This window comes from Vanacampus margaritifer, chromosome 18, assembly GCF_051991255.1.
Source record: "Vanacampus margaritifer isolate UIUO_Vmar chromosome 18, RoL_Vmar_1.0, whole genome shotgun sequence".
NCBI classification, from domain to species: Eukaryota; Metazoa; Chordata; class Actinopteri; order Syngnathiformes; family Syngnathidae; genus Vanacampus; species Vanacampus margaritifer.
The window spans coordinates 13,108,355-13,685,070 of NC_135449.1; the positions used below are offsets into that span (position 1 = coordinate 13,108,355).

At 38.7% G+C, this 576,716-nt stretch overlaps 15 protein-coding genes, 1 long non-coding RNA gene and 2 pseudogenes across 33 annotated transcripts; 14 read left to right on the forward strand and 4 right to left on the reverse strand.

Moving 5' to 3' along the window:
* Nucleotides 1-42,903: 42,903 nt before the first annotated feature.
* On the forward strand, nucleotides 42,904-288,494 carry rbfox3a (RNA binding fox-1 homolog 3a). 5 transcript variants are annotated; one of them, XM_077550723.1, is made up of 14 exons: nucleotides 42,904-42,985; nucleotides 94,691-94,812; nucleotides 214,008-214,256; nucleotides 217,107-217,178; nucleotides 224,807-224,953; nucleotides 238,853-238,906; nucleotides 240,966-241,058; nucleotides 244,025-244,085; nucleotides 246,459-246,512; nucleotides 255,262-255,394; nucleotides 256,155-256,197; nucleotides 256,361-256,425; nucleotides 262,865-262,943; nucleotides 278,898-288,494. In XM_077550723.1, the coding sequence occupies exons 1-14, from the start codon at nucleotides 42,958-42,960 to the stop codon at nucleotides 278,898-278,900; spliced, it is 1,203 nt and encodes a 400-aa protein (XP_077406849.1). In that variant the 5' UTR covers nucleotides 42,904-42,957; the 3' UTR covers nucleotides 278,901-288,494. The 5 variants fall into 5 exon arrangements, with proteins under 5 accessions (XP_077406849.1, XP_077406845.1, XP_077406846.1 ...); XM_077550719.1 differs by lacking the exon at nucleotides 278,898-288,494 and adding an exon at nucleotides 266,100-266,288; XM_077550720.1 differs by lacking the exon at nucleotides 278,898-288,494 and adding an exon at nucleotides 266,100-266,288 and having other exon boundaries at nucleotides 256,158-256,197.
* A 29,718-nt stretch (nucleotides 288,495-318,212) lies between these two features.
* Nucleotides 318,213-323,254, reverse strand: c1qtnf1 (C1q and TNF related 1). 2 transcript variants are annotated; one of them, XM_077550852.1, is made up of 4 exons: nucleotides 323,094-323,254; nucleotides 322,401-322,534; nucleotides 322,054-322,151; nucleotides 318,213-321,148 (listed from the first exon to the last, which is right to left on the reverse strand). In XM_077550852.1, exons 1-4 carry the CDS (start codon nucleotides 323,103-323,105, stop codon nucleotides 320,598-320,600), a joined length of 795 nt encoding a protein of 264 aa, XP_077406978.1. In that variant the 5' UTR covers nucleotides 323,106-323,254; the 3' UTR covers nucleotides 318,213-320,597. The 2 variants fall into 2 exon arrangements, with proteins under 2 accessions (XP_077406978.1, XP_077406977.1); XM_077550851.1 differs by having other exon boundaries at nucleotides 322,054-322,154.
* A 3,819-nt stretch (nucleotides 323,255-327,073) lies between these two features.
* csnk1db (casein kinase 1, delta b) lies at nucleotides 327,074-341,526 on the forward strand. Of its 3 annotated transcripts, none has more exons than XM_077550250.1 (10): nucleotides 327,074-327,480; nucleotides 329,146-329,256; nucleotides 331,665-331,813; nucleotides 332,682-332,910; nucleotides 333,029-333,199; nucleotides 333,302-333,450; nucleotides 333,747-333,885; nucleotides 334,956-335,089; nucleotides 335,574-335,644; nucleotides 340,048-341,526. In XM_077550250.1, exons 1-9 carry the CDS (start codon nucleotides 327,405-327,407, stop codon nucleotides 335,604-335,606), a joined length of 1,191 nt encoding a protein of 396 aa, XP_077406376.1. In that variant the 5' UTR covers nucleotides 327,074-327,404; the 3' UTR covers nucleotides 335,607-335,644; nucleotides 340,048-341,526. The 3 variants fall into 3 exon arrangements, with proteins under 3 accessions (XP_077406376.1, XP_077406375.1, XP_077406374.1); XM_077550249.1 differs by having other exon boundaries at nucleotides 335,579-335,644; XM_077550248.1 differs by lacking the exon at nucleotides 335,574-335,644.
* Nucleotides 341,527-341,949: 423 nt separating this feature from the next.
* Nucleotides 341,950-349,387, reverse strand: LOC144038097 (monocarboxylate transporter 4-like). 3 transcript variants are annotated; one of them, XM_077550244.1, is made up of 6 exons: nucleotides 349,325-349,387; nucleotides 346,211-346,467; nucleotides 345,991-346,134; nucleotides 344,259-344,866; nucleotides 343,999-344,179; nucleotides 341,950-343,042 (listed from the first exon to the last, which is right to left on the reverse strand). In XM_077550244.1, exons 2-6 carry the CDS (start codon nucleotides 346,431-346,433, stop codon nucleotides 342,726-342,728), a joined length of 1,473 nt encoding a protein of 490 aa, XP_077406370.1. In that variant the 5' UTR covers nucleotides 346,434-346,467; nucleotides 349,325-349,387; the 3' UTR covers nucleotides 341,950-342,725. The 3 variants fall into 3 exon arrangements, with proteins under 3 accessions (XP_077406370.1, XP_077406371.1, XP_077406372.1); XM_077550245.1 differs by having other exon boundaries at nucleotides 349,216-349,329; XM_077550246.1 differs by lacking the exon at nucleotides 349,325-349,387 and adding an exon at nucleotides 349,206-349,314.
* Nucleotides 349,388-349,812: 425 nt separating this feature from the next.
* ccdc57 (coiled-coil domain containing 57) lies at nucleotides 349,813-368,907 on the forward strand. The gene is given in 21 exon segments (XM_077551764.1): nucleotides 349,813-350,190; nucleotides 350,193-350,209; nucleotides 350,872-351,033; nucleotides 351,900-352,022; nucleotides 352,463-352,606; nucleotides 354,279-354,387; nucleotides 355,411-355,512; nucleotides 355,601-355,758; nucleotides 356,010-356,084; nucleotides 356,202-356,402; nucleotides 359,219-359,377; nucleotides 359,482-359,644; nucleotides 359,844-359,927; nucleotides 361,211-361,460; nucleotides 361,581-361,727; nucleotides 363,695-363,792; nucleotides 364,072-364,306; nucleotides 364,429-364,529; nucleotides 367,501-367,635; nucleotides 367,765-367,918; nucleotides 368,388-368,907. Coding segments are annotated over 21 exon segments (2,847 nt in total). The 5' UTR covers nucleotides 349,813-350,154; the 3' UTR covers nucleotides 368,582-368,907.
* A 367-nt stretch (nucleotides 368,908-369,274) lies between these two features.
* On the forward strand, nucleotides 369,275-397,689 carry fasn (fatty acid synthase). The gene is made up of 43 exons (XM_077551306.1): nucleotides 369,275-369,291; nucleotides 369,662-370,097; nucleotides 373,028-373,163; nucleotides 375,748-375,900; nucleotides 376,051-376,224; nucleotides 377,499-377,699; nucleotides 377,790-377,912; nucleotides 378,362-378,477; nucleotides 378,628-378,762; nucleotides 380,352-380,826; nucleotides 380,923-381,110; nucleotides 381,272-381,461; nucleotides 381,738-381,832; nucleotides 381,926-382,060; nucleotides 382,178-382,381; nucleotides 382,842-382,957; nucleotides 383,040-383,212; nucleotides 383,318-383,509; nucleotides 383,625-383,705; nucleotides 383,949-384,134; nucleotides 384,455-384,634; nucleotides 385,063-385,266; nucleotides 386,763-387,070; nucleotides 387,169-387,570; nucleotides 387,858-388,022; nucleotides 388,136-388,251; nucleotides 389,212-389,366; nucleotides 389,553-389,756; nucleotides 389,872-390,022; nucleotides 391,237-391,415; nucleotides 391,626-391,745; nucleotides 391,889-392,011; nucleotides 392,129-392,352; nucleotides 392,498-392,699; nucleotides 392,794-392,945; nucleotides 393,365-393,456; nucleotides 393,546-393,940; nucleotides 394,057-394,248; nucleotides 395,103-395,312; nucleotides 395,434-395,645; nucleotides 395,951-396,049; nucleotides 396,164-396,415; nucleotides 396,493-397,689. The coding sequence occupies exons 3-43, from the start codon at nucleotides 373,037-373,039 to the stop codon at nucleotides 396,628-396,630; spliced, it is 7,539 nt and encodes a 2,512-aa protein (XP_077407432.1). The 5' UTR covers nucleotides 369,275-369,291; nucleotides 369,662-370,097; nucleotides 373,028-373,036; the 3' UTR covers nucleotides 396,631-397,689.
* A 481-nt stretch (nucleotides 397,690-398,170) lies between these two features.
* On the forward strand, nucleotides 398,171-400,123 carry LOC144038666 (E3 ubiquitin-protein ligase TRIM35-like). The gene has a single exon (XM_077551311.1). The coding sequence runs from the start codon at nucleotides 398,522-398,524 to the stop codon at nucleotides 399,890-399,892; it is 1,371 nt and encodes a 456-aa protein (XP_077407437.1). The 5' UTR covers nucleotides 398,171-398,521; the 3' UTR covers nucleotides 399,893-400,123.
* Nucleotides 400,124-427,389: 27,266 nt separating this feature from the next.
* Nucleotides 427,390-429,136, forward strand: LOC144038667 (E3 ubiquitin-protein ligase TRIM35-like; annotated as a pseudogene).
* On the forward strand, nucleotides 428,304-437,033 carry LOC144038664 (fatty acid synthase-like; annotated as a pseudogene). The gene is made up of 16 exons (XR_013289264.1): nucleotides 428,304-428,435; nucleotides 429,976-430,118; nucleotides 430,214-430,503; nucleotides 431,444-431,598; nucleotides 431,797-432,000; nucleotides 432,116-432,266; nucleotides 433,184-433,303; nucleotides 433,447-433,569; nucleotides 433,688-433,911; nucleotides 434,057-434,234; nucleotides 434,331-434,476; nucleotides 434,891-434,982; nucleotides 435,072-435,466; nucleotides 435,571-435,762; nucleotides 436,627-436,836; nucleotides 436,950-437,033. The product of XR_013289264.1 is annotated as a fatty acid synthase-like (transcript).
* A 3,284-nt stretch (nucleotides 437,034-440,317) lies between these two features.
* Nucleotides 440,318-447,720, forward strand: LOC144038665 (E3 ubiquitin-protein ligase TRIM35-like). Of its 3 annotated transcripts, none has more exons than XM_077551308.1 (3): nucleotides 440,318-444,840; nucleotides 445,690-445,748; nucleotides 445,961-447,720. In XM_077551308.1, exon 3 carries the CDS (start codon nucleotides 446,109-446,111, stop codon nucleotides 447,486-447,488), a length of 1,380 nt encoding a protein of 459 aa, XP_077407434.1. In that variant the 5' UTR covers nucleotides 440,318-444,840; nucleotides 445,690-445,748; nucleotides 445,961-446,108; the 3' UTR covers nucleotides 447,489-447,720. The 3 variants fall into 3 exon arrangements, with proteins under 3 accessions (XP_077407434.1, XP_077407433.1, XP_077407436.1); XM_077551307.1 differs by lacking the exon at nucleotides 440,318-444,840 and adding an exon at nucleotides 444,874-445,338; XM_077551310.1 differs by lacking the exons at nucleotides 440,318-444,840; nucleotides 445,690-445,748 and adding an exon at nucleotides 444,874-445,338.
* A 9,362-nt stretch (nucleotides 447,721-457,082) lies between these two features.
* Nucleotides 457,083-462,212, forward strand: LOC144038742 (uncharacterized). Its single transcript, XR_013289277.1, has 2 exons — nucleotides 457,083-460,289; nucleotides 460,729-462,212. It is a non-coding gene; the product is annotated as an uncharacterized LOC144038742 (long non-coding RNA).
* Nucleotides 462,213-462,664: 452 nt separating this feature from the next.
* mettl9 (methyltransferase 9, His-X-His N1-histidine) lies at nucleotides 462,665-467,001 on the forward strand. Of its 3 annotated transcripts, none has more exons than XM_077551344.1 (6): nucleotides 462,665-463,311; nucleotides 463,521-463,711; nucleotides 463,792-464,001; nucleotides 465,987-466,171; nucleotides 466,319-466,425; nucleotides 466,516-467,001. In XM_077551344.1, the coding sequence occupies exons 1-6, from the start codon at nucleotides 463,135-463,137 to the stop codon at nucleotides 466,546-466,548; spliced, it is 903 nt and encodes a 300-aa protein (XP_077407470.1). In that variant the 5' UTR covers nucleotides 462,665-463,134; the 3' UTR covers nucleotides 466,549-467,001. The 3 variants fall into 3 exon arrangements, with proteins under 3 accessions (XP_077407470.1, XP_077407466.1, XP_077407469.1); XM_077551343.1 differs by having other exon boundaries at nucleotides 462,673-463,065; nucleotides 463,150-463,311; nucleotides 466,319-467,001; XM_077551340.1 differs by having other exon boundaries at nucleotides 462,670-463,311; nucleotides 466,319-467,001.
* A 1,785-nt stretch (nucleotides 467,002-468,786) lies between these two features.
* kdelr2b (KDEL endoplasmic reticulum protein retention receptor 2b) lies at nucleotides 468,787-474,494 on the forward strand. The gene is made up of 5 exons (XM_077551479.1): nucleotides 468,787-469,099; nucleotides 470,183-470,283; nucleotides 470,424-470,582; nucleotides 473,072-473,324; nucleotides 473,441-474,494. The coding sequence occupies exons 1-5, from the start codon at nucleotides 469,009-469,011 to the stop codon at nucleotides 473,473-473,475; spliced, it is 639 nt and encodes a 212-aa protein (XP_077407605.1). The 5' UTR covers nucleotides 468,787-469,008; the 3' UTR covers nucleotides 473,476-474,494.
* Nucleotides 474,495-474,785: 291 nt separating this feature from the next.
* LOC144038361 (uncharacterized) lies at nucleotides 474,786-481,877 on the forward strand. 2 transcript variants are annotated; one of them, XM_077550823.1, is made up of 7 exons: nucleotides 474,786-474,836; nucleotides 475,383-475,585; nucleotides 475,686-475,772; nucleotides 476,456-476,554; nucleotides 476,726-476,836; nucleotides 476,912-477,035; nucleotides 478,853-481,877. In XM_077550823.1, the coding sequence occupies exons 1-7, from the start codon at nucleotides 474,794-474,796 to the stop codon at nucleotides 480,613-480,615; spliced, it is 2,430 nt and encodes an 809-aa protein (XP_077406949.1). In that variant the 5' UTR covers nucleotides 474,786-474,793; the 3' UTR covers nucleotides 480,616-481,877. The 2 variants fall into 2 exon arrangements, with proteins under 2 accessions (XP_077406949.1, XP_077406950.1); XM_077550824.1 differs by lacking the exon at nucleotides 474,786-474,836 and adding an exon at nucleotides 474,872-475,274.
* Nucleotides 481,878-485,280: 3,403 nt separating this feature from the next.
* On the forward strand, nucleotides 485,281-492,815 carry LOC144038788 (uncharacterized). Of its 3 annotated transcripts, XM_077551529.1 has the most exons (8): nucleotides 485,282-485,478; nucleotides 486,176-486,267; nucleotides 486,342-486,378; nucleotides 486,948-487,061; nucleotides 489,047-489,142; nucleotides 489,402-489,512; nucleotides 489,897-490,020; nucleotides 490,472-492,815. In XM_077551529.1, the coding sequence occupies exons 4-8, from the start codon at nucleotides 487,017-487,019 to the stop codon at nucleotides 492,469-492,471; spliced, it is 2,376 nt and encodes a 791-aa protein (XP_077407655.1). In that variant the 5' UTR covers nucleotides 485,282-485,478; nucleotides 486,176-486,267; nucleotides 486,342-486,378; nucleotides 486,948-487,016; the 3' UTR covers nucleotides 492,472-492,815. The 3 variants fall into 3 exon arrangements, with proteins under 3 accessions (XP_077407653.1, XP_077407654.1, XP_077407655.1); XM_077551527.1 differs by having other exon boundaries at nucleotides 485,281-485,478; nucleotides 486,176-486,378; XM_077551528.1 differs by having other exon boundaries at nucleotides 485,281-485,478; nucleotides 486,176-486,378; nucleotides 486,948-487,049.
* A 2,070-nt stretch (nucleotides 492,816-494,885) lies between these two features.
* Nucleotides 494,886-508,709, forward strand: wdr45b (WD repeat domain 45B). The gene is made up of 10 exons (XM_077551096.1): nucleotides 494,886-495,117; nucleotides 495,832-495,906; nucleotides 501,911-502,012; nucleotides 502,105-502,192; nucleotides 502,933-503,027; nucleotides 503,136-503,326; nucleotides 503,553-503,638; nucleotides 505,054-505,155; nucleotides 505,337-505,458; nucleotides 507,263-508,709. The coding sequence occupies exons 1-10, from the start codon at nucleotides 495,051-495,053 to the stop codon at nucleotides 507,367-507,369; spliced, it is 1,035 nt and encodes a 344-aa protein (XP_077407222.1). The 5' UTR covers nucleotides 494,886-495,050; the 3' UTR covers nucleotides 507,370-508,709.
* A 1,596-nt stretch (nucleotides 508,710-510,305) lies between these two features.
* On the reverse strand, nucleotides 510,306-520,656 carry foxk2a (forkhead box K2a). Its single transcript, XM_077551276.1, has 9 exons — nucleotides 520,172-520,656; nucleotides 518,971-519,165; nucleotides 518,741-518,882; nucleotides 518,362-518,508; nucleotides 515,663-515,856; nucleotides 515,381-515,583; nucleotides 513,922-514,167; nucleotides 513,656-513,850; nucleotides 510,306-511,570 (listed from the first exon to the last, which is right to left on the reverse strand). The coding sequence occupies exons 1-9, from the start codon at nucleotides 520,465-520,467 to the stop codon at nucleotides 511,341-511,343; spliced, it is 1,848 nt and encodes a 615-aa protein (XP_077407402.1). The 5' UTR covers nucleotides 520,468-520,656; the 3' UTR covers nucleotides 510,306-511,340.
* Nucleotides 520,657-527,011: 6,355 nt separating this feature from the next.
* LOC144038568 (transmembrane protein 238-like) lies at nucleotides 527,012-530,762 on the reverse strand. Its single transcript, XM_077551143.1, has 2 exons — nucleotides 530,162-530,762; nucleotides 527,012-527,299 (listed from the first exon to the last, which is right to left on the reverse strand). The coding sequence occupies exons 1-2, from the start codon at nucleotides 530,690-530,692 to the stop codon at nucleotides 527,285-527,287; spliced, it is 546 nt and encodes a 181-aa protein (XP_077407269.1). The 5' UTR covers nucleotides 530,693-530,762; the 3' UTR covers nucleotides 527,012-527,284.
* Between the last annotated feature and the right edge of the window lie 45,954 nt (nucleotides 530,763-576,716).

The window sequence follows — 576,716 nt, forward strand, 5'->3', positions numbered from 1 at the left end:
GTGCTGTGCTTCCGTTATGGTAATGGCTGTAATGGAAATTGTTGACTCTGGAATTATTCAGATTATGCAAGGTTTTCTCATTCAATACAGAAAACCCATTGTTGTACTTAAACAAAGATATAAACAAAATAAACATATTATACAAAGGTCCATTTGGTAATTTAATTTTTTAAAGAAAATACATGAAAATAATTTACCCTGCCCGTCTTCATTTTTCAAGAACGTGCACTTTTTAATACCTCTCTCTGAGTTACTGATCAACTGATGGATGCATATGGTTTAGGCTATTTTATTAGTAGACCATCCAGGACAATATGCTTATGTTACCAACTAGAGTAACTGAGACACATTCTAATTGTGACATGATAGCACAACTGTTTTTGTTTAGCATTCAGAAAAGACAAAAAAAAAAGGCAAATTTTGTTTTGGCTTATTTGGACATATAATAAAAAAACTGTCCTAGATACAAACCACCTGTCATGGATACAAAAACAATGGGCCATTACAGTAGAAGGGATTTGTCTGCTGAACTTGTTGCTGGAGAAATGCTGGATGCCTTCTTGAGTATCCCCGAGGTGCCCTTGAACCAAAAGCCCCATCACAGTAACATGTTACTTTTTGAGTGTGTGAAAATAAATCACAAAATATAAACTGTGAGTTGTACAAAGAACATTGAGTGTAAAGAGAATTTCTTGTTGCTGGACAAATAAAGGATTGTTCTTATTTTTATGGTAAGACGGGGCGTGTCATCACCAATCATATGAGTCAGGTGTGTGTCTTGACCTGCGCCGAACCTCTGGGGTTCGAGCGGGCCCAGGTTAAGAACCATTGCCAAAGTGTCTTGAATGCAAATTAAGAAAGAAGAAAAAAATCTTTAATGGAATTAGCACTGGAAAAAAATAAAAAAAATGAAAGAACTCTAATGTTGTGACAGTGCTTTGTATCGATGCCTCGAGACTTAAATCATTAATGTCAACTGAATCCCTGATGTGCTGCATTTCCTGCTACTACTCTGCCAGCTCTTCGGTGTTGCAAGCGCTGCACTAATTAATATGGCATGGTATTAAAGTTTCTAAACAATAAAAAGAGGCACAAAGGGAGACTTAAGCGTTTGCAGAGAGGATAGAGAATTGATGGAAATATGAGCCTCACAAAGCATAAATGAAAATTTGGTGGGGTCCTTTAGCTTTATTTATCATATTGGTAAAAGAGAGAGGGATTTACAGCAAGGCTGAGGTTCAAGAATATATTGTCTTGAGAGTACATCATTTATTTAATGAAGAGAGAATTGTTTAATTGTTTGGATGTCTGTGAGAGGAATTTATGACTAACTGTTTCAATCTGGATGGTGACTTGCTGACTTCAACAAAGTTGGAAAGCAGCAAAAGTAAACAAAAAAAGATGACAATATGGTCACCCTACGCTACCCAGAGCTGGTTCCTGTGCCTAAGTCTTGGTTATGCATGTTTTCTTATTGTGTAAAACCGTTGCGAGAACAATTTATCAAAACCCCACATTGTGTTGGTTGCGTGAATGAGGTTATATTTCATAATGGCATTCTGTAAGACAATGCTATTGTTCTGGTGGTGCAGGTACTCCATAGAAAGGTAAAATTGGTTTAATTTTTTTCCATTTCTAACAGTATTTCAAGTCCTTATGCAGTGTACACATTTTAGTTACTTTTCCAATAATACTTTTATATACATGATAATGGAGGGAACATTTGCTATACCATATCTTATTATATGACAGGTGGTGTGAGTAAAACCTCTGCTTTCCAAATTTTGGAATGAATAAATTGTGGTTGATGTTTTAACCACCACAGCATATAGCATTAACAGTGTTGTTGGGCTATTTCTGCACGTTGGTGGGTGATTTTGCTCACTTTTTCACAAGCAAGACCCTCACCACAGTACTTGTAATCTCTCACTCTTTTTTTCCCACTCAACATCTGTTTAGCCTTTTGATTGCCTACTTGGTCACTGGAGAGGGCACTTATCTCTGTGACTGTTGTCTGTGGACTTGGTTTGTTATCCCACAGGGCCCATTGTTAGACAGCCTTGGTGGGTCAATGGCCCTTGCCGACCAGCTAAAACAATCAGTGTACACTCAATACTTGACCCATTAAGATGTGGAGTGGCAATAACAGGCCAACTCGAGATACTCTAGTCCATCTCGGAGTAAGAAGTAGGAGGGCACAGTCGCAAAGGGCTGGAGACCTATCAAAAAAGAAAAAGCCTATTTTGGGGCTGAGTGTTCAGAAGTGAGAAGAAGAAAAAAAAAACGGGGTGGTTCACTCATTGGAAATCTTTCTCAATCACCAGTAATTGGGAAAACAATAGTAAAAGCAAGGATGGTTGAAAGGATATGTTTTTAACAATAATTAGATTTTTTTACACTACTTTAGGCCAGACGTGACTGTTTCACACTGTGAGATGTTACAAGTTAAAACATACATACACAGTCATTAACTGTTACTTCATGAATTGCTTAATGCCATATATTTTTAATGCATGTTGAAGCTGCATCAAATTATTTTTTTTTGTGTGGTGTACAACATCAAAATCAAAATCACAAAAACTGTCACTGCCCAAATACCTCTGCAGCTAACTGTAAATGCTGCTCAGTCAGGCATAGAAAATGCATCAGATACAATACAAAGTACAAACACTCTATTTTCAGATTATGGTACTTAATCTTAGTGTTTCATTGTATTATCAACTTCAATCTGTCAACTGCAATCTTGCATTGAATTGAAATGGGACAATGTCCAGGCAGAACCGCTTCAGTAATTTTATGTGATGTGGTCATTAGCTTGTAGTATATTTACAAACAAATGTATGTTGATTGTTGTTTCTCTGACTGAGCATGCATGTAATAAATAACAGGGATACGATATGACAGATATATACATATGTTCATATGTACAAGTGGAAAGAAAATTACCTGATTTTAACTGTTCTTTTGTCAGGTGTCTTTTGACAACCTGGTTTTCCACCTTGGCAGCGGTGCTTTCTCCTTTCGACCATTCTTGAGTGTTTTGCTATGTCACGTCCTGATAATTATTCTATGTTTGTAAATATAGTTCCATTATGAGCCTGTAAAGGCAAATGCAATCAGACTCCCAAAAAAATACCTAAACACGGCTAATTTCACTAAAAACACACAAAATGCATTGAAGCAGCGTGACAACACAATTGTTATTGTTAATGTGGTCATCGGTTCAGTCAGATAGTAAAATTAGATCATAAAGCAACAAGGAATGCTTTTTTGATGCAGCATTGTTTGCTTTGGTTGCATTTCTGTACACTAAGTATCCTTTTTATGGCCCCACACGCTGACAACAATGTGCTGGTGGGGCACATGCGTCTATATATTCAGTGATGACAACAGGATCGAGGCCCTACCCAGCGGCTGCTGCTGCTTAAAACTCATTCACTCCCAGTCATTTTCACTGAAGCAATCCGCTTCGCTCCCAGTTGTTTTACTGGATTTTGACTGATTTTGCAAGGCCCACAGAATATTCTTTTCTATTGCTATTAAAATATGGAACATACCAAAAGAAAGTCTCTCTTCTTTCATCCGGAAAAAAAGGATATTTCTATCTGTTTCTGTTTTGAAGCAATTAGCATTAGATTAATATAACTAAGTTTAATCATTATTCACAAATCTGTTTGAAACACTGGGGAAAATAGTGTTTTTGCAACCTACCCCTGGTTGATCTCTTATACTCCGCTGCCACCTTCTGGCCATTTTTGTAATAACTATCATTACTTTAAGCATTCTCTTCAGTTCAGCGGCTGCATCAAAGCCTTCTGTGTGCTATGGCATAAAAACATAAAAACTGTATGAATAAGTTTTTGGGACCATGACAATATTTAAAATACAACGTTTTTATACATTTTTGGGAGCAAATGAGTTAAAAAGCCCTTTCTTAGTTTGGAGAATGTCAATCAAAAATAAAAAATAAGTAAAGTTGAAAATAAACTACATAGAATTTCCGGTTTATCATTACAGTCTTTACACAAATTGAGATTAGACATTTCTGTGGCATGTTCACACCATTGGACATTTATTCGTTCTTGCTGCTGTTTGAGCAACACTGAGAATGGTGGACCACACTAATATAATACTCCACTATAATATTCCGCTTTTATCAGAGCACAAACCAAGCTTAGTCCTAGTGCTGATGTTTTGAAGGTCCTAATGAGTATAATGGCCTCCACCATTCATATTTAGAAGAACTAGAACTCTTCTTAGAGCTGTCCTCCCGTCTAACCTGAGCAATAGGGGGAGAAGGGCCTCAGTTAGGTGGTGACCAAAAACCCGATAGTCGTTTTATCAGAGCTCCAGCGGTCCTCTGTGCAGAGTGGTGAACCTTTCATATGGACAACCATCTCTGCAGTACTCCACCAAGCAGTCCTGTGTGGTAGAGTGGCCAAACAGAAGCCACTTGTGAGTAAAATTCACACGGCAGCCTGCGTGGAGTTTGACAAAAGTAACCTGGACTCTCAGACCCTGATGAAGAATATTCTCCAGTCTGATGAGACAAAGATTGTACTCATTCAGTGAATCTGTGAATACTTAAGTACATGTGATGTCTTAGTTTTTTATTATTAATAAATTTGCAAAGAAAACTTTTTTCATGTTGTCACTGTGAGGTATTGTGTGTAGAATTTTGAGGAAAAAAATGAATTTATTCCATTCTGGGATAAGCCTGATATTCACTACTCTTAACATGTTGTTGTGAAAGCAATGTCGCTGCCTATTGGGTGTTTTATAGACCACATCAATGTTGTTACCACCCATCTGAAGATAAAAGAGATATACCAAAAGAAAATGGATAGATGAATTGATAGATGTTTACTTTTATGGATGCATACGCAGCCAAATCAGATACGGGTCACTTGAAATGTGCATGAATACAGGCATCCAATTGAAATTGTGCACTTAGACTATAGCTGATGTTGCCTGACGCTCAAATATTAATCTAAACTGCACACACACTACTTGTTGTCATCACCTACTTTTTACTACTGTGGTCTTTTCCAGATTTTTACCAGTTTCTTCCCATTGCTATCCATGACTACCCCCACCTCCCCACCTCTAAGCATGAGTGTTATATCTTTCTCTCTCTTGGTAATGAATGGCTGCCCATTTATCTGAGTGTCAGCCGGAAGCCCTGAGGAGGTGTGTATCTCCCAAATCAATATCTCATTAGTTTAAGAAGCCCAGCCCTCTCTTTTTCTCCCCCTCCCAACTTACGCTCTGTTTCTTGTTCAACTTATTTCCGATAACATTTCATCATAGACATTTACCCTTATTCCTTCTTTTCACAATCCTTTCTATGTCTCAAAATCTGTTAGTTGGGAGGGTGCTGTGGTTGTGGGGGGTGCAATATTGGCCTGGAATGGAATGTGCCACTCAGGAAACTGCCAAATTTCCCAATTGCCACCATGTGCCTGGTTCTGACAGGACAAGATTGTATGACTTGACTTGAAGGATCTTTGTGCAGTTTGTCACTTTTTTACTTGTGACTGCCACCTCTGGCCAAAGCGTAACTGCAGCATCTGTGTCAAGCTCGTTCATGGTGTGTGTGCACAGTTGACAAACAAAGAAATGACTTCAAATTAGGTAAGAAAAAATCCACCCCTCGCTTTCCCAATGAAACTGTGAACTGTGCAGGGTCCTCACACTCTACTATAAATAAAGGATGAAAACTGATAGATGCAGTCAAAGTAAAACAAGTCAAGGCTCTTCGTACTCATCTGGGCATTGGTGGAGCATGCATGATGTAGAAAAAGCTTTAATATTACCTTTTCGAACGGCACAATGCACCTTTAAGGCTTGCTTGGAACAAATCATGACTTTACCCGATTTGCTTGAAATTTGTTGCCGAAATTTGGTTGACTTGCTTGATATTTGTATAATGTTTTCCCCCACAGTAGTTTGGGGCTTGTTTAAAACTTGAAGTTATGACTTGAGTTGTTGATATGTTTAACACGCACCTCTGAGATTTGTCAGTCAAAAATAAGTAAAGCTTCTGAGGCCATTAATTTAAAGTACAAGTGTGGCAATGCAGGGAGGCAATACATAGCTCCCTGGAAACAAAAACAAATGTGACTATCTAATGCCCCGTAATTTTGAATATTTTTCTAACTTTTGTCCAAAAGTAATACACATGAAATGATACAAAGATTTTTTCAAGTTTGGACTCCCACAGAAAATTCCTATTTGCTATTCTCGTTGATTAATGAACGAGTTCCAAGTCACGACGTACTCATTCTACTTTTCCCAAAAAACACATAGTCCAAGAAATGGAAAATCCAGTTTAATTAAATTGATCAATTGTAACTAGAGTGCACATGTTTAGCTCTTTGTCCAAAGAGCTTTCGCGTTGTGTTGTACTGTACTAGCCTGATCCTAGCTAGCGCTAGCTCTGGTGAGTTTGTCTTTTGGCTTCACCAAATTTGCATGCTCCCTTCTGCCATGTTTAGTTTCTGTTTTCCTTGTGTGTCTTCCTTGTTCTGTCATGTTTAGTTTCTGTTTTCCTTGTGTGTCTTCCTTGTCTTGTTAATTGTGATCCTGCCCTTCCTCGTGTTATCCAATCAGTGCCCTCAGCCACTTGTGTCTTGCCCAAGTGTGTCTTGTTGTGTCATTAGTGTTTGTGTATTTAGTTTGCTGTCTCCCCTCTGTCTGTCTGTGTGGGTTCATTGTTTGTCTTTCCCCACGTCATGCTGCTTGTTTTTCCTAGTCATTGTCCCAGGTCATGCTGCTAGTTTTTTCCTTGTTGTCCCCTCCCATGTTTTGGTTCATGTTTTGTTTTATGATTAGTTTTATTTTGTACTTTGAAGATCTTTTTTCATAGAAATGAAATCCTTTTTTTTGATTGGGCCTCTGCCTCCTCGCCTTGTCTTCCTGCGTTTGGGTCCCCAAGCTTCCCGGTCGTGACACCTTCATTTGTTGCTAGAACAGCGTTAGAGTCCAATTGCGAAGTAACAACAGAGGCGTTGATACACTGCGTATCTGGGCTTTATTGACGAGCTACTTAGCAGGTAAATTTAATGCTCATTAGCTGTACTCTGTCTGCATTGTCCTGCACCACTTCTCTTTTGTTTTCGTTTCTGGTGTTTGTGTCCCATCAGTGTTGCAGCTATGAGCTATAACTCTTCATGAATGACGACAGCTTCTTATGGCAGCTTCATCGAGGTTCGACATAAAGCACTCAAAAAGGTTTTGTCAGGAGCTACAATACCATTTGTGGTGATAGTATCTGAACTTCATCCAGTCTGTTGCAAAGCATCTGTGTCAAGAAAGAATCACTTATTCTCAGCATTTCATCATCTGTGTGAAAAAAAATAATTATAATAATAAATAGTGGCCACTCAAAGATCACTCACAATGTGTTCTATAGCAAAATTTCCCATAGCCCAAAAATAACACAATACACAATTACCCAGCAACAGATACAGGGTATTGATGTTTTGCAAAATTAGAAGTAATTAATTATTCAAATAGTGCTCGTCTAAAACAAGTTCAAACATACAATGTTTATTTATTGTTGTGACAGTAATGTTATACATCTAAAATTTAATCAAAGTCAATTGAACGAGTAGAAGCGAACAGAAGGAGAGCAAGGCAATAGAGATATCTCCACAGTAGCAGCAAACTTTGCTGTCCTGTGCAGAAATAGTAATATGCGATTCTCCTGGGAAACATGGGCTTTATGTTTTATTTACAAGGAGCAAACAGCACTTTTTGGCCAAGTGAATTCGTGCGTTCATGTGTGCGTGTGTCTGCATGTGCGTGTGCTTATTTTTATACTGTATGTTTTAGGAGGCATCTGTGTCAAATGCCACGTTTCTTTTTTGGGCTCTGCCCGGCCGGGCCTCATGGGTGCAGGTACAGCCACCCGACGCTCTCTATCGAGACCCTAGGTTGACCTGAGTGATCTGCATCCGAATGCATGTGTGCCTGTCTAAAAAATTGGGCCCTCTGTCTCTTAAATGCACGACTACAGTCAATGAATGAGGCTATCATTGCCTGCTGCCTCTCAAATAATCATTATGTATCCTTTATTCTTCTGCTTTATTATTTCAATTTCCTCTTGTTGTGTTTCTATAATATAGCTAACATGATTTTGGACTGTTGGAGGACAGCCCAAGAAGAAAAACAAAAAAGTCCTCAAATTGTTCAACTATTTAATCAACTAATCAGTTATGTTTAAAGTGATTTTTTTGAAAACAGCTATTACTATTCAAAAAATAAGAATGGATTAAAATAAGTGATGTTATGACTTATTTACCTATTAAAGGCCCTAATACAATCATCTCAGTTATTCCACTTTGATTTTTTTCTCTTGGAAATATTACATCTTTTGTGTTCATGCTTTAAAAAACAAAAACAAAACAGTGTTATAACAAAAATAAAAGCTTTTTTTTTTTTTTTTACAATCTCTAGAACTATTTATACATTGGAAATTATTGAAAAGATCTGATGCATTGAAAGAAAAAAGAAATCAAAATATTATATAAATTATTTAAAACAATAGGGATTATAGTGAGTTTATTTTTATTTTTATAAAGCTGTTACTAAATGCATTAAAATATGTGATGTAATGAATGATCGCAATTATTCCACTTTGAAGCCTTTTTTGTGTGTGGTAATATTACATATTTTGTGTTAATGCCGTATTTTAACATTTTTTTAATGAGAAAGGCAAAACAGCATTTAACTCTTTGACTGCCAGACGTTTTCAAAAACGGGTTGTCGCCAGTGCCAGCCGATTTAAGCATTTTGAGTGATCTTTCAAGGTCCACAGAAAATGTTGTGTTTGGACTATGGAAACACACATCTTACCAAATGAAAGATTGGACTCTCATCTTTCATCAGAAAAAAAAGTTTGTTTCTACCTTATTCCGTTCTTCAGTAATCAACAATAGAATATGGTTACTTTCACCGAAATTCTCTGTTTTGAAACAAAAAACGGAGAAAAAGAGCTTTTTGTGAAACAATGTTATTTCATGCACTCTAGTGAATTGTACACTTCTTTTTGTCCATGAATGATGCCACAAACACCTAAATAGTGCTTTACATCTGTAAAACGCTTTCACCAACAATGAAAAAGTGTTTTTTGATTGCAAAATGCGTTTATTTCCATTCAACAGTGTAACAATTTGACAAAACAATTTCGCAAACTATTTACAAATGTGTGCAACTGTGGTACTACTTACAATTAAGTGGATGTTTCAAATACAGTTTTTCTTTTTGTAACGCTCTCCTGCGTACAAGGAGACGCCAGGACTCACACACAGTTTACTTTCACTTTCGCATTGGTCCGTTTTGCGTGCAAACGTTACACTTTCTTGACGGCCTTTTTTTCCGGGGAATAAAAAGCAAGTAGCAGACTGTACACACTTCCTCCGATGAATATGCACTGGACTCGGGGCACTCTCCGTCGTCCGATCGAACGTCCGCCTGTGCGTGCTCGGTTGCGCTCCGCGTTACGACACCGTCATAGCCGCCGCGTCAGCGGTTCCAATTTCGCCATCAAGCTCGGATTCACCTTCATCATCATCGATGATGACCATCGTCGTCATCAATGTACTCTTTTAGCGTTGGTCGATGCCTTTTGTCTTGTAAGTGTAGAGCTGCTTCCATCTAACGTCTTCTACTGCCGCGTCAATGCTTTCCAACCACGGAGTCACCATCATCTTCATCATCGATGATGATTATCGTCGTCAACAATGTGCTCTTTTAGCGATGCTTTTGGTCTTTGAAAAAAACGGCTCTGGCGTGAGCTCCTCGCGACCGGCCGCCATTTTTCCTTTGTTTTCCATTCTGATCTCCTGCTCGACGCTCTAGCTCCGCCTCTACTGACGCTCACCCGATCTTGTCAAAAGAGAGTCATCGCTGCCCTCTAGGGGCCAAAAATAGTCATTAGGCTCACGAGACCTGCTTAAAACTTTCAGGACAGCTCCGCAAGCCTTCCCAGCACCCGTTTCAAAAAAAAAAATGGGAGGACGTCTTTTAACGTCTTTGGCGCTCCTCCGTAGGTTTTTGCAGAACGTCATTTAACGTCTTTGGCAGTAAAAGAGTTTAAAAAAAAACTTTATAACTATAGATCCATCAGAAGTTATTGAAAAGATCTGATGCGATGAAAGTAAGACTAATTTTAGATTATTTTTTTAAAAACACTTTTAAAACAGGGAACATTATAGTTTGAGGTTTTTTTTAAGTGCCTCAAGGGTTAATCTTGCTTATCATGTCTCAAAAGAACAGACAAAACTAAAAATATTTGTTTCCTTTGGTAAACATCCACTCACTCAGTAATTACTGTTGTTTTAAACAAAAACAAAAATATTTGTTGCAGAACAATTCTAATAATTGAGCATGAAAAGTTGTACATTGTTCCAAATGACAAGACCGTTTTGGCGTCTACCACTATTAAAAAAACAAAAAAACTAAGAGGTTCCTAACTTTGCTCTTCACCTTTTGCCAGGCGCTGTGGGGAGGGAATGACTGAAAGAATGGGATTGCTGTAGTGGGAATTGGTTTCTGCCGGTATGGCCGTTCAGAGCTGCTACTCCTTGCCACTACGACAGTATTAAATGCCTTAGGGCTGCTGGGTGAAGAGTTCTGGAGAGAGCCCCATCAGTATAGGAGCAGTCTTCTAGTCAAGGAATGGGTCCTTTGAGTTACCAAGGCTTGCTATAGTATCTATGGGCAAAGTGGATTGTGGTACAAAAAAAAAGCCAGTTACGGAAGTTGTCACACTCCCTTTTGGATCGGGTGCAGATTAAATATCTCAAGACTTTGTTATACAGTGGAGAGAGCAAAATAGTTTGATCGATGAAATCCAGTGTCAGGTATGTGTTGAATAGTAATAGCTATGACTTTTTAAAATGGACATGTTGTAAAAATAAAAAAAATTAAAAGGAAAATGAGCCCAAGTTTGGACTCAATGCTCAGTGTTGTTTCGCTGTAGATTTAATGAAACCGACAGGCCAGCGGAGTGGTCACAGCAGATCCATGACAGTGACTCCAGTGTCATTTAAGAATCAATAAAGCAAAGGCAGCAGGATGAGTGCATGAGTGTGAAAGTGTAAGTGTAGTGTTGTGTGTGGGGCCATTTGGTTTCTTTTTGCCATTGTCAGCAGAATGGGGTGTTTAATGTGAAACTGCTCTCCTCTCCATCTCTGACACACACTCTCAAGCACAATGATGTACTAAAACCACACACATAGACACACAGTGCAAGCACTCAGAGTCCTCCATGACCATCTAATGGGTTATTTGTTCTCTCTTGCTTTCTGTCCATCTTACTTCACACATACAAACCCCGACACCTACTTTAGTCGCATGTTGTACCTCCTAGACCCACAATACCATCACGAGCCAAAACCATCTTATGAAACCTTCAATTAAACTAAAGCTACTTTCAAAAACTCAACACTTACTAACAAAAACATATTTTTTAGTCTATGCAAACTAGTGATCCACCCAATAATCGGCCACCAAAAATTTTCGCCCGGAAATGGCAAAAGCAGCAATTTTCGGCCAAAATAAAATTAAAGCCGAAAGAATATGGCAAGCAAAAACTCGCTGCAAGCAAGCGTCTGTTTGAATTAAACAGCAAACGCGGGGGTGAGTGTCCGCTTCTCTTCTCGCTGGCGTTTCACCGTGTGAGTTTGCACCTGCCAGTCGCAGCATTTCCCGGGGTCATTGCGCACACCGGAGGAGTGGGGCGTCGTTTGGTGTACAACATTTAAGCGGGTCAAAAAAAGACAGAACTGCAGTACAGGTGAGCCGCTCTTTCTTCTGCAGCGCCTTTCCTTTTTTTTCTTGTAAGAGCCCCTTGAACGGTTCCACTTTTTCACTGGCATCCCGGTGGGAGTGCTAAATACTTTAGCTAATGCTACCACTATTGCTATCAACAGTTTTAAACACGGAAACACTTACCACAATCTCCGGGTGGCGACAGACCTGTACAGGACGCTGTGTGTGACTTTGCAGTTTGTTCCCGAAGCCGATTAGCTGGTGCGAACAAATGTATTTATTTATTTTTAAACGTTGGTGAATATGTGAATATGCCGATTTTAAGTGCGCCGCACCTTTCCCGCCTGTGCGAACTACATTTGACTATAAAGTGCAATCGCACCGCCAGAAAATGCTCAAGCCTCGTTTGGTGTTTATTGTACCATTAGCCAACATGTCTGTGGTGTGGGCAGATTTCAATTTATATTGTGCTTTGTTAAAATGCCAGTGCTAATAAAATATTTGTATAATAATATAATAATTTTAATTAATTATATTAAATGCAATGATAGTAAAAATTGCCATAATTTTTTTTGCCGTTTCGGTTTTCGGCCAAGCATTTTTCATTTTTTCGGTTTCGGCCAAACATTTTCTTTTTGGTGTATCCCTAACGCAAACGTATAACTTAAATTAGGTGTTATAACAACAGTCGTTCAAAAAAGTAAAATAGTAAGAGGAAAGGAAACTTTATTTTGTTTTACAGTCTGCAGTATGCATTGTGCAAGTGATTTAGTAACACACACACAAACTCCCTCTCTCTCTCTCTTGCTCCCTCTCTCACTCACACACACAAATATGCGTGCACAACCATTAATTCCACCACTCGCCCATTAGTCTTGCATTGTTCCCCTCCAACACTGACAAAAGCTGATAATGCTAGCTTAGATTATTCTCAGATCAGCAGTTTTGACACTGACCGAGGTTCTATAGAATGTTTACTTAGCCCTTTTGAAAGTATAATCCTATTGAGGAATATCTATGCCTCCACAAACTGTATCTCTTTTCAACCAAATTTAACAAAACTTTATTATTGCAAGTAAAAACTGACTAATTTGTGTTATTTTGGGAGTTAGCTGAGCTCATACAAATCTGGCACGTGGTTATGTAAGTGCCTACGTATGCGCTATACAGCATTGTGTGATGATGTATTCTTACAGTACTGCGCAAACTGCACATGCTAAGCTAACTATCTTGTTGGAAATGGGTGAGTTCGCTGTGTTAAAACTGCTACAATAGGTGTGGCCAGATTTTTAAGATTAAATACTGCTATATTACTTTAGCTAATGCTAAATGCTATCTTGGTTGACAATTCATTAGAGCTAAACACGACAGTGCACTAACCATTATCCAACTTTTTTAGAAGTTGACTTTAATGTAACATTGGAAATACAGTATAGTGCCTAGGCATGTAGGGCTGCATTCCCCATGATGACACGGAAGCAGAAAGTAGTTCTAGTTCCAGTATGACGTAAACGCGCCTGCTAGCGATTAGATGCAAGAATGAGACAAACGTGAATTTGAAAGTAAATATACTCAACAAAATTATTAACACAACACTTTTGTTTTTGCTCCTATTTTTTTAAGAGATGAACTCAAAGATGTAAAACTTTCAAGTCTAAATCTGTGACAGTGAGCACTTCTCCTTTGCCGAGATTATCCATCTCACCTCACAGGTGTGCCATATCAAGATGCTGATTAGACACCATGATAAGTGCACAGGTGTGCCTTAGAATGTCCACAGTAAAAGGCCACTCTGAAAGGTGCAGTTTTGTTTTATTGGGGATCCGAGACCCAGTTTCTGGGACCCTTTGTTTTATTGGGGGCTGGGGGGCGGTGTTCTGGGACCACTGGTTTTCTGAGTCCCCAGACCCCCCAATAAAACAAAAAATGTGATATTGTGTATGTGGAAGAAGTTTTACATCTTTGAGTTCATATCATTAAAAAAAAAATCAGCAAAACAAAAGTGATGCGTTTATATTTGTTGAGTGTAGGAATGAATTTAACAGTTAAATTCATTTTTTTAATGGATTTATCGTATGAATTGATTTGGCAACTATGTGATTGACATACAAATGGCCCAAACAATCAATTGGCTTGTTAATTGGAATAAGTTGAAGAAAAAAAAAAGGGACAACAGAGTGGGACCTGCGTAAAAATGAGACAAACGTGACTGGCAAAATCCGCCAGGATCAGGATCAAGGCTCAAAATACTCTCAGGTGTCTAAGTCCCTTTGCTCTGCTTCTGTTTGCTTATCTTATGTCTAGTTGTTGACAAACAAGGAATGGGCTTTTTTTTTCTTTCTGAGGTTGATATTCTACCATATACTGTATGTAGCAAAGCTACTGAAGCACAAGCTAACAATTAAGCACGAGTCTGTGGAGGAGTGCTTGCTATGAGGGTTCACGCCTTCTATTTCTGATTTGTTGTCAACCCATGAACGCAAAAAATAAATAAAAAATAAAATCCGAGGTATAAGATGGAGCCCAAAGGGTTCTGATTTTTCATGCATAATTTTACTCGTACTACTGCTAGGTCATACAGAAAGTTTTGACAAATATTTGAAAAGTGACATTTTTTAAAATGGCAAACCTTTCAGTTGGAGACAAGCAGTTTTTTTTCAAAATATTAATTTTAATTTCCAAATATTTGCGTTTTAAGGAAATCCTTAATGCCATGCCCAACCTTCGCAACCAACATACCGCAGAGATGATTCCTCTGTCAAGGTTAGTTGTTTCAAGACGCTCCCCTCCTATTGATGACAGTTATTGCCGGAGCTAAAAATGGACAAACAATTGCAATGGAAAAGTGTGCTGTACTATGTTTTATGAAGCCAAGATGCTTGATGCTGTTATTGTTCACTGTAGCACTAACCCGTGAAATAGAGTTCACCCTACCAGAGATGGCAGCTTACCGCTCCGCTATTGTACCTTGAGGCATGCGGATGTTTACAAAAAGACAGAGGTGGAAGGAAATTCAATCGAAGTCCACTATACGCGCACACACATACACACTTGCACTAATACAGCATTGTCTTTGTTCCATGTAACCACAGTGGGACTCATTACACTTTCATGTTCCGTTCATTCATTCAACCTCTCATTCAATTCCCTGCCTCTCTTTTTCATTCTAGGTGTTTACAGCGCATCTGATCCCTGAATTATTTCAGGGGTTAATTGTTTCTGATGCCAAGAGCTTCACCCCTCACCCCTCATACCTCTCCATCTTTACATCTAAACCGCTTCTCCCGTTCTCTTCCTCTCCATTTCGCTTTCAATTACCTAACTGCCACCGCTAGGCATGTAGGAAGGGAGAATAAAACACATGCAACTAGGAAAACCCACACAAGGCCTTGTATAAGATGCAAGAGGCGCTTCATCCATTTATGCATGCCTCATTTAAGTGTTCCTATTGTATGCATCCCTTGGGAGAATGTATGCAGATGAACTGGTGGCGGCGGTGGTGGAGTTCAGGCAAACACACACTCGCAAAGTCACACAAGGCAAGCACAAATGCCTATGTAGCCAACATTTTGCTGAGGCGATGGGTCTTCCTCCTGTGCAGAGAGACATAAAGATCAGTGGCCATAACGCACAGCCAAGCATACTGGAGTATATGGCCACAATCAAGCTTTTATGTGGACCTGGCACAATAAACGCTAGTGGGAACTGAAACCCCTATTCAGTGTATTGTGGGTCTTCGGAAAGTAAGCACAGTCAACCAGAAAGTTAGATTTGTGTGAGATTACTTAAAGTAAACTGTAGGAAAAGATGCCAAACGAGTGACAAGCATCTTAAATAAGTGTTCCTTTTAGTTTTGCTAAGGAGAACAGGGGCAGCAGATACAATGAAAACAGCAGAGTACCCAGAATTACACCCTGTGGAACACCATACGTTCTGTTACACGTGAATTCATATTGCACATATTTATCCGGCCACTTTCTTTTTTTGCTCAACATAGGTTATATTAAGGGATTAAAATATTTAAGAAATCAGTCGACTTCTGCTGCACATATAGGCCAAGCAGTGTAACGTGATCACCTGCAGCCAATGAGGGGCCAAGCGGGGCGTATCATCACAATTCATATGAGTCGGTAGTGTGTCTTGACCTCCGCCCAGCCCCAGAGACTGACTTACCGAACTCCTGGGGTTTCATCGAACCCAGGTTAAGAACTACTCTTTTAGAGTAACAACTTATTGTTGACATATTAATATCCAATGCAATACTTTCAAACAGTCTTGCCCAAAATTTTACTTAGTAGCTTGTAAAGTCATTTCAGTTATGTGGCGTCTTACAGTTTTTTTACGATTGCTTAAGCACGAAATAGAAAACAGGTCTCGGATTTTTATTTATTTATTTCTGGAGAGCTCAGTATTGTTCATTCGGTAATTTTGCCGATTTAACATGTCATCATCATTGCTCTCTTTTTTTTTTGTATGTGGGTGAGTATGTGTATGTGCGTGGATGTGTGCGAGTGTGTGTGTATTCATTAGTTCACCTAAAACCTATTAAAAAATCCCATACCGTTCACCTAAACCGAACACTTCCAGTCAGAGTCGTGAGGCCGTCAGGAGACCCGAGGAAGGACCAAAGAAAAGAAAGGAATGTGAAATCCAGCACCGACCAGACAGGGCTCGGATTTTAAAAACACTACATGCAATTAGCACGACCGTGCACACGAAATGCAGAACATCTCACATACTGTGCAAAATGAATCACTCTTGTCAAAACACATGTATATAAATCATCTTATTTGACCATATAACATACACACGTCATAAGGTTTAACTCTGTTTGAACCAGTAACACACTGCTACGCTTAACTTAAAAAAACTTTTTGCAGTTACTGTAAGTGAAAAACGCAAAGAAAGTACAAATGCAAATGCAAAGGCAAATTAATCAAACACAAGCTACACACTATTGACAATAGGATTTATTTATCTTCATATAATCGAAATATCAATATAGACAATTACAACAAAACGCGTCCCAACTCTGTATGCCCAGAAAAAAGGCAAATAAAAATACTGTACAGTACTACAAGTACAGGTTAAATTGAATGTAAAGTAAAAAATAAATACATTGTCTAGTTCAGGGGTAGGCAATCCTTGTCCTAGAGTGCAACAGTCCTGTGCGTTTTAGATGTCTCCCTCGTCCAACTTAAGTGAGAAATGTTATCAGACTTTTCTATGGCTTGCTGATGAGCTGAACATTTAAATCAACTGTTTTGGAGGAGGGAGACATCTAAAACACGCAAGACTGCGAGCTCTCTAGGACCAGGGTTGCCCATCGAAGACAATATTCTTGTTGGATTTTTTTTCTTTCTTTCTTTTTTTTTCTCAGCCCATTGTCGTGTTGGCAGGCCTCCTTCGGCATCAATCCATGGTTGATGACATTATTAAAATAGTGCTGCATGACAAAGTTGCATTTGACAAATTTGGTCCTCTTCTTCTTTGAGGGCGTTTTCCTCCTATTTCAGTTCTTCCTCAACCTCTACCTCCTGCTCGTCCTCAGATTCCCACCCACCCTCACTTTTCTTCCTCTGACTTCTTCCATTTTGGTTGGAAGCAGGTCACCTGCTACATTTTTGTAGTGTTCAAACCTGATCGGTTTATCTACAATAAAGCAATCGTGTTGTGCACGTGTTTAATCAACTGGCACATGTGTGTGGTGATTTGTCAGTCAATGCTTTGAAATTGCAAAGAACTGACATTATGACACACTTCTGTGTCTAATGTATATAAGTGTGTTCAATATTTCGCAAATCGCTGTGTGTATTGTTCTACAAGAAGTGTTTAGCTGACTTTGTGTTTACAGTGGTGGAAATCTGGTCCATTGTTTTGCTCCTTCAGTGTTAAGTGTTGATAATTATGTTTTGTTTTTATTGTTTATTCAATCGTAAAAAAAAAAACAACTTTAGTATGAGTGGGACAGGGATCACAAACATTTCCCATTTTGATACTTTAATAATGTTATTATTATGACTTAATATGTAAAGACAAAATTCACGATAATACTTGGTCACAATAATTTGGAAAAGATAAATATGAACATAAAACACTTGCAGACACCACGGTGACACCCCTGTTCTAAATCGTCTGTTAGTGTGACTGAAAGTGTCAATTGTGGCTGAAACTAATGCCCTGTCCACACGGAAGCAAAGCTGGCTTCGTTCCTCGAACAAATATTGTACAGACTGAAACGCTTCAAGATATGCGAGTGTCCCCCCAAAAAATTATATATATATATATATATATATATATATATATATATATATATATAGAGTGGCGCTGTAGCACAGCCACAGGGAGTTAGCGGAAAGCGTAGAAGAAGAATCAGCAAAGAAACTTAAGAGAAATCGCACAAAGTCGCAAAACGGCGAGTTTTTTTTCTCGGAATATTGCCCCTACTATCTAAAAAATATATTTATACGTGGCCCTGATTTTTATTGGTTAATTATTATTATTTAAAATTGCTATTACTTTTTTCTTTCATTCCCCCTTTCATTAACTAAATTTTCCCATGTATGCTACTCACAATTTGGTGTAGTATTTCTCCTCTTTAAACAGATTGGATCCAGACCGTTTTTTTTTTATTACAGTATTCATTAGTTTATGTCTTAATTTATTTGAATATTTAACAATTCTATCAACAAGCAAAATTTAACTGAAATAAGTTGGTGGTTAGTAGTAGTACTATTACTCGTGTCTTGTGACTAAATGTTGTTAGTTTAAAAGAACAGAACAGCCACGGAGTCTCATCAGTGGCCGGCATTACACAGCAGCATGCAGATATCTGAAAATAAAAAGGCCCATTAGTTGAAGTGAAGGAGTTTCCAATTAAATTAGATGAAATCTATGAGATTACTGCTGGTGGGGAAGCTGTGATCCCAGCATTAAAAGCTGACATCCTCTGAGCTCTGCTCTCATCATTACTATAAAAAAAAAAAAAAGCTTCATGCGTTCCCTTGCTCCGTTGTCAACCATCCACCCTTAAGGAACTTCCACTGCTCTTTATCCTCCTAATCACTAATCGAAAAGTAGCGCCCCAGCTGCACCATAACAGCCACTCCTCCCCTTTAAGCAAATGACTTTTCCCGTTCTTTCCAAACCTGGTGGGGATTTAGGGAATGACATGATTTTATATTGTATGTCTTGATACATTTTCTTAAATCAACACAAGCTGGTTATCATATTAGGCCTACCTTTAATTATTGATGCGTTGTTTTGTAAGTTATTCATTTTCTTTTGCTTTCTTTTTTTGTTCATTTTTAAAACCTTTCCATAAGCAATCACTCTCTTCTCTGTCATTTTCTATCTTCTATCATCACGGACATAATGCATACACATACTGTATTCTCAAAGTTATTATTTCTAACAATGTGATAATTTTTTACTTTTTCTTAGTCCTACATCTTTCCTTTTTGAATTGCAAGTGTTGTCAATTGTTCCTTTGTCTTTCTATCATGTGGCGTTCTGAGTCAAATGGCTTCACATGTTGCAATTCAGTGATTTGTTTAACAGGCCCATCTCTTATGTGCACTGGCATTTGGGAGCTCCCATTAACATTTGCTACATGTGGTTTAGTAAAGTCGGTCCTGAGATACTTCCAGGCGCCACAACCATTTGTCTTGATCCGCCAGAATATTTTGTCAGGCTGGAGTGCTCGGACACCTGCTGGGGAAGTGATGCAAAAATGTGTTTGAGGTGATGGTGAAGTGAGTAGGGGGAGTAAATTGGATTTATTGTTTTTCAGAAACCTGCATTTTAAACCATCAGGGCATAATGTATCAATTAAAGCTTTTGCCTTCCATAGCCTGTGATGAATTGCATGTTGAAATTATAAATAATTTATCAAAAGAACAGAAGTACAACTCCAAATAAACAATTTATTTAAAAAAAAAAAAAAACTATAATGTCCATTATGTTCACTTAATTATTCAATTACTTTTTTTTTCCTTTTCTTTTTTAAATTATTATCATGTTTTTATTAAAACATTTTTATTATTATAAAATAAAAATAAAAATATTATTCAATTACAATGAAATGTAAAATATTTTCCTTTGTGAATAAAAAAATAAAACTGGTGAGTGTTACCATTAACTTCAATTAACCTTTATTCCAAACCCCTCAAAAGGAGAGAAAAGTCACAATTGATTGCAAACAGTTATCTTTCTTTTTTGCAACGCACATCAGGATCATGTTGGCCCACTTAATGACATCCAACATGAACAAAGGCTTTGTCGAAGAATCTGCAGATCCGATTACAACGACCAATATCGCCAAATTAGTGATGGGAATTTCAGACCTTTTCCAAGAGTCACTTGAAAGTGACCCCTCAATTTTTTTGTGTTTCTTTAAATGATTTATCACCAAATTATGCGTAAAATGAAATACTAATTTAAAAATAGATTGTCAATATTGGGGATGGGTGAGTACCAATACCAGGTATCGTTATCAAGCCTATACCAGGCCACTTTTCATGGTATCGGTGCTCGTGATATCGATACTGATATCGACCACTGCTCTTTTGGCCTTTTTTTTTAGTAATGAACTGTCAGAAAGACTGGGTGGAACGAAAGTTTTGTTCTGTCTCGTTCGTTTCCTGTGTGTCTCCTTATGAGGTAACACTTGTTCATTTCATTACTTCCGGCAGCATCATTTCAGTTTAGCTTTACTGAAAATAAGTAAGTACGCTTGTGAGTAATATCACCTATATCGTTGGTTCAATGTGTGTTGTATATGTTTGTGGCTCAAGTAACTTCCTGTGTTTAATTGCCTCGTTTACGTTTGCCATGCGCTTAATTGCCTCATTGACAGAGCTGGGTGCTAAAAATAGAACGGTGCCATTTAAGGCCTTCGCAGAGGCTAATTATAGCTCTTATACATACTGCATTATATTTCTAATGAACAGAGAACATGAAACAGAAATCGGAAATACAGAGCAGCCTTCTAAATTAAAAGCATGGATTTCAAAACAAGATATAATTAAACATCACACACTAAGCAGCTTGAGGAATTCTCAACATGGTAGATATTACTAAATTACTTGAAGCCCTATTGTATTGAATTTAATTCTTTGCACTTTACTGTATTCCTTAGGAAGTTGTACAACCACATTTTTTTGGGGGGGCCACTGGATTATTTGTTTCATCTTAATTATTTATTTATTTTTTATTTTATTGTGTGCTCTATGCAAAATGATTTTTATGAGCAAATTGAAAAAATATAATTACCATTAATTTCATTCAATTATAAGGAAATTTGCTGGAATTTTTTTTAATTATCTGTCATTAGTTTTTTTGTGAGGGGGGGGGGGATTGTATGTATCATAAGTACTAATGGTATCGGCACTTGGTATCGGTGAGTACTGAAGATTTGAGTATTGGTATCGGTCTAAAAAAAGTGGTATCAGACATCCCTAGTCAATATGCATTATTTATACTGCTTCCCAAATTCATCTACTAAGAATGGTGCTAAAAAATAAGAAAAAAGACAAGATGAGACTTTGACAAAAACTATGGAAAGAAACTGCAGAATACTACAGAATGCTGCCTGTATTAGAAATTCCAGCCTTCAAATTAAATGTTTTAAGTTGCAGTTGTCATATATTTTTGGGGGAATTGACTTGGGGGCGGGGGGGGACACATAATTTAATGGGTAGAACGTGCACACTGGGCAGGGTTGCCATACTTTCCTCATCTTAGATATTTGGAATTTGCTGAGTATGAATTTATTGCACTTTTTCCCAAACACTCCCTTTTGCACTTAGGCAGCACTTGGACTCGATTTGCAAATTCGGTCTCATCTTCTTCCATCTCTTCAGCTCCTCCTCAGTGTGTGATAGGACACAGGAGGCTGATGTAATTTGATTGGAGGTATTAAAGTTGATTTGATTAAACATGGGTCAAATTACCGGCTGGTTAATGGAATCAGGCCCAGTCACCTGCCGGTCGGCCCCTAGACGAGTCACACGTGCGCGCACACACACGTACACACACACGCACACACACACACACACACACACACACACACACACAAACATAACCCAATCATATTCCTTGAGCGATCGCACAGTCGCACAGATAAGGAATCACGGTGACATCACTTGCTTCTACTCAGCGATGTCTGACATAATTCCATATGGTCAGTTAGAATGACTGCTGGTTTAATTTTATTTCAAACCTATGGCCCTAATCTTGTTATTCGTCCTCCCACTATTCATTAGAGACCATTGTAACCACAACAGGTGTGGAGACGCCTTTAATTACACAGATGACAGATGTGGCTCAGTGCAGACGATGGTAACTGTTGTAAATTTGAAATGTTAGCTGATGCTAGGCAGCGTGGGAAAACAGCTCCCTATTTTTTTTAATTCACTTTTCTTTTTTATATCTTCCTTATCATCGTGCTTAAATTCACCACAGCTACCATTAATCTTACTACTGTACTCACATTACTATCGAACCATTTCAAAGACTATATTCTGTTTGGGGTGTTTACAAAGTTGCTTATAGAAAATTCAATTCATAATGTTGTAGTTTAAAAAGCACTCACCACTCCAGTTCCTTAAATAAGTTAATTTGTCTGAATATGCTGACCAAGCGACACAATACACACACATGTACCCAAACGGCATACAACCATTGATAGCCAAACACCTAGCAACAAAAGTGAGTACACCTCTTAGTGAAAATGTCAAAAACTGGGTTGCGGGCCAGTGCTCCAACATGATAATGACCCCAAACACACCTCCGAGATGGCCACTGCTTTGCTAAACAGTCTGAGGATCAAGTTGATGGACTGATCAAACTTGTCTCCAGACATAAACCCTATTGAACATCTCTGAGTTGTCCTCAAATAGAAGGTGGAGGACTGTAAGGTCTTGAATATTCGCCTGCTATGCAGTGGCTGCCTGTGAAGCTCTGGTGAACTCTTTGCCGAGGAGATTAAAGGCAATGCAGGAAAATAATAGCGGTCACACAAAATATTGACACTTTTTGCATTTTTACTTACGGGTGCACTCACTTTTGTTGCTAGGAGTTGAGCTATTAACTAGGGATGTACCAAAATGAAAATGTTTGGCCGAAACCGAAAACCGAAAATGAAAAATGCTTGGCCGAAAACCGAAACGAAAAAAAGAAGCCAATTTTTACCATTGTTACATTTATTATAATTAATTAAAATTATAATATTATTTAAAAAATATTTATTTAGCACTGGCATTTTAACCAAGCGCAATATAAATTGACATGTTGGCCAAAGGCACATTAAACACCAAACGAGAGTTGAGCATTTTCTGGCGGTCCGATTACACTTTATAGCCAATGTAGTTCCCACAGGCGGGCACGGATACGTGCAGCGGGACAAGGTTTAAAAATAAATAAATAGATTTGTTCGCACCAGCTAATCGGCTTCGGGAACGGACTGCAAAGTCGAACACGGCGTCCTGTACAGGTCTGTCGCCACTCGGGGATAGCAGTAAGTGTTTCCGTGTTTAAAACTGTTGATAGTAATAGTGCTAGCATTAGCTAAAGTATTTAGCATGGCCACGGGGATGTCGGTGAAAAAGTGGAAGCGTTCAAGAGGCTCTTATAAAAAAAAAAGGGAAGGCGCTGTGGGAGAAAGAGTGGCTCACCTGTACTGCAGTACACGGCAGTGATGTCTTTTTTCGATCCGCTTAAATGTTTTACACCAAGCGACGCCCCTCTCCTCCGGTGTGCGTAATGACCACGGGAGCTGCTGCGACTGACCGGTGCAAACTCACACGGTAAAAAGCCCGCGAGAAGAAAAGGCAGAGACTCACCCTCGCGTTCGCTGTTTAATTCAAACAGAAGCTTGCTTGCAGCGCTTATTTATTTATTTTTGCTTGCGTCACCACAACATCCTATTTCGGCCATATTCTTTCGGCTTTAATTTTATTTCGGCCGAATGCAGAAAATGGCAAAAATAGCCATTTCCGGCCCCAAAATTTTGGTGGCTGAATATTCGGTGCATCACTACTATTAACTCATTCACCCCCAGCCATTTTCACTGAAGTAATCCCCTTTGCTTTGGCTGTTTTACTGGATTTTGACTGATTTTGCAAGGCTCACAGAATATTGTGTTCTGTTGCTACAAAAACACGGAACCTACCAAAAAAAAAGAAAAGATTAGAGTCTCTTCTTTCATCAGGAAAAAAATATATTTGTATCTGTATATGTTTTGCAGCAATTAGCATTAGAATATAGCTAGGTGTCATCATTATTCACAAATCTGTTTAAAACAAAATAGCATGGCCCTGGCTGGCTGATCTCTTATACTCCGCTGCCAACTGCTGGCCGTTTTTATAATAACTATCATTGCTTCAACTCTTTTGTTCAGTTGAGAGGCTGTATCAAAGCCTTCTGTATGCTCGAGCAATAAAAAACAACAACATATAAATACATATTTGGGACCATTAACATAGAACATTTTTGGGAGCAAATGAGTTAATAGCTATATTCTTAGTTATTTTTAGACAAGCTGTAGAATGACTACTTTTCATTGTGTTAAAGTGTCGTTTCTTGAATGTTATCCCAATGAATAGATCTACTGGTAATTAAATATCGTCAGTTGTACACAAATACTGGTCTGGATCTTTACTTGAACCTAGTCCTTGGGATCAGGCATGGTCTGTCCGATCCGCTCGAAGATCCAGAAAGCGCAGGTTGCAATATTATTGATGGTGATGGTTTTCGTGTCCATTTCTGTCACATTTTCCCTCTTGGCCACCTATTCAGGGGTCAGCGATGTTTCTACCTGTCTCCCTCCGTGCATGTTGGTAAATTAGGCCTCTTAATAATTAGAAAGGTGACTTGACCTAAGCCCTTGTCGCTATGACTTGTCCTGGCTTGGCGTCTTCCTATCTCTCTGCACTCTGGCACACTTTTCTGGTTGAAACCAGCTAAGACCATCAGGCGGGTGAGTGGCCAAGACAGTATAGGAGTAGAAACCATTTTGAACAAATTAGACCTTCTTCCGCATCCAGCAGAAAAGGCTCAACTGCTGTGTACTCGATCTTTCTGGCATCCTGTAAATTGTTGTCATAATTCGTATACCAAGCATTAAAGTTAAAAGAACCAGTGAAAGTTCCCATCAGAACTTTACAACACAAACGCATTCCAGGGGGTAAAGATGTCTGGGTGGGCGTGAGGGGGTACTGAGTCATTATAACTGTTAGAGGTTGTGGTTTTGGGTCTATTATTTATGACTGATTCAACCTCACATTGTAAGGTCTGCAGATCTTCTTCATCTGGTGTCTTTGTTGTAGGTTTGGGCCAAGGACCCTTTAAGGCAGTGGTGTCCAAACTCGGTCCTCGGGGGCCGGTAGTCCCGCAGGTTTTGGATATTTCTCTCCTCCAACACAGCTGAAGCTCATCAGCAAGCTCTGCATAAGCATGATAACGACCTTGTTGATTGGAACAGGTGCGTTGGAGCAGGGAAACCTCAAAAACCTGCAGGACTACCGGCCCTCGAGGACCGAGTTTGGACACCACTGCTTTAAGGTGTCCTGAGTTGCCTCTCTCAAATTCCATCATGAAAGAAGAAGAAAAAAAACATCTTGTTTTTAAGAGTCTCTCAGATAGACTACTTTATTTTATTTATTTATTTTACAGAATGGCCAAGGCTGCAAAAGGCTGCAAATGGGTCTCAAAACAAATATAATATGGTTGGGATATTTTCATTTAGGTTTTTCATTTCATTTTAAACATTTACAACTTCCCCCCCTGTATGGCCACGGGACAAATTGGCTTTGCTGTAATGTTTTTTCAATCCTTTGTTTTTGTTTAACCTGTTTACATTCTTGTGCGTGTTTAAAGAGAAACATAGGATATACCTTTTTTTTATTATTAGTTCTTATGCTGTGCTGCATTTGATATGGACATTTGTCTGTATTGTTTCAAGTATGTTGCAAATGTTGTGATGCGAAATTCTGCTTAACAGCCAATTATGTGTTTGCCAAATTCATTACTGTTCATTACACTCTTATCTCATTATCTTTTATTTATTTTCAAGCTATTAGAATATGTTTCTTTACTCTTTTTTTAACTCAAGCCACTAATTCTCTCTATCTTTATCTCTTTCTGTCTCTAACCCCACCTCCCTCTCTCGCTCTCCCTATCACGTTCAATGAGAGCAACACATTAGATTAATGGCAGCCATTTAAGAAATGCTCACATTCACACAATTGCCACCATCTTGCACTCGCTATATACATTTTTAATCAGAATTGGCCTCGCCTTGCCATTACACCAAGCTAATTACTACAATACAGCAGCGAAAGGCACGGCGTGCCACATCCTGTTCTTCCTCTCTGTCTAAGCCAGCACAAGTGTTGTAAACGCTTATGTCTGCCTATTTTGTGTACTTTTTCCCTTTCCCACAAAAAAAAAATTGTTTCCCCTCCTTCTGCTCTATACTCATCATGACATTCCACCCCCCAGATCTAGTGTTCAATATACACCTTCCATCAACTAAAGAGACTCGTATTAACCTGAACTTAAGCTCTGCTGATCTAGTAGGATTTTCTTGACATTTACTTAGTCAGATCTTACAGCTGTAGCCACTGTACATTAAGAGCTTTACATTTTATCGGTAGGTTTTGTAAATCATTCCTTCATCTTTTATTTAAAGTTCAATGATTACAGCAGCTAGATCTTTAAGCGCTAAAGTACTAATGTGAACTCTATCTCTTTCTCTGTCTAAGTAATGGCACCAACGTTTATGTCACCGATAGTTAAAATGCTTCTCCCTGTCTATTTTGTGCTTGTCCAGAGGCCCCTTCACTCCAACCAGTCGGCTGTACATGGAGACCCCCAGTTGGGCAGGTTGGTGTGTATTTTTCTACCTGTGCTTCCGTTTTGCACACACTCTCCCAAATCTCATACCACCTCGGGTACCCAGGTGAATGTTTGTGTGTGTGCGCGCGCGTCCGTGTGTGTGTGCGCGCGCAGCCAGCTGTCTTTCCGAGTGTGTGTATGCGCTGAGTGAGAATGTGCTGACTACAGTGTTTTGGTTCTGGGCATGCCCACTCTTAGTGGCTATAAATCCTGAGCGCAGTGCTCTGACTGTGTCAGCAGTCCAGCCAATGAATGGATATTAAACGCCACAAAAAAGCCTCTTTAATTCAGCTGCTGCCTGTGCCATGCTGTTGGACATGCTCTCTCTCTCTCTCTCTCTCTCTCTCTCTCTCTCTCTCTCTCTCTCTCTCTCTCTCTCTCTCTCTCTCTTTCCGTTCACCTCCTTCTTTCTCTCCCTTGTCTCTTTTCCTGCTGTGTAATGATGGAATGTCACTTTCATTCGAGCCATTCGGGGTGAAATATGCGAAATGCCTGAAAGGCAACACACTTCTCGCACACAAACATCATGCACTTTCATCATAAAAGATTTATAATTATTTCAATTAGATTTGTGGTTGAGCTGACTAGTGAGACGCTAGATGGAGGTGTGGCCATCTGTTCTCACAGCCCATCGATACCAATCTAATAGGAGAAGGAAAGATCAATCACAACTCGCTTAGATCTCTGGAAATATACACAGTTCATGCAGTTACTCTGCAGCACACCACTGGGTAGAATATTTTTTTCTGTGTGGGGGCATACAGTGTTTGCACACATAGACATGGCCACGGCTGCGACAATGGTCTCATGATTTTTTTTTTTCATGATGGAGTGTTACTGTATAACTTGATGCTATTGGTTTGAAGATATTTTGAATGTGCAATTAATTATATATATTTTTAAAGATGATGCAAACATTTTGCTAACCCGCTACCTGAGTTCCATCCACCTCTTAAATGGCAACTCAAAATGTTGTTGCTTCTTTGCCCTGCTTCTGTTTGCTCGACTTATTTCCAGTTGTTGACAAATGAGGGATGGGCATCTGAATCCGATTAAAATGCTTTGGTATAATAATAAAAACACAGATCATGTTTGGAAACCCTTCAGTGTCGCTGAATTAAAACACTTTTGCAAAGAAGGTGGGCCAAAATACATATTTTACAGATGTGTAAGACTCATGGTCAGTTATAGAAAACACAGGGCGAGTAGCTTTAAATCTGTATTTCCTTTCAATAAATAAAATCATCATTTAAAATGCATGTTATGATCATTAGCGTTTTCTTTGTCTGATATTTACATTGGTTTAAAGATCTTAAAATTTAAAAAAGGGAAACAATAAGTTGCTAACTAATGCCAATTAACTAATGTGATTACTAATTCAATAGGGAAAATCATGATTCAAAGACTGCATTTTACATTTAACTTGGGTTATCTTTGCCTGATATTTACATTTGTTTAATTATATTAAACATTAAAGGAGGAAAACTGTACTGAGTTGATAATGCTAAGTAGCTAATACTAACTAACGAAGCGGGAGGGGGGGGGGGGGGGTCACCATTTAAAAATTGCATTTCATGCACTCTTGAGTTATCTTTGTCTCATGTTTACACTGACTTAATGATCTTAAACATTAAATGAGCAAATGTATGCCAAGTTAAGAAATAACCAACTAATGCTAAATGTCTAAGTAGGGAAAATCACCATTTAAAAACTGCATTCTACATTCACTGGGGTTATCTTTGATATTTACAGTTTTTTTTATTATCTTAACAATAAAGTAGGGAAGCTATGCTAAAAAGTATGAGAAAGAAATGCCAAATACTTTACCACCACACTATATTTTACCACAAAAGTCTGATAGTCAACATGAAAGCGGAGAGTGACAGGAATTCATAAAACACTTTCAGTACACACACGCGCACCCCCGCACACAGATACACACTATGGTCCCTATCCATAATAGCAATTACAGCTCTGCCTTCTTTAGCCCCTATCGGTGTTCATCAACAGGCCTCCAGGCCCATCAAAGCTCTGACGCCCAATCACGCTGACATGGAACTAATTGAAAAGTAGTGCACTACTCAAAGTAAAGATCTTCGTTAGAGAATTGCGGCTCCTTTGAAGATCCACAATGAGATGTGTTTTGGTGATATGGTGCAAGGGCTGTTCTGTGTGAAAATGTGCTTGATGTGCGTCAGTGTGTGTGTGACAAGTGTTGTTTTTTTTTGTGTTTTTTTTACCTGTGCCTTGAGACAACATACAAAAATAGTCTTCAACATGTTAAGACCAAGTCTGTTGTTGAAATCAATTGATTGTTTTGCCTAATATTTAAAACAAGAAAAAAAAACATGGCAGATTTACTTATGTTTTAATGTTTAACTGTTACATTCGAAAATTATAACTACAGCAGAAAAGTTTTTCCCTGCTTCTTTCTGCCTCTGGGTGTGTTCTCACAAAACAGGGTTGCCAATTTTAGATTTTCTTTTCCCAGACATTACATTTTAGATGCAATTTCCTCCGTCGGAGGGGCCAGTCTATGGCTATAAATCAGGTGCTGCGGCTATTTGTATACATTTCCATTCCACCCGCCTATATTTTGCGCCACTTAACAGGAAAGCCTTAAAATACATATTGCATGAGCCATAATGTAGTTTTGGACAGTTCCATCTTAAGACCACTGCACTGGTGCAAGTCCTTGGTACAGGTTACAGTAAAAAAGTATAAAATATTGAAAATAAAATGCTGCCAATTTTTTTTTTTAGCCTTCAACTTTTCATTGAGTCGCCCTATTTGAACAAGAGTATTTGAGAAAGATACTGTTGCTTATTGTAATTAGATGCTAGATATGAAATACTTAAAATCCATTATCCCATCACATGTTTTTCTTACAATACAGCATATAAAATAAGTTTAGGTTTTTCAGAGGCAAATGTGCTGTGTCACATGTGCGACAACACGTGTGTTTGTGCATCTTATATATACTGACAGATCCTATAATTTATAAAGTCACAATTATTGCCTATGCTTGAAGCCCGGAAGAACAACAGAATTGTTGAGAGAATATCACACACATGACGGGAGAATGGCCCTAAAATATTCAGGAGACTAAAGTATGTTTTCAAGGTACTGCAATTGGCTGATGACCAGTTCAGGCTGTACCGGCCCAATGACTGCTAACGATGATAATGCTCTTGTAGAGCTTTGCAAGGCCAATTTTATGGGGTACTTGGAGCAAAAAGGGCTGCAAATGTTGACCATTCAGTTTGTTCGCCATGACTGTCATTACTTTTTTGAATTGCATTATAGCTGTTGTGGAAATGGTAGCATATTTGCCCACTTTGTCAATTACTGTAACATTTTTAGACAACCCTCTATACCAAAGGATCTTCCTCCCATGGCAAAAGTCCTTCAATTATGTTTTCAATGAAAATGTAATTTTTAACTGTTGATTAAAACATTTATGGCATACTAGTAAAATAAAATCCCTCTAAATAGATAAAATAATTGCCATTGATTAACAACACTCCCTTTAGATTGATCATAATATTTTATAAAAAGTGGATTAAGATTAAATGACAGTTTATTGTGATTATGGCTAATGTGATTTTCTCTCTTAGTTTCACTGTTGATACATCTGATTAGTTGCTTGTTCCTGGGCTTTAAGGAATAAGGGAGTTCGAATAAATATTTTACATTTTACAACACATTTTGTAAAGTTGATGTATTATAAAGTTGGGATTTTTTTTTAAATGTGTTGATACTATTATTGTCTGTTCATTTTGGATCAAGGGAAAGTTTGTTCTAAGGCTCAGAATATATATATATATATATAATCGGAAGGGTACTGTTAATGCAATTACAACACTCTACAGTTTGAATTTTAAAAAAATACTCCCAACATTGGAATTATAGTTGTCCTCAGAAGTTGAGGGAAAGTATTTAATTTAACTTATTTGCAAATACATTTAAACATATTTTAATACGCGCAAACGTACTTGCAAATATGGTTAAATGTATTAGCAAATACTGTACGGTTTAGCGTACTTATTAGCACATTTGTTTTAACTTATTTGCAAGTACATTCGAACATACTTGTAGGCTAAATGCTAAAATCTGCTAAAAAGTATATACTGAATATATTTTTGGGGGGCATTTGGCTTACATTATACCAATACGTTAATATATAATTATGTCTGCTGTCTTCCTACAAACTACTGTATTTGCAAATATGTTTAAACGTGTTTGCAAGTACGTTCAATCATGCCAGTAAAAAAATGTTTACTTGGCTGTTCCACGCTTCCGTAATTTTCTCTTCCAAACACAGTATGTCAAAAGTAAAAGTACCAATCCAAATGTTATTGTATTTTATCAGCAACTGACTTTTAAATTATATAAATGACTTGAATCTGTGGTCAGAAAAAGGTAAACCTTACTTTATCTGCCAGCCACCGCTAAAAGAAAACAAGCTGCAAAGCTTCATAATTTAAAGCTTGTCGTGTCTCGAAAACTTAACAATAAAGTCTTTCGTTGCCCAAAGGTTAATTGAGACTGGTGTTGCTGCTCCAGCCGTACAATTAATTTATCTTCTACACTATTATTTCCCTACTGTTGCATATTTTTAGTCAGAGACAGTTGGTTCGAATATACAAGAAAAATAGCTAATAGAGATGCTCAGTGACTATTGCTTGACGGTTGATCGCTAAATGTCCAAACTAATTCAAACTGTACCTGTGACACGGTTTGCTTGAGGCTGATTACTCTGTGTTGATTGCTTGATGTTGATTGTTGAAATTCGACCTTAAAGTCATTTGTTAATGTTAGTAAAGCTGTGTTTGTTTCCTCTTCATTAAAAATGCAAGCTTGGCCTTAATGATGATAGTACAAAGCAGCCGGAGAGCCACCCTTACATTATTAACACAAATAAACACCATTTGGGGCTGTAGGGAAATACACATCAGTGTGATTATTATTTAACTTACACACGCTCCTTCTCTACTGTGTTTTACACACGTGCATATGCATTCATCTCAGATATCTTCAGTTTAGTGTTATGTGTACACACAAACCCCTCATGGCAAAAAAAGAGAAAAGTTCAATAGACGCTGGCTGTGCTCAATGTGGATTTTATTGCCTTTTATAGTGAACACACAGCAACGCAGACAACTCTAGAGTGTAAATGCCTCCGCTTCTCTTTATATTTGTTAAAGTGATGCCCAGTGCCTCGGAGCTGCTTTTAACACTTCCAGAAAGGCCATTACAATTAAAGCGGCACTGGCCAGAGCAAAGGGAAATGGAGACCGTTGTGATGAGAGTAAAAGAGGGATGTCAGCACAACGAGTGGCAGGGATGCTTTTAGGCCTTTCTTTAGGAGTAATGTCCAATTACTGCTGTGTTTGGGGCCGCTGCCTCACACTGTCATCAGCGCACAAACATTAGGTTATGGCCCCTCTGCAGTGGGCTGATTGTCAGCTGCCATGTATCACAATCAGCAAGCAGGTCCGCTGAGCCATCCAGCAGAGAGTGGCGTTTCTCAATGAATATTCATTTTCATTTGCTGCTTGTAACAGCCTGGACACCTCACAGCAAGACGATGCATTCCAAGCATTATATTGAATACACCATAAACACTAACTCCAAATGTATGGCCAGGTTGTTGCAATCTTTTGTTTCTTTTCCTCATTCTCTTTTATAAGATCCGAGTCTGACCAGCAGGTGGTACCAGATATTAAACTTTCCTCTTGGAAATGTTTCCAAGACTCATCTAAATTATAACTTGACCGTAACAGCAAATTGTCCTTTTTTCACCAGATCTTTGTGACTTTTGACCTCACAAATTCTCCTCAGTTTGAATGGTCATCGCAAAGACACACACCAAAATCTTCTTAACAGTCGTCCTGAAGGAGTGGCAGTCATTACAGCTGCAAGGCAAATACACACTGTGACACAAAGAAACTGACAGCAACCTAAGACGAAAGAAAATTGGTTAGGATGGAATCACCAAGGCTCACCTGTCATGAATTGGAAAATGCTGGGGCGGCACCATTATCAATTTTCCCAGTGAAGGGAGTTTAACAATGCCATGGACGGAGAGGAAGCTGACCAAGAACGACGAACCCAAATCCAAAATAATCAAAAAACAGGCCACATATTTCTTATAAAAGTCTTTGAGCTTTTTGACTCATTTCACCCTGTTTCAAAAGACCTAAGTTTACATGACATTCATACCCATGTAAACTTCCAACCTGAACTGTACACCCACACACATACACATCCCCACTCAGATCTGCATGAATGAAGGCTTCTCACTTTATTGTAGTGTCTTGCTGAGGCTGCTTGACAGTCTGTACTTACCTGTTTAATGGGGGCTCATAAATACGAACGTGTCAAAACACCTGTAGAAGTGCTGACTGCCTAATCATTAACTGTGTGAAAGGGCATGTTTGCAACCAATGCTGTTCTAAAGTGATGACACACACACCGAGTAATACTGTACAGTGGTGGAAATGTTCAACAGCTGCTGTCACATCCCCAGGTCAGAGAACTCCACCTCATGCTTTCCCCCAAAACGTGTTCTCCGCCGCATTCTCCCCTGTCTGCCTCTCCTCTCGCTCTCACTCTCTCTGCTTTCTTTTTATGTCTCTCTCTCACTTTTTATACTCTCATTCATCATGTTGACAGCACCACAGCTACTTTTGTGAAATGGAGAAAAATGTTTAAGTCAGCTTTTCTCTGTCTCTCCCTCCCTCCCTCCTTCCCCCTTGGCCATCTACTCTAGATATATTTGTGTGTGTGTGTGTGTGTGTGTGTGTGTGTGTAGCCAGCAGACAGGAGTAATTCCTGCTCGATGGAAAGCACTTTACATATGACACCGGTATGGGATTCTGCTGCAGATGCAGAGTTGCCAATTGCTAGTGAAATGACCCACCATTTGGTGCTATAAACTTCAGAATTTCACTTCACTTGCTCAACTTTCACATCACGCAAACCTGAGAAACACAGAATGTAAAAAAAGAAAACAGTGAATGGGTTAGGGTTAGGCTCCTGATCCCCGTGTTTCTGAACAGGGTAGGCTTCATAGAAAATGAATGGGAGATATAATAATAATAATAATAATAATAATAATAATAACTTGAAAAGTTTCTGTGGATGTTTTGAATAGACTTGTTTGTTGTGTTGATCCGTTATGTGATTTCTTTATTAACTCATTCACTCCCAACCATTTTCACTGAAGTAACCCCCTTCACTCCCAGCTGTTTTACTGGATTTTGGAAGGCCCGCTGAATATCGTGTTCTATTGCTAAAAAACATGGAACCTACCAAAAGAAAGATTAGAGTCACTTCCTTCATCCAAATTTTTTTGGGAGGTATCTGTTTCCGTTTTGTAGCAATTAGCATTAGAATATAGCTAAGCTTCATCATTATTCACAACCCTGTCGAAAACACTGGGAAAAAGAGCTTGTTGCAACATGGCCCTGGATGATCTCTTATACTCTGCTGTTACCTGCTGGCCGTTTGTTGTAATAACTACCATTGCTTTAAGCAACCTCTTCAGGTCAGAAGCTGCATCAAAGCCTTCTGTATGCTCTAGCATAAAAGAAACAAAAGAGAGCTACATTCATAAATAGTCTACTCTCCTTGTTCATTTTGTTCACTAGTAAATCCTATATCTATGTCTTGAGTTTTTTGGGAAGAAAAAAAAAAAGTTGTATTTGTCATTAAAGAAGGTTTCGGTGAATGTGCATAGGAAACTGTGTGGAGTTCATTAACTCCAACAAGGTTAAGAACCGTTCAATCAGTACGGAAGGGTGAGTTTACATTTTTATTAAAAAAAAAAAAAAGTATGCCAAAGATAAGCCTAACCCTAAACCCAGACAGCAAAAACAGACCAAACAGCACCAAGAGGGAATTATACAATTAATCAAGCAATGTGGGCTCATCAGTGATTCTTCCACAGATATAGTTCGGCTTACAATATGTAAGGTTATTACCCTAAAATCTTTTTGAATATTAAAACATTGTAGGTCTATGCTTGAGTGACCTCAATGTAATCTAAAACTACCGCAAAAAAAAAAAAATCTGTGTAAAATTTTAATTCTGCTGCGTTTTATTCAGCCCAAACAGCCTGGGATCAAAATGACCCACAGATGCGTACAACACAGAACATCAAAAACATATCATGTTAATTTTATGTTTACCCAGTTGTCCTTATTAAATTAGGAAATATCATTAAATATGAAGCTCAAAACATGGCAAAAAGAAACTAAGATGGTTAATATATCATTCACGTAATTTAATACGCTTGCTTCTTCTGTCACTTTAAAAATATGTATATATTTTTAGCACATAATCAGTAAGGAAGGTTGAGTTAACATTTTTATTTAAAAAAAAAAGCAATATTGCTAGCTTGTGCTATGTTAACCTGTTGATGTTTACTGACTGAGTTACGACTGGCAATAATTTTGTTAATTTTGGGATGTTGACAGGAGCTTCCTTTTGGTCTTGAACAGTAAGTACCAGAATATATAAGTGTTCTATTAAGACTTGGTAAGTAACATTAATTTGTGAAGTTATGACCATGAGGATTGAAGTGATGTCCACACACATTATCTGCAATTGGCTGCAGCTTTAAAGTAACTATTTCCATAAAGAAACTTCACGTCTGTAAGACCTGACTACCGTTGGTAAGACCACTTTTCTTTAGTTCAGTTGATAAAAGCTTTGTTTGGACTTAATGTTCATTAAAAATTGAAGAGAGGAAAATCTTAGTGGAAGGAAGACTGGAAAGTGCGAGATAAGGCTTATCTCAGAAGTCCACCTTTCTACTTGTGCCACCAAAAGCCATGTGAGGCTACATTTTTATGTTAGCTGTTTGCAAAGGAGAGTTGTGGAATTGACTGTCTGGTCACTATGTGGCCAATACTGCATTGTTCTGCCAGCAGCTGTTTCTTTTTTAATATGTGTAAAAAGCAAATTGTGTGTCAAACTGTTGGTCAAAAAAATCAAGATAAAAATCAAATTTTATATTTGTAGGGTTGTGCCGCAGCATTCTGTAGGAAATCAGGACTCTCCACTGGGTTTACACATGTTCACTCTGTGCTCGCCGATATGGACAATATGCCACTACACTATACTCCTTAGTAGTGCATGCGTCAGCAGGTGGTTTCTACACAATTAAAGAACTGCTTAATAAATAATAGCCACCCTTTCTTTCTTCCCACTCCCTCAACCATAATAAATCCATTACAATGGCAGACCATACCATTTCTCCTGTTTTTACTCAATAATTGATGAAGACAAATTCCTGTAGGCACTAATTAGATCAACAGGAAATTAGTATTTATTGGAATACAGGGTTTCAGAAAAGGTCATATTGAATATTAACTCAACGTCTAGTCGTCCATGCAACACTCTTTCATGGTTATGCAAAGGGTTTAATAGAAAGTCTATTGGCCAATACAGTCAAGGGTTGTTTGTGCACTGTGTGGAGATGAGGGCGGTGGAAGTAAAAGCCAAAGAAATGAGCTTGGTGATAACTCAATTTACAGTCCCTATTGGCAACTGTTGTTCATTTAGACTAGCTGAAATCTACATCACAATCACCATGGTTTATATCAATAGATGTGAAGACATAAATAAGATGAAATAATAGTGACAATTGTCAGATATTCCTACATAAAAAAAATGAATTGGTATATTCAGTCTCTAGAGTATGTAGATGAATCTCGGTGATGTTATTGCTTATTAGTGGAATATGCTGAAGTACAGTTGCCCCTCGCTGTGTGGCTGATTTTTTATTTATTTTTTTAGAGCTCAGTATCCTTCATTCGGCAGCCTTCTTGGGTCAAAATGTCGTCATCATTATCGCTCTCTTTTATTTGGTGTGTGTGTGTGCGAGTTTGTGCTTTGTGAGTTCCACCAGAGTCATGAAGTTGTCAGGAGACCGGAGGAAAGATCAAAAGATCACTCCACCAACACTCCATCGCCCTCCACCCACAGAATTACAAATTCAGAATCTTTCACCAACCCCAGGAATTCCAACAGGATTAGGGAGACATCAAGAGAGCGGAAGGAAGGAAGGAAGGAAGGAAGGAAGGAAGGAGGGAGGGAGGAAGGAAGGAAGGAAGGAAGGAAGGAAGGAAGGATCCACAAATGCCAGATTTTCCAATACATCACACGATCTCCTTGACAGTAGTCTTCTGGACAATTCCTCCAACAAATACGACCGTATTGATTGTTTTACCATTCACAAAAATATGACCAAATAGAGTGTATTCCACAACAGGTCCCCCACGTCACAAGACGAACAAGACTGTAAGTTCTGCGCATGCTCCTTCATCGTCACTTTTGGGAATTTGTCGTCACTTCTGGGATGGGATACTAATGGTTGGGGTTGTGAAGAGGCTCAGAGGTTGTAATATGGTTGACGTTACAAAGCGTAGTCAACACTAAAACAAACACCGGCCTTTTAGCTCGGTCAAATAAACGCTCGTCTTCCAACCAGACGACCTGGGTTCGAGTCCCAGTAACTCCTGTTATGGTTCAGTTTACTATTTGTTGCTATATACATGGCGGGTAGGGGTCACTAATTTGGCACATTTCAAAACAACCTATGTGGTTGTATTAATTATAGTATTGTCTCCTTCTCTCCTGGATGCACTTCCTCCTCTTGTTACCGCTTCTTTTGGAAGAAAATGTTCACGACAGCCATTTTCACCCTTTTGCCAAAATCCACCCTTGCTCTCCATGTTCCGTGCCTGGATACCCACATGCCCCGTATCCACCTTGGTATCCTGGAAGAGCCACCATGTTATGTACTGAGGCATGATTTTATATGAACAGTTAATTTGGCAAACACTGCATAATGTGTTTTAGATTCTGACTGCACGATTCAGACAGAATTGCTTTTTAATGGCCACTTGCACTGCTCTACTAAAACTCATAGGTGACAACAATGGATTTGACGCCTGTCAAACCAAACTTTTAGAAAGTTTTTTTCAGCGGACTCTAAAGCCATTCCTAAAGCATTTGTGACCCCATTTGTACGGAAAACAAAACAGCGATGGTGCCGCCTATTTTCATACAGCAGCGTTATTTGTGCCATGATTTATAGAAGCTGTTCAGCCACTTTGACAAACACAGTGAGTGGGAAATGCTCAGCAAAATGAATGAGGGATCTCAAAAATCCACTTAAACTGTAAGAGACCATTATCACAGCTGCATTCATTTTAATCATCAAGTGTTACGTTTAATTTGCACAGAGTACGCCCAGCTGCGCCTTTTATATCATTAAAAATAACCTTGACCTTTGCCCTTCAAAAATGCAGACCTTCTCGTTTCCCAGTCAGCGCAACTCTGTCCCGTTATTCAAATGCATTAATTTCAATTTTAGCACTTGCTTTCGGATAGCTATAATTATATTGAAAATAGTTGAATTGAGTAAAATCAATTTCCAAATTATTGCTATGTATTCAATATCCAAGTGAGTAAAGCAGTGTGTGCAAAAGATGAATAGGAGGGTGTAGACCAAAATGACAATAGACAACAACCTTCAAGCATCACCCTCTACGAAATTCATAGTTTAGCTGTTGCATTGGATGGTTTGCCCTGGTGGCTCTTGCACTAAAAATGTGAGAGTTGTCATATACGGCGTGTGCAGCCCCACATTTCAAAATACCAGATCGGGATGAGACAATTTTGGTGTGTGAACCGTCTTCAGATATGACAATTGTGACGTATTGTTATTCTCAATAGACATCCACGTAGAGGAGCGATAGAGAGAAATAAAGAATTCTGAACTGAATTAAAGTCGTAACCTCACAGCTCCTGCTTCTCAATGTGATATAGTGAACATAAAACATGATGAAGCTGTGTGATAGGACAGGAGAGGCCAATGACTGAACAAGCCTTTGATGGGCTTATTATTCTAACTTTGATTTATGGTAATTGACCTCAAAGTGGAGACGGTCATAATTAATGCTGGGGGGAGCATCTCTCTCTCGCTCTCGCTCTTGCTCTCTCTCACTCTCTCTTTCTTTCTTTCTCTCTCTCCCCAATCAAATCAATTTTCAGTTGTTGAACTACTGGTACAGATACTGGCTTTTTGAGTTATCATTAATGTTTTTTTCTCAGCATGTAAAATGTCACTTCATTTTCACATCAGTTCATCACCATCCAATTTTATCTGCTATTTGGAGTCCATATTACATGCATATTCTTTTGAATAGAATTGTATCATAGGACTTAATCGGAATCTCTGTGTTACGGTCTATGAATTATTTTTACATTGAGGAAATAGTTAAGACATTTTTCAGTTACTGTATTTATTGCCACTACTTTGATGGAGAAATTGGAGGCCAACATTGTCACATGTCTAATACAAAACCATTGTCTCTTAAAGAAGTATTTTATTTTAAACAAAATATGCTCGTACAGAGTCCGCCAAATTCTAGTCCTTCAACTTTATATTATCCGCAAATTTATTCCTCACATCATATTTGACATGCTTCTCCTTCCACATTTCCTAACTGATTCTCACCATTCTAACTTCAACACGTTCCAAAAATTCACAATCAAGTGTGCTCGCATTTTTGTCATTCCAAAAATCCAGTTTTCCCCACATTCTTAATTTTCCCACCAAAAATACACAATTCACTTCCAATGGCACACTTAAATTTATTTATATCATTCCTTTTTGAAATTCAAAACATTCAACTCCTTCTTTTCACCTTGGGATTGATTTTCAACATTCCAAAAATTCATACATACCAAAAATGTCATATTTTTCACAGTAAGCTTCCTAAATTTTCACCCTAAAATTTTACAAATTCACATATTCTGCATCTACATACCTCCAGTTTCCACATTTTTTGACCGATTCAAACCAAGTTGGAATAACTTCGACATGTTCAGCTCATTCCAAGTCAGTGTGTCATTACCTGTCGTTCAATATTCCACAGCATTCCATAATTTTTAATTTAGCCTCTCAGTCTTCACATGCCATTTCTCCATAAATTGCATTCTCTGGTTAATGTATATTTTACACACATTAGTAAAAGGAAAATGTGCATACATTGTTCAATCCCAAATTTATTCATTCATTTTCTTTTCACATTTTTCGATCGATTCTCACCATTCCAACTTCACCACATTCCAGTCAAACATCAATCATGACATTAATACACATTCTCTTTGTCCTCTACAATTACAAGAGGGTGCTCAAAGTTGTAGCCATTAGCTTCCAGACATATATGTGTATGGCAAACTGCTGCTTAGGTAACTTTGGCCAAATGTCCAATGGGATTGCTGCACATGCATTTTCATGTGTTCAACTCCCCATAGATGCCCTTAAGAATGTTGTGTGTCGCAAGAAACATTGGTGGCCCTTAGACAGCAAATTGAAAATGGCATGTGAAGCAAAGGCCAAACTGAAGGTAGAAGCGAAGACTTATCCAAATGGAACTCCGGTTTCCTACCCTAACCCATATTGATTATTTAACGAGTCAAGAGCCGTATCTCAATATGTTCATCCATTTAATCAGTATATCACCATGATGGAATGAATGAGACAATTCACCCTCCCTTCCCTCATTTCTAAAAGCGTGGAGGGTATCAAATTACACCCCTCAGGTGGACGGTGTAGTGATTCAGAGGAGGGCAGAAGAAGAGGAGCGTGACAATGAGTGGTGGGAGTGACTGATGAGTTGCAGAAGGCACATACGCTTTGTTCACCTCTGTGGCCTGGATGGAGTGATTAGCAGTTGGGAATAGAGAGAGAGTCGAATGAAATGCTGGATTGGATGCTCATGATGGATGTGCTCCGCATACCACCTCATGTGTTGTTCCCTCCTCTGAGGTTCTATATCCTAGTTTTGAAAATTGTGTTTGCACTCTTCCTTTATTTGCTTTTTAATCACCACCCACTGTATATACCAATCAGTCTTCCACACTACAACATTCTAACCTTCTATCTTCACCTTGGTTTCCCCTATCTCTATTTTAGTCGTCATATTTGAAAACCCCTTTCTCCCTTTGCGACTTTTTATCTTTGCACATCTTTTCTCCCCAACCCCTCCCTCCTATTATTTCCCTGACTTTCCTCCATCGTCTTATTGCTCTCATACCTATGCATCCCCTCTCCCCTCATCCTATTTCCAACTCAAGACCACCGCACGACCATCACATTCATCTCTCTCTTCCTGCCTCTGTGTCAGTGTCCTCCCAGAGTGGTGACAGTGTGACAGCTGTGTGCCGCTCTGTCCACACCCGGCCTTTGATCACTCTCCCAGTGCTCCATTGTGGCTAATGAGGAGAGCAGGAGGGCTCTGGGGTTTGCATATACTGGAGCTCCCACACTGCCCTCTGTATCTCCAGTGCTCCTCCATCCTCCTGTTCCCTAACCTCGCTCTCTTCCTTGGTGTCTTCCTTTCATCCCTGTGCCTGTCCCCTACTTCTTCCCCTCAGCTGCTTGTCACTACCCTCTCTTTTTGCCTCGTTTCACTTTCAACCACTGTGATTAAGTCATGGTATTATAGCTGATATCAACAATCAACAAGCTGTGGAGTTTTTTTTTTCTTTCTTTTTTTTTTCTTTTCTGGAGAGCTCAGTATTGTTCATTCGGTAATTTTACCGATTTGACATGTCATCATCATTGCTCTCTTTTTTTTTTTATATATTTTTTAATTTTTTATGTATTTATTTTTAAATTTAATTTTTTTAATTTTGTATGTGGGTGAGTATGTGTATGTGTGTGTGTGTGCGTGCGTGTGAATGTGTGTGTATTCATTAGTTCACCTAAAACCTATTAAAAAATCCCATACCGTTCACCTAAACCGAACACTTTCAGCCAGTCGTGAGGCCGTCAGGAGACCCGAGGAAGGACCAAAGAAAATAAAGGAAATGTGGAGTTTTATTGCATCTCGTCAAATGGTTTTGCATTCCTTGCAGTTAAAAAAAAAAAAAAGAACAATGCAATGAAATTGTCTGAATATCAAGGTTACACAATTTTTTGAGCACATTAAAATATTTCAACATTAACACTACCTACCAATTATTCCTTGTCAGATTCATGGTTAAGATGGATTCAGCTAACTTTGTGTTAGAGGAGAGGTCACTGAAAGTGTCCATCTGTATATTTTCCTTTGAGTGCCGTTAACGTGAGTTGTCGTCAATGGGAAAATCTAACAATGACAGCAATTGTCATCAACTACCTTTCTTCCATGGAATGGGCAGTGAGAAGTCTTAAGCAGTTCTGGTTTGATCATTAAGCAGGGAAAGAAAAAAATAGCTGTGGTCAGTAGATGGAAGCATTGGGTCTTTTTTGGATGAGATCATCGGGTTTTAATGGATGGCGGTGTGTTTGTCACGTTACATCAGAGAGAAAAAGATGACAAAAAGCTTACTCCAATGCTTACTGCATTTTCTTGGTCTAAAATAGGTGATTTGAGTTGAACCAGTCACTACTGTTAAATTTAGTAGTTTCTGTTTACGTACAAATAAAACACAATCTGCCGTGAGCCTTGAAAGAGTAGTCAGAATGAAAGTTGGCTGACACTCAATTGGTTCCCCTTTTTTGCTTGTTTGTTTGTTATGGCTAGCATTGTAAGAGTTCATGGACTTTTGATGAGTCCGGGTGAAATTTGTATTTTTTCAGCTGGAATAGGTTGAAACTCCCCAAGACTTTGAGAAGGACAAGTTGTTGAAAACATTTGAAAAATAGATGGATGGGTATTATATGCAAAATTGTATGTTGATCACTACCAAATATAGTTTATCATGTATATTTTTTTAAACTGTTATTTTGCAAAAATATTTTCGTTCAACTGTATTGCAATTATTCACCCTTGATATGAGTAATTCTCATACTGAGACTTATGACTCCTCCACAAAGCAGCTTTTACAATCTCTAAATTGCAGCAGTGAAAAAACAAGCCTATGCAGAATGCACCCCCCCCCCCCCCCCCACCTAAGTCTGGTTTTACCAACTGCCATGTTTACCCTTAAACACCATCAATCTGTTGATTCAGTTAGCGGCATTTGCTTTTGTATATTGAAACCATCTGCATACACGGAAACAATAGAAAGCGACATTTACAGACTGAGCCCTTAACGCTTTTCAAATCCTATCATTGTCTGTGTCTGCACCCGCTCTGCCTTTCCTCCTCCTTTGCTTCGTTGTATGATTTTGGGTCATTTTTCTTTGTTTTTCTTTCCGCCACCCGTTATAAAACTCACTGCTCGTCTTGCTCTCTTGCTTTTTTATGCCATCATCACTGGACTGGAGAAATGATTTCCTCCAGCTGTTCAAATTCAGGTATGGAAAATGGAGGTGATAAGGAAGGAGAGAGAGAGAGAGGGAGGGAGAAAGAGAGAGAGGGAGGGATGGAGAAAGAGAGAGAGGGAGAAAGGAGGAGGGGAGCAGGGGAGAGATGGAGCGAGGGAGAGAGAGAGAGAGAGAGAGAGAGAGAGAGAGAGAGAGAGAGAGAGAGAGAGAGAGAGAGAGAGAGAGAGAGAGAGAGAGAGAGAGAGAGAGAGAGAGATGGTGCTAATATTGATCTTGGTTAATTAGATTCCCATTGAAGTCCCTTGGGGGATTGGGGCATCGCAGCTCTCTGTTTGAGTCCAGGCGAAGAAAAGCCAAGGCCGAATTAGAAGGAATTCCATTTTAAACACCAGCTTGTTTGGACAAAAAGCTAAGGAATCCAAGCTTCATATATTTGATGTATTCAACTCTGATCCTTCTCTCTGTTTAATTAGACTTCCTTTTGTCTTTGATGCTGTTCTTTTCCCAAGCTTGACAGCATTTATGTTCTGACTTCATTTGCATGTTCTGCTGTGTGTGCGTACGTGTATCGGGAGCTCCCTCTATCTAATCATTGCCAGCATGAGCAGTTGTGGTTCAGTGCCCCCATGAACATGTATGATTATCCAGTAACATGTGTAACCCACAGGATGTGGATTTTAGCCGACACGGCGTTTGTGCTCCACATGGCCAAGTACGGCAAATCCGGCCTTTCATTTTTCCGTGAAATATTTGTCATGCTTCCCCTTCTCAATCTCACAGTGCCGGAGATAGCTGCCAGGCACTGAACACGTAGGCTTGATTTACAGCCATTGGCAGGAATCACATCACTCTAACAGAATTAACTGAGCTTCCTAATTAAAAATATATCCGTCTGTCTGCAGTTTTATTTTAGTAGTCGGAAACTTTCTCGGTGTGTCACTGTCATTTTTTCAAAGCTGACTGCAAAAGTCAAAGGTGTGATTAGTGTTGTTGTGAATGTTCCTTCTTACTGCTAATTCATCACAGTTTTCCCAACTACTACTGTGTTTACTGTATGACGGACCCTTCAAAGTCAAACACAATCCATTCTGTGAACCAAGATGACTTCCAATTGGTTCTAATTTCAAATTTTGCCCCTCTGTAAAGGAAATACAATGATCCCTCGCTACTTCGCGGTTCAGTTATTGCGGCTTCACTCTATCCCAGGTTTTCATTTGTAACCATAACTTTTTTTTGCTATTTTTCTCGGACCAGTCAAACATTTGTATATTTTTTTGTGGGGAAAATTTGTTCTAAAAAAAAAAACTAGCCCATGAACGTTCCCGTTCCCTCATCGCGGGTGTGTTCAGAAATATGTTCCGAGCTCACTCAGACCGTTTGGAAACACAGAACGTGCTGTTCGGTTATTCAAAGGCAGACAGTTGAAGCACGAGCCGCTAACTAGGCTGTGTTCTGAAATTAATTTGAGCGGGTCTAATGTCTGTCTCCTACAGCATACAAGCACGAGGAAATGTCCAACTTTAACTATGTTATTTTTTTCTTTTTAGTTTAAAATGTCTTACCTTAACTATAATATTGCATCACATTGTAGCCAAAGGAACAATCCTGGTATGTTAATGTGCTTTTTGGTGCAGTAAATCCTTGTTCGGAAACCTAAAACTAGCTTCCATGACAACCCTTCTTCTTTGTCGTCGTCATTGTCTTCTTCTTCGCTATCATTTTCTTCTACGTTATCTTCTTTGTTGTCGTCTTCGTCCTCTAATGAAAGAGTTTGACAGCGATTAAAAGTGAATCTCTGCTACGCGAAAATTCACCCATCGTGGGAGATCATTGAACGTATCCCCCGCGAAAAATGACTCAACATTGCAATCAATTACATCGTCAAACCGTCACCATCATGAAGCCCTTATTGAATACCTTACTTAAGTATGGTTCACACTGTAAGATTTTAAAATTGCCAGCCTACTTTGAAACTGTGAGAGACGGCACACGTGATGAGAAAAAAATCACGTGAGTAACAGTTTTGTTGTGTGGTGTTCGGGCACACGGCACAATCAATACATCACACACGAACCGAGTTCATTCATGAATGGATTCCTGGTTAGACGAGAAGCCTTGCAAAACCTTTCGAGAGTAAACGTGACTTCCGAGTAAAAAAATAATAATGGAGGACCAGTCGCGATACTACCTGGTTTGTTTTTAGCCCCCCCAAAAAGTGGCATAAATAGAAAATACTTTGTATGAAGTAGTGTAAATAGCACAGACTTTCTGTTGTGCGATGACAGTTTTGATTTTGGATTCCCCATTGTCTTCGTCACCACCTCGCTTCCTGATTGGCTGCACCGTAAACTGGCAGGGTTTGTCCTCGGGGCACACCGCACACGGTGTGAAGTCAGGACAAAAAAAATCCAACATGTTGAATATCCCCGATTTCAGGTCAGAGTGGCCCAAACGTCCTTCCACACACAGCATGATTATCTGTAAGAATATCGTTTGGATGTTGGCGTGTCCTTACAATTGTCGGGAGGGGAAATGCGGGGCTAAAATCGGGCTAATTCTCCTGTCGTGTGAACCAGGCTTAAGCAGTTTAAGTTACAACTGGAACGTTTAACTCATTTGCTCCCCAAAAACCTTATTTTTACGTTTTTATTCAAAAACCTATTTATATGTTTTTTTTTAAGTTTAAGCTTTTTTATGGTAGCGCATATGGTAGTTATTACAAAAACGGCCAGCAGGTGGCAGTAGAAGAGATCAACCAGGGCCATGTTGCAACAAGCTGTTTTTACCACTGTTTGAAATAGATTTGTGAATAATGATGAAACTTAGCTATATTCTAATGTTAATTGCTGCAAAACGGAAACAGATAGAAATTTACTTTTTTTTTCCTGATGAAGGAAGAGAATCTAATCTTCTTCTTTTTTTCTTGGTAGGTTCCATGCTTTTATAGCAATAGAACACACTATTCTGTGGGCCTTGCAAAATCAGTCAAAACCCAGTAAAACAACTGGGAGCGAAGGGGATTGTTTCAGTGAAAATGGCTGGGAGTGAATGAGTTGATGATGACCTTGATGATAGGGGAAAACTTAAACAGCTACCCTATCATCAGAATGTGGTTAACTCAAGACAGGTAATGATCTGGTGGATCTAACCAGACTGTACCGCTGTTTATAAAAAACAATGCATCAGATTTATATAGCGCTTTTCTAGACACTCAAAGACACTTTTACAATGGAATGGATACATTAGTCATGCACTCACAAACTCACACTGTGTTGGCGGTAAGCTACTTAAGTAGCCAAAGCTGCCCTGGGGCAGGCTGACGGAGGCGTGGCTGCCAGTGTGCGCCTACGGCCTCTCCGACCACCACCAAACATTCACACCTTCAATACACCAGGGTGAGTAGCACAGGAGGGCATGTATGTGAAATGCCTTGCCCAAGGACACAACGACACAGGACATGGGGAGAGCAGGGATCGAACAGCCGACCTTCTGGTTACTGAGCGACCGTCTCTACACCCTGAGCCACGCCCACCAAAAACTACCGCTTTCGGCTTACATAGATCTGGTGGTAGACCCTGTTGAACATTTTACTCCCAAACAATCATTCTGATAAAAATCTGCTGTAGGTATCATTTGACACCACATTCTTCCTTATCATAGCATTCAGTGACAGCTTGTGTCCTGTCAATTGAGGCATCACTGTGTTATCGCTGCGTTCAGAGTCAAGACTTTGGCTCACCGCTGCTTGCTGTGGCTTAAAGTCACCATGAGGTTCATTTGCTTCAATGCGTGATTGATCAGATGATTGATGGCGCTTCCTTTCCCACGTCTTCCTGCCCTGTCATTGTCCACCCCTTCTTGTTACCTCTCTTGGTTCCACTTCTCCAGAGAGCTGACACCCATCTTTCCATGTGTACTTCAGAGCTGCTCTTCCTGGCAGCACACCAGGACTCATCCATCCTTTAATTCACAATTCACAACCTCCCTTTAGCCAAGACCCCCCATCGTTAATTGAATTCTTTCAATATATTCCCCATCGCACGTTGGGAAGCGTCAGCGGTTTCTGATTGCCTGAACGCACACTTGGTACATTTTAATATATTGACTATTCATATTTGATATTGGACAGACTGAATAGTTATCTATCACTGAATATAAAACTAAGTATAATACATTTAAAGTTAAGTTGGACCCATAACATTGTCAGCAAACACAATTAGTTTTCTTTCCCAGCATTGGCTTTTCTCAAAAACATTTACCAACCTTTAGAATTACAAATTGTTTTGTTTTCTATATAAGCACTTGGGCCAAAATTAAACAAGAAAGTAAGCAAGTAAGCACATTTTTGACTTGGTATAAAATACAATAAAATAACCATCATTAGAATTGTCTATTTCTATTTCATGGTTGTTTTCCGATTTCTCTTTTGGCATGCCAGTTTTTCACCTTTTTTTAATTATTATTATTGAGTTTGTGTAATTCCTGATGGTCCGTAAATGTGTGTGTGTGTGGTCTTGTTTTTGTTACATAGTGGGGCCAACATTTTGGGATGTCGCAGAGTTGTGGGGCCCACCCGTCCATGTGCTGCCATTTTGCTGGGCCCCACAAGTTAAGACCTCTTTTTGAGGGTCAAAACTTGGTTTTAGAGCTTAGGTTTAAATTGGGTTATGGTTGAGGTTAGGGTAAAGAATAGGGGTAGGCAATCATTTTTTAAGGTTGGGGTTAGGTGAAGGGGCTAGAAAGTGCATTATGTCAATGAGATAACACAAAGATAGTAAAACAAACGTGTGTGTGTGTGTGTGTGTGCGCAGCAGATTTATTAAATCATTACACAACTAACCCACACATCCCAATTCACAATGTGCTGCACTGCATCCACAAGGACCCTCATTTGAGTTTGAATTATGGAATATCGCTGCGATTCATGTCGAACCTCGTTTTGATTTATGAGGCAAAGTTTGTAGTTTATTAGTTTACGTCTTCACAGCCGAAAGTCAATGTACTTTCCTTCAAGCTTTATTATGCAATGTCAACAAACACATCTCATCCTTCTGGTCCTTTTGTCATTTTAAGACATTGTCTGCATTTTGTCTCAATTACATCACAGTTGTTGGGTTTTGGATCGTTGTTTTGAATATACACTACACAATTTTTATTTTTAAACCAAATGCATCTTGTCTAGTTGTGGAAAGCATGCACTGCTGAACCCCCAACCCTGGGCACAACACATACACACATTTACTCACCCTGTAAACACGCAAACATGGAACCCTGGGGTGAGCGGAGAAAAGGTGCTGAATTGGCAATTTTTTTCTGATCCCAGGAGGAAAAGCCATTTTAGATGCTAAATAAACAGGCTGTTAATGGCCTCTACTGCCTTACCCTATTTCTGTATCCTTGAATGTATTGAAGGGTAAAGGTCACCAGCAGCTTCAAGTACACAAAGTGCTGGTGTGAATGTTTGTCTCAATAGGTACGCATACAATGTGAATACAATCTATTAACTCATTCACTCCCAGCCTTTTTCACTGAAACAATCCCCTTTGCTCCTGGCTGTTTTACTGGATTTTGACAGATTTTAAAAGGCTCGAAACATATTGTGTTCTATTGCTATAAAAACATAGAACCTACCAAAAGAAAGATTGGAGTCTCTTCTTTCATCAGTAAAAAAATATACATATTTCTACGTACAGTATCTGTTTCCGTTTTGCAGCAATTCCCATTAGAATATAGCTAAGTTTCATCATTATTCACAAATCTGTTTAAAACAGTGGGGAAAAAAGCTTTTTGCAACATGGCCCTGGGTGATCTCTTATACTCTGCTTTTGTAATAACTACCATTGCTTCAACAATTCTCTTCAGTTCAGAGGCTGCATCAAAGCCTTCTGTATGCTATAAAATATTGCTATAAAAACATAGAACCTACCAAAAGAAAGATTAGAGTCTCTTCTTTTATCAGTAAAAAAATATATATTTCTACAGTATCTGTTTCCATTTTGCAGCAATTAGCATTAGAATGTAGCTCGTTCTCTGTAGTTGAGAGGCTGCATCAAAGCCTTCTGTATGCTCTAGCATTAAAAAAAAAAAAAAATAATAATATATATATATTTAAAAAACGTATACATACGTCTTTGGGACACTTAAAACATTTAATATAGAACATATTTATAAGCTTTTGGGAGCAAATGAGTTAATATTCAGCAAAACCACCACCAAGACAACAGCATTACCTAATATTATTATTTATTTATATTACCAAAAATCTTATATTTAGTTTTTGGAACATTTAATGATAGTTTATTTATTTATTCAAACCACAACTTGAGCTTTTCCATGTCTCCAGAAAATACCCCTAGCAACTGCTGAAGGTTCTTCCCGGCACAGAAAATACTTGTATCATCAGCAAAAAACACATAATTCAAAATATTGGAAACCATACATAAATAGTATGGATAATTTAGGTCCCAGAATTGACCCTTGCAGCACCCCACACGTAATATCTGCAAGTGTGGACTTAAATGCACCTGCCTGTACAAACTGCTGTCTATTTTCCATGGAGTTTTGAACAATATCAATATCAACCTTCATATGAAATAATATCCTTTGCCAAAATAAGTTTGTTACAATTTCAACGGATGACGACACAATTTAGATCTCACTTGATTGAAATCTTGGTCTACTATATGAGGTGGAAAAACAGTAACAGCAGCAACGTGAAGGTACGTTCACTAGGGAAAGTTGTCAGCTACGAGAAAGATTTGTGGCAAACGTCCTGTGACAGCTTAAAGTCTAGAAGGTTCTGGCGTTTAAAAATGATCCATTAAATCTAAAGAAAGAAAAACAAACAAACATTTTTTTCACTTGTTAGCTAATTTGATATTTTTTGTTACTAATTTTACAATGTTAGCAAATCAATGGGAATTTACGGTTAGCAACGTTGATTAGCATTTAAACAACATGCACCATGCTGTGATTTGTTTTCTACTCACAATAAGAACTGTATAATTTAAGGTAAAATAAGACAACCTTTATGTGTCACAAAACAGTGCGTATGCAATGAGATTTCCAGTTATCAAGTTTTCAAAATGGATACCAGCTAAAATTTCAAATACATTTTTTTGCAGTGGGATGCCATTCGAGCTGCTAAATCTAAGATGCTAAGCTACGTAAATGATTGTTTTGTTAAATATTGCTCCATGGATGTGATGATCTCACTCAGCTAACAATTTTCATGAGTCATGGTTTGTCTTGTGTGTTTTTGTTGAATCATGCTGCTGATATCAAGGTGCTTGTAAATGAACAGTAGGCTACATGCCTAAGAGTTTATCTCAACTAAAACGATGATTAAAGGGTCTTGCCCTTTAAATAGACAATCCTGTTGACCTAATTTAGAGTCTCGATCAATCCTGGGCTGGCCACATTCATTGAGACACCAGCCATTGATTTTCTCTCTTGTGCTAGCCTTGCCGGCACACAGGATGAGGGAGGCAAGGCCAGAAAAGCCATCCAATCAAGTAATACATGTCCGTTTATAGTATAGTTATGAAATAAAGTGACATTTTTGTTTTTGAATTGCATTAAAAGCCCATTAGGTAACATATACATTAATTTGTATACTGTATGAGTAAATATTGAAAGAAGCACATTATTTTTACTTATCCTAGTAAGGATAAACGGTTTTCAGACAATGGATGGAGGGAAGGATACTTTGTAGGCATAAAGAAATAAACTTTACCCATCTTTGAATGCCGTTATAGCGAACATTTATGTAATTCTCTTTTATGTTCATCTGTCTAATGAAAGAAAATAGGGACCTATTGGAATATGGTTTCCAGGCATGCACTCGCCTCCGCACTCCACTTTGCCCTCAGGTTTATTACTGGTGATAGCAATATTATCCACCCGTGTTTCCTCTTTGATTATGGTTGGTTGGTAGCCTCCGACCAAAAGAAATAATGGTGACTTGTATCCCTTTTGTTTCTAAAGTCTGTTCGGAAAATTATCACGTTGAATCTTTTTGTTCTGGAATTTCAGTACGTCGCTGACTGACTTGCTATCTTTGAAGTTACTCCACCCCAGGGCTGACATTACTTTATCTGCTTGGAAAGTACAATTTATTTTGCATTAGGAAGGGCATCCAGTATACAATTTGACATCTTGAGCAGTGTTTTTTTTAAGCTATTGCTATTGTATGTACGTGGGTGTTTAACTTGAGCATAGCAATTGTTCTATACTAGTCCTATACTAATACAATGTGATTGATAGAATGCAATACATTTGTACCACAGAGAGGGGAATCTGGTTTTACAGCAGCAATGTAGACAATAGCAGCTGAATTTGAAAATGGCAGGCTTGGGTAAATAAATACATGGCTAAATACAGATGTTAACAGCAGCAACAATAGTCAGTGATATCATTATTGCGTAAAATGAAAACAGTTTACACTATATCTTTAACTCATTCACTCCCAGCAATTTTCACTGAAGCAACCCCCTTTGCTCCTGGCTATTTCACTGTATTTGACTGATTTTGCCAGGCCCACAAAATATTGTGTTCTATTGCTATAAAAACATAGAACCTACCAAAAGAAAGATTAGTCTCTTCTTTCATCAGTAAAACCAATTATATCTCTAAATTATCTGTTTCCGTTTTGCAGCAATTAGCATTAGAATGTATCTAAGTTTCATCATTATTCACAAATCTGTTTAAAACACTGGGGAAAATAGCTTTTTGCAACATGGCCCTGGGTGATCTCTTATACTCTGCTGCCACCTGCTGGCCGTTTTTGTAATAACTACCATTGCTTCAACAATTCTCTTCAGTTCAGAGGCTGCATCAAAGCCTTCTGTATGCTCTAGCATAAAAAAAAACATAAATGGGAGCATGTCAATATTCTAAATAGAACGTATTTATAAAATTTTGGGAGTAAATGAGTTAATAGCTGAGTAATTATAAGGAATTCGTTACGTGGCAGAGTTAGTGTTAAAGATTTAGTTTACCATCCTGCACAGACACAAAAAAAAAATCTACACTATTCTAAGACTAACGCCGTAATCATGTAAATGAACCTCTCAGAACACAACGTCAGCTGTACATCTATAATATTGTTATATTGATTGTGGAGGATTTAAAAGCAGCACATTTGATCAGCCCTTTTTCCTTGCCTTGAGATGTGTGTGCGTGGGCGTTTTACCTACTCACAATGAAGACAGTGGCCTTCTTTAAAACTTTCCCAGTGTGAAAATGTCTCTTTCGAGACACAAGATTGGGGAGGTTTCAAAACCTGTTGAATATTTTAGGTCTACACACCATATCCTCATGGAGACAAGTGCCCGATGGTATGTGCATGTAACCCTTATCTACAACTAGGACTTTTTGTTTGAAGGCTGGAGTACTACACAAACACAATCATCATTCACGCCACAAAATCAATCAAATCCCCTGATCTTTTACTCAGTAATTTAAAATTATTCATATGCATCCATGTATCAACTGCCACCCATGCAAAACCCAATTTGTCCATCTGCTGTGATGGAGCAGGATTTGCTAGACACACTTATCTGAAGAAGAGGCACGGTGTTCTAATTTGCTCAGTTGTACATCCCAGTTGTGGTCCCATTGATCCAAATTGTGGTTTATCATTTGGAACCACCAGAAGAAATGCAGTTTCTATTGATAAACATGCCAGACAAGGTGGCATTAGATCTTAATAAGAAACACTTGACGATCATAGTGCTTGTATCTTATTTTCATTAGTCATTCCCATACAACGTACAATGGCATGATAAATATACTCATCCATTTGATTTGTGGAAATTAAAATTTAATTCCACTTAGGTTCAATACAACATTAGTTAAATGTGCTGAGGGAAAAGCAAAACTTTTTTTTATTTCAGTTTTGCTAATGAGTTCTTCTTTCCCGTTGTCATCAAAGGCACAAGGCTACAATGGTTTGATAGAAGTTGTATTTAAAAGTTGTTGTTTTTATAAGATAAATTGAACGAGATCATGGCTCATGTCTGATCTTTACCTTATATCAGTGTGAGAACAGATGTTTTATAGATGACTGAAATCTGATGATAATGCAACGTACTTAAGCCTAACGTGTGTGCATACAGCAGATATAACATGCTACACATCCCTCTTCAAATGCTGGGTGTTAGTTCTATTAAAAAGATGGGACTAATATAAATAATTTTTGAAATTATTTCCACCCTTAATTTGATTTATAACTGCCCAAATCAATACTTTAAAAACAATGAAAAGGGGAAGTAAAAATAAACAACTGAGATTAGTTGTTCATGTATGCACAACCTCATAACTGGGAACGTGGCTGTGTTCTTAATTAAAATTGATTTTCTTTAGCTGGAACTGGGGCCTTAGTCAAGATAAAGGGAATTATGAACAGTTCCAAATGCAAGTGTTAGCCTAAAACCTTCAGGCTTCTGCTCGAGCAGTGGTTTTTAACCTGGGTTCAATCGAGCCCCAGGGGTGAGTCAGTCTCAGAGGTTCGGTAGAGACTCAAATGATTCATGTTGATACACCCCACTTGGCCATCACTGGCTGTAGGTGATCATGCTAAAATGCTTGGCCTATCTCTGCTGCAGGAAATTTGGTGCGCTCAGTAGTTGACTTGTGGCTGATGTTATGAGATGTCTTTATTATTGTCATCCCTTCATACTGGGTGTCAAACAACAACAACAAAAAAGCTGCCCCAGTGTTCCATCTTAAGAAAACAGCGGTGGTTGTTGTAATGTTCTCGATATATCTAGCAAAAGTAAAGTTGCTTTTGTTTACTAATAAACCTTTAGTTATGTCTTGAATAAAAAATTTAAAAAAATCATATTTCATTTTTCAATAGAAAAGCATGAATGTGTGTGGGGTTCAGTACCCCCAACAAGGTTAAGAACCGCTGTGCTGGAAAGCAAAATAAAATGTCACAATAAGCCTACTAGAACATCTGAATACTATGTTGGGCTAATCAGAGACACTTTATTTGGTGGAAGGTGAGTTCTGACTCCCTTTTAAAGTCGCCGGTTAATTAATAATGAACACAGCCACATCCCCAGTTATGAGGGTGTGTACACTAGTGCAACTACATTATCTCAGTTGTTTATCTTTATATACCCACTATTTTTTTCAGTTGAATTGTGCATATGTAAAATTAATGGTGGAAAAGTTTTTTGAAGTATTTATTGCAGCCTCTATGGCACAAAAATCTCAACAATGATGTGTAAACTACTAGTCTATAACAACTTACAATAAGAACCAATTAAAAAAACAATTAAGTCAGCTGGAATAGATGGAATTTTAATGTTACTGCTTGTTTATTTTTATTTTGTTATTTTTAACATTTACCATATCTGAACAAGTAGAAGCTTATAAAAAAATCAATACAACATATTGCTTTATATTAAGACAATAGATTAATATAAAATACAGTTAAGGTTACCATGTTGGTGTGACCCTCAACGACCCTTCCATTGACCCCTTGGGAAATTAAATGCCCACCTCTGTCCAAGAGACAGTTGTATTGCTTTAGATTGTGTAGAGGAATTGCGTTGGAAAATAGTTTGTCTTTTGTTGTTAAGTTATCTTAGAAGCAAAGCAAATGGACAACAAAACAGTTATGAACAGGTGCGATTAGACATTCTTGGAAAGAGGTCGCGACACTTGCACTTATGTTGTCTATGTGTAGTTTGTCAACGGTGTTAAACGGTGTGTTTTAATTCGAGTCCTGTAAAAACTTGCCTGACTCAAACACGGTTAATAATAGGTGACCTTGTGAACGTTATGACTATAATAGGAATATAATTAATAGAATAACGAATATAGTAATTAATATGATTCCCATGATGATCAAGTTCCGTAACATCTGGATTAAAAGGTTAAAATATGTCACATTGCTAAAGAAAAAAAGGAAGATTGGCTTCAAGGAGTTTGGCATCTAACTTTATCCTTACTTCATTCCTGTTGATTGTAAAATGCAATGCTTCACATGCCTCTAAGACCCTGAAACTGCCCGAGTCAACATGTTATCATCATCGCTCTCTTTTTTTTTGGGGGGGCGAGCATGCGTAAGCGGATACTTCAGAGTCCCGCCAGAGTCGTGAAGTTGTCAGGAGACCAGAGGAAGGCTCAAAGGAAATCCAGCACCAACCATTCACCAGAGTTACATAACCAGAATCTTTCGCAAACCCCAGAAAACATGTAGATTCCAACCGATTAGGGAGACTTCAAGAGACCAGAGGAAAGACTAAAGGAAGAACGGAAGGATAAACAAGCAGAGTAATATCCACAAACACCAGTCTCCACTGATTCAGTGACCAGTGGGAGAAGCAAATTCTGTTTCCTGAAACTGTTTTCATGTACCGCATGACTTCTCCATGTTAGCTGCTAACCTGCTAAAGTGAGATTAGTGGTAATCATTAGCATTTGTTTATACAGTTCACCAAAATGAGTTGTTCTATTCTTACTGTGCTCTTCTGTTGCAATGAGGTTATGGGGTGCTGTGCAGAGGTGGCATGTCGTCAGTAGTAATGGATTTTTGCTAACAAATGATGAGAAACTTTAAACAAAACTAACAAATTATTGAGCAGCACTGATGGAAGTGGGTTTTTGTCCATCAGTCTAACCATCACTAATGGATGCCCAGTTTGTTGACGAATGACGGAGAGTTGGTCAGTGTTGGTGGAATGCCTAACTTTCTCTCTCTTTCGGGTAGCATTTGTTGGCAATCGTCTTCCCCAGCAGTCTGTTAATTGTCTCATCTTCTTCATCAACTCTGCAAATCTTCTTGGGTGATTTCAATAAAAACTGCCTGCATCAACTCTCAAAGAAAATAACTTAACTGTGAGTCTAATGATATCTAACTTATAAATGAGTCTACTGGAATTAGGCCTAACCCAGTCCTTGCTTGACTGATTTCTTGTCTCCCACCCAAATAGAATCATCATTTCAGGTGTATTATCTGACTGCTTGAGTGATCACTCAATTGTCTATTGTGTCTGGGAAGCATATAACATTAAATCCTAAACTAATCAAAGGTAAACAGCACAAAAACTGATTTTAGAGAATGGTAAATGACATGTTATTTCATTTATATTTGGCTTTTCCACCTCAGAAGGCCCTCAAAGCACTTTACATTCGACTAGTCATTCACCTACTGATGACGGAGCATCACAGAGGATAGGCTATTTCAAGATGGTCACAACGGCATGGGATCAAACCCGCAACCTCTGGGTTGCGAGACAACCACACTACCACTGAATCACATTGCCCCCAATGTACATATATTATTGATCTGATTTCCAAAAAATGGGAGAAATATCAATCTAGAAACCTGAAACAATCCTGGAAGAAAACCTATCCTATCCTATGATTAATACTCATCAAGTTTAAGTAACTCAAGTTTACAGATTATTTAATCACTGCTGCTGACAATGAATTTATAAATCTAACCAAAGCCTTTGATTTTGTTGTTTTGTGGTTATTTAGCTCTAGATGAACTTCGTGACATTGGCCTTTTAAAAACAACAGTTCTTTGGTTCAGTGCTTATCTTTGACAGCAAATATGTTATGATACATTGTGAAAAATGTGATCTGTTAATTCAACATAAGGGGCTCTTCCCTTCTCCATAGATCTTAATAACCTACAAAGAGTACAGAGTAGCTGCATTGTATTTCTTCATGCTGACGATCCTATAAAATACGCTACGGTATACCTCGCATTGGGATTTGGTACAGTCTGACTTGAAACGGCCATGTATATATAATCATCGGGATATTCACTGTTTCCAATCCAAATTGAAATGAAATCCTTTCAATTATTCAATTTACCTAAAACAGAATAAGCAATATTCTCCCATTTATACGAGTGGGGAAATGTACACAGCTGCATGCTTTTGTGGCTGTGCATTCTCCCATCGGCTAATAGTTACCTGTTAAAATGTAGTAAGGTAATCCAAGTACCATAATAATAAAGTAACGTAATTACTTTAAATATATATTTTTTTACTTTTTGATTACTTCTTTACAAATAAGCTAAAAATTATTAAATAAATTAAGTATTGATATGACAAATCTTAACATATATTAACAGGAAGCCAAAGCGGCGAACGGATGGGTAGCCGGGCATTCGGACGGAAGGCAATTAGATATGCCAGTCCAGTCCTGGTAGTCATTAATGTGATGTGCTACCAGTTTAATACACACTTCTAAAATTTAAAACACATTTTCTGAAATTACTTTAAATTTTATGTTCAGATTAATGATATTCAGAAATGTGTATATACCGGTATTGTTAACATTTTTCCTCTCAGGAGCTATCCTGAGGGCTTTTTTGAAGCGCAAAACAACTCCACATGTATGTGAAATGCATTACCTGTTGCCATGAATATTTGTTGCAATTGCATGTATATAACTTGAAAACAAAGCAATATTTCTCATTTAGAATCCTGATCATGCACCTTTCTTTCCAGTCATTATTTTATAGCGGAAATACTTGTAAATCTTGGCAGAAAAAATTAATTGGACCCTCTCCACAAAATTTATGGGAAAGAAGCAAAAAGTCCTGAGACACAAAGTTTTTCAAAGTCCACTGCATAATACTGCTACATTGGCAAATGCACCTTCTTCTCCTTCTCATCATTTTTTTTCTAGTTCTGCTTCATTTTTTCTGCTTCTTGATTCTGCTCTAAACTTTATTTGTTACTCCTTAAATCCCTCCATCTCTCTTCATCTGTCTCCCATCTCTCTTTGTCCTGCAGCTACAATAGCAATGAGATATTTTGCATTAAGACCGTGACTGGCTGAGCGAAATGGGGCAGTGTGCAATTAGTTTTGCGACTACTTATCTCATTAAAGTAAATGAATTATTGATTTAATGACACTCATGCTTTTAGCGGCGAGCAACTGCTATTATGAGTCACGCTGTTGTTTGAAAGGACACTGTCCATCTCAGTATGGGAAAATATCTTTCCTCATTTCCACTGTCTGCCTCTTCTACTTTTTCTTCATCTATCACTTGAGATAGATTTACTGGTGGCAGAGTGGGTAACAAACACCACCTGGTGTCTGAGCAGAAATCAGTGCTGTTGTGTGTAAAAGTGTAATGAAGTACAGTATTATCAGGACCAAATTGCTTCGTCTGTCAATCATGTTTATAAGTTCATTGTCAAAAAGGGAGTCTGTATAGCCACTGGCAAGGAGCAGCAGTAATCAATCCAAAAAGGTTGATGTTGCTCACACTGTATATTGGTGCATATCTGTAGCCCATGTTGGGATTTTCAACATTTTCCTCATTCTTTTCAATAAATAATACATGAATTGAGCCAAAATTCCAAACATGTGCAGGAGATGCGTACCTCTGTGCAATTTTGTGCTGATCTAAATTGCCGGAGGTCTGAGGTCTATTGAGTTTCATCCTAGTCTCTCTTCCTTCACTCTTTACACTTTACCCTAACCCTTCAACCCGAATCCTTTCCACTAGCTCTTACATTTGGTTTATTTGTACTTGTTTGTTTAATGCTATAAATTACTTTGTACCTTTTTTATTTAATATCAAAATTATTTATAGGGCTGTCAAAATTAATTGATTAATCGACAAGTGATTGATTATCAAATTAATTCACAACTATTTAACTCATTCACTCCCAGCCATTTTCACTGAAACAATCGCCTTTGCACCTAATAATATTTACATTTAGAAGAGAGTAAAATAAGGAATTGAAAAATAAATAAAAGTCACTCAAGGGTTGCAGAACAAATTCAGAACAATTGATGCCCTGAGCAACAGAGCTCCTGCTGTGTGTTACTGTAGTATATTGCTCGTGTCAGCTGGAATCTTCATTAACTCCGAGACCCCAAAATTCTTGGAATTGAGCAAACAGTAGAAGTGGCGTAGCTCAGGTGGTACTGTGGCCGTCTCCCAACCTGAATGTCTCAACCATCCTGTACACTAATCCCCTGTGATATGCTTGACTAATTTTGACTATTGAACAGATGATTTTGTATATTATGAATTACACACTGAAATCCTGCTGACATGTTTTGGAAAGGACAGTCATTAGAATGAATAACAACTAATCCAGTTCGATCAGCAAGATCTATTCATTTGGAAAATGGGCTAAATGTGGGCACATTGTGCTAATTATTGGCTGAATATAAACTACCATTTGCATAGATCCACTGAGGCAATTGAGACATGTAATAAGACATTGGCAATTTGATGAAAGCAATGAGAAATGCCATTCAGTTGGCACCAATTGTAAGGTGGTTTTGGGATTTGTCCATGGTATTTTGAAAACGTCATTTCAGTTTCAAGAAATGTGCCAAACCTATGGAGAAAAACTGTAAAGCAGTGGGGGAAAGTTCTTTTTGCAACATGGCCCTGGTTGATCTCTTATACTCTGCTGCCACCTGCTGGCCATGTTTGTAATAACTACAATTGCTTCAAGCATTTTCTTCAGTTCAGAGGCTGCATCAAATCCTTATGTATGCTCTAGCATAAAAAAAAACAAACCCACATAAAAAATGTATTAATACTGATTTGGGAGCATGGTAATTTTTTAAATAAAACATATTTATACGTTTTTGGTAGCAAATGAGTTAATAATCGAGTAATCGTTTGGAGACACTTTTTGTTCACTGATTTATGTTGTTCTTTATGAAAGAAGATTGATTATCTTTTGTGTTTAATCAAAATAAGACATTTGCAAACATATGTTTTTACTTTGGAAAACAATGACTGAAACATAGTACATCAATCTGCCTTTTTTTTATCACTATACAAATACTAAGTACTAAGTAAACACAAAACACTAGTTAATAAACAGTAATCAGGGCGAAAAAATGCTTTTGTAATACTCTTAAATGCAAAAATAAAATGAATCCAATTAGTGGATTAATTGATTCTAAAAAATATTCAATAGTGACAGCACTAATGATTTATAATTATTCATGAGTGTCATAACTGTTTTTTCTATCTATGTGGTAGTCTTCCTTCTCCTCATTGACTTTTTGAGAAGATGTAAGGGTGAAGATCAATTGATCTCCTCTGTGCCGAAGAGGCAGACTGCAGTCAGATGAAGGGGGTTTGTTGTGGCTCTCCCTCACTTCCCTTAATCGCTCTTCTAGGGTCCCCTGTCAAACCGGACCCTTGGGCTGCCCTACACCTCCCTTGCTCCCAGTCCAGACATGAGAATATTCAATAAGCACTTTCTCAAGACATGTCGTGATGCAAACAAAATGGTAGGACTATCTGAGGGGAAGCAAGGGCTCCATAAGCCCAGATGTATAAATTACGGACCATAATTTATGGTGCATCCGGACCTTTCTAATAAATCGACCCAGCTATGGTGTCCCACTAAGTTAGCAAAGGCAGCAGCAGGTCGCCATGCAGACGACTGGTAGCTGACTTAGAGCTTGTAAGTACCAGGGGAATGTAACTGGCAGCTCTGTGCTTGCATAGTCGCACCGGTGCGACGGACACCACCCCACATAGTGGATGACACGGGCTACCACAGGTATTATTCTTACTCACCACCTGTGGAGAATGGCTGCTAGCCATCAGCTAGCTTTGCCAGCCGATCATGATTCTAAAAATGAGCTGGCCATGAGCAATCTATGATCTTCGGCCTGCTGATCAGTGGACCCCCTCCCTTGTCCATACACCACCCCTGAAATTCAAGGCCTCCTGACTTGCAATTAACCTCCCCCACAGGCATCCACACACACACAATCACATGTGGTGATTAGCCAGTGCTAATGGCTCTCTGCCACTCTCTAAATACTCTCATAATTCATGAAAGTTTTTTTTTGACCCTGTACTGGCTTACTCACTTGTTTATTAATGCACAAAATTAATGCTAAGCTAAGCATTGCTATAGTGTTTTAATCCAACTAGATCTCTTCCCACTCCAAGAGGGAAGAAACAAGGAGCCAACTACCACAACAGGTGTGCTACAACTGCAAGTATATAAGAATAACTTGTAGGCTATATTGTGTAGCTAAATGTCTTCACATGATCTGAGGATGAGTGTGGTCATTTGTACTGCTAAAAACTCCATTGTTAGTGTTAGAAGACTATCTTTGTCTTCCGCGTGTTCGTTGTTGTTCGGGTAGAGAGAATGTTGAGTTTCTGAATACAGACTGGAGATCGGTGAACAGGTCCTTCGAAGGATTTATTTTACAGAATATTCTGGACACAAGCAACTTTACAGACAAATGGCTGCAGTCCTCTCGCAAGTGTGTCTTTTCAGCGGACTCATATCATTCTTATACTATCTTGAAAAAGTATTACAACTCCTCCTTTTCCCCCAAGCCCCTTTCTCCCCGCCACCAGCCAAGACAGACTTTTACAGCATTCAACACACATTGGCCTTTTGATGTGGAAATATAGTAGGTCTCAGACCCGACATCACCTAGCATAAGATAAGACAAGAAATCATATTAACACAGACAAATGGCCCATTGGTGTGGGAATAGAGGAAGCTCCCCCAAACATAATTTAAACACTCACCCAGCTCTACTGAGGAAATTAAAACAGTTATGACTAAATCTAAACAGTTATAACTAAATCTGTGCAGAAGACTCTCAACATTAGCATCCTTTAAAAATTGCCACTGCTTATTTGGTTTATGAAATGGAATAGTATGTGGTAAAAATGTTTATCTTGCTTGAGAATAGTTTCTCATCTCCTGTATGTTCAGAGAGGAGATAGCACTGGCTTGTAGTTTTCCAGCACATTTCCAATGTACACTGTCCAAAAGGTAGCTGCAGGAGAAGTTAATTTTGATAATCTATCCAACCATTTTCTGAACTGTTTATCCTCACGAGGGTCGCGGGCGTGCTGGAGCCTATCCCAGCTGTCTTCGGGCAGTAGACAAGGTACACCCTGAATTGGTTGCTATTCATTTAAATTTGTTATACTCATTACTAACGTTCCTCCCAATTTTCCTTGTGTCTGAGCATTCACAAAAACTTCGAGCATACCACTGAATAACATCAGACATCAGAACCTTGCATCTGATCACTGGGCTCATTATTGGCCAGCCACTGGAGACAGGACAAAAGGCTTGGTAAAAAGACAGTATTGGAAAAATAGTTGAGGATTAGGCCCTTCGTGGCACAATTTTCAAAAAAACATGTGTAAAGAATCTTATCGATACATCAACATATACATTTAAGTTAAGCTAAAAAGTAAAAATACACCCTGTAAATGCACAGTAATTCCTTTGACAATGTAGACATTCCTCAAGTTCGTTTTTAAATGTGACAAGAACAGCTTTTTGTGAGTGTATGAACTAGTCAGTATCTCATAACCAGAGCTATGAAAAACCGTTGTTGCATCGGCCCATCATTGACAGACACCCAACTTACCGTGAGTGCCTCCACATTTTCCAGCACGTGCTTTATGAGGCGAAGCCTCAAAAAAATAAACGGACTGAGCATCGACTGAAGCAGGTTTACGTCTGTTGACCCGGGTCAGTACAGACGGTCTTTCTCAGTCCGGCCGATGGAATGACGTTTCTGCCCAGCTATGCTTATAACTGAGTATACAACCGCTTCAACAAATTTATTGTGCCTATCTCAACTAATTTCATCATAGCAATGGTGTACTGTATAAGCAGAAAGCGCTGCTTTAATTATGTTGTGTTTGGTAAGTGACTTTGGCACGACTGTACGTACTCATTGTTATAGTATCGCTAGTGTGGCCACATTTCTGCTCAGTCATCACTACTTGGATATGCAGAGGCCAAAAAAGCAGCAGGAGGAAGCCTTCATTAATTTATCTCTCTGTTCCGTATTTAACAAGCGCTACATGTGCTGAGGAGGCACGCGCCCAACACAAAGGTTTGGCACAGTCATTAAACGTGCACAGGCATAGCAAGGCTAATCATTTGACCTTTGCTTTTCTTCTTCGAGGCATTGGAAGGGACGGGCAATATCTGCAGAGGATAAGTCCATTTGTTGTTTCACATGATTTATGATAGGACTGTTAATGTACAGAATACTAACAGTTCAACTGAGACAGTGTGGAAAAAAATAGCTCTTCGAGTCTAAAATTAGCTGTTATATTTTATTGAACCGTGACTATAGCAAAGTCATTGAATATGGATTAGCTTATTGCCATGTCTCTGTCACCAAAATTGGGATTCAGAACAGTGCAGGTAGAAAGTTCAATACTTGCAATTTGCATCTTATAAAAAACAGAAGACTTACCGACCATAATGTTTCAGTATGTTTCAGTTCAAATGCACAGAAGCTTTCACATACTGTATAGACGAAAAATCAATTTCTGAGTTTTAGCCAGTGAGGCACAGCCGGCTGCAGGCAAATACAGTATATGTAGTATACTGTACATATATTGTCTTTTACAACCATATTCACAACTTCTTGTGTACCATAGATGAAATTTTGGGATTTTGTGAGTATGCCGCACCGGTCGCCGCTAGCGCTCATTCATAATGAATCGAGAGCTCAAGTCTCATTTATTTGGTCACCTCTCCGAGTCAACGATTCATTGTCCTCACTCTCCAAAGCACTCCAGCGGCTGCCCAAAGTTGCCACCCGAGGCCAGGGCCGGGACCTTTGGGCCGGGTGGGCGTCAAGGCTCTGGGCTGTGGCTGGATACCTCTCATTATTCAAATTAACTTATTGTACATTGCTTGTACGCTCATGACAATTTTTACCCCAAGGTTCACTAGTTCACCCATTATAGTACATATGAAATTGTAAATATAGTTACGCATTGTTGTAAAATATGTGTATAGTATTCGTTTTTATGACTTGGTATACCAGAGTTCCTTGCTTGTCAGCCAATCAAAAGGCAGTGGAGGATGTTCTGAAAAGCTATTCCATTGCAACCACACAGCACGGACAAAGTGTAATGGAAAAGCAATATAAATCATGCGTATTCATATTTATTTTATACATATTGTGTTGATAAATTAATCGAAGCAACAACAACAACAAAAACAAAGAGAAGTCAAAAGAGGCATCTCTTTTTAGGGAGCCGAGCCGAATCAACTGACGTTGGAAAAAGGGCCAAAATTCCTCACACTCTTCTGTACTAAACTTTTAAAAGACTCTGGATTGTGATTTTTTTTCTTTTATTGTCTCATTTTCTCAATTCATATTTTTCATTGATGTTACAGTATGCTGATCTCCACAACTCCTATTTCCACCACCTCGCCTTCTGTGCACTCATGCAAAATCTAGCTATTTATCAACGATGGGCTTCTGGGAGCACATCTACATATTTTCTATATCCATTGTCTGTGGGGACACGCAAAGGATATTGTCTTGATGTCACCAGTGACAAATTTACCTGAGTGGGAGTACCAGTGAGGGAATACAGCTAATCAGTCCAAATTCAGGCTGCGCGCTTCCTAATGAACGACTCGCTTGCTTGTGTGCCTCGACCCAACCAAAGAGCACCCTCTTATTGTGGCATTACATTATTACTGATATTGTATAGTTGTGTCCATGAAAGGCCAGAATAGCAACAGCAGCATAATTTACTTCTCTTTGTGAAGAGAATAGTCTTGATCTACAAAAGGAGACAAGAGTTTTTAATATCAGTTTTCTAGAGTTAGGCAAAGTGTTTATATATATATATATATATATATATATATATATATATATACATATATACTACCTTAAATCAGCTGTCCTGGAACCAAAAACGCAGAGTTTCCTCTCTGTGTATGTTAACTCGCTGTTCAGGCTTAGTCTCGGTGTTTGTTGAACATGCTTTGTGAAATGGACCCCTGGTGTCCCGTTTTTTGGCATGTATGCATCACTCACACCGTTGTCATAGCAATTTATATGATAAACCCATTAACTCTTTGACTGCCAGACGTTTTCAGAAAAGGGATGCCGTGGGTGCCAGCCGATTTAAGCATTTTGACTGATCTTTAAAGGTCCACAGAAAATTTTGTGTTTGGACTATGGAAACACACATACTACCAAATGAAAGATTGGACTCTCATCTTTCATATTTCATCTACCTTATTCCGTTTTTCAGTAATCACCAATAGAAAATGGTTAGTTTCACCCAAATGCTCTGTTTTGAAACAAAATACGGAGAAATCAAGCTTTTTGTGAAACGATATTATTTCATTCACTCTAGTGAATTTGACACTTTTTTTTCCATGAATGATGCCACAAACACCTAAACAGTGCTTTACTTCTGTAAAACACTACCACCAACAATGAAAAAGTGTTTTTTGATAGCAAAATACGTTTATTTACGTTCAACAGTGTAACAATTTGACAAAACAATTTGGCAAACTATTTACAAATGTGTGCAACCGTGGTACTATTTACAATTGTGTGGATGTTTCAAATACAGTTTTTCTTTTTATAACACTCCCCTGCGTGCAAGGGGACGCAGCAGGATTTGCACAACAGATTAGTTTCACTGCGATGGCCCCTTAGCGTGCAGACGCTACACTTTCTTGCTGGCTTTTTTTTCCGGGGACTAGCAAGTATATACTGCAGTATGTGTTTGGCCATGTTGCCATCAAGTCTACTCTCAGGATCATGATGCGGTGACATTACGGTGGTGTTACGTCTGGCTTCCTTATGTCCTTTTGTTCCTATACCGGGTGGAAAGAGATGTTCTGATCCATCGTATCCACTCCATTCATGGTGGTCAGACTGTACCCACTCCTCCGATGAATATGGATTGGACTCAGGGCACTCTTCGTCGTCCGATTGAACGTCCGCCTGAGCTCAAGTGCTCGGTTGTGCTCCGCGTTTTCCGGCGTTAGCATCGCTAGCCGGTGAGGCTTTATGACGTGATCATAGCCACTGCGTCAACGCTTCCAACTACGGCGTCAACCTCGGAGTCACCATCATCATCATCGTCGTCATCAATGTGCTCTTAGGCATTGGTCGATGCTTTTCATCTTTGAAAAAAATGCTGAAGCGTGAGCTGCTTGCAACCGGTCACCATTATGGCTTCCTCAGCCATTGTCCCCTCAACACTCTAGCTCCGCCTCACGTCTTCTACTGACGCCTACCCAATCTTGTCCAAAGAGAGTCATCGCTGCCATCTAGGGGCCAAAAATAGGCATTATACTAACTAGATCTGCTTGATACTTTCAGCACAGCTGGCCAAGGCTTTCCTCCACCCGTTTCCCCCCCCCAAAAAAAAAACTTGGTGAACGTCTTTTAACGTTTTTTGGCGCTCATCCGTAGGATTTTACTAAACGTTATTTAACGTTTTTGGCAGTCAAAGAGTTAAAAGGAAATTTAACTCTTAACTCTTTGACTGCCAGACGTTTTCAAAAACGGGTTGTCGCCAGTGCCAGCCGATTTAAGCATTTTGAGTGATCTTTCAAGGTCCACAGAAAATGTTGTGTTTGGACTATGGAAACACAAAAACAAAAAATGAAAGATTGGACTCTCAGCTTTCATCAGAAAAAAAAAGTTTGTTTCTACCTTATTCCGTTCTTCAGTAATCAACAATAGAAAATGGTTACTTTCACCGAAATTCTCTTTTGAAACAAAAAACGGAGAAAAAGAGCTTTTTGTGAAACGATGTTATTTCATGCACTCTAGTGAATTGTACATTTCTTTTTGTCCATGAATGATGCCACAAACACCTAAATAGTGCTTTACTTCTGTAAAACGCTTTCACCAACAATGAAAAAGTGTTTTTTGATTGAAAATACGTTTATTTCCATTCAACAGTGTAACAATTTGACAAAACAATTTCGCAAACTATTTACAAATGTGTGCAACTGTGGTACTACTTACAATTATGTGGATGTTTCAAATACAGTTTTTCCTTTTGTAACGCTCTCCTGCGTGCAAGGAGACGCCAGGACTCGCACAACAGTTTACTTTCACTTTCACATTGGTCCGTTTTGCGTGCAAACGTTACACTTTCTTGACGGCCTTTTTTTCCGGGGAATAAAAAGCAAGTAGCAGACTGTACACACTTCCTCCGATGAATATGCATTGGACTCGGGGCACTCTCCGTCGTCCGATCGAACGTCATACCCGCCGCATCAGCGGTTCCAATTTCACCGTCAAGCTCGGATTCACCTTCATCATCATCGTCATCAATGTACTCTTTTAGCGTTGGTCGATGCCTTTTATCTTGTAAGTGTAGAGCTGCTTGCAAACGCTCGCCATTGCCCGTTCCCTCCTCCATCTAGCTCCATCTACTGCCGCGTCAATGCTTTCCAACCACGGAGTCACCATCATCTTCATCATCGATGATGATCATCGTCATCAACAACGTGCTTTTTTAGCGATGCTTTTGGTCTTTGAAAAAAACGGCTCTGCCGTTAGCTCCTCGCGACCGGCCGCCATTTTTCCTTTGTTTTCCATTCTGATCTCCTGCTCAACGCTCTAGCTCCGCCTCTACTGACGCCCACCCGATCTTGTCAAAAGAGAGTCATCGCTGCCCTCTAGGGGCCAAAAATAGTCATTAGGCTCACGAGACCTGCTTAAAATTTTCAGGAGAGCTCCGCAAGCCTTCCCAGCACCCGTTTCAAAAAAAAATTTAAAAAAATGGGAGGACGTCTTTTAACGTCTTTGGCGCTCCTCCGTAGGTTTTTGCAGAACATTATTTAACGTCTTTGGCAGTAAAAGAGTTAAATACCTTCCTATTTATTTCCCCATTCGCGTTTGCGTTCTCGTTCTTCTTCGCGCCTACTCGCTAGCAGGAGTGTTCTCATCATACCGGAACTAGAACTACATCCTGCTTTTGTGTCTAGGAATCATGGGAAATGTAGTCTAACTATCTATCAACTGCTGCTGCCACTCGCCCGTCAGACCAAATTAAAGCTAAGCTCTCTAGCAGTATATTTTCAGTGTTACAATGCGGGACCAGTGCAAGGTAAATGGCACAGCCAACTTTCAATAGTTGGTGCAACGGAGCAACAAAGGTTAGATAATGGTGAGCACATTGCCTTGTTTTAGCGCCGTTGAACTGTCAACCAAGATAGCATTTAGCATTATTGGTTGAACCAGATCATTCTAAATCCATTCCATTATTTTTCTATATGGAAAAAAGTTATAGAACTGTTTGTGCAACTGAGTCTTAGGTCAAGTTTCAATGCACAATTGGCATTAGCTTTAGTTGTCAATCTAGGTAACAGTATGCTTCTACAGGTGGTATGTGAGCCCCACATGTTTGTGTCTAGCACTGACAGTAGTGAGTCACTGCTAGTGACTGTGTGAACGCAATAATATCCATGGTTAATGGTGCCTTCCTATCAGGTGGTTCCCTGTCACCAATGGTAGCCACAGCGGTAGGTGTTTTGGTTGCATGATAGTAAAATGTGTACACACATGCTCCATTCCCACTCACTACATTGCAAATACATTTCTGCTTCAATATATCCTCAGCAGATCTGCCAGAACCTCAGTTGTTGGTTTCAACAACTTCCGAGTAAAATCTTTTAGATTGGTAAAAGTTGATGTCTCCAGAAACTCAAGCGGTACCTTTCCCTGCAATTGCTGAAAGCCTAATATAATGATTGCCCTGTAAGCACTTACTGAGTTGTCCAGGCTTTCAACTCATGAGACTTGTCCACTTGGAGATAAAATACATGCTTTTATAGCTATCACATTGAATAGGACAAATAACAGAAGGCTCAACTGTTGCGATTGGTTCTTTTACTTTTTTTCATCCTTTTCTTCCGACATGAATCTGCATCTGTTTTTCGGGGCAAAATTCACATGCGCCAAGCACGTCTGGATTTCAGCGCGTGCTGCAGACTGAGCGCTTGAGGCACTTGTCACAGCAGGGGATTCTACATAATTGATTTCAAAGGATTCAATATGTCTAGCTCAGGTGATTGTCTTTTTTTTATGCATCCTGTCTTTTAACAGGTGGAATGTACATGTGCACTCACAACACACATCCGCTCAATTCTTTTCTTTACAGACCACAATAATTACAAAGCCTACTTATGCCATAATAAATGACTAAGTCGCACAGCCTTTGTTTACTCATTTGTGACTGTCAGCCAGCTGTTGTCTTTTACACTGTACCCCCCTTTTCTCCCTACTTCCTGTTTCCCCCACCTGCGGCAGCCATCTTGGATGTCAATGGTACAACAAGCAAGAACAGCTGTTACAGTTTATAACGGGGCTTTTTTTTTTTTGGTGCCGCCAGACATTTAGGCCTGACAAATGCACTGCTTTGTGCCACATATTGTGCTCGAGATGAATGTTGTACGATTTCTGCACAATACTCTCACACTATGAAGTAATTCATCAGGAGGGCAATTTAAGTTTGGTCGGGTGCTTTTATCACACAGGCCAGGGGGAAGGAAGACGAAAGAGACAGAAAATATTGTTGCCATAGTGTTCATTACACTCACTAAGGGATTTAAAAAAATATGTATTTGTAATTATGTTTTAATAGAACGATATTTACAACCCTTGTAAAATTAGAATATTCATATTGGTTAGCCAAATCTGACGTAACAAGAGAGGCAGAAAAATGGTTTCTGAAATAGTAGCAACCACACAAACACACATTCAAAGGCATCACTGTGTAGAAATCAGCATGCTGTCTGTCCGTTAATTGATGAAGTCAATTACACCCTTTAACAGCTTTCCTTATTGGTGCACAGGAGCTCGGCAGGACATGGATCTAAGAGCCCAGTGGGCAAATGGGAAGCTCCCAGCTGTGGGCATAATGGGAAAACAGCAGTCGTCTGATGGGGGAATTTTTCCTCATATGGTCGGGCCGAGACAGATAAATGGCTTTTTCTAAAGCAAATGTCCAACCAAATCCCAGATTCCTCTGCAACACCACCACTCAAAAAAAATAAATATATATATATATATATACTGTATAGAATTACAGGCCGCGCCAAAAAACTAATAATTTAGCTTTGTTTATTACCATTTTAAAACAAGACAAATCCAATACCTATGATTGTTTACCTTCACACCAACATAGTCACTAACTTGGAAAAATTATATGTAGATAGTTAAAATTTTTGTATTTTTATGGGTCATTGGGTGTGCAGGTTCTTATATCTTGTTTAAGGCATCGCCAAAATGGTTTTCTTTATAGTAGACACTTAAAACCTTTGCCAGTATGCTGTAGTTTAATTAGTTGGCTCCATTTGCCCATTTAAAATTACGACAATCTTATTAGGATTTCTTTTGCCATAACCAACTCGGAACATGATTTGTTCCTACAACACATTGTCAGCTTCTCTACGGGTAACTGTGTAGTAGAAATTTGGTGCTGGAAGGGAGAGCCCTTGAGCAGACACGAGACGAGTGGCAGATTTACGTGACAAATGTTTACACAGGTGTGCAGTTCTTGCGGGCAAGAGGAGAGTTGAAAAATCAGGACAGGCGATGTTCTGAAAAGAATATGGAATGTAAGGTTCAGATTTAAGCAAGAGTACATTCAAATGAGTTGGATGTGACATATTTTGCCTGCAACATGCCAGGTGACGTGGCCAAAAGCAACGGAACTTGACAATTGTGGGGGGGAAAAAACACAGTTTGAGACTTTTCACCGCAAATCAACATCATCCTTGTCTAAAACTAAAAAAAAGCGATATATGTATACGGGTGTCCACTGAATACTGTACCGTATTATTTTTCATTGAACCGCAAAAACATGGCACGACTGTCAGGGAAGAAGCATATTTACAACAGGATACGGGTGACATTAAAGAAGAGAGCATGGCGTATATCACATATTGATATGACTTAGAGGTGCTGTAGTCTCGCTCATGTTTAAAATCCAGATTTTTTTTAAAAAAAAATTGTGAAAGATCATTTGCATGTTTGATTGGCTGTTAAATCTGTGACGTTGTGATTCACTGATTCAAAGCTTGAGCTGCAACAAAACCTCTGTCCAACGGTTGGCCACTCAAGCAAATTGATAAACCAAAGTTAACAAAAACTAATGAAATAACTAAATTATATATATTAAAAACAACTTGACAAATGAAAATTAAAATGTGAGTGCCTTTAAAAAATAACTGGAACTAGATTATAGCATTTATATATATAAAAAAAAAAACTTAACTAAAAGTAACTATAATTATAATGAAAATGTCCTTTGTTTTGGAATAGAAGTTTACTTTATCACACAATACTTACTCTTGCTGAAGACCCAAAAAAAGGACCCAAAAGTACAATTCACAGGTTTGAAAAATGATTGGATTTATTGGAGTGTTCAATAGGAGTCATAAAGTACCAATACAAGATCATAGAAAAGCTTGGGGTGGGTGGGGTTGTACACTGGGGACAAAAGAAGCAACAAATGTCATAGCAAATAATGCAGGTAAAAAAAAAAAAAAACTCAGGAAGCACAAGAAACAAAAAGCATGGATTATTGGTTACATGAAAGAACAGTCCAGCTGAAGTTCTGGACATGGCAGGAAACAAGACGATTTGACAAAGGAGATGGGTAAACACAGACCATACACAGAGGACTAGGACACAGGTGGCAATAAACATACTGTTAATGAGGATACATAAAAGCAGGAAGTAAAGCTTCTGAAATGAAAAGAAACAACTACTACAAAATAAAAGCAGACATGACGACATGGAAAAACACAACTTAAAAACATCAACGACAAGACATAACTGTGAACTTTTTCTGGCATTCAACAAATATTTCATTTAAAAAAGTAACTAAAATGAATGCTTAACCTAATAAAAAACTATTGTAAACTAAAACCAACCCCACTCAGCATTAGGCCAGAACACTGTCGCCGTGCTCTTTAGATATCAGATACAAACGTGCAGCCATTTTGTCATCCTTGCGCTGTCTTCCTCTTGATTTTAAGATTCATTACAGAAGTTTAGCAATCACTTACATGGCCCTCAATGATCAAGCTCCTCCACGTTTTCAGAATATGGTCTTTTCATTGTTCTGTCAGGCATTGCGCATTTCCCCTCAAAAACAAAGAGTCAAGCTCTTCTTATTTCCTTCCACCCAGCTTTCCCTTGCCTATTTCTCTCAGTGATGAGAGAGTGGTGATGGCATCTGCTAGGAGATGGAGACTGAGTTCCTAACCAGACCAGTTATGAGGCAGTAAGTCTATTATTGATTTGCTGTCCACATTGCTGCTTGGACTCCTTTGTTTTCCTGAGCACACACCGGCACACATACAACGGTGGAGAGCTCAGATGGTACTGACCTTTCATCACCTTTCCCTCCTGTCGTTACATGAAGACACACTAATGCAGTAGAAGTATTTTCTCCAATAAAGAAGAAGGGGGCGTAAAATAGGCTTGCTTTCACACTTACATCATTACTTTTTTTCTACATCCAAAATCTTAATGTTTTATAAATATTGATGTGCTAACCTTCAGCAATTTTTTTTAATATTGTATGGGACAGATGGTCATTACATTAACCAAAAATGAAATTGCACTTCCGTGAAATAATACATTCATTTGTGAAGTCGTCACTCATGTCGGAACTGCGGACGGGGCTCACAATCATTGTAGTTCGTTCTACAACATTTTGATGGAGGACGCAGCTTTATAAGGACTTGTCAAGTTTTTTGCCAACATCCTCATCCAGCCATATAAATATCTTCTTATATGGGGAATCTGCAGTCACAGAAACTTCATTTATTTAATTTATTAATTTCATTTTACAAAGCTCTCAAAGTGCTTTATATTTTTGACTACAATCATTTCTGGACTATAAGGCACACCTGACTATAAGCCGCGCTAGCTACGTTTGGGGAATACTCATATTTGTTACACATGTAAGCCGCACCCGACTGTAAGCCGCAGGTGTTTTAATGTTACCGCACTTTATTTTCCATAATGAATGCGCAAATTGTCTTGCTCTTGTTCTGTCTCTCCTACTGTATTTGGGATCACTTGGTTTATTTTGCTCTGCCTGATGCTCTTGCGCTTCTTTTATAGTGCGCCCCATTGTGATCTGTTGGATAAGCCGCACCAAAGTACAAACATACTGTAAAATATGTCATTGTGGAAAACATGCTACCAAAAATAACGCATTCATTGATATATGCCAGAAACAAATCATATATGTCAGATGATTGAGAAAATGATCAAGAAAAACTTTGGAAGAAGACACACCATGAGCCTGTGGAATACTAAATCGAGAGACAGTACAATGGATAGTACACAAACTTTGGACACTAATCACAAACGTAGCACATCTGACACTAAGTGGAATTCACGGGGAAAGAGAGGCCTATAGGAAAAACAAAGACACGACTTTCGTTAAGTGATTTGGAGGAACCTCAAACTTTTTCTGCTTGGCTCTCAATGAAGGTGGTCACTTTTGACTCTGCTCCTTCCCCACCCTCGTCATGTGCTGTTTTTTTTTCCAGGTTTATACTATGCCCTTAGAGGATGAGCCTTATTTCCCCCCTCCCTTTAGTCCCTTACTTTATGTTTTCTTTCTTTTCCATCTAAGAAACTCAGGGCTTTGATAGCGACCTGTCAGGGTTCCCGTGATGGCTCCCTCTGTTGGTCATTGTTTTTTTTTTTTGTATGTTGGACATGTTAAGACTGTGCAGAAGATTAAAAAGTGTTTCTCAATACCCTTTGTCCAAATTGTGTAAAAATAAAATAGAAGAAAAAATGCAAGAGAGAGTTTCTGATTATTCATACAAATGGGGCAGCTGTGTGGAAATGCAAAGCCAAGCTACAAACCGATTGGCTAAAAAGAAAGGCGCAGAGAAGGGGATGCCAAGACATTTTAACACAGCTAAACTGACTTGGCAGGGCTAGACACAGGAGGCTATGTCTGATGAGACCTGGTAAAACAAAGTAGACAACAGGAGAGCACAAACCAAACAAGGGTTTGAAACACGGACAAAAAAGAAAAGTTCCAACAGTGACTTTTATTTACCTTTCATCTGCAGCAAGTACCAGCCCTTTATCAGAACCCCTTTTTTTAGGTTTGACTTTTCCTCATGTTCTCCCTTTATTGCGCCCTAAAGTGTTAGTGAGTGCTGTGCCGATAGAAAGTGAGAACCAGTCCCCAAAACTTAAGTGACGGTGGGCAGTAGAAGGGTAGTAGTACAAAGCCTGAGGAAAACACAAATGCTGTACAGTACATGAAGTCTCGGGTGTTAATACTTAATTCTCTCCTTAATTCCACAGAAGACAGCCAATTGATTGATTGATTGACTTTGATACTATACAGAGGAAAGGAAAATGTGGAAAAAGCCAGGAGTGGATGGCCACTGTGAAAGTGGTTAATGTCACCTCTTAACTCTGAAAACACCAACTCCTCAAAAAAAAAAGTGTTGTTGCTTTTACTTTGACTTTCACTCTTCTTATTTGCACTCTTAAGATGCCAACTTTAGATAAGAAACCTATCAAACCACATGAAAAGACCCTCGTTGTTCATGGATTTTGATAGCTAGTGAAAGTTTCAAGAGTCCAGTCACCAGAGGAGGGCACTTCCGTCTCTGTCTGCCCCGCCGTTGACAAATGCTTATATTTTCGGCGAGTGCCCACTTTACGACCAATACTTTATGACTTAAAGCCTCGAAAAAAATACAGTCTGCAAAGGACCATCTGTACTGACCCGGATCGATCAGTTCGTGTATTTTTGGAGGCCTCGCGTCATAAATCGCTCACCGAAAATGTGAGCGCCGGTCAACGAGGGGGTCAACGGAGAGACGAATGTGCCCACCTCTGCTAGTGACACCTCCATACTCTGACAAAACGTCCTTGATTTAAGATGGTGCCTTTAAGTGACATGGTTAAATTGGTACGGTGGTTGTGATGATTGCTAGTTCAAGCTCCAAACTCCAGACACATTCAGGGTTAAAGATAATTGACAATCCCTTATTAGATCCAGAGTGGGCAAACAATTATTATGATGCAGCACCAGGAACCAATGGGGGTTCAGTATCTTTGCAGTATCTCAAGGTCTGGAAAATTTTCAAACCAGCAGTCTTTGATCTCCTAAATGCTCACGCTACTTCAGCTAATTGATGGCATTCGCCAACGTCACGGGATCGTGAGTCGGCTCCATCTGGTCTGGACACTTTTTAAGCATACTCAGTCACCTTCCCATTGTCTTTACACCAAATGTAATTTTGTTATTAATAAATGTCATCCCCAGCTTCCTCAAACATTACTTGTGAAAAGAAGATGTATGCGGGAGGTTTAGATCAACACTCCTTGCAGTGGTACACATTGAAACATTCTTTTAATGGAATGGATTGGATTACAAACATTTGCCGGTGTTACTGCCCTGGACCGGACCCCTTGTAGACATTTATGTATGCTTTGAGGTAGGACTGCTCGGCCCCAACAGATGGGCATTCTTGCGTCTTCTGTACTTTCATCGTTTATTGGAAGCTATGTGCCTTAATTATTTGTGAATACACTTTGTTTATAGACATATAGGGCACATGACACACTTTGGGGGGGTGGGGTAGGGTCTAGACACCGTCTTCGCCCTACAACTCCCCTCCAATTTTAATGCACCCAACAACTGGGGAGGGGGGGCATCGGTTGGGGTAGACCGCAGTATAGCAGTATAGAGCAGTGCTGCGATCCCCTGTCCGTGTCCCCGCCGCGCCACCGTGCCCCCCCCCTATTTATTTTTTTGATGCACCACATACACTCACTGACATGACTGGGAGGCAGGTGGATCGGAGCGTGGGGATATAATTTCCCTCTGCTCCGGCTCACCTCATCGTGGTGGGAGCGGGGGCTGTGGACCGGTGGGGTGCCTGGCGGGCCCGGGGGTTGTTTCTTGGCGCTGCCGTGGCCTGGGGGGCCCTGAGGTGTTGCACTTGCTCTGTCCTGGCAGGGGTCGAAGGCTCCCCTCTTTGGTGGAGATTTTCATGCATGCCAGATCCCCCACACCAGCATCTATCGAAACTCAAACACAATCTGCTTCTTCCTCTGGTCGTTGAATCGGTGGAGGCTGATGTCTGTGGATCTCACTCTGCTTCATCTGTCCTTCCTTCCTTTCCTCAGTCTCTCCTTTGGTCTCTTGAGGTCGCCCTAATTTGTTGGAATTTAGATGTTTCTGGGGTTGGTGAAAGACTCTGGTTGGTAACCCGGTGGGTAGTAGGTAATGTCTGGTTGGTGCTGGATTTCACTTTCCTTTCTTTTCTTTGATCCTTCCTCGGGTCTCCTGACAACCTCACAACTCTAGCTGGATTCTGAAGTATTCGGTTTAGGTGAACGGTATGGGATTTTTAATAGGTTTTAGGTGAACTAATGAATACACACTCAAATCGGTAAAATTACCGAATGAACAATACTGAGCTCTCCAGAAAAAAAAAGAAAGAAAAAAAAAATCATTTGTGAATTGGCAGAAAAGAATCTTGGGTTATTTTGAAATCAAGTTAGCTAGTTCCCCTACCGCGCGAGCTTAAGCATTAAGCGTGTTACGACATCAACAACAACAACATTGTTGACTCATCACTTATTTTTGTTTACTTTGACAATTACAATTTCAACTTTTGGGTTGCTGGGAAAGGAAAATAGATACCTTAAGGAGGGTATTTGGAGAAATCTCAAAATAGAGTTTGGCCACAGAGCTAGCCACGTCTAGCGGCTCACGTATCATGATCACATGATCATGGCAAGCATTTTAACCATCTTCAATAACACTTACCTAAATTAAAATAGTCAGAACACACTTAAGTAGTTGGAAATCCTTCCAATTTATCCTTGCAATTTTCTCTTGACACTCCTTTGTCCGTTCACATTCGACATTCTGTGCACCCGTGAACGGCACACAATGTGTGGCACATGACGTCATGCAAATACTAGAAGGAGAAGTAGTCATGGCCATTAATGTGTTTGTTTCCGCCTCTCATGACAACAGACTAAGGGGCCGTCTCCTCAGGTTTAGCATGTGGAATCCGCTGAAAAAAAACTGTTGCTTAAAGTTGTATAACTATCGCAATGCGAACGCATGGTGTGTTAGTACTAAGCAAGCTGTTTTTTGTAAGTTTTGTGGTTTATTAAAATACACAACCTATAATTCTCCATGTTTTATGTTTAAACTAGACAACAGCAACACATCAAACACTTGGTCTCTTCTTTGAAGAACCGCTGGCTTTGCTTTCAACTTTTACCTCGTGTAAGTCAGATATCGTTTGCAACTCAAGACAATGAAAAAAAAAAAACTTGTAAGATGGGTCATTTGTAAGATGAGGTACCACTGTATACTGTAGGCCTATGCTGTGGGCCACTAAAACGATAATGGTAGGACATTACTGGGTATATTTAAGGAATTAAATTTATCATTGTAATTTGTCTGAAGAATGTTTTGCCATGAAGCAGAGTTGTAATTCTCCGGACAGAGAGTGCACAAGTAACCAAGCAATACAGTAACATTAATGAAGTATAGATTTGTTTTCTTTTCATTTGGAGCAGCATAACAACAATAATCAATGCTGTATTCTCTGAATGCCAGCCAGAACCTAATTAGAGCTAATTACCAGCTGCTGCCATGTGTGATATGATGTCTTCTGTCTGCAAGCCATTTCCAGTAATTACACATATATCATGTCATCCAGTGAATCATTATTGCGTAAAGGATACCCTTGTGGCTCCTTTTCTATTGGACGGAGGAAAGGAATGGGCCGTATCCACCTGGCCAATCCTCTTCATCCAGACCAGACCAGCTCAGAACAATACAGGCCAGACTGTTTACTGCCGTGGTCTGCCGACCCTTTGAGGGGAAAGTTAACCATGCAATCTGGGAAAAGTCGTTCGATATAACCAACGGTGAGACTGTGTAGATGATCAACGATGGTAAACAGAATATAATATGAGTAGTGATTAGATCAACCTATCAAGTGTGTTTAGAGTTTTCCTTAACTTACACAAATAGATATAAGTATGGTTCTTTTGGTATTTGACACTTGACACATGTTATTATAGTATTGAGACATTTAAATGATCCTGATCATTTCAAGCCGGTGTGTTGAAAGAGGGAAACATCTAAAACATGGGGACCCTTGAGATACAGATATTTTTTCGTGACGTGTGTCATTTAAACTCAAAACAGCACCCTAAAATCCAGGCAAATGGCAAAAAGATCTAATTAATGACACTTAAATAAAAATGGTGGGCTTTAAAGTTCCCACAGTTGCTATGTCACGGTCCCCTAGGTAGTGCTTTTAGACTTTTTACTGCCAGAAGAAGTTACACATGTACAAGATTCACAGGCACTTGGGGCGAGTTAAAATAAACACAAAAAAAACCCAAAAAAGTATACATATCTTTTCTGTAACAGTTTGTTTATCTTCCACTGACACTTCCAATTCCATCACTTCAAACATCGGTCATTAAAAGTTACTAATCATTTAATTTATTTAATGTTTTTTTTTTAATGAAATATTTCTGTTGTACTCACTTTGACGATGAGAAAAGAAATTTATGAATTTTTAAAACGTTCTTACCTTTGCTTAATAGTTAAACAAATGTGAAATAAATACAGTTTCCTAACCTTTATTTTTAGTTCCACCCCATTCAAGTTTCACCTTGGTGTTGAGTGACTGAGTCCATACCAGGTGACGAAGTGGTTACTAAGATTCATTCACACCAGCACGTTCACTTTCCGGCATTTAACTTAATTACATGAGCTCTTTTCATCTACTAATACACACCAAAAACAAACTGTCACCGCTCGGCAGCCATACGCACATACGCAAACTATCAGTCATGAGGCGAGCCAGCTGGCAGCCGGGGCAGCCCCGCATCACCATTACCATAGGATTCCTCAATCACTGGGAGCGGCTGGTAATGGAGCAGTAGTGGAGAAAGAGAGAGAGAGAGAGAGAGTGCCTGTGTTTACATGAATGAGTGAGTGCAGAAATGTGGCCAGGGAAAGAAGGAAAGGCGAAACAGAACGTGCGTGCCTGCTTTTATTTGCTGCAGTGTGGTTTTAAAGCCAAAGCGAGGATTGCGAGCTGCTCTTTCTTTACCCTGGAATCTAAAATTAAGCCCATTTGTAATACATTACTCTGCTCTCGTCGATGCTCCTGCAGCTCTCTGCGCTCTGTTCCTCTGTCGGCGCATCCTTCCAAGGTTGATTTTCTCTCTCTTTAAGACCAATGGGATGAACATTTCATGCATGAAATGACTAGTCTTGGCCCCTTGGTCCCTCTCTGCACTGCACATTGAATACAGTCATGCACACATACACACACAGTCGTATACGACACACTCAGTGGATCCGGCGATGCACATACATCCCGGTGTTATGGATTTAATGATTTCCCTGGAGTAAGCATTAGACAGACTACATGTATGTATCGCCAACTGCTTCAGCTACGGCTCCCTTGACCTTGTGTATTATTGCTCTCATCGGCAGCATAAACTTGCGCACGTGTGTCTGTGTTTGTGTTGCTTTAGCTTCCAAATTATGTGCCTCATATCAGAGTGGATGTGTTCAATATTGATCGGTTTCACTGTGGGCCTCAGGGGACAGATGTGTAAACAAAGCGGACAAAATTGAGTTCATGTGTTTTCCTACAAATTAGCTGAAGCTTCTAATGGAAGAACGAGCTGAAAATGTGTGTACCTCATGAATACTTAACACTACAAATAAATGTTCATTTAGTAAAAGTCAAGTTAATTATCATCATAATTGGTGTTAATTGCGGACGCTGCACAGAGTAAGGAGTGTGTTTTAAGTGTTGGACTGCTGTGATCATTGGCCTCTCGCCCGTAAGGCAGACATTTTTCCTCTTCTAGTGCCTTTACTCTAAACTGCCAGTTATGTGTTGCTTGTTTAGGCTTTTACTTGTATAACACTTTTCTACCTTAGGTAGTTGACAGTCTTTTGTTTTGATTTAGTTATAACTGTTTGGCTTTAGTCATAACTGTTTTAATTTCCTCAGTAGAGCTGGGTGAGTGTTTAAATGATGTTTGGGGGAGCTTCCTCTATTCCCACACCAATGGGCCATTTGTCTTGGGTTAAAGAAAATGTGTTAAAATGATTCCTTTGAAAGTCTTATCTTATGCTAGGTGACATCGGGGCTAAAACCTACTATATTTCCCCATCAAAGGGCCATCTGTCAATGTGTATTGAATGCTGTAAAAGTCTGTCTTGGCTGGGGGCTGGGGTGGGGGGACAAGGGAGGCGTTGTAATACTTTTTCAAGATAGTATAAGAATGCTGTGAGTCCGCTGAAATAACACACTGAGCGAGGAGCAGCTGTGCTTTTGTAAACCCGCTCGTGTCCAGAATATTCTTTATAATAAATCCTTTGAAGGACCTGTTCACCGATCTCCAGTCTGTATTCAATGAATCAACAATCTCTCTACCCGAACAACACGAACACGCAGAAGACAAAGATAGTCTTCTAACAGTACTCAAAGATCTTTAACATTGGCTATGTTTACATGGAGCCATGTAATCCGATTAGCAGAGGTGGGCATTCTGTCAGTATTGACGGAAAGTCCGTCAATCCGTGAACGGCCATTTTGTTGACAATTGCTGATTGATGAAAAACTTCAAAAAAATGACAAACTAACCATCGCCGGAAGGGTGTTTTTATCCGTCCATGTAATCGGTTTGACGGATGATGGAGCTTTGACAAACGCCCACTTGAAATGACGGAAACATTGACAGACGCTCATTTTGCTGAGCAATTGATGAATGACGGGTTGATGATTACAATGTGGTTCATCTTGAAATATTGACGGATTGACGACTACGGAAACGGAAACAAAATGCTCCATATAAACACCTCAATCAGAATGAAAAAGCTGAATCCGAATGGAATTTCAAACGGATTAACAGGGTAGAATCATGTAAACAGATTGATAGGAATGTCTAGGCTGCGTCAGGTATGTGCATGCTGTGTTTTGACGTAAACGCGTCGTGACGTCATAAAAAATGCCCATTAAAATGACGACATCCTGTACTTGGAACTTGTTTTTATCAATATGTTTATTTAATCAAAGTGTTAAAACTACAGTTGTAATTGACAAATTAACTTATTTTAATAAACCATGGGATCGATGACCTCATGACGCATCAGGATCAACTGGTGGTTCAGTATCTTGCTCAAGGACACTTTGACATGGTTACAAGGAGGATCACACCCACAACCTTCGAGTTGGGAGACAATCACTCTACCACTGAGCCATGCCGCCCTGTTACTGTTTAGTAGTTTTCTTCTGATCACAATTCTAAAACAGAAACCTAAAAATAAAACCTGACATCTCTCCACTTCTAAGCTTAACTGCCTTAAAACTTATAGAATTCTGTCTGACAAATATCCATCCTTTTTTTTTTCCTGTACCGCTTATCCTATTCAGGGTTCTTGGGGGTTGGAGCCTATGCCAAATGGCATTGGCCAAACGTGGGTTACACCCTAGACTATAGATAGACTGATGGCTAATAATCAATATTTGGAGCTGATAGTCACTTTTACTAAAAGGGAAACTATTGAACAAACAAAAACAAACAAACAAATTCCAACTCACAACTAACTGTCAACTTTGTTGAAATATCGTTCAGCCTTGTTTATTGAACAACTTTTTACATTTGCAAAATGTTTTTTTTTAAAATGTGAATAAAAAGTTCAACTCCTAGGGTCGTCAGCATGTTATAAAAACGAAAAATGAAAACTTAGAAAAGTGAAAAAATCCCTAGTGTATTCTACAGTAAGTAACATTTTCCAAAATATCTTAAATATTACATTTTCACATGTGTTTTGATGAAAAAAAAAAGAAAATAAAAGGAAAAAGAAGGTGCAGATAGTGCCCAGGGTCAGAAGCATTTCAAGTTAAGTGAATATATAAATGAATAGTTCTATGTTTTAAATTTATTTATTATCAGTCATCAGATTGTTTAAAAAAAAGAAGCTGCTACCGATATTCGTCAAAATGCTAAATATCTGCACCGATAATCGGCCCAGCAGATAATCGGTCTTTTCCTACCCCTGGACTGGTTGCCAGTCAATCTTAGACAGACAAACTTCCTCTCTTTTTTTCAGTGTGTGTAAAACTGTTTAAATTGTAAAATATGATCTAGAGCTGTCAAATGATCAGATAGAATTTTGATTAATCACGATTATTCGTTAGATAAAAAAAGGCTTTTTTATCAACATTTTTTCCCCGCCAAATTTGAAGAGCACTGGTTATGTGTTTATTCTTTTGACATTTAAGGTTATGAGGACGTCTTCAACATTTTTTGATCCACTGCACATGCTCACCCTCCTCCTTTTCTAATCAGTTAATTACTTGCATGATTTAAAATGGGAAAAAAATGACCCTAATATTTTGACATGAACAAATATTCTAAATGTGATACGCAAACATTTATTAAATGCTTTATTTTTATGCATGTAATTATGTTTATTGCTAAAACACAACCTGTGCTACCTTAAACGTAGCCATCCGCTGTCACGCTAAAATATAATCTATGGTCAGAATTAATCTGCGTTAATTTATGATTAATGCAATATACTTTTTTGTGATTAATTAATCAGTTAACGCTTAACATCAACTCATTCTACATTATTAGCACCATTTTTGTATATTACTTGAATGATTGGGAAAGTGCTAGGGTCTATCCTGTATGAGGTGAGACATACCCTGGACAGAAAGCCAATGTGTAATTGATTACCTTTATGCTTAAAGATGAAAATCATACTCTACGTGTGCATACATAGAACAATTTCACAATTGCTGATTTCTTAAAGAGGATGAAAAATAAATATAAATGTGTGATAACATTTACATACAGACTTGTATGCATCTGACACTTTGTGTACTGTGTCTGATGTTATTATGTTAAATACCACTTGAACAACTCTCGGAGGGGAAAAACATCCTCATTCTTACCTTGTATCAGTGACGCCTTGTAGACTCAACAAAACGATATATTACCATGGATGACACTACGAACAAAAGAATTGAAACACAGGTCATTGTTTGTATTGCAATCCCCCTCTGGCCTTAAATATGCTTTGAATGTGACCCAGAAGTCATTCCCAAGGCCATAAATGGCATTGACGATGACATTTCTTAATTATTTTTAGTGCATATTTTCCAAGTCTCACGCACACACAAACAAACAAGATGTGAGATACAGTGTATGACATCAGCGATAAAAAAAAAAAATGGTTAAAATGAATGCACAAGCTCAAATCAATAAATGTCAGAACATATACCATTATTTTAGAAATGTACCGCTCTATCCATTCTAAATATGTACAGTACATAAAAATCTATAACTATGAATCATTGATTGCCCTTTTTCTTGTTCTGTGTAATATTCACACATTTGTTGCGTCTTTGTGGCAAACATGGTGTAAACAGTTTATGAAAGTTTAACCATTGTAGACAGAAACATATGGTGCATTCCCTGGCCGCCATCCTATAATCAGTTCATTTTTGCTTTGAGTTGTTACAATCTGATTTTGCCAATATTTGTACATTCTGAATAATTTAGGGGCTTTTCTCCCCGTTGCAAAGCACAGGGCCTTAAATCTGCATGTATAATTAAACATATTTATGCTAATCTAATTGTTTTACAGTTAGCAGGCTTTGTAGGGCTTAGTCCCTGGAATAAACAGCACAGCAACACAAGGAGAAGCCTGCACAAGCAGCCCCTCCCCAACCCACTCAGAATCTTCTCAAAGCAGCTGTTGACAGAGGCCATGCTGGAAAATAAAGTGCATTTTCAATCCCATGTAAGAACAGGATTTAAACCGCATATACCCTAGACCGTGTTCACATGCAATTTGGGTTTTCATAGCAATTTAAGTTAAGGCCTTAAAACCAGCGGATGAAAGCCACGTCTCTTCTTTTCTCTATAGTGGGATTGCCCCAAGCCTGTTGCTCTGAAAAAACATTCTTAATTAAAATGCCCTGTATATCCGCCGATTCTTTGTGGGCATGTGATGTGACCATATATGGTTTTGTATACTATGAAAACAATCCTTTGTAGGGTGCTGGTCACCAAGAAATGTTACATCCTGGAATAGTTTGCCACAGTAAAATGTCAACTTTGGATAATGTCTATTTTATACCAACAAGCAGAATGTTTGTGACGAGAGGGGATGAGGTAATGAAAAGCAGGGGCTCCACGACAGAGCCATGGGGCACACCTGAAGAATCTGGGCGGGTATTGGATGACAGGACTTCAGCTGAATTAATTTTGTGCAATCTTTACGGTGTGATTGAAATCATTCTCGAGCGGTCTATTGAGAAGGATGGTGTGTGATATGTTGACCACACTGAGGTCAAGGGGATTTTACTACTCCAGTACTACGCATGTAACATATGCCTCAAGATACGTGGCATCTTTTTATATGTAATCTCCAGTGGCAAGTGAATGCTATATTTTGTGTGAGACATATCAAGTTTTGCTGTTCCTGCTCATATCCTCATATTAAACACTGAACACTGAATGCTTCCCTTTACAGCCACTAATTCAATTTTTTTTTGTAAATGAGTGTACATGCATGTTCATTTACAATTAAGCCAAAACCTGTTCATTCCTTTAAATCAAAATTTGTAATTTGGCTTCTTCACAGGGCTTTTCTGTTTGCTAAATTTGTTGGATCTGCAATAGAGGGGTTCCACCCTGCTATGAGGCAACCTCTTTCCTGTACCTTTGAGTCTGTGGACTTTGGCAAAGGCTAATGTATTATACAGCAGCTGACACAGCCTATCGGCAGGGAGCCATGGTGGAAGGAGGTCGAGTGCTCAAGGGCCATCACTGAGCTCAAGGCGGTTGGTCGTGGATCAAAGCCATGATGGCTGGGCAGCCAAGCTGGTTAAACTGACAGGAACAGGCAGACATACCTAACCAGCTGTCTCTGGTGGAAGCCCAAAAAAAAGAAGAATAAAGAGAAATGTACGACGGCGTATTAAGGCCACGGATAAATATATATTTTTTAGGGGGCGGGGGCAATATTCCGACCAAAAAAATTGCAAATCTGCCACTTTATAAAGTGGCACATTTGTGAGAATAAATAAATAAATAAATTGTGAGTATATAAAGTGGCAGATTTATAGAGAAAAAAACTCTGAAACTTCCGAGAAAAATACACATAGCGTAGCTATAGTCTGTGAGGATTTGTTGGTGGTTAATGGGACACTGTTTTTAAAATGAAAAGGCAGGATGAAGACAGATTCCTTCTTAATTTAAACGTTACTCATACACGGCAGTTAGAACGGCAACACTTCCTGATCCCCTATCAGCTGACTAACACTAACCAATCAGAAGCTAGAATACTTTAGTTAAATGCAAGTGAATGACGGAAAGCAGCAGATTCGACACATCGATTTTAGCTACTTGTACAAAAAAATACCACAATAAATGAATGTGTAAATAATAATTTTGAAAACATAAATGTACAAGTAAATATACATTTGAACAAATGAATTTAAATTCTTGATCCTCAGGGTGTGGACCTTCGCAAAGCGAGGCGTCTTAATCGCTGGCACTACCCAACGCTTCAAAGTGCGAAGGCTTAACATGATACGGTTAAAGCGATTACTATCTCCTTATTTGAAAACTCGACCAAAAAGTATTGGCACAAACATCTAAGTAGTATGCTATGTGTATTTAAGTTTTTTTTTTTTCTTACAAGTCTGCCACTTTAAAAAGTGGCAAATATGCCACTTTATAAACTCGCAAGTTTGCCACTTTATAAAGTGGCAAAATTATGTTTTTTCTTGCAAATTTGCCACTTTATAAAGTGGCAAATATGCAAATTTTTTCCACAGAATATTGCCCCGCCCTTTTAGAAAAGATATATTTATAATATGCTATCGTAGAAAAGACACGAGACAACGTGGAACAGAAAATACATGTTTTAGAGCTAAATGAGCAATCTGACGGGATGCTTCAAAAGTGCTTTGATAACTGGATGATGCCATGAAATCTTGCATAATAAATAAATAAAATAAATAAATAGCTTAAAGGTAAATGACACGATGAAATTGACTGTTAAAAAAACAAGGTGGAAAAACAGAAAAGGACAAGCTGGACAAGTGCTGCACTGAATTTAGAGATGTAGTCCTGGGAGGAAAGAAAACTAAAATTCTACAGGAGCACACAACAAAAAAGTTTTTTAAAAAAAATTGCGGCTGTGGAAAGAAAGGGTGCAGGTAGAAGTTTCACAGGATGAAAGACAAGGACACACAAGGTGCATGGCAAGAAAAATGAAGGAAGAGGATCAAGGGTGTAATCGTATCAAATCTGTATCAAAAATGGAAAATAAGGAACAACTATAGTAATGACAAGAGAGCACATGGGAGGGACAATGGATTGAAAAGAAAATACCATAAAAGCATAGCAGATGAAAGGAGGAGATGGCAGAAGAATTGAAATTATAGACTGGGGAGAGAGGAAGTGTCAAGGTAGAAAAGTCCCAAGGAAAATAAAGATAGTATCAAGGGAAGAAGCAAAAGTTTAATCGCAAAGAGCCAGGTGAGTTGGAAGCCCGAAGCTAAACTGTAGGAAAGTGAATCAAGGTCAGGAGACTGTACTGATGCTAAGTACTCTTTTGAGAAAATTATTCACACCTTCACACTTGGTCTTTTGCAGTGGATGCAGCAGCAGACCCACATTATGTAGCCGTTATTGTCTTTTGTTGGCCTCAGGACAGTGAAAGAGGATTCGTTCTCAAGCATAGCAGAACATGAGATTGGACCGGACTCACAATGTGGTCTGCAGTAGGCACATAAAAGTAAAGTAAAATAAAGTAATCAAGTAAAGTAAAATAAATTAAAATTGTTGAAGCTTTGTAGGTGGAATTATTTTCCTTTTCTTGCTTGATGTACAAAATCAGTTGCTCAACCGTTCAGGGTCTCTGTTGTCATATTTTGTGTTTCATAATATGCCACATAGTTTTAATGAGAGCCAGGTCTGGACTGCTGGCAGGCCAGTCTGGAACTCATAGTCTTTCTCAACAAAGCCATACTGTTGTAAAACTTGCAGAATGTGGCTTGGGATTATCGTGCTGAAAGAAGCAGCGATGTCCCAGAAAAAGACATAATACAGAATGTTGCTCTAAAAACTGTGCCTTTCAGATTTAAGGATGCCTTCACAGATGTGTACATTAGCCAAGCAAGGGGCACAAACAAACCCCTATACCGTCACAGATGTTGGCTTTTGAACTTTGCGCTGATAACAGTCTGGATGGGCGTTTTCCTCTTCAGCCCAGAGTAGACAATGTCCATGATTTCCAAAAACAATGTCAAATGTAGACTCGTCAGACCGCACCACACGTGCACTTTGTGTCAGCCCATCTCATGTGAACGTGGGCACTTGGAAGCCAGCGGCATTTCTGGGTGATGGTGATATATGGCTTTCATTTTGCATGGTAGAGTTTTAACTTGCATTTTTAGATATAGCGACAATATTCTTTACACATTTCTGATGCTCAAAATTGATTTTGAGCTCTGGCAATATAAAGTTGTGTTGCTTTTTTACGTAGGCCTCTGAGTTTTCTGGTTTACTCTCGGGAGTCCTTGAGAAGAGAATGTTGTCTCACATGTTTCTTGTTTGTAAACCCTGCATTGTTTCTTTGATTTTGATTTTTTTTCCCCTTTATCTATTTTGAGGACATTGTCATGGTTGCTTGAAGTTTAGCGTTGTCATCTTTGAGCTCCGTGACCTGTGTATATATCAATTTGACACCACTAATTTGACACCGTAATTTGAAACCACTAATGCTATATGTACAGTCTACAATATGTGTTTACATACATATGCACAACTAACAACTACTAATAATACAATAATATGCAATACAATAAAATGTACAACAAAATATTTTTTGTAATTGTCATACTCTTAACATAAAAGTGAGGAAAAAAATGTTAAACTAATAGAAATATGGTTGCATCTTTTAGTCACTGATACATTAATTTACCAATAATTTATAAAATTGAGTTAAAATTAAAAAGATGTATTGCACTGAAAAAACAAGTGCAATATTGATTTGTGTTGAGGCCATTTTTCTGCCACTAGGTGGCATAATTGCATTTGTAAGACAGTGCTCAGTGCATTTTTCTTTTCATATTAAGAGCTATCTAATCTTTAACATGAAGAAACTTGTGAAATTCTGCACATTTTTAAAATTGTTAAAGTACAACTTGACCACAGTCTCAACAAATATATGCATTATTATTAAATACATTACTGCTAAATTCTGCTACTGGAATTCCCCCAGTACAGGATTTCCAAGTAAAGGGCGATCATTAATCGCGCGTAAAAAACAATGTGTGGTGTTAAAGGAACTTTAAATTAAGTCAAAATTAACGCACTATATATATATATATATTACAGTTCAGAAAATGGATGGATGGACGTGTACCTGAACGTGAACTCCAGCCTTCAATAACCAATTACTTTTTTGCTCTTTTCTATCAGTGCAGCACATATTAAATAAACATTCTGCATAGAGAGTACCACTAGTGTGTATGCCAATTAAGAGCTGTTTTATTAGGCCGCTGTTCACAGCGCCCTGTGTGGGCGTGTGCAAGTGTGCATGCTTATACCGGATGGAAGGTCCGTGAGTGTAATTGAATCATATTACTTCATCCACATGGCTTGTCAAGGCCCTTTTATGATTTGAAGCTAATCCACAAGGGTGTTAAACATTGATTTAGTTCTGTATTGACAAGTTACGCTGGAGCAGAAAAGCAAATATTCCTCTGAACATAAATTAATAAATGTTTGGCCTTAAGAAAGGGAAATTAAGAGTTTTATAAACTTGTTTTGATTTTATATAGTACATGCTTTTAGAAATATTTAATTTATATTGTATAATTTCAGGCGGCACGGTGGCTGACTGGTTAGCATGTCCGCCTCCCAGTGCAGAGGACGTGAGATCGAGTCTGGGCTTCGGCCTTCCTGGGTGGAGTTTGCATGTTCTCCCTGTGCTTGCGTGGGTTTTCTCCGGGCGCTCCGGTTTCCTCCCACATTCCAAAGACATGCATGGCAGGTTGATTGGACACTCCAAATTGTCCATAGGTGTGTAAGTATGGTTGTTTGTCTCTGTGTGCCCTGCAATTGACTGGCAACCAGTTCAGGGTGTACTCTGCCTACTGCCCGAAGCCAGCTCGGATAGGCTCCAGCAACCCCCGCGACCCTTGTGAGGACAAGCGGTTAGGAAAATGGATGGATGTATAATTTCATTAGAACTCCATCTGTTATACGTTTCTGAATCTGAGGTAAAGGTGTCCAATTGCTGATGTTTATTCCCAATCGGGAACTAAATAGTGAAGGGCAGGGATCCTATTTTTTTTCTTTTCTCCTTACTTTGTGTGAAGCCCACTAACAAAAGGCCCGGTAGTTGTGGACCACTCACCTACGTCATCCCAAGGGGTTTAATTGGCTTGATAGCCCTCATTTGACTTCAGTAGATCCAATCAAATAACAAAGACTTCATCAAAATCTCGACAGCAATGGAGAATCTTTACAAGGTAGGGGGTTCTGTGGACATGCTTTGTAAATCTCTGCTGCGCTGAGCTAAGATGCTGTCCTAGTCATATTTGTTTCTAGATGACTGGCTGGTAATGGGGAAACACAGCAGCTCATCCGTAGGCTTTTATTGACCTTTACGATTTTCATCAGCAGTTATTAGTAACAGTGCTGACAAATCCACTGTTTGGCTTGATGGACTGTGAAGCCTTTATTGGGATTTTGGATTTTTTTTTTTGATGAGGAGAATAAGTTTAGTTTTCAACTCTGTTTCTGCAACGACAAACACAAAGATAAAGTTTGGTAAATGGGTATCATTGTCAAAGCAGAATGTTTGATGCTCAGTGAAAAATTCCTGGTACATGGATGACCTCAAGTAGGTTTTTATTAACTTGAGCTTTGAAAATGTCCTCTCTGCTCGAGCCACAGTGACAGGAAGCGTGAGAGCGATTCTAAGACCAGTCCAGAGGGCGACTCCGCAAGGAGGTGCAAATTCCCCATTCAATTGCCAATGTTTGACATTGTAATGACCCGCCTTTTGTCTCCAAAACTCTAGCAGATATATTATCACAGACTGTGTTATAGCACAAGCTAATTAAAAGTGAAACATAGTGAGACACGTTCTAACTGTTCTTTTTTTATTATTATTATTTTAAATATTTTTTTTATTCAAGTTGAGGAGAGTATAAGGATGACCGTCTTCCAACAAGATTTTCTCAGTTGTTTGTCTCAGTCTACATTCTAAATGTTTGTCAGTATTATTCTTTTAACAAGTTTATTATGCTTGTAGGGAAGAGTAAAACTTTTGTATTTATTGACTAGAATGTGCCTACTGTTTTATTATTGTTCTTAGATTGGCGGTTGTCCACTTTTCATTAATGCATGATTCCCTTTATGAGAATGATTAAGTACATTTAGCCACAATCAGGAGTGTTATGAATGTGTTGTTTAGATATTTTGCTTTTATTGTTTTGTACAACGGAAGGTGCTTTATTGTTTAGTGCCTCACTTTACACTATAAAAAACAACATTTATGCAACCACTAAGTAATTAAGGGGAGAAAAGCAGTGCTATGCCGTGGATGGAGACAGTGAAGTGGTCCACCTTCTACGTCAAGATTTTTTCAGTTTGTTTCATCGACAAAAAAAAAAAAAGCTTCAGATAGCTAACAACATGAGAAGGAACTCTCTAGTTGGTTATCCAACTGGCCAGAATGTAGCAAAAGCAAATGCTGTGTGATAGACAAAATTTTGTATCTTAGATGTAGGTAATTTATATCTCAGTAGCAGCAAATATATCACAATATAGCATTTTGGCTTAAAATTACATGAAATGAATGGCAATGTTTTTTTATATAACACATTTAATACATAAAACACAATACAGTAAAATGAATAAATGATGAATGAATAAAATACAGCTATCCAGTGGACAAATCATTCAAAGTACCAGGTACGAGTTTTCAAGGAATGCAATAAAGAAACATTCAAGTATGTCTATAATTTAACCACTGAAAGTGCTAATAAATTAACGATTTCAGAGGTTGGGTTATAAATCTAAAATAACAATACAAATGATAGAGCGTTATATAGTATAGTACCCGATTGGACTGGTTTCACGCTTGTTCCTGGTTGGCTGCTGCCCTCGGCTTTCTTGAGCGTCAATTTTGAATGTTTACAAAGAGCAACGGAAAAACGTCGGCCAGTACCTTTAAACACTCACATGTCATTTTAGATATTGTATTTTCAAAATCGAAAGTTTAATGAGTTATATTGAAAAGAACATTTCTGAAATCTGTTTCAAACACTTCTATGTTCCATGTGCCACCTTTTAACTTTGAGAACCTGCCCTTCCAAAGGTCTCTGCATGGCTCTGGTTTTAGAAGGTTTGAGGGGATTAACAGTACAGTGTAGTCTTATTTAAAAAAAAAAAGTAGCCTTTCTACTCATTATGGTTAACACACTGACTACATTTACATGCAGGCAATATTAAGGGTTATGGTTAGAATTCGAGTTTCTGGAACAATCGGAATAACACGTTTACATGCGCAAGTTGACAGAATAACCCCGGTATACATGGCGTTTGGAATAACCCGATGTAAGGGGGTGAAAGACGGACACCATCATGGCAGAAATAGACGTCATTTCCACTTCTAACTTTAAACGATCAATGAAATACATTATATTCATGTCACACACCACGCTAAATAAAGTAGTCGGTTTCCTACTCGCTCCAGAAGTGCGGTTCTTGTCACGCCAGAAGCACGGACTTACTTAGTTTGAAAAAAAAGCGGAACTTTGTGTGTATCATCTAATGTTCCTTCACAGACGTGTATTGTTGAACGCTGCGAGCTGGAGATAAACACTGTTTAAGCATTACTGGTGAGGTCGCGTCTGTCTCACATGAATAGTTAGCGTGTCACAAACTGTGGCATTTTCACTATAGGAGGCATAATATAACGTAAAAACGCCACGGAGAAATCTATGTATTTAAGCGAGGCCCGTGTAGGACAGCACCGCGCATACAAGTCGTTACTACAATGACCAAGACTCTTTGTGAGTGCAAATAAGCGAAGAAGAGGAAAAGGAGACGAAGAAGAGGTTGTGAGCATTGATTGAGGTATTCTGATTATGAAAGGGGTAACCCAAGGGGCTTTTTGGAGTTTCTAAAAACCCAAAAAGCTTGTGCATGTTTACATGGCCTTTCAAAGCCCAAATATTGCTAATATTCGGGTTTTAAAAGGGTTATTGCCTGCATGTAAACGTAGTAATTGATTATAGCATGAAACACAAGGAAAATATACGGTACAAACAAATAAGGCAGTGACATTACCAAGGTTTTCCCTCCAAATTTCAAGTGCTGGCTATTATACGACAACAATCTTCCGGTTTCTTCAAAATGCCAGGTTTGGGTTACAACATTGTTGCCTTACCTTACAAAAAAAAAAACACACACACTTGAAATCAATTGAAAATGTGTTTTGGTCCAATAAAACCAACGTTGAACATTGTGGCCATAATTCTAAAATAACGTCTTTAGAAGTTTATTTAAGATGAATCAGAGAGAGGCACTTTAAATGGTGGTGCTGTCTTACTCCCATTTCAAATGTGTTGGAATGCAAACACATCCACCACAAGTTGTAACAGGGTGTGCATACTTGTGCAACCACATCTCAGTTGTTTATTTTTAATTCTCTTCTAGAAAATGTTTTGGCATTGAGTGGTACAGGTATGCACATTTATGGTGGAAAACGTTTTTTTATGAATGTGTTGACGTTTCATATCCACCGTATCTGCTGTTGACGTGAAACATTTACGTGATTAAATGTCATCAATAAACAATTTCTTAAGCAAACAAAACATTTATTTGACATTGTAGGAAAAAAATATATTAAATGTGGCACCAGGTGAATGTGATTTGTGATGGATGCCAATGAAGACGACTTGAAGACGATGTTGGTTTATGAAGGAGGGAAAGTGTTTCATCAATTTTATTGTTAACTCCAACCTTTTATTTGCATTACGGATGGATGTTCCTAATCCATAAAATTATTTTGACATCAGCACAAAGCTTTGGTGTCGGCGAGAAAAATGACTGATCTCGGAATTGATGCTCTGAATGGCATCTTGATGTGGTGCATGTTCTTTGTTACAATCTCTTTGTAACACTTGCAATATATATATATATATATATATATATATATATATATATATATACTCTCTCTTCCCCGCTCTCTCTCTCTCTCTCTCTCTCTCTCTCTCTCTCTATATATATATATATATATATATATATATATATATATATATATATATATATATATTGTCATAGAGAGAGGGGAAAGGGAGAGAGGGAGAGAGAGAGGGGGGAAAGAGAGAGAGAGTGGGAGGGGAATGGGGGAGAGAGAGCTGGGGAAGAGAGAGAGAGGGAGAGGGCAAGAGTTATTGAGTTATAGAGAGAGAGGGAGAGAGAGAGAGAGGGAGAGGGAGCGTGAGCGATGATATTTATTGGTACCACGAGCTTGTTAGTGTCATATTATCCAACACTGCAAGTTTATCTTTATCATAGGTGAGTGAACTATCAAGAGAATATGCAAACCCCACATTGAATGACCCAAACCGAGACTCGAATCTGGAACCTTTTGTTGAGGCTGACAAGATGACCACGTACCCTAAGGACAGGTTGTTGCCAGATAGTTCTTCAAAAGAGGTTGTGGGTAATAATGACATCAAGTTTGATTGATTTCGTGATTATGCATAGGAATGCAAACAGAAGTTTTGTGTCATAATCTGTTATATGAGGTCAACCAGCACTAGCAGTTTTTACCCTATAAAGCCTGAACCATGAAATATATAAAAGGAAATTATAATTCTTTGTAAATACAGCAGAGTATTTATTTGTCCTTTTGAACAAACAATTTCCTTTTTTTTTTTTTTTAATCAACTTCAACATGTGACATTTGATTTGTGTCATATTTGATACATCCGGTCACAATACTTTAAATTTGTACATTTATAACTGTCAAAAATATAATAATTAAACTTTTTATTTTATTTCCAAAAATCAGAAAGAACATTTTCCATTATTAATAAGTTTAGGTGTCTCTCCTTTCTCAATTGGAGCGATCGCTGGAAAAGCCATCAGCCGGGTGATACTGCCCTCTAATGGATCATCCGTGCAATGCATGTATCTGAACATATACGTCAGGGTTTTAATGGGGGCAAACTATTATACTCATGGAATAGAGGACTCAAAATGTCTTGTATTTAATATGATATGTTTGGCGTAACCCCTTTTTTATTTTGCTCTATTATAAAAATAACTGACTTTTATCCCAGTTGCTGAGCCAATGGCAAGTAAAGATTTCATTGTCATGCCTAAGGGATTCAAGAGACAAGCAAGAATCTTCTACAGTCCAGAGTGTGTCTGTGTGTGTGTGTCTATTTTCACTAATAGAGTCAGTACTTCATCACAAAGCCCCTGAATTGTATTGACACATGTCAATTAAAGTGCAGATCTGTTGTTGACACATCACCGAACATAGTTAACCTTTGCTGGCCATACTTTGGATCTCAGCACAGCCTAGTTGTCAAGCCACAGCCGAGAAACCTGGTCTGGCTGTAAAATTCTTATTATTGTTACATACCAATGGAATGGAAGTTCAGAACAATCTTCTCACAGTCACATTTTGAGAAATAGGCAGAAATACAAATTTACGTTGTTTAATTTCACACTTGATGGGCGGTCAGGCACTCAAGAGTCCCAACTGCATGTGCATACAAATTATTAAAATGTCACTTTTCCAGAAGTCACCTTTTAAACAAATTTGATTTATTTTTGTTGTTGTTGCAGAAACTAAGCCAGGAAGCGGTCTGTGCAAACCGGGAACCATCACTCTTTTTGGGAACGTGGTGTACAGTGGGCTCTTCAACGAACACTTCTGGCATTTTGGGGCTCCCCTTGTCACCAGACTGGTTGGTTATCATCTTCTTCTCCTTATCAACTCGTATCCACTTGCATCAACTCATGTCTGTCAACTGCTGGCTTTATTCGCCACACGCAGCGCTGCACCCATTTATGCTGTCTTGGATGACAACATGGTGGAAATTGTATTTATGAGCAGATTGAAAAGTGTGAAAAGTTGTTTTTATTTTTTTTACATGGCCTTTGTCGCGTTCCCAACAAACACTCGTGTTAAATACTGTGGCTAGGCCTTCAAGTCTGTTGTTGTTCATCTTAGAATAATGGATGATGTCCTTTCAGCGCGCACTAATGCAATATTAGTGGTGTTTCAATTAAATTTGAATTAGACTGTAATCTCTTCTGTGTCACTTGCTGATTGCAAGGCTGTGTTTTATTGAACTGCTGATAAATGTTACAGTTGATTGATATTGATGTTGTCTCCCCATACTGGGATACAGCAGAGGATATATGTTGGCTTGTTTGTGTGACATACTGCAGCAGCGTTTGAAGATCTCTTCTTCTTTCCTCTGATAGTCATCTGACGGAGGTTTGAGGGAAGAGACGTGATTTCTTTGTAGTTTTTAAAGTATTATCCGGTAGGCTTTACCTACCCTATTGTTTGGGGATGACTTTGAAATGCTGCAAGGAGACATTTTCCACACTCATTTTTGCATGTCTAAAAGGAACCATCTGATTTCATAAACATAATGAATATTTACATTGGTCATATTTTATTTACACTGCAGTATACGACACAGCAATTTCCCATCCCTAACAACGTTGCTGATATAGTGTGTCTTGCAGCTGGGTCTTCAAAGTTAACAGCAAGATTCTGAGCGTCTTATTTTGTTTTCATAGCGCCCAGCGCGTTGCAGAGATTTGGGGTGTATTACGCCAAAGCAGAGAGAAAGGTCATAATCTGCTTGCATCAGCTCTTTAATGGTAATTTTGCTTCAAGACTGCTGTTATTGCTGATGATGATAATCATCATTACCATTATGAGCAGTTGGATATTTGCTGCTTGGCTGTTTACACCATGAAGAAAATCACTGGGGCATAATGCAGAATGATAGCTGTGTTATGTAATCAACTAATATAGAACATTAAAATATTATTACATTATTTTTGGGCCAAAGGTTGTTTCGCACAACGCAAGTTTAACAATGGAAGATGAAAAGTCGAGCGCTTTAAAAGGACTTGTTCTGGATCGAAAAATTGAAGCTTTTGTTGAATACTAAAGAACCGGGATTAAGTGTTGTTCTTTTGAAGAGACGTTTCCGTTAAGTGCTTATATATCACCTACACTCCCGAGTGGTAACACAAATCCAATCAGGATTTACCGATCCAAACTGACAGATGGGGGAAACATGGCTAAAAAGAGTTAGAGAAGAACACTGGAAAAATCAATACATCAGGTTTTACAAATAAACTCAAAGTTAGTCTGTTTTCAAATAAATTGTTGATGGCCGTTTAAGTCATGAATACAGTAAAATTAGGGTGACCAAACATCCCCTTTTGTCCTGTCCGCACGTCCACGGGCGTTTTAAAAATTCATGAAAATGTCTGGTTTTCATTGTTTTTCTCGGGATCAATTAACATTGGTTAAATTTGACTGACACTTTGTGGCAAATGGGAGGCGGAGTGCACCCTGTTACCGGCGTATGTGACCTATGCCATGACTTAGACATGGATAGCAGGATATAACCCGGAAAAGAAGGTAACATTTTAGCTCACCGGTAGCACTCTGCGCTCCCTAACCGAAGATATGGTTGCCACACGTGTTCGATCTCTGAGATGGGTAATGGGTGTAGTATCTCAAGGCTGGGTGTCGGTTTTTATTTATTTATTTGTTAAATAAAACTACAAAAGTAAGCAAAATTGTTGGTAATCTTCCTTGAAAAACACAAAAACTGAAAAGAATAAAATAACTGACAACTGGGTGACTCAAATTTGCCAAAGCGCCTATTGGCAAGACACAAATGTCCTTTAGTCAGTTTATTTACAACTAAAGATTTTTGGCAAATCTCATCAGTTTGTCATGTTGACAAACACCAAAAATTACACACAGTAAGAAAAGATGTGAAACTGCCCTTTTTTTATTTTGACTGCCATCGTCTCAAATTCCAAAATTGCTCATGATCAAAGGTTGCAGGTCAACAGCGTAGAAAATAAGCTGCAGTAATTTGTAAAACGGCAAAATGAAGATGAGCCATCAAGAGAGCATTACACTGAGCAGGCAGAGGGCTGACTCAATACGCTTACTGCAGCACATCAGGGCCACACCGCATCAGCCTTTGGATCAAGTCATTGTCTGTATGGATGATGCTGATGTCAGTACCTTTTTCATTGGCAGCGGTGTAATGGAGAATTGTATGACTGTGTTTATATGTAATGTTTATATACCAAAAACATCCTTCTCAACTCACTTAAATAATCACATAAATCAGCAGTGTAGCACTTATCTTTATTATTTGAACATGGAACGTTAGACAATGACCAATGTCCTGGCAGGCAATTTCGTTTAAAATCAAAAGCTAATGGAATAGGAATTGTTCGTTATACAAGTATGAACTTATTGTTGCTGATGTTCAAAATAAAGTTTGACTACGTAAAAGCACAAATGCCATGCTTAGCTTTGTGATGAGTTGTCTCTATGACTTCTGATGGATATAAATCAGAATTAAATGTATGTGAGTCGATTTGCTTCACTGCACCTCTTCCTTAGTGCTACAAAATTTGCATATGACAGCATTCTTGAGTTTATGTACAGGGGCACACAATCTCCTGCCAAGTCATATTGTTGGCAGAAAAAAAATTGTGTACAAAACCTCCAGGCCCAATGCAACCTGTTTGCAACCTTTATAAAAGAAGCTCCAATGCATTCACATTAACACCAATGTATATGCAAATTTAGCAATTGGTGATGTGTCCATGTACCACACAGCCAGCCTCTACCTCTATTTTTAGAGTTTAAAGGCATTTGTCATCTTAAAGGTTCTCTCTTTTTTTCTCATTTGAGAGCTATGTAGCCTAACCAAGAAGCCAAGACCCAGCCCACTGTTACACAGGCACAAACAGGCGAGGTATGCCCTGTAAGCCCGTGTATATGGGGTGGTATAATTTGTGAATAAAAACATGTAATGGGCCCTTTTTTTGTACCCAGCGCAGGTCAAACACAAAGTGCAGTCGAACTGCGCACTCACACAAGGGCCATTTCTTCCATACCATACTGAAGCCTGATTGCCTCCCTCCCCTGTCCCTCTGCGGCCCGCACTCACATTATTCTAACCAAACCGTGGTTTGGCCCATTTGCCTCTGAAATATACGTCATCATGTTGATTCACGCAAGAAGAAGACGTCATCATAAGGGGACTGCACTTTGTCATCAGACCAACGTGAGCCTTTTGCTGCCATTTCTTTGCTAGGGATACTCTGGTGGTTGTATGGTCAACAGTTCAGGTCGCTCACTATATACGTCGCACGTGATGTCACGGTTACGTTCCATTCATGTGCGGCCAACCGTACTATTCTCTGGCCCTCCTCTCTCAATCGTGCTAAACTGGGGATCCGAACCGTACTCAGGTGCGGATCGATTGTGCTCAAACTACCGGACTTTAGCAGCAAGCGTGCTTGGGCACGGTACAATGGCCCTAGAGTGAGTGCGCCATAACTATGTGTATGGGTGGATTTCTTTCTTTTGGTCGTTTTGCTTGACTCGTACAGATGGAATAATACATTTTGCCCAGTTGTGCGGCGTTGTGAGATGGAACAGAGCCAACTCCTGGCCAATTGAAGCGGCTCCCCTCAAAAGCCCTCAACATTGCGGAAACAGAAATAGACTCGCTGAGGTCCGTGCATGAAATTGGCGTGCACAAAGTGCATTTATGCATGTTAACTGCAAGGTCTCCCTTTGCGTATGATGATAGTCAGCCTCGCATGTGATGCGGACAATTGAGACTGCCTTTTTAGACTGCCCCATGTTACATCAATGTGTAACCCCACCCAAGTTGTGATGCATGATCAGGATGGTGTGCCCCACACACTTGTCCTGTTTATAAATGAAGTACGATGATATCCACCACACATCCACGGAGTGCCAAATCTATCTTCCTGTGTATCGATCAAATCCCCCAAAATCGCGTTACACCACCTGCACCACTACTTAGACCTACTTGCGAGTCTAAAATCCTGTCTACTTTTTGTCAACAAACTGCGAGATGTGGTGAGGGCGGGGCAGCTGCGTCGACTGGAATGAATGTAGTCTCAACCACGGTATACTAGACCTGCACCGGCAGAAAAATGAAGGCACACCTGTTTTTAAGCCGAGCGCACGGTCGCCTCTTAAGGTCTCTTTTAAGAATGGAGTTTGATGTCTCTTATTATCAATGCTTATTTTCCCTCACTTACTGTAAGTTTTTTAGTGCTTTGGTATTTCAACGACATGGATGGTGTTTTTGTTGTTGTTGGCTGATATGTAAATTATACAATTGTTTCAACTAAACTAGGGCGACTAAACATCTTCTATTGCCTGAACATACCCACTTCTTTAAAAAATGTCTGGTCCATTTGTATGTGTATGTGACCGACGCCAAATGTCATCTTGACACGAGTGGAGGGACTTAGGGCAGCTACAAGCAAATGTTTTATGATACATGAGTGCCAGAGAAAACTGCTTGCTATGAAATTGGATAGAATCTGAATAAACTATATAATGCAATACAACTATAATTCAAGCAATATGATATCCTGTTCATTTGTCCGTATTTCATCGCCGTTAGTGAAGTCGCCAGACCAAGAAGTGAGATACCTTTCTGGTTGAACATACAGCAGCCATTTTGTCCCTGAGCTTTCAAATAAAGCACTGAGCTTGCCAGTGGGCTCACTTGGAGTACTCTGGGCTACCAAACCGTAGAGTGTGGGTTTGAACCCTGATGTTGCCGGCAATATTCTGTAGCTTGAGAAGTACCTCTTGGGGCAAAAAGTTTGGACAATATGTCATTATTTATTCCTTTCTCTAGCAAAAAAAAGGAAAGTTATGTTTTTTGTTTTATTAATTTCTACTCATTTAGTAGAAGCATATGTTAAAATGGTTATAACGGACGGCATCTTTGAGGAAACTTTTAAGTATCTCGAGGTCAAGCCGAATGTCTTCTTTTTTTTTGGTCATCAAAAAATGGTCACTGTACACTAAATGGGCTAGCTTTTGCCAGTTTTTACAGTTTACATTTATAGGCAGTGAAATAGTTAATGTGGCAGCTTATCTCAGTGGTTGTATTGACTGTAACAGTGATGTGGGGGTTGGTGGTTGGTGTTTGAGGGCCAAAGTTGCTGAGCCAGGCTAGTATTCAATCCTCATCCACCCTCCCTCTCTGCTGCCTGCCTGTCTCACAGAGCTTTATTGCAAACAAAGACATCACGTGAAACTATGCTTGATGCTAAGTATTGGAAGATGCCCATATAAAAATATAAATACAAATATTTTTTTCATTTAATTAAAAATAAAATAAAAACTTAGTCGTTGTCTTTCACCATTTTAGGCTTGTTCATCAATTTCCAACAAGTTCTGTCCAACCATGTTGGCTCTGTCCTCCCCCTCCCTTTCCCTCATGTTCACGTTCTCCCCTCTGCATCTTTCCGCTCTCCACCTCGTCCCCTCTGCACTTGTTCTTCCCTGTTGCAAGATTCCGTGCTACCGCTCAGTGTGGTTAACTCCGGCTTTTCCGACCCCCCCTTGTATCTCCTGCCGTCTTCACCTGGGAGCACTACAAGAAGAAAGTCTCACACGTGCCTCCCTCGTAAAACACTGCTGCCAAACTGAAGCTGCTCTGGACGATAATAGGAAGCAGAGGGAGGAGGCAGGTAAAAAGAAAAAAGTAGAGAGGTTGGAAAGTTGCGAAGAGGAGATAGAAGAGAGGCAAAGCGGGGATACAGTAGCAACGCCTTAGAGCACTTTCCCCCTTTTTGCCTCTCTCCGTATTGTTCTTTCTCCTTCCGTCCCCCTTTGGCAAAGAAGAGGCTGTGTTTTTAGTGGAGAGGAGGCAGCTTGAGGTTTTCTGCAGCAACTCTGAGAGGCGAGAACAGTCAGCGGGAACGAGAGACCGACTGTCTTCAGGGGCAGCGGGACACATAAAAGGGACTTTATAACTTGGCTACATATCCACAAACACAGGGGCAATTAACTGGTTGTCAGCAGACGGCGCTGCCAAAAATTACATTCCGGAGAGAGGCGAAAAACGTGAAAGGACTGAGGAAGTAAGACTAACACTGCAAGACAGGATAGACAAAGTTTGACCAAGAGAGAGGAAAAGGGGGAGAGAAAAAAAGAAGACCTCTGGCCTCGCCACTTTCTTTGCAAGTCTTGAATCCTTTGGTGTTCCGTCCTCTCTCAGCTGAGATGATGATGTATTTCTGGGTGAGTACTGAGGCCTTGTGGGTCACACTCATGAAATGCAACACTGTGTGCACCACTCGCTTTGATTTGACTCTAATCACAGCTCTTTGTGCCTGCTTGATCAAAAGTTGTGTGTGCTTATTGATCTTTCCTGCTCTCTCATTAAGAACATGCACATTCAAAGGAGGTTGCATCTGATAGTCCACCATTTTTATTGACAACTACAGCCTTATCGTATGTTTGTTGTCATATCAAGACCAGTACTGTCATTTACATTGTGGTCTTAGATTTGTGTGTAGGTTTGAAAATGTTATAAACTGAATGGTAGATATGTCATATTCTAAAAGAGCAAGTTACTCTCCTCAGTTCTTGAAAATTCTACTGTACATCCGTCTTTTCCTTTGCACAAACTTCATATCTTACACTGAGTGAAACTGGTCCTGCTTGTGGAATAAGTCACATGTAAAGCCAAAGAAAAATCTTTTTTATTTTACTTAGCTGAGGTCTTTGTCGTTTAAGACAGATTTCCACAGCACAGCAGATCTTCCTTTTAAAGCTATAGCATAAATAGTGGTCTTCTGTACTCCTTTTTCAAAACAAAAACAAAACACCAAGACGAAAACATTCAAGCTAAAATGTTCTTGTACAGTATATCTGCTGACACAGCAAATAACTGCAGACAATCACTGACTAAAAAGTGGAGATAAATCTCGCAGCTGCTTGTTATTTGCATGGATGGGTGCATTCTGATTATGTTGCATGTTGTTACAGAGCCTTGAATACTCCTAAAGTCTCAACATTTTGAGAGAAATTACCTCTTTGGGCAAATATAATTAATGAAATATGTTTTAGGTTGTGCTGTTAGATCATTTGAACATGTAAATATATCAGTTGCATTATAATTATATGAATGGGCGTGGTAAAGAGGAAAAACCTAACGGCAATATCAATTTTTAGAGCCCATGACTGGCAGGGGCTACAGAAAATAGCTTTATTGAGTCAACTTTTTTTTTTTTCGTGGGTCCCAAAACCCTTCCAGCACTCCAGATCATATGTTTCACACTAAGAACACACTCATGTATTTAATTAATTTATTAACTAATTTATTTATTTAGGTTCTTAACACTTTGGGAGATTGAATAGTGTGAATTTGTTACTTTATGTTTAGTACACTGTATTTTCAATGCAGCATGTCTGCCATGTTTATAGAGTGAGTTACGGGATATTGGGGAGTGCTGGAAACTGGTTTATAATAAGTTCTTTATTAATATTCTATTTCTGAACAATTTAATTGCAAATCTCATTCCATTAAGTTCATTACAATTTTCAAGTAACATTATTGGTCAATTTTGTTGTGCGGCCTTAATATTTATTCCAAACAGACTGTACATGTTTTTTATATTTTTTATTGAGTAGCAACCAGTGTTGTTATTAAATTGAGGAGTAATGTAAAAGATTAGTGTATTCACTACATTGAAAAATAAGAGAACCTTTTTATTAGCTATTATGTAATAAACAGCAGCACCACGGAGGGCTTTTTAAATGGTTTTGACATTCAGGTTACCAAGTAATTACGAACTGCTGTGAGTGTAAGGGGCACTTATGTCCTGCAGTGCAGCAAGCATAATATGACATGTTCACTCAGGACTACTTAATTGCCTTGGGCTCACATGTAAAGACTCTTAAACTATAATAAATATAAAATATATATATATAAAATATGAACAAAATATTGACACAAAATATATATATTTACTGTAAAGAACACTTGTAAGGTGATGGAATTAATGTTGATATTTGCACCAAATTATCTTTTTGTCTTTCTGACTCCTTCTGGATGGAAAGCATATAACATTGCCAACAAAAAGGTTTCCAAGTTAAAAATGTACATTATCGAGTATCGTTGAACCTCTGGAATCAAACGACCCCAAGGATTGTTGCACCAAATTTAATAATTTCCTGAAAATTTAATACAATTTGCACATAATTTGATAAAAACAAATATGTAATAAAACCCAACAATTTAATGTTTTCACCAATAATGTAATAAACTCTGCATTATTATATGATATCAATTGTATCAATTGTAATCAAGTGGGTGGAGCTTACTTTGATTAACTCTCTGCAGAGTTGGTTTCACACTAGATAAATAAGCTCTGTCAAATAACTCATGATAATAACAATAACACTTAATCAATAACACTGACCTCCATTTAATTTTCACAGACTTAAAAATACACTTTGTTTGGGGGTTGAAATAAACGGAAACATTTAACACCAAAATTTCAACATCCCAATTTTTACTTTGATTGTAAATAACAGTCTTAGATTCTCAAAACACTCAATGTAGAACTTTGGACTGAAAATAATCATATGCCAAGTTTTAAGAAAAGAAGACACCTGAAAATGTAATAAGTCCCAAATAATGTCATAAGATATTATTACATCATCGGTAAAAATGTGTTTACAATAACAGTCAGGTTTGCATTATTGTTGAAATTACTAGATTATTTTTGATCGAGTTAAATGAAAATCACTTTACATTTTCAGACGGTTTTACATTTTCAGTAAATAAATATATTATAGGGTTCTAGAAGGATAAAGAGCTCAACATTTTACCAAAACATTCAGGAATACCCCTAATGTCACAAAATAGTGGGGTTTTTTGGCCAATATTCCTCAGCATACCTCTTGAAACCTCAGTTTAGCAAGCATCATTTCAAAATAATGACAACCCCCAACCAGGGCTTTAAAAGTTACTCATATTTTAAGCCTCCTTACAAATTTGTTATTGCTTTGATGATGTTCATTTGCTGTGATTGTTTCCAAAACTCAAGTGTTCTGAAACAGCTTGTGTTCAACCTTAGCAGTTCCGTTTTCCTGACGCTTTCCTGCCAACAAAAGCAAATGATGTCCCACCAATTTGAACATACAGTGCATACATGACTCAGTTATCTTCAAATGTAAAGCAATGTCGGGGTAAAACTACATATTCACAAATCAATAATATGACCTCAGTCTGCAAATATTCAGCAAGTAGCTTCTATAAAGAAAGAAGCACACTGTCAGATGTCTTTTGTCTCTCCTTTTATAAAACCTCAAAAGCTTAGCGCAAAAAGAGATATGCACATTCCTCATTCAGTTTGCTCCAGGCAGTTTTAAGCGTTATTCTATTAGCAGGGTTATTAAATATCATGTGGATTAGCAGATGCACACTGTGTGAGCACGGGTGTGAGTTGGAGCGGTAGCTGTCATGGGATTCGAGTGTCGACATGATATTAGAGGATTTAGCTGGAATTGCGTTGAGAAGTTTTTATTGACGTGCACTGAAAAACACCTGTAGCGAGCGTGTGAAGAAGGCCGATGTAGCGAATGCCTTCTGCATGCGTTTCCGAGGCTATCTGGATACAGGGAGACCTTGCAAGTCAAGTGTTTGCGTTTCCAGTCGTTTGACTGCTGAAGCAAACCTCGAGGCTTTGGCTTATTGATCTAATGCTAGCTTTGCATTGTGATTCAGTGAAGTCCCTAGCTATTGGTTGCTTTTTTTGCTTTGAGTCTTAGCCCTTAAACGCAACTCCGAATGAAGAAAGATACCATTTATTTTCAAATTTATGAACTACAAGTTTTTAAAGTTCTAATCAATCTGAAACATGGCAAATGCGCAAAACCGCCCTCCTGCTTGCTGCTATGCCGCATTTAACAAAGTGATGATAAAAGAACATCTGTTTTGCAGCAAATTGTGTTAATTTTCCAAGCCAGCACATCTGTGGCTACCTTTATAATTTATTTAAGATGGTATTATTTAAGAAGACAGGAGGAGAGGTAAAAACAAAAAGGTCAGTCAAGTAAACATTTGAAATAGTTTGAGTTGAAAATAATTGCAAGATGTTCATGAGCATGTAGTAGCTAATTGCACATGCAGCTTGATTCATGTGTTCTGTGAAAGAAAGCATATATATATATATATATATATATATATATCACTTAAGAATTGTACAGGCAGTAATAACTTAATACATATAGAGTTACATTTCTGATACTGTCGTTAATAAATCTCATGTTGTGTTTTTACAAAATCGTTATTAACCTTTGTATATATATATATATATATGAATAAACATAATAATTATAATAATAATAATAAAATGAAATAAAATAGAAATGAAAATGCTAAAAAAAAAAATGAAACAAACTGAAACTTCATTTTACATATTTATTTTTTGTATAATTGTTTGGCCATACAGAAGAAGGAAATTCGAACAGTCATTTGGGAATTGTGTTTTTTCGATTTCAAATACTGCATATTTATCAAAAAAAAAAAAGTTAATACTAAAACTAATAATAACTGAAGAAGAAGGAAGCATTAAAAAAACACACAAAAAACAAATAACTAACAAACTTGCTCTAAAAACTAACTTAATTTAAAAAATAAATAAATAAATAATAATAATGAAATAAAATTACTGCAATGAAAATCCCAAACTATTATAACCCTGCTATGTACCACTAACTGGCAATATTTCTGCAAGATTTCCTTTCTTCAGTCACATAAATATTACAATAAACCAAAGAAGATTTCTTTCAAAATACGAAATGCTCATTGAAAATGTATTATTATCGTCGTCAAATCGCAACATCATGTATCCCTCTTCTGGTTTGTGTTTCTTTCAGTTTTCCTTTATCTTGCTGTCCTCCTTTTTTTTCGCTATGTTTCCTCCACTCTATCTCCCTTGGCCCGGTGTGCCGTACTGCAGTTAATGATGGGGAGTCTGGTGCTGGTGGCTGTCTGCAGATATGAAGCATGCAGGGCCCTTTGATACTGAGGCAGCAAGCAAGTGCAGTTGACATTAGCAATTCCTCTTCATCACTACTCCTTATTGACTCTCTCGCCCTCCCGCTCCTTCTCTCACATACACAAACTACAAATAAACACAGCCATATGTATACAGTAGGTATACAGTAGAAAGATGCAAATGCACAGAAGTGGGTGAGCCAGGTTAGTGTAAATATATACAAACGATTACACGCAAAGCTAAATACACACTTATTCTACTTACACAAACAGTTCACTACAAAGCAAAATCTAAATGCACTCGAGTGTACTGAGTTTGCTGTGATCCCTTTGGTACATCTCTGACAACAGTAACAGATGAAAGTACTTCCATCCATCCTTTCAGAGACTCCCAAAAGGAACAAAGACCTCTAGTCCGAAGGATGTAAGGGCGATAATAGGGGCCGGAAGAAAAGAAACACAGCAAGTAGCCGGAACTAATGAACAGGTACATCAAGAGTGGATGTGGAGACAGGAAACAGAAAAAGCAAAGACGAGAAAAAAAAAAGATTATGTGAGGAAGGGAGCTTATTGAGGGCAGGTCGGGATCCTGGTGCTTACCAGGGACACGGAAAGGGAAAAAGGGAGAAGGTGATGACCGGGATGTTTTCCTTCCCCTCGTTTGTACCCGTGGGGTCATTAGTGTTAATAATTCATGCTGGACATGGAGGAATGGCCACTGCTCAAGAGGAGGGAGAGGAAAAATAAAAGAGCAACAACGATGAGTATAGAAGAAAACTGCAGATGCTTCTCCCCTCCCTTCTGCTCTTCTCAGTGTGCCTATGAGCTGATAAATAATTGAGTGTGCTGAGCAGGGGACTGCATGGATTAGAGGAGCAGAGGGAACGGGAGGCCTGTTGGAGCCCTAGACAGTGAAATGAGTGCCTGCTCTTGAATAGAGATTACCTCCTTTCAACTCTTCTTCTCCTTGTACCATTCTTGACCCCCTTCAGTGGTTCTACCTTCACGGCAGAGGTAGGGCTTCCCAAATCTCAGGCTGTTTCCGATGAAACCCCACTCGATCCCAATTACGCACACTTGACTTGAGCTTGTCTTGGAGTACGAGAGTGAGTAGCATTGAGTCCTAAAAGGGAGTGTTCATATTTAGAATTTGGCTCTCTAGTGACGTCCAAACTGCAGAATGAAAAAAGTCAATAGCATTGCAGTCTGATCAGAGAGTTTACCGTCCCAGTTGTCAGGAAGAGGTTTTAGACTTCATGAAGGACTTCATTGCAAGGATAGCGATTCTGACACCTTAGCAGAAATGTAGAAGGACCAGATATTAGTGTTGTAGTTTTACAGACCTCTTTTAGGGTCTCGTCTCGGAATTGAAGGCATTTTTACTTGGTCTTGTCTCGGACAAGGCAGAATCAGGATTTTTGATTAAGTCCGGTCAAGACCAGGCCAATGCTATACTGTGATCAGCGAGAAATGCAAAAAGCAGGTGCTGTGCTGCCTTCACGGTGTCGCCCTGCATACAGTGTGTTTATTTTTTTAATCACTTAATTTAATATAAGCATTATTCCTGATATTTCCTTCAAATTTGTTCTTGTTGCAAATGTATGAAAAAGAAAGATACTGGACATTATGTTCAGTTTTTTTTCTTCTTTCTTATCAGTCTCAAGCTCCAAAAGTCTTGGTCTTGCCTCGATACTTTCTCGTCCTGATAATGTCTTGGTCTCAATTGTTGTGGTATTGACTACAACACTAGCAGATGATACAGTATTAACTTGTATGACTGCCATGATTTTGGAACAATAAAATGCTTTTGTTTTACATTATTAATTACTCATTGCAGGTTGTCTCACAAAACAAAGATATTTTTCTACTATTTGGCCTGTCATTTACATGACAGCGCAGATTTAGAGCATTAAAAAGTAGTCTTTTAAAAATCTCTGACCAAAGTGAAGATCTTTGAATACGCCATTTTGCGTTTGCGTTTCTAAACGTCACTGCCTGCGACTAGATATTTTCTTACGTCACATATGCGACCTGTGTTTACATTCGGAAACAGTATGGATGCCCTCACAAATCTTTTGCTGCTGCTACTTGTCCAGACATTTGTTTTTACAAGGCCAGATACTGCTTCACGTACTAGAACATATAGGCGAAGGACGATGTTTAGGGGTGGTTAATCTGAGGCAGGTTCTCTGTCAAAGACACAGACCGTATTGGGTCAGACCGGGACGCACTGCCAGCTTGTGGGAAAAGTTCGAGACGGAAATTGTGCCCCCAGAGGAATGTCGTGAAAATGAATGCTTATGAATGTGCTTAAAATGCAATGAAGGTGTAGATATATATATATATATATATATATATATATATATTTCCCCCTAAAAACTAGGTGACGGTGTCTGAACAAGTCCTTAGTTTTGGGATTTCCATTGTCTTTTTACTGTTATAATTTAACACTATAATCTGCTGGCCAGAGTTTGCATACACACATCTCATCAAGATGAGCTGTCCACTTATTTGTTGCTCGGGACTCAGATGAGGACATTCACAATTGGTCAAATGGAAACTCACAATCAAAGAAATTGACCCAGGTTTGGCTTGAAATGGACCTACCTTTCAATTGGGAACCCTTGAGGTGCTTTACCAATAGTCCATTTTAATCCAACCCATGTTCCTTTCCACTTGATGCAGTTTGTTTGGTCAGGTGTGGACACAGTAATTGAAGTCAATTATGGGCCAAATAAGAGCTCATCTTCTAGATCACAGGTGTGTCACTCAAGGCTCAGGGATAGATTTGGCTTGCCACTTCATTTTTTGCGGTAAAGTAAAATGTGTCTTCTTGTTTCTTGCTGAATAGATTTCTTGAAAATTGAAAGACTAATTCACGTTTTACAAGTATACAAGCATTTTCTCTGAAATATTTGGTTGTCACAATTTATTCAGATTTTAAATGACTGTAAAATCATGTGAATAACAAACACCTGCGTATAATACCCTCTTTCCCCCCAAAAAATATATAATAAAAAAAATACATGTTTACTTATTTTTATCAGTATTCCATTAATTTTGTATTTCTATTTATGTATTTATTTATTTATATATACAATACCTAAATACTATATATTGGGAAATGTCTAAACAATTTGAACATCTTTGTCTAGTCCCTTTATAATTTGGGATTTTTTTTTTTCATGACAATAAATTTGTTTTACTGACAGGATTTTACAGTAAGAATGTTATTGGGTACATAACTATCTGCAGAAAGAGTAGACACAAAAGGCTCTTGTGCATAATACAATGTTTACATATAAGTATATATACCAGTACATATAAATAAACATTTTACATATACCGGTAAATTTGTCATGCCGTTATTTTTTGATGAAATCACATATTTAATTTCTTTAGGAAGTAGTAAATAAACTGTTGGAATACATTACAGCTACGACCAAAATACGTGTGGGGTGAATTGTCCTTTCACAGACATGGGGCAGGTTGATAAGACAGAGATTCAATCGCAAAGAGCAAAAATCCAAATTTTCTGCAATGTTGACCAGTTGTTATTTCCTATGGATTGGCATTATTAATCCCAGACAGAGAAGCCCTGATATACTTCTCCCCAGCCACCAGGGGGGATCCCAGTGCGTCAGTTGGGAGACGTAGGTCCTTATTTGCTAAATGAGTGCATGCGCAAAAATGGGTCCAAACTTGTTTGATCATGCAAACAGATGTGGAGATTGATTTACACATCCAAAATTGAAATGTTGCCAGGCAATTCATTTTTGCAGGCGCAATATGATTAAGCAAAGGGGCCTACCGTCAGAGGTCTTGTCTCTCCAGGGTGACCGGCTTCTCACACCATCAGTAAGGAAGCGGTAAACACTTACGTTAACTTTTTTTGACCGCTTGTATCTGTGATCTTGTTCGTTCGGTCACTGCCCACACATTGTGACTATATTGTGGGAATGACCAGTAAAATTAAGAGCTTTAATTTTTCTGTGCAGAACATTATTTTAACTCCATACATTTGTTACATATTTTGGTTGTTGTCTAAATAGTTTTGTGAGACCATCCTTAACTCATTCACTGCCATTGACAGCTATAGACTTTAAAAAATTCATTTGAACTATTTCTATTGGTTTAACATTTTTTTTTCCATTTTTGTTAACAAGAGCATGAAAACCTAGAAATTATTTTGTACATTAAGAACATTTTTGATTAATCGTGAGTTAACTAGTCAAGTCATCCGATTAATTACGATTACAAATTTTAATCGCCTAATGCCCCTAATTTTTTATAATCTTTTCTTCTGCTTTTTTAAAAAACAAACAAACATTTTTTGTTAAATTTTTAATAATCTTTTTTTTAAAGAAAAGATTATTAAAAATTAAGGGCGCCAGGCGATTACAATTTTTAATCGTAATGAATCGCATGATTTCACTACTTAACTCACGATTAATCACAAATGTTATATCTGTTCTAATACAATAAAAAAAATCTAGGTTTTCATACTCTTGTTAACAAAAGTGGGAAAAAATGTTAAACTAATAGAAATAGCTCAAATGCATTTTTGACGTCTATAGCCGTCATTGGCAGTGAATGAGTTAATTGAGTGACCAAAGTTTGACTATACTGTACATGCATGACAGTACTTCTTGCAGATGGTTTTAGCATTCACTTAGAATAGTTACTATTTTTAGGCTGATTTTCATTTGGTAAGGAGAGGAAAATGTAAGAATATTGCATGTTGTTTATTGGTCTTCTCTCACTTTAAGACAAGAGAGGGAAACAAATATAACAAAGTTCATTCATAAATATTTCAACACCATACCTATAACACGGACTGTCGGAAAGGGAACACAGTGAGGTTCCCCAGGCTTGAAGTAAGCAAATCAATAAATCTGCTTCCCCATAACTTTTGTGCATTCGGAGCAAGTGTTTTGAGTTGCAGAACTTTTTATCTAGTTACAGTTGGCTTGTGCTTTTGGAGTTAAAGAGATTTTGCTTGAGTGCCACTTTCTTGGTTTTAAATGAGGTAGTTAATGTTTAATTGTTTGTAGAATTTAATTTAAAGATCCATGTGATTTCAATATTGGAAAGCACATCTTTTCTGATCTTGATCATTAGAAAACACTGTACAGCCTAATTGAAAAATAATGATTGATAGTCCTCCATACATGTCTGCCCTACTAAATAAAATTATGAAGAACTGAGTTTGACCACGTGGTGCCTATATCAATCTTTCACCCGAGCGCATGTAATCCTGTAGTCCCGCCACATCACATACAGCGGTTTCCACCAGGTGCTCTGCACTTTAGTGCACATTCTTCTATTCACTGTGCGCTGTAATCTTCACGCCGATAAGGAGATTAAATGGTGAGCAGGAGAGGGGATTTCAAGGATTTCTCCTCTGAGTACAAAGGGATATCAGCGGGAGGGAGGGATATTACCCAAGGTTTTAACACTACAGACTGTGAGCGAGGGAGCAGCAGCAAAACGGTAAGGGAGATGGGACTAAATGGAGAGTGCGCTGGAGAAAAACAGAGCAAGACAGTCAGGTGTTATCACCAAGAACCATCATTAGAAGTGTTTACAGAGGAGCCACCGGGGAAAGGTCAGTGAGCCAACATGCTCTTATCGCATTGGCGGCAGTTTACGATCACTGCAATGACAGCGCTGAATGTTACCTGTTCTACGTCTCTGACCCAGATCAGCATTTAACTGCTTGAAGTGTGAACCTGCTGTTGAAAGGATAAAACAACACTAGCAACCTTGTGGCTGCACTACACACTGAAGTAAAACAAGGACCAAAACATTTTATGTAGCTACAGTAAAAGTACAACGATTACATAATTTTCTTCACCATAACCTGTTACACATTCTTTCCTCCAGACTTCTTTTATTATTGTCAATTTATTGTTGTTTTTAGCCATACTCTACATTCCTGAAGCTGCCAGAATAGAGACCATGTATACCAAGAACAATAACTCCAACATCATACTACAGTATATTTCTCTTTTGCAATCACTGATACCTTTCGTGGTGGGAAAACGCTTGAGGAATTAATCATTTCGGTTACCCTTGACTCTCTAGGTCAATGTTATGACAATATGTATAGTGTATGTTGGAATCTCTGAAGAGAACCACATTCAGTTAAAATGGTTTCGTGCATCCATACATATTCTACGAGGTGTGGCAGAAATAATCCAGGACTGGGGTCCCAAAAGATGTATTTCAAATCCAAACTACCAATTACATTCCCGAGTCATTCCAGCCCAAATCGCCCAGTGGGTTTAACTAAGCGGATTTTGATTTTAATTAAACTTGGTGTACTTGTTGATATTGATAGCACAACACTAAATCTCAAATGTTAGGTCAATCAGAGTAGGGGTCTGAGAGTTTAGGCTCACCAATTTTGGACGTTTTCAGAAAAAAAAAAGGGGCCTCTCAGGAACTAATGGATCAATCTTCACAAAACAGGTATTGTTGGACAGGGAATTCAATAAGGAGTTCACATCTTTCCATCACTACCTGTTTTGTGAAGACTGACCCTGTAGTTCCTGAGACATAAGGGTTCAAAGGAAGGCGGCCATGCTCATTTTTGCTAAAATGTCTAAATTTGGTGGGCCTGAACTCTCCCAGACCCCTGCTCCGATTGACCTCCAATTTGAGATTTACATCACTATCAACAAGTACACCAAGTTTCATTAAAATCAAAGTCTGCTTGGTCAAATCCATTGGGCGATTTGGCCTGGAATGACTTGGGAATCTAATTGGTAGTTACATTAAAATCCAAATCTGCTTGGTTTGGTAGCCACTGCGGGATTTGGAATGGAACGGCCCTCCCCCTTCGACGGTGTCTCCATGTAGTCTAATGCGCTCTCTCTGCCACATCTTCATGTGCTCCTGGAAGGTTCTTCCAGTATCCTTCACAGATTTGTCATCACAGCTATCTTCTTGTCGTCTTCAAAACACGTCTCCCTGATGAAAAAAATAAAGCACAGCCAGGTTGGGTGAGTAAGGAGCTTACTCCAGCATGGTGATATTTGTCTTGGCCACAACAGCCAGACCGTCAGTTGTCCTGCCATAACACTTGCCTCTTCTCAAAGACTGAGCAAGGCAAACGCCAGGATCTTTTTGCAGATGTTCTCGTCAGGCATACATTGTAGGGGTAAACTCATAGTTTGGGTTTGAAATGGTTTTAGCTTTTCTGACACACATCATATAAGGCTTATCCTATTGAGGTTAGTGCAGGGTACTGGACCTATCCTACTTATCCCAGTTACACTGAAGGATGGACGACATCATGGCCTAGTCACCAGTCACAGGACAAATGGGGAATGCTCCCAGATAAGCAATATAAACCATTAGTAATGGCTTTGCCATTTGGTGTCTAATATTTGTTATGTATGTATGAGTGTATTGTATGTACACACACTGCCTGGACAAGGCTGTGCTTTAATTTGATCTATGGTGCACTCTTGAAAATTAGCATGTGACGGTTGAAATTCACGAATGTCAATGACACTCCCAGCCTACCAAACAACATGCACCATTTCAATTGATCTCTGTGGAATATTTGATTTATACAGGCAGTCAACCAGTGTCACAGACCAAATTGTGCTGGACATTGGAGGTTCTGCTGTACACTTTTCTTGATATCTGTCTTGGAATGATCTTACAGAGAAGACAGATTTCACCCACATTAACAAAGGAGGAAACGACGAGGGTAGAGGTCAGGTCACACTTTGTTCCAGCGTTTATTACTTCATGCATCATCACCACAGGAGCAAATGAATAATGTGAACTTCCTCCAAGGACATTTTTTGCTGCATTTTGTGACTGTATAATTCTTAATAGGTAACACTCCTGGGGGCTTGCATCTATTTTTTGTTCTCCTCTCCATTTGCATTTTTGGACCTGCACTTATCAAACTCATATTTACCCCGAGGGCAAGAGGAAAATAAAGATTTTAAAAAATGTGGTAAATAATTCATTTAAAAAAAGAATTTAATTAAAATGCATATGGCTTGGGTTGAATTCTTATTCTTTCTCACTACTTCCACAACGGAAGAAGTTACTACTTAAGTTGCCTTTTTTTGTCGAAATCCCGGACACACCTGTTTTTCCATTTGGCACCACAAAGCAGAAAATACTGTGTGTTGAGGGCAATTCCCTGGTGGGAAATATGTGGAACTGTAAACATGAATGCAGTGTGAAGGAAAATTGAAGAACATAAAACAATGACTTGATGATTTGAGAAAGTCTACAGTACGTATTTGTGTCATGTCAAATATATTAGATGCAATGCCGCTATATCCCTTGAACTCATTTGGCTGGGTCATAACCATTTTATGTACTATCCTGAGGTCTTTGGCCCTATGGTAATCAGGTCAAACTTGATTGGACCCTGTAGGAGACTTCCAAATAAAATGACTCACCATTGATCTAATCATGAATGTTATGAAAATTATTTTATGTTTGACTTGGAGTGATGCTCTCCAAGACTTTTCCTTAAGTGTTTTGAGCCCTGAAGGCTGATGTAGTTTTCTTTTGTTATTAGGGGCTTTCTCACGGCAAATGGCAATGACCCATTTGAGACACATTTAGGTCCGAGGGGTGCATTTTCTATTTCCACACACATTGAATAACCAGGAAAAGCTCATTAAGCACTTGTTTTGCACCCAAACACACAAGCGCATGTAAGGGGCAGCGCGGTAAATAGAATAACAGCCACAGCTGTGACTTTAATGTTAAAGGATATTGGGCAGTTTTAAAGGATTCATAGGGCAGGGAAGGAAACTGCGGCAGCGCAAGAAAAAGTTGGAAATAATACTGTTCAGCAACACACACACTGGAACACACACACCTGTCCAATACAGTAACTGCACCGTTGCTCACATAAATTACCTTTATATATATATACTGTATATATATCCACATGCCCTGTATAGTTTTTCTTTTCTAAATTCTCTTTTTCCCTTCCTCCACTCTGTAGACCACCCCTTCTCAATCATTCCAACCTCGCCGAGTGTACTAGGTCAACCGGGGAATTGCTTGTTGTTGTTGTCATCTGCAGCTTTCATATTTCTCACTTTGCTTCCAGTCTGCATCAGCTTGATGTGTGTGCACCATGTGTACTACTCTCCAAAAGTATTCAAACACAGAGGCCAATTCAGTTTTTTGTTTGTTTGTTTGATTTTTGATTTTTTTTCTGTAGACAGAGATCAACAGTTCAGCTTTTTAGTTTGTTTCGGTAGATAGATTAGGAGAGGAAAAATTACTTTACCTTTAAACTTATTTGAGTGACTAAGACTTAATATTTTGTTGTGAATATTTTGCTTGGGTCATCAAGTTGGGTCATCAAGTTGGATCATCAAGTTGGGTCATCAAGTTGGTTGCACCTTTCTTTTCGGCAGACACAAATGACACCTATGAAATACCATTACGCCTGCTAGAACCACGTCTAACTATTGGCACAGGTAGTGTAACACAATTTTGGTGAATTGGATCAAGGCACAGGCATACAGGTTCTTCGTTCTGCAGACAAAATGCACGTTTTTAACTGTGCCAAGCTGTGTGCATCTGCGAATATACCAAAACCCAGTCTTGCCTCTCAGCAGATTTAGACTGCACCGCTTGCTGCTGTTGTGTTTTTAATGGAGATTTGTGAGCTTGTTGCAGACGGAGCCAAGAAACTATGTTCACTGAGTTTTACAGATGAGCTTATCATGAAAAGATTCTTTTTTTCCTTTCTTTTTTTTAAGTGTTAGTTTGGTAACGTTTTTTGCTAATCCATAAAACTTTGTCCCAGAATAAAAAATAAAAAAAAAGAAGGGAAACTTGACACATGTCAAACCGGGTGCGGACGGTTGATTTTGCTCTGCATGATACAATGTAGGATCCAGGGAAATAGCATAAAGCATATAATGGGGTGCTATTTTACACCACTTAATAAAGTTACAGCAAGTTGGCAAGTGTGCTACAAAACAGTTTCACACAGCAGCAACACAAGCAATTTCTTCAAACACGTGAAGACCATACATCCTGAGGGCCCAAGTGAATTTGAAAAAAGATGAGCTGCACCAAAAGTATGCTGCACCACCCGCTGTCCCTGCCAGAAAGTTTGCAAACAGGCAGACCATCCAGTTACAGACAACACTGTTACCTTTGGCAGTGTCATGAAACAATGAATATAATGCTTGTGTTGTCTTTTTTTAAAGGGATACTTGACTCATTGAGACATTTTCGTCATTAAAAATTGAATATTTTGTCCAATATTTTGTGATAACTTCATTATTTTTCATGTACTATTTATACCTTCAAAAACACATTTTTCCACTTGAAGATGACAGAAGATGACATCACCTGTGCTGAGGAAATAGATTAACAACCAATCACACCTCACCTGTTTTCTGGGTTTGGTCAGCAAACTGAGCTATGAATGGTCGTTACCTAATTCCCAGTGATGTGCAGTGAGCTCTAGGTTTGGGTCGGCAGGCAGGCAGTCGCAAATTGAGACGCACACACCAATTACAAATTTGTGTGTCGGCAGGCGAGTATACAACGGATTCTAGGGTGACTATATTTTAATTTCCGAAAAAAGAGGACACTCAGCCTGACCTCAAGATACTTAATACTCAGATAGAAGATGTCATACATTTAAACAATTTTAACATAAGCCTCCTCTGTATGGGTAAAACATAAAGCAAAAACACATTTCTCTTTTGGATTCTTTCATTTTTTGCTCTACAATCTTTTTCTTTTTACTTCGAGCGGTGTTAGTAACCATCGCTTCCGGTGCGGCAGCTCAACATGCCACTCATCCAAAGTTCTGGGCCACCGTCACAGCCAGCCACAATAAACGTTGCAGTGCACTCCGCCTCCCATTTGCCGCACAATGAAAAACAGACAAATTCAATCCCGCCCGGAAAGAATGTAATAAAGTGAATATCCCCCTGTAAAACAGCCTAATTCCTCACAAAATCAAGCTAGCAATAGCAATGCCAAACATCATTTAAAGTGAAACAGCCAGTTAATCAAAGCACATCCACAAAGCCAATCTTTCCTTTTGTACCATTCTTTGTGAAAAGTACGAATAATTCTTTGTCCCTTACTTTGCTGAAGATCCGGTAGCTAAGGCATTGGTCTCCCATCCTTCGAAAGAAAGGCGTGAAAATAATTTTATATTCTCCAGAGTGGCGCCATCTTACCGCTTTGCACAGTGTTTTGCAGGCCAGACGAAGTAATGAGTCATTTTTAATTGATGTATGGAAATCACCAAATGTTGTTACTTTTAAACCGATAGGTAGTGTAGGCTTTCTGAAATGAAAGGAATAATTCAAATAAATAGAAAAGGCCGAACGTTTTCAACTTTCATTTCAGCCTGGGTAGGCAGTGCCTACCTTGCCTATCCTGACTGCACGTCACTGCTAAATCCTCAGCACAGGTGATGTCATCTTCTGTTGACACCAAGTGGCAAAATTAGTTTTTAAAAGTATTAATTGTTCATGATTATCACATTAATTATCGACAAACTATTGTGTTCTTACTGTTGAAAATGACTGTTTGAGTCAACTATCCCTTTAATCCTTAAAGGCTATGATCACAATATAATTTTAACACAACACACTTCAGGCGAAGAGGGAATTCGTATCTGGTTTTTAATTTGCCTAAAACTGATTTTTTATTTATTTAATAATATATACTCAATATTTTGTTAGAGTAATTATGCAAAACTTATATGAGTGACTATGCAGATATTGTCAGAAGTCTGAACACATGATTACACCACATGTGAAATCCTTATTTTATTACGTCTGTGTGGAATGGAAAGAGGCAAAGTTGTACAGAGAGGATTTAAGTCATCTTGATTTCTACACCTGAAAGAAGAATTTACTTCAGTTGGAAATTCCTTGCTCAGAGCATTACGAAAGATGAGAAAATATAACATGTATTGTTTTCATCTTTATATTACTAGTAATTCATATTTATTTATTCATATTTGTTTTTTATATTTTAGTACTTTAATATAGATAATATCATAAATTTGGTATAATTGGCCAGTAATTTTCATGCAATTTTCCTGTAAGTACAATGATATTTTAACTAAAAAAACAACAACAAAAAAAACATTAAAAATGATCAGTATCAATTTCGGTATCATATCGAATCCATAAATTGTGGTTTTGCCAATGCATAGCCAACGTGTTTGTGTTTGCTATAAATTGAAAACACGTGGTTTACATGATGAACATTTCAGCTTTTATTTTCAGGTGTTTACATCTGGATCAGATATGCAACCTAGAAGGTTGCACCTTTTATTTGAGCTTAAATTCCTCACACTGTTCCAATACTTGTGGAGGAACCATATTTAAGGATATAAAGTGTATGTGTACATTATGTAATACAGTATGCACTTTACTTTTATTTGTGGATGTTATACTTTGTGATCCAGTGCTGTAATATTGTCAATATAAAAACTATTTATAAACTATTTTAAAAACTTAAGTTTACAGTGTGTGGGATCTCTTAGGGAATTATTTTTGATTTTCTAACACAACACAACAAACGATGTTTCCCTTCAGCCCTATAAACCTCGATATCCAAAATCATGATCATGAAATGTCCCAAAGCATCAAATAAACAAAGGGTTTGTGGTAAAATACCTGCCATATTGACTAAACCTTCAACAGTAAAGAAAAATGTGTCTGTTATCGTAGACCCTAACATTCACGACAGAAAAGAGGATGAGAGGACAAAAATTGAGCTGTTAAAGCAAGCATTGCCAAAATAACTTCTGGGCTCCCCATTTAGTTGTGGACTATAATTTACTTTTAAGACACTGCAGCAAAACTTGAATTTGTTTACAAGCACACTGAGGTCAAGTTAGACATTACATATTGTGCTGATTTGTTTTGTAAAGTTGATCTCATTCTCAAATTACTATTCTATTTTAATGGCAATTCACCTTGTCATCACGCGTTATTAGTGTCAAAAGCTGACATGTTCTCTGATAGCAACACTTAAGCACTTCCAAGTCATTTGTGCCACTGCTTAGACATAAAACAATGACACCTAATGTCAATAAATGCATGTGTGCAAACATGTTTTGTCACTTTAAAACATGTGGTGTTCCAGTAAGCTGTCGGTGAGTGCATGTGCCTCTTGTGTGTGCGTTCGGGCTGTTTGGAGTAACATTCGTTAATAGCTTTTTTAGTGGATTTCCGTTGGATACGCAGAAAAGCTTTCTGGGAAGTGGTGAAGGGGGGGAAAAGTGATTAGCCAGAGAGAGAGTGAGAGAGAATGGTATAGTTTGATGGCCATCCAACAACAGTTGGATTTCAATCCAACCTTTTTATTTGAATTTTCAAGAAATGCGAAAATAAAACTGAATGGAAACGCTAGAAATTTGAAAAATGGCCCAACATTCACCCAAAAACGTTTTTATGCTAAGACGGGGTGGATTTTGAAGCGTATTGAAAAAAGGAAATTTTAGATTTTGGCTATGGAAACAGATTTTGCGAATAACCGCTGGCAAGACCGGATACACGTCGCGCGTTTTGACCGGATATTACGTCACCTGTACGTTTGTTGTCCCAAAGCAATGGCGGATGATAAAGTAAGGTATGTTTGGGGGGGGGACGACGAAACAGAAATCTTTTTGGAGTTAATTAAAGAAGCGAATATTAATGCTATTTTAGATGGAAAACAGCAAAGAAATGCTACGGTTTATCAAGAATTACAAAAGAAAACTCATACGACGTCATCGTGCGGCGCCATCGCTTCCTGTTCTTCTTCTTCTTCTTTTAAATTACTGGTGGATCACATCTCTATGGTGTATACCGCCAACTACAGCGGCGGAGTCCCCTCTCAATATTCGCAAAAGAACAGATGGAAACAGGCATAAAAAGCATGTCCGTTTTGCGCGTTTTCAGTAAATTTGCTTAAAAATTTTGAAACAATTGGATGGAAACCTGACTAATGGCTTTTCACATTTATGTCGTTTCTACAAATTCAGATGCTCCAAAATGTTTGTCACCACCAAAACTTTAATTTTGGTCCTCAGCTCTCAATTCCTTCACAAACTAGAATAAAATAAAATCTGTTTTAAATAAATAAACCTATGTTTCTAATAATGTAATGTGCTGCTGCTCTAGTTTGTGAAGAGAACACAGCATCAATGGCAAATTTTCCCAATTCTGGAGTCCCTTGGCACATGCCACTTGGGCTGGCAGGCGATGATGAGCACAGGCTCCACACGTGTGAAATGGCGTATTTATCTTTTGAAGTATTTCATTTGGTGATATCATTTACAGCACAGAATTCTGTATTTTACCATGACTTATTGCCACTATAAATATGCAGAGGTAGCAAACATAAATCCCCTCCTTCATAAACTGTTTTGTATATTTATTTGGCCTACATACTCAAATGTGAAGCATTTCAAAGAGATGAATTTTATCGGAATTAAGAATCTGTGTGTGTGGAAGAGAGACAAAGACAAGACAAAAACTGATCACCAACATTTTGAAACAGAGCTACTTTTTGGGTACTGGGCTACCAGTTCTTACACACTTCTGAAATATCATGTTTGCTCAAATTACACTTAATTATTATTTTTAATAATTAATAATAATGATCTATTGTATGTAAAGACACTGATCATGTTAATCGTTTCTCCCAATAATTATAGACAGTGATTTAACAAGATAGGGACCAACATGCAACCTGAATACAGAAAGACTCAAACCCGTGTGGCATCACTAACCAACCACTCAGTCACGATCTCCATGTTATTTGTCTCTTGTTTCTTAGGACAATCATAACAATGGAAATCGCACATCTCACACCATACAATGTTGTCCTCCGCTTTACCTTTCCAGCATAATTTGCACAATTTGTAAATGATTTTCCTTTGCTCCAAAGACAATTGCCAGTTGGGACAATTTTTCTTTCTCATGTACCTCAGATGAAATCTTTCCCATTTTACACCAAATTCAACTCAAAAGTCTCCTGGGCAACATTAGTTGGTTGGTAGCAGCGCTGAACTATAGAGAAATGAAATGAAAAACTAATACCATAACCTTGTCTACCTTTAGACAGTCTAGAGCGGCATTGATTGTGCTTTCAGAATTATGGAAATGATGCTCAGTACTATAACTTTTTGACCAAATGATGTGAGACATCTGACATTGACATTCAAGATGTTTGTTTCACACTAGTGTATGTACGGGCAATGTGGCATCATCAAAAAATTAACTTACATTTTTATGGGGTTTATAGACTCTTGCTAAATTGTTTGTCCACATATAATGTTAGGGAAATATATATAGTTTAGTTTTATGTTTAGTTAAAGGATATTTGTGCAATTTGTGACTTTTTTACACATGACTGCCACCTCTGGCCCAAAGCGCAACTGCAGCATATGTTAGGTACGTGCACAATCTTAAGGCGACAGCCACAGTTGACAAACGAAGACATGACTTCAAATGAAGTTTTAAAAAACTCTGCCCCTCCCCTTCCCCAGGAAACTGTGGAGTGTGAGGGTCCGCACACTCTACTATAAAGGGAAGGTAAAAGCTGATAGGTGCAGTCACAGTAAAACAGTCAGGGCTCTTTGTACTCATCTGGGCATTGGTGGAGCATGCATGATGTAGAAAAAGCTTTAATATTACCTTTTTAAACTGCACAATGCACCTTTGACTCATTCACTCCCAGCCATTTTCACTGAAGCAAACCCCTTTGCTCGCAGCTCTTTTACTGGATTTTGACTGATTTTGCAAGGCCCACAGAATATTGAGTTGTATTGCTATAAAAACATGGAACCTACCAAAAGAAAGATTAGTCTTTCTTTCATCAGGAAAAAAAGGATATTTGTATCTGTTTCCGTTTTGCAGCAATTAGCATTAGACTAATATTGCTTAACTATAAGTTTCATCATTATTCACAAATCTGTTGAAAACACTGGGGAAAAGAGCTTCTTGCAACATGGCCCTGGTTGATCTCTTATACTCTGCTGCCACCTGCTCGCCGTTTTTTTTTGTAATAACTATCATTGATTTGAGTGACCTTTTAAGGTCAGAGGCTGCATCAAAGCCCTCTATATGCTCTAACATAAAAATAAAATACCATAAAAAACATATACATACGTTTTTGGGACCATAGCAATATTTAAAATGGATTTTTTTTTATACATTTTTAGAAGCAGATGAGTTAAGGTCCATTCCAGAAATACTACAGGTCATATGATTGTCAGTGATACAATCAGGCATCAGTGGGAGTTTCACACTTCAGACAGCTTAGCCTGGTGGCCTGATCTATTCTCAGCTTGCGTCAGCCTCTTTATCCATAGACATCATTGAGCCATATCTACAGCTACTGATGGCTGTCTTCTCCATGTTCCATGCTCAGGATCTGCACAACAATTTCCATGCAAAACCTTACATACTCAGTGGCTACACACCACGTCACCCCTAGTGTGCTGTCATAACTCTCATTCGGCCCATTCACTTTTCAACCCCGGCTGTCATGTCCTTATGAATTATATAAGCCTTGTCACTCTTTTCCTTTGGCTTTTATAGATGGGCCGTTGAAAAGCCTTAATTTTCTTCCATTTCTCATCTTGATACCGACCTGGGAAACTATTGGATCACTCAACTCTCAATATTGCGTTACCTTTCTTGCCTAACTATCAACTCTTCACCAGTGCCAGGTTGCTTCAGCGCTCAAAGGGGTCTGCATGGGTACTCCCAGAGCCCTTTGAGATGTATGCCCGTTTTGTCACTTGGAGTGACTCTAAGTCACTTGCTCTTTCGAGACATGAGGCATATTTTATTCAGCAACTCCAGAAGATAGCTCATGCAACATCATTGGTGTTATTTCTGGTTTGTTTGCAGGAAAGCTGTGTCACTAATAACAAATGTACATCTGTATACAATTTAACCAAAATAAAGACAACAATGTACAAAGGAGTGACTATAACACAATTTAGCAATAATAAAATATAATAGAAATGCATATATTTGTTGTGAATGGGGTCTAGTTGTAATTGACAAAGGAAAAAAATGGGAAGAGGGCCACAAATGCATTTGTGTTCTAATTAATTATGCTCTTAATTTGAAATTAAGAATGTACTGTTTCTGTTACCAATATCCAACATGAAACACTAATGCCACTTAGTGGCAGGAAAATTACCTAAACAGAAATGTATCTTTTTAATGTCTAATAACTTTATGATTTACAATGAAATTATTGTATCAATAAACTAAAAGATATAACCGTGTTTGTATTTGGTAAACATATTTGTCCACTATTATTTTATTTATCAAGAGTATTAATAACTTGAAAAAATATTATATTGAATATTTTGAACAGATATTAAATGTGTGACAAATTTGTGATTAATCATGCGATTAATTATAATTACAAATTTTAATCAGCTGACAACATAGACGAAACATACTTTTCAACATTTTCTGAAGAAAAAGCATATTGGGAATTTAGAAGAGTCCCAGAGATCACTGTCTTGTCAGACTTCAGGGAACCATTTGAGGGAGCTCGGCCACCACGTAACTGAGATCATAGTAATTTCAGTGTGACGGGGGGCTGATAGATGGGAACCACATAATTTATTAAAATATTGTTAATTCAAAGAAATATGTTTCTTTTTTATGAATAATGTCACCATGCACCACATTTTTGTTTATTTTCATCTGATGGATGTTGGCGTGTTTTCACTTTGATGTGTTTGAAGCACACATACTGTTGCCATTTTGACAGTGCTGCATTCCCTCAACCGAAATGTACTTTAATCATTTTTGTGGTAAGTGCAAGTAAGACAATGGATGAGATGTATACTCATAAAAATGTATTTAAAGGTGAGGTGGCAAACCACAATGGTGGTGTCAAATATCTTGTCATAATTTAAAACTTTGAAATTCAGTTTGATCTACATTTTACTGTTGAAACCTTTAGAAGCATCATGTTGCCACTGAGCATTTTTCATCTCAAATGTTGTTGTTTTCTAATTAACTAATCTCCACCTGGATAATGTGATCAGCATTGTAGTCTCCTACTGGTTTACTCAGCATCAAACAATGCATTTGACATCCATTCAATAATTGTTTTTAGTCAAAATAATGACCCAATTAGACCTCGTTTCAAATTCATTAGACTTTTCACAAGAGCTGGTTACGTTTCAACTCATACTGTATATAATTACACTGGAATTAATATCAGCTACAGTAATTACATTTCAGAACAGAGTTGGGTAACGTCTTCGTAGGAAGACGATGCTAAAGGGAAAAGATGATATTTAAACTGGTGCTTCACCACAGAAAAGGAATAATTACCATCATATTTTTGCTTCACTTCTATTGCTTGCTGTGTACTGCATGCTGGGTTAAGAGGAAGTGATTGTTATGATTAATTAATGGAGAAATTGAAACTCAAATGGACCAATCTTTCCAAATTTAGCGGTTGACTACGTACCCTTTGAGATTGTGATTCTTGTGATTTTTGATTAATTCCCTGAACACAGATGTAGTTACAGTATTTAGCTTGTTGCCCATTATGTGTGTCATCGTCTTGCTTTTTATTGCCTTTCTCTTTTTCCAAATTGATAACAGATACGTATGTCCAATCCCTCTCTTTCAATACTTGTTGCTCTATTCTGTTATTGCATCATTAATATTTGAAGTAATACCATGAGCAAATTCTGTTGGAACGGGAGAATCACAGACTGAAATAAATGAGAGAAAGAGGGCGGCACATTGTGAGAGGGAATTGTGTTCGCCGGCATCCTTTAATCCGGGAGAATTATCCATTTAAGAGCAACTCACCATTTATAGATTACAGGTTTTAGACTTCTGGGAGTTCACATACTCTGACATCTGTTTAAATACTCCTAAATCAGTCTAACACACAATTGAGCTTCACAATTAAGATGAAGTCACTGAGAAATGTTTTTTTTTGTCAATGCGGTATAGAAAATGGATGGATAGAAGATCCACAATAGAAATATTGAAAAAAAAAGTCTATGAGGTTTCTTTATCCATCTTTTATTGTTGCTTTTTGAAAGCCATGCATATCATACTTTGCAGGAAGTATTGCGTAAAGCGTAATTTTACCAATGTCACAATTTCAGACCAGGGATCAAACCGTTATCTCTTCTCATTCTCATGATCGTTTTGCAGAAGATGACAGCTTTGTGTTGGCCCAGACAGCAATAAGACCCGTAGAGGAAATAGCAATGTGTGTTTTTAATATTCAGCATGTGGTTATTCATTTACTGCTCTTTACATAATGAGATGCTATCGCTGTTTTTTCTCTCGACTTGATGAGCGCGTGAAAACAAATTTCCACCCTTTGATTAGTTGTGCTTTTAGGATCGAGTGACTCGTCTCCCTCTTTCTACTAAGCATGACTAACTCTTTCAGCTAAGCCAGCTAAAAAAAAAAAGGAGAAAAAAAAGAGTAAATGGACATGTGAATTTTTTAAAGTCACAAAGTAGTAAAGAAAAGAATAAATAAATGAAGAATATGAAGCGTCTGAATTTTATAGGCATGGAACAAAAAACGAGCAGGTGTCACTAGTGGGGAGAATTTCTCATTCATCATTTAATCAATCACAACTGGACTGGTCTGGTCATCTTAGAAGACGTATCTCTGTTACAGTGAGGCCTCCCGGCAAGGTACCTTAACGACTGTTGTTTTCCACTGCAAAAGAATGATACCTTTCATGATTTGGGGTGTGCTTCCAACTTAATGCATTAAGTAGTTGATGGATGAGAGGCAAAACATATTCTAAGACAACCAGAACTGTCAGCATACAGCATGAACCCCAAAGGCGAATTTGACGAGTTTGAGCATATTGAGTGCTTAATTTTTAGTAAGTTGGCTTCATTGAGAATGATCCCACCAATACAATTTGTAAATCGACACATAGGGCACATAACACATTCCTTGGTGGGGGGTGGGCGGTGGGAGCTTGGGTTGAGGGGGAAAAAGAGAGAGAGAATGATCCCACCTCTGTCACCATTTGCTATGGATATTTAAGGAGGAGGCCCCATTTTCCTAAGGTTAGCTAGCTGGTATGGAGAGTCTGTACACATAGTTTTACTGAGCAACAAGATAGTTTGATAGATTCCCTCTGTTGTGGTTTGTATTAAGATGAATATTTATTGGAAGTAAGTCGGAAAGTACAAGGTTTAAGTGAGGACAGACAGAGAAAAAAAAGAGACAAATGGTATCATTGTCCTTTCACTGTGAAAGTGTCTAAGGTCTGTGTAAGTTTAGTGTGGTGCAATAAATTTGGGGGACAGGTGAAGTAGGCTACTGGACACTGCTGACCTGCAGCCTACCGCAACAATCCTCATACCTGATCCTTTCGGATCTCCCAAGCGTGAATGTATGATTGTAGTACATTAAAAAAAAATGGGAGACAGGTGGGGTGGACCGAAGAGGCAAGAGGGTACTGCACATATACTTTGTAGACCAAAGCCTAACTGACCTTGCGTCATCTAAAGCCTACCTGTGCCTGACCCTATAAATGAGTGTGGGTAATGCATTGAAACTGGAAGACTGGCAGGGCAGAGGAACAGGGCAACAGTAGAGTATTTGCACTACAGCTCGGCACCAGCCCACCCCAAAAAAACTTGAAAGCCAGAATGTATTTTGCCCAAATATGCCTTATGAGAGTACATATGTGGTTATGTGTGTGACATGTTTGATATATCAGGCTAGACTCCCATTGGCCAGGTCAGGGTCAGAAGAGCAGATGGATCCATCCTCCCGATGCACCTGAGAACCTGTGCTTGGCACTTACCCCAATGTAATGTATGCTCAGGCAGATGCAGTACCACCATCGCCCAATAGGAGGCACATAGTCCTACAACACCAACCAGGTGGTTAATTTTCTATAAAATACTGCCGTTGTTTTTGTCTCGTAGTGTTATCTCTTATGTATTCCAGGATAATTTGTTTATGCAGGCCTTTATTTTCTAAACTTTATTTACAACCATACATTTTATTTTATAAATGAAATACCATTTATCTTTATATTTTATACAAAATAGACAAATATTAGGAATCACTGTTCTAATTAAATATGTAACGATAGTGCCAGTATCAGTATTAAAATTGCAATGATATCTTTGCCTTCTGTCATGTTACGATACTAAAAGCTGCAGGTCTTCATCAAAAAACAAAACTTTCCACCCGCTTTAGCCAAACACAGCATTGTGACACATAGTAATCACGTAGACCATGATACTTTGCGCCACTAAGCCAATAGGTACACTCATTGCACGCTGTTTACAGAGTAATTCAAGATGGCGGAGCGTGATGAACCTACTGGCATAGATTTAGCAGAAAACTCAGAGGTTGAGACATACAATATTGTGAGCTTTTTTATATTGCCAATCCTCCCACAATATCCTGATAGATATCGTATCATGAGATACATATTGTGATCATATTGTATTGTGATGTTTGGATGTTGTTATATCCCTAATTCTAATCTTATGTTAGAGAATGGTGTCATTTTCAGTTTTAACATACCATGCAGCCTTTACCCTATCATCTACCAATGGCCCTTAGTGTATGCAATGCTCATAATTATCCAACTTTATATTATGCAACATTTATATTTTTTTGAGTGGCTTCCATTATCATTATTTTCTGAACCTTTTAGTTTTCACTGTTGTGTGCACCATATGCCAGAGGTGGGCATCCCTCAATATTGACAGAAGGTCCATCAATCGTCAGTGATGGATGCCCATTTTGCTGATGATTAATAACTCACGAGAAACCTGGAAATATTGGCGGACTAAACATGGGAAGTGGATTTTTGTCCACCAATGTAATCATCATCTCAGTGCGTCAATGACGGACGCTCGTTTCGCTGTCATATGATGAATGACAGAAACACTGAAAAAAGGAAATTCCTTGTTATTTACGTTAATGCAAGTTTATTGCTCAGTTTTTTTTATTTTAAAGCAGGCACATTGTTTGGCAACTAAAGGTTTCTTTGGTGTGCCATTTCATGTCAGGCCAGGTTATTGAACAGCTAAGGAGTCCTGAAAGGCCAAGTATTGAGTTTTTTGTTCGTGCGAGGTACTATTTTGTGGCAGTTACAACCATGTGCACACTGTATGTGGCGACATTAGTGAGGAAAAGAATAATACTATAAGCAATGTCAAGTGGAAAATACAGGTGACAAAATTGAATTCAGTATGACAGAAGCGTGGTTAAAATAACGATGAACAAAAATAAAAATAAAAAATATAACAATGGATAGACGATTGACGGGCTGTGCCCATGAAATTCACTATTGGTCCTAAAATAATGTGGCTGTAATTTACGGACAGATGCCTGTTTAAAATTATGTTGACAGATTGACAATGACAGTTTGGCTCGGCTTGAAATATTGATGGATTGATGATGACGGACGGGTGTCCCGACTGTTGACGATTGGTGAATGACTGACGCTCAAAATTTATTGACGTGCCCACTTCTGCCAAATACGTTCGTCGTACGTTGTTCAATGTTATTTCGATAGATCCCACTGTTAGTTTAAAACACACTGAAGTAATCTGATTATTGGCCATAGAGCGTTACAGATGAGGTTGTTGAAGCTGGGGTCAGAAGCTGGTTGCTCAGGTGACTGCATCAGTGAAGGATTGCTCCACACAGACTTTAAATGTAAACTGATATATAGGTGAGGACACCCAAACACACTCAGTGGGGTGTAGGATGCCACCATATTACTTTCATGAGGAATAAAGGCAGTATTTGATGATGTGTTGGCTTTGTGATCCAGTTGACACACTGTAGACTAACTGATGTAACGTCAACTTGATTAAACATTAAAATGTCTCTCCTTTGGTCTCTTGAGGACTCCCTGATTTGTTGGAATTTAGATGTCTCTGGGGTTGGTGAAGGACTCTGGTTGGTGGCCTGGTGGGTGGTGTCTGGTCGGTGCTGGATTTCACTTTCCTTTCTTTTCTTTGGTCCTTCCTCGGGTCTCCTGACGGCCTCACGACTCTGGCTGGAAGTGTTCGGTTTAGGTGAACGTTATGGGATTTTTTACTAGGTTTTAGGTGAACTAATGAGTACACACACACTCGCACGCACACACACACGCACATGCACACACACATTCTCACCCACATACAAAAAAAATAATAAAAAAATAAAATAAAATAAAAAAAATAGCCGGAGGTTTTGGAGATTGTTCAAACCTTATTCCTACATGACATAGACATGCAAAGGATAGCTACAATTGCTCGTTTCACTATTGTTACAGTATCCATTAACATGTTCACAACACACTTCAATCTATTATAACTTGAGATTTAGTTTGATGTACAAGAACACAATCAGCCAATTCCAATTCTAGCTCCAGACTGATCCCTTCAGATTTAGTTTACAAATCCACAGTCATGTCAAATACACACTCTCAGTAAGAAAACATGCTAGTCATTTCTGGAGCAGCGCTCACTGCAAACCGGGAGCTACGGGGGCAGAGGGGCTCCCTAAGGTGACATAGACATGATGTACACAACCATAATCTTTTGTAATAATAGTCTGTGTGTTGCTGCGCATCGCTGTTTTTGGAGCAAGCAAGAGTGTATGCTTACTGAGCACCACAGGCGATCGCTGGAGCTTAGCCTCCTCCGAATTGTCTATTGTTAAATATATCATTCTTTTTAAAAATATTTTCAAGAAAGTGGTTAGCATTTAGAAATTATTTTTTGTAAATATATTAATTAAAACCCATTGAAGCTTGGCCTATCTGTGTCTTAATGGCACTAGGGTTTCAGTTTGGAAAAAATATCTGTACATTTACCAAACAGTTTTTAATGTATAATTTCCCAGACGCTCAGCATCACTGGCAGTCAATGGACCAGATGCTACGAGTCATCAGAGCGGTCACAGTTTGCCCATGTAGTGTTCAATTCTTGTGCTTAAGCTATAAAGTGGCACAATTCGGTTCCGGTCCCCGTTGTGCACTTTGGAAAGGTAAACCCTGATCGTGCATGCATTTCAGAGGTGTAGGCGAAATGGAGAGAGCTGTGTCAGCTTCGTACTTTAAATAGCGTGACATGAAACCGATATAATATACCAGTTAAATCAATTTACTGTATATTAAATATACAGTAAGTTGATTTAACTAATCAACAAACAGTATCTAACCAAGTCTGCTAAAAGTTATTGAAAGCTGACTATGAAACGGGTTACAATTAATGGTGGTTGTCACCACTGTGATAAATTAAATTAAATATAAAAATGTGTTCCAGAAAGTCTATTAATCAGAATCCTAATTATCTTTACTGAGCAAGTATGTTAAAACATGCAAATAATTTGTCTCAGGTAGGTGGAGCCATTCGAGTACTAATAAAAATTAAGGCCATGAACAAAATGTACAAGCGGTTTTAACTGTCCTGTCGTGCGGTAATACTGATCAACAACAAATGTGCAAATGATGTGGATTGAATGATGATGAATAATGACGATAACTTATATAGAATGTAAGCTTTTTTTTTTTTATACAAATACATTTTCTTTAAGAGATACATATCGTGAACTACTATTTGCCTACTTTGCATAACCGCACTGAGAAACGGCTCTGATTTACACATGTGAGTATGTAAACCGCAACGCACGGACAGCTTAATTACGCAATTAAATGTTTCCGCTTCTTATTTTCTAACCTTGCCAGAAAGATGAATTCTCGCGGTATTTGTGAGTTCACAAACTCCGGAGAATACATCTTGTACCGCTCCCGCTGCTACGTTTGCAGCCGATCTTTTTTCGATCTGACCAATCAGGCGTTGTTTAGGCAGAACAAAATCAATAAGCGCTGATGGCGGGGAGGAACAAACAAACCTAACAGATGAATAGGTGCTGCAATTAATTATGTTCTCGCAGAATTACTCACCGTTTCCTTGTTGAATTTGAACAGCAAGAGGAGACGAGATTTTCATCCGTTGCCTTAATTGGTGAAAACAAAATGTGCAAAGATGCCGCATCGTCCAATCAGCTGGAAGTATTGTACAGCAAGCCCCGCCGTTTCTGAACGGGTCTGCCTAGTGAAGTACCAGATTGATAATGTGAAGAACTCCCTCGAGTGAATAAATATTATCAATCTGGCTGGCGAAGTTACTTATTTTCTACCATCGATAAAATACATTTTCATATCATTCATCACTAAACAAGATCGTTTCCTCCTCGCTCCAAAAGTGTGTTGTTGCATTTGACATTTTAGTTTATCTCGGCCTGTGTATTTCAGGTGGGTAGTGCACGTGCGTGCAAGACGGCCGCACATACAAGTACTTTCTGTAGTCTAAAGACCAATAGCGCATGCGCAGAACACGAACCAATGCCTCATTCAAACCAAGTATTTCGATTGCATTTATATGAACGAATATTCAAGTTAGAAGAGGGGTAACTTAGGGTTCTTATTTGGGCATATTTGGCACACATTTACATGGCTCATCACCATTTACACAGCAATATAAAAAATAACACTTTCAAATGTGTCGTTTTAGTTATATTTAGTGTAGACCAATACAGACACTTTTAAGTGTGAAATTGAACTCTGTAGGTGTTAAATTAACACTGTCGGTTTTGCTGTGTACTTTTGTAAGAGGCCGTAGTATTAATCCTAAACAATTTGAGAGAGATTTTGTAATTCTTGTATCCTATCTGGGCTGGCGGATGTGTTGGAGCATTCAGGAGTTTTAGTGGAAGGTGTGGTTGGTGTTCAGTCTCCTAAGACGAAGAATTATCCATCTGACTGCAGATAAATCAGCGCGCGTATGTACAGGAAATGTACGAGTCACACTTGATAGATAATACAGATCAACTCAGCTGGGACTCCCGCCTCTTCCCTCTTTTCTCCCCCGTTTTCTTCTTTCTTATATCTGCTTATGTCCACTAATTTGGCTGTCTGCCCTCTGTATTCTCCTTTTTCTATCTTACCTCTTCCTTCCTTGGTAAATCCATCTGTTCTGTAATTTCCTCTGTAGAATTGCTCTGTTCCCCCAATCACCCCACTCTCTTATTTACCGAGTGGAGATCAGGAATGGAGGAGGTAATGATAGCATGACAAAAAAGGTTTGTTGTTTCTGTGCTTCTGCTCACTACTCTGTATTATCTCCCTCTGGCTCCCTCCTGGGCCGATGTTTTCTCATTATTTCCCAGAGTTTTATCCATTTCAATATACTGGCCTCCCCACTCCCAAAAAAAGTAGTAGAACTGTGAAGCCAATTCCTTAATTGTGCTTTTTTTTTTTTTTTCTCAGGTATTTATGTATCTGGGGGGCGGGGGGCACTCCATTATTGTTGTTTGACAAAAATAGGTCTCTTGTAGCCCCTTCAGACCCGCATTTTTTCTGCTGGGCAAAATGTATTTGTTATTTTTTGTGCTGATTTGGACTCTTTTACCACAAAAGAGAACACACACGTAAATTATTTTGGGGGGTTATCTCATGTTTTTAGTTGTTATAGTGGATGCCAGGATAATATAATAATAATAATAATAATAATGCATCAGATTTATATAGTGCTTTTCTAGACACTCAAAGACGCTTTACAATGGAATGGATACATTATTCATGCACTCACACATTCACACTGTGGTGTTGGTAAGCAACTTAACTAGCCACAGCTGCCCTGGGGCAGGCTGACGGAAGCGTGGCTGCCAGTGTGCGCCTACGGCCTCTCCGACCACCACCAAACAACCACCTTCCATACACCAGTGTGAGTAGCAATATGGCTGTAACTTGTTGTAAACTTACCAAGCTTATATGCAACATTTTTAGCATGAGTCTTTGAGTATCTGACTAGATAGAAAAGCGCTATATAAATCAGATGCATTATTATTTTCATTATTATTATGTCCAGTGGGACCATCTATGGGTCTGAAGGAGTTAAATAATAAAAACACAAATACAAAAACGTGTTTAATTTTAATGTCTGTTCATTTATCTTCCTTCTGTCTTTTTCCCCTCTCGTTTGGAAATATATCAGTACTACAAAACATCCCTGAGATGCTTGCTGCTGACATAGCCAAAAACACCCTGCTTCTGGGAAACGTAGTTTCCATCCACCCGCCTCATTTCCCAAGATGCTTCTGGCCACTGCGTCTATAAATCAGAAACACCCGGTCCATAGAAATGCAAATGTTGGTTGTGGGGCACTTAAATTTTCCAAGAGATATATTGCTAGCTCTTGCTTGCTTGCGTGTGCGTCCACGTGCTTGTGTGTATTTTGAATGCGTAATTATTTAACCATTTTTCATAGTGCTGCAGGTGACCATGCACTTTGGCGTGTGCAGGTAGACGTGAACGGTAAAGTGACTATGAGTGTGAGTGTCACAGAGAGAGAGATGCATGGAGAGTGAGAATTTATCTGACAAAGATGAAGTAATACACATGATGAGAAACAAGGAATGGAGTGATGAGTGTCGTGATGTGAGTGGTAGCTTTCTTGGTTGGGCAGCCAATGATGGATGTTTCTCCAACAGATTTTGTGAAAATGAAGCTTTAGCTGCAGAATGGTCACTGACAGGACCCTCTGTCCCTGACTGCTCCCCTGCGTGGAGCGCAGGTGTCAGCAAGCGCCGGATGAAATACTGCCATGTCAGCCCCTCTATTACGCCTCAGCGGAGAGGAAAGAGAAGCAGGGGGAAAAAAGGAAAGATGAGGTAGTCAGGATCTGTACAGTATTGATTGTTAATCCTTTCTTCGTTCAGGCCACTTGAATATCAAAAAGTGCGAGAACTGAAGGGTGTGCCGTTTCATTTACTAGTGGTCAAAAAGCATTTTAAGTGCTTTGAAGTGCGACCAACAGAGAGATTTTAAGTTTATTAGATCTTATTATATGCCTATAGACAACTCCCATATATTGCCGCTGCTATGTGAAAAACACTAATGTCCATTTTTGTCTTTTTATTTATTTATTTATTTTATTTGTTTTCGTTATTGGGATGTCTGCATTCAGTTTCATACCAAAAATGAAAAAATGTAAAAACAAATAACTATATTAAAATACAAAAATGGACATGTGTATTTCCCATAGCAGCGACAATATGAACGATATGTACATGTAAACATAAAAAAACATGAATAAATAGACACCGATTTAGCTACTTTATATTCTGTGTTTTCTAATTATGGCTTCAAACACAGTTTATGAGCAATAATCACTCTCAAAAACCTAGTTTCAGTGACTGTTTCAATTTCAATACTATTTAATTTTACTTTGATGTCACAGTTTGACCTGCCTACCACCATACGCCATAAATGTAGTTTTTGTTTCATTTAATGATAACTTATTCGAATCAAACATTTACTTGGCGCAATCAATTACCTTTCCAATGTAAATAATATGTAATGCTTAAATCTTATTTGCAGTGAGAATAACCTACAGGTACTCTATCACAATACACAATTAAGTAGTTGGTAGCTACTGTAAACATGTCTTGTAAACCACCCATGTAGCATTCTGCCACAAAACTACAACCCACAATAAAATCTGGATCCAACACAACATTAAAAAAAAGCTTTTAATAATCTAGAAGACAAAATTACATTTCACGATTGAGCAAATTTTCAACGATTCGATTTTTAAAATAGCGATTATTATTGCCCAGCCCTAATTCAAGTTAATCCTTTTGGTACTTTGAAAATTGTCGTGTGGTACTCTGTCACCTAATAGCTAAAGGATTACAGGCTTGCACAGACAACCGGGAAGTAATGTAGGATTAACGACGCCAGATTATAATCAAGCATATTTCATGAATTAAGTTTATTAGATTTTTTTTTTTTTTTTTTTAAATAAGCTTTTGAGTGAATGAGGCATTTTTAACTTTTCTATTGTTGAACTGCCCTGTGTTTGTGTGGTATCTGTTTATTCAAGCTTGAGTTAGCATGTGTCACCTAAACAATCATAATGAGTCACTTTTACAAGGGAAATCTCTTCCACCTATTCTAATCAGCACTGGACGCAGCCACACACACACACACGCTGGCTCACGAATATGCAGAGTGCTGCACTGTGAGCAATCCTACGCTAATTACCTTCCAATTAGATTTACTATTATTCCCTAATAACCTGACTGGAGCAGGCTAATCATATGTTTGAGTCATGCTCTAATGCAGTCAGGCCCAGTGTGGGGTCAAACTCAATTTGGTTTAGCGACACGGAAGGAATAGGCTCCTTCATTTGGGTTGCTGGCCCATGCTGAGACGAACCATAGCAGGCTGTAAAAATCAACTTAGCGCTAAGCTGTCACTCATTTGTGGCCTTTACATAAAGTGTCAATGGAAGTGGTTCTTTTCACATATTGGTTTCTAACACAATCATTCAATCAAATGTCTGATTGTGGTGTGTGCATATTGTATCCGGATGCCTCCCTTCATAAATAGTGTATTATTATCTTCATGAATTAGTTATTAACTGTCCATGCAAATTTAGGAGTTGCTGCATACAGACAGGTCACATGAGATACACCTGCACAGGTTAGTAAGATCCAATGCTCTTTTCAGTGTGTGTGTGAGAGAGAGAGAGATATGCCTGATAGCAGACTCACAAGGGGTTGCGACACTTCATCAGCTGGCATAAAGCCTCCAGTCAGCATATGTTGGTGATATAGTACTGATAAGGGTTTCTTACACACACACACACACACCACTATCCACACAGACATATGTGCTCACATTATTTTAGTCACTGTAATGCATTTTAAAGGAGCCATCCATCGATCGTGGGTCTTAAATGCTAATGCCGTTCATGGTTGATGTATAAACCAAGTTATGCTGATGATTTTTATTGTTTGAAAGAATGGAATGTGTAGCACAATATAACTAATCTGTGGGCCGAGCAACGCCGGCACCTACACCGGCTGCTGATGCTGGCAAATAGTTGAGAGCGGAGATTGGAGCCCAGCTGCTTTCCGGGCTGATAGGCAGGCACTCAAGCAGGGTGTGGATGTCTGGGCTAGGGAGAGACTCCCTGGAGAGGGCCACGTTTAGCAGCAGATGCTGTTTTGCATTTTAGTCAAGGCGTAGACAGGGCGGAGCCAAGAGCTTCTGCAGACATTTGAAGGAGCCAATCAATTTACACCGTTCAGTCACATTGTCTTGTTAGTGGCTTGGTTAAATATTTGGAAAACATATTGATAGAGCAAGACATGACCATTAGTGTTGAGTTACGACTTCTGAGTAAATCTCTTAAATGTTCTTGAGCAAATATGTCCATATTAACAGTTTGACAACCTCTCCTATCTTTTTCATCTTTTAACGCTCCCAGCCATTTTCACTGAAGCAATCCCCTTCGCTGTTTTACTGGATTTTGAATGATTTTGCAAGGCCCACAGAATATTGTGCTCTATTGCTATAAAAACATGGAAACTACCAAAATAAAAATGAAAGTTTCTTCTTTCATCAGGAAAAAAACAATTCTATCTGTTTCTGTTTTGCAGCAATTAGCATTAGAATATAGCTAAATTTCATAATTATTCACAAATCTGTTAAAACAATGGGGAAAATAGCTCTTTGCAACATGGCCCTTGTTGATCTCTTATACTCTGCTGCCACCTATTGGCCATTTTTATAATAACTACCATTGCTTCACCCGTTCTGTGCAGTTCAGAGGCTACATCAAAGCCTTCTGTATGTTCTAGCATAAAAAAAAAAAAAACGTATAAATATGTCTTTGGGAGCATGGGAAACGTTTTTATACATTTTTGGGAGCAAATGAGTAAAACAAAACCCCATGTTCACTTACTGTCTGTTGAAATTGCTATCTATTTATTTTAAGTTTTGTCATCAGACCTCTACAACTTTTAAAGTACGTTTTGCAACAACTTCTTTCATGAAGTCATGCTTACTGAATTAGTTTACTGTGTTTGGGAATTTGGTAGACCGCGCTGCAGTTCATTGGGCATTTTTGCTTTTTATGACATGCCTGCGCCAAACCTGACAATTTGATGACACAAAGTAGACTAGAATTTAGAACAAGTGAAACCAGGACTAAGTTTTGGCGTAGGTAGTGTAACACAATTTTGGTGGATTTAATCCAGGCACAGGCTCCTCTGTTTTGTGTGTTGGATGTCATGACATTTAATTCTCTGAATCCTTAAAACAAAAAATAAAAACTAGAAAAAATAATAAATCTGCCCACTTTACAGCAGCCAACTTTACATCATTTGCAAACATACTACTTGGACTCCTGCCAGGCCGTAATACTTCCGCCATGTTAGACCAATCAAGCCGACTGTGTTTGCTTCCACAACGGCGCAGTTTTTCCATCTACACCCGTCTTATGAAAATAACAAAAAAAATCTGACCCCACCCATGTGCACAGTTAAGTCCGTATCCCTCTGAAGGTTTGCGAAGCTAGCAAATGTTGATTCCCGTCAGGTTTCTTCACGGTTTGTTCAAGGTTGCAATGTTTGCTAAACGTTCTCTAAATATTTGCGAGACATTCGCCAATAATGTATTTTTTTCTTGTTTATTCGCTTTTCTTGGCTTTCTTGCAACACGAAAAAGATTATTGGAATTCTGTCCCCCCCTCGCAAAATGCACATTTTAAATATCCTCAGGTCATTTTAATGGTCATGATTTTCTAGTGGTCAGACTGAGTTTGTTTATGATATTTTTGGATCTGTGCACAGCAGCGCATTTTATATAAACCTCAATTTAAAAAAAGATTCATCTAACGATTTAACAATGGATAGGACATGATAATAAATAATGTTTAAAATCTGCGTTTGGCTGGAAACCAGTCCAGGGTGTACTCCGCCTCTCAAACAAAATCAACTGGAATCGATTACAGCTCACTAACAACCCTAATGAGAACAACCGTCTAAGGGATGAAAAGATCATGTCAAACATCGTCACCCTGTTAAGTCTTTTCAACAACAGCTTTCTTTCTAAGCGCTGTCTCACCTCACCTCAGCAGGTATTGGCCGCTGCTCTCAAAGTCACTTCTCCTACCGAGTCAATCTGGCTGCAAAAACATTGTCTCATTTTCCTCTCTCCTTCACTTAATACGGTTTCACATCCTACCAATTTTGACTTGACATGCTCTTTCGGACCTTTTTGCTGTAATGACGAGTTGCAAATTACAAACCCACCCGAACCCTTGCAAGGACCTTTTGTCTGTGATGTCGCACCTCATTTTGCACTTCCAATAACATGCAGGTGGATGTGCTGCAAGACTGAAAACTATAAATATTTCAATACCATCCATCTGACTTTGATGGTGACTTTGAAGCCTCAATGTCACCAGCCTTTTAAGTTTACACCAGAATCAGGAAATACTGCAAGAAAACATGTATTCCTAAAAAATATATCTGACAACAACGCAAATATCTGCTGCCAAGTCAGATAGATTTTTAGGTGCTGCAGCTGAGAAAGTTTGATATTATATCATGTGATAAAGACAGCAAAAACAACAGGGGTTATCATTTGCATTATTTTACATAAAGGTGTGACGAGAGATGTTATGCTGTACTTTACATTTTACAAGAGGCACTCATCAGCATGCTGTGGGCTGACATCTGATATGACATATTGCATTAATAGCAATAAAATGCATTCGAGGTTACAAAGTAATTGATGACAGTTTATTGAACAAGCAGAGGACAGAAAGTCAAATGTGCATTAAATCTGCACCAGTTAAAATGTTCATGTAAAAAAAAATATGCTTAGGCTAAATCAATGTAATGTATGCACCTCCCAAGTACAAAACAAATATCTGAAAAAAACATTGCTTCAGCGACTGAAAAAGCCTGAATCATGATACTGTATAATGAGTAGTTTTTGCTCTTATTATTATGACAATACAGTATATTTAATGTTGTCTTTTTTCAATTATGAGCATCAATCAGCAGGACATTATACACACACATTATAAAGACGTAATCATACCTATTAGGGTTTGGTATTAAAAAAATTGAATAATCAATATTAAATCGATGTTCCTTTTCGAGCCTGATATCGATTCATAAAACCATGAATAAAATATTTTAATATTTCTTTTTCCCATTCATTTATGCAAAAACAGAATTTAGCAAATGTTTTTTTTGTTGTATTTTACGGTTTTCTCAAGATTTACTGTTCACATGAATTTTAAAGTATTATTATTATTTATTTTTTTTTTGGTGTTGTAGGTGTTTTATTATGTGTTAGTTAGTCCCTCCCTTATGTCCCCTTTTTTCCCCCATTTAAGAAACCCGGAGCGCTATTTAGCAAACCGCCAGGCTTCTCGTGCTGTCTCCCTCTGACTGTGAAGACAAATTCCTTGTGTGTTTTTACATTTGGCCAATAAATCTAATACTGATTATGATTGTTTAATATATTATTTAGAATTATTTTCTAAGGTCACCAGTGGAGTACTAGTGATAGTAAAGAGCTTAACCGATGAAACGAAAAAATTCCCTTTTTGTAACTTTGGAAAGAAATAGCCGTGATTCTGCCCTACATGCTCAGTATAATATGAGCCCCAAAATTATACAATTATACACTACATTTATCCTGTCTATCTATTAATGTCTTTAAAGAAGCTAACTGTTGCTAACTGTTGTTGTTTAGTTGTTTTTGTCACTAAGGTAAAATGTAGCTGAGCTAGCAATTGTCTGCTTAACCTTATGTTGTCCGCTAGACACGTAGTCTTACAACCCGTGCCCGTTATTTAGTTTTGATTAAATTATTGTATTTTTTTCCAAAATCAGACTTTCCCTATGAAGTGTGATAACTTAGTCATTTGTGAATATTTTTTTTCACTTTCAACCGCTCAAAATGTTCACTGGCATCAGACCTATCTATACATATATAGTTATTTTTTTGTTTTAAATTTGTTTATGCCCCCTATGGACAATAATAGCAGTATTATGCTAACAGCAAAATTAACTATAATGTATATATATATATATTAAAAATAAAATTCTAATTAGAATATTTTATATGACATAGTTAGAGGCTTAAATAAGTCCATGAGTCATAACAGTATAATTTTTTTTATGCATGCCCAGTTTTTACACAATGGCAGTTTTCTGAATAGCACAAAATTCTTGTAATTTTGTCCCAAATCAGGCTTTTCCTTTGAAGTGTGATAACTTAGTCATTTATGAATATTTTTTTCACTTGTTACCGCTCAAAAGGTTCAGTGGCATCAGACCTATCTATAAATATATAGTTTTTATTTTTATTTTTATTTTTGAATGCCCCCTATGGACAATAATAGCAGTATTATGCTAATAGCAAGACTAACAATATATATATATATATACATAAAATAAAAGACTAATTTGAATATTTCATATGACATAGTTAGAGGCTCAAACAAGTCCATAAGTCATAACAATAGATTTTTTTCATGCATTCCCAGTTTTTACACAATGGCAGTTTTCTGAATAGCACAAAATTATTATAATTTTGTCCCAAATCAGGCTTTTCCTTTTAAGTGTGATAACTTAGTCATTTATGAATACTTTTTTTCACTTTAAACCACTCAAAATGTTCAGTGCCATCAGACCTATCTATACATGTATATATATTTTTTTTAATGCCCCAATGGACAATAATATCAGTTTTATGCAGCCCCCCCCCCCCCCAAAAAAAAAAAAAAAAACAACATATATATATATATATTATGGATGGATATAAATCAAAGTAAAGGATTTCATATGACATAATTAGATCCTTGAATAAGTCAATAAGTCGTTTTCTTTAGAACAAGAAGGTCAAAGTCACAATAACTGATTTTGATGACATCATTTATGAGTAACACTTTAGAACAAATATGCAGAATTCATGAACATGAAACACCAGTTACTGAAACGAAGAACTACTACTAACTAAACACCAGAACTACATTTTTTTTCATTTAACATTTCATGCAATGGGTCTTGATGTGTTTTTTTGCAAATGTAAGTTCCACATTTTGCGCAAACATTTGAAGCCCGAAGTGGCTTTGTGCAAAGACCACATTGTTTGCGCTTAGACGGGGGTCCAGCACGCTTCTCTGCATGCTCCACCAAGCCTTCGGCAGAAGGCTTTGCTTCCCGTTTCAAAATTTCAGGCCAAATTAAAGCCTTGCCTAGTTCTTCAAGCCGCTTGAAGCTTTGCTTATGGTTCGCTGTATGATGCCCTCGTTGGAAAATAAATCTAACGCAGTTTCTTGGCTGCTGATTCTGGCTACTGCGTAGACAGTTGCCCCGGGGTTAGGAATGGGAGGGGGGGAAATAATGTGTGGCCACTTCGTGAGTAGGAGACCATAATAGTTTTTTATTTTTTGAGAGCCACTCACTAATTTCTTTGCCCTGATCGCCTCTGCCTCCCCGTCGTGTTCTTTGATGAAACACAGAAAAACATAAAAAAGCCTGAAAATGGACACGTAACACCGACGGGTTAAGTTGTTTTTCAAAGTGTCTTCAAATATTAGTCTTTCACAGCAATAACACACTTGCATATTAAACGATGACACCTACTCTTGATGTCAATGATTTCTTGTTATACTTACACACTAGAGACACAATGCTTACCACTAATCTTCGAATGATTGTTTCAACATTTTTAGAGCACTGAATGTTGAAAGTAAGATGTACAGTGCATACAAATACAATCTTAGCAGGACTTTATCTACATGTGCATGTTCAAGTCGCAAGAACCTGTCCTAGCTGACTTTGGGCGGTGTAATGTATGGGCTACTGTACCCTTAGGGTGACCAGAAATCCTGTTTTACTGTTACTGCGACTGGTAGACCGTGTGTGCTTGTTATTATTGGTATATAATAAAAAGCATTTTAATGTTGTTTTTAACTCTTTGACTGCCAGACGTTTTCAAAAACGGGTTGTCCCCAGTGCCAGCCGATTTAAGCATTTTGACTGATATTTCAAGGTCCACAGAAAATGTTGTGTTTGGACTATGGAAACACACATACTACCAAATGAAAGATTGGACTCTCATCTTTCATCAGAAAAAAAATGTTTGTTTCTACCTTATTCCGTTCTTCAGTAATCAACAATAGAAAATGGTTAGTTTCACCGAAATGCTCTGTTTTGAAACAAAAAATTTCATGCACTCTAGTGAATTGTACACTTATTTTTGTACATGAATGATGCCACAAACACCTAAATAGTGCTTTACTTCTGTAAAACGCTTTCACCAACAATGAAAAAGTGTTTTTAGTTTGCAAAATACGTTTATTTCCATTTAACAGTGTAACAATTTGACAAAACAATTTCGCGAACTATTTACAAATGTGTGCAACTGTGGTACGACTTACAATTATGTGGATGTTTCAAATACAGTTTTTCTTTTTATAACGCTCCCCTGCGTGCAAGGAGAGGGACCAGGATTCGCACAACAGATTAGTTTCACTTTCGCTTTGTCCGTTTCGCGTGCAGACGTTACACTTTCTTGACGGCCTTTTTTTCCGGGGAATAAATAGCAAGTAGCAGACTGTACCCACTCCTCCGATGAATATGCATTGGACTCGGGGCACTCTTCGTCGTCCGATTGAACGTCCGCCTGAGCGTTGTGCTCCGTGTTTTCCGGTGTCAGCATCGCGAGCCCGTGAACCTTTATAATGTCGTCATAGCCGCCGCGTCAGCGCTTGCAACTTCGGCCTTCAACCTCGGAGTCACCATCATCATCATCATCGATGATGATCATCGTCGTCATCAATGTGCTCTTTAGCGTTGGTCGATGCTCCCAACTGTGAGCTGCTTGCCCGGTCGCCCATTGTCCGCCTCCTCCTCGGCCATCGAGCTCGCCTAACGTATTCTACTGCCTCGTCAATGCTTCCAACCACGGAGTCACCATCATCATCATCATCGATGATGATCATCGTCGTCATCAATGTGCTCTTTATCGTTGGTCGATGTCTTTGAAAAAAACGGCTCGACCGTGAGCTGCTTGTAAACGGTCGCCATTATGGTTTCTTCAGCCATTGTCCCCCAACACTCTAGCCCCGCCTCACGTCTTCTTCTGACGCCCTCCCGATCTTGTCAAAAGAGAGTCATCGCTGCCCTCTAGGGGCCAAAAATAGTCATTAGGCTCACCAGACCTGCTGGAAATTTTCACCACAGCTGCGGGAGGCTTTCCTGCACCCGTTTCAAAAAAAAAAAAAAAAGATGGGAGGACGTCTTTTAACGTCTTTGGCGCTCCTGCGTAGGTTTTTGCAGAACGTCATTTAACGTCTTTGGCAATAAAAGAGTTAAAAAAAATGTTAATTCAGTTTAAGTACCTCCCTATTGAGACTTCAAAGGTCATAAGCACTACTGATGGCCCAGAAGTTTAGCTCACTGGTAGTGTTTTGCGCCCGCAAACCCGAGATGTGTTTGTGCCACGGGTTCGACAAGCAAAATAAAAGGTTTGACTTAGAACATTATGTCGTTATTTATTCATTTGTCACGTAAGACTTCAAAAGAGAGTTATGTTTTTTTTTTGTTTTATATCATTTGTGCATTTCAAGGTCGGCCCGAGTGTCCTCTTTTTAGGAAATCAAAATGCGGTCACCCTACATACCCTGGATTCATTCACCAGCCAATCGTAGGTCACACATATTGCTGGCACCGGCATCTTGCTTCTCCAAATGCATAATTTTTCAGGAAACTGAAAAAATATTACTACCCAGAGAAAACCCACACAAACATGGGGAAAGCATGCAAAAAAGTAAGGAGAAGCCGAAATTCCAGCCCCAAGCCTTAGAACAGGCAGATGCGCAAACCACTACGCCTAATGCAGACTTTATTGTTATGTTATTTTTATGCCACAGGCTAGTAAAAATGAGCTGAGATAACAATTTTAGACATGCCTGTTTTAGGATATTCTCTTCTTCTTGAGGCACTCACTGGGATCTTTCCAAAAACAGATGAGATCTGATCATCTTTGCATTCATACGTTACTTGCCATTTGGTACAGCTACACAAAGATGACAGAAAATATAGACTTTTTTTCTAAGGTAGCCACAAACGCTCATAATAAAGGTTGGTCATCTGAAGCATAACGGGATATGGACACAGGAGCTGACTCAGCATTATGGCAGAAGGCACGCTAAATACGATGATGCATGAGCATTAACACACAATATTGGTTGGAAAATGCCTCCGTATGCATTTTATATCCAGCAATGATACTTAACTATGGCGTGATTAAAATATAATACATAGCATCATTTCAAGGATCCTTGATGTGTGGTCTTACATTAATATTATTGAGGTTTACTGGGAGCCAGCTGGTCCCAACAAAGAAACATAGAGACACCCTATAAAACAGTGACATTCGATACATTGCTCTTTTTATGAATTTAATAAATAACACCTATTGTGTTTAGAATGAGAGGTGAGATCTTATATGGAGCCCCATCCATCCGTGCCTTACAGACGCTTAAAAAATAGATCAATTAACATGATTTTTACCCTTGAGTTTTTTTTATAGACATATAAGATAACATGTCACCCAACGTGAAATGTAAAACAATAATAATAGTAATTGTAATTTATAATATAAAGGAAAATAACTAATATAAATTGTCTACTATACATGTATAATAAACTTTGCTAAATTATGGAGTATTACTACTACTACTACGAATAATAATAATAATAATAATAAAAATGTTCCCGATTTTGTTGAGCATCCGTCTAGATTGCCTGAGGATGAGCCGACTCTGACCCCGCCTCTTGCTGGGCTCCAGCTCACCTGCGACCTAAAAATGGATGGCTGGACGCCACTATTAAAATCCATACACAGAAAAGTAAGAAGAAAAAGGAAGTAACTTTAAAAAAATATTGGGCCTGATTTACTAAAGGGTGCAAAAACAGGTGCTATCTTAATTGCACACACAAAGAAATGTAAAAGCATATCTAGTGATCATGGTTTTTAATGCACCACATGCAGCGCCGAGCAGTCTTCCAACTTCATCCTCAGCATTCTCCCCTGATTGTAATGCATTACACACACGGAGGGCCACTCGTACACAATGCAGTGATAATGACTGCAAGCAGGGAACCTGGTGCTCACACGCCTGTCCTCATATCCAGCTGCTGCTGACCACTGGCTCAACATTTGTCGCCTGTAAGGGCAGTGGCTGACTCCCGCCATGTTGGCAGGTTGGGGCTTTCTCACTCTCCTGGGGTGGAGTGGTTGACTCTGGCGGGGCAAGGGTGGTGGCACTGTGGTCCCTGCTTCCACCTTTGTGACACTTCGGTGGGGCTGGTGGACTGCGCTTACAGTCAACGTCAACAAAACAGATATCTGTTGTTGTTGTTGCAGTGTTATGCAGGATTACCACATAATTCTACATTCAATTTTCACTCCCTCAGTTTGAGATTAATATACTCTTTATGTGGTTGATTTCTTTCTCAGTTATCAGAGTGATCTATCTATTTATTTTCTGTAATTTAGTCATATGTTTGTATGCCTCTTCCACTTCCACTTCCAGTTCCATCATTTCAAACTTCATCTTCTGGTGCTTTCCCAAATTGTCTATGGTAAAAATAATCTGGCTGTATCTTCTGTCACTTAAAGAGTGAGGGAGCATGCAATTTAGCACCTGCTAGTTGGGGTCTTAGTCAATCATTGACTTAGAACGAATTAACCAGTATTCTTCTTAGCATAGTCTTTCAGCAAAGTTCATTATTTCTCCTGTGAGGGATTCAGCACTGTTTTGCTACATTTTCACTTTATTTCAGTTTCTTGATTATCTACCTATGACCTTAAAGATAAACCTACTAACCATTCATTCCTTGTGTTTTTCATGTAGTGTGTGATGCGCAAAATTGTTAGATTTTTTTTACTCATTTGCTCCCAAAAAACGTATAAATATGTTCTATTTTAAATGGTTTAAGTCACATAGACGTATTTATATGTTGTTTTATGTTGGGGGGGTTTATGCAAGAGCATGCAGAAAGCTTTGATACCGCCTCTGAAATGCAGAGGGTGAAGCAATGGTAGTAATTACAGAAATGGCCAGCAGGTGGCAGTAAAGTATAAGAGATCAACCAGGGCCATGTTGCAATCAAGCTCATTTACCCACAGTTCTAAACAAATTTGTGAATAATGATTAAACTTAGCTATATTCTAATGCTCACTCACTGCTGCAACACGGAAGCAGATAGAAATATACATTTTTTTCCTGGTGAAAGAAGAGACTTTGTGCAACTTTGTTTTGGCAACAGCCAGGAGTGATTGCTTTAGTGAAAATGGCTGGGAGTGAATGAGTTTTAATTGTGGTCAATGTACCTTTAGTCATTTTCATGCCCACTTTTTTTTAGTGGGTAGACTTTATAGGTTCCGCTGTCTTATATTAAAAATGTTCAAAGTTTTTCAAAATTGCAAAGTCTGAGCTCATCTTCACATAGCTTCGCAGCTCTTTTCATGGGGTGGGATTCTTGATAGAGAAACCAACTTCTCAATTCGGTCATCAATAATTACTTGGAGCTTCACCTCTGGCCTCCTGACAAGAATGTGAAACAAAAAATGTTCAATAGCATCGTGGGTTTATAGATGAGGCCAGAAATATGGTGAATGATCTAATGAATGTAACTTGCTAAGTCATCCAGAAAAGTACACTGAACGTTACATTATTAAATTGCAGTACAGATGTTAGATGTACTGTATATGAATGTTTTTTTTGTTTTTTTTTACAAAACAAATCCAAGCAAGTATTTTTCCAAAGCACATTCAATGGGATTATCCAGCCTCCTATGAATTAAAAGATTCTATTGTAATTCCATGCACTGTTTGTGTTTGTAATTTTTAATAATTAAGCACAACTGCATAAATGGAAGAGGTCGTGATCTGTGAAAGCCAACCATCCGTACTGTGGCCATATTAAAATGTGTGCCTTTGGATTTTAACAGTAATGACTATTAAAGGGGAAAATGCACTTTTTCAGCAAATCATAAAACTGGGGCATGCGACATTAATTATTAAAGCATATTAAACCTTTGTAGATCCTTTAGGACTGTGCATACTCAACTCTTTATTTTCCCCGTTTTCCAGGTCAGTAAGCCATATATTCACCTGGTGGGACTTATTTGTGTTAGATGCGACTCCTGCTGGGTTTAGTAGAGGAGGACTGCTTGGTGGCAGCCAGTTATGCTGAAAGCAGAAACACTAAAAACTACTGCATGCAAATATAGAGGTGGCGGAGAGATAGCTAGTGAGTTGCTTTTATGCATGTACTGTATAGTACGTGCATTTATACAGATCTTTTTTGTTTGTTTTTAATTAGAAGTAAGCTATTAGTTATTTTTTAAACTTGGAATATCATAAAGCAGGGCCACCCCTGAGGATGAGGCCCTACCCACAATGCATTTTATGTGATAGTAAACAAATAATCTAGGATCCGAACCCTCACCAAAAATCAAAAGACGGGTGGATTGGATGTCGAATGTGTGACAAAATTCTAAAGAAAAAAAATATGATGTGCAGCGAAAAACCTTAACAAACCATGAACTAACAATTGTTTTGCCAAAAAGATTTGCTCAAGTCATGCTCAATAGATGTTCAAAATTGGTGCTTGTTGGTCTCTTTCTCGAAGATATTGGTTGACCCTAGGGCTGTGCAATTATTCAAAATCCACAATTTCAATTATTACACTCCACAATTGCAAAATTGGCATTCTCGTAAACAAAAATAAAAGATTGTTGCTCTCAAAAACGTATAAAATAAATTTCTATTTTAAATATTGCCATGGTCCCAAAAACATATTTGTTTTTTGTTTTTCATGTTTTTTATGTGTTTTTTTTATGCTAGAGCATACAGAAGGCTTTGATGCAGCCTTTGACCTGAAGAGGTCGTTTAAAGCGATGGTAGTTATGACAAAAAATGGCCAGCAGGTGGCAGCAGAGTATAAGAGCTAAACCAGTGCCATGTTGCAAAAAAACTATTTCCCCCAGTGTTTTGAACAGGTTTGTGAATAAAGCTGAAACTTAGCTAAATTCTCATGCTAATTGCTGCAAAACGGAAACAGATACAACTATACTTTTTTCCTGATTAAAGAAGAGACTCTAATCTTTCTTTTGGTAGGTTTCATGTTCTTATAACAATAGAACACAATATTATGTGGGCCTTGCAAAATCAGTCAGAATCCAGTAAAACAGCCGGGGGCGAAGTGGGTTGCTTCAGTGAAAATGGCTAGGAGTTATTGAATTAATAATCTTTTTTTATGTATGTATTTGCATTTATTTTATTTTAAAATAAAATAAATCTTGTTTGGTCCAAAAGAAACTTGCATAATTATAGTGTTTCAAAGAAATGTATTTGTCTTAACATTTTTTTTATGTTTAAACATTGCCTTGTTTTGCACCAAAAAACAAATGATCGTCCTAATCGTGATTTCAATTATTACCAAATTAATTGTGATTAATATTTTCTTCAAAATCGAGCAGCCCTAGTTGAACCCCATCCACAGTTGTCAGGGTGTCCTACTGATTTAGTTTTGGGTATCCATGTTTTAACTGGACCATTGACCCTAACCGCAAACAAGGATACAGTCAGATAAGCAAGTACAGTTTTCCATTCAAATGTATTGAGCATGTGTGTTGCTGAACAAATCTTTCCGCTCAGAGTTCGGTTTCCCCAGCATGCCTCAATTTATCTCGTTCAATCCGGCATTTACAAACCCGGCTTGGTGTCATCTTTCTGCTTGAACTGCTTACTAGAATGCTTTGTGGCTAACTGTTTATTGTAGTGGCATCAGAGGGCAGCCCATTGCGTATGCAGGCTGCCTATCCTTCCTGCCTTGTGCATCCCTCTGGCAATAGGCTGCTGCTCCCCAATGAGCAAGTTTGTTTACAAATGTTTGTAGCATAGATGTGCGGGTGGATCTTTGTTGGGTTTATCCTCGCACTGCGTAGCCTTCATTGGCAGCACATAGCTGTAAATGGGAAAGCTGGTGCACATGTAGGAGGAGAGTTCCACCTACGTACAATATATTCACCCAATCACAAACGCCAGAAACAGCCACGTTTTATGAATGAATGGGGAAGTGTCATACAATGTATCTTTGTTGCTGTTTTGCTTTTTATCAGACAGACTAATTCATAAGGACTTGCTGACGATAGCTTGAGCGAGGCAATCAAAAATATATATAAAAAATAATCGATCATCTTGTAGCAAATTAATGACAATGTGGCATCCCAGTTTATGATTTTTATTTAACAGAAAAATACAAATTTCCCTTGCTCGGTATGCCAAAATCAACCAATGAATTTGAAAAAAAATAAAATTACTTCAGAATCTCCTCATTCTGGGAAGAAGTCTTATTTTCAATGGATGAACTTTAGTACTCCTCCACAGCATTAAAAAACATAAGTAAAGTCAATGAGCAATACATTTTTTAATGTTTTTTTAAAGTGTTTTATTTCTTCACATTTGTCACTTTTATTTTTAACCACAAACTGGTAAAACTGGTAACACAAACCTACCAAATAGACCTTATATGATACATATTCATTAGTCTAATAATAATAATAATAAGTCTATTTATTTGAAATGCATAATCCACAGGTTTTTGTATTTAGTATTGATAAAGTATAATTACACAAAATTAATGATAATGAGAGTATTTATTTAAAATAGATAAAGTATATTGTTTGAATTGCATATTTATCAGGTCACACAAACACAATAATTATACTGCTATGTGAAAAATGCATGTCCATTTTTTTTATTACTTTTTTATGTTTTGGGGATGAAGCTGAATGCAGACATCCCAAAAACTTTAAAAAAAGGAAAAAGAAAAAAGTAAGTATATTTTATTAATACTAAATACATAAACCTGAGGATTATTTATTTCAAATAAATAGGCTTTATTAGACTAATAAATATGTATCATGTAAAGTTTATTTGGTAGGTTTTTATTAAAATTATTTAAAAAAAAAACTACATGGGAATTTGTCCTGTAAAAAAATTACATGAATCTTAAATTAGGCTTGAAATATTTCTGTGAGTGTAACTGGAACAGATTCATTGCATTTCGATTCATTTCAACTGGAAACATTAATTTAATTTATGAACATTTCAGGTTATAAACGGTCTCACAGAACTAATTAAGATTGTTAGCTGAGGTTCCACTACATGTCACATTTATAAAGAGGTATGTACGCCACTGAGTGACATTCCAATTATATGCTATATGGTAATTCTAACATTGCTTAGCACTGTATTTCTACTGTACATAAACATGCTTACATGCACATTGGGTGTCTGATGATCTTTTTTTTATGTAATTTATCTCAGTTCCCCCAACAAATTAATCCATGTTCAAAAAATTCATTATGGCCAGAAAACTATACATACCAGTACATACTATACATTTACTATACATACTGTCTTATGTATTAATGAAACAAATCATTTGTTTCATCTTTCCAATGCAAAGTGTTTGAATGTGGAAAAATGGAGGAGGACTGCATATCTGCATTGCTCCTATTTTTCCCTCCATCATTCGATCCCCTGTGTGGCTCGTGCGGCTCGGCCCGCCCCTCCTCCCCCTCCTCGATTCCTCAACGCAGGAGGTGCGGAAAAGACAGATGCTTTGTGAAACGTAATCATTTCGCCCGTGTCGTAGTGCACCAATCAACACACATAACATCAAATTATAGATAAACTATTGCTTGCTCACACCGAGGTCCCACAGGTGGACGGAAGGCTGGATGGAGGAGGGTGAGACAGTGAGTGGGGGATGTGTATCCTACCACAATATATCTCATTATTCAGCCATTAGCTCTTTTCTTTCTGGGGAAATGCCTCGCTTAAAGGAAAATATCCTCTTCACAACTGAGCTATAAATTAAATTAAGCCGTTGCATTAGTGCTGTAATGTGTGTGCGTATGCGCATGTGCATGTGTGTGAATTGCTGCTCTCATTCATAATTATTTCAGAAATGCTTTTATTTCGAGAGATGGGTGTTACGGCACATTGTAAGAATTGCTGAAGGAAAAGAGAGAGAAAATGGAAGCTGCCCTTTTTTGATTGAACAAAGCCTATAAGCAGCTGGTTGCAAAGCGCTCTTGTAGCATTGAGATCACGTTAATCCCGTTGTAACTAAATTGATTTACAGGCACAACAATGTATTTAGGATTAAATGCATTGACTATTTTAAAGATTTTGTTTCCTTCTCTGCACTCAAATGCATGTATGGTTACTTTTGATGTAGCTTAGCACAAGCACATCCTTACAATTACATTTAGAAAAGAGTTGTAGGGATGGCAATAATCATTAAAGTGATCATAATAAATTTGATTGTTCATGTGGAATTTATTTATTTATTTATTTTTTGATTAGGAATGTCTTAGCTCCAAAAACTACTGATACACACAACTAAACCTGGAAGTGAGAAGTTCTGGAACTGTTTCTATTAGAAAAAAAAAGATGGCCTGTAAAGGTGTGTCCATTTTGATCATTTTATTAACAGTTGTATTAAACAGAAGCATTTCATTCATGGATCAATTACAACAGTGTTTGATGCTAAATATACTTTCTATTTTCTATTTCACATTCAAACACAAAAAACGTATTAATACGTTTTTTAATACTTTGCCCTTCACTCCCAAAATCGTATTTATACATTTTTTTATTTTATTTTATTTTTTTATGTTAGAGGATACAGAAGGCTTTGATGCAGCTTCTGACCTGAAGAGGTCGCTTAAAGCAATGGTAGTTATTTAAGAAAACTGCCAGCAGGTGGATGCAGAGTATAAGAGATCAGTGAGGGCCAGTAATTTCAACAAGTTTGTGAATAATGATGAAACTTAGATGTATTCTAATTGCTGCAAAACAGACGCAGATGCAGATACAAATATACTTTTTTTCCTGATGAAAGAAGAGACTCTAATCTTTCCTTTGGTAGGTTCCATGTTTTTATAACAATAGAACACAATATTATGTGGGCCTTGCAAAATTAGTCAAAATACAGTCAAATACAGCCGGGAGCGAAGGGGGTTGCTTCAGTGAAAATGGCTCGGCTTGAATGAGTTATTTCTTTCTTTCTTTATTTATTTATTTATTCTTTCTTTCTTTCTTTCTTTCTTTCTTTTTGTAGTGTTTGCAGTCTTGTTTTACTGGGGAGGGGCTGTGGGGTGGTGGTCCAGGGACTTTTCAAAGTGGCCTTTCATTGTGGGCAGTCCAAGGCACCTGTGCAGTAATCATGATGTCTAATCAGTATCTTGATAAGACACACCTTTGAGGTGGGATGGATTATCTCGGCAAAAGAGAAGTGCTCGCTATCACAGATTTAGACAATATTTGAGAGAAATGGTGTGAGTGTGTATGTGGAAGTTTTAGATCTTTGAGTTCATCTCATAAAAAATGGGAGCAAAAACATAAGTGTTGTGTTTATATTTTTATTGAGTATAGTTTAAAAAAAATGGTATCGCTTGACAGCACTAATATTTTAGTGAGAGTACTGATACCAGGTATTGGGCCAATACAAGCCTGATTTTAAGGTATTGGGTAATCGTGGAGGCTACCAATAGCAGCCACCGATCGTTAAGGCAAAAAAAGTTTTAAAAAAATTTGACATCTTATTCCCTGAATTCTCTGTTAAAACGATTAAGTATCAATATAAGAGCATACAACATACACCGCCAGTATCCTGGTCACGTGATCGTGATGACGTATCCCGTGCGTAAACGAAGGCCGCCTTTGTTAATTTCAATGGGAGTTTGCTGTCAGCATGTCATGTTTCATGTCATTCCGTGTGGGGGTGGTACGGTGGGGGGTGGCCTCTGCTAATGTGGGCTAAAAGCGTGCTTAGCATACAACATGTAGCTTGGCCTAGCAGAGTAAAAGTCACCTGGATGTTTACCGTCCAGGTTAGGGACCGTCCACAAATTACATTTCCAGAGTGACCAATGTCAATGGGGACTTGACTGTTAATGTGAGCCATTGTAACATGCAACTTGTAGATGGTCCCCAACTTCGACTCGCTATTAACCGACCGGCTGAATGAGTCGGCCACTTTCATCCGACTCTTGGCTGGATACAAATCTTTGGCGAGTCCTCCGTGACTGTACTGCTTTTGAAGAAGTGCTTGATTGCTATAGAGCGTAATTCCACTTTCACATTCATTTGATGTCCGCCGTGGGATGCAATGATTCCTCGTGAGTGGCTTTGTTGTCATTAGCGGCCATGTCATATATGCGTGTTTTACGCACGCGACACGTCACGATCATCACGTGACTGTCCAAAATGGCCGATTCTGTACTTAATAGAAAAAAGATCTAAAAAAAGTGCTTTAAAGTCATAATCTCTCAACATAAATTGACATTTTTTTAGGGAAGAGTTGAAATTAACCATTTCATAGAATAGCTGGTTAATTTTTCATAAGTTTTGTATTCCTTTAAGGAAAATGCTATGTTGGTATATATATAGGTCTTGCTTTAAAATTATCTGTCATTGTTTTGTTTTTATGTATCAAAAAGGACTATGGTATTGTTGCTTTTATAGGTATCGTGACTGCATTGAGTACTCGTACTTTTGTCGGTCTAAAAAAAAGTGTTATTGAACATCCCAAATATATACTGTTTACACATACACCGTATATATGAAGTGCACGCACACACCCAGTCTCCATCTCAACCCCCTCAAAACCCTCCCAACCCCATCATCTTTTCTCCAATCTCCTTCCCTTAAGGACCTCCCAAGCCTCTTTTGCCCCGCCTCCCCCCTCTCCCTCCTCCCTTCTTCTGCTTCTCTGTGTTTCTCTTTTCCGTCTCAACCTCCCTCCCTTCCCCATTTGCATGCCCCGGCTTCTCCACCTCTTTCTCAAAGTAAACAGAGGAGAGAAGAATAGAATCAGGAGCATCACTTTGCTCGCACTTCCCACGACTTCCCCTCCCGTGAAAACACTTTTACGCGGCACTCTCCATCGCTTGGAGTTCAATCCGTGTGTGTGGGCATCCCTCGTCTGCATCCGCTGAAGTAGTAAGTGTCTGACTGTGCATTGCTACCGCTGAAAGAAAGCTAGAAGGGAGGGGACGAGAAGTAGAGAGAGAGGTTGAGAGGTGAGAGGATAGAGAGAGCGGTGCGTCTGCAAAAAGAGGTGTGAATAGAGTCTGTCTCTATGAGTAAGGGGTCCCGTCTTCACATGCTGTGCTCTATGGCAAACTCTGGCTGTGTTCTGCTGTCCGGGACCGGGATGTTACCACATTCTCTGCAATGCCCCCCTGCCTTCCTCTATCTGCCCCAGGTAAGTGGCACCCAGAGCAATCACAGCAACTTCCGATATGCATCCTTCGTGCTCTATCCACTTTCATTTAACTTTTTGAACTTCTTAGCACAAATCTTTCACATCTCACCAAGTCTAAATATGATTTTATGTATGTACGTTGTTAAATTACTCTTTCCCCCCCAAACTTTTTTGCGTGTATTTTTGCTACTCTAAAGATGATGCCAGTGAATTGTATGAAAATGTGTGAATTTATTGATGATCCAAGCCAGTCTTGACTTTGTTTGTTGTTTTCATACTATTCATGTCAGTGCAGATGTGTGTGAGAGAGAAAAATGTGCACGTGTGAGCATGTGTGCATGTTTAGTGGGCAGCAGGACAGTGACAGATGTCGGCTCCGAACTGAATTAGACAATAGAACCAAATGACTACTGGCGCACTTCTTCAAGTGGCCCCACTCAGATGGCTGTGTTTCTATTAACTGTGCCTCATTTCCTCAGTTATCACTCTGCGGGCTTCGCTCAGTTTGCCTATACTGTAAAAGTATTCAATTGACTCTACATTGGTCAATTACTGGGCCGCAACTCAGCCTCTTGAGTGTGTGTGGTTGTTTTTTTCCTTTTTTTTTTTTTAACTGCTGGCACATGTGCACTAGTGGCAGGCACATCCACCCCCCCCACCCCCCATTTTTTTCCTCCAGACAGTTTGTTATTGCAGGCATATAAAATATGATAAGACTGGAGAGAGATGCTATATAAAATATGATCAGGCTGCAGTGAGCTAACCTGCCACGTCCAGCCTCCAAATAGCTGCCACACATCACCTTTACGGGACGGCCCAGAACCACCAGCCTGCTGGCGGCGCACACGTACGCACACAAACAAGGGTTACATGCGCGCATTACTCACACAACATGCACCAGCTGGGACTCACGCACACACGCGCACCAACTTAAACCCTCAGTTGTATGTGAGGACACACACACAATGAGTCCTTTGGGAAGCAGTCTGTTAGTCCCTCGCCGTGTGTGTTCATTTGTTTGCTTACGCGGATTCAGATTTTTTTGCTTGCCGTTTGAAAATATCTTTTAAGTATTTATGAAATTGGTGCTATTTAAAAAAAAAAAAAATGCTTGTCTCTTTTTTTTTTTTTAATGAAGCGTCAAAGGTGTGTTTCTGAATAAGACTTTTCTATATGCCCGTTTCACACCATTGCAACACTTTTGGATGCAAAATGTATTTGTGCCTTAATTTACGGCTATTGTGCACTTTATTGCCAACGTCAATGATTTGCAATCATTCTGGATCGGGTCGCTCTAATTTTTTGTGCTTTACTGTATATAGGCATGATATATTAGAGCAGTGGTTCTTAACCTAGTTGGAGTTACTGAACCCAGTCAGTTTTCAATGCGCATTCATCAAACCTCATTGAAAAATAAAATGTGATTTTCTTTTCTTTTTTTCAATTCAAGACAAATGGTTTACTGGTGAACAAAATAAACAGTATGAGTATTATTTTCATTGAATCTGACTCTCTTTACCTTGAATTCAGAAAGTGTTCTGTTGCAATATTTCCCATCTCAATGCAGGTGTTCCTTTAGTTTTGCTATATAACAAATTGTGCTGGACTAGAATTGCTCAACTTGGCATTGCAAATCATGCAGTTAGGACACTGATTCCCTTCACTCAACTCAACTTTATATTTATAGAGGACTGTTTTCTTAAGATAGAACCCACGGGCAGTAAATGCTATGTAAACAGCAGAGGCCCCATAATTGAACCCTGTGGAACACCATACATATTACTTCAGCCATCATTCCATCATCATTCCACATTTATTTATTTTTTGCTCAACACAGTATGAAGGGATTAAAACAATAAAGAAATCACATGACGGGCCATCACAATCAGTCAACTAGTGAGTCCACCATATCATTATGGAAAGTGTAGATCAGGGGTGTCAAACGGTCTTTAGGGAGTCGAATATAGCTCAGGAAGACAGAACACAAATTGCATTTTTTTTACTAAAATTAAGTGTTGTTGCTAATTTTATCCATTGGAGGGCGCATTGTTGACCACTTAAATGAAATTATGAAATGTGACTATTACTCAGGATTTGGTGCAAAAACTCAATAAAATAGTAATACACGGAAATATTTTCAGAATGTCAGTGTACTTATTTGCACACAAAAAAGAAGAAAATATTTTGACTTGTTGTTATTTATAGCTTATTACGCCACAAGCAGACAGGTCTTGCCCACAATTTGGGTGAAAGTGGCCCCTGAATTAAATGAGTTTGACACCCCTGGTGTAAATAGTGATAGTCTCTCACATGCCAGGCAACAACTATTAGACTTGATGCAATTAGAGTTGATGGATGTCGGTGTTTTTAATTGTAGTTTGAATTAATGTTCCTTGCAAAGGGGGAAACTGCAATAAGAAACATGTCTAGCTTTTGGCTCGGCGTTCTGCGTATTTGCTTCTAAGCAGGATCCCACGCTTCATGTGCCCTCTCCTCATCTATCCATCCATTTGCAGACAACATGGATCACAGCTAAACATCCGTGCACTCTAAAACATTCATCTCCTCCCTGTCTGTGTATTGAATTTCCATTCTCTCTCTCTTCTTCAATCCTTCTCTTTGTATTGCTCTCTCGCTCTCGCTCTCTTTTCCCAAGGCGACAGCCTGGAAAAAAAAAAGTCCTCGTAAGTCAATACGATGTGCTAAATCTGCTTGTGCAAGCTCCCCTGTTCTCTCCAGGGAGGGAGGAAAGGAGTTGTTGAAGGGAGGAATCTTTACCAAGGCGCACCTAATAGTTAAACACTTCCTTTCTGGTGGTCAGAACACACAGGGTAATGTGGTGAAACAGCCCACCGCTTGCCGCTCTCTTTGCTCTTCTTCTCTCATATCTTGATGGTCTTTGTTCTTGCTCTTTCGGCCTTGGTGTGCTTGTATTGTTGTGTGTGGCAACGTACACTATTCGTTTATTCTCCGTCTTATGCGGATATTGTCAGTTATTACTTAATAATTCTCAAAGGGTTTCTCGTTTTCTTTACGTCATCCATGTGGTGTTTTATTTTTGGTTCTTAATTATTGCGGAGAGGTGGAATTCAACATCACACTCAGGCAACATGGCTTTACCTTGGAAATAACAGCGCTGTTACCGATTAAGTAATTAAATGAGGGGTTTCAAATTACAGCGAGTACTATGGGTAGATCGTATATGAGGCATTAAACGTGAGGGGCCATGAACAGTTCTGTAGAGTAGACAAAAAATAATAATTTTCCAGTAAAGAATTAATTCCTCATGTTTAAGAATTTAGCAGAGATTGCTTGAAATACAAGTGAATCAATGTGCCAGTCACTGTACTGACCCTGTTATACACAGTAAAATTTGTAGAGTACATTTTACTCCGTCCCACTCTAAACAAAATTTGCATTTAGAATAAAGTAAAATATTTTGTGTACAAGAGATATCAGCAAACAGTAGGAGTGGCATGAGCTCAGGTGGTCGAGTGGCCGTCTCCCAAGCTGAAGGTTGTGAGTTTGTTCCTCAACCCTTGTGTTACTTTTAAATAATAAATTAATAAATAAATATTCAACTAATAAAAATGTGCTCAAAAAAATTTCTTCTAAAATGTACTTAGAATTTCTAAGTGAAAAAAACATGACTAGGTTATTGTCATGGGATAGACCATTCCTCTCGTACATAGTAAAAAAATACTTTGAGTAAAATTTATTCTTAATATTTTACTATCTTCCAAGTGTAAATTTTACTCTGTTTAGAGTGGGATCAAATCTCTTTTTAGCACTGTGTACTCAGGGTGTGCTTACACATGTTGTGTTTACAGCTATTTCAGAAAATGTTATTTAAAAAATATCAGTTTAGTTGGAAACAAAATATTAACACGTGCATAAGTAGAAAAGAAACATTTGACGCACATCCAGTATATTCAAAATGGACAACGGCAATATAACCATCAGCAAGTATAAGATACGCTCGGTTTGATTATGTTCATTCAGCTGCATTGTGGTAGTAAAGCAGCAGGTACGCGGTTATTGCTCGACGGTACTTGACCATTTAATCCGAGCCTCCAATTTCAAATGGTCCAATTTCGAATATCAACAGCATACATTTCTGATGCTGTTTTATTGTTTTACATTAGACTTTATTTTTTCCCATAAATATGTTTGCAGCTGTTGCTGCTTTGTTGTTGTTTTTTCATGCTCAGTAAAATAGATTTAAACCAGGGGCAGGGACATGTCTTAAGTAGTTTCTTGACTATCCCAAAAAATGGTTACTTGTGAGGAAAAAGTCTTAAGTGGTATACGAAAAAAAATCTTCTTTCTTGGCTTGACAGAGGTAGACACTTTTTACTCTCCCTTCCCTTGTCTTTCCCGTTTGCTGGCTTTGTCTCATACTGTATAGTCTTTTCATTGGCTGCATTTTTCTCCATATTCAAAATTATGGGATTGATCAACTGAACTCTCAAGGCAATTGGACGAGTATTCTCAGCCAGGTGATCAAGAAAAGGAGAGCCTGCTTTTCCAGATGGAATGTTTACGGCCAGGTATGCAATGGATTGCTAGAACAAATGGAAGATTATGTATGCCTTTTTGTCGAGGATATCAAAGATACATATACTTGTATAATGGCAATTCTAATAACATGCATTTTGCTGCTTAGAGTAGGCAGTTTCCTGATTTATTAGAAAGTTTGGATGACGCCGGCAGCAATATTGGAATTAGCAAAGCTGCCAGTTATGATGCCAACACTCAGACTGAAGTGATAAGTTAGCTCATTAGCAGACTAGATGTGATTCCTGACTTCCTTTGCCTTGAAGAAGTGACCAGAAATTTGGCTAAATGATGCCCACTGAGAAGTTCAGGCAGAAACTAAAAGCTGATTTAAAATAAAATCAGCCTGACCTAAAAATATTTATTTTTGTCTAGTCCTTGGCAAAGGGTAATATCTCCTGGTGGTTTTAACTGTCGGAGGCTCGAGCCTACCCTTATCTCCCTTAGCCCCCCTTCTTTTGTGCTTTGTGACACTACTGACTCAAGAGGTTGTCTCCACGGCAATGAGAGAATGACACACTAAAAAAATTGCAAATTGAATATCAATGACCATTGTTGGCAGTCCTTTCTCTGTTGCTGTACAGGTGCGTTGGGAGGTGGTGGGTGCTTATCTATGGTTGCAAATGCCTGCGCAGTGTGTTTGGGCTTCAATTTCCGCTGTCTGATACTTCCGCTACAGCCCAGTATTTGAGTCTGTTTGTTGGTTATTCATGTGGCTGTTTGCTGAGGTCCGTCCCACAAATCCATTATGTGTTCATCCCTTACATGATCATATTTTGTTTGTTTTTTTTCCCTTCCCCTTTTCTTATGTTTTTTTTCATCTGATGAAGCAGCTTCCAGTTCTGTCGCTCTCTGTTGGTTTTTGATTTTTATGTCTTGGATGGGTTGTAACTGTATTCCATTTTGTTGCACCTTGTTGTTGATGGCAATGAAGCTATTCTGATTATAAAGAGGCAACATTCAACACAGATAACAAATGGGGAAAAAAACAATAAATCATAAATAAATGTATAAAACATTGTGCATTATCAAACCAGACAAAGAGCAAAGGTTGAAAGAACCACTGTGTTAATTTGCCTAACTTTAGGCCAAATTATTATTGCGGTTATCAACAATATTTTGAACAGGCTGTGCAGACTTTAACTACCTTCAGTCTGCATGTTAACTGATTAATCTCCCAAGAGCGCCCTAAACTGTTTACCATAAGAGCAATTAATGCTTGTCTCTGCCCTTCTGGTCTATAGACTTTGCATGTGAACACCTTCAAAACACTAACAAACTGCCTACACAAAATAATACCCAAATTGAAAAATGCTGCAGGCGTTGTTGATTAATAATGCGGCACTTTATGTTTACCAATTTAACATCATATTGTTTAACTGTGTATTTAATGTGCACATGCAACCATAAGATCTGGATTGATTAGATAAACACTGGCCCTCCTCCCACGCCATGGCATTTTCTTTGCCTGACCTGCCGGAATGTATGGCTCCACTTCTGCCATCTACATTCTTGTACTTACACAAGTTCTCTAAGCCTTGATAAGCTCACCTGCTCTCAGGCCAGGTTCATACGCCTCATGCTTTACATCTCTCAAAGTTACTGCTGAATCCTTAATGTCATTTTTTTTTTTCACCATACGCTGTACACACATCCCCAACAGACAGCGTGTGCTGCCTCTCATTAGCTGTTCTCACCCGTGTGCCAATTTATATAACACGAAGAATGTAATTGGCCTCGGCAAAGGTCTTTGTTTTTCTTTCCTCTTCAATCCCGTCTTCCATCCTCTTGACTTTTCTTTCTTGGTCATTTCATTTCTATGCCCCTTTTCTTCTCCTCCCTTTATCATTCCTATCTGCCTTTCTATAATATAGAATAGAATACATTTGACCTTCAAGTCGCTCACATAAGTACAGACAACTAATGCACTGCTCTACAAATATATGAAGAACTAGAGTCACTTATAATGGCACTAATAAAGTGAGATTAAGCCACATAAGTTTATTTAAAAAAAAAATTTTTTAATGGATACTTAATTTATCATTACACATGCATTGGGTATAATGTTGCCACATTAAAAGACAAAATAACAACAACAACAACCAAAATGTTTTTTTTTTAAATCCAAAGTAAGATTTCGGGCTTTCTGAAGATCAGCATTCCGTTGTTATTAAAGCAAAAGTAAAAGCCAAAAATCACCAACCTCTTTTAGTATCTCCCTGCTGACTTACAATGACAGCCTCCTTGAAATGATAGGCTGCAACTCGGATATTTGTGTCTCATAAATCCGCCATCATTCCATTGGTATTTACGGCCGATCCGTCAGGTGCAGGTTTCCAAAGCGTAGGGGGAAAAAAACATGGCCAAGACAAAGCCCAGCCTCAACCCCCACATCCACCACCCTGTCAGCATCCCAAACCATCTGTTACACTCATCCACCCACCAAGGAAATTTACCTCCACTCCAAGCTAAACTTGGAACCTGTTCACCTGGCATGACCTCACTTGCCATCCTTCATTAAGACAAATTCCAATCTCACATTTTCCCCCAAAAATAATGCTGATTTATGAGAAATCCTTACCCAAAAAATTGTGTAATAGCAACAATACATTGTGAGACACCTCCGTTATTTATGGTTGTAAATGAATGCAACATTTCCAGAAACTTTTGCTTAAGATGATGAATATTTATGTAAATAGGAGAATAGTAATAAAGTGATCATAATAATTCGGAAATTATCAGTCCATGCGTAGAGCCAACTTTTTCCCACTTTTTTTTGTGGCGTTCACCGCATGGCAGGGCGCAGGTCAGCGCAATGACGGCAGCGGCCTGGTTGCGATGCCACTTCTTCAACTTCAACTTCTTGCAGGTCTGGACGTAAAGTAGTTACTACGGAAAGCCCTGGCTTTGCTTATAATGAAGAGGAGGAGAAGTAATGCAAACAAAGTGTCTTTGGCAATGCTATATTTTATTTTAAGATAACATTTTGTATGATAAAAAATGCTAGCATACAACATTTCCAACACTCATAACTAGGCATGGGCCTATATTAGATTATTGATGATGACAAAATGAGGAAAAATATTGTGGTACCACAGTATTAAAATGACAGCTGTAAAATGACAGCTGTACTTGAATTTGATTGAATAAAAACAGCATTCCCCCATTGAGCATAATCTATTTTATTTTTAATCAAAATATAGAAACATGTACCATGTTGAGGTTCAATGAATAAATAAATGTTAATCTTAGTCTGTTTTAATTTGTCTTATTAAGTCACTGTTTCCCATCATTGTTGAGCTATTTTTAGGCTACTCATGTTGTCATTGGGGCTAACTAGTGCCACTGTCACTGATTCTGTTTATTTTGCTTTTGTTTTAGGACAATGCACATCAATCAGAGCAAAACGCATCAGTGTTTGCAATGTCTCCCTCCTTTTCCTATGTGTATAACTGCTCTCTGCTCGCTAAGAAAGAGGGGGGGGGAGTGGGGGTTGTGATGGACCAATTACCTTCAAATAGGTGGCTCGTTTACTCAACTCTGCAAGCAGCCAATCTTACTGAGCCCTGCTTAGATGTCAAAAAGAGAGAAGACAAGCTCATTAATGAATGCTTGACTTTTTAAAATCACCTGCAACCAGCCCATACCTAGATGACACTGTGCTCAATGACCACATCCACTCTTGTGAAGTTTTTATTTCTGTTAGTTATAATACCACATTTGTGTGTAATTTAATTGTTGGAATACTGGGGGCCTTCCGGAGAAGAGAATTTGATCCAAGCAGAGGTTAAATATAAATTGCCCTAGCCACTGGGACTCACAGGAACAAAATTAGTGATGAGTAAAATGGAATTATACATTTGGAATTTAACGGGAAAACAATCAGAAACACTGAGACATGAGCGAATTGGAAGAAGGAGGTCACAGTTTGGGACACCAAAGGTTTCAGGTATTGTCTTAGATAAAGGTCTCTGAACAGGTGGATAGCTTTGCAGTTAAAGGTTATCCAGACAAGCTATCTTGTTAGTGCAGCATCCGGTTGACAGAATACAGTAGAGGGAAGGGTCATTAGGTCAAGGGTTGCAAACCATAACACATCTGGGGAGAACCCTGCTGTCATTTGGTTAAGGTTACCATTGTTGAGGAGTGATAGGGTGTTTTATTTTATTTTATGTTTTTTTTTTTTTAAGCGCTGATTGAGCGTCGCGTAATTGCCCTCAGTATTTAGCCCCGGATTCATTCAACTGACTGACAGCATGAAATTTAAACGGTGTGTGTGTGTGTTGTCATTAATGTATATTTAGTTGTTAAATCATTTAAATTCATGCCTATATTTACTGTGTATAGTAGGGATGTTCGATACCACCATTTTTCAGACAGAGGCCAGTATGAGCACTCAACTCTTGAGTAGTCGTCAATACTGATACCACTAGTATTTTTGATACATAAATTGTCCCCCATAAATGACAGATAATTTTAAAGAACGACCCAGGTATCCCAGATTTTTCCTTAAGCTTGAATGAAATTAATAACAATTTTCTATTCTTCTAATTTCGTTCTCCTGATTGTAAAATTACCGCAAGGGGATGTCTTTGATGGTGTAGAACATAAGTGTCAAACTCCTGTGTTAAATTTCCATTCTCATATGATCAGCTCATCAGCAAGCTCTGCATAAGCCTGATAACGATCCTGCTGATTGGAATCAGCTTGTGTTGAAAGCGAGAAACCTCCAAAACCTGCAGGACTGCGGCACTCCAGAATTTGACACCTATGGTGTAGAATTTGGTGCTGAGTTAAGACATTTAATGGGAAAAGACAGGAAATTGCTAACTTCAATTTTTGACAAAATAAACTTTGACCACCTCATTGTATGTCAGAAAACCACATGACTAACTCAGTTAATCAGTGAAGAGATGTAACAAAAATGAATATGTCATAACTAAGTGTAATAAAAGAAAGGTTAAAAAGTTTATTTCCGAGTATTTAAATAAGTGCTCTCAGGTTTTCATTAATTAGGATTGTTCCTCCCTGGCCGTTTCTGCCATGCTATAAGAATACAATGTTGAATGCCCAGGGAAATCTTTGCTCTCGCACCCACACCTTTACATGCGTGACAGATTTATACACATGTTCAAGCATAATCAAGCATGTCCTTTTGCCACCTCCTCTCTTAATTATCACTAATTGTGGCCATTAGCACGGGACTAAGAGGTAAATTGAACAGTGAGTTGAAGACAAATATTGATGTTAATCGACAGAAAGGTTTTTAAGGGGCGTTGTCGCCCAAATGCCACCGATAGGTTGCCATTAACGCTCATTTACGTAGATCTTGAACCCTCACAAACTCAAAATGACGGTTATCTTAGCGTCAACACTGGCTGCTGCTACCCTGTTGTGTGAGTGTGAAAGCTTTTCTAAGCCCACACCATCCATACGTTCATTTTCTATACCACTTATTTTCACTAGGGTTGCTTTTGTGCCAGAGTGCAACCCACCTGATTTTGGGAAAGAGACAAATCATTCCAAATCACCCAGTGGGGTTCACCAAGATTTTGATTGTAATGAAACTCGATGTGCATGTTGATAGTGATGGCACAACATTAAATCCCAAATTTTAGATCAATCAGAGTAAGTGCTTGGGAGCCATGGCCCGCTGAATTTGGAAATTTTGGGCAAAAAGGGGCGTGGTCGCCTTCTTTTGAACGCTTATATCTCAGGAACTATAGGGGAAATTTTCACAAAACAGGTATTGCTGTAACAAGGACTCCAAATACGTTTTACTAACTTGACCTTTTGACCTATTATTTGACCCAGAAATTGAACATGTGGATCATGTGACAATTTTTTTTCATGAAATATAATCTCTCACATGTTCTCTAATACATATAAAAGCTTGCTGCTAAGAAAAACATTTTATATTAAAATATGTATTTTAAGATGATAATGACAATGTGTTCAATGATTTGATACCTACAATGATTCAGAGGGATTGTCCCAAACTGCTGTCTTTATGAATGTAATACAATGGCATCCGCCAAATACATCTGAGCGCCAAATCTGTCGGCCTGCGTCTCGATAAAGTCCACCAAAATCCACCACCTCCGCCACCATTTAGACCTGCTTTTCGAGAGTCTAAAACTTGAGTTAACTTTTTGTCACCAAATTGTGAAACATGGCAGCCGTGTCCCAAATGCGGTAGACTAGACTTGCCCCAGCAGGAAAATAAAGATTTGAGTGTTTTTACATCAAATGCGTCAAATGTTCCTCTCTATGAAAATAGGGCCCAATGTGTTTAAATTGCACATGACATCATGAATCATAATGACGTTAACATCAAATTCCGTGTGATTTTTTTAGGCATATGTTATACATACATACATATACATACATACTGGTGGCCATGGGATGAGGTATCAGTACAGACTGAGATTCAAAACATCCAGTGAAAATGATGCATGGACCTAATACTGCTTGACTAATGTTGTATGGGTAGATGGGAGGCACAGACAACGCATGTCCTAAGGGTTACCCACAATCCCCTACTCTCACTCTCTAGCTGCAGAGATTGATGGGAAGGCATTCTACTGAATCATATTTCTAACACATACCAAAGTTGATGCTTAAGGGGAGAGGTTTATCAAATTTGAGATTGGGAGAAGTCAAATTTGGATGTGGATGACAGGATACAAGCAAGATACCTCGGGACAGAAAGCTAGCTTGGATACAAAAAGTCAAGGATAACGCAGCAACAAAGTAGAGGAATGAACTCAGCAACCTAGCCTGCTAAAAAAAAGAAAACGACAGTAACATGTTCATTTGAAAGAAAATGGACATAAAACTTGACAAATGCAATAACTTCTGAATACTTGCCAAACAAGCATGTTCAAGTATTTTACCATGATCCTGCAAGTTTTTTTTATGACACATAAAGCTTGATATGGGGATTTATATGATTTGTAAAGCAATACCGGTACCTCTTTTTATGACTTTCACAGTGGTATAAAATGTCAGACTACCCCCTGGCAATGAAAGGAACACCACACTTACACACAAAGCTACAGGAGTACAAAGGTTGGTAATATCTAACGAAACTTGCAGGGAGATTCTGAGAAAGTAATTGGGTGGGTGCATTTCTGGGGGAGGTTTGGGTTGCATGGTATAAAAAACTAATGCATAACATATTTCCCCTCTCAGAACTCCTCATCCCCAACCTCTAACTTGGACTCCATAGGGGTGTAACCTCTGACCCCTTCACAGTATGGATGATATACATCTCAACTACTGGTCAGGGTATCTATTATGAATGAGAAGCACACCTTGGTGCTCGCATTTGTAATTGATGTTCTGGACCCAGGGCGGACCATGCACACACACGTACACACACACACACACGCAGACATGCACACTGGGATGTGAAGTACTACTCTCCGTCATGTTTGGGGCTATAGCAGAGCTGACATCGCCTGCACATTCAGCAGGGTGTGTTCGATTTGTTACTTGCCCCCCTTCCACAGCAAAAAAAAATAGAGAGAAAAAAGGGCGGTGAAAGAACCAGAAGTTTGCAAAGGCGAGGATGAGAGATAAAATGTGTTCACTATAGATCATCCGTATTTTGGGCCCACTTGTAGAGTAAGTCAGACGCAGTGCTTTGCCAAGTAAATCAGTAAATCAGCTCATCTTATTATTCCTCTTATCTCCAAATATCTTAGCATAGCGACTATATGTTAGAATTTCAACTTCTTTTGTTTCTTACTCATCTTCTGATGAATCGTCCAACTATGGTAGCAAGTGAGCTGGATCTCTGCTGACTTTGAGTAAGAGGCACGGTACAACCTGAAATGATTGCATCATATATTGCCATCAAACCCAAATGCTTTCCGTCTACAGCAAAACAAACAAACAATAAAAATAATCGGTTTAGTTCTTCAATACTTTTGGACAATCGTGAAACTGTTTTACATTTTTCGTATTCATAATTACATGGAGCATACCATAAAAACAAAATCCCGCCACATAACGGTTCACGCAAGTCCATAAGTTGTGCGGACCCGCAACCGGGGTTGGAGGGTATTGGGCTGATTGATAAAAACAACAAATGTGTGTATTTTTATGTAGCTGTTCTAACAGCACAAACACGATAAAAAGGGCTACCTTGGGGTATTTTGGGGATATAACAATAAGCGTGAAGCCACATTTTTATGTAACGATATTAGCAGTGTCCTCCTGAATGCCCCAACATAACAAAGCAGTAAGCACCACAGAACAAATAAAGTCCATGAATAACTCACAACATACATAACACTAAATCAAGAGCTGCTCGCAGCATATTTTGCAGAGCGGGCTTCGTGTGTGGGAATCATTTGATGCCGTAAATCCATATTTCAAGTCGGTCTCCTACCATTGTCTGTGATGCACAGTTGTTTTTCTTCTTAGTCATAGGTTCTTGTGTTGTCTCATTACTGGGTCTTTTCCCTGTTGCAAAGAAACGTTCTGAATGCGCCTCAGATAATAGATAAACCGGAAGTACAGTACGTTTTTTTTGTTCTTTCCACTATGCAGCCTGTTGCAGCCCGGTCCAAAGTGGTACCGGCAAGCAGCTCAGTGGTTGGGGACCACTTGTGTACGGCATCTGCTTAGCAAGCCAAAGAGCCTCGATCATGGGTTAGTGTTGAGATCGATGGAACATTCAGTTGAGATAGTGTGACAGCAGGGGCCGTAACTATGGTTGTTATGTGAGCTGACTGCCTATTGTTTCATGTGAACCTTAGAACGTTACAATGTATTGTTTTCAAAATATTGTTTAGTATATCCAGGTACAAAGCCGTGATGCAAGCAAGATAGCTCTGCCGCGGCACCTTAATAACCCCCCAACATCTTAAAATACTGCTGCTAACTACCCTTTTTTCACATAAGTTGTCATAGTTGACAGACCATTTGAACATGTTAAATAAACCCTTGAGCAACCACAAATCTATTACAGCTTATCTGACTGTCTCTGATCCCCCTGGGTTGGTCAAGTTGTTTTCCTTTAATTGATAAGCCACAATTATTTCTTCTTGAAAAAAGTGGGGTTTGAATGGGAGTAAATTCTAAGCACACTTTTTTACACACTATGGAGACAATATAACAGACATTTCTAATAAAAATGTTGAACTTAGTATTGATAGAATCATTGCCAACAGTAGGGGTGGCAACTGGGGTGGCAAGGCATTTGGTAAAGGTGGCTCTGCCACCCCTTGCCACCCTGTAAAACCACCTATGTACGTGATATAAGCACTGGGTTAGCCGGAGGTCAAAGGGAAAATGTCCTAATTTATTTTGATTCCTTCCATTGCTTTAACCCTGCCTTCATCCACTTGTTTAAATTTAACCACTTCACATAATCTGTTTCCTATGATGGGCAAATAGGTTGATTTAATCCATGAGTGCCTCCTACAACAAAGCCATGTGACCTTAGACCCACCCGAGAAACCAGAGCCCACTTTGTCCCTTGGCAAAGTGCGGTCATGACCTGTGACCTCTGGGCTGAAAAGAAGTCGTCAGGGTAATTATTTGATGGCGGCTCGCTGGCCATGGGCAGAACTCAAATCAAGATTGGCAGCAATCTCGGGGGTTCTTTGATTGAGGCGTTTTCTGTTTGTGGTTAGGTAAATACTCTATCTCTAAAATTTGTCTTTCTTTTTTTAACAGAAGTTTTGCTGGTCTAATTTCTTGCTAATACCTAGCATTGTCATTCAGTATTTCAGACACTGTCCGCAATTTAACATATTTATACTACTTAAATATTAGAATGAAAGATCCAATTGTCTCTGATTGTCTGATAACCAGTTCAGGAAGCCCAAAGAAAGCTGGGATAGGCTCCAGAACCCCCGCAACCCTTGTGAGGAATAACCGATTCAGAAAATGGATGGATGGAAGATCCAATTGTTTTTAACATTCCGGTGTAATTGCCACTTCAAAGGAGTATAACATATCAAATGGGAAAAAAATCTCACTTTGAGTAAAGTTTGCTTTTGCCGTTGTCCAGCAAGGCAGATGGCCCCAAATGAAGTAGCAATTAAAATGTGAGTCAGTGCATCTTCTGCCCTCTTAAATAAAATACAGTCACTGCTTAAGCAGCAAAGCTAGTAATTAGCTCCTGTAAGGACAAGGTTGAACATGGCTGGATTTGTAAAGTTGTTGTAAGATGTGAACACAAAAACTATTTTGGTTAGTCTGTGGCGTAAGTGCAACAGCTGTAAGTGCAAATTAAATAAACAAAGCCGACGTATTTTCATTCTGCTACGGAGCTACGTTTTGATGCCTAAGACTTTGACGCCACATAAAGAATGGACTCTCTTATTAGACTTGGGAATTTTACCTCATGCTTTGGACATACTGATGTGTGAAATAGAAAGACAAATGAATTCTATACCAGACTTCAATATAAACTGAGCAGCATGACAAGCTCATTAAAAGTAAGCAAAAAGTACTAAAGTGATTCTGCAATGACAGACAAATGCAATCATCTCAAGTGAATCAATTGTTGTGACGAGGCAATGCACTGGATACAATAAATAAGTTTATGTTGATACAACTAATATAGCTTGAGAGGTTTCATATGGAGAAGCATAGGGAGGGATAGAGGGAGAGAGAGAGAGAGAGAGAGAGAGAGAGAGAGAGAGAGAGAGACTCCAACTGTAGAAACCAAGTGAGGCGATGCGCATATGCATGTGCAGCAAGAGAAAGAGATCAATGGAGAGATACCCAGTAGTTGAAAGAGCATGTCTCTCTATGCTGTAATTCACATGTATAATTTATCTGGCACAACATGGAAAAGAAGTGCGAGCCAGAGCGCACTTCAGAGGGAAGATAACGTGTTCTTCTTCTCGCCAGGAGGGCGGGGAGATGTGTGGAGGTAAAAAGAGGTGACAAAACCGGAGTGGGAATCACAAGAGAGATTTTATGGGGTAAAAGACCGTCTGAACACAAAGGCGAGGCAAAGACGGAGAACACAACAAAGAAATATGGGATCTTTTTGGATCTCTTCTTTTCTTCAATAAGCAATCTGCAAATTATTGAATATGGTTTGAATTAGATATATTTTAACAAAAAGAAGCTGTCATAGATGAAGATATTTTGTCAGAAAGAAGATACAGATTGTCATGAGAGTGATGCTGGCACTGTAGATCATTGAATATCAGCTATTAAATGATATTCAATGGTAGATTACAAGGGTGTTGATATTTTGAGTTATTGCTGCCAAACAAAAATTTTTACATCTCTGAAACTTTTGTATGTTTTAGAACATGTGAGAGATTACATTTCATGAACAATTTTGTCAAGATTACATGACCCACAAGGTATATTTCAAAAAGTCAGGTTACTAAAATATGTAAAACTTGGAATCCTTGTTGAATTCCCTTTCCAACAATACCTGTTTTCTGAAGATTGACCAAGTAATTCCTGAGATATAAAGTTTTAAAGAAAGGTGTCCACGCCCCTTTTTTTCCAGAAAATGTCAAAATTTGCTGGGCATAGCTCCCAAACCGCTGCTCTGATTGACTTAAAATTTGCAATTTAATGTTGTGCTATCACTATCAACAAGTACACCGAGTTTCATTAAAGTTCAAATCTGCTTGGTTAAACCAACTGGGTGATTTGGCATGGAATGGAACGAGCTGTTAGTGACCATTCCAGGGTGTATTCCACAATTCAGCAGTTGTCAGCTTTGATAGGCTCTAGCTACACGTGATCCTGAACATGAAAAGAAGTTTAGGAAAAACATTGACACACATTTTTCTTAACTTCTTGTTGAGATTGAGCCTTTTTTTAAAAATCAAAGAAGAAGCAGTAAGCACTCACGGTATGAGTCAATAGTATGAGGAATTGTCCAATATTGTGGTTCACCTTTAGAGGTTCAGCTACTGTACATTGATCTCAGAATCCACAAAACGTAGTTGTTGCTGTGAACGGATTTAAATTGGGGTTTGTTATATGTGTTGCATCTTCCACTAAAGTGGTAAAACGAACTGCTTGAAAACGCACTTGCCTTTTGATGATGGAAGCGCTGTTATTTGAAGTATGCGCTGAGAACATGGTGGGTGATGCAGTCTGCTGATGTGGTCCACTGTGTACCGATTTGCTCAGCTAAAGTTGTACAAGATCTTAAAGAAAACTCATTTATTATGAATGTTTATAAGCCTTGAACTGTTTGCTTTCATGTTTGTTTCGCTTTTTGTCTCTGCTTAATGGCACAGGGGTGTTCATATGTCAATTGGAAGGTTGCAAGTTTGATCTTCATTCCCCAATTCAAGTTTTCTTGAGCAATACTTTTTCCACCATAACAACATACATGAAACAGTATGTTGTGTAGACACAAGCAGATACTCTATGGCTGTCTGTTCCTATTTTTGCTATGCTTTCAGTTAGGGGTTGTCTATAAAATCAGTTGTCTATAAAATCAGTTAAAGTTCACTTTCCTTTATTTTCTTTGGTCCTTCCTCGGGTCTCCTGACGGCCCCACGACTCTGGCTTGAAGTGTTCGGTTTAGGTGAACGGTATGGGATTTTTTAATAGGTTTTAGGTGAACTAATGAATATACACACACTCGCACGCATGTATGCACGCACACACGCACATACACATACTCACCCCCATCCAGAGCAATGATTTATTTATTTATTTTTATTTTTATTTATTTTTTTATTTTATTTTTTATTTTTTTTTTCTGGAGAGCTCAGTATTGTTCATTCGGTAATTTTACCGATTTGACATGTCATCATCATTACTCTCCTTTTTTTATTTTTATTATTTTTTTGTATGTGGGTGAGTATGTGTATGTGCGTGTGTGGAGAGCAATGATGATTACATGTCAAATCGGTAAAATTACCGAATGAACAATACTGAGCTCTCCAGAAAGAAAAAAAAAATATATATATATATATATATAAAATCAGTTAAAGTAAGATAATTTAATATCCTCTCAATTGCTACTCTCTTTATTATGTGTGAGGAGATGCTGGGCACTGACCACTAAGCATGGTTATACGCGTTGGAGAGCGCAAGCATGTGCGAAAGCAGCATTTTTAAATCAGAGCTTCAATATACAGTACAGTATGTGTCATATCAAAGCAAGCATATTGCTTATTCTTTTTCACAGAGTCACATTAATAGAACTGGTAAGAATGAAGCAATATCTGGAGGGTGTTGTAATTAGGGCCAATTCAATTGGACTCTGATACTTCATTATACAGCTGCCAACAACAGCAACGATTAATAGCCATATTTTCCCTCTCCATTTCGTTTTCGCACTCATTAATGGTGTGGAATTAATGGAAATGGCTCCGAGTAGCCTCACTCACTGCTAGAGGCCAGCATTAGCGCTGCATGGTCTGGAAGAGTGTATGTGCATGTTTGAGCGCTTGTTTGCAAAATAATCTCCTCAAGCATCTTAATAACATTTTTTTTTTTATGATACAGAATGCCTTTCCTCATAAAATGTTTCATCCCAGCATACAAACTGAAATATTGAAATGAACTATCAAACTCATCAGCAGAGGTTTTGTGCACAAGATAAGACAAACAGGAAAAAAACAAAAGTATCTCGTTCAAGGCAACAATAGAAAACTTCTGGTAAACTTCTACTAGTCCTTTTATTGTTAATGCTTGCAACATTATCCTAACAGTAACTACCAGAGGACTGTATTTTCAGTTCAACTATTTAATGGATACCACAAAGAGCCCTTTTCTGACAGATGCGGAAGAAGGTCTAATTTGTCCAAATGGTTCCTACGCTTTGACTGCCTTGTCCGCCTACTCACTGGAGGGCAGCTCCGCCCCGCCTATGCGACAATGTGTGACTTGATGGTCATAACTGGTTTCAATTTGTAAGTGTGTAAGAATGCAGATATGTGGGAAGATACGGAGCCAGGAAAGTGGCATAGTTCAATCTGCGTATGTGCCAAAGTGTCCTAGTATATCAAAAATCAAACTAATAAAAAAATCCAAACAGTGATTATATTTTGCTTGCGTAACTACAGATATTGCAATTCTAGCAGTGCCAATTAAAAGTGATATTTAGTGTAATTTATACCATTCAATTGTACACAGTAAATTATCTCGAGTAAATTTGACTCCATTTAGAATGGGACCAAATAGACTCAGTTTTAGAGTAATATTTACACTTGGAAGAGAGTAAAATAAAGAATTGGGGGTGGGGGGGAGTGATGGGAGTCACTCAAGGGTTGAGGAACAAACTCATGACCTTCAGCTTGGGAGACAGCCAATCTACACCCTGAGCCATGCAGTTCCTACTTTGTGTTAGTATATCGCTCGTGTCAGCTGAAATCTTTTTAACTCCAAGAGACCAAAAACAACGTGTTTGGTCTCTTGGAGATAATGCAAACAGAAGGTTCTCCCAAGCTGAAGGTCATGAGTTTGTTCCTCAACCATTGAGTGACTTTTATTAGTTTTTTTTTCCAATTATTTATCTCTTCCAAGTGTAAATCTTAGCCTACTCTAAAACTGAGTCTATTTGGTCCCACTTTAAATAGTCAAATTTACTCGACAGAATTTACAGTGTAGGTACAATTGTTCTTCAAGATGCAGGAAGGGAGTTAAAAAGCGCAGAGGTTACTGCAAAAAACATTGGTTTTGTTTGCCCAGCCAAGTCATTGTGGAAAAGCAAAAGGAAAATCCATTGCATAGTTGCAGGAGGTAATATCCCGAGGTAGCAGATAGCAGCAAAGCAATGTTTTTCCTGATGTGATATTTTAAAATGCAGAGTTGCCTACATGCGGAGTTGCCAGAATCAAGAAGTGAATAGCCTTTTTTTGTAGCATTAAGTGATTACTTTACATTAGTAGGCATCCAAAATTGCATACTTACTCTAAAGAAAGCTGATGGTACAAAGAGGAAAGAAGAAGAGGGAAAAACGAATGAAAGAGACGTAGGTGAACAGGAGATGAATGAGGTGAAATGTGAGTGCTGATATTAGAGGAATGGCTCATAGTGGCATATGACTTCTCTACAAGCTTACTGCCTCTCGGTGTTAGTGTGCTACTCCCCATGGCCCACTGGTGACATGGCATTTAATAGACTCCATGCTGTGAAACAAACTACCTCAATTAATTCCTCCGACTCGGCCCTGGCCTTTCTCTCACTCTCACACCCTCGGGTATGTGTGAGTGTGTGATTTAAGCCATCTTTGTTTCCGTCCTTTTGTCTCCCCAAAGGCTGTGTTAAAGAACAGAGCCTTTGGCCGCCCCAACATGATCTACTTTTATTCATTATCCCATCAATTTCTATTTCAATACATATTTTATTATATTTTTTTCATGAAGTGATTTTTTTTTTTTCATCCAGGTTCTTTTCACCACATAAGGTATCATGTTTAAGCCGTGCAGAACTGCACAATATGTGCTGGTGGCCATTGCAGTGTTGTTTCATTACTGAGAATTATGGGAGTAATTGCTTCTCGGTCTCTGTGTCCGATAAATACCAAAGAGTAGAAAGGGAGAACTTCCAGGCACATAAGTCGTTACAGGCCACACTCGTATAACTGAATATCTAGACATCAAATCCCCAATAATAACTTCTTTTTCGTAAACTTAAAAGTGAGCCAGTGTTTTTGTCATCATCATAAAATGTTTAATAACTGTAGAAGCTATTTTCACAGAACATTGGAACCTTCTTAACGTTCATACATGTGAAAAACTGTTAACTCTTAACATTAAACACAAAATGATGATGATGATGATGATGATGATGATGATGATGATGATGATGATGATGATGGTGATTATCATTATTAATATTTTTATACTAGACATTTGCAATTTCTGGAGAAATTGTGTGTAAAGGCTGAAATGTTGAATGAAAATATTTAAATGTGGAATGATTTTGATGTGGATTAATATTGTAAAGTATAGAATATTTTTTAAATAACATTTTGAAAATGGAGTGAAATTGAATATTGATATTGAAAGATATCGAATGATGTGACATAATACAAAACAAAATTAATGTGTCATTTGGGAATGAATGTAGAATTTTTATGTGGGGCCCGAAAATCATTTCCAAGGTGAATTGAATGAGATGAACTTTAACAATTTATAATGGGAATGGCGTGAATCTTTTTTTGTTGAATGTGTCATTGAGAATGAATAGGGATTTTTTTGTGGGAACTTTGGGAAAATTTAGAATTTTTGTTAAAGCTACTCTCTGTAGCCCAAAAATATCTTTAGACTAACCATTTTATTTGACCATTTATGAACCAAACATCTTCTAATTAGCAGATTAATGCCTTAGCTGTTCACAATGGGTACTCCTGCAAGCTTCAGACCAACAGTTTTCAGGCTGGATTCGAGTTTGAATTTCCTGCCTTCTGTCTGTGGATGTGACGTCATATGTGCAGTGTATACGTGAAAAAGGGAGTCTGCAGTTTCATTTTCAGCCACACATGGCAGTAGCGATTCGAAATTCATTTTCCTTCATTGAGCAGCTTTAAATCGGAATTTTTGGCGAGCAATTTGAATGAGCTGAACGTTTTGAATCTCAAATTTACTGGTGAAAATATTGCGTTTTTGGTCAGTGGAAATATTTGGCAAGTCGTTGGAAGGATGAATTTAATTAGCTGAATGATTTAAATTTCAAATGGGAGCGATGTAAATGTGTAATAGGCCTGTTGAATGTTATTACGTACTGAATGAAAAATACTCTTTGGAGGAAACTCCGCATCATTACAAATGTTGAATTTTGGGAAAACTGAATATTTGGAATGAGAAAAATACTAGCACTCATACCGTGAATTTTTGGAATATGTTGAAATTGGAATTATATGAATTGGATGAAATATGTGGAAGGAGATGCATGTTAAAAAAATTGACAAATTTAAAAAAAGGGGAAATGGGAATAACATCTGTGTGAATTCAACCTTCACACAATAATGATAAAGATGACAAAATTATCTAAAGTTACCCACATGACAGACATGCATTAAGTTTTTAAAGTATTACTTCAAACCATAACCCTCAACCCTAAATGTGCCATTATGATGGCAGGATAAAATGCAGCATAAAAGTGAGAAAGTTAAAGTCACTGCCAACAGTGTTCCTTAACTTCAAAAATTAAAGTTCCATGTTAATTTTCCCAAACAAATATCATGAATTTTCGGGAGTTTAGCTCTCACTCCGGTCATTTAGAGTTTCATTTAAAATAAATAAATAAATAAAAGCATTTTAAAGTTTTCTATAATTTCAGTCACAAACCATCCTAACACTGAGACTCTCAGACGGAAGTTCACCTCACAGTCCAGTTCACAGTCCCCGTAAAAAGCTCTCAGTGTGAGCATAAAGTGAAAATGTTAAACAGTGTGACACTTGCCAAATGCCACCGAACGAGAGGCAGACGTTATATCATCAGCCCGTCAGTCACTGACAGTTTAACTACTCTGAGCCACGTCTCTATATACTCCCTTTGCGTGGTTGATGTGTAGACTGCTGCAGCTGTAAATAAGGCAGGTCCAGTTGGGCTGACTGGAAGTATTTCTCCCCCTGTCCATGCAGTGATGGCTTCATTAAAGAAAAACTGCCTGCCAGTGCTAGCCTCCAGCTCTAAGGGCTAATCACGAGGCTGACCTTGGCTTGATCCTGGACAGTGGACAGCTTGCCACACTTTGATATGCTGTGTATATTTGATATGGATCAGGCAAACGCTTGCATGAGTCAGGGGTCAATAATATAAAATACCAAAACATAAAATTCTAACCATGACACCAATACTAAAAAAAATATTTTTAGTTCTCGAAATATGACGAGGATGCTCAGTTATTTGGGAATATTTGGACAAAAATAACCTGGTTCAGCGAAACTGGTGACCTCAGATTTGTTTTGATTTTAACCAGTATTTCACATTGGTAAATAGTAGAAAATATAGCAACTCTTCGGTTCGGTTTAGGTGAACGGTATGGGATTTTTTTTAATAGGTTTTAGGTGATCTAATGAATACACACACACTTGCACGCACGCACACACACACACACGCAAAATCACCCACCTACAAAAAAAATTAAAAAATTTAAAAAAAAATTAAAAAAAAGGAGAGCAATGATGATGACATGTCAAATCGGTAAAATTATAACAATACTGAGCTCTCCAGAAAAATATAAAAATAAAAAAGAAGAAAATAGAGCAACTCTAAATAATCCATTGCGGACTCAAAAAGTAGAAATCATTAAGTTTTTATTAACTGGACAAATGTACGTAACAGTATTGTGAACAAAATATGCCGACCAGTGGTATAGACAGCTAAAGGAGTAGATTAGGGGTCACCACAGCTGAAGTGATGCTGTGTTCCTTATAACAAGCCAGTATATTGTCAAATTGTTGCTTTCATAATGAGCTTTGAATTCCATTTATTTTTCTGGAGAAGTAAGGAACTAGTGTAATTAGGAAGTTTTCTTCTTTCATCAAAATTTGAAAGAAATACATGGAAGAGCGCATGAAGTATCTCAGCTCTGTCAGAATTATTCATCAAAAATGTTCTTATCCTGATTAAATTAAATACATTCAAGTTTATTATCATTTTATATCTAAGTGTCTTCATGTGTCACGTTGATTAGGAGTGTGCTGGTGGAAAAGGTTATATAAAGTTCTCGGTGGCTCAAGGGGAAAGTTCATAAACCCCATCTCATTTTTTTTTCTCTTAATCAATTATTCACAAATGACACAAGCAACATGCATACTTTATGATTGCGTTACTGCCTTATCATTTTACCACATCTTTTATTAGATTCAGTCTTCTATATCATATTATGTACACTATTATTTTTACTTCAACAATGAGCATAAAAACAGTCAAACTGAGAAGATGGTCTGGCTGACTTGAGTGCAACAATACAATAGAGTAGTAAATATATATGATTTAAAAAAAAAAAAGGTCTAATGGCCGGCCAATTTAATCAACCGATATTAGTTGATTTATTTTTCTAAGCTAAATTTGGGGAATACTCGAGTTTGTTACACATATAAGCCGCACCCGACTTTAAGCCGCACGTGTTTCAATGTTACCGCATAGGGTTCCCGCTACTTTATTTTCCACAATGATGGCGCAAATTGTCTCGCTCTCGTTCTCTCTCCTACTGTATTTGGGCTCACTTGGTTTGTTTTGCGCTGCCTAACGCTCTTGGGCTTCCTTTATAGTGCGCCCCTTTGTGATCTAATAGACCTTTGTATTAGTCGCAGGCTCGAATGGAAGTGAAAAAAGTAGCGGCTTATAGTCCAGAAATTACTGTATGTTTTTTAAAAAATAATAATTGGACAGTTAATTAGTTATCGGAAATATTGCATGTTTTTTACTGCGTCAAACGGCATGCGTCTATGAAAACACCTAAACAAAGTCTAACTTGCCCCTGACTATGCAGATTTAGACTGCACCTTGTGTCAGAATTGCACTTACTAGTATAGAACCATATTTTATTTAATTGTTTATGAATGTGCAGGAAGTTGTATAAAATGGCTGCTGTGAGGGGAAATACTGCATTTAACAAATAGTTTTCATTAATATCTTTGTACAGCATTCTATTTATTTGTTGTTGTTGTTGTTCTTGTAATCTGGCTTTCACGCCAGTACAGCTACAGTCATAACTAACATTGGTTTACCCATGTAAAAATATATATTTTCATTCAACACATACACATACAGAGACACACACTTACACAGGTATGTTGCCAAATAGAGTTCAGGTCATGTGTAAGCACAGCACACTAAAAGAGAGACGCATGCACAGCAGCCTCAAATGAATTGGTTCACTCTTCCCTCCTCCGCCGTCTTTCTCCTTCACTTGAAGTCAAGTGGCATTTCCATTTTAAAATTGCTTCCCGGCCCATTGTGAATAGAATTGGATTACACTGAAAAGCACTGATTGATTCTCTCAGAACACAATGGTTTTTATGGTGTAGACCTGCTGGCCTCTTCTCTCTCGGATGCCTATTGAATTCAGTCAGCGTGCCCATTAGAGTGGTTTCACACTGTCTGAATGGGACGAGTGTAAATATATGTGTGTGTATGTGTGGAAGTAACTGTAAAACCACCTCACAGGCATTTTCTAGTATCTCATTTCGATAAATGTATCAGTCTGTTTAAATGCAGGGAGTGAATTTAGTAACGTATATTTTACATCTTCATGCATCGTCTGTTTGATTTGTCCTACTTTCCCATGCATTTTCATACAGCTATAAATCAACTTCATCTTTGAATTCCAGGGGAATTTCTACCAGGTAAGGGATTTGCTGAAGTTTACGAGCACTGTTACAACTTCTTCCACAAATATTTTAATGTAGATGGTAATCAAGTTAGTATTTTCAAGTAATCTAAAGTAATTTAGTAATTTAGTCAGTATGGTTGTGTTTTTTTGTTTTTGCCAGATGTATTAGGCACCAAGGCCAGAGCCTTACTTGTTAAGCTGTTAAAAAGCTGCCCTTAAACCAAACTTCACTTGATTAAATTAGCTCCTTAAGAGCCTTGCTCAAGGAAGCCTGTTGGCCCGCATGAAATCCACTTGGGATAATGAATGTTTGATTTGTGACACCAGCATCATACCACTTAGAAATGGTAGAGTGTTTTCTCTTTAAACACACTAATTTGCCCATTTATTGAACAAATTAGTCCCTTTTACAAAAACTCACTGTCTAGCCCTGTAATTTAGACATTTATCTGTTCACCCATTCATACAGTGTCGGTTTCTATTATTCGTTTATCGTGTTGCCAACACAACCGTCAAGGTTCTTGTCTCACATGCAGAATTCCCAGCGAGTTTATTACACACACATACAAACTCACCGTCTCATAAACACATCCTGTTCATACATGTGTAAGTCTGTCAATCACAACAATACTGATTTAAAAAAAATTGGCCTGCAAAACATACTACACCATATACATCTCTATTCTCCACAGAGATTGGTCTTTTCCTTTGCTGGCAAGTGCTCATATTTCTAATGCACACACACAGAAACACTGTGCCGTCCCCTGGCTTCCGAATATACAGTTTCAACACTTGCGTGTAGTTGCTGATCAATTTTACTGCAGATTTATAGAACAGATAAATAAATAATCATACATCTGTATAAAAGTACCTTTGCTGACACAGAATGTATTGAAACATCCTGAAGGTTATTACCAGGAGGTAGGAGTAAAAACAAAAATGTGGTTCTATCATAAATGTTTGATGGAAAAAGTAGGCGAGGGTGTTCAATATATATTGAAGGTGAATGTGGAGGTGTATGTCAAAGAGACATACTGTACATGGTTATAAAGGCTGCGGTTGATAATTTTTTTGTTGTGGACTTTTTTTCTTCTTTTTTTTTACACATCTGTGAATAGATATAGTTAATTAAGCCATAAAATGTCCACATCTGTGGAAAAGGCAGGGATTCTCTGATTTAATAGTAGTGCAGAAAAATGATATTTTGTAATTAAGATGGAAATTATGTTATTTTCCTTTATAAAAGTAAAATGGTGACATTTTGCACAAAGTCATGTGATACTTTACTATTTTGAGCTGTAATGAGTAATTTCACATTGAGTTAATTTCGTAGACCTAGGCCCATATCTTCAATTTCATGCCAGGACAAGTGTAGTTTACCTCATTTGAGAATTTGGTAGACCTCACTACGCCTCAATAGGCGTTCCAGCATATTTTATTGCACTACCCAAAAGACCAAAAGTAGACTAGACTACCTAAAAGCAGGTCTAAATTTTGGCTCAAGTGACATCATTGATTCTCTTTTTTTTTTCAACAATTCATTCATTCAATAATTCATTATTTTTATTTTTTATTTTTAAATGTTAAGTGTTTTCAGCGACCCCATGGTGACCTATTACCTTGCTACCCCAGAAAAGGACTTTATTCATAATAAAGGGTTACTATACCACAACATTTAACTTTTTGTGCCACAAATGATTGACACCTCATAAGTTTGTTGTTTTTCCTCGGTTGTGGTGTTTTCTTGTATTTCAAATTAGAGGCACAACATGGGGAGAGAAATGGCTGATTTGTATTTATTTTTTTACAGATCAGATCATAATTCGACAAGCCACAATATCTGTTGAAATAAATATGGCAAAAACGTTTTTTTTTTTTTTTATTGCAAATTCCCGCTTGAAATAACAAAATTATACCATAATGCACATAATAATTGGTACATAATGTATATTTTAAAAACACATTACAGCATTCAATTTGCAATATAAATGGTCACTTTCAAAATCACCGTGGGGATAACGGGCACATTTTTATAAGCGGCATATGGTGCTATTCATTTTGTCTTATGATATCAAGAGTTTGTTTCCTATAAAAACCTTCAATAATGTGTATTTTGTGCATTTGAGTGTTTGATATGTGTGTGTTTTTATATGTGTGTGGCATGCATGTCAGGACACGAAAAGAAAAGGGATTGCTGCTTACTGGTGTTGTCGAAGTCCCCATAGATTAGTTTTGCTATTGGCGACTTTCTTGCACCACACCATTAATTCTCTCCATCCTTCAACCTCTTGGCCTTCTCAGCCACACAACATGGGTTAATGGTGTGAGGCCTGAAGTGTTTTAATTTGGCCTACCATAGAAATAAAGTCCATTTTCCACATCAAGGAGTTTACAGGCTGTTTTTTTTTCTTTCTTAGATGGAGTGACAGCGGAAACTAACCAGAGTGGACCTTTACAATGTGTGTGCATGTGTGTGCATCATGGCCAATCGATATGTCAGCATTATATATTTTACAATATATGTTACAGAGGGCATGTGCATACGCACATGAATTTCACAAGTTACTTCATGTTAAAGATTAGATAGCTCTTAATATGAAAAGAAAAAATGCACTGAACTGTCACCAACATCTTACAAATGCAATTATGCTATCTAGTGGCAGAAAAATGACCTCATCACAAACCAATATCACACTCATTTTTTTACAGTACAGTCCATATTTTTAATTTTAACTCAGTTTTATGAATTATTATAAAATTACTGCATTGATGACTAAAAGATGCAGCCATATGTAAATTTGTTTTAAAAAAATATTTATTTTATAATAACAAGAGTATGAAAACTTTTATTGTACATTTTATTGAACATTTAGGACAGATGTAAAACAGATCTAAAATGTTAATGGTGAGTTAACTATTGAAGTCATGTGATTAATTACGATTAAAAACTGTAATCGGCTGACACCCCATATATATATATATATATATATATATATATATATATATATATATATATATATATATATATATATATATATATATATATATATATATATATATATATATATATATATATATATATATATATATATATATATATGAAGTGATGAGTTCCCTCCAAGGTATTTACTGAGAAAATAAACTGTGCTTAAAATGTTACACAAGTGAGGTGTAAGGTGATGAATTGGACATGAGGTAGTGTAGATGTAGAGAATTTTGTTAAGCAATAAGTGAAAAATGTTCACCACTGAATAATTGATCATTCCGTTGCCCCTCATTCTCCACAAACTCACTCCCTCATTTGCACTCATACATGTTGATGAAGTGTCACGTCCCTGCTTAGCAATGGAAGAAAAGCCCCCTCAATCCTCTATCTCTGCCACACACACACACAATGTACATTCACATGATAGGGCCCAGTGAAGCTCATTAAGATTTATGGTGAAGGAGTGGAGGAGGACGAAGAAGAGGGGAGGAGAGGATGGTGTGCACCTTCAGTGTGGAAATTGGAGCTCTGCACTTTTATTGAGGTTGATTACTTAACTAGTTTTATTTTCCTGTGATCCTGTTTAGACGAGAGCTTTTCTGCATGTTTTATCAAAGCTCATAAAAAAAGGCTAAAGTGTGCCACTTATGTCTGTTTTATTCATCATGTCTTCCCACAACATGTCTCTTAAGTGCACAGCAGTTGCTTCTCCAGACTTCTGCTTCTTTTCCTGCGTGATTCCTTTTCAACATTTTGTTATACATATTCCTGTCATGCACTGTTGTTGTAGCGGTACACTTGCCTGACTTTAGAGGAGCCAGTGTGGGCTTCGTTCTCAGGTCCACTAGTTACCGTGTGGATGTGCGTGTGAAATATTGTGCCTCACAATACTGTACCTGGTGATTGACTTTAGATTAGAGATAGATAGATAGATAGATAGATAGATAGATAGATAGATAGATAGATGGATAGATCAGCACCCCCCCCCCCCCCCCTTGTCTACATTTTGTTTCTGCTTTCCCCTGGAAGGCTCTTTTAATCTTCTTTTAATAAAATTGTCTTTCATTTGCTCCAGGTGTCATGTATTTTCACAGCCTGGTGCTTTTATTTAATCTCTTATACATGATAGTCATGTTGGCTACCTCTACTCGACGTGTCATCACAGTCCCTGTCAATTTGCAGCAAAGAGCACATACATACAGTATATAATGAATGGCGCAATGAAGGGAAGAGTGAACAGATGTAAAAGTGTCAGCTCACTATCACTCCATCTATGTCTTGTTTATATATACAATTATTAATTAGTGCAACATTTAGTTCCATCAAGTACCAAAGGTAAAACATCGGAAAGGTGGCAAAGGTAAAAAAAAAATACTCACATGTTGACATTAGAAGTGGAAAACTAATTCTCCTGAACCATTTGAGTACCGCCTAGCTGTCTTAATACAATATACAGCATACGCAACTATATATGTTTTATTTCATATCTATCTGAGGCCAGGGTTGTACCTGAATGAGCTCAATGAATTAAAATTCTAGATATTTTTGGCAAATGGGAACTGAATGTAGTCTATTTCTGCCTGATGAACGTTGTGGTGAACACGCTCATTCTGGTGCATGTGAACATTTATTTTTTATGGCATTTCATTTTTTTATAGCCTTCCAGGAGAAACCCTTCATATGTTATATTATTATTATTAATATTGTTTGGCAAATTATCTACTCAAGTTTACATTAGGCAATTACATCATAGCTGCATGGGGTGCGTTCAGGGACACTCCTTGAATTAGAGGTAGAATTAGAATTGAATGTGTTCTTTGTGAAAATAGATTACTAGGAAAATTATTATTATTATTATTATTTTTTCCTTCTAAAAATAATAATATATTATTTATTTCAGGATGCTTTAGTTAATGTGCTAAATGATCACACTGTCATAGTATGGAATTTATTTTTTATTGTAAGAATAGATAATTAAGAAGACCTTTTTTTTTCATAGTCAGAGCTGCGAGGAATGCAATGGTGAAAGTACCATTGTTTCTGTCATACTTCGTTGCAGTCTGTGTAACAATAAAAGAACAGTAATCCATCTGAGTGTCTGTGGTGTAGTGAAGCGACAGTAGTGTGGAGCTGCATTTTCGCCACATTCAGTATTGGCCCGTCACACATGCAACTCACAGAAGCACTCCAGCTTCTTCCACAAATGATACGGTATCCTCCTATTATAGTTTTTAGGAACTGTTAGTTGAATATTGCACTTTGAGGTAAATTGGTAGTTTCATACCAGAGCCTAGTTCCTACCTCAGATTGTTTTGTGTTTACATATTCAGGACTAAAGTCCTCTTGATGTTTTTATTCCTCATCGGAAAAAAAACGACTGTGCAGGCAACACGTTTTTCCTCATGTTTTGAGGCTGTATGTTGAAAGCCATGGCTGAATGGGAGGCAACAATTGGGACAAAAAGAGCACATTTTTGCAACGGTCAACTTGAATTATAGACTATATGTACTGAACTACTTTAAAATTTCCAAACTACACTTTCAACTTTTTTGCCTAGAAATTCATCTTTCCCCACACTGTGGATAGAAAGCAATGCATGGAGACTCTCTATTTTCGAAATGTATGAGTGTCGTCAGTGAATGAGGCGATCCAGTTTGAAAGAGCTTCTAAAAATATCCACAGTCATCTGGTTATTCCCTGACAATCACACCATGTTTGTGTGGTTCAATATATAAATAATACAGTACAGTATATTGTATAGGGAGCCTCAAACGCAAATTGAGCGTTGCAGTTTTTTAGCAACATTTAGTTTTTGTCGATGGTCCATTGGTCTCATTGCTCAGTGTGCAGAGTCCCAGACTATGAAAATGTTACTTAAAACGCTGCCTGTACAGTTAATATGGCTTATATGATAGATTTTGGAATAAACAATTTCAACAAATAACAAAATCAAAAAAATCTTTCAAGGTTCCAAACCATAAAATCTTTAGACACCCAGAGAAACACGTTCAGCACCTTTTTGGTAAAGATAACAAAATAGGCAGAAAACATACACTGTAAATTTTAAATCATGATCCAATTTATGAGGAAATTTATATATCCAATAAAAAGAAAGAAAACTGGGTTTTTTATTGCAGCATCTGGCATTACATGCTTTTGGTCAGCAGGAGCAGATTGCTATACGTTGGCCCCTGTTGACCCTGCCAGCAGGCAGTCCAGCTCCACAATAAATGGGCTCAAATGGCAATCACACCAACTTCACTTTTGTCACAAAAGCCCTCTGTTCATTTTTCTTTTAGGCCAAAGTAGATTTTCATTTGAGTGCTTTGAGGCAACGTTGACTGTTTCCACTTTTGGATCACTCATTCAAATATTGCATTACAGTATTTCTTTCCTTTTTTTTCCTTTTGCTTGAAACACCCTATGTGCTCTTTTATTGCAAATACCAACCCCTTTTCTCACCTCCCTATACAATCCTAGTGTCTGCCAGCTTGGGTTATTGTTGTTATTAGTCATTCTCTAAAGATCGCTGTGGTAACAGGAGTCGGGTCCCCACATCACCCCAAGCCAATAGGATAAGGTTAGCAGTGGGTTGGCGGTGAGGGATGACAGGGAAAATGGTGGGGCGGGGGGAAGTTTAAAAAAGCATAGTTTCCTTTTTCATGACTATCTCTGACCTTTAAGGGTATTAGCATCTGACATGATGAATTGTGCATTGGTGAGAGTAGAATAAGAGCAGAGAAGGTTTGCTTCTTATTAGAAATATGTGCTTTAGTGGTATATGGCATACATAGTGGACACTGTATGGCGTGTGAGATAGAGTGTGAATGAAAATGGAAAGTGTTCTGCAGCCTCAACCTGCACACGTCAGCACTCTTGAGCCAGTGAAAGATGTACACTTTTCACCCTCTCAACACACACAATAGCTGGCAGAACACACTACAATATGCCCTCTCAATTAATGTCTGACCATTTAGCCCAGATGTTGTTGGGGGTATGAATCGCATCAGTTTCCTATGCGCATTCACCAAACACTTACTGAAGTATTGTTCAATATTGTTTTTTCGAATTCAAGACATATAGTTTTCTGGTGAACAAAATCAATGATCATCCATGATCAATGAATCTAGCTCTCTTGACCTTCAATTCAGAAAGTATTGTGTTTTTGCATTCCACATCTCCATGCATCTTATAACGGAAGTCAATCTTGAACATTTCTTGACAATAATATTTTTTTTCTAGTTAGATGGATGTAGTTAAGACGCTATTTTTTTGGAGCACTTTAAAACAAGCGCCGCTGCTTTCTTAAGCTGTAACCCAGGGGCAACAGATACAATGAAAACAGCAGAGGCCCCAGAATTGAACCCTGTTGAACACCATAATTTCCTTATACATGTGAATTTATACTGCGCATATTCGTCTTTCTTTTTTTGGTCAACACAGTTAGCATGAATGGATTCAAATAATAAAGAAATCACATGACGTACCATCACAACGGCCACAAATTGACTACTGAGCGCACTTAATTCCCTGCAGCATAGATATGTCAAGCAATGCAGCGTGATCACCTGCAGCCATTGATGAGTCAGGTGTGTGTCTTGACCTCCGCCAAACCCGAAACTGACTCACTGTCCCCTGGGGTTCGATCGAACCCAGGTTAAGAACCACTGATTGCCTCTTTGGGTGTGTGCTACATTAGCATGTCCATGTGAGGGATTGGTGTGTGTATACATAACAGAAACAAATTGATGTGCTATGTCCAACTACAATCAAACAACTGAGCGATAAACAACTATTCTCCTACTTTCTCTGTGCATTATAATGTTGTCTGTTACGTATCTTCCTCTGATGTCTTCATTCAGACATGAAAAATCCATTATGCAAGGCGCCACGATGCTTGCTTAATCCCATTTGCTCACAAGCAGTAAGTGCTTAGGTGGATATTCATAATTCCATCCGCACAATTGACAGCAAATGCCTTGAAGAAATGGCTGAAAGCCGCTCAAAAGAAAAGCTACCCCCCGTACTCCAGCCCAATTCCTCTGATAAGAATTGACTGGGTGTTAGAGAGTACGAATAGAAAACACCCTCTGCCTCTGGTCTTGTTCAGCACTCGGTCTGATAATAGTCTCTCGAAATCACAAAGGCTACAGAGGATGGGGGAGAGATTTTAAGTATCGTTCGGAGACTAATCTCCACTTTGTGGGTGGGGGAGTGCACAGATAAGGCCAGCTGGACTATTACGGAGCCACACTTGCTCGGGTAAAACAAAATGCAGAAGGCTGACAAAATAGGAGGGTGCTCAAATACTAACAGTAATAATTCTCAGTAACAATTGACGATGCACAGGCAAAGATGAATGGTATGTCCCTCACAGCCCTTTCTATTCGCTATGCAGGTAAAAGTGGCCGACTTTCTGATTTATCTGCCTCTGTGTGAAAGTTTGATTAGTTTCATTTTTTAAGATTATCTGAAGAGAACATCCAAGGTGAACTGATGGCAAATTCCTTGTAATATAGCAGTAGTAGTAGAAGTGTCGGAATGACCATCTCTGTAAACAAGTATTGGCCGGGACATAATTTCGGTGACATTGGTTGCAACAAAGAAAAAATGGTTAAAAAAATTATTAAGCTTTGCATATTGTTCAGCCTGTGGTGACTGACTGATTGACACTGATGTTAACTGACTTCAGTGCAGCTAACAGGGGTTCAATTCCCCCTTAATGCACATGTGAACGTGAGCGATAATGGCTGACTGACTGGGGACCAGTCCAGGGTGTAGTCTGCCTATTACCTGAAGTCAGCTCAGATAGGCTTCAGCTTTACGAGATCCTGAGTAGGATAACCGGTCTGGAGGATGGATGGATGACAGACTGACTGACTAAAAGCATGTAGTCTTGGCAATATGTCACTGACTGCCATGTCTACGCTATCTGTTTACAGTTTAGTCAAATTTGCAGATTATCTGTCTCTGCCATGACTTGGATCTGAAGCTACCCACTTCCATGATCCATATCCAAATTGTACCAAATGGAAACACAACATTTTTAACCTCTCACTTTTTTTTTTGTACCTTACTATGAGGTCATAAAAACTGCCAAATTAACGAAAAATCCAACAATGCAAAATACTTTGAAGATTGAATAAGTGTGCATGTTATTTGCTTGGCTTGAATTTGCTTCTTTAACTCATTCACTCCCAGCCATTTTCACTGAAGCAACCCCCTTTGCTCCCGGCTGTTTTATTGTAATTTGACGGAGAGAATATTGTGTTCTATTGCTATAAAAACATGGAACCTACCAAAAGAAAGATTAGAGTCTCTTCTCTCATCAGGAAAAAAAAGTACGGTTGTATCGGTTTCCGTTTTGCAGCAATTAGCATTAGAATATAGCAATGTTTCATCATTATTCACAAACCTGTTGAAAACACTGGGAAAAAAAGAGCTTGTTGCAACATGGCCCTGGCTGATATCAAGTCAAGTTTATATAGCCCTTAATCACACAGGAGTCTCAAAGGGTTTCACATGCCCACAGTTGACAAATATCAACGACATCCCCTAATCGAACCACAAGAAGGCAAGGGAAAAACTAAAAAAAAACGACAGGCAAAAAATGAGAAACCTTGAGAAGGGACTGCAAATGTGGTAATCCCAGGATGATCAGGTTGCAATGGATGCCGAATGGGCAAAAATGTACATAGTTTGTGATAGTAATCATTATTAACGTTAATGGTGTGAGAGTCCATTGAAGAAATTGAAGCACAGCAAGAAGACGTCAGGGAAGTGGGTCCTCATCCAAATCCAGCCCGGTTGGTCGGAGCAGCTATCTCCATGGCGGCAACTTCAAGGTGATCGTCCGGATCCCATCCCGGTCAACCAGCACAGAACCCGTAGTGCAGCATCCAAATCGGCCACTAACACCTAACTCCCTCTCCAAGCCATAGCTGCAGCATTTTGTACTAACTGCAGACTTTTAAGACCTAGTCATGGGAAGACCAGAGAGTAATACATTACAGTAGTCGAGGCGAGACGTAACAAACGCATGAATTATAATTTCTGCATCACCATCAGGCAAAATGCGACGAATTTTAACAATATTACAAAGGTGAAAAAAACAGTTCTAGTAATATTTTCTCTTATACTCAGCTGCCACCTGCTGGCCTCTTTTTTTTTGTAACAACGACAATTGCTTCAAAGCCTCTAGCATAACAAAACATACAAAACGTATGAATACGTTTTTGGGAGTGCAGGACAAAGTATTAAAAAACGTATTTCTACGTTTTGGGGTTTGAATGAGTTTTAACTGATTGCTTCCGTAGGCCTGTTTGTTTGTAATCATAATAGTGGCTTAAAAGTAAAATAAACTTGACAAAAACAGGGAGAGCCCAAGAGTAGATTTTTTAAATCAAAGATTCTTTTTTTGTATCCAAACTATTTTTGACAGACAAATGTGAGCTTTAGACGCAGGGTATGATGCATCAGAGGACACTCCTCAGGGACTCCCATCCCACAATCTTCAGCCTGAATAGTACATAGCCACTTAACTGTGTAACCCTGAAATTGCCCTTTTTGGGACAAGGAAACAAGCTGTATTGGACGCCTTCTAGCATTCAACATTTACATTATTCAAAGCACATTATGCAAGCTATTCAGCAGGTGGGACACCACCCCTTAAAACCTTGCCAAGAGGAATTCCTGTGTAGGCAAGCATCTTTAGACGTGTGGGTGTGTTGCTGAGTAAATATGCACTTTGTATATGTGTGTTGGAATTTCTAGGCTTCAAATACATAAGAGTACCCTGGGGCACTTTAGGGCATTCGGTGCCCCATTAGTCAGGGCAGACAGACGGGGACATGTCAGCAGCAGAGGTTTCGAACAAGATGACAGAAATAGAGGAGACGGACCAAGATGGATTGAGGCCACAAACAGGTCTCTTGCTACTAAGTTGCCAATTAAATATTTGATGTTTCATGTATATTGAAAAGCAACACACAGCGATCAAAGGTGCAAGTTGAAACTCATTTATTTAGGTGGGTGGCACATTTGTCCAAAACAATATTGCTCCTCCCAAGAAACGTTTCTCAGCATACGATCCTATGCATTTACAGTATAGAAATTGGAGAACATTTTAAACAGTACTTAGTAGAAACAGCAGGATTTATGATGTTTTAAATTTATTAAACATAAACAAGAATACTTCAGACATTTTACAACTTGTCTTAAATTCATTTATAAATGATATGCTAAATGATGTTTACAGGTGTATATTATTGGGGTCTAAGGAGCTGAGCGATAAAAGAAAAAGGGGGTCTTCAAAGCAGCACTTACCATCCACTTTTTATTTATTTATTTATTTTTCACTTAAAAATAGTGACCACCATGCCACAAACCCCACACCCCGACCCCCGGCCATATACTAACTGCCTTTGAGATGTGTATCTCTAATCTGTACGTATACCGTATGGTTTATACAGTAGTCAGCTCACGAGATGGGAGGAGCAAGATGGCCGCCCTGTGACTTCAACGGCTTGCACGGGCGACTATGGGCTATCGGCTATCCAGTCATATATTCAGATCAGTGATTTCAACATAGCATAGGTTTTTTTAATTTTTAAAGAGAATTGTTAAATCTCATCTGCTGTAATCCTGATTTTTATGCCTACATGAGCTGGCTGTGGGTTTGTATTATTTTCAAGCTGTTAAATTAAGTTCTGTAAATGCTATTAAAACATGCCAGGTGAGTATATCGCAGATTTCACTTCTTGTGGGGTGGTCTTGAGCGTGTAACCTCACTTTTGGCTGGTTCTAATATAGGTCAGAAATGATGTAAGTAGGATGTTTGCTAATTGCTGTTAGCAATATTACCTCAGCCCGTCGACAAACAACGGCCCCAAAATATCACCTAGCGACTGCAACGCAAGCCCAAAAATCACACATTATTACGGTACTTTAATCGTCGTGACAATTAGGAGAGTGCTACATTCGTCAACATTTTGACAGCGAATGACCAAGGCTCGCGCACTGAGCATGATGTCACTACACAACATGAATGTCAACTCGCCATGAATGTACATGTTTAAATAAATTTTGCCCGATTGGTAGATCATCTTCTAGTTTGCGTGAGCAGTCAAGTTTGAACCCGTTATTGTGCAGACCTTAATTAAATCAGGTGCAGTGTGTCTGCCTGTCTGACTGAGGCTTTGAGATACAAATAAGGGAATGGTGTGAAGATTGAACAGGGATCTCCCCCTTTATTACACCAAACCATCAGCCATTCTGAAGAAAGTGACGACTGGGTATATGGAAGCAACACACGCGCACGCATATTTGTGAATGTTTAAAATAATTACAGGCAGTTGACTGGGAGCTGAACAGAATGGAAGTGTCACTTTGGGAAATTGTGTTTTTATTTACTGTGACGGGCCTCTGGCTGCATTTTCCACTTTATATAGAAGTGCAGTGTGCGTGTGTGTGTGTGTGTGTGTGTGCACCAATGTATATTGTTTCCTCACTTGTACTGCATATGTGCTTACTATTCAGTGTTTACTATCCAAATAGATAGCTTGTTTAGAAAACATAAATTATTATTATTATTATTATTATTATTATTATTATTATTATTATTATTATTATTATTATTATTATTATTATTATTATTATTATTAGTGGTAGTAGTAGTATTTGGACTTGGGGCCCTGTCTGCATTAAAGGCAGCAGCCTGCACTCACTTTACACTCAGTGTAGTGTTCTACATCAAAACAAAACATCCACAATAGCTCACCAGTACAGTATGTAGTAGATACCGTATGTTGCACAAAATACAAAATTCCATAGCCTTATTCTATTATCAGTCAACAAAAATGACATATTTGAAGCAATATGGCGTGGCAATATGTGGCATGAGGCAAAGGAAGCCAGCCAGGAAAGAAACAAATTTATACTCCAAATCAAATAAAGAACATTGTGAGGCCAAACAAAATGAAAACATGAATCAAGTCAGGATGCAGAACGTATTGCATTCAAGATGGAAACCAATAAAAGATTAGAAACACAACTCAAGCACATCCAGACAAAATAAAATAAGTAGCATTGTTATGGATTTAAATTACTACTAAATTAGTACTGTAAACAACAGCTAACCTTTTCTCACTGAAAGGGAAGTGTAGGGCTACCATTTTTAAATGCTCTCACATATAAATACTTATGTACTATAATTTCACTGGCCTGCACGAAAACAGATACATTCTATCATAAATAGGGAGGTTTCTAACTGTAGGCCAAAAGCTGACATCACCAGGCTTGGGAAGCAAACAGGCACCTCATCACCAACATTGATTTTGTCCATATCAAGTCACTCTAATCTTGCTTAATACAGTCAAATACTATAACATATATCACATATCTGCTTTTATGCTTACCTTGATGTCTGCTATGAGATTGGACATGTCCACTTTAGGAGATCTTTTGGGATGAAGGTGACATGGAATAGCATGATATGAGGATGGAGGGATGGAAGGATTACTTCAAAAAGTAAAGGGTTACTTAAAATGTATTCTGAAAAATGTGGCATATATATATATATATATATATATATATATATATATATATATATATATATATACAGGTTTAAGCGCTCTCATGCTTTTAATTACCAATATCCATCTGAGCCCGAATCTGTGATGCATGACCTTAGGTAATGACAAAACTAAAACAAATTAAACAATTTATATATTGATCCGTTTATTAGCCACATGTTCCAGTCCATCTCTTTTTGCACACAAATTGATAATTGATCAGTACATCCAATTGGCCTTAATGGGCTCGGTTCATTAAACAGACTTTGAGATTCAGGCGATACTATCATTCATAATTGTATACACGTTACACAATCACCGTTGTACATGTATAAACATTCCAGTATTCTATTCTGTTATTGACTACAAGGCATACCACACATAATTATAGGTTGTTATTATTATTATTATTAGTAGTAGTAGTAGTAGAAGTAGTAGTAGTAGTATTAACAGAAATAAGGCACAAATCGGTAATGTTGTAGTAACAGTTTTGTTGTGGGAAGTGAGCTCACATAAACTGAAGCTGACACGAAGAGTCTATGCAATATTTTGTGGAACTGTGTTTTTTAAAGTTATGTGTACATACAACGTAATATGTAGAGTGATCATCCTCAAAAATGATCTCAGAATGTTTGGTGGGGGGGGGGGGGAAATGAAATGAAAAGAAATGCTGGCTTTTTCCATTATTAATATAAAATTGTCCTTAGAGAGGTAAAATGTCACTAGAGCAGCTTTAAGAATAGGCTACTGGTAATCATTAGCATCTCGAAATGTAATTATGGGACACAAATACAAAAAAAAAAGAAGCAAGCCCAAAAGGAGTAAAGGTCTTTCCAATTAAAGTGAATATTTTTTAATCCTGAGCCAACAATTATATATGCGTCGTCGTCGTCGTCGTCTTCTTCCGCTTATCCGGGGTCGGGTCGCGGGGGCAGCAGCTTTAGCAGGGAAGCCCAGACTTCCCTCTCCCCAGCCACTTCAGCCAGCTCATCCGACGGGACCCCAAGGCGTTCCCAGGACAGCCGAGAGACATAGTCTCTCCAGCGTGTCCTGGGTCGTCCCCGGGGCCTCCTGCCGGTAGGACATGCCCGGAACACCTCCCCAGGGAGGCGTCCAGGAGGCATCCGAACCAGATGCCCGAGCCACCTCAACTGGTTCCTCTCAACGTGGAGGAGCAGCGACTCGACGCTGAGTCCCTCTCGGATGACCGAGCTTCTCACCCTATCTCTAAGGGAGAGCCCGGCTACCCTGCGGAGGAAACTCATTTCGGCCGCTTGTATCCGGGATCTTGTTCTTTCGGTCACGACCCACAGCTCGTGACCATAGGTGAGGGTAGGAACGTAGATCGACCGGTAAATCGAGAGCTTCGCCTTTCGGCTCAGCTCCTTCTTCACCACAACGGACCGATACAGCGTCCGCATCACTGCAGACGCTGCACCGATCCGCCTGTCGAGCTCCCGCTCTAACCTACCCTCACTCGTGAACAAGACCCCAAGATACTTGAACTCCTCCACTTGGGGCAGGACCTCCTCCCCGACCCGGAGAGGGCACTCCACCCTTTTCCGACTGAGGACCATGGTCTCGGATTTGGAGGTGCTGATCCTCATCCCAACCGCTTCACACTCGGCTGCGAACCGCTCCAGTGAGAGCTGGAGGTCACGGCTTGAAGAAGCCAACAGCACCACATCATCTGCAAAAAGCAGAGATGCAATGCTGAGGCCACCAAACCGGACCCCCTCAACGCCTCGGCTACGCCTAGAAATTCTGTCCATAAAAGTTATGAACAGAATCGGTGACAAAGGGCAACCTTGGCGGAGTCCAACCCTCACCGGAAACAAATTCGACTTACTGCCGGCAATGCGGACCAGACTCTGACATCGGTCGTACAGGGACCGAATGGCCCGTATCAGGGGGCTCGGTAACCCATACTCCCGAAGCACCCCCCACAGAACTCCCCGAGGTACACGGTCAAACGCCTTCTCCAAGTCCACAAAGCACATGTGGACTGGTTGGGCGAATTCCCACGCACCCTCGAGGATCCTGCTGAGGGTGTAGAGCTGGTCCACTGTTCCACGGCCGGGACGAAAACCACACTGCTCCTCCTGGATCCGAGATTCGACCTCCCGACGGACCCTCCTCTCCAGCACCCCTGAATAGACCTTACCTGGGAGGCTGAGGAGTGTGATCCCTCTAAAGTTGGAACACACCCTCCGGTCCCCCTTCTTAAAAAGGGGAACCACCACCCCGGTCTGCCAATCCAGAGGCACCGTCCCCGATGTCCACGCGATGCTGCAGAGACGTGTCAACCACGACAGCCCCACAACATCCAGAGCCTTCAGGAACTCCGGGCGGATCTCATCCACCCCCGAGGCCCTGCCACCGAGAAGCTTTCCAACCACCTCGGCGACTTCGACCCCAGAGATAGGGGAGCCCACTTCAGAGTCCCCAGACCCTGCTTCCTCAAAGGAAGGCGTGTTGGTGGAATTGAGGAGGTCTTCGAAGTACTCTCCCCACCGGTTCACGACGTCCCGAGTCGAGGTCAACAGCACTCCGTCTCCACTATACACAGTGTTAACGGTGCACTGCTTTCCTCTCCTGAGACGCCGGATGGTGGACCAGAATTTCCTCGAAGCCGTCCGGAAGTCGTTTTCCATGGCCCCACCGAACTCCTCCCATGCCCGAGTTTTTGCCTCAGCGACCGCCAAAGCCGCATTCCGCTTGGCCAGCCGGTACCCGTCAGCAGCCTCCGGAGTCCCACAGGCCAAAAAGGCCCGATAGGACTCCTTCTTCAGCTTGACGGCATCCCTTACTGCTGGTGTCCACCAGCGGGTTCGAGGATTGCCGCCACGACAGGCACCAACCACCTTACGGCCACAGCTCCGATCGGCCGCCTCAACAATTGAAGCGCGGAACATGGTCCACTCGGACTCAATGTCCCCCGCCTCCCCCGGGACAATGGAGAAGCTCTGCCGGAGATGGGCGTTGAAACTCTTTCTGACAGGGGATTCTGCCAGACGTTCCCAGCAGACCCTCACAGTACGTTTGGGCCTGCCTGGTCGGACCGGCATCTTACCCCGCCATCGGAGCCAACACACCACCAGGTGGTGATCAGTTGACAGCTCCGCCCCTCTCTTAACCCGAGTGTCCAACACATACGGCCGCAAGTCCGATGACACGACTACAAAGTCGATCATCGAACTACGGCCTAGGGTGTCCTGGTGCCAGGTGCACATATGGACACTCTTGTGCTTGAACATGGTGTTCGTTATGGACAGTCCGTGGCGAGCACAGAAGTCCAGTAACAAAACACCACTCGGGTTTCGATCGGGGGGGCCATTCCTCCCAATCACGCCCCTCCAGGTCTCACTGTCATTACCCACGTGAGCGTTGAAGTCCCCCAGTAGAACGAGGGAGTCTCCAGGGGGTGCGCTCTCCAGCACACCCTCCAAGGACTCCAGAAAGGGTGGGTACTCTGAGCTGCTGTTCGGTGCATAAGCACAAACAACAGTCATGACCCGTCCCCCCACCCGAAGGCGGAGGGAGGCTACCCTCTCATTCACCGGGGTAAACCCCAACGTACAGGCGGCTAGCTGGGGGGCAATGAGTATGCCCACACCTGCTCTGCGCCTCTCACCGTGGGCAACTCCAGAGTGGAAGAGGGTCCAGCCCCTCTCGAGAGGATTGGTACCAGAACCCAAGCCGTGTGTGGAGGTGAGTCCGACTATATCTAGTCGGAACTTCTCAGCCTCGCACACCAGTTCGAGCTCCTTCCCTGTCAGAGAGGTGACATTCCATGTCCCCAGAGCTAGCTTCAGTAGCCGGGGGTCAGACCGCCAAGGCCCCCGCCTTTGGCTGCCACCCAACTCACTGCGCACCCGACCCCTTTGGCCCCTTCCACCGGTGGTGAGCCCATGGGAAGCAATTATATATGCATTTTTTATATACTTGCCATTGCTTTGTCATGCCCTATACCATTTACAAAAATGTGGATATACAGTACAGTAGACATACTATATATTCTTGCTTATATAATTCATCCACTTCTTAGCTGGTGCCTTGATCCAAGTGAGTAAGTTTGTGCCCTGTTTTAAATGCCACTTTTGAAAAAAAATTATACTGTATATTCCTCTGTTGATTGTGTCATTCTGTGTGATATTGATGCATTTGGATTCTTACACAGATTCTTCATTTGGTTGAAGAAGTGTAATGTAGTCCCCTTCAATTTCTGAGCACTTTGTCTCTCCCAGTCTTTACAACTCTTTGTCATGTCCCTCTCCTCTCATGACCCATCTCTCCTGTCTGGTCTTTTGTCTTGATCGCTCTCTGCCCCAGAGTGCAGTGATATGAATTATGCAGTGTTGTTATCACTCTGCTTTGGTTCTTTTACAATAAAACAGTCTTAAAGCATCAAACATTCAACAGGGCTCCACTCTCCATTAAAGGGGAAGTGGGAAGAGTTTACAGATCAAGTCACATTTCTGTTGTGATAATTAGCAACAAAACTACAGGTAAAGCCCACTATGTCATAGTTAATTGTTTAATAAAATTAAGTCAGATAAAGTTAAAAATAATAATAATTACGACAAACTTAAGACCAAAATTCATGTTGTTGCAGTAACCGTATGCAATCTGCGTTGTCGTGCAACACAGGATAATTAGCAATATTCATTCCATACTGATTGCATTTGGATCAAAGTGAGATGCACATTGAGGCTAACTTGATACAACAGATGGATAGCATTTCCGAAACCATCTGGAATCGGTAGAAACGGGTTGGAAATGGGCAGGCAACTTTCAAAGAAACTTGGAAAATGATCAGATGGACATTTGTCTGTCACATCCATTACAAGCCAATCAAACCAATAAAGCAATCAGACCAACACCGACATAATCTAAAGTGGCGCTAAAATAAATTGCATACTTCTGGCTTGACAAGAAGCCAGCGTCCATCAGAAATGTTGCCTAAATGTAATAAAATTAGCTGAACCTAAAATGTAACCTATATCTCTTTAACGGATGCTGATTGGTTCACTCATTCTCAATAGCCTTCTCATGGCAAAATTTGATTGATTGTTACTCTCATTTTTTGAGATTTGTAATTGTGCTCGAGTTGTAATAGTTTCCAGTTAAGCAAAAATGAATTGACTGTTTTGATGCAATTTTGAACACAGCAAAATCCAGCAGAACAAACAATAACGGTAGTGCAACATGCTTGCAGCAGTCGCAGTTTCAAGTCTCACACACATCTTATCTCCCTCCTTTCTACGTATTAAATTAAATGACTTATTAGCTGCTCCCTCTCCTGTGGCTGCTTCGATTTCAGAAGGCTGGATTTTTCCATTTGCTCTCTTTTCCAAATGTATCAGCACTTATTCAATATCAATACAGCCCCAGGTTCAAGGCACTCATTTGACCGAGCTGGCCACTGTCTTAAGTCACTATTTAGCTCAATGGATTTCAGGGACTATTGCTGTTTAGCAAATGTATATATATATATATATATATATATATATATATATATATATATATATATATTCATTTGCTAAACAGCAATAGTGTGTGCGTGTGTGTGTGTCAGGCGATTAAATTTTGTAATTATAATTACTCGCATGACTTCAATAGTTAACTCACGATTAATCACACATTTTATATCCGTTCTAAATGTATAATAAAATGTACAATAAAATATTTTTAAGTTTCATACTCTTTTTTTATATAAAAGTGGAAAAAAATGTATATGCATATATCTTAGTTAATGATACAGTAATTTGATAATAATTCATAAAATTGAGTTAAAATAATAAAAAAAACTGTACTGTTAAAGCAAGAGTGTGATATAGATGTGTGTTGAGGTCATTTTTCTGTGACTAGATGGCATAATTGCATTTGTAAGACACTGGTGACAGCTCAGTGCATTTTTATTTTCATATTAAGAGCTAATCTTTAACATGAAGTAACTTATGAAATTACGCACATTTTTAAAATTGTAAAATACAACTTGACCCCAGTCTCCACAAATATATGCATTATTATTGGATTTATTACTGCTAAATTTTGACGTGCATGTGTTGCATTGCGACTGAAATTCCCCCAGTACAAGCTAAAAAAAACAGTGGCGTTAAAGGAACTTTAAAATATCTCAAATAACCCAAAATTAACGAACAAATTTGGACACCGCTAATATATATACACACGCGCATATATATATATATATATATATATATATATATATATATATATATATATATATATTTATATATATATATATATATATATATTTATATATATATATATATATATATATATATATATATATATATATATATACACACACACACATACACTGGAGGCGCACACACAGATAACCATATCGTCCGTATGCAAACAAATCCCTAATCGTTTCAATTTGCCAGCGAGTGTGTGCAGGACATAGATCTAAACAGAATGAGGCCAGTCATTACAGAGATGAGATGGCTGGCTCAGAGAGGCTGATGATATCTCACGGAGTCCCAAAGGGAAGCTGCAAACTGCTAGTAGTTATCTACTTGCTGTTATCTCTGATCATGATACCCTTCGTGACTTGCAGTGGTTCCCTTTATTTCACACAGAGGGCAAAGTCTCTGTGCATGACTGTGTGGGAGTCTTCTGATTGAAGACGGGTTCTTCTATATTTTTAACATACACATTTTTCTTACTCGTTTGTAAATTACATAAAATCATTATTGTAAAAGTGTGAGTGTGACAAAAATGAAGTGCGCCAAAATAGTTTTGCAATGTATCGTTATGTCTAACACACATTAAAAGCCCCAAAGTATTTTCCATCAAGTGACACCAGCGTTGTATTTGACTTTGTGTCTGGTTGTGATTGACTCGGGCACACAAGCAGATTTACATGTTTGTCATTGTTACATGCGTTAGTGAATATCATGTTGAAAGGCCGAGGGGGAGTTGGCAGCCAGTGGTCCTGCATCAAAATGAATTCTAAACAGTCTCTCCACACCGCCGGCCTCATCGCTCTACTCCTTCATGAACATGATTTCTCTCTCGCCCATTTACTCTCTCACTTTCTCTCTCGCCGGCTTTCTTGTTCTGAAGCGATCATGACACACTCGCGCATACACACAAACGGAGGTTTGCTTGTGGAGTGTCCCCGCTTGGCCGGTGAGGGACTGGGAGTGTCGTCCAATCTCTGTTCAGTCAAGTGTTAAATTAGATTCCGTTGCCTCTCTGTCGGAGTTGTGTGGGAGACGCGCTCATACACAACTCACTCATTCATATACAGCAGACTAAAGGTGGTAACTTTATGCGGGCACTGATTATTATTTTGATGATTATCATGATGCGGGAAAAAAAGAGTAGTGTTTTGATGAGTATTAGTCAACCCAGGAAAACAGTGAGCAACATTTTTTTCAGCTATGGAATATTCATCCTCACTACTTCTCTTTTAATAAAAGGCACTAATGTCTTAACTAATTACCACTTTTACAACAACTGTTCACCACAGGAATAATATAAGTGTTCAGGATGTTGCTTTATTTGCTCTATAAAAGTATTACAAGTCCACTGCATATTCCTGATGTAATAACCTTAATGTAATAATGGTTTATCATCAGAATCACTCTTTCTTTATGAAAATATTGCAGAATGAAGAAATTCTGTGTGCTTATTAAAAGTGGCCAAATTTTGATTTAGTTATTTGATAAAATGTCTCTTTGATCATGTATATTCTAATTTCATGGTCATTGTAAACATTTTGCGTGTCCCTAAAATTGCCGACCTCCTTGTCATTATGGGGTTATTGCACCTTTTTGTGTTGTTTTCAGTGACATTACAAATGAGCATGTTGTCTTTCTTCAGGGGAGGCTGAAACTATGAAAGCGTGAAAATGTCAATGGAGAATAAATAATTTTGACTGGGCTATGTCGTTCGAACGTACTGCAAAGTGGTTTGAACGTCATGATAAAGTTTTTATAAAGTCGTGTGAACGTCCGAACATCTTGAGAAAGCCGTTCCAATGTTTTGGTAATGTTGTTCAAACATTTTGGTAAAGTGGTTTGAACGTCTTGATATAGTCATTCAAACGTTTTGGTAGTAAAGTTGTTTGAATGTACTGCAAAGTGGTTCGGACGCCTTGCTAACGTAGTTTTAAAGTTTTGGTAAAGTCATTCGAGCATTTTGTTAAAGTCGTTTGAACGTGAACGTACTGCAAATTTAGCGGTCCAAACGTCTTGATAAAGTCGTTCCAACGTTTTGATAAAGTCGTTCGAACTTTTTTGTAAAGTCGTTCGAGCGTACTTCAAAGTGGTTTGAACGTCTTGATGAAGTCATTCAAAAGTTTTGCTTAGGTCGTTCGAACTTACAGCAAATGTAGTGGTCCAAACGTCTTGATAAAGACGTTTAGGTAAAGTCATTCCAACATTTTGGTAAAGTTGTTCGGACATTTTGGTAAACTTGTTGAAACGTGTTGATAAAGTCGTTTGAACGTATTGGTTAAACGTCGACTAACTGTTAAGAACATTACTTTTTTTTTCCCCATAATGCCAAAACGTGAAAATTGAGTAAAGAAAATACAGTATTTTGGTGAGCTTTGTTCTGTCCACCTGTGAAGTGGCTGTAGCTCACAACTGTGCATGTGCAAGTCAATTGAATGTTTTCATTGTTTTAGCCTATTTTTTAACAATATGTTCGAACAACTTCATCAAAATCTTCGAATGATTTTTACCAAGACGTTTGAACTACTTTTGTAGTGCATTCAAACGTAGCCCAGTCAAAACTGTTAACATTGTCAGTTCCATCCTTCTGTACTGAAACAGTGAATATTTTCAGAGTAGCTGTTATTCGATATTTTCATTATGTTATGTGTGTAGATGAATGCTGTCTCCCCTAACGTGTCCTCTGTCATAGTGAAATATCTCTTGAGTTAAAAGCTGCGAGAAATTTGAGGTATATTTATTAAACAAGCACAGAATTGCTAATGAAATCATGTTAAGTGAATGTCCACCAATATGCTCGTAAAATTCTAACATTAGCCAAAAATGTCCTCACTGTCATTGCCCACCCTGTTTTGCATGCAAAATACACATTGCCATCTTGCAGTTAGAAAGTAGGCGCTGGACAATATAACTTGCTAACAACATAAGATTTAATGAAAAATAATGTTACGTTCAATCAGATTTGGGTGGTGAAATACAGTAGAAACATGTCAGACGCACCTTATGTTGATATTGAGACAGACAAACTTTTTCTTCTTAAAAAACACATTCACACTGTCACTGAGTAGGAACTGACCCCATGCTGCCCACACAGATGTCAAATGAGTGAACCACTACACCATCAGTGACGCAAGCCAATCAAATCATGACCTGTGAGTGGCAAGAGTGGTTGTTTGAGGGGCAGGAATTGTTGGCTTAATATAAAGTTGTACATTTTTGAAACTATATTTTAATGTATTTCCTGGACTGACTTCTTTAACTTGCCTGTGAGGTAAGCAAATGATCTAGTATAGGGTCATGGGATTCTGGATCTTATCCAAGATGACTTAGAGTGAAATTCAAAGACATTGCGAGTTATGATAACTCACAATTGATGAAGGCAAGGCAAGACAAGACAAAGCGATTTTATTTATATAGCACATTTCATTCCCAAGTAAACTCAATGTTCTTCACACAACCAAAAGCACGACACCTTAAAATTATTTACAAACAGAAGACAATCTCAAGTAAATTATTAAAATTACTAAAAGAACGTATATTGTGCTCACATTTAAAAACATTTACAAACAAAATATATCAAATAAAAAAAATAATGTAATCTTTTCTCTGCTTATAGACATAACAGTTTTCTTTCTTCTGGGAAGACTTTCAACAAGATTTCATACTGATGCTAGATGAGAAGTGTCTGCCTATAAATCTCTGTTAAAGTTAATTCCAAAGGCATTTGATGGGGCTGAGGTAAGAGCTCTCTAGTTCTTCCACACAAAACTCATTCAACCATGCCTTCATGGACCTTGCTTTGTGCAGTGGAAGCTGGGGGAGAAAGTGCCAAACCATTTTTGCAAAGTTTATAAGTTTTTTTTTTCTTTTCTACCTGGGTAATCAAAAGAATATGAATGAAAGTCGGAATTGTGAAATGTCTTCTTAGGCAGAATAATTTACTGATCAACTTTTGATTGATTCATGTGATTAATGTTTTTTCCTAAATAACAAATAAAATAAAATAAATGGCTTAGAGGATAAAGGACCCATTTGTCTCCACTTTATTCTTTAAAGGTGATGTTCAGTGTCAGCCGGTTTATATCTCAGCATGCTTTCGAGACCAGCAAGCTCACTTAAGTGAAAGCATCTAAGCCTCAATTACTTTTTGTCTACTGACAAAATGTCGACAGTATTTGGGCGTTACATCCTCCCTATCTTCATCACCCCCCACCCTCTTTTTTTGTTGCCTCTGTCCTCTTTTCGGGCTCTCTGCAGTGCACATCAATATTAATCAACCCCTAAAGCGGCAAGTTCCTCGAGCTGCATACGGCAAAATACTGCAGTCTGCTAGAGCATAAAGTGTGTGTGTGTGTGTGTGCGTGTGTGTGTGTGTGTGTGTGTGTGTGTGTGTATATATATATATATATATACCCACCCTTATTTTTCACTAAGATAAATAAAGTAACCATTAATTTATATAATATATTTTTGGTAATGAGTAAATACGACCATACCTTTTATATTCTTGATGGTAGAGGTTGTTCAGACTATTCAAGATTTGGATTTCCTACTCCACAATGATGTTTACAGCTTGACATCGACTAGCCATAATCACTTGTTTTTTTGTTTTCTCATTTTTTATTGTCTTCAATTTTTGAGTGTGGTGTGAAGTGAGGGATAAGCACATTTTTCTAAAAAAAATAAGTTGGGTGAACTAAAAATTTCAAGGCAACGAACTTCGATAAACAAAATATATATTTTTTTAGTTTTTGTTTTCAGTTTTAGTTAAGTATTAGTTTTGTTGATAAAGAAATAAGAGTCCCCCAAATGTCACCAAAATGTTAGAACAATTTTACCAAAAGAATCCCCTAAATAAGATATAAGTAAAAACAACTCAGCAAATTGTTTTGGAGCAAACAGGGTTGTTTCACCTTAAAAAAAATACAAGTTGTGTTTATTTACAGTTCAGGGACACGGATAAAAAAAGGCAGGCTACAGTAGAATTTTCTATAATTTGTGGAAGGAAAGCAAGGAATTATTTCACCGCACACAAAGAGGTCCGTGATTATTGGCAAACACTGCTAATTCCCATCATGCACTACACTATACCCGCTGCTGAGGTAGGCTCAGAATAAGGACAGGTTTCCCCGTTTGGTCAAGTTATGCAAACATTACGGGCTGTCCCAGTGGCAAGCACAGCAAGGGAGATGATTTTTTTATTTTTTTTTTGTGCTGGATGGAAATACAATCACCCAGCCCCCATCCATGCTCTTAAGCGCCAAGAGCTTCCCATTGTTGATAAAAATAAATTTTTGCAAAGTACTCCCCTCCTAGGATTTAAAATATATATATAGTTTTGCACTGAAATATAACATCTAATTGACTTGCATCACATTAGTGTCGATTAAAGTCATGCAAAACCCGATGATGATAATTGCATTAAGAGCACATGATGACAACAGAATTTATATTGTTCTGTCCACATTTTCTGTCTCTGTGATCCTGCCAATATATTAGATCACAGGTGTCAGACCCGGGGGCCAGATCCGGCACGCCACATCACTTCCATGACTCTTGTTATAATCTGTACCAGAATGCTAAATTGTCATGTGTATTAAATAATACGAAATTTTGATACATGTTTTTTTTTTCACCTCTTACATTACCTTGAACAATGTTTCAACAAACTATTTTCTTTGACTTCTGATTTCAAAACTCATTTATATGTAATAATACGATGAGGCAATTAAACATTTAGTTGGTTTCACTGTCATACATTTCACTGTATCTACAAAGTGGCCTGCAACAAAAATGATTCTGACACTCCTGCATTAGATATACCAAACTCAAGAATGCCAAGCTACGACCTTAACATCCACTTCTGATGAAAGCGCTATCACATGATCAGCCTCGCACAGCTTCAAGCAGCTTAACATTTAAACTGGCATACAGTTGTGAGAGGACAACAAGTGTGACATATTGCGTGTCAACATGAAAGGCCTTGATAAACTGTCTCTTGCATTCACTTTCAATGCAAAGTATCCCAGACCGACAGTATGTTTAAAAAAAAAAAAGTAATTGTACTCTGTTGACAGTCTATCACTTTTGGCAATGATGTCACTTTCAAGCGCTTGGCTAATGTGGCTTACTGGCTCTCAGCCCCAATCGTCATTAGTTTTTTTCCCGTCACCTAGGAACAATAAAGCTGTGGTGTTCTGACTGGCAAAGTGTCACACCAGCTTGCGCAGTCGTCTGCGGGATCTCTGCGTGCTTACTTTATGTGTGCTTTACTGCGGCGAATCTAGGTTTGATTTTGATACATCGCTTTCCATCTCAGTATTGTTGCAACATTTCATTCAAAGACGGTGTATTACACCCGGCACGCACTCGTGTAGCTTGGGGCTGAAGTCAGAGGGTGGGGGGTGAATGTGCTCGTGTGTGCGAGGTGCTCGGGGTGTTTTGCAGCATCTCTACCCAGCAGTGCGCTTGTTTAATGGTTAGTAGGGGTGGAGACAAGCCCCAGGCTATGATGGAAAATAGCTGAAGAGACGGTAATCGATATCAGACACCCCAACCTCCCTCTGCTTGGTGACTGTATGTGTGTGAAGTTTTTATTCATCCTGCAATTAGTTAACCTTTTTTTCTTCGTAATCAAATGAAAAACATCTACGTGTCAGAGGTTCCTGAGCTGGTTTCACAACATTCCAAAAATAAAATATGAGCTACAAGTTTTACCTTTCAATGCAGGCCAGAAGATCAACCAGATGCTAATTTGGAGGTGGTGTGGCTCAAAGGTAGAACGGTCGTCTCGCAATGCTGAGGTTGTGCGTTCAATCCCAGACTCTAGAGCAATTACTTCAAAGAATGAAAAGTGGTTGGGAGATTAGATTTAAAATTATGTCTATTTTTCAGTCCTGGAAATTTTCTGTCACACTTTATATTCACTTACCTTTTGTTCCTCATAAAGCTGATGTTGGTCTTTGGATCATTTTAGGTGGGACATGAGGAACATTTTCTATTCAGCAATTTTCTAATATTTTTTTTTAATCAATTAATTATACTCTCCTTTGTGTCCCTGTGGCTAAACAAGCTAAGCAGCAAAACTACAGACAAATCTCACCTGTGAATATGCTCACATGCATTAAAGTCAAGAAAATGAAAGTGCAAGCAAAATGTCACCATTCATTGAGAGCTATGCAAATTTACACACAAATTTAGGTGGGCTTTGTGTGTAGAAATGGGGTCATTGTGTTGAAAAATGACATTGTTGACCATTACAGACTGAAACATGCTTCGCAGTGAAATCCCTTTATTGGACACGCAATGAAAAATGTACCCCAGGAAATGATTGCATTATATAGCACTGTACTTAGAGTCGTCTATAATATATTTAAATGTAATGAATAAAAAGTATATGATCCATCCATCCATCATTTAGCACTTTCATAGCTTCGCGTCCATTTCAGTGTAGCTGGAATCTATTGCAGTTGACTGACGGGAAAAGAGGTGGGGTACAGTTTCTCACACACATTTGCTCTTATGTCATACTTACGTACTTATATTAGGGTCCTCAATCAATTTATTATTATTATTATTATTATTATTATTATTATTATTATTATTATTATTATTATTATTATTATTATTATTATTATCATTATCATCATTATTATCATTAGTATTATTATTATTATTATTATTATTATTATTGGAAACCACAGAACCCTTTAGAAAGAGGATAATATGCAAACTCCAAAACATCTGCCACCTGCACACGCCACCATGCCGTTCTAATTGGAACATTTTCATAATACCAGTACCGGTCACATTCTTTCCTGATTGGCTGGAAGAAATCATTGCCTTAATATTATTGCCTTACTGTGGGGCATTTGATCATTTCAATTTCAGTACCATTTATGGTTACTTTACGTTATGGTTCATTTTCCTGTAAAAGGCTACAATTATATTCCATTGCCTTTCTAAACACCTCTCCACCCATTTACACAATCTAATTGGTGTTTTTCAAAAGGAGGCTTTTCAGGGAAAAAATACCTTTCTGATGCTTTGAAACTTGTAAGATAAGCAGAAGTAGACCTACTTCAAAGTCTTACTCATCTCAAAATTTACTTTGTAAATGACTAAATGGTGCAAGATATGAAGGACACAAGGGACATTTCAGTTCTGTTTTCCAGGCTTGAATATGATTCCACATAACGAGCAGGTGATAAACAGCAATAAAAATTACATATTAGTTTTTAAAAGCAGGATGAACAGCCTCAGTTTGCCTGCACACTTTTGAAATAGTGCGTCGAAATGTCCTTCAGCAAGACACTGAACCCTGATTTGCTCCCTGCATGGCAGCAGCCGACCATTGGTGTGTTAATGGGTGACAGTGAGGCTTTGCAAAGTGCTTTGGGCACCATAGCTAAAAAAAGTGCTATATAAATAGCATTCCATTCTATATACAGTATATGTATATTTACAGGCCCGGAGACTTACTTGACCAGGCTAAATCTTCCACTTTTTTCCCTTGATGGATTTTCTTGTTGTTTTGGCAGTGTGTTTTGCTGCATGATGAAATACCTCACAATCAGTTTTCTATAAATTGGCAGACAAAATATTTCTGTCGACTTTGGACTTAATGTTGCTGCTGCCATCATGTGTTATATAAATGAAGATTAATGGGCCTGTTTCAGAAGAAGCCATGCAAACCCAAGCCATGACATTACCTCCACTATGTTTCACAGATTAGCCTTTCCATCACTTTGGTAAAGGTTAATCTTTGTCTCATCAGACCATAAAACTTGCCTCTGTGCTTTTTTTTTTTTTTGTGCAAATTCCAGCCTGGTCTTCCTAATGACTGGTTTGCATTTTCTAGTGTAGCATAATTGGTTCATGTTCATGACCTTCAAACTCACCCTCTGGGGGTTGTTGACATGACTAACAATTGTTTCATGGGCTAATGTTACTGTTGTCAATGACTGTTGTCACCTTTAGTTTTACTGGCGACAGGTAAGTGCCGCTGACCCCATCACTCAACTCGACTCTATATTTATAGAGCCCTTTAAAACAACCACCGCTGTTTTCTTAAGATGTAACCCAGGGGCAGCAGAGCCGATGAAAACAGCAGAGGCCCCTGAATTGAACCTTGTGGAACACCATACGTTACGTTATACACGTGGAAATCACACAATGTACCATTCCAACAGCAACAAGTCAAATACTCGGGTGCACCAAATTTCCTGCAGCACAGATAGGCCAAGTAGTGTTGCAAGTTGGGCGTAACATCAACTCTCATTTGAGTCAGGTGTTTGTCTTGACCTCCGCCGAACCCCAGAGACTGACTCACCGAACTCTTGGGGTTTGATTGAACCCAGGTTAAGAACCACTAGTGTAGACATACAGCATAGCTGTTTAAATCATTCATGTAATAGGACAAACCATGGCAACAAAACACACCTGTCACTCACATGTTCCAATACTTTTGCTTACATCAAAACTGTGTTGGTCCATATAAAAGGTGCTATCGAAGTAAAGGAATTGGCCTCAATGTAACTTTTAACGGGTCTGTGTATTTTGTCGCTGCTATGTGAAAAACACTTATGTCCATTTTTGTCATCTTTTATATCATTGTTTTTGGGGTGAAACTGAATGCAGACATCCCCAAAATTTAAAAATAATTACACATGTTTTTTTCACATAGCAGCGCTGATATATTTTGTGCATTTTATTTTATACATAACTTTCTATTGAATGAATTAAATAACTACATATTATTGAAGCTCAGCCATTGTTCCTATAAGAAATGCAGTGGGATAAACCACTATCATCTCTAGGAGCCGCTGAGTGATCTTGACTCTAAGTACTCCGACTTCCTCCCACAGTCAAGAACATGAATGTTAGATTAACTGGAGACCCCAATTTGGGCATAGGTCTGAATGTGAACGCTTGTCTGTCTCTATTTGCCAACTCCGTGTCCAGGGTGCACCCTACCTATCGCCCTAAATCAGCTGTAATAGACTCAAGTCTCCCAGGGACTGCACAGGATAAGTGGTATAGAAAATGGATGAATGGATGGAGGACTGAGAAGAGTGTCACATTCTGAAAATTGTTGCGTGACTCAGTGTCTCCGGGCTGCTATGGTAAATGTGTATAAAAAGCAAATTGTTCAGATTTGTCCTTACTCAGATAAGGGAGTGTTTTTTTTATTTTTATTGTTGTCTGCCATGTGCTGATGCTCAGTAAAATTTTGGTGTATAGTATTTTCTGGCAAGTTTATGTAGCTATCAATTGTGATAATATATTACCTCCTACCTCTTTATTAAATTGCAAGCATGGAAATGTTTCAGACTGAATTGATAGAATTAAAAGACGGCATACAAATTTTGTCAGAAAAACGTGCTATTTGAAATTTACCGCCACGCTTTGACTATTAGTTCCTGTTTTCATCCATGGTTGCTTGAATTGACATAAGCTTGACTGAAATATTGCTTTCTTATAAGCTATGCATGGCTGTACACATGCGAAGGAAATCGACAGAGAGACATATGACATGCATGTCTTTAATGTGGCGCTCAAGCCCAACCAGATTTTATGCGCAGCGCTCTGCTGACCTGAGGAGAAATCAAGTCGATGAGGGAAAAGGATGGAAAAAGGGGCTCGATGATGTGAACAGCTAGATGGAAGGATGGACGGAGGGAATGAGGGAGAGGGAGAAGGGTGGATAGCATGATGGAGCTGATAGGAGAAATCATTTACCAGCACAATTTGTTGACAAGGATCTTCGAATGTCTCAATGTGTCACCGTCTCAGTCACTTTGATGGATGATGGAAGTTCAGCGTCTCTAACACTATCTCTCCCTCACTCTGCCTCTTTTCTTACTGTGTATGTTCTGCCTCAAACGCCAGCTGAGCAAAACCGCTTCCCACATAGTGAGAAGCACACACACACATACATATATATATATATTAGAGCTGTCAAACGATTACATTTTTTAATCAGATTAATCACATCTTAGAATTTTGATTAATCACGATGAATTAAAAAGGCTTTTTTATCAACATGTTTTGCCCGCCAAATTTAAAGAGCACCTGCTATGTATAAATTTTGGAGACATTTAATGTTCTGAGGATGTCTTCAAAAAAAATTATCAACTACACGCGCTCATCCTCCGCTTTTTTTTAAATTAATCAGTTATTTACTTGCATAATTTAAAATGGGAAAAAAATTACCCCAATTGTTTGACATGAACAAATGTTCAGATTGTCATACGCAAAGATTTATTAAATGCTTTAATGCATGTAGCTATGTTTATTGCTCAAACCCAACCTGTGCTAGCTTCAATGTAACCATCCGCTGTCAGCTAAAGGATCATCTGCGGTCAAAATTTATCTGCGTTAATACATGATTATTTTGATAATTTTTTGGGGTTAATTAATTAGTTAACGCTTTGACTTTGACAGCACTAATATATATATATATATATATATATATATATATATATATATATATATATATATATTGAATCGCTGGTATTTACAGAATGAACATATAGTGATGCATTGTGAGAGTCTTCAACTTCACATTCCCGGCTGAGGAAGTGACATGTGGCGTCACGTATGCACTGTCATGTTGTCAATGTGTTGACGACTCATGAGTTTATACTATACCATATTAAACGACTGAGGAAGGAGACATATTCGTGTTTTAATGCTGGAAATACAGTCACTGTTTTGAGTTTGTGTTAGCTGAAAAATGAAATATTAAGGTTTGCTACACACTGAGCTTCAATAACACGATGTCAGGTGAAAAAATATATAACATGGATCGCAGCATGGTATGCATTCAAGCTTAAAGAGAAAGTTAACAAATGTAATCAATATATTTATAAACAATTTACATCACAAGAGTAATTTTGCTATTATAGCATTAATAAGTAAATATGTCAAAACAGACTGCTTTTGTTTTATATGTATTGGTGTTTTATATGTGAAACGATACAGAGACTTTTTAAAATAAAAATAATAATAATTAGACTAAGTCAGAAATGTTGTCATTTAAAGATTAATTAAACCAAAAGAGGCAAAAATGGGCGTCATTTTTATGTTAAGCAATGTGAACTGTGCTTAATTGTAACTATTAAAGTTACTCGTGATATAACTTTTTTTTTTTAAGCAAACAGTAAAATACTGAAGTTAGTTTTTCAAGGTAACTGAATAAACACTGTATTTTCATAACTGATAATTGTAACAGCATAAGTAAGTAAGTAAACGTAAGTAAATGTGGGCACGTTATTGAGTAAGCATGAGATACCTTGTGCCATTATTTATTCTTTAACTGACTTATCATTGTTTCTTAGGTCTTAGCAAATTATTAAATTATGAGTTAATAACCAATTAACTAATTCTTTAGGGTACTTCCCTTCTTTAGTGGTTTTTGTAGCCTTCACAGCTAGAACCATGAAACTGCATGTTGATATGTTTGTCTCCATTAGTGATCAAGAGAGGCCATATTTTAGCTGCAGGTCAGATGCTGTAAGGTAAGAAAGCTTATTGATAGGGTTCCTTGTTTGAGTTAAGCTGACTTGCCTCAGGGCACAAGTCCAACCCTGTATCGACTGCATAGAGATTAGCAAGGGAAGGGAAATCTAAGCAACGACTGATATAAAAGGGAACAAAATGGAGAAGTAGTGTTATCCTGTACATTTTAAGAGGAGCTCAATTTTTTTCATGGGTATTATGTTTTTTTTTTCTTCTAAAGATCAATATATACATTTTGACCTCATCAATAATTACACCAATCATGATCAACATCCACTTCCTTTGACACATTCAGTGACAAATGCTTTTCAATAGCATTTCTAGCATTTGGCATGAACTTTTTTCTCAATCTCCTACACTTTTGAATAATTGAACATCAAATGTACTTTTTGCTTATAGGCCTGCTTAACTGATGTATTCTATTAGTACTAATGCGACTTAATGTGTTAATGGTGTGCCTTTCTCTATACATTAACTGCACATTAGCTAGATTTGTTTGTTTTTGTTAGATAATGATATATATATATCATCAGTAATTAACGATAAATAGTGTATCTAGAGAGTTTGAACTGGCAATGGAGATTTTTCGTGAACTTTTAGTGTCAGTGAGTTAATCATTGCCATTATACGCAGAAAAAGATATAGGCTCATGGTGTTATTTATGCTTGAAAAATAGCAGCGGGTAGAAATACACATTACAAAGCATTGCCCACTTCACACACTGTGACAGACCCTGCAGAGGCTCAGCAGTATAGGAGATAATAGATGGATGCTTGCACCTAAATCTACCACATATAAGAAGTGTCCCATTTGATTATCGGTGTTTGCCTCCATCTTGCCGCTGGCCAGTTGTTTTTTGTTCTTCATTTGTACCAGCCGAAAAACCCTAATTTGAGCATAATGCTTCTCTGCCTGCGGACTCAATAGTGACTCTCAGCCAGATCCAGCAACGCAACAGTCTGCGAGCCATCGGCAAACTGCTTTGTTATGCTCGATGCCATCAATCTCTATGCATGAGAATGGCCAACTTCAATACTGTTATTGATTGTGGAAACCTTTGAAAACGGCTAAGGTCAAAGCCTCATCCTTCCTCAAAAAGTTGCTGAGATTGATTATTACATATTTAAGCCATATTCCATTAAGGTTTGAAGCAGTGCGGAAGAATGGTGGCTTGCTCATATGTCAGATGGATTCATCATCATTGGTTGGAGAAAATTATTATAAGGCAGGCATGTAAATTAGAAGGAGAGCCTGGACAGGGGTGAAAGAGCATGATATCCATCAGAGACAGAATAAGAGGTCACATTACTAAAAGCAAGTGAAAAATATGAAGATAAAACACAAGCAAAAAAAAAGTTTTGAATGTTCATCATTTCTCATGAGATTGAATAAACGTTTCCTTTTGCCCGAACATGTTCACTTATTTACATCCTGTCTAGGTGTCCGGGGGGTGGGTTATAAATTCATGAAAATGTCTAGTTTAATTGCGGGACCAATAGGAGGCGGAGTGCACCGTGTTGTTACCACGATTGGTAGACCGTGGACTGCTCCCAAGTCGATCACGAGAAGTGTACACTATAAAAAAAAATGGGGAAAAAAGAGTAATATTTACTTGGAAAAAAAACTAGTGCTCAGGAAGTGTGGTGTGTAAAAAAAAGCTGACGTATTTTTCTTTAAAAAAAAAAATGCAAAAAAACAATAGTCACACACCATACATACCCACACTGTAAAAAACGTACTTGATAATTAAAAAAAAAATAAAATAAAAAATTGTTAGGCTCAGAGAATTGTCATTCAGTTATCTATTTGTTAAGTAAGACTTCAAAAGAGAGTTATGTATTTTTTTTCTACCCTTACAGAGGAGGCATATCTGAAAATAGTTATTGTATGACACCTTTGAGTTAACTTATCAAAATATATCCAAATTTATTCCAATTTATCTACAGTTTGTATTTATGATTATAGTATGATTATAGTACGATTATTATGATTTTAGTACATTTATTTGAAAAGAGGTTTATGGTTTGGTAGTACAACACTCAAATACCAAATCTCAGTTTCATTATTTAAAAAAAAAAGAAGAGTTTTTACTTGTGCTTTTTATTTATGGAAAGAGGTTTCCTGATATCAAATTTCATTTTCGTTAAATAAAAAGAACAATAGGGAAGAGTTGTTATCGCCATTCCAAATGAACATGCTGCAAAAGAGTATAATCAAAAACCTTTGATTAGCCTCCTAACTATTGCAGACAGTCAGCAGACATTTACAGTCGTTAGCAGCTAGCGCTATTAGCAAACGCTTGCCGTCAATCGCAGTATTCAGTTTCACAATCTTCAGTATGCGCCACTCACCCTCGTTAGTCAACTCCTAGCTCAACATTGCATCATCTTTTAGTTTGCATGGCACTGAAATACTCTGCACCGTGGGACACTTGTTATTCATTACATAAGGGTAGTTTGAAGTTTTCTTCTTCTGTAGTGCTCTAGTGGTAGGCTAATACTTTTTGGTGGTCTGGAGTCTACTGTATCGAGTTTAGATTTAAAACTGGCTGAACTGAGGTACACTTTACAGAACCCTTTGGTAGAATTCCAACTGTACAAACATTTGGATATTCGAAATTTGAGGTACAACAGTCCTTTGAACAATGTAAACCACTGAACTGTGCAAATAAATAAATAAATCCTTTTGTTCTTAATTTCCATCCTGCTTTCTCCTGCAGGGTAATCAAGAGGCCCCAGCTCCCCCTGAAGCAATGGCTCAACCCTTTCCTCCGGCCCAGTACCCTCCTCCACCACAGAATGGGATGCCCGCTGAATATGCCACACCCCACACTCACCCACCAACTGACTTCACAGGACCAAACACGGTTGCCGAACACGCCCTGACGCTGTACACGCCGACACACACGCAGAGTGAACCGCCCGTGAATGACAGCAACGTTCCTGCACTCACAGCCAACACAGTAACGGTGAGTCAACAATGCAAACCCTCACACAGAGGATTCTTACATTTGGAAAATTGACATTCAATAAATGTTAGCAGCATTAATCATTTTATTAGGATAACAGAAGTCTCTGATTGACGTATTTGTGTCAGATATACAGTACAGTTTCAAGATCGATTAAAATAGTGATAGACCAGAATTTGAAAACAAAATACTCTGAAGCAACAGATGAGACGTTTCGTTGAATGGCAGCACTGGGGATTAGTGGCTAGCATGTCTGCCTTACCGTTTTCAGATTTGGGATTTGCATCTAGGCTCCGTCCATCCTGTGTTGAGTTTTTATTTTGGACTCATGCTTGCATGGGATTTCTCACAGTACTCCAGCTTCCTTCTTAATTAGAAAAAAAAAAGCATGCTAGGTTGGAGACTCTAAATTGTCCTTAGGTGTGAATGGTTGTTTGTCTGTTTGTGCCCTGTGATATGTGTGACAGTCCAAGGTGCAAGGCTTGAAATGAGCGGTTTCACATCACAGTTTGCGGGTCAAAATTTGGATTTTGCGCCTCCTAAAAACACACTGAATAGCAAAACTGAATTTTTAAACTATGGAGACTTTCCCACAAAGCTTCACTGGGCTGGACGCATGCATGTTAAAGTTGCCAAAACACTTTTATGTCACCTACCGGTCGATCGTTGATGCAAGCTCGATGCTACTTCCGCCACTCAAAGTAAGTTAGCAACAAGATTTGCTGGCTGCCATGTCGCGGACTTGCTTCTGAGCCACTAATCAGCAACTCCATGGCGGCAAATAAGCTACGCATCATTCTCACCAAGAGATGACAAGGAAAAATGGAGAAGCCATGCTAATTGCTAAGCTAACCTAAGACTGACTCGGCTAGCGCGTTTAACACTGAAATTAAGTGCTTGGGATGACCGAGTCTACTTTTCACAGACATCTGTCTGGAACGACGTTAAAGGGAAGAACTTTCTTGAACAACAAAATAGCAGGCAAAGTTATAAGAGTTTGAACTCCAGAGAGAAAGTCAAATTGCTAAATAGAACTGAAACAGAAATTATTTATCAACGCTATGCCGTACATAAACCAGGAATGGCTTTATAAGCTTAAAAATAGATATTGCTGGCATTGATCCAAAAGCACATTAAGTCACTATTTGAAAAATGTCATATTTTTTCAAAAATCCATTCTGTTGGTCAGTCCATATTGTTATTTTTACAAATTATTGACCAATCTAAAGTGTTGAAATGGCTTGCTCTCTTTGATGATGTAAAATTAATGGTTGCACAAACATGACAAAAAAGTGACTCTTTTGTCGGTATAAGGTTTCGACCCAACGGCAGTGATATATAATAAATGGCTTGGAAAATAAATGAACGAATGAATAATGTACAAGTAGTATAAAATATTTATAATATCAGTAATATCATTTGCAGAGGTGGGCGCATCAATGAATTGTGAATGTCCGCCATTCGTCAGTCATCAACAGTCAGGGCATTGTAATTGCCAATCCGTCATTCATCGTTCCTCATCTAAAAAGCCATCTGTCAATTTTTCCATCATTCAAAACAGGCATCTGTCAATGTTTCAGTCGTTCATCAGCAAAATGGGTATTCCTTCATTAACAGAAAGACAATTAAATTGACAGATTGTTCATTATTTTGACGGACGAAAATCCACTTCCGACAATGCTAAGTCTATCAATTTTTCAAAGTTTGCTGTGATTTGCCAAAACAGGCGTCCATCATTGACTTTGGACCTTCCATCAATACTGACGGAATGCCCACCTCTAATCATTTATTTGTTTCCACAATAATCTTGAGTTTTGATTTTGACTTTTGAGTTCTGCACATTAAATGTTCTCAAATTATATTGCAGTAGATGTTATCTTTTTTTTTTTTACCATTTAAAATAATTTAGTTTTGCTTTTAGACAAGAATATGCAGTGCAAAACTCTTGATTATATGAAAAAGAAAACCAATTGTTCATTGGTTATATTACAGTATCATATTGTTATTGTAAAGCCTTGTTACACAATGCCTATGCTACACAAAATTAGAAAGCTTCTCCTGAAATGAAGTCATTGAAAACTCTCAGCCAAAAGTCAGTTCGGAAAGACACCAGCTCACCCATGATAATGAATGGACACGTGGTATAGAAAATGGATGGCCGGTGATTTATACTATCAGATCTTTTTGTGCCCACTGCTGGCTATGATGTGTTTATAGTCCTAAAATGCTATGAGTGAATTTCTCTATATAGCAATGAAGTCAAATGTTTGATTTACAAACGACCACTTCCTGAACAATTGGCTTGAGTGCCAATATCCACTTTGTAGTCCAAAATAGTGCAAGAAAAGTCAAGTTGGGAAAGAGCTGATACAAACTGTTTGGAAAAGTGCAGGCACTTGCAGGAGGTCAGGATCAGCAAGTAAAGCAAAGTATAATATCTCCAGCTGAAGTCTTGAGTGAAAACATCCGCCTTTACATTCTCTCTATGTTCTTTTTTTTTTAAATAAATTATGTTGTCCGGTTCCTATAGAACAGCAAACTTTGGCAGTAGGCTACGCACACCAACGTCTTATGGGGCTGGAGTTGTTTACAGGACTGCATCGTTGCTTTCGGCACATCCAAAGCACACCTGTAGCTTTCAGCTCGCTTTCCTCAAAGAATAATAATTGGTCAGTCCGACACTTGTATCCTGGAAGTTCTTGCAAACTGAGATACACTTTTGGAGCTATTTGTGACTTTGAGTGCTTTAAATGTTTGCTCTAAGTCAGCATTTTTTTTTAAATGTACTTCTTGTGATATGTGCAATGTCAGCAAGCAATCCTTGACCTAAATGGTTTGTTTTTCTTTCAGTTTTGCTTGCTTAAAGATGGTTTCTCAGGGGAAGCTGTGTGGAGAGAATGTTCTCCTCACCACAGTTACAAGGTAGACTATTGCTTGATTTGAATGCAATTTTTACATTCAAAAGATTTCATTCATGTGCGGCGTGCTGCTCACCTTTGAAGCCAGTCGGGTTTTAAGATAATTGATACGGCGAGTTGAGCTCAAATGCTTTTGTAGTGGTGGGTGGTACACTGCGAAGCCTGCAGGGAGTCAACGAAGCCTTTCTTGTTGACTCTAGGACTGACTTTCTGAAGTCTCTCTGAAAGCCAGCTTCACACAACATAAAACATAGAACTTAAAAAGTCGAAAGTACCCTATCCTGAGGGATCCTCCAAAATCTGGGATAATGCATGAAGTAAGAAAGTAAATGCAGAAGATATGCCCAAGAAATAGATTGTATTTCATATTATTTCCAGCTTATATATATATATATATATATATATATATATATATATATATATATATATATATATATATATATATATATATATATATATATATATATATATATATAACTAGGGGTGTCAAAAATGACTGTGTTAATTTTGAGTTAATTTAAAGTTCCTTTAACACAACTAATTATTTTAATGCGCGATTAATGACCCAGCCCTTACTTGCAAAGTCTGTACTGAGGGAATTCCAGTCGCAATGCAGCAGACATGTCCACAATTTAGCAATGATAACTTTAATAATAATGCATAATATTTGTGGAGACTGCGGTCAAGTTGTATTTTACAATTTTAAAAATGTGCAGAATTTCACAATTTACTTCATATTAAAGATAAGACAAAAGAAGAAAGAAAGAAAAATGCACTGAGCTCTCACCAATGTCTTACAAATGCGATTATGCCATCTAGTGGCAGAAAAACGACCTCAACACAAATCAATATTACACTCGTTTTTAAAGTACACTACATCTTTTTAATTTTTACTCAGTTTTGTGTATTATGAAATTACTGTGTCAATGACTAAAAGATGCAGCCATATTTCTATTAGTTTAACATTTCCCCCACTTTTATGTTAACAAGAGTATAAAAAAATTGTGCATTTTATTGTACATTAGGACAGATATAAAATTTGTGATTAATCGTGAGTTAACTATTGAAGTCATGCGATTAATTACGATTAAAAATTGCAATCGCCTGACACCCCTAATATAAACACAGACTTGCAAAGACGCACATCCATGGCTAAGCATGTCCATTCTGCACCACCACTCATCTCAAGTGACTGAGAACTGTCAGAGCTATTGACCGTAGTGCATGCTGGGAATGTATGAGTGGCATATTTTCCCAAAATAAATCTTTAGAACTGTGTGACCGGCAGGGCATTTAACGTTAGACACACTCTTTGTTTGTTTTTTGCACTATTGTGCTGAGTTGCCGTGTGATCATTACCTGCCACTGTAGTTCACTGATGTCCTGCTGAGCTCGCATCCGCTCTCACCTGCTCATTGGAAACACTGTAAATACACAGCTGGGATCTAATTGGCTTTATAGGCAGGTAGAGTTGTTTAGGGTTGTTTGAGATCCGTTGGGGGATTACTTGTGTGCATGCATATGACCGTGTGGAATTCATCGAGAGGCTTGGCTTGTGTCTTAATGTATCCACCCCACCACCATACACACACACACACACACACACACACATAAGCACAATATTCAACTCAGCGGCACCGTTTCCCCGGTGACAGCCAAGGAAGTTTGGTCTGCTTGTGTATGATAATGTTAATGTAATTATTGCCTCATCCTCCCTGGCTGCTCACACAGTATGGAATGGGGAGGCAACTCAACACAACCAAAGAGCAACAAGAGAAAACAGATAGGTTTTAGCTCTACGACAGTGGCAGAGCAGAGTTAAGCTTAAAACATGATTAGCTTATTGAAAAATGTCACTTGGCTTCATCAGCTAACACACAAGCTCACACACACACACACATACACAGTCTATATGGAGAATTCCGTTTGAATAGGGATCGACAAGAAAAAGTTTTCAAAGTAGGGATTTGTGCCACAATGATTTTTTTAAACACAAACATTCCTCTTTTAAAAATATATTAAAGATGGTAATAATAATAATAAATTCAATGTAATGGATTTCTACAATGATAGAGAGGGTCCATGCTCACTGATGTCATATTTATGAATGATATACGATGACATCCGCCACACGTCACTGGAGTGTGGAATCTGTCTGCATGCGCCTGCATCAAATCCACTAAGATTGCATTACACTACCCGCGCCACAACTTAGACCTGGTTTCATCTTGCCTAAAGTCTAGTCTAATAGAAAATGTGTAGGAAACACCTTTGGTCCGCCGGAACACACGGTGAGGTGCAGCACAGTCTGCCAAATTCCCAAACACGGTGAACTGGACAAAATAAGGATGTGTCAGTTTTCACTCTAAGCACCATTCAATAAACAAAGAGTGTCCTAAGTAAATAAAAAAGGATGTGACAACAGGTAGAAATGTCTTGTATTTTAGTTTTTTTTACCCTGGTCAAGCTGCATTCTTCAACTGTTTTATTTGATTACGTGTAATTGAAAATGTTTTCCATCACCTGAAGCTAACAACTGAATAACTGACAATTTATATAATGCTGGAGGGGGCCACAATTTGATGCTATTTTAGATATGGACAAAATATGAGCATATGTGCGAACCATGTGCTCTTAATATTTTTTTTTTGAGAACACATTTCGCAATGTATAAAAGATCCACAATCCTAACCCAACAACAAAAGGTTTGAAGCAAACAACTGAATAAATGTATTATTTTTATTTTTGCATTACAAGGGGCTCACATGCATAAAAAATTTCTCTCATGCATAAAAAATGGCCATTCAGCACATAACCTGTTGAACAAGAAAGCAACATTAATTACAAAAACTCATTTTATGCCACTTTTTCCCACAGAAATCAACTTACTAAATTGTTTAAAATAATATTCAGATATCAGTTGCGTCCACCCTGAGACTGGGAGGTCAATCCCCGGCCGTGACTATAAAAATGGAACCCATTTGCCTCCCTGCTTGGCACTTAGCATTATGGGTTGGAATTGGGATGTTAGATCACCAATTGAACTCTGAGAGCAAGCCCCTGCTGATGCTCACCACTCCCACAGTGGATGGTTCAAATGCGGAGAATGAATTTCACCCCACTTGGATGGGTGTGACAGTCAGTAGAACTATGAAAAACCTATGTTTTTCCTGCATATCATTCCAAATCCACAAAAAAATTATAAGAGCTACTCATGTTGTAGTATAGGGCAATATAAGACTGTGTGTGTATGCACAACTAAGCCATGACTGCCATCTAGTGGTAATTTCTAATATTACTACTTTAACTACATTTAAACTAGTGATGGCAAAATGAAGCTTCATGAAGCATTTGCGATACTTTTTGACTCCTCTAGATGGTGCTCTTGGTTTAAAGATAAAGGCAAGTGCAATACAAATTGATTACATTTGCATTGCATCTTTGAATCATGAGTGCCATCTTGAGGAGTCAAAAAGTATCGCAAGTGCTTCATGAAGCTTCATTTTCCCATCACTAATTTACCCCCCCCCCCCCCCCCCCCCTACATATTTGCAGCTTGACATCCTCGGATTAGCATATTCACAGATTTTTTTTAAAATAATAATTTTGCACATTTTTGATTTTTTGTAGTATTTCTGGGATTTTTGTTTTCTGTTTCCTTCCCTTCTTCATGGGAAACATTGCTCATCAGCAATTTTCTGAATATTTTCTGGGTTTGTAAAAAGTACATTTATTATAAGTATTGCTTTTTTCTTTGAAAATGTTCTTTCAATGTTTCTTTCTATTTTCTTTTTTTATATACATTTATTTCTTTATACAGTGGTACCTCGGAGTTTGAATATAATTCGTTCCTGCGAAGTGTTCAAAGTCCGAATTGTTCAACCTCCGAAAAAAAAATTCCCATAGGAAATAATGTAAATGCAATTAATCCGTTTCCAAGCTCCAAAAACAGAAAAAAATCCTATTTTAATTTATATTTATATTTTTTACATTACAGTACAGTATTTAAATAAAAAAAAATACCTTACCTTACCTGTTGTGGTGTCATGGCATCAGTGGATGATTAATGCTATGTTAATGCTAGCTTTAGTTCAGTGCTGAGTTTGTGTATTTTACATTGGGCAAATCGTTAGACTACTAAGTGGTCCTTGCGTGCGTTTTTTAACGTCAGGCTCGTTGTTGAACAGCTAAAGGGGGTTCTCGTGTCAGTATTTACAAAAGTAGTGACAGTAGTGACAACTGCGCGATAATCTCCTTCCTAATTCCACTGTGGTTTGTAGCACTGTACGTTTTTCTTTGCTGCCACTGGCACTGTTGTCTTTCTTTGGACCCATGGCGAAGAAAATTGTTGTGGAAAAATCAAAATGCACTTGTGAGCATGGAGCACTTCCGGGAGTATTTACGATCTGACTGGAAATGAGCAGTGCATCGTCTCAACTACCGCAACGTGAGCATTCGGCTTCGCTCGGCTTCGTTCGGCTTCGCTCGTTTACCCGTTTTCAAGGCATGTTCGGCTTAGCTTGCTTTGCTTGGGTGTGAAGGAGTTCAAACTCCGAGGCATTTTTTACTCCGATTTTTTGGTTGAAGTCCGAATTGTACGAGTTCCGAGACGTTCAAACGCTGAGGTTCCACTGTATTTTTTTTTTTTTCATTTTTTCTGTCATTCTTCTGGACAATACACACTTTATTAAGGATAAGACTCTTGTCCACAATTGAACTCACTGTCTTCACTAAACTGTGCTAAATGTCTGAAACTGTCTGAAATGTGCCCACAAAGTCGGCAGTCATCCAAGACGCAGACAACTGATTATTGCAGCATTAAAGCTCCTTACCTATTCAGCTTTTGTGTCTCTATCTGTGTGCACTTGCATATGTGTGTGTATGTGTGAGAGTGATGTTATACCATTATCCTCACTTCCCTTTCTTTCCATTTTTACCATTCTCTCTTCAGTCAGCACTTACGCCATGTCTTGCATCTCTGAATACTTCCTCCACAGCCAATCATCGTGCGCTAATTCTCTCTCTTCACTTTTAGCTTTTTTCTGTCTCCCACTCTATAGTTCTCTCTTCCCGATCTCGCTGGCTCTTGCTACAAATGCTGCTACCTTCAGCACTTCTCTCATTGATTGGAGGCCGGATAAGCTGACATCATCTCTCCATCTCAGGGTTTCACCCTTATTCTTTCGCTCTTCCTTTTCCCCTCATCCTTATGTTGGTTGGATTTTGTTGCTTCCTCACAGCAAACATTTTGTAACGGGCAAAGAGGAAAAAGCAACAAAGAATAAACCACCGTATGAGTGGAAAAACTGTTTTTTCCTCTTAGTTTTGAAATGAGTGTGACAGTGTCAGAAGTAATATTTGTGTTTAAAATACCACTCCAGCTCGTATGACATTATTGGGTATGAATCCACCTACCCATCATGTTCCCATCAACCATCATCATTTATGTTTGAACCAAGAGCAAAATCAAGAGTAAAAAAATAGTGCAAGCTTTATTTTCTAATCACTAGTTACATAATACACATCAATAATTCTAATCACTACTGTATATTTTGACATAAAAAATTATTCCATCCATTTTACCCCATCAAACATAATGTTTGTTCCTCTTGTTGAAAGACAATTTTAATTGAATACGAGCTGCTAAGAAACGCGAATGCATTTATAAGGCACCTTAAAAAGTCGGTCAAAAGACTTAAGTGGTATACCTTTCGTAAAATTCAACAAAATGTTACTTATAGTAAAATTATTAACCATAATTTAAAACCGATAAAACAAAAAAGAGAGTAAGAAATAAGCAGATAACTGATAACCCATAAATGGCTGAGGAACAGTGAGGAGAACTAGTGGGTTTTGAGATAAAATATTAAAACCGGCAATTTAGGGGGAGTCTAATGTGAAGGGGCACTACAGAAGCCACCACAGCTACGGAAGCCATATTTTTTTAATAACAGCACACATGAGGAGAGAGTGCAAAGAAAACAATAATGGTGCCCAGAATGGAACCTTGCGAGGAACACATGACGAGGTAAATGTACCCAAATGGAACCATTTATTTGCGTCCCAGTGTTTTATGGTTTAAAAACAAACAGGTTTCAAATTTAAAATTGAAAACAATTGCATTTGCTCACGATCACCGATATCTAAGATTTTAAAAATGAAAGGCAATATCAAAAGTTGTTAGAGGTGATAGGTGAGGTTAGAGGTATGGCCCAGAAATCTTGACGACAATGAGCAGCCATGTACTAGTTTGCTTCAATGAGCTTCTCCCTCTCCCTCTCAACTGAGGTATGGGTTCCTACTTCCTTCCAGTGTTTGGCCAAACCCGTTATCCCTCTGTCTCACTTTCTCTCATCATACCATCAAGTCACTTCTTCCAATCAACTGGATTCAATGATCTCGATCTCATGCACTGAACTGAATGGATGAATGTGTTTCCTGTAAAGGCCTAGATACACCAATCACACGTCGGCCAAATGTGACCGACGCCTACCCCCTGTGGCATCGGCCCAGACTTTGGCATGTCGCGTAGAATAATGACGCAAATACACACCGCACCGACCCCGACTATTACGTACCTTCAAACACATGCGCAAGATGTAATTCCCCTCCATTACGTCATTATTCCTAAAGGGAACCGGAACTTGGGCGGGATATAAAAACGTAAACAACAAATGGACTTTTTCTCTCACGATGTCCTCCCAAGTGAATGAAAACCCTCCGGCTTTTTGCACAGTATCCTTAATAAAAGTAAATCCTACCTGCCAGTCGGGTCCTCATGTCATGCAATAGTTTGGCTTTCATACCTTTGTCGGCAAACCCTTTAACGGTAATATCATACAATGCCGGTCTCTCTTGAACCAAAGAGACTGAGTCATTTTCCCAATCTTCTGTCCAGACAGACATTGTACGTTCAAATGCGGATGGTAAAGCAGGGTGACGATGCGCAAAATAGGCAGGAAAAAATGGTCCAGGTACTGTTTATCCGCGTTCGTCACTTCCTGTTCTTGGCCCGTGCGCTGATTCGCTACCTAACACAATCACAATAACAGCGATGAAATGCCCCGACGCTGATTAAACGTGTCATATTTGCTGGAAACGTGTACTTTACGACAGTAATTTATACACTGATCAGACGGTGCATGCCGTCGGCCCAACGCTGTCCGACTCCCGACGTCGGATTGGTGTATCTAGGCCTCACTGAGGATGGATGTAATTTACCTCAAGCTTAGGACATCAACACACCGACATGCAACAACCACTCGGCGACAGTGGAATGATCGTGGCAATATTAAACAAACCCACAGCCACCGTAAAATAAACTGTGTACTCAGAATGGGGAAAAAAAAAACATGGAATCTCTTTGTCACCACAACGCAGTAATTCACAGCAGCTGCCAGGCGGACTGAATGCATTGCATGTTCTCAATTATGTGCCTTGCTTTGTGAAATGGTCTCTGATGGCGCAAAAATCTTCAGACAAATACAGGCTGTTTGCAGTATATTACTGGAATAATTGCACCAGTGCATGATATGCCAGACAAATAGGATAGATTTGGGACTAGGCGTTTTTGCACATTCAGTTTATTCCCAACAGTAATTGACCTTTGGCATTCTCTGTGCTTCTTCGCAGCAGGTAGATGACGTTGCACAGACGGAGAGTTCCCAGCATCTTCACCTGCAGCCAAGCGACTCATCAGAGAAACAGCAGCCCAAAAGATTACACGTCTCCAACATACCTTTCCGTTTCCGGGATCCTGACCTGCGGCAAATGTTTGGGGTAAGCAAGGCTATCATGGATGCATGATATTTCTGGACTTTATTGCAACAATTGAGAAGCACTGGATTAGAGTTTTTAATCCTTTGTATTATTTGTGTCGTGGTTTACTTTTGTTGGGTGACTAAGCTTGCAACGCATTTAACTCATCTATCAAATCAATATTTCTGTTTGAAATGAATTGAAATGTCATTAATCTTCCAGTCCCCAAAAAACTAGGGCTGCGTATCAATTAAAATTTCCTCAATTGATTTGATTTTGATTCACAAGAGTTCAGTCCGATTTGATTTTGATTCACAAGAGTTCAGTCCGAATTGATTTAAATTTTTAGTGATTGATTCGATACACTTGAATTCGATATAGATTAATTATGGAACATAAGTTCTTCTTAAATGTCAAGGACATGATAAAAAACTCCACAAATATTAAATTCCAAATTGCATTTTAACATGTTATCGCTTAAGTAAGTTGACATCAGTAAGGATGAGATGAAAATATTTTCAAAATTCTAATTCAATAATTGTAAATATAAAAAAGATTCCGAATTGTCTAAAAGTGCAATAAATCAGGTCTTATATAAATGTAAGTAAAACTTCATGTGAACAGTAAATTTTAAGAAAACAGTAAAGCCATATTTTCTTAAGAATTTATGGGAAAATAAATATTAAAAAAATAAAAATAAAATTATTAATCGATATCAGGCTTCAAAAAGAAAATTTATCTGATATTGATTATTCGACTTTTTTTAATCCCAGCCCTAAAAAAACACATTTCTTACTGCATGTTTAATAAATCAAATAATAATAATAGGACTGCATTGTCTCTCAAACATAAACAAACTAGAGAAAAATATATACACTGGTTTTGTAAAACGTATTCACCGTACATTAGGACAAGCCGGTAGTCACAACAACAACTGCGTGTGCCTAAATTGTATTGACCTTTTGCACGTGACGTCACAGCCCTCATGGGAACGCCCCCTATGGGACGCTGGCCGGCAAAAGAGCCACTTGCCTGTATTGTAACCATTGAATCTCGTACAGCATAAAGTCCTTTATCTAATCGAATATCTTATAAAATAGTCATATCTTGCTGTGTGGTCGGTTGTAAAGACAGACAAAGGAGTAAACCAAATGTTGCTTTTTATCGCATACCTACTAATGAAGACAAAATACGTCGATTGATAGCAGCAATCAACAGAAAGAACTGGCAGCCCACAAAGTATTCACGGATTTGCAGCGATCATTTTTTGCGAGGTTAGTAGATAAATGTTGTAATTAGTAGATAAATGTTCATATATTTTACTAGTAAACGTACACTCTAACAAAGATTGTAACAGAGGTGTCCAATTGCGTGTTTAAAATCACCTTAACGAGCCAGATAGCTAGCGTCCACGCCAACTGCACGAACACACAGCTTAGTTTTAAAATGTACCTTCTTCAAAATTATTAAGTGCATTTGACTGTTTAATAATGGGGAATTTCGTCTTTGTGCTTGGATTTTTTCCACTCTGGAGCCTGAGTCATATTCATGAAATTACTGCATAGCTTGCCACTACGATAGTCATTTGTTCCATGCTAGTAAACATAGTAACATAACAGCATTTCAATATAGAACGGGCTATGTAAAAATAAGACAGTTAACAAGATAAACAAGTTTTACCTTTGCATTACGAGGTGTATTGTCCCCCGGTGTGAGCGTAGCATCTCGTCCCAGAGATTCAGCCAGAGACAAGCTTTTGAATCAGCCCCGATGTAAGGAGAAGAGATGGCAATGAGTTACATAATGATATAGGTCGTGCACTGTGAATTCCGGCAAAGTCGGCGATTTGATTAACTTGGTAAAAACAGCAGGCAACAGAAGGTAAAGGGCTGTTTTCAAACTAGCGACCTCCAACTAAAGTAAATATCGCGCTTTATGAGTCCCGACTAAATGTGCAACTTCGACTGACAGACGAACTTCGGTTGAAGTAGTAGATTCCATGGCTCTAAGGGCAATAATAATTTTTAATTTGTAAAATAACAGTCGCAAAGTCACTAAGTCGCTCCGGGTCACGTCCACTTCCATTCAACAATCCTTTACTTCCGCCATCCGTCATAGGGCAGTCACGTGATCACGTGACGTTGGTGCAAATGGTCAATACCTTTAAGGGGGTGTGGCCTAATCTGTGAGTTCTGAATGTGATCTTTTTTAGCTGCTTGTTACTGTTCTTATTTTGCATTTATGGGTTTGATTGATTGTACCATTCAACATGGTGGTCTGTGTCAATGAAGACAAAGCTCAAAAGTGAAACACAAAAGCCAACATACGTCCCTTGAACTAGTTTGCAAGCCTTACGTCATAAAACTAAATAATTCACAGCCTTACCTTTGCATGCCCCTTAACCCAAATTAGGCTAGGTTTATTAATGTTTTATCTCGCATGTCTGTCCTTAAGTGGTCCTCTGAAAGTCAGAGTGGTAGGTAGCTAGCCTATTGTATGCTCCACTTGTCTTTACACATGCAAAAGAAACATTTTGTGAAGACTTACTGTAGAGAGGACAGATTGTACTGTTGGATGTATTTTTTCAGATCTTTTGGCGATAGGAATCCTTTGACATTAACTCATTTGCTCCCAAAAATAAATAAATATAAATACATTCTAGTTCAAATATGACCATGCTCCCAAAGACATATTTATATGTTTTTTTTTTATTGGGGGAGGGGGGGGGTGCTAGAGAATGGCAATGGTAGTTATTACAAAAACGGCCAGCAGACAGCAGCAGAATGTAAGAGATCAACCAGGGCCATGTTGCAAAAAGCTCTTTCCCCCACTGTTGTATACGGTTTGTGAATATTGATAAAACTTAGCTATATTCTAATGCTAATTGCAGCAAAACGGAAACAGATGGAAATGCACTTTTTGTTCCTGGTGAAAGAAGAGACTCTAATCTTTCTTTTGGTAGGTTCCATGTTTTTATAGCAATAGAACTCAATATTCTGTGGGCTTTGCAATATCAGTCAAAAAACAGTAAAACAGCCGGGAGTGAAGGGGGTTGCTTCAGTGAAAATGGCTGAGAGTGAATGAATTAAATACGCCATATTGTGTCTCGCCAACTTGGACAGTTCAATCGCTTTCGGCCACGTCACTCAGTGTGTGGTATTAATGCATATATGTGCGCGCTCAGGGCCTTTATGGGGCTGCTTGAATATAGCAAGCAAGTCTTTACCGCTGTTTTCTGCATCCATATAACTCAAACATGCATATTATTGTACCAACCGAACCCAGCATGAGTATGAATATTTAATAGGAGGTCGGAGTTATGTGTCTCTTAGTCCCACACCCACCTTCCTGTTACACAAATGGACTGAAACATCTGCTCTTGTGGGTTCCACCAGCACTTCCCAGGCCTCAGAGCTCTTGATGTTAGGAGAAGGGCCCGTCAGTAGAGACACAATTAATGGGATTCTTCAGCGAGGTTAAAAGGGAGTTTATCCTCATTAGGTGTATACAGGGTGACAGCACCAGCTAGGGGTGCTGGAGTGAGTGTCTGTGTGTGTTTGGATTTGTGTATTCGTGAGCAGTGCTGGGACTCTATATTTTCTCCCAGCAGTCTCCAGTCACTTAGTGGATTCTCCCAGGCACTGAACACTGCACCACAATTAACCAATGATGGCATCAGACTGGGCGAAAGGAACGGTAGAATGGTAAAGGAGAATAAAAAGAGACAGACAGTCCTGTTGAATACAGGATCACAAACACTTAGGGAACGGAAGGATTCAAATTACCAGTAAAATCTTTGCTGGGAGGCATTTTGCCACTAAACAATAGACCACTGTTAAAAAATAAAAAAGTCTTTGATGCAGAGGATCAAATTTATACATTTAAAAAAATACTTTGTTTTCATCAAACTGATCTTGGATGTATGGATGGATGGATGGATGGATGTATGGATGGATGGATGGATGGACGGATGGACGGACAAATTGGACACATAAAAAAATATATATTTTTAATTGCTTATGTACAATTAGTTGTTTATCTGGATTAACTACCCACATATCAAAATGGAGGACCAAAAATACCATTAATTAATAAATAAATAAATACGGTTTAAAAATATAATTCAAAAATTAAATATATAAAATAAATGGAAATGGAAATTAAAAACAACAATTTAAAATTAATAATTTAAATGTAAAAAATAAATATATAAATAGAATTAAATGTCAATCAATAAATAAAAACGCTCTGCTCTTCTATTTATTTATTTCAGGCTGACAGCGTCTGCAGCATGAAATGCATCATGAAATGTTATTCAAATGAGGGGGCGGTCCTAAGTGATTTTTTCTATTAAATTTTTGAATTATGGCGGTATTTTTTATAGTGTAGTATAACTGTAGGAAACTCCAGAAATTCTCAGTGTCCAATCCACCCCTTAAACAGCCTGACCAGGCTTTCTTTCTGAAAAGCAACATTCACTGCCATTGACAGCTACAGACGTCAAACATCCATCCATACTGGGCTGGCAGTGAATGCGTTAACTGTTTAAATGTAAAAAAATAAAATAATAATAATACATGTGTAATACTGTATGTCTCCTTTAACAGTTGTATTGTAATGACAGATTTGCCCAATTAAATTTAGTGATAACTGCTTTATATTCCTAAGAAATTATGGAACTTCAAAAATAACTGATTTTCGTAATACAATACATTTCTTTTGAATTATTTCTGTTTATTAATGTTGGGGCTGTCAATTAATTACATTTTTAATCATAATAAATTGAAATGTAAAATGTATATCTGCTCTAAATGTACAGTTGAGCTGAACCAAGACAAGTCAGTACTGTGCAGTGGAAAAACGGCCATTGAATTGTTCCTGAATGTGTTATTTTTCCTGAGCTGAAGGCAGAAGCAATTACTGTAAAATGTGTCTGGGTTTACCTCTCACTACCATAGATTTCACAAGAACTGAGGAACTTCCCTTCACTTAAATTGGGATGTGTGAGCAGCAGACACAAATCTATTACAGTTCCACTAGACAACCACCACGATGCAAACAAAGGCAATAACTGAGCATTACGGCAAATGGAATTCTGAGTCATCTCAGCCAAAGTTGTAATAGAAAAGCATTATGAGGGCATTAAACTAAGCCATATAAAGAAGTTCAATCAAAGGCGAATCCCAAGACCTCTATACAGTATATAGTGGACAATAAAGTAAACATAACCTCCGAAAGCAGTTAAACTCAGAAAAATCCAAAGTTATTTTTATATAACAGAAATAGATTTTTATCATTAAGCAAGCTTAATTCATGATTACATAAAAACAAGTGGGAGGCTATTATAGGGTTAGCAAAGATGATCTTAATTGCAGACTGATTATTGGCATTAAAACTATGACTCCATTAATTCGACTTTTTACCATATCATCATTTGTAGCAATTCTTAAGTTGGAGTAATTTACAGTACGTTTGTAACCGCGTTGGGCTGCTGTGCATTTTTGCCTGGGTGAAACCTGACAAGTTGAGTTGCAGGACTGCTGTCCCTTGAGTATTGGCAGTGTTTAATTAATAAACAGGCACTTAGTGAGCCAACCGCAAGACGGTCCTTACTGTCACAATCCCAGAGGTAGGAGTCCTAAATGAGTCATTAGATACTCAACACACATTCACTGCCTATATACTGTGTGTGTGTGCGTGTGGGGTCGGGTACCGTGGTAATAGCGTTTTAATGATACCTACACCTGCCTAATCACCTGTTCAGGAGCCTTCCAGCATTCCAGGTAACCCGGCATTCTCAGCACGGGAATTCTTTTTAATGTGTCCTGTTCATAGCTTCCCTCTCATTTGCCTTCCCAATTATTCCACAAGGCTCCATTCTCGCCTTCTCTGCATCTGAGGAAGCGAGGTGTAATTATAATACAAAATTGGCAATTTTACATCAACATATCATTGGATTCATGCAAAATAGCTTTGGCAATGATTGAAGACGTTAAGGCCTGAACCCCCAAGTGCAAACTGTGTGAGTCGATTTGGAATTGTTGTGTGGTTAGTGATAGATATTATTGCTTTATGTATCATCAAATCAATGCAGGTGAAACTTTATGAGCGTCGATAACTTGTTGCAGACATTAATTTGGAATATTTTGTTTTTATTCACATAATTTGAACAGTAAAAAAGACCTACTAAAAAGTAATAATGCAACACTAGGGTTTGTAAACACGAGTCGAGTCGACTAGTCCACTTGTCAAATTTCCTACTCCACGATGACGTTTAGAGTGTGACGTCAACTAGTGTTTTTGGTTTGAGGAGGAAGCAGAGTCACTTGTTGCAACAGATTAGTGCACGGAATGAAATGAGTGTCACCTTAATTGATTCAAATTGTCTTCTATTTTGGAATGGGCAGCTTTGGTAAGAACCACTAAAGGGGAAACCGCTGGGCTCAAGAAGGATTTAGAACAACTTTTTTTTGGTCTCTCTCTCTCTCTCTCCCTCCCTCCCTCTTTCTCCCTCTCCCTCTTTCTCTCTCTCTACATAACCAATAGGGAGAGAGGCAGATGCCAGCCATACACTAAATCTAGGGTCTGATGCGGTTTCTTCGTTTTCCTTGCAATCATCACCTAATGCAGGGGTGTCCAAACCTTTTCCTTCAAGGGTCACATACAGAAATATCAAAGGAATCAAGGGCCGCTTTGACATTTTCCGGCTTCATTGACTCATTTGCTCCCAGAAAAGTATAAATGTGTTTTATTTTAAATATTACCATGTTTTTTTTTTGCTAGAGCATACTGAAGGCTTTGATGCAGCCTTTGATCTGAAGAGAAAGCTTAAAGCAATGGTAGTTATTACAAAAACAGCCAGCAGGTGGCAGCAGTTTATAAGAGATCAACCAGGGCCACGTTGCAAAAAGGCTTTTTATCCCAGTGTTTTAAACAGATTTGTGAATAATGATGAAACTTAGCTATATTCTAATGCTAATTGCTGCAAAAAGGAAACTGAAATATATGTTTTTTTCCTGATGAAAGAAGAGACTCTAATCTTTCTTTTGGTAGGTTCCATGTTTTTATAGCAAAAGAACAGAATATTCTGTGGGCTTTGCAAAATCTGTCAAAATCTAGTAAAACAGCCGGGAGCGAAGGGAATTGCTTCAGTAAAAATGGCTGGGAGTAAATAAAGTTAAACACGCTAAAACCAAAAATCCAGGCAATTATGTAATATAGTTATTTTAGCATTTTTATTTATTTAATTATTTATTTTGAATACAAATTAAAGGTGATAAGGCAAACAGTATGTGATTTTTCATGATTTTGGATGGTTAATAGCCCTGTATCCCACTACCTGCCCTGAGCTGATCTCCATTTCAGACCCAAAGCAAGAGTAATCTGAAATAAAATTACAGTTCTTAAAACAGTGTTTACTTGAGGATCTGGCATCATTCATGGCATTCAATTCAATCATTAATGTGCTATGTTCACACATCAGACCTTGACAGAGGTAGCCGAAAGTGGAGGAAAACATTTTTGTGTCTGAACCTGAAATATCTTAATTCATGAGGCATTATAAAGAGAAATATTGCTCCTAAATTAGTTGTAATTAGTTTCTTTGCATATTTAGGCAAGCTGTATAAATTGTCATCATGGGGGATGTGTATACAAGCTACATACAAGCTATTAAAAAGTACCGTATGTTTTCCGTACTCACATTGTTACAGTTTGTTGTTTTTCTTTCACTAGCCTTACTTTTAAGTACAGTTTGCATTTTTGGGGGTCAGGAAACCAGGATGGCCATCCCAACACTTTAATGTAAGCCTGCCGGGTGTCAAATTACAGCAGTGTTTTCTAACTGATGGTTTCCAAGGTAGCTCTTTATTGTTCCATTCACATTAATGTCGAACAATATACTGTAGCTGCTCCAGCAAAAAAAAGCCCAGCAGCATGACGCTACCACCACACCTGACAGTTTGTACTGGTTATTGTGGCCAAGAGCACAATCGTTTCTTATCCGACCATAAAACTTTCCTTCAGAAAACTTTGCAAACTCCAGCAAAGCTTGAAGGTCTTTGTGTTGGAGCAGTAACAGCCTCTCAGTTCATGGTGATGTGAAACTATCCTGACTGTAAACAGTGACACTGATGTTGCATCAGCTTTCAGTTCTTGGTTATTTCTGACCTACCAGTGTCATAAAAGCTTGGAACCTCATCCCTTAGGGGGCAAGCTAGCCCAAGTCTGTGCTGGTCCCAAGCCCGGATAAATCGGAGAAGTTGGAGTCAGGAAGGGCATCCATCTGAAAAGTCGATGCCAAAATGTATTTGGAAGTGAGCGCTAAACAAAAGGACAAATAATGAAGTTGAAAAAATAAGTGCTCAGAGCAGGACTATTTGGAGAAAGCTTATCCAAAACAGCAACTACAAATAGAGACAAGCTGGGAAAAAGAAGTGTCATAAAAGTTTAGATTTTATATTAGTGTTCAGGAAAGGGTTTGCACATCCTTACATGGTTCCGAGGGTCATCGCAAAACTACTATTTGGAGAAGGAGACTTCAAAGTGGCACTGTGAGTTGGCAGCTTGTTACAACAACTCCGCTAACTTTCTTCTTTATTTGTGCTTTTGCACATGTTTTTACCATTTAGTATTTGTTTTAAATGAATGGACATTCATTCCGGCTCCATACGTAATACAGAAAAGAAAACGCAAACATCCTTTCAAACAAACCAATTAACTGAATGCATCATGCTAACCGTTTTGCACTATTTGCAGTATTTAGCCTTGACATTTTATAGCAGAGAATTGTTGTTTTGTGCCTGTGAATAGGCAGCCTGTTAGCTACAGCTCCCTTAACTTTTTCCATTATTTCTACTTTCCACTCTTTATTTTAGTTTTAGTAACTTACTGAATAGTTTGCACAACTGCAGAAATTCTCGACAGCATGATATTGCCTTAACATTTATGCCAATGTAAATAAAACCATTACTGCTTCATATTTAGTTTTCTACGATGTGGGCCAGTTCAGATACTGTATGCCTGAAGACCCTAATGTCTTGATTAGCTGACTTTGGGCGGGTACACTCTGGACTGGTAGTTAGCCAATCGCAGGGCACAAATACACAAACAATACTCACAACTATGGACCATGGGACTTATGTGGAAAGCAGTGCTTCTCAATTGTTTTTTGTTTTGTTTTGTTTTGCAAGTATACCCAGGAGAAATAATGAAAATGAATATTTGATTTTAATGTAAGATATATGATTTTCAAAATAGAAGAAAAGGTCGTACTATAAACAAAAGCAGACAGCTTTAAGATCCAGATAAATGCCTTCTAGTTGTGTTGCAGTGCTTCAGTAACCCCATCTGGCACCAACGTCTAAGCAACGATAACTTGAGGACATTGATGGAGAAGTATAGCTCAACAATGCAGCATTGCACTTAAATGTGGTTGACATATATATAAATTACAATTGGGAAACCTGCTGTTCAGCTGACAAACTCAAGATGATGTTCACTCAAGTGTCATACGCCTCTGTCGAGATTATTTATTAAATAGCAGACATTCTTTTGTTAAGTACAACTAAAAGCACATGAATGTGAGTATTTTACCCACTTTTTTTTTTTTAATATTTCTCTATCACTAGTCATTTTATTCTTGTTTGAAACACTACAATGGCTCATTGTTGCAGCTGTAATACAGTGTTATACTTCATTGATATACTTATTTAAAATCTGTTGAATAACAGTTTTTAAAAAAGGAAATGGAATTGGCAAAGACAAACCTGCAAAGCCATGCCAACAATAAACCAGCTCGTTGGTCCTCCACATCATTTCTTGAAACAAATGTTAGCACTGAGACTGCTACAGTTTGGGTAATGGTAAATCCGTAAGACCTCACTGTAATCGAAAGACTTCACATTAAAGCATTTCATGATGCTGGATGACATCTCATGTTTATCACACACATCACTTACAGTAGCTTTCTCAAAAACGCACGCATGTTAAAGTGGAGAAATGCAGCAGTTGAGTCGAGGCTTGGGTAGCTTGGTGCTTCTTACGTCTTACGCTACACCAGCTAGCTAGCAACCTGTTCAGGCTGGCTACTGCTGCGGCTAAACACGTTGCGGAGTTTCTCCTTAATTAAGTCAGCAATCATCACTTACATAGAGGCAAATATGCTACACTTGTGTTATGATAAGTATCATTCTCACAAAGGTATGAGGTGGAAAGATGGAGAAGCCATGCTAGCCTTGCCAAGCTAACCTATTAGTGACACAGCTAGAACATCAACTGCAGAATTAAGTGCTTGGATGACTGATGAGTACACTTTTCACAGGCATCTGGCTGGAACGGCATTTCATTGGAGAATATCCAACTTTGAACAGCAAAATAATAGCACAACATCAAGTAATCAGCACATTAATAAGTGTCTGGACTCTAGAAAAAAAAATACTCGCTAAAACAGAAACAGAAATATCAGTAAAGTTATGTTTGTTTTTGTGATAGAGTTTTTAGTTTGTATTTATTTTGAGGTCCGCACAATAAATGTTTTCAAATTACATAACAGATGGATCGTTTCTTAAGAATTTTTTTTGCTTTTTCTACCCCCATCAATTTAGTTGTGCTACTACACGCGAAAATACAGGGTCGTTTTCCAATACACAACGTAAATTTAAGGGATTAAAAAAAACTGTTGATTATGTAAAAAAGAAAAACAATTCTTCACTCATTCATTATTGCATATTACAAATGTTAAAAAGTACTTGACGTTAGATCTGAGCATCTGTTTACATGTTTACACTGCCATTGGGCATATCTAAACTGGGCCGTGTGACGAAATCTGAATTGTGCAACTTAAACCAAGTACGGTAGTGTAACTTAAACGTAATTTTTAGGGCAAAAAAGACTGTTCTCGTGAGGATTTATTAGGATTTTATACAAAAAGCTCTGTAATACAAAACTAGCTCCCTAATATACCGGCTTTGTAAAACTGGCAAAATTGCTGTTTTCTTGGTGAAATATAACTTCAGGCGCAGTGTGGCCACAGCATGTCCGCCAATACCCGTTCCTTTAGAAAAAAACAATTCCAAGAACACATACAGTAACCCCAAATGATTTACAAACTGTTGGAATGTGGCAGCTTCTATTTTACACTAAATTAAGCAACATGAATCACCAAGGTTGTGCAACACATGTACACACTCCAAATGCAACCTTCCGCTGGGAGGAAGTAAAGCCCAGCTTGTTTGAGCAGAGAAAAAACCATGCTAGCTGAACAAAATTGCTTGTTCAGTGGTCTGTAGATAGGCCTCTCACTGGGGCTAGTCCCAGACAAATATCGGAATGTGTGCCACACACATACACAACGCTACAACTGACTGAATGATTCCAAATATTGTTTCATGTCAGTGTAAGTATACGTTTGACCAGAATAAAATCAAATAAAATAGCATGTTGATTTTCTATATATATAAATGTTGCATATGAAATAGTTGATATTCACCCTAATTTTCAGGGCTGGTTCCATGACCTTGCCTTTGCTCTGTTGTCTGCACCATCTTTATTTATTTATTGAAATAAACTGTGATTCAAGGTCTAGTTATGCAGAATGCAAGGCTGAATATTACCATACTGCCTGGCAAGGTTAGTGATCAACATCAATAGGTTAATTTGTGGATAGTGTATGACTCTCTTTCCATTAGGAGCAATTTTGTAACAGATTTCCTCTCTAATTTTGGTTGTTGTTTGTTTGTTTTGGGTTTATCATGACAAAATCATTTTAGCAACTAGTAGAAAATGTTTCCCAGGCTACAGAATTTTGTATAAGGGTTGTCCATGATGACACCTCACCTCAGTGAGAAGTAGCAATGAACGTGTGTATGTGCGTTTCATTCTTGATCATACCATCCACAGTCAGGGTTTCATGAATTAAAATGTGCGCATAATCCAGAACCGTGCTCAACACGCTCATAATACAAGCAGATTTAAATAGGAAGTCAAGCCCCCAAAAATGACTTGACAATTATAGCCTATGTTCTATTGCAGCCCAAATAGTCTAAATACAATATTCTGGTTAATATTGTGTTAGTGGAAAATGAGTTAAGCAGCAAAATCCAGCCATTTTTATCCATCTCAGGGGGTGGCCATTTTGTCATTTGCTGTCGACTGAAGAAGACATCACAGTTGCTCAGGCCTCAGGCAACGACCAATCACAGCTCACCTATTTTCTGAGGTTGTTACCTGAGACCTGACAACAACCAATTACAGCTCATCTTCAGAAAATAGGTGTGAGGTGTGACTAGTGAGGTCACATATAACATATCATTGTCAAGAATTGTTTAAGGGTGACTTCCCTTTTAAGTCAAGGTGAAAACATAAAAAGCAGGATTTTGCTGAGATTACTTTACTCGATAATGTCATTTACTCTGCTGTTGCTTTGCTTTTGTGTACTTTCTCGTAGTCTACTTCGATCCCCTGCACTGATTCGCTAGCGAAAAGCCAATCAAAGTGATCCGTTGTCACTGACATCTGACTTCTTATTTTGCGAGCAATGGCTCAATATTTTACACCATATAGAAAAAAAAAACACAATGACATCCACATTTCTTCATTCTTCCAACGCTGCTTTTTACTTGGGTTTGCTCCTTCCATTATATGTGTTGAGCAAGGTTCTGGATATATGTGCATTTGATTTCATGAAACTATGACTGTGTATGGTTTGATAAATAATGACATTCTCTGTGGTATGAAAATAATTAATTGATTAGATGATTGACAGTGAATGCAAGAATGAAATGTTCCTTTCTAAAGGCAGATGATGTTGGTGTTTGAATTCAGATTAAGCAGTTAATATGAAAAAATATCATCAGGTGTAAGAATACTGTATCCATGTGAAATGTCAGTTCCTCCGCTACTGTCCATCATTTGGTAGTTTTATATATAAGGCCTTGTTTTTTTTCTATACCGCTATCTACTGTAAGTAGACAAAGTGCAATTTCTGCAGAAATGGCGTGGGATGCTGAAAAGCTGAATGCTGAGATTTGAATGCATGACCTTAAATCATTTCCGTGAAATTATAATCCATTTCCTGATATGATAGTCAGTTTATATTGAACCATCGAATGTACTAAAATGTGGTCCCATTGATAATGAATTGGGAAAACTTGATATTTAACATTAAATTATGTGAGAACTTTAAGTAACGTGGAATCAGGCGATATTTTCCCCGGTAGGCGGGAATTTTTGAAGCAAGTTGAAATTTGAACGGTGTAAATTGGATGTATTCGGTGGGAGCTATTGCATGGCAAAAAAGTGGGGAGAATAAAATGCTATAAGTAAGAATAAAGAATCCCAATAACATATGTGGGAATGCTAAAAAGCATTCCCAACAATTATATGACTGTACAACGGCATTAATGTAAGCCCATGCAGGATAATTCCAACAGAAATCGTTTTCTTCTCTAAGTGAAAATTTCAGACACTTGTACTCTAATTGTGTTTTATCGAGGAAAAAAAAACATAAGATGATGGGCATCATTAAGATCAGTGGTGTGTGCCAATACATTGCACAGCTATAGCATCTGCTTTGGTAATGTTCATTAACAGCATATAGCCCTTCGCGCCAATACACACACATGCCCATATACACCCGTCTTTATCACCACAACAGAGCAAACACAGCATTAAATGGCATTGAGCGTAAATGGGTGTTTTAATAATCTAATTGTCAGGTCAAGAGGAGTTTGATAATTTAGAAAATTGAATACTTGACTTGCATACTAGACAATTTAATGAAGAGAAGTTTCAGCATAAAGCTACGCTGGGTTTTTGGATTTTAATTTTGTATTTTGTTTGCAAGATTGCTGCCCGCATTCTAATGATCTCTTCCTGTTTTATCCCTCTCCTCTCCATTGTGTCTCTTCTTTTCTTCAACAGCAATTCGGCAAGATTTTGGATGTGGAGATTATCTTTAACGAGCGAGGCTCCAAGGTAAAAAAAACACAAAGGTGCACCGAATACAGTATATTTTTTTTGTATTGCCTCTCACTTTAGTCAGTATCCCCTGTCTGCGTTTACTCTCACACAATTCCTCCCCCGCTTCACAGCTTTTTCTTTCACTCTGTCTAAGGGTAATTACAAACTTATCAGTTCCAATTGCCTTCAGGCAGCTTTTTCACGTTTCCTGCCTGCCATACATTGAGACCTACGCTCAACCGTCGCCTCTTATCTTAATGCTGACATCAGGCTGCTCACAGTATGCAAACACGCACTGTCTTGCCTAGTTAGCTTCCCGACCTATAGCAGCGGGAGATAACCGCAAATTGTGGGTAGGAAGCACAAAGATGGAGCCTATCGAATAAACAAATTCAGCCTCACCAGCCGTCAATGTCATGGAACGTGGGAGTCTGACAAACGTATTAGCCAACACACAAGAATACGCCAATGGACCACATTGGCCAACAGTTTTTTCTTAACAAAGACATATTATGCACTATTTTTTTGACAATTTAATTGTGTCGTATAATCAAGTGATGACATGTAAAGGTGAGCAGAGAGGGAGGGTAATTGCAGAGAACAGGTAGACGTAACATGCACACAGTGTTGCGGCACCTTAAAGCAGAGTTGGCTTAAAGCAGTGTGCCAGAGATCAGAAATAGAAGTGATCACTATCAGATTTGTATAAATTAGTCGCAGCAATAATGGAAAAAGAGCCGTAAAAGATATTTTCAATAAAAAAACACATTCAGTCGATACTAATTTGTAAGGATGCACTTCTGAACAAGAGTGAAAAAAAATCATAGGCATTTGATTGTATATATATATATATATAGGGGTGTAACAAAAACGCTTTTGAACCACTACATTGTTTTTTTGTTTTTTTAAAAGATGTGAGTACATTGAATTGAACCGAATCGCTCCATTTTGTAATATATCGAGATACGTCTCAAATTGTCTTTAATTGGAGAGTTAAAGAAATAGCCAACAAGTCCTCCAACAATAACGACCATAATGGTAGTCTTTACCATGCGCCCAAAATAGGACCAAGTGTTAAATATTGTAGTTTAGCGACCTCTATCGGCCGTGTTTTGTGATATGCGTTAAATAGCGAAAATGAGTAATGGGAATCAAACCCGGGTCGAACGTTTATCCTACCGAGCTAATGGGCCGGTAATGATTTTAGTGTAACTAACCAACCTGCTCTAAATAAAGATAAATAAATTAACTGGCTGAATTTAAAAAATATATATATATATATATATATATATATATATATATATATATATATATATATAGTGAACTATAGTGAAAAATAAATTTTCCTGTGATGAAAATGTCTGGAAAGACACTGTCAAAGATGGAGGAGAAAATCAATTTTTGACAAACGGGAATTTACACACATTATGTTATTGCTCGATACTTCCGATCTAGTACAAGAGCTTCGTTTAGTCTAAATAAGGAAAAAGCCAGAATAGAACATATCTTGTTATAATCTTGTTCATTTCTGCAGTCACATTAAATGACCAATAAGTGTATATCTATTCTGAATGTAACAGACGCACGGTGTCTTCTTCACTTCTGCTCCCAGTTTGAAACACTTTTAGGTCTCGTGATTGAGCGGCACCCTGAGGCTGAGTCACTCACGGTTGACGAGTGTGGTTGCGAGTGTAATTGTATGACATCTATCCGCTTGTGTGACCAGCAGTGGAGCGCACACGGGACCGTACGCACACAGTCATCCACATATACGTACCAAACTGTACTGCTTCAGGGTGTGCTCACTCTTTTGTTGAATTATATGTATTTGCAGTGGGGAATGAAAAGCCGGGACTGAGATTGTAAACTGTCACACATGAAGTGATGCTGTTTATTTTCATACGTTAGTATCATAGATGTGTGTGTGTAATGTCCTGCTTTCCAGACTTCCTTGCCTCCAGTTCAATTTCCTAACCTCCAGGCCTCTCATCTCTTTGTCTTTTTCCTCTCTTCTTTTCTTTTTTTCCTCACGTCCTTCATCTCATATTTGAAACTCACTTCCCGGCGACTGCAGGGCTTTGGGTTTGTAACATTTGAAACAACCGCAGATGCTGATCGTGCACGGGAGAAACTAAATGGTACAATCGTAGAGGGACGCAAAATAGAGGTGCCTGTCTTTTTTCCTTTCTGTTTTTGCCTTCTGCCCCCACCCCTCTTCTCCCTTCCCGTTCTTGTACCCTCTTCCTCCCACCCCTGACTTCTGTCTTTCCTTTTTCCTTCTGCCTGAAGTTTCCTGCAATACCTTCCCTCTCTTCCATTCATCTCGTGTCTTCCACCTGCCTGCTGCACCTTGAACGCTGCATGCTGAAGCCTGATCTGATCTGTAAGTGTTTGTGACAAAGACAGAGAAATAGCGATTTGGCGACGTTTGAGTGTTTTCCCATGTTTTGACACAAACAATGAATTACTACTTTGCTCAATGACGGATTGTGGCATGTGTGTTTGTGTGTGCATGCGCACGCAATAACATCAATTTCTTTTTTGGGAGTTTTAAAGAAAGGAATCTCATTTATTTATCAACAAACTGTAGTTAGATATCAGGCAAAAGGGCCTTTCAGTTTATTACTGTGTCAGTTGTGTGCAAAATTGATATCACATTTTTTGTTTTTGTTGATTTAATTATCTTGAAACACTGGGAAAGTGTATATAACAGAATTTGTAACTGACATGGTTGAAGCTAAAGAAGCCAAACCAGTGAAACCCCAAACGACACCTGTGATATTACATGATGTCATTGTCCACTATATATTTCTGCAAGTGATTAAAATGCAATCAAAATAGATACTGGGTGCGTTGATTGATCTGTCCATTTTGCAGGTTTACAGCATAAAGTGGTGGAGATGACGTTTTAAAAGAAGATTCTGCACTTTAGGTGCTTATGGTTTTAACCTAGTGCAAAGTAGTTTGAAGTGATGGAATTGGAAGTGTTAGTGGAAGAGGCAAAAAAAAAAAAAAGTATTATTGTGTTACAAAAAAGAAATTTATCGCTCTGATACCAATGGAGAACTCTTTTTTTGTTGTTGTTGAGTTAGGTCTGACAGCTGTTTTTAACTAATTGTTGGGTGCACAATCCAAAATGGATCTCAGTTTTTTATCTCACACATCAAGTTTGTTATGCTATAGGATCTCCGCTTTCTTAAAAGATATGAGATAAATGTATAGGTGTGCAAATAAAACTATAGGATGGAATAGTTACAAGTTTTGGAAACCCCAAAAAATTGCATAAAATGAAATAGGACTTACAAAGTACAACAGTATGTCCATGGTTATAAGGTTAAGAGGAAGGTCTAATAATAATAAAATAAATCCTCTTAATTCCTACTATGCTATCTTTCTCTTTGCATATATTAATAGTTAGTATTGTTCCGATATCGGGTTTTTTTTTCACCCCCAATTCCGCTACCCAGTTTTGCAGTTTTGCACCTAGGGTTGTTTTTTTTTTTTTGTTAAGTGAAATGACATGACTCCTTCTTGTGACTGCTTCCAAGTCAGCTCTGAAATTGTTTGGAAGCTTAGAAATTATATTGCTAACTAGATGATGCCTTGTGATGATGATTGTTTCTGGCATTACAAACTGGACAAATGGTCCGTTCGTCCCATCGCCTCTCATTTTCCTTTTGCCTATTAAAGCCACAATAACCATCATAGTTACGCACAACAGTACTACCTGTGTTTCCAATGGCGTATTTAAAGATGCCTTAATAGCGCCTACAATTCCCTTTTTTAGGTTTGAAAAATCACAATGTGCATGCTAGATTAATCCCTAACCGCATTGCAAGTTTTTGTTTGGAAGATGCAATACGGGGTGTGCTTGGTTAACAAGCCAACCTTCACATGTGTTTGTGTGAGCAATCCAGTTTTTGCCAGTTTAAACCTTTAGCCAATCAGGCCATAGTGTAAAGCCAACCCTCGAGTATTTATGGTTGGCATTCGAAAATTTTGTTTCATTTTGGGAACCTATCCTCAGTTATAAAGACTCACCTATTTCCTGTTTTCAAACCAAAGCCATGTCTAATATCAAAATATTGCATTGTCACCATTTGTTATAGCACTTTGAGGCCTTTGTTGAATTGAGAGGAGGGACGTCATTTTGGTCAGGCTGTAGCCTTGCCTAATATGAACCGAAATGATCGGCGGCCATCTTTTGGCATTGATAGGCAGCTCAGAATCGAATTTATTGGCCAAGTACAGGGAGTCCTCGAGTTGCATCGTACGCGGCCTACGTCGTTTCGACTTTACGGCACCCGTGCCTCATTCTTAGCATCTTCTTTTCCGTTATTTTCCCACAGTAATCACTCATTTAAAGTAATGGAAACGGACGTCCATCGAGCAGGTCGGCTCGCCATCAGCCGCGTCACATTTCCATGTAAAAGTTTGAATTAGCTCCGCTCTGCCGTCCGTCAGCAATGAATGTCCGTGCAGAACCATGATATATTGGCTCTTCTGGGTCACGCAAATATGTTTTTTAAAATTACTGTACAAAGTATTTTTATGTAAAGATCAACTTTAACGGTGAAATCTGACTCAGGTCAGAATTCGGGTTACATGGCCAGGGTAGGAACGGAACTCGGCCGTTAACTCAAGGACTTCCTGTATGCAAAAAAAAAAATGAATTTGTCTTCACAGTTATAACCTGCGACCAACAGAGCGAGACAGAACAGCAAGCCCCGAGTTTCTTAAAATGAGGAGGGGAACACAACATTTTTATACTACTGTATGTTTGTTGAAAGAAGAACGTGTATATTGTGTTTTCTGGTCTGAGTTTCTCAAGAGCTGATCTTGGTTAGTTTATGTTGCAAAATTAGTCCTGCAAGATTCTTAACACTTGTATATTTTAATATGTTTGATAATTACGTTTTCTATACAGTCATCTCCGTTTTTTTATGCATTGTCAATCTATGTGTAGCTGTTAAGTCTTTTTGCTTTTGACGTGAATGAATGTATAGAAAATCTAACTGTTGACTGCATGTAGCCTGACTTTGAAAATACAGCATGGAATGTGATTAGGGTGGGGTACATTTTCTGTGTCCAGCTTTGCCTAATGCTAACTTCTGCCCGCCTGCCCACTGACAGGTCAATAATGCCACAGCAAGAGTAATGACCAACAAAAAAGTGGCAAACCCTTACGCAAACGGTAAGACGCAACCTTTATTTGTATCTTTCTGTGTTTGCGCATTTGTTTTTTGAATTAGTGCCAGGTGATGTTTAATGGTTGCAACCGCAAAGCAACAGACCTCTTGGTTATTCATCAAAAGGGAGGGAAACTCAAGCCTGCTGAGTAAATTCACTTTTTGAATAGAAGGGAAACAAAAGCTGAGCATGCATCATACTTTTACTTTAAACTAATGAAATGCATATTTGTCATGAAGGACGCTAAATCCATATTTGTCATAGAGAATGTAGTTTGAAATATCACACAAATAGTAAAGTGCAGGCAGAAGTTAATGGCAAATGGAAAGAAGGAAAAACTGACAGGAAAAAAAGCCATGCCATACTAGAATGACACTTAAGACCAGTTAACAATATAGGAAAAAAGCAATGTTAATAATAATAATGTTGATAATAATAATAATATCAATGTTTGTTTATCAAGCTGATTTGCATGTTACTTTCTGTTCCATGGCAGACGATGAATTTACAGTTTGCTCATTCTGGACACATATCTGCACCGTCGATCTGGATCATCCTTTGGGATAATCATAATAACCAATTAAGTAATTGATTAATCACATCTGGAAGCAGTTGATTAATCATGCCTTAAAGCAAATGAGGCAACGTGGAGTAGACTCCAGGCTCGGATGGTAGAGTGATCATCGCTCCCTGTCCGTAGATTGTGGATTTGAAACCACGCTCCCTCGTGACCGTGTTGGCTCGTTTACCTGCCGGATGAGTACACACACCCGTGGCAGGGTTGTTACTTTCTGGACATGGATTTGCCACATCTGCCACTAGTGAACAAATTATTTTATGTCACAAGATCAGAGTGATTGAGAATACAAGGTCTGAATGTATTATTTCTTCTTCTTCTTTGCTACCGTCATAGTTTGAACGTGTGAAGTTTCGCACAAAAATAAGATAGAGTTATGCGAGGTAAATTGCTTTGAAGGCAGATGGAATGTCGGTTGTAATTTACATTTCACCAGATGAAGTGATTCAAATATACATGTGCTGGAAATTCAGACCTGATCACTGCCTGGCTAATTAATTGACTTTTCTGTTCGGATTAACGGCAGATGGGCTCTTTTGACACTCAAACATTTGGGTTAGGGTTAATCCCCTCTTCCATGTACAACTGTTTACAACATTCACTAAATGTATCTTCCTCGCTCACAGGTTCCACTGATTAATTTAGATTTTTTTTTTAAAGTAAGGAAATCAAAGCAAAGCTAATCCTTTTAGTGCGTATCTGGCAGCGCAACTCCAAACACAACATTGCCAGTCAGTCGCTTGTCCCGGAAGTGCTGTATTCTGGTGCCTGTTTTTTCTTTTTTTTTTTTTTCTTTTTTTTCTCAAGCATGCAGTGATCTCTACTGCATATTGTGTGACTAGATGAATGAGGTTAGGGTGTTAAAGTGCTTTGAGTACAGTGAGCACTCTGTAATATTAACTATACATTTAATCTTAAAAAAAAAAAAAGACTCAGATGTGCACTGATCCATTAAATCTATCCTCAATCCATTTTCTAGTCCAATAAGTTTGAAATATCAAACTTTGTTGTTTTTATATTATTGATGCAGTGCTTTGTATTTTGCATTTTAACAATCATATACAGTATATTTGATTTTTAATATTAGTAACTTGGATGCAATTGTGGACCTCTGGTTTTATATTATTATTCTCTATGAAATCTCTAAGAGGAGCAAAATAAAAATAAATTTCGACTTTATTTATGTTTAATGTACTTAATAATAATAACTTATTCGCTCCTAAAAACATATAATTATGTTCTATTTTAAATATTACCATCCCAAAGACATATTTATACAGTTTCCATGTTGTTGTTGCTTTAATGCTAGGGCATACAGAAGGCTTTGATGCAGCCTCTGAACTGAAAAGAATGCTTGAAGCAATGGTAGTTATTACAAAAACGACCAGCAGGTGGCAGAAGAGTATAAGAGAGCAACCAGGGCCATGTTGCAAAGAGTTATTTTCCCCTGTGTTTTGAACAGGTTTGTGAATATTAATGATGAAACTTAGCTATATTCTAATGCTAATCGAATACTTTTTTTTCCTGATGAAAGAATAGACTTTAATCTTTCTTTTGCTAGGTTCTATGTTTTTATAGCAATAGAACACAATATTCTGTGAGCAAAATTAGTCAAAATTCAGTGAATTAAACAGGGTTGCTTCAGTGAAAACGGCTGGGAGTGAATGAGTTAATAATACCCATCCAAGAGATGTGGATCCTATGAAGGATGGGAAGAAAAAGCAAAACTTCACATGAAAACATGAGTCAAGAGTTGAACAAATATTCACTGTGTTTGTGTATGTGTGTTTTTTTTGGCAGGTTGGAAGCTAAATCCAGTAGTTGGAGCCGTGTATGGTCCTGAATTTTATGCAGGTAAGAGAAATTAACTTTATTTAAGAGCATTAAAAAAATAATAATAATTTATATATACTGTATGTACTTTGATCTGTATCTGTGTTGCATGAAGGCCATGTCTGACTATATGCACTGGACTTGGACTGACTGTATAATGCAGTTGAGTGATTTCCATAGAGGTGCATGTGTGGCTGTACCGACTTATTTGTGTAAGTGCAGTTTGAAATAGCGGCTTGGTTTCATGCGCTGAGACTGTTCGCTCGTCATAACTGTACTCCTTTTTGCTCATTAGTCTGAAATCTGTTCATTTCTAGACAGGTTTACAGCACCCCTCTAAATAACTGTTCTGACAGAGAGAGGCCATCCATCTTTTTTATTTCTCCCCCACTCCCTCCCTTCTGCCTACTTTTCTGCCCCTGTCCCAGTAGTGTTCATCTATCCCTTAATCCGCCAACCCAAACAAGCAACAGAGCATGAAGAGATGACCTCCTCCCAATACAAACAGGGTAATCTTTCATTTAGTCACCTAATTCCACACAAATGACAAGCACATCGTGGAACAATCTGTTGTTCAAGTATAAGGGTAACAAATACAATTAAAAAAAAAAAGACTTGTCAGGCGGCATAGGGTCAGGGATTTGAATACAGTAGATGTTTAAAAAAATAAAAAATAAATCTTCTGGATCCAACCAAACTTTAATTTATTTGAATCTGGTTTGATTTTCCTGGTCCTTCCATTTTCAATATTGCTAATCATGTGCAGTAAAAAAAAATTCTACCATTCCCTTGGTTAGACAGGGATTTCATTGCACTAACGATTTTTTTTTTATGACATCAACAATGCATGATTTCCTATAATGAGGACATCCCCGGAAGAATTCCCTTCATATAAGATCCATGTTGGTGCATTAAAACTGTAAACAGGAAGTCCCAATTAGTATAAGATTTTTTTTTTCTGTATTAAGTCCAGTCCGGGAGCTATTTGAAGCCCACTGCACATTTTATTGTGGCCCGCCACCAATATTATTATTATTTATTATTTATTTATTTTAGTTAATTATTTTTATTTGTTTTTTATTTTTTATTGATTTAATTTTATTTATTTCATATCGGTATTTGCAATGGGGGCAATACCATTATTTTCTGTCCATTAAACAATCAGAAACTAGAACAAGGAAAAAAATTAAATTGCCATTATTTTCATGCAATTTTAAGGGGAAAATGCCATATTGGGATATGTAGATCTTTCTTTAAGATTACAGGGTTCCCTCGTTTTCCTCTGGGGTTAGGTTAAAAATATATATATCCGCAAAGTAGTTAGCTTTATGATTTACATTTATTATAAATGTTTTAAGGCTCTAAAACCCCTCACCACAAAGTTTATACACTTTTCTCATCGAGGCATTTACATGTTCTCACATTTCTCTTGTTTAAACATTCTCAATGTTCAAACCTTCATAATTTTTATCAAATAGGTAGATTACTGTTAAAAAATGCATGCAAAATTGCACTTTTTATTTATTTATTTATTTATGGATATGTTTGTTTCTAAACTATCATTTAGACATCAACTTGAGTCATGGAACAGATTTTGTTTGACATTGGAGGTTAGACTGTATATAAAGTGGCTAATGTGAGAATGTTATGTGGCTCTTGACTTGGCTCTCGTTGCATTTTATGGAGATGAGACTTGACTTTTCCAGCTCTGGTAAAATAGCAGTGGCCTTGAAGTAGGGGCAGTGGCTGGCTCAGGGGGGTGTTAAAACTGAAACGATCTCTAAATTGAGTGTTCTATGGATTCATGTGTCCGACTCATACACATATCCAGTCTGGCTTGCTAATTTATATGATGCTAATGTGCCGAGTGGTCTTAAATGCACCACTAAAGTTTGCCAAGCCTAAATGACACCATATGCTTCCTTCCCTCCCAGGGCAAGAGCAAAATGAATAGACAGAATTTTAGGAGGGAAGACGACATATCAGAAAAGGAGAAACCCAGTCATGCCTTTGTCTGTCTGCCCTCTTCAATTTCCTTTTTTATACCCCCTCCTTCTACTCATCAATCAAACCCACCAAGCCTTTTATGCTGATATTATCAGCCAATATGAGTTAACTGCAGATGGATTTGTATCTATATTTACAACTGCCAATAAATGACAATTAAAAAGGGAAGAGAGGCGGGAGATAAATCCTTCAACCATGTTATGAGCTTAGTCAATATACCTATTCCAAAATTTCTCTGGGCTTATCACAGTTATCAGCTGACTTCAGCAGTATAGGCCATGATGAATGGCATCTACTGTATATAGACAAAAGTTAAATACATTTCAGTTGAAATACAGTACTTAATAATCGTTAATCTTCTTTCTTACAGTAAAATTAGCACTCATTATCCATCATATCTGTCAGTCAGGATGCCATTGCCTCATGCCACTTAATATTGGTATACAGCAGGTATACCTAATAAAAATATATAATTAGGGATGTACAATACCTCTTTTTTCAGACCAATACCAGTATATGAGTACTCAACTATTGAGAAGTTATCAATACTGATACCAAGTACCGATACCACTAGTACTTTTGGTACATAAAGTTTCTCTTAGGAAACAAAAACAGAAAATTTTGAAGAAAATTAATGCCAATGTTCTATCCTTCTCATTTCTAATTCCTGATGTTAAAACGTACACAAAATACTGTGATTGTACCAAAATAAGGCCAGGTATTGACCCGATTCCCCCAATACCTAGTTTTGGTACTCGCCCATCCCTAGTCTTGAGGCATTTCTCTTAATGAATCAGGCTTATTCCAACTGTTTGCCGTTTGCTGTTCCGCCACAACTGCATCCTGGGGCATAAAGCAAGGTCTACCTGAATTATTTTGCTGTGGAAGAACCTGACCGCACTGAACAGAACTTTGACCTGAGGCTATTTGGACTGAAAGACAAAAAATTTAAGAATACTTTTCTGAGACAAACTTGAGAATCATGTAGAAAATAATGTTAGAACAGTAAGTTGTTCACAGATGGGACCGCTAATACAATTTCTGTAATAGCGAAGTGTCTCCGTATTTTTGTCCATTAATAATTATCCCAAAGTTTTCCAAAACCTTATAAGTATAGTCTGTGTCCTTTAGAAGTTCATATGATGACAATGACTACGTTTACATGCAGGCAATATTTAGGTTATGGTCAGAATTTGGGTTTCTGGAACAATCGGAATAACAAGTTTACATGCGCAAGTTGACAGAGTAACCCCCGTATACATGGCGTTTGGAATAACCCGATGTAAGGGGGTGAAGGATGTTAGAAGACTATCTTTGTCTTCCGCGTGTTCGTTGGTGTTCGGGTAGAGAGAATGTTGATTTTCTGAATACAGACTGGAGATCGGTGAACAGGTCCTTCGAAGGATTTATTTTACAGAATGTTCCGGACACAAGCAAGTTTACAGACAAATGGCTGCAGTCCTCTCGCATGTGTGTCGTTACAGCGGACTCACAGCATTCTTATATACTATCTTGAAAAACCCTCAGAAAACAGCCCCCAGCCCTGAGTTCAATATACATGACGACAGCCGGAAGTAGATAAGACTTTTTACACTTTTACAGCATATCATCCAATACACATTGACTTCAACCCCAGACACTGGCCCATTGATGTGGAAACATCCCAGACCTCATTCAATACACTCACCAAGCTCTACTGAGGAAATTAAAACAGTTATGACTAAACTAAAACAGTTATAACTAAATCTGGGCAAAAGACCCTCAACAAGGAGAAACACCATCTTGGCAGAAGTAGACGTCATTTCCACTTCTAACTTTAAACGGTCAATAAAATACATTATATTCATGTCACTTAATACGCTAAGTAAAGTAGTCAGTTTCCTACTCGCTCCAGAAGTGCGGTTCTTGTCACGCCAGAAGCACGGACTTACTTCGTTTAGATCAAGCGGAACTATGTGTGTATCATCTAATGTTCCTTCACAGACGTGTATTGTTGAACACTGCAGGCTAGAGATAAACATTGTTTAAGCATTACGAGTGATGTCTTGTCTGTCTCACATGAATAGTTAGCGTGTCACAAACTGTAGCATTTTCGCCATATAGGCACAATATAACGTGAAACCGCCGCAGAGAAATCAATGTATTTATGTGAGGCCCATGTAGGACGGCGCCGCGCGTACAAGTCGTTACTACAAAGACCAAGACTCCTTGCGAGTGCAAATAAGTGAAGAAGAGGAAAAGGAGCCGAAGAAGAGGTTGTGAGCATGCGCACAACGAAAAGCAATGACCCGTTGATTCGAGGTATTCCGATATTCTTTATATGAACCAGTATTCCGTTTTAAAAGGCTTATTGCCTGCATGTAAAAGTAGTCAATGACAAAACAGAGATGATCACCATCATCCATCCATTTTCTTGGCCGCTTTTCCTCACAAGGGTCGCGGGGGTGCTGGAGCCTATCCCAGCTGGCATCGGGCAGTAGGCGGGGTACACCCTGAACTGGTTGCCAGCCAATCGCAGGGCACACAGAGACAAACAACCATACTCACATTCACACCTAGGGACAATTTGGAGTGTTCAATTAACCTGCCATGCATGTTTTTTTGGAATGTGGGAGGAAACCGGAGTACCCGGTGAAAACCCACGCAAGCACGGGGAGAACATGCAAACTCCACCCAGGAAGGCCGAAGCCCGGACTCGATCTCACGTCCTCTGCACTGGGAGGCGGACGTGCTAACCAGTCAGCCACCGTGCTGCCTGATCGCCATCACTTTTTGATGAATCAAGTCCAACCCGGACTGCTAAATTAACCATTTAACGAAGAATTCTTCTCATTTCAATGTAAATCTAAACATGAATGTAATACTTTGTTGACAATGTGAGCTTTGTGAAAACGTCATCTTAAATAGCTGGCCATCGTTACAAGTTACATGGAAGCATCCTTTCACCGTTGGAGGCCAGTTTTACATTTACAAATTCAGTATGTCTTCATTCGCATATGAAACATTAAATATACTGATGGCTAAAGATTGATGCTATTAGTTTATTGTTGCATGACTTAATTTCATAAAAGTGCATTGAAAACCTTTCAGGTTGCTGTTGTTTAAATGAAGCCTGCTTTCCATTTGCCTAATTAAAATTGTGCATAAAAGTTTGCACTTTGAAACATGTTCAACAGTGTACGGCACCCGAGGAGTGAAAGGATTATGAGTCACGACATACTGCTGCAAGCATTTAATTCACATTCAAGTTTGCGAAAGCAGTGTTAAAAGAAAATTCAGACAGCCAGGGTGTTTGAACCAGTTTTGCATTTAAAAAAAAATGAAAATTAGACTTAAAGATCATCCACGTAGAAGTAAAAGTACGTGAGATCAGGACGTTTTCGGGAATAATTATGACTGCATTTCATCTAGTTTGGGGCGGGATGTAAAGCAGGATGTAAGGACGATTAATCACCCTTTATCAGGCGGGTTTTCCCAGCACCCATCAGCTGAATCGGCCTCCATAAATCCTAGCCAGCTGACAGTGCACTCCATCTCCATTGCTAGGCTTGGCTACAGGTTTATTGTGCGCAAATCCCATTCAGAAGAATGACAGATGACCTCCACATGCACGCAGACACACATTCTCACATTGTACTGAATGTATCGCTTCAGCATACACATATAATCCAAAACATCCAGGGAGCCAGGACGTGTTACATTTTATCAATAAATGATTTCTAAAAAGGTGTGTGTTTGGGGCAATGTAAAGGAATGTGCGCCTCTCGTGAGTTGATTTTAAAAGGCAGCAAATCAGCGCCTGTGAAAAATACCTAAACCTAGTTTGGCCTGCCCCTGAGCAGAATTTAACCATGCCTCGTGCCAGATTTGGGCTAAATATAGAGCTCATAATCTTAGGTTTAGGAGTGGAAATTGGCATGCATGTGAGTGTGTTTGGGAAGCAATATACTGTACACTAACTACATAGGCAGAAGGGAAATAAAGGAAATTTCAAGCTGACTGATTGACCGTTTTAGATTTTAGTTTAATTGGTGTTAGTTTATGACAGTTGCTTGGCAGTAATGCTCTCCTTAACACAACAAATCAATTCAAATGCAAAATGAATAAAATAACAAAGAAAGCCTCTTAAGGCTTTAAACACAGGCTGGAAATTTTGCAAGTTGAACTTGATGGCTTTTTTGTTGTATCTTCTTTGCCTTGGCCCAGCCAACCGTCACTTTTACAGTGTTACCTTTATAATAATTTAATTTGAAGTGATGTCATGTGGTTTGGTGAATTCATTCACTGAAAGGAGAAATGTTTGGTGCATGACGTTCTGTTTCCAGCTTTGTTTTGTTTTCAGTGAAAATGAATGTGTTAATTTTGAGTTAATTTAAAGTTCCTTTAACTCCATTAATTTTTTTAACATGCGATTAATGACTGCCCCTTACTTGGAAAGCCTGTACTGGAGTAATTCCAGTTGCAACACGGCAGACATGTCCATGTAATAAATTTTATGATAATGCATATATTTGTGGAAAATGGGGTCAAGATGAATTTTACAATTTTAAAAATGCACAGAATTCCACAAGTTACTTCATGTTAAAGATTAGATAGCTCTTAATATGAAAAGAAAAATGCACTGAGCTGTCACCAAGATCTTACAAATGCAATTATGCCATCTAGTGGCAGAAAAATGACCTTAATACAAATCAATATCACACTCGTTTTTTCACAGTACAGTATTTTTTTTTTTAAATTTTAACTCAATTTCATGAATGATTATGAAAATACAGTATCAATGACTAAAAGATGCAGCCATATTTCTATTAGGTTGACATTTTTAAGATATGAAAACTTGAAAACTTTTATTGTACATTTACAACAGATACAAAATTTGTGATTAATCGTAAGTCAACTACTGGAGTCATGTGATTAATTACGTTTAAAAACAATTTAATCGCCTGACAATAATCCCCTAGTTTTCACAAAATTTGGTCGAGGATCTTACAGATCCCAGTCCAATGGGTGTGATGTTACAGACAGACAGTCAGAAGCTTTCTGCAATGCAGTTCGGTTTGGTTAAATTCAGGACAGTAAACAAATATATGAATATCAATACAACTGATCCGTATCGTACCGCAAATTGCAAGCGGATGGTACCTGAAGGTTAGAGCTTGACGTTTGTCATCTTAAAACTATTTGATCTTATTCTGAACTACAAATCATCCTTTATGCTTTTGACTGAATGGTCTGCTGACTCCCTTTTTGTCTCACAAGACATGAGAAACTAAAAGTGCTAGATCTTCACAGTATTGCTCACAAATGCACTTAAGCTGCCACTTCTGTAGACATTTTGAAAAAACAGTACCACATTGCGTAATAGTTCGATTTCATGGCTCTCTACCAAACAATTAGAATAAAGAATCCGCTTGAATATATATGAAAGCAGTTAATTAATTAATAAGTTAACATACATTGCTCCCACAATGAAAAGCAACCCCGATTTACATTTCAAAAAGGCAATCTCTTGTTATTTTCGAACAAAAATTCAGTCAATTAATTTGGCACACTGTCATAAAACCAATAAAAACACAGAGCCAACTTCAGAATATACATTACAAGATACATTTTACTGTATTTTTATAGTCTCAAAATACACCAATTGTTGTTCTCAATTCATATGTATATGCTTGTTTTCCGCATTTTTTATTTTATGGGCCTGTTGGATGACATGCAAGAGCCCTGCAATGATTCATGGGTTGTTACAGCGCCACTGTAGCATGCGCAAGCCATAGCTCATCGTCATATTCTGGCACATGCACATACACACAAAGTAGAATTAATATAAGGACGTCCACTATTAAGAGAGCGGGGTAAAGAAGGTGGAGGGAGGAAATTGATCTTTATCGCCAACAGAGTGTTTGCTGGCTGCGTGACATATTAATGCTCTCGTTAGAATAGGCCCAGGCAGAAACAGCAGATTGTTGTGGTTCTCCATCACTCTACTGAGAGAGTAAGAGACAGATGGTTGAAGGGGGGAGAGAGAGAGAGAGAGAAAGAGCATTTTGTAGGCTATAAGAGCACAGTGCATAGTGAAGCAGCTTACATTGTTTTAGTTAGTATGCAACAGCAGGCTTGTTTTTAACTAGAGCCATCACAAAATATGATCACATCCATAAATACGTTGCAAAAGGTATGTAGTATGACTAACATCTTGACTGGCAAACAGTTGATAGTGTGACCATTTTGAGCAGAGGTGGAAGATCTAAGTCCAGAAAGTAAAACCCCTGCCACAGTTTGCCTTTATCTCCTTGTGCTAGCTAGCTAGCTCCCTAGAAGGTAACCAAGCTAGGGAGCTCTCTAGGTAGCACCCGTGCTAGCACTTGTGCTAGCTAGCTATCTCCCTAGCTAGCACCTGGGGCTAAAGCCAAACTGTAGCAGTGTTTTTACTTTCTAGACCTGCATTGCCACCTCTGCCAATGAGTGTTGAGTGTGAATATGGATGGATGGATGGTCCTGAAAGGAAGTTTTATGACCATATGAGACAAACTCTCTTAAGCATGGCAGCAGTAGCATCATGCTCATTGGCTCTTTTGCTGCCAATGGAAAAAAAAAAAACACAATGCGGATGGTTGTTGAAAAAGGAGTAGCACCTCTGAATTCCCATCGTGATTTTGTGGATTAATTGCAGTTTGTATTTTCACCCTGGTTGAACGCTGTTTATTAAAATACATTTGTGCCACAATTTATAAAATTGTTTTTGTCTGTGCTTTTGTCTAAGTCACAGGATTTCCATATCCCACCACAGGAGCAGCAGTTGCCTATAGAGGGGCCCATTTGAGAGGGAGGGGTCGCGCTGTGTATAACACGTTCCGTGCCGCACCACCCCCTCCGCCCATACCAGCCTACGGAGCGTGAGTGACATGCATACGTTCACTTAATTCAAACGTGCAAACAAACACATGCACGCACACACATTTACACTGCACACATGCAGTAATGGGAGAATGGTGAGTGGAAAACAAAAAGGCCACTTTCTAATAGAGCGGAAAATTGCTCTTTGATTCCAGAATGGCCAAATTTGTCTCTCTTTTTTCTAATGTGTCACTCTTTATTCAGCTGTGAATGAACTGCTATGACCTGCCCGGCACACTCCAACAGGCCCACCTCAGTCAGAGCAAGAGCTAGTGGCGGTGTGCACGTTTGTGTGTGTGTGTGTGTGTGTATATATATATATATATATATATATATATATATATATATATACATACTGTATATATATCTATAAAATTTTCCAACTCGATATCAGCACTATACATAAGTATAGTTAGTCCATGTCCATGTACACTTGCAGAAAAAGACGTGAGCCCACTTGGACTAAGTTGGAGACATTTAAAAGTGACTTTATGGAAAATTCTTAATTTCATAACCCCCTTTTTAACATCATGATTATCAGCGTTGCAAAGTAATTACCTTATCAAGTCTGGCCAATTCAGCCAACCTCGACAGCTCTTCAAGGTGTCGTAAAGTGAGTTTTTATGCCTTTCGAAAAAGAATTAAGAGTGATTTGATACTGCACTCCTAAAATAGAAAACCAAGTACTGTACAATATATTTTCTTTAAAATCGTATTTAAAATTAAAAGCTTTATGTTTTTTTGTTTGTTTTTTGTTAGCAGTGTGGTCTACCAGGATGGATTTTATGGGGCAGAAATATATGTAAGTATATCTGTAATCTTTGTTTTTGCTTTTGTTTGTAATAATCGTAAATGAAGATGTCTAAAAAATATCTGACATATTGAATCAAATGATTGAAATTACTACTTGTTTTATCGTATCCATACATGTGTCACGCTTTAATAAAACGGTCTCTTTCTTTCAGGGTGGATATGCATCTTACAGATATGCCCAGCCAACTGCTACTGCTGCAGCTGCATATAGTGACAGGTATGTCATTCTCCGTTTTTCGTTTATGGTCCTGTAGAATTATGCATTTTTAGTGGTTCACATTGAATTAGTAGTATTCAAAAACTCTTATATACACCATTTATAATAATCAATACACAATCAAAATCTAATGACATGTAATGAGATTAGATATTCTGTTTTCTTCATTAGTGTTTTTTTTTTATGCTTAATTCTAACTGTTGATCAGTAAGACCCAATAAAACCCAATTTGACCAAAGCTTATTGCAAAACAAAGGAATTACTATTTTAAAGGAACATATTTTTACTAGTCACAAGCAAGCTACTTAGAAAATAAAGTTAGCTCATCTCTAAGTCTACATTAAATGTAGCTTCACGACATTAAAACTACCCACTAGAGAAAAGTAGCAATGTAAACTACAATAGATTTACAAAAGTAGCGAAACTGCATTTGTCAAGCCAGAAATATGTTGCTAGCTAGTGCTATGCTAGCTGTTGATGTTTGTTGACTGACTTGTGATCACAAGCTTAGCTGGTGCTTATTGTGTTAATTGTGTTGGAAGTCTTGGATAATGACACAATGTATATGAATGTTCATTGAGGACTTAATAAGTAGCATAAATTTGTTATTAAAAATGAAATTGTCAGGTAGTCCTCAATTTACGAACACAATGGATTCTGAGGCTGTTGCTAAATTGAATTGTTCGTAAGTCGAGACACATTAAATGTATTTTTAAAATTCAAGTTTAAAACAATTCTAAATTTTAAAATATTAAATAGATTAGATCAAATTGTATTAGATACATAATATTGCTTTTTTGTTGCTAACCAATGTTATTTAGTATTAATGAAGACTATTTGTTGATCATCTTGATGGGACATAATAATTCCTCTTGCGTTATCTTTTGGAGTCAGGGTGCAGGTTGTGAGGGGATTAATCATATAGGAATATAAAACAGAGTTTTACACTCACCAAATAGCTTTGAGATATGTGAAAACTTGAGTTATACCAACAGATAGTTGTTTTTGTGTATGCGCGCAGGTGTGTGCACCTGTGTCTGTGTGTGTGTGTGTCAAGTATGCTCTGTGAACTATCCTCGAGAGATAGCGCATGTCAGGGCAGATAAGAAATGTTTGCAGTAGGAGGCTGTAGACCTCTGATAATGTAAGGTACAATAGAGGTGAGAAGTGAGTGGCGGTCTCCAAAGATTTATAGTACAAAGAAAGTGAAGGAGAAATATACTGCAGGTGAGAGGGCGCATCTCCCCCCACTGGACTAATTTGCTTTCCTTTCATTTTCTCCACTTACATGTTTCCTCTTTGTCATTCCCAGATTGTTTATTCTCCATGACGCTTGTGTATCGCCCCTCTCTTTTCTCTTATATTCTATTTTCACGGGCTCTTGATTTACAGGAAAGTCTAAGCACTGAGGTGGAATTGAGAGGAGATGGGTCAGAGGGTGGGAGGCAGTTTTATTTATTGTCGGATAAAAGGGCTCTTAAATAGACTAGATGGGATGGGCTGGGAGACTTTCTTTGTACTTTTCCGCTCCAGATTGTGCGCAAACCAAAGTTTTATACTTTATATTTAAGGCTGACCCTCAAATTATTTTTATCCCGTTCCAATAAATAAATAAAATGTAAACAAGCATGCTCACACACTTTAAGCAAGATATTAATTTAGCATTATCACTAGGGCTGTCAAAATTTGTGTGTTAATTTTGAGTTAATTTTTCATTTATTTAGTTATTTTTTTTAAATAATAATAATTTTGATTGATTTATTTATTTTATTTTTTATGTGCGATTAATAACTGCCCCTTACTTGGAAAGCCTGTACTGGGGGGATTCCAGTCGCAACGCAGCAGACATGCCCACATCAAAATTTAACACTAATAGATTTAATAATAGAATGCATATATTTGTGGGGTCATGTTGTATTTTACTATTTTAAAATGTGCAGAAATTAACAAGTTACTTCATGTTAACAATTAGATAGCTCTTAATATGAAAATAAAAATGCACTGAGCTGTCACCAATGTCTTACAAATGCAGTGATGCCATCTAGTGGCAGATAAATGACGTCAACACAAATCAATATCCCATTTTAACTTTTACTCAATTTTATAAATTATTTTGAAATTACTGTATGAATGACCAAAAGATGCAGCCATATTTTTTAGTTTTACATTGTTTTCCACTTTTATGTTAACAAAGAGTATAAAAACTCGTTAACTATTGAAGATATGCGATTAATTACGATAAAAAATGTAATCGCCTGACACACCTAATTATTAGCACTCACAAAAGATGTGCAAAAACCTGCTAAGAGTAGAACGCAAGCAGTTTTGTCTTCCATGATTAATGCTTTGTTTTGACCCTGGCTGGGCATACTCACCTACCACCCCCGAAAGACTCTTTCAACTTCTCATCTGAGCCATCTCAGCTCTTGCTCAAGGGCACCTCAACAGAAGCCAGCTATTTAGTTGCCATTCATAACTTACAACAACTTGCAGATGAGCTGCTGAAGAGGATGTTTTCTTTGATTTATGAGCAGATTTATTGACGTTGCATATTTGGCGACGTTCACCCTATTTCATCAGCCGGGGCGAAACATTGATTTTATGTGTGAGTTATGACTGACATGAAAGACTGTTCACAAATTGTTTAAAGCATTTTCAAAGGGGGTTTCAAAAACTCATTTCAATTCCTTATTGATTAAAACAACCATTATTTGCAAACACTCTCCCTGCTTCCTCCCCATTGCGCTTTCTTTTTGTCTGTAGGTGTCTCACTTATATACCGAGTTTAACAAAACCTAGTTTACCCACGCAACCTCTTATCTTTGTCCTCCAGACATATTTTTTGCTTCTTTTTAAATTTAGCAAACAAACAAGAGGGAAAAAGAGGCAAAGAGGAATCCAAATAAAGCAGTCTAGTAGCATCAGAGAAAAGGGGATGGAATGAGAAAAGAGATGGGCTTTGGGGTTGGGGATTAGTTCCAAGCCAGTGCTAGTGAATAGACTGGAAATAAATCTTGGGAGACAGATGAAGAGGAGTACTTGGAGTTGGCAACTTGGGGGAACCTAGAGAAGGTGAAGAAGAAGTAGCCACCAGAAAAATGAATTGTCCTCTCCCTATTTGTGTCCTTTGTTCTGCTTGGTGAAGTGTGAATCCCAAAGTAGCTCACAATGCAGTATTATTGATTGATATCATCCTACGTGATTGAGGTGTGGGGGTAAATGAATGTATACATGTAATACATGTATAAGTAGACTTGTGAATATGTAAGGAGAAAAATGGCCGGTAAAACAGAAGTCTCAGAATTTAATAATCGATAGCAAGAAAAACAGTTTACACAATACTTAACTCATTCACTCCCAGCCATTTTCACTGAAGCAACTCCCTTCGCTCCCGGCTGTTTTATTGGATTTTGACTGATTTTGTATGGCCCACACAATATTGTGTTCTATTCCTATAAAAAAGATTAGAGTATCTTCTTTCACCAGGAACAAAAAGTGTATTTCCATCTGTTTCCGTTTTGCAGCAATTAGCATTAGAATATAGCTAAGTTTTATCAATATTCACAAATCAGTTTATATAACAGTGGGGGAAAGAGCTTTTTGCAACATGGCCCTGGTTGATCTCTTATACTCTGCTGCCACCTGTTGGCCGTTTTTGTAATAACTACCATTGCTTCAAGCATTCTCTTCAGTTTAGAGGCTGCATAAAAGCCTTCTGCATGCTCTAGCAAAAAAAAATAAAAATAAAAAAAATAAAAAAATATATATATATATATATATATATATATATGTCTTTGGGAGCATGGTAATATTTAAAATAGAACAAATTTATAAATTTTTGGGAGCAAATGAGTTAATATATATTTTCTATTGAAATGAAAGAAATTCACTTGTTTGATAGCAACTTTTACCCACCTGCTTTTCTGACCCAGCACAGTAATAATTTTTAACTTCATTAAGTTTAGCTTAAAACTCTAGGTCCATTATCAAAGTTTGAAGGCCCTTATAAGACAAAGAAACTCGTAAGGGGTCTATTGTTGAAAACTCTTGTGGCTCTTTATCCATTTTTATCCCTTTGGCCATTCCTTAGCGTGAGTGAGACGGGTAAATGGTTATAGATCTCTCCTTTGGACCACAGTTAAAATCGACGAGCCATAATGCCGCGCATCCCGTGCTTATTGTCATTAGCAGGCGCTTCCCTATCCATTATCTTGCGCTACCTAATCAGAGTTAACATCCACTAGTTCACAATTTGTAGTTCGAGATGGAGAAAGAGGGAAACAATTAACGCTCTCCCAGCTGATAAAATTGCCTCTTTGATTTGTATCATTCCAAAGATCCCATACAGTTTTATGTTTGTTGAGCAAGTCATAATGTCAGAATGTACTGCCTCCTTAGCAAAAACCTCCATCAAGCCATTAGTTTCCAGCAGGGAGTATGTTCACAGTATGGGGACTCTAAATCTGAAAGCAATAGCTTTCCAAATGTTTAGTCGTTGTATTAAAACAGATTTTGTTTAGCATTAAAAATCAGTCTACCCACTTAGGGCCAAATCCACTAAGCGTTTGTGTGGCTTTTGCTTTTTCTGGTAAAAATGGAGCAAGCGTCTAATTCACAAACAGGTGAAATGTGCCAGCCAGAGACATAGACTCTCCACTGTGTCCTGGGTTGTCCCCAGGGCCTCCTCCTAGTGCACAGGTGTCAAAGTCTGGTCCTCGAGGGTCCAGCATGTTTTTAAGGTTTCTCCACTCCAACACACCTGGTTCAATGATAAGGATCATTATCAGGCTCCTGCAGAGCTTGCTGCTGATCTTAAACATGAATCAGCTGTGTTGAACGTGGGAAACCTCTAAAACATGCAGGATTTTGCAGGACTCAAGGCCTCGAGGACCAGACTTTGACACCACTGTCCTAGTGGAATGTGCCTGGAGCGCCTCATCAGGGAGGTGTCCAGGAGCCATTGTACAAGAAACTCGACCCACTGCATCTAGCTCCTATTGGTGCAGAGGAGCAGCAGCTCTACTCTCGGCTCCTCCTGGATGACCAAGCTGCATGGCTTATCACTAAGGGACAGCCCAGACTCGCTGCAGAGGAAACTAATTTCGGCCACTTTTGGTCACAACCCTCAGCATCACTGCAGATGCTGGAGCAATCATGGCAACCCTCCCTGGAAACGTATCAGACTTACTGCCGGCAATTTACAAGATTGAAGCAGTCCATATCAAAGAGTCCAGTATTCTATGCTCCCAGGAAAACCTCCTATAGGACTTCCCAAGGGGAATGCCTTCCCCAAGGCTGGAATTTCCTTGAAACCATCCAGAAGTCGTTCTCCACGAATACACCAAATTTCTGGACTGTTTTTTTTAATATAGTGCTTTATCTACATCATTGTGCCCAAAGCTCTCTACAATGCCTCCCATTCACACACACATTCATACACCAGTTGTCGGCTGCTGCCATGCAAGGCAGTGGCAGATCGACTGGGAGTGAATCGGGGTTCAATGTCTTGCTCAAGGACACTTTGATATGGTCACAAGTGCTGAGGATCGAACCCACAACCTCACGGCTGGAAGACGACGACTACCACTGAGCCATGCCGCCCCTCTTCCATGTTTTTGTCTTAGCATTCCGCAAAGGGTGCATTCTGCTTGGCCTGCCAGTACCCAACAGCTACTTCCGGAGCCCCATAAACCAAAAAGACCTGATAGGACTCCTTCTTGAGCTTTACGACACCCCTCAAATTTGACTCTATTTAGAGCGGGACCAAATAGACTCAGTTTTAGAGTAATATTTACACTTGGAAGAGAGTAAAATGAATTGAAAATTAAAAAAAAAAAAAAAGTCACTCAAGGGTTGAGTAACAAACTCACAACCTTCAGCTTTGGAGACTGCCAAACTACCACCTGAGCTATGCCCCTCCTACTGTTTACTTATAACCAAGAGACCAAAAACATTGTTTTTGGCTGTCTACCAAGATGAAGGTCGTGAGTTTGTTCCTCAACCCTTGAGTGACTTTTATTTTATTTATTTTCAATTCATTTTACTCTCTTCCAAGTGTAAATATTACTCTAAAAAGGAGTCTATTTGGTCCGCTCTAAATAGAGTCAAATTTACTCTACAGAATTGACTGTATAATTCTTTTTGTTTTCAAGTGTTTAATTAAATTACCACAAAGTAATTGGCACACCCTAAACCAAGGGCAATACTCCATCATAGAAATATCTGATGCTCAGGGCCAAGTATAACAATCCTGCCATATGGCGTTAGCTTTGTGCACCTCAAGGGAATATACAGACACATATCAAAGACCGAAGGATTCCTGAGTTTAAATTTTCCCCGGCGCACTTTCAGAAGATGGAATGGCCAAATAAAAGGAAGAGGGTGCAAGGACTAACAAACAAGCTACTGTTTACGTTGCCTGTTTTTTCCCCCCTTACAGTTATGGCAGAGTCTATGCAACAGCAGACCCATATCACCATACGATCGGTCCTGCAGCCACATATACCGTGGGCACCATGGTGAGTGTGTTTCCTCTTACTTGGTCTGGCTGTTTGAACATTATGCCTGTATTATGTGTTATAAAGCATCAGTTTGTACTGTTGTTTTGAAATAACACAACACTCCACCTGAATACATGGACGTTAATGTGTATATATACGGATATCTTTGCTTAATCATCCAGGAACATAACATACGCCCTTAGGCTCCTGCTAAATTGTCATGCCTGCGAAATGTGTTTTCCCTCTATGTGACCAAATTTTAATGTTGAATGTGAATCATTGCCACTTCAGTAAATGAAAAAGGGAAGTTGCTGTATTCTTTAACTCCCCAATCGCATATATTGGCCTGAAGCTTTTTTTGCTTGAAATTTAGCTGAGACTTGGAATTCCTCCACACATGATCATTTTTGCAAGGGGAGTCAAACGTTAATGTTTGTTTTTAGCTAGCTTTGCAGCTAACATCAAAGATGAAAACAATTTTTTGATTAAAACGATAAAAAATATATCTCAGAGGACGGAGGAAAACCACAAGTACTGCTTTTTATTGTTCCTTTTTCTACATGGGTCTAGGTAAAGCCTTCTTCCAGTGTGTTACAGCCATCTACTTGATGCATATGCTGTGAGATTTAAAGACAAAAAAAAGATAGAAGAAGGAAGCATAGAAGCAAAGGTACAGTCAACCTTTTATAGGACACTCATTAAACTTTGATACATTTGAACCCTAATGAGATTTTTGTGCTTCTTAAGTACATTTAATTATAACAATTTCTATATTTATATTTTTTTATCTTTGTTAATTTCATTGTTATATTTAACTAAACATTTTTCAATTTATCATTATCTTTATTTGCTGATTGGCTGGAAGAAATCAAAGGCTTCTACAGTCTCTTTATGGGATGTGTAACATCCACTTTTTGACTCAAGTTTGCGTTACCAAATGATTCCTTGCCCTAATTTAGGTACCCTTCTTGGTACCCGTAAGGACTGCAGCATAGTTTCTGCTTGATGCAGCATGTTGGGTTCCACAAAAAAAAGAAAAAAATCCTATGCAGATTAATGCTGCAGTGCTGACATGTGTGTGGTGATGGCAATCACGATCCCGCCACACCTCCCCCATGTGTCCCCCATGCACACCTCCCTTCCTCCCCTATAGTGCAGCTGCTAGCTAAAAGCCTTCATTAATTACAACCATTATTTCCTCTTCATTTACTTAATTAAAACAGTGGCCTGTGTTTTCCTCCTTATTACTTTAAACTTTCATCTCTTTTTTTCTTCAAATCACTCCTCCCTTTTGCCACATCCTCCCACGTAAGTGATTTTAAGTGGGGAAATATATCATACACGGTAATATTCTAATCTTCAAAAGTAACTGAGCCTCCCAAAGTCAGTCACAACGTTCAATTAAAATTTGAAATATAAGCTAGGAAATAATGATATAATATTAATAATTGATTATGGTAAGATACTGTTGGTGATGAATCAGAATCTGATTTATTGGCCAAGTATGTAAATACACACAAAATAGCGATGACCAACAGAGGGAGACAGAACGGGAAGCCTATTGGTTCGCTAGTTAGCGCCCCAAATTTTTAAAATAATAATAGCTGATTCCTGGCTAAAGGAAAAACATGTAATTCACACTTTTATTTTGGCCTGTATTACTTTCAAATATATTTTTAAAAAATACATAGATTTTTCAACAGGTCTCATGTGAATCCCGATTCAGGATGAGCATTTTATTTATTTTTTGACAACCAGTAATTTCCTTGATTAACTAAGAGTAAACTTAACGCTCAATCAATCACTTAAGTGTTTTTTTTATTTTTGATATGTCTGTTAATTGCCTGGAAGAATCTCTCATTGATAGTTGCTGTTTAGAATCCAGTGTTTTTGTCTTGAGCTGCCTGGAGGAGTTGTGCCATTGCGGAATTCTTGTACATGTAGCTCAACGTCTCTCAGTGAATGTCAAGTTATTGTTCTTGTTCGGCCAACTAGATGAGAGTGAATCAACAGAGCCTCTGCTTGTTGCAGCCGACTATGTAATTTAGTGTAGAACAGCTCTTTTATGACTACCTTACATAGTCTTAATACAATTTTAATAGATTTGTATTTATTAATTTTGTTGCAAAGTACAGATGTAAACCTTATGTAGGTCAATAAATATTGGGCAAAGTTTACAAGACAAGTACCGTACTTTTCGGACTGTAAGTCGCTTCAGTCAAAAAATGCATCAGGAAGAAGATTAAAAAAACATAAATAAGACACTGAATAATAAGTAGAATTTGGGGGGGGGGGGATTTATTATATTAAAAACGTGACCAAGAACAGTAGAGATCCTACTCGCACACAAAATCCCTATTCCCTAATTGTGATGATGGTAACTTCCGCTTCTGAAAAAATAGATGAATTAGTAGTCATGGCAACTAATATGTGGCGTATGTCGTTAGTTTGCTGCCTCCACTCATGGCAAGAAACAAAGGGCCCGTCTCCCTAGCTAGCTGGATAGTTTAGCATCCAGTATCCGCCATAACAAGGATTTACTATTTACATCACCAAAAATAACCGACCACGATTCTACTTTTGACCACAATGCGGGATTCTAGATTAGATTAGCCGTTTTAAATTTAACAAAAAAACTTCAGTAATTTGAAGTGAACATTTCAAAATCAATTGGAAGTTGTTGGCTCCTGCCAAGATGACTGGGGACTGGAGATTTTGGGTGCGAGTTTGAGCTCTAATTTTAATATATACAAGTTGCATCTGAGTATAAATCAGGATCAGCCAAACTGTGAAAAATTGTGGGATTTATAGTCTGGAAAATACGGTGCATAGTGTTAATCCGTCAATTGGTTTGTTGAACTTGAATTAAAACTGCTTTTTTTTTTTAAAGCACAGAAAATTTAAATGATTTACATTAAAAATGGCATCAAAACTTTGAAATATAATCAGTATAAAAAATAATGTGAGGTTCAGAAAATGGACTGATGGATTTAAATACTAAAATACATGAACGGTACCTACAGACTTTTTTAAGGAGGCAATGCGGAAAGAAAAAGGGAAGATTGATTTGTTTGCACAAAAGAAAGAAGTTAACTTGTACAATATAAAAAAATCAAGGGTGGACATTGGATACTGATTGGAGCTTCTTTTTTTTTTTCATCTTTGATGTTGCAGGCTAGCCTTTACAGAGGAGGGTGCAGTCGCTTCACTCCCTACTAGAAAGGAGGGAGTCACGCCCCCTTTCCCTCCCCAGCAAAAAACAAACAAACATAAAAGCAACAGCAAACAAAATCTATAAATATAAGAAGAAACACACTATATGTCAAGGTGGAAATGCAGTAGTTGGTGAATGGATTCAATGTATTTATTCGGGAACTTATTTTTCATTGGTGGGGGTGGGGGTGGGGTAGGGGGCAGTTGTCAACATTGGGAATCTTTATTTCCAATCTTTCTGTGTGTTCTCACCAAATTAGTCTGTAACTCCGCTCCTAATGTGTTAGTTTTAATTCCACCCAATTCCCCAACTTGTTATTGTTTCGATTAGTCATTTCCCTCATATACATTAAGCGCAGGAGCCTTCAGCAAATTCCATTTTGAGCAAAAATCTTACATATGGAATTTATAACATAAATGGCATAACCATTTGGCCCTAAGAGACCTGGCTCCAAGCTGATTTAATGGGATTTAAGTCCAAATAAGGTAAAACTGGAGAAAAAAAAGAAAGAAAAAAAAGCTCAGCATTAAGTGATGCATAACGGAAGGCAGGCTAAGAGTGAAGACACAGACTGATCTATTACTGAATGTGAATGCAGCAGGAAGTGATGTATAGTGGGTGTGTGGAGAAAGAGCTATGGCACCCATTGCAAAATGGGCGTTGGAGCCAATTGACTGTTGGCTAGCTGCCAGAGGCAGGAGGTATAACATTGCTTCTGAATTGCTTTAGGGGGGGGGGGGGGGACATTTTTTTCACTCAATATGTATCGTTTCCTGTCTGTTTACATCATGCACATACTAAGCAATGATGCCACATGTGAAATTTGTCTTCCATGTAATGAACAAATGGAAGAGTGTTACAAAAAATATATATATTTATGCCTCAATCACCCCAGAAGGCTTTTGTTTAAACTTGCTTGATCAGTCTGCACAAATCACAGATTTAAATGTTTTGGCTTTCCAGTGCATTTTTAAATGCGGCAAGCAAATCGTCGAATTGGCATTTTGTGAGTTAGCGACCTCCTGATGAATGTCTACTCATCCCCGACATATTATTTATGATTATCGGTTCCACGGGAAACTTAGCAGGACCCAGTCTGCTGCTTTTCTGCAGACGTTGTCAATAGACTTCAAACAACTTCCAAGATTGATGAATAAGGAATATACTGTAAATGGAACATAATTCACAAATCTAATTAATAATTAGTATTCTGTCAAATTATTCATGGGTTAGTGTTCATATTCTTATTTGCTATTTAGCGAGTGTATGAGCAAACTTTTGTTACGTGAGGTGCGGAGTTAGGACCCAAACGCAGACAAGATGCATGAGTTGGGAGAACAGACATTCATGATATACAAAAATACAAAGTAACAACTGACAGCCTTGGAAAAAACACTTGACGGAGAAACCTTGACTGAGAAACCTTGATTGAGAGAGCAGGGCTGGATGCATGGGAGCAACCTTGAACACAAATTGCATGGAAGAGAGAAACCTCCACGTACTGACAAAGTGTAATTCAGTAACTCTCACTATGGCAATGCACAATTCTATATGACAGAATAACGGCCTTTATTACAAAATAAGAGTGACTAGACAATCTAAGACTGGCAAATACAGGACCTTAGCAACTGCATAGCAACTGACAACATCATAAGTGACAAGGCAACTGCATAGTGACTTCAAAATAATAGTGACTAAACAATGTGACAAAATAAGAGTGACTAGACAAACTAAGAGTGTTAGAAACTGCATAGCAACTGACAACATCATCATCATCATAAGGGATATAGCAACTGCATAGTGACTTAAAAATAGGAGTGACTAAACAATATGACAGAATAAGAGTGACTAGACAAACTAAGAGTTAGAAACTGCATAGCAACTGAATACATTTTCATCATCATCATAAGGGATATAGCAACTGCATAGCATCTACAAAATTAGAGTAACTAGACAAAATACAGGTGACAAATATAACATCACCATAAGGGACACTAACGTCATTATTGCTCAAAATAAAATCATATTCATGTTGGTGAAACATGATTTTAATGCATGTAACTAATGTCCATACTTTGTAAATCCAACAGACTCTTTTTCAGTGTATGTGACTGTGTTTTGGGTTGGGTCATGGGGTCATTGTGTTGTTATGAATTTGTTGTCAGTTGCAATGAAGTTGCTAAGTCCATTGTGGTGGTGGTGAGGATGATGATGATGTGTTTGTCATTGACATTTTGTCTAGTCACTCTTATTTTGTAGTTGCTATGTAGTTACTATTTCCCTTATGATGATGTTGTCAGTTGCTATGCAGTTGTTAAGGTCCTCTATTAGCCACTCTTAGTTTGGCAGGTCACAGACTGGCACAGACCCTTTTTTTCAGTGTACTGTATGTCCCAACCCAAAACACAGCCATAACAACTTTTTTTGCAGCATTATTGCTCCAAATACATTCAGTTTTAAAAGGAAACTTAATCATTAATTTAAATGAATGTAGAAAGAGTAAAATGACTGAATCTGAAAACAAAGCAAGTCATTCATTGATTTTGTTAAAGGTTTACAAAAAACAGAATTCGTTAGGCGTAGCAGAACACTCCATTGGTGTTTGAGGTGCAAAAGACTGATTTGTTCTCCACACACATCAAAGCAGTCCACGCATGAGGATGGATGAATTTAGTTCATGACACTGACGAAAATATTGTGATTTGGGCCCTTTATTGAACTTGGCTCTCAGTGTATTAACCAGAAATGAGGCAATAGTCACATGGCCACAGCAGGCAGTTGTCCCTTACCAACTTCACTCCATCTCTCACAAACATGTACACACAAAAACACACGCATATATGAGCTCCCTCACCAGTAAAGCATCTGTGCCGGCTGTGTCTGATGGGATCGTAAAGACGGGAGTCAGTAGCGCAGGAAGGGAAGAGAGTGTGAAGAGCAGCAGTAACCGAAGCAATATACGCCGCAGATTAGAGATAAGAGAGTTCAGTCAATAGGCACTGATCTCATTTGAAGATAGACCAGACGGACTCAACTCACACAAACACGCACAAATTCGCACTTGCTCCTCTAGCTGTCTGCGTTGGTCGTTTTTTTTTCTTGTTCCCCTGCTGTTGCCAAATATCGGGATTGAACAAAAGCCTCAGTTTTACTGTGCGCAAGCATAATATGTGGCTTTAATCTAAGAAGCACCATGTCGTAACTCGTAACATACACCGTGTGTTCACCCTGAAAGCACCTCTTAATAGTTTTTATCTTTGTGAGAAGACTTGCAGAGAGGACTTGCAGACATTTAGTGGTGAAGTAGCAGATTGAAAGCAAACTGTGCCGATCCGTAGGAATACAGGACAGCTACACATACGCACTGTTTATGACTATTACTACTAATAACACTAATAACTAATAATACCACTTTTTTTTCAGACCGAGACCAGTATGAGAATTAACACATGCCAATTAACCGTACTTTTACATAAGATTTCTATCAAACCAGATAGACTTTTTGTTTACTTCTGACAAAATGCAGAACATTGACACTGCAATAAAGAATAAATAAATAAAAACTCACTAACTCCAAATTTAGAATTCAAACAGAAGGGTAAAATTAAGCCGGCAACTCGTTGCGTAATAGTCTCTGTTCAAAATCAATTAAAGTGCAAAAATACGACAGGTTTGAGTGTGAAGCATGGCAGTATGAAATTGGCAATTAGTAAGTACAGTGGTACCTCGGAATTTGAACATAATTCGTTCCTGTGAAGTGTTCAAAGTTTGATTTATTCAAATTCCAAAACATTTTTTCCCATAGGAAATAATGTAAATGCAATTAATCTGTTATCAAGATCCAAAAAAAGTACATGTCTATTTTAATTTATTTCTAATTTAATTGAATTTCTATTTATTTAAAAACATGTACACCTTGTACAGTATTTAAACAACAAAAAAATACCTTACCTTTTTTTGTTGTGGTGTGATGATATGACTGGATGAATAATGCTAATGTTCGGGGCCTGTCGTAAATTATTGCTATGTTAATGCTTGCTTTAGTTCCGTGCTGAGTTTGTGTATTTTATATTGAGCATGTTGACTTAGACTTAGACTACTAAGGGGTACTTGCGTGCACTGTTTAACGTCTGACACATTGTTGAACAGCTCAGGGGGGTCCTCGCACCAGTATTCACGGAAGAAGTCAAGGTAGATACAACGGTGCAATTATCTCCTTCCACTGTGGTTCATAGCACTCTGGCGCTATTGTCTTTCTTTGGACTCATGGCAAAGAAAATTGTCATGGAAAAATTAAAATTCACTCGCAAATGTACGGCGCACATCTGAGAGTGTTCACGCTTTGACTCGAAATGAGCAGAACCTCGTCTCGAGTACCGTGACGTGAGCATTCAGCAAGTCAAACTCCGAGGCATTTTTTTCTTAGATGTTTTTGTCAAAGTCCGATTTGTACGAGACGTGTCTGTTATACAATGATCAGAAACAATGGAACATATTAATGCACTGAATATGAACAACATACTATTTCAGTTTTGCGTTACTGAGAATAAGTGAGTACATTTGGGAGTAATATCACCTATATCTGTGGTTCAATGTGTGTTATATAAGTTTGTAGCTCACGTAACTTTGCTGTGTTTAATTGCCTCGTTTACGTTTGCAGTGCACTTAATTGCCTCATTGACGGCGTCGAGCTGCGGTGCTACAAATAGAACGGTGCCATTTATGCTAATTATAGCTCTTATACATGCTACATTATATTTGTAATGAACGGAGAACGTGAAACAGGAAGCGGAAATACAGAGCAGCCTTCCAAATTAAAAGCATGGATTTCAAAACAAGATGTAATTAAACATCACACACTAAACAGCTTAAAGAATTTTCAGATAGCACTAAATTACTTGAAGCCCTATTGTATTGAATTGAACTCTTTGCACTTCACTATATTCCTAAAAGTTGTACAACCGCATACTGTATTTTGACTTCTTTTTTTGGGGGGGCCACTGGATTATTTGTTTCATCTTATTTATTGATTCTTTTAAATTATTTTTTTGTGTGTGCTCTATGTAAAATGACTTTTATGAGCAAATTGAAAAAATTATAATTGCCATTAATTTCATTCAATTTTAAGGAAATTTGCTATAGTTGGGATAAGTCATTTTTCAAAAATTCTCCGTCATTTTTTGGGAAATTTTATGTATCCTAAGTACTAATGGTATCGGCACTTAGTATCGGTATCGGTGAGTACTGAAGATTTGAGTATCGTATCGGTTTAAAAAAAAGTGGTATCGACCATCCCTAAATATAAACCTTATAAATATACATATACTTAAAGAAATTGCATCATAATAGACAAATTTGTTTGTTGGATGGAGTTCACTTAGAAAAGCGTTTCTCCGTCATTGGTTTTGATCACCATTGGTATTGGCTGTCACAAGTGCCAATGCCGTAAAATAGGTTTGTATTAGTAATCGCTCATCCCTATTAATAACAATCACTACTAGTCTCCACCATCATAGATGGACAATTGAGGAAAGTTGGTAACAAATAATCATTTGACAACGCTGTGAAGAGGGGCATTTTCTGCAGCGTGCGCTCTGACTGGAATGCGACAGTAGATAAGACCCCACACAAATCCAATAGACAGGGATCTCTACCAGCTGATGGCCAGTTAACTGCAGGTAACAAAGAAATCTTAAAACACAACATACACACATAGACATTTATGCCGATACACTTCCATTAAAGGCTGAAAAACTCACAATGAAATAAATTGAAATTGATCATCCTTATCATCATAAAAACGTTGGCTCAGTAAAAATGGTAATTAAATATGCCATAATTCATTGTTTCATTAGTGTCCATGGTATCCCAACTTTGTTGCGGATGAAGTAGAATAGAAAAACAATGATAAAAGCAAACTGTAATAGTATTCATTTATGCATCCAAATTAAGTTGCTCACTCAAATTTAAAGAAAGGGTGATGCTTTTAAATGTTTGTAACACATTTAGCATTTTTTATGAATTCAGAATGACACAAGTACTGTATATTAAAAAAATATACTGTATATACATCATTTTGTATGAATATTGCATATCTTATATCGAAATTCTGTATTGTGAATAAATACATACATTTTGTCTCTGCCGTCATTACCAAGCTTCTTTACGAGTGTAAATAAGCAACAACAACAAAAGGTGAACGATGCAATGAGTTAGTTTTATTAGCATTTAAGATGAGTGACCACAGAAAAACAAAGGGTTGCCACACTCAAACATCTGGCAACACATGTAAACAAGCAGAAAATGTGTGGATATAAAACAAGCCTAATGCCTATAAAACAAACCCGAACAGTGAAATGCTTCTACTGGGAATGGACCAGAAATGATGAAGCTGACATAAGATGATATGAGAAGCCTTGGCACAAATCAGAGTGCATCGTTACTGTATCGTTAGCGATAACAACACAAGAACAAAAGTAAAGTGAAGACCTGACTGTTAAAAATGATTATTACTACTGGCATTATTGTGATGGATCAAATCAATAGTCCCCATTGTGTGTCATAATACCTGCGTATCAATATTTTATTTGATACTTCCCTATTCGGCATTATGGTACTGCATCACAGTCGAGAGGTTCTGGGTTTGAATTCTGAATGTTTTTTTTTGTTTTTTTTTTAATATATAATTACTTGTGTCAGTAAACAGTAATTATAGTTTTTTAAAAAATGGATATCAACCATATCAAATAAAAACGGGGAAATATATGCTCTCTAATCTTACCATGCTACATATTTTTATTATAAATATTGTATATGAATGTGTGTTGGGGTGGGTTGATATGACAGTGACAATGGCAACATTATCCTGGTGTAATATAAATGCAAAAGTAGTCTCCCACTAATATGTATCGACTTGTATATGTGGTATAATGCAATGTCAGTGATGATGGGATATCACCTGCTTTTTCCTCAATGTATAAAAAAGAATCTGTTTTACTTCATCCATCGCTATCCCATGCACTTTACACTACAACCGATTGACAAATGTACTTTCATTTCAACTTTTGTAATTTTGTTTCAATTTATATTGTGTATCGTGTAATTTAATGCTATAGTCATTATTAATGAATTATTTAAAGTGTTTGTCATTGAGTTGTACTAAAAAAAAAATAGCATTCATGTCTAAAGAGATACCTTAATGTATGTTTGTTTTTGTAATATCTAGGGGTAACATAAAGGGTTAGACAATGTAAACCTTTTATATGATCAGAAAATGTTTAACCGTTTCAACTCATTTGAATGTCTTTCTAGTATAAATGGTCACATTAATGAAGTCTTTTGATAAACCATTGGCCTAATACCGTCTGAAATGTGATGCTTTGTATTTATTCTTCTCACACACTGACTACTTTACATTAACTTATTTTCTCCCAGAATCGTATAAATACGTTTCATTTTAAATATTACCATGGTCTCAAAAACGTATTTATGCGTTTTTTTAAATATATATATTTTTAATACTAGAGCAGGGCTGCCCAACCTTTTTTGACCCAAGATTTACTTTTCAAGTCGCCAAGCTCCCAAGATCTACCACTTCAGCGCCAACATCGCAAACACACACACACATCTTTTCCATCCTGCTGTAGCTAACATCACAACACTTTTTCAAGGCGTAGGCAGGCATTGATTCAATTAAGCTATATTCTAGTGCTAATTGCCTTAACCAGAATCCTACATCGCATTGTAGCCAAAGTGCAATCATGATGGATCAATGCGCCTTGTATACCAAGTTTCCATGACTACCGTTCTTCTATGGAACTTCTTCGTCTTCTTAAGGTAGTCATGGTAAATTGGGCGGTTTCGGTTTCCACAAGGTTACACAAAGTGCATTAATCCACCAGGATTATACCTTTGCCTACAATGTGATGCGGGAGTCTGATTAAGATAATCCATTATAAAATAAAAAGAAAATCTTTAACATAATCTTGAATCTGTGGAGCCCAAACCTTTGCACCCAAAGACCCATTAACAATTGTTGTATGCCATTCAAGCAACTTCCCAATGAAAGTTTACCTCTAAAATCTTCCTTTTGGAGATTACATTGGAAACTGAGTTATTGCAATGTGTAATAGCGCCCAGTGTAATATGGCTAACTTGACAGTAATTGGCATGAATAATAAAAGAAGCAAAAGCAATAATATCTCTCTGCACATTCATCACTGTGTCACACGTCATCAGGAAGTGACAAACTTTAATTTCTCCATGACTGCATACCTGCATTTGTGAAGATTAACAAAATCTATTCTCAACTAAATAAGAATACATTTTACCAGAGAGAGAAAAAATCATTGCATTTATTCCAATTATCTCCTCATGGATAAATCCAAAGTGTGCTCAGTGTTTGTTTGCACCTTTGTGGTCTATTTCATGAACCTCCATATGATGTGTATAGCCTCGTGTCCCCAGTAGGATTGTGGGGGGACAAAAGACTTCCAAATCAAGCAGGAAGGATCCACATGGGAGCCAATTTAAAAGGCCACATATTTTTCACGAAGCTGTGCTCGGAGTCACAGCAATTTTCAAACAGAAGGAAAGTTCAAGTACAACTGAACCGTATCAGGAAACTTTAATGGGTATATTTGTGCCCGCCACGTTTTCACATTCATTCTATTGTATATGTTTTAGTGAATGTGAAAAGATAACCAAATTTTGGTGTTGTATGTTTTTGTATACTATCTGTTAATGTGGCTGATAATTATAAGTTGATTAACTCATTTGCTCCCAAAAACGTATAAATACGTTCAGTTTTGAATATTACCATGCTCGCAAAGATTGTTACTGTTATTGTTATTATTTGTATGTTTGTTTGTTTGTTTTTATGCTAAAGCATACAGAAGGCTTTGATGCAGCCTCTGAACTGCAGAGAACAGTTGAATCAATGGTAGTTTTTACAAAAACGGCCAGCAGGTGGCAGCAAAGTATAAGAGATCAACCAGGGCCATGTTGCAACAAGCTATTTTACCCACTGTTTTAAACAAATTTGTAAATAATGATTAAACTTAGAGCGCACTCACACTAGGGACATTTCTTCCGTACCGTACTGAGGCCCAGTTGCCTCTGAAATATACGTCATCACGTTGATTCACGCAAGAAGAAGACGTTATCATAAGGGGACTGTTTAGACGGCTCAGCAGCGCTATGGAGAGCAAACTCGACAACTTTAACGTTGTTGTTAACGTTTTAGTTTTTTTTGTTCTCTGCTAAATAGTCAACCCTCCCAGATTTTTGCATTCATAGACTGTGTGAGACGCCGTTTCACAGTCAGTCATGCTGCCTGAATGGTCGCTTGCTATGAACGTCGCACGTACGTACGTGACGTGATGGTTATGGGCAACCGTACCGTTCTCTGGCCCACCTCTTCCAATCATGCTAAACTGGGGATCCAAACCATACTTGGGCGCGGATCGATTGCGCTGATTAGCTATATTCTAATGCTAATTGCTGCAAAACGGAAACAGATACAAATATACTTTTTTTCCTGATGAAAGAAAAGACTCTAATCTTTATTTTGGTAGGTTCCATGCTTTTATAGAAATAGAACACAATATTCTGTGGGCCTTGCAAAATCAGTCAAAATCCAGTAAAACAGCCGGGAGCGAAGGAGGTTGCTTCAGTGAAAATGGCTGGGAGTGAATGAGTTAAGTTGCGTACATTTATACCATGTTTTCCTGTGTGAATAACAATATACTATGTCTTTAAAGAGACACCTGTCAGGGTTTCTCATCTGTTCTTTGAAAGAGGTTGATGGCCCACCCACTCTCTGAGCTCGTTTTCGCTGTTCGCTCTTGTCTTGCGAACCTTGACTGATCAGCCAAGAAGCCCCGTCGCTCACCTCCAAGACTCGTTGTCTCTGCTCTTCTTGCAACAGCATGTGGACTTTGTTTGAAGAAGTTTCACACATAGCAGGTGAAGAGGAGCACGCAGGAAGTTGGTAGGTTTGGGACGGGGAGTCACAGGTGCACAGGCTGCTCAAGCCATTATCTTTTGCGCAGCAATTTTTTATTTTTTTTTCGGGTGTCACATCGTCTCAATTCTCAAGCATCCTTGATCACCTATTTTGCGAGTGTATACCTGAGCCCCAGCGGCAGTTTTGGAGCTCACATCACCTCCAAATCCTCCAGCCTTCCCCTCTTCTGCTTCCTTCCCATCCTCTGAGGCTTCTTCTCTGCAGCAGTAGCGAGTATGAAACAAGTCTCGGAGGGTGTGAGCCTGTTAAGCTGAGACGAGAAGAGGCAGTTATCAGCTGTGATTGGTGACACGCTGGTGCAGCTCCACAGGTCCTGTCTCTCACGGTCTCCCATAGGAGGGGGCAGGACCAAGCAACTACAAAGTGGTGCTGAATTTACAAGCAGCCTCTTTTGAAGATCCAACTTCACCCAACACAGACACTGACTTTCATTGTCTCTGTTTTATAACAGGACGAATGGCATGACAGACTAGTATTACACCCAATTGATGCACCATTGAGCTCGATAGAAATAGTTGCTCTTTGTTCTAGTGCAATTTGCAAGAAATTATAATACAGTGCTGTATGGATTTTTTCAATTTTGATGTCAGCGATAATGACTCACTGCCAGCCAAGTAAAAATGTATTTTTGACGTCTATAGTCGTCAATGGCAGTGAATGAGTCAGGCACAAAAAAATCAGCCATAGCCCCTATTTTGACTTAGCCCAACTCCTGCCTAACATGTAGTTCTGCCACTAATGTTTGTGGATGTTTCAGTTTTCTATCTATATTCAAACTGGATTAATGGACTGGTCCCTCTAAATTGTGGGCCAGTCTCTAGGGGTAAAATGTAGCAAAATAATCATCAAAAAGGACTGCATCGGCCCCAAAAGAGGCCGGCATCACTGGGCATCTGCCCGATATGGCAGACTACTGGGTCTGCACAATTACGGTGATTTTCAATGTTGACAATACAGGTATTTGGTAATTTAAAGTAATTAGCAGGACTGTAAGGTAGTGTACATTTGTATATAAAGGGAATTGAATGTCACATTTTCTACTGAGATATACAGTACAGTTGTACAGACCTAAAATTATTCTTGCTGAGCAAAATAATGAGGTAACGTTCTCATAATAGGTCATTGCCCCCCCCCCCTTCCTTCTTTGTTTTCCTATTTTGCATCTAAGAAACTAAGGGTGCTGCAAGGCGACCCGCCAGGCTTCCTGTTATAATAATGCGTTGAATGATTTCATTTTTACAATGATTCAGAGAGTTTAATGCCCTCTGTTCACATATTTCTGAATGAAATACTGAAATCCACCACACCAGTCTGCAGAGCTTGGTATTTCCCTGCTTGTGCCCCAATCGAATTCACTGACTATCCTGCATCAGCACTTAGACGTGGTCTGAGGCTGTGAGCAAGGAATTTTAGAAAGATTCCCGGCCACCAAATTGCCACTCCACTAGCTTGGCAGAGACTGGTATGCCAAATTGGAAAATCAAGATCCGTTGGCATTTGCACCACACCACAAATAAGAAATTTTGACACAGACTTCCATGAACATCTACTGCTTGTCCTAATTTGAATTACGATTGTGTTGGAGTCCATGCCAGCTGTTTTGTGGCAGGGACATGAAGGCATATCCAACGGTCTAACTTCATGGTTGATTAGAGTGTTGTGGATTATGGTTGTTAAAGCATACCACAATCCTTTGGAATGTCCTTTTAGAATAATTGCATTCCTTGAAAGTGTTGGGATAGAAATACGTTTCAAAAGGTCATGAACACAACATCTTATAGTCTTTTGCCACTTTGACCTTTCAGCTAAAATAGACCCAATCAACAAACACAAATTCCTTTTAAGTTTGGTCAGGGTGTGAATACTTTGGGCGTTTATTGTTTATATTAGATATTGTTGCTGTTATGTGAAAAACGCTTATGTCCCATTTTGTCATATTTTTTGCATTTTTATGTTTTTGTAATGAAACTGAATGCAGACATCCCAAAAACGTTTTAATTATTTATTTATTTTTAATGGACGTGTTTTTCACGTAGCATTGACAATGTATACATTTATAGCCTTTTTAAAGTTAACACGTGAAAAATAAGACAAGACAAGACAAGGAAATCTATAACCTAAAAAACAATAAAATACAGAATGTATTTTTTCAATTCAATCCACACCATACTGATCGTGGACCGGTGGTTAGGGATCCTGGTTTAAGAGACTGGTTTAAGAGACCTGTTTAAGAATAAAGTTTTTGCCATAAACATGTACGAATTATATTATAGAAACTTGAATCATTATTTTTCAATATACAAGTCAAGTTGATGGGAAATGTTTAGGTTAGGCCTTTTCTTTCCTTGTTCCACCATTACTGTATTATGGGGTACAATAAAGGTCCATAAAGACATACTTGGATGAGTTTGGTGGTGACGAACTTCACAGGTCTATACCAGAGCCCAGAATTCAACCTAGATGACATAAAATGGCAACGTCCCCTTGTCCAACTTCAGTGACTTTGGCCTCAGCAAGTGTCTTCTGGATGAATAGACAAAAATTCCCATGGATACACTTGGAAATCGCAGAAAGATTTTTCAAAATCTTTCACAGTTATTTAGTGACTATACTATATATCTTTGCTATAAATAAAAAAATGAATAAATAAATACGAACAATATTTCCAATCTGCAATGTATCTGCATCGATGTATTTACTCTTACCACTCTTGTTTTTTTTTCTCTTTTAGTAAATAAATTTCTAAAGTGATGGGTACAGATGGACATCCAAAACTGAGAAGAAAAGTGTGGCAGCAGAGGGACATCGTAAAAGACCACCCCAAAAAAAAAAGTGTGTGTTCCGGAGCCTTTTTTATCGAGAAGAAGAAAAAAAAAACACCTGAACGAAAAGAAGGATGGACGGGAGATGATTGTAGACCTACTCTGAGGCCAAGGCCTAAACCATTGAGCCTATGTAGTCTATTATGGGGCAGGGGGCTGATAGCTCTGACCCCTGTAAAAAAAAAAAAAAAAAAACAACAACAACAACAACAAGGTCATCATAAAACATTTTATTTTTGTAAAAAAAAATTATGTTTATGATTTACAAAAAGAAAAAAGACTCATGTATGTATTATGAATATGTACATGTCTAATATATATATATATATATATATATATATATATATATATATATATGGGTGTAATACAGTAGGTATGTTTAAAATAAGATATGTGTCTTTACAATTTAGAAGAGACGGGTGAGATGATATTCGACCCCTTATGTCTTCTGATTGTACACCCATTAACACCCTTTCTTTATTGGGTTTATGCCCAAGTGAATGGGGTCACAGCTGGTCAAGCAGATATGTTCCAAATTTTGACGGGGAAAAAATAAATAAGGAGCCAATGTGGTTTTCTTACTGCGGTAGCTGTTACTTTTCTGGCATGTCTTGTGTCAACAACAAAAAATATTCAGAATATATAAATTTGTGCCACTGCACTGATCTGTACAAATGGAAATAAGAAGACAGAATGGGACATTCTTTGACTAGGTCAAGGTTGGTACAGGATATGTCTGCTGGAGGGCCCCCATCATTACAAACAAACATGTCGCTGTAGTGTAGTGGTCGAGGTGGCTGTGCTGTGTAGTGAACTGCTTTTATACATTGTGTCGGGTTGGGTGGGTGGTCCAGACAGCACACAAATTAGACGGTAACGGAGGGGGATCACAGGTGGAGGATTTCAAAAAAGAAAAAAGCCTCAGACTGTTAGGTACGGAAGTATTTGGGTACTGATTTAGAATGATAGTTCAAATGTGACGTGATTGAAGTGTACAATGTACAATGTAATTAGTTACATGCCACACACAAACTGTAGCGGTTGCAAAGAATTGTTGAATTTACCATTTAGGTATTACATCAATGTTATTCAGATTGTCTCCATTTTTATGGGCTCAATAGTATTTGGACAAGTGACACCATTGTAAATATAAGCATTTTTAATACAGGGCTTGGATGAAAATATTTTGCTGTCCTTGACAGCCTCAAGTCTGGAGCTATAATGTGGTCCTAATTGGTGAATGCTAGATTTTTGTGAGATCGCGTAAATTACAGAAGTCCGCACATCAATCACATCTCACTCGTTTTATATCAAAACAATTATGGCAAAATCTTGGAAATTCTGAAAAATCAGCATCCAAATACCTCTGGGTCTAACTGCATATAGATGAAAAAGGGAGTCGAGAAAAACTAAGTTTTATTAAGAGTCTCTTTAATCCTTTCTATTTATATGGATCTCTCTTTAGTGACATCCTTCTATATTTAAACATTGTACTAATAACATGCTGTCGGGCATGGTCGAAGAGTCAATTGTAGCCATTTACTAATGTTGTATTTATTGTATTACCGGTAAGAAGACAAAAACATTTATATATGAATATAGATATATCTATTTGTGATCTGCAGCTATTGAGAATAAGTTTGCCTTTGGTTTTCAACTTCCATGCAGGATTTAATGCACTGTCAATGTATGATGAGGTTTCTACTTGTGTGATGTTTTATTCTGTTGACATTCATTTGTTTGTTTGTTTTTTATTTTCAGTTCAGCTACTGAATGTAATTCAAAAACTCTTGGAACTTTTTAGGTAGGTGTTGTTGTTTTATATATACAGTATATATATTTAAAAATACAGTGCTCTGTAAATGATATAAATGTGTAAATGATATAGCAAAATGTTTCTGATAATATGCTGGACTTCCACTGACCCGGACTGACTGTATTACCACGGCTAATTTGAAAGAAGGGGGAAAGCGAGAATGAAAATTGGAAGAGGGGAACATCCTGAAGGACCACCAGCACCCTGCAGCCAGCAGGAGAGACACAAATGTTTAATCATGGCAGGATCAGTTAGAATTTTTCTTTGCCCTGCTTTTCAAATTTGATGAGAACAAGGAAATTGGGAGCAGACTGTCCCACGTGAATAATACAGAGAGAAAGATGAAAAGGACTTTTTTTGAAATACAGATTTCTTTTTTTCTTTTTTTAATCCAGCTTCCTTGAATCCTAGAGCTATTAAGGTGCTATGGTTTGGTGTGGGCACAAATACAAAGTTAGAAGTTAGGTGTTTCTGAGGAAAAGGGGGTGGACAAAATAATTGGGCTTTCATACTGCTGTGTTTTTATTGTATGTGTGTAAATTCTAAAATGTACACCAACTCAAGGAATATTCCCAAACAATGGCTTGTTAATACTATTAACAAAACAAAAAATTCTAGCATACAGTTTTTATTTGGCAAATTTCTTCGAGAGAGCAAAAAATAAAAGGAATCAAGCCTACACACATATCATCACCCCCTAATCCACAGGTGTCTAGACTTCTTCCTCTGGGGGCCACATACAGAAAAATCAAAGAATGCAGGGGCGACTTTGATTATTTTTCTTCTTAACTTTATCAAGCGCAGCAAAATCAGTAATTCAAGCAATCACCGTACTTAAGTGTTTGTTTTTAACTGCTACCTGAACAGCTTTCTATAAGGCAAATAGTTTAGAATTTTCCAAAATGATGGGGTGGTCAAGACCCTGTAACCGACCAGAAAATATCAGCCCCTGCACTGAAAATCCATCCCGTCTCTACATTCAGAACCAAAAAAGTGCAATCTGTCGTAAATTGGCCATTTTTCAAGCAGTTACTTGGGAATCATTCATCACAATTTGGACCTTGACAACAGAAAGTAGAGGAAAACATTTTTGCTTATATAAATTATCATTATTCTACACACTATAAAAAACGAATTTATTAGTAGCAAATGTCATTTTTTGTATTTTTAAAGCCACTTAATTTATTAAAACCCCAAAATGTATGAATACGTTTTTTATTAATATGTGCTTTATTCCCAAAAATGTATTTATCCTTTTTTATTTTTTTATTATTATTTTTTTAATGCTAGCACATACAGAAGGCTTTGATACAGCTTCTGGCCTGAAGAGGACGCTTAAAGCAGTGGTAGTTATTACAAAAAACGGCCAGCAGGTGGCAGCAGAGTATAAGAGATCAGCCAGGGCCATGTTACAACAAGCACTTTTTGCCGGTGTTTTCAACAGGAATGTGAATAATGATGAAACTTTTTATAAATAAATATTCTTATGCTAATTGCTGCAAAACGGAAACAGATACAAATATACTTTTTAAGAGACTCTAATCTTTCTTTTGGTAGGTTCCATGTTTTATAGCTATAGAACACAATATTCTGTGGGCCTTGCAAAATCAGTCATAATCCAGTAAAACAGCCAGGAGCGAAGGGGTTTGCTTCAGTTAAAAATGGATGGCGGGCCATAAATGGTCCCCGGGACATAATTTGGACACCACTGTCCCTATGTTTTTTAAATTTTAGAGCCACCATACTGTAACCTAACTTCCGAGCTTCGTCACATGGAGTGGTCTAAATTTTTGTTTTGGACAATTGCTTTTACAACATTCCTGTTGTGGCGCTCGAAAAGGGCAGCTTTTGAAACCAAGTCTTAAAATGAAAGTTTTTAAAAACACTCTTGCCATGATTCCATTCTAAGGACCTCAAATCTAAACCTTTTTCAAAATGAAGGATGTCCATATTGAATGGTGAAAGACAAGGCTGTGTATAAATCATTACTATCTGTGTTCTATTGAAAAATTACAAAGAAAAAAATACTTTAATTAGTAGATCATTATTAAATTAATTCACCATCAGCTGAGCGCAGAAGAAGATTTAAATCAGCACCATATGGTACACTTTGACATACCTCCATATGCCTGCGTTGTTCAGTGAGACACCAAGGTTGATATACGTAAATGCTGAAAATATCCTTTGTCTCTTTATGATTAATATGAACAAAAATATTGCAGTACCAAAAACATAATGAAAACATCTCCTAGCAGAGGGATTGGCAGCTGTTAATCGTGGCTTATTGTTTAAATTATTATATATATTTTTTTAGTTTAATGGTGATTTCTTTAAAATGTAATTTCCACATTATTGATAATAACTACATCGATGCCTTCACATTGCTAAGCCATTTAATCGGACTTTAATAACCCGTTGATTCAATTGTCTTTGCCTTATTTTGTCCACCCTCTGAAAAGAGCACTGTGCATTGATGAATGTAGCAGCCTCAGGGTGCTTTGGTTTTTCGATGAACTTTCAGGAATCTCTGACAGAAGGAGGGAATTCTTGCCACAAAATGACACTGAACGCTGAAGTCTTCTCGTCCTCCTTTTCTTCCTCTTCCACTGTACAATGAACGAGTACTCTGTGTTCCACTCAAATAGATTTTGCCACTGTTTGAAAAAGGATCAAGAGGTAGATACCTTCCGTGCAGCGGCATTTGTATCTTCAAAGTGCACATGACACATTAAGGACAGTTGGGTCATACAGTGCATGACTGTGTTCTCTGGTCGGAAGCCTTTTCACAGACTGGCACGGAATGTGTGTGGGTGCGTCAAGTGGATTACCTTTCATGAAAGGCTTACCCACCATCATTCCGCAACGATCCACTGCTGAGCACTTTAACTGGGATAACGCACCGGCAGGTGGATCGGGAAAACTGAGGCAATTCGCAAAAGACAGAAGAAAACCAGACTAAAGACTTACAGAAAACAAAACAAGAACAAACTATGAAAGCAACTAACGATGTCAATCTAAGCAGAGATCTCGGTTTACTCTGATCTGTGCTTTGTTCTTCTTAATCTGAAAATTTCTGTTATTTCTGTTATTGGTTGAAGACTTTCATCCTGTTTACATATAACCCTAAATGCTCACTATTGCTGTTTGGAGAACTTTGGGAGAGAGAAAAAACACATAACCGGCCGGCTTCCATTCAAGCATCCATGGCAAAATCCTGTAATTCTGAGAGGATTCTACAAACTAGAATGTTCCGTGTCCTTTACTTTGAAGCTCTCCATCCTTGACCACGTTTCCTCCACAGCGTGTTTACTAAACTCCACACCAGACGAAAAATCCTTGAGCTTCCTATCAGATGTCTGCAAAATGTTCCCCATGTTGTTATTTTGTGTATACCTCAGAAGCAAGACCTAAAGCAGCTACCCTGTCAAGTGTCCAGGCAACCACACCTTGCTAAGCGCCGCTTGTACCCCAGCTACACCCTGACTACAATCCATATGCCAAAACCACACCTACCTCCCCTGGTAACCCACTGACCTCCACATCTAAGACCACAGTATACTTTTTAGCAGATTTTCAGCATTTCTTTAAAAAAAAATAATAATAAATGCTGTATACATCTGTACAGCTAGCTAGCTACCTATATCATGTGTGGGGGAAATAGCATTTTGCAAAGAAAATGATCTCCAACTATAAAAAAATAAAATAAAAAGACAACGTAACTTCTAAAGTCTTAACACCACAAAGTCATAAAACTTGGTTTTATGAAAGATTTTATGTTGGCCACAATTTGACCCTGTAACTAATAAATTCTCATTTTACTTCCTTTATTTCTTAATGAGAAAAATTGCTCTGAAATCTCAACACATGGGAAATTCACCAGCATACTAGAACAAATAGTTATTCATGCAGTCAATATCCCTTTTAAAAAATGGCCTTGTGAACACACGCAAAAGCCCGAATAAGCTCTTTTTAAAAACCCAAATAAGACCCTTTTTGTAACCCAAGTATTTGGTCATTTAAAAGCGATCAGGGTACATCCTTTGAACGGATCCTTGGTTTGTGTTCTGCGCATGCTCTATTCGCAAAGAATCTTGTTTTTTTGAGTAAAGGAACTACCTGTATGCAAGGCGGCCATTTTATGTTGCCACTCACTAAACGAGACTTACTTGTATACATTGATTTCTCCGCTGTATTTTCACACTATTTTCTGTGTCTACCAGAGGTGGGTAGTAACGAGTTACATTTGCTCCGTTACATTTACTTGAGGAACTTTTGAGAGGGGGGGTGGGGGGTGTACTTCTAAGAGTAGTTTTGCCACACAATACTTTTACTTTTACTTAAGTAGATGTGTGAAGAAGAAACGCTAATCTTACTCCACTATATTGAGCTATACTAGAGTTGTTACCCGCCCCATTCATACATTAGATTTACCGCATTTTTACATAAGCGCGCCGCTTGACTGACTGTGTGGGAGCATTTCCGCAGACACATCAGAGTCCTCGTGTTACGTCGTACGCGACCTACGTCGTTTCGACTTTACAGCACCTTCTTTTTCGTTGATTTCGCACAGTAATCACGCCATTTTAAAGTTATTTAAAGTTGTGTTGTTGTTACCTCCAGCATTGGACGTCCATCAGCAGGTCGGCTCGCCATCAGGCACGTCACATATCCGTGTTTAAGTTTGAATTAGCTCCGCTCTGACATCCGTCAGCAATGAATGTCCGTGCGGAAACAGGAAATATTGGTTCCGGCTCTTCCGGGTTTAAAATTACTGTACAAAATATTTAGATGTAAATATTGACTTTAACAGGGAAATCCGACTTAAGTTGAAATTCGGGTTACATCGCCAGCGTAGGAACGGAACTCCGCCGTAACTTTAGGACTCCCTGTATACAGGAAATGCGTCCCTGGTTGAAGACTGGCAAGCATGATGAGAACCCGGAAGAGTGCTTTAAGAAACTACCACCTATGGTCGTTAACGACTGGGAGGCAGCACCGAGCGAGTTACGCCACAATTTGTGAATGGATTGTGCATGCTTGGGCCAACGTGTCTGCTTGCACTGTTGTTCAAGCTCAAAAAGTTTTTATTTTTGTTATTTTAGGATTTGAAGATGCCATCATTTGCACATAATTTTATGTTTTTGTTTGTCTGATGACATTGTTTTTAAAAAATAAATCAGACTTCATGTTCAAGCAGTTACTCAGTACTTGAGTATTCTTTTCAGTGAATACTTTTTTACTTGTACTTGAGTGAATTTTTTTGAGTAACATTATTTTCGAAGTAACGCTACTTTTGAGTAAAATTTTTGGCTACTCTACCCACCTCTGGTGTCTACACTAAAAATGTCACAGTGTGTATCTATACACACACAAATATGCATGTATATAAGTCTGTGCGTCTGGCGCTCAACCCAGCGGAACTAAAGCATAAACAAAATCATTTGGTCAACACACATTTTTCACCGGACTAAAACTAGACTAGACTAGAATAAAAGCCTCATTAATAAATAATAACTGGGACTAAGTCAGTATGCATTTTTGTCGACCAATGAAGACGAGACGAAAATGTACTTCACTTAATTAAAACTGGACTAAAATCAATGGACATTTTAGTTCATGAACAAAAATGAGACGAATATTATATGATGTGATATGGTGTGACATCGTGACACACCCCCTTTCAAATCTGCAGCTAGCAAGTGCAACATACACAAACCCATGGGACAGACAGACGGTGAAAGGTTAAAATAAAAATAAGTAAATTATAGTGATAATTTAACATTAATCCAACGGCTCTAACGTTTCAATAATAATGTTAAACCGACCGCTAACTAATGCTAGCTAGCTTTCTAGCTCATATCATGGAGCCATAGTAGCCACTGTAATTGTATGTAAAGTTGTTTTTCATCAAAAAGATGAGAGAAAATTTCATGTGAAATAGTTTTATCCGAAATGTTCAACATAATCTGCTGACAAAAAATATATAGGGGTAAAATGATTGTCCTGACTAAAACTAGACTAAAAGGTTGACAGTTTTTGTTGAGTAAAACTTGACGACTGAAATTAGGTTTTGTTGAACTAAAATAAAGACTTAAATGCTAGCTCGATAGTCAACTAAAAATGGACTAAATAAAACGGGATGAGGTTGACCGACTGTGATAAAAATAAACACGCGTGAATGAAATTAGACTAAAATTAACACTAGTATCCCGGTTGTTCCAGAAACCGAAATTTTGACCCGAAAAGTGCACTGCATGTAAATGTAGTCAGTCCTTAGAGGTTCCACAGTAAATACTAACACTGATTAAAAGAGTTAACGTAATTTACACTTCGTTGAAAAATACAATAGTAGCAACGTCTTTGTATTTCAAATTACAAGATTTTTAGCATTTTCCCCCCGATAGCAACATATACGTTAGTAATTAGGAATTACACATATGGGGCTTTTTAGTATACTGTGGTCTTTACACCTCCAACACTCCTCAAACCCTAGCAGCCGTCCTGTCCTATGCAGATCCCCAAAGCACAAAGGTTTGAATGGTAGAAAGAAAAAATGATTTCCTTCCATGCTGTTGTATTCATCCATCTGTTTGAGTCTTTTTTTTTATGTATTTGAGGCTTTAATGTGCTTTTATATTCTTATGTGCAGATCTTCTTTTTCTGCTTTTGTATCACTGTATACTAGAACAACGAACTTATGTGACATCACTCAATTGGCATACTTTTTTTTCTCATAGGACTGTAATGAAGGGCAAATTTGTCAATTTACTCAACTCATAAACTCTGGACTTCAATCAAAAGTCAACTTTCAATTTTGTTATATTTTTATATTTTTAAAGAAAATTCCACAAAAATAGAGCTCTAATGCTAAAATATTTATAATAATAATAAATAAAAAAAATAATAATAATAATACTCTATTCTATAGCACTTTTCAGAGCAAGTTACAAAGTGCTGTACAATCCACAATAAAGCAATGAACTTCAACTTTAGTTGCCCTTGGATTTAAATTATGCATATAAAATATGCTTAAATGAAGAAATAAGTAGGAGGCTAAGGGGCTATTCAACCTTGCAGCTAAGTGACATGATCTTCACTACAGTCCTATGTGTATGTACAGTTACTTTATAAGTGTTGGGACACATATTCTGCCTCTGTGCATCGTCACATCAGATGTGAAGAAAAACATCTTATAAATGGAGTTTAACTCATCTTTAATGTGTTATTGAATTATTTGGATTTCAATATATTTATGATTTAAAAACCATGTGCAGTCATTCATCATCAGCAAGTCAAAGGTAATTGGACAGGTGTAAAGACACCTCATTACTGTTTTAAGCAGGTTGAAGGTCTCAAGTTGATTAGATATGTTTGGATAATAAGTGATTTTTTGTTTTTAATTAAATAACACTCAGTATGATACCTAACTATGGTTAATAGTAAAAGAGGTCGGAGGGAAAAAAACATTCAGACAATTCTTACTGAGGACAAAAATAAAATGAGCAAAGGAAATTACATTTTTTGTGTCCCAATACTTATGAATATAGTTTTCTTTGCTTTCTTTTTTCTTTTTGTAGAATCCCAATGTGCTCCAAACTAATAATACTATTTATTATGATATTGGTGCATTATTATCACAATGATTATTACAGTTATTCCAACCATAATTATTATTAATAAACATTTCTTTACTCAATATGAGTGATCCTTTTGTTAATTCCCATTCATGTTAATGCCCATTCATGCGTTCAGACTAATGGGTGACTAAATCTTTTCAATGCACTGACTTTAAATGCCATTAAAGATGTAAAAAAAGACCTGTTTAATTAGAAAATTTGTTGTTAAGGTGACGCAGCAAGATACACATAAACATCACGTCCAAGTCATTCACCCTTGCCAGATATCAAAGGATGGCCTTACATTACATGTTTCAAATCACACAATTCCAATTTGTTTTGCTCTCTACGCATAGAGAGAAGGAGAAATAAATGGAATTGGAACGCTTCAGATATAGGCATGTTTAGCCCATTTATATAGAGAATCCAAGCACATCTAAAAAAAATAAAATAAAAAAAATTGTGTGTGAGTTCAATTTAAGAAGCTAGAAAATTGTAAAAAACATACAGTACTTGAAATGAATATACAAAACAAAAATAAAAATATAATAGACTCCCAATTTGCTAAAAAAAAATGGTTTGATCCATCTCATCCCTCCCACCTCTTTTTTTTTGGGAGCGACTAGTGGAGTATGATCTGCGCAGAGTGGACTATAACCTCCTGTCATATCGAGGGAAAGTGTACCTTGCTTTAACCAAGGTATGTTAACTGGCAGATCTACCACTCAATAAAAGGTTGCAGGTTGGTGTGCGTGTGTACAGACAAATAAGACAAGTAGCCTCATGGAAATATTTTTCCTCTAGAATGATCTAAGTTGGATCATTAAAGATATTAAATGAGAGAGTGAGAAGACAGAGAGCGGGGAGCTAACTTTATATACTGTCTTAGTTTACTTGCAGACTTACCTGCAGACTTCACACGCACATTTTTGCTAATGGTAATATTTGTATTTACTATTTTTTACCGAACATGTCATTGTGTCCTGGTGTTGTCAAAGTAACAAGCAGAGATGGAATCATGTCACATGTGAAGGTCTGAAAGTCTCAAGGCTTAACGTTCAAGTCTCAAGTATGACCTGAGTCATATTGTATTTGGCACATCAAGTCACAGGTTATCTGAGGTCAAGTGCCATGATAAGTCAAGACAAGTCCCAAGTCAAGCCACGACGACATGCTGGAAAATTCACCGATACAGGAGACAGCACAAAGATGTCTAACCCCATCCGGCAGAACCGTGGACGAGTGAGTAGCACATGACTGAACAGTACAACCGGCACACACCAGATGTTGGAGCCAACATTTCGCTTGAATATAATACTGCTTTAACCTAATTTTAAAATGTGAAATTGTGCCCTCTGGTGGCCTACATGTTGTGTTCAAGCCAGCACACGTAAAAAGTGTACACGGGGACTCGTAAACGAGCTCCAGTAGATTGGAGCAGGAAGGAGCGTTTGTTAAAAGAAAATGTTGGATGGACAAACTTTTTCAACGAGGCTTCCATCCTTGTTCGCATTTTGATTATTAAGTACAGTATTAAGATCTGAAAAACTAGCACAATATACGCACACCTAAACTCAGCAATGGGAAGAAAGTGGCATGGAGACCGAAGTCGTCTAAAAAGTAAGTCAAACAAATCTTTTGTATCTGTGGAAGCGTGTTAGCATTTTGTTAAAGTTGAATGTTGTTGGCCTTAATTTTTTTGCAAAGGAAAGGCTACAGCACCAAAGGAGCAGCCACCCTTGACGAGGAGGGTTTTTCAGACCGTCAAGGTGGACTCAGCAATTCAATGTGAATATTTCCAATGAAAATAATATATATTCATATTTTAACAACACCCAGAAAAGCCACCAGCTTCTCTGGACAGGAGCTCATCTCAATTGGACTGATACCTCTTGCGAAAGTGTGTTGTGGTCTTGTCAGACCACATTTCAAATTGTTTGTTTTTAAATTATGGACATCATGCGGGCCAAAGCACAAAATACGGCAACAGAGACGGACTATAAGTTGTACATTGTGCAAGTATGGAAAGAATTCCAAAGAATATAAAGCTTCCACAATTAGTGCCCTCATTTCCCAAACGCTTTTTTGATTGTAGTTCGAATGGAAAGGTGATGTAACAGAGTAGTAAACATGCCTGTGTCACATCTTTTTTTGGAACATGTTGCAGGCATCAAATAAAAAATTGGTGAATATGTGTATCAATATGAACATTACATATCTTGTTGTGATAATGTAGTCAATTGTCATGATATACTGTAGACCGTAGATGAAAAAAAATCCCTAAATACCTCACAATTTTATATTTACAAATGTTGTTCTTAAACTGTTGGACTATTTGCTCACAAATAGTTCCTTTTATGCCCAATTAAGACACTTACCACTTTCTAATTAACACCTGGGGAATTTCCAAACAGAGGATTTGAATATGCATTCTTCGACTTCGATTAGTCTCAGTTACAAGCATCAAATTCAAAATGAGAGATTTTTTTTTTGGGGGGGGGGGGGGATTTGAAAATTAAATATTGTGTCTTAGGAGTGTGTTGTATTGAAAACAAGTTGAAAAGAATTTGCAAATAATTGCATTATGTTTTTAAATGACATTTTATGCACTGTCCCAACTTTGTTGGAATTGGGGTTTATGCTTGTTCTCAAAACCATACGGTATTATTTCCATGTACATTTTTTAAAGTAATTTTACATAACTGTGAAATCATATTTATTTCATCTATTGTTTTTAACTTCAAATTTAGCCATTTTAAACCCATTACTAATTCATTTCCTAAATTGTTAACTTACCATTTTAATCCAATATTTATATGTGGTTTGCCTAAACATCAGTTATGCTGAACTTTCTATCATATCAAATTAACGTAAGCAAACAACTGGCTGAGTTACAGGCTAGCAAATGTACAAATATGATATTTACTGGGCAAAACAAGTCCTCAAATTATTAAAACGGCTTGATTTTGGCAAGGCAAGAAAATCGGTGTTGAAATATGTATTCAGCTAATTAATGATCCTTGGGCTATTTTGCAAGAGCACGTCACACACGTGTTATTATGTTATTATGGTACCAGGGAGCTGTTTTAAAATTGTGGGGCGGGGGGCGATGTTTTCAGATTTAGTTAGATGTCCCACTGCTCTTTTAATGTGCGTATTGTATTCACCATGCGGGTGTATTTGTCAAGGGGCGTAATACATTTGTGATTACTATCCAACCGTCTGGCCCCAAGCTTAGCCAGTTTACCTTAAAGGTCTGTCACAGAGAAGAAGGATAGGTAATTGATTACTATTCCCTTCTTGTTCCACTTCCTACGATGCACAAGACAGAATGCTGGTCTTTATCACCAAGACAATCATTTACTCAAACCAAACAAGGTGTCATCGACTCCACTTCAAACCTCTACATTTATACTGGTTCCTTTTCACCGTTGTGCCGTAAAAATGATAGGAAGCACAAAGAGTGCATTGCTTAGACACCACCAAATATTGATCTCATCAATACACTTTATCATTACTGTATATAGAAAAGAGGTCCAGAACAAATGGAGTTTGCTGTGTTTGCAGCTTTCTTTGTCCTACTATAGGGTTAAGTGGTTTTAATTGGAAAGAAAAACTGTTATGAGGGCCACATGGCTGCTGTTATGAATTATATGTTTAGTAAACACTATTCACCCGAGGGGGTCAAAAAGCGTTGACACCAGATTTAGAGCCATGCAGCTTTCTTTATGAACATTTTTTCCTAGCCAAGTTATCCTGCCTGATATAAATTTTATCACAGCAAGCCAGCCCAATTCCTCCAACTGTAAATATCCTGCACCGGGACAGCCCATATATTGAGCTAAATTGGTTTAGCCCAAACTGTGACCTCCCTTGTCTTATAAATTGACTGCTACTATACTCTGTAATGGTCAGAGAACGTGTGCACAAAACCACAAAAGTTTAATGCTTCTAAAGTCGTACAATTTAGAAGTCGGTTAAAAAGTGCCCTGAAGTTAAAAGCATGGAAGTTTTGTGTTTTCATGCTTCAGTTCACCCGAGTTGCATGCCAGACTTTTGTGTTGGGGGCAAACCAGGCATCGCTCATTACCTGGCCAATATCATCGCGGCGTCCATGTCACCGGTTTGTGAGCACAGAGCGCTATCAGTGAGCTCAAATTCAGGGTCGCTGACAGAGCTCAGCACCGTATTTGAACGCTTATTTGGATGATAGGCACATGACTTTTTTTTACTGTCATGCGATCTACCAGTAATATTTTTGCGATCGACTGGTTGATTGCGATCGATGTATTGACAACCCTTGGACAACTCTGTGAACGTCCCTAAGTGGCCCAGCTAGATCTTAGACCTGAATTTGACTGAACATCTCTGGAGATATCTAAAAATGATTGTGTGCTGACTCTCCACATCCAATCTGGGTTTGAATAGGTACTGCAAGGAAAAATAGGCAAAACTGCCCAATGATAGGTCTGCCAAAATAGTGGCAGACAAGAGACTTTAACCCGAGAGTGGTTTTGACTGTGAGACCTGTAGGGCAGAGGTCCCCAACCCTGGTCCTCAGGGACCGGTATCCAGCCTGTTTTCCATGCCTCCCACAGCCAACACAGGTGATTCATATCATCAGCTAATCAGCAATCTCTGGAGAAGGCTGATAACGATCTCCACCTGTGTTGGCTGTGGGAGGCATGGAAAACAGGCTGGATACCGGTCCATGAGTACCAGGGTTGGGGACCTCTGCTGTAGGGTACATCGGTTCAATTAATTATTAAATTAACAATTGTAATGATTAAATTAATAACCAATTGACTCATTAATTGAAGGAGACTCCAATGTAATATTTAAATTAATTTTGAGCTGAGCCTGCGGAACGCCACATCTATGTATGATAACCTTGTTAAATCAGTCATTAAAATGAAGATTGTACCCTTTAACAATTTTGTGAGTTCTTTGTTCAGCTTAGCGGTTAATATAAATTGATAAAACACACACACAGTACACAATCAGGTTTTGATTTTGTGCACGTTTATTTTCTAATCTATTTGGGAAAATCTACTTGGAACTTAAAAGAAGCAAAACTCTAACTACTGTGATAGGAAATAGAAACAAGAACTAAAATGATAAAATAATCTAAGAAATAACAAACAAGAAGAGAGAAGTGTTCTTAAACGAGGTGATGGATCTTCGTCAGGCAAACATAGAACCCAAAATTTAACCTAATTGGATGCAGCAATTTGTACAATCTGGTTAATGCTTGCAAAGTTGCACTTACAGATGGTCTGTGTTGGCCCAAGACGCGGAGAGGTTTTCCTGGGTTGGAGGTTCGAAGCCAGTTCATTTAAGAAAAGGTTCAGGAGAAAGGCCTCACGGCCTGAATTGCTGAAGCAATCCTTCGGGAGTCGACCTGCGGGCGAGAGAGCCTTTTTAGTTTCGGCTTCAGAGCGCCTTTGTCGTCGGTGCAATCCTTTTGAGCCAGGCAGGGACAAAAACAGCGCGTGCTTTGCTGGGCCTGCCGTGGAGCGATGGCAAGCAGTGAGGTGGTCGTGTGAAGCAGTCGCGCCAGCCATGTGCTGGCCTTCTGCCAGCAGCTGTGCGAGGTGAAGAGAAAAGGAAACGAGTAGCAAAGAGAGCGGAGGAGCAAGGGTGGAAATAGTTAGACACACCCAAAAAAAATGTACCTAGCTTACAACTGTTAATATGCCACATAAATGAAACACCTTCACAATACTTCATGGAGTCAACATCTCAAAAATGGCAACCACGTAACATTTCATAATTAATTGTTCTGTTGCAAAATAAAGCACTCAGTCAGGTTTTTGGAAGGGTCTTCTCAATCCAGAGCTGGGTGGGGTTGGCGGTCTGTGGAGGTGAGACAGACCATGTCTTGGTCCCCCAACCCCCACCTTGGCAGGCCTAGGACAAAGAAATTAAATTCCTTTGTCTGTGATAAGGTTGTAAAAGTTAAAAACGGCCGATAATCGATACAGACCATATGAATGTATAATTGTCCTATATTGTCACATAGACAACAAATTGATTGGTAGCTGGTTTCAAAATCAGATGCCAGTAAATTGCTTGTTACTATTTTTCAATTTATTTATTTATTTATTTTCAATATCTCACATCTCAGTGTTATTAAAAGTGATGATATTTTGCAAGTAACATGAAGTTGACACACAAGACTTGCCTTCGCGGGCCACATAAAATGATGTCGCAGGCCAGATCTGGCCCCCGGGCCTTGAGTTTGACATATGTGCTTTAGGCTGTAATTGCTGCTGTGAATGCTTACAGTTATATGCATGTGATTTTCTAGTTTGTTAGTTTTTTTGTAATAAAAAAAATGAAAGTTTTCATGTCATTACGGGGTGTTGTGTGATCAGTTCAGTTAAAACATTCACATTCAAGAATGCCTAAAAATATCTAATGCCTTCAGATTGATACACGTACTGACACATTCAATTATGATTTCATGTTCATGCAGTCGGTGACTAAGACCGTGACTGCATGTCAACACACAAAAGGAAGGAAACACAGCAAGTTCATAGTTGCATTGATTGAAGTTATCTACAGAGGGCACACACACACATACACACACCGACAATAGCTGTCATTGCTGTAGTAAAGCTTAAACCCTTCATCCCCAGTATACGGTTCTGTTTCTGATGATTACACAAGGAACATCCCATGTTTGAACATCAAGCCTATCGTCTCATATCACGTAACCAATGTAAAAGATGAAGATGTGGATGGGTAACTGAGGTGGAGTAGGCCAAAGCATTAATACTACTCAGTGGTGCGGTAAATTAATTTTGGATTGCTTCTCTGGGTTTGAACAAAATTGTTGTGTTGAGAGGGGGAAAAAAAAGAGATTAAGGTTTTTAATTACCAAGGGTAATTCATTCCATAAAATAAATCCCAGCTGAATTGGTCGCTTCTGAAGTAGAGTTCTGTCAGCCAGCTCATGTGGTTGTGATTAAGAGATGTCACATGCACACATAGACAGTGCATCATCAGTCATGTACACCACACCACTATGACGTTCTTTTTATCTTATTGTGGTTACATTTCCTTCTTTTTCCAGTCATTAAAGGGAAACAAACAGACAATGGCAGCACTGAATTTAAACCCCTTTTCAATCCATCAATTTTTCAAATTAATGAGCTTTACACAAAATCCACCTTTCCCATTTTACAATCTGCTAATCCAACACCAAAGCCACAAAAAAAATGTGTCTAGGAAATTAAACCAGCCCTATTTGCTCTGTAATTTATTCATAATTGGACATACTGTAATTGAATAGCAATAACTGCTGAATGTGTTCTTTAGTGAGGTTTAGGCAATTAGAGTCGGTATTACTGACAATTACAGATGACTTCTCCTGACATCCTACGATTTGCTGTCACTCCAGGTTCAGATGATTCAACTTGGTCTGTGTACACTCAGCGAACAGTCTCAATCGATGTGAATCATCTTTTAAACAGATCACAGTGTAGCTGGAGTAAAATGGCAAAGAGCGCTCATTCGGAGTTACTTGAAAAACAGACTTCCGAAAGTGTTGATCCTAGTAGCCAAATTGAAAGAACATTATTAGAATCATGATGTTTTCTTTGAATTTCCCCGAAAACTGAGGAATAGATCTTAATAAAGATAAAAGCTATTTCTGAAGAATCTGAGCCCTTTAGACAGCTCTTAAGGTGAGATCTGAGAGAAGAGAAGGGAAGAGGACTTTTAAGCAGCTTAGGAGTTCCCTAAGCAGAGGACAAAATGGCCAGATAAGACATGTGTGAAAAGTTTCATATGTTTACACGAATGTTAAGACCATACAAAACAATGTTATTTTCTTGGCAAACAGTGTTCATCAAAATAAAAAGCTTTGCTTTTATTTTGTATCTTGAACATCTTTACATGAAATATTCAGATTCAAGACAGTCAGATACATCTGTTGGAGGAGTTCTTTAAAATTTGACCTCTATAAAAGGCCAAAAATGGGGCCAAAAGTGAAACTCCAAATCTAATGTTGCATTCGAGGAAGGTCGGACGTCGGATTTATCCATTTGGCTTTTTCCAGTTCCGACCTGAAAGTGTTCAAGGCGAAAGTAAACAACCAAAATGGCGGATAGTGATACATTGTTTTTGTGTTGGTTCCTTAAAGCACATTTTGCCTTCTCACAATTTTGCTTCATTTATGTATTTATCTGATTTCATAAGCCTTTTATACAGTTCAGTAGTTATAGACTCCTTTCTATAAATTTTTAGGTTAAGTTAGAAGCTCTTCGACCGGAGATGACGAATGTTTTCAAATCACCGTAACCCCGGAAACATTTGCGCTCGCAACGTATTCTGAAAGCGGAGGAGCGAAGCTTTACGTCAAGAGAAAAAACAACAACAGAAAAACAGGCGGACTGCTATGATAATAGTATTTAATGGGATAATTATTTAACATTATTGGGAAACAGGTAGACAATACAAAGCATCATTAAACCACTTCCTTTGCAATGGCAGTTTTTTCTTTTCATCCTGTTCCCTTCCGACGTACATTCTATTGTAAAAGTGGAAGTGTGTTTTGCGGATTTTGGTTTTGATTTGATTTTAGTTGGCATGTTTTCCTTGTGTCCCTTTGTCCATGTCTGTCTCGTTAAATTTCATTGAGTCCACCTGTGTTTGTCCCTTGTGTCAACTCCCTCAGCCACTTGTGACTTGTCCAGGTGACCTTCATTGTCTCGTCAGTTTGTTTGTTGATGCATTCTAAGAATTATACCATTTGAATTGTCCCAGTTCCGACCTCAAAGACTTAAAAGGTGAATGTAAATAACAAAGATGGCTGATTCTGACTCTGGTTCAGGCAGTCAGTAAAAAATCACATTGTGTTAAGTGAAGCTACTTATTTCGAATAACTACATTAATTTAATACTGAATAAAGAGTTACATTTATTTTTCATAAGCTTGTATTTTTTCCATGCATAGCCATTATCGAGTGACATCAGACTGCAGCTGGTTAGTGACATCGAGGTCCTTTTTTCCACCCCGACTTTGCAACTTGGACCTAGCTTTGTTCAAAGGTGCTTTCCAGCAGACTATTCCTGGTCAGAGGTCAGAAAAGTTTGACTTCCCACCTTCATCAAATTCTGCATAAGTTCCCTTTGATACCTTGTCGGTTTATTGTCTTAGCCAAGTCTTGTTTGCTGTTGGTGTTGTTTGGACCTTGATTTTTTTTCTTACATCCATGAACCATACCACAATGGTATCCCCACAAACTATGGTGATCTGGTTCTGTTATTTTGAGTTCCTAACTACGTTGATCCTCTCGCTTTTGAACGTTATTGATCCACAATTGTAAACAAATAGCAGCCAATGGAATATGTATGCTGTAAATTTGACATGCACTTGTAATATTTTATCTGAAAAAGTATGACTTATTAGACAATAAATCCTTTATGGTGTTTTTGCATCTTAAATCAGCTATTAGTTTATGTTGTCATTATTTTTAAGCATTCGTCGACTTCTTTGGGACAGCATAATTTTTGATTTGCATTCCTTAAGTCACGCAAACCCAAATGAGTGGGCTTTAACTTGAGATAATTGCCTTTGTGTGTTTGGGCGTATACTTGAACTACACTGGGTGTTTTTCTTTTATATCAGAGGGACACGGAGCTGAATTCACTTGTGTGCCAATGTCTTTGTGAGAAGTTAATCGCTTATGGTGGGCTGGGATAGCTCCGTGCCCTTGACATGTGTTTGACAAGAGCTCAATGTGTAAATCCATTAATTACCGCCATCGCTTCTGCTGCTGCTGGAGTCGGAACCCTGGAACTGCTAAAAACAGCACTGGGAATAGTGAGGGCATGGTTGGGTTTACTAGAGCAGGTTGGGTTGATGACCGGTGAGTATAGGAAATTGAAAGGATAGCACCTTGGCAGATGGCAGCCCCTCGGCAGCCCAAATGAAAGACCCGAAAATGGGACCAGGTGTTTTAAAGCGGCTAAACACTTTCTCTTTGTCCTGTACTCTGACACACGGTTGCACACACAGTCGCAGAGTTTTGGAGTTACCTGCGAGTGATTGGGCTCCTCGGAGGAAGACAAATTCATTCCTCCAAATTAGACCTTATTGGTCTGGGAACCACTGATGCAGAGGTGCGTGCAGTTGTATTAGATTATGCACTACACCATTGGTTCTCACCTGTTGTTACACGGAGAACTGCATTTTTCTACTGGAGCTAAGTCGTGACCCACTTTAATACATGTTAAGAACAAATATACATACTGCTCAAAAATAACCATTAAAAACAAATGCGGATCGTATTTTAAGTATGCATATTTAGGCGATAAGCTCAACATGCGTTTTGGAGCACCTTCTTAAGAAACCGATGATGAACATGAAAACTGCAAATACAAAATTTATTCTTAACATTGACGCCTGTAGCAATGAATTAATGTTGTATGTCTGTATCGTTCTAACCCTGCATATTTCCCGACCTGACGCTCTAAAAACAGTTAATTGGGTCAAAAAGGGACCGACCAAACTTTTTGGGTTATTCATTTAACCCAAAAAGTTGGGTGGAATAAATAAATAACCAATAAACAACCCCAAACAATTGAGTTGTTTGTGTGTTATTATTTTATTTGACCCAACCTTTTGGGTTAAATAGCTAAAAAAGTTGGTTGGGATCATTTTTGACCCAATTCAATTGGGTTATTCAATTAACCCAAAAAGTTGAGTGAAATGAATAACCCACAAACAACCCCAAGAAACTGGGTCTTTTTGGGTTAAATAACTCAAAAAGTTGGGTCTGATCATTTTTTACTCAATTTAATTAATTAGTTAATTAATTCACCCAAAACGTTGGATCAAATTAATAACTCGCAAAGCAACCTTCCAAAAATTGGGTTGCTTTTCGGTTTATTAATTTAATTTGACTGAACTTATAATTAAACAAAAACACACAAAGAAACCCAATTTTTGGGGGTTGTTTTGTAGGTTTTTCATTTGACCCAACTTTTTGGGTTGAAAAACTCAAAAAGTTGGGTCGGTCAATTCTTGACCTAATTTGAGTTATTTTTGACACAACTGTTTTTAGAGTTAAGAGTTGAGTATCACTGTTCTAACAGCTCTGATGGAGGTGTGGCAAAAATGTTCCAGGACTGGCGTCACAAATTATTATATAAATTTTCAATAACATACTACAATCTATGAGTTTTCACCTTCAGCGAGAAATGGCTGCAGTCTACTGAGTCACATACAGTAGTTCGTTATATGTTTGTATTACACTGCCCTTGGTGCCTAGAGACCATTTATTCATTTACTATTTTCTTATTTTATATCAAATTAGAAATTGTGTTTGGGATTTTTGATGGCTGTGCCAGATTTGTGGCATTTCCATTCATTCGGAATGGAAGGGTGATTTGAGTTAAAAGAGTTGTCATCTATCAACGTGCTCATGGAATGTTTTCGTTTCATTTTGTTTATTCACACTTAGACAAAAAGACAATATAAAAACAGTTGTAACATTAAAGTGTGCGGGAGAGATCAGGAAACCCATATCGGGTTTATAAAAAGATCTTAACTCATACATAATCTTCATATTCAGTATACATATTCAATACAGAAACAAATATAAAACAGTATATATATATATATATATAATACACTTAATACACCAAGAGCATTAAAAAAAGGACTTTATAAGAATTCCAATACAAAAATAAACTACGATGTATCTATTACCACAACTTTGTTATTAGGTCAATGTACATTATGTTTTAGTGACTTTCGCTTAGTATAAACATAGTTTGAGTTTGAAGTTAGTTTGACTGATCGGATATTTGGATATATTTATTCCATTTCTTGGCTTACCTATATCGTATTGAAAACTGACAGAGACCTGTACGGCACAATGGAAGATGTCACATGACCAAACCCAGAAAACAGTTAAGTCGTGGCAGTCGCTACCTGAGCCCTTTGGCACTGTGATGTCATTTCCAGTCGACTGCAGTTCGCCCCCTGAGATGGATAAAGACGAGTGGATTTTTCAGCTTAATTCATATTCTACATACGCTATAATAATCAGAATGCTGTCTTTAGACTAGTGGGGTGTGTAGAACATGCAAATGCCTTATCAAGATTTTTGACTTGACTTCCTATTTAAGTAAACTATTAACTAGTAAGTATCCATTACACACACTTCTCATGTTTCTAAGATTCTCTCGTTTGTCTCTTTGGAGTAGTTTGCTCTAACCTCGGACGTGCTCACACTTAGCTATTCAGACATGGCTGAGACTTCCCTCCCAACTCTTCCAAGAGTGCTAAAGGAAGAGAAGTGCTGCCGTGTACACATCAGAGCGCTCAACCTTAGCCAAACATACCGGACTTAAGGTCCCAGTTGGGCCCAACCACTATTCAAATGTCCTAGTGTACACACGTTGACTCCATTATTGTTGTTGTACTGCTGATTTGACAACGCCACATATCTCATACTACAGCTTCCCTGTTGGCTTTTTTCATAGACATACCCGTTTGACAGATAATTTGTTATGCCCAACAGAGTTGGATACAACCAACAAATGACATGACATGATGGAGTGCTTGGTTTGTTTAGACAAGCTCAAACCAGGGAGTGAAGTGAGATACGGGAATTTGGAGGCTTGGACAACACATGCCAACACTATCCTCGAAATGTTTTATACTATAATGCCAAGTCGGAGGTTCTGTTCCGTTTCAATGAATTATACATAGTATAACTTTGAAGAGCAAATAAAATAATGTGAAGTGGGATGATGTCTCATTGGCTTAAACACTATAAAGCATTTACTGTCTGTGCTGTTGTTAGAGTACTAATAAACACATTTTCTGTAGGGGGTAGAAAAAAAGAATAATTACACAGTGGGGATGCATAAAGGAGTGTTGACACCACTTATAGCCTATTTCAGTGTGTATTTTATGTGTGTTTAGCTAACAAAATGAGCTTTTATTTTAGGTAGAAGCCAGATGTTGATGTCCTTTTGGACTACTCACTTCCCTACTGCCTTCCTGTGCCTGTATACTTCATTAATTAAAAACAATCATTTTTCTCCTCTATTGCCCATCCTCCCTGCTGTCCCCTTTTGTAATTAAATGTTCAAAAATACTACCCCTGTGTGTGTTTGTCTGTGTGACGTGCATAAAAGCAAAGAAAGAGACCTGCTGTGTACAGTTTCATTATGCAGCAGATGCTTCTGTGTTGTCGAGGCCACAAACTCAAATTTAATGAGAAAATAATTGGCTAAACTCAAAATCCTTAGCAGTGAGGGAAATTGGGGGGGAAATGGTAGGGGACTGAGAAAATTTTGCTGTTCGGCACCTTGAATCAGATTATTCCAAATCTATGTTTTCTTTGTTTGATTTATAACAATAAAAAACATTGGTTTATCTTCTGTTTCAGTGTGCTCTCCAAGGTCGCAATCCATTATGAGACAACTGATTTGTTACTGCTGGTAAATGCACTGCCTATTGAAACTTAAGAGACATATTGTACTGTATACTCAGCCTTAACTTTAGTGATATGTCACGGACATATAAGTGTATAAGGGAGTGGAGGAGGAGGATTCCTGAAGGTCTATCACCTTGCTCCTTTTAACTTCTTAACTGTAAAGTAAGCGTGAAAAGAAGAAGACATCGATAACAACATTTAGACTAGATTTTAGACTTAGTAAAATCAGGTCTTACTTGTGGTGTAATGTGATATTGTGAAGTAATATCAGACCAATTAATCAGCCGGCCACAATCATCCATCCATCCATTTTCTTAACCGTTTGTCCTCACGAGTGTCACGTGCTGGAGTGGCCACAATCAAAGCATATAAATTCATAATTTCACAAGCAATCCTCAGATGAGCAATGTAACTTGTACGCGGAATTGCTCTGGATGTCATTACTTTACACGCAACTTAAAGTTACAGTTTGTTTTAAAAAGATCAAATGAAAACATAGACAAATATAATTCAAACAAACGTGCTGAATACAACACATTCAACTACGAATATGACAAGGATTAACGTCCTTATAACTTCATTGAAGGCACCACAATGCATTATGTGAACAATATACAGGTGTAAAGTATGCAAAATAGCCAAAACACGCCTGGAACTCATACGGGCAAAATGTTGCCGTGTTCCATTTGCATTCATGTTATTTTTTGGGACAATATATTTACAGTAGTGCCCCGCGATTTAGGGCTGACCCGCAAATAGTGAAAATCTGCATATAATTTACAGCAATTGTTTTTGAATTATATATCATGATTTTACCGATCCGGCCCACTTGGTAATATATTTTCCTCCATGTGGCCACTGAGCTAATATGAGTTTGACACCCCTATACTAACAATACGTATAGTATACTTCATAACTAACTGGACATACTTGTAAATACAGTGTTCCCTTGCTATGTTGCGGTTGATTTTTCATTTGAAATAAGTTTGGGGGTGGGGTTACAGTATACCTACTTACAATAATGTCCTTGTAATTGGGAAAGTTCAGAAACTGCGATGTAAGCTTAGCAAAGCTTGTAATGTAATTAAAGCAATGCATATATATATACAGTATATATGTATATCAAAATAAATGTCATTTATTGGTTAGTTGGGAGTTCATTCATTAACATATTTGCGCCCAAAAAATATAGCTACGTGCTATTTTAAATATTACCATGCTCCCAAAGACGTATTTATACTTTTTTTTCAAATGTTTTTTTTTTAATGCTAGAGTATACAGAAGGCTTTGATGCAGCCTCTGAACTGAAGAGAATGCTTGAAAGAATGGTAGTTATTACAAAAACGGCCAGCTGATAGCAGAAGAGTATAAAAGATCAACCAGGGTTATGTTGCAAAAGCTCTTTCCCCTACTGGTTTAAACAGATTGGTGAATAATGATCAAATTTAGCTATATTCTAATGCTAATTGCTGCATAATGGAAACAGATAGAAATAGAGACTCAAATTTTTCTTTTGGTATGTTTTATGTTTTTATAGCTTTAGAACACAATATTCTGTGGGCCTTGCAAAATCTGTCAAAATCCAGTAAAACAGCCGGGAGCGAAGGGGGTTGCTTCAGTGAAAATGGCTGGGAATGGATGAGTTCATCTTGGACACTCATTTTGACCCACGTGCATCAATCAGCTTGAGTTCAATTCAAACTATACACAATGCCTGTAGCGCAAAATCAATTTCAGTATTCAAGGTTGCATATATGTATGCACAATAATTATGTTTGACTATATTCTTGTGTTGTAGCTCGCTCAACTCCAAAATAAAATGAATAGAGTCACGTAGCATTATACAACCAAATGTTTAACACACGAAGCAATAAAACTGTTTGTCATTGATTGTTCGAATATGTAGAGTTAGGAGGAGAATATCCAGAATGGCATCATATTAAAAAGTGATATTAAGTGTGATGCTTTCTTACCTTGTAACAGTTGAGCTCAGAATTTAAATTTTATTTGCCCAAAGGAATTGTGTGTAAAGACTGAGAAATTGCACAGACCTAAAGACTATAACCAAGGCCTTAAAAGCAGGTTAAAACACTGCAGCTTACTGGAAATCTCCAAATACTATGCATATACTCAACACAGACATGTCTTTTTTCAGCCTTTCTCACTTTGGTTTGTGCTATATTGCTCAATTCCCTTCGAAAATACGTGTGAATGCTGACAAATGCTACCGTCAATACATCACAGCACATCATAAACCTCAGATAACATGCAAATATGACACCTAGTGAGTAGTTTTTTTTTTCAAATATTATTTTCTTTTCAGCGATATACGTTTTGTAGCAACAGCACCATGCACATATTTTGAAACAATTTGTTAGCCCTGTTTGTGTATTGGTTTGCATGCATGATGCGACAAGATATTCATTGTAAATGTTGACAGTATATTTTTGTTTCAATAAGCTTTTATTTCATCTCTGTATTGACCAATGTGTTTGTTTGACTTTTTTCTTTTTTTTTTTACAATAGGATATAACACTGAAATTCCACCCCCTATAAATATGCTGTATAGCTAATGAATGGACTAAATTTACACAAAAAAAGTATGCCCTCTAGGGGCATTACATGGAATGGCGTCACAGCATTGTGGTATTCATTTCTGTTGGGACACTGTGTGAATAATGAGTGAAAGCAGACAAGTTGCACCTCCCCGTGCCAGATCAAAAAGCTCTTTCGCACAAGTGTACGAGTACGCTGTCAGCGTCTTTTACTAAAATATCATAATAATAATTACCACAAAGAAAATAGATCCACGTTAATAAGAATGAAATTAATTACATCAAAACTCAAAATAGGGGAAAAAGCTCATTTAGTTATCTTTTCTTGAAATCTTTGTCACCCTCAGGATTCACATGACTCAATTGGAAGAAGCATGTTTGATCTCCATCGCATCCTGATATGTACACTGTCAAAAGAACCTCAAGCAAATCCTGAACCGGCAGATGTTCACTCATCTGCATACTCATAAAGTATCTCACTCGCTGTTAGCAGCCTGTTGGGGTAGCGTGCCATTTGTACAGTCCACTTTGACTCAAGTGTGCTTCACTCGCATTGTTCTTCTTCCGGTGTCCCATAACGCATGAATGTAAAATGAGAGCATTAGCGCAAAACTGGGTTTAAAAAAATTTAACAATCAATTTCAAATCGATTTTCCTTAAAATTCATTAGAATTTTAAAGGCTTGAAATTTACTGTTTACATGAATTTAAAAGTAGTTTTTTATATTTATGAAAAATCTGACTAATCGCAATTCAGAATATTTTTAATTTAGATTTACAATTATTGAAATAGAATTATGAAAATATTTTCATCTCATCTTTGCTCAATGTTATTATAACACTTAAGTGATGATTACACGCGTTACTTTCATTGATAAACTACATCATTTAACCAATTACTGCCTCCGCAAAATTGTATTAGGAATTTAACGTTTGTAGAGTTTTTATCATATTCTTGATATTTAAGAAGAATTGATGTTCCATAATTAATCAATATCGGATTGAATTGAATTGGAAAAAAATCTAAATCATATCGAACTGAACTCTTGTGAATCAAAATCGAATCGATTGAGGAAATTAGAATCAATGCCCAGCCTTACAATAAAGGGGGGGGAAAATAACCCCAAGAAATCACATGATTCTGAACTTATTAAAAAAGGCACAATATTGACAATATTAAATCAATACAACTGGCCATAAATAAATAAATACTGAAATGAGAGTCACTCTTGAACATCGCACTTGAATATAAATGGAACATTTAAATAATAATTAGTGATGGGCGAGTACCGATACCTGGCGATCGGTACTTGTGACAATGGCCGATACCAGTATGGCGAATAGAGGAATAGAAAATTGACATTACTTTCATATAATTGTAAGGAAAAATGCTATATCGTGAGATATAGGTCTTTTTTTTTTTTTTTTATTATCTCTTTTTTTGTATTATTTTATGTACTACTGCTTACTAGTATCGGTACTTGATTTTGGCATCAGTGACTACTAAAGAGTCAAGTACTCGTGCTGGTATCTGTCTGGGGGGGGGTCCCAAATAATAATCAAAATTAAAATGATAATAAAACAATATAATACAACAAGTTACAAGGTGCTTTATAGGAAAAAATGTTGTGATCATTCAATGGAGAAGAAAAGCCAACTAAAACTAATTTCAAAAGTTTTGGGAGATCTTCACTATGGCCATGTTTTCCAAGCACTCAGCTTTCAGCAAAGTAAAATTCAGCGTGCATGTGGAGCAAAGCACAAAAAAAAATGTATCCCCATATTGAAAACATGAAAAACCATCATCTGCTTTAAAATACCACTGTCTGTGTGGACATGGCCTTTTAACTTACTGTCTTGGTGCATGTGTTGTAATAAGATGATGTAGTCTACACTGTGTGTGATATATGCCGTGTGTGTCAGCATAAAAGAAAACATAGATACAGGCCTATCCAGTATAAATATTTGCAGAAGAAATGAGGTGGCTGGGCCAAGCCAACCGCTAGAATATTAACTAGTGACAGAGACCGAGGCTGTCAGTCTCAGCTTTCTCCAACATCAACTTCTCCGAGCTTTGTCTTTGGTCCTTCATACTCGAGCACCTTTCCTTGTGTCTCACCTTGGCCACTCCTTCTTCTCCTGACTTTCCACCAAGTCTTAGATCTAGTTCACCGTATCTCTCGCCCCACCCTTCCCATTAATCTTAATGTTAGTCTTGCAGAGAAGCAACTCTTTTTTTTTGTCATTATTAGTTTTCCCCCTAGAGATATAACCACAGGGTTGAGTCAGAGATGAGAAGGGGGTGGAACATACGGATTGTATTAATGTTTCATATAATCCTGGTGCAGGAAAAAGACTTGATGATTATTTCATGTTGTTATCTCTTTGTTTTCTTTTTCTTTTTCCTTCACTTTTTTAGGTATCTAATGTCAAGGAATTGGTCAACAGTAATTGTCACGCTGACAGCTGCCATCAGAGAGAGGGCTCCTGTCAAGACAGATGTGACTGCACGCACGCACGCACGCACGCACACACACACAACACAAAGGAACCCTCAGGTCAAGTCTACTTTTGCCACCTTGCCACTTGTTACAGAGGCGGTGAGGGGTGCCATCAGAAAAAGGAGTCCTATTGAGCCTTTTGGCCTGTGGAGGCAGCTGATGGTTATTGACAGGCCATGCCAAAAAAAATGTGTGTCTACTGAAAAAGAAAAAAGAGGGAATAAAACACTATTAACTCATTCACTGCCATTGACGCCTATAAACGTCAAAAATTAATTTGAACTATTTCTTTTAGTTTAACATTTTTTCCGCTTTTGTTAACAAGAGTATGAAAATCTAGACATTTTTTTAATAATCTATTTTTTTTTTAAAGATTATTAAAAATAATCTCTCTCAGTAAATAGCGATTAGAGCGTCCGTAGGTCGCGCACAAGTTCACCGTAGCATTGGTCGCTGATTTATCAACTGTTTGACCTATTTTCTAGATCACACTGATTGTTTTCTAATTCACTCGCATTGACGCACTGTCCTCCAACAAGGGGCGACACCCAAACTTGACGTCACGCGAGGAGGGTGAAGCAGTGAAGCTTGCTTCAATGGACGTCACTGATGATGTTCAAACCTCTTCACTGCTTCATTCCGACCGAGTCAGCTGAATGCTTCGTGTTGACAGGCGTAGCTTTGAAACTTTGGCGCGAGACTGACATATAACTCATTCACTCCCAGCCATTTTCACTGAAGCAACCCCCTTCGCTCCCGGCTGTTTTACTGGATTTTGACAGATTTTGCAAGGCCCTATTGTTATAAAAACATGTAACCTACCAAAAAAAAGATTAGTCTCTTCTTTCAGTAGGAAAAAAAAGTATATTTGTATCTGTTTCCGTTTTGCAGCAATTAGCATTAGAATATAGCTAATTGTCATCATTATTCACAAATCTGTTTAAATGAGCTTTGTGCAACATGGCCCTGGTTGATCTCTTATACTTTGCTGCCACCTACTTTTTTCAGAAGTATCTGATTTTTTCATGCAGTGTGAACGGTACAATTCCGATTTTTTCACACCCGACCTGGGCCTCTTTTGTATGTGGATATAAATTGGATATGTATGCAATGTACGCATCCAATTCATACGTCATCAGAAATTTCATATGCGTTCTGCACGGGCGGGAGAGAGTGCTTGGAAGGGAGACTACTGACACATCTGTGACTATATACAAAGCTGTTTTGAGTAACAGTGTTAATTTTTTATTTAATCACACTTGAAACATGAAGCATAACGTTGACATGTGTGCCGATAGTAGAAATTCAGCCCTGCAGACGGTTCATCACGAACGGCGATGACGCGACATCATCTTTGGTAGACTTCTCAATGAAATGAGGAGGTCGAGGTGTGTCCCGTCATACCCCCCAAATATTTCTATTACCTCTTTCAACCTCGCTACTCTGGCGACATGAGATGGAAAAAAGTAAGTCCCACTGATTTCTGTTGCTGTTCGTAAATACCAATTTCAAAACTGACGCACGAGGAAGCCGAGGACAGCAGCCAACTAGGAGCGAGCGTAAAAACAGTCCACCAACCAGGAGCACGGGCGTTCGCACAACTGAAGTTGCATTATGTATGTAGACAAGACACATGAATCGAACTCCTAACACGTCTGCGAAACGAGTCCACCAGTCCACCAATCTGTAGCGCACGTTGGCACAGCTAATTTGCATATGATAAAAGTCGCTTGCCTCGGCGGCTTGGCTGGCAGTAAAACATTGCGAGCCGGGTTACTTCCGTGAACACTGCAACGTGACCTTGTTTTAGTTGTAAGACACTTGACATGTGCTCTTTGTGCATGCGAGTCGCATCACCGGGACGTTGCGTTCAAAGGCTTAGATACACCAATCCGACGTTGGCCAAATGTGACCAACGCCTAGCCCCAGTGGCGTCGGCCCAGACGTTGGCATGTCGCGTAGAAAAATGAAGTAAATACACACCGCACCGACATCGACTATTATGTACCTTCAGCGCATGCGCGAGAAGTAATTCCACTCCGTACCATCAGTGGCGGTAATCATTATTCTAAAGGCAACTGGCAACCTCTTTACAGGGGCGGGATATAAAACGTAAACAACTCATACCGGTGTTGACAGCGGCGCCTGGGTAAACGCGGCGGCCAGCTTGTGAAGCGAAAACGGGCGCTGGAACAAGCTTCGTCCCCTTCCCGAACGCATGGATGTACTCCGTTGTGGCGTATCCTGGACCCTGTCGACTCCTGCCTGCTACCGATCGTCGGTTCACGCGAAAAGCTTCGGCCATGCTGCCCTACGCGTTTTGGACGCAGTGCCGACCTCCAGCTTCTGAAGGAGCTTCTTGCAGACCGCCGGACGGAAGGGCCATGCACCCCTGCTGCTCCCACAAGAATCGCGCTGTTAAATGCGCGGTTATTGACAAACAAAACGTTTATTTTGAGGGAGTTTTTCCCTTCCAAAAACTTGGATTTCCTCTGCATGACGGAGACCTGGACGGTCGCTGGTGAGTCCACCGCTATGATTGAATTACTACCGCCTGGCTGTGCTTACTTGGACGCTCCGAGGACACTGGGCCGAGGTGGAAGAACGGCGACAATTTAAAAAAACAAAAAACAAATTTAAATGTAAACGATGTCTATTTACCACATCGATCACAGCTTTGAAGCCACCTTCTTTGAAGTCGGCCGAACTGTCACTGTGCTGTGCTGTGTCATTTACCGACCTCCAAAATACAATAAGGACTTTTTAAACGACTTTGCAAATCTTCTTGCCGAAATCATGCTGAAAAATGATCATATCCTCTTTATGGGGGACTTTAATATTCACATGTGCTGTCCTGAAAAAACAAAGTTGAGTTGAGTACTATTTATTCGCGTTGTCGCTTGCTCTTCTTGCTACATGCGCTGATTCGCTAGCTTAACAGCCAATCACAGTGATCAAATGCTCCCGACGCCAATTCAACATGTCGAATTTTCTTGTTTATGTTTAAAAAATTTAAAACACCTTAAATCATGCTGTTTCTACTAATTACTGTCTTAAATTTTGTCCAATTTCGATACTGTAAATGTATAAGGATCATATGCCGAGAAACGTTTCCTGGGAGTGCTAATATGGCGGCTTCACGGCTTCAAAAGTCTTGGCCTATTGGCTAGCCAGTAATATATACAGATCAGTGGGGTGGAGGCTGTGAGGAGGGAGATTCGGTGATTGGCATCAGCAGCAGCATCCACAACATGGGCGTGCCCAACAGTCTGTTGCCATGGCTGGGCTGGGAGACTGTTTGAACATGACACCTGCACGCAAAAGCTTAACGACTGGCCGTCGGCCGTAACATATCTTCATATCTATAACACCCATACGCAAACTGACGCTTTATTTTTTCCTATACCCCACTTGGTCGGGAGACCGGTAGCCCAACTGTCATACACATATAACTGCGTCCTCGACTGCGACCATGCTTGCAGTTGAACGTGCCTCTGTCAGCCAAGTGTTCCTAGCATGCCAACTACAAGCAGAATTGAGGAAAATAACGTGACTGATGGACTGTAATTAATTACTTATATGATCAGAAATCAATTGATTTCCTTCACTTTGATACTACTGTAGATAGCGATAGCCCTTGTCATGTTTTGTTATCCAGTTCTAATCTATTCCACTTGAATTATTGCTTATTACTGACAATCCATTGCATGTTTTCCTGCTTGTTTGCTTGCTCCTAACTAGCCGGTACAAGCGAAGAGCGCATTACGTTTGCGCATGCGTGAAAATCAAGTTTTAAAAAAAACTTGCTACCGAACAAAGCCGTCATTTGAATGGCGCCGAATGGAGTGCTGAAAGTGTTTGCGAAACTGCACACCTTAAAGTTTGCAAGCATTGTTTAAACGACTTTCAGCCTTAGGTGACAAAACGACAGGTGCCATTCTTAACTGTCCTAATGGATGGAGTATATCGGCAAAAAACGCTTGTAAACCTCCATTCACTCTTCCTAATTTCCAGACAAAAAAGAAAGATCCAAACGGACGTATTGACCTTTTGCACGTGACGTCACAGCTCTCGTGGTAACTCCCCCTACGGGACGCTGGATGGCAAAAGAGCCACCTGCCTGTATTGTAACCATTGAATCTCGTACAACGTCCTTTATCTAATCGATTATCTTATAATATGGTCATATCTTGCTGTGCGGTCGGTTGTACAGACAGACAAAGGAGTAAACCAAATGTTGCTTTTTATCGCATACCTACTAATGAAGACAAAAGACGTCGATTGATAGCAGCAATCAACAGAAAGAACTGGCAGCCCACAAAGTATTCACGGATTTGCAACAATCATTTTTTGCGAGGTTAGTAGTTAAATGTTGTAATTAGTTGATAAATGTTCATACATTTTACTAGTAAACGTACACTCTAACAAAGATTATAACAGAGGTGTCCAATTGCGTGTTTCAAATCACATAAACGAGCCAGATAGTTAGCGTCCACTCCAACTGCACGAACACACAGCTTAGTTTTAAAATGTACCTTCTTTAAAACTATTAAGTGCATTTGACTGTTAAATAATGGGGGATTTCGTCTTTGTGCTTGGAGTTTTTGGGGGGAGCCGGAGTCATATTTATGAAATTACGGCATAGCTTGCCACTACGATAGTCATTTGTTCCATACTAGTAAACATAGTGTGTATATATATATATATATATATATATCATCACAGCGTTTCAATATAGAACGGACTATGTAAAAATAAGTCAGTTAGCATGATAAACAAGTTTTACCTTTGCATTACGAGGTATATCGTCCTCCGGTGAGAGCGTAGCATCTCGTCCCAGAGACTCAGCCAGCGACAAGCTTTTGAATCACCCCCGGTGTAAGTAGAAGAGACGGCATTGACTAAGGTAAAGGTAAATTCCACTGATTGTCACACCCAACTAAGTGGGGGCGAAATTCGACCCATCCCCTGAGGGAGTGGTGAGCAGCAATGATTGCGCTCGGGAATCACATGGTGATCTAACCCCCCAATTCCAACCCTTTATACTGAGTGTCAAGCAGGGAGGCAATGGGTCCCATTTTTCAATTTTTCCCATTCTTTTTTAACACAAATAAATGTGTTAAATATCAATATCCTGAAAGCGAGGGACAGAAGCATCACAAAGCTTGCTAGCAGATGTACGTGTAACCAAGCTAATGGGGTGACAGTCATTTAAGAACCTGCTTTTAGCCCCAACACATTCAATCAAATAATAAGCACTTAAATAGACTTAACTGTCGTGTCCCGGCAGAGGTTAGTCAGTAACGACATGCTATTCATGTTTAAAATAGATTCAATAAAAAAATATCAACTTTCCAATGGTGGAAATGGTCCAAATCAGCGGTTCCCCGTTAGACTTCATTAGTTTTCCATGACAAGTTGGTAGCAGGCTACCAGCCGGCCTACCCATAATGCACCGCGCTTCCGAGATGCGCACTTCGCTTATTAGCGTCCATTGTCTATCGCGGCCGAGAAAGGGAGTCATGATGGATATAAGGAAGGAAGTTTCTGAAGAAGAAAGTAAGTCATCATCACTGTCTGCTGGCAGTAACAATTAGTTAGCTGTGGCCACGGCCCAGCTTATAGCAGAAAGTCCCATGCTATATTGCCTAATAATTACTCTACGATGCATGTGAAGCTCCTGGCTGGTATACAGGTGAAGCGGGTTTTTAGAGGGAACTATGCTTGAATTCACACTAAAGTAAAAAGATCGTTCACTTGTGGTTGTCATCAGTGGATGATGATAATGATATAATTGACAATACTAATCCTCCACCCTTGTTGAATTGTAGGAAACAGCACGATGAGAGAGCAAGTGTAGAGCGATACCTACTGTACTGGAGATGTGAGTGCAGACAGCGAGTCTATTTAATTAATTATTTATTTATTTAATATTGTGAAAATTAAACATGTCAGTAAATGTGCATCATTTAATTTAACTTGAGAGTAATGAACAGAAAGTGGAGATATTTAAAACAAATTTAAAGCAGGCAGCTATAGCACGTCATAACCAAGGAAACTCGGTCTGCTTTACATAATTAAAAGTACAATATTTTAAAGCTAAACAAATCAAAAGAACTAAAGACCCCTACAAAGTATGGAAATAAACATTTACATTTTAAAGATTTCTAAAATTGGTAAATAAAACTTTAAAATAATTTGAGGTTAAAAACTTTGAAAGATCTCAATCATAGGCATGGTGAAAAGTATAGTTTTTAACAATAATACAAAATATATTCACACTTTAATATTACTTTCATATTTTATTTAGAAGTCATTGAGTAATATTTTCTATATAAGTCACATATGCACCGACATGTAACATGTGACTTCAGAAGTATTTGGGAGCAAACAGTTACTGTGCTTTGAGTCAAATTCATGTCATTTGCCTCACTGTTGATCAGTTAGTCTTTAATTTAATGTATCTTAATTTAAAGTTATAGACTCACTTTATGACAACACAGTTACCTTTGTTTGCATACATTTCGTACACTAAACAATGTGTATATTTTTGGGGGGTTAATTTTATAAAAATGCTTCAAGTGTTTGATCATTTGTTTTGATGACTTTTAACTTTTACACAGTATTGTATTCCTTTCATATTTGTCCATCTATGCATCTCCTAGGGCAGAGGCGGGCCAACTCCGGGCCGAAGTCCTGCAGGTTTTTAAGGTTTCCCTCTTCCAACACAAGCTGATTCTAATCAACAGGATCGTTCTCAGGCTTATGCAGAGCTTGCTGAGGAGCTGATCATATATCAGCTGTCTTGAAGAAGGGAAACATCCCAAACCTGCACAACTCCAGCCCTCGAGGACCGAGTTTGCCCAGTCCTGTCCTTGGGGCTAAGCCCCCTCTTTCCATGAAACCTAGTGATGCCCCTGCTACATGGCCTTTCTTTAATAAAAATTGTATTTCGATAAGGTTACTAGTTACTTGTTTAAAAAAAAAAAAAAAAGTAGTTGCTAATGTAATTTAAAGTAAAGTACCACATTATTAAAGTAATGTAACTTGATTCCTTTAAATTATTTGGCAATTACTCCAAAACAAAATATGCTAATGAAGACAAATAGTTGTTTTTTTATGTAATAGCAATGCAATCCTAGTACCACATTATTAACTCATTCACTGCCATTGACGGCTATAGACGTAAAAAATTTATTCGAACTATTTCTATTAGTTTCACATTTTTTTCCACTTTTGTTAACAAGAGTACGAAAACCTAGGAAAAAAATTGTTATTGTACATTTAGAACAGGTATAAAATGTGTCATTAATCATGAGTTAAATAGTGAAGTCGTGATTAATTACAATTAAAAAAATGTTATCGCCTGATGCCCCTAATAAAACAATTTAAAAAAAGAAAAGTTTAAAAATTGGGGGCGTCGGACGATTAAAATTTTTAATTGTAAATAATTGCATGACTTCAATAGTTAACTCACGATTAACCACAAATTTTATATATGTTCTAAATGTACAATTTTAAAAAATCTAGGTTTTTATACTCTTGTTAAAAAAAAGTGGGAAAAAATATGAAACGTTAAAGTTAAAATGAATTTTTAAAGTCTATACCCATCAATGGCAGTGAATGAGTTAAAGTAATGCAGCTTAATTATTTAAAATTGCTTTTGGATTGTGGACTGTATTTCAAAACCAAATATGTTTATGAAGACAAAATAAATTTAATATCTATACAATATTTATTTTTATATTATTGTTTGTTTTATGAATGTTTAATAATACGCATGGTTTAGAACAAAGAAAGAAACCGGAGCACCAAAGATTGAAATCATAAAGCTCAAAACTGTTAGGCTGGTGTGCTAACCACTTGTTCATGGTGCGATGGATGGATGGATGGTCAGACACACTTTTTTTCACACTTAAACCATGTCACATACCTATATTACACATATATAAGATCAAGCTGGATTTTGATGACATAGGACCTTTCAGGCTTTAACCTGATTCAAATGAATTGTCAAACAAATTTCAGATCTCTGGATAGTGACAGTGCCCGTCTCGGACTCATTTTGACATTCATTCTTTAAAAGCGTAACTTTGTTATTGTAATATCACCAATAATACTATTGTACACAGTTTATTGTATTCTATATTTGTCTTTTTAGATCATCTTAAAAAAAAATCAACAAAGAATGAGCAGCATTGTTGTGGCTGCAGACGTGAGCGTGCAGCTTTGCTGACGCAGCCACCACTGCCCCATCATTGATTGGCAAGAGTGGAGGATCACAGGGCTTAATCTGCTGAAGCAGGGCACATACTCAATACATCACATCTGTGGGGGTGTCATCTTTGATTCCTCGTTCATGTCTGGTGAGTGTGTTCAACACCGGCTATGGAGCAACGGTGTTAAAAATAAACAGCGTTGCAAATAGTAATACATTTTTCAGTGACGAGTTACCGCTGTTGTCCAAAAAATGATAATAATTTGCTTATTGAAACTGTTTTCCTCAGACCAAATAGATCTCTAAAGAGGTGGGTTTTTTTCAACCTCGCTTCCTCATGAGGATGCATGAGGCAACCACATAAATGATGATGATTGTCTGAGACAGTGTTATATTTCATTGTAAGCCAGTCAGAGGAAGACTTTAAGCAGACAAACAAATGGAAACAAGCATAGTCACACACACAGGGACAAATGTAAGTAAATGATCAACAACAGATTTGGAGAAGTATAGGAATAGTAAATGAAATTAAAGGTCATAGTTGATGTTAAATGTGCAGTATGCCTTGGACAATAGTGCTTCTCTTTGTCAAAGTCAAGAGATACCAACCTAAGGAAACATCTTTCAAATTCAATGCCTCATATTATACATGAATTTAATGGCCATGAACATCGATGGAGATAGACAGTGCCAAGCAAAACAACTAAATCTTAATTTTTCGACCCGCTCGTTTTTATTCTCAGGCCAAGCTTACAAACTAGGTATGTTGTGGAGGACATGCTGCCATTATCATCAGTGAAGTCTGAGCCTTTCAAAGCATTAGTTGCCAAAACAAAACATGTAAACAGACATTTTCAAAGTTACTCAAGCATAACTTCTTTTTTTATGTATTAATATTTTATGTATAATTAATTATATAGCCAGTTGGGGCCTGTTTAGTTGCAATAGATATCAAATGTTCTAAAACAACCTTTGTGAGGAAAAAGCGGTTATGAAAATGGATGGATGAATGGATGTTCTAAAACATCTGTTGTGCTATTTTTATTGATCCACTTCCTACAAATAGTAATTATAAGAGCTACTATAATACATGACTTTTGATCGGTGGCTCGGCTGGCTTTGTTCCGCAGCAGCATATACTATAATATATAATATATAAGTATAAACTATAATAGCTTATATTATAATATATAATATAATATAATAGTTTATATTTGTGTACATTGTTTCTGTTAGGAATTGATTGGGTTTGCTTGTTTGTTTTGGGATTCACCGTGATTAATTGAACATACACATGAATTTAAAGTTCTGTTGAATGTGTGTGGAGTCCACATAATTTGATTTAAAATCTACAGTTTATGAAAGTAACACAATAGTTACTTTCTGTTGTGACAGATTTATTTTATCATTTTTAACTCAGTAACTTATTCATTTAATTTTGGGGAGAGGTCATGTGCGTCGATCTGGAGGAGAAAATGGGAAGACAGTCACTGGTGAAATATCTGACTCCAATCCCATGATGATTAATTAATGGGGCCCAGATTTTGGTGTGGGAGAAGTAACTAGTAATTATAACTAATTACTTTCATTAAGTAATGTTGAACACACATGCACACAAAAATATTTGCTATTGCTAAGAATGATCAGAAGTGTGAACAATGATTCTAATTTCAGGGCGTTCCTGATCAGTATTACAACCTAGTTTTGAGAACTGTGATTGACATTAGCAACATTATAGGTACACTTATAGGGCTATATCAACAATTTACTTTTAAAGATGCATCTCTATTTGAATTTTCTCCATCAGAAAGGTATTATTTCAAACAATATGTTTATATTGGGATTTCAGTTTGCACAGGATTTATTTACGGCTGAATATTTGAATGGGAATTCCAGGTGTTGTTGAAAACCTGAAGGAGAAGGGGGTAGTTATCAATCTTTAATACCTAATAAACCATCATGAACCAAGGCTATTTATGTTTCTATATACCAAGGTACACAATGTGCTATGAAATATTAATTTCTCATTGCGCTAGTGTCCTGTATAGGCTGATTATTTAGAGCGGGCCTCCCATCGGCATATGCTAATAAATAGACAATGCTGGCATGTCTGTAGCAGCCCCTTCAATGTGCTTACTGAATTAAAAATTGATATTGCTTGTGGCCCTCACATATAGACGCGCGTACCCAACATCTTTATAGCTACATTTCTTGAGTACCCACAAGTCACTTGAGAATGGGGTGACGGGCTTGAGCCAAAGCAGGAAGAAGGATGACAAACGCTGTTATTTGGAAAATGAATGGCAAAAGACATGACCCTAACACTGCTTGGATGAGGCTTTGTGATTGCCATGGTAATGCATGGCTATAGGCTGCATTGTTCACACACACAGTGTATGTATATGTATGTATATATATATATATATATATATATATATTAATCACATCTTAGAATTTTGGTTAATCGCTTAATTTAAAAAAAATACTTTTTTATCAAAATGTTTCCCTCACCAAATTTGAAGAGCAGCAGTTATGTGTTAATTCTTTTGACATTTAATATTATGAGGACGTCTTCAACATTTTTTGACCCACTGCACACGCTCATCCTCCTCTTTTTCTAATCAGTTAATCACTTTCATAATTTAAAATTTAAAAAAAAAATGACCCTAATATTTTGACATGAACAAATATTCTAAATGTGATACGCAAACATTTATTAAATGCTTTACTTTAATGCACATAATTATGTTTATTGCTAACACACAACCTCTGTGCTACCTTAAACGTAGCCATCCACTGTCACGCTAAAGGATAATCTATGGTCAAAATTAATAGTGCGATTAATCTGCGTTAATTCATGATTAATGCGATCATTTTGTGTGATTAATTAATCAGTTGATGTTTTAACTTTGGCAGCATTATATATATATATATATATATATATATATATATATATATAATGCTGTCAAAGTTTAAAAAAACTAAAAAAAATTACTTCATGTTGTATGGTTTTATAGTTTTTGTTTCATCTGTCAGTTTGCAAAAAAAAAAAAAAAGAAGCCTGACACATTTTATTAGCAAACATTTGTAAAATTGCACCAACTTATAATAAATACAGTAATTGTGAACAGACATTTGTGGTGTATACAATTACAGTTAATAAAAAGCTTTTTAACACAAATTCATACAGCATAATTTCGACACAGCTATTAGTACAACACAATCTTGTGTTCATTACAAATAGCGTTATTGACGCTGTTACAATAGCGAAATGTTCATATTTGGAGTGCAAATAGTGAACTTGCAAAGATCTAGACTTAAATGAGAATCTCAGCACAGCCTTGCCTCTGCCTCACATTAAGCAGCCAAGTCTGCCATCACGTGGTGTGAAGGTGTAATGGTTTCAAGCCTCAGTTTCCACTGGGCCAGGTTGACGTTGAAGCAGGGGTGTCAAACTCGTCCTCATCGCGGAAAGTTCCCCCCGAGGGTCATTAAAATATAATATAATCACCTCATCATATCATAAATATAATTTTCCCTGCATTTCAATCTTATTATATAATTTAACCAAAATAAAAAAAAAATTTAAATCAGAATTAATGGCAAATAGAGACAACAAATAAATGTAAATGTTTTTGTTTAATATGTTGAGAAATGATTTGGTGAAGAAAAAAAGTGCTTCTAATATATGTAAAAGGTCAAATAAAAATAACAATTTAGGCAACGATTTTCTGCCAAAATGAAAGAACAAATCCAATTTGCAAGACAAATGAAATAGGCACACTTATGCTTAACATAGAAAACAATATGGTGGGCTGACACTGGCGTTAAGTTTGAAATTAAGGAAAGGTTTCTACTACTACTACTACTATTGCTATTACTATTCTTATGTGGGACCAAAGCAGATAGCTCAATGCAAATGTAATGATTTTATTCCATTCTCCCATAACTGAAATTGAAATGAGTGTGAGAAATGCTGTAAAACAAGTGCAAAGTAATGTTCTGTTATATAGTGCTGTTGGTAGATTTTTCACATTTATTGTCCGGCTATTCAAAATAAATGGAGTGTGGACTTTCTCCATAGATAGGGAGTTTTTAATGCTGCTAATGTTTGTGATAGCTTTAAGTATTAGACACATTTTGTTATTCAACAATATTTTTCATTTAAAATAACAAATGCAAAGCTATTCCCCCTGTGTTTTCTATTGTAAAGACACAATACACTTACTTACTGGCTGGCTGTTATTTATTAACTATATTCATCACTGGTAATGTGAAACTTCTTGGTCAGTTTTAACTAACATTGTGAGCGAGGTATATATCTTCAAATACCTTTTTGTGTTACTGTGATCATTGATTATGGTGCTGGAGACTCAAAATCAAACACTGTTATCTGTGTATGCAACATCTCATTGAGTCTCATCAGAGAAAGTGTTTTCTTTCTTCCTTTTAGCGCATTTGTATCTATATTTTACTTCATGTATTTTTATATACAGTATTAACAGATGGATTTTCCTTATTTTATCCCTTGTGTAAATCATTGAATTGCATCATTGTATGAAATTGATTAAATACAGTAAAAAATTGAGCCTCATCAGTGAGAATTAAATTGCTTATTGCCTTCATGGAAAAAGTTATTATCGGTATACAGTTTGTTTGTTAGTGGGATTATCCAAAACAAAAAAAACTAAAAAAAACTCCTGAACTACATTGCATTAAACATTATAAGATAGTGGAACATAAGCCAAAGAACAAATGAATAAATATGGGTAAAACTATGGATAAATTTAGTTTTTTTTCTTTTCTTTATTTCTGTTCACTTTTGCCACTCATGTTTTTGACTTTTTCCTTGTTTCCACTGAATAATAAGTCAATATGAGCCTAAAGATAAAGTATTTGACTCTTATCCAAATTAGGACCGTTTGACTTGGCTGAGGTCTGCACTTTACTGAGCGACATGAATTTTTTTTTTTGTCATGTTATTGTTCACTTATAAGTCAAAGTTTTTGTGTCTAAAAGAACGTTTTTATTTGTTTTTTCATGACTACAGCAATGTTCTGTTATGTCAGTCTCTCTACAGCACATGTACGATATCTTATAAGCACATGTTCCAAAAGTATAGCCATTAAAATGAGATTAAGAACTGGCCCAATATTATAATGTGTTTAATTTCAGTTAAGTTTTAAGTTTATTTGTAAACTATGGTTCAGGCTCACAAACAAACCAACAAGTTCTAATTTATTCACAGGGTGCCATACAGGGAAGCCAACATTTGCTGACTGATTCCATCTAATGGCCTATTTTTAATCAGTTAAAATGGACCAATATACATTCTATCTAAACACTAGAGCAATAATGAGGATAAACTGAACAAGTTCGATTTTACAATTTAACTAATACCATTAGTAATATAACACCATTCAAATGAGGCCACTGTGCAAGCTACAGCTTATCTTTGGGTTTAATCAGATGTCCGTTGAAAATGATGTAAGTATCAAACTCGTCACTGAAGATGGCATTTTCCCGTTCGCCTTTATACAGTCTGACCCAGACTTGATCACCTCTCTCAAGTTCCAACATCAGACTTTGGCTTTGCATGATGGAGCGGTCACTGGGTTGCGCATAGAGGACCACAACCTCCTTTTCATTGTGCATCACATGAAGGTAAGTCTCCTTTTGGTTCCACGTGTGCACATTCAGGCTGAAGTAGTAGATCCCTGGCACGTAACAGTAAAACTTACCTGAAAACATGTTGAAGTGGCCGTAAAGATTTACTATCTCTGTGTCGAATGTCAGTGTTTGGTAATAGTGGTTGGAGTGCAAGCCCTTCTTGCGTGCCACAGAGAAGGCGGCAAAGTAGGACTTGCAGGGCTCCCCCGGAATACCCATGCTGCCTTTGCTTCCTTTTGTCCCACTAGATCCTGGTAGGCCCATCTGACCTGTTCTGCCTGGTTTACCATAAGATCCCCTTCCACCAACCTCACCTTTCTCACCTATAAGAGAGAACATACCAAGGCAATTGCCCTACAACAATACTTTTTTTAAAGTGCAGACTTAGATTATAGTCGGAAAACTGTATTTTGAATGTATAAAGCATAGTAGAAGCAGTATTTACACTCACCCAATCACAGCTCAGCTTCAAAAAACAGGTGAGCTGTGATTGGTCATTGCCTGAGCCCTGAGCAACATTGATGTCATCTTCAGTCGACGACAAGTGGCAAAATGGCCGCCCCCTGAGATGGATAAAAATGGCTGGATTTTGCTGCTTAACTTATATTCCACTAACTAGTGGGTCTGCATAGAGCATATTATTGTAAAAATAATAATAATAATAATAATCATAAAATGGGTTGGCTTCCCCTTTTTTTTCTTTTTTTTTTGTTTAAGAAAATACCAAATGCTAAGATTTTTTTTTTTTTTTTTTTAAGGAAAAAAAACTAAATAAAGGGAAGGCTTGTCTAGAAGGCAACGAAAAAAGCTCTAACTGTTACAATCCAAAGAAATAACAATAAACAAAAGATCAATTTCTTATTTAGGGAAATATATTTCAAATGATAAAAAACTTATCATCAAAAATTATGCTTTTGCATACCTTTTCATTTTACACCGTGGTTCATTATCTTTTGGCATACGTATATTTTACCCATTATAAAGTGAAAGTTATTGATTTCAAGAGCAAAGAAGCTACATAAACAACATGAATAACAAGCATGTTTCCTGTCTGTATTAAATGATGATTTGCAGTTAAATCAAGCAAAATGTCTAGTTTTAATTCTTTGAGAGTAAAAATGATGTGGTTGACTCCTCACAAAGAATTGTCAAATATATTGTGTTTCTGTGCATACATTGATACAGTCAGTAGATAACTGTAGTAAGATTGTTTCTGTTGCGATCTTACCTTTGAGTATGGTAATATTAATTTGAGGTACAATCTTGTACTGAGGGTATTGCTGGCTGGCATACTCTTCTGGGTCGCAGCATCGGCGACACTCTCTGCTGCTTCACATATACAGTCAACAATTAGACTAGTTATAGACATATTGCAATTGGCTTATTATTACAAACATTCATCAAAAGAGAAGTTATTTAATAGAGGACTTCATAAAATCTAACTTTTCCCCCCCAGAGCTGATGTTTACGACTGATGGCTGAAATGCCCTTGTGCTTAAATTGTGTGTAAAATGAGTATTTGTATCCCTGTTACAAACAGAACACACAATGAACCCAGTTAGGCTAGATGTGCACCTGGTATCACGGTGGTAGGGCTGATCCGTGTGGTCCCTTCTGATCTCTGGATCTTTCATCCCATGTTGAGGCGTTTGGTAGGTAAGGGCCGGACAAAGCCAGAACAGCATCATCCAAACAATGGAACGTGTCAACTGCCATTATACAAGGAAAAGTAATGGTAATTTTGGTGGGAATCAAGGGAGGAAATAGTGTAGTTTGGTCCCGCACTTTTGTCCTAACCCAACTTACGAGACCTGGCCTAAAAATTCTGAGGAAGGATAAATCACTTCTGCCTCATAAAACACAAGATCATAGTATAACAAAAATGCCATACCCATTGTGATAAATGTTAGAAAGCGGTAAGTGGACAAACGCTTGTATTTAATATGATGCATATTCAATTGTAGAGGCATAACTAATGATGTGCCTGATGTTGATGCATGCTCAGACAAGTTATCCCTTTTTGTATGGCATGAACCAGAAGACTGGGAAGACAAATTCTTGTGATATTGCAGAGCATTCAAGGTCACTTCATTCTGTCTAAGAAAGTTGGTGTGGATTTTTTTTATGTTTTGGAGTATTTCACACTCAAGAACATGAGCACAATCGTGTTTTCTTCAGTTGCTTTAAACTTACACACTTGTTTTTGTGTCAATCACAACCAGTGCCTTATTGCAGTATCAAAGTTATTTGCAAGAAGCAAAATCTTACTTTTGATGCCATCACTCGTTATATTCCTCTAGAGTGGAAAAAAACAAACATTTATTTTCCTTTTGTTCCTCTCCTACTCTTCTATAAGCAAGGTTCCTTTCTTGTTTTTTGTTTTGCGTATCTTTCCCCTTAGATCACTCTTTGCTCTTCAAAACACAAGAGCACAGACAGTGGCTGCCAGAAAGACCTGCCCCTAAAAACAAGTGAAGGAGACTAAAAGGGGAGGAGGAACAGTGCATACAAGTGGCGAACTGAGTGAGTGAAAGAGAGAAAAGCATAGTTCAGGGTTGTAAGGAGGAGGAGGAGGAGGAGCTTTGACAGCTGAGATCCAAAGGGGAAATGGGATAAGCAGAGAAAAACACGGAAGAACATAATACAATATAAGGAAGAGTTTGGGGCAACAAAAGCATTGTGACTATCTGCTCCTTAGTTCCAGGTTCTTTAAACACAATAAAAGGAAATTTTCTCTCAAATGTGCAAATATATACATGTTTATATACTGGGTTTTTTTTTTATTTCAAAAGGGACATTCGGTGATCCCTAGCGCCATCTCGTGGTCAAAGAATAGCATTAGAAGCATGCAGGAACACACGCACACTGCGAGGCTTTTCCAGGAAAACCTCGTTCGGTGGTGACTTTTAGGTTTTAGAGGCATGTTTTGCCATGCGGTTTGCCATGCGCAGACCATTTGTGACAAACGGGGGATGCAGGCTTAGGGTTGCACACGACGCCGGACTCATCACTGAAAAGTAGGACTGTCCGGCCTATAGGAATGGGAATTGCTAAGATTTTTACGATTTCGATTTCGATTCTGCTTAACGATCGATCTATTGTCGATTTTTTTTGAATAAACATAGATAAGCATTTTTATGTCTTAGTTGTATCTGTAAACAAAAGACATGTTTAAAAGTAACATGGCCTTACAAATCCAACAGGGAAGTTTTAAGGTCCATATTCAAAGACTCCTCAATGGGGTAAACAGAAAAGAAAAATAATGAAAAAAGATTTGACAATAAACATAACTACTTTTTTTTTTTAATGATCTTCTGTAGAAATTTACTAAATACAATCTAGATTATTTTGTGACAATAATGTCCAACTCCAGTAATCTTTCAACACTCAACATGAAATGAGCACTCAAAAACTCCTCCTCCCTTCCTCAGTCAAAACAGACGTAGCCAGTAGACTGACTGGTATGTGACTCCCGCGAGTTGCCTATGCAAATATTGCAAGTTGCCCTGTTGTTAGCTTTTCTTGGAAAATGTCAACAAACTTTTGAGCGTGGCGCCATGTTTGTTGCTCGTCGCGCACGGAAATGTCGCGGGTGTGGTGACGTCATCGTCCCCACACGGAACCGATAAGGGAATCGTCAGCAAAAACGGCAAATGATGCCGAGGATTTCAAACACTGGAAGCCGGTTCTCAACAAGAACCGGTTTTCGATTCCAATCCCTACCGGCCTAAATCCGGACCTCTGCCCACCCTAGCGGGAGGAGCTAGTAAAAAAACAAAAAAATGTTTATGTTTTGCATGATTTTTTAAATTAATTTTTTGCTTGTTTTTTTTTTTTTATAAAGCTGTTGAACCACAACTCAAAAGCAATGTCTCGTTTTTATTTGTTAATTTTCTGTTATGTTTTATTCATTACTAATACTATGTTGTTTGTTTCTTTCTTTCTTTCTTTTTCTCAAAGTGTCTACTAGCGTTTGTAAAAAATTTAGATCATCACAGAACAGTACATCGTTTTCGGACGCCACGCTGTGCCATCTCCTGTTCCTGGCCAGTATGAGAAATGCTTGCGGTTACAACTTCCGCCAATCCAAAACAAAAATAGGGGCCGTTTTTTCGATTTATATCTCCTGCTATATCCTATTTTCGTTTCTGAAATAAAAATTGAAAATCAAACCTTTATTGGACTTTTCCTAACCGTTCCAGACATCGAAATCAGAAAATCAAGCTGTATTTCAATGTTGGTGTTTATATTTTAAATCGAAAATCAAATAACCAGTCGTTTTTCTATTTTTAATATCTGTTTCCAAACGTGATATCCAATGACCAAAAGAGACACGGACCCACCTCTGTGTCCAAATACAATCCATCCCTGAAAATGCAAGTGCAGTATTCTGTACAAAAGGAGTTTAATATTAATAATAACATTTTAAAATATTTTGCAGGGAACCCTTTTAAATTGGAGCAGACATTTTACACTTCTGTCACAGCTTAATTTCCAATCAGTTGTGGTGGTTTCAAATACCATTATGTTTGTAACTCCCTCTAAATGAACAGGGATTACGTATCTATATTAAATAGCTGATTTGTTTTCCTTGTTATTTTTAAATTTTTCACATACTAATGACAGCGTTGTCAAAACTACCGTTGCATGCACCGACCAATGCTGAAAAATCTGTAACCTGCAGTATGCCAGGACACCGTTAGGTGGCAATAGAACTTTGTAGATAAACACTACACTCAAATGGGAACATTTGACAGTCTAATCTAAAAAAATAATATATTCTAATTTTCTGAGTATGACTGTATACACACACAATGATTGTAAAACTAAAATGCAAGGAGGGCGAGTGGGGCTAATAATTTTGCAAGACACTATATATTTAATGGACAAGTGCAATATATAATCAGTTAAAACTCTCCCGAAAGTGTAAATTGTATTGTTAGTTTTTTAATTTAAGGTTGTTGTTTTTTTGTTTTTGTTTTTACTGTATAGTTTGTTTGTTTGTTTTCTGTGTTTTTATTTCGTGCTGTGCATTTTTTACATTTCGTTCAGTGACAACATCTGGGATGTTATGTTTGCTGAATGACAATAAATCTGCAAACAATTATACACCAGCACTACTTGAATAGGAGGGGTTTTCTCAGGTATCAGTAATTACCTTGAATAAACAGATACTAGGTAGTGTAGGTACAAACAGGCTATACAAGGTAGGCTGGGGTTACATAAAGCACATACAAAAACATAATACAATACAGTTTTAAGAGTGGTTAATATATTTTTCTTGTTTGGGGGTTAAGAAAACGCGCAACCTGTGGGTCAGGCCTTATTGTTGCATTGCTAGATGACAGGGTCCTACACCAACAAGCATACACGCAAAAAGCATAATGGTACAACATGCAATAAGTAGATCAGAACAGGCAAAACTGTTGTGGGATGTAAATATTAAAAGTGGACGATTACTGTAATATAAAACTACATAGAAAATTCTCCATTAAAGTGTCTGTTTTGTCTGTTTGCATTAATTATATACTTTGAATGGCTTTCTTTCATTAATATATTTATTCCTTGTGTTGAATTTTACATAGATTAACTCTATCAAGTTGTGTTAAAACGTTAATCCTACGTGATTTGAACGCAGCATGTACACGACATGCAGAACGTTGGAGTACACGTGCCAGTCGGTTACCCAATCTGTGGAACAACAACTTGGCCATGTGAGCGGCCTATACCATTTTTCTGATTGGTCCTCTTGCAACCAATGAGAAAATTCGCCAGCAGCTGACGCACAGTTAGCCAATCAGAACATATCAACCGGAGGCTGTGGCTACAGATTTGGGCAGGACCAACATGGGCGTGTGTCGTTGCCAATCTTTTACCCATGCAAGGCAGGCAGGGCGTTTCCTACTTTCCTAAGGTTATCTGCTTCAAGTTCGCAATAAATTGCATTTGATAACCATGTTGTTTAAGATTTAGTGAGGCTTATAGTCTTACTTTTGATACGAATTTAAATGTACCATGCCAAACATCCACTTTTTCTTCTTATAATTAAATTAATTTAAGTACAGATTATAAAGCCACCTATAAATGTTTTTGTGATATTAATAAATAGAAAATGAAGCAACCTAATTGGTAAATAATCAATATAATAGTCCGACACTCATTTGGGTCATTTCCAAATCTGCCAGTGGTTGCTAGGAGAAGTGACGTCATTGACGAACCCGCTTTCGTGACGAGAAAAAAAACCCGAGTCTCACGATTAGGGGAAGCTGGACGAGCGCTGGTTAAGGTTTAAATCCATCCCAATCCTCTCGTTTTTTGTTTAAAATGAATTTTCAAACGTAGAGAACATTAACTACGTGTTCTACGCTATCGATTGATACCAAAATTATACGTCTTCAGCTCTCGGACAAGGAGAAAAGGGATGGTGAATTTTGGATTGTACAGAAGAAACCGATTCCCGGGAGAGAAGAATTAAGAATTAGTGGGTTGTCAACCACCTAAGGAAGGTGTTAAAATAAAGAAAAGGTGGACACTTGAGTGAATTTAAGGAAGGTAACGTTTAATTCTGTCATCGACAAAATGGAACTTAGAGTGGGGAACCGATACAGACTAGGCAGAAAAATCGGAAGTGGATCGTTTGGTGACATCTATTTAGGTAAGTCAAATATACTTCAATGTTTGTGTTTTCAATTTGGTTGTTAGTGTTCGTTATTGTCGTGGTACCCCCTTTAACGACGTGTCACTAGTTCAAGAGCGATCGTCACTATCCCTAGTCTAAACCTTTGTTTTAAGATCAGCTACGATTAGCTAGCATCAGATCTAGTTTTCATCTCTAACTAAAATAATCCAACGGAAATGTTATTGGTGTTAGAAAACAGCGTTTGAGTCGAATTATCGAGTGACTGTTGGAATTTAAGAGCACATTTTGGGAATCTTAGCTGGTCGGCTTGTTTAACTGGAATATATTACGTAAAACGAATGTAGCAACGAAGCCTACTTCTGGGTTGTGCTTGAAGAAGACCCACCCAGAAGTTCCTGTTGTTTACCCGTTGCTACAAGCTTCTCGTTTTCATTCGAGTCGGTCGAGAAACAGTTGGCCGCAGTTATACAATACAAATACAACCCCCATAAGCCATCGGCACAGTGAAGGCCACAGTCTCATCTTTCTCGCTGTGCTGCTCAGTTCGTTGGCTCGAATTTCCAAGCACGCATATTCACATTATAACGTCATTTTCTAGTAACACGATCCTTGTGTGTGTGTGTGCTTGAATCGTATTATACACTTAATTTCAGCGATCAGTCATCTGTCACCATTTCGTCTTTCGGTGGACTCGGAGGTCTTTGTTCAATGCGTGCATGTCAGCTCATTCAAGTCTATCTAATCATTCTTTATCCCATGAATGATAAGCAACGTAAAAGCAACTGTATGTTAATCAGAATTGATCAATTCGTCATTGAGCCTTGGCTTGGGTGGGAAATGACATGGCAGACAACAGGAGTTTAACATGACAATAAAGATTGCAGGCTTTTACGTTGATTACTCATCATGCAAGCTTCAAAAGGGCTGCACTGCCTGTGTTCATGGGTAGGGCACTGACTGTTGCAAGTTTGCATATTCTAATATGGTATTTGAATTGTTTTGACACATTTTCCAATTGGACAAAGTCTGTTTATTTAATAGTTGTTTTTTTATGGGGGGAAATAATTCTGTGGTGTCATAAGAAAAACACTTGGGGCGTTAATCCTTAGATGTCTCACCAGATTTAGCTTTTTGGCACATTTTTCCGAGAACATTTTGGTCAAGCTTCAAATTGTATAAAGTGTGGTAGTCCATTTGACTGGACAAACTGAGTCTATACCATTAAAATCAGATCTATAAACACACCATATTTACTATTGAGTTGTGACTTTTAGTATAGGGCGTTTGTTGAAAACGTAATCAAAAATCACATGGTCATCTGTTCCCACACATTGATTATGCTTTGGCAAGCTGCCCGCATGTACAGTATTTTTTTAACAGACTTGTCCAGCAGTGAAAGAGGGCAGTAATAATCAATGCAGTTGTCCTTTTTTCATGTTTTTTCAAATTATTCACGTTGAAACTTTTATTATAAAAAGAGGCAAGTTTAAATACATACATAGCTTGCTATGTGATAATCCAGTATTTCTTATTGAACTGGTATTTATTTATTTATATAGGTAGTCTGCTTGCGCAAAATTGTAAAAGATTATCATTCTGTAATCATAACAATGCAAATGCAGATGTTGTAAAAATACTTTGTATTCACGATGTATGTCTGTATATTTTTTCCACTTTTAGGCACAGATATTTCTGTGGGTGAAGAGGTTGCCATTAAGTTGGAATGTGTGAAGACCAAGCACCCCCAACTCCACATCGAAAGCAAGATCTACAAAATGATGCAAGGAGGAGGTAAAGTAATGGAATCTAACTAAATTCCCCTTTAGGTGTTTTTTGTTTTATGGAGCATCTCCTCAGATGTTTGCTGAAAAATTCAATTTTGGGCTTATTTTCATCCCCAAAGATGGCTCAAGATAGTGCCAGAACCCTGTCTAAAAGGAAAGTTGTCAAGGAAATTATGCATTTTGAATGATAGTAGGGCTGAAACAAGTCCTCTAGTAATTTGAGTACCTCAGTTAAAAAAAAAAAAAAAAATTCTTGAGCCATTTTTTCTGCCTCGAATACCCGCTTATTTACATGTACATGTAGTAAAGCCAACCACGGCAACAATTGTTTATCCAATGCATGACAGTACAAGCCGCCACCGCGGTGAGAAGGCCAACTTCAATATAAACCTTGCCTTAACAATTGTATGGAGATTAATGCCTCAAAATGATTTTATTTTGAGTTGTTCCAACTTGTCGCGGTTTAGTTGATGCCCCTTTGTTTGCCCTAAGAAACTGTTAGTACTGATGTCAACAACACAACTTCATTCTGTAATCAAGTTCAATCACCAATTAAGGATACCAAAAAATAAATCCGCTGATATGGTATTAAACACTGAGTACACGATTGCCAGTGTTTAGCGGTGGCTCCAGCGTTTAGCGTTTAGCGGCTAGCTGTTCTAGCTAGCAGTGCTCAAATGTCCCATATAGACTGGTGAGAGCCATTGGACTACTTTTCAAAGGCAGTTTAATTAAAAGACGTAAATGACTGCACACTTTGATGCTGACAGCTTGACACAGTTGATGTTTCTACTGATAACTTTTTAACAAAGCAGACTTACTCAAATGTGTTATTTTAGTCGGCAAAATTGCTACTGTGGACTAGTATTAACATTATCTCAATCGCGTGTGAACAGAGTTTTCTGTTATGTCTCTGTGAACAGTGGAACCATTGTTAACAAACTTAATTCCTCCAAGACTTCTATTCAAAACTAAAACAAATTTCCCTTAAACATGAAAGGAAATAGACAATAATCTAGTTGTGGGCGATATGATGATTTTAGATTGTGTGATGAAATGCAGGGCTCATGAGCTGTCATTTCTGTGGAATCGTCTGATCGAGACGTAAAGCATTTCAGCACAATTTGACCGTCAGCTCATTTTCTGCCACTGACTGAAAAAAAACCTGCCATGTAGCCTGCCCCTATTTGACAGCCAATCAGTGTGGCCAAGTAAGAAATAAGCGTGAGGCATGGCATGGCGGAGGAGCGAGTTTGTTCCGAAATTCGTCCTCCATAATATAACTGGTTTGGCTTCACTCCAAATGACAAAGAGCAGGCAAAAATCATATGCAAAGTGTGCAAGGCGAGGATGAAGACGGCAACACTACGAAGTGAAACTGCAGCGGCTCGTACAGTGCAATGAGAGCCAAGCTAATAGCTAGCAGCGGCAACAGCACATACCTGCGCCTCCAAAACGGCCGACCGTCACAGAAGCATTCAAGTTGTTGTTTTTTCCCCAAACACCGACATTCCTCACATGCATTTATGCAAATTGTAGAGAAATAGTGGCGCAAAAAATACAAAATGTGCAGGGTTTTTACAAGTGACCTGTAGCATTTGTGAAATGATCAGGCCAAACGGCGAACAAACACCTTAATGGCAATTTGCAAATGTTACCTTACTGAGATCTCCCAGGAGAAAAAAAAAAAAATGTTACCTGTCCATGCCAGAACACAACACGCAAACGTGCGTAGCTTAGACAAAAAAAAAGAAAAAAAGTCTGTTGCATTCAAGGCCCGTTCAGACAATCGGAAACTATATAACCCGCAATGCACTCACAAGAGTTGTTCACTTGTTACAATATTGACTTTTATTTCAAAAAGGTGCTTTTTACTTTGCTGCCATCCGCAGTTTGTTTTAACTTTCCTCTCTAACGCGCTCTCCTTTTTTTTTTACCATGACTTTATACCAACCAAGTTATTTGCACTTTAAGACTTTCAATGTTTAGAATACACTACATGAAAACAGAACTTTTCTTTTCTTTTCTTTTTTACGATTTATTTATTTATTTTGTTTGTACAGAACTGTTATTGTTTTGCTGCTTTAAAATTAATATTTTTCTTTACAAAAGCTATTTATTACTACAGTGTTAATTTTCACAAACTAATAAGCCTTACTAGCCTAGTATTTATTCAATACTACTATAATTGAAATTATTTAATTAAAAGCAATTGTGATTAAAATCGAAATGGTGATTTTATAATTTAAAAAAAATGTTGTTGTTTTTTGCAAGATCGCCCACCCCTAACTTTCTAGGCTCAGAATCAAGACACTTTTGCACGGCCAAGAGTGGACGGCAGGAGTTGCACAGAATTTTAAATGTTGACATTTTGTCACCGTTTTAGACAATGATGTCCTTTTATTGTGCTTGTAGTGGGTATTCCAACCATAAAATGGTGTGGAGCAGAAGGGGACTACAACGTAATGGTGATGGAGCTGCTGGGACCCAGCCTAGAGGATCTCTTCAACTTTTGCTCCCGCAAGTTTAGCCTCAAGACAGTCCTCCTCCTTGCCGATCAGATGGTGAGATGACTTCCCTTGTACCATTTTCTCTCTTCTCTGTGTCTGTTGTCATGGCCACATTCAATATTAGCATACACAGTCGTCTTTTTTTTTCCATTAGTATCTCAACCATGAAGGATAAGAGATAACGTTGCAAAATATCCCAAAGCGGTAAAATATTATGGCCATTAATATAACATTCTTCCATGCTTAATGTGTGAATCCTAACCCTGAGTAAGTTTTGTTGAATATTCCCATAAAAAATTGATGTTTAAAAATCGATTCGGCCGCATATCGAATCGATTCAAGAATTGCGCGCTGTAATATCGCAATATATTGCAGAATCTATTTTTTTCTAACACCCCTAACCATCATAGAGATGCTCTTTTTGTTTTATTTTTTCCATAGCACTTTGCCCAGGTAATCACATGCTGCTTTTCCTAGTTATGTCAAAACTATTATTGGCATCATTGTGTCTTAAATCATCTCAGGTAAATATCTTCACCCATGCTGGGGGCAAACCATATTATTAGAAAATCTACATTAACAGCCGCTTAAATGGCAAGTCCTGCACATATTCTCTGCATGACAGATAAGGGCACTTACTTTTGCATAGGTGTGACTCCCTAATTCAGTGCATTCTTCTGTGGACCATGTTCAAACAAGTCTTGTGGAAAATTGCCTTGGTAGTTATTGCATAATGAATCCGACTTGATAGGAAGAAACTTCTACTTAACTGAATTGATGGATTGTCTGTGCTAGCAATTGGTTTTGCAAAGGAGACAAATTGACAGTAGTTTGCCTATATTTTTTTTTTCTCCTTGCGTTGCGCTGACAAATTTTATTTTTAACACAATGTTAATATAATGTCCTCCTTTCTCCACTACAGATCAGTCGCATTGAGTACATTCACTCCAAGAACTTCATCCACAGAGATGTGAAGCCTGACAACTTTCTGATGGGGCTCGGCAAAAAGGGCAACTTGGTCTACATTATCGACTTTGGCCTGGCTAAAAAATATCGCGACGCCCGCACTCACCAGCACATCCCCTACCGCGAGAACAAGAACCTGACTGGAACTGCAAGATATGCCTCCATCAACACCCATCTGGGGATTGGTACATACTCACGCAGATGGAATAGGCTTGTTTTGATGTGAACATGCCTGAACTTGTCTGAAAGGGATTTGGAAGGTGAACACCCATTTGTTTTGTTTCCTCTTTTCATCTTCTACAGAGCAGTCAAGGCGTGACGACCTGGAGTCCTTGGGCTACGTCCTTATGTATTTTAACTTGGGCTCCCTGCCTTGGCAAGGCCTCAAGGCTGCCACCAAGAGGCAAAAGTATGAACGCATTAGTGAGAAGAAAATGTCCACCCCCATTGAGATTCTATGCAAGGGATACCCATGTGAGTCAATTTCTTGTAACCATGTCATGGTTGCCCTGTTTGTTTGTTTTTTAAGTGAAGCAATGAGGTCTCCGCTGATAGAATGTATTCTCTCTGTTACAGCTGAATTTGCGACCTACCTGAATTTTTGCCGTTCCCTCCGCTTTGATGACAAGCCCGACTACTCATACCTACGACAGCTTTTCCGGAACCTTTTTCACAGACAGGGATTCTCTTATGACTATGTGTTTGACTGGAATATGCTCAAGTTTGTGAGTATTGCTTCAGCCACTTTATTGCAATAATTTGTGGATACAAAAGATAATTTGCTTCTTTTGTGCCAAAAACAGCAAATGTCGCATAGAATATAAAGCGTAGCTTTTGTTTTAGTTTAAGATTAAATAACAGATTTGCTTGGTGATCGTTTTCTCTGTATAAAAATGTTTTATATTAACAAAGTATTATTATTACTAATTGTAAAAAACAAAAGTGTAATAGTATTAATTATGGTCAGTTCACGGCCTCGTTTTGTTGGTGTGTTTGTTCTGACGTTTGTTGTTTTGAACAGGGAGCCAACCGTGCAGCAGAGGAGGCAGAGAGAGAACGCCGCGACCGGGAGGACAGGCTGAGACATGGCAGGACCCCGGCGACTAGAGCAGTACCTGCTGCATCGGGACGACCTCGAGGAGCCCAAGATGGTGCCCCAGGTTTGTAAATGATCACTTGGTAACTTTAGTGTCGTTCACACTAGCCAGTGAAGTCTTTTTAGAGGGGAAGTCAACACCCAAAAAATCTTTACAATAATGTTTCATATGCGCCATTGTGCCCTCACGAGTCTAAACATGGCATTTGTGGAATATGAATTAAATCATTCACTCCCAGCCAATTTCACTGAAGCAACCCCCTTCGCTCCCGGCTGTTTTCCTGGATTTTGATTGATTTTGTAAGGCCCACGGACTATTGTGTTCTATTGCTATGAAAGCATGGAACCTACCAAAATAAAGATTAGAGTCTCTTCTTTCATCAGGAAAAAAGTATATTTGTGTCTGTTTCCGTTTTGCAGCAATTAGCATTAGAATATAGCTAAGTTTCATCAACATTCACAGTCCTGGTGAAAACATTGTCAAAAAAAGCTTGTTGCAACATGGCCCTGGCTGATCTCTTATACTCTGCTGTCACCTGCTGGACGTTTATATATATATATATACATACATACATACATATATATATATATATATATATATATATATATATATATATGTATGTATGTATGTATGTATATATATATATGTATGTATATATATATATATATATGTATGTATGCTCTAGCATAAAAAAAACATAAAAATTGTATAAATATGTTTTTGGGAGTGAAGCACAAAGTATTAAAAAAAAAAAAAGTATTATATGTACTCCTTTTTGGGCTTGAATGAGTTAATCCACCCGTTTTTATCCATCTCAGGGGGCAGCCATTTTGACACTTGCTGCCAGCTGAGAATGATACCATAGTTGCTCAGGTAATGACCAAAAACAGCTCACCTGTTTTCTGAGCTGTGATTGGTCATTACTTGAGCCCTTAGCAACTGTGATGTCATTTTCAGTTGTCAAGTGGCAAAATGGCTGCCCCCTGAGATGGATAAAAACAGGTGGATTTGTCATTTTACTGTTTAATTCATATTCCACAAACACGATATTTATCAGTGTTTAGACTGAGGCTGCATTGAACTTGTTTATCGTTACTTGAAAATTGTTGAAGTCCCTCCCCTGCAATCTCCAGCTTCCCCACGTCAAGCATCTGGCATGGAGCGTGAGCGAAAAGTCAGCATGCGACTGCACCGCGGTGCCCCTGTCAACGTCTCCTCCTCAGATCTCACTGGACGGCAAGACAACTCCCGCATGTCCACCTCACAGGTACAAGACGCTTTGAGTTTATTTCCGCTCATTGTGATTTCAAGTCGGAATCCCATGTAAATGCTGACCCTCCATAGACAAAGGAAGAACGTTATTTTCCGTCTTTGTTTGAGAACTAACCATAAAGCGAACAAGGGTGCCTGCTCGCTGTGAATCGTGGCACGGGTCGCTGCTGTGTTGCTGCTGATCGCCTTGAATCAATACTGAGGGATAATTTCTGGGGGAAAAATGTCAAAATGCATGTCATGCAAGTCAATTAATTACATGTCTCTGAATTCTGTCTGCTGCTGTAGTAGTAATCAATTGCTATGTTAGCAAACATGGTAGGCCCCTAAACTGAGTTCCCTCCACCTTCTTGTGCAGCACATTGACCTTGTATTGAAGAACTTCTCTTTTAGTCTGTTTAACAAGTAGTGCGCTCGCTACATGACAAGGTTTCTGACTTGACACATTGGGCCTTGTCTCTGCCTTCCCCCAACCTCAGAATAGCATTCCCTACGAACATCACGCCAAGTAGACGCTCGCCACATACTTGTGTGACCGTGGCAGCACTGGGTGAGTTGCACACCCCTGTAAGCACCAGGAATGCATTGATCCAACTTCCAGTTCTACACTGTAATGCCTTAGATTGACACGCCTGTTTCCAGATGTATTTTTTTTTTTCACTTTAACCTTAATCTCTGCTATTCCTTTGAGTAGTAATAATCAAATATATAAAGCAAGGGAATTTTGTTTTATCAAGCTGCCATTATCAATCAGTCAGTAAATGGGTGCCTCATAGTATTGATGGACAAATTAAGCTTCATGAAGCACTTGTGATATTTTTTGTCTCCTCTAGATGGCACTCTTGGTTTAAGTTAAAGATGCAGTAGAAATGTAATCAATTTCTATTGCAAGAGCCTTTAAACCAAGAGCACCATCTAGAGGAGTCAAAAAATACTGCAAGTGCTTCATGAAGCTTCATTTTCCCATCACTACCTCATAGGCCTGATGGATCCGAAGTTGAAGGTTGCAGTCCTGAGAACTGGTCTGGATAATGCATTACAGTGTGCACCATAGTCCGAGAATGTAACTCCCACCCCCTCATTGCCTACTCAGACCTGAAAAAAAAACACCCTTTTGAGCAGCTTTGTCTTTGTGGCTTGTTGCTTGCACCATTGGTTTGACGCCACATACATCAATGGCACGCATACAACTCACTGGCCCAAAATGGACTCTTTACACCTTTATCCACCCTCTACCCCCCTCCACCCCAGTGTGGCTTGGTGCAGTTGTGGGTTTCTGATGTTGTATTTACCTGGCAAAATCTGCGTCCCTGCATCTTCCTCTGATTTTCACTCCATAACACTTGCATGAGATTAAAAGCTACTTGTTTTGCATCTAAGCTTCAAGCTTCCTCATGGCTCTGGCTGAAAGCACGCCATCCAGTTGTTCAGACACGGAGTGCTTGGTGTTTTCAAGGGAAGGGGATTTCGAATGTTTCGGTGCTCGCGATGCCTTCACCAAAATGACAACGTAAACCGCACTTGACACACTATGTGTTGAGTAATGACTGGATGGCTGCAAACATTCCTACTGGCTGTGAACTAATTTTCCATGATGGTAACATTTTACTTGTATTATGTGAAAATGTTTTGACTTTGTATTTTTGTACAGGGTGTCCTCAAGTTATGGCGAAGTTCCGTTCCTACGCTGGCGATGTAACCCGAATTTCGACTTAAGTTGGATTTCCCCGTTAAAAGTCGACATTTACATCAAAATACTTTGTACAGTAATTTTAAAAAACATATTTGCGCGACACGAAAGACGCCGGAACCAATATTTTGTGTTTCCGCACGAACATTTAATGTTGACGGACGGCAGAGTAAGCTAATTCAAGCTTAAGCACGGAAATGTGATGCGCATAATGGCGAGCCGACCGGCTGACGGACGTCCGTTGCTGGAGGTAAAAACAACGCAACTTTAAAAAGAAAAAAGAAAAAGAAGGTGCTACAGACGATTCACGGGCGCCATTAAGTCCAAACGACGTAGCTCGAGGACTCTCTGTAGTTAAATTGATGCACCGTAGTGGAAAACATTGACAGGTATCCTCTGACACTGACGTAATCACAAATAAGCTTTACACAGTAGTAAAGTCATACTGTCATAATTAATAGTAAATGTTTGTAAAAAAAAAAAATAATAATAATCATTGTTGCACGTAGGTGGTGATCGTGCGCATTAAAAATATGAAACTTTTCGGACCAAGAATTTTGCTTTTTTTGTGTGTCGCCTGAGTAAAAAGCGAGAGGAACATGTGCGTTTGTTTTACATCCTGACGCTCCCTTTTTTTTTTCACGCAGACACAAAATGGTTTCCCCGTCACCCCGCCCTCATGAGCTGCACTGTAGAGTACAGCAAGTGCTCTTATAAGGGAGAACAAATTACCTAATGACAAGACAGTATTTCTCCAAGGTGGACTGGCGACATTGGGTTTTAATGTTGTATGTCTACAAGCTAGCACCTTTCTACACACATTCCTATTTTTTTGAGCTGGTAAAATATACCCACTTTTTAAAGCTTGCGATGGATGGAATATGTCCCACCGCACCAAGCCGTCGTCGTGGTGCTTTTCTATTGAGAGGCACTAGCCACCAGCTATCTTTCGAGACACTTTTCATTGAAAGTAACCATTTATTAAACATGATGGCACATGTTATTCACAATAGATGACAGACATTTGAGCACAATCTTCTTGGGTGCGGTTGTTCAAAACTCGGTTATGTCTTAAACCACTGGTTTAAGTAGATTTAACCGAGGGTGAACTTTAACGGCACTGTTATCTTGTTGTTCAAAACTCTGTTAACTTTAACCGGCTGTTAAAGTTACCACACTTAAGGACCGCCGCTAACTTTTTAACAGTGTGGTTAACTCTGCGTTTGTGGCTTAATGCTGTCTTCATGATGCCCGTTGAGCGCAAGAAAAAAAAGTCTATTGAGGTTTTAACTTTGACATTGGTGATTATTCTGATAAAGAGTTACGCACACGCTACCACTTAGCACTAATACAATGCCAAGTCTCATGCTGAGTCAAAAGAGAAAGAATAAAAATGTATTTTTTAAGATTATTTGTAAAAATGGACAGGTTGCCCAACATTTAGTGGGAGGTGAATCCAAAGAGAGGTTACCTGTGATGTTTCTTGTTTGCTTTCACGTCAATAATCAAACCGACAACACTGTGAATAGCGGCTAATTATTTAATTTTAATTTATAAATTATTTTTTTAATCAATTTTAATTCAATTACAAATATTAGTAATAGTTACAAATATTAGTAATAGTTACAAATATTAGATGGTTAAAATACACACATTATTAGATGTATGTAAATACAAAAAGACAAATAATTCAAAACTATTCTATCAAAATATTACACAAAAATACAAATCAGTCAAAAATACAAATATGTCAGACAAAAATATGACAAACAAAAGCAGACAAACATGCAATGTTATATGCTACAAAAATATGACACAAAATATTTACTGAAAATACACACAGTAGAATTTTTTTTAAAATAATGAATAAAAATAAATTTCACAAAACTCCTAAATTGCTTCAACCATTGATTGAACAACGTTTTCTTCATCAGCAGAAAAGTTCACGCTTATTTTTTTGCACCGAGTGCCAGGAGTCGTTTAGATAGTATCCATTTCTTTCGCCGACCTGAAATGTAAACAAAAAGAGGAATTGTGGGATATATCTGTGCTAACCAGTGACGTAAACAGCGTGGTTAACTTTGACGGTGCCGTTAACAAACAGCGTGACTAACCGTGTTTTGAACAACGCTTAATTAACGGCCGGTTCGTTAACGGCGGGTTAAGAATTTAACCGCCTTTTAAGGGGTTAAACAGTGATTAAAATAACCGAGAATTGAACAACTGGGCCCAGATACACACTTCAACATATTATTGGAGCCTGAGTTACGCAATACTGAGAATTTAAATATCAACACTAAGCTGTTGTAAATTGTAGCATTCCAAATATGGCATCCACTTGAATAAACACCTTCAATTCTGTGCACTTGAAAACAAACTAGAGCTGTCAAACGGTTAAATTTTTAATTAATCACTATTAGTCGCTTAATTAAAAAAGCTTATTTATCTATATTTTTTGCCCACCAAATTTAAAGAGCACCTGTTATCTGGTCTTTTTTTTTTTACATTTAATGTTATGAGGTCATCTTACACACAAAAAAATTATCCATTGCACACGCTCATCCTCCTCTTTTTCCTAATCAATTAATTATTTGTATAATTTTAAAATGAAAAAAAATATGACATGAACAAATATTCTGAGCGTCATACGCAAACATTTATTAAATACTTCACTTTAATGCATGTAGTTAAGTTTATTGCTCAAACAACCTGTACTAACTTTAGCATAACCATCTGCTGTCAACTAAAGGATCATCTGCGGTCAAAATTAATTGTGTGCTAATCTGCGCTAACACATGATTAATGGGATAATTTAAACACCTGTGGCGACCATTATTCGAGTAAATTAAGTATTTACAACACAGCTGACGCATAGACATCAGCTGGCCGAACTATAATAATTGAACAAACAAATAATTTAATTGTGATAAAGTGATGTTTATAGATGGATGTGTTTTACAAAATGAATACAAGCAAAGCTGTTAAACGTCCATTCGTATCGTGAGGTCACGTAAACTTAGGGATTCGTCTCATTCTGCAAATCAAACACCCAGTGAAAGGAAATGGAAAATAGATATTTTTTCAATTTTGTGGCAATGCATCATGGGATGCATTTCATTTTTGGGTGAATATTGTTGCTCACTATTTTTCATGTTGGTATACTTTGAGGACACCATAGTGAATCGGGTGTGTTTTTTGAACAATACAGCCGTCCTTAATTTGTCATACTGACGCGCGTTCTTCCTTTCTCTTGTTTCATGTAGATGATGTCATGCACACTGCATGGTGGCCTCCATCCTCTTGGTCCTCGATGAGCCAGTCTCACGCAGCCTTGCAGTTCAGTCTGCGCCAACTGAGACGCAGAGACATTAATAGTACTCTTGCCGCTCCGAATTACTACTGCAACAGCTACCGTGGGAAGCCACTTCACTTCAACCAGCTAACTGGAAGTGCTTCCTTACTGAATGCTCGCAGTACTGTCACATTATGTTGTTAACTCTTTACCCTTGGCCAGCCACACATACACCCCCCACCCCCCCCCCCTTTTTTTGTCGTCGTCGTCTCGGTCTGAGTGTTGGACTTCAGGACTGTTTTCTGTCCACTTTTGCAGGAGATATCTGGATAAGCTGCACTGCCCATCCCCAATCAGGTCTCACGTTTTTTTCTAAGCATGTCTAAAGACAATGATTGTGTATAGGGCCAACATGGCATCTTTTGAGTGCTTTCATGTCAATTGAGTCTACAGACTGGCCCAATGTCTTCACTCTTTTAATCATGATCATCAATAAATTGTCTCTTTTTTTGTGTAGTATCAAGATAAAGTGTGTGTATGAATAAATACACACGCACACACATCCATTGAATGTACCAAACATGTTTTGGTATTTCAGACGCAGGAGGTTTATGTATCCTCCTTAACGTTTAAATCCATATTTTTTGTCCACAGTGCAGTGTTCAGTGGGCCCTGTTCCCTTTCTTAGTGTTGTACCAAACAACTGCACTTTATGAAAGGTGGCAAGAGCTTCATTTGACACTTTTGACCAGATTTCTATTCACTGTGTACAGATCAAACATTTTTGCGCCGTCTTATTTGTATTGTTTTGAAGCTGTGAAATATTTGCAATGTAGATGTGTAAATATCTTTTGTCTTTGATTTCCTTCCTTCCTAGTTAGGGATGAGTCTGAGCATTGTTTTGATGCTTCGGTTTAGGAAGCTTGCTGCAGCAAAGTTAGGCAGCCAGAAATATGTGTAGCGTCTACTTGTTGGTGTGTGTCACCCCTACCCCCGGACCCTTTACCTTTTTTGTCACAGAGCAGTGCTGGTCGCAGGCACTGTACTGAATGTGGCCAACTTTCCTACACTTGGCTGTCAGGCAGGAATACTGTTGTCAGTATGGCCTTCATGTTGCAATCTTCTAAAATTTTCACTATTTGAAATGACACTTTGTAAGGGGTAATGTTTTTTGCAGGCTATTATAGCAGTTTGTGTGTGTGTTTTTTTTCTTCCCCCTCCCCATTTTGGCTTAAATTGTGTTGAGGATGTCTGGCTGCGCGTAGCCATGTCTGTTGAAATAATGCCCTGCCATTCTTTCTGCTTTCTGCCCTGTAGTTTTTGATTTAAGACACTTCTTTGGTCAGCCAGTTGAAGAAAAATAAGTAACCGGGCCAGCAACATTTGTTCTCACATTTATATTTGCCACTGTATTTGTGTACCTAAATTGTAAATAAATTACCTCCTTGTATCTTTTTGTGCCTTGACTGCCTGCAATGGTCATTTTGAATGAATACGAGTTAAGCAGTAAAGTACGGCTGTTTTTATCCATCTCGGGGCAGCCATTTTGCCACTTGTTGTCGACTGAAGATGACATCAATGTTGCTCAGGTAACAACGAGTCACAGCTCAGCTTCAGAAAACAGGTGAGCTGTGATTGGTAGTTGCCTGAGCAACATTGATGTTCTCTTCAGTTGACAGCAAGTGGCAAAATGGCGCCCCCAGAGATGGATTAAAAACAGCTGGATTTTGCTTCATAACTCTTATTCCACAAATGTAATATTAATTAGAATGTCATATTTGGACTAATGAGGTCACATAACATTGTCAATAAATGTTTAAGCAATCTTAAACTTGCACTTTAATACAACAGATCAGTTGGACAAAAACGTAACTCAAGACACACACCTAAATCATTTATTTTTCAATACAATATAGTGCAAGAAACATATATTGTCACATTGTTTTAGCCAAAATAGTCACTTGTGGTATGTTACTTGAATTCACAATAGTGTTTTTATAAGAAAGCAGACATCACAACATCTACTGACCCCCCGACAACACGTCATTACTCCAATTGTGCAACATAACAAATGAAACGGACACTAATCAAGTTTACTTCACTGCTGAAAAGATCAAGGCAAATTCATCAAGCAGCATTAAGTATTTAAAAAAAAAAAAAAAAAAAAACTTATTGAAGGGCAAAAATGAAATGTTGCAGCATAGGCAATATAGCTTTGCTTGGGGAATGTTGTTGACTTGAATGTTAATTGCATTGATGGTGTTAAACAACAAAAGTATTTGTGATTTAAAAGTAAAATAAAATGGATGTAAAGATGGATCTCGGGCCTTCCAGTCCATGAAAATCGTCCGTTTTAAGGCCATGAGTGGTCCTCTGCAGTGCAGTTGTGCACAATTGCAAAACTACTTTCTTTAAGGAGAATGCCCTTGGTAGAAAGCTCATGAAATGCTCATGAGGTGGCGTGGGCAGAGTGTAAGCAAAATAATTGAAAGAAATGAATTGAAGTGTTTAAATTGAACAAATACAGTACAGTATTGAGGTTATAACGCCATTTACTGCCTTACTGTAGCTTTGCATGTCAACAATGACAATGCTTGGTGCATTTCTGTATATCCTCTTGATACTGATCCAGTATCTTTCATAACAACTTTATAATGATGCTTCAGTATTCTCCTCTCCACCATTCATCTCCGCATCGTCCCCCCCTGCATGCAAATCGGCAGACTTGCCATTATATTCCCCCCTTTCTTCCACTTCCCGCTTTTCATCTTGGCCCTCCATCTCATTGCGGAGGCTCTCCTTCTCCGCAGCCGTCACAGCCATTTCCAGCTCAGCCTCGGGATCTTCCTGTTTCCTTGTGATGCACAGGAAGTTACCCAGGGCGATCACAATGGCTGACAATGTGACCTCGCAGCCAGCCAACAAGAAAACATACATGTACTTATGGGTGGCGTCCAAAAGGCGACCTGGAGGAGAGGACATTAGCCAACATCATTTTGGTGACCGACAACATATTCATGCCAAGACCTTTTTGTTTTCTTTTTTGTTTACAAACTCTAATTTTGGAGATGAGTGCCCTTTTTTCATGCCTGTTCTTAAGCGTAGTAGTCAGAGGTGGCAAATACAGGTTCAGAAAGTAAAAATCCTGCCACAGTTTGGCTTTAGCCATTGATGCTAGATAGCTAGCTAGTTACTGTTGACATTTAACATTTTCAATTTATATTTTTTACTGTTTTTGAATTTACTTATAGGTATATAGATGCCTTATAACTATGTGTAGTTAAATGAATAATACTGTGATAATGATTTTGTGAAATATATTTGAACCTCTCACTCCCTGCCAGCTCTTGAGATAAGAATGTGTATGTTTTAAAAGTTGTCAAGTTCTCATGTCATTGGTCATTTGGTCGTAAAAACTGAAGGTCCAAGGTCAAAGCCTGTCTACCTCATTTCTCCGAGGCTCGTGGGGAGCTGAGATAATCATATCAGTATCATGTGTCTGCTTATTAAAAACACTAACTCTTTGTCAAGTCTAAGAGGGGGAGAGAATCTTTTCTACTAGTATAAAGCGACTAGGTGTTTCCATATTCTACACACTGGGAGCTTAACATCACTTTTCGAATGTAAGCTTTTTTCCTGTGTCTTAAGAGCTCTTAATAAATCCTTGCAAGGAAAACTTCTTCATGAGATCTCAATTCTGATTTATTTGAACACGCAAAAGATTACACTTAATAAAGTAATCAAATAATGCCTTCATTACATAGCAGGTAAGCGAGCACCATAAGAGCTACCTAGGGAGCTAGCTAGCAAGCAACTGGGGCTAAAGCCAAACTGTGGCAGTGTTTTTACTTTCTGGACCTGGATTTGCCACCTCTGCGTCTCCACAATATTACACAGACACATTCCGACCGAATGTGCTTACCTGCTCCAGGAGGGCCCACTAATACCGCCATTGCTTCCATCAGCAGCACAAGGCCAATGGCACTGGGAAACTTTTCTGTTCCCACAATAGCCATAAGGACCTCGAACTGCAGTGCTCCCACCATGCCATATGACATGCCAAAGAAGATACAAAAGCCCACCAGACCTCCATAGTTGTTTGCCTGAATTCCAAGACAATAAAGAGGTGTTCAAAATGGACTGTTGTCTGTTAAATGTGGATCTAAAGCCTTCATCCTTTACCTGTGATCCAATGAGATCGGTGACTCCGTTGAAGAGCATCGCAAAACTGAAGAGGTAGACACACCTTGGCCGCATCCACTTCGTACCTGCAATGATTCCAGACAGAGGACGAGCAAACATATCTACGAATCCCAGAATTGTGAGCAGCAGCGCTGAGGTGGTGTCCTCGTAGCCAAGTCCTTTCGCATAGTTGACCACAAACACGGGTGGGACAAACAAGCCCAGCACCATAATCGAGGCCGCAACGGTATAGATGAGGAATCCTCTGTCTTTGAACACACTGAAGTCAAGCAGTTTTTTCTTTGGCTGGAGCTTCTTCTCCTCTGCAGCTCTAAGACGACCATCCTCAAATTCTAGATGTTTCTTTGGTGGCAAGAGAGGCCTCATTAGGGCACCACAGGCACAGCAGTTGAGCAGCATTCCCCCCAGTATGAGAAACCCACCCCTCCAGCCATATTGGTACTGAAGAATTTGTCCCAGGGGAGAGAGACAGCACAGGGCCACGGGGCTGCCTGCAGCTGCCAGGCCGTTGGCCAAAGGTCGCTTCTCACTGAAGTAGCGATTTAGCATTATCAAGGATGGCTGGAAGTTCAATGCCAGGCCCAGACCTGACGAGACAAAAGGGCAGCGTTACAGAAACAAAATTACAGAGTTACATGAAACTTATTATTTAATATGTTTTTGAATATTTGTTGCGAATGAAAGCTTCTATTCCCATCACAACCTAACTAACACGCAGATGGAAAGTAAATACTGAATACTGTAAATTTAGAGTTTACACAAACTAGCTAAGTTAGCACATTACATGTTACATGACTGCCTTACGTGACTGCCTTTGTCAATATAAACTCATATTTCCCAACAAGAACAAGTAAGCTAGGTATTTTCTTTTCTTTCCTGCAGCAGGTAGCTTACTATAGTATAATGTTAAGAGGTTTAGTTGGACCTCAGACTTGACTATTGTTCCGTCTGCCATCTGTCTGCCATTAATCTGTTCAAGACAGATTTATCATGTAAGTATTGTTGGGGATAAGAATCAAAACCCAACACACTGATATAAAGTGAATACTGAAGAGTGAGTTAGAGCTTACGCAAGCTAGCTTAATTAGCACATTATATGTTACATTTGCTGGAGTGACTGCCTTTCTCGACATAAACTTATGTTTCACAACAAGAACAAATATGCTAGGTATTTCATTTTCTTTTCTGAAGCAGGTACAGTATAGTCAGATTTGACTATTGTTTAACGAATTGTAGGTTAGACTTAATGTAATTTTTAAGCCACAGCTACCCCCGGTAATTACCAAAATCCATTTTTGATTTCTGTATGTACAAATTCTTTCATTGAAATTATACATTTTATGTACTTTTACATGGGCCAAAGCTCCATCTGTATTTTTTATTCCCCAAACCAATTTTAAAGGTTTCAGGTAGTTGCAATTCAGCAAATTCTCCACTAGGTTGTGCAGTTACACTCGTTAGTTAGAACGCTTGAAAATCCAAAAAATTCCTGTACAATACATTGTGGTCTACTACCGGTAGGTAAAAATGAAAAAAAAAGTTGTATGGATGCATACCACTGCACAACAATAAACATTTTTTTTTATTAATACATATTTGTGTTTAGCAACAGCTGATTAACTATTTCCTAGCTAATGTTTCACTCAGATTTGCCTTGACACAAAGTGGTGTACCTAAAGGAGAGGCTAGTGGTTGTATGCTCTAACTCTACCTGTAATTACACCAATGCAAAGGTAGATGTGCATGATGCTGGTTGCAAATGAAGCCAGAACCATTCCCATTGAAGCAAAGAGTCCTCCGACCATCATCACCGGTCGACAGCCAAACCTGTTCACCAAAACACTGCACAGAGGACCTAGTACGGGTACACACAGTGAGAACACATCAGTTTATCTCACTATTCAATGCAACGCCATGTGACAAGTGCCTACCTGTGCCATAGAGCATGGCAAGCAAAATGGATGATATCCATGCGGTGTCACTGTAGCCAACACCAAACTCCCTTATTAGCTCCTTGAAGAAGACGCTGACAGCCTTAGGGAACGCGTAGGAGAATCCAGTAATGACGAAGCAGCCGACCAACACCGCCCAGCCCCAGCCGCCATCGGGTGCCTTCACCCCAGTTGGTCCATCGTCCACCACTGCACCCCCCATGCTGTTCTCGGGTTGATGTGTTTGTAGTCAGAAGCTACAAAAAAAACATTTTAATTAATAACAATGTTAATAATTTTTTATTTTCTTTGTCGCAGTTGAGTGTAACTTATTTACAGGGGATCTATTTAAGTCGTGTATACTTGGAGGCTAGAGGCAATGGCGGGATGTGGGGAGAGCACACTAAATGATTGCTAATATGGGAACACGGCGTCTTCTGTGGGTGATTAACTGTTGTCAGCTTATCAAGCCTACTGAGGCGCCCTCCTTAGCCACTGGGTTCTCATACTGACTAATATCTACACAGCCTTAGTCATGCAGTTTAAAAAAAAATCTGTTTCCTATTTGTATTTCTTAATAGCTATTAGTGTAATATTTGTATTCATTACTATTTTTGTGTCTCCACAAATGGAATGGCATTGCATGATTGTTCTTTTTTTAATTTGACTTTTATTTTGGAAAATAGCTCTTCATGTGTGGCTGCAGTAAACATTTTCTGATATTTTTGTTTTGTGAAAAAGGGGTATCTATGGGACAATTTCGAATTCCTTCCAGTTCTATAAAGCGTATTAGTATAGTATCATAGAAGCTCAAAAAAAGGACATTTTAACTTGTTGGGCTTAAACTGTACATTCCGATTAGGGCCATCGACTGTTCAAATGCAGCGTCAGTTTTGAAATCTGTGTTTGACCCCTAAATTGCACAACAGGCAATGATACCTGGCTATCACTGTACTGGCACTCTTTGTTTAGAAGCCGTTATGAAATGTGTTGGACCGTGTGTTGATATCTGATAAGTCTACATGGAATGTGTTTTATTGTATTCCTGGCCGTGAGCAAGACACACAAAAATAAACCATGCCAATGTTGAATTTGTTGCGTTTTTCAGAGAATTCCCTTTATGAATGTGAAGCTCTTTACAAAGTTAGCTCCCGTGTTTATTTTAAAATAACATGGAAGTCAACATTATGTACTTGCCTGTTGGGTCTTTTATCAGATTAATTATGTACAATACACTGACTCATAATACAGTCAATTTTGACAACTTTTCCCATATTACAATATTACAATGACCCATTCAGTCTTTTTGTCCGCCTTGTGAAATGCCTTACACAGGATATTTCACCACTGTATTGAGAAATTTATTTGAGCAATTTTTTGATAGTGAGACCAACTAAAACTTAAAAAACTGCACGCTCATTTGGGCGAATCTGCTAGTGGGAGTTTTTCCAAAGAAGGCCTATAGCACAAGTGCTGGAATTTGTCTCAAAATGGCTGTTTGAAAACCAAAATGACTGACTTTCTCCTATTCAAAAACAAGTTTTTGATAACCATATAATGTGGCTACCATGCAATAAGTTCCTCAACTGAAAGGAGATTCAGCTGTTTTTCCTTTCTTTATTATTTCTTTATTATTCAGTATTGTGAGACCCTATATTGCTCCTGCTTCTTATCAAATTGACCCCTGTGTGACTCCACCATTCTGACCAGAGCCAAATAAATATCAGCACCATTACTAATTTAAGACCCTCTGCAATCCACTGGACACACACATGCACGCACGCACGTGGAGCAGCTATCAAATGGAACATTTCTCATCCCTAACAGTCAGATGAAAGGACTCCAGATGCCAACATGCTTTGTGTGTACATAGCGAGAGAGACAGTTGCAGGGTAAAAACTTTCTATGTGTCTATGCATACATGTCTATTGTCTACCTACATAACTAGATTTATATCTATATATTTGTCCTTTTTTAACACGTGAAAGTCCCGGGGGCCACATCACTTTACGTAGCTCACAAGTGTGTCTACTTTATATTTCTTGCTACCACCAAATCTTTTCTTAACACAATAGCTTTATACTGAACTGTATATATGCGACAGTTTTCCTCGACTTATGATTCCAAATTCAATTTGTTTCTAGCAGTTACACGTTTAGGTGATTATTCTTTTATGCAATTATCTTTTTATTAGGAAGGTGAAGCAGAATATTTCCTTTTGCGTTACATTAATGATCATTTCAAGCTGTCCAAGGTCAATTCTAGAGTGACACGACTCAATCAGAAATGTGTTTTTCTCTGTCAACTCAACCATTAACCATCTAGCAAACCATGCATCATCAATATATCACAGTCAGTGTAGAGTGTTAAGAGGTCCAGAGTGCTAATTTTGCCCCTAGGCTACTCTTGCCCTGTCAATAGCAACCCACGCAACGCCACTGCTACAGGTCATAAAACACCGCGATCAGTTGTTTTACATTTAATATATATTAAAAAAAAAAAAAAAAAAAAAAAAAAGAATTTTATATATATATATATATATATATATAATGGATAATGGATGGATATTTAATTAGGCAATGTTGACAAATTTCAAGTGGTAGTATAATATCTATTCTGGGATGCTCCAGCTGCCTTCTTTTACGTGTCTAGAGGAGTGTGACGTCACGGTGGATGCTGCTTGGGTAAACCCGGCTGGCGTACGTGAGGACCGCGGCGTCTCTCTTCAACTGATGTTTTCAATTTTAAATCCTTGATTAGCGCAAATCGAATAGAATTGCTGTAGAATTCTTCACAGTTATTCACACTTAACCACGATTGAATTTGTTTACATTTTAATTGATGTTTTTACGTACTGACTTCGTTTTCCACTAATTTAATGTAATTTTGACCATATACAGTACGCAACGAGAATGGACATTGACAAATATAGGTTATTCTAAACACATTTATCCCCCATGTCTAATTTTATAACCCCGTTTTTAAAAATACGTACATCTCTGTACCTGTTGCTTTTGCCACAAATCATTTCGCTGTTGACGTCGGTTGTTGAAATGAAGGACGCATATTAAAAATTCAAACAGAAGAGGGGGGAAAAACAATCGCACACGGTACCTGGAGAGATGCTGTCTACCGGAGAGCCGCTCAATGCAGACCATGTGAACGTGCTGTCGTCACTGGTTTTATAAACGGCGGTGCGCTGATGGGACACCCCACTGGGACTTGTGTCACAGTTACATCACTCGAAAAGATCCCCGCATTTTTACGTTGATTTAACCGTAAAATAAATCAAGATCGCCATTTATTTTACAAATCATATTTCCTTTTCATGTTTTTAATGCTTCGTTGCTCACTTCTAACAAGCCATGACAAAATGGTACAGAAAGGATGGATGTTTATTGTGTTTATGTATCTAGATATTTATTTTCGACTTTCTTTAAATATTTACACACCTTTCAATTCCACATGTGTTTTTGGGTAATTAAAACAAATCGATCTAGGAACCATTCGTTGTTGTCTTTGTCGCTGGGGAAGATATTAATAGACTCGCGGTTGCTATGGAAACCTTTTGACCCGCTCAAGTGAACTGACCCATAATAAACAAACTGACCTAGTGACTGAGTCGTAGTTAGATATCAGTGTAGTGACTTAAAATATCGAATACAATTTTTTTTATTTAAACGAATTCAAAGGATGCATTGATTTAAATTATAAAAAAAATATATGGTGTTTGAACTAGGAACTTTTTATCGTTGTGTCTATGTAGCTAGGGAAGAATTTACGATGGCGCAGTTACCATGGAAACCACCTCACCCGTCTAAAGTAGCTAACCTAGTAGCTTACAAGATAGTTGTTTGCAATCAATCACGTGTTGAGTAAAGTAAATTTGTGCCATTGACATGTAGGATAGCGTCTCTGTCAACAACGGTGACTTTGACGCCTAAATGGTTACGGCAACTTTGTCGACACCCACCGAGGATACACAGTGGCAGCTACATGGTAGGGCAACATAATTATTATTCGTATTTACTTACCTGATAAGTTTATTGTAACTTAACAAAAACTCAAGTTCATTGTGAGATGATTGATCGAAATAAAAGTTAATTCCACATAGTTGAAACATTGCATTCTGACTGGCAGCCATGAAAACGGATTCAAATTTGCTGTGATGTGTAGGGCTCAAATTCGATTCTTGGTTGAGATTCAATTTGATTTCAATACTTAAGGTTACAATTTGATGATGATTTAAAGGCTCCAATAATGATTCAATACGAAGTACAAATACATAAATGTACAAACGTTTGCACAATAATTACTTGTGCGTATGGAGTACAAAAGTAAAACACAAAGGAACACGGTCATTCGATTCTATTTGTGATTCATAGGATTTGTTGAATCAATATTGGATTGTGGAGGGTAGTTGCTGAATCGATATGGAATTGCAAGGAGAAGTATTGCAATGCATTGATGAATTGATTTTTTTCACCCCCACCCTAAAGATGTGTGTGTTTTTTATTACTTTATCCAAAGCTTTGTCCATGTGTAAAAGCACATCTGGAGATTCTGGATGTATTTTATTTTTCAAAGGCAAAACATGACTTATGCTGTATTGGTCACTGTTGTGTATTTATTTATTTATTTATTTATTTATTTTTGTCTAGTTCCAGAATGCAGGCAGGTGGGGACACCCGGGACAGTGGACTGGACGACCTGGAAACCATGGTGGCCAGTAAAGAGAGGGAGTGGAAAGAGCTTCATGCAAGAAGGATTCATCTACTAGAAGATTCTCTTAAAAAGACCAAGGAGGAGTGTGCTTCTCTGAGGTATTAATACAGCAATTTTAGACAGAAATCACAGAAATTGTTTCCGTCTTTCCTTCATTGTTTTGCTACCATTCATTATGCTTCTCATCAACACAACCTCCAAATTACTGTCAAAATCCTTTAGTCATGTTGAACAGTAGTTTGAACATTTGAACTCGTACAGTACTAAGTCATGTTGCAAAGGAGCATATTTCCCCACCCAGCTGTTACCGTATTGTAACATACGCACATAATTGCTTTTATTTGCACTGGTTTTGAAATGTGTCTCCAGTATATCTTCCTCCAACTCCATACAATGGACGTTTGTGGATTATCAAGAGTAACCAAGACCTGTTAGAAGGACTCCAAATTACACAGCACAAACACCCCCGTTTGTTTTACTAAAGATACAGAGATACCATTTACTGTAAGTCAATTGTCCTATGCCCAATGCAAAAATACTGAGCAACTGAGTTATACTCCACACAATATAACGTAATATGGCATACTATAGTTTACTTTTCATCAAATTCTTTCAAATGTCTGTTAATTAATCTCCAAGAAAATTATCTTGTTTTAATCTTTGTTTGTCTGTACTATTACACAAAAGGCAGACATTATTGCTTTGTTTACTCTTAATATAACACTGTGAGATAAGTTGGTAATGTGGGACCTTTGCAGCAGAATCTTTAAAGCAACGTGACACTTCTCCACAAACCTTTAATTGTGTTATTGTTTTTGTTGTTGTTGTTTTGAGGGTTTGCCCAAACTCAGTCAGTTGGGATCGTCTCCAGCTCGTCCGTGACTCTATGCAATCTATTGTGTTTAACACACAATACCATATATACGATAACCTACTCCATTGTTTGTTGGCACTATTTCTTGAGACATCAAAACCAGAAGCTGAAAGAGGACTTCCAGTACAATCTCTCTATCCTGGATGAACGAGAGAAAGAGCTGGAGCGATATGATGTCATCACTTCCAGGGCTGTGAATGCAGAGCAGAACAGGTAGAAGAGTAACAGTCAACTGCTTTGATCCATGTTTATCTGAGTTACATTTTGCTTGACATGCCTTCGGCAATATTAAAATACAAATGAACAGCTAAAGCTGGATCAGAAATTCTGCATTTACTATTCATTATTATCATATTCCACCACAGTTCTTCAATAATGATTTATTCTTCGTATGGTATATAGGAAAAGTGACCTAAAGGTTGAACAGTTTGAACAGAAGTCATTGACTTTACAACAACTTGAATGCAGCCAACATCCCAAAAATGATAGTGTTTGACTTTCAAAATCATCAAGTCAAATTTGATAATTTCATTGTGTGCAGATGAACTAAGGAAGTGACTCTTGTGGATTTTATACTAACAGAGGAACAAGCAGGACAGGAATAGTCCTGGCAGACAGTCTTAACTAATTCCAAAAACTGCTGTTATTTACAGGCAGGAGGAACTGAGCCGGCTGCGTATTCAGGTTGCCATGCTGGAGGAGAAGCAAGCCAAAGATGCCGAGGCGAGACATGAGGAGCTGCGGATCAGCCAGAACAAAGCTGCTCAACAAAGGCTGCAATTGGACGAACTCAGACAGTGAGTCTGGAGGAGGGGGGGTGGGGGGTAAAAACTAAAGAAATGAGTTTGATGTGAATAGTAACATTCAGCAGTATGTATCGTAACACATTTTGAAATGTAAAAATAACATTTATCAATGTCAGGGATGGATCAATTTAAATCCTGGAGGGGGCCACAAAAACGCTATTTTAAATATGGACAAAATATGAGCATATGTGTGAAATGCGTGCTCTTAATTTGTTATCATTTTAGTTTTTGTTTTCAACAATTACCGTTCAGAGATGGCGCTTAACTTTCAAGTGAAATAACTAATTTTACTATAAATTTTTTCTTGCCTATCATTCCTAATCCCCCCCAAAAAATATTGGCCTCATTTATTTATTTATTTTTTTCTCAAATTATTTTTTTCACATTTTGGATTTTTCACGCTTTGTGTTTTTTTTTTTTACCCTGTTTCCCTCTGTTTTTTACTGAGAATGTACGGTATATTAAATGTTCATCAGCATTTTTTGTAGAATTTTTTGGTTTTGTAAAAAAAAAAAAATAATAATAATAATTTTTAGAAGAAATGAATCAAGTGGTCACTCAGACTGTGGTTGTGGGTCGTGCCACCAGTTGCCCATCCCTGGTCTATGTAAGAGTCCAAAGACTCGGCTCAACATAGGTTAGGTTGGATGATGTTATAGATAAAGGAAAGGGAAATGTAGGAAAAAAAATACAATAAATGACAAACTGTACAAATTAAAGGCAAAAAAATGTGGGCAATTTCTGCTGTATTGTTTGGAAATATTCACTACTACCCCTCCCTATTTTGAAGACAGGCTAATGTGTGGTGGGTGAACTCCAGCCTTAACAGGAAGTGGTGCCTCTTCCTGTAAAGTGTGTCCCTGTCGTTTTGAGAGCCACGTATTTGTTTGTGTGTGTGTGTGTGTGTGTGTGTGTGTAAAACCACATCCACATTGACCACATTAATGCTGACACAGACTGCGGGTGGCCTGTGTCCAGCATCACCTCATTGTTCTTAAAGCTCTTGATGAGGTTGTTCGATCTACACCATGTAACAAAGACCCCCCAACAGGTTTCTGTACTCACCTTCTTTTTCATCCTTAATGACTTGTTGTTTCTTCTGAGAACATGGATGTGGTAGGAAATTGTGAAGTTCTGTTTCAAGTTTAATATGTACAGGCAGATGAAAAGATCCCCGTGGTGCTCTGGTGGTCCCGATGCTATTGTGAGGTCTAGACCAAACTCAGGGGAGTTCAAGAGAGTTCAGGGGCCTCATTCACCCCAATTTGATCTAGAAAAGTGTGTCAAATTTTAAATTTTTCAGTCTTCATTTTTTAAATTGTTTTTTTTTTAAATAATATGCAAAGAAAAACAGGTTCTATAGCATCAACGTAATTAATATATATATATATATATATATATATATATATAATCATAGATCTAGTAATCACCAATTATATTACATGGTTCGCGCTTCACCTTACAAGAGGCGGACATGTTTTGCCGCCATCTTTCTGCTACGGACACCCGAAGGAGACAAACTTAGCGAACATAGTTATTGATGGTAGGCTTACAAAGTGGTCTCTCTGAGGCACTGAAGCACACCCTTCAAACTTCCTCAACTCAACTCAATTTATAAAACAGTTAAAAAAAACTAAAAAAAACGTGTGTGTGTGTATGAAAGGTCAATGACAGGTACAATTCAAAAGCAAATGGAGGAGCGCGAGCGGATGAAGTTGGAGATGCAGCAAAAATTACACAAGATGGAGGGAGAGCTCACTCGGCAGAAACAGGTGCAAACACAACTCGTTCTTATCATTTAAGTAAGTACTATTTGACAACTTTAATTTACACTCTTCAAATGTCTCTTTTCGCATGATTACATTATCCTGACCTCAACAAGTAGAACTCAAATCATACAATGTGGACTCAACTCTTCCTCATGTTACAGACACAATGTGCGAGACTGAAATAACTAACTGACCTTTTGAATGAAACCACACTGAATATATATACAGTATATATTTTTTAAATAAAAATAAACCACACTGAATAGTACACAAAAATTGCAGCGTTATGTATGCCGGTACTGTATTTTCAAGTGCATGGATGTGTGTGTTCCAGTGTATTGGTAGACTTGATCCCAGTGTGAGTGTTAAGGGATTTTGTATGCTCTTGTTCGCACTTGCATGAGTCACAGGAATCTGGTGTTAAACTGACACCCATCTCAGTATGATTTAGAGCCATCATCACCATGTTGACTGTAGCCTATTAAAAAAAAAGATAGGAAGAAGTGGTAGGTGAACTGAATTAAACAATAAAATAACTACATTTTAGTCTAAACACATTGATTAATATTGAGGTTGTGGAATATGAATTAAGCGGCAAAATTCACCTGATTTTATCCATCTCGGGGTGCAGCCATCTTGCCACTTGCTGCCGACTGTTGCTCAGGTAAAAAAACAATTGCTCAGCTTGCAAATGTCACATGACCAAACTCAGAAAACAGGTCAGGCCTGGTTGGTTGTTACCTGAGCCCTGAGCAACTGTGATGTCATTTTCAGTCGACAGCAAGTGATAAAATGGCTGTTTCCTGAGAGGGATAAAAACAGGTGGATTTTGCTGCTTAATTCTTATTCCACAAATGCAATATTCATCAGAATACCGTTTTTATGTTTTGGTTGTCTTCCCCTTTAAAACTTTATTTTCCCTTTAAATGCACGGAATTGTGACTATTTCAACATGTGAAATGAGATATTCCATGTTCTCTTTAAATGAAACCTAAATGAATTAAAATGTATTTTTTTGGCCATCAGGAGATGACAGCGATTTACAACAAAGAGCACAGGCAACGAGAGCACGAGTTCAATTTAAAACTTGATGAGATGCATGCAGTGCTGCTGTCCAGTGATCTCAAGGTCTAGAAAGTATGAAAATGTCTTCATAAAAAATGTTGCCACTACCTCTTGTTGACATGTTTGTGTATTTATGTTTTTTTTTTCCAAGATAAAGTTGCTGTCTAAAGAGTGTGATGTTCAGAACCAGGCTCGATTACAAGCAATACAGGTGCTCAAAGCCTCTGAAGATCTCTGTAAGCAATTACAAACCAAACTGCAACGCAAGGCTGATTTGAATAATGAAGCCATTGCCGTCAAGGAGGTCAGGTATGGCATTATGTAACAGTGTTGCAGGTTTTTTATGTGGCGTTTTGATATGAAAAATTTACGAGGGTGGAGGTTCAATAATAATTTTTGTGCTATGGGCAGTAAAAAAATGGCATAAATACCATACCACTATAAATTTCCTTGGAAAACTTGGGGAAGAGGGCTTCACGTTGCATACTCAGCACTTTTATTTATACACTTGACTGCTATGTGTTTGACATACATTTCGAAGTTTTCACTGTCATTTGCAGGATAAAGGAACTTGAGAACAAGTTAAAACGGATAGAGAACAAACTGAAGAAGCAGAAGGAAGACGACATAAAAAAGTGAGTCAATACAAACTCCGTAATGTATACGTGCCAACCAGGAAAAACAAAACAATCCACCTTTACGAAATGAATACAGACTGTTGACATTTCTGATGTATGTTTATGCCTGTCAAGACATGAGGACATGGGCCAGGCTCTGAAAGAGAAGGATAAGCAGTTTGAGACCCAATGTCAGGCCCACAAAGAAAAGTTAAAGAGAACAGAAAAACAAATGGTCAAACTGCAGGATGAAATGGAGATTCAGTCTGCGAAAGCTCGCTTGGCACAAAAAGACATGGCGATGGCCTTGGAGGAGAAAGATGACACAATAAAGAGGTGAGGCATATGTAATGTGTATCGGGTATGTTTTGTGTAGCAATATTGATATGCTACTATTCAGGGGTTTGTCATCTTCCCAAAAAAAAAGAAGAGCATTGACACTTCTTCCAAAAGTTTAGGATTTGGTTTTGACAACAAAAGATAAAAAGCTGTTTGGGGTCTTTCTTTCCACCACTTAAAATTTGTCTATTCTAATCTGCTGTTGTTGTTGTCTTTGATCCATGAATTTGACGTCACTTTACTAAGTACACACGTGATTTGTTTCTTCTTAAGGACTATCCATCCAAATGGTTGTACTGGCTATAGCCAATATTTGTTCAATGACACTGAATGATTTTCTGTCGTCTCTCAGCTTCACAATTGCTTGTTTTTCCACCCAGACAGCTCTATGGTTGTCTGGCAACAAATCACACCTGGCAGTCAAATACCTTTTCATAGATGAAAAACTGGGGCATTAAAACCTAGCAGCTCTTTTTGCTACACACCGAGTCACCTTGCATATCGATGCAGAGAATCAACGAACCACTTAGATGCTGAATTTAAATAATTTTTGTAATATTTATTTTTTCATTTATTATTATTATTATTATCCATCCATTCATTTACTGCCGCTTATCTGGGGTTGGGTCACGGGGGTAGCAGCTTTAGGAGGGAAGCCCAGACTTCCTTGTCCCCAGCCACTTCAACCAGCTCCTCTGGCCGGATCACAAGGCGTTCCCAGGCCAGCTGAGAGTCACAGTCTCTCCAGCGTGTCCTGGGTCGTCCCAGGGCCTCTCGCCGGTGGGACATGCTCGGAACGCCTCTCCAAGGAGGCGTCGAGGAGGCAATCCGAACCAGATTGCCCGAGCTTCTCTCCACGCGGAGGAGTAGCGGCTCGACCCTGATAGGACTCCTTCTTCAGCTTGACAGCATCCCTTAGGATTCGAGTATTGTCGCCACGACAGGCACCGACCACCTTACGGCCACAGCTCCGATCGGCCACCTCGACAATGGAGGCGCGGAACTTGGTCGACTCTGAGCTGTCCCCAAGCTCTCCCGGGACAAAGGAGAAGTTCTGCCGGGGTGTTGAAACTTTTTCTGACAGGGGATTCCGCCAGACGTTCCCAGCAAACCTTCACGGTATGTTTAGGTCTGCCAGGTCTGACCGGCATCTTCCCCCATCATCGGAGCCAACACACCACCAGGTGGTGATCGGTTGACAGCTCTGCCCCTTTCTTTACCCGAGTGTCCAAAACATGTGGCCGCGAATCCGATGGCACGACTACAAAGTCGATCATCGAACTGCGGCCTAGGGTGTCCTGGGCCAAGTGCACATATGGACACCACTATGTTTGAACATAGCGTTTGTTATGGACAATCCGTGACAAGCACAGAAGTCCAATAACAGAACACCATTCGAGTTCTGATCGGGGGGTTGTTCCTTCCAATCACACACCTACAGGTCTCACTGTCATTGTCCACGTGAGCGTTGAAGTCCCCCAGCAGAACGAGGGAGTCCCTAGGGGGAGCACTCTTCAGGACACCCTCCAAGGACTCCAAAAAGGGTGAGTACTCTGAACTGCTGTTTATTGCATTTGCACTAACAACAGTCAGGACCCGTCCCCCACCCGAAGGCGGAGGGAGGCTACCCTCTCATCTACCGGGGTGAACCCCAACATACAGGCGCCAAGCCGGGGGGCAATAAGTATGCCCGTACCTGCTCTGCGTCTCTCACCGTGGACATCTCCAGAGTGGAAGAGAGTCCAGCCCCTCTCGAGAGGATTGGTATCAGAGCTCAAGCCTTGTGTGGAGGAGAGTCCGACTATATCGAGTCGGAATTTCTCTGCCTCACACACAAGCTCGGGCTCCTTCCCCGCCAGAAAAGTGACATTTCATGTCCCAAGAGCTAGCTTCTGTAGCCGGGGATTGGACCGCCAAGGTCCCTACCCTTGGCTGTCGCCCAGCCCGCTATGCACCCGACCCATTTGGCCCCTCCCACTGGTGGTGAGCCCATGGGAAGGGGGACCCACGATGCCTCTTCAGCCCCATGGGTGCGGGCCAGGCCACTAGGCGCTGGCCAACGACCCCCAATCCGGCTCCAGAGGGGGTCCGCGGTGACCCGCGTCCGAGCAAGGGAAACATCCGTCCATATACTGTGTTCATCATGAGAGGTCTTTGAGCCGTGCTTTGTCTGGCCCCTCACTTAGAACGCCATGGGTGACCCTGCTAGGGGCATAAAGCCCCAAGACAACATAGTTCCTAGGATCATTGGGACACACAAACTCCTCCACCACAATAAGGAGGATTATTATTATTATTATTAATATTATCTAATAATAACAATAATATAATGATAATAAAAATATAAAACAATATAAAATTGTAATCAAATGTATTTATCCCTGTGTATTATTCTTCCTTTGATGTTTTTTTAATTTTAAATTTTACTATTTAATTTTTGGTATGATGTAAATGTGATGAGTGAATGTGTTTGGGTGGGGAATGGCACTTGCCTTTCGATGTACCTTGGTCTTAATGGAGAAATCTTTGCTCTGTTGATAGCAACATGCCCAAAGACACAATTTTTATGTCTCCTCCCTTTATATTAACCACTACATAAATGTAAAACATCAATAAAATATTTTACACACAAAAACGGGGACATTCAAACAAAATGTTATCTTCTAAGTTGTTAATTGGATTGAGATGTAAATGCGTAAAAACAAAATGTTGATAACTTGTTACATGTTCATCTTTGGATCCTCTATCTGTCTATAGCCAGATAAAATAATTGGCCACACTGTCACAAACATGTGTATTTGTGTGTTCCACAGGCTTCGTACTGAAGTAACTACAGCCCAAACTGTCTGGGATAGGCACATGAGTCAGACTTCTAACGAGATGGTTGCCAAGAACACAGAGTTGATCACCATACAGAACAGTAATAACAAACTCCGAGCTGAGTTAGAGAGGAGCAGGGAGGAGATTAACAGGTGAGAGAATGGATCATGCCCAACATGAGTGCATTCCGACAGATTTATAAGAAAACCTTTTCACCTGTGTGGTTATCATATTTAAATGTCCGTTTGTGTGTCAGGTACAAGCAAGATGTGAGTGCTGGTTTAAAAAGAGAGGAAGCCCTCGAACAGGCACGAGTCCAGTTGGAGTTTGAGTGGCAGAAGCGCTATGATGCCGTCAAGGTTGAACACTACCTGGCTAATGAGCAGCTTATACAAGATTTGACCCTTGCCAGAGACCAGGTCAATCTTTTCTCATAAAAGAAGACCTCAAAATATGTTTTTGTTGTCAATCAAATTGAATTTCTTCATATGTGTGGTACAGGTTTCTCTTGGTTGACCGTCCATATATATTTTAATCAATAAAATAAAAGAAACTTATTCAGACTCATCATAGCTCATCTGTAGTTTTATTATTTTTTTTTTTATTTATCTTTATCAGGCAAAGGCAGAGCTTAGTGAGAGAGAGAAAGAATTGCATTACTTGCTTCCGTCTGTCAAAAAGAAGAGTGACAACGCAGTGGAGGTAAGAAAACATGTACTTCCTCTGATAACTTAAAAAAAAAACCTTTTCTTTATATTACATTGAACATGGGAAGCCATTTTCTGAATTGTAATTTCTATTTCTATTTCTTGAGCAAGGAGACATTCAATCTCCTGAAAGCTACACACTCATACTGTATGCTACGTGGATATTGTGTTTTGTTGGCAGCTGATGCCCTTCAGTTCTTGTGCTGTCTATTCAAACCCGTACAATTTTTGGCAATGGCCTTTTGCTTGAGCACCCTGTTAGGTATAATGGCCTTTCAGTTTGACTTCTTGCCTCTCCAAACTGGCAGCTGCTATAAACTGTTGGCTCCAATGGGAAAACAACACCTTATCAAATAACACTTGACGGCTTAAGTGGCTGCAATGAAAACTATGACATAATTGTTGAATGGAAATGCAAGCAGGTACATTTGTGTTGACATTAACAAAGTCAAATAAATATTTTTTTTAACTTTTATTGATATGCCCATGTACATAAGATATCTGACATTTATTTCTTCACTATTAATATTTCAAACCATTTACTGTATTGCAAAACATGCCAACAGGCAACATAATGATAATAATGTTTTCTATGCAGCCCCAATATTATAAACATTTATTCTTACTAATATTGAATGCGAACTCCGCAGCAAAATCCACCTGTTTTTATCCATCTCAGGGGGCAGCCATTTTGTCACTTATTAACTGAAAATGACACCACAGTTGCCCAGGCCTCAAGTAACGACCAATCACGGAGCCACATGACCAAACAAGCATCACGTGACCAAATTCAAAAAACAGGTGAGCCACGATTGGTCGTTACCGGAGCCCTGAGCAGCTGTGATGTAATTTTCAATCGACAGCAAGTGGCAAAATGGCCGCCCACTAAGATGGATAAAAACGGGTTGATTTAGCTGCTTAATTAATCCTCCACAAATGCAATATTAATCAGAATGCTGTGATTAGTGGGGGTGCATATAACATATTTTCGTAAAGATTTTTTTTTTTATTGACGTCCCCTTTAATTATACTGATGCTGTCAAGTGGAACAAAAACAAGAATCATTTATATTGATTGGGGAATAAGTGGGGGAGTACATAAAGAGTGAATTGTACTTTGCAATTGCGATCGGAAGGATGACTTTCTGTTTCCTAGACATTGGAGTGACTGTGCTTTAAACTATAGATATTGTTGTTGTTTTTTCAAAACAGTGATTTTCATAATTAGCTAAACTGTCCTCAACAGTGGGTTGAATAAAACTGTATTACAAACCAACAGGGCACCACACCAAAACTAGGCGTGCAGGCGTCAGAGGAGATAAGTTCCCTGGTTGAGCAGAATAGCTTTTTGCGAGCTGTGGTTTCCCAGATGAGAAAGGATATGGAGGATCTTGGTCATCTCCTACCACATCAACAGACCAACCATCAAGCAGTTAAAACCCCCGAAGCGCCTGCAGCTACCTCCACAACTGAACCTCTTGCCAAGCATCCGGACAGCTCTGCCAACAACATTCCAGCATATTTGTCAGGTCCCTTTCACAGAAACATAATTGATGATTTTAAAATGTCACTCAGAAGTTCAAGTCACCGATGCAAACACACAATGTACTCTGGCAAGCGATGCTAACCTTTTCGTTGCTTTGTTTCAGACTCCACTCAAGCTCTGAAGAAGGAGGTCGCCCTGCTGAACGCTCGATGCAGACATCTCGAGGAGCAGCTAGAATGTCCACCGAAAGAGTCCCTGGCCCACACATATGTGAACAAACCACATCTGCACGACCAGGGATATAAGGAAGGTAGTTTTCAATTCTTTCATTGATCAAAGACATGTTTCACATATAGAACAGGATCTTGCATGCTTTTAATGTCAGTGCCCTGAAGATCGTACAATATGTAAATATTGTTCAAGAAAACATGCCGTCGAACGTCATCAAGTGTGGCATCACGTAGAACTAGTGATGAACAAATGAATCTTCATGAAGCACTTGTGATATTTGTTAGCTCCTCTAGATGGCGCTCTTGGTTTAAAGATGCAGTGGATATTTAAACAGTTTTCCATGTCTCCCTCCTTCAGCGCAGCTGAATCTAATGATCAGGTCATCAGCAAGCTTTGCAGAAGCCTGATAATGATCCTGATCATGAATCAGGTGTGTTAGTGGAGAGAAACATGGAAAACAGGCTGTATAGTGGCTCTCTAGGAATGAACTTGGCCTCCACTGCACGACCCTTTATTTTTCTCTTTAAAGTTGAAAGAGTTTAAAAAAAATAAAAATAAAATAACAACAGAGTACTTCCAGTTCCGAGGCTAAAAAACATATTATTTTGAAACATGCCCAAGCAAAACAAACAAAATTAGTAATAAATAAATAAAATTTAAATGTTCAGTATTTAGAATTTTTATTTGCAACGGGGAAAAGGCCAGTGGATGCAAGGTTATTATAGTTTTGGAATTTTCATTTAGTTAGTTTTTATTTAGTTTTGAGTCTTGTTTTTTATATTTAGTTAGTTTTAATTAGTTTTCAAGGTGGTTCTGTTAGATTTTATTAGTTTTAGTCATTTAAAAAAATGCTTAGTTTTAGTTTAGTTTTAGTTAGTTTCAGTATATATTTTTTTTAATGTGTATTACTTGTGCGCAATATTTGATAAACACCATGATATAATGAAAAAAGTAAGTCATTTCTTACCTAGCGTTGCATTTCAAGTTCAATGAAAAAGCAGGCAAGTTTAGCCATTGGAGCCAAAAGTCAAGCAAGCTATATTGTCGCCAAGGAGCGACGTCATCTAAAGGTGCTTTTCTATTGGCTGTTGCTACATGACGTCACTTCTGTGTGACACACTTTCAAATGTCCTTATTCCTGGTTAAATAAATATACTTAAAATCACATTTAAAATCATCCCCAAATGCTCATGCATTAAATTAATCCCCAAAGACTAAAATGAAGGACATTTTTGCTCTACAGTAATTAGATAAACATAAACTGTAATTTCAATTAGTTTTAGGGTTTTTTTTAAAAAGCATTTTGGTTTCTATATTATTTCATTAACAAAATTGTTTTTGAAATTTTAGTTATGTCTTTAGTTTTTGTTAACTAAAATAACCTTGGTGAGATGACACAAGAGCCTATAAGCAAGGGGAAAAAAACGTACATTCGCAGGAGACCTAGACCTATATTTGAAATATGGATTTACGGCGACGGTTGATTCACGCGCAAAGTCCTGTCGTCACAAAATGCGGCGAACGGCTCTTGATTTAGCGTTATGGTGAGTTATTCATGGATTTTGTACTTGTTGACGCATTTCAGGAGGATGCTGTTAATATAAAAATAAATAAATAAAATTAAAAATAAAATAAAAATGTGGTTTCACATTTATTGTTCCATTGATTATATATTGTGAAATATGTGATAATAATAATAATGCATCAGATTTATATAGTGCTTTTTCTGTTACTGTATTCGTTTAAAGTTCTTGTTCAACACACGAAACATTGTGTTCTCTTCTCATACTTTATAAACCCGCAGCCTTGCAGATGAGCACATCTTTCTTAGTCATTTCATTCAAAGATACCTCAAGCAGATAAATGTCAAAAATAATTTGGAAAATTATTAAAAATGCAACCGAAGGTACAACATTAGGCATTTAGTGGGCTCACAAATAAAAATCTGAGGTAGATCCATGTTCACTAGGTTAAAAAAAAAAGTGTTCTTTTCTGGCAAATACTGGCTTCATTTTTACAGTTTTCTATTATGGTTTGGATCCTCAGTTCTGTGTCTAGAGAAGCATGCTGACACCAGTGCTTTGAGGCGCCAAGTGGGGAGAGGGCCACATGTAGAGCCTGCACATGCCAATATAAGGAATCAGGTACTGGAGGGATTCACTATAATTTTTTTTTAGGTGACCTGTATTTGACTGTGATCAAGTGATGTGTTTGCAATCACATAGTTACTGCTCAGGAGATTAGATAGCATTACTGTCAGGCGGAAACCTTGTATGTCCAAATTTGGTCAATTTAAAATGTTTGCATAAATCTATACGATTGGTCGGGTCAGTCGCCACGCAGTTCTGTTATCTTGATAAATTATTGACCTAAAAATCAAAATGTGTCTTTGGCTCAACAATTATGCTTTTTTTTCCTGAAAGAATTCTGTGGTGCAACAAGTCCGAGATGAGAACCTCTACCTGTGGCAGCAGCAACTGAACTCAGCTCTGATGACTGGTGCTGCATCAGGTAATGGTGTTAAAAGGAACATTGCACTGGCACATGCCAGGCTGAAGCAGGCGGCGTCCTATATCGCCCGTCTGAGCAAGGAGAAGCAACAGCTCATACAGATGGGCAACTGCCTTCGTGCCCGGATCACCACCGCTGAATTACAGGGTACAATAAGAAACATGCAATTATAATGTTATCATTTTGGTTATGTCAGATCCATTACAATGTTTATGCTGAGCGACCAAAATGGAATGCAAGTCTTCAATCCATTGTTGTGTGCCTTACAGAGGCAATTGAGCAGAAGAGAGATTCCTCAACAGTGGAACAAGGACATCAACAAGATTGTCTTTCTGCTCTGGAGCAGCTGCAGTATAGACTCACCACGCAGGTACATTCTGTCATTGACCGTTTAAGACATCAAGCTTTATACAGTATAATCCAACATTTTTAAATTGATGTTCTTCCAAGGATGTTCCCTCTCATTTCTGTGTTAAAAAGCTTTAAAAGCTGATTCAGGCCCTATTCACACGGATGCAAAGCCGGCTTTGTTCCTCAAAAGAATCTCACACAGAAAAGTTTCAAGACATACGCGTGTCCAAAAAAAGACGCTGAGGACGTTTAACGGCTGTAATGTATATGCCAAGTCTGGAGTGGCGCTGTAGTGCAGCCACAGGGAGTTAACGGAAAGCGTAGAAGAAGAATCAGCGAAGAAGACAAACCACTGATCTGAATAGCCGATAGGCCAAGACTAGAAGCTGCCAGGCCGCCATATTATTCCTTCCAAGAAAGCTGTACATGTCTAATCTGTACTTATACGTATCATATATACAGTAGTCTGCTCGTGAGACGGGAGGAATAAGATGGCCGCCCTGTCGCTTCAATGGCTTGCGCGGATGTGTATGGGCTATCGGCTATGCAGCAGTATATACAGATTAGTGTGACGAACACAGGAAAAGTGATCAAGCAAAGATTAGTCTATCTACTCTTCAGAAAAGCAAATCCAAAGGTGGTCTAGAGGCACCAAATTTTATGTACTACTATATAGCTAACCAGCTACAATATATCGTTCTATGGGCACAACCCAACAGAGACACTAACTGTTGGTTGGAACTAGAACAGAAGGATTGTAATAACCTCAGACTTCGAGATTTACTCTTTATTACAACATCGATTAAGCGCCATAATTGTTTTAAAAACCCAATGATTTCCGCCACCGTGACTGCCTGGTGGAAGGCACTAGAATTGACAAAAGCCCAAGTGGAGCCCTGTGGACTTTCTCCCCTATGGCATAACCCCGACTTTCAACTTAACAACCAACCGTTTCATTTAGCTGTGTGGGAGCAGAAAGGAATTACACATCTCCACCATCTCTTCTCAGATAATATGTTTATATCATATACATCCTTGCTCCAAAAATACAATATAAAAAACGGAAATTTTTTACATTATCTACAAGTTAAAAATATGATAAAGAAAAAAATTCCAACACTTCGGGGTACGCTCCAACCGCCTGTTTTAGCTAAAGATATTAACAAGCTTTCTCCGACAACAACAAAAAAACTTTCAAAAATATATAAGTTACTTTCATATACTGATAAAATGTCTTTACCCATCTCGAAATGGGAGACAGACTTGTCTATAGCACCGGAACCTGACTTTTGGATTCAAGTTTGTGAAAACGCATTTAAAATGACAAAACACACAAATTTACAACTTATCCAATATAAAGTTATTCACAGAACATACATTACTCAATATATGATGAAGAAAATGGGACTCTCAGACTCCGACATTTGTCTCCAATGCTTACAAAACACTACAGACACTTATGTTCATGCTTTATGGTTATGTACTCCGGTTATGTATTTCTGGACTAAAGTCTTAGAAAAACTTTCCGCTATTTTGGACTGTAGGATACCTTTATCTCCAAACTTGTGTTTGCTAGGTGACCTAACAACAACTGATTTACCACATAAACAATTTCAATCTACACTTGTAGCCCTTACTATCGCTAAAAAAACAATTCTTGTTAACTGGAAAAATAAACAAACTCTGAATATCGACCAATGGTCTAACCTCCTCATAAATCACATTTTAATGGAAAAAATATCTGCCTCAAATAAAAACCAAATATCAAAATTTATAGAAACATGGTCTACGTATATAGAATTTTTTAACCTAATTCCGGTTACTTAATTCTGTCTGTTAGCGAGAGCCACTACATCGTGATAACTTACATTGATGTTTCTGCATTTGGCAATTTATTATTATATTATATTATTAGTATGGGATTTTTTTTAATGGGCTTTAGGTGAACTGATGAATACACACACGCTCGCACGCACGCACGCACACACACACACACACACACACGCACATACACATACTCACCCACATACAAAAAAAAAAGTATATATATGTATATATATATATATATATATATATATATATATATATATATATATATATATGTGTGTGTATATGTATATATATATGTATATGTATTTAAAAAAAAAAAAAAAAAACATTTATTAAATTTTTTTTAATTGATTTGTTGTTGTTTTTTTAAAAAAAAAGGAGAGCAATGATGATGTCAAATCGAATGAACAATACTGAGCTCTTCTGTAAGAAAAAAATAAAATAAAATTAAAAAAAAAAAAAAAAAAGGAAAAGTGATCATGGCGGGTGATTCCAGTGGACCAACAACACGCAAAATATTTTACTGTAAAAGCTAAGGAGGTTGTGCAAAACAACATGGCTATCCGCCATTGACAAACTGGCGTTGTCTTCAAACTGCGACCACTATGTCATCACTGGAGGAGTATCCCGCTTATGATGTCCACATTGGACCGTACAGGGCGCGTTTTGAAATCTTTCTACTCTGGAGGCCGGTTCCAAAAGTGATCGGTTTCAAGCTCAGAAACGGCGCCGCCGTGTGGACGAACTGCCCAAACGGTAAGAAACTTGTGCGGATACATTGAAACGGGCTTTCGTGTGGACAAGGAGGGTTGGAAAAACTGAAGATTCATTTTGTATAATTTTGTATACTCCCACCATTTCACGAATGTTTTTTAAAAAAGCACTTGTGAAATTTGATTCCTTACCTGATCCAAACTTAAAAGTAACGTTGTAAAAGGACACAAGTCTCTTAAAAGACCTTACATTAAATACATGCAGGTTGATTACTAATATTTTGGACTAAAATGATTTGGGCTCCACCCACTAATACAGGATAAAGAAAATGAATGGATATAAGAAATGAAAAAGAGGCCTATATAAAGGACTTGAGTTATCGTCTGTTGTGTATTTCTACCACCAGAGGGCGAAACAAGCCCACTCAACTATGTGTGTGTCCCTAGGAGCTCCAGTATGCTGTGAGGCAAATGGCTTGCACTGTTGCTGAACATGCTTCTTCATCAGACAGCAGAGAACCTCCCTTAAAAGCAAACGGCAACCTTTGTTCCACAGGGCACAAAACCACGGATGAGTCTGGGGTAATAGTGTACAAATGTCAAGTCAAAATTTTGATTTGACTGCTGAATACAATGAATTTATAAAAAAAAAAAAAGGAATCAGAAACCCAACCAATGTATCTTAATATTGACCTTGTATCTTTTCCTCAGACCTCCAAAATGTCAGACAAAAGTCCTACGATCAGTCAGCAACAGAACTCGTTGGAGATGAAGACACAGCCCGACTCAGAAGAGTCTCTGCAGTCATTAAAGGAGATTTGGGAAATACTGGACCATGGACTGAGTTCATCCATTTACTCAGAAGGTAAACGGATGCTCGGTTTTGATTGTCACATTTATTTATTTTATGAACATTACCGGTATATTATATAGTGTATATTTATTTAGTGTGGTTGTAGTTTGCAGTTGTGTAAACTTGTGACATGTATTTCTAATACTCTAGTTACAGCACTACCTTATTTAGTCACAGAACTGTGCACTATTTATATTGCAGTATTGATAATAGCAGTTGTATTGCAAATAGGGATTGCCTTTCAATTCAATGTTTGACTATGTCAAGAATTAATCATTTTTAATTACTTTGAAACAATTATTTTGATTTAGATACGACAGTATATTAATTTTAGATTCTGACACAGTAAATGCTAAAATGATCACTTTCTGCCAACCATGATCCAAGTACTTAACCCTTGATCCATAAGATGTGCTCATCTATTGTTTTGTAAGACACCAGCTAAATGAAAATGTAATAAACATTACATGTCTGCATCAAGGTGAAAGTGAACTGAGCAGAAGCAAGGCAACTCGAGTGATGGTGACCGGTACCAGTGCTCCCATCCATAGTCGTTCCCCGGCCGAGCTGCAGCAGAAGAACCCCTCCAAAGTACCATCGCACCCGATTAAGAACTGCCAGAATGGAGCTCCAGGCAAAATCAGCAAGATCAGGAACTATAATACAAAAGACTGATGCACTCATACAAGTCAATTGTGCACTGAACAACTGTTCGTAATGCAAAATGTTGCTTTTATTAATCCCAGAAAACCACACCAAAGCTGCATTTTTTTTTATTGGTTTGGACTATTTAATTACCTGTGCCCTTTTTAAATATAAAAGTATACAAAATTAGATGCGTTCGTTCGTCTCAAAAAAAAGTAAGATTTTACAGAATTTAGATCTCAAAATGTTAAATTAACCAAGAAGAAAGACAAAAAAAAATTGAATAAAATAAAAATCACCTGCCCATTCCTGGTTGCTGCTAAGGCCAAAATAAATTATTGTTAAAATAAAATGTGTTCAAATGTTGTTGTTTTTTGATGACTTTAAATTTATTCCACTTTTCAAATGTTAATAATACTGTTACTTCAGTGTATAGAGCCTCCTTTCCCTTTCAATGGCTTATGGACGCTTGTCGGTTTATCTTCTGTGCTTATCAGAGTGGGTCAGTAGGAGTTTCTCCGAATATCATGCAAGCAGAATTTATGAACGACAGTAACCTCAGGAAATCACCCCAGCATTGCCGGTTACGTCATCATCTGGCACCGCCTCTCAATCACGCTATCTCCCTTCCTCTTGTTTCTGATTGGATAAATCTCCACACCTTCGCTACGCCATTGGCCAGCATATGTGTCAAGTCAATACGTCCGTGTCATCCACGTGTGCCTTTGCAGGGTCCTCTGGTAAGTTCATGTTCAATGTCGATTTACGTAATTGTAAATTTGGTATCTTGAGGTCTGAACGTGACCGGTTAATGTGCACTGGTAACTACTTGAGGGCAAAAACAGGAGGTTGTTTATCATGGTTTAAACTGGTGAAAGCAAAACAACACACTTTCTTAGAACCGGTACGATAAACGCACATGGAAACATACTGTATAACAGAATAACATGTCTGTAGTTTCTAAGAAGATGTGTTTGTAACTGATTTGATTGTTAAGACACGAGGAATGCAGATGCGTCATAGTACATAGCATTACTGGAATAATTTGAGTATAGTCGCCAAGAATCTCATCAAAGCGTCACTAACTGTTTTTTTTTTTTGTCTTTAAAGTTAAAAGACATCCCTTGCTGATGTAAATGCCTGCCTAGCATTGCATGAAGACACAGAGTGGCTCTGCAATGTCGATTTGAACTCTACTAAACCTCCAGTTTCCCTATTTTCCTCCTGCGTCTAACTACAAGGGGGCGTTGAATGAATTACTCGCTGCTGGCTGGATCCGAAAACCCGGCCTCTTTTTTCATTGGACTACTCGGCCAGACCAAACCGTCAGCCCATGTGGCGTGGCTGGGCATAACGTCGGGCATTTAAATTCACCAGACGGAAGAAGAGAAGTACGGATGCTGCTTTTCACCTCTTTAATCGTCGAAGTGCACCCGCCCACCGTGGAGCAACTAACGGAATAAACGTGGGAACACATGCTCCAGAAGCGCCTTAGCATCCCATCGAAGCGGTTGTTGCTCGTTACTTAGGAAGAAATACGACACAGGTAAGCCAAGCTAACTGCGTCAAGCTGGCGGATTACATAGTCATGGCGTGACTCAGTATTAAATGTGAGACCGTACTCACTGTACACATTTTAAAGAAAATATGTGTAGGGAGGAGGTGTAAGTGCTTTTACTGTAGTATCGTGATGTAAAGTAGGGGCTGATGTCAACACGTCATTAATGATTTTAGAGAGCTTGTCCACATTCAGGAGTGTGACATGCTGTCTATTAAGTAATGAATGTGTCTGCCATCATGTTAACCAACAAATAGTATTTATATCTTCGTTTTCTCTGCTTGTCAGTTACTTTTACTGGAGTTCATGGCTGCTGGGCGTAACTGGGTGAACCAAGTGAAGTAACACAAGAGTGATAGGATTTCCCAAGCAGGCTGAGGAATTAATTGTGTTTGTGCCAAAAGTAGAAGGGCATGAAAGAGCCTGACTGGCACATTGGCCAAACGGATTGAAACAAAGACGCAGTAATGGAAAGAGACTCTCTAAAGCAGGGGTGGCCAAGTTCGGTCCTCGAGAGCCACTATCCAGCCTGTTTTCCATGTCTCCCTCCTTCAGCGCAGCTGAATCTAATGATCAGCTCATCAGCAAGCTTTGCAGAAGCCTGATAACGATCCTGATCATGAATCAGGTGTGTTAGTGGGGAGAAACATGGAAAACAGGCTGGATAGTGGCTCTCGAGGACTGAACTTGGCCACCCCTGCAGTCTTTCACCAATGCATACTTTAGATTCTAAAGTATGCATTGGTGAAAGACTGCAATTCATACATACATATTAACAATGTTGGGTGCAATGTTCTTATCTATGGAGGGTAAAATGTTTAAAGGTGCTATTACACGGAGGCAAAGACATAAAGCAGGGTTCTCTTTGCCAATCTTTATTGAACCAAGGGGCCTATTTTACAGAAAAAAAATCTCATGCCACTGCAAAATAGGATCACAAATAGTGTAATAGCTCCAGAAATAAATATGATTTCTTTAATCTACTGCACCCCTGATGATAGCTCAAGAAGCACTAGTGGTCCACAGCTGGTTGTCAATCAAAGCATGTTTGTCCCCCGTCACTTGGAGGAAGAAGTCCATGTGTTTTCCCCTAACCGGTTGTATGACAAGTCAAAACTTGTTCTGCTGCGTGGTGAGTTAATCGCTTAAATTTCCTCAATGGACTCTTTCGTACTCCACCTGAGTCATATAGCGTGATCGCAAGTGTGACTTGGAAAGTTGACATTCTGGCGTAACTCAAGTCATTATGTGACATCATGTGACAATGTATTACATTTATGTTAAAAATCTGTGTTTACATAAAATTATGTTGATTTTCAACCTTTTATTTACTTGGTTAACGGTTTGAATTGAAAAAGTACACGTATTGCTAAGCAATCAAGTAAAAGAAGTGTTTTTTATAAATCTATAGGAGGATACCTTAAAATTAAAAGCCTTTGTAATTGGACTTAAAAAAAAAAAAACATGGGCCTCTAAAATAAAATCCCCTAAACCGCTAGCAGCTCAGGTGTGCACTGTGCAGTATCTAAAGATTTACTGTGCGCTTTATTTTTCCTGTGGCTATTTTGTGACGCAAGTTCCCAAAGGAAGACCAGCTCAAGGGTGTGTTAAAAGAAAACGCTTGTTTCTTTAAGTACAGACTAAAGCAAACACATTGTCACTAATTGGTGACAGTTGTGACTTGTTAACTTACTTTTACACCTTTTTTTTATGGTAAAAGCTGAGATGCATGATGAGACACATTTGTAGCATGAATATAATCACATTTGCACTATGTCTTTTTATTAAAAAATGAGTTTCATGAAGGTGATTGTTTCACACTGGAATGCATTATTTCTATACCAGTTATTTACTTTTGGACTCCTTTGACTCAAGTTATTTGACTTTCTATCACTTCTATTTTTTGAGAAAACATTACTGTTTGCCTGTAAATATACTTGATACAGTAAGAAAAGAAAACCCACAATGGGGATAATAATTGAGATAAAGGAGTGATGATAATAGAATATTGAATTCCTTTGATATCATGTATACATTTGTAGTTCTAATCAGAATTGGTACAGCGCAAAAGATGATAGAACACATCAGAGGCTTGAAATGTTCATTCTGCTATGTCATGGCCATGGTTTTAGCCTGTGAGCCAGGTCAGAGTAAGGCTATCTGTGGTGTTGAAGCAGCCCTTTTAATCCAAATGAGAGTGCATCCTGGGACTCAAAAATGCCATCAGGGAAGGTTGAGGACAACTATTGTCCAAACTGACTCGTATTAAGAAGATGAATAGGGCTGATTTTTAAACATTTGTTCTTTACTGTTGGATTAAAATGAAATTAAGTGTGTTATGTGGGCAGATCTAAGCATAGGGGCTGAATGACTTAAATTCATAGTATCTCATTGGCTGATAAGAGCACCTGCTGACACACAAAGGCATGGCCCAGAAAGGAAGAACAAAGAGCAAGACAGACAGACACACACAACATCACTGATGTGTACACTAGTCTACGCTGTCTACATTGTCTACTGAAATTGCTCATTCATGCGTGCTTAGTAGGAGTCCTCATTTCCAAACCTGCCAGTCAAAGCCAATACGATTACACATGCTTTGGTACTGAACCATCTTCTCTGTGAATTAATACATTGCGCGCTTTGTGTTTTGTTGTGGTAAAAACAGCCATTATTCTATTAATTGTTATTTGTACAGTTGTAAAATGAAATTTTTGCTGTACTGTGTTTACTGAGCCAAAACGGCAGACCAGTGTGCATATCCTGTCCTACTATTGGTTTACCATAATAGGTGCTATATAATAGTAGATTCCCTGCTTAGGCTGCTGCTTCTGCGACTTGACATATATAATATAAATGGATAAACAGAAGAGGGGTAGATGAATGTTATCTGACCAATTTCCCTCTTTTGTCCACAGAAATACAGCATGGATGATGTAGTCATTGCAGGTATATCGGGTCGGTTGCCCGAGTCCAACAACCTGGCGGAATTTTGGGAGAACCTCATCAATGGAGTGGACATGGTGACAGAGGACGATCGCAGGTGGACCCCAGGTGAGTACATGCAAAGGTAAAAGTATGGTGGCTGGGCAGCAAAATACACTATGCTTTTGTTGGACAATGTGGTACCTCTATAAAGTCACAGAAGCAACTCCATGTACAGTTAATAAATATAGTATTGAACCGTACTTTTTACAATGTAGCTTAGTCAAGTTTTATGATGGCGGGGCTGTTTTTCAGGAATCCAAACTCCTTATCAGTTTTTGAGTGGTCTATTTTACTCTTAGCAGGGGGGTATTTCATCAAGCCGGATTAAGGATAAGCTTGTCTTATTCCGATGAACCCAGCTCATTTAAATCGGAATTCCGTTCCATCACAGTGGGTTATATAAATTCCCACTCAGTAACAATGGTAATTTATGCTGCAGAATAAATAGCCTGGCTCATTTCAATAAACCTGGCTGATTTTAAATCGGTGTTCCGTTCCATCACCGTGGTTTATGTGAATGCCCACTCCGTAACCATGGAAATTTATGCTGCAAGACTAACCTGCTCTGGAGCAGGTTAACTGTCAAGTTAAAAAAAAACGTCAAAAGACTCTTCCGTGACGTGCATTTCTGCGCTTGTGTTACACCTGAAATGGCATACTTTCTTTTGTATGACATTGTATTTGATTAACTCATTTGCTACCCAAAACGTATTTATATGTTTAAAATAAATAAATAAATAAAATAAATAAATTTATGCTGGAGCATACAGAAAGCTTTGAGGCAGCCTCTGAAACTGAAGACAACGCTTAAAACAATAATAGTTATTAGAAAAACGGCCTGCAGGCGGCAGCAGAGTTTAAGAGATCAACCAGGGGCATGTTGCAAAAGACTCTTGTCCCCAGTGTTTTAAACTCGACTCACCAGGACTTCTTACCTACCCCGAGAGCGCCTACAGAGCCAGGCTATGCAATCCCGTTTTAGGTTAGCCTTGATTAGACGCGGCTGGATTTGAGTTTGTGGAACAACTTGGCACTTAATTCGAAGATGGTGTTAGTTCAAGCCGCACTTTTTTTTGCATGAGCCTGGCTTTCTTTAGCTGCGTTGATGGAATACCACCCAGATGTAATGTGCATGTGTGACTCCACTATGTTTGTGTGTATATTGTAAGTTTAAACAATAATGTTTGTACTTTATACCAGAACTAACTAAATATCCAGATTTTAAAGATTTCATTACATTAAAGGTCACATTGTAAAATAAGTATTTCCAATAGTTTCACCAATGTCATATACAGTATGGCCAAGTTTAGGTGCTTTAGTAATTTGGCCTACTGAAGATTTCATTGTGCTAATTCATGAATGGAAACCTTATTAATAGGCACTCATATGCTTTATAGGTTTGGTGATTTGATGCGGCAGACTACAATTTAACTCCTAATAACGTATCTTTTTTTTTTTCTTTTAATAAGGAAGTGAGCAAAGTGACCTTACTGGCACCTGGGTATGATTTGAAGGTGTTTTTCTTTATTGACTTTACAAGTGGCCCAAGGAAGTATTTGAGCTATTGTGTCAGTGATTACTTACTGGTTCATTGTAATGTTACAGTCCTACTGGGCTGCCATTCATATGGTTATTTAATTTAGATTTTTTTAATCTTGGCTTTTATGAAGTTATTTCAGTGTTTGTTTTTTGTAAACATTGTTCAAATTTTTCACTTTCATTTCAGTCTTTTATGATTGAAGACCTAAGAAGCATGTTTTTTTTTTTTTACTTCTGCATGTCACTTTCTTGAGTGGTGTTTTATTTAATCAGTAATAAAGCTTTTCTAATCAGTTTCATGGCAGAAACGTTCGATCCGTGATGTTTGGTAATGAGCATCAGTGAAGATACTTCAGCTTGTTAGCTAATAATCAGTCAGGAGTCTCAAGACCATGACAATGAACCATCATACAGGATAATCCATCTGCCATATTAGAACATGGACAATGATGTATTATTTAGAGAACCGAAACGTTTGACTCATGAGGAGGAGGCCATGACAAATACTTTCACCTCCTGTTTGTCTGATCTCAATGTTTTTAACCCATGTCCACCGCAACATCACTTCGTAGACTTGGAGCTAAGCACTTCAACAGTACAGTTATTTTTCACTCTTCTTTTAACCATTATTCGCGAGGGACTGTATACATGTGTCTTAGTTGGGGGTTGTGGCCCTAAAATGTCAGTGAATTATTATTATTATTATTATTATATTAGGCCTCTTTGGTACACATATAATAAGTGATTTAAACTAGACCCTTGTGTCGCTGTGACCTCTCTCTTGCTTGGCCTTGAGACTCTTGGCACATATACTAGATTAATCCAAAATACGAAATATGTTTTGGTCAGGTCTAATTGACGGTTGCTCGTCGATCAGTCCATGCTGATGTGCTATGCAGCAACAAATGGTTACCACAGGATTGCACCTTGCATATCATATTGATGTAGTTGTTTCACAATTTAGAGATTTCATCCCCCAGATTCCCTCTTAAATGTGTAAAACAGATTTTTTTTTATCAGTAACTTCACAGTGATTGTGAAAAATCAGTACGATGAACTCTTGAGGGTTTTTTTTTTAACTGATAACCATTTTGCCTGGTTTGCATTTCAGGCCTGTACGGTCTCCCAAAGAGGAACGGTAAACTGAAAGACATCGGCCATTTTGATGCAGCATTCTTTGGAGTCCATCCCAAACAAGCTAACAACATGGACCCTCAGCTCCGTCTCATGCTGGAAGTCGCTTACGAGGCTATAGTTGATGGAGGTATGGACCCTGAATATTTTTCATGGAAAAATTTTGTGTAGGGTAGCAAAAAATAGGATTGTATATGTTTTCTGGAATGTATAATTTAAATCACAATAACTCTTGATATTACTGTTGAAAGCCAGATGACCACTTTGTGTTGTGATGCAGGACTGAACCCCACCACTCTGCGTGGCAGTAAGACAGGCGTCTACATTGGGGTGAGTGGTTCGGAGGCTGGTGAGGCGTTGAGCAGAGATCCCGAAGAGCTTCTTGGCTACAGCATGACTGGCTGCCAGCGGGCCATGTTGGCGAACAGACTCTCCTACTTCTTTGACTTCAATGGTACACACACACACAGCTTGATGGACAAATATTACTCTTTCAATGTTCACCTTCATGCTATTCTTAATTTCATTAACGAAAACTAAACACAAATATTTTTGCCAACACACATTTTTCACCGGACGAAGACTAGACTAGACTAAAACCCTCATTAATAAACAATAAGACTAAAACCCTCATTAATAAACAATAACTAGGACTAAATCAGTATGCATTTTTTGTCGACTAATGAAGAAGAGATGAAAATGTACTGAATTCAAAAACTGGACTAAAATCTATGGACGTTTTAGTTCATGAACAAAGATGAGACGAAAATTATATGATTTTGTAAAATACTGCCTCTGCTAATCTGTCACATGACACATAGTGACACCTCATTTCAAATCTGCAGCTAGTGAGTGCAATATGCACAAACACATGTGTTTTGTGGAAAACACTACTTCACCTTTATATTTTTATGCAGGATCGTGAGTGGTCGGCGGCAACAATGAATACACAGAGACTTGATATGCTTTGCTAGAATAACCGTGTCTTTTATTCCCCGCAAACAGCAATCAACATTTATACTGTGCTAGGATAATCGTACGTTTTATCCCCCGCAAACAGTAATCAACACCTGCGCTATGCTAGAATGATTATCCCTTTCATTCCCCGCAAACAGCAACAGTCACAACTCGATTTGCTAGAATTGACCTTTTATTCCCCGCAAACAGAAATACTCACAACTTGCTTTGCTAGAATTATTGTACATTTTATTCCCCGCAAACAGCAATCAATACACTACAACGTTAAGCAGCATAATATGATGATCATCAGCGCTTACCTTGACACTAGACCGGAGAGCCGACGGTCCGGGTAGAACGAGCTGCAAAACGGCTGGGCAATCGTATGCGTTCCGCAGCTGACTCTGTCGGGACCGCGTGCCGCTCCGTCTTTTATTCATTTAGCGTGGGAAACCGAACTATTTATTATAAAAACTAACAAGCGTGATTGAAATTGGACAAAAACTGAGACTAAATTAAAAAATGTCTGATAAAATTAACACTACTTCATGTCATACTTTATTGATTCAATGATCATCTGATTCTCACTCTTGGATCACCTGATTAGTGATTATTAGCAATATTTGTTATTGTGTATATAGTTTGTTTTATATGTGGCAATATTTTAGCTTTAAGAGTCACTGTTCCACTAAAGCATTAAACATGTTCTCTACACACTATTGCGCTCGTAGATGTGTTTTACTCATTTCTTCCCTTTTTGTCCTACTGCAGGCCCCAGCACAGCCATAGACACGGCCTGCTCCTCCAGCTTACTCGCTTTAGAAAACGCCTTCCAAGCCATCCGCCTGGGCCACTGTGATGCTGCCTTGGTTGGGGGAGTCAACCTGCTCCTCAAGCCAAACACCTCGGTGCAGTTCATGAAACTAGGCATGCTAAGTCCCGATGGGACCTGCAAATCTTTTGATTCCTCAGGTAAAAATCTTTTGATCTGGTGTTAAATTAATGTGCATATTATATGACGGTACCCATATTTATTGATGTATTTATCATTCTCTTGTTAAGGTAATGGATACTGTCGCTCTGAGGCAGCAGTGGCAGTGTTGCTGACCAAGCGCTCGACAGCTAGGAGAGTTTACGCCACAGTGTTGAATGCTGGCAACAACACAGATGGATACAAAGAACAGGGTGAGGGGGCACACTAGCCACAGTATAGCGCAAGAGCACCGCGTTTGGTTGAATGATTTGAGGAAATCTTCACAAAGGATGAAATGGCAGAAATTAGGTCAGTGCCTTTTAGATTATTTTGTACTCTTCATTGTTTGGATATAGCAGCATGGTAAAGTATTGGCACGTCAGCTCACAATCAGGCGATCCGGGTTCAAATCTGAGCATTGTGAATGGTTGTTTGTCTCATATATGCCGTGCGAGTGGTGACTCGTCCAGGACCCCGCCTCTCGCCCAGTGTCAGCTGAGATAGGCTAAAGCTCACCCCGGACACTAATGAGGACATGTGCTATAGAAAATAATTAATGGATGCATGGACGGAAGTTTGTTGTATTTACGGTTGCATATAAGTATTCTTGTGCACTTGTATGTGAAGAAAATTGTCTCACTGATTCCCCTTTGTCTTGTAGGAGTAACGTTTCCTTCAGGTGAGATGCAGGCAACGCTAGTTCGTTCTCTGTATCAAGAGGCAAATATCACACCTGAGCAGGTCGAGTACATTGAAGCCCATGGCACCGGAACAAAGGTCAGTGCACCTGTTGTCTTATCTAAAATCTGCATCTGGATTATTATTTAAATTTTAAATTTTAAACCAAACCTCAACTTTAAAATAACTTCTGACAAATTCATGTTTGGGTCTGCCCTCAAATGGGATGTCGATGCTCTCAACTTGCAGGTCGGTGACCCACAGGAAGTTAATGGTATTGTCAGTGTGTTCTGCCAGTCAAAGCGAGAGCCACTGCTTATTGGGTCCACCAAGTCTAACATGGGCCATCCAGAACCGGCATCTGGGCTGGCTGCCATGGCAAAGGTAAGGAGGATGGTGCAATTTTGTTGGTAAAATCAATAAAATAGTAGATGTATTGTATATAAGTACATATTTTGCTCCAAGGTTCCTCTCATAGTTTTGTGAAAAAGATCAAATGTGTTTAATGCAGAGAGAATTCCTGAAACAAGTATGAATAAAACAAGACTTGGACAATAATTGTTGTTGAATAAAAGCGTCACTAGTCTGCAGCTATATGACCATGAGACAGTCAAGGGGAATGTTAAACTATTCCTAAACACTGGTGTATATTGCATTCTATTTATCTACCTGTGAAGACTCTCCAAGGTTGTTTTCTTATCAGTTAGGCCTCATGCTCTCTGAAACTGAGTACCTAATCTAAACCTAATCTTGTTGCTCTCTCATTATCGAAGAAGAGTTTACATTGTTACCGTAATTTATGTAAACTTAAAGATTACACAAAGTTCACACAACATACATGAAACAAACACAGAAAGAAAGACAAAGTAAATTGATTGTTGAAAGTTAATAACATCTATTATAATGGATAATATCCAACATTGATGCACTGATCATGCAAAACAATGTGATAAATAAAATGAATAGTGTCCGTTAGTTTTGAATTTACATTTAATACACTGTCTTGAGTTTGCACTGATAAACTTAATGTTAACCAATAAACACATGATCAAAAGTTAACAAATCAAAAAATAACGCTTAGTTGACTCCATCAGCAAAACATGAGAAGTGTTTGGGTTGGTACATCAGTAACTTGCAAGGACAGAGATGCTCTTTTTCTTTTGTAAGGCGATAGAGATGGATTGAGAATTTTTCACCAGAAATGAATGAAAACACCCGTTCTCATTCTTTCTTAAAAAAGTACTTTTCCCCCCAGCATTTTGTCATAATTATTGGCCATCATTGGCAACCACTACAGCAAGGTTGCTCAAGTTCGGTCCTCGAGAGTTTCTATCCAGCCTGTTTTCCATGTTTCTCTCCACTAACACATCTGATTCATGATCAGGATCGTTATCAGGTTTCTGCAAAGCTCATCATTAGATTCAGTTGTGCTGCAGGAGGAAGACATGGAAAACAGGCGGGATAGGGGCTCTCGAGGACCGAATTTGAGCACCCCTGCACTACAGCAATTAGAATGACAAAATGTGTTAAAATAGATTAGTGGTGAATATTTTGACTATATTTAATCCAGTTTCTCTATTATGAGAGAGTTTGATGTGAAGTATGCAAAGGTCTACCATTTACAGCTACTGCAGCAGTCAGAGTGTTGATATGTTATTGTGGAATGTGTTATGGCAAACACACAGACGATGAATAAACTGCCTTGTCAAATAAATCAGTAGTTAAAACTTAAACATGAATTATATTACTTACACACAATCTGACCAAGTTTTACGTGACAAAGCACATACACTTGTAAATTGTTGCGTGGTCGCTGCTTGCTGGCGTCTCTACAAAAACCCGCTTAGACTATTGGGCGTAATACCGGATATCCGCAAACATAACGTCCGTCCCAAGCAAGGGTCCGACCCAAAACAATGGCCAAACTGTGCAAGGCAGAACAATATTTTATAATTTCTTTACCCTATTTGTAGGTGTTACTCTCTCTGGAAAAAGGCGTGTGGGCCCCCAACCTACACTTCAACAGTCCTAACACTGACATTCCTGCCCTCACTGATGGTCGTGTTCAAGTTGTCGATCGGCCCGTACCTGTACGTGGTGGCATTGTAGGCATTAACTCCTTTGGATTTGGGGGTTCAAATGTCCATGTCATCCTTTGTCCCAATGAGAGGAGTGCTCAGACACAGGGTGACATTAGCACACCAACCAGGACTGTCTCTCGAGTGCTTCAAGCCTGCGGCCGGACGGAGGCTGCTGTGAGCTCGCTGCTCCAAAAAGCAAAGGAAAACAGTATCAATGATGGATTCCTGTCTTTGCTCAATGGAGTGTCTGGAAGTCCCACTTCTGCTATGCCCTATCGAGGCTACACACTGATTGGCTCTCAGACTGATACCACTGAAGTACAGCAGGTGCAGGCCACTCCCAGGCCCCTCTGGTACATATGCTCAGGTGAGAGAGACCATTCAGGAGCATGAGAGTACTAATACTATTTACCTCTGGACCGACTCTGGTAGATAACACTTTTGCATTGTATGTTTATCACAGGTATGGGGACACAGTGGGCGGGCATGGGTCGCAGCCTCATGCAGCTGCCAGACTTCCGAAAGTCAATAATGCGATCGGACATGGCTCTGAAGGAAACGGGTCTGGTTGTGTCGCGCCTTCTCATGGAGGCCGATGAGGCTACTTTTGAAGACACTGTTCATGCCTTTGTTGGGCTTGCTGCCATACAGGTAGATGAGCAACTGTTTTGGCAGTAAAAAAAAACAAAAACAAAACGCAATATTGCAAAACATATGCCTTATTTTATGACTTTATTTACTTTTATGTATGACTGACAGACTCAAAGGATGGCGTTTTAACAGTTGTGTGTTCTGTGACTCACTGAATGCAGATAGCTCAGATAGACGTGCTCACTAAACTGGGTCTACAGCCTGACGGTATTGTGGGCCACTCAGTGGGAGAGCTGGCTTGTGGCTATGCTGACGGGTCCCTCAGCCAGGAGGAGGCCATCTTGGCTGCGTACTGGAGGGGACGTTGCATCAAAGAAGCTGAGCTTCCTCCTGGGGGCATGGCGGCAGTGGGTAAGTGGAAGCACTCGTCACTCTCATCTGCTATGAGTCATCGCAACAGTTTTGCTGGTACATACAGATTATTAAAAAAATTAAATACATCCTTCTATTAATTCTGTTTATTGTTTATATTGTTGATGTTGATTTGATGCTACACAGAATTGGGGGGACTAGTGGTTAGCATGTTCTGCTATTCGTCCCGGGTCAGCTGAGATAGGGTCCAGTTCACCTGAGACCTTAATTAGCATCTGCTATAGAAGATGGATTATTTGTTGCGTGATGTTTCAGGATTGACCTGGAAGGAGTGTATGGCTCAGTGTCCCAAGGGTGTCGTCCCAGCCTGCCACAATGCTGAGGACACAGTTACTATCTCTGGTCCTCAGGTCAGACGTCTTAGCTGGATGCCAAGCATAAATGCTATTAAATACTAATTGTCATCTAGATTTAACCAGTTGCTGTGTGTGTTTCTTCATTAGGAGGCAGTCAGCAAGTTTGTGGCCGAGCTTAAAGAGCAGGGAGTGTTTGCAAAAGAGGTGCGCAGCGCCGGTGTGGCTTTTCACTCGTACTATATGGAATCCATCGCTCCAACTCTCTTAGCTGCCCTAAAGAAGGTATTCACATACTCTATTCTGTTTTTTTAACATTATGAGTATGATTGGAACTTGCTGTAATACTGTTTTGATATTGATATATACTTTATTAAATGCCAATAATTATTTTGGGTATAGGTCATTAAAAATCCAAAGCTGCGTTCACCCCGTTGGGTGAGCACCAGCATCCCTCAGTCGGACTGGGACACTCCTCTGGCTCTATACAGTACCGCTGACTATCACGTCAACAACCTCGTGAGCCCGGTTCTGTTCCAAGAGGGCCTCAGCCTGGTGCCTGACAACGCTGTTGTTTTGGAGATAGCACCTCATGCTCTCCTTCAGGTGTTTGTTTTATTTAATCTTGTGCATATTTATCTGTGTATATCTTGTGTAAAACTACGTTTTAGTTTGATTAAGACAGATTGTGTATCATACTATGTTTCGAAACATAATGTACTATTTTTATTTCGTTCCAATTAAACTAAAAACTTACTAAATTTATAGTGTACTCAACACTCCTTTGTAGAGACTGCAAAGATCAGTGATTACTTCATCTAAAATATGTTTCATTATAAAGCAGTATTATCATCACAGAGTTATTTATAGCATTTATTGACAATAAACAAAGAACTGTTAAGTGTGTGCGTGTGCAGTAGATGGGCAGTGTTTATTTAGCTGCACTCATCAAACTGGGAAAAATTGTGTAAAACAGATTAGTTTTCAAAAGGTTCAATAATCACTTGGGCTAGAGATGTTCTCTTTCAAAATAATATATTCTCAACTTCCTGTCATCGTTCCCTAGGCCGTCCTGAAGCGTAGCTTGAAGCAAACATGTACTTCACTTCCCCTCATGAAGAGAGGTCACCCCAATAACCTGGATTATTTTCTCTCCAACATTGGCAAACTTTACATGAATGGGTCAGTGCTTCCATTCAGTTACAATGACTCTTGGAAGTATATTCTGGTTACTGATATTACAATTCTTTGTGAATCTCTATAGCATCAACTTGGATGGTAATGCTCTGTGTTCCGGAGTTAAATACCCTGTAGCAGTAGGTACCCCTATGATTTCTCCCTTGGTGCAGTGGGACCATTCTCAGACATGGGATGTACCCAAGACAGAGGATTTCTCCTCTGGCTCTGGGTCAAATTCAGCCATTGTCTACAACATCAGTATGTACGATACATCTGCTTTCCTTTGATTTTATTCAGGATAACACGCCATAAGGTTCTCTCTGATCTATTGTATTTTTTTCTGTGTCCAACTCTAACCAACAGACATAAATCCGGAATCTCCAGATTATTATCTGATTGGACACTGCATCGATGGGCGTGTCCTTTACCCGGCGACAGGTTACTTGGTGTTGGCCTGGCGTACCTTAGTGAGAAGTTTGGGACTTGTCATGGACACCTCGCCTGTAACATTTGATGATGTCACCATCCATAGGGCCACAATCCTACCAAAGACTGGTGAGTAGTAGAAGCAAGGATGCTGTTGCAATGATCTATATATCTTGTCATGCCATTCAACGTGTACAGATGCTATCAGGAAATTATTTTAATCAAAATGGATTTTTTTTTACAGGTGTTGTCCAGTTGGAAGTGTGTTTCATGCCTGCCACTAACAAGTTTGAAGTTTCAGAGAATGGAAACCTGGCAGTCAGTGGTAGGTAGTTTTAGAATGAATTAGAAGTTACAATAATGACAGCCACTTCACGATTGTTAGGCAACAGTTATCAAATTGTGCACAGATACCAAATCTTTTGTATTTTGCTAATTAAACTTTATATTAAGATCCCACCTGTCCTTCACATTTTACAAGGTTTTGTAAATGTTTCTTCTTGGTAAAGTTTTGATCAAAATGTGGACATACAGTGCAATGTTCCAACAAATATTCTGTCATTATCAGGAAAAGTCAGTGTTTTGGAGGATGCAGCCCTTGATTCATTCCATAGGCAATTGAACCAGGAAGCTTCCAAAGGCAACAAGGACCCTAAACTGAAACTTATGGCACATGATATATACAAGGAACTGCGACTGCGCGGTTATGATTATGGCAAATCTTTCCAAGGCATCTTGGAATCTAATAATGCTGGTGAGTTTTGAGTACGAAGCGGGTCATGTTTTAGTCTATTTTGCGCTCTAGGAATGTAGCCAAAGAAGTGACCAATACAGTTTGAATCAGATCCAAAGTAACAGATCCGATGACTTTTATTTACTGTATCACTAACTTTTAACTGCCATGGATGGCAGTAGACAATACTGCAACACACAGCAAAAGGTTCTAGGGTCTACTTGTTATTCTCATTGGTGATCCTAGCTTGAATACCATCCTGTGCAAGACCCGCTTTGGCACTGTATCTTGTACACTGACAATATTTTGTCAACTAAATTGTTGCAAATGTTCTCCTCCAGGTGACAATGGGAAGTTGCAGTGGACAGGAAACTGGGTTACACTTCTGGATACCATGCTGCAGATGATTGTTGTTGGGCTCTCTGGCCGTAGTCTTCGTTTGCCAACCAGGATTCGCTCAGTATGCATTGATCCCGCTATCCATCTAGAAAAGGTCTGCGAGTATGCAGGTGGAAAACTAGGTATGTTTTTCACATCCCTGATTTAGATGCTGAATACATTAGTCAAAGTGATAGTGTAACTCAAATTCACAGTGGGCCAAAATTAAAACCTGGCAGTGGGTTGTGGGCAAAACTCAATATTTATTGAAAAATTGTAAATTGTATTCCTTATCAGACTGGTCTTGACTGATCACCAACACTCTTGTAAAGCATTCTGGGATTTTTAATATTAGCAGTGCAAGCGCTATGCACCATCGGATCAGCTGCACTGCACATTTGATATCATGTTGTGGGACTAATATAAAACCCCACAGCGGACCCGAGTTTGACATACATGATCTCAATGATGAGAATATATTTGTATTTCATACTATTCATAGCATAATGACATCCTAATAAAGCATAAAACTTGGTCTCATCAGACTTTTCTGTCAAAAATATTCTGATAGCTGTGACAGTCCACGTCAACCGCTGCCTTGACAAAATCACTGCTGGGGGAGTGCAGATCAGCGGCCTTCATGCAACTGTGGCACCACGTCGGCAGCAGCAGCAGAACCCCCCGACCCTGGAGAAGTTCCTGTTTGTTCCCTACGTAGAGACGGAGTGCCTAACAACCAATGGGAAGCTTGTAGAGCAACTGAAATTTTGCAAAGGTACTTATGTAAAACTAGTGTTAATTTTATCAGCCATTTTTAAATTCAGTCTCAGTTTTGGTCCAGGTTCAATCACGCTTGTTAGTTTTTAACATAGTCAACCTCATCTCGTTTTTATTTAGTTAACTTTTAGTCGACTATGAATCTATCATTTTAGTCCAAGAAAACATAATTGTATTTGTCTAGTTTTATTTAGTCAACAAACACTGCCAACGTTTTAGTCTTGTTTTAATCAGGACAATCATTTTTACCCCTGTATATTTTTTTGTCAGCAGATAATGTTGAACATTTCAGATTTAAACAATTTCACATAAAATGCAATCTCATCTTATAATTAAAAACAACTTGACACAAAGTGGCTACTGTGGCTCCATGGTATGAGCTAGTAAATTAGCCAGCATTAGTTAGCGGCCGGCTTAACGTTATTGTAGCCATTGGATTAATATTACATTATAACTATAATACTTTTTTTGTTTTTTTTTATCGTTCACTGTGAATCCACCTTCTGTCTGTCCCATGTGCTAGTGCATGTTGCACTTGCTATATGCAGATTTGAAAGGGGGTGTACTGTCACTGTGTCACATGACAGTATCACAGTGACAGATTAGCAGAGACAGGATTTTACAAAATCATAATTTTCGTCTCGTTTTTGTTCATGAACTAAAGTGTCTAAAATGATTTTAGTCCAGTTTTTATTAAGTAAAGTACATTTTCGTCTTGTCTTCATTATTCGACGAAAATCCATACTGATTTAGTCCCAGTTATTGTTTATTAATGAGGCTTTTAGTCTAGTCTAATTTTAGTTTGGTGAAAAATGTATGTTGAGGAAATTATTTTTTTGTTGACAAAATGAACACTATCTAAAACCCTATTTTATTTGTTGAATAAAACTTGGTATTGCATTGTGATGTGATTTTTATTTTTTTTATTTTTTTTTTTAAATCACTTCATTGTTTTACAGCTGTATCCAATGTTATGAATTTATAGTTTATTATAGGATTTCTTATATCATCATAGATCATAATGTTTTTTAAGCTAATCTAATCAGCAAGATCAGGGCTATGATGAGGAAAAGAAAAACAATGAACATGGCAGATATCATTAATGCCACTAACAATACCTTCTTTTGAGCATTTTACCACTATGTTGTAATTTCCCACCCAAGGATATATATATATATATATATATATATGTATATATGTATATGTGTATATATGTATATGTGTATATATATATATATATATATATATATATAATGATCTTTTTTAAATATATAAATAAAATTTGGTTCAGGTATGGGTAGCTTTGAGCTTTGTTGTTGCTTTTATTAATCATTTTTATATATTCCTTTTTACAAAACATGCTGAACAGCCTATTGGTTTTTATATACACATTTTGATATTTTAGTAAGCCATATAAAAGTAAAACTCTCCAAAAGACAAATATCTTAATCAGCCCATTCTCCATGTTATCTTTGACTCATTGTCTCCATCTAGGATTAATCCACAAACTGCAGCAAAAGTTGGCCCCTCGTGGTATGAAGCTCTGTATCCCAGGGCTGCAGGGAGTGTCGGAAAGCTCCCTTCCCAGCTCTGAGCCTGGCTTGATCCGGTTACTCAGCATGCTCTGTGACCTGGAGCTGAATGGGAACCTTATTTCAGAGCTGGAGCAGACAGTGGAAAATGAGAGGGCATGTCTGCTGCAAGACGGTCTACTACGGGGCCTACTGGATGACCAAGCTCTCAGACACTGTGTGGACACTGCTATGGAAAACAGCACCCCTGGCCAGATCAAAGTCTTGGAAGTAAGAAACTGAATAAATAGGGGGGGGGGGGGGTAATTGTCACTACAAGAATATATAGTTCATGAATATTTGCAATTGTTTTTTTATCCTTTTGCCAGGCACTATCCAGTGATGGTCAGCTCTTCTCCCGTGTAATAGAACTCCTCAATATCCAGCCCATGATGCGTGCGGACTATGTTGCCACGGCAGCCAGCAAGGATCTTTTGGTTCCCTACCAGAGCAACCTGGAGGAACTTGGAGTCACGACAGCAGAGTGGAACCCTATGTTGGGCCCAGCTCCTGGAGGTTCAGTAGGAGGGGCTGACTTGGTGGTGTGTAACCATGCCTGGGGCCCTCTAAGGGTAGACCCTCATCTGCTGGTGACAAATTTGGCTTCAGGAGCCAGGCACGGGGGATTTGTTCTCCTCCACACATTGCTTAAGGGGGAGACACTTGGGGAAACAGTCAGCTTCCTCTCTGGTGTCAGTGACAACAACAGTCAGCAAGGATTGTTCACACAGGTCAGTAGAGAGGAGACATAAAGCCTCTGAGAGATATTTTTCTTCTTTGTGTATGCATTCTGTCACTTGCTCATTTAAAAATCTGAACACTTGATTAATAGTGTAAATTGGTATTACTACTCATCCTATAATAAAACGGTGTCATTTACATCAAGGTGTAACTCCTTTACCCAGTTTTTGTGACAGCAGCAGCATGAAACTTTATTGAAATTGACACAAGTTGCATGTCATTTTCCAGCATGGTGTTGACACAATATATAAGGCAATCATATTTTCCATCTCTCTAGGATGAGTGGGAGAGAGTGTTTTCCGAGGCTTCACTCAACCTGGTTGCCATCAGGAAGTCTTTTTATGGCTCGGTGCTCTTTCTCTGTCGCTCTCGGACTCCTGCCAAACAACCAGTTGTCCTTGTTGTTGATAGTGCTGACTACAAGTGGGTGGAAACACTCAAGGTATGTTCCGCAGCTTCCGCTGGGATATTTTCATGTCTACTATTTCACCTTTTGTAAGAATGTCAAACAATGTCCCGCTTTCTCTGAATGTTTCTTTGTTGCGCTTGGAACAGGCAACACTTGCAGGGCCTTCAGATTCTCCAGTGTGGTTGACTGCTTCTCAGGCCCACTGCGGCGTTGTGGGAATGGTCAACTGTCTGCGGCAGGAACCAGGTGGTCTCCGAATACGGTACGGCACAGCGCAGCCTTGCTTCAATATAAACAAGCCACCATTCGTCATTTCACTCATAGCTCGGCATGATGGTCAAAGTGCTGGAGTCTCCCTTTTGAAATTCAGTGACCTTTGAATATGTTATTTGTTAGTCAAAAGTGTTTGTAGATGCATTCAGCTTGTAAAAGGTGTATTTTTAATGCATATGTTGTGTAAAACACTTGTTATTTAGTGCAGAATTAAGGAGTTGGTCGTTGGACGTCACCAACTGACTTCTTGTCGATCACTTCATTAAATATTTTGCCAAGTAAGGCTTTACCTTAGCTAGCTGCCTAAGATGGATTCAACAATAGTACCAATTTGCCGTCCGTTTAAAATCATTGTCCAGTTTAAGACCCAAGTTCGAGACTGTTGACTTTAGTCATGTCATGAGTTGGTATCACTATGGCAATGAGCCCTTAGGGCGCGCTGATAAGGGTCATGACTTCACGCTACCTAGATAACACATTTTGCCCCGGGTTTTAGGGAAATTATTATGGTTCAATAATACCAAGGGTGAACCTTTTAGACATAATTCCAAAAGGTATTTTGGTGGAAATACAACACTGTTCACCACCAAAAGAACACAATACATATCGTAAAGCATCCTTCTTTCTCTCTCTGGGGCCTTACAAAAGGTGGGGGGAATGTAATTAAATAAAATGATTAAGCTTTATGTTATTTTTATCTTCACAAAAACCTGGCTCTGGAAAAGGGGTGTGTAGACTTTTATAGCCACTGTGTATGTATATATATATATATATATATATATATATATATATATATATATATATATATATATATATATATATATATATATATATATATATATATATATATATATATATATATCATATATCTCATATACTTTGTCAATCCAGATTTTGCACTGTAACTTATTTTTTTATCAATTGTCCATGTTTGTGCCATGCTTCCCAGGTGTGCGTTTGTGTCAAATCTAAACGGTCCATCAGAAGCAGAGGCGTTCCAGTTTGATGAATTATCCATGCAGTCGGTGCTCAAGGGGGACCTCGTCATGAACGTATTCAGAGATGGCTGCTGGGGCGTCTTCAGACACCAACTAATAACTCTTGGTACAAGATGTGCACGCACTAATTCAGATTAGTTCCTGATTGTTAAGCTTCTTATCAATGCTTGTGTGATTTAAAGTTAAACACTGTTTTGTAATGTGTGTGTGTGTGTGTGTGTGTGGAGCAGTTGATGAACATTTGGAAGGGACATATAACATGGCTAATGTCAATTATTTTGTGTTTTTGAAGATCGAAATGAAGAGTTGACAGAGCACGCCTATGTCAACGTGTTGACTCGGGGAGACCTTTCGTCACTGAGCTGGATTGCCTCGCCACTCCGCCATTTTGTACCCTGCAACCCCAATGTGCAGCTGTGTCGCGTCTATTACAGCTCACTCAACTTCAGAGATATAATGCTCGCCACGGGCAAACTGCCACCAGATGCTATTCCAGGTACATCCTCTATGGAAAACTGAATTGTTAATCTTGCTCTTGTTTCTAATAAAAATGTTCTGGAAATTCTGTTATTCCTATTGACCAAAAAATATATACTGTTTGCACTGTGCAGGGGACTTGGCACTGCAGCAGTGCATGCTGGGCATGGAGTTTTCTGGGTTTGATGCAGATAGTCGACGTGTGATGGGACTTCTGCCTGCTAAAGGCTTGGCGACAACCGTTGATGCTGATAAAAGATTCCTTTGGGGTGTCCCTTCGAGCTGGTTAGTATCACATTTGATAGGTGAAAAAAGACAGCTGACAGTGAAGTTATTTTAATTTTTTGACATTTTCATTTTTTTTTATTTTAGGGGTGTCAAAATAAGTGCGTTAATTTAAAGTTCCTTTAATGCCACTCATTTTTTAAAATGCGCCATTAGTAACCGCCCCTTACCTGGGAAGTCTGTACTGGTGGAATTCCAGTCACAGCATATACGTCCGTGTCAAAATTTAGCCGTAATAAGTTTAATAATAATGCATATATTTGTGGAGACTGGGGTCAAGTATTTTACAATTTTAAAAATGTGCGTAATTTCACAAGTTACTTCATGTCATGAAGAAAATGACCTTAACATAAATCAATATCACACAGTCCTTCTTTTTAATTTAACTCAGTTTTATGAATTATTATGAAATGACTATCAATGGCTAAAAGATAGAGCCATATTTGTATTAGTTTAGCATGTTTCCACTTTTATGTTAACAAGAGGAAGAAAACTTGAAAATGTATTGTATATTTAATAGAGCTGTTTAATCAGATTAATCACATTTTAGAATTCTGATTAATCACCTAACACAATAGGCTTTTTTATCGACATTTTTTCCTTGCCAAATTTGAAGAGCACCGGTTATGAGTTATTTCTTTTGACATTTAATATTATGAGGAGGTCTTCAACATTTTTTGATCCACTGCACACCCTCATCCTCCTCTTTTTCTAATCAGTTAATTATTTGCATAAATTAAAATAGGGCAAAAATTATCCCGATAGTTTGACATGAACAAATATTCTAAATGTGATACGCAAACATTCATTATATGCTTTACTTTAATGCATGAAATTATGTTGCTCAAACACAACTTGTGCTACCTTAGACGTAGCCATCCGCTGTCACGCTAAATGATAATATAAGGTCAAAATTAATGGTGTGATTAATCTGTGTTAATTCATGATTAATGCGATAATTTTTCGTGATTAATTCATCAATGATAAAATACTAAGAATATACATGATTTTTTCTGGATCTTTTTTCCTCCAGGAAAAAAAAAGAGAATATACATGATGATAATAATCACAATGGCAATATGAATTAAAACATTAAAATATATTTAGTATGCTTGGCATATCACGTCACACAAAGTGTCTTACTGCTGAAGTGGAGTGGGTTTTAAGTTTATAGAGTGATGTTCTGCTACTATTGAATATCTCTGGACATGCAGGACTCTGGAGCAAGCGGCCTCAGTGCCCGTGGTCTATGCCACAGCCTACTACTCTCTAGTGGTTCGCGGCAGGTTGCGCTCTGGAGAGAGTGTTCTCATCCACTCAGGATCGGGTGGTGTTGGGCAGGCCGCCATTGCCATTGCACTCAGCAAGAATTGCACAGTCTTCACAACAGTTGGTAAGTCGGTTATTGGTGAATGTGATGATAGTGTTTTATTATATTTCAAATTGATTTTAAAATGGATGCCAGTATTTCCCTAGTCAAATAATAAAAAAAAAAATTGGGGGGAATTTATGTTAAAATGATACTTTTTAAAGGGGCAATGAATATTCTCATGTCTGTCGATACACACCAAACAAAGCTTTTTCTTGACTTTTATGTCTGTAGGATCAGAGGAGAAGCGTGCTTACCTGCAGGAGAGGTTCCCCCAGCTCTCTGCAACCTCTTTTGCTAATTCCAGAGACGCGTCTTTTGAACAGCACGTCCTTCTCCACACTCAGGGCAAAGGTTTGTGCAATCCATCTTTGATGATAAATAGTCTGGCTTAGTGAAGCAGCAGGAAAGCAACTGTATTTTTGCTTTGTGGGTGTTCAAATGTTTGTCCATATAATGTATGTGGTCCACTTATAACACTGTGTAATGTGTTTCAGGTGTGAATGTGGTGCTAAACTCTCTGGCTGAGGAGAAGCTACAAGCTAGTATTCGATGTCTTGCTCGACACGGACGATTCCTGGAGATAGGCAAATACGACCTGTCCAACAACTCTCCTCTTGGTCAGTAAGAAGTCAGATAGCAACTGAGGCTTAACGTAAAAAAAATTATTTAAAAAAGCACGCACACACGACGTCGGGTTTTGGTTCGTGGAATGAGTCAAATGTTTGTCTCTCCAGGCATGGCTCTGTTCTTGAAGAATGTGGCATTCCACGGCATCTTGCTGGATGCTCTCTTTGAAGAAGGCAATCGTGAGTGGGAGGAAGTGTCGCAGCTGCTTCAGGAGGGCATCGCAGGAGGTGTCGTCCAGCCTCTAAAGACCACCGTGTTTGAGAGGGACCAAGTCGAGGAGGCATTTAGATACATGGCCCAGGGAAAACATATTGGCAAGGTCCTTCTGAAGGTCAGTCACACTTGACCATCAAACGAAGTCTTTAGCAATTCACCAAAAATCAACCATTCAAATAGGTTTTAGAATACATCTGGAATTCATTGAAAAAGCATAGGGGTTAATCCAGATGCATCTACTGACTGTTTTGCCCACACAGGTGTGTCACGAGGAGACGGATACATCAGCCCATACTGCTTCCCCTTTAACGATCCCAGCCCTCCGCCGCACCTACTGCCTTGCCTCCCACTCTTACATCATCACTGGGGGGCTTGGGGGCTTCGGCCTCGAGCTCGCACAGTGGTTGACTGAAAAAGGGGCCCGCAAACTGGTGCTAACTTCCAGATGTGGGATCAGGAATGGTAAGACATAATGAAAACAGACTGCGGTGTGCAATAGCAGTCACCATGATGTACTGTTGAGGTTTTGTTTTTTTGTATTTCGTCCGTTTTTTAGGTTACCAGGCAAAGCGTGTGAGTGAATGGCAAAGTCAGAATGTGGAGGTGTTGGTGTCAACAAGTGATGTGAGCACGCTTGAGGGAGTGGAAAAGCTCATTGCTGAGGCCTGCAGGCTGGGTCCAGTCGGTGGGGTCTTCCACCTTGCCATGGTAACATACTCTTCAGTCCTTATGGAAAATAGTACGGATGTTCGTTACCACTTCTTTTCTTTTTTTAAGACCAATTCCAGCACGAGCACTCAACTCTTGAGTATTCAGTGATACCGGTAACAAGTACCACTAGTATTTTTGATATATAAAATAAAGCACTATTATATAATTTTTCCTTAAAATTGCATGAAATAAAAGGCAATTTTCTATTCTCATGCAATATTAAGGAAAAATGCTTCCACTATTGACTACAGGTTTTTCTTAGAATTAGCTGTCTTTTTGGGGGGGGGGGATCAAAATCACTAGTGGTGTCGGTGACTACTTGAGTTGAGTACTCATTCTGGTATCAGTCTGAAAGAAAGTGGTATTCAACATCCCTTGTATTTTTACAGTCCTTATTAAGTTTCTCCTGTCTGCAGGTTTTGCAAGATGGCATGTTGGAGAATCTGACTCCTCAGGAGTTCCTTGACGTTAACAAACCAAAATACGATGGCACCTTGAACCTAGACAAGTAAGACGTCCCTTCCTCTTGAGCAGTAAAGAAAATGAAAGGAGCCGATTCAAATGAATGTTACTGAGACGTTTCCACCCCCTCTCCAGAATCACAAGAAAATCCTGCTCACAACTGGCTTACTTTGTCGCATTCTCATCGGTCAGCTGCGGCCGGGGCAATGCTGGCCAAAGTAATTACGGTTACGCCAACTCGGCCATGGAGCGCGTGTGTGAGAAGCGGCGTCACGATGACTTTCCTGGACTGGCAGTCCAATGGGGGGCCATTGGCGATGTGGGTGTGGTGCAGGAGACGATGGGCGGCAATGACGTCGTGATCGGTGGCACCCTGCCGCAGAGGATCGCCTCCTGCCTGGATGTGCTCGACCACTTCCTGTGCCAGCGCAGCCCTGTGATGTCGAGCTTTGTGCTGGCGGAGCGGGCCGTTGCGAAGAGCGAGGTGGGAAGCCAGAAGAATTTGGTGGACGCTGTAGCTCACATTCTGGGTAATGCTCTGAGACACAATTTGATTTTGGATATTAATGTATGGAATGAAAAAGGATCATTTTGGTTTGATAAATGCGGTGACCACACCCACTGATCTAATGCACCTCCTCCTTAGGCGTGCGAGATGTCAGTAGCCTGAACGCCGATGCTTCATTGGCCGACTTGGGCCTGGACTCTTTGATGGGTGTGGAAGTTCGCCAGACTCTTGAGCGTGACTACGACATCGTTATGGCCATGAGGGAGATCCGGCAGCTTACCATCAACAAGCTCCGTGAACTGTCCAATAAGAAGCCAGAAAGTTCAAATGGTAACATTACATATCTGAATTGACATCATACTGTTCTTTGTTTCTTTGTTGCTTGCAAATTCAAAAGTTGTATTTTTTTAGGGGTGCCACATGATCAAAAAATTATTATTTTTTTGAGAGAGAGAGACAGAGAGAGCTCAGTATTGTTCATTCGGTAATTTTACCGATTCGACATGTCATCATCATTGCTCTCTCTCTCTCTCTTTTTTTATGTGCGTGAGTTGATTATAAGTTTTAAGTATAATTAATTGCAAGACTTTAATAGTTAACTCATGATTAATGGCAAATTTTATATCTGTTCTAAATGTACAATAAAATATAATTTTTTTTCTAATTTTCATACTCTTGTTAACATAAAATTTGGGAAAATTTTAAACTAATAGAAATGTGGCTGCATTATTTAGTCATTGATACAGTAATTTCATAATTCATAAAATTTAGTTAAAATTAAAAACAAGTGGGATTGATTTGTGTTGAGACCATCATCTGCCACTAGATGGAACAATTGCATTTGTAAGACATTGGTGACAGCTCAGTGCATTTTTCTTTTCATATTAAGAGCTATCCAATCTTTAACATGAAGAAATTTGTGAAATTCTGCAATTTTTTTTAAAATTGTACAATACAACTTGACCCCAGTCTCCACAAATATATGCATTATTATTAATTTTATTAGTGCTAAATTTTGATGGCCACGTGTCTGCTGTGTTGAGACTGGAATTCCCCTGATACAGGCTTTCCAAGTAAGGGGCGGACATTAGTCACCCGTTAAAAAAATTTTGGGTGGCGTTAAAGGGACTTTGAATTAACTCACTTTTTTTTAATTCACTGTTTTAAACATTTCCATGCTCCAGCGAAAAAGGACGTCATTCGAACCTTGTCGGAGTCTAATCTGACAGAGCTATTAGTCAACCCAGATGGTCCCACTGTGGCATCCCTCAATGATGTGCAGAGCCAAGAAAGGCCGCTGTTCCTTGTCCACCCAATAGAGGGCTCTATTGCTGCCTTCAAGACACTTGCCTCCAAGCTTAGCGTGCCTTGCTATGGCTTGCAGTGCACCAAAGGTACTCTCAGTGATACATGAGGATATCTTTCACCTTCTCTTCTAAGACAAATTACCATATTTTTGTATGATGAGACTGACATGAAAAATGTATTCATCAAGTTCATCACTTCCTTCCCCAGCTGCTCCGCTGGACAGCATCCAGTCTCTAGCGGCGTACTACGTGGATTGCATCAGACGGGTTCAGCCAGACGGGCTTTACCAAATCGCCGGCTACTCATTTGGCGCCTGCGTGGCGTTTGAAATGTGCACTCAGTTGCAGAACCAGAATCTTCCCGTGGAGAATCTCTTCCTGTTTGATGGATCGCACTCATACGTGGCAGCTTATACACAGGTGAGAGGTGGAAATACACACGCACAAAAGGATTTAGTTCTGGACAAAATTTAAGAGGAGGTTTCTTTAAGATCTCTCAGAAAGCAGTGATCAGCATTAACAGGGTTTTCTCGGGTCATTTAAAAAGCATTAAGTCATTAAACGTATTTTGTAAAAATAAAAACCTTAATTGATGACACCTGCAGAAAACCTGAATAAGGGTGTGTAGATTTTTTATACCCACTATGGATAGATGGATCGATAAATAGATGAGAAACTTTATCCATCTTGTGAAATGACATTTAACAAAGTTTTTGGTTGTTCAGAGCTACAGGGCCAAGCTGACCCCAGACAAAGAATCTGAGGCTGAAACGGAAGCCATGTGCGCCTTCATCCAACAGTTTACGGACACGGAGTACAGCAAGGTAAACAACTTTCTGGCATGTAAACGAGCACCACCACATCTGTGGCTTCATCACATTTTTCTTTACCAGCCCTTTATCAGAAACTTTTTTTCATCTCTCTCACTTTGTCACCAGCTTCTGGACACGCTTCTGCCGCTGCCGGACTTGGAGGCTCGTGTCAACATGGCCGTGGACCTCATCACATCCACGCACAAGAACATGAGCCGGGACTTGCTGAACTTTGCGGCTTCCACATTTTACAGCAAGTTGAAGGCAGCCGACAGTTATGTACCCGCTACCAAATACAACGGCAACGTGTTGCTACTGCGTGCCAAAACCAGCAGCAAATACGGACAAAGCCTGGGAGCCGACTACAAGCTGGGCGAGGTAACGTAGTAATCAAGTATCACTATGCTGACATGTATTTACATATGACATATCATATTGTGATTTTTTTTTTTCAGGTATGTGACGGCAAAGTGTCCGTCCACGTCATTGAGGGCGACCACCACACATTTTTGGAAGGAGAGGGAGTGGACTCCATCAGCAGCATCATTCACAACTCGCTGGCTGAGCCAAGAGTCACCGCAAGGGAGGGTTAAAAAAAAAAAAAACCTTCAACAACACGCCTGTTCCAGTTCCGCAACGTTCCCTACCCATAATATCTTAGTATATGGATGGTTAGCTTTGTTTAATTGAGGGAATATCCTAAGTTTACATTTTGTGCCATTTTGCTATATTGACCAATATTTAACAATTTCCTTATTATTTAATGGTTGTTGTTTTTTTTAAACATTGAATCAAAAGAATTTCACTTTCCCTCCAAACTTGCTGAAGCTGCGGTCTTACCTGACTGGGCAGAAGTTACGTGCTGTGAACAGAAGAACTGAAGTGTCCTTGATTGCATTTTAAGGAATTTCTACATTGGAAGATAACAATAAAAAGTCATAATTTTACATATATTTTTATCTAACACTTTTTTGCACATTATGATACAGGATATTATAACAAGGATAATCACATACAATAATGGAATGTCACAAAAAGCCGCACTAAACATATGTTTGCTGCATCACTGTCAGTATTATTTCACAATTGGACTATCTTTTGCTGGATATGCATTCTCATCAAAAACCGCTCACCCAACTCATAATGAAATAAGGTCACAGTGGACCACGTTGTGATCTTAAGAGGTGAGAAGGGGGAGTTCAGCTGATTTATTTTCCCTGGCAAAATCCTTGTCCTCCTGAATAATGTAAGACAGAAGGACCTTTTGTGGTAGTGGTATCGTTACAGGGTAAAAAAATAAATAATACATGAGTATGCTTTTGGACACAAGTATTACTCTTTATGAACCTACAAGTACTGGTTGGTACGCAAGTTCTTCGTTACTAACACTTGTTGTATGCAAACTTTCATGCCCCCAGATGCGTTTGAGTGTACTGGGATCTTTGAAATCTGTGTTGTCTTAGTTTGAACCTTATCAGGTTCATGACCTCCAGTAAGCACGCTGGTCCCCTGCAAGCAACAGCTAACATGATCTCTTGAGACTTGTGATCTGGTCAATGAAGGATTGAGTGTCATGAGGACAGAGAACCATTTTTTGAATTTATGCTTCAATGTTTTTCTGACTATGTATATAATAAAAGCTTCTCACTAAATTTTTCATGGAACTGTGATTTTTCTGGAAACAAGTGATGTGATGTTTTAATCAAAACATGGTAAAAAGGCTTTGACGTGGCACATTGTTCATATTGATAGTGATTAATATTTGTTTTTTACACTGACACATTGAGGTTTGTTTGTGTGGGAGCACCTGCAGGAAGTTAAGATTTTAACTAATGTTTTAATAAAAATTGAAATTCTTTTATTTTTAATTTTTTTTTATTTTACCTACTCGTTCCAGATAAGAATCAATCAAATCAAGCTGTATTTCAATGTTGGTGTTTTCATTTTGGAAGGAAAATTTACCAAAAGAGGCGCGGAGTTTTACAACGCGGTAAAGCGAGTTTGGTGGGTTTGTCTTCTGTTTAAGGTGAGCTGTTCGGGTTGTTTTTTCGTTGTTTGCTGCACATCGAGCACCAAGCAGGAAGGGTAAGCGGCTATTTCCTTTCAACACCCTTTCTCCTCCTCTTATTTTTTTCTTCTTTTTTTTTCTTCGAGCAAGTTTGCATTCAGGACTCAGTTTTTCCTTCCTTTTCTTTCACATCGACTATAGATGGAACTGATGTGCTTTGTTTTTTGTTTTTTATTACGGACTTGGTTTTACTCTGATGTTGGATAAATATTATTTTTTTATGTGCAAGTGGTAATAAATCGTTTTTGTGTGATCGTAGATAACAGGGTGTGGCTGCAGTCAAGTCAGAAAACGAAAGCAGGAAGTGCACTTGGGGACTTTTTCCAAATATTTCCTTCACTCGCGACTGTGCTGCGGCTCTCTTGAGAGTGAACGTTGGAAGCTTGTCGACAGAGTCGGTATCTTCGTAAGGAACGATGGCCAGCCGAGCTGAGGACCATCTCCGATGTCCAACCTGTTTGGAGATCTTTAAAGATCCTGTCATGCTACCGTGTAGTCACAACTTCTGTCGTGCGTGTTTACAGCAGTGGTGGGAGCAGAAAGGAGATCGAACATGTCCAGTCTGTATGACGGAGTTTAGATCAATTGATGTACCTCTGAACTTGGCCCTGAAGAACATGTGTGAGGCCTTTTCACAAGCCTCAGTGGAGTCCGACGACATCTGCAGCTTGCACAAGGAGAAACTGAAACTTTTTTGTGTGGACCACCAGGAGCTTGTGTGCCTCATCTGCAGAGATGCAAAAATCCACGCTGGCCACAAGTTCTTTCCCTTCATTGAAGTTCACGAAGATCACAAAGACAAACTCCAGGACGGCCTGCAGAATGCAAAGAAAAGACTGAAAGATTACATTGAGACAAGAGACAACTGCAATGAACAAGCGACGTACCTCAAGGTCCAGAGGGAGCAAGTGGAAAACAAGATTAAGATGGATTTCGAGGAACTTCGTCGCTTCTTGCAGGCTGAGGAGGAGGCCAGGTTGTCTGCTGTGAGGGAGGAAGAGGAGGAGAAGAGTCGGATGATGAAGGAGAAGATTGTGGCTCTCAGCAGAGACATGGCCGCGCTGTCAGACGAGATCAGAAGCACAGAGGAGAAGCTGACCTCAGACCCCGTTTCCTTCATGAAGAACTTCAAGACTGCGATGACAAAAATCCAGAAGCTACCCGACGAGCCCAAACTGCTCTCAGGAGCTCTGCTGGACGAAGTCAAGCATGTGGGCAACCTCAAGTTCAGCGTGTGGGAACAAATGAAGGAGATGGTCTCCTACAGTCCCGTGATCCTGGACTCAAACACGGCCGATCCAGCACTAAGTCTGTCTGAAGATCTGACCAGTGTGAGTCGTCAAAAAGAACATCAGCGTCCAAACAATCCAGAGAGGTCCAAGTGGAAATATGTGCTCGGTTCTGCTTTGGTCTCACAAACGCACACGTGGGATGTTGAGGTGGGAGACAACAGAGACTGGACACTGGGTGTGGCATGGGGTGATTCTTGTTTGCCACATGACATAAAAACATGGAGCATTGCATTTTATGATGATGAATACAGAACGTTTGGTGAGTCATTTGGATCCTGGAATCCGCCAGTGAAGCTGCAGAAGATCCGAGTTCACGTGGACGTGAACAAAAGATCAGTTTCATTCTCTGAATCACATACAAACAATGAATTGTGCAAAACAGAACCTTCCTCTTGGCCACATTTGTCTAACAACATGAAAATGTTTCCTTTCTTTTACACAACTGATAAAATTCCTCTGCAAATAATTCCACTTGCATGTCGTGTTACGTGTTAGTGATGATATTGGAGATGTTTAGCTCCCACAATTGTCGTCAGTCATTTTGTATGAGATTTTTTTCCCCACTCATATATTTTACATTGATTGACCTGTTCAATAAATTCTTTAAAAATATATACATGTATTTTTTAAGTTAAGGCCATTGGTTAAGAATGTGCAAGAAAGAACTCAATCTGAATGAAATGTCATGTTGTGTTTTCCAAAATGGAATAAAGTGCCTTGATTGTTTATTCAACTATTTCAGTATTTATTTATTTTAATATTGATGTATTTTTTTATCTCAATATTTAGAAAAATATTAATAATTCATTATATTTTTAATGTTTCATTGATTATTTATTTACATATTTATTTGATTATTTCAATATATATTTTGTATTTAAATATTTATTCAAACCCATCAATATTACTGCTTAATACTTAAATATAAATATATGAATTTTTTAAATACATATTCTATTATTTCCTTTTTTAGTTCACTATTTCCCTTATTTCAATATGTATTCAGTTATATTACTTTGTAAAATATGTTTTTGATATCCCCCATTAATTTGAATATTAATTCAATTATTTCAAGATGTTATTAATCTAATAGCTGCTTGTTCATTTCCATATTTATCAGAATATTTATTTCATACACTACACTATTTCATTTATAATTCCTAATTTATATATATTAGGGGTGTAAATCTCTCCAATTAACACGTATCAAGATACGTATCGAATGTTGTCGATGTCCCTAAATTTGAATGATGTGAAGAAATGGATGGATGATCTTTTCAAAACAATATGTCAATCTTCACTAGATGGTTGGATTCCCTTTGTCTTAATCAGCTGCCTTGATGCGCCGTAGCATTGCCTGGGGGTCCTGGAAACACAGGCTTTCTTGGTGCTTGCTATCAGCTCTTTGTTTTGGGGTCTGGTGGCCCTCATTTTCCACTTGATAGTACTTTATTGTGGCCCTCGTTTCCCTCTTGTAATACAGTACTATCATGTGCAAAATAACCGTAAACAAAAACACCAGCATATAGTAACCCCAAGCTGCATCTCCTAATAATATTTTCCCTCATTCCCTTACATCCAAATGCAAAACCTCAATTTGAACTATACTTTAGATTAGAACATAACATTATAACTTTAAGGATATAAATAAGTAACATAAATAAGTCCAAATGACGCCTACATTGTGCACATTGATATGGAATATACTTTGAAGATAACGAAAACATTGAGTCTTTTTTTTTTTAATTGCTTGGACACCGTGTTGCTTTATGACAGGAGGTGCAGCCTAGATAGTTACCCAATTTGATCATGTATTCATTAATTTCGTCTCATTATTATTATTATAATTATGTATTTCTTTTTGCCTGAATTGTTGGGGGGGGGGGCACACGTACGCACACACGCACGCACACACACACACGCACCGAGAGTAGGGCTAGTAGCACCGTCTGTACTTGTAGCCTGTTATTTGGTTGGGAGGGTCCTGCTGCCTCTTCTAGCAGGGTGCCTACCTTGCTGTGAGTCTGGGGTACCTTAATTCTTTCATCATCCCTGGGTGGTGTTCAACCAACTTTATTTGCATCAGCGTCTTCGTCGTCTTCATGAGCGTGTTGGTTGGTTTGAGGCGCACGCACAAAAGCACACATCGACGTGAGCCGCGGTGGACAAAACTCAGTGGAATATTAATAAACTAAAAAAGAACTATCGGTGGAAACGGATTAGCACACTGGAACGATTCAGAAGCACTTACTTGTTAGCACTTGTGTTGTATATCTGACGTTAGTACAGGGTGGGAAATCTCGGACCTCAATCCTGCAGGTTTTGGAAGTTTCTCACTTCCAACACAAGCTGATCAATCAACAGGATCGTGTTAAATGATTATATAATTTGTCATCTTTTGCGTGTTCCAAAAATTGGAGATGAGACTTCTTTGTGACAAAGGCTCCTTCGAAGGATGATTTATTACGGAGATCTCCGGTCACACCAATTGAATATCACGTAAAGAGTGTGTCCATCCTTCAGCTCTTTTAGAACCCACGTCAACTGCCAGAGATGCAATGATTGATCATCGGGATTTGTCTTCCCAAGGTGTGACTCAAACCTTGTGGAATGATACCCGGAAAAGGACACGTGCCTCCAATCTCCATTGAGTGATGTCCTCAGCGAGAGCAGCTCCATTGAATGATGTCCTCAGGTCGTCAGGTGGACACTGGAAGCAGTTGGCTGGTTTTCCAGTTGGCTCGTCAGGTCGTTCCCGTTGGTGGGGGTTGAGTAGAAGGCAGACCCGGCAGGTCTGATAGGCAAGATGTGGAACGATGTGCCCCCAATAAACTGGACCAGATTGACCTCTCCATCACCTCATCTGGGTGCAGAACATTTTCATTTAGTCACTGATAAACATACATATTCACATCCCTTCTTTTTGAAAGAGCATCTGGTAGTTTTTATTAGTTTGGAGTTAGTAAATGTTAGTGAAGTTCTGTAGGTCCGTCCTGGGGAAAAATTCTGTTTGTTGTGACATTCAATCAAAATCCAGCCTTTGGCTGAGTTTAATTATTATATTTTCCGTTATTTGACGCTTGTTGAATTTGGTCTTCTAATATTTTGCCCATTTCTCTTTTGAAACTTAACTCTTTCACTGCCATTGACGTTAAATCACGTCAAGTAAAAACCTACGGAGCGCTGCCAATGACGTTAAATAATGTCATCCAATTTTTTTTCGTTTTTTTTTTAAACGGGTAGAGGGAACCCTTCCGCATGTCTGTTGAAAATTTCCAGCCGGTCTCTTGTGCCTAATGACTATTTTTGGCCCCTAGAGGGCAGTGATGACTCTCTTTTGACAAGATCGGGTGGGCGTCAGTAGAGGCGGAGCTAGAGCGTCGAGCAGGAGATCAGAATGGAAGACAAAGAAAAATGGCGACCGCTTTGCGAGGAGCTCATGCCCGAGCCGTTTTATTTCAAAGACAAAAGCATCGACCAAAAACAGCACATCGATGATGATGATGATGATGACTCCGTGGATGGAAAGCATTGACGCGGCAGTAGAAGACGGAGGGGGGGGGGGGGGGAGCGGCTAGATCGCTGAGGAGGAAGTGGTGCCCGTGTTGCAAAGCAGCTCTCTACACTTACAAGACGAAAGGGATCGGCAAAAAAGGACATTGATGACGACGATGTTCATCATCGATGATGATAAGGTGAATCCGAGCTTGACGGCGAAATTGGAACCGCTGACGCGGCGGCTATGACGGCGTCGTAAACGCGGAGCAGAATCGAGCACGCACAGCCGGACATTCGATCGGACGACGGAGAGTGCCCCGAGTCCAATGCATATTCGTTGGAGGAGTCTGCTACTTGCTATTTATTCCCCAGAAAAAAAGGCTGTCAAGGAAGTGTAACGTTTGCACGCGAAATGGACAAATGCGAAAGTAAACTGTTGTGCGAGTCCAGCGGCGTCTCCTTGCACGCAGGAGAGCATAATCGAGCACGCACAGCCGGACGTTCGATCGGACGACGGAGAGTGCCCCGAGTCCAATTCATATTCATCGGAGGAGTGTACAGTTTGCTACTTGCTATTTATTCCCCGGAAAAAAAGGCCGTCAAGGAAGTGTAACGTTTGCACGGTGCACAATGTGAAAGTGAAAGTAAACTGTCGCGCGAGTCCTGGCGTCTCTTGCACGCAGGAGAGCGTTACAAAAAGAAAAACAGTATTTGAAACATCCACATAATTGTAAGTAGTACCACAGTTGCACACATTTGTAAATAGTTTGCAAAATTGTTTTGTCAAATTGTTACACTGTTGAATGGAAATAAACGTATTTTGCAATCAAAAAACACTTTTTCATTGTTGATGAAAGCGTTTTGCAGAAGTAAAGCACTATTTAGGTGTTTGTGGCATCATTCATGGACAAAAAGAAGTGTACAATTCACTAGAGTGCATGAAATAACATCGTTTCACAAAAAGGCGTTTTTCTCCGCTTTTTGTTTCAAAACAGAGAATTTCGGTGAAAGTAACCATTTTCTATTGTTGATTACTGAAGAACGGAATAAGGTAGAAACAAACCCGTTTCTGAAAACATCTGGCAGTGAAAGAGTTAAGATTGAATTTTTTTTTTATCCTATCCTTATTCACATAAGCTGTTTTCAATTTCCGAAACCACACGAAATTTACCAGTATTATCTTTTCTACTATAAAAAATAGAAATATTGTAGCTTAAGCCCATAAATTTACAAAGAACCCCCGTTTTCAGCTAACCATCAATTATTATTAAGATATGAAGTCGCCCTTCATTTATCATTAATATTGTGGCACCCAAACAGAGTGGGGTATTAATTTTAAAAGTTATTAGAGCCACTTTAGACAGGCCCACATCAGTTGGGTCAATAGACCACAGTGCCGCAGTTTAGTTTAGTTTTGTAGTTTTAACATGTCACCATCAAGCTTGCTAGTCCCCCTTGTTGATGTCGGTCCAAAAGCAGATTGTTCTAAAGCAGACATGGAAACAAACAAATTAGATTAAATAAAAATAGGCATCAAGAGTTTTAGAATATAATAAATCTGTGTGTATAGAGTGTTGCCAATCAGTTGCTTCTGTGTACGGAATGTTTTACTGTATATGTTATCACCTTATACCTGTCAAAAAATAGAGTGCAGTGTACACAGTCAGATACCGCATCACATGGTCTGAGATCACTAACTCAAGGAAACATTCTTGGTGGGGGCGGAGTCACCAGCGCAGTGGAACAGTTTTTATGAGAAGATGCTCTCCCATAGGATTCTCAAGACAGTTCGGGGCGCAGGAATTCATGCAAGGAAGTCTGTGTCGGAGCACTGTGTATTGGAGCAGTTTGTTTGCATTTAAAACTTTTGCATGTCAGGGTACAGTCATTGCGGAAACTGTCCACCAGGTGGCGCCAGGAACCGTTGCTGTTCATCAGGTAACGGCCGGGACTGTTGGTGCCCAGCAGGTGGCGGCAGGTAGTGCTGATTAGGGGAAAAGGCAGATATTGTTGTGATGATTCCCGAGTACGTAAGCCACGCCCCCTCTGCTGTCCGCGGCCTCTGCTCCAGATGCCACGTGACTGCTGTTGGCATCCATTTACAGTCATTTGTCCAGTAGCCGGTTGACCTCATTTTGAAATAATGATCTCGATTAATGAACGGCACTTGAGAACTTCATAATAAAATCTGCCCCAACATTATTAGGTGATGACATATCAGTAAAAAATTGGAAGAACAAAATCCTCCTTTATTTAAAAATAATAATAATAATAATAAAAATAATAATAATAAAAAATGAAGAAAAAAATAAAAAAAAATATATATAAAAAAATAATTTATAAATAAAAAAAAAAATAAAAGTTTGCAATTAAATAATTGCTAATTATAATTCAGTATTGTCATGTTTTACAATATTTAATTTAATATGTTTTGCATGCCTTCGTAAATAATATTTAAGATGAGATAGGACAGCTTTGCTCTAAAAATTTACAAATATAATACAGAGTCAATTGGCAAGTGTCCAGTTTTTCAATTAATATTCACAAGAGTACCCCTTTGTCAGCTTTTGGTCAAACATCAAGTCAGAGATTATTTTTAATTATATATCACCTCAAATTATATCAAAAATGTGATTCTCCCAGATGGCTCCCTCATGGAATGGTCTGTCCAGTCTCAGGGACTCGCATGCAAAATGGCCGACTCCAAATTCTGAAATGGGACTTTTTAAAGGTTAAATATATATAGGAATAATTAAAAATTATTTTTCTACTTACGATCATGGGGAAAGGCCCCTTTTTAAATTGTAATCAACAAAGGGAGGACTTTAAGTGTCAGGAATGCCCCTCAAAAAGGCTGACACCAGATTCTGGAAAGAGACTCAAGGTTAAATAATGTTCTCACGTACGAGGACAATTATGAGGGAGAAAAATCAACTATAACAAAATATTTCATGTAAAAAACAATCCAAAAAATGAAATATATATTTTCATTAAACTTTAAAAGCAGATCTAATTAGAGCACATATAAGGCTGTTGGCAATTTAATCTGGAAAAAGGGTGACATCTGGCGGTCAGCTAGAGTCACAGCAACTATAATCTTTAAAGTGATTCACCTAATTAATTTATATTCCAATATCACAGCAATACATTCAGTCTTACAGTTGTGTATGTGTAATAAACGTGAGGTACACATGGAAGTGTTGCAATATTTTAACAATGTACCTCCATGTTACGTGCTGTTATTCGTTCGTTTTGTATTAAACATAATTTAGATATGACGCATGTGCACTGTGATGCCAGATAATCAAGTATGTCAACATCAGTCTTTAGGAGATGTTATTGAGGGCCTTAGAGAATCAGTCACGGCAACAATTTATGTAATGTCGTCTAATTATTTAACGTAGGCGCTGACGTTCGCGGCCTGTAAAACAGAGTCGCGTTGGAGATTTTTATTAATAATATTACCGTCCCAATCAATTTATCCCGTTCAGCGTTTACTAAACGGTTTTATTTATTTTATTACGTAAATTCGTCGTCTACAGCTGTTTTTATTTGCAAAGCAAGAAAAAATAGAACGCTATTTACTTAGATATCATCAAAACCATACGAGCTTTCTTTACAAAACCATCCAATGTCAACATTTCAGCATTAATCATCATTTAATACACTTTTCTTACAGTTACGTCCGGGTTTTTCCTCTATATAAAAAATACATATATCTCTAACACTTTTTTTTAACCAGCGATCGGCGTTTACGTACATATACAGTTAATCTGGTGCCTTTAAAGACATCAAGCAAACCCCAGATCTTATTGGAGTAAACTAACCTTTTCCACAATAAATCTAAATCCAGTGGTTCAATATTAAATACATTTCACATCATGATTTGACGCCTGATCACTTAACCTGGAAGCTTCTCAAGACGTCTAGCGGAAGTACTATCAGGTCAACCCATTCGGTTTTTCAGACAAAAAGCGGCCCTGTAATTTATATTAAACATTAACCTATCTAGTTATTATTATATTAAAGTTATATAAATAGTTATAAATGCAGTGACGTCTCACTTATAATACAATATCATTAGTCGACAAAATAGCTCATCGCGCCCCTGTAAAAATAATATATGACGTCAGACAATTGCACTAGACAAACATGGAATACACACAAACAAATATCATGATCTCTGTCCTCTTAAAATAATAAATACTGCTTTAAGTCAATCACGAAGCAGTCTATCGGCTCCTTCGCAGCGAAACGTTGTTTCCAACTTTGAAGCAGACCGTATTATAACGAGACTGCCATGTGTTTTCCGTAATTTTAATAAAACGCCTGTTTCAGCCTGTCTGTCACAATTATTGGATTCAATTGTGCAAAAACCTCTCGTAACGTTACGTACCAATCTTCGGTAATATACTGTATCCTCATCTGCGCATTCGTAAATCTGTTGTTTTTCAGCTGAACAGACTTGTCCATGAATATTAATATCCAATCCCTCAAGGACCTCTCGATTGCACTAATAGCAGCATACTAAATCCGCTTGTGTCAAACAGTTTTCCAACGCTGAATAAATGTTCAAGGATCTTAACGATGTCTCAACAGGGCAGTACTATCCGCTGTGTCAATCAGTAGTCTCTCCGAAATTTATCCAAGAACCTCTCGTTTGTGTAAACAAACTGCGTTCCTTGCAGCTGCGCACTTACATTGGCAGCTGCGCACAAGGATTTTAAGAACAAATTATCCAAGTACCTCTCGTTTGCGTAAACAAAACTGTTTTCCTATTCAGCTGCGTATAAACTGAAAGATATAACAACATTACCCCCACCAACAATGCTTTCCTTGAGTTAGTGATACCAGACCATATGATGTGATACTGGCTGTTTACATTGCACTCTATATGTTTGACAGATATAGGGTTATAACATTTACAGTAAAACATTTCGTAAATATAACGAACTGATTGACAATACTCTATACACACAGATTTATCATATTTAAAAAAAAAACAAAAAAAACTTTTGATCCCTATTTTTGATTTGATCTGATTTGTTTATCTCTGTCTATTTTAAAACAGTCGGCTTTTTGGACAAACATCAACAAGGGGGACTAGCAAGCTTAATGGTAACATTAAAACTAAGGGCAACTTTATGTATTAATAATATTTGATGGATTGGCTGAAAACTGAGATTCTTTGTAAAATTCATTGGCTTAAGCTACAATATTTTTATAGTACATAATACTGGTAAATGTCGTCTGGTTTCAGAAATTGAAAACAGCTAATGGGAAGGAAAATTTATTTCAATCTTAATTTTCCGTTATTTGACGCTTGTTAAATTTGGTCTTCTAATATTTTCCCAAATTCTCTTTTGAAATTTAAATAGTTGCTTGGGACGCATTGTCGAATTTACTGGTTAAATGTAAAATTTTCCCCTCTTTTTAAACAAAAACACAAGCAAAATTTATTTATTGCAAAACTTTATATATTAGTCTGAAAAATTCTCTAAAGCGATCTTTTTCAGATGGGGGAATTATTGGTCGGTCAGGGTATATCGTCGCGAAGGACACAAACAGTCCATCTTGAATTAGATAAATATAAAATTAAAAGTTAGTCTTAATATGATAATTATAGATAGTCCGTGAGAATGAAATTTACAGGAGGACAATTGGGGATTTCCTTGACCATGGAGAAGGAGTAAGTTTTGGCAGAGACGGCAAAAATAAGGTGAATATGTTCCATTTCTATTTCTATTTTTCCCTGGGGCCCTGGGGTTAGATGTTATTTTTGATTTTATTTGTTGGCGAAAGTTGCATTTATTTTATGGCCGGAAGCACATCCATGCTATATCTATAACAATAAATATTATAATAAAACATTCCAATAATCATTACATTTTGTAAACAAAATTGGCCTCGTCAGATTTGAACTGGCTAAAGATTTTATTTTTTGCATTTATGGATGTGCTCAGGTCATTAAAGTCAGCCAAAGGCTGGATCCTAATTGAATGTCACAACAAACAGAATTTTTTCCCACAGGACAGGCCTACAGAACTTTACTAACATTTACTAACTTCTTACTAATACCACACTACCAAAATGCTCTTTCAAAAAGAAGGAATGTGAATAAATGTTTATTAGTGACTAATGAAAATGTCCTGCGCCCAGAATGAGGTGATGGAAGGATCAATCTAGTCCAGTCCATGGGGCACCTGGTTCCACATCTGGCCTATCAGACCTGCCGGGTCCACCTTCTACTCACCCCCACCTTCAGGAGCCAGCCACCAGCGGGAATCAACTGAGAAACCAGCCAACTGCTCCAGCCACCTGACGAATCAACAGAGAAACCAGTCAGCTGCTCCAGTGACCAGACGAGCCAGCTGAGAGGCCATTCAACTGCTTCCAGTTTCCACCAGACGACCTGAGGATTACCCAATGGAGATAGGAGGAATTTGTCCCTTTTCCGGGCGTTCCACAAAGAATGAGTCACACCTTGGGAAAACAAATCCCAGCGATCAAATCCCTGCATCTCTGGCAGTTGATGTGGGCTGAAGGATCCATCCATCCATTCCCTTGACCGCTTGTTCTCACAATGATTGTGAGGGTGCTGGAGCCTATCCCAACTGGCTTCGGGCAGTAGGCGGGGTGCAACCTGAACAGGTTGCCAGCCAATCGCAGAGCTGAAGGACTCTGTTTGGAAAAAACAACAACAAACAAACGCAAGAACGAAAACAGAACTGACAAACGTCAACAAAAACTTCCCTAGCCCAAACGACAATAAGTCTTCAATCGCGTCTCCAATTGCACGTACATAATGACACTCCTCATACTGACTGCCATGCCAATTTTCTATTTCTGGGATCCCCCAACACAAATTTTTAACATAATCACAACACACTGTCTTCATATATGATATGCTTATTTTACTGAGAAAAAAAACACACACAAAAAAAAAAAGAAAAAAAAAATCTCTTTTAATGAATCACATTGTTTTGACATATGACGGACCTCCTCTCCTGCTAAAAAGAATGTTTTCATTTTTCCTCTTCTTATGTTGCACCTGCCATTGCGATGATGAAGATCCCGCGGGAATCCTTTGGTAAAAATGTTTAAATATTTAGTTGTTGGGCTTTATTTTTAAATAAGCCCAAAGGGCGGACTGAAAGATATTATAACATTTTTAATACCTAATTTCATATATCAATTATTGTTACACATTATGAACATTTTAATTCTTCATATTAACCTTGTCGAAATGTTTTGTGTCCTGAGCAGAGCAGGTGGTGTTGATTTCGTATGGTCTGGCCTTAAGCTGGGACATACTATTTAGTCTAAAAAAGTTCCTTCTCAGCGTTTTGTGCGAAAACACATTTAGCCGTGAACCAGAATTTGTCTCAAAAACACACACACACACTCTTTACTTTCTTCATTAGTCACGGCCACCATAAATTTGGTTCAACTTGTTTGTGAGATGTTGTTATGGGGAAAAATAGACCCTTCAACTATTTAACATATTCAGTCCCGAACACACACCCAAATCTGACCTTGTTTACGCCATCTGCTCTGGAAAAGTACTCAGAGATATGTTTTGTCTACAAATAAAAGAAAGGAGGTCCTAAAATTATAAAAGCCGTCCGCCACCCGGAAGAGACACATTTGACGCTCTGAAATCCCACGTTTTTTAAGTGATGAAATTGGAAGCTGTTGTATGTCCAGAGATTCTCTGATTTTTTATTAAATCATCTTTGCAAAGGTGTATTTTTCTTGCATTAAACCTATCCTCATTTTTGGAACACGCAAAGAGGACAAAATTCCTTTATTCCTCTTCAAAACCAACGTGACGGCATTTCCGTAAACAATGCTTTTGTCACCACGTACGTGTACAGTTCAAACACCGTGGTAAAATCCAAAATCAGAGACTTCGCGTCCAACCAAACGACTTCAAAATTCACCACTACCTTTCTCACATAGATCCCATCTCCAATGTAATTTTGCAAGACGAATTACCAGCTGCAGCGCTCCCAAACAGACAGAATTCCTAAAACGTGGATAAAATGTCCACTTACCGTAATTAATATGGCCTGGAATTCTACCTGTCCGTGAACGCCCATCTCGCAAAATGTCCTTTTTTCGTCGGGGTCACCATTTGTTAAATGATGATATAATTTGTCATCTTTTGCGTGTTCCAAAAATTGGAGATGAGACTTCTTTGTGACAAAGGCTCCTTCAAAGGATGATTTATTACGGAGATCTCCGGTCACACCAATTGAATATCACGTAAAGAGTGTGTCAATCCAAGAGTGCGTGCGCCCTCCCTTGCGAGAGAGAGCTCTTATACACCCCAGTTTGAAAGCAAAACGCCTTTTTCTCCTCACATGAAGAGGGAAAACAGATTGGTTCTCACACAATATGTTACATAACAGAATTTTAGTACACAGTTCGCACCTGTGTTCCCTTTGTAGACAAAATATACTCTTCCGTGTACCAGCTCGTACTTTTTCCCAAAACAAAATCTCACAAACAAATTGAACTTGACAGCTCCTAATGTAGTATAGTTGTGGGAACTGTGTGTGTGCTTTCTCTCTCACGAACTGTCAGAATATGTTCTCACGCAGGACACTGAGAATAAATTTTAGAACAAAAACAAGGTACCAGATAGGTTAAGGTCGAATTATACTGAGTTCAACACTATTTCACCTGCTCTACACATCTATAACTAAATTCAAAATAGTTAAAATATAAAATAAAGAATTAAAAATGTTAACAATGTTAACAATCGTTATTAGGTTTATGCAGTGCTTGCTGATGAGCTGATCATATATCAGCTGTGTTGGAGAAGTGAAACATCCAAAACCTGTAGTGCCGGTGTTTGACACCTATGCACTAAATCATATTTTGTAATGAATAAAAAAGCTGCCATATTGCTCTCTTATATTTCTCGCAAATTGTAGAACATTTGAGACAGTACTGAAGAGAAACAGCATGATTTTTGATGATGTTTTAAATTTATTAAAGATAAATAAGAGGACTTACAACTTGTAAAAGAGCAAATATTTGTCTATCTACTCTTCAGAAAAGTAAATGTGTTGGGATGGGGTTAGGTGGGTGGCAACTTGGCGGGGGTGGCCTATGGCATAACACCGACTTTCAACTTAACAACCAATTGTTTTATTTAGGTGTGTGGGAGCAGAAAGGAATTGCACATCTGCACCATCTCTTCTCAGATAATATGTTTATATCATATACATCCTTGCTCCAAAAACACGAAATAAAAAACAGATTTTTTTTACATTATCTGCAAGTCAAAAGTATGATAAAGAAACAAATTCCAACACTTCGGGGTACGCTCCAACCGCCTGTTTTAGCTAAAGATATTACCAAGCTTTCTCCGACAACAACAAAAAAACTTTCAAAAATATATAAATTACTTTCATATACGGATAAAATGTCTTTACGCATCTCAAAATGGGAGACAGACTTGTCTATAGCTCCGGAATCTGACTTTTGGATTCAAGTTTGTGAAAATGCATTTAAAATGACAAAACACACAAATTTACAACTTATCCAACATAAAATTATTCATAGAACATACATTACTCAATATATGATGAAGAAAATGGGACTCTCCGACTCCGACATTTGTCTCCAGTGTTTACAAAACACTACAGACACTTATTTTCATGCTTTATGGTTATGTACTCCGGTTATTTATTTCTGGATTAAAGTCTTAGAAAAACTTTCCGCTATTTTGGACTGTAGGATACCTTTATCTCCAAACTTGTGTTTGCTAGGTGACCTAAAAACAACTGACTTACCACATAAACAATTTCAATCTACACTTGTAGCCCTTACTATCGCTAAAAAAACAATTCTTGTTAACTGGAAAAATAAACAAACTCTGAATATCGACCAATGGTCTAACCTCCTCATAAATCACATTTTAATGGAAAAAATATCTTCCTCAAATAAAAACCAAATATCAAAATTTATAGAAACATGGTCTACGTATATAGACATTTTTAACCTAATTCTGGTTACTTAATTCTGCCTGTTAGCGAGAGCCACCACATTGTGATAACTTACATTGATGTTTCTGTATTTGGCAATTTGTAACTAATGGTTGTGTTTTTATAGTCAGGAACCCAGTTACTGCCAACAGGAACGAGCAGATTCACCTCCAATGGGCACTAAGGGTTAATACTCGGATTCACTGCAGCACCTATAGAATTAACCCCCTAATTCTATAGGTGCTGTCCCCCCCCTGGCTGGACGTGGGCGGGTCTGCCCCTCTGTTGGCTGCTGGGTGGCGGCTGCGTCTTGGCCGTTCCCTCGGTCTTTTGGGGGGTGCTGCGTTGCGGGGCTCTCCTTGGTGTCCGGGGTGGCGCCGCCCCGGCGCGGTTAGTCGCTCTGGGCCCGGCGACGTGGTTCAGGGCCTGTGGGCCGCCGGGGTGCCCCGTGGTTCCCTCTCCCCTCCCCCTTCCTCCCACTAGCTGCCTCTCCCTCCTCGCCTCTCCCCGCCCTTCCCCCGCCTCCCTGTCTCTTCTCCCTCGTCACCCTACCTCTTCCTCCCCCCCTCTCTCTGCAGCCCTGCCGCTGCCCCATGCACTTCTTGTCGTCTCCTTCCCCCGTCCCTTCCCCCTCCCCTGTCCGCCTTCCTTCCCCTCCCCTGGGCCGGGGGCTCCATCCATGGCCAGGTCGCGGCGCTCCGGGGGCCGGGAGGGTGGGTTGGTGTTGTGCCCGCCCCGCTCCGGTGGACCTCCTGGCACCTCGGGGGCCGAGCCCTATGACCCCGCCGGGCTGGTCCCATATGCCCGCAGGGGGCACCGGTGGGGTGGACGGGGTTTGGTGGGCGGGTGCGCCTCCCTCCCCCGCCCGGTTGGGGAGGGCCCCGCTGGTCGCTCCTCTTAACTCACTGCACTAGTTTTGCACAATACACTTTTATAGACATATAGGGCACATAACACACTTTGGGGGGGTGGGGTAGGGTGGAAACACCGTCTTCACCCTACAACTCCCCTCCAGTTGTAATGCACCACACAACTGTGGGGAGGGGGGGGTGGTTGGGGTTGTCGGGGTGTGGCGCCATCGGTTGTGGCAGATCGCAGTACAGAGCAGTGCTGCGATCCCCTGTCCGTGTCGCCCCCCCCCCCCCGATAATTTTTTTTTAATGCATCACATACACTCACTGACATGCCTGGGTGGCGGGTGGAACGGAGCAGAGGGGGATATAATTTCCCTCTGCTCCGGTTCACCTGCTCCCTGCTCGTGGGGGGAGCGGGGGCTGTGGACCGGTGGGGTGCCTGGCGGGCCTGCAGTGCCCCGTCCTGCTGCGCTGGGATGGGGGCGCGGGCCGCGTTGGGGTGGGGGGCGCTCCTGCTCCTGGGTTTGCTCTCCGGCCGGTGGCCCCTGCGGGGCCCGGGGGTCGTCCTTTGGCGCTGCCGCGGCCTGGGGGGCCCTGAGGTGTTGCGCTTGCTCTGTCCTGGTGGGGGTCGACGTCTCCCCTCTTTGGTGGAGACTTTCATGCATGCCAGATCCACCACACCAGCATCTATCGAAACTCAATTACAATCTGCTTCTTCCTCTGGTCGTTGAATCGGTGGAAGCTGATGTCTGTGGATCTCACTATGCTTCGTCTGTCCTTCCTTCCTTTCCTCAGTTTCTCCTTTGGTCTCTTGAGGTCTCCCTGATTTGTTGGAATTTAGATGTTTCTGGGGTTGGTGGAGGACTCTGGTTGGTGGCCCGGTGGGTGGTGGGTGGTGTCTGGTCGGTGCTGGATTTCACTTTCCTTTCTTTTCTTTGGTCCTTCCTCGGGTCTCCTGACGGCCTCACGGCTCTAGCTGGGTTCTGAAGTGTTCGGTTTAGGTGAACGTTATGGGATTTTTTAATAGGTTTTAGGTGACATAATGAATAGACACTCACACGCACGCACACACGCACATGCACATACACATTCTCACCCACATAGAAAATAAAATAAAAATAAAAAATAAATAAATAAATAAAATTTAAAAGAGAGAGCAATGATGATGACATGTCAAATCGGTAAAATTACCGAATGAACAATACCGTGCTCTCCAGAAAAAAAAAGTATATATACTGGATGTATATTTAATTGAATTTGTTTGTTCATTTGATTTTTTATTTTTTTATTTGTGGCAATCATGGTGCTGCCCAAATAAATTCTAATTCAATTCAATTCAACATCTTGAATATTAGTAAATTATACGCAAAACAGCAAAGCTTTTCATTCACTAAATCAGATTGTGTAATGAATAAAGATGATCTATATTCATACTTTTAATGAAACACATCCAAATGTGACAATTACTCCTTGTACTTTAGGAGCCTTATGTCATATTTCCTGTCTGGCAGGATTACTGTAAATTTTTCATCGTAAGATAAACTCCCATTCCAAACACACCCCAGATCGGACTTGAACACACAATTCCTTTCTTAGGAGGCCAGTGCCTTATTCATTAGGCCACTGGGGCCCTTTCTTAATAAAAAAATATTGTATACTTTTTGGTTTGCTGAAATTGGTTTGACAGAAAATAATTCATTTTTTTCTGTACTCTACTTGTACTTTTGGAGCTGTACATTCTAAAAACAGTTGGATCAAAAATAACCCAACTATGGGTAAAAAATTGACCGATCCTCTACTTGGATCAATTTGACCCAACTTTGAGTCAATAAATGGGTCATTTTGTATAAAACAACGCAGAAAGTTGGGTCAAATTGACCCATAATGTGGATTGGTCCATTTTTTGACCCAACTGTTTTTAGAGTAAATGTTAAATTTCTTGGCTGGCAGATTTACTGTAAATTTTCCACCATAAGATTAACTCCCACTGCAGAAACACCCCCAAACCCACAATCCCTGTTTTAGGAGGAAAGTGTCTTATCCATTAGGCCACTGGGGCACTTTCTTAATAAAAAAAAATATTGTATACTTGTGAATATAGTCAGATATCTTGCATTTTGGTTGCTGAAATAGGTTTTTATAGAAAATAATTCATTTTTTTCTCCTCCAAAATTAAGAAAGTGATTCAAATTCAATTCAATTCAACATCCCAAATTTGTAAATTATACGCAAAACAGCGACTTTTCATTTACTAAATCATATTGTGTAACGAATAAAGATTTTCAATCTTCACACTTTGAAAGAAACCCATCCAAATGTGACAATTACCCCTTGTACTACAGCCACGAGGCTGCCATATTGCTCTCTTATATTTCTCGTAAATTGTAGAACATTTGAGACAGTACTGAGTAGAAACAGCATGATTTTTGATGATGTTTTAAATTTATTAAAGATAAATAAGAGGACTTACAACTTGCCTTAATTATTTACGTTTACAGGAGGCAACTTTTATTTATTTTTTTTTTATCAAAGAATTATAACTGTAATTCAACAAAAGGTGCCTCTGCCAAATCTAATATTGGGGTCTAAGGAACTGAGCGATAAAAGAAAAAGGGTGTCTTCAAAGCAGCACATACAGTTTATTTTTTGTTACTAGTTAAAAAATAGTGACCACCCCGCCACAAACCCCCCACCCGCGCCCTATACTAAGTGCCTACGAGCTTTAAGCTATATGTCTAATCTGTACGTATACGTATAGTTGATATAGTAGTTTGCTCGATTGATGGGAGGAATAAGATGGGCTCCCTGTGGCTTCAATGGCTTGCATGGGCATGTATCTGACTCCAGTAATATATTCAGTTCAGTAGTTGGGCAATAATTCGCTATTACTTATTAATACCAAGAATCCAAAAAATAATGGCGGAATTTATTGAAAGTCTGTACTTGTGATCGTGTTGCTACTGCGAGCCAAAACCAGCAGCGAATACGGACAAAGCCTGGGAGCCGACTACAAGCTGGGCGAGGTAACGTAGTAATCAAGTATCACTATGCTGACATGTATTTACATATTACATATCATATTGTTTTTTTTTTTCAGGTACGTGACGGCAAAGTGTCCGTCCACGTCATTGAGGGCGACCACCACACATTTTTGGAAGGAGAGGGAGTGGACTCCATCAGCAGCATCATTCACAACTCGCTGGCTGAGCCAAGAGTCACCGCAAGGGAGGGTTAAAAACAAAAAAAAACATAAGTTCAACAACACGCCTGTTCCAGTTCCGCAACGTTCCCTACCCATAATATCTTAGTATATGGATGGTTAGCTTTGTTTAATTTTGGGAATATCCTAAGTTTTGCACAACATGTTTACATTTTGTGCCATTTTGCTATATTGACCAATATTTAACAATTTCCTTACTATTTAATGGTTGTTGTTTTTTTTAAACATTGAATCAAAAGAATTTCACTTTCCCTTTGAAGATGAATACATTTATTTGTCCTCTTTTGCGTGTTCCAAAAATATGAAGACAGATTTATTGTAAGAAAAAACACCTTTGCAAGATGATTTATTAAAAAAATAACAGAGATCTCTGGACATTTTGACAGACTCCAAACTCACGTAACAGGTGGAATTTCAGAGTGCCGAATGTGTGTCTTCCGCGTGTAAAATGGCTTCTTATAGTTAAACAGGCCGCCTCTCTTTGATTTGTAGACAAAACATACTCTCTGGGTACTTTTCCGTGAGCGATGGGCAAACAGAGTCAGGGGTGTGTGTGTGTTCGAAGCAGATTCTGTTCTCAAGGACCAAATGTGTTTTCACACAGAACACTGAGAAGGAATTTTTTAGACCAAACAATATGCACCAGCCCAAGGTCAAATTATACTGAGCTCAACACTACTTCACATCTATAAAACACCTCGACACTGTTGGAATTTATTTCTATATTAATATAAACTTAAGTTAATAATCTGACTCCAATTTGTGACCTTACCAAACTATCACCCATCCAACAATAGCATGCTCGTTCTGCAATAGAAAGGTATCAGGAAGCCGGCATTTTCACACACGAGTGGATTTATTCCTAACACTCAAATCTAATACATAACAGCTGGGGTCCCGGGTCCCTATCAACACAATTCTATACGTCTCTGTCTCAAGCAGCCGACGTAGTCTCATCCGAGTTGCCCCAGTGAATAGTTATACTACACAATATTTAAATGACACAGAAACAAAGGCATCCTGGCATTATTCTATTGGCTATGTGTTTTCTGCAGTTTAACTTTAGCTTGCTTTTCATTGGCCGATCTTCATCCGCAGCGTCACTGGGTGGCTTCTCCTGTTTTGTACTTTTCCGCCCCGGTGTAAAACAAATGTGGTTTACAACCTACTCTGATCTTATCGCGGCTCTGCATCTCCCCCTGCAATTAGCATCCTTTGTTCTGCAACATTCCATTCCTAAAACCCCCACGTCCATCACACACATCCTGTATTTTACCCCCACTCACACAAACTCTTATATTCCTTTATTCCCTCTCATGACCTCAGACGACTGAGGTCATCACTCAAATACCTTGTTTTTTATTGTTACACATGAGCTATAAATCAATAAACAACTAAAAATTTGTAAAAAAATTTCATTCTAGTAGAAAATCAGTATAAAATTTCATTCTCTCTCATGGCCTCAGATCCCTGAGGCTACCTTCACATACTCACATCCCGGACTCCCGGAGGGCCACAGCTGTCTCCGCTTCCTGGGGGTCCTTCTGAGGGATCATCATATACTGACCACCCGGCGGTAGTAGCCCCAACGTGCGTTCAATTGTCTTAACAGTCAATGATCTGATACATGGAATACAACAACATCCGCATAACACCATAATAGCCTGAATGCTCTTTCATTTTATTACTTAGCGTGCGCAGACCCTCCAATGCCTTAGTAAGGCGACCATCAGGAGATGTATTGTTGGGGATCAGAGTACAACACTGCTCCCCAAAAATACCACACACTCCTCCTCTTTCAGCTAACACCATATCTAAACTCATTCTATTTTGGAATGCCATAATAGACGTGGCTGCTAATTGCTCGTGCACTGCCTGGAGTGCCGAGGTGGTAAAGTTCGCCAATCGTTGGACATTGTAGTGGACATAATTAATCCGGTCCACATTTTTGTTTACTGTAATAAACAGAAAAATACTCTCCCATCCTGCCGCCACTTGATCCACCAATTTGTATTCATCAGGGACCCCTCTCGGAACTCCAATTGCATCTATGTATGTGGGGTCTCCTGCATTCAACCATTCTTGCATGTCCCTTTTCTTTCTCCCAAGGAAGGGGATTCTTCCCCACTGTCTAACTCCTTCCCAATTTATCCTAGCCATGTCTAATGCTGTCACACTAATTGGCATGATCAGCGTTACTAGGGCGCACTTACCTGAGGCATTGGGGGGAAGCCTATCGTACAACACTCTCTCTCCACACCACAGCCAAACATCAGCCCGAGCGAGAGGTATTCCTGCTGGCAAAGACACATTTTCATTACACCATGACTCCTGGATGTTTCCAATCCCAGGGCCACTCCCATGTAACTTTAGGCAGGTAAAATTTTGTTGTGCAACATGGATGTCAAAAATGGGCTTTTGCTTTTCCATATTTGTCAGTGGAAAGGCCGAATCCAATTGGCTGCACTTTCCTTGGCCAATTTATCTAACAAATCAAGCCATTGTTGAGTCCAGTTGAAAATTGTCACCCAAGTGTTCACCTGTGTCGGTTGTTTACACTTCAGATTTAACAGTAGTTGTTGTGTCTGTGTCAGCGTCTTACCACCATCTTGCTCTGCTTCATACCATACCGTTCCATTACAGGAATGATACACCATCACTCGTTCTCCTTTCGTTCCATCACTTCTATCATCCCGCACCATATGTTCAAACGCTAACATAGTCCACACAAAGCACAAGCCTGCAAACAAAATAGTCAATAAAGTTAAACATTTGCATCGTCGTCGTTTTTGTTCAAACACTTCCGAGTCCGATTTTGATCCAATTCTCGCCATCGTCACATTCCCTCTCTTGACCTGCCCGTCCGGGCAGTCAATCTTTAAGCTCACCATTGGCAGGCACAAAGTCTGGGGCCGGGCGCAACTGTGAGTAATGGTACCCCTTTTGTCCTTCAGTTTCAATTCTCATAATCGCTTGCACCTCATTTGGGAGGCCGTTCAGCATCGCCGTCCTGAACATCATCTCAGCTTCAGGGTAGCTGCCTGGGTGTTTACCTGTGGTCTCAATCCACAGCTCCAATGCCTGAGCATAATGTTGCTCTTTGTCGTACATCAAATTTCTATATTTTTAACGCTGGTTTCTTATTATAGCAGTGTAAATCATTTAAAAACAACATCATCTTAACTCAGAACTATTCATGTCCGGCCGGGCCATGAACAGTCTGAGAAGAGATTTATACTTATACCTTAAATAAACACCGCAGTTCATTTTTAACAACTTGTCTCATGAAAAAATGTCACCTAGGTGTGTCAATGTTCCTTCCACACCTAAATGGCATATTCCATGGGCTCTAGAAATTATACTTTTCAATTGTTTCTGAGATGGAACATACTCACCGTATTTCTGCTATAAGGGTCGTCTTTTGTCATCTTTGTAGAACTTATTTTTCCAACTCCCATCCTCTTCATTCGCTGCCTGTAAATTCCTCACACCAAACTTCATTCTCACATCAGACTTCCTTTTCAACCATACACAGACAGACCAGTCATTCTCACATCAGACTTCCTTTTCAACCATACACAGACAGACCAGTCATTCCCCCATCTGATAAAGATCAATTTTGATCATTTCAGACCTGAATGTGAAAACTGCAGCCGCTTCCAAATTGCTGCTTAAAAAAAACAGACACCTTGTGTCCTGTAGATTAGAAAAACAACCAAATTGTGACAATTTGGCCAACACCAGAACTATAAAAAGATCTCCAGCTGAGCTAGCCAGGAGCCATAAAAACAAACGCCTTTGAGGCAAGAGTTTGTAATGTAAATTTGAATCCTGTTCAGGTAACTTAAAGTGAGAAAAACAACTCAAGCAGATGTAAATTAAGATACTGCAGCGGAGGACTTTTAGGGTCAGGAAGAGAAGAAAATCTTTTTTTTTTTTTTTTTTTTTTAAACAACCCCATTAATCTATTGCAGGTCACAAATCTTCCAAATATCTGCCATCTCAACTAGTAAAAGGAACGAGTTATAATAAGAAAAACAAAACAAAATCCCTACTTTAAACCAACCAAAAAGTATTCTTAAAATGCTAACTAACCTCACCTCTTCTACAGAGTAGTGGGGGCTTGTAAAAACAATGCAGTCAATCATGACCCAATTAAAAATCAGTGCTGCGACCTAAATCAAAATTAAAAATTTAACCAGCAAATTCGCCGTAAGTGTTCCATATCTGAGTCCACTCTGAGAAGCCAAAGTTATAAAAGAGAAATGGGAAAAAAAACTAGAAGGCCAAATTCAACAAGCATCAAACAACGGAAAATATAGTATTTAAAGATTAGAATAAATTTTATACTTCCCTAATTCACATAAGGTGTTCTCTATTTCCGAAACTGCGTTGCTATAGATCACATCTCCTTTCTGACATAGTACAGAGTGCAAATGTCTACAAACAGAATACAACATACGACCTCAGGCACCAAACTCAGATGATTCCAGAACTTTGAGTCCACAACCGGAGTTCATATTCCTTCCTGTCCTTGTCGATAGCAGTTTATGCAGGGCAAAGTTCAAAGCGGGCACTGGGCTTTGTGTACTGGAGTTCTCAGGAAAAGTTCATCATGGCAGAATCGATGATAATCCTGTCTGCTCAAAAAGTTGCTGGACATTATGCTCAAACAATGCATAAGAGTCATTGAACAGTCACAGGACGAGCGGATTTACAGTGTACCATCCTTTTCGCAGTCCGTGTGGTCACTTCCCCCCCCGAAAGTGACCATTGTTCAGTTCGCCGTCCACTCTGAACATCAAGCATAGCAGGAGAATGCTGTTCATTCCATTTCCAGCACTTTTTGGTTGAGTCACCCAAGTGAAACACCTTTCAGTCAAAGATTGAACCTGCCTGAAACATTTATACACTCGGAACAGACAGAGGGAGATGAGATCATAGCAAGAGAACACTGCTTGTTGTCATTCAATTTCCAAGACAAAATAAAATAAAAAATTCCCCCAAAATATTTTGTTTTTCAAACCCCTAATTTATTCATTTTGTGGTTTTATTTGAATTTGATCACTACACTATAGCAAGTAGTAGTACTATATTTACGCATATGTCTACCATAGACATCTTCATTACGTGTTACCTCAAATTTAAGAAACATGTGACAGCTGTCAGTCACCCTGGCCACTTGGATGGAAGTCCTTTCCAGACTTCTAGAATGGGACTCAGATAAAGACAAAGGTTAAATCATTTTCACACCTACGAATAAGTTATCAGAGATGCAGGGGAAATATAAAAATCAAAAATGAAAAGTCTATTTCAATTAAAATTTGGTTTTATTACTTATTCAACTATATTACACAGATCTGATTTTAAAAATAATATGATAGTGGCCTGTAGTTAACACCTAGACCTCTATGTCCTTCCGCATAACAGGAACAATTTGATTTTAATAGATTAGCCTTAGACGACCCCTGCTATTCACACACACAACAGACTACAAGTCTCCCAAATGGAGACAATGGAAGAGAGGACTAAACGTATCACACCCCCCTGTCCTTTTTTATCTAGTTTAATTTAATTTTAACAGACAACAGTACAAATCACCACCTTCTTAAAACAGCAGCTCACGGCCCCCATCCTTTCAAAATATGCAGATTTCCTGCTACCATTCTTTTTCACCCTTTTTTTTTTTGAGGACAAAGAAACTGGAGAGAGAGGAATTTTTTCCACCTCTTTTCCATTGAAATCTACTCTTTTCCTCTTCCTACAAAACGCCATTCATATACATCCTATCTTATCTCGCTCATTTTTGGAGACACAAAATACCTGCCTTCCAACAAACTCAGTCCTTCTTTCACTTACTGTAACTTCAGTTTCCTCTCCCTTGTCATAAAGGCATTGAGGAGAATAAACACAAAAACAAGAAGAAATCAAATCCCCCCTTTAAACTCACAATTCACACATGCTTCACATATTCACAGTTTCAACTCACCAAACAAGACCCAGAACACACTCACACACAACACAAACGCCTCAACTTAATTCAGTGGCGTCTCAGTTGTTGAACCACAGACGAACACAAACCTCTCCGAAGTGCGCACTCATTTGTAAAATACACCGTTTATTCGTCTAATAATAACTTCACCACGTACTTATAGCTCAAATGTCGACTTATTCGCGCACAATCCATCGCAACGTTACGGCTGCGACACAGACACGTCGCGCACAATTTAAACAAACAACGAAAAAACACGTGGCCACAACACACCATGGAGCTTAACAAACAAACAAACGCGTACACTCAACAATTCATTTCTAAGCCAAGAGCTCTCGCTTGGTTCAAATTTTCCCCGCGGGTCATCTTTCACAGTCAACACTTCATCCAATTTATGTTCCAATTTCTTAACAGATGCGGCTGCCCGCAGCTAACTCATCCTTAGCCTTAAAAACAGATTCGTGCGGTAGCGTCTTACCAAAAACTAATCTCCCGTGCATGGCAACTGTACACTGGCAGAGCCGCTAGCCTAGCATCAGTCTCCTCATTCTCAAAATCACTTAACACCGCCATCCGCGCAACTTTCACAGAGCTATCCAACGCTAACATTCTAGCACAAACCAACATTTGGCTCACGACCCCACACCGTCTAACTTTTCTTCCATTCGAAGAAACTTATCGAAGTGTTTTTCACGGAGGTAATCAGCGTCTGGCGCTGTTTACACAATCAAATTCCACAAACACACCACATTTTACAACGGTGAGAACCAACCACTATCACAATTCGTGCGCATTCATACATTTAAAAGAGTTTCATGCTTACGTTGACGCTGTGGTGGAAATGCGTCCAGCATCATGAACTCACTGTTTGCTTAGCGACCAATTCTGACTCTCGACCGGAAGTCTATGCAAACCTCCTTAGTTACGGTCAATTTTTTCGTCCATAATATGTAGTAATTAGTCGTTTTTAATATTTATAAAGTCAGTGACGTCTCACTTATGATACTACGATATAACAGATCAAAACTATTCTCATTAATCCCCCCAAAAAAATATTTTTCTTTTTTTTTTTTTCAGACAAACACAAACAAGACGAAAACGAAACAGATATTAAATACCTTTTGCGCGACTTCAACAAATATATCCTGGATCTTCACAGGCGGCTTATAACACACAGCTCTCGAACGTAAAAAATTCACGGACGGCTAATATCACACCACGCACCGTCAATATACGGGCGTTTAACACAGCAGACGTCTTGTGTGATCAACACAGACCGCTAATAGCACAACACACAACAGCACTCACTTAAGTGTGATCAACACTTAGCGGCTAATAACACACCTACAATCAACCCAAAAGCCAATCCCCCGTGGTACTCAACCTCTTTCTTTTCCTCTTTCTTTTCCTCTCTTATCGCTGCCAGCGCAGTCGCAATAGTCGCCAATTGGTGAATGCCCCGTCTATCATTCTCTACATCTTCAACTTCTTTTCCAAGTGTATGACGCTTTCGCCATCCGACTCGGCTCTGTTCCTCCTCCATATCTTGAATATTTGCCAACATTCTGCTCTCCTTTTCCTGTAACTGCCGCGCTAACTTCGACATATCCCATGTTCCAGGTTCTCCGCGAAACAATTCATCCTTCTTTAATTTCCGAAACAACTTCTGACACCGTTCTCTTTCCTTCTTAATTCTCTTACTTTCTATTCCACTAATCAACTGTGATTCCAGTTTAGCGTAATGACCATTAATCTCCGACCAGACTTCAGGGGACCCGAGACCCTCATCACACTTTCTCTTATCTGCCATCCTTAAATCCACTCGCGCGTGTCCTAATCACTTCTCTTGCAGTTCAATTTTAGTTTTTACATTCACACCGCTTCCACACTGATACGTAAATCCCAGATTTTAAACCGTATCGATACGTAAATCCCAGATTTTAAACCGTATCTAACCACGAATAGTTGCAACCTATTCTAGTAGGTAAATCCCAGATTTTATACCCTACTAATGTCCACACTGTTACACTTTTACGCCGTTCCGCTCCTCCTTTCTCTTATAATTTAGCGTTGCCAATGTGCAGAATTTGAAAAGGAATCTATCTGCTTACCTTATTTGACTGTGGGCCCAAGAGAAAAGACGGTCGGAGGTATGGCTTCTTTATCAGGTCGTCACCTGGTGTGGACTTGGATCCCAGATCCTCGAGTCCCAGACTCTTGTGGTTTTTCTCGAAGTCCCAGACTTCTTTTTTACCTCTCTTGCATCACGTCGGGGTCACCATAAATTGTTGGAATTTATTTCTATATTAATATAAACTTAAGTTAATAATCTGACTCCAATTTGTGACCTTACCAAACTATCACCCATCCAACAATAGCATGCTCGTTCTGCAATAGAAAGGTATCAGGAAGCCGGCATTTTCACACACGAGTGGATTTATTCCTAACACTCAAATCTAATACATAACAGCTGGGGTCCCGGGTCCCTATCAACACAATTCTATACGTCTCTGTCTCAAGCAGCCGACGTAGTCTCATCCGAGTTGCCCCAGTGAATAGTTATACTACACAATATTTAAATGACACAGAAACAAAGGCATCCTGGCATTATTCTATTGGCTATGTGTTTTCTGCAGTTTAACTTTAGCTTGCTTTTCATTGGCCGATCTTCATCCGCAGCGTCACTGGGTGGCTTCTCCTGTTTTGTACTTTTCCGCCCCGGTGTAAAACAAATGTGGTTTACAACCTACTCTGATCTTATCGCGGCTCTGCATCTCCCCCTGCAATTAGCATCCTTTGTTCTGCAACATTCCATTCCTAAAACCCCCACGTCCATCACACACATCCTGTATTTTACCCCCACTCACACAAACTCTGATATTCCTTTAACACGGCCAATATAAAGAATTAAAATGTTAATAATGTATAACAATGGTTGATATATGAAATAAAGTATTAAAAATGTTAATAATGTCTAACACCTCCAAACTTGTTGAAGCTGCGGTCTTACCTGACTCGGCAGAAGCTACGTACTGTGAACAGAAGAACTGAAGTGTCCTTGATTGCATTTTAAGGAATTTCTACATTGGAAGTTAACAATAAAAAGTCATAATTTTACATATTTTTTTATCTAACACTTTTTTGCACATTATGATACAGGATATTATAACAAGGATAATCACATACAATAATGGAATGTCACAAAAAGCCGCACTAAACATTTGTTTGCTGCATCACTGTCAGTATTATTTCACAATTGGAATATTTTTTGCTGGATATGCATTCTCATCAAAAAGAGCTCACCCAACTCATAATGAAATAAGGTCACAGTGGACCATGTTGTGATCTTAAGAGGTGAGAAGGGGGAGTTCAGCTGATTTATTTTCCCTGGCAAAATCCTTGTCCTCCTGAATAATGTAAGACAGAAGGACCTTTTGTGGTAGTGGTATCGTTACAGGGTAAAAAAACAAAAATAAATAAAACTTGAGTATGCTGTTGGACACAAGTATTACTGTTTATGAACCTACAAGTACTGGTTGGTACGCAAGTTCTTCGTTACTAACACCTGTTGTATGCAAACTTTCATGCCCTCAGATGCGTTTGAGTGTACTGGGATCTTTGAGGACTGTGTTGTCTTAGTTTGAACCTTGTCAGGTTCATGACCTTGTAAGCAAGCTGGGCCCCTGCAAACAACAGCTAACAGGATCTCTCGAGACTTGTGATCTGGTCAATGAAGGATTGAGTGTCAAAGGACAGAAAAACATTTTTTGAATTTATGCTTCAATGTTTTTCTGACTATGTATATAATAAAAGCTTCTCACTATTTTTTTCATGGAACTGTGATTTTTCTGGAAATAAGTGATGTGATGTTTTAATCAAAACATGGTAAAAAGGGTTTGACGTGGCACATTGATCATATTGATAGTGATTAATATTTGTTTTTTTACACATTGAGGTTTGGCTGTGTGGGAGCACCTGCAGGAAGTTAAGATTAATAAAAATTAATAAAAATTTAAAGCTGTATTTCAATGTTGGTGTTTTCATTTTGAAAGGAAAATTTACCAAAAGAGACGCGGAGTTTTGCAATGTAGTAAAGCGAGTTTGGTGGGTTTGTCTGCTGTTTAAGGTCAGCTGTTTGGTTTGTTTTTTCATTGTTTGCTGCACATCGAGCACCAAGCAGGACGGGTAAGCGGCTATTTCTTTTCAACACTCTTTCATTGTCTTATTTTTTAAACTTTTTTTTTCTTCTCTGAGCAAGTTTGCATTCAGGACTCAGTTTTTCCTTCCTTTTCTTTCACGCCGACTATAGATGGAACTGATGTGCTTTGTTTTTTGTTTTTATTACGGACTTGGTTTTACTTTGATGTTGGATAAATATTCTTTTTTTATGTGCAAGTGGTAATAAATCTTTTTTGTGTGATTGTAGATAACAGGGTGTGGCTGCAGTCAAGTCAGAAAACACAAGCAGGAAGTGCACTTGGGGACTTTTTCCAAATATTTCCTTCTTGAGGGTGAACGTTGGAAGCTTGTCGACAGAGTCGGTATCTTCGCAAGGAACGTTGGCCAGCCGAGCTGAGGACCATCTCCGATGTCCAACCTGTTTGGAGATCTTTAAAGATCCTGTCATCCTGCCGTGTAGTCACATCTTCTGTCGTGCGTGTATAGAGCAGTGGTGGGAGCAGAAAGGAGATCGAACGTGTCCAGTCTGTAGGACGGAGTTTAGCGCAATTGATGTACGTCTGAACTTGGCCCTGAAGAACATATGTGAGGCCTTTTCACAAGCCTCAGTGGAGTCTGACGACATCTGCAGCTTTCACAAGGAGAAACTGGACTTTTTCTGTTTGGACCACCAGGAGCTTCTGTGCCTCATCTGCAAAGACGCAAAAATCCACGCTGGCCACAAGTTCTGTTCCCTCATTGAAGTTCACGAAGATCACAAAGACAAAATCCAGGACGGCCTGCAGGACACAAAGAAAAGACTGAAAAATTACATTAAGAAAAGAGACAACTGCAATGAACAAGCGACGTACATCAAGGTCCAGAGGGAGCAGGTGGAAAACAAGATTAAGATGGATTTCGAGGAACTTCGTCGCTTCTTACAGGCTGAGGAGGAGGCCAGGTTGTCTGCTGTGAGGGAGGAAGAGGAGGAGAAGAGGAGGATGATGAAGGAGAAGATTGTGGCTCTCGACAGAGACATGTGGCCGCGCTGTCAGACGCGATCAGAAGCACAGAAGAGCAGCTGACCTCTGACGCCGTTTCTTTCATGAAGAACTTCCAGACTACGATGACCAAAATCCAGAAGCTACCTGACAAGCCCAAACTGCTCTCAGGAGCTCTGCTGGACGAAGTCAAGCATGTGGGCAACCTCAAGTTCAGCGTGTGGGAACGAATAAAGGAGATGGTCTCCTACAGTCCCGTCATACTGGACCCAAACACGGCCGGTCTGGATATCAGTCTGTCTGAAGATCTGACCAGTGTGAGTTGTCAAAAAGAACATCAGCGTCCAAACAATCCAGAGAGGTCCAAGTTGAAATATGTGCTCGGTTCTGCTTTGGTCTCACAAACGCACATGTGGGAGGTTGAGGTGGGAGACAACAGACACTGGGAACTGGGTGTGGCATGGGGTGATTCTTGTTTCCCACATAGGATGGGAACATGTGGCATTGCATTTTGTGATGATAAATACAGTAAGTTTGGGGAGTTATTTGGATCCTGGAATCCGCCAGTGAAGCTGCAGAAGATCCGAGTTCACGTGGACATGAACAAAAGATCAGTTTCATTCTCTGAATCACGTACAAACACTGAATTGTGCAAAGCAGAACCTTCCTCTTTGCCACATTTGTCTGAAAACATGAAAATGTTTCCTTACTTTTACACAACTGATACAATTCCTCTGCAAATAATTCCACTTGCATGTCGTGTTATGACTCAAAGTCAGTGATGATATTGGAGATGTTTAGCTCCCATAATTGTCGTCAGTCATTTTGTATGAGATTTTTTTTCCCCACTCACATATTTTACATTGATTGACCTATTCAATAAATTATTTAAAAATATATATATGTATTTTTTAAGTTAAGGCCATTGGTTAAGAATGTGTAAGTAATGACTCAATCTGAATGAAATTTCATGTTGTGTTTTCCAAAATGGAATAAAGTGCTTTGACTGTTTATTCAATTATTTCAGTATTTATTTATTTTAATATTGATGTATTTTTTATCTCAATATTTAGAAAAATATTAATAATTCATTATTGTTTTAATGTTTCATTGATTATTTATTTACATATTTATGTGATTATTTCAATATATATTTTGTATTTAAATATGTATTCAATCCATCAATATTACTGCTTAATACTTAAATATAAATCAATGAATTTTTTAAATATATATTCCATTATTTCCTTTTTTAGTTCACTATTTCCCTTATTTCAATATGTATTCAGTTATATTACTTTGTAAAATATGTTTTTGATATCCCCCATTAATTTGAATATTAATTCAATTATTTCAAGCTGCTTGTTCATTTCAATATTTATCAGAATATTTATTTCATACGCTACACTATTTCATTTATAATTCCTAATTTATATATATCAGGGGTGTAAATCTCTCCAAATAACACGTATCAAGATACGTATCGAATGTTGTCGATCTCCCAAAATTAGAATGATGTGAAAAAATGGATGGATGATATTTTCAAAACGATATGTCAATCTTCACTAGATGGTTGTATTCCCTTTGTCTTAATCAGCTGCCTTGATGCGCCGTAGCATTGCCTGGGGGTCCTGGAAACACAGGCTATCTTGGTGCTTGCTATCAGCTCTTTGGTTTGGGGTCTGGTGGCCCTCGTTTTCCACTTGATAGTACTTTATTGTGGCCCTCATTTCCCTCTTGTAATACAGTACTATCATGTGCAAAATAACAGTAAACAAAAACACCAGCACATAGTAACCCCAAGCTGCATCTCCTAATAATATTTTCCCTCATTCCCTTACATTATTCTTATTTCAGAGCTGGAGCAGACAGTGGAAAATGAGAGGGCATGTCTGCTGCAAGACGGTCTACTACGGGGCCTACTGGATGACCAAGCTCTCAGACACTGTGTGGACACTGCTATGGAAAACAGCACCCCTGGCCAGATCAAAGTCTTGGAAGTAAGAAACTGAATAAATAGGGGGGGGGGGGGGTAATTGTCACTACAATATATAGTTCATGAATAATTGCAATTGTTTTTTTATCCTTTTGCCAGGCACTATCCAGTGATGCTCAGCTCTTCTCCCGAGTAATAGAACTCCTCAATATCTAGCCCATGATGCGTGCGGACTTCCGCTGGGATATTTTCATTTCTACTATTTCACCTTTTGTAAGAATGTCAAACAATGTCCCGCTTTCTCTGAATGTTTCTTTGTTGCGCTTGGAACAGGCAACACTTGCAGGGCCTTCAGATTCTCCAGTGTGGTTGACTGCTTCTCAAGCCCACTGCGGCGTTGTGGGAATGGTCAACTGTCTGCTGCAGGAACCAGGTGGTCTCCGAATACGGTATGGCACAGCGCAGCCTTGCTTCAATATAAACAAGCCATCATTCGTCATTTCACTCATAGCTCGGCATGATGGTCAAAGTGCTGGAGTCTCCCTTTGAAATTCAGTGACCTTTGAATATGTTATTCATTTGTTAGTCAAAAATGTTTGTAGATGCATTCAGCTTGTAAAAGCACTCACATCGCTATGTATTTACATGATAGAGGGTGTATTTTTAATGCATATGTTGTGTAAAACACTTGTTATTTAGTGCAGAATTAAGGAGTTGGTCGTTGGACATCACCAACTGACTTCTTGTCGGTCACTTCATTAAATATTTTGCCAAGTAAGGCTTTACCTTAGCTAGCTGCCTAAGATGGATTCAACAATAGTACCAATTTGCCGTCCGTTTAAAATCATTGTCCAGTTTAAGACCCAAGTTTGAGACTGTTGACTTTCGTCATGTCATGAGTTGGTATCACTATGCCAATGAGCCCTTAGGGCGCGCTGATAAGGGTCATGACTTCACGCTGCCTAGATAACACATTTTGCCCCGGGTTTTAGGGAAATTATTATGGTTCAATAATACCAAGGGTGAACCTTTTAGACATAATTCCAAAAGGTATTTTGGGGGATATACAACACTGTTCACCACCAAAAGAACAAAATACATATAGTGAAGCATCAATCTCTCTCTTTCTCACTTACGCTCTCTTTCTCTCTCACACATACAGTTAGAACTGGGGCCTTACAAAAGGTGCAGGGAATTGAATTAAATTAAAAATGTAATTAAATAAAAAAATCAATAAATAAAATGATTAAGCTTGATGTTATTTTTATCATCACAAAAACCTGGCTCTGGAAAAGGGGTGTGTAGACTTTTATAGCTACTGCATTTACTCTGTCAATCCAGATTGTGCACTGTAACTTATTTTTTACATGTTTGTGCCATGTTTCCCAGGTGTGCGTTTGTGTCAAATCTAAACGGTCCATCAGAAGCAGAGGCGTTCCAGTTTGATGAATTATCCATGCAATCGCTGCTCAAGGGGGACCTCGTCATGAACGTATTCAGAGATGGCTGCTGGGGCGTCTTCAGACACCAACTAATAACTCTTGGTACAAGATGTGCACGCACTAATTCAGATTAGTTCCTGATTGTTTAGTTGGAAGTTAAGCTTCTTATCAATGCTTGTGTGATTTAAAGTTAAACACTGTTTTGTAATGTGTGTGTGTGTGTGTGTGTGTGGAGCAGTTGATGAACATTTGGAAGGGACATATAACATGGCTAATGTCAATTATTTTGTGTTTTTGAAGATCGAAATGAAGAGTTGACAGAGCACGCCTATGTCAACGTGTTGACTCGGGGAGACCTTTCGTCACTGAGCTGGATTGCCTCGCCACTCCGCCATTTTGTACCCTGCAACCCCAATGTGCAGCTGTGTCGCGTCTATTACAGCTCACTCAACTTCAGAGATATAATGCTCGCCACGGGCAAACTGCCACCAGATGCTATTCCAGGTACATCCTCTATGGAAAACTGAATTGTTAATCTTGCTCTTGTTTCTAATAAAAATGTTCTGGAAATTCTGTTATTCCTATTGACCAAAAAATATATACTGTTTGCACTGTGCAGGGGACTTGGCACTGCAGCAGTGCATGCTGGGCATGGAGTTTTCTGGGTTTGATGCAGATAGTCGACGTGTGATGGGACTTCTGCCTGCTAAAGGCTTGGCGACAACCGTTGATGCTGATAAAAGATTCCTTTGGGGTGTCCCTTCGAGCTGGTTAGTATCACATTTGATAGGTGAAAAAAGACAGCTGACAGTGAAGTTATTTAAATTTTTTGACATTTTTATTTTTTTTATTTTAGGGGTGTCAAAATTAGTGCGTTAATTCAAAGTTCCTTTAATGCCACTCATTTTTTTAAATGCGAGATTAGTAAACGCCCCTTACCTGGGAAGTCTGTACTGGGGGAATTCCAGTCGCAGCAGACACGTCCGTGTCAAAATTTAGCAGTAATACATTTAATAATAATGCATATATTTGTGGAGACTGGGGTCAAGTATTTTTGCAATTTTAAAAATGTGCGGAATTTCACAAGTTACTTCATGTCATGAAGAAAATGACCTCAACATAAATCAATATCACACCGTCCTTCTTTTTAATTTAACTCAGTTTTATGAATTATTATGAAATGACTATCAATGACTAAAAGATGGAGCCATATTTGTATTAGTTTAACATTTTTCCACTTTTATGTTAACAAAAGTATGTTAACAAGAGGAGGAAAACTTGAAAATGTATTGTATATTTAATAGAGCTGTCAAACGATTACATTTTTAACCAGATTAATCACATCTTAGAATTCTGATTAATCGCCTAATAAAAAAGGCTTTTTTATCAACATTTCTTCCCCGCCAAATTTGAAGAGCACCGGTTATTTGGTAATTCTTCTGACATTTAATATTATGAGGACGTCTTCAACATTTTTTGATCCACTGCACACGCTCATCCTCCTCTTTTCCGAATCAGTTACTTACTTGCAAAAATTAAAATGGGAAAAAAATGACCCCGATAGTTTGACATGAACAAATATTCTAAAGTTAAATTCCCTAGTCAAATAATTACAAAATTTGGGGGGGAATTGACATTCTGTCGATACACACCAAACAAAGCTTTTTCTTGACTTTAATGTCTGTAGGATCAGCGGAGAAGCGTGCTTACCTGCAGGAGAGGTTCCCCCAGCTCTCTGCAACCTCTTTTGCTAATTCCAGAGACGCGTCTTTTGAACAGCACGTCCTTCTCCACACTCAGGGCAAAGGTTTGTGCAATCCATCTTTGATGATAAATAGTCTGGGTTAGTGAAGCAGCAGGAAAGCAACTGTATTTTTTTTTGGTGTTTGTTCAAATGTTTGTCCATATAATGTATGTGGTCCACTTATAACACTGTGTAATGTGTTTCAGGTGTGAATGTGGTGCTAAACTCTCTGGCTGAGGAGAAGCTACAAGCTAGTATTCGATGTCTTGCACGACACGGATGATTCCCAGAGATAGACAAATACGACCTGTCCAACAACTCTCCTCTTGGTCAGTAAGAAGTCAGATAGTAACTGAGGCTAAACGTAAAAAAAAGAAGGAAAAAAAAGCACACACACACGACGTCGGGTTTTGGTTCGTGAAGTGAGTCAAATGTTCGTCTCTCCAGGCATGGCTCTGTTCTTGAAGAATGTGGCATTCCACGGCATCTTGCTGGATGCTCCCCTTGAAGAAGGCAATCGTGAGTGGGAGGAAGTGTCGCAGCTGCTTCAGGAGGGCATCGCATGAGGTGTCGTCCAGCCTCTAAAGACCACCGTGTTTGAGAGGAACCAAGTCGAGGAGGCATTTAGATACATGGCCCAGGGAAAACATATTGGCAAGGTCCTTCTGAAAGTCAGTCACACTTGACCATCAAACGAAGTCTTTAACAATTCACCAAAAATCAACCATTGAAATAGGTTTTAGAATACATCTGGAATTCATTGAAAAAGCATAGGGGTTAATCCAGATGCATCTACTGACTGTTTTGCCTACACAGGTGTGTCATGGGGAGACGGATACATCAGCCCATACTGCTTCCCCTTTAACGATCCCAGCCCTCCCACTCTTACATCATCAGCGGGGGGCTTGGGGGCTCGGCCTCGAGCTCGCACAGTGGTTGACTGAAAAAGGAGCCCGCAAACTGGTGCTAACTTCCAGATGCGGGATCAGGAACCGTAAGACATAATGAGAACAGACTGCAGTGTGCAATAGCAGTCACCATGATGTACTGTGTTGAGGTTTTGTTTTTTTGTATTTCGTCCGTTTTTTAGGTTACCAGGCAAAGCGTGTGAGTGAAAGTCAGAATGTGGAGGTGTTGGTGTCAACAAGTGACGTGAGCACGCTTGAGGGAGTGGAAAAGCTCATTGCTGAGGCCTGCAGGCTGGGTCCAGTCGGTGGGGTCTTCCACCTTGCCATGGTAACATACTCTTCAGTCCTGATGGAAAATAGTACGGATGTTCGTTACCACTTCTTTTCTTTTTTTAAGACCAATTCCAGCACGAGCACTCAACTCTTGAGCATTCAGTGATACCGGTAACAAGTACCACTATTATTTTTGATAGATAAAATAAAGCACTATTATATAAATTTTCCTTAAAATTGCATGAAATAAAAGGCAATTTTCTATTCTCATGCAATATTAAGGAAAAATGCTTCCACAATTGACTACAGGTTTTTCTTAGAATTAGCTGTCTTTTTTGGTGGGTCAAAATCACGAGTGGTGTCGGTGACTACTTGAGTTGAGTACTCATTCTGGTATCAGTCGGAAAGAAAGTGGTATTCAACATCCCTTGCATTTTTACAGTCCTTATTAAGTTTCTCCTGTCTGCAGGTTTTGCAAGATGGCATGTTGGAGAATCTGACTCCTCAGGAGTTCCTTGACGTCAACAAACCAAAATACGATGGCACCTTGAACCTAGACAAGTAAGACATCCCTTCCTCTTGAGCAGTAAAGAAAATGAAAGGAGCCGATTCAAATGAATGTTACTGAGACGTTTCCACCGCCTCTCCAGAATCACAAGAAAATCCTGCCCACAACTGGCTTACTTTGTCGCATTCTCATCGGTCAGCTGCGGCCGGGGCAATGCTGGCCAAAGTAATTACGGTTACGCCAACTCGGCCATGGAGCGCGTGTGTGAGAAGCGGCGTCACGATGACTTTCCTGGACTGGCAGTCCAATGGGGGGCCATTGGCGATGTGGGTGTGGTGCAGGAGACGATGGGCGGCAATGACGTCGTGATCGGTGGCACCCTGCCGCAGAGGATCGCCTCCTGCCTGGATGTGCTCGACCACTTCCTGTGCCAGCGCAGCCCTGTGATGTCGAGCTTTGTGCTGGCGGAGCGGGCCGTTGCGAAGAGCGAGGCGGGAAGCCAGAAGAATTTGGTGGACGCTGTAGCTCACATTCTGGGTAATGCTCTGAGACACAATTTGATTTTGGATATTAATGTATGGAATGGAAATGGATCATTTTGGTTTGATAAATGTGTTGACCACACCCACCGATCTCCTTAGGGGTGCGAGATGTCAGTACCCTGAACGCTGATGCTTCATTGGCCGACTTGGGCCTGGACTCGTTGATGGGTGTGGAAGTTCGCCAGACTCTTGAGCGTGACTACGACATCGTTATGGCCATGAGGGAGATCCGGCAGCTTACCATCAACAAGCTCCGTGAACTGTCCAATAAAAAGCCAGAAAGTTCAAATGGTAACATAACATATCTGAATTGACATCATAATGTTCTTTGTTGCTTGCAAATTCAAAAGTTGTATTTTTTTATGGGTGCCAGATGATCCAAAAATTATTATTACTTTTTTTTAGAGAGAGAGAGAGAGAGAGAGAGAGAGCTCAGTGTTGTTCATTCTGTAATTTTACCGATTCGACATGTCATCATCATTGCTCTCTCTCTTTTTATTCTCTTTTTTTGTATGTGCGTGAGTTGATTAGAATTTTAAGTATAATTACTTGCATGACTTTAATAGTTAACTCATGATTAATGGCAAATTTTATATCTGTTCTAAATGTACAATAAAATATATATTTTTTTCTAATTTTCATACTCTTGTTAACATAAAATTGGGAAAAATTTTAAACTAATAGAAATGTGGCTGCATTATTTAGTCATTGATACAGTAATTTCATAATTCATAAAATTTAGTTAAAATTAAAAACAAGTGTGATTGATTTGTGTTGAGGTCATATTTCTGCCACTAGATGGCACAATTGCATTTGTAAGACATTGGTGACAGCTCAGTGCATTTTTCTGTTCATATTAAGAGCTATCTAATCTTTAACATGAAGTAATTTGTGAAATTATGCACATTTTTAAAATTGTACAATACAACTTGACCCCAGTCTCCACAAATATATGCATTATTATTAAATGTATTAGTGCTAAATTTTGATGTCCACGTGTCTGCTGTGTTGAGACTGGAATTCGCCTGGTACAGGCTTTCCAAGTAAGGGGCGGACATTAATCACCCGTTAAAAAATAATTTTGTGGCATTAAAGGAACTTTAAATTAACTCACTTTTTATTTTATTCACTGTTTTAAACATTTCCATGCTCCAGCGAAAAAGGACGCCATTCGAACCTTGTCGGAGTCTAATCTGACAGAGCTATTAGTCAACCCAGATGGTCCCACCGTGGCATCCCTCAATGATGTGCAGAGCCAAGAAAGGCCGCTGTTCTTTGTCCACCCAATAAAGGGCTCTATTGGTGCCTTCAAGACACTTGTCTCCAAGCTTAGCGTGCCTTGCTATGGCTTGCAGTGCACCAAAGGTACTGTCAGTGATACATGAGGATATCTTTCACCTTCTCTTCTAAGACAAATTCACCATATTTTTGTATGATGAGACTGACATGAAAAATGTATTCATCACTTCCTTCCCCAGCTGCTCCGCTGGACAGCAGAGTTTGACAAAATTATAAGAAGAGAGTGGGCAGACTTTTTGGAAATAAAGGACTCTCCAGACTTATCTCCATCTCTTATCTGGAAAGCTGGGAAAGCGGTAATTAGAGGTAAAATTATATCATATTCATCTTATAAAAAGAAACAGGATCAAAAATTAGAAAAAGGCCTGGAAGATAAAATTAAACAATTGACGGATTAATCCGTACTAATCCCAAATAACCAAATATGGACTGATTTGCAAAATACAAAAATACAATTAGACAATATGTTATCCAAAAAGACAGAGTTTTTAATACAACAATTGAGATACGACAACTTTCAATATAATAACAAATCAGGTACATTTCTTGCAAACCAACTTCAACGCAATCGGGAAAAATCTCTTATAACGGCTATCAAAGGGACAACTGGTGAATGCACACAATCACCAGAAGAAATTAATCACATTTTTTATAACTATTATCACAACCTAAACTCATAAACTAACAAGCCTAACCCTGAGCATATTGAGGCATTCCTCAGTAGCTTAAATATACATCAGTTATCTACTTAATATAAAGATATGTTAGATGTGGCACTCATATAAATGAGCTGTACAGTGCTCTAGATAGTATGCCTAATGGCAGAGCACCTGGCCCGGATGGTTGTCCGGCTATATTTTTTAAGCACTTTTGGTTAATGCTTGCTCCATTATTCCTAAGAGTAGTAACGGAAATTAAAACTAATGGTTACGTACCTCCACACATGAACACAGCAGCAATTAAACTTTTATTAAAGCCAGAAAAAGACCCCACCCATCCATCAAGTTACCGTCTGATTTCAAATTATCGCTAAGGCCTTCGAATCTAGACTACAAACAATAATCTGGACAATCATTCAAAGAGACCAAACAGGCTTTATTAAAGGTCGTCACTCTACTAATAATATTAGGAGGCTCTTTAACCTTATTAGCATGTCACAGCGGCATGATAAAATGGCAGTTATTATATCGTTGGGTCCACTGGGAGGCGGACGTGCTAACCAGTCATCCACCGTGCTGCCTACCTAAATTAACTGATCTAATTAATTTAAACTTCCTTCCACTTCTGGATAGCATTTACAGTGACTTGGAGCGCTGGAATAATCTTCCCATTTCTCTAATAGGATGAATAGCCACCATTAAAATCAAAGTTTTACCCAAAATGAAAATCTCAATGATTCCATTCAAACATCTAACTGGTTCCGGGCGTTGCACTCTGCCGTTACAAAATTCTACTGGAATAAAAAAAAAAAAGAGCAAAGATTAGTCTATTTACTCTTCAGAAAAGTAAATGTGTTGGGATGGGGTTAGGGGGGTGGCGGCTTGGCGGGGGTGGTGGTGGTACATGTGGCTGGGTAAGGGCGTGCTGGGGGTGGGGGGTGTCTGGGGGTTTGGGAGCTGGGTTGTGGTGGATGGCGGGTGTGGGTGGGGGGCGGGGGGTCGTAACGCAGTTGTTGCCACAAGCGTGGGAGAGGCAACAGAACAACCAAAAGCATAATGTCATTCATTTGGCTGCCTCGAACCCACAACCTCACAGGTGGGAGACGACCACTATACCACTGAGCCATGCCGCCCAATTGGACTGGTATACATCGCTTAACAGGGCCTCCAGGCCCGAGGCTGGAATTGTGAGGAGCGTGTCATTGGCCTCGACAACATCGATCTCAAAAGTACACAACGGTGAGAAGTGTTTTTGGTTTGTTTTATTTTTTACCTACAGTGTTGATATTTTCTTAAAAGTGCAGAGGATTTCCATCCATCCATTTTCCAAACCGCTTATCCTCACACAACTTATATAGTCTATCCAAGTTTTTGGAGGACACAAGTTGTGTGAGGATAAGCAGTGTGTCAACGCTGTAGGTAAAAAAATAAAACAAACCAAAAACACTTCTCACCGTTGTGTACTTTTGAGTTTGAATTTGTAGCAAGCACATTCGTGTAGTTTGAAGTGCATGTGGAGAGAATGGACTAATACATCACACATGACATTCTAAAACAGAAAACATGGCATCCTCGTGTTTTGTTAAGTTGTTTAGCGCGGCATTGCTGCTGCTCACCGCTCCCTCAGGGGATGGGTCGAATGCGGAGAACGAATTTTGTCCCAATTAGGTGGGTGTGACAATCAGTGGTACTTTAATTTTATGTACAAATTTTGTACATGTTTTGTATACAGTTCATTGTAAAAACAAAAAACAAACAAACAAGATGGTGTCCTGTGCCGTTGTCGGTGAGCAGCCATGTTGGCCAAAGGAATCCTTGCTGTTTGTGGCCACCGGGGGCTAAACAACACAGCCAGCTTCCAATCAAGTGAAAACTGCGATTGCAATTTCTCTCCTGTAGGTGGCAGTGTTTTCCACAGTTTTGGCAAAAATATTGATTGATTTCGGTTCATTTGCAATTAAGTTGCCACAACTACATTCACTTTGGATGAAATCCATCATTTTAATGGACTCCTACTGCCACAATAACAAACTTCTTGAGCTGAAACTCCTTCAGCTGTTATCTCGTTTCATGTTGCACTTTGACAACCGGCAAATCGCAGTTATATGATTCAACTATAATAAATTCATAAAGTTTGTCAAATTCACTGCTCGAGCAAGCAGGAAGTGCACGTTTTGACTTTTATCAAATTAACGTGTTTTATAAGAACCTTAAAATGCTTTGAATTCAACAGAGGCATGAATCAAACGAGTCGTAGTATAGGGCTGCTTGATTATGGAAAAAATTATAATCACGATTATTTTGGCAATAACTGAAATCCTATTTAATTTATTTTTTTGTTCAAAACAAGAAAATGTTAGAAAAATAAAAAATATATATTAAGACAAATAAAATTACTTGAAACATTATAATTATGTTAGTTCTTTTTGGACCAAAAAGAATTTATACGATATGATACGATATACTTTTATTTTCCCCGTGGGGAACTTTTTCCTGGACTCCATCCAGCTGTAGTTTACAGTAAAGAAAAAAACAACAGAATAGAAACAGATAAAATTAAAATTAAATAAGAAGTGCAGCAATAAGTAGAAGACTTCCCAGAAGTCATCACAGAAGTATACATGTGTAGAGAAGTACATACATGAGGACTGCACACACCCATATACACACACACACTCCTATATATATATATATATATATATATATATATATATATATATATATATATATATATATATATATATATATATATATATATATATATATATATATATATATATATATATATATATATATATATATATACACATGAGTATGTACAGCACGGCTGCATATATTCCAATATACCACACACACAACATTGCACCATACTGTATATCTTATATCTTAATGAGTTAATGTCGGTTGTTAAGCAGTTTGATGGATGTCGGCAGGAATGAGTTCTTGTAGCGGTTCAGCCTGGTTCTGGGGGCCCTGAATCTCCTGCCGGAAGGCAGTGGCTGGAACTCATGATGCAGAATGTGAGTCGGGTCATTAACAATTTTCTGTGCCAGTCCGGCAACGGACCGCTCATAAAGCATCTGTAGGGAAGGGTGATTCCTGACCCCCATGATCTTCATGGCAGTCCGCACCAGACCGGCAATCTGTGACCTTGACTGCACAGTCAGGTTGCCGTACCAGGCCGCAATGCCGTATCTGATGATACTTTCCAATGCAGCCCGGTAGAACAACAGCATGATCCTCTGCTCCACTCCATAGACCCTAAGTCTGCGTAGGAAGTAGAGACGCTGTTGGAGTTTGGAGCAGAGACTTCCAACATGTACCCTCCAGCTGAGTGCGTTGTCAATGTGGACCCCCAGATACTTGTATGAACCCACCTGGCTGATGTGATTGCTTTTAATGACGACTGGCCTGTGGTCACCAACAGTTTTTGGATCAAATATCACCTCCTCTGTCTTCCCCACATTGAGCACAAGATGATTCTGGTCACACCACTGGACAAATTTCTCTATTTCTGAGAAATAGCCCAGTGGGCTACCGCCGGCCTGCAGCAAGCTGACGATAGTTGTGTCATCAGAGAACTTAATGAAAAAGTTCTCTGGGTGTGATGTCACACAATCATTTGTGTAGATAGGACCGGGGAGCTGACGCAGCCCTGTGGGGCGCCTGTGCTTATCAATCTGGGTTCCGAGAGGGAGCTGTTGACCTTGACTTGCTGTGTGCGCTGTGTCAGGTAGGAGTGATACCACCTTCAGATGTACGGGTTCACATTCATCTCCTTCAGTTTACCAAAAAGCAGGTGCGGCTGCATTGTGTTGAACGCTGAGCTAAAGTCAACGAACAACACACGTGCATAAGCTTTAGGGCCGTCTAGGTGTTTGCTGACCAGATGTGTGACTTGTAGGCAAACTGAAGGGAGTCTAAGTGTGCATCCACCTCCCCCCTGAGCCGAGTCACCATCAGCCTCTCGAAACACTTCATGACAATGGAAGTCAGAGCCACAGGCCTGAAGTCATTATTGAGCACAGGACATTGTTTTTTAGGAACCGGGGTGATTACTGATTTTTTCCAGAGACTGGGAATGGAGTGTGAGTCCACAGATCTCTGGAAGATGGGCTGCCATGCCGCTGTGAGCTCCTCTGCACAGGATTTTAGCAGAAAGGCAGATATCACATGTCCTGAGGCCTTTTTTGTGCAGACAGACCTAAAAGCAGATTGGACATCATGGGGATGAATCACCAGCCTTGAGTCCTGCTCATTCACTGAAATGGACCTCAGGACCTCCCCACATTCAGAGGAGAAGTCCTGGGTTTCGAATCTTAAATAAAAGTCATTCAGCTCCCTTGCCTTCTGGAGGTCATTTAGAGTGCTGAGACCTTTTTGAGCAGGAGTCAAGTTGGTGATCCTCCTCATGGTGTCCCACATTTCCTTGGAGTTGTTAGCAGCAAAGTGTTGTTCTATAGTCTCTTTGTGCTTCCTTTTTGCTTCTTTAAGCATGTGTTTGAGTTCTTTTTGAACCAGTTTGAGCTGGGCTCTGTCCTGGTTCTTAAATGCCCTTTTTTTCCCGGTTAATACAGTCTTTAACCTCCTTAGTAATGTACGGTTTGTTGTTGGGGTAAACAGTTATTTCCTTTGTTGGTATGATATTGTCCACACAGAATTGAATATAGTCAGTTACAGTCACAGCAGCAGTATCCACATCCAGCCCATGAAAGGTATTCCACTCCGTGCATAGGAAACATCCTTTAAGGGTCTCAATGCTGTCTTGAGACCAGATTTTAACAGTCTTTCTTTGTGGTTTGCTGCGTTTGAGAGCTGTTTTGTAGGTTGGGATGAGGTGAATTGTGTTGTGGTCTGAGTTGGAGAGGGGGGGCTCTACTCACATATGCGTTCTTCACGTTCCCAAAAAATTTGTCTAGGACTCTGTCTCCCCTTGTTCCACATATCCTTCCCCGAGAAAGTATAAATCCAGCGCGGGGCCCCGTCCGGCGTCCGCTGGGAGGGGCGGGAGCGGGATGCGGGGGAAAGGAAGGGCGAGGAAGGGGGGAGAACCCCCCGACCCCACAGACTCCGTGGGCTGCCGACATCACCGCGGACCCCTGACGCCCTTTGTACGTGAGCCTGATTTCCCCGCCCTGGGCGGCGCGACCCGGCCGTTGAAAATATTTTGAAGATTGGCTGACTGATATTTGAGAACCAGGCAGGGGGGGCAAATGTGGTCAGGGAGGCCGCCCCATAGCGCTCCTATGTCGGGTATGGCAGGCGAGAGCCCCCGCTGCAGAGGCTCCAGATTAATAATCTATATTATTTATGTAAGCAAAAATTTGAAGTTAGGGTGCAGTGTGTGCAGTATGGCTTGTGGGGTGCAAGCTAGTTTTGACAGGGGTGTGTGGTGAAAGATCTCATGTGGGCGTGCCTCAAAACAACTCAAAGTTAATATTCTTAGGGCTTTAGCTATAGAATATTAATATTATATATATTATATATATATATAATTAAAAATTCTAGCGAATAATCGGGTATTTGGATAGAAGTTAAAATATACCTGTATATACTTCCTTGGTTAAAGAACAATTATAAATACAGATGACAATGTATCTAATAATTAACAAGCAACTGGTTTTCATTTTTAGATACAGTAATTAACTTCTTTTTTTTTTTTTACTTGAACTGTGCTTGTCAGCAAACTATTTTCCTCGGAAACAGTGAGATTTTAGATAAATCTTTCCCCATAGATTTTGGTCAATGGAACTAAAGTGACGTCAGAGCCACAACAGCAATTTTGTCGGCTAAATAAATAGCACATTTGAGTAAGCCTGGTTTGTTAATAAGTAGGAACGGCAAATTAGTCAGGCTGTCAGCATATTGCCGTTGTTCACAAAGATGATTATCCAGACATTTGTCAGCTTGAACCTTCTGAGATGAAGACGTACTCGTACAGGACTGTACTTAAAGGATCGTTGTTTGTCACTTTTTCACTCGCGACTGCTACCTCTGGCCCACTGCAGCATCTGTGTAAGGCTCGTTCATGTGTGCGTGCATGCTCTTAAAGTGACAGCCACAGTTGACAAAGGAAGTCATGACTTCAAATGAGATTGGAAAGCTTCTCGGTGGCAGGGCCTCGGGGGTGGATGAGATCCGCCCGGAGTTCCTAAAGGCTCTGGATGTTGTGGGGCTGTCGTGGTTGACACGTCTCTGCAGCATCGCGTGGACATCGGGGACAGTGCCTCTGGATTGGCAGACCGGGGTGGTGGTTCCCCTTAATAAGAAGAGGGACCGGAGGTGTGTGTTCCAACTTTAGAGGGATCACACTCCTCAGCCTCCCAGGTAAGGTCTATTCAGGGGTGCTGGAGAGGAGGGTCCGTCGGGAGGTCGCAGGAGGAGCAGTGTGGTTTTCGTCCCGGCCGTGGAACAGTGGACCAGCTCTACACCCTCAGCAGGGTCCTCGAGGGTTCGTGGGAGTTCGCCCAACCAGTCCACATGTGCTTTGTGGACTTGGAGAAGGCGTTTGAACGTGTCCCTCGGGGAGTCCTGTGGGGGGTGCTTCGGGAGTATGGGGTACCGAGCCCCCTGATACGGGCTATTCGGTCCCTGTACGACCGATGTCGCATTGGTCCGCATTGCCGGCAGTAAGTCGAATTTGTTTCCTGTGAGGGTTGGACTCCGCCAAGGTTGCCCTTTGTCACCGATTCTGTTCATAACTTTTATGGACAGAATTTCTAGGCGTAGCCGAGGCGTTGAGGGGGTCCGATTTGGTGGCCTCAGCATTGCATCTCTGCTTTTTGCAGATGATGTGGTGCTGTTGGCTTCTTCAAGCCGTGATCTCCAGCTCTCACTGGAGTGGTTCGCAGCCGAGTGTGAAGCGGTTGGGATGAGGATCAGCACCTCCAAATCCGAGACCATGGTCCTCAGTCGGAAAAGGGTGGCGTGCCCTCTCCGGGTCGGGGATGAGATCCTGCCCCAAGTGGAGGAGTTCAAGTATCTTGGGGTCTGGTGACCGAAAGAACAAGATCCCGGATACAAGCGGCCGAAATGAGTTTCCTCCGCAGGGTAGCCTCCCTCCCTTAGAGATAGGGTGAGAAGCTTGGTCATCCGGGAGGGACTCAGTGTCGAGCCGCTACTCCTCCACGTTGAGAGGAACCAGTTGAGGTGGCTCGGGCATCTGGTTCGGATGCCTCCTGGACGCCTCCCTGGGGAGGTGTTCCGGGCATGTCCTACCGGCGGGAGGCCCCGGGGACGACCCAGGACACGCTGGAGAGACTATGTCTCTCGGCTGTCCTGGGAACGCCTTGGGGTCCCGTCGGAGGAGCTGGCTGAAGTGGCTGGGGAGAGGGACGTCTGGGCTTCCCTGCTAAAGCTGCTGCCCCCGCGACCCGACCCGAAGAAGACGGACTGACGGACTTCAAATGAGGTAAGAAAAACTCCGCCCCTCCCCTTCCCAAAGAAACTGTGGAGTGTGCAGGGTCTGTACACTCCACAGTTTAAGGGAAGATAAAAGTTGATAGGTGCAGTCAGAGTAAAAGAGTCAGGGCTACGTACTCATCTGGGCATTGGTGGAGCATATACTGTATGATGTCGAAAAAGCTTTAACATTACCTTTTTAAACGGCACACTGCACCTTTAAGATGATGCCAAATTCACACCTGAATGTCTTCTTGACCTGACACTCCCTCGTTATCTCGTTTATTGTTGGACTTTGGCATCTGGCAAATCGCAGTTCAACAATAAGAAATACATAAAGGTTTGACCATAACAAGTCCAAGTGTCATCGATTGGAGTCAATAAAAGAACAACCCCAGGAAGTGCACTTATGGACCTTTTGGATATGAAACAATCATTCACTTGTGACTGAGGCAGACGCACCGCGGCTCTCTTAAGAGTGAACGATGGAAGCTTGTCGACAGAGTCGGTAAAAAATATTTTGAATTTATGCTTCAATGTGTATATAATAAAAGCTTCTCACTAAATTTTTAATGGAACTGTGATTTTTCTGGAAATAATTGATGTGATGTGATGTGAAAAAGGGTTTGACGTGGCACATTGATCATATTGATAGTGATTAATATTTGTTTTTTTATACTGACACATTGAGGTTTGTTTGTGTGGGAGCACCTGCAGGAAGTTAAGATTTTAACAAATGTTTTAATAGAAATGTAAATTCAATGGTGGTGTTTTAATTTTGAAAGGAAAATTTACCAAAAGAGACGCGGAGTTTTACAACGCGGTAAAGCGAGTTTGGTGCGTTTGTCTTCTGTTTAAGGTGAGCTGTTCGGGTGGTTTTTTCATTGTTTGCTGCACATTGAGCACCAAGCAGGAAGGGTAAGCGGCTATTTCCCTTCAACACCCTTTCTCCTCCTTTTATTTTTTCTTCTCTGAGCAAGTTTGCATTCAGGACTCAGTTTTTCCTCCCTTTTCTTTCACGTCGACTATAGATGGAACTGATGTGCTTTGTTTTTTGTTTTTACTCTGATGTTGGATAAATATTATTTTTTATGTGCAAGTGGTAATAAATTGTTTTTGTGTGATCCCAGATAACGGGGTGTGGCTGCAGTCAAGTCAGGACAACGAAAGCAGGAAGTGCAAATATTTCCTTCACTCGTGACTGATAGACGCACTGCGCCTCTCTTGAGAGTGAACGTTGGAAGCTTGTCGACAGAGTCGGTATCTTCGCAAGGAACGATGGCCAGCCTAGCTGAGGACCATCTCCAATGTCCAACCTGTTTGGAGATCTTTAAAGATCCTGTCATCCTGCCGTGTAGTCACAACTTCTGTCGTGCGTGTTTACAGCAGTGGAGGGAGCAGAAAGGAGATCGAACGTGTCCAATCTGTAGGACGGAGTTTAGCTCAATTGATATAATTATCAACTTGGCCCTGAAGAACATGTGTGAGGTCTTTTCACAAGCCTCAGTGGAGTCTGACGACATCTGCATCTTGCACAAGGAGAAACTGAAACTTTTCTGTGTGGACCACCAGGTGCTTGTGTGCCACATCTGCAAAGATGCAAAAATCCACGCTGGCCACAAGTTCTTTCCCTTCATTGAAGTTCACGAAGATCACAAAGACAAACTCCAGGAAGGCCTGCAGGAGGCAAAGAATAGACTGAAAGATTACATTGAGACAAGAGACTACTGCAATGAACAAGCGACGTACATCAAGGTCCAGAGGGAGCAGGTGGAAAACAAGATTAAGATTGATTTCGAGGAACTTCGTCGCTTCTTGCAGGCGGAGGAGGAGGCCAGGTTGTCTGCTGTGAGGGAGGAAGAGAAGGAGAAGAGTCGGATGATGAAGGAGAAGATTCAGGCTCTCAGCAGAGACATGGCCGCGCTTTCAGACGAGATCAGAAGCACAGAGGAGAAGCTGACCTCTGACCCCATTTCCTTCATGAAGAACTTCAAGAATGCAATGACCAAAATCCAGAAGCTACCCGACAAGCCCAAACTGCTCTCAGGAGCTCTGCTGGACGAAGTCAAGCATGTGGGCAACCTCAAGTTCAGCATGTGGGAACGAATGAAGGAGATGGTCTCCTACAGTCCCGTCATACTGGACCCAAACACGGGCAATCCAACACTCAGTCTGTCTGAAGATCTGACCAGTGTGAGTCATCAAAAAGAACATCAGCGTCCAAACAATCCAGAGAAGTCCAAGTTTAAATATGTGCTTGGTTCTGCTTTGGTCTCACAAACGCACATGTGGGATGTTGAGGTGGGAGACAACAGACACTGGAAACTGGGTGTGGCATGGCAGAATTCTTGTTTGCCACATAGCATGAAAGTATCTAGCATTGCATTTTGTGATGATAAATACAGAAAGTTTGGTGGGTCATTTGGATCGTGGAATCCGCCAGTGAAGCTGCAGAAGATCCGAGTTCACGTGGACATGAACAAAAGATCAGTTTCATTCTCTGAATCACGTACAAACACTGAATTGTGCAAAACAGCACCTTCCTATTGGCCACATTTGTCTGACAACATGAAAATGTTTCCTTACTTTTACACAACTGATACAATTCCTCTGCAAATAATTCCACTTGCATGTCGCGTAACGACTCAAAGTCAGTGATGATATTGGAGATGTTTAGCTCCCACAATTTTCGTTAGTCATTTTGTATAAGATTTTTTCCCCACTCACATATTTTACATTGATTGACCTGTTCAATAAATTCTTTAAAAAAGTACAGTATATATGTATTTTTTAAAATAAGGCCATTGGTTAAGAATGTGCAAGTAATAACTCAATCTGAATGAAATGTCATGTTGTGTTTTCCAAAATGGAATAAAGTGCCTTGACTGTTTATTCAATTTTTTCAGTATTTATTTATTTTAATATTGATGTGTTTTTTCATCTCAATATTTAGAAAAATATTAATAATTCAATATTGTTTTAATGTTTTTAATATTTCATTGAATATGTATTTACATATTTATTTGATTATTTCAATATATATTTTGTATTTAAATATTTTTTCAATCATCAATATTACTGCTTAATACTTTTTTAAACATTTATTCCATTATTTCCTTTTTTTAGTTCACTATTTCCCTTATTTCAATATGTATTCAGTTATATTACTTTGTAAAATGGGTTTTTGATATCCCCCATTAATTTGAATATTAATTCAATTATTTCAAGATGTTATTAATCTAATAGCTGCTTGTTAATTTCAATATTTATCAGAATATTTATTTCATACACTACACTATTTCATTTATAATTCCTAATTTATACATATTAGGGGTGTAAATCCCTCCAATTAACACGTATCAAGATACGTATCGAATGTTGTCGATCTCAAAAAATTTGAATGATGTGAAGAAATGGATGGATGATATTTTCAAAACGATATGTCAATCTTTACTAGATGGTTGGATTCCCTTTGTCTTAATCAGCTGCCTTGATGCGCCGTAGCATTGCCTGGGGGTCCTGGAAACACAGGCTTTCTTGGTGCTTGCTATCAGCTCTTTGTTTTGGGGTCTGGTGGCCCTCATTTTCCACTTGATAGTACTTTATTGTGGCCCTCGTTTCCCTCTTGTAATACAGTACTATCATGTGCAAAATAACAGTAAACAAAAACACCAGCATATAGTAACCCCAAGCTGCATCTCCTAATAATATTTTCCCTCATTCCCTTACATCCAAATGCAAAACCTCAATTTTAACTATACTTTAGATTAGAAGATCACATTATAACTTTAAGGTTATAAATAGAACAAAGATAAATCCGCAGAACAAAGCTCTACTGAGGAAATAAGAAAATTAAAACAGTTATGACTAAATCTGGGCAGAAGACCCTCTTCAATAGTTACCCATTTTGATCATGTAGCCATTAATTTCGTCTCATTATTATGTATTTATTTTTGCCTGAATTGCACACACACACACACACACACACACACACACACACACACACACACACACACACACACACACACACACACACACACACAGAGAGAAAGTAGGGTCTAGTAGCACCGTCTGTACTTGTAGCCTGTTATTTGGTTTAGAGGGTCCTGCTGCCTCTTCTAGCAGGGTGCCTTCCCCGCTGTGAGTCTGGGGTACCTTCATTCTTTCATCATCCCTGGGTGGTGTTCAACCAACTTTATTTGCATCAGCGTCTTCGTCGTCTTCACGAGCGTGTTGGTTGGTTTGAGGCGCACGCACAAAAGCACAGATCGACGTGAGCCGCGGTGGACAAAACTCCGTGGAATACGAATAAATTATAAAATAACTATTGGTGGAAACGGATTAGCACACTGGAACGATTCAGAAGCACTTACTTGTTAGCACTTGTGTTGTATATCTGACGTTAGTACAGAGGTGGGCAATCTCGGTCCTCAATCCTGAAGGTTTTGGAAGTTTCTCACTTCCAACAAAAGCTTATCAATCAACAGGATCGTTATCAGGTTTATGCAGTGCTTGCTGAGCTGATCAGCTGTGTTGGAGAAGGGAAACATCCAAAACCTGTAGTTCTCTCGAGGACCGGTGTTTGACACCTATACACTAAATCATATTGTGTAATGAATAAAGATTTTCAAACTTCATACTTTGAATGAAACCCATCCTAATGTGACAATTACTCCTTGTACTTTTGGAGCTGTGCGTCATATTTCCTGTCTGGCAGCATTACTGTAAATCTTCCACCGTAAAATCAACTCCCACTCCAAAAACACCCCAGATAGGACTCTAACCCACAATCCCTGATTTAGGAGGCCAGTGCCTTATCCATTAGGCCACTGGGGCAATAAAATAATGTTCTTTCTGTTCCTGAGCTGAGGGTGCTGGAATATGCCAGCTTGAAAGATCGGATTTTTCCTTGCTATTGTTGATTAATAAAATGGTTTTGTTGACGCCTCAGTAGGGTTTTTTTCTAATGAACTTTATTATAGTTTAGATTACAGAATAAACATCACATCAATTCTTCTTTGCATGTGTCAAACAACACAAGAAAACCAGAAGGAATATCATGTATGGGTCCATCAATACAAATATAGAATAATGACTGAACATCATAGAAGTGTTAAGATCAATAATATAGAATAACAAAAAGTATCAATGATAAAGAAATACAAAAAGTAGGGGGGAAACTAAACAAAATGAAATTAATTAACAATTCAATTTTCATTTCATTACACAATTCAGTAGGGAATTATTTTAAATATGCACAATTTTTTTGTGCTATTGTACCTTTTAATTATTCCAGAGATGTCAGGTATAAAATGAATTAACTTAGAAAAACAATAAATTTGGGAGATGATTTTAAAATTCTGTTCTTATGAATAAAAAATTCAGAGAGACCGAGAATTACGTTGCAGCAAACTTTGTCATCTTTGTTTCTAGTATCATATCGAATGTTATGTCATTCAGAGAAATACAATCTAGAAAAAATGGGATTTTCTTTTTGATCCATTTATGGACATCAGCACAGAACGCGTGTACAAGCCGGCATGAGAAAATATGGGTGATGGGGGGGACGTTATGTGCATTGTTCTTTGTATGTATATAATAAATAAATCCATAATCCATAATTGAATCGAACCAGAACAATTTATCGGAATCCGCCATCTTTGTTATTCTTTGAATACAGCATATAAGACCACCATTTTAATTTATGACTTAAGCTTGTCATTGTCATTACCAAACACCATTGCAACATATTTTGTCAATTCCCTCTCTACTACCAGTAATTTTAGCACAGTATTGGTTAATCTTACAAGTAAGTAGTGTGTAATTTTTATTATTATTAACCACACAACGGTAGAATATTCTCCGACAACAACAAAAAACCTCTCAAAAATATATAAGTTACTTTCATTTTCTGATAAAATGTCTTTACCCATCTCGAAATGGGAGACAGACTTGTCCATAGCTCCAGAATCTGACTTTTGGATTCAAGTTTGTGAAAACGTATTTAAAATGACAAAACACACAAATTTACAACTTATCCAATATAAAATTATTCATAGAACATACATTACTCAATATAGGATGAAGAAAATGGGACTCTCAGACTCCGACATTTGTCTCCAATGTTTACAAAACACTACAGACACTTATGTTCATGCTTTATGGTTATGTATTCCGGTTATGTATTTCTGGACTAAAGTCTTAGAAAAAACTTTCCGCTATCTTGGACTGTAGGATACCTTTATCTCCAAACTTGTGTTTGCTAGGTGACCTAACAACAACTGACTTACCACATAAACAATTTCAATTTACACTTGTAGCCCTTACTATTGCAAAAAACAACAATTCTTGTTAACTGGAAAAATAAACAAACTCTTAATATCGACCAATGGTCTAACCTCCTCATAAACCACATTTTAATGGAAAAATATCTGCCTCAAATAAAAACCAAATATCAAAATTTACAGAAACATGGTCTACGTATATAGAATATTTCAACCTAATTCTGGTTACTTAATTCTGCCACCACATCGCGATAACTTACATTGATGTTTCTGTATTTGGCAATTTGTAACTAATGGTTGTGTTTTTATAGTCAGGAACCCAGTTGCTGCCAACAGGATCGAGCAGACTGCATCAAACGACACCTTAATCACCAACCGGGAGGTCGTGGGGGGGAGCGGGGGCTGTGGACCGGTGGGGTGCCTGGCGGGCCTGCAGTGCCCCGTACTGCTGCGTTGGGTTGGGGACGCGGGCCGTGTTGGGGTGGGGTGGCGCTCCTGCTCCTGGGTTTGCCCCTTGGCGCTGCCGTGGCCTGGGGGGCCCTGAGGTGTTGCGCTTGCTCTGTCCTGGCAGGGGTCGACGGCTCCCCTCTTTGGTGGATATTTTCATGCATGCCAGATCCACCACACCAGCATCTATCGAAACTCAGACACAATCTGGTCCTTCCTCTGGTCGTTGAATCGGTGGAGGCTGATGTCAGTGGATCTCACTCTGCTTCGTCTGTCCTTCCTTCCTTTCCTCAGTCTCTCCTTTGGTCTCTTGAGGTCTCCCTGATTTGTTGGAATTTAGATGTTTCTGGGGTTGGTGAAGGACTCTGGTTGGTGGCCCGGTGGGTGGTGGGTAGTGTCTGGTCGGTGCTGGATTTCACTTTCCTTTTTTTTCTTTGGTCTTTCCTCGGGTCTCCTGACGGCCTCACGGCTCTGGCTGGGTTCTGAAGTGTTCGGTTTAGGTGACAGGTATGGGATTTTTTAATAGGTTTTAGGTGAAGTAATGAATACACACTCAAACGCACGCACACACGCACATGCTCATACACATACTCACCCACATACAAAATAAAAAAATGTAAAAAATAAAAAATATATATATATATATATTTTTTTTTTTAAAGAGAGAGCAATGATGATGACATGTCAAATCGGTAAAATTACCGAACGAAAAATACCGAGCTCTCCAGAAAAAAAAAAAAAGTATATATACTGGATGTATATTTAATTGAATTTGTTTGTTCATTCGTTAGTTTTTATTTGTGGCAATTCTGCCCGAATAAATTCTTATTCAATTCAATTCAACATCTTGAATATTAGTAAATTATATTTCATTCACTAAATCAGATTGTGTAATGAATAAAGATTTTCAATATTCATACTTTTAATGAAACCCATCCAAATGTGACAATTACTCCTTGTACTTTTGGAGCCTTATGTCATATTTCCTGTCTGGCAGCATTACTGTAAATTTCCCATCATAAGATCAACTCCCACTCCAAACACACCCCAGATCGGACTTGAACACACAATTCCTTTCTTAGGAGGCCAGTGCCTTATTCATTAGGCCACTGGGGCCCTTTCTTAATAAAAAATATTGTATACTTTTTGGTTTGCTGAAATTGGTTTGACAGAAAATTATTCATTTTTTTTCTCTACTCTACTTGTACTTTTGGAACTGTACATTCTAAAAACAGTTGGATCAAAATAACCCAACTCTGGGTAAAAAATTGATCGATCCTCTACTATACTATTGATTCTATCAATTTGACCCAACTTTGAGTCAAGAAATTGGTGTAAAACAACTCATAGATGTTGCTCAAATCCTTTACTTGGGTCAAAAAATTGGGTCATTTTGTATAAAACAACGCAGAAAGTTGGGTCAAATTGACCCATGATGTGGATTGGTCCATTTTTTGACCCAACTGTTTTTAGAGTATATGTTAAATTTCTTGACTGGCAGATTTACTGTAAATTTTCCACCGTAAGATTAACTCCCACTGCAGAAACACCCCCGACCCTACAATCCCTGGTTTAGGAGGAAAGTGCCTTATTCATTAGGCCACTGGGGCCCTTTCTTAATAAAAAATATTGTATATTTTTTGGTTTGCTGAAATTGGTTTGACAGAAAATTATTCCTTTTTTTTTCTACTCTACTTGTACTTTTGGAGCTGTACATTCTAAAAACAGTTGGATCAAAATAACCCAACTATGGGTAAAAAATTGATCGATCCTCTACTATACTATTGATCCTCTATCAATATGACCCAACTTTGAGTCAAGAAATTGGTCTAAAACAACTCATAGATGTTGCTCAAATCCTTTACTTGGGTCAAAAAATTGGGTCATTTTGTATAAAACAACGCAGAAAGTTGGGTCAAATTGACCCATGATGTGGATTGGTCCATTTTTTGACCCAACTGTTTTTAGAGTATATGTTAAATTTCTTGACTGGCAGATTTACTGTAAATTTTCCACTGTAAGATTAACTCCCACTGCAGAAACACCCCCGAACCTACAATCCCTGGCTTAGGAGGAAAGTGTCTTATCCATTAGGCTACTGGGGCACTTTCTTAATAAAAAAAAAAATTGTATACTTGTGAATATAGTCAGATATCTTGCATTTTGGTTGCTGAAATAGGTTTTTATAGAAAATAATTCATTTTTTTCTCCTCTCAAATTAAGAAAGTAATTCAAATTCGATTCAATTCAACATCTCAAATTTGTAAATTATACGCAAAACAGCGAAGCTTTTCATTTACTAAATCATATTGTGTAATGAATAAAGATTTTCAATCTTCACACTTTAAAAGAAACCCATCCAAATGTGACAATTACCCTTTGTACTAGAGCCACGAGGCTGCCATATTACTTTTCCCCAAAAATAATTCGCAAATTGTAGAACATTTGAGACAGTACTGAGTAGAAACAGCATGATTTTTGATGATGTTTTAAATTTATTAAACATAAATAAGAGGACTTACAACTTGCCTTAATTATTTACGTTTACAGGAGGCAACTTTTATTTTTTTATTTTTTTATTAAAGAATTATAACTGTAATTCAACAAAAGATGCCTCTGCCAAATCTAATATTGGGGTCTAAGGAACTGAGCGATAAAAGTAAAAGGGGGTCTTCAAAGCAGCACATACGGTCCTTTTTATTATTATTTTTTTTTTACTTGTTAAAAAATAGTGACCACTGAAAGATATTATAACATTTTTAATACCTAATTTCATATATCAACTATTGTTGCACATTATGAACATTTTAATTCTTCATATTAACCTATAAGACATATTTTGTGTCCTGAGCAGAGCAGATGATGTCGACCTCGTATGGTCTGGCCTTAAGCTGGGTCATATTATTTAGTCTAAAAAAGTTCCTTCTCAGCGTTCTGTGCGAAAACACATTTCTGTTCGTGAGAGAGAGCGCACTCACTCATATAACTATGTTACATTAGGAGCTGTTGAGTTCAACTTGTTTGTGAGATTTTGTTATGGGAGAAAGTACTGAGAAGTGCCTTGAAAGTATATTTTGACTAGAGACAAATACAGCTGTATCTGTGCGCTGAGAACTCTGTTTTTCAACCTGTATTTTTCCATTATATAACACATTTACTTATTCATGAGGGGCGGTGTTGGAGACACTGTTCTTGCGATTTGATTGTAATAAAGTGTGGGCTCTTCGAAAGAGGAGGGGCATTATTGATCTGAAACTGTTGGAGTTTGACTCAATGATGCAACGGAGATCTCCGGAATAAATCATCCTTCGCAGGAACTCTGTTCATTTCTTATCCCATAATTTGATTTATTGGACACGCAAAAGTATGGATTTTTAATATACCTTCTTCAGATGGTGACGACCTGACTACAAAGACGTTTGGCGGTTGTGGCGTTCGTGGACGGTTTGAATTCCTGGCGCCATATTAACTGAGGTAAGTGGAGTAATTATCCACGTTTAAGGAATTCTTTCTGTTTGGGACCGCTCCGGCCGCCATGCGTTTTGTAAATAATGAAGACATTTAATATTTTCAATTTGATGTTTTACTGTTTTTGAGTTTACTTATAGGCATATCAATGTGATATAATCATGAGTGTTTAAAATAATACAGTGGAGTAATGATTTTGTGAACTTTATTTTATCCTCTCACCCTCGAAGCTATTGAAGATAGGAATGTGCATGATGTTATCAGAGCCTTTTGGCATTGGAGTTTAAAAATCTGGGGTTAGATCCTAATTGCATTTCTCCCCCAGTCAAGAAGGGGAACTGAATGTAAATGTCTGTTTACTAATAAGATTACACCTTTGTTCAACCTGGAATCAACATGTCTGTATGTAAACTTCTGCTTACTAATAACATCACGTCTGCTTGCTAATAACATCAACATTTGGTCACTAGGAGATGACATGTCTGCCCTTTGTTCAATCAAGAGCCGGGAGGAGGAACCTTTTATCTTTTTTGTATAAATGAGTCGATGTTCTGTAAATTGACACACACTTGGGATCATATCGTTGCATTCTGATGTGATGTCCTGACTGTGTCTTTAGAGGCCTCTAAATAAATTCTTGCAGGAAAACTTCTTCATCAGATCCTGAATACAATTATTTTGGACACGCAAAGATTACACTTAAAATAGTAATTTAATATTCCTTCAATAACTAAATCAAAGGTGGGATTTGTGTGAACAGAGGTATAAGTTTAAATTGTTTGGTTGTATGGAGTCCATGATTGTGGATTTTCCTACGGTATTTGAAAAATACACATGTGGTGACGAGCAATATTTATGAAGATGCTGTCACGTTGAATTGAGTGCAACTGCATGGGGAAGTCAGCTTAAAAAGCATTTTGTTTTTATAAGCGTTAGATATTTGGTTAATTGGTTTGAAATCCATATATATGTGTTTAAGTTGTTTGGATAAGTGGTTTGAAGTCCACATACAGTATATGGGTTGAAGTTGAGAGGAAGTCAGCTTAAAAAGCATTTTTGTTTTTATAAGCGTTAGATATTTGGATAATTGGTTTGGAGTCCATATATATGTATTGAAGTTGAGGGGAAGTCAGCTTGAAAAGCATTTTTGTCTTTACAAGAAAAGCATTTTGTTTTTACAAGCGATAGATTCTTGGGTAATTAGAAATGATCCTTGAATAAAATAAAGTCAGCGGATAGACGCAGCAGAGAGTACGACTGCTGTTATGTAATCGGGACAAGATATTTGCTCAATTTATGGAAGTCAGATTGACATAAAACGGACTTAATATGCCGTTTTAAGATCAATCGCTAGGTCTTTTGAATAATTGGTTATTGATATTCTTAGACAAGAGATATTTGCTCAACTTATGGAAGTCAGACCGACATAAGAATATTTGGAACGCCTTAAGATCGGTCGATAGGTCTTGGAATATTCGGTTATTAAAATTCCTAGACAATACTGTTCAGCTGGGACAAGAACAGTTATCCGGATTTTATATGTTTTGATATGTCGTACAAAGCGACATGTCTTGTCTGTCCGTTGTGTGTGTATGCCGTCTGATCGGTGAAGAAACTCTAACGTCACGGTAAAATCTTAAAGGGACCGCGATGAGATATGTTGTTGACTAATTCTGTTATAAGTGAGACGTCACTTCATTTTAAATATTAATACGACTGAACTACGATAATCTATAATATAATATAATATAATATAATATAATATAATATAATATAATATAATATAATATAATATAATATAATATAATATAATATAATATAATATAAAATACGGGCAATAATTAATAGAAAGAAAACACTGTTTGAGAACTACAAAAATGGTTGTCACGAGGCGACAGGGAGTTGTGTGCGCATGCGCTGGTGTCAGCGGAGAATCGTTATGAAATATAAGGCGAGAAATAAAATAATTGCACCACTGGGTGCACGATTGCGGTGGAATAAATCTTATGGCGCCGTTATAAGCTACAGTAAGTTAATTTTATTGATGGGGGACGTTGAGGCTTGCGCCGCCGGGCGTTCGACGTAAAAATACGAGATAAAAGAACACGTTTACGAGTGGAATACAAACGACACATAATCGTGTATTTTTGGATAAGATGATGATGAATAATGCTAGAATACTAGCTTTAGGTATTTTTGTGAAGTTATAACCATTTATATAACTTTAAATAATGATATAAGACTAAATGATTTGACCTGATATCACTTCCGCTAGTCGGAATTTAAAGCTTCCGGATTAAACATACCGTTTAAATAATGACTTAAAATGTAATTAATATTGAACGACGGGACTTGATTATATTGTGAAAAAGGTTAGTTTATTCTAATAAGATATGGCATTTGTTCGATGGTTTTAATGACGGCAATTTAACTTTGAATGTGCGTACACGGCGACCGCCCGTTAATAATGTTATGAGTGTATGTAATTTTTATATAGAGGAGAGTCCCGGACGTATCTTTAAGAAAAGTGTATTGAAAAAATGATTAATACTGAAATGTTGCTTTGCAAATAATATAACTGTATAATACAAATTTATGTAATAAAACAAATTAAGCCGTTTAATAAGCGCTAAACGGGATAAATTAATTAGACGGTAAAATTACTAATAAAACTTCTAACGCTAAAACCCGCAATTGTCTGCGTTAAATAATTGAACGACATTATATAAATTGTTGCCGTAACTGATTTTACATTATATAAATTGTTGCCGTAACTGATTTTATAAGCCCCTTATATAAATTTCTTAAGCACTAATGTTGAATACTTAAACTGGCTTCACGAGTGCAAATACGTCATATTTAAAATTATGTTTGATATAAAACGAACGAATATTAATACACAAATAACATAGAGAGGTATAGTTTTAAGATATTATAAAATTTAGATGCATGTCTTATGCTTGTAGAGCATGGGTGGCTTTGACTGATTGTAGTTGCTATGACTCATTCCCTTTCTCGGGTTAAAAAATGCCAACAGCCATCAATCTTTGTAATGAGGTCAAATAAAATGTTTTTATAAAAGGTAATGTTAATTGTGTGATTGTTAATCTGCTTTTAAAGTTTAATGAGAGGATGTATGTTTGGTTTTTCTGGGATTGTTTTTGGATTAAGTAGTTTAGTCTCTACTCTTCTAATAATAATAATAATAATAACTAAAAACGAATAACTTGGATGGCAATTAATGTGGAATAATTCTTTATATAGATGATTGTTTTTTCCCTTATGATTTTGTTTGTGCGCGAGAACATTGTTTAATAAATTTTAAATATCTTTTCAGAATCAGGAGACACACCCATTAAGGACAATTGGGGTCCCACCAAAGTGCCATATTCCGGTCCTGGGGATGAAGTAATGTGTTAATTATAATTTAAAAGGAGGTTTTTTTATTTATTTATTTTTTCTCCCATGTTTATAAATAGAAAATAATTTTAATCTCTCCTGAATATACTTAACCTTTGAATTCGACATTTGAAGTCTCATTACAAACAGACTGGGGAAGCTATCTGGAAGAATCACATTTTTGACATAATTTGAGGTGCTATGTAATTAAAAATCATTCCTGCTTTGACGTTTGACCAAAGGCTGACTTTACGGGCTGCGGCCTCCATTGAGAAAACATTAATTGAAAACTACACACTTATTAATTAACTATATTTGTAAATTGTTAGAGTATATCTGTCCTACCTCATCCTAATTATTATTTATGAAGGTATGCAAAACATATTAAATTAAATATTGTAAACCATAACAAATATTGACATATAATTAGCAATTATTTAAAATTGTAAACTTTCATTGTTTTAATTATTATTATTTTTTTTATTTTTATTTTTTTTTTATTTTTTTTTTTATTTAATTTTTTTTTAATAAGGAAGTTTTTGTTTTTAATATTTACTGACATGTTATAACCTAAATACTGTTGGGGCAGATTTTAATGTTTTCAGTCGAGTGAGGATTATTGGTCAGGGGTCATTATTTCAGAACAAAGTCAACTGGCGGGACACAGACCTCTTTAAAACCCCCCCACCCACAAAGAAACTGCAACTGCCACCACCATCAGAGGGGCGTGATGCAGCCATCATCACAAAACATCCTGCCAATACCTGATGGAGAGGGGAGGTTCCTGGCGCCACCTGTTGCCACAATGACTGTGCCATCATATACAAATGTGAAAAACTGCTCCACTGCCCAATGCACACAATGTTCCGCACGAACTGTCCTATGAAAAACTGCTCCATATGCTCTGCACAAGCGTCCTTAAAGCATTCCTGCGTCCAGAACTGTCCACTACGATGGTGACTCAACCCCACAAACAATGCTTTCCTTGAATTAGTGATACCAGACCATATGATGTGATACTGACTGTTTACACTGCACTCTATTTTTGACAGATATAAGGTGATAACATTTACAGTAAAACATTTCATAAATATAATGAACTGATTGACAACACTATATACACACAGATTTATTACATTTTAAAAACGTTTGATATCTATTTTGATTTGATCTGATTTGTTTATCTCTGTCTATTTTAAAACAGTCAGCTTTTTGGACAAACATCAACAAGGGGGACTAGCAAGCTTAATGATAACATTAAAACTAAGGGCAACTTTATGTATTAATAATAATTGATGAATTGGCTGAAAACTGAGATTCTTTGTAAAATTCATTGGCATAAGCTACAATATTTTTATAGTACAAAAGATAATACAGGTAAATTTCGTCTGGTTTCAGAAATTGAAACAGCTAATATGAATACAGATAAAATACAATTTATTTCAATCTTAATTATTATATTTTACTTTTTTAAGTTTGGTCTTCTAGTGTTTTCCCGAATTCTCTTTTGAAATTTAAATAGTTGCTTGGGACGCATTGTCGAATTTGCTGGTTAAATGTAAAATTTTCCCCTCTTTCTAAACAAAAAGCAAGCAAAATTTATTTACTGCAAAACTTTATATATTAGTCTGAAAAATTCTCTAAAGCGATCTTTTTCAGATGGGGGAATTATTGGTTGGTCTGGGTATATCGTCGCGAAGGACACAAACAGTCCATGTTAAATAAATACATTTAAAATTAAAAGTTAGTCTTAATGCGATAATTATAGATAGTCCGTGAGAATGAATTTTACAGGAGGACAATTGGGGATTTCCTTGACCATGGAGAAGGAGTAAATTTTGGCAGAGACGGCGAAAATAAGGTGAATATGTTCCATTTCTATTTCTATTTTTCCCCTGGGGCCCTGGGGTTAGGTGTTATTTTTTGATTTTATTTGTTGACGAAAGTTGCATTTATTTAATGGCCGGAAGCACATCCATGCTATATAACAATAAATATTATAATAAAACATTCCAATAATTATTACATTCTGTAAACAAAATTGGCCTCGTCAGATTTGAACTGGCTAAAGATTTTCATTTTTTGCATTTAAGAATGTGCTCAGGTCATTAAAGTCAGCCAAAGGCTGGATCCTAATTGAATGTCACAACAAACAGAATTTTTTCCCACAGGAGAGGCCTACAGAACTTTACTAACATTTACTAACTCCTAACTATATAACACTACCAAAATGCTCTTTCAAAAAGAAGGGATGTGAATAAATGTTTATTAGTGACTAAATGAAAATATTTTGCACCCAGATGAGGTGATGAAAAGGTCAATCTAGTCCAGTCCACGCGGCACCTGGTTCCACATCTTGCCTATTAGACCAGCCGGAGGTCCGCCTTCTACTCAACCCCCACCTTCAGAAGCCAGCCACCACCGGGAATCAACAGAGAGACCAGCCAGCTGCTCCAGTGACCAGACGTGCCAGCCGAGAGGCCATTCAACTGCTTCCAGTTTCCACCAGATGAGCTGAGGATTACCCAATGGAGATAGGAGGAATGTGTCCCTTTTCCGGGGGGGTTCCACAAAGAATGAGTCACACCTTGGGCCCGGTGATCATCTCTGGCAGTTGATGTGGGTTCTAAAAAAGCTGAAGGAATCCATCCATCCATCCATTCCCTTGACCACTTGCCCTCACAAGGATTGTGAGGGTACTGGAGCCTATCCCAACTGGCTTCGGGCAGGAGGCAAGGTGCAACCTGAACAGGTTGCCAGCCAATCGCAAAGCTGAAGGACTCTGTTTGAAAAAAACAAAAACAAAACGCAAGCAACAAAACTTCCCTAGCCCAAACGACAACAAGTCTTCAATCACGTCTCCAATTGCACGTACATAATGACACTCTTTCTCATACTGACTGTCATGCCAATTTGCTATTTCTGGGATCCCCCAACACAAATTTTGAACATAATCACAACACACTGTCTTCATATATGATATGCTTATTTTACTGAGAAAAAAACAAAAAATCTTTTAATGAATCACATTGTTTTGACATATGACTGACCTCCTCTCCTGCTAAAAAGAATGTTTTCATTTTCCTCTTCCTATGTTGCACCTGCCATTGCGATGATGAAAATCCCGCGGGAATCCTTTGGTAAAAATGTTTAAATATTTAGTTATTGGGCTTTATTTTAATAAGGCCAAAGGGCGGACTGAAAGATATTATAACATTTTTAATACCTAATTTCATATATCAACTATTGTTGCACATTATGAACATTTTAATTCTTCATATTAACCTATAAGACATATTTTGTGTCCTGAGCAGAGCAGATGATGTCGACCTCGTATGGTCTGGCCTTAAGCTGGGTCATATTATTTAGTCTAAAAAAGTTCCTTCTCAGCGTTCTGTGCGAAAACACATTTCTGTTCGTGAGAGAGAGCTCACTCACTCATATAACTATGTTACATTAGGAGCTGTTGAGTTCAACTTGTTTGTGAGATTTTGTTATGGGAGAAAGTACTGAGAAGTGCCTTGAAAGCATATTTTGACTAGAGACGAATACAGCTGTATCTGTGCGCTGAGAACTCTGTTTTTCAACCTGTATTTTTCCATTATATAACACATTTACTTATTCATGAGGGGCGGTGTTGGAGACACTGTTCTTGCGATTTGATTGTAATAAAGTGTGGGCTCTTCGAAAGAGGAGGGGCATTATTGATCTGAAACTGTTGGAGTTTGACTCAATGATGTAACGGAGATCTCCGGAATAAATCATCCTGCGCAGGAACTCTGTTCATTTCTTATCCCATAATTTGATTTATTGGACACGCAAAAGTATGGATTTTTAATATACCTTCTTCACCACCCCGCCACAACCCTCCGACCCCCGCCCTATACTAAGAGCCTACGAGCTTTAGGCTATATGTCTAATCTGTACGTATACGTATAGTTGATACAGTAGTTTGCTCGAGAGACGGGAGGAATAAGATGGGCTCCCTGTGGCTTCAATGGCTTGCATGGGCATGTATCTGACTCCAGTAATATATTCAGTTCAGTAGTTGGGCAATAATTCACTGTTACTTATTAATACCAATAATCCAAAAATAATGAGGTAATTTATTGAAAGTCTGTACTTGTGATTATTCCCCCCCCCCCCCCCCCATTGACCCTTTTGTCCTTTATTTGAAATGGAAATGCCCTATGTTCATTTTTGTTTTTTTGTTTGATTGTAATCTTTGTGTGCATTTTTAAAATGATTGAAAAGGGATTGTACCTATTTTGTTTGTATTTGAAATAAAGAGAAAAAAGATCAGTGTTTAGGCTAAAAGAAACTGCGGTAAGTGACGGAAGTCGAGGTCACGTGTTTCCGGTTGAGCGCACTCGCCAATGGTCCGTACCGAGACTCGTCTCCAAATATTTGTGTTTTCCTTCTGGGCAGGGACCTCGGTGGGTTTACTAATGGGCAAAGTTTGTGGAAAACAGTAGCTTTTTTTTTTTATATATATATATATAAACCCACCACACCCTCGAGTTTGTTTACTTTCTTGCTTTGGGTGCGAAGTAAGTCCTGGTGTGTTGGTTTACGATTGGTTACTGCCTTCCCCCAGTTTCTTCTTTCCACAACATCTCGCTTGTCTCTCCGGTCGAGTGAGTTCGCTTCTCCCTTGACGGTGTCTATGGCCAAGTGTCCGATTGCTCTCAGAGTTATTTTCCATTATGTGTCATCTACAGCTGAGGACATTGATTTTTGTGGCGTGGGTGCTGGGTTACGTCGTCTTTCTGCACTCCATGAGGATGATATGGACGGCTAAGTACACCCGAGGTCCACTGGCACGTTCACTTTTAATGAACATGGTTAGCGAAGGGGAAGGAACTGCGATGGAGACACAGGAGGTAGGAAATGATTGTCATCATTGGTAAGAGATACGACATCGCCCGGCGCATAAACGCATGCGCAGTTAACGCCGTTGTGGTGAAGTGGTTGGCGGTTCGAACCCGGGAATCTCGAGCCCAGTTCTGTCATTCCGTAACTGCAAAGTACTGAACTATGTATGGTTTCAAGAACTTCCGCATTGACGTATCCCTCGTTTCTTTTGTTCCAGTGGTACAAATGCTGCCCTGATCTGCTTGGAGAGTCCCTGCGACCTCTGTTTGTTCAGAGTCATCTGGATTCAGGCACCAAGGCTTTCCTCAAGCAAAGCATTGAGAAGTCTAACTGGTTGTTCACACAACTCTATCACTCCTTTATATCAAGTATGCTTACCCCTCTGGTGTCACGCACCTCCATCAATGGGTGAGTCCATTAGTATAAACACAACTGTCTCCATGTTCGTATGTATGCACACATTTCTAATCGTGTGTTCTCCTGCATAGGTTTTTGGGTCGTGGATCTATGTTTGTGTTTTCCGTGGAGCAATTCCAGAAACTTCTCAAGGTCGGAACGGACTGGAAAGCAGAGAAACTTCTGGACCTTGGAGCCGGTGACGGTGCTGTGACAGAAATGATGAGAGGTCATTTCAGAGAGATTTATGCTACAGAGGTTTCGCCACCCATGAAATGGCATCTCCAAAGGAGGAATTTCAAGTAAGGATTTGGAGCTTTCTTCTTTCTTTCTTTTGCTCTCTCTCTTCTTCTTCTTCTTTTTTTTTTTTTAAGCGCAATGATAAAGTAACCATTACCCAAAAAAATCCTTAAATCCCCATCTTGGACCATTACCTAAATTGTTAACAAACGCGCAAAAAACAACACTATTTCAGAACCCATTTTGTATTCCATTATTTAGCCATCGAATATGTATTCCATTGCAAGCCGTTATGTATTTTTCAACAATGGACTTTTGCAGTTTTCCAGAAATTTTGTGTATTTTAATTGTGATGATTAAGGTAATATTATTCTATTGTATGATTTACAATTTGTCAGTTGCAAGGTTATTATAGATTTGGAATGTTCATTTTAGTTAGTTTTTATTTCGTGTTGAATTTTTGTTTTTTTTAATTTAGTTTTAAAAAGTTTTCAGGGTGGTTCTGTTAGTTTTCATTATTTTTAGTTATTTTAAAAATGCTTAATTTTCGTTCGTTTCAGTATTATTTTTCATTTAAAAAAATGTGTATTACTTGTGTGCAATATTTTAAAAAACACCATGGTAAAATGAAAAAAGTAATGCATATCTTACCTGGCATTGCATTTTGGCTGAGTTAAATGAAAATGCAGGCGAGTCGAGCCGTTGGAGCCAAAAGTCAAGCACGCAAAAGTGTCGCTTAGGAGTGACATGCTTTTCTATTGACTGCTGCTAGATGACGTCACTTCTTTGTGGCACACTTTCAAACGTCCTTATTACTGGTTAATATCAAAATAAGTATACTTAAAATCACATTTAAAATCAACCTCAAAGGTAATTACCAAAAACTAAAACAAAGGACAATTTTTCTATAATTAGTTAGTTTTATTAGTTTTGTAAACATAAAATGTAGTTTCAGTTCATTTTCATTTCTTAAAAAAGCATTTTAGTTTTTTGAATTTTATCAAACTGTTCTTTTTTTGTTTTTGAGAGAGAGCTCAGTATTATTTTACTGATTCGACATGTCATCATCATTGCTCTCTCTTTTAATTTTTTTTAATTTTTATTTTGTATGTGCATGTTCGTGTGTACTCATTAATTCACCTAAAACCTATTAAAAATCACCTAAACCGAATACTTCAGAATCCAGCTAGAGTTGTGAGGTTGTCAGGAGACCCGAGGAAGGATCAAAGAAAAGTGAAATCCAGCACCGACCAGACATCACCTACTACCCACCGGGTTACCAACCAGAGTCTTTCACCAACCCCAGAAACATCTAAATTACAACAAAGGGAGACCTCAAGAGACCAAAGGAGAGACTGAGGAAAGGAAGGAAGGCTAGATGAAGCATAGTGAGATCCACAGACATCAGCTTCTACCGATTCAACGACCAGAGGAAGAAGCAGATTGTGTTTGAATTTCGATAGATGCTGGTGTGGTGGATCTGGCATGCATAGAAACCTCCACCAAAAAGGGGAGCCGTCGACCCCGGCCAGGACAGAGCAAGCACAACCCCCCAAGGTCACGGCAGCGCCAAGGCACAACCCCCGGGCCCTGCAGGGGCCTCTGGCCGGAGAGCAAACCCAGGAGCCAGGAGCGCCCCCCCACCCCAACACGGCCCGCGCCCAACGCAGCAGAACGGGGCACGGCAGGCACCCCACAGGCCCACAGCCCCCCCACCCCTTTCCCAGCCACCCGTACCCCCAACAACCGCCAGCCTCCCAAACTCCAGGGACCCCCGTAACCAGGCATCGGTGCCGGAGAGGGGCCGGACAGCGGAGCGGCCAGGGCACCCGCGCCCACCTTACCTCCAGCCGCGTGATGGGACGGAACACTGGGGGCAGAACGGAAGATGGGAACTGTTCTAACATATTTACGGTATCGGTTTTCACCTCACTATACCCTGTTTTAAAAATGTATTTAATGCTGGTATTGTAGAAATGTGAGCCAGTGCTGCTAATAGAAACCAATTAGAAAGTAACACCTGCCTCTCTTTGCCCGTTATCCACAGATTGATGGGTATCGACGAGTGGCAGAGAAACGGCCTCCAGTATGATGTCATCAGTTGTCTCAACCTGCTGGATCGCTGCGAGGACCCTCTACATCTCCTGCGCGACATCAGACGATCGCTCGTCCCCTATACTGGTCGCCTCATTCTGGCTGCTGTTCTTCCCTTCCAGCCCTACGTTGAAGTTGGTCAGTTCAAGACTTCTACAGAATACTGTAGACTTCTACTGAATTGTTGTTTAGTGGTATAATTCCACGTGATTTTTATCTTCTTTTTAATGACAATGTATTTATGGCCCACTTTGTTGACACCGGCTTTGTGTAATTTCTTGATAGGTGGGAAATGGCAGCGTCCACAAGAATACTTAAAAATACAAGGCAAGACATGGGAGGAGCAAGTCACTAACATGTCACATGAAATCTTCCAAAAGTCGGGATTTGAGGTAGAGACTGTGACCCGCTTGCCGTACCTTTGTGAAGGGGACATGTACAATGATTACTATGTTCTGGATGATGCCGTTTTTGTTCTTAAGGCGTCAAACGTGACTGAAGAGTCTGGGCATTGAAGAACGAAGCTTGATGTGAAGGTGCACCTATTTTGCCAAAAATGAACTCTTATATGGTGGGTTGGAGGTTGTGGGATGCGCAGGTTTTATGTTTACCAAACTTTTTATGTGACAGTGATACCTCGCCATTTTAAAAAAAGGTCACTTTATTCCCATACCCTAAGGTGTGTAGGGATGGTAAGAGCTACACATCGCTATACTGTACTTTATTATGTATTGTGTTAAGTAAATAGTATCTCTTTCCATGTCAATGTGAAAAATCATATCTAAATGCACATTTATTTGCATGATTTAAAAGACTGATTAATTAATTTTATACTTATTTCCATGATGCTCGTGATTTTTTTTTTTTTTTACAATTTTTCTTATTTTTACAAAAAATGGTTTAATAAAGCACACATACAGTATATACTGTCAATTTTGACTGGAATTAAACTTCAAAATGTACCATTATTGCTTCTTTGTTTTTATAATGCAATGTAAATCCACAAAATAGTAAAGAAGAGTTACCAGCACCATTTTGTCGCTGTCAGGTGGAAACCCTGTATGTCCAAACAGGGTCAATTTCATTTTTGCGGAGGCGTATGGTTTAAGGGACGCTTTAAAATCTTGATGTTTTTTTTTAAGACAATAAGGCGTGAAAATAGATTACACACATTTAAGCTAAAGTCCATTGCGCTAATGCTTCGTTGGCGGAGGAAAGCCCATGAGCCATCGAGCTGATACATGGGGTTAGTCAGCTCATCATTTTATTTATTGCATCACTCATGGCTGTAAGACCATTTGAAAAATAATTTGGGAAGATGACGCAACACAGTTGCTTGCTTTTGTGAATTATTTGAGGATTTTTTTTGTGATCAGAGGCTGAGTGTTAGATGACAGTGAGATATGGGTGGCTGGTGCTTGCTACCATTTTAACAACTGACTGTATTTGTTTTGTTTTTTAAGGCACATGAACATGACTGGGGTGGTGGTGGTGTGTTGATAGTAGTGTGCAACAGTATATGTTAGCAATATAGTATATACTGTAATACCAACTTGAGTGACCCTAACTCAAAATGGCCTTTTAGTCATTAGTAGTCAATGGAGATGCAAGGATTCCGCCCTACAGCAACGATTTATTTGATCAGCTTTTGGAAACTGTTACATTGTACATGTTTGTTTGTTTTATTATTTTTGTGGTGCTACCTACCATATAGGAACATAACCAAGAGTCAAAAGTTCCCAATCATTGTGTTTATATACAAGATACAATATTTCACAAAATTGAGTACGCCCCTTAAATTTTAGTAAAATGTAAATTTACTGTCTTCTCCCCAAAAAGTGTGTGCACCTTTAAATAAAAAGGTTCACGTTGGGCCCATGTAACTGTTTCCCCTCCCTGGTGTCATGTGACTCATCAGTGGTACAATTTCACTGTACGTGCGCAACATCATATCCAGAGGTTGTCTTTAGAAAACAGATGTTTAAGTGCTGCTAGCATTGCTGCAGAGGTTAGAGGGAGGGTATCAGGCTAGCCTATCAGTTAAATTGGTCTCCATGGCTGATGGACCCATGTTCTGTGGTCTGATGAGACCAAAACAAACTTATTTAGTTCTGATGGTGTCAAGTTTGTGTGGTTTCAGCCAGCTGAGGAGTGCAAACGCAAGTGTGTCTTGCCAATGTCCTCTGTGGTGTTATCATGGAGTATTGGGAAAATAAGTCTGGCCATTCAAATTATTGACCCCTTTTTTTGGGCATTTTCACTTAGGGATGTACTCACTTTTTTTGCCAGTAGCTTAGACATGGCTGCTTGTTCAGTTATTTGAGTGGGGAAAAAATTACACTTCAAGATGTATTCTGATTACTTTATAGAAATGTGTTGTCCCGTTAACAATGCAATAAAAATATTTACCGAGAGGTGGGGTCACTTTTGTGATACTGTTATGTCAGCAAAATTCCTTAATGCTGCATTGGACTTTGACACAAGTAATATTTGTATTGTAAGAATCCTTTGAGTTATATAATAAAAGACTGCGAAAAAGGATGGATGGATTACATTTAATTTGTTTAGCATAGTTGAGGGTAAAACAGTTTAACGCATATTGCATGGTTACGTGTGACATCTCGCTTCCCTTTATGTGTCCATGACGAAAATGAAGAAATTCCGACTGTATCCCCCAATTTAAACGCAACGCGTGTGAGCATAAATTATGATAATTAGAAAAGCTCCTCTTCTGATTGACTGAGCTCGGAAGCGGATACGATGTCCTATTGGCTATTGCAGTCTTGGTCACGTCCCGAGCCACGTCGCGCATTGCTCGCCATTTTCCTCAATTTTAGCGAGCTACAATCACTTTATTCTCGTAGTTTTTTTTCTTCTTCAAAGGCGCTAAGGTCACATATTTTTCGTTATCAAAGACTCTTTTCGCTCATCGCGGAGTCTTCATTCCCCTCGCGTCTGGTGGAGCTCTCTAAAACATGAATATCTTCAGGCTAACCGGCGATCTGTCCCACCTAGCAGCCATCATCATCTTGCTGCTAAAAATATGGAAAACCAGGTCTTGTGCCGGTAAGTCGCCACATACATTCACCAGCAATCTTTAGTACTTTATATAGTGTAAATAAATTAATGACGTGTAGTTACATCATACGATTATGTACGCATCTGTATTAGTATCATGCTTGTCAGCTAATTTTAGCTAGGTTGCTAATATCGCTTGTCACAGGTTGTAAATTGATTTAATGATCGAGATACGGTTGACAGTGCAATTGTTGCAAATTTAATTACAAAAGAAAAGAAATGATGCCTGAACTGAGAGCTGCAAGAGAGAGAGGAGAAATTGCATACTTACGACATGACCAGCACACCAAAACTCAGTAAAGGCAAAAAATCCACGGAAGTATGAGAAATACACATTCTCCAAGGCATTTAATACAATAAACTCACTGTAAATGATGACAAAAATATACCACAAGTACATATCAACAGCAGCACAGTAACACAAAGGAAAGCTGAACATGATGAACACAAATATCGACTTGAAAACATTTGAATACGCTGACTACAAGACATTCGACCCTGAGAATAATTTGGACCCAGACGAATCACTTTTACAAAAATGATCACTGCAGTTTCACTTGCGGCTATTTCATGGACGATCAAGCCAACGAAAATATAAAAAGAGAAAATGCACTTTCTTTCTTCCTATTCTTGTGTTTTTCTTTTTTACTTCAACTTATATTTTAAACTTGTAATGTTTTTTTATATTTTTCTATGTATATATGTTCAATAAACCAAACCAACCAAACATCTTAATTTGGAGTGCGATCAATCAAAAGCCCAAAAAGCAATGTGATTCGGTGAATATATGCTCCCTTTGTTAGTGCAGCACGCCCCTCCCTCACTTTCGATTAAAAAGTTAAAAGTCAAGTTGACCTCACAACATTATAATGCGCCTGTTGCTTTTCCCTCTTAATCATAATTCCATTTTGGCGAGAACAAGGCCTATTTGGTTGTCGTCTCACTGACTGACGTTGCATCAAACAGCACCCTCGAGTGATAACATAAGTGTCAGCTGCTAAGCAAAACACACATGTAGTTCATGACAGACAGGAGCGGTTATGCAACTGATTTTTTGGTGTTTCTTTTCAGGGATTTCCGGAAAGAGTCAGATCCTGTTTGCCTTGGTCTTCACCACTCGCTACTTGGACCTGCTCACATCCTTCATCTCCCTCTACAACACAACCATGAAGGTGAGCTAATGCTAATGTACCTGATGTGTCTTTGACACACCTTTATTGACGTGTCGGTTGCTTAAGTAAATGTGGATAGATATGTTTCTACTTTGTTGGACACAATGGACGGAGTGACTGTTGCCCATTTTGTCTTCCAGGTCATTTATATCGGATGTGCATACGCCACCGTGTACATGATCTACATGAAGTTCAAAGCCACGTATGATGGAAACCATGATACGTTCCGAGTGGAGTTCCTCGTCGTTCCCGTCGGTGGCCTCGCATTTCTCGTTAATCACGACTTCTCGCCGTTGGAGGTCAGATGTTCTGCATGTGTGCATGCTACACTCAGATGAGAAAGTTGGGAAACATTTTTACATTCATTGTGACTTAGGCCAGACGTCACGGCGGAGTACCGCGCTTGCGTTTGTCTTCATACTTGTGTGCAACCAACACGTGTTGTATGTAAATGTGCTACAGTTTCATTAAGTCGGGGTGTCGCTATAGCTGGTATTAGCTCGGACGCCACAGAGTGGAGTTTCCTCTGCATTTTATGGCCAATTCCAGAAGTCGTTCGTAGTTTCTTCTCGGAGTTGGCTGCCTTTTGTTTGTTTTTATAATGCCTCGAGTTGTACTCTTGAGCAATTTGGACTTTCCAATTGTTTCAACCTGATTTTGTTGTTCAATCTGAACCGTTACATTTTATATGAAATAACAGGTCGAGGTTTAACAATTCAATGCATTGTTCTTTTTTTATTTTATAAGTCAATTGTGTAGTCTTAATTAAAAATATTTTTTGGTCAATTCGTGTAGGTGCAAAAGTAAGTGAACCCTGAGCTGCATTGCTTAAAACAAGCAGTCAAGTAGGATCAGGTAGGACAAATTGGTTGCTAAACTAACCACTGAAATGGACCAATGAAATGAGACGTTTAGCAAAGAAATTGTGCATCACTGACTGAAACAGAGACAAAATCACGTTACTTTAGTCTTACCCAGGTGAACCCATACAGGTCAGTCATGCTGAGAGGAAGAGAAATCTATCATGCAATGTCTGATGAAGTTTGAGGTTGACATACTTTTGCACAGTTTTGCATAGTTTTTCTTAAATCAACAACTTTTGTTCAAGAATGAATGACAGTATTATCATTCTTTTTGTTTTTTCAATGTCAGCATTGTAGATTTGGGTATGACTAAACTTTTAATAGGGTTGTTTCAATAGTTTATACAAAAAGTCTGACCATGCCTGCAGGGTTCATAAACTTTTGAGCAGCACTGTATATATACACACAAATGCATATTTGTAATGTTTGACAAATGATCAGGCCAAGCGACAAGCTAGTAACAAATTCTTTAATGCAAATGTTACTGTCGGCCGTAACCACGCCAAAGCATAAGAACATGCTAACATGCGTGCGTGCCGTACAGACAAAAAGTCTGTGTTGCCTTGGAAACCACATAACACGCAAGGATTGCTACAATATATTTGCTCCACCGCCTGGCGCAGCCTCTCTTCCACCGGACATGTTTTCTGTTTTAAAAATGGCGGTACAAGTATTGCGGAAACGTCACACGGCAAGCTGATTACGCCATCACTGCGTGTGACTAAACAGACCAATCACGAGCAATGCTACGCCAGACAAGAATTTGTGATGTGTGCGCAACATACATAGCAGAGTATGGAGGACCAAAAACTGCCGAAATTGTAATATAAATTAATTAATAAATGACTAAAAGTGAAAATAAAAACAGATAGAGAAAATATAATTCAAAAATTAAATCCCAAAAAATAAATATAAATGGAAGTAAAAACAACAAAATATATACTGTATATAATTAAAAAAAAATATATATATATTCAAAAATTAAACACAAGATTAAAAAAATAAATATATAAACAGAATTAAATATCAATCAGTAAATAAAAAAACATTTTGCTCTCACATTTATTTATTTTATGCTGCAGACGCTCTGTCAGGTCGAAATGTTATTCAAATGAGGGGGCGGTCTTAAGTGTGTTTATGTGTACTGTGTATATATATATATGTATGTATATATATATATATATATATATATATATATATATATATATATATATTGTTTTTTATTTCCATTTCCATTTATATTGTATTTAATTTTTGAATTATTCTGCTTATGCGTTTTTATTTTTGCTTTCAGTCTTTTATTTTTTTATTTTTTATTAATTTATGGATTTTTTTATTTTGGCAGTTTTCCCCCTCCATAATGTAGCACAGAGTAGCTGCAAGCTATGGCACTCATTTCGGTGTAATCCAGGGTGGTAGTTGATAAAGCAAACTTTACTATGAGCACTCATGTGACATGTAAAATAAATAAACACTAAGTAGCAGTATTCTCCTTTAATGAACGTCAATATTTTGAAAGTCTCAGTCGTTGTTATACTACTTTATTATTCCCTACAGCCAAAAATACTTATTGAATTTGTGGACTATGAATTAAGCAGCAAAATCCACCTATTTATAATTAATCTCGGATAGTGGCCATTTTGCCACTTGCTGTCAACTGAAAATGACATCACAGTTGCTCAGGTAACCAATCATGGCTCACCTGTTTTCTGAGTTTGGTCATGTGATGTTTGCAAGCTGAGCCGTGATTGGTCGTTACCTGAGCCCTTTAGCAACTGATGTCATTTTCAGTTGACAACAGGTCACAAAATGGCCGCCCGCTCATATGGATAAAAATATTCCACAAATGATTACAAGTGACGACCCATCAAATGCTTTTGAGTGTGAGGCCGCCCACTTATTTGTTGTCCTCTACTCTGCTCCAGATCCTCTGGACTTTCTCCATTTACTTGGAGTCAGTGGCCATCCTGCCGCAGCTCTTCATGATCAGCAAGACTGGCGAGGCCGAGACCATCACCACCCACTACTTGTTCTTCTTGGGACTCTACAGAGCCCTGTACCTCATCAACTGGATATGGAGGTTCTACTTTGAGGGATTCTTCGACATGATCGCCATTGTCGCAGGGGTGGTGCAAACCATCCTCTACTGCGACTTCTTCTACTTGTATGTAACGAAAGGTAAGTCCAGCTGCCTTTTCGCATCTGTCATTGGATATGCCGCACTGGCAGCATAATAAAACCTCTTGTTTTGGATTAACACTTCATTACTTGGATGTGTGTTCCTCTCTTTGTAGTTCTCAAAGGAAAGAAACTGAGTTTGCCTGCCTAAGTGCCAAAAAGGAGCATACTGAAAGATGGGGACTGGCCGGGAGGAGAGGACTCAGTGGACACCTGAGACCCCCCCTTTCCGCCGCCACCAACCACTTCCTCCTCTCCCCCTCCCGCCAGAGTAAGATGCCTGAGACAGAGAGCAAGTAGGAGAGGCCATCTGCATCGTCTTCTGACCAGCATCAGAACATTTGCAGAAGCTAGTTGTAGGCTTATTGGGTATCTGTTTGACGCATCTTGCATTAACTTTTTTTTTTTTATTATTACTTTGTATAAAGGAAGGACAACGAAATGGGAAATATTTTCTACATAAAAAAACAGTTCTCTGAAAATAATGTTAGAGATTTTGTTGCATTTACAATTTCATTTGGACTTGTATAATATTGAAACATTTATGATGGGATATTCCCTCTTCAAGATGGTATGGACATTCTCAATAAATGCACATTGCTTTTCTTTCACTTAATTTTTGAGAGGAAGACTGCATCCTCCAATCTTGATGAAAACATTGGGTAGAATTGTTCAGCTTTAGCAGCGAACAGCCTTTGTTTTGTGTGTTTTTTGGTTTTCTTTTTAAACATGATGTGGTTTTTATGTTTACAGTAATGAAAGTTAGTGTTAAAAAAAAGCATGATTGGAGCTCAGGAGTATACTCATTGTTGAAGTGTTTTCACAGTTGATTAGTAGCAGTTATCAAACATTGTTGAATAAATTGGTAAACAAAGATAATCAACACAGGATGTGACAAATCAGAGAGCACTTGAGAAAAAAAACTGACAGTAATGCAGGCTTTGGCCTTTTTTTGGTGGGTGCAGATATTTTATGTTCATCTTGTTAATGAACAATTGTCCCACTGTTGTGTATAATTGTAAATTTGAGAGCACTACTGCTCTGTTACAGATTCAACCGTGTAATTGGCTTTGTTTTTAAAGATGTTCACGCCGGCAATTTACAACTTTTAAGTTATCAGCTTTTTCCACATGTTGCCAATGCCACCACAAATAAAGATGATGAAATCGCTTGTCTTGTGTTATTCACACAAAGCAATGCGCTATACAAAACTAAACTCGTAATGTACAGTCCTGTGAAAATTTTGATTTGTCGTAGTATAATTTCCCTAACACTAGAGCAGACGTGGGCAATCTCGGTCCTCGAGGGCCGGAGTCCTGCAGGTTTTGGAGGTTTCTCACTTCCAACACAAGCTGATTCCAATCAACAGGATCGTTATCAGGCTTATGCAGAGCTTGCTGATGAGCTGATCATATATCAGCTGTGTTGGAGAAGGGCAACATGCAAAACCTGCAGGACTTCGGCCCTCGATGCCCACCTCTGCACTAGAGAGTGCCATTTTCAAATCTACAGGTTGGACGATCACGTCATGACCACCTTCCTTCCGCCCGTCATTTCGTTTTCCGACCACGTGAAAAATCTTCTGAAAATTAATTTTAAAATCTCATAATATGCAGTCGCCCAAATGCAAAATAATATTGGCAAGCAATTTTGTAAAGTTTACGAACGACATGACTTCGTTCGTAAAATGTGGTGGGTTTTTGAGAAGCGGAACTAATGCGTATACTGTGGAAATGAAAGTCGGACACAAAATACCGTCGGACCAAGGTTGAACGTCGACCAACAGCTAACTTCAAATACGGCAAACATTTGGCTTTGAAATACTTTATTCAAAAGTACCATTGTAATAATATTTTGAGTGTTTTCAAACGGACGCGTGGAATAAAGCGAAAAGTTAGAAAGGGGCGGCATTTACTGTCTAGACTCCGAGAAAAATAAAAATGAATACAGGTACATATAATTTTTAACAGTGAACGTAGAGTTACTTTACATACATTTGGTGTACGGTTATCCTATGCAATTGCAAACGTTTAATTAACTTCCTTATATTTCATTTAGGTGTGCAACTTTCAGTGAATGCTTTACGCCTTTTGGTGTCACCAGTTAAACTCGTCTCTGCAGCGATCTGGCAGATCATCGAGCAACGAGTTGTGGCTGACTATGGGATGCTCGAGGATTTTGTTTCCATAGTTACCGACGCCATGCCAGAGCTGCTCACCAACTGTCAGCGGACCCAACTCCTCCTGGGCCTCAGAGCACAGGTTAGGTGGTCACTCCAAATTAGAATGCAAGCTTCCATTATGTACCAATGAAATATTAATTTCATATAATCCCACTTTTTTTGGCTTGTTTTTGTTTTAGTTGATCCTTGAGTTATGTCAGTTGGAAGGCAAGGCTCATGTCAGTGATGTCGAACAGCACCTGCAGAGGATGAACATCCTTGTCAAGGTATTCATATACATGTGTTCACCTCATTTGAAATTCATATACAAGAAATGACTTAAAGGGATGGTTGCGCGAGTTGAAGGCATTATTTGATTACTTTATTAAGTGTAATCTTTTGCGTGTTCAAAATAATTCAGAATTGAGATCTCATGAAGAAGTTTTCCTTGCAAGGATTTATTAAGAGCTCTTAAGACACAGGAAAATAGCTTACATCAAAAGTAATGTTAAGCTCCAGTGTGTCGAATCTGGAAACACCCACTCGCTTTATACTTGTAAAAAGGTTTCTCGCCGCCTCTCAGACTTGACAAAGAATTAGTGATTATAATAAGCAGACATATGATATACCGATATGTTTATCTTCAGCTCCCCACCAGCTCGGAGAAATGATGTAGACAGGCTTTGACCTTGGACCTTCAGTTTTTACGACCAAATGACTAATGACATGAGAACTTTGACAACTTTTAAAACATACACATTCTTATCTCAAGAGCTGGAAGGGAGTGAAAAGTTCCAATAAATTTCACACAATCATTATCACAGTGTTATTCATTTAACCACACATAGTTATATGGCATCTATATACTTATAAGTAAATTCAAAAACAGTAAAAATATAAATTGAAAATGTTAAATGTCTACAGAGTCACTTTATTTCTGATGCTCATGAGATTTTACATTGTTTTGCAGACTTGTGTTGCAAATGACCATGTCAGTCCATGCTCAACTTTTGTGGATTTTGTGAAACACTTACTGGACAATCCAGCTGAGAGGGGACACTTTTTTACTGTAAGTGCTAATGCTGAAAACCGAATGAAACGTGGCATACAGATGATTGGGTAAAAAAGGGGTTCATTGTAACTGGATTTCTGCAGAAATTGGTTTACATGTTCTTAATTTATTCCGAGACTCCCAATTCCGATTATTAGAGACTGAAGGTTACATTTGGTTTCCCTTTAGGAGGTTTTTCCCAAGGAGTTTGGCCCATCATACGACAAGGCTCTTAAGTCCCTATTGGAGCTTTTTCTGTGCAGACTTGAGGCTTTTCTTCCTGAGCAAACCTTTCAACAGGTACATACAAAAAAAAAATGTAAATAGATTACAAAGACACTCGTTATATTTACAAGCACATTTACTTTCTTGTAGGTTGCCTCCACATGTGGTGAGGTGTCCTCTGTTCTGGGCGATTGCTTGGATACCATCCGTAACTGTAACGCACTTAAAACTCTGCTTCAGTATTACAAATACCAAAGCCCACTAGGACACAATGGTAAGTCTTTTTCAGTTACTTTGATTTATTATTTTTTTTTAATTACAAGTAGTCGTCAACTTACGAACACATTGGGTTCTGAGACAATGTTTGTAAAATAGAATGTTATTAAATGACAAACAAATTCAAATTGAAACAAATATTACATATATGAAATAAAATGTAATTATATACAGTATATATACTACAGTGTAGGCATACAGTATCCTGCCTATACATACATTAAAAAAAAAACATAATGAAATGGAGGACTGCCTGTTTGACCACAACTGCTACAACCACTACATTTTTTTCAAATGTAAAGAGCTATAATGTACATTTTAGGCTTAATATACCAGGCGTTTTGTGTAGTTTTCACAGAGTTTCAGTGGGTCGTCAAAAAACATTAAAAGTCAATAAATTGGTTTTGGCTAAAATTATGGCCTTAAATGGCATTAAAAACCTTTAAATATGTTGTCCAAAGGCGTTAAAAATTTAAATACAATTGATGTATACAATGCAATTTGCTCTGAATTTGAAGAGAAAAATGTACTGTTCCTGTCTCTAACTTTGAGCATGAAACACTAATGCCATCTAGTGGCAGAAAGTTATCTCAACACAAATCAAACACAACTCAATGTTGCACACTCCTGTTTTTAACTTCGAATCACTTAATGAAGTACTTGCTATGAAATTGCTGAATCCGTTAACTCAAAGATACAACCACCTTTGTATAGGTAACCATATATGTCCACTTCTTTTAAGTTAATTATCAAGAGTATGAATAACTTGAAAACAACATTTTATTGTACATTTAGAATAGCTATAACGTGCGATTAATCGCAAGTTAACTATGGAAATCATGCAATTAATTACGATTAAAAATTGTTATCGACTAACAGCCCTATTATATACACACATGTACACTATATGTGTGTGCATGTGCACGTGTGTATATGCAGTTCCATGTGGGTATTAAAGTTGCATTAACAATAGGGGTTGGAATTTTTGAATGTCTCACGATTCGATTCGATTACAAACGAGTTTTGGGTGTGCGATTCAATTCAGAATCGATTTTCGATTACAAACGATTTTTGCTTCGAAATGATTTGATTGACAATGACTTTTGCTTCAATTTATTGATGTTCAATGAATCATAATGATCTACTTCAGTCTGACTCGCTAATGCTAATTACTGCGCTACTCACGGCACTTTTATCACTCAAAAAAACTGAATTTTTAAATGTCTCACGGTTCGATTCGATTCCGATTTTTGGGCGTGCGATTCGATTCAGAATCAATTTTCGATTACGGACTATTTTTGCTTCAAAATGATTTGATTGACAATGATTTTTGCTTCAATTTATTGATGTTCAAGGAATCGTAATGATCTACTTCAGTCTGACTCGCTAATGCTAATTAGTGCGCTACTTGCGGCACTTTTATCACTCAAAAGAACGTCTTCACGCTGCAAAAAATTGGAATAACTTGATTGTGACTTTATCCTTCTACTCTCTAAACTTAACAGTGTATCAGATCACAGGGAACCACACTGCCCCTAATTGGCCAAATCTGGTACAACATGAACAGCGCTTCCAATAAAGGCACACACAAACAAAGGGAAGACAGTATAAAATGATTTTAATAAAATCGTTTTTGGGACATTTAAAATCGATTCCGAATCGTACTAAATGAGAATCGATTTTTTGGCACACACCTAATTAACAATGACATAAAAAAACATAACATTTAATTTGCTGATACCTGCAGAAACCTTATATATCAGTTGCTGACCTATTATTTGAATAATTAAATACCATAATTTTGTCTCTTTACAGATGTTTACTCAGATGGCACCTACATAATGTCTGCTCTCAAGTGTGCTTCAGTAAAAGATAATTTTTTGCAGAAAACCCCTGCACACAAGGAATCTAAAACAACCACAGGAAATCAACTCAGGATAGAGTTTGATGAAGCTCATGAAGAAATCACAGACCATGAAGAAAATGTCGAAAGTCAAATTAAAACGGATAACTGCGTTCAAGGGAAAACACTTGATGGGACTTCGCAGTCTCGACCTGCGCGTCGGAACCGAGGACTAAAGATGAAAACAATTTTGTTGGAAGAGAAAAAAGGACTTGGTGGCGAAAAAGATCTCCCAGTGAGCAAATCAGTTTCCAGTGAAATGGAATCACCTGATGTGAGCCCTCCTGATTATTCTGACAGTGAGGACAATGGAAGCGAAGAATCTTCCTGGTCTTTCTATTCAGATGAGAACTCTCACGGTAGTCCAAGTTTATGGTCCGGCTACTCTGGTGAGGATATATCAGATGTGACCTCTGTCAATTCATTTCCAAATGTCTTAAATGAGGTCACTTCTGACAGAAAAAAAGACAAATCAGCCGCTCCCAGCACAAAACGTCTCTGCAGCCAAAACAAGGTCCCGCCAAAAAAGTCTCGTCAAGTCAAGTGTTTCATCTGCAGTGAGCAAGTGAGCACCACCCTGCAAACTCACATGAGAAGCCACTTCCCAGACGGTCAGTATAGCTGCCCACATTGCAACAGTAGGTTTAAACTCTTCTCATCCCTGAAGACGCATTTAGTGAAAAAATGCTACGATCACGCTCAGCAGCAGTTGGACCCTGAGGCGGGCCACGATCTTTATAAATGCGAGCGCTGCGAGAAGGCTTTCAAGTACCGGTGCTCACTGGAAGCCCACAAACAGACCCACGATGAACTCTACTGCAGCGTGTGCAGGAAAATCTTAAAAGATGCCGCGACATTAGAAAGGCATAAGGCCTCCCACACCGAGTTTCGGTGTACTCGCTGTGAGGAGACCTTCACTCTTTTCAAACCTTTGCGCAGACATTATCAACATTCCCACAATATTAGCAGGCCCTTTAAGTGCTTGTGCTGCTCCAAAACATTCTCCAGGCTTGAGTATTTAATCAGACACGAATGGAGGGACGCCGGTCATCTGCCGTTAAAGTGCAATATCTGCGCGATGGGATTTAAAAGAGATTATGATCTGATTTCACATCAAAGGGTTCACACCAAGGAGAAACCCTACCTCTGCGGAGTGTGTGGGAAAACCTTCTCCCAGAAGCCCAATCTGCGCCGGCACCATCGTTTCCTCCACAGCGAGCATAAAAACGAAAAGAAATACTTCTGCGCGGAATGCCAGACATCATTCAAAGAGAAAGGCGCCCTGCTACAGCACCATAAGCGCAAGCACCTCAACGAAGGCACCGGCCGCTTCCTGTGCCCGGACTGCGGGAAGTCCTTCTCGTCGTCATCCATCGCCAGACACAGGATGACGCACACCGGGGAGAGACCTTTCACATGCACGGCTGCTGATTGTAACAAGTCTTTCTTGACGGCTACCGAGCAGAAGAAACACTTTCTCATGCACCACTCGACCGAGCGGCCGTTCAAGTGCGATATTTGCGGGAAGGGCTTCGTCACGGTCGGGATTCGGAATCAGCATTTGAAGATACATTCGGGCAAGAAACCGTTTGTATGCAACATTTGCGTGAAGGGCTTCGTGAAGCGCCACGCCCTGAATAGACATAAGAGACTAGTGCACGCAGTTTCAAAATAGGGCGAGTTGTGATCCTTCCGTGCCCAAATTTCAATATGATGTTACCTAGTCTATCACTAGTAGAGATAGACCGATATGTTTTTTTCAGGGCTGATACCGATACCAATTATTGCTAGTCAGATAGAGACAGATAAAAAAAAAAAAAAAAAAGTATAAATTCCAACTCTTTGTTGGAATGCTTTAAAGAATATGTTTATTGAACTTTTTTCAGATTTGCAAAATGTTTATTTATTTATTTATTTTTATCATAGACAATCGTCAAATGTTTTAAAATTGTAACAAAATCTTCAGGGAGCTCCCAGGGTCTTAAAAAATAAATGGAAACCTAAACAAGTAAATGTCATAGCTCCCTATAGTTTTTTACAATAAATAAATCCCAAATCCCAAAATAACTAAAATGTCAAATTTTCAGGTATCTTTGTTTTACTTTCAAATAAGATGTGAAGTGTTTCTAGGGTGTAGGCTAACTGAAAATCTAAATAAATTGTTTCCTGAGGTCAACTTATTTTGATATGGATCTATTATCAGACATCAGATTTTTGAAAAAGGCCGATACTGATTTTTGTCAAAGTACCAAATATCGGCGTCACTAACAGAATTACAGTTAATATTGCATGAAGAACAGTACAGTATGGTGGGAGGTAACTTCACCCCTTCTTGTGCTACAATGCTATGCTAACTAGCTAATTCATAACCACACTTATGTTGTCTGTCTGGTTGTTGTTTTTTACATAACTGTACAGTATTGTTTTTTTGGGGGTGCTAATTGATGTCAACTAAGATGTTGACAACACTTTGGCCATAGTCGAATGTGGTCATTGTATGAAATTCTTACACTGTCGACCGTGACCTATTTTTAAAACAGGTCGCAGGCTTACTCATGTGGTCTTCAGGGGCTGCCCGATGTCAGCGGGCACCACGTTGGTGACCCCTGGTGGAGATGATTTGCCACAAGCTTTCTTGTGTCCGTTAACTTCTTCCATATGAAAAACTTGTTTTTCTGATATTTTTCTTTCATTTGGATTCTGGTACAATCCCTTACATACGGAAAACTTAAAGTAGTACATGTGACCTGTATTGAATCCATAGTTACTATTAACACTACCACACTGGGAATTTTTCAAAGCCATGTGGCTCAGTTGTCTTTTGAGCATGGCAATGCATGTGATTAGGTGCACGAGAGGACAGCTTCCCCTGTTGGGCAATCTGTAATTTGATTTCATTTATATGATGCAAAACAATAAAAACAAGTGCTCCATTGTCATTACATTTGACTACTTTGAGATGAGGAAATGGGATGACATCAGCAATTCTCTGTGTTCTAAATTTGATATAAGGGATGTCTTAACAAAATAGCTAATGTGAGACACACACATGGTTTTCGTTTTATTTCCATTTTGCAGGAGCCCTTTTTTGTATCTTTGAATGTTATTATGGGACTGCTGAAAGCAGCACATATTACTCTCCACCCTAGAAAATCCCCAGATTTTTCCGCAAAAATGCGGCCCGTACCGTAGATCGCACCGGGACAAATGAGGTATCAAACGATGCGGCTCGATCTGACTCGTGCGGCATTACTTTTCTAGGAATTCCGAGTTACCATGGCGACGCAATTCCCCAAAAAACTCCCATAGGAAATGAATGGAAAAAGGGGGGACAAATTACAGATCAAGCACCTTTTTCCAAGACACGCTGCGCGCGCAAACGTTATCCGACCGATATGAATTTTAGCTCATTTTGTAGCAATTTTTCCCATCTTTAGCTCAGTGTCGAAATTTATTTTAAGGAATGAAAGCTCTCTCCCCTGTGCGGGTTCAAAGACAGTGAGTGAAATAGCCTTCTATTACACTCTGTGGGGCAATTAGGCTTTGAGTGGCGGGAACCAAAAAAATATATTTCCAAAAGTCAAAAGTTTCACTTAAACTCGTCACCATGGCCACAATCTTTGCTCACTAGACATCAAATTCTCACATTTTGTAGTGACAAGTCTCTTCTTTCAGACAAACTAACTTTTATTTGGCCAAGGTGTCATTTAGTACCTTTATTTTCACTTTAAGCGAGGAGAAGTCGGACTAACTCGCCTATCTTTTCCATGTTAAATTCGCCTCCTTTTTCCTCTTCATTTTGGATAAATCATAAGTTTTCAACCTGCTCTCATTTGGTCATTTTTCATCCGAATAAAAAAGTGAGATCATGCTCACGTTCCCCAAACCCTTGCCGTTCTAACAAACCATTTCTTGAATCTGCATCTTGAACCGTTAAGTCGTGAGAGGCTTTTGTTCGAGGTGTGCGTCTCTCATATAATATCAATGGAATGTGGGTGCGTGACGTCTCCAAGTCAAATGTGTGTGCGTGAAAAGTGCATTTTTCTTAAAGGGACAGTGAGATACTTTTAGTTGATGTTGATTATGGTTAACTTCCACATTTCTTGACCGATTCCAGTCGTTTAAATTTTAAACTGTTCAGCTCATTTACAAGAGTCAGCAGTCCCATTCAAAATTTCCGCGGGAATTTTTCTAGTTCAATTTAACAACACTTTACACTGCATGTCCTGCATGATGACTGTGCACAACATATTGCAGAAGAGTTTTCAGAGGTTACAATACTGTTATATATCCAAAGCAAAAAATTAATAAAATAATAATACCGCCGCATTTCGTCTTGCTGGTGGAATGGCTAGGAGTTTAAATATTTGAGCCCATATGGTGTATTTATGATTGATAATCCGTCAGCAATATTTTGATTGCAACAGTTACAACCACAAAGTAATAGAAAGACACTAAAGTTGGCCTTACAGCTACTGTAGATCCAGTTTTCCCTTCTTAAATATTGACTCACTGCCACTTTTAGAATGCCTTTTTTTGTCTTAAATCACGGGTGCCCAAACTTTTTCATTTTCACATACAGAAAAATGGAACGATGCAAGGTCCGCTTTGAAATTCTTTGTGCAGTATTTAATTCATGAAACACACTGAAAGCAAGCAAACAATTATATATTTTTTTGATTTTCTAGTTTACTTCAATCGCGATTTAGTATGCAAATAGCATTCGATTTTCAAGATTTTTGCGGACCTCAGTCCTGTATCCACTAGACTAGATTCATCCCTGCACTGGACAGTAGTGATGGGCAAATGAAGCTTCATGAAGCACTTGTGATATTTTTTGACTCCTCTAGATGGCACTATTGGTTTAAAAAGGCAGTGGACATGTAATACATTTTCATTGCACTAGCCCAGGGGTGGGCAAACTTTTTGACTTGCGGGCCACAATGGGTTTGAAATTTTGACAGATGGGCCGGACCAGGAGCATTTGGACCTCATAGCACAGTAAACACACACAGATAAATGTACAACCCGATTTACTTATAGGGTGCACTAAGAACTGCGTTTTTCAAATGTGCAAAATCCACTTATTTAAAACAGCTTTTCCAATAGCTTCATTTTTATCGTTTTAGCTCAACTTTTGCTGTGTTTTTATGCTTTGTAAAGTTACCTTGGGTGTTCTGAAAGGTGCTGTTTTTAAATGAAATGTATTATTATTATTATGATAATTATAAAATAGCTCTAATCCAGGTAGTACGTTTGCCTCAATGAATATGCAAGATGCGGCATTTACACACTATTTCAACATTCAAAACATATTATTACCCACAATAAAAATCCTGGCGCCACCTATTGGTGAAACGCGGGCATTGCAGGGACAAAATTAAATTTATGATTTTGAATTTTTTTCTAGCCTTATTGGATAAGTTCGGCGGGCCGGATTGAAAAGCATAACGGGCCGTATTTGGCCCGCGGGCCGGGTTTTGTCCATAGCTGCACTAGCCTTTATATTTGAACCAAGAGCACCATCTAGAGGAGTAATAAAAATACTAAAAGTGCTTCATGAAGCTTCATGAGGCTTCATTTTCCCATCACTACTGGACAGCGACCAAAACCCATATCCGCATGCAGACCCAAAACAAAAGCTATTTAAAAAAAAAGTTTGAGCATCTTTAAAGGTGATAAATCAGGCCTTGGCACAAAGAGTACAAAGTGGAAGAAACTCATTTAGCTTCTAAAATTTTAATCTTTATTCACAATCACCACAGTGTTTTGTGAAGAGAAATTGTGTTAGATGTAAATATTTGCATCTTCTTTACATATCGCTGGCGTATATGCCCTCTAAGCACAATTTCAAATTTCATATTTTAAAAAAACATTCTTTTTGTCAGTCCACATTTTTGTGAATGAGTGACCGATCTAAAGTGTTGAAAATGGCTTAATTAGAACCAGCGATGCATCAATAAAATCATTACATAATCATTTCCACTCTTTACTTCATAAATATAGCCACAAAAAGGTTCAACATGCATCTTGACGATTACATACACTACCGTATGGCATTATAGACCCACCAGTGACAGGCTAAGCAAATTATAAATATTTTCTGTCAGATAGAAAGTTGCGTACCCAAGTGTGTTTGTTTACTTATAAATATTATCTTGTGCGCAGGCCATTAGAATATACAATACCGCATGCTATGTAATATGTTATGTAAATAAATATAATATAATATCTTATGTATATAAGATATTTGTAAGAGATCGAGATCAGTCAATATTATTGCACAATCGTCAAAAATATTTGGCAACGTGTGTACGAAACGGAACTATTAATTCAAACTGTTGTCCGCCGGAGTGTTATTCCGAACGGAACGCAAAGGCAGCGGTTGACGCACAAAGCTCCATTTCCTATGGTGTTTTAAGATGTCTGCTATATAAAACTCATCTTGGAGGTATAGTGTTGACCCAAACATAAACATTCCCCCGGCGTGGTGTAATGTAATATATTAGGATGGATGAAGGTTCCTCCAAGCAAGCCGGTAAGTAAAAACTGGGCGGATTAGTTTAGGTAGGCCGCACCGGGTTGGGCGCGCGGGAATAGCATTGCTAACTCATGTTGAAGACGAGTTTGGTGCTAAAATTATTTTGTTGCGCCGCGGAAACAATTTTGTTTCGTTATTTACGCTACTCGTGGTTGACTTAAGGCAGGGTTTGCTCCAAAATATGTGCTAATTCTTGTAAATGTAGATTTGATTTTCCGCCGCTTTAGCAGCCACATGCTAAAATTAGCACGCGATGTAGGCTGGTTCCAAGTAATTACATGACGTCGTCCAAATTAATATGTTTAACATTATTATTTACAGTTAAACGAACATTTCGGCAGAATTGTTTTTATTTGACTGGTTTAATTAAATTGCTCTAGGCTGTACTCTATAGTAGTCGGGAGCGGCTGGCGTGTTTGGGTTCTTCCTAGTGCGTCAATTGAGATGAAAGATAGTAAACTTTAATGTAGGTTTCCTTATGTTGTCTATGTAGAAAACTTTATAATATTCTCTTCTATATAAAATACCTACTAATAATTATTTGTTTCTTCACATTTGAACCACAGGACAATGTATACTTCTGTGTTTTAGCGTTTTTATGCATAACGTGAACATATTTCTTCTCAAGTGTGTCAATGTCTTTGTGGAAAGAAAAAATTCCATTATTGAAAAGTGCATTTCTCTCCTCGTCCAGGTCTATCTCTCCCACTCCCTACTCTGCACCTCCTGGTTTCGCCAATTCGTCTGGTCTCTGCAGCCATTTGGCAGACGATAGAGCACAAGACTGTATCGGATTATGGACTGCTTGAGGAGTTTGTGTTTATGGTTACTGAAATTGTTCCTCAACTCCTTTCAACCAGGCAACGTGCAGAACTCATTTTGGGTCTGAGAGCACGGGTAAGAAAAATTTCTCCACCAGTGTTTCCCACAGATTTTAAATCTACTTGGGTGGGTGGACTCCGGCGATGGGGATTGGAGGCGGGTTGGACGGGAGGTGGGTGTCTGTCCTGTTACTATGTCTCCTCTAGCCTCACTATCCATGAGTGACGGCGAACTAACGTTACATGCAGTATATTGGCGCGACACTTTTTTAAAAAATATATATTTTTAATAAATGTTCTTGAAAACTTTTTGGGTGGTAGCCAATTCACCACCCAAGTATTAATATGGTGTGGGAAACACTGTTGAACATTCCATCTTAAATCTATATATAAAAAATAAACAAAATTTGTAGCTTTTTTTTGCTGAACTGCACAGAAGTACTTGTACTATAAATATGTTTGCCTTGTAACCCTACCTTTGACATTGTTAGTCAACATGGAACATCTTTGTCAATGCAGAATGTTTCACTTATTGGCTAAGATTCTATTGGGCACACGGCTATTATATCGTGGCTATATAAATACATTTAATGTTAATAGAGATGCAGTATCATAATATTTATTATCTTCTCTTCGTGACTGTAGCTCATCCTGGAACTTTGCCGCTCTGAGGAGACAGCCAACATCCAGACCATTCAGCCACACCTAGATCGTATGCAAAGCCTTCAATCAGTGTGGAAAGTAGAGGTGAGTAGCAAGGTAAATCGTTTTGTTTATAGATCTCCATAGCATTTTGCTATTATATTTTGGGTCCAAATGAGTTCTGTTTGGTTGTGATCCAGATTGTGGTATTAAAAGTTACGGTGGAGAACATAGGTCACATTTTAATGAAATCAAAATATTGAACTCTAATGACATTGATTATTCTTAGCTGTTTTTAGAAGTGCCCAATTCGGATTTTGTGCCTGTGTCCAACTTTTTAAGAATAAATGTTAATGTTCAACCTATCATTTGTCACAGGCGATACATTCCAGACTAAACCACAATACCATTTGTGATAAAGAATTTAAAAAATGTTGTTGTAAGTATGTGGTAGGATCGGTGGAGCTACATCGATGAATGGCTGAGTCCGAAGCTCACTGGCTACATGCTACAAACACTCGATGTGCACATGCGCAGTTAGGAACGAGCACGCACGACGTAGTTATGTCAGATTGATTGACAAGCTCAAGAACCAATCGTTGATCCACCCGAAAGACACAGCGACAAAAGATCCTTGCATACACCTTTAAAGAAACGATGTGTGTTTTTTAGGTGAACTAGTAATTCATTCATTTAAGAAACCCACTATGAATGACAATATGCAAAAAAAGAAAAAAAATGTTCTATTACATTGTACTTTTTTTAAATTGTATTTTTTATTACTATCGTAGGTTTTGTAATCAGCTTTTCTCCCTCTGCTTTGTTCTCACTAGCTTTTGCTAGCTTCTCTTGTTAGCTACTCCATCAAGTTCTTTCTAGCTGCTCTAGTTAGCCGCTGCAGTGAGTTCTTATTCGCCTCTCCTGTTACTCCTGTCTGCCCACTTCAAATAATAATTGGTGGTAGCCTTGCAAAGTGTTGTCTCTTCGACACACTGTAGTGTCATTCTTAAAAAAATTGTTGCATTCTATTAGTTTACCATTAGATGGTATTAAATGATACACACTAAGTATTCCGTAGGTCAGCTTTGATCGTTTCTAGCTCACGATACAGAAAATGAATGGCTGGTTCCAGAATTATTGGAGGACGCCCATATAAACATTGGATATAGCATTGAAACATAGGCGGTGGATCAATGGCAGTGTTTAACCCGATAAGGCCTGAAGCGCTTGGCAAAACACGTCTCTAAAACTCCTGGGTGACTTTAGAATCACACAAAGAAATCCAATAAAACAAACAAAATAATGTGTGAATAATAAACTTTTCACACATTTTTTGTTTGAATTATTGTATATTTAATTTGATTTCCTTGTGTGAAGTTTGCTTTAAAAAAACAAAAAAAACAATGTGTGAGCCATACCGCTTAAATAGCCCAATAAAAATTTTCATCTCTTGCGCAGTCACGTGAGTGAGACCACTGACATTTTAGCCGAGCCGGAGTGTGTTGGCTCGGGTTACCCTAAATATTGGTTTAATACCGAGGTGCGCCCAGAGTTCTTCAGTAAAAATATGACTAAATACTGCAACTGTGTAGCATGTGCGGGTATATTTACTGTCATCACTGGTGCGCAGTTGTAACAACCTCGGGGAATCAAATGGTAATTTGTCCTCCATTCTGTTTCAAATCAGTCTAAATCTTTGACATCCTCATTGTCTCCAAACATATGTCTTAACAATATATCACTGGCTACTGGTTCCACTGGTTGGAAGTTCTCAGCGTGCCATCTGTCGCTACCGTCATTTATTTCATAACTCTAGTGAATCTGCGTCAGCCATGAATGCTCAAAAAGAAAAAAAATCCAGGAACTGCTATGAGGCCCACGTCACTGATGCATTTCATTGGCTAAGAGACTGAGAATTGGTTAAAAAAAAATGGAGCTTGACTAGTGGTAGAAACACGGTAATGTGCTCCTGGCCAAAATGGGTTCAGAGGGTCATGTTTTGTCTGTGTGCATATCACACTCATTAGTTTTGTCAACAACTGGACCGATTTTATAATCCCATTCTCTCTGACCTTTGTCTATTTTGACCCCTTGTTTTACAGACTGAGAATGCAACGCCAGACATTTCGGACTCTCATTTTATGAGCCTCGTGCGGAATTTGTTGAGAAATTCTGAAGAGAGAAACAATTTCTTTCAAGTAAGTTTGTTTTTCACCTCAGTGGCACAAAATTGTATTTTCACGTGACAATTATTTAGCTAATTTTGTACTTATTGACCATGGTTTTGACGAATGATCAAAGAAATATGAATCAGCCATCTAAACATATTGTTGATATTCACCAGTAGCAAGATATTTTAAATGAATCTGCCCTCTCACTTGTTTTACTATTGCTCGTACCTGGAGTGTCTGCTTTGCTAGGCAATCTCAGAAGCAAGTGTGAATTGTCTGTGTGCAGGATGTTTTTCCTGAAGACTTTGGTCCCACATATGACAAAGCAATCCAGACATTGATGTGGTTATTTCTGTCCAGGCTTGAAAAGCTTATTCCAAGTCAGTCTCTCCAGCAGGTAGGTCACATCCCATCTAGTTAGAATTATTGTATCTTCCCCAAACCTTTTAGCTGAAGACCCAAATTAAAAACTTGGTTCCTCCTGGGGCCAAAACTTAATTATATAATGTATTGCCATAACAAAGACATATACTTTACATAAATTAATGATAAAGAACAAATACACCACTTTACTAATACAAACATAAATACAAAATGTATGCCTGCTTGCTAATTTTAAAACAAAAGTCGCAGCAACAGAATTGTCAACAATGTATATATGTATACATACAAATCGTTTTGGGTCCTGACCTCCCAAGTTTGTGAAATCCTGCTGTGTGCTGTGTTCCAAAATATGCACATTTAAAATGCAAACACACACCATTTTGCTTGTCTTTGTCAGATTGCATCTTTGCTAAGCGATTCCTCTTCAGTTCTGAGAGCGTGCATGGAGTCTTTTACCGCATCTCAGGAGCTGAAAACCGTGTTGGACGCTCACAAAGACCTCAGCCAGTTGGAGGATGTTGGTAAGCATGATGCAGAACATTTTTACTACACACTCGTCACTTACTAAACACTTTAAAAATGTAGATTTAATATTTATTGTCACTTATAGTTTGAAGTTTATTGTCAAACAAAGGCAAAAAGAATTACATGTTGTGTATTTACACCAAACCACATAGCTTTACCTTAGCAAGTTTGCTAGATTAATGATCCTCTGCCATAAAAACACAAAATTACTTTGACTTCTCTCTCTTTTTTATTTTTATTTAATGTAATTGGTTCTGGGTTTTACTTGTATCTAAGTGTATTGAATAGCTTGAAGCATCAGTTTGCCCAAGTGAGCGAGTGTACAACTTCAAACTTGAAGCAGGCATTAGGCAAATGATACTTCAAATGTTAAAATTATTGTTAGCATACAAGCACAATTGTGGATAATTAGGATGAATATTAATTGTATCCTCTTCTTATTTCTAGAATCTTGTGAGGTTGATAGTGGCATCTTGTCCACTCTGTGTCTCCCTCCTGCGGAAAGAGATGCAATCCTCAGTGAGCAAGCAGGCACGGATCCCCAGAGTAGCGTGGTTTATACGGACTGCACAGAAATGGAAGTCGAGGCTGGCAGCAAAATGGCATTTTCAGAGGAAAACGTGCAAAAACCGTGGCTGGGAATTGATCAGGAAGAAAAGCCAGACATTGGTACAGAGGCCGCTCAAGAAGGTACAGGTGCTGATGATTGTGAAATGGAAGACCACCACGATAACCTATCTGAAACGCTCATCATAGGAGAGGATGGCAAGGTGACAGTGCTTGACAGCTTAGTAAAGACGCCCAACAGACGTGGGAGAAAAAAGAAGCGTCTTGATGATGAAGATTATCAAATGCCAGCATGTGCGCAGGATCCAGATTTTGATTTGCTGAAAAGACCCGTGCGAAAGAATCGCGGCCTCAAGATGAAACGGCTCCTGTCACAGTGGAGGAAATCCGGAAGGACGCCGGCCACCGGCAGTGGCAACAGCTCTCTCGTCTCAGCCAAAGGGAATGATTTGCCTGATCGAACGTGTAATGTGTGCGGCAAGGTGGTGAGCCATGTCAAATTCTTAGAGCGTCACATGACTCAACACGCCGAAGAGTTGACCTACTCTTGTGCAGCGTGTCATAGAAATTTCAAGCACTTCCGCTTCTTACAGCAGCATAAATGCCAAAGTGTGCCGACAGAGACAGAAGCCCAGAAAGAGAACTCAGAAACTGCGGGAGAAGAGGACAACAAGTCTGCCATCCTCATTTGTGAGCCAGGCAACGAAGCAGTGCTCGCAGACAGCACCGCAGACGACCCAGATTACTTACCCACCTCAGGAAAGAGGTCCTCCAAAGAATTGGGACAGAAAAGCCCAGAAGACACGAAAAATATCCTTGACGGGCCATTCTATTGTCCCCACTGCAGCGTGGAGTTCAAGTGCAAGCAGACGTTTCGCTTCCATTTACGAAACATCTGTTACAACGAGCAACAGGTGGATCCCGATCAGCCCGAAGACGTTCGGCATTGTTTCCGCTGCAACGAATGCGACAAGGCCTTCAAGTACAAATCAACCTTGGATTCCCACAAACAGACGCACAACCCGCTGTACTGCGAGGTTTGCATGAAACTGGTGCGCGACTCGGACGCGTTGGCCATGCATAAAGAATCACACACGCCGTTCCAGTGCAACCAGTGTGAGGAGAACTTCCCCGTCTTCAAGGCGCTGCATAAGCACTACATAGACGTCCATAATCCTACCGAGCCGTTCACGTGCACCCACTGCCAGACCACATTCGCCAGTTTGAAGCGTTTCATCCGACACGAGTGGAAACACACCGGCTACCAGCCCTTTCGGTGCCCCCACTGCTCCAAAAGATTCCGATCGTACTCAGACCTGGTGGAGCACCAGAAAAAGCACACCAAGGCGTATCCCTTCCTTTGCTGGGAGTGTGGCAAGAAATTCCGACACGGCGTCACTCTGACGAGGCACGTCGAGCGCGTGCATCAGTCTGGCGAACTCCTCAGCGATAAAGCTTTACCGACGTTTGACTGCGGCCAGTGCGGGAAGAGCTTCACCTCAAGGAGATGCCTCCTCAAACACGATAACTTCCACCACAAAGGCATGCGCTTCCCATGTGAGCATTGCGGAAAGGGTTTCTTTGGTAAAGATGCGCTAGTGAGGCATACTCTGATCCATACGGGCGAAAGGCCGTTCAAATGTGACGACTGCGACAAGTCTTTCCGTTCCTCTGCAGAACTTAAAATCCATCGCAGATACCATACGGGGGAAAGGCCGTTTAAGTGTAGCATCTGTGAAAAGGGTTTTGTCCAGTCCTGTTTTCTCACGCTACACATGCGAACCCATACTGGAGAGAGGCCATACGTTTGTACTAACTGTAGCAAAGCGTTTTCCAGTTTACATGGCCTGAAAAGACATCGCAGGCTTGTCCATGCATAGCTAACATAAACATGGATTAAAAATAAGGCATGACTTATGAGAGACTGTGGCTTAAAATGTGTTTGTTGTGAATATTTGAGGCACAGAGACAAAAATGAGGTGGGGGGATTACAACTAGGTTTGACAGAAAGGGGTTAACTTGTGCTTCCTCTGTGGCTGCCACACTTGTGGGCTGTAAAGAACCTATGAAAGTGTAAAATGCGTACATAATGTAACTGTATTTTTTACAGAAATGTTTGCTGTAGTTCAACATAAAGTTGAAGTTAGTTTGTGCAAATGCTAAAACAAAGAATTTTGGGAATACATGTAAATTCATTTCTTCAATAAAGTGAAAGTAATTTCTATTTGTTATTGACTTGGAAATAAACGGGCCTTAGACACCTAAGGTATTTGCACTTCACAAGCACCATGTTAGTGTCGTTTCTAAAAAATAATAATAATAATAAAAAACGGACTTCACCAAATGCGATATAGATCCAATACACCATACACTAGAACAGGGGTGGCCAAGTTCGGTTTTCGAGAGCCACAATCCAGCCTGTTTTCCATGTTTCCCTCCTGCAGCGCAGCTGAATCTAATGATCAGCTAATCAGCAAGCTTTGCAGAAGCCTAATAACGATCCTGATCATGAACCAGGTGTGTTAGGGGAGAGAAACATGGAAAACAGGCTGGATTGTGGCTCTCGAGGACCGAACTTGGCTACCCCTGCGACTAGAACAACAGATGTTAAGCATAACATTGTTCAACAGACTGTTAACAGAGAATTAAGAAGAAGACAACCCCCCAAAAATTGGTAATGCAAAAGGTTAACACTGCATTCTGATTATTATTGCGTTTAAGGAATATGAATGAAGCGGCAAAATCCACCTGGTTTTATCCATCTCAAGGCCCAGCCATTTTGCCACTTGCTGTTGACAGAAAATTACACCACAGCTGCTCAGGTAATGACAAATCACGGCCCAGCTTCAGAAAATAGGAGAGCCATGATAGGTTGTTACTTTGCAATTGGCAAATGGCCGCCATAAAATGGATAAAACCGGGTGGATTTTACTGCTTCACTAATATTCCACAAACGACTGTTGGGGTGCAAAAAGTATTTTATTCGTCTATTTTTTTTAAACTATTAAAACAGCACAATACTGGTCAATCTTAAAAGTTTAGTGTGCAGTTTTGTTGTTCACAACACGATGGCAGCATTTTTGGCAAATACCGGTACTATATTTAAATGCATGCACACAAACACGCTCGGAAGCCTTAACGAGTTGAGGACGTGCAGACACATCAGTCATGATACCAGACATATAGGTATTAAAATAAAATCAAAATATTTCAAAACAAACAGGAACTAACTTTACTATGCATGGAGACATACCAGTAGAGGGTGCACACTGCTTGATACATATCTACGTAGGCCTACTGAAGTACTTTTTTAAATCCAGTACTTCGGTAAACTTAAAAAATTGACTGTATTTGAGTCATTTAGCTACAATACATATTCAGATAACTAAATGGAAAAACTACCTTACCTCTAGTGCTCATACTGATAAGAATAAAAACCTTTTTTTTTCTAAACAGATTAGTGGCGTTGCTATTAGAATGTGTTCCTGTATACAGTACTTAACAGTAACAAAAAAACACACTCACAAACACTATTCGCTAATGATAACAGAAAATGCAACTTATTTGTACCCTTCTCCAAATTACTGTCATTATCTACAGGAGCTGAAAAGGGTCATATGGCTATTTTGAAAAAGTAAGGTTGTCAGGTAAAAAAAAAAAATCTTAATTTGTAGTGACTGATACAGTTCTGTGAGGAGATCCCGCAAGAGAACTGCGTCACAAGACCATGCCCAGACTTCATACAGGAGTGTGGAGGACACCAGCATAAGTGAGCCTTTTAATTTTGAACTAGCTTGAAGATTTTCAACAGAAGTTGATTTTCTACTTTTCGTTTTGATGATAATTGTTTTTTCATTTCATTATGATTGAAGATAATTAGCTTTTAGACAGTGAATTCCACCAGACTGTGATGACACCTGATTCACAAGTTGTAGGCTGGCAGTATTACTGCCACCCCAGATGGGATTCGAACCCACAATCCCTGGTTTAGGAGGCCAGTGCCTTATCCATTAGGCAACTGGGGCGCGTATTAAATTATAATAATATTAACATTATGCACTATCATACGTACTTGTGGAACCGAATGTAAATGCTACGCTGCAAGCAATCATACTCTTAACATCCGCTTACTCGGACGCTCGGTTGAATTTACGTGTTTTTACTCGGACCCTTAATGGTTACTTTGTTCCTTATCTGTCGCACAAGCAGTTCCACACACTATTGAATTTGTTTTTACTTTTCACAATGTATAAAAGAACAAAAACCCAAAATAAATGTACACCGATCTCGAGTACTGATTCGGCGAAACAGGAACCAGTGTCTGTTGTCTCCTTCCTTCTCCAAGCACTGGCAGACAACTCTGGAGGAACGATGACGTTAGCCAGCTAGCTATCCGAGCTGCAGCACTTGTTTTCATTATTGATTACACAATTTGGAAATCGGTTGCTCGCGTCAAACAATGAATTCACTGCTGTCTAACCCGCAAGGGAACGGACTCATTTACGCTGGATTTAACCAGGACCATGGTGAGAAGTGACGTTGTCATGTTTTTCTTCCCTCTCCTCAAAATGAATACGGATAGCGCCATGGATGCTAAGCTAACTTTGCTAACGCAATGTTTCCTCTAAAAGTAATCGACATTGGATGTAAATGACCGTAACTCGTTTTCTTAACTTGTAAATAGAGCATCACGACAGTTGTCACTATTACTTGCGGAACTTTACCGTGAAACACCTACCGTTTTGTTGTTTTTAGCCACTGCTAGCCTTCGCTAGCTTCCGCTCACGTTGCTATTGTGGTTTCATTCGACGATCATGCAACAGCAAATATTTGAGTTACTATACGTTGAGGTACGTTAATAGTGTGTTAACACATCAACGTACACATGAATTACTTTGGTAGCCAACCAACATCCTATTTCGAGTGTCGTGGGACGATTACTTCTAACTGGCGTTCCATTAGCATCATCAAATTTGAATCCACTGTTATCTTGTTAGCTATTTCTCTATCGTTCATAATATTTGATCATAACAGATCAATACTATCCAACGGCAAGGGAAAACATTCCGAACTAGATGAGTTTCACCCACACCTAGAGTATGTGTACCGTAGCCTTTATCTGTGTTACGTGTCTTTAGTGCCTTATCTACAGTAATTGCGCTAATATGATAGTTTAGTAAATATTGAGACCTAAAAGTTTGAACTCCCTACCACTTTCTGTTTATTGTGTACCTTTGCAGGGTGCTTTGCCTGTGGAATGGAGAATGGATTTCGGGTTTACAACACAGATCCTCTTAAAGAGAAGGAGAAACAAGGTAATAATGCCTGAAAACATTTAATGTCATCTGTATTACAACAATCACTTTCAGATGTGTTATACTTTGTAGGAAACTGAGATAAATGCAAATGGAGCATTAATTAATGTAGATGACAGTTCATCTACTAGAATTACAGGTATAAACTTACCAAATTGACGTGCGGTTTGGTCAGTGTTCTCCATGACCATAATTCTGTTAATGTTGATGACTGTCAGTAAGTTAGAAAAAAAACCAACTAGATTTATACTGATTAATATTTAGCATCTTCTTAAAATATTGAGCATTGAGTTGAAATTGTATATATATTGCCCAGACCTAGTTTCGTATATTTATGTTTACACCACACCTGTGGTAGGATTACCGGTATGTTGTCATTAGGGGTGTTCGAAAAAATCGATTCGGCAATATATCGCGATATTACAGCGTACAATTCTCGAAATGATTCGATATACGCCCGAATCGTTTTTTAACTCTTTCACTGCCACTGACGTTTAAAGACGTCAAGTAAAAATCTACGGAGCACTGCCAATGACGTCAAAAGACGTCATCCAATTAATTTTTTATTTTTTTGAAACGGGTGGGGGGAAGCCTTCCGCATGTCTGGTGAAAGTTTCAATTAGGTCTGTTGTGCCTAAGGACTATTTTTGGCCCCTAGAGGGCAGCGATGACTGTCTTTTGACAAGATCGGGTGGGCGTCAGTAGAGGCGTAGCTAGAGCGTCGAGCAGGAGATCAGAATGGAAAACAAAGGAAAAATGGCGACCGGTTTGCGAGGACCTCACGCCCGAGCCGTTTTTTTCAAAGCCCAAAATCATCGACCAACGCTAAAATAGCACATTGATGACAACGATGATCATCATCGATGATGATGATGACTCCGTGGAAGGAAAGCATTGACGCGGCATTAGAAGACGTGGGGGGGTGGGCTAGATGGCTAGATGGCTAAGGAGGAAGTGGTGCCCGTTTGCAAAGCAGCTCTACACTTACAAGAGAAAGTCATCGACCAACGCTAAAGGAGCACATTGATGACAACGATGATCATCATCGATGATGATGATGACTCCGTGGAAGGAAAGCATTGACGCGGCATTAGAAGACGTGGGGGGGGGGGGGGGGGGGGGGGCTAGATGGCTAGATGGCTAAGGAGGAAGTGGTGCCCGTTTGCAAAGCAGCTCTACACTTACAAGAGAAAGTCATCGACCAACGCTAAAGGAGCACATTGATGACGACGATGATCATCATCGATGATGATGAAGGTGAATCCGAGCTTGACGGCGAAATTGGAACCGCTGACGCGGCGGCTATGACGGCGTCTTAAACGCGGAGCACAATCGAGCACGCACAGGCGGACGTTCGATCGGACGACGGTGAGTGCCCCGAGTCCAATGCATATTCATCGGAGAAGTGTGTACAGTTTGCTACTTGCTATTTATTCCCCGGAAAAAAAGGCCGTCAAGAAAGTAACGTTTGCACGCAAAACGGACAAAGTGAAAGTAAACTGTTGTGCGAGTCCAGCGGCGTCTCCTTGCACGAAGGAGAGCGTTTCAAAAAGAAAAACTGTATTTGAAACATCCACATAATTGTAAATAGTACCACAGTTGCACACATTTGTAAATAGTTAGCGAAATTGTTTTGTTAAATTGTTACACTGTTGAATGGAAATAAACGTATTTTGCAATCAAAAAACACTTTTTCATTGTTGGTGAAAGCGTTTTACAGAAGTAAAGCACTATTTAGGTGTTTGTGGCATCATTCATGGACAAAAAGAAGTGTACAATTCACTAGAGTGCATGAAATAACATCGTTTCACAAAAAGCCGTTTTTCTCCGCTTTTTGTTTCAAAACAGAGAATTTCGGTGAAAGTAACCATTTTCTATTGTTGATTACTGAAGAACGGAATAAGGTAGAAACAAACTTTTTTTTCTGATGAAAGATGAGAGTCCAATCTTTCATTTGGTAGTATGTGTTTCCATAGTCCAAACACAACATTTTCTGTGGACCTTAAAAGATCAGTCAAAATGCTTAAATCGGCTGGCACCCACGGCATCCCTTTTCTGAAAACGTCTGGCAGTCTAAGAGTTAAACATCATTTTTTTATGGGAATATTCAACAAAATGTCTTGCTTAGGGTTAGGATTCACACAGTAAGCATGGAAGAATGTTATATTAATGGAACCTGTTTGTTAAATGCAGTGGCTCAGTTATAAGCCTGAATTTTTAGATAAATAAAATACATTGTCATACAAATCTTACAGTGTACATGTACAAGTTTACTGATTAGTAATTTCTAAATTTGAGTAAAAAATAATTCGCAATAATCCATTTATAGATTTGTATCGGGATTAATGGTATCGAATCGAATCGTGACTTATGAATCGTGATACGAATCGAATCGCCAGGTACTAGACAATTCACACCCCTAGTTGTCATGGTGAACGCTCGCCAAACTGGATGTAGTAGCAAGTTTATACCTGTAAATGTAGTAGAAACTGTCCATCTTAATTAATGCTTTATTTGCCTTTATCTTTGTATCCTGTAATGCATAACATCTGGTATTGTTTGTCGTAATAAAGATTGATGAAAAATTAATTAGAAAAGGACCTTGAAAAAAAATATTGTGAATTAAATCACAATCACAATTTTGACTTTTACAAAAATAATTCAGCCCTAATGCATATACAAAAACATTTTTAATCTAATTTCCTGTAATGTTATGATTTAGTTAGGGATATATACATCTGTGTATATATATATTTAGAAAATTGTGTATATATATACAGTATATATATATTTATATATATATTGTTTTTATTTTCACTTTTATTAATTAATTAATTTTTAATTTTGGCAGTTTTGGTCCTCCATAAACACACTTTTTTTTGTTGTTGAAAAAGTGATATACAGTTCTCTTAAACAAGTTCTCATTTCCATAGACAAAACACTTAACCATATTGTTGATTATGAATTTTAGTCTTAAGGCCCAATCATAATGTAACTGGTCACCTTTGCTTGGTGCAGGATCCACTCATTTCTTGACACACATCCAAAACATGGCAGATTAAAATGGTCCATTACTGTTGTACTTCAAAGAGTAACCAATAGCTGTTTCCAGGCACTCCACTAAGGAACCCGCCGACAGGAAGTCCAGATCTACCTCTATAAATTTAATGTAAATGGGTAAACACCTAGCCAAGCCTCCACCTCCCACAGGATCATTTAAGACGCAGTTGCAGCAGTTCTTTTGCAGAAAATGAATCACCAAGGCGGGCCCGACTTTGGAAGTAGTGTTTTGAGGCAATCTGAAAATTCTGTAAGAGACACTGTTGAATGGTCCTATCTTCAGCAATGCCAAGGTAGCAGTACGTGACTTTAGTCCCAGTGCTGTCACTGTTCCCTGCTCCTTCTCCATCAGTCTGACTTTGTGCCCAATTCTCAGACTCGCATTGGATCTGAATATCACTTTGGGGAGAGGTCTGACCTGATGATGGCGCCTCATACCCAATAGCGTAGAGTCCGTATGTCTTGGGGATATCCCCAGGTAGGAGGTAGTGGGATGTGGACATGCTACACCCTGCTTCCCTGGACAGGGACACAGGGAGCCAATCCACGTCCATGTGCAGTTCTAGGCAGCGTGCTTCACTGATGGTAATGTCCAGGAACTTGTTTTAGAAAATTCTAAGCTTTTCCTATTATTGCCTCTTTTTTTTTATCAGCTCAACTTAATCAAAACTTTGTTTTGTAATTGAATTTTTTTTTCCAGATGAAAATGAAACGAAAACTAAAATAGAAGCCATTCATTGTGACGATGACGATTATTAAAATTGACTGACAATTTTGTCAATGACTAAAACGAATACAACACAGTGATGAAAATTCACAAAATCCAATCAGAAAAAGAAATGAAATGCGGGTGGGAGAAAAGGACCACTCAGAAAGTGTTCACGGCACTTTATTTAATGTTCAAACATGTTTACATTCATTGTGCAGCTGTAAGATTAATCTCGCACTTTTTTTTTTTTAGGTGAAAATTAAGTTATAAAACGACCTATTATTGTCAGTTCAACATGTTCTTTGAAGCAAAATTTAATAAAGACACTGTTATGTTAAATGTGTCCTGCTGTTACAGTTATAAAAGTTTACATGTATGCTGAACGAAAACATCGACTAAATTGCCCATTCTAAATTGTTCTTTATTTCATAGACTAAAATTTTTCTTTAATTTTGTCGACTAAAATTTAATTAAAACTAAAATACAATCAGATGACTATATTATGACTAAAAGCTTAATTGATTTTAATCAAAAGACTATACCTAAAAATAAATTAAAATTTATCTTCAAAATTAACACTGCTAACTAGTATGTATGTGTTTTTACTTATTCCGTAGCTCAAGTTGAGGCAGAGGTGGTATCACCCTGACTATGATGGGTGACTACCGATACCAGTTATCATTATCTGTGCCAATACCAGTCTTTTTTTAAGGTTTCGGTACTCTCAGCGGTGACCGATACCATTATAGGTCGCCCTCTAGCAACCATTTTACGATCAGGGACTAGAAAGTAGAAATTATATGAATGCAAAGTTGCCATTCATTTTTGCCATTTTTTAACGACAATCATTAAAAAATTAGGGGCGTCAGGCGATTAAATTTTTTAAATTGTACGTAATCGCAGGACTTCAATAGTCATCATGATTAATTGCAAATTTTGTATCTGTTCGAAATGTACAATAAAATGTACAATAAAATATTTTTTTCAGAGTTTTCATACTTTTGTTAGCATAAAACTGGAAAACATGTTAAACTGATCATCTTTTAGTCATTGATGCAGTAATTTCATAATAATTCATAAAGTTGAGTTAAAATTAAAAATATGTACTGTAAAAAGCGAGTGTGATATTGATTTGTGTTGAGGTCATATTTCTGCCACTAGATGGCATAATTGCATTTGTAAGGTGTTGGTGACAGCTCAGTGCATTTCTCTTTTCATATTAAGAGCTATGTAATCTTTAACATGAAGTAACTTGTGAAATTCTGCACATTTATTAAATTGCTAAAGTACAAATTGACCCCAATCTCCACAAATATATGCATTATTAGTATTACTGCTAAATTTTGATGTGGACGTGTCTGCTGCATTGCGAATTCCCCCAGTGCAGGCTTTCCAAGTAAGGGAATCGTGCGTTAAAAAAAAAATTGTGGCATGAAAGGAACTTTAAATTAACACATTAATTTTGAGACCCATATTAAAAATTCATCCACTAGTACTTATTAAATAAATTGTAAATATAAACACAGTATATACAGTAACCATTATTTTGTATAGTGTGTATATATGACTTTGCCGATGGCTGCGGTGCGCCACCTCAGGAAATGGGCGTGTGCAACGGTTGCTCCATAATCAGTTTCTTCTTCGGTACATTAATTCAAGTTTAAAAAGAAAAGAAAGCTGTTTCTTCTTTGGTTGTTGCTTCAGGTCTTTCCGGTGCACTGCTGTTGCGTAATGGCGCAACACGGCAACTGCACTTAAAATGTGTTCCAGCCGAACTCAATCAACAGAGCTGGAGCGCCGTATTGAGCGATATCAATGGCTCAGGCTGGTGGTGACGAGCAAATTAGGCGGATAATTGGAAAATCTGAATTTTGTACACAGGAAAAACCCTGTAAAATTGTTTGCAATGAAATTGTGGTTCATGCGACGTACGAATCAAATGAAGGACTCATGGTATGACTCAGATCAACAAATTCATGCATTTATAGCGCATAATTGAAAAAGAGGAATTGTCCCCTCCTGTTTAGCCAAAAATAATTACTCAGCAGCAGCTTGACCCTTTCCGGACTTACTTATCAACATCAGTTCTGCTGTAAGCTAGGAGCTTTTTCCTGTGTGTCTCTGTTTTTTGAGTCAAAAGAAAATGAGGCAAAACACATTTTTATCTCGCACAGGCATTTTTTTCCCCAGAAGAGTGTTTGAGTTTGATATCAAAGCATTTCTTGAAACTTTTAGAGTTCTTGGAGGGCGGGGTCGGCCACGTGGAGATGCTCTTCCGATGCAACTATCTGGCGCTTGTGGGTGGAGGAAAGAAGCCCAAGTATCCAACCAATAAAGGTTTGAAACTGAACATGACCTTCTAATTTGACAAGTGGCTTCTATTTACATTTGCTTAAATACTGATACCTTAATTATTTGATTGACTCTAGTAATGATCTGGGACGACCTGAAGAAGAAGACAGTCATTGAGATTGAGTTCTCCACAGAGGTCAAAGCAGTCAAGCTTCGGCGGGACAGGTAACGACCCCCCCCCCCCCACACACACACACACACACAAAAAAGAATCATCAATATTGAAAGAGGCTAATTATTTGTCCTCTTTTGCGTGTTCCAAAAAACTTGAAGACAGATTTCTTGTAAGAAATTCCTTGCAAGGATGATTTATTAAAACAGAGAATTCTCCGGTCATCGTGACAACCCTGAACATCACGTAGGAGGTGGAATTTTCAGAGTGCCCATGTGCCCCTCCCTTTGCGGAATCCAGCTTTTAAAGAATCGAGTTTTGAAAGTAAACGCCCTTTCTCCTCCTAATAAGAATGAGTAGAACAGATTGGTTCTCACACAATATGTTACATAATATTATTTTCGTACACAGACTGCACCTGTTTTTCATTTTTAGACAAAATATACTCTCTGGGTACTTTTTCTCAAAACAATATCTCACAAACAAGTTGAACTAGATTTAGAGTGGCCATGAGCGTTGGTGCAAACAGAGTGTGTGTGTGTGTGTGTGCTCTCTCAAAGCAGATTCTGTTCTCAAGAACAAAATGTGTGTGCGCAACACTGAGAAGGAATTTTAGACCAAACAATTTACCAGCTTAGGTTAAGGTCGAATTATACTGAGTTCAACGTTATATCACCTACTCTACACATCCATAAAACATTTCAACATGGTTAATATATGAAATAAAGAATTAAAATGTTAATAATGTATAACAGTATACGGAAGCTTGAATTGTTTGTCGTTTTGTGGTCAGAATTGTGGTGGTTCTGGACTCCATGATCAAAGTGTTCACCTTTACCCATAACCCCCATCAGCTTCACGTGTTTGAGACCTGCTACAACCCCAAAGGTTTGTAGTCCCGGATCTATTCAACTGGAACTACATACAGTGTGCAGCCCAGAATTCAAATTGCGTGGAACCACCGAGCAGTCACTTTCTCACTTCTTCTTTCTTCAGGTCTGTGTGTGCTGTGTCCCAATAGCAACAACTCCCTTCTGGCCTTCCCTGGGACTCACTCGGGCCACGTTCAGATTGTGGACCTGGCCAACACAGAGAAGCCCCCGGTGGACATCCCTGCCCACGAGGGGGTGCTGTGCTGCATCGCTCTCAACCTGCAGGGGACCAGAATAGCCACGGCGTCGGAGAAAGTAGGCCAACATGACCGGAAGTCATTTCGGGAGTCTAGTGGAACCTCGAGTTATACATTTTGCTTATTGACTTTCCATTCATTTCAATGGGAAACGTGACCTCCATTTACGAACGCTTCAAGTTACAAGCGTGGTCACAAAACAAATTCATAAGTTGAGGTACCACTGGTTTTTTTTCTTCTTTTTTTGCCATTTGAAACTTGAGCAAATGTGTGTTCGTCCACAGGGCACACTTATCAGAATTTTTGACACGTCGGCCGGGCAACTCATACAAGAGCTGAGACGAGGCTCTCAGACAGCCAACATTTACTGGTGAGACTTTTACAACAAGACAAACATGTAAACATGACAGCGGAATTATATGAGCTTTGTGATTTGGAATAGGGATTGATGGAGCCGATATTCAGCATTTTGACGAATATCGGTATGGGACATTTTGAAGAATCGTGCGGCCAATAGTAGATCCATTAAAAAAAAGTGTTAACTTCAGGGAACTAATTATTTAAAAAGAGATGCTGCTGAACCTGGGAACTCTCTGCACTTTCTGTTTTTGTTTGGAATTAAAATTAGGATAAATAACATTTTAATACTTGACATATTTTGAAATGATAGAAAACTTTATTTACTGTAGAACACAATAGGGAGCTAAGTTTTTATTTAACTTTTGAAGACATGCTACTGCGCCTGGGAGATCCCTGATTTTTTTGTCAGATTTTTAAAACAAAGATTTTTTTTTAAACTCCAATATTTTACGAACCCTAAAAGTTGCTCAATATGCTTAAAATGTCAAAAAAAAAAAAAGAAGTCAATTAGAGCTGCAGTTTCTATTTTTTTCACATTTTGATGCCATTATTTTCCCTTTTAGTGAAAATGAATATTGGCTCCAAATATCTGTTATCGGCGTCCTTTACTTCTAATAATCGATATCTGTATCGTTCCATCTCTTAATTTGGAAGCCTCAACATGACATCAACAACTGTTTACAATTAGGTCCACTGAGAACGAGATCATTAAGATAAGATAAGATACACCTTTATTTATCCCACAGTGGAGAAATTCACAGCGTTACCAGCAGCAAAACACATAATCACACATCATATATAAGCAATAAAATACACCTGTCAATCCATGTTGGGGGGCGGCCATTTTGCCACTTGCTGGTGACTGAAAAGGATATCACAGGTGATCAGGGCTCAAGTAACGACCAATCATGACTCACCTTTTTGTGTGTGTGTGTGTGTGTGTGTGTGTGTGTGTGTGTGTGTGTGTGTGTGTGTGTGTGTGTGTGTGTGTGTGTGTGTGTGTGTGTGCGTGCGTGCGTGTGTGTGTGTGTTTGGTCATGTGACCGTTGCAAGCTGAGCTGTGATTGGTCGTGAGTGCGCAACTGTGATGTCATTCTCAGGTGACAGCAAGTGGCAAAATGGCCACCCCAAGATGCATAAAAATGGGTGGATTTTGCTGCTTAATTCATATTCCCCAACGCAATATTGAGAATGGCGTGTCCAGACTAGTGACAGAAAGCAACTTGAGGCTTTTTGCCATTTAGCATTAGGTCAATTTCAATAATATTCACTGAAAAACAGAACTCAAACAAAATTATCTTTTTCCCATGCCATTTTTTTAAAAATATTCATTCTTGAGAATTTCCACCTTTCCCATGTCCTTGTTTGCTGCAGAAAGCTTGCGGTTAATCTGTTCTTCCTACTTTTGTTTGATCCTTTTGATAGCATCAATTTCAACCAGGATGCATCCCTCATTTGCGTATCGAGTGACCACGGCACAGTGCACATCTTTGCAGCCGAAGATGCAAAGAGGAATAGGCAATCGAGGTTTGTTTATAATTTGCAGCGTTCTTTTCGAATCATCAGGTTACCAACGCTATATTCTGTACTTCGGTAACAGACACACCAGCCTTGCTGTATTTAAGTTGAATGCAAAAATGACAATCAGTGATGTGTTTTTGACATTCCTTCCAATTTGTAACTGCGTCGTGTGTCATTCTCTCCACAGCTTGGCCTCAGCCAGCTTCCTTCCCAAATACTTCAGCTCCATGTGGAGCTTTTCCAAGTTCCAGCTGCCCTCGAGCTCGCCATGTTTGTGTGCCTTCGGAACGGAGCCCAACGCTGTCATAGGTTGGAGCACTTAAATACCTTAGCATTAATATAAGTAGTAGTCACAATTCAAAAACATGTCTAACACAATTGAGAAAACCAAATAAATCTTTTCAGGGTAGTTAAACAATTGCAATGACACCCTCTTCTAACTGGGAATGTAGCTGTGTTCCGATTTAACCAATCACATTCAGGACTCAAATTAAATGGCATTAAAAAGCATTCAACATTTAAACAAAGTTGATGCATACATTTGCTCTCAATTTGAAAAGAAAAATGTACGCTTCCTGTCACCAATGTTCAACATGAAACACTGATGCCACATAGTGGCAGAAAATTACCTCAACGTAAATCTATGACTCAATTTTTCACACTCCTTTTAGCTTTTTTTTTTAACTTCAAATAACTTTATGAATTACTTACTATAAAACTACTGAATCAATGAACTGAAAGATACAGCATTTGTATTTGGTAACCATATTTGACCACTTATGTTAGTTATAACAAGTCTGAAAAAACATTTTGTTTTACATTGAGAACAGATATAATGTGCAATTAATTGTGAGTTAACTAAACCATGCATGTATGTATGTATACTGTATATGTGTGTGCATGCAGTACGATATGCACATTAAATTACTTTTTAAGTTGCATTAAAAAAATAATTCAATTAAATTTGCTAATACCTGCAAGAAACCCCGTAAATGCAAGTCACCACACACCTGTCACCATTTTAAGTCCTGCTAAATAACCACAAATAAAGTTAAGATGTTCTAGTAGGCCTTCCGTGACATTTTTTGTTGTCTTACATCCAGTGACGGGAAAACAAAGCTTCATGAAGCACTTGCAATGTTTGTTTGTTTTTTACTCCTTTAGATTGTGCTTTTGGTTTAAATATAAAGGCTAGTGCAATGGAAATTTTGTATCTTTAATCCAAGAATGCCATCTAGAGGAGGAAAATATATCACAAGTGCTTCATGAAGCTTTTATTTGTCCATCACGATTTACTGCACAAGCACTGTTTGTGTGCAATAGGGGTGTGAATTGTCTAGTACCTGGTGATTCAATTCGTATCGCGATTCATAGGTCACGATTCGATTCGATACCGATTAATCCCGATGCGAATTAAAAAAACCTGATTATTGCGATTTTTTTTTTTTACTCAAATTGAAAAAAATACTAATCAGTAAACTTGTACATGTACACTGTAAGATTTGTATGAAAATGTATTTATCTGAAAATTCAGGCTTATAACTGAGCCACTGCATTTAACAAACAGGTTGCAGTCTGTTTCATGTTTGAACAGCACTGAAATAAAATATCATGGCTAATGTTCCATTAATAAAACATTCTTCCATGCTTAATGTGTGAATCCTAACCCTAAGTAAGACGTTTTGTTGAATATTCCCATAAAAAAATGATGTTTAAAAATCGATTCGGCCGCATATCGATTCGAGAATTGTGCGCTGTAATATCGCGATATATTGCCGAATACATTTTTTCTCACCCCTAGTAGTGTGCACAATAGTAATGCGGAAATGAAGCACTTGATAATTTTTTTCCTTTACTCGTCTAGATGGTGCTCTTGGCTTTAATATAAAGGTTAGTGCAATGAAGATTGATTACATTTTCCACTGCATCTTTAAACCAAGAGTGCCATCAAAAAGAGTAAAAAAATAAATAAATAAAAAAAATTCAAAAATGTTTCACGAAGCTTCATTTGTCTACCACTAGTGCACAGTAAGGTAATGCGAATGCTTCTCAGCTACTTTTTACAGGCAAGTGTTGTTTATCTCTCCTTTCTCCATCCGCTTGTGTCTCGCAGCTATTTGCGCTGATGGCAGCTACTACAAGTTCCTGTACAACCAGAAAGGGGAGTGCTCCAGAGATGTCTACGCACAGTTCCTTGAGATGACAGATGACAAAATATGACCTTTCAATGCCCTTGAGGAGGCACCATTACACAGCCTCGTTTTCTTTCTTTCATTCTTTTTTTCCCCCATTATCCAGAAGGGACCAGACGAGAGGTCCCTCTGCTGCACTTCTCTTGAATGACTCTGCTAAGAGAGAGAGAGAGAGAGAAAAAAAAGACACGTCTCTGAGTTGTCAGGGCAACGTGGACGCCCAAGAACCAAACATGAGGAAGGAAAAAATAAATACAAGCAAGGAGGTGTTTTGGACATCAGTCCTTTTAAAGATGTCTTCCGATGACTTTGCAGGGAATGGCTATTTTCTTGAATGGCGTCGATAAATTCGGAGAGATTTTTTGTCAACTCACACCACCTAAGCTAATTCTACGGAGTGCCTCTGAGTGGAGCGAGAGAACCTGCAAACACTTTGTCACGTGGCATGACGATACTAATGTATCACTGCGTGTGTGTGTGGTCTCCAAGCAGGGTCACAAAGAGCAACCAAGCATACAGCTGGGTGGGGTCATAGTTCAATATTACATCCCTCGAATTGAAGACTGAATATTAATTGCATACCATTGTGCAGAATGAAGTCAAGTCATATTTGCCTCACGCTTCTTTTTTCATACACTGCAATATTTTTTTTTATTATAGGAGGTATACAAGTTTTGCTATAGCCAAGGTATCATTTTATTACTAAATCTAGCCATGGCTTTTTTTCCTTTTAACCCCCCCCCCCAATGTAGCGGAGTCAATAATGCAAAAAAAGAAAAATGATGCTACTGCAAACAACTACCAGTAACTTGGAATAAAGCTTAAAAAATATTACCTACTTTTTATATACATTTTTGGAGCAAGTTCATGAAAGATTGGTCATTGCTCATCTATAATTTGTAAAAATGTAAAATTAATTTACACAGTATTGCGTTGAGCATGTCTGAAAACGTCATGTCAAAACTGACTAAATAACTCAGCCATCTATGGGTTGCTCCATGTACCATTTCCCTCAACTATCACAGGACGCATTATGTGTTATTAGCATACTGTACTGCTTCATTCTGCGCCGTGTACATACAAACATTCAACTAATGCAAATTGGTGTGCATACTTAAACCGGCCAAATTAACAGAAATATTCTTTTGTTTATGTTCATGTGGTCCATGACAGCATTTTCACCGCAACATTTCACCCGTGTTAACCAGATTGTGTATTTGCACTGTTTCACCTCTCCTTCACTGAACATTGAAGGGATGCCGCGCAAAAGTGATAAGCCAACTGATAAGTATGACATGAAAGTTTGATTGTAAAACTGAAAATCTGCATTTACATTTGTTAATTAAACAGCAGCTTTTTCACTGAAAAGTCTGGCATCATCTTGTTTGTGCTGTCATTTATTAGACATAAATGTGTTTCTCGTATGTGTGAGTCAGCACATTCTGTAAATTCAGTAATTGTAGCCTTAGCCACAAAATACACAGTAGGCACTCTTTCATTGTAGCCAATTTTGTTGTCACCCTCAACCCAACCTTTTCTAAACCTGAATTTCAGTGCACCTAGAAAAAAATGCAGTTTAATTTTTTTTTATTATTTGAATCTGTTGTGATGAAAGTCATCTATTTTTCTCTTGAGGCAGATATGGTAAGCACAAATCAACCGCCCTGCCTTACATGTATGTGTATGGAGCCCCAGACATGTGTAATGTTACATTAACTACTTTTTTTTTTTTTAACCACAAATTTACTGTGTAGTCTCGTGGAGAGAGGCCTAAATTGCTAAGCGAAACTTATTTGGGTACGTTTTTATAGACAACTTTTACATTGACAACCGCAGTGACTAGTGAGTGCTAAAATGTACATTATTTGCATTGTCACAAACATCAATTCCATTCCACAACAGTGGGGGGAGCCCGAGAGTAAAGTTTACAATATAGGCTACTGTAAGTACGTCCTACAACGATTAAACTATATTCAACATACCGATCAAGTAAGATTCTGAAGTAATTAAATGCCTCGTCTTAATGATTTTTTTCTTTATTTTTTCTCAAAAGTTATATGAAACCTGAGATACTGAATACTTGACGCCATGCGGCATTTTTATAGCAAAATAGACCAAGAAACATGAAAAATTAACATTGGCATGTTACAGCACACCAGTTATTACGCGAATGGCGTTGCACGGGTATTATTTTTGATACTAATTAATGGGGTATATGCCACAGAAAAGGCGAGACTTTCGAATTCCGGGTTTCACACACATTTGTTTCCAGTTTGTGACATGTGGACAGCATCCCATTACTTGTGCTTCCGCCCTTGTGCCCCTGGGTTGCGCGTTCCCGTCAATGGGTGCGAGTGTGTAGTGTCTCAGTTGTCCGAAGCATTTCAGAGAGCTGAGACACCCTGCGCTTAGGGGGCGCAGGGGTGGGAGGTGCTAGTGTTGGAACGGGCGCTGACGTGTGAAACCCGGAAGTCGAAGGCATCTACCCCATTGCTTTAACTTTTTTGTTTCAGGGAATCGATACCAGCACATTGTTCCATATGTTTGAGACATTAAAATTACAAAAAGTGTATGTGAATGTGAACATATAGATGGATCCAAAACCGTAAATATGCAGGTTTGTAAAGACTTGAGAAAATAGATGACATAACCCGGCTTCCTGGAAATGCCTGATCAAACCACATGGAATGTTTGTCTTACTTCATACCACTCAACCCAAATGGATCCAGTGAATTTGAGCTGAGATGTATCAAGGGAAAATAATGGTCAGATATTGCGGATGCGGAATAGCCAGAGATTTTTTACTTAAAGAAATACAAACTAAGAGGCGGTGTTTTAAATAAAAATTATATATATATATATATATATATATATATATATATATATATATATATATATATATATATCCACCGAAGCAGAACAAACACCTATCACTTGCCTCTCCTTGTGTAACAGAGAATACAATATGATTCAACACGTTTAGTTAACAGAAGAACAGCATTGATAAAGAGACTGCCACAACCTCTACACAAAAAGGTAAACACTTGGAGGGAAAACTGAGCGCAATAGGTAAAAAAAATAAAAAATAACAGAAAAATAAAAAAAAATACACAACTAAAAAGAGGGCTAAGTGCAGCACTGCATATTTCAGTCTAAACTTTCTTCAGTTCCATATTCAGATAATCAGTACAATATATCTCTAGATCTGTTAACATGCAAGCTCAATGAAGCATATGGTCAAATACACATGGGAATATACTTTTTTTTAATCCTTTCATGAATGGACATTTGTAAAATATGAAAAAAAGTCTGTCCTTGTACAGTGGTGGAAAAACAATATGTCATTTGCAAGAATGAGCAGTAGAGAATCCACTGTATTAGATAGTGTTTTCTTATAAAACAAAAAAAAACTACATTCATTTCACCGAACAAAGTTCACATACAAAACAAAAAAAGAAGAAAATATCAGGTGATATTTTGACTGTTTATCAAGACCCCACTCACTGGTCCTTGGAAAAATGACGAGATCCAAAGACATATTTGCACAACGGAATACTGCATATAGATCTACTCACAAGTGGGTCAAGGGAAGCTAGCTGCCGAACATGGGAATGTCCACACGTACACGCGCTTCCCTTGGTGGCTGATATTTGCTTGGTCGCATGTTGGATCTCCAAGTGCCGACAATGCAACCGGGTGGTGAGGCTGTTGGTGTGTTTCAGTCCCAAAATGTCAGCTGGAATTTGGGATTCTCGTCCCCTGTGCTTCAAGAGGGGGTTCCCGCTCATAAACCGGCAATGCTGGGATTTTCTTTGTTCCACGTGGAGGGGGGAGGACGAGATTGGAACATTCACTTATAGTAATCTCTTCTCTTTTTGGCACTTTGCCATAGATGACCGGTACAGGTGAAGAGGTCAGAGTCTGGACGGCGTGAGGCTCAATGTGGGGCTCAGGATGCATATAGAGAGGGGGGAGGGGGGTGGGGGTGGAGCAGGGGGGCTACTGGTTGCCCACCGCTTCAGTAACCTCCACTTCTCCGGCACTATCAGCGGCGGCGGAGCCATTGTTGCTATTGCCGTTTGCAGCCGACGCCTCCCCGCAGTCGCCGTCCTGCGTTTTCGCTCTCTTGGAACCGGGCGCATCCTGAAGCTCGCCGTTCTGCCTCTTGGTGGGCAGGGACGCCGAGGCTGAAGCGTGGGTGGCCAGAAGGTGGAGAGGGTTTGCGACAGCTGATGAGGAGAGAACAAGTTTGTTAGTTTCATTCGTTAGGAATGATCAATTGTGCACTTCAAAGGGTTGGTTGCTTGGCCATCACTTGCTGCAGCTAATTTGGTACGCTAAGTCATTGACTTGCGACTTTTGTGATGGTACGTCGTGTGATTTCTGGCAAATTTCTGACTGTTTTTCTCTTAAAACATCATAATTAAATAAAACCAAAATTTCCGACGTGAACATAAATGCACCATTTTGCTTGCATAGCACTAGCAACTAACAAGCGTGTAGCGTATGTTATTCTGTTGCCCCTAAACGTCTTAAGCGGTTTTATGACACCCACTTGGAGTTTACTGTAAAACTAAACACACAACAAAAATAATTACACACATATTTAAAAACAAAACGTGCTTTGTTTTTAAAACTTGCTTAAGTCAATAGGGGATCCCATTGAGATGCTAACGGGAAATTTGCATCGACTTTGGGAAGAATATTCCTTTAAACACACAAATGCTGTGGAAACAAATACACACAGGTAAGATAACGCTACTCAAAAGGCACAAATTATTCTCAATCTGCGAAAAACAAGTTATTTTAATAGAGTTCAGTTGCAATTTTCTTCAGTTCTCTTTGTGTGTACACCATGTATGCATGGCACCACACTGCCCCTAAGAGGCTAACACGCGCAGGAACACCCAGTTCATTAATTTTCTCAGTTGCTATTATTTTAGTTGATTTCTTATTTTACTTTCTTGCTGTTTTATTTTGTAATTGTCATTTCAAGTTTTATTTAAAAGAGTTTTCAATGATTCAATAAATTGTACTTTTCTCAAAATTCAAGCATTCCAAAAGCCAAGGACTTTCTTTGTCTTAACGCTAAATTCCACAACACAAGATAAAAACAAATATGATAAAAATATAAGGCTAATGCTTAAGAATGAAAATGAGGAATATGCAGGAGACTTGAATTTCACATATTTAAAAAGTTATTTTGTACATGACAAAAAAAAGTGTTCCGAATGGGCATGACGCTATGATAGATTTAAAATAGATGCGTTTTTAGCAATTAAATAAATACTAAATTTTGAAATCAATAATTGTTTTCTTAATCGTGATTTCAATCTCAATCTCAATCAAATAATCGTGAGTTGTTTTCTTTCCAGCCCTATTATGTACTCTAACCATATACAGTACAGCAGTTGTACACAAGAAAGAATGGTTTCATTACTTACACATAACAATAACGGCACAGTATCCTTAAATACACATCATGAAATTTGTTGATACGGTCGGGCCCTTAATGTAATCCCTTCATATGTCGTGCAAAAAAAGAAAAGAAAAAACGCTAGTGGTCAGACGAACATGTGCAGTATGGATTCACATATATAAAGGAACGTATGGTGTTCCACACGGGTCAATTCTGGGGCCTCTGCTGTTTTCATTGTATCTGCTGCCTTTGGTTCCATCCTAAGAGAGCAGGGGTGGTTATTTTTAAAGTGCTTTATAAATAAAACGTTACTCTCCCCATTCATTTTGTTCACCAGTATACGCTATGCCTAACTATGTCTCTCCAACCGTTACTACAGTATCACAAATTTAAGTATCGTTAATACACATGACAAGTCTTGCCTCTTTACAGTTGAAAATCTGTAAGTCTTTTAAAAAAATTTTTTTTATCTGGATGCCATTTGTTTTTGAAATGCTGGCCTAAGATATGTGCTGTAACAATAAGGCCAAAATTGAGCCAGAGCCAGATGACAGTTGGAAGAGCTGAAAAGAAGCAAGGTGAGGTCAGTCAGGAAAAACAAAATAAAAAGAGATAAAGATCGTGAGAGTGAGATACAAGCAGAGTTTGTGTTGAACACTTTATACAAATTATGAAATATCCGGCTAGAAGGTTGAGCCATGTGGATTATTTCCACCTTTTGTGTTATTCACTTTCAGTTAAATTAAGAATTTCTGTTCCAATACTTTTGCTCACTTAAAAATTGGGAGCCTTGAAACAAAAGGTCCCAAATGTCGGTTGACAAATTTAAGGATAAAAAGATGAAGTATCTTCTGTTTTGAACCCAAGGCTCAGGTGTGTGTGTGGGAGGAGTCACCTGTGGCAGCAGAACTGATGGGGATCAGGTGGGTGCCATTTTGCGTGATGGCCTTGATAGGCAGCTGGTGCTGGCCGAGCGGAGCCTGTTGCATGATGGTTACTGTAGTCAGCGGAGCGGCTTGAGAGCTCTGGATGATGCGGCTGACTCCGCCTATAGATGAGGTTGTGATGGATGGGAGCGGCTCCACTTTCACTATTCACGAAAGGAGACAATATCATCATCATCATCATCGTCATCGTCGTCGTCAGCCACCTGACGCAAACCTTTGATGTCTTGGTGCTCTCCCCCTCCATTCTCCTGAGAGTCCGGCTTGGGCTGCACGCCGACCGTCGTCATGGTGACGGTGGGGATCTGGTGGACGACGTGGACCGTCTGCATGACGGGGGCGGGGCTAACCGTCGTGGTCACGATGGCCGGCGTGGCCACGGCGTAGGTGACGGGCTTCATGGTCGTCTGAGGCATCTGCCGTTGCACGGCGATCAACACGGGCTGGTTAGTGAGCGGAGAACCTGTTGGGGTACGCGGTTGGGGACTCATGTCATCTTGCTGGGCTTCAGAACTAATTCATGGATGTTTTGTGTGGAATCTATTTAGATGAATCACTTGAGGCAGACATTCAGAGCACTACTAGAACCAGTTGAAAAATATATAACAAGACATCAACATTTAAAACCCGTAATACAATCAAATTGACATTTGTAGCTACTTTATTTTTTTCTGAATCCATCTTCGTGCATAGGAGCTCCCCTTGAGTTGACTTTGAGTTGCATTTTTATGTATGAAAAGTGCTATATAAATCATTTTTACATCAGATTGACAGCAGTTTTTTTAAAGGGTCATCACAATAATGTTTGACATCACAGTTGCTGAGGAAACGACCAATCGCAGCTGTAGCTTGAGAATGTCACATGACCAAACTCATAAGAGAGGTGAGCTGTGATTGGTCTTTACCAGAGCAACTTTGATGTCATTTTCAGTCGACAGCAAGTGGCAAAATGGCTTTTGATTTTGCTGTTTCATATTCCACAAACGCAATATTAATCAAAATGCCGGGTTTAGATCATTTTTTTAACCACAATTTTTATTTAACTTTTATGTGCAAATGCATTTTAATCAGACGTGGCAAATCCAGGTCCAGAAAGTAAAAATCCTGCCACGGTTTGTCTGCTTGACACTCAGTATAAAGGGTTGGAATTGGGGGGTTAGATCACCATGTGATTCCCGAGAGCAATCATTGCTGCTCACCGCTCCCTCAGGGGATGGGTCAAATGCGGAGAACGAATTTCGCCCCCACTTAGTTGGGTGGAATTTACCTTACCTTTACCTTTAGCCCCAGGTGCTAGCTAGTTAGCTCCCATGGTGTGTGTTTACCTTTTAGGGAGCTAGCTAGCTAGCATCGGGTGCTTAAGACAAACTCTGGCAGGGTTTTTTACTTTCTGGACTCGGATTTGCTACCTCTGATTTTACCTGAATCACCATTTAAGTTTTCTTTCTTTCCGATATTTAGTCACTGTGGTCATGTTCAAACTGTGCATAATGTTACAGTGGCTTAAAATAGTTAAGGTATTCTGTGAAGGAATAAAATGTCTGCCTTGTTTCTGAATAACACTTAAGCCTACTCCACTAATGTATTTTAATGTTAGTCATCATTTTTTTTCAGATGGTACATCATGTAACGTTCGAGATCCACTAATGTAAAATTTTTTTGTTGTTTTTTGTTACCAGTGGAGTTCTGTGCAAAGCGAGCCTCTTGAATGACGGCAAGTTTCGGCTGGACGGTGGCAGTCGGTGTGGGGGCTGGTGGCGGGGTTGGCTCTGTTTCCATAGAGACCGGGGACCCTTCTCTGGAGAGGCTATCTGGGGTCTGCACGCCACTGGAGTGAGCCGACAGCGCCCCGGTGTGATTGGGAGAAGCGGGAGCGCTCCTGTTAAAGGGTAGATCAAATTTTCCATGAATGAACACGGTCAAGCAAATTGCTGCAAATGCCAAAATTGGGAATATACCTCGACGAGAGGGGTCCTACGGGGGTTCTAAAGCAAGGCACTCCCCTGGGCCTACGTTTCCTGAAGGCTTGTTCTACGAGTTTGCCTTCAGAAGCTGGGTCAATCCTCCAGAACGATCCTTTCCCGGGCTCCTCCTGAGAGCGTGCTACTTTGATGAAGTACCGGTTCAGGGACAGGTTGTGTCGGATGGAGTTCTACACACAAATGAATGAACTTTTCATGAATATTATTAATATAGTATAGTCTCCAAAAAAATCCTGGTGAACAGACCCACATGCTGAAAGCATTCCCACATATGTTATTCGGATTCAATTTTATACTTATTATTTCGGGTACTTTTTAATTCTCACGCCGTCCGTGGAATATATCGTCTGATTCCACATTACTTACAGTATTCGCACAATTTAACATTAAATATCAAATTTTCCCCATTCATTTAACGGGACTGACATGTTACTTTTTCCAAGTCCAATTTCCACGCCCACGTTCATACATACAACTTCTCATCATTACCAGCTCTCTGATACTGCTCAGTGGGGCAGTTGGCAAAGTGCATTGTCCAGTAACTAGGAGGTTGCGGGTTCGAATCCCTCCTCCAACTGTACAGTGCAAATATATCCATGGCCATTATGCTAAGGGATATAAATGGTTACCAACTATCATATCAGTAAATGCATTATAATTTCACTGAAATGATTAAATGCACGTTAGTTTTAAGCATCAGATGACACTTTTCAAAAATAAATATGCCATTAGCCATGATTTTTGAACAAGTCAATTTAGCTCAGTGGTTAGTGCAATTAATTGCCTGCCACCACGGAGTAACTGGGTTCACTTCAAATCCTGTTTGGACCACATTTGAGTACATTAGATGGTTCGATACCAACTGAGTATCATATCAGGAAATAGATTAGAATTTATCTGAAATGATTAAATCCCACCTTAGACAGTTGCAGTTCAATTTTTCTTTGTATTCATTTGTCATTTACCTACAATTAAAAATTTGTAATTTTCACACAATTTATCTTTCAATTTTCTTCATAAGCATTCAGCTATTAGAATTCAGCTTCCAGCATTCCCACGCAATTTCTGCAGAAATTGCACTTACTCTAGTTTTTCATACATTATTCTCTTAATAACAACAACAAAATAAATATCGCCATTTGTTTTTCCACAATGTTTTTTCAGTAAAAATGTGTTCTCACTGTGTTGATTTTCCCTTCCATCTTTGAAGATGTGCTTGTCGTGTATCTGCATTTATTGTTGCGATTTATATTATTGGTGGAATTACATGTTATTCTTTTGGTGGATTAAATATTTTGATTCAATATGGTGTGGACACATTTAAGCAAGATAGAAATATAGGGTGGATCTTGACTAAAAATGTCCATCCATCTATCATCTACCACTTATCCGGGGTCGGGTCACGGGGGCAGCAACTTTAGCAGTGAAGCCCAGACTTCCCTCTCCCCAGCCAATTCAGCCAGCTCCTCCGACGGGATCCCAAGGCGTTCCCAGGCCAGCCGAGAGACATAGTCTTCCAGCGTGTCCTGGGTCGTCCCCGGGGCCTCCCACCGGTGGAACATGCCCGGAACACCTCTCCAGGAGGCATCCGAACCAGATGCCCGAGCCACCTCAACTGGTTCCTCTCAACGCGGAAGAGTAGCGGCTCGACACTGAGTCCGTCCCGGATGACCGAGCTTCTCACTCTATCTCTAAGGGAGAGCCCGGATACCCTGCAGAGGAAACTCATTTTGGCAGCTTGTATACGGGATCTTGTTCTTTCAGTCACGACCTACAGCTCGTGACCATAGGTGAGGGTAGGAACGCAGATTGACCGGTAAATTGAGAGCTTTGCCTTTGGCTCAGCTCCTTTAACATAACGGACCGATACAGAGTCCGCATCACTGCAGACTCTGCACCGATCCACCTGTCGATCTCCTGCTCCAACCTACCCTCACTGTGAACAAGACCACAAGATACTTGAACTTCTCCACTTGGGGCAGGATCTCATCCCCAACCTGGAGAGGGCACTCCACCCTTTTTCGACTGAGGACCATGGTCTCGGATTTGGAGGTGCTGATTTTTATCCCAACTGCTTCACACTCGGCCGCGAACCGCTCCAGCGAGAGTTGGAGATCACGTCTTGAAGAAGCCAACAGCACCACATCATCTGCAAAAAGCAGAGATGCAATGTTGAGGCTACCAAACCGGGCCCCCTCAACGCCTCGGCTGCGCCTAGAAATTCTGTCCATAAAAGTTATGAACAGAATCGGTGACAAAGGGCAACCTTGGCGGAGTCCAACCCTCACTGGAAACGAATTTGACTTACTGCCGGCAATGCGGACCAAACTCGTACAGGGACCGAACAGCACGTATCAGGGGGCTCGGTACCCCGTACTCCCGAAACACTCCCCACAGGACTCCCCAAGGGACACGGTCAAACGCCTTCTCCAAGTCCACAACGCACATGTGGACTGGTTGGGCGAACTCCCATGCACACTCTAGGACCCTGCCGAGGGTGTAGAGCTGGTCTAAAAATGTCTTATGCCGGAAATCCGGCACCTTGCAAGAGTACTTTAAACCCTTAGTATCCCAGGCCATCCAGACATCCATAAAATCCTGCAATGCTGTCAAAAGTACCACAGAGACATACAGCAAAAGCAAAACATTCCCAATAAAGTGAGTGTGTTACTGACCTGCCAGCCCTTATCAGCTGTTCTGTAGTAGGGGTAATTCTTTGTGATGTGAGTGTATATTCCATTCAGTGTCAATTGTTTATCAGGGGCCATGGTGATGGCTTGGACTATCAGTTGTGCGTATGAATACGCTGGTTTGGAGTCATCCTGTAGAGAGCACGAGGTGTGAGAGAAAAACTGACGAGAGCTAAAAACAACAACTGTTCACACACAAAGTTCAATCGAGTTCTGTATTCCAAAGTCTTCCTTGAAGAGCGCGTTGGGCAATTTTTAGACTTCAATGAGTTACCAAGCACATTAAAAGGTTATCTGAAGTTTACAGCCTTTATAGGAGAAATACAAATTTCATACATAGCGGAATTGTGCATCTACTACTCACCTTTGGGCTGTCTTCACCCGAAGCCTCCTTGTCATTTTCTGACTGGGAGTTATCTGCTATAAGGTCTGAGGCCAGGACCCGGCCGCTTCTATAGCTGGACAGTCCAGCCCCCCTTGGACTTGATGGGCAAGAGTTTGCAGCACTATGGAATTGATAAAAATCTTAGCCTATGTTTTTCAGCTTACAGCAATCGAGTCACAAAAGCAATGAAACCACCTCTTTTGACTGACCTTAAGGTGCCTGTAGGTGAAGGCAGTGGGCTCATAAGGTGGGCAATATTGTCTGGAATGTTGATGGTGAGTGGGGAAATTTGAGGTTGTACAGACTTGATGGGTGATTCAGCAACGTTCCTCTGCTCCTTTTTGTCACTTAAGAGTGCAGTGAATGTGATTTTAATACTTGTGCTGGGGAATCGGAAGCAACATCTGAAAACAAATGACACGCATATCATTTAAATCAATATTCCAACTACTAAATGAATGATGATGAATATGTAAAACAACTTCTCTACACTTTGGATCTGCTGCTAAGCTGTTCCCATGAAATACATTAACTAAAAATACAATACAAGGGAAGTTTTGAGTTTGCGCAGGCTACTGGTAGTTTTGGTCTGCAAACACGATTGAGGCGTGGAAACACACAAACTGGAAACATGAGGCAAAGTTCGACCGTCACATTAACTTACAATAACAATCTGGATTTAACTACTAAAGACTGGCCTAGCATCTTGGACACATATCGACCGCCGTTATATGTAAAATATGGTTTAGCGTCAAGAATACAGCAAAACGCAATCGCCATTTTGTCAGCTTACACATCTGTTGCCATACGTGAATGTTTTGGCAACACGCGAATGTTGCTTAGTAGCTTACGCATGTGGCTAGCATGTAGCTTGGGCGATACCCCATGCAAAATTGACCCACTTTAACGCAAATTACAAAAGAATCGAGGCCTATCAATGGTTTCACTTTGATTCGAGGACATGTGAATAACACAACACTCTATTCTTCTACTCGGCATACAACAAACGAGCCATTTAAATGAAAAATATATCACAGTTATGTAAAATTGTGCCCTAAAAATGAGAAGATGGTAAATGAACACGCGAGTGTGCTAATCCTGAGGTGAAATGTATGCGAGTATTGCGTATTGGGTGAAAATATATACGCCGAATAGGACAAATTTTAAAAACGATTCAAACGATGATATAAATGACGCGATTGGAGGGTTATTTAATAGGTTACAAGTACAAACATAATTCACACTTGCATATCAGGCGTGAAGGTTTGGTGTGACGTTATCACAATACAAACCCTGAGCGTTCCTTGACACAGCACGTGCTATACCGCTGCCGGACAACAAAACAACAACACAGGACAACGTAACGCACAACATGTCGTAGGTTCAAGCGCGCTAATTCAATCATCTTACATTCGTGGAAGCTGCAGAGGTGGAGCACCTCTTCTCTGGAACACCCCATCCACAAACACCCCATTTTTGCCAAGGCATCGAAGGTAGAATTCCCCCGTGCCAGTGCCATCTTCGCTCGCCGTGAAAATCTCGAGGTGCCGCCTGGAAATGAAGCTGGAGTGTCCCATGCTGACGTCCACAGAGCCTTGCGAGGAGTTCCGGCCAATGGTCACCGACCTTTTCTTCATCAAATACTCGAATTCTCGGCCCTCCAGCCGGGCTACTGCCGACCCCGACTTGCCGCTTACCACCGCCATCTTCTGAGGTATCTGGAGGATATATTTGGAATAGTGTTTGAGGCAAAAACGTCTAGGTATATGCGGTAAGGTGATGAGGTTGCTTGCGTTTTTGGGAAAAGAATGGACCCAATTTCACAACGTTCAGACAGCAAGGAACGTGCCAGACCGGGGTTACCGCGGCTCCGACGCACCGCCGCGAAGGAGAGAAAAAAAGGAGGCTCTTGGTCCAATCAAAAGCGGACAAACGGGCGGAAGTGCCCTGACTGACGTAGGATTGAGCCAATGAAAAGCAAGCCAGAGTTGGCATTGCTGTAGTGTTTACCAATTGCAACCATAAATATAAAAAAAATAGCGAAGATTGCAATGTGTGGTAGGTTGCGCTGCAGACTGACACGCAGATGAATGGAAGGGTGGAAGACTCGGCACTGCGGTGTATGGATGGAGGGGATTGCATATGGCCTCTCATGCCTTTGTCTTCTGTATGCCTGGTGTGTCGGTAGAACATATGCCAAAACACACATTGAAAAGGGAAAAAATGGCAGGAAAAAGTCTAATCTAACCTCTTAATTACATGGGTACAATATCCATTTATCTGGATCGAGTGTAAAAAAAAATAGCAACAGAGTGACCTCAAATATTCAGAGTTTCCAATTTTCTTAACATTAGAATCTACTGTATTTTTAATCTTCTTATTTCCCTCTCATTCACTATTCAGTGCTTGGCACAACAAATCATCCTCTTCCATCTCTATCTCTATGTCCTCTGCATCCACTCCAGCTACAGTATCTGAAAGTCTTCCGTCTCATATCCGCAAAGATCCTCTTTGGTCTTCCTCTTTGCCTCCTACTTGGCAGCACAAGAATCTCAGCATCTTCGACTCCAGCTCCAACCCTAACCAGGTCATTGCTACCATCTCCGAACTATACACCATGACTGGCCTCATCACTACCCTTATAAACATTTCTATTCATGTTAGCTGGTGCTGTTTTGTCACAGATCACCCCTGTATTATCTATATATATATAAAATACAGTTTGAAAGATATATATTGGTAATCTGACTTGTTGAACATTGGCTGGATTAGACATCTAAATCAAAGTGTACTTTTCTGATTGTACTTTTTTCTCAAAGACACTTCAGCTCAGAAAATGTACTGACATATGTCCAAATGTTCTGTCCCAAAGCCAAGTCCATTCTACTGCTACAACTTAAAGTAATAGTTTGCTCAATGCAATGCCTTTAAAATCAATGGGAAAACTGTAAATATGGCAATGGTGGGAACAGTACAAATACTTCATTACTGTACTTAAAAAATAGATGAACTGTTTTGTGTGTATTTTTTAGTACTAAAAAAGAGTTGAATCAGTGCTTCTTTTACCCGAGTGTTTTTTTTACATAGGTATTTGAATTTTAAGTAGCCTACTTTTGCAACCTCAGAATTATATTATTCGTTGTAGCATTCAATTGTTTAAAAAACTATTAGCAAATGTTTACATGTTATTCAAAAGCATAATAATGTTACGCTATAAAAATAAATGATAGTTCCACGTTCCAGTCCGACTGACTCCGGTTCCCATCTGAACTCCACCCAGGAATTCCTTGCAGTTGTTTAGTTTACAAACGGTAGTCCACTAGTAACCATACCGACAAGGTAATTGTGCGTGCACGTGACCGTGCGCGTGTGCGTGGAGGTCGCCTGCAAGCATTCAACTGTTTTGACACAACCACAGACACCGACCGTTTCTTTGTTTTGACACTAATATCAATACCCCTCACTTGTGTTCACAACCGTCGTGTCGCAATGTGTGAACACAGGAACCATGACGTCACACGTGTTCACAGTTGATGACGCCGGCAGGCGTATCTGGAATCATTCAGGATGGATTTAGTGTTTCAAAGTGGAGAAATCAACGTACACCGACTGAATGGCAATGGTTAGACGCGTCACAGCAGGAAATACATACATTTAACGAAATTTTATTTTTATTATTATTATTATTAAATAGGGAACGCATAGACATTTTATAATCGAGAAATTATTTTGAAGCAATAAAACAACAGTAATCATTTGTCAACATTGTACTACCATAGCTGGAATTAAATGTTATGGTAGAGCTGCCCTCTGCTGGTCTTTCATGGCCATGCAATGACATCCGAGAAGCCTAATTTTCACAGTATTCTATTGCAGTTTTCATGCATTTTGGCAGATTTTTTTTATTTTAATTATAGGTTTAGGCTTTCGTTCCGATGCAGTGCTTCAGAACACGGACTATCACGAGAGACTATGGATAGCCTATTGTATTTGTTTGTGCACTATACTGTACCTCCAGTTGGAAGAAAATGTGAAGCCCCTGAAATGATCTGGATTTCTACAAAATGTGTGAGATGTGATCTTGGTTAAGTCACAACTGCTTAAAACAACCACACAAACAAATGTTCTCATATGTTTACTGGACACACCATGTCGCATCATTTTATGCGGCCAAATAAAGCAAATTAAGAGTGTACTTCAGATTCCTTGATTCATTGATTTGTTCTTTTCACTTTGGAAGATTATACCGAAATTATATTTTTCCTTCACTTTCAACAGCTAATATCATGTTTCTTCACCAAATCCACTCTTGACATGAATTAATTGAACAATAGTTGCTGCACAGAATATTTCAATATTTGCTTGCCACAATTTTACCATGACTTCTTATTTAAAATTCAATTTGTCAGGCACAAATGAAACCAGAATGACGATGTATCTCGTGACTTCAGATAATCTTGGTCAAATGAAGCTTTTGTGAAACAAGCACCGTAACACGGACCGAATTTGTTCAAAAATGGGTTCAGTTCTTGAAGCTTTAGTTATAGTGCCCTCTCCTGGCAAAAAGCAAGACTGCACTAGATGTAAAACATCTAATAATGCATCGTATTTATATAGCGCTTTTCTATCTAATGCTTCACATACACTTAAAACGCAATATTAAAATACAAGCATACAACATTTTATTTATGATGATTATTGTTATTACTGTTATTATTATTACAAATAATGAGAAATGAATGCATGTATTCTGTTAGTGATTAGACAGTTCTAGGGGAATCTGTCATAAATTGGGTTTGCCTGTATATGGCTATTACGTGGAGTGGAGAATATTCAAATGAGGCACATCATTTTTTCCTGACACTTTCGCAAATGACGCGTCTTTGGTTTGTTTGTTTGTTTGCTCACAATTTCTCCACATTTGGGAAATAAACCCTGACAACACAAGAGACAAGTGATGACGAGTGAGGATACGCGGATCAGAAAATGGATGGATGGATTAGGGTTATGTTAACCCTCTTTGAATAAATGTGATAGCTTGTTTAGGGTATCAAACCCAAGACTCTAAAGCTTCAAACTGCTCCGCCTGCAAAATTTCAAACATTGGGTCTAACTTGCTTCTTCGCAGTAATATGCGCTAAACTCAATTCAACCTTAATTTTAGAGTAAACAACAACCATAGCTGCATAAAAAGTACAGTTCATAACCGTAAATACAATAAAACACTAAAACAATGTCGAGCCTCATGCTGAGTCATGATGCACTGTTCAGGATTTATGCTGCTCACGAAAATAAAGCCCTTTGCGTATTTTTTTGGTGTGTGAAATTAGCACCTTACTTTAGACTAAATTTTTAACTCGAGTTAAACCCTCCCGAGGGCTCTTAGCTGAATTGAGATGTAGTAAAATGATATACGAGGAAAAATTCTCAGTACGATGTATCCGATTACCTTTGGGGACGTTAACTTTAATCCATATTTAATTTGTTAGACTGCTCTTGCGGAAGGATTTCTTTGTGGCGTAAACTATTACTTCTGTTTATGTACAGTAAACTGTACACACATGTTTTTACACGTACATTAAAAAACTGCAAATATATATATTTGTAATATAATATATTTTGTGCCCCCCCCCCCCCCGCTGTTTATTGCCATTTTTTTCTTCTACAGTCAAATCATAAGAAAAAAGCAGCATAGCCTGCAGAAGTGTACAGACTTGCCACCTCCAATTCAATCATTGTTTCCATTGTCACTACGGTGTCAAGTCAAACAGTGTCATGTTCACTTGATCCACACGGGTGTGTGTTTGTGTATGTTGTGTGTTGCCTGTGGTCGCAGTCAGACAGTAGCACGGAATGACACGCGAGGTGTGAGGAGGAAATTTAAACCCATGGGGACCGCCTGCTAGCGTGTTTGTGACACCTTGGACATCCGTGTTGACATACTCATCCCTGAATGTTATGAATTAATAATGTACAGAACGGTCGCGCTTATGAGCCCTCTCGAACCTCATTTTGGAGTCATCTGCACTTCATGTATAGGGCAAGGGTCATCAACCTTTCCTGTCAAAAAAAGCCATTTTAGGCCAAATAAATAACCCAAAATTAGTCTGGAGCTGCAAAACATTTGAAGACTGTGATGAAGGGAACAGTGTGTTAGTGTTAGCTAATTAGAGCTGCACCACAAACAACGCAAAAATATGCAGCTACCGATGCTATGACAATAATTTTCTTCTACCTTTCTTCTTTAGTTTTTGGATTTGCGCGTGTGTGTGCGCGCGCGCGCAATTTTCTTAAATACATTTTTACATTTACATTTTTAGACTTTTCCGACTTTCTCTAAAATTTCCGACATTTTTGGCAATTTTATGGGTATTTTATAGTCATTTTCTGCCTCTCGACTTCCTATTTTTGGACATTTTATGCCTCTTTTTTACCGGTAATTTTGTGGACATTTTATGGGAATTTTCGTGATTTTCTTGTGTTTTTGGACGTTTTATAGTTACTTTTTTAATGTTTTATTTTCTGCTTTTTTTTTAAAATACATTTTGTGAGAAAATATTTTATGGTAATTTTCTGCTTTTCTTTAGTTTTTGGATATTTTAGGTTACTTTTTGAAAATTTTCTTTTTTGCCTTTTTTAAATCAATTCCGCCATTTTTTTTGGGCAATTTCGAGGTCAGTTTATGGTAAATTTCTACTGTTCCTATTCATTTTTGGACATGTTATGATCACTTTTTGGAACTTTTTCTGCCGACTTAAAAATTTGGACACAGGATAAAGAGACACGTGGAATCCAGAGCCCCTGGTATAGGACAAAAAAGGCATAAAAACATTTTACGAGTGTTATAGGTATTTAGTGAAAGCTTACGTTGGGTGTATTGTTACTGTTAAACGGAGAGATTATTTCAGTTTAAATACAAGCCACACTGTCAATAGGGTGTGCTACTTTAGAATGGAAACCACCTGTCCCACATATTTCATGTAAAGTTTGCAATGAAGTGTGGCGCCGCCGCCGCCAACAAAAAAAAGTCTCAACTTTGGACTTTGCTTTTTATGTCTTTATGATGGTTGATAGCATTTGGCTCCTTACAGACGTCAATTCCTGTAAAATGAGAGCACTCCTTCCTTGTACCAGCAACAAATGAACCCAGTTTGACAGGTTTCTTTTGAATAGGTTGAGTGCGGGACCATTACTCAGATTTCACAACGTAAAAATTCCCACATAGAGACAACATAGTGAACAGAAAATCAATATAAAGAGACTAACATGCAAATTAGCTCGCAACGACATTAGAGCGACTCAGCAAAAATTACATAAAAAAAAAAAATCTTCACAATAATATTTCCTATGTGCTTTCACTAGTCGTTCACCTGTTTTCTGCGATCGGTCATGTGACATTCGCAAGCTGAGCTGTGATTAGTTGTAACTTGAGCACTGTGCAACTGTGATGTCATTTTCGGTTAAGAGCAAGTGGCAAAATGGCCGCCGCATGACTTGACTAAAAACGGGTGGATTTTGCTGCTGAATTCACATTTCACAAACGCAATAGTGATCAAAATAGCCTACTGTGTTTAGACATGTGAAGGCGCATAGAATATATCATTGTAAAGAATATTTTTGGGTTGACTTAGAAAATAAAAATTCACATTATCATCATGACAGGGCAGTTTTGCTCTGTCATCCAGGTAACCTGAAAACACTTTTCATTTTGGCACCACCAAGTTTCCAAGATAAAAATCAGGAAATCCAGAAGACCAGGCTGATGAAAAGGCTGAGAGTTCCAGATAAGACCTAAAAAAATAAATTAAAAAATACATAAATAAAAAGTAAAGGGAGCAAAGATGTCCACAAGGAAGAGGACGAAGCCAGCCACATCCGGGAAAACAGCCACCAAGAAAAACAGGCAGTGGCCGAGATAAGGCGTGTGTGTAATCCACTCTTAAAGAACTAAGCTTTGCGCGTAAACAAATGTCACCGCTTTTCCGGTTGACCTTTACAACTCTTGGAAATAGTTTGAAGGGAAAAACTTGCGTGTTCCTGTCCCGTCTCAGTCCACATGCAAGACTGAACTGATTGCAGCATTATTTTCTACAGATCCATCTGAATGCTGACTGTTTTTTTTGTGTGCAGTCCAACATTGTTGCTTTATAAATGGAACATTACTACAAAAGATAACATGACTATGTTTTACCAAAATGCATTTTGTATTACGCGAATCAACAACAAAAGTAGTCCTTCAACAATGCAATGTAATCTTGGAAGAACATTGTCTGCTGGTAAACTTTATTCCTTGAAAAGTATTCCACATTCTCTTTTTCCAAACATTGACACTTATAAAAAATAGGAATTTGCTATTTACATATGAAAGATGTTCTTCTGTGTGCAGCCCGTCTGCCTTGAGTCGGGCTTGTCCCTGATTAAAAAAACTAAAAAAAAAACTAAATAAAAAAAATTAAAAAGTGACGCTAGGTTTTTCGCTCAAGGTTTTCAGTCTTTAGAACAGTTTTGAAAAGCATCACCCATTCATGGGAATCCAACCTGTGAAGAAGAAGAGAGGTTTTTGTCAGTGGCATTGCATGCAGATACTAACAATGCAAATATCAGGCCAAAGGAGTAACAGAACATTATCAAGCACAACAATTGAATTGTGTCTTTCCATTTAACTATTGGCATCCTGGTCTCTGTTTCTGCAGTACAAAAACGTTTTTAAATAACCCTTTGATAATCTATTGTCATTGCTACATTTGGGTGTGGCGACTCCTCCAGGTTTAATCTCAGGGATTAAGCGAGATTGTGACCCAAAGCAAGCCCATCAACCTTGCTTACTGTGTGTGACGGACAACCGAGTCAGCACTTTTGGCACTGAATGATGTAAAGTTTATGCAGAGTGACACTCGCAAGCTTACACCTTAATCCTCGAGGGCGTAGATACTAGAATGAACCTCATACCGAAGCAGACGCTAAAACAAGTAAAGTAAGAAAAAAGAGCTACACAGATATGATGGAATTCGTATGAAAGAGGTGACATGTTTGGATTTTAATGTAACCCCCCACTGACTGAAAAGTATATTTCGACATTTATTATTTGTTTCAAGCTCACCCACGTGCAACTTTTAACTCAGCTTTTAATGTGAACCGAGATAAAAGTTGGTGATGCACATGCCTGCTATCAACACTACTCAGTGTTTACGACTGTAGATTAGTGTTGGAGTAGCACTGGTTCAGTATAAAAAAATTAATTAAGTAACATTTTGAAAAGAGTTAAATGTTCACTCATCAGTGTTCACACATTTTTTTATACACAGAATTTTTTTTTTTTTTACAATTTTATTTTTTTACATTTTTTTTAACCTTGTTGCATGAAATATATATTTTTTAAATAAATGGAAAATTTGGTATTATTTTATTTCTTATTCAACCTTTATTTAACCAGGTAAAAACTAATTCTCATTTACAAACATGACCTGGATAACACCACCCGAGTAAATTCAGCATTGCCATTTTTTTGTTAACTTAACTGGCAATTTTGCTGCACATGGAGTTGTTCAACGTTCAGATGAATAATGAACTAATCTGTTTTGAGTCAAGCTCTGCTGGAAAATTCACAGTAAACACCCGAGTGAAGAGGTAAAAAGAAAACATTTCATAAATAAGACAGTGCCTTATGTTTTAAAAAAGAAAAACATTTATGGGAAGAAACATCGGCATTCGGGGTGGTGCAGTGTTTGTTCATCTGACTGCACCGTTTCACACAGTACACATCTCATGATCATAAGAACGTGGCTAAGGCACATTCAAATTTACTAACTGGAACTAGTGTGTGATGTGAATGTGCATAAGGTGTACTTATGAGCGAGGAGACCTTATGTATCTTCTCCCCTGTCTCCCTACAACTATTCATCTTGTGGATCAATAAAAAACGCTGAGCTCCATTAAAATGCAATTGCGCCTTTTGGGCCGAAGGCTGTCTGGCTTTCCACCTGATTACAAGTTGTCTGAAATAAAACAGAACAGTGAAGGTGAACAGAATCAGTCTGGCTCATTAATTATTTATATATATATATATATATATATATTAGTCAAGGACACCGATACAGATATATGGAGCCGATATTCATTTTCAATAAAAGGGAAAATATTGGCATAAAAAATGTAAAAAATACAAACTCCAGCTCTGATTTTTATTTTTATAAGAACATGTTTATTGAACAATGTTTAGGGTTCGTAAAATATTGAAGTGTTGAATTTTTTTTTTTGTCAATAAACATCTTTGTTTTTCAAATTTAACAAAAAGTTCAGGACTCTTCCGTCTTAAAATAAAAACTTAAGTAAATAGGTCTCTAATTTAAAACATCAATATATCTGAAGTATTAAAATTGTATTGATCTAGTTTTAATTTCAAACAAAGACAGAAGTTTAAATAACTAGTTCCCTGATTTTTTCCCCCTTTCCTGAACACTTTTTTTTTTTTAAATGGATCTATCAGCCGTATGATTCTTCAAAATGGCCAATATTTGTCAAAATGCTCAATATTGGCACCAATAATCGGTCTATTACTAATAATAATGATAATAATAATAATAATGTTTCAACTCATCAATGTAAATATATATAAAAACTAAATTTGATATAAATAAATAAATAATATATCTTAAGGTAAAATGTTTTCCAGAGCGCATGGGCTTCACTGCAAGTGTCATTTAATCAATGACAATAAAGTGAGCCATTTCATGATTATGACTGATCAGAAGCAGTGATGATGACAGACTTAAATTGGTGGCAGCAAACAACCCCAGAGGAGCGATCGAGAGCGCCGTTTCACGCCACTACTGGCCGAGTTCCAACACTCGCACCCCCACTCCTGCGCCCCCCAACCACGCGCTCCCCGCTCATCGGCGAGAGGGCGTCTGCTTTGGACACTGAGACAGAGACTACACACTCGCAGCCTCGCACCCGTCGACGGGAACACGGCCCACACGTCGCAAACCGGAAACGGAAACTAAGTTGATGGGTGAAAAACCGGAAGTCGGAAGTACCGCCTCCTCCGTGGCATATAGTCCATTGCTTGTTGACTCAATACGCTACGCATCTTGCAGGTCAAACATGTTTTTAAAGGTATGCCCGAACTTTTGCAAAAAAATAAAAAAATAATGCAACATGCACTATTGGTCAAAGAGACAAAGTAGGTTAGGGAATCAAGTTTTAGTAATGACTCTAAACAAAAAGATGTTTGGGGTTGTAGCGGAAGAAGAGGTGGTGAGGTGAACTCTTAGGTCAACTCCAGCTTTTGTAGCAATAAACGTTTTTATGGCAGTCATTTTAACATAGTGACTCTTTTCCCACACGCAAAACCCCATAATAAACAGCAGATGAATCACAATGTAGAAAAGTTATACACACCTTATCCAGGCAGAGAGATTTCTCTGATTTGTTCTCCACAGTGTGCAGATTCACATGAGAGTTCTTCAACGCATCCAACTCCACGTTTTTACCATCCGATTTACACTCAGCCCCCCCATCAAAGGCCCTGTTGTCCTGACCTGTTGTCAATTCCCAAGTAATCCGAGTGGGCTCATCGCGAGGCGCGGCTCCGTTCATCTCTTTGCCGAAGTTCTTCTTCTCCAGAGACTTCATGGCGCTTCTGGAGAGCCTCTCAGACAGCTTCCTCGCCCAGTGCGTGAAAGAGATGTCCAGGGATCCGCTCCTGTGATCGGCGTACAGTCGCACGTTGCCGGTGTACCACAAAACCCACCACACCAAACTGAGGAAAATGACAAGCGAGCCCGTGTAGATGAGAAAATCTCCGTAGTAGCGGCCGTCCACGTTGAGATTGCCAAAAATCCCCACCAAAAGTACAACCAGACCAGCAGCATCGAAAATGATGGCGAGAACGAACACTGGCGCGCAGTTGCCCACGCAGCTGGCGGCCATAGCGGCGGAGGGCCAGATGCGGGCCCGTGTAACGGCACTCGGCCCGTCAACCTGTTTTTCAGGAGGAACATATCGCAGATTTCACACCTGCTCTGTGTTCGGGTCACCTGCGGGCAAGCCACGCCTTATTTGCTACGTCACTGTAAAACGTTTGACATGCATGCAAACGATTTGATGCATTCAGGGACAGTGTGAAAAACATCCTCCACGAACGGGCAAATATTATTGTACTGTAAATTCGGTATGTGTTAAATATCCATGTAGTGTAGGAATAACAATAGGTGATTTGACAGCACCCAGTATAACGTAGTGTACTGTGTCTCTCATTAAAAAAAAAAAACATAAATAAACAAACAAATAAGTAATAATAATTTAAAACAAAACGACTAATAATGCACTGTTTGTATTTACACTGTCAGAGTTGTATTAGAAAACATGTTTACAATGCTGTAGTGTATAGTAGAACTGCAAAAATGTGCTGCATGAGTATCTAATATTTTACCAACACAATTAGTTGAGCCAAATACGGCATATAGGACTACGTATACGGTATTACAAACCTTCCCTCACAATGAAAAAAAAAAAATCAGTTGAATTCAGTAATGGTGGGTGAGGTTAAAGATAACGAAAACTAAGACAATAACTAAAACAAAAAAAAAAACAACAAAAACATTTTAATGGAATAAAATAAAAACAGGAATGTTTTAAAGAGAACTGAAACTATACACTTGAGTTTATGTTTATATGTTTTTATGTTTATAAAACTAACCACAATTAACTATAATTATAGCAAAACTTTTCTTAATTTTCACATTTGTCTATTAATTTCATATGTGAGTGAAGGGGAAAAAAACATGGTTTGATATGTCTTCATGTAACCTCTTATATAAGGATATGTTGTTGTCCTGAACTGTTGTACGAATCCAGGTGCTGTTTGCGGGGAATAAAAGGTACAGTCATTCTAGCAAAGCAAGTTGTGAATATTGCTGTTTGCGGGGAATAAAAGGTACAATCATTCTAGCAAAGCACAGGTGTCGATTACTGTTTGCGGGGAATAAAACGTACGATTATTCTAGCACAGTATAAAAAATGTTGACTGCTGTTTGCGGGGAATAAAAGGCAGTTATTCTAGCAAAACATATCAAGTCTCTGTGTATTCATTGTTGCCGCCGACCACTCACGATCCTGCATAAAAATATAAAGGTGAAGTAGTGTTTTCCACAAAACAGTGAGCTTTTGGGGTTTATTTTAAATGTATTAATTTTACTATCACTGTTCAGCCAAAGGCTATAGGAGAAAGAAGGTCAAACAATCAATTGTGAATCGTAGTTTGTTTACTTTATTACACTATAGCCTAACTTTTTTTTTTTTTAAATTTTGCACTCCAAAAACAGGCTTATTTGTGTAGAGTACAAACAAACTATTAAAGCTGATAAAAACTAAACAAAAAAACACCAGCATAAAACAAATATATAGGCTTGCTACTTTTTCAACCTCGTAGAAAACGACGCTATGTATAAAAGAAGTAAAGTGAGGATCCGGAGCTCTGATAGGAAAAAACAACAACCCAGAAACAGCAACAATATGGAGGAACGTGAACCGGGTATCATGAAGTGAAGGGCGACAGCAACAAATTCAGAGAAGCAAGATCATGGTTTTATTTAAGTTGTTTGATGTTGCGTATTGTCTTCAGACAAAACCTACCAGCTTCTGTTGTTAAAAATTCTCCATCTAATCAATGGAAACACAGACAAGTAAAGCATTTTATTTAATTTCATCTGCCGTCATACCTAATTTTGCGTTTCTTGTTCAGTCACTTTACAGCGTTAGCAAAGGTATGGGAACACAATATTTTGATAGCATAATTGTTGAGCCAGTGTTTCTTAAGCTCTTAAACAGGCAACATGTAACTTATTGTTATTATTATTATTTTTGGTCTATCTGAAGTACTTGTTATTGAAGAAAAGCTTGTCTGAATTCTAAAAATGCATTAAAGTGCCTTGATGTAACTTTTAACCCACTTTTACTCCAGGTTACTCATTATAAACCTTTACAAAAGGAGTTATGTATTACCCATAATCCTTCAAGGCAATTGGCAGCAATAGTTGCCATCCCATAATGGCATTGTTTGGAAAAGAAGATCCAAACTTGTTTCAAACAGTGTTGTCTTTTTCAATGGTCTTTTCATCTCGCCTCGACCAGATGACATTTTCCGCAAAGGTTAAGGAAAGGTGCTGTAAAGGTTAGGAGATTCGACTTTCTCAAGAGGTCTTCTCTCTCCTAGCTGGCCTGGAAATGCCTCAGGATCTCCTTGGAGGAGATGGACCTAGGTTCTCTGCTCAGGCTGCTGCCCGTGGTACCTGACCTTCACATGATGTTAATAATAATGGTATTGTTGGCTTTAATTGATTTACTGGCATTAATCAGCATGGTAACTTGATCTTTATGCATATTGCACAAGTGGCATTTGTGCTCTCGCCATATGTTGTTGTCAGAATGAAAAGGAACCCCTATTCATTTAAAATGAAGAACTCAGCCAGACCTCAATAAGTCAGAAGATATAACAGCGAGTAAGTCATCTTCACGGTGATATTTCAAGTCCAATTTATGAACCATAAACGGCCCAGCGAATTGCGCTCCATAAATATCCCTAAGTGGCCTTTTGCTTGTTCAGTTCTTTGTTATTCAGCTGCTCAATCCCCGCCCTGATGTTGCACCCAAAACTCAACACACCCACAGTTAGTGTAAGTATCAGGTACCCAGAAACTGGGATGTGTGGAGAAGGTAGAAAATGATGCTTCAATTGACCTGCTTTTCAAATATTAAACTAGGACTATACTGCAACATTGAAACACAGTTAATATGTCAGTTGATTTGTGAGTATGTATGATGAAAAGGTTGATTTCAACTCTTAAAGACAAATTTCAATGTAGGTGTAATGCTATTGAAATGTGTTTCTCCATTAAAACCACAGATTTCTCCTTGTCTAGCTCAGGTTTGGAGTTTATGTAATCTGTATGAATACCTCTTTGCATCCCATCCATCACCCAATCAGGCTCAGGTTTCAGATATAGCATCTTCTCAGCGGTAGCAATATTGGCACACCGTTTATTTAGACATTAGACATCTGTCAAAACATGTAGTCTTATCCTAGAACGAAGTTTCATACTTACATAGTATGTCCTTATGTGATGGAAGAGAATTCAGAACCATTAAAAAAAACAAAAACAAACAAACAACTAGTGTCTGTTTTTGTTACTTAATGACATGAATGATACATGTTGAGATTTAAATATACAGGTGCATACCGCACCATTTTGATGCTTTCTTCCTGTTCCTGTATATTCTCATTTGACTGCTAGAGGGCGCCAGTCATCTTTAAAACACAACAATACGGGGGTTGTGCTCAGGGAACCCAAACTGCACTATTCGAACCACATTTAAATTACAAATTCTTTATTAGAGTATAATCAATAAAAGCATAAGAAAGTCATAAAAAAAAGTGCTGTATTTAGATTTAATCATACATCTGTTACAAAATACAATCGCAGTAAAAAAAAAAAAAAGCATAAAAGTTCTTTTATGCTTTTTTTTTTTTTTAGCTAGCAAGAACAAACCATTCGATGATGGATTGCAGTGGCTAATGTTCTAATTCTGCAATAACAACCTGCAGCACACAGATTTTTATCTGATCGACCTTCTACAGACAGACCCAGTGTACTGTGAAAAATATGATTTGCTACTTGCCGAAAAGTACTCAGTAAATTGAAAGAAACTTTTTGATGCTTGTACTATTCAGAGACTGTATAGGTTGGATTTATTAAGATCACAAATATAGCAAGTGCTAAACTGCACGTTCACGTTAACAGATGGGTACAAAAAAATAATGCCAATTGGGTAAAAAAAAAAAGTACCAACCCAACTTTTAGACTTATTAAATTTAATTAATACTCCTCAAAACAATCCATTTTTTAGGCTTGTTTTATGGTTTATTCGTTTGACCCATCTTTTTGAGTTAATTTAATAACCAAACTTAATTTGGTCAAATATGAATCGACTCAACTTTTTGAATTATTTTATCCAAAACGTTGGGTCAAATTAAATAATAACCCACAAAGCATCCCGGTTTGTTGGGTTGTTTTGTAGGTTATTCAATTTACCCAAAAAGCTAGGTCAAATGAATAACCAACAAAGCAACAACTGAATTGGGTGTAAAATGAACTGACACAACTTTTTGAAATATTTAACCAAAAAAGTTGGTAAAAATTGAATTATTAACCCATATAGCAGCCACATTTTGGGGTTGTTTTGCGGGTTATTCATTTGACCCAACCTTTTGGGTTAATTGAATAACCCAACTGGTCAAATATGAATCAACCTAACTTTTTGAATTATTTAATCCAAAATGTTGGGTCACACACACAAAGCAACCCGGTTTGTTGAGTTGTTTTGTGGGTTATTCAATTTTCCCCAAAAGCTGGGTCAAATGAATAATGCACAAAACAACAATTGAATTGCAAGCAATTGAAAAATGAACCAACCCAACTTTTTGAATTATTTAACCCAATAAAATGGTAAAAAATTAATAATAATCCACCAGGCAGCCAATTTTTTTCGGTTGTTTTTTGGTTATTCATTTGACCCAACGTTTTGGGTTAATTGAATAACCCAAAAAGTAGAGTTGGTTCGTTTTTGATCGAGTTTGGGTTATTTTTGACCCAACAGTTTTTAGAGTCTGCATTCGATGTTGTTGGGCATGTTACATGTGAGCTACTATAATTATTTAAGGGTCTGCTAAAAGCCAAGGGGCTACCCCTGGAGGATTTCAGATGGGGTGATCTGGTTTCCACATGCCATAGGGTTTTGGGGTGTCAGACCATTAAAACCGTGCAAATCCTTTTGAACATATCGTACCATGCTTTTCCGAATAAAATGACAAAAGATAAATGCTGATCAAATGTAAAGTCACAACAATTTCAAGAGTTATGAGATAAGCAGCTACAGATGTTACTGCAACAGTTTGATGGACTTGCCCGGTAAAGGAAGTGGATGCTTCAGGGTAATCAGGTTGAGTTGGTTTATCTTCAGCATGCAAGGGATTTTAATAATGTATGATGATAATAAAACCCAAGTTATTATGGGAGTCTTTCCTTTGCCTGCTTTGGGGCACTTAGTGTGAATTTAGGTTACATCACTTACAGCCTATATTTCCTTTTTATTATACCATATAATCATTATTGAATTTCTACTTCTGCCACATAAAATTACATAATAATTAGGGTTGGCAATTTAAAATTTTGATCATAATTAATCGCATGACTTCAATAGTTAGCTCACAATTGCAAAGTATTCATATTCTTGTATATTCTTGTTAACATAAATGTGTGTGTGTGTGTGTGTGTGTGGGGGGGGGGGGGTAATAAACTAATAGAAATATGGCTGCATATTTTAGTCATTGATACAGTAATTTCATAATGGTTCATACAATTGAGTTAAAAATAAAAACGAGTGTGAGGTTGATTTGTGTTGAGGTACTTCTTCTGCCACTAGATGGCATAATTGCATTTGTAATACGTGACAGCTCAGTGCATTTTCTTTTCATATTAAGCGCTATCTAAGCTTTAACATGAAGTAACTTAAAAAAAAAAAGTACAGTACAACTTGACCCCAGTCTCCACAAATCTATGCATTATTATGAAATTTATTACTGCTAAATTTTGACATGGATGTGTCTGCTGCGTTGTGACTGGAATTACCCCAGTACAGGCTTTCCAAGTCAGGGGCGGTCATTAATCGCGCATTAAGGCATTAAAGAAACTTTAAATTAACTCAAAATTAACGCACTAATTATGACACCCCTAAAAATAATGAGAACTTGTTTGCAGTATATTTGATATTAAAAAACATAGCATGGGTCTAAAAGCGTAGAGATATACAGAGACCTGGTCACCAATGCATTGTGGGATCACAAAGAATACGCTTGTCTCTAGGGATTGTATAAAGGCACAGAATCAATCAGAAAGGGTACAGTACGTAGCGCAGCAACACTTAATCTTTGCCACAAAGCGACACAATTGGAGAGTCAAGTTATCCTGAATAGCGTCTGCAAGTAAAGGAGCTGGAACTGTATACTGTAAAATAATTGAGAGCTGCAAGGTAATTGAGGACATAGATCAATAATATCTAGGGGGTTGTTCTCATTACAGAGACACCCAGACACTTCCGAAAGTTATTGCTCAACAATGATGAATCTGAAGAGAAAAGCAGCGAGGGGAGCAAGGAGGAGAAACGGAGTAATGCGATCGAAAAATTCGACAAACGAGACCCCCTGTCTATCTCATATCTAAACTCATATCAAACCTCTCTGTGCGGCAGGTAGTTTAGCCGCTTCACATTTCAAAAATGTCAGATCTCTGCGCTTAGAAATGGGGATCTTTCCGGGGGAGCCTGACGGCTTCCCGTGCCCTGATTTCCCCAAGGATTGGCATTCTCGACACGCATGGGCGTCTGTGAGTGTTTAAACAGTCAACCCCCACCCAAACCGCCCATCCACCCTCACAAACTGCACCCATCTCCCTATTACCAGCCTCTTCTATCCTCCCACGCTTCATTTCAGTTCCCATTGCCTGTTAGTGATGTATAAAGGGACCAGCACAACTTCCAAAAGTGTTTAAGGAACTTGTTGGATAAGTCATTTCATTAAATGTTTACCCTGTCTTTTCTGCAAGTAGAGGTGTAAGGAAGGGGGGGTTCAATGAAACTGGGGTTTCAATTTTGAGATGCCACCTGGGGCAAAAACAGGAGGGCTGCAGTTCCACTGATAGAGTGTATTCTAAGGGAACACCGTTTTCTAGATGTTATCCTTGAGGCTGTGAGCATGGAAAGGCAGAACTGTTAAGTTGCGCTCTCACACAGAAACATTTATTTTCCAAGGTGTTTTGGGGCCATTCATTATCCGAAAACTTGCCTTAATTCACATCTTATCTGTGGTAAGGAAAACATTTCTATCACAGGGTTTCCCATTAGTTTCCATACATTGTATTTTCTAAAACTATTCATTTATATAATGAACTCTACATAATCTACCATTGTTTAACAGTCTCCTGATTAAAACTCATTCACTCCCAGCCATTTTCACTGAAGCAACCCCCTTCGCTCCCAGCTGTTTTACTGAATTTCGACAGACAGTTCGCATTAGAATACAGCTAAGTTGAATCATTATTCACATTCGGGTTTAAAACACTGTCAAAAAGAGCCAACATGGCCATGGCTGATCTCTTGTACTCTGCTGCCACCTGTTTTTTTTTGTAATAACTACCATTGTTTTAAGACACCTCTTCATGTCAGAAGCTGCATGAAAGCCTTATGTATGTTCTTGCAAAAAATAAATATGAAAAATGACATCACAGTTGCTCAAGTCTCAGGTAACGACCAATCACGGCTCATCTGTTTTCTGAAGCTGAGTCGTGACTGGTTGTTACTGAAATGACATTACAGCTCCTCAAGGCTCCCTGAGCAACTGTGATGTCATTTTCAGTCGACAGCAAGTATCAATATGGTCTCTCCCTGAAATTAATAAAAACAGATGGATTTTGGTCTTACCATACCTATTTATTTATTTATTTTTAAATCTTTGGGGGTCAGTTGAAGGCCATGATCTGAAAAAGATATGAAATATGAATCATCTCAACGAATGTATCACCTATGCTGCAAGCATAGCGGTGCTAATACATGCTCTTCTGCAAGTGTAGGGCACTCAGTGAAATAGGTTTACAAAATAATAGTAGCAAACAATTACAATTGTACGATTACATGACTATCTCAACATTAGTCATCGAGAACGGAAGACAGGGCTTTGTCTGACACGCTGAATCCAAAATGGAAACTTAAAGCCATTGCGGAAGTTTGAGGGTGTTTATTCGACTCTTTCAATAAGTTATAAGTATATATATGAATATATAATATATATATATATATAATATATATAAATAAGTTATACTTTCACAATTAATAAAGATAGACTGGCGCTACACATTTAATTTTAGTGTTTTTTTTTATTTTGAGTTGCTGAAAAACACAAAATATAATACATTTAATGCACAGCGTTCACAAAATGTCCCATACACATTGCGTGTGGCTCTTCTTCACTTTAGGTCATGTACACAAATTAGCAAACGCTGCCCTCCGCTTGTTGGCGTTAGTAATTACTTCGTTCTAGAATAAAAAAATAAATAAAAAAGTCCTTTTCCCTCAACTATTAAACAATGACAAAAGATAACCACCCTCTTATGGAGGACCAAAAGTGGCAAAATTAAATAAATGAATACACCATGGGCTGCACTATAAATTAACACAAAATACCTGTGGGAACAATATCATTGTTAAATATAATACTTTTGAATATAGTTGTGTACCACACTTGCAGTGTTGGATAATATGACACTAACAAGCTAGTAGTCACCAATAAATATAATCTCTCTAGCTCTCTCTCTCTCTCTCTATCAAACAAACAGGCAGACACAACACAGGTGAGATTCATTAGGCAACCATTAAACCTATGTGACACCACATAGACACAGCCCCCACCCCCTGCTCCGCCCACATGGCTGTTGTGTATTTAAAACAGCCACATAACTTTGCCTCATACAAAAGTCTGCTAAATTAAAGATTACAAACATTAGCCTTCCGAATGTGCTAACTACAAATAGCAACGCTGTCTTGGCACTATACTGCCCCCTGGTGGGCAAGACGCACACACCCAAAGGAGTTGAAATTAATTAATCATGATGCACAAACTATTATCATTTTTTTTTACATTAAACTTATTTAGGTTTTTATAATGTGTTTTAAAACGTACAATATTACAGATTTTCTTAGTTAAAAATCAATTGCCCTTTATTGGCCTTTCCATTCTTTTAGTAGGGAAAGATGATTTCAGATACATTTGTTTTGGGCTGTGAGTGTCATCATGGAATTGATTAAACTCTTATCTCAAGTCACTACTGTATATGGAACCTCATGGGGCACCGTAGTTCAGAGCCTTTTGCTCTGGTCTGAACTGTTGCCAACATATCCAATGCAATTCGTAGCCAATCACTTTATATCTTTCCTTAAACATTTAAGGAAGATGCATGATAAAATTTTTGATTTAAAGATTCGATCAAAATTATGAGCTAGAGCATATGGGCATAAGGTGAGGTCAATCAGGGCACAATTTTTCACATTTGGAGCTACTGTATGGGCAATTCAGAGACTTCAATTAACCTATCATGCATGTTTTTGGAACGTGGAGGGAAACCAGAATACTGTGTTGCCTAGACAGCTCCTTAAATCTGATTATAAAAATTCAGAAGGGCCTCCCATTGGGGCGCCAGAGTGAAAGTGCAGCAGTGTGAGCAAAATAAATAGAATATATGTGGCTCTGGGTCTGGTTTGTTATCTGAGGGGAGGCTCACTGTCCTGCACTTTGAAAGCCACTGTTTGCTGATTGCTATTTTTGATAGGATGGAAAAATCTAACAGTGATAACAGATGCTTGAGGTAACTGGAATCAAAGGTCAGACTGGTACATATTTAGTTTTCTTCTTGAAATACTTGAAGACTGAATTTGCCAACTGATGACAATTGAGTGTGTCTTTGTGCCTTTTCCGGAGCAGCAAAAACTGACAGCGAGCAGCAAAAACCTTTGAGAAAGTAACCAGTGGAAATCACGGCATCAGACAACATGTGCTCAGTGATTATTTAGTTCCACAAGTACTGTATCTTCAGTGACCTGCACTGACATGAAATAGGAAATTTCATTCTGCCGATATCTGTCGCTCACAAGTAGTATCAGAGTTATAATATGGTGCCTGTTTGAAAGACAATCCTGGTAAGGTGAGACATCGATATCACATTTCACACATGATTTTCTTCTCCTGACCTGTTGTGTTGAACGTAATTTGCCTAAGTATTTTAAATGTCACACCCGTGGCAAATATATGATTAACGGGTGACCTGCCTGCACTCAGCTATGGCAAAATACTGCCTTTGCCTTTGTTCTATACAAAGAGACAAGGAGGCTTTGTGCTTATCCCATGTTGTGGCTCTGATGTGGTATTTCGCTTTAAAATAGGCTGCAATTTTAACAGAAAATATAGAAGAACACTCTCATTATGCTAATATGATACACTCAAAATACTGTATGTGATAAAATTTATTTTGTAGGTAATATTCAAGAAAATGTAAACAGCCTAATATTTGTTTTGTAGGTAATTTGTACTAAGCATTTATTTAGATTTTTAATTTTTTTTTGATTGTGGTAAAAATGGTTAGCTAATTTAGCTAACTTAGCGACCATTTTAGCAAACATCTGTCACATTTTTTTCCCCAAAATGGTAGCTACAAATCTAGTCACCCAAAGTCCATTTATATTGCTCGGAAACAAATGCGCTCACCAACACAAATGAATTTTTGTATCATCAAATTTCCGCTGAAGAGATAACCAGTCTGGGACAGAATGTGTCAACATAGCATATAGCCTTGTGATACAAAATGAGGTTGATTATTTTGCTTGAATGACTCTATGAATGTTAAATGTATTTTCATAGTTTATATTCTGAGTATATCCGTCCTTGAACAATGTATTAAAAAATGTAGGAACAAGTCATCTTAACTATGTTGAGTTACATCGCTCATTATTTCAGAATTACACAGTATGGATATTTTGACTATGTACACAAGAAGGCGGTATTGGTGCAATTAAGTATCGTAAATATGAAGTTTATGAGATGAGTTGGGAAACCTGTCGAGATAGAGAGAGCAAATTCGTGATGAAATGCACAAGATGAGTGTCTTCAGTCTTCCATCATTTGCCTTTTAGTCTGGCATGTTTGCACAGCAACCAATTATTGCTATCTGGGATTCCAAGCCTTTATGACCTGTAACACTACGCGAAAATAGTAATAGTAATTAGTAGTTATAGGCCGATATATGTTTTTTTTCAAGGCCGATGCCAATACCGATTATTAGCAGTCAAGGAGACGATAACCAATATTTCAAGCCGATATCCGTTTGCCGTAAAGGAGAAATTATTCTCATGGAAAACAATTAATATATATTTTTTACTTTTATACATATAAAGAATTGACAACTTTGTTTAAAAAAAATTCCAGGATCATCAGCATGTGTTAAGATAAATTAAAAACTAAGCAAGTAAATAGTTCTCTAAGGTTTTCTATAGAAATAAAGTTTTCCAAAATTTCAACATCATTTCTTAACTAATATATATTTCTTGTAGGGAGTTCCCAGTGTCAGCATCATTTTTTATAAAGTGGAAATGTAAATAAATTCCTAAATTAAAGTTCCCTGCAGCTCACTTAGCGACAAATGCATGTGAATGTAGCTAATTTGTTTTTTTTTACGTCAGGGTTTGTAAAAGATCTTCGTAAACAGTGAAAAATTGTCTGAATATGTTCAAAACGTTTTTGCAACAAGTAAAAACTGTCTGTGAAAATCTTACAAATCTTGATGAAAACCCTAAATTTGCTACATTCATAAACATTCGCCGCTAAGGCAGATACCAGCTTTATCGGCCTTCCGTTTCCTAAAAAGGCCAATGTCGATATTTGTCAAAATGCCAAATATTGGCACCGATAATCGGTCTGGGCGATAATCATTCTATCTCTAGTAAAAACATATAATGAATGGGTCACGTGGACAAGATTCACAACGTGCTCCGGCAAGTTTAATGTACAAAGTATAGAAGATATGATTATTTTAAATGAACAATGGAATGTTGGATGAAAGTGTCACCATGTACAAAGACTGTCAACCGCAAGTACGGCAGATGTACGTACACACATGGATCCGCGGTGTTCAACCGCACGGACAGACAGACAGGACCAGAGAAAAGGTAATAAGGACCTTAATAACTCGGTTTATTGTTAAAGACGTAAGCCATACTGCGTTGTGGAGAATGAGGGCTTTCAGGACATGATAAAATCATTAGCGTCCCCGATATGATGTGCAACTAGAATCCTGTGAGGTGTTTTAAAAAGCAGGGTATTGAACGAGTCACACACAGGCAAAAACAAAAGCATGCATTGAGTAGAACACAACAATAAAGTGCCAGCCCTCGTTACTGATAATGGAATATGATAGGCAGGGTTGGGAGGGTTACTTTTAAAATGTAATCCATTACAGTTACAAGTTACTTGCTAATTTTTTTTTAGTTGGTAACGTAATCCAAGTACCATAATATTAAAGTAATGTAACGGGATTACTTTTGGATTACTCCAATATTGAGTATGCTCATGAAGACAAAATAAAATCGTATCGTAGAAATTGTAATCCCTTGAAGTAATCCCCATTTTTAATGAATGTACCTGCAATCTGATTCCATGTTTTTTTCTGTAACTGTAATGGAATACAGTAAAAATATTTTTTTGCAATCTGATTACGTAATGGCGGTACATGTATTTCGTTAGTCCCCAAGACTGATGATAGGTGACATCATCTTGATGATCAAGTTCAGCTATTTTTCCACAAGTAGAACCTTGATAAGCATTAAGTATACATCAACTTATTCACTGCATGTATGGGTAATATACAGGAACTGACACTGTCACAAGAGTAAACGTAAACTACTAAAAGTAACTAAAATCTAATTGTTTTAAGTTAATTAGTTTACATTAAGTAAGATGGCACGTTGAAAAAGATATTCATTAATAGTTACAATTTATGAGTGTAATATTTTATTAGGCAGATGCATGTTAAAACAGCATTTTAAAAGACTGATAGTTACTAATTTGGTCTGCAGCATGTCAAAACATTACATATGCAAAAATGTTGCTCACTGTTTTCCAAAATAAAAGCAGACGTTTGCAAATGTGCAAATTCAAAGTTTTAGATCATTTTAAATGAAACAAGATCAGGGGTGGCCAGGTTCGGTCCTCGAGAACCCCTATCCAGCCTGTTTTCCATGTTTCTCTCCAATAACACACCTGATTCATGATCAGGATTGTTATCTTTTTTGGTATATTGAACATATAAACATAAAGAATACACAAAACACATTACTAGTACAAAATACAAGTTGATCTGTAAAGCTTGCAAAGCTTACTGATGAGCTGATCATTAGAGGAGGGAGACATGGAAAAAAAGCTGGATAGCAGCTCGCGAGGACCGGACTTGACCACCACTGAACAAGATATTCAAACGGAGTAACAAAATCATTATGAATTCATTTGACGATTGACTAATTGTTGAGTAATCAAATAATCGTTGCATCGCTACACCAAATCGAATCGTTCCATTTTAAAATTTAACCGTCCTTGTATGGGATCGCACCCCATGCATCGAGATGCTTATCGAATCGTCTTGATTGGAGAGATTTACACCCCTGATAAGTATATATATATATATATATGTATATATTTACTGTATTCAGTACAAAAAAATGTTTCTGTACAGCTTTCGCTGTCTGTAAATGATTTGATAGTTATGACAGCTGCAATGAGCTGCATGCTACAGTGATGCTAAGCTAATATCAATGCTTTCCATTGCTTGCCTTTGTGGGAACTGTCACCATCCAAAATGGCCGCCATGTAGGCACGTTCTTAGCCTGCTCCAAGTCCGGACTGTGTATCGATGATCTATAACAGCGGCACAACCTGAAAATGCATGTGCCAGTTGATTGTGCCCCAACACCACTAAACAACAGTAACCAATACTGAAACTAACAATCTGTAACAACTACTGAACTATACAAATGGACATTTGGAGTGGATTGGACACTACTTAGTACTTACCATCTATTAAATCTGGACTTCATTGGTCCCAGGGTTGTTAAATCGTTAAATCTGTACAGTAGGCCAATAGTACCTGAAACTTTGAAGAAGTTTAGTAATACTGTCACTTCGACGTGACGACAATTCTCACAGTGCAGAACGGTCACATTGAATGGCAAAATGCAGCTGCAATTCATCTCATACGTTCATTACGAAGGCTCCTGGTTTTCTTGGAGCAAGACTCCAGGCTTTCTATTAAAGTGCGAGGTCTGCTCCAGCGTTCTTGCTCACCAGAGGCAATGCAATGACTCTGACAGCTCAGCCGGTTGGCTGGGTATGTTCTTTCAAATTATGTCTACGTACTTTTCCTACAGGAATTGCGGCTTCGCTGGATCAATTGAAGTTTTATAAAGAACCATTCTTTTGTTCCAAAAGCTGATATTCTGATCTTAAAAGATGTGAAGATAAAAAAAATAAAGTGGTTTTAACATGTTATTAATAGTGTTTGGAAATTATTTACAATATGTTATACTGGCATATCGTACATTTCTAGTTACTGTCATTTAAAAAGTATTAATAATAGGCTACTGTGAGATTATAATCTAAATTATAATGTGATACATTACTTCTGCAGTATGTTTGACTTATTTTCATCATTAAAACTGTGGAAGCATGGCTTAATTAGCACTTTAAAATGTAATTTACTACAAGTCATTATACTATACGAAGAGTGTTATGACAAGTTAAATATTTCACAACTCAGACTGACAGGCAAAGGGATACACAATGTTTTCACAATGTTTTATTTATGTATGTTTTAAGAATCACGCTGGAGTTGGGGAAGAAAATGGTACGCTCCTATAGTTTGATGATTTGCATTTTAATTATAATATTTTATGTTACACCATGAGGAGGGATGTGCGAAATGGGAGTGGTGGGGGGCGCCGTGTTGGGTGACAGAGCACATGCCCGCTTTCCCCTTGATAGCCAAAGTGCCTTTTGACACTATTTTTTTTGCCTGTCTGTGTGAAGGTGCAATCAGAAGGAGCAGGGAGAAAAATCAATTCACATTGTATGCACAGTACTTAAGATGAAGTTGTAAGCTGACAGAACTGAAACTGTTTTCAAATAATGAATCAGAATCCTCATGTCAAAGTTTCAAATAATCAAATTAGTCTGCTGGGCTGGTCCAGTGTGCAAACAAAATTCATTTAAGACTATTTATTATCATGGTCCAAGTTTGTTACTTTTGGTTTTGGTTAGAGTTTAGGCCCCGTCCAGACGGAAGCAAAGCCGGCTTTGTTCCTCAAACACACACCTCTCACAGAAGCATTTCCAGACTTGCGTGTGTCCAAACAAAAATGCTGAGGACGTTCAACGGCTGTAATGTATATGCCAAGTCTGGAGCGGCGCTGTAGTGCAGCCACAGGGAGTTTACGGGAAGTGTAGAAGAAGAATCAGCGAAGAAGACAAACACTTTTTTTTCTAACTTTATTGCAATTCACAGAACAAACATAGCTTTGCGTGAATCAAAACTACGTGAAAAAGACGAAAACAGGAGAAGTGACAATGACGGGTGATTCAAGTACAACACCGCTTGTTGAACGAGGGAATAAAGAAACAAAATATTTTGCTGCAAAAGCATAAGCAAGCTAAGGAGGCTGCGCAAAACATCTATGACACGGCTATCCGCCATTGTTGTTGACAGACTGACAGTTCGAATTGCCGCATACGTCATCAATCTGCGACCATTACGTCATCACTGGAGGAGTATCCTGCATATGGTATCCAGACGGACGCGTACGGGGCGCGTTTTGAAATCTTTCCACTCTGGAGCCCGGTTTCAAAAGTGTTCGGTTTCAAGCTACGAAACGGCGCCATCGTGTGGACGAACAGTCTAAACGGTAAGAAACTTGTGAGGATACGTTGAAACTGGCTTTCCTGTGGACGGGGCCTTAGTTGTGTGTTCCTTGTTTCCTTTGGTCATTGTTTCGTCAAGTTTTATAATGTCCACCTGTGCTTGTCATCCCGGTCCCTTGTGTTATCCAATCAGCTAGAGAGAGAGAGATCGAGAAAACATGGATTTTTTTTTTGTCACCACAAAATCAAAATTAGTGACCATGACATTTGCATACCTAACTGTCCAGTATGGTACCACAACTGCCCAAATCAAAATTTTGTGTGTACATTATACTGCCCCTTGTCTGTGGTGACATTGATTGTGTGAATAAAAGTCATATACTGCCCTATTCTTGTCAGAGTGCCCACTACTGACTGCAGAAACAGCTGCTCGCCACATTGTTGTAAAACAAGCATACTGCACGTACAAATAGTGACCACAATTCAATCTTGGTGGAGAGCTCTGCTTTCCACAGTACAGTACTGTATTTTAGTTTTGATTCTTTGCATGGTGGCTTTCTTCTCTCTTTGTTGTCCAAGGGGAGATCTCCTCTCCAAATACAGTTTTGGCATTTACGTCTTTCAGAGTTGAAGTTGTAGCAATTATTTGGGTTGCTGTAATGGCTTATGAGGAAATTTAGTTGTAATTCCCTCAGCAACCACTAGGGCACCACGTTGACTTTGCTTGTTCTTAGGAGAAAAATAAACGATAACAATCCTATTACCAAGTATTCATAATCTGAAGTTGCTACTTAGTTCCTAGTCATGGAGTTCTTTGCTTTCATAAGAGAATTACTAATCCACTCAATAAACACAAATGATTCGGCAGAAATGTAATTTCTAGACAACAAATTTATTTAGTAAACACACATATAACATTCACAGCCTAACCTATTAATGAAACTAACTAAAAATGCGATCAAAGATAAAACATTTTTTTGCAATCTAACTAATGTTGGAATGAAGGATTCTTACCATTTGCGTGCTCATGCCGTTGATTAATAATACATACAATGAGATCAGTGAATTCAGGCATTTTCTTTACATTTATTCACGAAATCGCGGAAGGAGAGGATGCGCCTCCTCGCGCCATCTTGTTTCTCTCACTGTCCCGTTCTTCCCCCCGCCTGCTGGCAATATCCTTTGTCCTCCAAAACGTTACCTCCCAGAGTCACATGACTACGCCCCCATTGGTCACAATGTCGCAATACATTTGGTCAACCATGCTAGTAGGAATTTAAAGTGAAAGAGAATTGTCATACAAAACTATACTGCAATTTTGTCCAATTCTAAATAGTTGTAACTAAATCAAAACAGTTATAATTTAATTGAAACAGAATATTTCTTTCACTAACTAAGATAAAAAAAGGGTAGATGAAAAAGGTAGATGGGGGATAAAGATGGAAGCGTTTGACCTGTCAATTATTTTATGTTTGAATAAAAGCGTTGCACCATTAGTATATGGTCAAATTGCAATGCAGGCGCAACCTACAGACTGTTTAAGTCGCACGGGAGAGAGAGAGACTCGAGCGTCGATCCTCGGTTGAATGCTGGAATGCTGCACCAGGTCTCCGGTTGGTGGCGAGGTGCACGCGCGGCATGGAGGCCGCGGCAGGTCCTTGGCTGGTGCACGTCCAGCTGGAATGCTGCCCGGGAGTCTCTGGCTGTTGGTCGTGATGCCCGCGCGGCGTGGAGGTCGTGGCAGGTCCTTGTGTGGGCACTGCGGGGCGCCTCGTACTTATGGTTGGAACAGACCCGCGCACCGTGGGGATGCGCAGGATGTTTGTAAGTCCTTGCTTGATGCGCGCTTTGGGACGCGCGTTGTGGTTCAAAGGAAGAAGCCGCGTGGTCACCCTCAGCGACCACGTTTCTCGTGATCATCAGGAAAAGTTCATGTGAGGTGGAGAGAGGGTGGAAGAGTTGCCGGAACGGGAGAGTCCTTGAGCAGTTCATATGGCGAAGGAGAGGGGAAGAGCGTTCAGGAAAAGAGCGCGCTGGTTTTTAAAACTGTGTCAGCATGGGGCCGGGCCGTAGTCCCGCCCCTTCCGTGCGCATGAAGCAGACTTGGTCGACTGAGACCAAGCTTTTGGGATAGTATTTGATATATTTTTATCAGAATTGACAAGCCAGATGCTTCATTTGTCATTCTGAACACATTTCAAACATTACCGCGGTCATAAAGTTATAGACTCCGCTAAGCTTACTAATTAGCAAAACTTAGGTGGCTACAGAAATTACACACATCATTCATTTGAGAAAGACATACAGGTTGTGTACAAAGATAAACAACAGGAGTTACTTAATGTCAGTTAAGTACATAGAGTCCGTGTATGTCCCGAATTATGTAGACTTCAGATTAATTAGGAGCGGCAGGATTCTTGAGGATACCCCGGAGGGAAATGTTGTACCATATAACTTCCCTGGGGCATTGTTTCCAAAAAACACATGTCTAATTCCTGTGGATAGACCAGACCATAAAACAGAGGTGGGCATCGAGGGCCGCAGTCCTGCAGGTTTTGCGTGTTGCCCTTCTCCAACACAGCTGATATATGATCAGCTCATCAGCAAGCTCTGCATAAGCCTGATAACGATCTTGTTGATTGGAATCAGCTTGTGTTGGAAGTGAGAAACCTACAAAACCTGCAGGACTCCGGCCCTCGAGGACCGAGATTGCCCACCTCTGCCATAAAAGATGGTCTGGGGACTGCTTTATCAGACATGATTTCAGGTCTGTCGGAGCTGTGATGTGCGTTTCCTGGGGGTTATAAAACAAAGTCCAGTCCCTGCTGGAGGGAATCTCAAAGAGTCCTTTTGAACTGAAAACACAGAGTTAAGACACGCACACACATTCCCCAGGGGAAAATGTTTAAAAAGGCACATAAAATGGAAAAATTGAGGGTGACGGGCAATATTCGTTACAAAATATATGCTCCAGAATCAGGCTGGGAATGTCGTGAATGCCTATGAAAGCGCTCCCTCTCAAATGCCATTTTCCTCTCTGAGTGGATATTGTCTTCACCATGGTCATTAAAATCAGACAGTGTATGAAGGGGAGGGATTAAATGGGGGATGGATGGCGGCACAGGGGAAGATGGCTGAAAAGAGACTTGTGTCTTATGGCCAAACTGTCCTCTGCAAGGTCGTCACAGTGACTGGCTTGTTTTGTGAGGAGAACAGGATTGTAAGAAATGAGTTAGCACACTATCCGCTTTATGTTTCCACATTCTAGAGTCATTGGGTCCATAACAAATGTTCATATCTGTAATTCTTATCTTTGCAGATCTCAAATGACAATGACTAGATCATCAACAGAAGCCTATGAGTGGGCAGGGGAGTTCTTTTATGGTTTGTTCCCGTCTCTTTTATATATGTCTCATCTCCTAAACATCCTACTTTTATCATTATCTGTGTTCAAAATCAATGGCGTGCGAGCTGTTCCCGATGACAGAAAGCATATGGTTGTCACTCCCACTCTCACATTGTATTGCATTATTATTGGTGTGAAAGTTGGTGTGATTTGACCTATAAATGAAATGATGGGTACACCAAAAGAGGTCATGAATGTGTTAATTGCGAAGTAAAAAAAAAAACTCTAGGTAAACTTTGCCAGGAGAGATTTTGACAAAAACTTACTTGTTTATTATAAAAAAATAAAATAAAATTAAAAAAATAAATAAAATAAAAATAGAATAAAATAAAAAAATTAAGTGATTGGAACAAACAGCCGATCTACTCCCTGAGTAATGCCGCTCTTACTGTGTTAGTACATTGCTAGTGTCAGCTGGAATCCTCTTAACCCCCCCCCCCCCAAAAATTTTTTTGGTCTCCTTTTGCATATTAGCAAACAGTAGCATAGCTTAGGTGGTAGAGTGGCTCCTAAGGTGAAGATAGTGAGTTACCCTTGTGTACCGTAATGTTTATTATTATTATTATTATATATTTTTTATTATTATTTAAATAAACTAGTAAAAAAATCCTTCCAAAATTTACTTAGAATTTCTGAGTGAAAAAACTTTTATTATTTTTTTTTCATGGGATAGGCCAATTCTCTCATACGCGGTAAAAATACTTTCAGTAAAATTTACTGTTTAGATCAAATTGACTCTGTAAAATGTACATAAAATTTACTGGATAGCCTTCTGTTTATTTTTGTTGATAAGTGGTTTGAATGTGTATTTCGTCTCTCGAAGTCTTCCTCGAACAGCGGATTGTGATACCTTCATGACATGATGTCTTTGAGTATTTCTTTACAGCTATCACAATGTTTCTGCCTACAGTCGTGGCCAAAAGTTTTGAGAATGACACAAATATACATTTTCACAAAATCTACTGCCTCATTTTTGATGATGACAATTTGAATGTACTCCAGAATGTTATGCACAATGATCAGATGAATTGAAATGATTTTCTAAGCCCCTAGTTGCCATTTATCAGATCATTAAGAACTTCAAGGAGAGAGGTTCAATTGCTGTGAAGAAGGCTTCAGGGTGTCCAGGAAAGTCCAGCAAACGCTACGACGGTTTCCTAAAGTGGATTCAGTTTCAGGATCGGGCCACCACCAGTGCGGAACTTGCTCCGGAATGGCAGCAAGCAAGTATGAGTGCATCTGCACGCACAGTGAGGCGAATACTTTTGGTGGATGGTCTGGTGTCAAGAAGGGCAGCAAATAAGCCACATATCTCCAAGAAAAACATCAGGGACAGACTGATATTCTGCAAAAGATGCAGGGATTGGTCTGCTGAGGACTGGGGTAAAATCATTTTCTCTGATGAATCCCCTTTCCGATTGTTTGGGGCATCTGGAAAAAAAGCTTGCCCGGAGAAGAAAAAGCGAGCGCTACCACCAATCCTGTGTCATGCGAACAGTAAAGCATCCCGAGACCATTCATGTGTTGAGTTACTTCTCAGTCAAGGCAATGGGCTCACTCATAATTTGGCCTAAAAACACAGCCATGAATAAAGACTGGTACCAAAACATCCTCTGAGGGCAACTTCTCCCAACCATCCATAAACAGTTTTGTGACAAACAATTCCTTTTCCAGCATGATGGAGCACCTTGCCATGAGGCAAAAGTGATAACAATGTGAGTCAGAGAGAACAACATCAACATTTTGGGTCCATGGCCTGGAAACTCCCCAAACCTTAATCCCATTGAGAACTTGTGGTCAAGAGGCGGGTGGACAAATAAAAACTGACAAAATTCTGACAAACTCCAAGCATTGATTATGCAAGAATGGGCTGCCATCAGTCAGGATTTGGCCCAGAAGTGAATTGACAGCATACCTGGGCGAATTGCAGAGGTATTGAGAAAAAAGGTCGACACTGCAAATATTGACAATTTACATACATTTCATTTAATCAATCAATTTAGTCAATCAAAGCTGTGACAATTGTGAAATTATTGTAATTATACTTCAGTATATCATAGTAACATCTAACAAAAATATCTAAAGCAGCAAAGTTTGTGAAAACCAATAATTTGTGTCATTCTCAAAACTTTTGGCCACGACTGTACAACTCCCGTTGAAACCTTTGGCCGACCTGTTTGATGTCTGTTGCGCCATACACAAGCAGTTTCTTTCTTTTTCAGGACATTCCAAATTGTTGTATTGGCTAAGCCCAATGTTTGTGCAAGAGCTAGGATAGATTTTCCATCTTCTCTCAGCTTCAAAATGTCTTCTCCCATAGACGGCTCTCTGGTCTCTATTTTTGCTTAACAGCAGATGAAATTTTCACAACTGAAAGCCAAAACAAAACAAGTACAGTCTAATGTATAAGCAATCAATCCAAAAGGCAACTAGAAACACCCCTCAGACACACGTTCCAATAACTTTGCTCACTTGAAAAGTGGGTGGTCTCAAACAAAAAAGTGCTTTGTCCTGAGTTTAACACGTCGATGTAAATACAAAAAAATAAAAGTTGGATTTTTGCACTTTTTTCTCACTCATCTTTTTATCTGAAACTCAAATGTTTTCAGTATACAACAAAAACTTATTTTTCTTCTTTTTTGTTTTTATTTTCTTCTACCTTTAGTCTTACATTTTTGTAATACTTCATTTTTCATACATATTTAGACTTTTCTGCCTTTCTATAAAAAAAATTATGAACATATTATGGAAATTTTCATCCTCTCTTCTTCCTTTTATTTTGAATTGTTTTCCCCTGCATTTTTTTCCTATTAATTTTCTGACATTTTTGGCAATTTTGTGGACATTTTATGGTTGTCTTCGGGATTTCGTCTTTTGTTTTTGTACATTTTATAATTACTTTTTGATAGTTTTCTTTTCTGCCTTTAAAAAAATAAAAATAATCTTGACTTTTTTGGCAATTCCAAAGACATTTTATGGTAATTTTCTGTCTTTCTTATTTTGTGCGTGGACATTTTATGGTTACTTTTTGGACATTTTTAGGTAACTTCTAAAACTTTTTCATCTACCTTTCATCTCCCTTTTTCTGACAACTTCAATATAATATTGTATTTGTATTGTATCAAGCTCTGTTTGGAAGCTGCCATATTTTCAAGTTGGTATATGATGACATCACTGTACATTTACAGATAAAGCATTCCTTTTTTTTTTTTTCTGGAGAGCTCAGTATTGTTCATTTGACATGTCATCATCATTGCTCTCCTTTTTTTTTTTTTGTATGTGGGTGTGTGTTTGTGTGTGTGCGTGCGTGTGTGCATGCGTGCGTGTAAAAAAAAATCCCATACCGTTCATCTAAACCGAACACTTCAGAATCCAGCCAGAGTCGTGGGGCCGTCCGGAGACCCGAAGAAGGACCAAAGAAAAGAAAGGAAAGTGAAGTCCAGCACCGACCAGACATCACCCACCGGGCCACCAACCAGAGTCCTTCACCAACCCCAGAGACATCCAAACTCCAACAAATCAGGGAGACCTCAAGGGCCCAAAGGAAAGACTGAGGAAAGGTAGGAAGGACAGACGAAGCAGAGTGAGATCCACAGACACCAGCCTCCACCGATTCAATGACCTGAGGGAGAAGCAGATTGTGTCTGAGTTACGATAGATGCTGGTGTGGTGGATCTGGCATGCATGAAAATCTCCACCAAAGAGGGGAGCCGTCGACCCCCGCCAGGACAGAGCGAGCGCAACACCTCAGGGCCCCCCAGGCCGCGGCAGCGCCAAAAGGACGACCCCCGGGCCCCGCAGGGGCCACCGGCCGGAGAGCAAACCCAGGAGCAGGAGCGCCCCCCACCCCAACGCAGCAGGACAGGGCACTGTAGGCCCGCCAGGCACCCCACCGGCCCACAACCCCTGCTCCCCCCCCCCACGACCCCCCCGCACCCCACCCACCCCGCCATCCACCCCAACCCAGCCCCAGCCGCCCCCAGGTCCCCAAATCCCCAGATGCCCCCCCACCCCAGCACCCCCACCACCACCACCCCCCCAACCAAGCCGCCCCCACCAACCGGCAGCCCCCCAGCCCCCGACCCCCAGACCCCGGGGACACCCTGCACCCAGGCCCCGGCGCCGAAGCGGGGCCGGGGAGCGGAGAGGGCATCCGCGCCCACCCCACCCCCCACCACGCGGAGGGACGGAACACCGGGGCAGAAGGGGAGATGGGGGCACCGGAGGACGGGCGGCACCCCCGAACTCCAGGCCCAGCGGGGAGAGGCCCCAGTCGTCACCCGAACGTTCTAAGTGAAAGACTAACCCTGTTACTGAGTTCGCCAGCTCGCCGACTGGCGAACTCTACCCCTAAACCTTGAGTGTGACCCCACCCAGTGTATATACATAAGTGTGTGTGTGTGGTGCATTAAAATTGGGGGCAGGTGAACCGGAGCAGAGGGAAATGATATCCCCATGCTCCGATCCACCCGCCTCCCAGGCATGTCAATGAGCGTATGTGGTGCATTAAAATAAATTAATGGGGGGGGGGGGGGCACACGGACAGGGGACCGCAGCACTGCTCCATACTGCGGTCTGCCCCAACCGATGACCCCCCCCCCCAGTTGTGTGGTGCATTAAAATTGGAGGGGAGTTGCAGGGCGAAGACGGTGTTTCCACCCTACCCCACTTCCCCCCAAAGTGTGTTATGTGCCCTCTATGCCTAAGTGTATTGTGCAAAACTAGTGCAGTGAGTTAAGAGGAGTGACCAGCTGGGTCCCCCCCAACCGGGCGGGGGCGGGAGGTGCACCCGCCCACCAAACCCCCATCCACCCCACCGGGACCCCGGCGGGCATATGGGACCAGCCCGGCGGGGTGATAGGGCTCGCCCCCCGGATACTGGGGCCCGCCCGAAGTGCCAGGAGGTCCACCGGAGCGGGACGGGCACAACCCCAATCCCATCCACCCTCCCGTTCCCCGGAGCGCCGAGACCCAGGCCACGGATGGAGCCCCCGGCCCAGGGGAGGGGGAGGAAGGCGGACAGGGGAGGGGGAGGGGACGGGGGAAGGAGACGACAGGAAGGGCAGGAGGCAGCGGCAGGGCCGCAGCGAGAGGGGGAGAGGAGAGAGAGGACGATGAGGGAGAGGGGACAGGGAGGCGGAGGACGGGCGGGGAGAGGCGAAGACGGAGAGGAAGCAAGTGGGAGGAAGGGGGAGGGGAGAGGGAACCATGGGGCACCTGTGCCGGGCCGGCGCCGCCCCGAACACTAGGGAGAGCCCCGCAATGCAGCACCCCCCACGAGACCCAGGGAATGACCAGGACGCAGCCGCCACCCAGCAGCCAACAGAGGGGCAGACCCGCCCACGCCCAGCCAGGGGGGGACAGTACCTGTATAATTAGCCCCCTGGCATGCAGTGAATCCGAATATTAACCCTTAGTGCCCATTGGAGGTGAATCTGCTCGATCCTGTTGGCAGCAACTGGGTTCCTGACTATAAAAACGCAACCATTAGTTACAAACTGCCAAATGCAGAGACATCAATGTAAGTTATCACGATGTGGTGGCTCTCGCTAACAGGCAGAATTAAATAAGCAGAATTAGGTTAAAATATTCTATATACGTAGACCATATTTCTATGAATTTTGATATTTGGTTTTTATTTGAGGCCGATATTTTTTCCATTAAAATGTGATTTATGAGGAGGTTAGACCATTGGTCGATATTCAGAGTTTGTTTATTTTTCCAGTTAACAAGAATTGTTTTTTTTTTCGATAGTAAGGGCTACAAGTGTAGATTGAAATTGTTTTTGTGGTAGGTCAGTTGTTGTTAGGTCACCTAGCAAACACAAGTTTGGAGATAAAGGTATCCTACAGTCCAAGATAGCGGAAAGTTTTTCTAAGACTTTAGTCCAGAAATACATAACCGGAGTGCATAACCATAAAGCATGAAAATAAGTGTCTGTAGTGTTTTGTAAACACTGGAGGCAAATGTCGGAGTCGGAGAGTCCCATTTTCTTCATCATATATTGAGTAATGTATGTTCTATGGATAATTTTATATTGGATAAGTTGTAAATTTGTGTGTTTTGTCATTTTAAATGCATTTTCACAAACTTGAATCCAAAAGTCAGATTCCGGAGCTATAGACAAGTCTGTCTCCCATTTCGAGATGGGTAAAGACATTTTATCAGTATATGAAAGTAGCTTATATATTTTTGAAAGTTTTTTTGTTATTGTCGGAGAAAGCTTGGTAATATCTTTAGCTAAAACAGGCGGTTGGAGCGTACCTTGAAGTGTTGGAATTTGTTTCTTTATCATATTTTTAACTTGCAGATAAAGTAAAAAATTTCCATTTGTTATTTTGTATTTTCGGAGCAAGGATGTATATGATATAAACATATTATCTGAGAAGAGATGGTGGAGATGTGTAATTCCTTTCTGCTCCCAAACACCTAAATAAAACGATTGGTTGTTAATTCGAAAGTCGGGGTTATGCCACAGGGGAGAAAGCCCACAGGTAAACACAGATAAAGCATTCCAATTTAACGTTTACATGACGTTTACGTGGCTTCTAAGCCAATTCTAATTGGAATACAAGGCTTTATATAAAGCAGAAGAGTGCAGTGGAATAGTTCAGAACTAAAATAAACTTTTTGTGTGTGACGTAAAAGGAGTCAATAAGCGTAAATGTCAGGCAAGCAGGCAAAATAATTCTAGAAATCGAATTACTGGGAACCAGCAGCTCAAAAAAAATTTTTGGAATTCCCATCCATAGTGGTTACAAAATGGTAACAGCCGAAGTGAAAAGTGAACCAAACTCAACTGTACTGCTTGGTGGAAAATATAACTAAAATAATTTAGTGTTATGGTAATGTCCATGCAAGCATCCAGATGATTTTTGTCTTGAAATCCACCCAAGTACATGTGGCTAAGCCTTTATTAATCAGACAATTGGGAAATTAAATGATGACATGGCACCAACAGCAACTGGGGGTTCACTGTCTTCCTCGAGGATACCTCAACAGGCCTGAGGGGGATCTGGCAACCAAAGGCAATCAAAACTCTTGGTGAGTCCAAGATATCCTCTGAGTCCGACTCCAAATAAGCAATTTAATAAAGCAATTTAATGAAGGTTATCTTCCTGCCATCATATAACAAGCTTACATCTGCCAAGAGTAAAAAAAAGTTTTGAATGTAGTTTTCAAGATTATGTAAAAAAAAGAAAAAGAAAAAAAAAATGGATAGCACATTTCCACCAAACTTGATATGCTGGTGGTTCATCGCCCTACTCCTGTCGCATGAAGAGTATCCAGTGGAAAATAATTGATTTCACAAAATTAATGAGACATGGCTGTTTGACAATTTAGCTCCAACGTGACATGCTCTGAGGTTTTCTGTAAGGCACTCATTTGAAAAATGAAATAGCTCTTTACATATAGGACAATGACCGGATTTATAGAGCATATTTTATCAACACAATAAGCCCACTGCATCAGAATATAAATCAGGCCTCCACCAAGTCTCCACTATGCTCCCTTTGCCTCACTACTCTTCATTTGCGTTCTCCATTAGTAATCCAATTGAGCTCACGGGCTCCTGCTATTGACGTAGATGATCGTTTTTTAATCGCATTAAGCCTTTCAATCCAAGCTATTGTTTGTTTGAAATTGTCCAGAAACATGCTCTTGGAGGACAAAGGAATGACACTTGGGATAAAATTTGATGAAGGGGAAATCAACAGTTAACCGAGTTACTTCTTGCCTAAGCATTCAATTGCTACAGGCATTTCTCATCAATGCAAGTTATACATCGAATGGACAGTAATTGACAAGGCTCTAAACTCAATGGAGGAATGAACTTCAGATTCTACATGGCTGTAAATCAAGCCATTAGGATCTCCCTTGGTTGGATTCTTGGAACAGAGGGATCCCCCCCGAAAAGTTGACAAACAGATTACCAAGCAAAGCAAACCTCTCTAACAACTGAGATAAAAATCTGTGAAGTGGTAACTGGAGCTAAAGATAAGGAAGGATCTCATTTCCTATCCCCTTCTTTCTCACAAATCTGCCAGAGGCATCTATTTCCCACCTCAATTCTTCTATTAGTTGAGATCGTTTGCTTTCTTTCACTCAGGGAGCAGTTTTCCATTCTGTAAAAACGACATGTATGCTGCAACAATTTCACAATCACTTTTGACAACATCAAAGCTTTAGTGGTCAAATAATTCTGAAAACGACCTTATTAAATGGCCGCTAAGCAATTCACCATCCCGGTATCACACTGTGGAGCCTAGATAAGCAGAAATTCCATATGAGAAAGCAGAATACTGAGAAACAACCCTTTTTTTGGACACATTTGTCAAAAGTAGTGTAAAGGATTGAATCATCAGAGCTAATTTGGTGCTCGGTTGAGTAGAAGCACCTGTGGCTAAAGCCAAATTGTGGAAGGGATTATACTTTCTGGACCTGGATTTGACACCTCTGTTCTTTGGTACTGATAAACTTGAAGGGCTTCCAGTTTTATACACACTTCTGAATACAAAATTTGAAGACACTGATTATGTTAATGAGTTCTCACATCATTTGTTAATAATTTAGTAAGGTAGGAAAGAGCTAAATATTAACATAATACTAACTTTAGAGCCTTAAAACATTTATAATAAATGTAAAACATAAAGCTATAAATACTTTGGGATTTTATTTATTGTGAGTATTTTTTGGAACCTCTCCCCAGCGGAAAACGAGGAAAAACTGTATATCAAAATTGTGGTGTATTTTCAGCAACAATAAAGTTTTGCATGGTTTATAGATCGTGTTTGTGCACATAATGGTAAAAAATATCAATAAAAAGTCAAACTTCTATTTGACAATTTATTTAGTTTACAGTACCATGTTTTTAACCCATTAAGGCCGGGAGCGCGTGACCGCGCTTCTACCGTTAAAGCCACGAGAGTGGATAAGTCATTTGGTTTTGTTTTGACCAAGTCTTGGTCTCTTAGCCGATTAAATTCATCAGAATATGCACGAGAGGGTGACGTGGGCCTTGAAGTATGTCCTGGAATTTTATTCAAGCATTTATGGTTGACGCAGATTCGCGGGAGTTATGAAATAAATGACGCGATTGGCGACGGCACGGGAGGAATTCGAATCAGTGTAACTATGCAGTCGACAGTGACATACTGTTAAGAAATATGTTTGTAGACAATGAGTGTTGAAAATGTTGACGTCCTTGTAACGGAATGGATGAATCCATGCCCCGAGGTTATTACAACTGCGCTCCAGTGTTGAGGTAAATATATATGAGAGGTTATGTACCCGCGGATGCAACATTTTTTTGTTGATTTGAAAAAAAATAATGAAGGTTTATAATAAGAAATTTATGTTCGTGTGAACACCACAGGTGTAAGCTCTGAAATGTTTTGGAATTATGTTTCTATCTGCTTCAGGAGCTGAGATATCAATTATTTTTTAATATTGTTGAATTTCCAGGAAAACGTCAGGTTTTCGATGAATGATGACACACCTGCTCCTCGCCTCTTGCTTTAAGCTTTTCCGTTCCTGCGTGACGTTCTGACTGCACACATCGACATCACACTGGCGTGTAGAAAGCGTGTAGAAACCTTGAAACCAGACTCGACTGCTTTTAGCCAGGAAACTGCTGTCAAAGAAGGCGGCAAGGAAATGACATATAGTCAGATAGCCACACGTGGAGATTTGTTTACATTTATTGAACCAATGATATACGAGATTTTTAACTGAAGCCACTCTTGGCTAATACAGACCAGGGGCAGGGGCTGATGTTGGGTCACATAAAATCAAACAGGGCTCAAAAGGCGGACAAACCAGGGTCCGGCTTAGGGTTGTGCAGGACGCCGGACATGTCACTGAAAAGTAGGTCTGTCTCTTGTGTTTGATGTTGCTGGTGTCTGGCTTAGACAGTGCCTGCGAATCAATGGCAGAGGCGGAGCCAAAGGTGTTTACAGTCATCTCCTCAAACCTATGGGCCATAAATGAACAAATTCATGCTACTTATCGAGTCTCACAGAACACTTAAACTTTGTTTACAATCCCGTAAAAAGCTGCTGTCACCATCCAAGTCGTTCAACACTATTATAAGGACACAATCGGGTAGCCTGCGTGCCAAAGTTAACACAACATTCGCCAGCTAAGCTAGTCATCAGAACTCAGTTAGCAATTTAGGACTCAGCAAAAATCAACAACTAAGAAAATCAGGCAAGGACTGCACTATTAGTTACTCCCAATAGTGAAATTACAAAATTTTATGTAGTCGACTTTCACCCACCTGAAACAGCTTTGATGTAGTCTAGCTACTCGTTGCTTAGCTAGCTACTTGGGTAGCTTCCGTGTAAAGATACATTTAAATTAAAGAATAGCTTGTTGTTTATATACTATACTATAAAACACACAATATTTCTGTTGTTTTACCCCCCCCCCCCCCCATCACCCGCAAAATGCATTAGAAATACATATATTTATTGTTAAAGAATGTTCACAAATGAATTTTAATTGCACAAATATTTGTCTGTTATTTAAGTGAATAAAATGTAACTTTAAAAGTCTGGGGATAAAAACATTTACAATTATTGAGAAATTAAACAATAAAAAGAGGTAATTTTATAATCAATTATTTGTTAATTGACTAATGTTTTTTAATTACTGTAATGTCCTAGATGGTAACATTCATTGAGATTGTATTAACATTTATTTTAAAAAGACATCTAATGAAAAGCTTGTGAGAGTGAATAATATGCAAAGCAAAGAATTGGACTTATGGATGCTGCCTCTGCTTTGGGGCATCACTACCAACTAAGTTCATGTGACCTAAAATAAAAAAAAAACATAAACAAAACTGTGGTTCAGTGGTAGAGTAGTCGTCTACTATCCCTTAGTTTGTGGGTTCAATCCCCTTTGTGAAGTATTGTTGAGCAAGATACTGATCTCCTAATGGTGCATCATCAGAAAGTAAATGAGTAGTCAAAATGTGAATTGGTTTGAGAGCCTCATAAGGTGGAAAAATGCTATGTAAATTACTATAACAGTAATTTGGTGCCATTTTGAACCCAATATCTATTTTTTCAACAGTTTTTTTTTTTTACATTTTGAAAGATGAATCACATTTTATTGTGTCATACGGTTATAACACATCAAGCAAATTATTATAAAACCTATATCCATAAAATGATATCATTAAAACCAACTAATAACAGCACATTTATGTACTTTTAAGCATTACCATTCGTAATATGTTTTCCTACTATATGTCTAGGTAATTTAATTGTTTTAAAATGTGAAAATGTTTCTAATTAAACATTAAAAACAAGCTGAAAATATGACAAAATCTTGTTGAAATTACAATTACAAACTGTATTTTATTTATGGGGGAAAAAAATGTATTTTTATGAGAAGTAAGTAAGAATAAATTTGGTATTTCACTGTATTTTTTGGGCGCCCCAGCTGCCGGAAATGAACTGTTAGCATGCCTTTTTAATTATTTTTTTTTACAGTCACTACATTTTCCACGTAGCTTGCCCAGCACTGATCAAAGTTATTCTCAAACTAAATGGGCTACTTCAACTGTTGTGGCATTTTATGGCCAAGACATGTAGAGCTGTGTGTCTTTTTATTTCTCCACTTTGCCATGCCCACAGGCACTAATAAACTCCAGACATGTTTTCTTGGCTCAAACCCCACCTTCTTTGTAGCAGTTCTCCAAACACAAGCCATATTATTATCTTCACAAGCCACAAAAATGCAATCTTGCCACCTGCCTTCTGTCAGTCTGTTACATCAGACGTCCCCTCTTCAACTGAATGCATTAGAGGAAGAGAAAAACCTCTTCACTCTTGATTGTGTTGCTGAGTCTTCCTCTGGCTGGCTGACTGGCCAATTTAAAACAGTTGAGTTAAGCTTTTATTTAAATATACATAATATTATATCGAATTCATACATGAGCAGAAGCCTTTACAATAAACACATATAACTGAAGACAGGTTTTCTTTCTTTCTTTCTCTTTTTTTCTGGCTGTACCAGAAAACTATTGATCTGAACGGTCTACTGCTGGGATTTTCACGGCGCTTGTGTGCATCTGTTTTGCTCTCTGGTGGTCAGATAAGACGAGAGAGCTCTACACATGGTGGTCTGGGTGACAGTGCACTTCGAGTTTGAAGACGTTAGGATCTTTTGATTTATCAATTGCTCACCTGCTCAGGTCGACCACAAGCAGCACTAGATGGCGGTGTTTATTTCTAGAAGGGAGCGTCTCATGAACATAAAGCTGGTAAAATTCAGATATTGATGTTTTAAGAGCAATAAAGCCAACACAACCCATTAAATATAAGCAAATATTCTTCTTTGAAATTCTAGTAACATTTGGGACTTTAGGCATATCTCACATGAGTTGTTCCCTAAATTACACACACATTTTCCAGCATTTTTTTTTATTCCCAAGAAAATAAATATATCTGCCAAGCCCATGGCAAACCAAGAGCATGCACCAAATTATAGGACTACAACAATCTTGATGGATCAGACTGGAATTTTTTTTTTTAATGTATCAGTGCTCCTAAGAAGTTACGGATGTCTGCAATCTATGTGCAGACTTCAAAGTTGTTAGTTTAGCCCCGGGTAGCTAAGTTCGGTCCACGAGAACCCCTATCCAGCCTGTATTCCATGTCTCCCTCCTTCAGCGCAGCTAAATGTAATGATCAGCTCATCAGCAAGCTTTGCAGAAGCCTGATAACGATCCTAATCATGAATCAGGTGTGTTAGTGGAAAGAAACATGGAAAAGAAGCTGGTTAGTGGCCCTTGAGGACCGAACTTGGCCACCCCTGGTTTAGACTTCACAATAACTGGCATGGCTTCTTTATCTTTTGAGTACCACATCTTCCGATCAGTGGCATAATAAAATGTTGTTTTAGGTTGTATGAACAACATATTGTCACCCTCTTAAAATAATTGCTTATGTCATTTTTTGTTGTTGCAAAAATGATTATTTTTGCCTTAATCATTGCCTCATGATGCAAATGGTTCAATTGTTTTATGTTTCCTGAAAAATCTGATTGGCGATTATTTTAAGAAGGCGTCAACATGTGCTCTTAACTCTTTCACTGCCACTGACGTTAAATGACATCAAGTAAAAACCTACGGAGGGCTGCCAATGACGTTAAATGACGTCATCCAATTTTTTAATTTTTTTTTTGAAACGGGTCCAGGCAAGCCATCCGGAGCTGTCGTGAAAGTTTCAAGTAGGTCTGTTGTGCCTAATGACTATTTTTTTAAAATCTTTATTTGAAACATCCACATAATTGTAAGTAGTACCACAGTTGCACACATTTGTAAATAGCAAAATTGTTTTGTCAAATTGTTACACTGTTGAATGGAAATAAATGTATTTTGCAATCTAAAAACACTTTTTCATTGTTGGTGAAAGCGTTTTACAGAAGTAAAGCACTATTTAGGTGTTTGTGGCATCATTCATGGACAAAAATAAGTGCAGATTTCACTAGAGTGCATGAAATAACATCGTTTCACAAAAAGCTCTTTTTCTCCGTTTTTTGTTTCAAAACAGAGAATTTCGGTGAAAGTAACCATTTTCTATTGTTGATTACTGAAGAACGGAATAAGGTAGAAACAAACGTTTTTTTCTGATGAAAGATGAGAGTCCAATCTTTCATTTGGTAGTATGTGTGTCTTCATAGTCGAAACACAACATTTTCTGTGGACCTTGAAAGATCAGTCAAAATGCTTAAATCGGCTGGCACTGGGGACAACCCGTTTCTGAAAACGTCTGGCAGTGAAAGAGTTAATATATTTCATGTTGCATAATAATAAAAATATTTTTTCAATACATGCAAAAAAAAGGAACCCCGACTGTTCCTCTTAAATATCACTATCCCAACACAACAACAAAGAGTTTTAAAACAAACAAAATAAACAAATACTGTGATTTATTTATTTTTCCCAGGCAAAGATCTACTTACATAAAAACTTCTTTAAGTGCAAGAAGTCATTTTTTGTGCATTTTTCCCTCAAAAAAGATCTCACTCAAATTAATTTTAATATTGTTGAGGGTACTGCAGTATGTATGTCCTGCATATCATTTCAAATCCGCAAAAAATTATTTGACCTCCTCATGTTGTAGTATCGGGCAGCCAGCCCATGCCTGTCATCTAGTGGTGAATTGTGATATTACAATTCAAAACTACATTTGATGCATATTCAGTAGAGATGGGAAAATGAAGCCTCATGAAGCACTTGTGATATTTTTTGACTCCTCTAGATGGCACTATTGGTTTAAAAAGGCAGTGGAAATGTAATACATTTTCATTGCACTAGCCTTTATATTTGAACCAAGAGCATCATCTAGAGGAGTAAAAAAAATAGTAAAAGTGCTTCATGAAGCTTCATGAGGCTTCATTTTCCCATCTCAGTCAATATTCTCAATATTCAGCCCCCCCCCCCCCCACACACACAGTCATTTAGCTTTTTTCCCCATTCCGCCAGAATTTTTTCCACCCATCATGGACTGTAAGCTTTTTTTTTAAATGGAAAATTAATATTGATTTTTATCATCGTTCTTTGAAGATTTTTTGTGTTTGTAACAGAATGTTAAAAAAAAAATCTTTTTGGGTGGAAAATTCATCAGGGGGGCACTCAGAATGTGGTTGCAGTCTGCGTGCAGTTTCCCATCCTTTATTTAAATGGTTGTTAGTTTTTCATTGATGGATGGGCCGGCATTCCAGAAACCCAACCATTTGTGTACAAGCAATTAAAAAGTTACATTTCTATAATATGTCTGCTTTAATCCTCATGTGCAAATGGGAACCTATTCATGGTGTTGGATTTTGCCTGTCAGCCCGATTTGAACGATCATCTTTTATCCTATTAGAAGTCTAAAACACAATGCATGCTCCTATATTTACTTCCATCAGTGGAAGGCATTGGCTGGCCGTCCTTATACTGATCAAAGTAAATGGAATGACTTGAGTGGCACGCAGTGGCTGCCCTTAATGTGATTCTGATGTGTGTGTGTTTGTGTATGACAGGTGGGCTGACACGGGTCCTGGGGAGACCTCATTATACTCTACCTCCATCGCTGTGTGAGACAGGGACCCTTGCCTCTTTGCAATGTCCTTGACACCCCTGTCACTTCTGCCAGTGAACACACACAGGGACTCTTTGCGAGATTGTACAATAAATTAATCGATAGAGCAGCAAAAAAAAGCGACATCTGTCACACTGTCCTCCTCTGGGCCTGGTTGGACTTGGCACAGAGCAAATTGTGACTAAAAGGTAAGCGTGCTATTGCTCAAAATCAAAGATGTCTGTTCTTTTCTTTTGGCTGTCACAGCATTCGGGCATCATCACATTGTACACGTTCATGAAAAGATTGGTAAGAATTGAGGGTGACATTCCTTGGTGGAAAATGGCAATGTCTGTTGAGATCACAAATGTTTTATTTAATTAGACAAAGTGCAATTTCTGCAGAAATTGTGTGGGAATGCTGAAAAGCTGAATGGTATTAGCTGGAAGCTAAGATTTGAATGAATGTGCTTAAATCATTTCAAAGAAATTATAATCCATTTCCTTTCCTGAAATGATAGTGAGTTGGTATTGAACCACCGAATGTACTAAAATGCGGTCCAAGCGGGGTTTGAAACCAGGGACTCCCTGATGGCAGATAGTTGCACTAACCACTGAGTTAAATTGACTTTTAAATTATAATCAACTTCCTGATATAATTGTCAGTTGGTATCCAAGTACAGACGCTCCCCTACTTACGAACATTCGAGTTGCGAACAACGGTACATACGAACATTTCTGCGCGTACAGTATGTCGAAAAATATTTGGAAAGAAATGCTGTAAATTAGATTTTGTATTGCGCGTAGTGCTTCTTTCCGCCGCTAATACCGACGATTGGCGCTGTGAGAGCTCATTGGAGGCTGAGCAACGTGGCGAGGAGGAGGAGGAAGAAAACGCCGGTCCCCATGAAGCAGGAAATAACTTTTGAAGCCGATTCTAGTGACGACGAAGAATCTCTCATGATATAAAATCCTCCTCTTCCTCCTCCTCCATCATCTCCTTAAGCATCGAGTACATCTTCCAAAAGTAAGTTAAACTTCATTTTATTTATCTTATTACGTACATGTACATACTGTGTGTGTGTGTCTCGCGCTCTCTGTCTAACATACGTAGTACAGTACAGTACTGTACGTATTCTCTCCATTTTATTAAGTTTTTTTCAGTACAAACCAATGCAGGTTACTTGTACAAGCCTTAAACATACTTATATAAACCTTCAATATATTTATATAGGCTTTAAACATAAATTATTATTAATAATCAGGGTAAACACTTTACCACTAGGCTACTGAGTTGGTTTATATTTGATATAAGTTGATATTTAATGTTAAATTGTGCATAAACTGTGAAATTAAATCAGATGATATATTCCCAGGAAAACGTGAATTTTTTAAGCAAGTTGAAATGTGAGCTTTGTAAATCGGATGCATTATGTGGGAGATATTGCACGGTGAAAAAGTGTGGAGAATACAAAGGGCCTGAAATAATAATAATAAAGGTTAGAAACAACATATGTGAGAATGCTGTTTATCATTCCCACAATTATAAACATTATGATTCTTCAAGGGGAAATTAAGCTCACTGTTTGCTGTTTATTTAAGTACACAATTATCACTAGATGAGAGAGGAAGATGCTAGGGATGGGGAGGGGAGGGGGGAAGAAGCCAATGCTCGAGCATTATAATCATAATTTTTGGTAAATCTGTGATCATGTGGTCACCACTAGCTTGTATAACTGGTCAAAGGAAGCCTTATAATAGTGTGCGATCAGTTAACAAGCCTTAAAATTACAACAGTGTTATAAAATTTGGGGACGTGGCCATGATAAAAATAAAACAGGTTTCAACCAAGCATGTCAGGTACGGGGGAGAGGGAAAGGAATCCACTCAGAGGCGCAGGCAGGTAGTTATCATGACAAAAGTGATGTGACCACACATTCCACCTTTGCCTTTGTGTGCTCGGCTGACTGACGTGGGTGTGGCATCTCATTCGGCTGTGTCTGACCTCACATCCCTTCTGCTTATATGGGTGTCACCTCATTCAGAAGGGAAGCGCCCTTCTCAAGCCCTCTCCGCATGGCTACAAGGTGTAATCATTTATAAGCAGCAAGCAATACATTCTAAAGAGGCAACGCAATGAGTAGGAGGAGAGGAAGTGGCGTTTGGGGGGGGGGGGGGGGGATTGCTGGAAGAAGAAGTCAAATCTTAAGAGTGCTGTATATTGGCAAGTTGAACCTCAGGTGGCCGTTCATCTAAGTACAGACCCGCAGGGGAAAAATGAACTAACCTTTAAAGTCGGATCTGAGATCAGCATTCTCTCTGACTGGCTAAGTTCAGAGGTGGCTAGTGTGTAGATAAATAAATAATCAAATAAATGAATAAAAGGCAGACTTTGATGCACACAGTGATGAGCTGCTGAATTAAAAAAGAGGAAGTAATTTTTCTTGCTGATTGGATCCTGGTGTATGGCTGTCAGATTCATATTTATGGGTATAGTTTGCCAACAAAAACAATAGCATTATTCAACAATTAGACAACAAGGAATGGATAGACAGTATGTAACTTAAGCATACAAACAAATGAAGTATAAAAAAGCACACATTTTGCTCATAATATTTCTATTATAGTAGCATAATATTTTAAGGACAATGTTTAGCTCAGTTTTACATAAAAGATAAACTTATTGGCATATTTAGCATTCATATTTTGAGAATTTAAAGCGGATGCACATATGATACAGACACACTGTAAAACATCCTGCTCAAATGGTTTGAAGAAACTTTGCCACAATTGTTTTAAGTTGTATGCAGTAACAAAACTAATTAAGTATTAAGAAATTATTTGACAAGTAACTCAGATATTTATTGTTTAAGTAACACAAGTGAATTCAGTTTTACTTAGTCAGCACCAACATTTTCTAAACAATAAAATGTTGTACGTGTCCCCACAAGTCTAAACACAACATTCTGATTAATGCATTTGTGGAATATGAGTTTGGCAGCAAAATTCACCCATTTTTATTCATTTGCGGGGGTGGCCATTTTGCCACTTGCTGTCGACTGAAAATGACACCTCAGATGCTCAGGAAACGACTGATCATTGCTTACCTGTTTTTCCACTGCACATGCTCATCCTCCTCTTTTTCTAATCAATTAATTACTTGCATAATTTAAAATGGAAAAATAAATGCCCCCGATATTTTGACATGAACAAATATTCTAAATGTGATACGCAAACATTGATTAAATGCTTTACTTTAAAGCATGTAATTATGTTTATTGCTCAAACATAACCGGTGCTACCTTAAACGTAGCCATCCGCTGTCATGTTAAAGGGTAATATATGGTTAAAATTAATGATGCGATTAATCTGCGTTAATTCATGATTAATGCAATATTTTTGTAATTAATTAATCAGTTAACGCTTTAACTTCGACAGCACTAATATATATATATATGTGTAAATTGCCTACTACCTGGCGATTCGATTCGTATCACGATTCATAGGTCATGATTTAATTCATTTATTTATTTTGTTGCTAGGGATGGGGAGGGGATACTGATTAATCCTGATGTGAATCTATAAATTGATTATTGCGATATTTTTTTTTTTTACTCAAATTTAGAAAATACTAATCAGTAAACTTGTACATGTACACTGTAAGATTTGTATGAAAATGTATTTATTCATCTGAAAATTCAGGCTTATAACTGAGCCACTGCATTTAACAAATAGCTTGCAGTCTGTTTCATGTTTGAACAGCACTGAAATAAAAATATTAAGGCTTAATGTTACATTAATATAACATTCTTCCATGCTTAATGTGTGAATCTTAACCCTAAGTAAGACGTTTTGTTGATTATTCCCATTAAAAATTGATGTTTAAAAATTGATTTGGCCGCATATCGAATCGATTCGATAATTGCGCGCTGTAATATCGCGATATATTTTTTCTAACACCCCAATATATATATATATATATATATATATATATATATATATATATATATATATATATATATATATATAGTAATCGCTAATTACATTACAGATTTCATGGGTCGTGCCTCATCTTACAGATGCTGACATGTTTTGCCACCATCTTTCTGCTACAGATACCCGTAGGAGACAAACCTAGCGAATGTAGTAATTGCAAAGTATGATCTCTCTGAGGCACCGTGGTGTGCATGCTTCAAAATGCCCTTCAAACTTAGGTTGTTGCATTCTATTATTTGCCACTAGATGGAAACATTTCTACACATTGTCACTTTAATATTTTTACTCAAAAATAAACTAAATAACTGATGCGACATTTCTTTTTTTTAAGATGGACTGTACAATGAAGGTAAGATATGAGATAATGTTTCATTCTCAGCTTTTAAAGATGGGAAACTAAACATGTACAACATGCTCAGATTCATCAAAATTCATAGTTTAATGCCAAACATGTACCAATTTTTGATGGGCATATTGTGGAGGAAAAAATATAAGTGAAGGAACATTTCTTGAATATATGAATAATACTTTATTCAAATTAGCACCATAGTTTGATGACTTGTTCAGAAGTTTTGTTAAAAAAAAATCTTCGCATAATGATGCAGACCACAGACAAAAAAAGAAAGGAAATTTCTTACTTGAGCAATATTGATATAACAAATAACCGCTTCCACTCTTTTCACCATCTCCCTTCAAACTTATTATTTCTCTTCTTTTCATAAACGGCAAGACAACCCACAAATTGGGACAGTGTCAACAATGTTGTAGAGGAAGGGGAGAGCAACAGCATGAAGAGGGAGGGAAACAAGCCAATTACAGGCCCTGATTTACTTCCAGGCTGCTTTATAGGCGGCTTAGCTTGCTGGTCAGGTTCCAGGTAATTCAGGGGATTGCATCCATTGCCATGTGCTCCGGTTATCACGGCAATCCCATCTCAGCCTCTGTGAAAGCCCGCAGTGAGACAGGAATATTAATAAGCAGTCCTGGTGTTCAAAGTCAGAGCCTGTAGGATGGAACATGATCCACAGTGACACCTCTTCTCCACTTGGAGCCCCCCCCCGTTTCATGTTTCCTATTCTGTTGAATACAAAGTCGCCCCGTAGCATGTTCCTTTTTATATCCCTGGTCTCAGATGTTTCTGGATGAAATGCTTTCAGACATACAGTAGCACACTTCAGCTCAATGCACTTTTGATTAATGTGCCGTGCAATATAATCACCCATGTGAGGGACTGATTTTGTTGGAAGTGTCTAATTGTTGAGAGACCTCGCTGTGTCATGCTTGAATGCTCCCTTTTGGAAACCTTTCCCTCCTTTAGTTTCAAGATTGCAAAACAAGAGGTGTCCTGTTGGGGCAGTCGAGCCTGAACAAGCTTTGGCTAATCAAAAGACTATTTCTCTTGTTCCATCTTGATCTTTTTCACTTTAACGCCTCACATTTCCCTCCCTGACTCTTCAATCACAAGCGTGTGGCTGGCATCGGGATGAAGCTACTTTGTGATGTAGAAGTGTGGAGAAAAGAGGATGGCTAATTCAATCAAACCTGTTATTCAGGAGGCAGTGCCGTGTTATCAGCAGCCACCGCCAAGGCATTTTGATGCATTGCCTTCACACTCCGTCTCACCACTTCCACTCGTGAACAAAAATCCAAGTCGTTGTGGTCTCGGTTTACTCTCAATCACTCCGTAATGTATTCCAGTTCCCTCAATTATTTGTCGCTTTATTTAAATAAAATCAAAGCAAAAATAAAAATTCATCTGAATCTGTGGTTCCACAATTTGAGCTTTTTTCTCCAAGTTGTCCGTACAATGTGATACCGTTACATATTTACAGTACGTGGTGAATAAAACAGGCTAAAAACAAATACATGTCCTTTTTCATGCAATTACTTTTTTTTTTTTTTTTTAAGGGGTAGCAAAAATGACATCACAGTTGCTCAGGGGTCAGATAATGACCAATCACACGTCACGTGACAGTCGCAAGCTGAGCCGTGATTGGTTTTAACCGACTGGGATAATAATAATATATATATGTGACCTCACTTGTCTAAACATCCATCCATCCATTTTCTTGACCGCTTTTCCTCACTAGGGTCATGGGGGTGCTGGAGCCTATCCCAGCTGGCTTCGGGCAGTAGGCGGGGTACACCCTGAACTGGTTGCCAGCCAATCGCAGGGCACACAGAGACGAACAACCATACTCACAATCACACCTATGGACAATTTGGAGTGTTCAATTAACCTGCCATGCATGTCTTTGGAATGTGGGAGGAAACCGGAGTACCCGGTGAAAACCCACGCAAGCACGGGGAGAACATGCAAACTCCACCCAGGAAGGCCGAAGCCCGGACTCGATCTCACGTCCTCTGCACTGGGAGGCGGACGTGCTAACCAGTCAGCCACCGTGCTGCCCACTTGTCTAAACATGACTTTCAAATTTTTTTTTCTTTTATTTTTTTTTAGAGAGAGCTCAGTATTGTCCATTCGGTAATCTTACCGATTTAACATGTCATCATCATTGCTTTCTCTTTTGTATGTGTGTGTGTGTGTGTGTGAGTGAATATGTGCGTGTGCATATGTGCATGCATGTGAGTTTGTGCTCATTAATTTACCTGAAACCTATTAAAAATCTCATATCCTTCACCTAAACCGAAGACTTCAGAATCCTGCTAGAGTCGTGAAATTGTTAGAAGACCCGAGGAAGGATCAAAGAAAAGAAAGAAAAGTGAAATCCAGCACCGACTAGACATCACCTACTACCCACAGGGTTACAAACCAGAATCTTTCACCAACCCCAGAAACATCTAAATTCCATTTTTATTTTTGAGAGAGAGATCTCAGTATTGTTCATTTGGTAATCTTAACGATTCAACATGTCATCATCATTGCTCTCTCTCTCTCTTTTTTTTTTGTGTGTGCGTGGGCATTAAGCCTTTTTCTCACTATACAGTTGTGCCCATAACTTCACATACTCCTAGTTATCTAAACGTAAACATAGGGTACGTAAACCTATGAACACAACTGTATACTAATGACTGTTGTTTTTGGAACGTAACATGCAGTTTTGTGCAAGGCAGATCCTGATCAGTGGAAGGGAGATTTCTGTGGATGTATAGAACTTCACAAAAAGCCAAGGCGTCTGCGTCTTCACCATGTCTTTCGCACATTTGATTGATCACAGGTTCTAAAAGAATCCTACAGCCAAATGTGAGCATAAAAGTTTCCCTTAGCAAAAGTCTAATTAGTTACCCAGGGTAAAATGCCCACCTACAGACGACATGCATGGACTTTAAAAAATAAATAAGACAACATTCCTGGGGTTATGAACCTGACGGCGCAGAAAGCTTACTAGCCACCTGTTCAGTCAGTGGTAAGTTTATAATGGCATACAAATTGGAGTGATGCAAGACTAAGGCATTAATGGGTTGATGCGTCAGACACAAGTGCTCCGGTGCAAAACTGTATTTTATGTAGCAATGGCAGATACACGATGGATGGCATATATTTTTTAGTTGTTGTTGTCCCTTTTTTAGTATTGTATGTAAGTATTAATGGTATTAAATGTAGTTTTTCACAGTGTACCAGTACCACAGTATCACTGTCAAACATGATCCTATAGTAGGCCTATATACACATACATATATATTTGAAAACAGTAGTAAACACATTTGGCCATTCACAGAATCAGTGTTTAAAATGAATCTGACGCCACTTTTCCAAACCAACATCACAAAACGGCGAGTATTAATTACATAAGACTCAAGCGTGAAACAGTTTTCCAAGGAAGGACTACAAAAAGCACTCCTTTGATAATCGTTTTTATTTCAGTTGTCGTCAACAGTTAAAATCACAAGGCTAAACTTAAGTTGTGGTGCAAATTCACTGGTCACGGTAGTCTTTCTTGAACAAGAAGCAGGCATTTGATTTTCTTAAAGCAGAAATTATGGGCCACAAAAATAAGATTTCCAAAATTAATATGGTACATTATTGTTTTGGAGCATACGGGTAACTTTGACATTCACTTTGTGGGTGGTATGTTGCTTTAATTTTTAATATAAGATTAAGGATAACATCCTCTGGTTGCCATAGGGAATTTTGGTAGTTTCCTGAATGGCCAGTCCATTTCAGGCCAAAATTGTGGTCGCCCAGAGATTATTCATAATATTCCCTGTGTGTGGTACAGCAGAACATCTGAGCAGTAAATAGTAATAGTTGAGACGTATGTACTGCGCATGATATGAGTCCTAAAACAAAAAAGATAACCTGTCATTTGTCTCCAAACTTTTACGACTTTTACATAACTGTTTTAGATGGTAAAATTAACAATGTTACTCGTTTTTGTGGATTATTGCATGAATGTCGTTCTACTTTTACAAAACTGTTCAAGTTCTGCCCATTCCCTTTTCATGCTTGACTTTGCTCATAATCAGCGTGTTGGACGCAGGTTGTGATATACAATATGTATTAACTTTTGTATGTAAAAGTCAACTACAATTCAGAGTCAATAATATGCCTCCAAAATTGCACCAAAACTATTTATTCATGCATGACTTAAAAAAAAGGACATCATGTACATTGCAAGACAGTTTGAGTTTACTGAGCATCTAAGAAGCTACAAATGATTTTCTCGTTATTTAGATGTTTGAAACTTGGTCGCAACAAGGTGTTATTATGAGAAAAAGAAAATGCACTTCAGGATTTGTGATGCAAACAGAATAACAAATATATGCTGCAGAAAAAAAGGATGATAAAATATTCATGGTAATGTAACTCCAAATCGATCACACTTCTGGGATTTTAGGCCCCGTCCACACGAAAGCCAGTTTTAATGTATCCTCACGAGCTTTTTATTCGTTTAAGCCGTTCGTCCATACGACGGCGCAGTTTTGGAGATTGAAACCGATCACTTTTGAGAGTGGAAAGATTTAAATACGCACCCTGTACGTGTCCGTCTGGACACCATATGCAGGATACTCCTCCAGCGATGACGTAACGGTCGCAGCTCGATGACGACGCATTGTCGCAGATTGATGACCTATGCGCCAATTCTTGCGTGACTGCGTGCGAACTGTCAGTTTGTCAACAACAATGGCGGAGAGCCGTGTCGTACTCGTTTTGCGCAGCATCCTTAGCTTGCTTATGCTTTTGCAGCAACATATTTTGCTTCTTTATTCCCACGTTCAACAAGCGGTGTTGTACTTGAATCACCCACCATTGTCACTTCTCCTGTGTTTGTCTGTTTCATGTTGTTTTGATACATGCAAAGCCATGTTTGTTCTGTAGATTGCAATAAAGTTTTTAAAAAAAGTGTCCGTCTTCTTTGCTGATTCTTCTTCTACGCTTTCCGTTAACTCTTTGTGGCTGAGCTACAGCGCCACTCCAGACTTGGCATATACATTACAGCCGTTAAAACGTCCTCAGCATGGTCTTTTGGACACAAATGCTTCTGTGTGTACGAGATTTGTCTGAGAAACGAAGCCGGCTTTGCTTCCGTCTGGACGGGGCCTCAACTTGTCTGTTTGGGGCGCTACACTGATTATCAATCAATTTCACCTGCTGTTGTGCAAGTGGAACAGACAACGGGTGGAAATGAAAGGCAATTAGCAAGACCATTTCCCTGTCCTCACCCTTTCGAGCTGATTTTTGGACACTTTTGCATTTTCCCAGAGTTCCAACAGCAATGTCTGGGTTGCTTAGGTATTGCACCTTAGCCAAGATGTCACATTAATGTGTGTTATGGCAAGAAGGTGATGTGTCTCCCAACATGGAATCAAGAGCAAGGAGGAGACAGGCTAGTTTACCAGGAAACATTCAAGGTCACAACCTAGCTGCAGGACGCTAACTGCTACTTTGTTATATCCGTCAGAGACAGACTCCGTGAGGGTGGTAATCAAGTTGGCTTTGTTCATACCTACCATGGCAGAAAATGCCCGTTTTTAACTGCACCAAGCTCAGTGCATCGGTGAAAATACCAAAAGGGGTCTAGCCCACCCCTGCGCAGATTTAGACCATGCGTCGTTGTAGACTAGCACTGGGCAGAAAATTAGAAAACACGATTAAACAAATTTTCGCCTACTACAGCATTGCAGTTAGCTAGCAAGCTGTGCTTTAAAAAAAGAAAAAGAAAATAATCTTCATTGAAGTTGCGTTTTGTATTATTTGTGGGATGGTTAGCTAATGCTTTCTCGCTAGCTGGGCCGTGGGCCAGTGGCTATGCCGTCTAATTCGCCACCTCCTCGCTCGGTTATTAATTAAAATCGATTAAAATCGTAATTGTCCTCAATGACTGAAAAAAAATCGTGATTTGATTCCCCCCCCCCCATGTTGTCCAGCCCTAATATATTAGTATTTCCACTTTACAGGCTCTTTCACTTTTTTCATTTTTGTATATTAAGTGAATGTTACAGAAAAACAAGATTGCCCTTGCATTTTTTAGAGGCAACAATCTGACCCTGGAACAAATCACATTTCTAAAAGGAAAACAATTCCAAAATGATAACAAATTGGAGGTCGACTGGAGTCCCTGAATGTTCAACCTCAGAGGTTCCAGTGTATTATCAAGGTTCACAGCCCTCCTCCTTTGGGGTTATAGACATAATAACTGCCTGCTCAGTGACTGCATGCGGCTTTAACAACTGCTTGTTTTCTACAACCTCTAATTACATTGTCACTCTCTCTTTTCTCTCTCGCCCTCTTTACTCCTCTGTTCTTGATTTCATTATCTACTCTCCTTTTTCTCACTGTCACTGGCGCCACAAAGAGCAACACAGCTATTGCAGAGGAAAATGTTTAAATTTTATTTAGTTTTACTAAGCATGAAATTACATTGAAAATTGGGATGTCATTAGAAATCTCTATCTTTGCTTGTCTGGTCACTTTTTCTCTACCCATGTGTGGGTAAGACGCCTTTGAGCTGTGCAAAAAAACAAAACATGAATAATCAATGTTAAACTGTGTAACAAAGAGCATTAGGGAAATTAAGGAATTAATAAAACAACAACAATGATGTTAACATGCACAGATGGTAATCGCAATGAGTATTTTTATTACACTGTATATGAAACCAACCAAATCAATGTATTTCTTGACTCATGTTAATTCTTTCAAGGAATAAAACCGTAACTGAGAAATTATTCAGTTGTGGCAGTAGTAAGGAGCATACACGACTGACTGGTAAACACGTCTTTATTTAACACTGCCAACAACAGAATGGCGAATATCGCGCCAACAAACATTTCAATCAACACGCCCCCTGCTGTATACCTGCTGGGTGAGAGGCATGGTCCTAAAGTCCACCACACAGTCATACCTTCTCCCACAGGTTGCGAGGTTGGCTCTGCAGACGCGCATGGCGGCGCTGCTCGTGGGCACGGGTACGGTCACATTCAAATGTGTTGACACCCTTCTGCCCTCCTTGTGAGTGGCATCTAGGTGTTAATTCAGCATAGAGGATCTGGCATGGAAGGTGATTTTAGGACATTCAAATTACGTGATGATTTTATTTTATTTTTCTTACCAGGTCAAAGGTCTCTCTTGTATAAAAAAAGTTCCATGCAAGAACGACACTAAACTGCTGAGCAGCGAACCAACATTTCCCCCCCACAAAAATCAACTCATGAGGTCATGTCTGTCATCTAGTGGTGAAAGATGACATTACAGCTTAAAACTAATGTCCACCCCCACCATATTTGCAGCTTGGCACGTGCTGATGTGCATATTCATGATTTTTTTTGCCCTTTTCCCCCCTCAATTAAAAAAATAGACCAATCCCCCCATTTTTATGCAATTTTTTTTTCTCACTTGGAAATGCATACTGAATATTTATCAGCGTTTTTAGAAGAATTTTAGGAGTTTGTAAAAATAAAAATAAATAAAAACATATATTTAAAAAAATATATATATAGTTTTTTAGTGCGT

Bases quoted from the DNA above. Each gene is read 5' to 3' on its own strand.
- rbfox3a (XM_077550719.1), top strand. From the start codon at position 42,958: ATGATTTCCTCCAGCTGTTCAAATTCAG. The intron at 244,086-246,458 runs GTAAGACGCAAC...TTTTTTTGGCAG, and splicing joins GGCAAACCCTTACGCAAACG to GTTGGAAGCTAAATCCAGTA. The intron at 255,395-256,154 runs GTGAGTGACATG...GTTTTTTGTTAG, and splicing joins CCCATACCAGCCTACGGAGC to CAGTGTGGTCTACCAGGATG.
- c1qtnf1 (XM_077550851.1), bottom strand. The intron at 322,155-322,400 runs GTGCACATCTAG...GTATATGTGAAG, and splicing joins CCCTACCACCGTGATACCAG to CAGCAGAGAGTGTCGCCGAT. The intron at 321,149-322,053 runs GTAAGATCGCAA...TCTCTCTTATAG, and splicing joins TAATATTACCATACTCAAAG to GTGAGAAAGGTGAGGTTGGT.
- csnk1db (XM_077550249.1), top strand. From the start codon at position 327,405: ATGGAACTTAGAGTGGGGAACCGATACAGACTAGGCAGAAAAATCGGA. The intron at 333,451-333,746 runs GTGAGTATTGCT...TGTTTTGAACAG, and splicing joins ACTGGAATATGCTCAAGTTT to GGAGCCAACCGTGCAGCAGA. The intron at 335,090-335,578 runs GTACAAGACGCT...ACCTCAGAATAG, and splicing joins CCCGCATGTCCACCTCACAG to CATTCCCTACGAACATCACG.
- LOC144038097 (XM_077550244.1), bottom strand. From the start codon at position 346,433: ATGGGGGGTGCAGTGGTGGACGATGGACCAACTGGGGTGAAGGCACCC. The intron at 344,867-345,990 runs GTAGAGTTAGAG...TTGTCTCGTCAG, and splicing joins TTGCATTGGTGTAATTACAG to GTCTGGGCCTGGCATTGAAC. The intron at 344,180-344,258 runs GTAAAGGATGAA...CTTGGAATTCAG, and splicing joins CCGATCTCATTGGATCACAG to GCAAACAACTATGGAGGTCT.
- fasn (XM_077551306.1), top strand. From the start codon at position 373,037: ATGGATGATGTAGTCATTGCAGGTATATCGGGTCGGTTGCCCGAGTCC. The intron at 382,958-383,039 runs GTCAGTGCTTCC...GAATCTCTATAG, and splicing joins GGCAAACTTTACATGAATGG to CATCAACTTGGATGGTAATG. The intron at 383,706-383,948 runs GTAGGTAGTTTT...TGTCATTATCAG, and splicing joins TGGAAACCTGGCAGTCAGTG to GAAAAGTCAGTGTTTTGGAG.
- LOC144038666 (XM_077551311.1), top strand. From the start codon at position 398,522: ATGGCCAGCCGAGCTGAGGACCATCTCCGATGTCCAACCTGTTTGGAG.
- LOC144038665 (XM_077551308.1), top strand. From the start codon at position 446,109: ATGGCCAGCCTAGCTGAGGACCATCTCCAATGTCCAACCTGTTTGGAG.
- mettl9 (XM_077551340.1), top strand. From the start codon at position 463,135: ATGTGTCATCTACAGCTGAGGACATTGATTTTTGTGGCGTGGGTGCTG. The intron at 464,002-465,986 runs GTAAGGATTTGG...CGTTATCCACAG, and splicing joins CTCCAAAGGAGGAATTTCAA to ATTGATGGGTATCGACGAGT. The intron at 466,172-466,318 runs GTCAGTTCAAGA...ATTTCTTGATAG, and splicing joins CCAGCCCTACGTTGAAGTTG to GTGGGAAATGGCAGCGTCCA.
- kdelr2b (XM_077551479.1), top strand. From the start codon at position 469,009: ATGAATATCTTCAGGCTAACCGGCGATCTGTCCCACCTAGCAGCCATC. The intron at 470,284-470,423 runs GTGAGCTAATGC...TTTGTCTTCCAG, and splicing joins TCTACAACACAACCATGAAG to GTCATTTATATCGGATGTGC. The intron at 473,325-473,440 runs GTAAGTCCAGCT...CTCTCTTTGTAG, and splicing joins CTACTTGTATGTAACGAAAG to TTCTCAAAGGAAAGAAACTG.
- LOC144038361 (XM_077550823.1), top strand. From the start codon at position 474,794: ATGCCCACCTCTGCACTAGAGAGTGCCATTTTCAAATCTACAG. The intron at 474,837-475,382 runs GTTGGACGATCA...TATTTCATTTAG, and splicing joins TGCCATTTTCAAATCTACAG to GTGTGCAACTTTCAGTGAAT. The intron at 477,036-478,852 runs GTAAGTCTTTTT...GTCTCTTTACAG, and splicing joins AAGCCCACTAGGACACAATG to ATGTTTACTCAGATGGCACC.
- LOC144038788 (XM_077551527.1), top strand. From the start codon at position 485,451: ATGGATGAAGGTTCCTCCAAGCAAGCCG. The intron at 487,062-489,046 runs GTAAATCGTTTT...CTTGTTTTACAG, and splicing joins AAGTAGAGGTGAGTAGCAAG to ACTGAGAATGCAACGCCAGA. The intron at 489,513-489,896 runs GTAGGTCACATC...TGTCTTTGTCAG, and splicing joins CAAGTCAGTCTCTCCAGCAG to ATTGCATCTTTGCTAAGCGA.
- wdr45b (XM_077551096.1), top strand. From the start codon at position 495,051: ATGAATTCACTGCTGTCTAACCCGCAAGGGAACGGACTCATTTACGCT. The intron at 495,118-495,831 runs GTGAGAAGTGAC...GTACCTTTGCAG, and splicing joins TGGATTTAACCAGGACCATG to GGTGCTTTGCCTGTGGAATG. The intron at 495,907-501,910 runs GTAATAATGCCT...TGAAACTTTTAG, and splicing joins TAAAGAGAAGGAGAAACAAG to AGTTCTTGGAGGGCGGGGTC.
- foxk2a (XM_077551276.1), bottom strand. From the start codon at position 520,467: ATGGCGGTGGTAAGCGGCAAGTCGGGGTCGGCAGTAGCCCGGCTGGAG. The intron at 519,166-520,171 runs GTAAGATGATTG...ATTTGTTTTCAG, and splicing joins CCTCTGCAGCTTCCACGAAT to ATGTTGCTTCCGATTCCCCA. The intron at 513,851-513,921 runs GTTTGCGTCAGG...TTTCGTGAATAG, and splicing joins AGAGCACCAAGACATCAAAG to TGAAAGTGGAGCCGCTCCCA.
- LOC144038568 (XM_077551143.1), bottom strand. From the start codon at position 530,692: ATGGCCGCCAGCTGCGTGGGCAACTGCGCGCCAGTGTTCGTTCTCGCC.